Source organism: Pinus tabuliformis, chromosome X (genome assembly GCF_031772625.1).
Source record: "Pinus tabuliformis cultivar Carrire ecotype Pingquan chromosome X, CPIR1, whole genome shotgun sequence".
NCBI lineage: Eukaryota > Viridiplantae > Streptophyta > Pinopsida > Pinales > Pinaceae > Pinus > Pinus tabuliformis.
Window position 1 is genome coordinate 601208508 of NC_142308.1, and position 445111 is coordinate 601653618.

General features: G+C 39.9%; 1 protein-coding gene across 2 annotated transcripts; it reads right to left on the reverse strand.

The window, feature by feature from the left end:
* Positions 1-66807: 66807 nt before the first annotated feature.
* On the reverse strand, positions 66808-344036 carry LOC149141470 (SWR1 complex subunit 6-like). Of its 2 annotated transcripts, XM_089447231.1 has the most exons (6): positions 343614-344036; positions 343208-343373; positions 206080-206219; positions 130484-130586; positions 67926-68035; positions 66808-67575 (listed from the first exon to the last, which is right to left on the reverse strand). In XM_089447231.1, exons 3-6 carry the CDS (start codon positions 206185-206187, stop codon positions 67372-67374), a joined length of 525 nt encoding a protein of 174 aa, XP_089303357.1. In that variant the 5' UTR covers positions 206188-206219; positions 343208-343373; positions 343614-344036; the 3' UTR covers positions 66808-67371. The 2 variants fall into 2 exon arrangements, with proteins under 2 accessions (XP_089303357.1, XP_089303358.1); XM_089447232.1 differs by lacking the exon at positions 343208-343373.
* Positions 344037-445111: the final 101075 nt, after the last annotated feature.

A 445111-nucleotide genomic window follows, 5' to 3' on the forward strand; every position in this document is an offset into this window, starting at 1 on the left:
AATTCAGTTAGTTGAGCTCTAGTCTAGAATAGAGTCAATATGATTTCAATTGAGTAGTTGTAAATATTGTTAACTCGTTGAACTCCCAGTTAACTAGTCAATTTACTAAAAATAGCCCTAGCCATGCATGTAATTTGAATTGCCTAGTGATGCAGAGGGAGAAGGCACAATTGCAATTGTATTATATACTATTTCGAGTGTATAGAGTTTGCATGTAGTAGGTGTTGGCTTAGTGGGCCCTGACCCAGGTTCAATGTTAATTAGCCAAGCAAATCCCTACACTACTGGCCCTTTCGACATCAATCCACGGAGCGTGGACTGAAGTCTCACCGGAAGCAGTATGGGGAGATGCAGGAACCAAGTTTCCGCACCCAGAGATGGTAGTGATGTCGTTATATACCCTAAACCTTCATTCGCGCAGGTCGATAAGAATTTTAGGGCTTATCGATACACTTCTCTTAGACGTCCTCTAGACCTCCGCGAAGGTCTACGACTGTCCTTCGCATACCCTAGATAGGAGAATCAGACACTTACGCGCCTCTATCATTACTCTTACTTCAGTATTTACCCAGATTAGCTTAAGTATCTGATAACTTCAACATGCATTAAGATTATCTTCGTGTAAACAAATATTCTTACTTGCGTTAATATAACAAAGAAAAACATATGGATTCGCACATCAATACAACATTACGACATAAACTGAGCATTCATCATAACATAATCACATGCATTTATAACAGAAATAAAATAGATCATACACAGATAATAATAGAATAATTCTCTTTATTGATGCTTCAGATCTCCTTTACAGACTCTAACTGCCCTTTGCACATAGCTGCAGGGGTTTGCGTACTTAGCTGCGGACATTTACCCAAGGCCTCTGCGCACACAGCTGCAGAGCCTCCTTCCTATGCTAAGACTCTTCGCTCTTAGCTCTCACAGACCCATTACATTCATTAATGACTCAAAACATACCAAGAACTGCCTTAGACTCTTTTAAGACTCTCCTTTTTATACAATCCCATGGTCCACAAACCATGGGTAGATCTCCTAAAGCCGACACAAGTTACATAAAAGAAGGGCGGAAACCCTTTTTGACACTTTTACATCTTTGTGCTCCACGACCACAAAATGCGGAGACTTTACACTTATTATACAAAAACTTGGGCTTTCTGCCCCAAAACTTGGGCTTTTAACCCCAAAATTGACTCTAGGGGACTCGTTCCCAATAGGCCCCCAACACAAATATGGTGACTCGCCCCCGAGTCACTCTGCTAGAGCAGAGATCTTGTCGCGAATACCTCCCAGCTCCACTTGCACCACTGCAACTTCGGCAGTACACTGCGTCACCACCTGCTTAACCTGCTCCACCAGCTACTCCGTTGTTGGTCCTGCGCTATTTGCCTTGATTTTCTGCTGTGTTTCCTGTAGGCTAGCCAATTTTCCCTCAATTATGATAGTGAGCACATAGGCTTCATCCAGTCAAGGCCCCAATTTGTCCTTCAGTATTGCCTCTCTTCGTTATGCTGTGTCCACCTGTTCCTTTAGTCCCTTTCTTCCTGCAGCTTGGCCAACCTCTGTGTGATGGAAACGGTGCACGTTGTCGATTTGACCTCGTCGTACCTCTACTATAATTCCCTTGCCTCGGTCTATAACCTCTACAAGTTGGGATCTTCCTGCAAACTGGTAAGTACCTCCAGCGACTGCTCAAAGAGCACGGTGCAATCTATTACTGTGGCATCTACTACTGCAACAACTTCATCCTTGACAGCTGCCTTGCACTTCTCTTTGACCTCTTGTGGAGTTGAAGGCTGAGCCTTCAGCTCAAGCTCTGTGATCTTAAGGTTTAGCTCAAACTGAACCTTGGCCAATTCTGTCTTTGAGTCACGCACACCTATAGCGAGCTTCCGAATTTTGCCTCCACCGGCGCTCCTTCTAGGATATGCAGCTCCGGAACGGTTCTGCATGCTTCAATGACTACTGCCGCAGTGTGCTCATTCTTCTACTGCACCTTCTTCCATGTGTCAATTTCCGAAGTATTTTCGACGAACATCTGCACATTGTTTATCTTTTGTTCGCTGATCACACTTAGTGCGCGCTGCTCTCGAGCTTGAAGTTCTACAATCACACATGCTTGCAAGGTGTGAAGGGCTTCACTTGGGAGCGCGACCAAGTTCAACCCAACCTTCTTGAGACCGTTGATAGTAGGCCTATCAACTTCCACTTCCGTAATCAAGGCTCCATCCAGTAGCACAACAGCCCGAGGATCCAAGGAGCAAACCATCTCCACTACTTCAGAGGTTCCTGGCGCCAAACTAGTCGACGTCGTGCTGCGACACCATACATTCGTCTGCAGTTGAGTAGTTTGGATCTGTGACTGGCGGAGACCCGTCTGAATGGCAAACAAGGCTTGCTTCTATTGCTACTCAAACTGCCGCAACAATTCCGCAGTTGCATCCCTTACTTTATCTCTGATGTCATCCATGTCACCTTCTGTCAAGGTGATCGGGTCGAGCGATGATTTACTGGCCTTGGACTTCTTCGACGCCCTTCTTTCTGTTGCTCCCGAGTGCGTTTTATCTATAATGGAGTACTCTCCTGGTCTCCACCACCCTGTTCTGATTGCTGCTCTTTTTCCTCTATTTGCAGTGAAGGAGTCCTCTATCTTTTGTCAGATTCGCTCTCTTCCTCCCCTTCCTTCTCTTCAGCCTCCTCCTTTGCAGAGCGCTCTGCTCTGGATTTTTCCTTAGCCTCCATTTTCCTCCTTTCAACCAACTGCTGCATCTTCAACCGAGCCTCTTTCTTCTTCTGCAATCACAGCGGTCCTTGAGCGTTGGCCAACAGAGTGGCACACAACGAGATTGGGGCCTTGGCTGGATGAAGCCTATGTGCTTACTACCACCATTGAGGGAAAGTTGGCTAGCCTGCATGCAACACAACATAAATTCAAAACAAATAACGCAAAACTAGCAACAGAGTAGCTGGTGGAGCAAGTTAAGTAGGCGGCGACGTAGTGTACCGTCAAATTTACAATGGTGCAAGTGGAACTAGGAGGTCTTCGCGATAAGATATTCACGCCAGTAGAGTGACTCAGGGGTGAGTCACCATATTTGTGTTGGGGGCCTATTGGGAATGAGTCCCCTAGAGTCATTTTTTTGCAAGTAGTTATGTAAGCCCATAGCACCGCAGTACGCGCACATCCCAGTCATCAAGGAAAATTTTAAGGACCACCCTAAATTGATATGTATAATAAATGGGCTAATCCCCATGATACATAGGAAAAATGGGAGGCAATTTTATCAATAATATAATATGTATATATAATTTTTTTGGCGAATCTCTCACCAAATTATATTATCTTGTACAATGATGGAGAATCTTTCACTGAATTATAAAATCTTGTAAGATCTTGGCAAATCTTTTACTGAATAATAAAACATTGTGAAGTCTTGGCGAATGTTTTGTTAAAGTATGAAACCATATATGATAATAAGAAAAACATATTCACTAAATGTAATATACTAACATACATGTTTGGAAAAAAGAAACATAATTTTCTCTTCCTACAAACAATGTTCCAAGTTTCAGTGGTCATGTTTTTCAAGGTTCTTACAATACACTCTTTCATATCCTTCTATTAGTTTTGATAATATTCCACAACAAAGTTCTTGTGGGTGTTGATATTGACAACGAGTTCTGTCAAGGTAGGAGGAAGATAATCTTTTCTCTACAACTTTTGTCAAGCTACCACTTTTTTCAAGTGATCAATTTTCTTTCTTATTCCATAGACTCCAACTGCGAGATAGAAAAAAAACACATCAAGTTTGTTTACCCCAACATGCCAACAAGTATAAGCCCCAACTATATTATATAAGAAAGTATTAGGTATCCAAAGGCTTGAAGGGATCTAATTGAAAGAAGTGACCATTGTGAGAATCCTTCCAATCAATATATGAATATATAAATGTAGATTTATTATTATTTTAATTGGAAATCTTCAATTAAATAATAAAATTTAATTATGTCTCTCCCAATCTAAATTTCTTATTAGCGTAATTCACTACCCTCATAGGTCTCACATTTTTTAACAACGTTGTAACATGTAGATTAATTTCCTTTTGGTGAACAATCTCCACCTTTTAAAAAATATGGTGCAGTGGCTCCAACCCCTACAGATCATTATGACAAACTAAGAATAGCACAGAAGATGAAAGGTTGTACAGACCAACTTATTTTTCAAACAACTAATCCAACATCAGTACCTAAAAAATTTTTCATGAAGATATCATATTGAGAATGTTTGAAAAATGGTGAAAATCTTCTGCGAGGGTGATGCGGAAGAGTGATAAGGTTCATTGTTTTGAATTTTTTTTGTTAAATCAGAAAAAGTTAAAAACCAATATTAATGGAGATATTGGTATTTTTTACTAAATTTTGTGAAGTGACTAAATGTAGCTTTAACCATTCACCTTAAGATGTTTTTACAATATAATTTCCTAAGTCTATTTTTATCTTCATTATCATAAAAATCAACCTATATCCATCTTAACTCCACATCTACCACTCTTAGGGGATGAAATCTATTTATCCCTTTGAGCACTTGGTAGACCCAAAATTAAGATGGATCTAAGATGATATAATTTCTCCTCTAAATAGTCTATGCTCACATGAATACCATGGTATTACCATGGGTTATCATAAACCTGGAGCTTAAAAATTACTATTAGTAATTTATAAAATTAATAAATTAATAATTGATTTTTATTTTATTTTTTATTTTAACCAAGTTAAAATGTTTAACATACATTGAATTACAACATCCATTTTTACTCTTGATCCACCAAGCCCCGAGAGGGATCAAATATTTTTTCACTCTATGCTAGTTTGCATATCACGATATTTGATCCCTCTCGGAGCTTAGTAGATCCAGAGTAAAGATGGATCTATGCTGGTTTAATTCCCCCATTTAAATAGGCTACATTCCACGTGAATACCATGGGTCAATACTATGTGCCATTTTTATTTTTATTAATACTAATATTAGGGTTAATAATGTTTGTTTGCATGGTATTAATAATAATCTATCCCATGGTATTTGGCCCATAGTATTTTGCCCATAGGTTTCACCTAAATATAATGCATTTTTTGAGTGTTTGTAAATATAAGGTGACTTATGGAGTAAATATAAAAAATGTTTTATTTGTTTACCATACCTCTAGTTTATTTATATTTTTATTAATTTACCATACCTCTTTTACAAATATGGTGTTTGGCCCATAGGATTCACTTAAATAAAACCTCTTTTTTGAGCCTTCATAAATAGAAAGAGGGTTATGGACTAAATATAAAAAGAGGTTTTATTTATTTACCATATGTCTAGTTTATTTATATTTTTATTTATTTACCATACCTTTTGAGTAAGTATAAAAAGAGGTTTTATTTATTTATCAAACCTCCACTTTATTTATATTTTTATTTCTTTACACCCTTGCATGTATATAAGTGACTATGGAGTAAATATAAAAAATGTTTTATTTATTTACCATATCTCTCATTTATTTATATTTTTATTAATTTACCATACCTCTTTTATAAATATGGTATTTGGCCCATAGGATTCACTTAAATAAAACCTATTCTTGAAAATTAGGGCGAATGGAAGGTTGTAACTCCTAATTTCAAGGGCTAAATTTACATTTTTTACCCTCTCCCTTAAAATAATGTGGGCTATTTGAGGAGATTTGTAAAAATGTACTATGATACAAAATATTCGCCCACTAAAAATTTAAAACCCCTTAATTTCGCCTAAGGGCGAACATTCGCCCCTAAAATTTTCCATGCCAATCATTCCTTTGTGCATTGCAAACCTTCGTTAGCACGTTCTCCAATATCTTATTAAATGCTTCAACCATTCCATTGAATGGAGATCCATTTCCATGGAAGTTAAATGGAAGTCGATTGAAGCCATATACCAGCGATCCAGCCAGATGACTATATGGGAAGTACAGTCTTAGTGCTCCAAGCAGCTGAAAGGAGGTGCGAGACTATAAACTACACTGCACGGGTTGTAGAGCTGCGCGACTGGGGGATTACGTGGAAAGGAGGAATGTCACAGTATTAGTAGAAGCGCGAGGGGATCTGCACTATAGGAGGAGCAACCACACAGGGTAGCTAGAAAGTAACCGTTACAGTCACTATTCATGATTTGACAGTGAGAAAATGGATAAGAGGAGTGGGGGGTGACATTTAAGGCATAATTTAAATGTGAGATCATTGAATCTACCGCGAATCTAGAATTTATGAATGATTTTGGGGGGAACTGTCGGATTTGAATTCGAATTTGCCTATAAATTACAGATGGCCACCCAACAAAAAACACTTTGCATTTTGAGAATTGAGGTGTTGAGCTATCAGTTGCACATGAACCTTGAGATTTTAAGGCTTTGGTGGCCAGTCCAATGTTTGACAGGTTGCCCAAGGAAACCTAGGAGCTCCTTACTAGCCTCATGTCAACGCCCGTGGAAACCGCAAGTGCTGGAGGATCAATGGCCTCTGAGGGAGCTTCCCCTGAGGTCGTAAGTGTAGAAGTGCTCGCAGAAGTGCCAAAGTCACCGAGGTCACCTAGGCTAAGGCCTACGCCGACAAAAGAGGGGCCTAAGACAAAGAAAGACAAGCAGAAAGTAACACAGCTGGTGCGTGAGTCACCAAGGAAGCACCAGAAGAAAGAGAAGCCTACCGCGCAGGAGAAAGGCAAGGTGGTAGACCTAGAATTCGATGAGGGCGTAGAAGAAATTGGTATGGGAGTAGAAGACATTGATATTGAGGCAGTAGACCCTATTTCCAAGTTACCAGAATACATCCCTCTATGCCAAGGCAAGGTGAAGGTCCCGAAGGACCCAAATGAGGGAAACAAATTTCTTAACACATCGTTGTTGCCAAACCAGATCACATTCGAAGGTCCATGCTTGGCGTGCATCCCACATCTGAAGTTAGAGGATTGGGACTTGGTGGATACTGAGTGGTTCCCCCACTTGGCGACTGATACATTTATGACCCACGTCTTCTATAAATATTCTGGTGTCACCGCGCTGGAGCCGAGGAAGTGGATTAGAGGGGTGGACAAGGCAGGACTATTGAACCTACTATGGGTGCCACATTACAACCGCGCGCCCATAACTTTGATGGTGATCAAACAATTGTTATGCTTGGTGCATGACGGGTGCCTATGGTTAGGAGAACCGATACCAATCACCGATATGTTGATCCATAGGATCACATTGCTACCGCACTCAGGGTTGAATCCGCCAAGGCATTTGGCGAAAGGTGGGTGAACGCGACCTCGCCGAGAGAATGAAGGAAAAGTTTAAGCTTGTCAAGAAACCGCGTGGCTACTCAATTTCCAGCATAACCAACCTCGTGGTTAAGGTAGCCACCCAGATCTTGGCTGGGAAAATAATGAGGAAGTGTTGCACATATGAAGTGTCGGCACCAGTTGTGTCATTAGCGGCCCAATGCGCGGAGGGCGTACAATTCAATTGGGTGCACTACCTCTACAGCGATTTCCTCATGAAATACAGAGAAGCACAAGACCAAAGTGAGACCTTCCATTACGCATGGATTTTTCTATCAATCGTACTGGTCACGTGGGAATTACCAGAGGATAATCAGTTTCCTCTGATTGCGCATCAGATCTGCCAGAAGTAGCGAAGTTTGCTTCGCTCTGGGCCACAAAGGACGCCGAGAGGGTCAAGGACAGTAAGATATTTGGGTGTTGATGGAGGCAAGAATCCGCGCCACGATAAACCGCAAGCCACGTGGCGATCACCAACTGTATTTGAGCAGTTATTGGGATACGTGGAGTTCAAAGCGGACTTCCACTTTATGTCCATCTGAGGTGCGAAAGGATCCTAAGCAGAAGTGGTATGATATTCCATACCTTGCGACAGATGATGCAATCGTAGCAGTCCTTGAGCATTGGCCAACAGAGTGGTGCACGTCCTCAAATTTGTCAGCTGGGTCTAGTAAGCCCGCAAGAAAACAGAAGAAGGAAGAGGCTCAGTTGAAGATGCAGCAGTTAGATGAAAGGAGGAAAAAGGAGGCTGAGGAAAAAGCCAGAGCAGAGCGCGCTACAAAGGAGTAAGCCGAAGAGAAGGAAGGGGAGGAAGAGCGTGACTTTGACAAAAGTCAGAGGTCTCCTTCGCCATAGACAGAGGACAAAGAGCAGCACTCGGAACAGGGTGGTGGAGACCAGGAGAGTACTCCATTCTGGATAAAGCACACTCAGGAGCAGGAGAAAGAAAGGTTGTAGAAGAATTCTAAGGCCAGTAAATCATTGCTTGACCCGATCACCTTGATAGAAGGTGACTTGGACGACGTTGGAGATAAAGTAAGGGATGCAACTGCAGAATTGTTGTAGCAGTTTGAGCAGCAGCAGAAGAAAGCCTTGGTTGCCATTCAGACGGGTATGCATGAGCTGCAGATCCAAACTACTCAACTGCAGACTGGGGCAATGCGACATTGACTAGTTTGGTGCCAGGAACCTCTGAAGCAGCAGAGATGGTTCGCTCCTTGGATCCTTGGGCCGTTGCGCTGCCAAATGGAGCCTTGACTGCAAAGACGAATCTGACAGGGCCACTGTCAGCACTCTCAAGAAGGTTGGGTTGAACTTGGTTGTGCTCCCAAGTGAAGCCCTTCACACCCTTGGAAGCCGCTGTGATCGCAGAACTTCAGGCTCGAGAGTAGCGCGCGCTCAGTGTGATCAGCGAAAAAAAGGTAAACAATGCACAGATGTTCGTTGAAAAGACTTTGGCAATTGACACATGGAAGAAGGTGCAGTAGAAGAATGAGCACACTACGACAGTAGTTGTTGAAGCATGCAGAATCGTTCCAGAGCTGCATATCCCAGAAGAAGCGTCAGTGGAGGCCAAAATTCAGAAGCTTGTTGTAGGTGTGCACAACGCAAAGACAGGGTTGACCAAGGTTTAGTTTGAGATGAACCTTAAGATCACAGAGCTTTAGTTGAAAGCCCAACCTTCAACTCCACCAGAGGTCAAAGAGCAGCGTGAGGCAGCTTTCAAGGATGCAATCGCTGCAGTAGATGTCGTGGTAAAATATTGCACCGCACTATTTGAGTAGTCGCTAGACGTACTTACCCATCTACAGGAAGATCCCAACCTGCAAAGGTTAGAGACCAAGGTGAGGGAATTACAGCAGAGGTACGACGAGGTCAGAGCGATGGTGCGCACCGTCGCCATCACATAGAGGTTGGCCAACCTGCAAGAAGCAAAGGGACTGAAAGAACAGGTGGACGCAACACAACAAAGAGAGGCAGTACTGAAGGATAGATTGGGGCCTTGGCTGGATGAAGCCTATGTGCTCATTACCAAAATTGAGGGAAAACTGGCTAGCCTACAGGAAACACAACATAAAATCAAAGCAGATAGCGCAGGACCAACAATGCAGCAGTTGGTGGAGCAGGTTAAGCAGGTAGTGACATAGTGTACCACCGAAGTTGTAGTGGTGTAAGTGGAGCTGGGAGGTCTTTGTGACAAAGATCTCCATGCCAGCAGAGTGACTCGAGGGTGAGTCACCATATTTGTGTTAGGGGCTTGTTGGGAATGGGTCCCCTAGAGTCAATTTTAGGGTTAACAACCCAAGTTTTGGGTAGAAAGCCCAAGTTTTTGCATAAGAAGTGTAAACTCTCCACATTTTGTGGTTGTGGAGTGCAAAGATGTAAAAGTTTCAAAAAGGGTTCCCGCCCTTATTTTATGTAACTTGTTTCGGCTTTAGGAGATCTACCCATGGTTCGCGGACCATGGGATAGAATAAAAAGGAGAGTCTTAGAAGAGTCTAAGGCAATTCTTGGTATGTTTTGAGTCATTGATGAATGTAATGGGTCTGTGAGAGCTAAGAGCGAAGAGTCTTAGCATAGGAAGGAGGCTCTATAGCTATGTGCGCAGAGGCCTAGGGTAGAAGTCTACAGCTGAGTGCGCGGACCCCTGCAGCTGTGTGCGCAGGGTAGTTAGAGTCTATAAAGAAGATTTGAAGCATCAATAAAGAGAATTATTATGAAATTATCTATGTATGATCTATTTTACTTATGTTATAAATGCATGTGATTATGTTATGATGAATACTCGGTTTATGTCTTAATGTTGTATTGATGCGTGAATCCATATGTTTTTCTTTGTTATATGAACGCAAGTAAGAATATCTGTTTATGCGAAGATAATCTTAATGCATGTTGAATTTATCAGATACTTAAGATAATCTGGGTAAATACAGAAGTAAGAGTAATTACAGAGGTGCGTAAGTGTCTGTTTCGCCTATCTAGGGTACGCGAAGGACAATCGTAGACCTTCACAGAGGTCTAGAGATGTATAAGAGAAGTATATCGATAAGCCCTAAAAGGATTATCGACCTACGTGAAGGAAGGTTTAGGGTATAAAATGACATCATTACCATCTTTGGGTGTGAAAACTTGGTTCCTGCATCCCCCCATACTGCTTCGTGTGAGACTTTAGTCTGCGCTCCACGGATTGATGCCGAAAGGGCTAGTGGTGTAGGGATTTGCTTAGCTAATTAACGCTGAACCTGGGTCAAGGCCCATTAAGCCAATAGTAGGTGAGATTATTCATTTGATTTGTGTAAGGAAATAAGGGTTTTCCCTATTATTTAGGATTAGGAATTGCACAAGCAAATAGGAGGAAGCAGGAAGCCTATTTTGGCTAAGTATTGGCTAGAGCAGAGTTAAGGAGGAGATTAGAATTGCAGTGAAAATTAAGCTTCAATAATTGAAGTAATAATTGTAATTGATGATTGTTCTCATCTTATATAATACAAACATAGGAGGGGTTTTTCCCGGTTCGGTTCCCTAGTAAAAAATTTTTGCACTTTGATTTAATGATTGCATGTTTTTCTATTGTCGGTTTTCCTTCCACAAAATTTAGTAGAAGAAATTTGTGTCTATTGATTTTAGTGTGATTTCTTTAGTAGCTACAAATTTCAAATTATTTCTACATGGTATCAGAGCTATTGAAAACTACATAGAAACTAGGTTCTTGATCATCTCTCAAAGAAATTTTGAATAACAAATTTTGTGGTGCAGGTATTTCTTCAGTGCAAGAACAATGTCTTTCAATGGATTAAGGATTGAGTATGCATTGGAGGGAACTTCGAATTTATGTGCTTGGAAAGACAGAATGTAATATATGCTAGATGACAATGGATTATTAGAGTACACAAAAACAGATATTCCAAAACTAGCAGCATTAGATGCACAACAATTGGCTCAGTGGAAGAAAGATATTGCAAAATCCAGGAGGATTATCCTAGAGGGAGTCGAAGTCCATGTGGTTTCAAATTTTCATGGAAAGGAGATTGCTTTGCAATGTGGAAAATGCTCATAGATCTATTTGAAAGCAGTAGTGATTCCAAGAAGTTGGCATTGAAAGATAAGCTCAGGGACATTCAAAAGAATAAAAATGAAACTATTGTTCAATACCTATCCAAATTCACTTAGGTGAGAGATGAACTTGGAGGAGTTGGAGGGACTATGCAACCATTTGATCTTGTGAGCTTAGCACTCCTTGGTATACCAAAGTACTAGTACAACTATCAGGATGCAGTTAATGGAAGAGACAAGCCCCCATATTGGGAAAGACTTTGGTCTGACTTGGTGCAGGAGGGTATTAGAAGAAACATTAGAGATGCATTCTCATACAGAATTGATGAGGAAGAAAAATTTCTTTAGCTGGAAAAAGAAAGAAATAAAAAGGAAAGAAGACCCAATGCAAGGCATAATCCAGATAGAACCATGACAAGAAGAAATACCTCAGTAAAATTAAATGCTTTCACTTCCATGAGTATGGACATTATGTAACCAAGTGTCCACATAAGAAATCTATTAAGAAGCCTACAGCGGCAGCAGGAAGAGATTCTCTCACATCACAATTTGAGTTGGATTTCACCCTCATTTCTTGTATGGCAAGCAATGTTCAAGGTAGTGTGTCGTACTTAGAATTTTGTGCTTCATTTCATATGATATGAAATAAGGAGTTCTTCAACATCTTAGAGGATAAATACCTATAATTACACATGGAGCTTGGAGATGATGGAAGATATAGTACCAAAGGGATTAGCATTGAATAATCTAGGGAAATTAGAGTTAATGAGATTTGTCTAGTCATGATAACTATTTGTGAGGTGTTTTCAACTTTTTCTTCTTATTCCAATCTTCACTTATTATTGTTATAGTGTGTCTTCTTTAGTTCATAAAATAGCTACCAAAACAAAGAGACAAGAACACAAGATGTTGGATTCCTTCTAGGGCCAAAACCTCTCACTCTTTGAGAGGAAAACCCGCACACCCTTGACCTATTTGGCCACTCCAAGACCAAGACACCAATCCTCTTCTTTGTCACTGTTGAGATCATCATCATTGTTGGACCATTGAGGCCATCACTACTGCACCACCAAGATCATTACTGCTTGCATCACTGTTGCACCTACATCAAGATGATTGTTTCTCCTTCACATGACACTCGTTGCCCCTTCACTATAACAAAAATATATGTATATATACACATGAGATTTTTACTGAGATATTGTAACTGCGTCCTTATCAATATCATGACTGAGATTGTGATTATAATTATGCCGATATGATGACTATGTCAGAATGAATGTTGAGACAGTGTGTGTTAGTGAGGGATCACCGAGATCCTTATCACCTCAATTACGCCAAAAACTTGGTTTTGTTTTCTTCCTGCATAGAGATATTTATTATCATAGATATGCCAAGACTACACTACTATGGAACCCATCCGAAAGCAAAGAGATTCTTATTTGAAACTGAGCTACTGCACTTCGAAATTCCTAAGCCACTGTACTTGCTCGAAAATCCTGAACCACTGTACTTTTCCAAATTTTTAGAGCTTCCTGCACCCATACGACATTATAGAGTCCAAGTTTTCTATGTCTTCTGTGGTGACCCTAGCTGGGTATTTATAGTGGTTACATCTCCATAATAAGCCACCATGAGTGTGGGAACCGTTGTGTCTTTTTTTTGGGCCGACATGATTGCTTTTACATCATTTTGTTGGCTGACTTCTTCAAGAGGATTGCGCTTGTCTTGGAGGGATGATTTAGACACTAGGTTGACTCACATACATTTTATATATGCTCAAGAAGAGCTCTTCGACATTTTCTTTGACTCTTTGACTTTCCTATAGCACTTCAACATGTGTTAGACCTATGCAATGAGCAACAAGAAACTCATTTTATAATTTACAAAAATAATATTTCTTTTCTTTTACAAGTACAAAGATCAAAATTACAGTTATGAAGACTGAACATAGTTACACTTTCTTCAACACTCCCTCTTAACTAGGGAGGTATTCATAATGGTACTTGGTCATTCTCAATTTGAATAATTTATCATAAGAAGAATCAGAGTGGTAACCCATTTGTATAGCATTACAGTAACTAACATTGTTTCCACAAGAAGGCCTTGACTGACAGCTCTATCTCTCATCAAATCAGAGCATAATGTTGGCGAGACCAATGACTATAGACACCTTCATCATTTTCTCTCAAGGTACATACCCACCCGGTGTTCACTAAGTATGACCTTCTATGACTATTCTTATCTTGCGTTCCCATCCCTCAAAGAATATCGGTCCTCTTGCCTACTCTTTTCTTGGATGCCCTACACATCCTCAAAGACCATTGGATGCCAGATGATTACCCAATCCTCCATTCTTTCTTCAAAAGTGAAGACAATATTTTTGTGTCTATCTCTCCCTCTCAACTGGGGAAGATATGCCTATTCCTTGAAGGAATGTACCCAAGCTCCCTCTGATGAGGAAATTTCCCAAGCTTTCTTTTAATCGGGAACTTTTCAGAGCTCCCTCTTAGCTAGGGACTCTTCTACACATCAGCAACTTCTTCTTCGTGGGTCCTTCAACTGCTTGATCAACTTCTCTCCTTGATGCCATGAAATTCAGTTGAGCTTCTTCCTTGTAGGGAAATATCCATCGATCACTTTCCTCCTTAGTTTGTCATGTCATTCCTTTCTTCATGGAAATTGACCTTCTTCATATCTGGAACCTTCATCATATGACTACCTCTTTCTCATCATGCTTCTTCCATCCACCACATGAATGCTAGTTGTACTTGTAAGTAGCCTTGCATGAACTTATCCAGATATTATTCAAGAAATCAAAACATAATATTAAATCAAATCATACCTTACGATATGGCTCTTCATTATGACATCTTTTTGTAGGTATCAGCATCCTGCATACATGTTGACACATCTCCCAAAGATATCCATTGTCAAGGGTCTTCATATTTTTCCATCAGAGTCTTCATATCTTTTTGGGAGATTTCCTAGTTAAGTCTTCTTGGTCTTTTCGATGTTGATCACCTTCATCAGGGTTGCTTATCTCACGATCTCTTCCTTCTCCACACATTCCACTCCCAGGTGCTTTTATTCAGAGTTTCTTAATTGTAGTCATATTATGTTGATTTCATCTTAGTATGTCTTATGCCTTCCTCCATCCTTTTAGAGGAGGAGATCATGTTTCTCTTGATCATGCTTCTTAAGCTAGAAGTAATGATACATGTTACCTGCAACCATACGACATGACATTATAAATTTAAACACAAGCATACATAACTTATTTCATCTTTAGGTCATCTAGGCTTCCTTCAACAACTTACTTGATTGAAGTGTATTTAACATCTTGATCTACTTATCCTCTTATGTCACCATAACATCAATCATGAATTCCACAAGTTGGAGTTTCAAATGAAACACCTGCTTCCTCTCTAGATTAGTGAACCCTTTGATGAGGATTCCATTAGAGAATCTTGAGGATCTTATATGTCCCCATCGGGTAGATGTTTCTTGATGTATGATGAGCCTTGTCCTGGATGACTTATTTCTTTCCTTCCATGTCCAATGAGGTTCCCAAGAGCTATATCCTTCATGTTTGACTACCATGGATTTTGTCCTTCATGATTCCCATGGTGATGTCACGATTTCTTGTTTCTAATGCTTTCATGATGCCACGATGCATCTTATTACCTTGGTCATATCTATAACACAAGATTTAGGAGCTTATGATAGGACCCTTTTGGGAGGGATACCATCTCACTCATAGTAGATAGTTTTTACTCCCTTTTTCCTTGGCCCTTTTTCTTCAGCTTCCTCCATCTTTTCGGTGATATGAGCTTCTTTCCATAATCTTTACATAGCATTGAATCTTAGCTATACTATTATGTCTTGCTTGAGGAACAAACTTGCCTCTCCTTTCTGCACATGTTTGAGTTCTTTTATCCTTCAATACTTTTGCCATCAACTTGTCTTTCTCTATTTAGCATAGAGACCATAAGTTGTTGAATGAGGTAACTTTATTATCCCATGGATATTTGTTACCTTGATTGTTAGTTCATTATGAATCAATGATGGTTATCCTCCTTCCTATATATTGTAGATGATACCTTATGAAGATATCCTACATCCTTTGATACCATTTACTTTCATGTAGATCAGATTTCATGTGACCTTCTTCATTGCACCTTCAGAGAATTATTTTATCATATACATCTCTTTGATGTATCCAATATTGATATATGAGGGGATATTTCATAAGTATCCCTTTCCATGAATTCAGAGGAGACCTTTTGATATGTTCAATGACTTCAACTACTAAGAGGAATATGTCTACCCTCCTTCTTTATGCAAGGAATCTTGATGACCCAACCGATTTATAGATCTCCTTGCAAACACGAAGTCATTTAACCAAATTTGATTATAGAATGAAAAGATACTTACTTGAAATGTGAAGATGAAATCTTCACCTTGATTGCTTTGATGATGGTTGAAGAATATGTATTAGTACTTCTTCTTGGATGACCTTCTTTTGAATGAGAGAATCTTTCCTCAATAGAAAAGGTTGCTCCTTTTGATGAGGATGATTTGTTGCTTCTTCGGATGATCTTCTTCTAGGGCAAGGAGATGATCCTTTCTTGAAGATGACCACGCCTTATTGCCTTCAATATGCTTTTCCTTCTTTTGTAGTGTTGATCAGGACTGCTTCTAGGATTTCGACCTTCTCCAAGATGATGTAATCTTTGATTTTGAGTTTCTTTGAGATACCTTACTTTGTACACAACTTGATGAGGGTCTTGGTGGCCTTTTGATGATGACTATAAAGGCTCTTATTGTTTTAGAATGTCTCCTTGATTATGTAGTAAAAAACCCTTGTTGTTATAGATTGATATTTCAATTTTGACAAAGCCCTTCAACTTGTTTTGATGTCTTTCTTGAAAACTAATCCTTGTATATCTATTTTTGCTTCCCTTCCTTTGACTTCAGCACCTTAGCTCTAATACCATGTTGAATAATCTGGGGCAATTAGAGTTAATGCGATTCTTCTAGTTATGATAACTATTTGTGAGGTGTTTTCAACTTTTTCTTCTTATTTCAATATTCACTTATTATTATTATAGGGTGTCTTCTTTAGTTCATAAAATAGCTACCAAAACAAATAGACAAGAATATAAGATTTATAAATAAAGAGTTCGTACAGGTGAGAAAATTTTAGATGGTGGAGGAATAACCTGTTAAAGAGTTTTAATAACCCCAAGATGTTGGCTTCCTGCCAGGGCCAAAACCTCTCTCTTCGAGAGGAAAACCCACACAAAATTCTTCTTATAGAGATTTGAATTGATGAATACCAAGACCATGACCCTTGACCTATTAGGCCACTCCAAGACCAAGACACCAATCCTCTTCTTTTTCATTGCTTAAATCATCATCATTGCTACACCATTGAGGTCATCACTACCGCACCACCAATATCATTATTGCTTGCATCACTGCTGCACCTCCATCAATATCATTGTTGCTCCTTCACATGGCACTTGTTTCCCCTTCACTATAACAACAAGATATGTATATATACATATGAGAGTTGTACTGAGATCTTGTAACTGTGCCCTTATAAATATCATGATTGAGATCGTGATTATCATTATGCTGAGATGATGACTGTGTCAGAATGAATTCTAAGATAATGTGTGTTAGTGAGGGATCACCGAGATCCTTATCATCTCAATTATGCCAAGAACTTGACTATGTTTTCTTCCTGCACAGAGATCTTTATTATCAAATATATGCCAATACTACACTTTTGTGGAACCCATCCAAAAGCACAAAGATGCTTATTTGAAACTGAGCTACTACACTTACAGAAATTCCTGAGCCACTGTACTTGTCTGAAAATCCTGAACCACTATACTTGTCCAAAGTTTCAGAGCTTCCTGCACCCATATGAAATTACAAAGAGTTCGAGTTTTCTATGTTTTTTGTGGTGATCCTAGCTGGATATTTATGGTGGTTACGTCTCCATAATAAGACGAAATGAGTGTGGGAACCAGTGTGTCTTTTATTTGAGTTGACATGACTTCTTTTACATCATTTTTTTGGCCGACTTCTTCAAGAGGATTGTGCTTGTCTAGGAGGGTTGATTTAGACACTAGGTTAACTCATATACATTTTATATATTCTCAAGAAGAGATCTTCAACATTTTTTTTGACTCTTTGACTTTCCTATATCACTTCAACACGTGCTAGACCTATGAAATGAGCAAGAAAATCATTTTATAATTAACAAAAATAATATTTCTTTTCTTTTACAAGTACAAAGATAAAAATTACATTTACGAAGACCGAACCTAGTTACACTTTCTTCAAAAATCAGCATTGTCACCTTTAAGAGGAATTCAGAATCCCATATTCACTTAAACAATGTAATGTATGTGCATGGTTTGAAGAAAAATCTAGTTTATGTATCTATAATTGAAGACAGTGGATATGATGTGGTGTTCAGTGAAGGGAAGGTCTATCTGAAGCATTTTGCTTCTAGATAGGTTAAGCATATTGGTGTTAGGATTAAAAATATCTACAAGCTAGAGGTTGATGCGTGTGCTGCATTGGGTAGAAATGTAGAACATGTTCAGGGTCGAGGTCCTTGAGCTGGTTTGAGTCTACCTTGAGGTAGCATCACTACCTGGGCCCAAATGCAACAAGCCTTCAATGACAAATATCGAGATTACTGTAGGTCCAAATAAACAAAGGAGGAAATCTTTAGGATGACCCTTGGACCTGATGAATCTTTAGAGGACTATGAGGAAAGGTTTTAACTCAATTATAGGAGGGCCAACTGTACCCTTGATCCTGAGTCACTCAAGCTAGTTCTTATTTGAGGGATCAGGGAGGATGTAATGGAAACCCTCAACATGCTATCTGGAGGAGATATCTACCAATTTCCTTATGGTGAAATCAAAATTGTATTCAAGAATCACTCTATGGCTGCTAGGAAGAAGGGTAGGTCTAGCCAAATCTTGGTCAGTTCCTCTCCCTCCACAACATCCATCAAGCATGAGATAGGAAGTATGTTGGAAGATTTTAAGAGTGAAATGCTACATACCCTTGCCTTGCAAATGGATACTTTGAAATCAAAGGGAGGCAAGAAGAAGCAGAAAGGGTACTAGTTATCTTTTTCCTATATGTACTAAAATACATTCTAGGAATGAGCCCATTGAATGTCAAACAAGTTTGCTTAGTCTGTGAAGAGAATCTACAACATATAAATGTCCCTCGCTAACAGGCCTAAAGGTTGTATACCAAGGAGGGGTAGAAGGTGGGTCAGAGCATTTTTTATTCATTAACCAAAATATACCCCCAAGTCCTCGACCATATCAACAAGGCATACAAGGTGAAAATTATCCTCACTACAATCCAAATCAGAATGCACCTTTCTAGCCTTGGTACCCTTTCACTCATCCATCATGGTCCACACCTCCTCCTTAGTCTTATGCTCCTCAATATCCTCCTCAGCTTATCAACCCTCCTTTTCAGCCATATCCACCCCAACCTTCCCAATGGGGAAACCCCTCACTAGGGTGGAGGCCTCAAATAACACAACCTTCTACTTTACTTCCTCCACCTCAACCACATCCTCCTCACCAAAATCCACCGAAGAAACCTCAAATGCCTGCTCAACCCAATCTGAACCCAAACAATAAGAAAGAACAATAGGTTTATAGTTGGGAGACATCATATCTTGATTATGCTATAGAAATACAAGAAATCAACCTTCGGTCTAGGAAAGTACTCCCAGATAATCCCCCACCTTCTCGACTTGGAGATATTTAAGAAGAAGGAAGAGAGTGTCCCTCAAGTCAATGCACCTCCTTATCCTGAAAGGTTCATCCACACTAAACAACACACCCCAGAAGAGGTTGAACTTCTGGGATAATTGAAGAACTTGTGTGTTAAGATACCCCTTCTCCACGCTATCCAAGATTTTCCCATTTACAAGAACCTTATCAAGGAGGAATGTTTCAAAAGGCATGGGAGAAGAAGAAGATATACCCCCAAAATCAATGTTGTTGGACAACTATTTGATGTAATGCTTGGGAGGGTGATCTCTCCAAAGTACTTGGATCCTGGTATCCCAGTAGTGGATGTGCACATTGATGGCATTATGGTCCCTAATACCTTGATTTATCTTGGGGATGCAATCAATGTAATGACCAGGGAAACCATGTTGAATATCAACCTCCAAGGGGCTTTGAGGAACACCTCTATAGCACCAAATATTATAGACAGATCCATAGTAGCTCCTGAGGGAATTGAGGATGTGATGGTCTCCATTGACTTTCAGAATACCCCATTGATTTCCTGGTCCTCCAACCCAAAACCAAGTTTAATGGTTATCCTCTCATCCTAGGGAGACCTTGGTTGGCCACTATTGATGCCTACATTAGTTGTATGGATGGGAACATGACTATTAAGAATGGGAATTTATCAAAACAACTTGTGTTGTATCCTCGTGCTCAGCCTTATATTGAGCATGATTTACCCTTATGGTTAGAGGATGAGGAAGAGGAAGAATTTTATCAAACATCCATCAACCCAGTTTGCACTCTAGAAACTGTTATATGAGAGGGGAAGCTTGACGAAGATGACCTTACTGACCATATCTTATAGAATCATCCTCCTATTTTCATATCAGTTGATGAGATGATGAAAGAATATGAGATTAGTCTTTGGGATGATTTGTGCTCTATTGTCTCTAGCCTAGAATATGCAAACATTGTGGATATTGGCCCATCTAAAACTCTAAATATCAACCCCTCTCTTTTGGTTGAGCAGGAAGAACAATTATGCAGTGTGCTAAGGCAACACCTAGATGTTTTTTCTTGGGATTATAAGGAAATGCAAGGTGTGCATCCCTCAGTCTGTACTCATGATATTTACATCAAAGAGGGATGCAATCCTGTGTGCAAACCCCAAAGAAGGATGACCTAGTTCTTAAGGACATTGTGAAAGAAGAATTGCAAAAGTTACTAGATGCAGGGTTCATATACCCCATTTTAGACAATGAATGGGTGTACACTTCTTGTTTTAGTCCCCAATAAAAAGGGAAGTGGAAGATCTGTGTCAATTACCGATAACTTAACAAGGATATAAAGAAGGACCATTTTCCTTTTCCCTTCATTGACCAAGTCCTAGATGGCCTTACATGAAAAAAAAAATTCTCCTTCTTGGATGGATTTAGTGGATACAACCAAATTCAGATCAGCCCTGAAGACCAAGATAAGACCACATTTACATGTCCTTGGGGTACCTTTGCCTATATAGTCCTTCCATTCAATATGTGCAATGCCCCTACTACTTTCCATAGGGAAGTTCTAAGTATCTTTGCTGAACTTGTTCATGACTCTGTTGAGATATACATGGATGATTTCACTCCTTATGGATGTGACTTCTAGGAATCTCTTTCTAATCTGTGCAAAGTCTTAAAGAAATGCATTGAAATGAATCTTTCATTGAGTCCTGAGAAATGTGATTTTTTTATGAATGCAGGGACTGTCCTTGGCCATTCTATATCCAAGGAAGGGATATAGGTTGACCCAAACAAAATTTCCATCATCAAAAGGGTCCCTATCCCTCAAAAACAAAGAGATTTCAGGAGTTTCCTTGGATTAGTTGGGTATTATAGAAGGTTCATTAAAGACTTTAGTAAACTGGCTTCACCCTTGTTTGGATTATTGGCTAAAGATTCAGATTTTTGTTGGACAAACAACTATCAAGAAGCCTTTGAAGTACTGAAAGAAAATTTGACCACTTCATCCATCCTTAGGGGCCCCAACTAGACATATCCTTTCCATATACACATAGATGCATCGTATAAAGCTGTAGGGGCAGCCTTAGGACAAGTGGAAGAAAAATTACCTTATGTTATCTATTTCATCAGTAAGAACCTTTCTAAAGATGAGTTAAATGATATTGTCACTGAAAAGGAACTCTTAGCAGTGGTACGAACAAGTTTAAGTATTATATCACTAGTTATCAAACTTTTGTTGACACTAATCATGCAACCATTAAGTATTTCATGAATAAACCTGATATCAATGCTAGGATCACTAGATGGTTTTTATTATTACAACAATTTGAATTGACTATTATTGATAAACCAACGAAAGAGAATGTGGTTACAGATTTCTTGTCAAGACTAACCCTTCCTGCAGGAAAGGAAGAAATGGTGGATGATCAACTTCTAGATGAACATCTCTTTGCCATATCGATGCTTTATCCTTGGTTTGATGATATAACCAACTACTTGGTTGCTCGAAGGTTCCCTCTTAATCTATCCTCCAAGGAGAAAAGAAATATTGTTAGGAAACGTGCCCAATTCACTTGGATTGGGGGAAATATTTTCATATTATGGCCATATCAAATCCTGAGGAGATGTGTGAGGGAAGAGGAGGTCTTTGACATCCTCTTAGCATGTCATGATGAACCCTGTGGGGTCCACGTTGCTACTAAGAGGAGAGCCTTCAAAGTTCTACAATCAGGTTATTATTGGCCCACTTTACATCAAGATGCAAGGAGGTACACCACCAGGTGTGATCAATGCCAAAGGATGGGTAAGCCCACACCCAAGGATGAAATTCCCTTACAACCTCAAGTGACTCTAGAGTCATTTGAGAAGTGGGGCATGGATTTCATTGGACCTATTGATCCCCCATCTGGATAAAAGAAATATATCATTGTGTGCATTGATTACTTGACTAAATGGGCTGAAACAATGGCAATAAAGGAAACAACTCACCAAAAGGTGGTTGAACTTCTAAGGGATAACATCTTCTACAAGTTTTTTTTCCAAGGGAGTTATTCATTGATAAAGGAGCACAATTTACATCAAATATTATTGAATATATCATGAAGCAACACCACATCAAGCACAGGAATCCACTTCTTATCACCCTCAAGAAAATAGGCAGGTGGAGGTCACAAATACAGAATTAGAGAACATTTTAACCAATTTTGTTAGCAGCATCAGAAAAGATTGGCCAAACAAACTTCTGGAAGCCACTTGGGCCTACAACGCCACTTGGAATACCACCATTGGATTCACTCCATTTGAACTAGTACGTGGGAAGAAGGCCCTGTTGTCAATTGAATTCAAGTACAACACCTTAAGGATGGAAGCTCAATTAGACTTGGACCTCACTATAGCACAAGAGGAGAGGTTGCTCCAACTCAATGGTCTAGATGAATTTAGGTTGCAAACTCTCCTGCACACTGAAGTAATCAAGCTACAATGGAATATTTGGCATGACAAACACATTAAAAAGAATACTTTTAAAGAAGGAGATTGGGCCCTATTGTATGATTCCAGATTCAAGGATTTCAAGCGAAATTTAATGACAAGATCGTTGGGTCCCTATCTAGTATTGAAATGTCATGAGAATGGGCCTTTCCAAGTCAGAACAATTGACGAGGAAGGGATTCCCTTACTTGTTAATGGTTATAGGTTGAATTTGTATAAAATACATATGTCCAAGGAATAATCCACAGGCCTCAATCCACATAGCTTCTAAAAACAAGAACAAAACAAAAAGAGAAAAAGGAAATAAAGGCCCTAGGTGAAAACCTTTATGAGGCATCTATGGAAAAATCTAGGGTTGAAAACTTCTCTGAGGCAGCCCAAGAGAAAAAAAACAAAAGACGGGTTTTTCTCCCATAAGGGTTTCCATATAAAATCTCTAGTGTCTACAGTCTTTTATTTTGTGCACTATTGATTGGTGTTGATTCATGTTATGATCTGATGCTAATGTTAGTTAATTCTATGTAAAGTAAAAACAAAATAACTAATTGATGAGAAATACTAATTCACCCCCCTCTTAGCATTTCCAACATACATGAATTCCTCCCTACACCAAGACCACTCCCATAGCATACCCACTCATAACCATCTCCACTTCAAAGGGTTATTGCAACTTTGGTAATGTGAGAACTCATCAAAGGCATTATGTTGACCCTTCCCCACTAGAATATCTTGTCACTTATCATTATGGAATGGAGTCGTGTAGCTACTACTAAAGATGAGGATATGAATTTCCTTAGGCACTATGCTACCCCAATGAAAATCCTAACCTCAAAAAAATATCGTAGGCACCTAATACTTCATGATGTCCTCCAAATTAGCAAGATCTTTCCTTAACTCCCTTCCACCAATCACAATATCCCAATACACCAAATATTGTTGTGAAAACTCACATTTCTTGAGATTTTTGAACCATTGGTGCTTCTTCAGAGTCTCTAACACATGTAACATGTGTGAGATGTGCTCCTCTGAGGTACCAATGTAAACTAGTGTATCATCCAAATAAATAATAACAAATGAATCTAAATAAGGGTGTAGTATATCATTTATTAATCTCATGAATGTAGCTTGTGCATTACATAGACCAAATGGAATGACTAATCACTCATACAAACCTTATCTAGTTTTGAAGGTGGCTATAAGTATCTCATTCTCTGGCTTAAATCTAGTGATACCCTGATTTTTAAATCCAACATGGTGAAGTACTTTGCTCACTAGAACTAGTCTAATAGGTCATCAATCCTAGGTAGAGGGTATATGTTCTTGAATATAATCGTGTTTAATTCTTTGTAATCGACACACATTCACGTAAGTCCTATACTTCTTTGGTATAATTATGATGGGTGATCCGCATGGTGAGGTACTTGGTTGAATAACAACTCTACACCAATAGTTGTTGCAACTACTTCTTCACTTTGCTTGTTTACGGAATTGATTGTCTATACAGCCCAATATGTGGCAAAGGAAAATTTAGAAATAATTGGATCTTATGCTTCACTTCCCTCTTGGGTGGTAGCCCTTTAGGCTATGCCTATAGGAACTCTTCCAATAGTTTCTATGTTCCTCAATACACCCCTCCAAGAATTCCTTTGACCTTATTGACTCCTCATCAGACTAATTTTATCCTAGAAATAGTAAAACATATTTCATTCTAAAACTAATTAAATTGGTTTCCACTTATCAGTGAAATATTTGACTTTATCTTATGTTGTTTATGGGGAAGTATTTTATGTCCTTTATAAGGTGGTATTGGTTGGATCTCTACATGAATATTGCATCCTACATGTACATATAGGGACTCCCAAAAAAAACTCTACATACATCAAGTGGAGCTACAACCAATTTTACTTCATCAATAAAATCATCACCAGTATCAAATTTAATTTTATATTGTTTGGTTACCTTTATATTGTCATCCCCATTGACCCATCCTAATTGATATGGGCTAGGATGGTTAAGAACCTCCATCCTAAGCTCTTTTACTAGATCTGCTACTATGATATTTTCCTATGAAACTAAGTTGAACAAAACATCAATCTGTCTTCATGACTTATATCTTTAAATGGAAGAGTTTACTCATTTCCTTCTCTTCATGTTGATGAAGGCTACTGAGATTCACCCCCTTTTTCATTGATGATTCACCCCCTTTTGCATTGATGTGCAAACATTCTTCTCATCCACATTAGAGTTTTTTTCCACCTAATTGCTAGAATTTGTAGCTATGATATTTTTTTCATTATGTCATTCTTAAGTTTCCTTAGATTGAGTTGTGGATGTAATTTTCAACACTTCTTCTCTGTGTGACCATCACTATTGCAATGGTTGCTAATATCTTTGCATTGTTGTGTTTTGGTTGTTGTTCTTTTATCTTTTCCCACTTTTCATTGCTTCTTCCCCTCTTGATAATATTCCTGGTGTTCCTTTTTCTTTGAACCACTTGACTTCTCTTTCTTCTAGCCTATGTTTTCCAAGTACAATGCCAAAACACAAACCTTCTCCATTGTTATGGGATTGAACAACATCACTTTCTTTCGCAAATAGCTATGTAGATCCCCCACATACTTGAGGCATAGATATAGGTTTTTGGGAGAGATACCCAACATTATTTCCATATTCATGTATGATGTGGTGTACTCCTATACACGCTGCCCCTACCTCTAACTAAAATAATGAAAATGGATTCACTAGTCCTCTACATACTTGATATAATAGAAAGTGGAACTTTATGATAGTTTTAAAATCCTCACACCTAGTTACTAGAGGATCCGCCTTTAGCCTAAGGGTTTATGTGTGACTCTCCCACCAAGTTAGGGAATGGCCCTCTAATTTCAAATGAGTGAATGAAATTTTGTGTTCCCCATCTATGTAGTGGACGCTAAAGTAAACATATGACAATTGCCACCAGTCATTTAATTTCAAAGCATCAATCTCACTTTGATATTATTTGATGTCCACCTTTGTTTCCTTCTTGAAGAGGGACTATGAATGGTTCATGGTTCTTGAAACTAGCTAATCTTTTTTGGGTTCTTTAACTATTCCTTTGGATTTTCTTGATCCCTTGATTTTTCCATTGATATGACCTATCGATTGGAACATTTTTCTTATTTGATTCCAAGTTTGTTATCCAAAATTGCCATAAGGATGTTCATATTACAGTTGATATCTATGACCTGCGCTTTTAGGCTTAAGAATCTCTCATCTGTCGAATCTCGGGGTTTATTATAAACAAATTTTCCACTCATGTCTAGGGTTTTATAGTTTTTGATTCAAATTGTTTCCTTGATCCACTAAAACATCCTACAAAATTCCCAAAAAATCTTGCTCTGATACTGGTATGATCTATGAATTTCCATAGATATACCATTGGACATTCATCACAACATATCTATTAAAATAAACCAAAATCTATACTATAAAGGGTTAATTCCAAATAATCTCTACTCTTCCTTGAAACAATTTCCAAATTGTAAGTTGGCACCAGACATTTACAATAAGTTCTAGACTTTCACAACATTCTTTCATACTACAATTGAAATCCTTTACAAAACACTTGTACAAAATGAAATTATGATTGCAATTATGAGACAAGCATTTATTTTGGAACTAAAATAGAATATAAACCCTAGAAGAGAAAAGTTCTGAAAATATTTATAATAATTGAGCTTCATTATTTTCTTCAAAAAGCCATATATAAATATGAATCACAATAATCATGCAAACCATCATACTAAATAAATTTTGAATCCAGAGTATCATTTTTTTAGAAGCCTATAGTTTTATTTGAAAGAAACAATATTGACCCAATATTACATCTATTTTATTTTTACATTCCAAAATGACCCCATTTCGTATGGAAAAAAAGAAAAAAGCAATTTTACTATCACCTAGTAAACCTAGCTCATAGAGGTTTTCTTTACATCAATATTTTTCATTTTGATTCATCATAACAATTTAATATGAAAAGAGGGTATGGCCAATAACATTTTTAAACTTAAACCCCTCACAAGTTTATTATGTAATTGAACCCTCCATAAGTTTATTATGTAATCAATTTAATATTACAAGTAAAAACAATAATTTACATTCATCGTAATCCCATATCATAAAACCACATAACATCCAAAGTTTTCATCTGTTCTTTGAAGAATGGAACACTTCCTAAGTCAAAAGTCCAACAATTTTCTCACCCACAAACTTTGATACAAATACAGCATGCATTGTAGTTTTTCTTTTCAACCCATAAATTTCTCCTATAACTTCGCATTAGAAAACCAAGTTTTCCATTATTTCATTCTTCTTTAAATAACGAATGACTTTTATTAGAAAATCCCACACATACATTTCTTGAGTACATATATAATATTTATTGTAAGTTTTCACCAGGGTTCACATGACTTATTTTCCATACATGCTACAACCAACCAAACAACAAATATTTTATCTTTTAATGTCTTTCACTAAATAGAGTAATATGAGCTTAAATGAGAAATACAAGATGAAAAATGGAAGTATGGAAAAGTGAAAGAAACCCAAGATATAACTATTTAAACTAAGTGCTACTCATTCATTGTAATAAGTATCCATTCCTTGGAAAAATGGAGATTGTTATCCTAATAATCTCATATATCAATATATTGCAATAGCATAACAATTTTTATTTTTGTGCACAAAGATAAAGTAGTAAAAAGAGAAGTAAATCCAACCAAACTATGCCCAAACCGAGCTTAGGTATTAGTTAATAAAAATAGTTAATATAATCCTTTTAAACCACAACAATTACTCACCTTAACCAAAGTCACTTGCTAAGAGAATTTTGATATTATAAACCACTGAAATCCATTCAAAAACTACCAAGGTCTTCAATTCAACTCCAAATCTCCACACAATGCCAAAAAACAACTACAGAATTCTCAAATGACCATAAAGTAAAATGAGCAAGTTCAAATAAACCCTAAAATATTCGAAAAGGGGTGAGATGCAAAATCAACACCATTTACTCCCACTTTTTTTTCACAAATAAATGCATGCATGGCATTTACAACGCTCAACAATTACCATTGCCAACCTCATCACATGAAAAAAAATTCATATAATATGTCAAGTCTTAATCTTTACCAAAAAACTCATAAATGTTATCAAAAAGAGTTCATAAATGTTATCAAGAAGAGTGAATCATATGTTATGACATAAGAATAAAACTATCTAAACTAAATCATGTACATCACCATGTCGCACCATACTTATAACATCTCTTTTGTACAAGGTGTCATATGATGCCTTACTTTAAACAATATGACTCATAACCTTTGTACATTACCTTTGTGTGTCATGCCTTGATAACTAAAACTTTTGCATAGTGTAATAGCATATCCTTTTAGCATTAGGATTCTTAACATTTTGATATATGCCCATGGGTTTTTGAGTACCCATGCTATGGGTTTTCCATAAATTAATATGTAAATTTTTTTATCATCATGTAAATATTATCACGATCAACTCTTTATGGTTATACCACTGAATGATATAATGTCTCCATATATATGATCATATTAGAATAATGTAAACCACACTCAATAAAGGAGTTATTTTAAGCTTTATATCAAATATCAATACAAGTATATCAAGATGTTATGCAAATCTTCATTTATCATTTTAATTGTAACATATAATGATGTGCATGTGAAAAAACATATCATGAGCCATTTGTAGTGGAAATGTTCCTCACTTTGATATCATATGTAACAATAAGTCATCAAGATGTTCGCGTGCAATAAAAGGATGTGCCATATAAAAGGATGTGCCATATAAAGATATTTGTCATATAGGGTATTACATATAGTTTAGTTTGATTTGCATACATGGATATAAACCTTGCAATATTTTGCAAGCTTTATAGAAGGTAGGACTTCCATGACAAGTACTTTGAGTCATAGCTAATGTTTTGTGCCTTGACATACGGATGGGTAGTTTGTACATCTATATATTTTATGAAAATATTTCCATGAAATAAATGCATTATTTATTCTTTTGATAAATATATTTATTTTATTATTTTTTATAATGCATTGATAAATAATTTATGCTTGTTTTTCTTTCTTAATTCTAATTTTATGTTTTAAATTTAAATATAATAAATATAATAAGTACACTTAATTTATGTACTCAATTATATAAATTGGAGAATAGAGAAGGTTACTTTGCAGAATATTGATATCATTAAAAATACTATATAAATATGAAGAGAAATTGTGGTACAATAAAGATAGAGGGAAAGACAAAATAGGGTGTTAGGCAATTCCTAAAATGTTCTCATATAAAAAAAATTCCAGCTTTGTAGTACTAATAAGGTAGAGAATGAAAAGCACTTTATTTTAGAATGTCCTATATATGCTCATATTAAATCTCAATTTCAAAATAATTGTGACAATATTGATCTTTGTAAACTATTGTTGGTTCCCAAATCGTTCCTTAGTTAGAAGAATATAAGAACGCATTCACTAAGGATTTTGAAATCCTCTCATTCTAGGGGTCTTAGGCTGACCTCCTATACACCATAGGGGGTATCCCTGGCTATAATTGTGTAATTTTAAAAATGCAAATAGAATAGGGTCAGATAATGAAAAATATAACTCATGCACCAAAAACAAACTCAGAAAACATTACAAATAAAAAAAGAAAATAAAGAAAGGAAAACATAACATATGAACATAAAAAAAAATATAAGTATTTGAGACAAAAAATTGACTCAATGATATTATGCAAGAACAATGTAGCATGTGCAACTATTATTTCTTTTTCGAGTTAGTTCCACAATAACTAATGAACTCATAGTAAATATAAAAACCATCAAATGATCTGTAAATTGCCGTGTATATTCCACTGGACAACTCCTCACAATAGATATGATAATATTATATTTAAAATATGAGATTCTACACTATTACAGTTTTATTTAATTTCTAGATCTGTAAAATTAATTGTAATTAGTGCATGCATGTAAAACTAAATCAAGAAGAAAAGTAGAGAATGGAAATATAATCTCTCACACACACATAATACATAAGATATGCTCTCTAGGAAACCCTTTTGGGAGAAAACCCAGCTGGAAGGTGAGGCCGCTTCGCTCTCTTTCTCTGTCTGGAAATATGGCTGCAGATACAAAGAAGTAATGCATGTGGCTCGTGAGCTGCTACAGTGCACAGATCCTCTCTGTGTTCTCTACCTCCTATCTCTCCTAGCTATCTTTTCTCAGTTATGGAACAAAATTATCTCGAAAGAATGTAATGCCTCTTCCTCCTAGTGGCCCAGTTATAACACAACCCGATAGCCTCCTAGTGGTTAAGTTTGACTAGATCAACTCTTAACTAAAGTTACAAAATAGACCCTTCTAGAGGCTTTTACATCACAAACACGTGGCTAGCCCCTTTTCCATGAATAATGGGGGCTGACATAGAATCCTACTGAACTATAGGTGTGAAAACAGGAAGGTCAACTTCTGGGTGGCATAACGTTTACATACGGACTCTGATTGACGTGATTCTTGCGCCGTTGGAAAGCTTTATGTGTGTAGAATAGCATGAAAATGTGTTGTGATTTAACGCCAATTTTTTACCCCTAAAAAATGTTAGTTGATGCCTCAAAATGATCCCAGAAGGTTAGGGACCTCGTTTCGCCAAACTAGGTGTTGCTAGTAAAAACGGTGCCATGAACTGATTGCTCCACTTTTTCCACTCCAAATGCATCGAGATGGATGAAAAAAAATATAATGATCCAATTCGGATCACACCTCCCCATTTTGGGAGGCTTTTGGTCCCCAAAATATTTTACTGAATGAGGTGAGGAAATTTTTCCTCCACCTTCTCTTTGGTGTACCATTGAGCTTTGCCTGGAAGTTGTCCCTTCAGCCCAATCTGCAAAAGGTCTTGTTGCCCTTGTCTTGTAGTTTTGGACCTCTTCTGAAAAATGGTATCTTCTATCAACTCTGCCTAAACGTCTGGCGCCAAATCCTCCACAGAAGGTATGACTTGTTCCTCTCCTTGATCTAGCATGGAAGGCTCATAGAGTTTCAAATTATCCACATTTACAACTGAGTAAATGCGTATATATGGTGATAAACTGAGTCGATAGACATTATCACCCACCTTTTCTAGTATCTCAAAGGGATCATACCTTAGAGCCTTGATTTTCGTATGAGGCCCTTGCAACCTCTCCTTGTTCAACTGTAGACATACTATGTATCCCACCTTGAATGATTTCTCTTTTCTGTGTTAATCATGTCTGGCCTTATATTTCACCTACAACTTCTGCAATGTTTCCTGTACCTATAGAAGGATCTGTCTAATCTTCTCTATAAATTTTTCGGCTCTCAAAGCATCTCCTGTGATGTCTTCCTTCACTCCTCCTTACTGCCCATATGCAATATCCAAAGGTGAAGGTGGAAAATATCCAAAACAAGTTTCAAATGGGGACTTTCCTGTAGAAGTGTGGATTGCTCTATTATAAGAATGTTGTATATACACCAAAATTTCATCCCAGGTCTTCGAATGCTTCTAGTTGTAACCCCTCAAAAGCTACACCAAAGTCCTATTGACTACTTCTGTTTGCCCATCTATCTGTGGATGGAATGTTGTAAATCTCTTCAACTTTGTATCCATCTTCTCCCACAATGTAGTCCAGAATGCACTAAGGAATCTTGTATCCCTATCTAAAATGATTCTCCTTGGTATCCTAAAGTGTACCCAGACCTGTCCAAAGAACAAGTTTGTTGCTTCTTGTTCGTTGATGGTATCACACATCTTGTTGAACCTGTCAACTACCACAAATAGGTAGTCATGTCCCTTCCTGGTTGTCGGTAAACCTCCCAGAAAGTCCATGGAAATGCTTTCCCAAGGATGAGTAGGTACAGGTAAGGGATGATACAGACCCTGTTTCTTGTTGCTATGCTTGCTGTTACAACAAAACATGCATCCTCTTATGAACCTAGCTACTTGTTCTTGCATCTTGGGCCAATACACATACCTCTACAAGTTAGCCATGGTCTTCCCTACACCAAAGTGCCCTGCAACCTTGGAGGTGTGAGCCTCTCTAATCAGCTGCAAACACTCACCTTTAGGAACACAACTTATCTAGCCTGTAGAGTAACCCATCCTGGAGATGGTAGTCAACAGTGTTGTCTCCATCATGCACATGACTCTGACTCTACAACTGTTGATACACCTCCTTGAAGTCCTCATCTTCTGAATATGCCTCTTTGTATGCATCATGGGTGAATGGATCCATGTGCATAAGAGTCCCCAAAGTTGTAATATTTGATGTGGGTGGCCTTGAAAGCATATCAGCCAACTTGTTTGTGCTACCCTTCTTATACTTGATCACAAAATGAAACTGGTGTAAAAACGCCATCCACTTGTAGTGCCTGGTCTGTTGTAGCTTATTTTGGGCCTACAGATACTATAACAATTGGTGATTTGTGTGGGTTATTGCCGCCTTTCCCATCAAATAGTGCCTCCACTTCTTTATAGCTTGCACCATAGCATAGAGCTCCTTATCGTAGATAGTGTAGTTAAGAACTTCCCCATGAAATACTTCAGAATGGTAGCAAACGGGCCTTCCCCCTTGCATCAAGACAACTCCCATAGCATACCCACTCACATCTGTCTCCACTTCAAAGGGTAATTGAAAGTTTGGTAATGCCATAACTGGTGCTTCACTGATCTTCTTCTTTAACTCAACGAAAGCCTTTTGTTGCCCTTTTCCCCACTGGAAACTCTTGCCACTTGCTGTTATGGTGTGAAGCGGTGCTACTACCGCTGAAAACAAGGCTATGAATTTCCTCATGTACTGTGTTGCTCCAATGAAACCCCTAACCTCAATAACATTAATAGGCACCAACTGTTTCATGATGGCCTCCATATTGGAAGGATCTATCTTCAATTCTCCTCCACCAATCACATTTCCCAAATACACCAAGGACTGCTGTGCAAACTCGCACTTCTTGAGATTTGCTAGCAGTTGGTGTTTCTTCAATGTTTCCAGCACATGTGTCAAATGTGAAATATGCTCCTCCCAGGTAGCACTATATACTCGTATATCATCCAAATAGACAATAACAAATGACTCTATAAAAGGGCGCAGTACATAATTCATTAATCTCATAAATGTAGTTGGTACATTACATAGGAAAAATGGCATAACTAACCACTCATACAAACCTTGCCTAGTTTTGAAGGTGGTTTTCCATGTATCTTCTTCTTTGACTCGAACTTGGTGATATCCAGACTTCAAGTCTAGCTTGGTGAAACACTTTGCTTGTTGCAACTGATCTAGCAGATTGTCTATCCTAGGCAGGGGGTATCTGTTCTTGAGCATGATTTTATTCAACACCCTGTAATCTATACACATTTGCCAAGTCCCATCCTTCTTTGGCACAATGATGATGGGTGACCCACATGGTGATGTACTCGGTCGAATGACACCCTGTTCTAACAGCTGCTACAATTGCTTCTTCACCTCACTTTCTTCTATAACAAACTATCCGTACAACCCAATATTTAGCAATGGGGAGTGTGGCAATAGCTGGATCTTGTGCTCCACTTCTCTCTTAGGGGGTAGCAGTTTAGGCTCTTGGAACACGTCCTTGTATGCCTGTAACAACTCCTCCAATTGTTGTTTTTGTTTCTTAGTACACCCCTATAGGGATGCCTTACCTCTTATTGACTCCTCTACATACTGATTTTCCCTTCAAAACAATAAAACATACTTCTTTCTAGAACTGATCAATTTCTTGGCTTGGTTGGCACTTACCAGTGAAATTTTTTACTTGCCTTTGTGCGCATTGATTATGAATGATTTTCCATCCTTGATGAGCCAGTACTGGTTAGCTCTCCTCATGAATATTGCATCATGCATGTACATGTACAAACTCCCAAACACAACTCCACATACATCAAGGGGAACCACATCCAAATCTACTTTATCAATAAAATCAGCACTGATAGAAAATCTAATTTTACATTGTTTTTTTACTTTCAACTCTGCATCCTTATGTACCCATCCCAGTGGATATCGGTTTGGATGATCATGAACTTCCAACCCCAATTTCTTGACCATATCTATTGCAATGATATTTTTCTGCGATCCTGAGTCAAACAATGCATCAATCTTCACCTTCTTAACCTATATCTTTACATGGAAGACTTTGGTCATTTCTTTCTCTTCATGTTGCTGAAGGCTACTTAGATTCACTTCCTTTTGCACTGATGTACATACGGTCTTCTCATCCACATCTGAGATGCTTTCAAATTGGTTGCTCAAATCAGTGGCCATGAGATTCTTCTTCTTATTATATTTCTTCTTTTTCTTTGGGTTTAGCTCTGGATGCAACTTCCAGAACTTCTCCTATGTATGGTCATCAGTGTTGCAGTGGTTTCTAGGATATTTGCACTGATGTGTTGTGGTTGTCGTATTTTTATATTTTCCCCCTTTCTGCTTCTTATTCCCATCCTTAGAAACATCTTATTGCTCCTTTTTCTTCGATACACTTGATTGCACTCTTCTCGGGCCTATGCTCTCTAGGTATTGTGCATGTACACAAGCCTCGTCCACCTTTTTGGGCTTGAACAACATCACTTGCTCACGCAGATGGCGGTGCAGGCCCCCCGAATACTTGAGGAGTATATCTGGGTTCTTTGAAGAGATACCCAACATTATAGCCATCTTTCTAAATTTTGTGGTGTACACCTGCATGCTTTGGCCCAGCTTTTGCTTGTAGTAATGCCATCAGATCCATTGGTCTTCCTCATACCCAATGGGATAAAACTGTGACATAAGGAGGGTTTTGAAATCATCCCATTTAGTCACTGGAGGTTCTCCTTCCAACCTTAGGGTTTTTGTGTGGCTCTCCCACCAAGTCAGTGCATGACCCTCCAATTTCAGCTGCACGAATGAGATCTTCTGCCCTTCCTTGATCTGATGGACACTGAAATAAAGTTACAGTTGTTGCAACCAGTGGTTCAGCTTCAGAGCATCAATCTCGCCATGGTATGGCTTGATATTGATTTTCGCTTCCATTTTAAACAGGGATTTGTTCACGACACTCGAACTTGGTTAATCTTTTCTGGGTTCTTTCTTCAATTAATTATCTGCGTCTTCCTGATCTCCCAATCCCCCTTCTGATTTTCCCTTTGCATTCGAACCCCCTTATTCTCCAAATATCCCTAGCTTATTGCTTAGGGATGCCTTGAGGAGGTTTACATTGCGGTTTATATCTGCGACTTGTTCTTCAAGCCATGAAAACCTCACCTTTGTAGGATCACGAGGTTCGTTTACAGATTCATCACCCATGATTAGGGTTTTATGATTTTCGGCCCCGCCAATCTAGATCCCTACAATCTCCATAAAATAACTAAAGAACCCTGTCTCTAATACCAAAATGATCAGTAAATTGTTTACATTATTACAGTTTTATTTAATTTATAGATTTGTAGGATTTTACTGTAATTAGTGCATGCATGTAAAAGTAAATTATGTAGAAAAGTAGATAACGAAAAAATAAGCTCACACACACATAAGATATTCTCTATGGGAAACCCTTTTGGGAGAAAATCCAACTGGAAGGTGAGATCGCTTCGCTCTCTTTCTTTGTCTAGAAATATGGTTGCAGATACAAAGAAGTAATGTTTGTGTCCTGTGGGCTTCTATAGTGCAAAGGTCCTCTCTGTGTACTCTACCTCCTATCTCTCCTAGCTATTATTTCTCAACTATGGAACAAAATGCTCTCGAAAGAATGGAATGTCTCTTCCTCCTAGTGTCTCAGTTATAACACAGCCCGATAGCCTACTAGTATTTAAGTTTGATTACATCAAATCTTAACTAGAGTTACAAAATAGACTCTTCTAGAGTATTTTACATCAAAAACACGTGGCTAGCCCATTTTACATGAATAATGAGGGCTGACGTGGCATCCTCCTGAACTATAGGTGTGAAAACAAGAAGGTCAACTTTTGAGTGGCATAACTTTTGCATACAGACTCCGATTGACGCGATTCTTGTGTCGTTGGAAAGCTTTCTGTGTGTAGAATAGCATGAAAAGGCTTTGAGATTAAGCAGAAAAGTTTCACCCCCCAAAAAAAGTCGTTTGATGTCTGAAAACGCTCCTAGAAGGTATTACACCTCATTTCGCCAAACTAGGTCCTGCCAGTAAAAATGGTCCCGTGAGCTGATTCCTTCACTTTTTCCACTCCAAATGCATCAAGATGGATGAAAAACAATATGATGATCCAATTCGGATCATCAAATCATGAAAAATCAACATGATAATATAATGATTTTAAGTTTCATTTATATCTCAAACACGAAAATATCACACACTACAAATAAAGAAAACGTAGCGATTTGAGAAGATGTAAAGCAAAAGGATTGTTCTTAAGCCCCATAGGCAAGCTTGTGGGAACTCTTCTTCAATCGAATGCTCAATACATCAGTTGCTTAATTCGATATGGATATCAGAGCATCAAAGAACTGAATTAAATGAAACTACTAAATGTGAAACAAGTCTTGCACTTAGCATGATTTAAACTACTACAAACAAATACATATATAAAAGAAAATTGATCAGAAATGCAAAGTTATATCATTCAACCAATGAAGATTAGTGTATCAAGTACAGTTAGATCCATAAAACAAAGAAGTGGTTATTTTGTCAACAACCCCCTCATTACGAGAAATAGGGTGTTTTTATAATATTAACATAAGTAATTGTCTTCGGACTAATCAAATGTCGGAATTAAAAATTAAAATAACTCAAAATTGAAATAAAATAATTAAAGTATCATGATCGTCTCCTTGACTTAGACACTTTAGATTTCTTTGATGTAACCACAAGAGAGGAACTTTGAGCTCTGAACATTTTAGTTACAAGTGTATGAGTTGTGATCGAAGGGATTTCACTCAAATATTGTTGTTGGTCTGTAACTAATTGCATCGGTTGAACAAGTTGAAAAAATTGAGTAGTTGAAGACGCCTTCTCTAGGATGATGTTCTAATTTATGAACCTGGTGACCTTAGCAATCCTGGCCCAATCTGTTGATACTAGCCAAGGAACACTTTTATATTTATTTATCACCACCATCAGTCGAGATATGATATAATAGCATGTCGTGGGAATATTATGTATTAGCTTATTTATCCCAGCTAAGATAGTGAAGTCTTTGCAGAGGTCATTTTGTACTATAGATGGCAAAATAGATTCCTCCCCCTACATAGCCAAACAACCAAGGTCTTGCTATGTGGCCTTCAACCGATCATAGAAATCTTCATTGGAAATCAACCAATTCTCCTTTCCCCCAAATGATGGGACGCCAAATATGCCTAAATAATTCCAATTGACTCTGAAATTATCGATCTCTTTAGAGGCTCTGTCGAATTTTTCTCGCATGATATGCATTGCAATATTTTATCTTTCATCATTACAAAGGGAGAATATTCAATCATCCCTTTGGGGCATATTCATTTTGGCAAGAATTTCATCTTCCAAAATGTTAATAAAATCAATGAGCGGGTCAATGTCCTTTAATCTTTCTTCTAGCACTGAATTTGTGCTTTTGGCCTGTAGATTGGCGTTCTTGATTATCCCTTTTTCACAGTCGAAGAGGATCTCTACATAGGCTCTTACTGTTGAGATTTTCTGCTTAATTTCCCTCCAAATTTCATGTTTTTCCTATATGAGGACCCGTCTTCCTGTGGTAGTCACCTTGATCACCTCACACGAGGATTTGACCTCGCCTTGTTTCTACTTAAGTGTATTTTGAATTTGTTCTATCATGGCATTCTTTTGTTCTAGTAATGTTGCCTTCCTCCTCTCGACTCTTTCTCTTTCTTTTCTAGCTTCGTCAAGTTCCTGTTCTAATTGAGAAACCTTTATGCGTAAGAAATTTGAGCCTTCAACTTCTGATACTTGGGAGGTGGCAAGGGCTTGATCAACCATAGATTTACTATGCAATAGTTTTGAGAAGTTTTTCCTATTTTTCATAGAACTCTTCTTTTAAAAATTCCAGCTAACTGTGTTTTCTCTTGAATTCTTCTTCCTTGAGTTTGATGGAAGTTTTCAACTCCTATAGTTTCTTCTCAATTTCTTCTCTTCTCTTAAAAGATTGTATTAAAATATGAGGGTCATAGTCATGGATCTTCATAATATTCTACATTCTTTTAATCTCCTTCTCCTTTTCCTCCAATAATTTTTTGAAAGTTTTGATTTCTTTGGGGTGGTTGGCTTGATGAATCACCATGTCTTCCAGCTCCTTGATCCGGTTAGCCCTAGTTCTTAGAGCTATCTGTGCAATATGAAATTGGTCAAATACCTTTTCAAACATGCCTTGCATCTTTCTATTTGCAGTTGTTGAGTCTAGTAATCATCTGGCAACAATTTCCCCAACTTACCTGTTCAAATTGATCATATCTAGGTCTAACATTTTGCCCAAATTAATCGCCAACGAGGATGTATGGGAACCTACTAATTGTTGATTCTCACCTAGTTCTTGTTGGATTACCATGAGACTAAAAGTATTCATCTCAAAATCAACAGAAGAGATAAACCCTGCTCCAATAGTGGAGACCACGTCTTTGAGCACTATTTCTTCTATTAACTAGGACAGTTGTGGCAACCATTAATTTTGTTTCCTTTATTTGCATTGAATTCCTTTCTATAAATTTTTGTTTGATATCCAAGGCTTGAGCCGCAAAATCCTTTAGTTGAGTACCCTCAATTGCCTTCTGCATTTCCTTATTTAATTATTCAACCTCATGTTTGAACAATTCAGTGTCTACATCACCTTCTTTTGCTTTCACACGACACATTGCCTCTTTTGAGCTTAAAACCTTGGATTTCCTCTTTGTTACCAAAAAAATACAAAGGGTGATGACTGTTCAATTTTTGTCTCAAGAACTTGCATTTCAGTTGACACCACAACTTGGTCATTTGTTCCTTTGTTTCCTATTGGTATTTGCATAACCACTTGTATGTGACCACTAAATGAAGAAAGGGTATTTTCTAGCTTTTCTATTTCTAGCTTGCTTTCATGTGTGTATGCTTATAACCTTTCCTATTTCCTTAGTCCGTAAATAATCGCTAGTGGGTCATAGTGCTAACATTCATCTCGCACAAAACCAAATGAAAACATTTCCTTTTCGATTACATCTATAGAGTTTTTGGTTTTAGTGATTAAAGGTGGGATTGAGTATGGATAACTGAAGAGTAATCGTTCGTTATTTGATACAAAATGAAATTCATTTACGGTAATGGCGAAATATATTTGGGTAATTTGAAAGGTTCTCTTTTGAAACCATATAAATGGATTAGAGAGAAATCTTGATAGAGGAACCAACTTCCTATACTTTCCTCCTCAGTAAGCCTAAGGATTCTTTTTTGTTGCTCAGAAATATTGTTTGAGGCTTCTCCAGTGAGTTTAACTTTCAAGTAAAAGGAGAAACAATCTATGAATTAAGCATAATAATTACGAAGGATTCTTGGATAAATTACATTAGTTCATTGGAAAACTTATGTTTCCTTGTCATTTTCATCTTTAACATCTACGAGGAGTTTGGTAGATAAGAAATAATCAGGTTAATTAAACAAGGCCAAATGGACCAGGTATGTGCAATGGTGACATTAGCTTAATGGAATAGCAGTAGAAAGGTTGATTGTAATAGCTCTGACTAGGTATTTTGTAAAATTGATTATTTGTTGGTCAGGGTTCATTGTGATAAGTCAGATGGCCAGGAAAATAAACTCATCTATATTCAAGTCATCAGCTAGCCTGAAAATGATAGAGAAAAGGGACGTCAAGGTCTAGTAAGGAGGCTTTAACTGATTGTTAGGAATAGGGAATTGCAATTTTTAATATGGGTTAGGGTTTTGGAGCAAACTCCTGAGGAATTCAATTTTATCATCTTCTGCCCAAGTGATGAATTTATGGTTTAATCCCTTATCTGTTATGTTGATTCTAGAAGTTGGGATGTCGAGCATTTTAGAAATAACTTCATTAGTAAGCTCAAGAGAGACTTTAAGGTCTGAGAGAGAGATGATGGCTTGAGGTTTGGGTTCAAAATGCTTGGCGAGCATGAGAATAGAATCGGGTTGAAGTTGATAGGGGGAAACATAGCAGCTAAAACCCCAGATTTCAAGAGACACTGGTCTTCATTTGAGATATCTGAGGAGGAATTCAAGGTCCTTTCAGAGTAAGGATGTTTGTGAGATGTGTCCGAGTATCCTTAACACTTGCATATTCATCTACTAAGGCTTCCTTGGATGATACTTTAGACATTTTTCCACTCTTCGAAGACTATATCAACGAACAACTGAAAAATGAAAGAGCGGAGAAGGGGAGCTTACCTAGTCGGTGACGGAAGTGTTTAAATTCCAGGATTTCACGCAAAAGAAAATTTTCACCACTCCCAAGTTGTCGAGTGACATGCAAGGAGAAAGGAGGAAGCACGAGTGGAATAATGAAAATTTGGAGGAAGAAAGATTTAATGAGGTTAGGATGTTGATTAATGGAGTAGGAAATCTGTCGCATCACAGTTGGCAGGCTCAAGGACTGAGAAAGGGTCCCATCCATCGAGTGGAGTAGATGGATTAAGTATCGTGCAAGTTGCGGCTTGATGGTTTTTGATTCATAGGGGATAAGCAGTTGAGATTACATCGGGTTGACGGAAGGAGTTATCGTTCCTGCAAGTTCAGACCCGATGTAATGCGCCAACCATTAGATGATTTTTAAATTAACGATCGTGATACATCGAGAAATAACTAAGGGTTTATCTCTTATGAATCTTTGCATGCAATGGGGTATTTTGGTATGTCAATTAAGTGTCGGATAGTCCGATCGCTGAAAAATTGATAGAGACTTATGTTCATCGGGGATGATAGAGCGGTTAAAATTTACGTAGGTTATAGCCAAATGGCCTGTTGTGAACTATTAATCTTTAGAAAGTGCGTGATTGAAAATGATATTTGTGCATTTGATACTACGCTCCCCCTTTTCACATAAAACATTAAATAGCACATTCATATGACTTATAGTTATTATGTAGGGAGGTTGGTAGGTAATTTTAGTCAATAACAACAAGCTCCATTTGGGGATGATACTCCCTAGCAGAGGATCAAGAACGTAGACCGAGTTCCTTTTCATTGGGTTGTGGAATCTCATTAGAAATGATGTCGTCAAGATGTCAGATGGGAAAGTTCCATACAAGAAAAGAATTTGTATAGGCTAAGGCACGAACGAGACTATGGAGATGCGATATGAAATAATTGGGAAATCAATTATGGACAAGACTCAGAATGATTACAGCCTATAACAAATGGGACCGCCACCCTTCAAGCCAAAGCTATTATCCGCAACAATTTCAGGGTGAATTAGATTTGAGTCGAGAGAATGGATGGTGGGCACGATGCAAGGTGTGAAACCCTCCACAGAAAATTGGACAAGTTATTGTATTTGATGGAGGTAATGGAGGTACATGGGACGAGGATCAAAGAAAAATTGGCTCTCCTGCTAGGGATTTACAATATGGTTCAAGAAGTGCACGCAGGAGAGGTTGTGGGAATTACTCCTTTTGCAGACTCGAATAATTTGAGGGGGGGACATAGTTGAGTTATCAGATTGATACGTTTATAGTAATTAAGCCACATTGTAAACAAGGGACGATGCTTGCAGTATTTATTTTGTAAAACTTGTAAATATTATAAACCCTTATAAGCTTATTGTTTAAATACCTTGGTGAATTATATGTCTTGGACTTAAAATACACTATAAACATATTGTCTATTAATAATTTTAAAATATGGAAAAGGTATTACTTGTTTACAACAAATGTGTTTTGTTTTTAATGATTTAATGATTTTGAGTTAATAGTGGAGGTGGAGAGTATAATTCTGTTAAGCAAGATGTTTATTCTGTTTCTTCTCCTCTTTGTATAACAGATATATTATTTCCTTTCACTTATATTTTCATTTGTTTTAATGTCTCCTTTATATGTATGTAAAAGAAAAAACAACTCTGCAATGTATGGTTGCATGATAGTCCAATGGAAAGTCTATATAAGTCAAGTAATAAGTCAACTGAGACAATGTTAGTCATATTAGCTAGATAAAATTGAATTAGTGTCGACTGAAAGTATAATATGACTCACATGATTTAAGTATTCCACAACACACATCATGATTTGTGGTATACAATTTTACGCTGAAAATAGGTGAAGCATAAGATCTTTTAAGACACCCCTTCATGGTAATTGACATCGAACATCGCTCCGCTACTGGTGAACATCCATAGCCCTAACAGAGTCATTCACTGCCTTACAATAAAGATTTGTTGCCCAACTTCTTTGACCTTGTAGTCGTGTCTTCATATGTGCCTCATTATAGACAATTGAAACATAGGCTTGCTTAGTGCTTTAGATTTAGCTTTCTTGCTAGGAGCAACAGGAAGATATCACACTAAGATAACCTAATGCCACTAGTGTTGCTCCACTACCACCGAGCATCCATAGCCCCGATGGAGTCGCTAGCATACCCCGTAAAATTCACTATACATGGAAGTGGGTAGGTGACGCATTTCGAAACTAGTACCACTGACCTTGTTTCGCTACTAATGAGTGTCCATAACCTCGACGAAGATATCAGCATACCCCACTCTAAGAAGGATTAGTATAAATGTGAAGAATGGTATACCAATGGAACCATCCATGAAGGGGGGGAAGAAATTCACTAACAACCAAAAATTAAGAATCACAACTGCATGAGGGATTTGATGAGGATTTAAGAGTGAGTGTTCATATCAGAGACTCTCGGAGACTATATAATGGTGTTAGTATGGCTTCAAGAATAGGCCTCATCTGTTAAATTACGAAACAAGTAGACCCAATATTTGGTGACTAAATGTAGTCATAAACGTTTCAAAGTAGCTTATAAAAATATCATTTTTAAACTTACTTTATGTGGGACATGATATGTACATTCATCATTCTTTTTCATTTTCATTCATTTATTATTATTATTATTATTATTGTATTTTATTTTTATTTTAAATTTTATATAAACATATATACATGTAGATTTATTTATTTATTTTAATCAGAAAGACTTAATAGGTAAGGTAGTGTTTGAGAAATTGGTCATTTACAGCAAGGCCAACCTCTTCACTTTCAAAATTTCTAAGGGAGAACGAATTCTCACTTTCAACCCGGTCTATGATAAATGGACCAAGCCATAGGTTATCAAATTTTCCATGCTTACCTAGCTCTTCATTCCTTTTGTCCCATTTCAAGACCTAGTAACCAGGAAGGTAAATCCTATCATCGACACGCTTTCCAAACAATTGTTTGACTTTATCTTGGTGTTTATTTATTTTTTTGTAAGCTTTCTCCTTATCTTGGTATAAATGGATCATCTGATTGATTCATCATTGAAATTCATTAGGTTCCTCATTTATCTCTTGCATATTTTTCATGACTGTAGTACCAAGATAAAGAGGGATAACGACGCCAAGACCATAAACTAATTGGAAGGGGGAAGTACCGATGAACTTCTTTGTGCTTATTTGTCTACCCATACAACATATTTTAACACTAAATTCAATTACACTTTTTTGAGTTAAGAGATTTTTTCAAGATTTTCATAATGTTCTTATTGGTCGATTCAACAAGCTTGTTTCCCTACGAGTATGAGGTTCTCGAATGGCGAAGCCTAGCATCATAGTTATTGCAGAAGTTATGGAAGTCTACTGAGCAGAAAGGCGTAGCATTATCAACAATGATCTTTTGCAAGCAACCGAAACGTGAAAATATGTTTTATGTTAGGAAGTCCATAACTACTTTATCACTTATTTTCTTCAATGGAATAGCCTCGACCCATCTAGTGAAATAGTTTTTGGTTGTGATAATCCAGCGATGTTGGCTACTAGAAGGGGAATGAATTTCACCGATAAAGTCCAACCCCCACTATTGAAAGGGGGCCTTAGTTATGATAGGATTTAAGGGTAAGGAAACCAGCTTTTGCTTTCCAACAAAGATTTTGCATTGATGACAAGCTCACACCTTTTTATTCACATCATTGAATAGGGTATGCCAATAAAAACCACTTCTAAGGATCCTATGAGCAGTGGATTTCCACATGAAATGACCACCACACACTCTGCTATGGTGCTGGGTAATTAAATAATCGACTTGTTCGGGTAATATGAAATTAAGAAGGGCACCTAAGGGGTCTTTCCAATATAATTTACCATCTATTATAAAATATTTTACAAATTTCAATTTTAAAGAACAACAAGCAGACTTACTCAGGTGACCTGACAACTGAAGAGTCTAGAGATAGCTAATAATGTCCTTATACCACTCAGACGAGGCAATGTCTGGACTGATTACGGTATGGTCTGAACAAGGTAGCAACAACTGTGATTGCTTATCCTGCTCTTCTTCAGGTGCTTCAGATGATGTCACAAGAGTATATTGGTTGATACCCAATGCATCAAAATTAGCCTTTGTCAATAATTTGGCCAGTCCTTTGCCCTTCACAATTTTGATAGGTTTTAATTTGAGGTCATACTCCTAGATTTTAGCTATCCACTTCCCTTGTCTACCTTCAGTGTTGTGTTGTAGCAAAATATCCTTTATTGTTGGTGGGGAAGATAGACAATAGACCTAGATGGTAAGATATACTCTCTAAATGCCTTCAATGTTTTGACCAAAGCATAAGCCTTCTTTTTTATAATGTTATACTTGAGTTTTGAGGATTGCAGAGCTTTGCTAAAAATGGCCACAAACTACTCATAGCCTTGTTGGTTCTTTTGTAAACGAACTGCAGTGATGGTGTGTTCAGAGGCGTAAGGGAAAATAATAAAATCCCTTTTATAATCTAGGCTGACAAGGATTGGTGCTTCCATTATAGCTTGCTTTATTCTATCAAATGAAAACTTTGCTTCCTCGTTCCATTTAATGTCGTTACCCTTCTGGAGCATTTTGGTTATATTTTTAAAAATTTCTACAAAATTGGGAATGGACCTACGAAGAAAATTATTTTTTCCTAAGAAGGCGTGTTCCTCTTTTTTAGTATGAGGAAGCGAGATTGTTTGAATCGTTTTTACTCTCTCTGGGTCAATCCTGACCCCATGTTGAGAGATAATATGACCTAGTAACTTTCCCTCAGTCATAGCGAAGAAATACTTCTTGGGATTTAAGGACAAGCCATATTTTTGACATTTCTAAAAAAGTGTTTCCATACATTCTAAATGCAACTTATCATTCTGGGAAAAGACAGTCATGTCATCTAGATAGACGACTATAAAATGATCCTTTTAATCGGAGAAAGCAATATCCATTGCTCTCTGGAAAGTAGCTCCTTAGTTCGTTATCCCAAAGGGCATTTTTTGATCCATGAAGGTTCCCTAGGGGATAGTGAAGGTTGTTTTATACATATCATCCTTATGGACAACGGTTTGATTACACCCAGAAAATCTATCTATCATTGAGATGTGGGTTGAGCCTACACCTCTCTATAGGATTCTTTGGCAATGGGTAATTATCCTTCAAGGAAGCTCGGTTAAGGTTTATAAAGTCTACACACAACCTAATTTCACCATTCTTCTTCCTAACTAGAACCAAATTGGCCACCCAATTAGAATAACATAGGGGAACAATTATTTTAGCATCTAGGAGCTTCTTGATCTCCTTTTCAATGGGGGGTAATAGAAGAGGATTGATATGTCAGAGCTTCTTTCTGAAAGGTTTAACACCTTCCTTCAACAATATGAGATGCTCAATAGTAATTTGGTCGTACGTCTTGAGATCATTGTAGGACCAGGCGAAAACGTCGGAGTATTTGGATAAAAGGTTAAAATATTGTTCACTAAATTCTCAAGACAGAGCTTGAGATAAATAATTTGTTAGGTCCCTATAATACTAGTGATTACCCCATTACTATTGTAGTTGTATCCCTTATTAATATTGTTGTGCCCCTATTGTCCCCATATTGTTATCACTGTGCCCCATAGAATCCCTCTATTGTTATTTTTGTGCCTTTATATTATTATTGTTAGGTCGGCTGGGTTATAATGTGACTCCTTAGACTCCTATATATAGAAAGGAGGTTTTGTCATTTGAATCATCAAAGAATCATTCATTTGTGTAATGTAAAGGAGGTTTCCTCCTTGAAGAGGCTAAATTCTAAGGCATTGATCTATCTTTTCTATCTTTTTGTGATCTGGTTTCATAAAATTTGGTATCAGAGCTTTGGATTCTAGGGTTTCGCTGCTCCAAATAGGTCATCGTGGAATTTTCGCTACAACTTTTTTCTGCGACGTTTCGGAAGCGAAAAAAAAAACCCATTTGAGACGAAATCGCACTGAACCTTGGGTCCGAATTTCAGAGCTTTTCGTGCTATATTTGCGGAGATATTATCTGAGGAAATTGGTCTTTTTGTAGACTCCTGAATTACATTCCAAACAGGTGACTTGGGGAAAATCGTCATAACTTTCTCTCTGAGCATCGGATTGAAGTTTCGTAAGAAGGTACAGAAAGAGGACGAACTGTAGTTTCTTGTATATATTTTTCAGAGCCAAAGGTCGAAACAGGGACATGTGGCATGTCATATAATTTCGCTCTACTGAACTAGTCTATAATCAGGTCACTGTGGGAGATTTGGCATAACTCTTCCTTGGAGAATCCAATTTGGATCAGACTGGTGGAATTGGAAAGAGGACACAGAGGGCTACTGCAGGTCACAATTTCAGAACTGGATGATCCGAAATTACAGAGATACATTAGAGGCAATATCGAGCTCCTACAAAGTGAAAAAAGGTGTGTAGATTTTTTTAAATTTTTGCATAAGCTTGGTTTGAAAATTTATTTTGAAGGAATTCAAAGGGCATAGTAGAGCATTATTATCGGTAATTGATGCCCTGAGAAAAGAAAATGCAAACACCTAGTAAGAAACCTGAAAGCTCTAGCATGACTCATGAAAAAGAGGAAGAAATGCTACATGATATATCAAAATTACAAGACCAAGTGCAACAAATGTCACTCTCAAAAAAGCTAACAGAAGCTAAGATAAATGGCGTGGAATCTAAGATAAAGGGCATGCAAGCTAAGATGGATGATTTTAAGATAGATTTGAAGACAGATTTGAAGAGGGACATGACAGATTTGAAGACAGACATGGCAGATTTGAAGACAGATTTAACAAATTTTCTACAAGAAATACTTACTAATGGTGAAAGGGTAGTAAAGGAAACTCATGATGCGAACAAAAGAAATGTTAATCATGATTTCATAAACTCTAATGTTGGATAGAAGACCCACCATATTCCAAAAATTGATATGAGGAAGTTTGATGGCAAGGATCCCACAACATGGATATTACAGATGGAGCAATTTTTCGATCTCAATAATGTGCAAAACACACAAAAGGTACATATTGCAACTTTATATTTGGAACCAAATCAGTTTGTATGGTATCAATGGCTTTGCTCTCGTAAACAAATTATCACTTGGGCAATTTTTACGGAAGAATTGACAACACATTATGAGGATAAAAAAAACAACACTTTTTTTAGCCAATTGATAAATCTCAAACAAAAGGGTTCAATAATGGAGCACATTGAGGAGTTCCAAAAATTGAACATAAGGGTAAAAAATATTCCAGAGGAGCATAGGATTGATGTGTTCATAGGGACTTTAAAGGATAATATCCAACATGATGTTCACCTCTGGGAACTTGATTCATTAGAGAAGGCATTCAGGTTAGCAAGAAAAATGGAAAGCAAAATTATGGCAACCAGGAAGCATACCACTCACAACTATAAAGATGGAAGTGTTGTTGCCCCTAGTCTTCCACAAACTATAAGGTTGACACCACAACAATTGGAAGAAAAAAGAGCAAAAGGGCTTTGTTACAGTTGTGATAGCAAATACACTAAAGGTCATAAGTGTGCTGAGAAGAAATTATTCTACATAGATTGTGAAGAGGAAGAAGAAAAGGAGCAAGAAAGGTCAAAAGAAGAGGATATACTCTAGGAACAAAGCCTAGATAAAAAAGAAATGAATCCGACCATATCTTGTAATGCATTGGCGGGAATTACCACTCCTCAAACCATCAAGATAGAAGGACAAATCAAAGAAAAAGGTAATAGTGTTGATTGATTCAGGAAGTACCCACAATTTTATTCATTGTAAGGTAGCAAAAGAATTGAATTGCTTCCTATATCCAACACCAGAGTGTCAAGTGATGGTTGCAAATGGAGGAACAATAAATTGCTCTGGAAAGTGCCATAATATCAAGCTATCCATGGGAGAATATGTATTGACTAGCCCAATGCTTTCCATTCCAATGGGAGGTGCTGATGTTGTACTAGGAGTCCAATGGCTACAATCCTTGGGTACAATAGCTTTTAATTTTCAAGAACTTTTCATGAAATTTTCTACGGAAGGAAAGGAAGTTGAATTAAGGGGTATTGCAAGGAAACCGGGAAATATAATCAGCTCTAACGGTATGACAAAGCTTCTAAAAAAGGAATAAAGAGGTGTAATTGCACAATTATGTTCGCTAGATGTTTCCACATCGAAATCATCTATTTCTCCAGATCTCCAAAAAGTCTTGGACAATCATTCCAAGGTATTTGAGACTCCCAAAGGTCTCCCACCTATTCGTGATCATGATCATGCTATTCATCTGATTCCAGGAAGTGTTCCTCCAAACATCAGGCCATACAGATATCCCTATGCCCAAAAGAGTGAAATTGAACGTATGGTTGCAGAAATGCTAGAGGCTGGTATAATTCAACCTAGTCAAAGTTCTTTCTCTGCTCCAGTAGTATTGGTGCACAAGAAGGATGGATCATGGCGCATGTGTCAGGATTATAGGGAGCTCAACAAGCTCACTATTAAAGATAAGTTTCCCATTCCTGTCATTGATGAATTACTGGATGAATTGCATGGATCAATTTACTTCACCAAGTTGGATCTTCGTTCAAGATATCATCAAATCAGAATGAAGACTGAAGACATTCCGAAAAAAACATTTAAAACTCATGAGGGTCATTATGATTTTTTGGTCATGCCTTTTGGCCTTACCAATGCACCTTCTACATTTCAAGGTTTGATGAATTCCATTTTCAAACCCTTCCTTAGAAAATTTGTGTTAGTATTTTTTGATGATATACTAATCTACAGCAAGTCTTGGAAGGATCATGTTGAACATGTTGACAGGGTGCTACAACTATTGGAGAAGAAACAATTATATGCAAAAAGATCCAAATGTTTCTTTGGAGTACAAGAGGTGGAATATCTGGGTCATATTGTATCTCATGAAGGAGTTAAGGTAGACCCTAGCAAAATTAAAGCCATTAAGGAATGGAAAATCCCCACATCCATAAAGCATCTGCGAGGATTTCTCGGGTTGACAGGGTATTATTGCAAGTTTGTTAAGAATTATGGGAGAATAGCAGCACCTCTAACAACATTATTGAAGAAAAATGCATTTTCATGGACTCCAGAAGCAACAAAGGCCTTCGAACATCTTAAAGAGGCAATGTGCCAAGCACCGGTCTTAGCTACACCAGACTTCACAAAAACCTTTATTGTGGAATGTGATGCTTCAGGAAATGGAATTGGTGTTGTTTTAATGCAAGATGAAAGACCCATTGCTTTTGAAAGTCGTCCAATCAAGGAAAAGTTTTTACACAAAGCTATTTATGAGAAGGAAATGTTGGCAATACTACATGCACTTAAGAAATGGCGACCCTACCTAATGGGAAGACACTTCAAGGTAAAAATGGATCATGATAGCCTTAAATACTTTTTAGAAAAAATATTATCCTCTGAAGAGCAACAAAAGTGGGTCACAAAGATGTTGGGTTATGACTTTGAAATCATCTACAAAAAAGGAAAGCAAAATGTGGTGGCAGATGCACTCTCAAGAAAGGATGAGGATGTGGAAGCATTGTTGTGCGCCATTTCTATTATCCAACCAGATTGGATAAACGAAGCAAGGGAGGAATGGAAGAATGATGAAGAAGTGTGGGCACTTATTCAAAAGTTACAACAAGATTCCAGTACATCTGATACATTTAGCTGGAAAAATGATTCGTTATGGTACAAAGATCGCTTATACCTCTGTAAGAATTCCCAACTCAAACAAAAGATTCTTATGGAATTGCACACTTCTCCCTTAGGAGGGCACTCAGGATTTTTAAAAACTTACCACAGGGTTAAGAAGGAATTTTTTTGGGATGGCCTTAAATCGGATATTCAAAAGTTTGTGGCAGAATGTTTGGTTTGCCAACAAAATAAAGTTGAAACAATTAAGACCTCGGGTCTATTACAACCTTTATCCATTCCAAGCCAACGTTGGGAGGAGGTTTCAATGGATTTTATCACAGGTTTACCCAAGTCTGAGGGAAAGAGTGTCATCATGGTGGTAGTTGACAGACTTACCAAGTATGCACACTTTTGTGCATTATCACATCCATTTAAAGCCAGTACAGTTTCTATTGCATTTATGGAAACAATTCAAAAGCTACATGGAAACCCAAAGATTATTGTAAGTGACAGAGATCCCATTTTCACTGGAAATTTTTGGACATAATTATTTTCTTGTCTTGGTACTCAGTTAGCTCATAGCTCATCTTATCATCCTCAATCTGATGGGAAAACTGAGATAGTAAACAAATGTTTGGAAGGATATCTTCGTTGCTTTGTATCTGATAAACAGACACAATGGGTCAAATGGTTGCCTCTGGCTGAATGGTGGTATAACACTTCCTTCCATACAACAACAAAAATGACCCCATTTATGGCACTTTATGGATATCAGCCACCATCCATCACATCATATTTAAGAGAAAATTATAAGGTTCAAGTAGTGGAACATCACATCGAGCATCAACAACAAGTCCTCCAACTCTTAAAGGATAACCTCATGTTGGCGCAGAATAGAATGAAACAACAAGCAGATCAACATCGTAGCGAAAGAAGTTTTGATGTAGGTGATTGGGTATTCCTACGGCTACAACCATATAAACAAATGTCCCTCAAGCAAGCTAAGAATGATAGTAAATTATCACCAAAGTATTATGGTCCGTATAAGGTGTTGCAAAAGATTGGTACTATGGCATACAAATTGGAGTTTCCTGTAGCTTCTCGAGTGCACCCAGTTTTCCATGTTTCATGTTTAAAGAAGGTTATAGGCGACAAGCTCCCAGTTCAAACAATATTACCAGAACTTGACGAGGAAGGAAAAATTATATTGGAACCGGAAGCAGTCACAGAAACAAGAATTCGACAGCTACGAAATTGATCAATTTCGGAGTATCTCATCAAGTGGAAGAACTTATCCGCTAAAGATTCCACATGGGAGGATGAGAATTTTATACAGAAGCATCTAGAACTACTCAAGCATTGAGGACAACACTTTTTTGAAGGAGAGGGGCATGTGAGGTCCGTATAATACTAGTGATTACCCCATTACTATTGCAGTTGTATCCCTTATTAATATTGTTGTGCCCCTGTTGTCCCCATATTGTTATTACTGTGCCCCATAGAATCCCTCTATTGTTATTTTTGTGCCTTTATATTATTATTGTTAGGTCGGCTGGGTTATATTGTGACTCCTTAGACTCCTATATATAGAAAGGAGGTTTTGTCATTTGAATCATCAAAGAATCATTCATTTGTGTAATGTAAAGGAGGTTTCCCCCTCAAAGAGGCTGAATTCTAAGGCGTTGATCTATCTTTTCTATCTTTTTGTGAGCTGGTTTCATAACATAATTGATTTAATTTCCCCTCCATGGGCGATTTTCACAGGTTCTATATCTATGCTAGGGGGTTTAAGAGCTAGATTTGCAACAGCATCATTATGATCAAAGATTTTTTCTAAGGGAATGACCCCCTAGGGATGTAGTTTTTTTTTAGTTGAATAATGTTGTGTTTACTACTTGGCCTTCTTTGCAATCTTCACCTATACAATGTTCTGAGAATTCACCCATTAATTCAATAAATTTCTTGATCTCTTGATCATCTTCAAACACTTGCGAGTGTTTGATGTTGTCAGGGATCGCGGTTTGGTGGAGGATTTCGATTTCGAACTTTAATCTGACTCAGTAGGGGGTGTAAAGGTAGCAGAAGTAACCACGAGGCCATCTGCCAACTGATTCTCTTCTCTAGGTATGGTAGTGAAATTTATTGCAGAGAAGAAGTTATCAATAAGGTCCCAAACTTGATTTATATACGCTCATAAGCAAGGGTGCTTCATTTGGAACTTATTGGTTACTTGCTTGATAATTAACTTGAAGTCCCCAAGATTGATCAGTTTTGAATATTAAGTTTCCTAGCATTTTCTAGTCCTAATACAAGGCTTCATATTCAGCTATATTGTTGGTAGTTTCAAAACTTAACTTGAAGGAAAAGGTGGCATTCTACTCATTCGGCGGTATTAAGACAACACCCGCACCTAATCCTGCCTTAGAGGAAGAACCATCAAAATACATCTTCCAAACGACATTCAAGTCTTTGATCATATTTGTCACAGATGGCCTATCATGGATCAAAGATTTTTCTTGACCGGAGAGAGTAAGCACAAAATTACCTATATTATCATCATAAGTCGTAAACGCGTGGATTTTTAGGGTGTTGTTCAGAGATGATTGTGTAAGTTAGTCTAAACTCCCAACAAAATGGGCATAGTGGCATACAAAATATCTAGCTACAAGGAACCACCTAGCTTGGAACCCTAGCTCCTTGAAAGGAGCATCCCATAATTTGGTGGCACATCGGCCACTACTACGTCCATGACTATGATTTTGACGGGGACTTGGGCCAAGACCACAACCAAGTCTTTAATCACCCCAAGACACCTAACCCTCCAATAATCAAAGGGATATAGGTATTTATATTCTTGATTGATCTCCAACCTGAGATTTTCCATAATTTCTTTGGGAATTAGGTTGTGAGATGCCCCTGAATCCAACATACAGTTATGTAAATTCCAATCATGGATTTTTAAACTGATGTAAAAAGGAGGGACTAAACTATTGTCTTCTCGTTCTAAGGTCCAAGAATAATTTTAGGGGCGTCATCTTGGATGTTAATTACAACTATTACTTCCATTTCCTATGGGGGAATATGGGTAGTTCTAAAGAAAGTGTCAATTTCACGTTTATATACAGGGAGCCTAACCACCTTGGCTAAAGGCATACTAATCTTAACCTTATTCAATTCGTTTTGTAAATTAAACTTAGGTACATACTAGGGATCCGAATCATGGGGAACGAGCTCATTAGGTACATTTTTTTTTTATTAAGATGAGGAGGGGCTTGGAGAGGTGTTTCTTTGTGAGGAAGATGCTCCCTCCTAGGAATAAGATTATGCTTATTTTGGAACTGTGCTTCCAGATACTCAACGAAGTGTTGAAGCTCGGGATCCAAAAAACATTGTTCTATATAATTGGTTGGGTCCTGAGTGTAGTCATCAAAAGAGTTTATAGAATAAATATTTGCACAGTCTTCATCTTCGGGGTTCATAAGTTGACTGGCCACTTCATCATCATATTCCTCGATGAAGTTGGTGTTATTTCTAAGAGGAGGTTGTATGGGAGGCTCCTCCAATCGTTGTCCTCTCTATAAGATTTGAGGAACATTAGGATGGAGATATGGAGGTTGATTCCTAGGTGAATAGTTATGATTTATATTAGGTACATTTGGTACATTGGGATGAAAGTTGGGTTGAATTGGCGGGGTGATAGGGGCAGGGGAAGGTGCCCTGTTTCCGACTTCTAGGCATTGGATTTTATTCATTAAAGATTTAATGAGTTTAGTTATTTATTCAATTTTTTGATCTTGTTAACACGAGGAAACGAGAAGCTGAGGAGAAGTTTCAATCACTTTCTTTTTCCCTTCAGATTGATTGTCTTGGGTTACACGCTTTCCAGTAGCGATTAGATTTCCCTCACATGAGCAAGATTTAGTTTGTGCAACAGCTAAGGTAGAAGGTTCTCTCTCTCGCAATGTATACAAAAGATCATCATCGAGAGGTGGAATAGGTGACGATCGTCAATGTGTCATATGGGTGAACATCCAATGGTAGTTTATTGTAACATTTCATAAATCTCTTGTTAAAGTTAGAAACTGATTCGTCAGTTTTAAGCTTCAAAGCAACAAACTCAGTCATCCATAGCTGATTAATTTTCTTAACATCGAATTGTTTGAGAAACAGTTCGACTAATCTATCCATGGTATTAATGTTGTTGGGAGCTAGGGTCCTAAACCACTTTATGGCTTCACCCTTGATACTTTGCACGAAAAGTCTCATGCATTTCGTCATATTTTACATCAAGGTTTTCATAAAATTCCTATAATTTTACTACGTGATCCTCAACATTGCGCTCTCCTTCATTGTCAAATATGGGTAGGTTTTTGTCATATTTAGGGGAAATATCATGTAAAGGTATCGAAAGGTTTAGGAGAAGATATCGGGTGTTTATCCAAGCATTCATGGTTTGAGGAAAAGGAGGAGTAGAGGGTAAAGATTGGTAAGGTGAAGTTGGTGGGCTATTCCGTGGAGTAAACGGAACAGGGATTGATTGAGCTTCAGAGTAAGAATTTGATTATACTTTGCACGAAAAGTCTCATGCAAATTTCGTCATATTTTACATTGAGGTTTTCATAAAATTCCTAGAATTTTACTATGTTATCCTCAACATTGCGCTCTCCTTCATTGTCAAATATGGGTAGGTTTTTGTCATATTTAGGGGAAATATCATGTAAAGGTGTAGGAAGGTTTAGGAGAAGATATCAGGTGTTTATCCAAGCATTCATGGTTTGAGGAAAAGGAGGAGTAGAGGGTAAAGATTGGTAAGGTGAAGTTGGTGGGCTATTCCGTGGAGTAAATGGAACAGGGATCGACTGAGCTTCAGAGTAAGAATTTGATGATGAGGCTGATGGATGGGGTACATTGGTAAAAGGAAAAGAATGAAGACCTTCCTATGTTCTTGGATGAGGAGACAAGGGATGGGTTTCTCTAAATTCATCAAGTTGTCTCCTCCTATTGGCAATAGTCACTAGAATTTCTGAGTCGTCCAAAGGTGTATGGCTTATTTGAAAAGTTGTATGGGTTATTCTTATAGGGGTATCCAGATTGGAGTCACCAATTGTGTAGGTAATTTCTTTTTATTATTAGTATTATTATTTATTTAATTTAAATTAAAAGGTGGAAAATTTAATTATAAAGGTGTGAATAATAACGAGTACCTAACCAAAAAATGAGTGTGCACCTTCGTTGCCTAATCAAGGCCTTGGTTGTAGTCTTCGTCTGGGAACGTCGGGGTTAGGATGTGCATGTTCATCTTCCTGATCCAACATCTCCCAATTTTGACAGAGCTCTCGGGAGTGCAAGAAACATGCAAAGAAAGTTCGTATAAACCGTTTAGAATATTGTGTTCATCAAAAATACCATAAAGAATGTGTAGTTGTATAGGATTAGAAATAGTCATTAAGAAAATTTAAACAATTCGCTCTCCAACAACGACACCAAAAGAATGTCGGTTCCCAAATCGTTCCTTAGTTATAACAATATAAGAGCACATTCACTGAGGATTTTGAAATCCTCTCTCTCTAGGTGTCTTAGGTTGACCTCCTACACACCACAGGGGGTATCCCTAGCTATAATTGTATAATTTTCAAAATGCAAATAGAATAGGGTCAGATGATGAACAAATAAGACGTTGTAGTGATAATACGACTTTAACAGAAGAAATTTTAATCACTAACTCATGCATCAAAGACAAACTCATAAAACATTACAAACAAAAAAAGAAAAGAAAGAAAAGAAAACATAACATATGAACATAAACAAAAATATAAGTATTTGAGATAGAAAATTGGCTCAATGATATTATGCAAGAACAATGTAGCATGTGCAACTATTCTTTCTTTCTCGAGTTAGTTCCACAATGACTAATGAACTCATAGTAAATATCTTAACCATCAAATCATGAAAAATCAAAATGAGAACATAATGATTTTAAGTTTCATTTATATCTCAAACACAAAAATATCTCACACACTACAAATAAAGAAAATGTAACCATTTGAGAATATGTAAAGCAAAAGGATTGCTCTTAGCCCCGAAGGAAAGCTCCTAGAAACTACTCTTCAATCGAATGCTCAATACTTTAGTTGTTTAATTCGATAATAGATATCAAGGCATCAAGGAACTGAATTAAATGAAACTACTAAATGTGAAACAAGTGCATATTCAGATTGTTACAAAAAAATACATATATAAAAGGAAATTTATCAGAAGTGCAGAGATATATAATTCAACCAATGAAGATCATTGTATCAGGTACAGTCAGATCCATAAAACAAAAAATGGTTCTTATGTCAACAACCCCCTCATTACGAGAAACATGGTTTTTTTATAATATTAATATAAGTAATTGCTTAAAGTAATTGTCTTTGGACTAATCAAATGTCGGAATTAAAAATTAAAATAACTTAAACTTGAAATAAACTAATTAAAGTATCACAACCGCCTCCTTGACTTAGACATTTTAGATTTCTTCAACATAACCACAGGAGAGGAACTTTGAGCTCTACGAGTTTGAGCTTTAGGTGCCTGAGTTGCGATCAAAGAGATTTCACTCCAATATTCTGGATGGTATGTAACCAATTGCATCAGTTGAAGAGGTTGAACAACTTGAGTAGTTGAAGACACCTACTCCAGGATGATGTTCCAATTTATGAGCCTTTTGACCTTAGCAATCTTGTCCCAATCTGTCGGTACTAGCCAAGGCACACTATAATATTTAATTATCGCCAACGCCAGTCGAGATTTGATCTAATAGCGTGTCATGGGAAGATTTTGTATTAGCTTATTAATCTCGACTAAGATAGCGAAGTCTCTGCATAGGGCGTTGTCTACTATAGATGGGAAAATAGATTCCTCCCCTTGAATAGCCAAATAACCAAGGTCTTGCTTTGTGGCCTTTAACCAATCATAGAACTATTCATTAGAAATCAACCAGTTCTCCTTTCCCTAGAATCATGGGACACCAAATATTCCTAAATAATTCCAATCGAATTTTAAATTCTTGTTCTCTTTTAAAGGATTTGTTGAATTCTCCTCGCATAAGATTCATTGCACTGTATTTTTATTTCATCATACAAAGGGAGAATATGCAATCGTTCCTTAGGGGCAGATTCATTTTGGCAAGATTTTCATCTTCCAGAGTGTTAACAAAATCAATGAGTGGGTCATTGTCATTTAGTCTTTCTTATAGCACTGAAGCTATGCTTTTGGCCTCTAGAATGGTGCTCTTGATTATCCCTTTTTCACAGTTGGAGAGGATCTCTACATAGGATCTTACTGTTGAGATTTTATGCTTAATTTCCCTCCAAATTTCATGTTTTTCCTATATGAGGACTTGTCATCCTGTGGTAGTCACTCAAATCACCTCATGAAAGGATTTTACCTCGCCATGTTTCTCCTTAAGTGTATTTTGAATTTGTTCTATCATGGTGTTTTTTTCTTCTAGTAATCTCGCCTCCCTCCTCTCGACTCTTTCTCTTTCTTGTCTAGCTCTGTCAAGTTCCTATTCTAATTGAGAAACTTTTATGCGTAAGAACTTTGAGCCTTCAACTTCTAATACTTGGGAGGTGGCAAGGGCTTGATAAACCATAGCTTTATACTTTGCAATAATGTTGAGATGTTGTTATGCTTTTGCACGAAAATCTTCTTTTAAACTTCCAGCTATCTGTGTTTTTTCTTGAATTCTTCTTCCTTGATTTGGACAAAAGTTTTCATCTCATGTGGTTGCTTCTCAATTTCTTCTCTTCTTTCAAAATCTTGTATTAAAATATGAGGGTCGTAGTCAGGGATCTTCATAATATTATGCAAGCTTTTAATCTCCTTCTCCTTTTCCTCTAATAATTTTTTGAAAGGTCTGATTTCTTTAGGTTGGATAGCTTGACGAATCACCATGTATTCCATCGCTTTGGTCCAGTTAACCCTAGTTCTCAGAGTTATCCGTGAAATATGCAATTGGTCAGATACATTTTCAAACATGGCTTGCATCTTTCTATTTCGAGCTATTAAATCTAGTAATCATCTGGCAATAAATTCCCCAACTTGCACATGCAAATCGATCATATCTAGGTCTTACACTTTCCCAACTTAATTTCCAAGGAGGATGTACTAGAACCTACTAATTGTTGATTCTCACCCAGTTCCGGTTGGATTACCGTGAGACTAAAAGTATTCCTCTCAAAATCCATAGAAGAGATAAACCTTGGTCTAGCAGTGGAGACCATGTCTTTGAGCATTGTTTATTCTACTAACTGAGACTGTTGTGGCAACAACGTTAATTCTGGCACTTTGTCTGCATTGACTTCCCTTTTGTAAAATTGTGTTTGATATCCAAGGCTTGAGCCCCGAAATCCTTCGGTTGAGTATCCTTAATTGCCTTATGCATTTCTTCATTTAATTGTTCAACCTCTTGTTTGAACAATTCAATGTCTACATCACCTTCTTTTGCTTTCACCTGATGCATTGCCTCTTTTAGGCTTAAAACCTCGGATTTCCTCTTTGTTACTGAAACAAATACGACGGGTGATGACTATTCAATTTCTGTCTCAAGAAATTGCATTTTGATTGACACCAGTGCTTGGTCATATGTTCCTTCGTTTCATGTTGGTATTTGCATAACCACCTGTATGTGACCACAAAACAGTGAAAGGGTATTTGCCAACTTTTCTATTTATGGCTTGCTTTCAGGCGTGTATGTTGATAACCCTTCCTATTTCCTCAGTCAGGAAATAATCGCTAATGGGTCATAGTGCTAACATTCATCCTAGACCAAACCAAATGACAACATTTCCTTTTCAATTGCATCTATAACATTTTGATTTTAGCAATTAAAGGTGGGATTGAGTATGGATAACTGAAGAGTGCTCCTTTTTTCTTTGATACAAAATGCAATTCATTTACAGTGATTTTTTGTCTAAGCACTTCATAAGAAAAAATTAATGGTGAAATATATTTGGGCAATTTGAAAGGTTCTCTTTCGAAACCATATAGATGAATTAAAAAGAAATCTTGGTAGAGGAATCACCATCCTATACTTTCCTCAGTAAGTCTGAAGATTATTTTTTGTTCCTTAGAAATCGTGTCTGAGGCTTCTCCAATGAGTTTAACTTTCAAGTAAAAAAAAAACTATCTACGAACTAAGCGTAGGAATTAGGAAGGCATCTTGGATAGATAACTAAGCATAGGAATTAGGAAGGCGTCTTGGATAGATAACATCAGTCCATTGGAAAACTTCTTTTTCTTTATCATTTTTATATTTAACATCTATGATGAGTGTTGGGTGTGGAGCCTGATTATCTTCTATATTCAAAGGTATCGCCACATAGGACCCCAGTTCGAAATGGGGGCGGCAACGCCGCCCGTAAAATATTCGCTGCAGGGGGGGTCCAGGGGGGGCGGCTGCGACCTTTGGGAGCCCCCCCTGGCGGGGGGTTTCGGGGGCAGCGCCCCCGAAGCTAAAAACAACTGTAAAATTGCCTTGTAAAAGTATAGTAATTTCTAGTCAATCTGGGCCGTTCATTAGGTGGATGATCTGACAGTAGAACTTATGTTTAGTTTAGGGTTTTTTGCCCTAGAAGGCAACCCCTCTCTTTGTATGAGGGTATTGTATTTGAGGTTGTGTGATAGATGTGTATTCTGTGAGCGAGAAATAGAGAGGTGAGACTGTGAGAGAAAACAGAGGATATTATAGCGGATTTGTTGTAGGTTGTGTCTCTTCATTTTGCTGGATAATAGAAAGGAAGGACTGGCTGTTCGGGGTGGACGTAGCCCAAACTGGGTGAACCACGTATATCTGTGTCTCTCTTGTTTTGTGCGTTTTCTGTGTTTATATTTCTGCAATATTTTATGTGTTCCATTGCTCCGTAATATATAATTTTCTAACAATGAGTCTGGTAGATAAGAAGTAAACAGACTAATTAAACAAGACCAAATGGTCTAGGTATGTTCAATGGTGACATGCGTTGAATGGAATAGCAGTAGAAAGGTCGACTATAATACCTCTCACTAGGTATTTTGTAAAATTGATTATTTGTTGGTCAGGGTTCATGGTGATAAGTCGGATGGACATGAAGATAGACTCATCTATATTCAAGTCATCAGCTAGCCCGAAAATGATAGAGAAAAGGGACGTCAAGGTTTGGTAAAGAGGCTTTAACCGATTGGTAGGAATAGGGAATTGCAATTTTAAATGTATCGGGGTTTTGGAGAAAACTCCTGAGGAATTCAATTTTATCATCTTCTGCCCAACTGATGAATTCCCAGTCTAATCCCTTATCTATTATGTCGATTCTAGAAGTTGGGATGCAAATAATTTTAGAAATACCTTCTTCTTTAAGCTCGAGAAATACTTTATGGTCTGAGGGAGAGATGATGGCTTGAGGTTTGAGTTCAAAATGCTTGGACAGCATGAGAACAAAATCTAGGTTGAAGTGAATAGGAGGAAGCATAGCAACTAAAACCATGTATTTCAAGGGATATTGGTCTTCATTAGAGATACTTGAGGAGGAATTCAAGGTCCTTTTCAAAGTAAGGACGCATGTTAGATGTGTCTGAGTATTCCTAACACCGGAAAATTCATTTACTAAGGCTTCGCTGGACGATACTTCAGACATTTTTCCACTCTTCGGAAACTATATCAATAAACAACTGAAAAATGAAAGAGCAGAAAGGGCAAGCTTACCTAGTCGGTGACATCAGTGTTTAAATTGCAGGCCTGCATAGAGAGGGAAATTTTCACCTCTCAAGTTGTTGAGCGACATGCAAGGAGAAAGGAGGAAGCATGAGCGGAATAATGAAAAGTTGGCGGAATTAAGATTTAATTAGGTTAGAACGTTGATTAATGGAGTAGGACATTTGTCGCATCACAATTAGCAAGCTCAGGAACCAAGAAAGGGTCCCATCCATGGGCGAAGTAGATGAATTACGTGCAAGCTGTGGCCGATGGTCATTGATTCGTAGGGGACAAGCAGTCGATATTACATCGGGTTAGTGGAAGGAGTTATCGTTCTTGCAAGTTCGAACTCGATGTAATGTGCCAACCATTAGATGAGTTATAAATGAACGGTCGTGACACATTGGGAAAGAACTAAGGGTTTATCTCCTGCGCATCTTCGCATGCAATGGGGTAATTTGGTACATCGATTAAGTGTCGGACAGTCCGATCACTGAAAAACTAATATAGACTTATGTTCATCAGGGATGATAGAGTGGTTAAAATTTACGTAGGTTATAGTCCGATGGGATGTTGCGAACCGTTAGTCTTTAGAAAGTGTGTGATTGAACATGAGATTTGCGCATTCAATACTACGCTCCCCCTTTTAAAATAAAACATTAAATAGTGCATTCATATGACTTAGAGTTATTATTTAGGGAGGTTGGGCGGTAAATTTAGTCAATAACAACTATTAACTCATCACAATTATAGGATTAGAAAATTTTCTTTGATCTTTTCAAGTATAAAAATAGAATTTTTAAACAAACCAATTAATTCCTTACCATTTTTTCTTATTAATTTAAAAAACCAAAGTTAATCTCAATAAATAATAATCATAATCATTATCATCGTCATCATAAAAAGAAAGAAACTATTTACAATAGAAACAAATAATTCTAATAATGTTTTTCTAACATAAGTTAAACAAAAATTATAATGATTTAGATCTTATAAATAATGATGCAATGTGCACTTTTATTGGATTCAAATTGAAAGACAAATTAATTTCTTTTAAATTTATATAAAATGTATTGGTAAAGAAACGATTCATCATACCACAGGATAATAAAATATTTATTCAATATTACAAGTGATGGGGATTCACATTTTGTCATTAATTGGAAAAACAAGATCAAAGTTGATGTTCCAGGGCTAAATACATTCTCAAAGAATTGGAAAAACAAGATCGAAGTTGACATTCCAAGGCTAAATCACATTCTCGAATAAATCAATTCAAAATTGGAAGCCTTCAAATGGACCTCTTTCTCTCATATATATAGGGAACTTAATAAAAGGTTGATCAACTTTCAAAGGAGGCTCTTCAGTGGTCAGTTGTATGTTTTTAGCATTACGAAATGTGGGATGATCAAGAGATAATGAAATGGAATTTCAGTTATGAATCCTATGAACTATTTTTTTGTTTATGAAGAAGCTTTGTGATACAGCTAGTTTTTAGATTTTCGATATGTTTTAAATAGAGGACTTGTATTTGTTTCTAATTTTCATTTTTTCTATTCTTCTGAGAAGCTCTTAACAATCTTATTTTTTTGGACCTCACGGTGTATATTCATTGAATAAATATTTGTCTACAATTGCAAAAAGAAAGTTAGCCATTTCAACGATAAATTAAGAAATAAAAAACATAAATCAACCCATACTAAACTCACTTTAAAATATTTCTCAAAAACATAGTACTTTTAATAGTCAAAAACCGATGGAAATATCCTTGCTATATGTTTGTCTTTATTTAATAATTATTTATAGGATTTACATCTATTATAGTAATAATAATTTAATTTTAAAGTCATAAAGTTTACAGAGATATACATCCTCTACCCTGATTAAATTTGAACAATTTTGATAATATCGGTATCGGCAAAATATTGACGAAGGTCTTGAAAACATCTTTCGACAATATCGGCGAAAATATCAACAAATATAAAAAAATTCATCATATATTCATTATTTTCATATTTTTAAACATATAAAGCAATAACAAAATGAAATAAACACATTGGCACATAAATATGAATAAAGCACTGATATATATGATGTAGTGGATGTAAAATAAACATGATACATCAAAGGCGATACCAAATCCTGTTGATCCCTGATAATTGTTCAATCAGGGACTCACATGTGGAGAACCAATACAAAATAACATCACATATATAAAAGTATATCATCATCATGTGTTATATGAAGCAAAATAGATAAAACTAGCAGTTAGCAATCTGAGATCAACGCCCTCTGCCCCTTTTATGGGAAAACATGATGGGATGTTTGTCAGGCCTGCCCCTAGCATTAGAAAGCCCAGACCCTGCACCTAATGTCAAATAATGACTATTGGATATGGAGTTGTGCTCTCCTATATCTGTAGCACATGGTATTGATGTTGGCGCTCCCACAATCTCCTCTTCCTCCTCCCACTGCGCCTCCCCCAAGTCCTCTCCTTTTGTTGCCCTTGTACTAATGGTTTCTCCTCTAACCATGTAGGTGACTCCTCCATGATGAACACCTCAGACTCCACCCCGCACTTAGACAATACATCAATATTGTCTAAGGAAATGGCATCTAGATCTATTGGTTTCTCTATTTGCTTCACTCGAATTCGAAGATTGTAATGCACATACACTAAATCATTGAGCCGTGAGAACTCCAACTTGTACGAGTGTAAAAAAAACTAATGAGTCGTAACACTTGAGGGTCATAAACAAAAATTACAATAAATGTAATTGTTCAGTTGAAGGTTGAAACTTAAAGTTATACCCGTTGTGCTTCTTTGAGTATTTTTTCAAATACACTCTAATTGTGCTCACACCCTAAAGAGCTACATGTTTGACTCGTGATTCTTATGGCCAATTTCTGCAAATTTGGTGCCCTTGCAACATAGCTTTACCACCAAATATCTACATCAAAATAAAGAAAAAAAAATTAAAACTTAAAACATAATTAAACTTTCAAATAAAACATAATTGAATTTAAAAAATCTAGAATTATAGATTAGTAAATTGAAAATCCTGATGAGTCATGACTTGTCACTTACATGGCATGAAGAGGGTTCTTTCCTGAATAACATCATCAAAGCCAAATAGGCCAACACAACCCCGATAAAATTGTATCTCGCGATTGATTTTGCGGTGAAGCTCATGATCAGGGAACATACTATGAATACAGGAATGGAGCCCTTCCATTACCTCACTATCAAACTCAAATCCACATTTGTATGAAAATTCAGAGTTGAGAAAGAGTGTTGTTGCATGAATGGGTCAATGAAGCATCCTTGTCCACCAACTATCAATCGCATTCCATAACATCATTTGTCTATTAAGACCAGCAAAACCCTTCTCTGCATAATAAGCATGAATGGGTCAACGAAGCATCCTTGTCCACCAACTATTAATCGCATTCCATAACATCATTTGTCTATTAAGACCGGCAAAACCCTTGTCTGCATAATAAGCATGAATGGTCTCCTTGGCCCTATCCATATCCTTATACAAATAAGCCATTGTAGGCTTCTCCCCATCTACGAATCTCAGAACCTTTACTATAGGTTCACTAACTGAGGACACTTCTTCTACTCGCCAAAATGTGGCAGTGTACACCATTTTTGCAATGGCTCTTCCATCTTGTCTCCTATTGTATCTCCAATCACACCACTCATCAGAAACAAACATTTGCTTCAACTCAAATTTGCAATGAATCAAAAGCTGAAGAGTAACAAAGTTGGTAGAAAAATGTGTGATTGTAAGATGTCGCAACTCCCTGTTTCTAGTGTATCTCCTCATGAGGCTAAGAAAAAAAGCATGGTTATATATAAACTTGAAGATGCTCCTAGCCATATCAATCACCTCCTTGATGAAGGAGAGCTTCCCCATATCGACAAGCAACAAATCGATACAATGTGTTGCACATGGAGTTCAGATCAATGTGTTGTGCCTCAACATAAGCATCTTGTCAGAAACCACATAATTAGTTGCATTATCTGTTGTGACTTGCACCACATTCTGCACACCAATCTCCCAGACGAAACCATCTAACAACTCACATATCAATGTTGCAACTTTTATGCGTTGATGCATCCATAGATTTAATAAACATGGTACCTTTAGGACAATGTACCAAGAAATTTATGAGGGTCCTACCCTTTGTTGGGAATCACAATTGTTGTTAGACCAAAACCTGCAGGTGTTAGTCAACAATCGCATCGCCGGAGATAAGGATCCACGAGAGGCAGTTAGTCCATGTCGCGAAACACACGGGGTGCGTTGGTTTATCCAATGTCCAACAATCTCCCCCCCAACGTGATTCAAGTGTGTATCGAACTCCTGACCTACGCTCTAATACCATTAGTTGGGAATCATGATTGTCATTAGACCAAAACCCATAGGTGTTAGTCAACAATCGCATCACCAGAGGTAAGGATCCACGAGAGACGGTTAGTCCATGTCGTGAAACACATTGGGAGCATTGATTTATCCAATGTCCAACACCCTTCCTATTTGTCCAACGATCAGACATCACTGTGCATTCAGACACCTCCCATGTCTGGTTTAACTCCGACAATCTAGAGCTTATGTCCTACTTTTCTACTTGAAGGATTGGTTGCCAAAATGGATTATTTTTGGTGATGCTAAGAGGTAAGTCACTCCAGAAAAGGCACCACCCTAGAACTCTATCTGCTTCTTGCTTCTCCTTTTTTTAACAATTGATTTTATGGAAGGTTATGCCCCATGTCCGGTTCGTGGAACAAAAAATGATGACCTCCCACTCCTAGTAACATCAGCAGGTGATGTTGTGGAGCCCCTCCCACTAGCCTCAACCTCAAACTTAGAAGCAAATATCTCGAAAGATCTATCTGCACGCTCAGCCTTGTTTATTTTTGCCTCTTCTTTCTTTCTGTCTTTTTCATCAATTGCTTCAAGAGCTTTTTGTATAAGCTCTGCGCTAGAAATGGTACAAAGCCCAACATCATGTCCAAGGAGCCTAGCTAGATGGTATTTCAATCGCGTAACCCCTCCTATCATCTTGGTCCCACACAATTCGCATGACACATATGCTTGATTTGTCCCACCATCAAGTTTCCTATACTCCCAAAATGGGTCCAATGGCTTTGGCATATTTGTAGTGGATTAATGGACAACGTCAAAATTCAAACCTAGGGCACCAAAAAAACAAAAAATTGGCATTAAACCCCCATACACAAAAAATAATAGCCACCTCATTTTAAAAAATATTTTTTTTACTACATTATTTGCAATGAAAAATGGCAATAAGAGGGTGCATAAGAAGAAGAAAAAAAAATAAAAATTGAAGTTTGTTGTCCAAATATGAAAAAAACCCTTTCATTGGTTCATGGACATGAAAATCATAGCAAACGACAAGAAAACAAAGAAGCAAAATATTGATAGGCAAAGAGGCAAGCAAGTATAACCTTAAATCTATGAAAAAAAATCATTAACATAAGGGTTTTTAAGAACATACCTATTGATGTAAGAAATGAAGTTTGTCTCACTGAACTTGAATCTTTGATCCACAAAAAATTTGATTGGTGATGATAATGGTTGTTTGATCCTCAATCCCTCCTTGAAAACCACCACAAAGCTCTTTCCCTTCTCCAAGACCAACAAAACAAAATGAGCAATTAAAAGGACAAAAACCATTTTGTAGCCGCAACCCCGCTTGCCAAACAATAAATTGGGTCATCACACGATGTTTTGGCGAAATATTGTCGATATTTTCAAAACGGAAAATATCACGATATTTAGATAGCGATATATCGTTTTGCCTAAAATATTGCAATATTTCAATGATATTATCAATACTGAAATTGAACATATTACTCTTTAAAAAAAAACTTGTATTCTTAACCATTAAATCCACTAAAATTATACTAATATATTTATAAAACTCATCATATTTTTTTCACAATGATGCCAGCAATTTGTTGCCTACAACAGTAATTAAATTCTTAATATTATGTCCAACTAGATTCCCGTCTTTTCTCCACAAGAAAATTATTGTATTGAAAGATGTAATGTGCTTTCACAGTGCCAATCAGGTTTATCACATTAATAATTTATTAAAAAGCATACGTGTAACATGGAAAAATAAATTAATACGCCTTACAGTGGATGATGTAAACGTGCCACAGCATGCGTATCATATTAATGACCTAAATTTTAAAAAAAAGAGTATAGATCAATGTTAAAAAGTAAATAGATCTATTTTAAAACTGGATTAATAAATGGATGATAATACGTAGAAAAAAACAAACCCCACAAATTATTTCTGTTTAGGACATTAAGTCGTCAAGGGCAATCAATAAGAATATAGCCACGACAGTTGGTAGGACTTGATCGAAGGTTTTATTTGCAACCCATTCTTGCAACGTTCTTTCGATCCCTTAATCATTTTCCACTTCTTTGGAATGTTAAAGAAGCAAAAGAAGCAAATTTTATCAAACATATGTTTGATATCCCACGTACAAGAGAAATTCTAAGCACTCAATGTTTCCAATTGGTAGATAGGCTATTGGCTTTATCAAAGAATGGACTGATCGGAATGCTAAGGAAGATTGGAGCAACCCATTTTGAATGTAACAACTCAGTCTCACAATGTATTCTGAGATTTGTCTGCCTAGTTATGACCAAGATCTGAATAAGCATTATTTAAGGGCTTCATACTATATTTGTCAAATTTTACCTCCTGCTTTAACAGGTTTAGCAATAACTCATATCCACATATCACAGGCTCCAACAAAAGTGTTTATCAAGCAACAAACTTCATACAACGTGTATCACCATGTATTACTTGGCATCGACATGAGCAAAAACGAGCTCCGCATTGTACACATGTGTAAGAAGCAAGGTAGCCACAAACACTACAGAAATGCCGACGAGCTGTTGAACTAGGAGGGCCTACAGCAGCTCGCAAGTATGTTGGTACATGGGCAGGTAAAGCTTCCAAATTTGCCTGCAGTAACAAATACGAATACGATCTGGGATTAGACAAATGCAACCGGTTGTTGCACTTGAAAGAAGTTTCCCCTGTGAGCATTTCATATTCAGTGGTTCGTTATGTATGAATACACCTTGGAAATATGACTTCAGCAATCACTTCAAGGTATTCTGGTTGTAAAAGGTCCATGGAAGCAACCTACGTATTCTCGCATGTATGTGATTTGTGTCGTGAGAACGTGAGAGAGAGAGAGAGGGGAACATATGATGAGAAATAGAGAAGGTAGGTATCTAGACTATTCGATGAGAAAAAGAGGGTAGTTATAGAGACTAATTACCATAAAGGAAGCATATATAACTTCATACCTCTTGTAAGAGCTCCATAAAATTTCTAGGTGCCTTCTTTGCATTCTCGAGAGCTCTAGCTTGCCTTGTTCTGCGCTTTGAGCTTCTTGATTGCTTCTTCTGACTAAATGCTGCAAAAGCAGTAACATTTTATCAAAACCAATCAACGAAACCAAAATAACAATCCTATAATACCGGTTTAATTGTTTTAAAAAAGGACAAAAGTCAATTTTTCAAAAAAAGTAGGAGACCTACATAACTAACGCAATTTAAAAGCTAGCATCAAGAAAAGATGATGACAGCATATCCAATCGACTTCAAACAGAAACAGTGATTGATACCTGTCAAAATAAAATATTTTTTTTTGGATAAATGTGTTCACTATATGATCATAAGTATGACCGGGCTTAGTAACTGTAAAACAAAGTACCCTGATTAGAAACTAATGGCAGTTTTACAGATGTAAAAGCAAAGCAAAGCTATCATTTAGAAGAGCAGACTTGGAACAAGATACACCACAGATTTTTAGAACCTTTCTATATTTTCTCTTGCCAATTGTTACTACCTTGGTCTTATTAGGCTAACATGAGATTCAGGCCCAGTACTCGATTTGACTAAGAATATACTTGCATTCCAAACCAAACATACCAGACTTAACTCGGCATGACCCGAGAGTAAGAGTAGTTTCATATATTAGTATATGTAGGTCCTGTTTAAACCATACGTGGTGATCTGTGGTGTCTAAAATATACCAGAAAGGGGGAACTCGGTCTAACAAAATGGCCACTAACTAAAGCAATTACAAAGCTTCAAAAAACCAACAACAAACACACAATGGAGGATTCCCGAGGGAATGGCCTTAGAAGAACTAGTACAAGATATGGATGCCAATCCCTGCCAAAAGTAAAGTCCCCAAGAATGTAGACTATGTCATGGAAGGAGACTAGTCTAAAAATTGTAGGAATTTACAGGGTAAGTTCCTTAGACAGAACACCAAAGGACACCGCTCACAAACAGATCGCAGATCAATACACTAGCACTTTTGACGTGGTTAAAACCCTCAAAGAGGGAAACAGTCCACGACCTGAGCCAACGCGGCCACTTCAGGCAATTTATTAATAAAAGAATGAAAATTTACATAAGCTTCTCTCATGGACGGTTAACCTACAAATGACCCTCCATGCTCTTTAAATAGAGATCATGGACCAATCGGGTGTTACGCCACGGATCAAGTGTCAATAATACCGAGGAGAGAATGAACCATCGGATCACTACATATCGTGACCGTCGGATTGTAAGTTACAAAATGTACATAGTAAAGAAACACACTTTACCTAACTCTATACTAGACCAAGTTATACTTAACTATTTCCTATGTGTCGGAATATCCTAACATCCCCCCTTAAGAACAACTTGGGATAGGATTGAAGGATTTACAAATATGACACAATAGGAGAAGGAAGGAGGCACTAGAGCCTATCCCCCCTTAGTGACAACTTCTTGAACTCCAACCATAAATCGAAGTTTAGTGAACTTCGCCTCTGTGAGAGCCTTTGTAAAGATGTCTGCAACTTGATCATCTGTTGAACAATATTGCACTTCAAGAACATGGTCGTGGATGAGCTTTCTGATGAAGTGCATGTGCAGTTCAATGTGTTTGCTGCGCTGATGTTGGACTAGATCTTTGCATAGTTGAATGGCACTTTGATTATCACACCAAAGTGTAGTCGGATGTTGCTGCTGAAAGCCAAACTCTGACAGGATCTGACGAAGCCACAAGGCTTCCTTACTAGCTTCTATGGCACCACGATATTCTGCTTCTGCTAAAGAAAGAGAAATGGCACCTTGTTTCTTGCAAGCCCATGTAATAGGTTTTGAACCAAGAGTGAACACATAACCTGCAGTAGACTTCCAATCATCAGGGTCACCAGCCCAATCGGAATCAGTGAAACCAACCAATTGAGGAGATGCTTCGGCACTGTAATGAATCCCAAACTGAACTGTACCTCGAACATAACGAAGTATTCTTTTAGCTGCTTTCCAATGACTTTCACGTGGGTTTTGCATAAACTGAGCAACAAGGCCAACAGCAAAGTAAAGGTCAGGACGAGTATGGGTTAGATACAAAAGTTTTCCTACAAGTTGACGGTATAAGGTAGCATCAACTTCAGGAGAAGTACAAGTGGCTGAAAGTTTGACTCCAGACTGAAAGGGAGAAGGGGCTGGCTTACAGTCTTCCCTGTGAAAATGGCGTAGAATATCACAGGCATACTTGGACTGGGAAAGGGAAAGACCTTCCTTGGATTGCAAGACTTGAAGACCAAGAAAATAATGTAAGTGTCCTAAGTATGTCATTTCAAACTTCCTTTTAAGGCTAGTCTTCACATGGTTTATAAGATTGGGACCACTACCAGTCAGGATAAGATCATCAACATAAAGAACAAGAATGATAAGAGACTTGCCCACTTTCTTGGTGTAGATAGTATTGTCAGAATGACAACTAGAAAAGCCATTTTCTAAAAGAAAGTTATCCATTTTGGCATACCAAGCTCGAGGAGCTTGCTTGAGACCATAAAGGGATTTCTTAAGCCGACATACAAGGTTGGAATCTGTTTGTATAAAGCCAATAGGTTGTTCCATATAGATTTCTTCATGCAAGTCCCCATGCAAGAAGGCGGATTTAACATCCATCTGATGGACTTCCCATTTGAAAGAGGCAGCAAGGGAAAGAACAAGGCGGATAGAGTTCATTTTGGCAACAGGGAAGAAGGTTTCAGTATAGTCAATGCCTTCAACTTGTGAAAAACCCTTAGCAACAAGACGAGCTTTATGTTTATCAACTTTCCCATTTGGTCCATACTTGGTTCTGTAAACCCATTTGCATCTAACAATTTTTCGTCCCTTTGGTAGAGGAACAAGATCCCATGTATCATTTGCCAATAATGAATGATATTCTTCATTCATAGCTGCTTCCCAATCTGGATGGCCTGAAGCTTCTGCAAAGGTGTCAGGATCATAATTCACTGAAGCTTGAGCCAGTAAGGAAGAGGCTCGATCAAACTGAGAACGTGTACATCGCTGATCTGTAGGATCACCGGCAAGATCACCTGCTGCATCCCGAGTAGCGCGGACCCATTTTGGAAGCTGAGGAGCTGAAGGAGGATCCTGAGAAGGTGGGGGAGGATTTTCATCCTCGCTTTCATCATCTGAAGAAGAAATATTTTCAAAAGTAGAAGAGATAGGGAGAGGTGGCACATCTGCCGAACTAGGCTCGTAGGCCGATATATTTTCAGCAAACTTTACATCTCTTCTAATGATAACATTTTTGGACTTAAGTGGAATAAGTCTATATCCTTTGACATCTTCAGAATATCCAACAAAAATAAATTTTTCACTCTTAGGTTCTAAAGCTTTATGTTTCTCATCTGGAATATGGGCCCATGCTTCACTTCCAAAAACACGAAAGTGACTTACATCTGGTTTAGTTGAGCTCCATGCTTCTTCTAGAGTGATATTCTTTAAAACCTTAGTAGGAGTGCGATTTATTATGTAATTTGCACAGTTAATTGCTTCTGCTCAATAATTAAGACTAAGTCCTTTAGATTGAAGCATACAATTAGCCATTTCCTTTAAGGTGCGATTCTTCCTTTCAGCTACACCATTTTGTTGTGGAGTATATGGAACAGTATGTTGCATTTGAATTCCATTCTCGGTGCAAAATTTGATGAATTTGTTGTTAACATATTCTCCGCCATTATCAGATCTTAGCTTAAGAATTTGATGTCCAGATTGTTTTCCAACAAAGGCCTTAAAGGCCAAGAACATGTTAAATACTTCACTCTTGAGTTTTAAGAAGTATACCCAAGTGCGTCTGGAGAAATCATCAATGAAAGTTAAGAAATACTTGCAGCGAGAGAATGAAACAACTGGAAGTGGACCACATAAATCACTATGCACGAGCTGTAAAGGGGCTGAGGCGTGCCAAGAGGCACGTTTTTCAAAACTGTCCCGATGATGTTTTCCGAGTACACATCTAGAACAAACACCATCTCTGCAAGATACCATTGGAAGACCTGTCACCATATTTTCTTTACATAGATTCTGAAGAGAGCGATAGTTTAAGTGACCAAATCACTCATGCCAAAGTTTGCTCACTTCATCGTTATGAGCAACAAATACTGAGGGAAGATTTGATGACCCAAAGTTGTGAAACTTATACAACCTTGTAGAATCATCAGCAATGCCAGTAGCTAAAATTTGTCTAGGATCTCTTAGGTCCTTGATTACAACATCGTGAGGTGAAAATTCAACGATTTTACCTTCACCTGAATGAGTTATCTGATATACAAATAGAAGGTTGCAGGATAAGGTTGGAACACATAATACATCATTAAATTGACCATTGTCTATATGAACAGTTCCAGTCCCTACAACACTAAGAGATCTATCATCACCAACTTATATATTTTTGGTGTTACAATCATTTAAAGAAGAAAACATGGCTTTGTTTTCGGCCATGTGATAAGAAGCTCCAGAATCAATGAGCCACTCATGAGAATGAGAAGAAGAAGATACATTTAGTGCATAGCCAGACCGAGATGCTTGACAACCACATGCATAAAGTGCCATTCCTAAAGATGAAGTTGAAGTTGAAGAGTGCTCCAAATGGATGTTATGCTTCTTCATTGCGGCTTCCAAGGCTTCCATCTTCTTAAAGCATTTGGATTCTAAGTGGCCATCTCGATTACAAAAGTTGCAATGTCTATCAGTCTTCTTCCCTTTGTTTTTATTTGTCTTATCATTTTGTTGAAATGATTTTTCATTTTGAGGCTGAAATTGCTTAGGACCCTTGTTTGGTTTAGGACCATTCTTTTTAGGATACAACTTCTTAGGATTCTTTGGATTTGGTTGTTGCTGGGCGGCTAATGCTTTCTTAGAAGAGTTTCCAAGATTAAGAAGACCAAGGTGTAAGAGTTTTTCTTGTTCTCTTATTAAAGAATCACAAAAAGAATCAAAGGAAGGGGACTTGTAGTCTTGTCCTTGAGAAATGAAGGCTTCTCTTGTAGAATGGAAGGTGAAAACAAACAAAGAGTGGGCTGGTCCCAACTTAGTAAGAATGGAATAGATAAGGTTACTATCTTCTTTCTTAACCTTAACACCTTCCAAGAGAAGTCTAAGGGTCTTGAACTTGGACAAAAAATCTTCAATGCAAGAAAAATTATTGGGGTCCAAAGTAAGCAACTCATTTTCAAATTGATGGGCTCTAAGTTCATTTTTAATTCCAAAGACTTTAGTAATCTGTTTCATTGCTTCATCAGGAGCATCAAGTTCTGCAATATGGAATCTAAGATCTGGAGAAATAGACATCCCTATCAACCCACGTGCTTGATCTTGCCTATTTTCCCATTTAGCTGCCTTATCTTCATCTTTCGGTTTGGTTTCTTGGCCTGTGGCTATTCTGTAGAGACCTTTACTTCTAAGTAAATCCACAATGTAGGACCACCATTGGAAGTAGTTGGTGCTGTCAAGAATAACTTGGCATGGACTTTCCATTTTAACAGAAACTGAAGCTATAGATGCTGAAACTAAGTGTTCCAATGGAAAGATCTCGAAAAATTAGGCCGTTTCAAAAAAAACGGTTCTGAAAACGGCTTCCGGATGAAGAAGTTATGGCTTTTTGAAAAAAAATTGATGAAGATGCCGACGAAGTGCGGGAATGTGCGGAAATGAAAAAAAACGCCCCCTTTCCAACAAAAAGGAGACTTGAACTCAAGACCTCTACTCTCATAAATTAGCTTTGAACCAAGTGAGCTATACAAAAAGTTTGAGAGAGAGAGAGAGAGGGGGGTTGAAGCTTTGGGTTGCGTGCTTGCTTTGAGAAAGCTCTTTTTCCCTACAAAACAAAAAACACAAAACCCAACACGGACATACAAAAAAAATCGAACCTTACGGCTCAAAGTTAGCTTTAGCCGGAAACTAAATATTTTCCTCAATGTTTCTGATTTTCCAAGATCACACTAAGGCGCAGCGGAAAAGAGCATACGCATGAGAAAAATCCTTCCTTTCTGTTTCTGATTTGCCTAGATCGCACAGAGTCGCGGGGCAAAGAGCATACGCAGAAATGAAAGGTATAGATCCGGTAATAAAAAAAAGCTAAATAAACCGAAACCGAAATAAACAAAGAGAAAATAACTGTAAACTGCAAATAAACATTGTATACCTCCAGATCTTAAAAATGACACAGCTAGGGCTACCGGAAACCTTTTCGCGTGAAACGAAAGGGGTTCCTCACTGGAACAGATGCTCCCAACACAACAGAGCAGTCCTCTCGGCCCGAAAGCAGTCAGAAACAGTAGATCTAGGAAACGGTAGTCGGATGCAGTTCTACCGGCTTCAGATTTGGATCACCAACGGACGCGGCCCTCAAATAGCTCTGATACCATGTAGGAATTTACAGGGTAAGTTCCTCAGACAGAACACCAAAGGACACCGCTCACAAACAGATCGCAGATCAATACACCAGCATTTTTGACGTGGTTAAAACCCTCAAAGAGGGAAACAGTCCACGGCCTGAGCCAACGCGGCCACTTCAGGCAATTTATTAATAAAAGAATGAAAATTTACATAAGCTTCTCTCATGGACGGTTAACCTACAAATGACCCTCCATGCTCTTTAAATAGAGATCATGGACCAATCGGGTGTTACGCCACGGATCAAGTGTCGATAATACTGAGGAGAGAATGAACCGTCGGATCACTACATATCGTGACCGTCGGATTGTAAGTTACAAAATGTACATAGTAAAGAAACACACTTTACCTAACTCTATACTAGACCAAGTTATACTTAACTATTTCCTATGTGTCAGAATATCCTAACAAAAATGGCCTCAAGACATGAAGGATGGGCCTCGAACTCCACTCGTGTTAATTTCAGCAAGTGTCCTCAGATACACAATTCTATTAATCAAGAAAAATAATTACATAATAGGTGAACAATGACAAACATAGCATATATAGAACTTTGTAGCTTTATCTCAATATGCCATGTGTCCTTGACCAACAACTGGTGGATGAACACTATCACGAGGATGTGACAAGGCCAATCTATCTTCTAGGAATACATAACTTCTAACTTTATTATTCTAGGAAAAATACCTACCTAAATCAATTTTAGGATTATTAGGTTAACAATGCCCCCTTTAATCCTGAAGTTTATTTTTACAAATGCCACGTTCATCTTTGATCGTGGTCAATTTTATTTTGCCTAATGGTTTGGTGAAAATATCTAAAGTTTGATCTTCAAAGGTGTTAGGCACCTAATCCTTAGGGATTGGGTGAAATTGTAAATATTTTATAAATATGAAAATATGAAACAATAGAATAGGAAGAGACATCAGACCTTGGAAGTTGAAACTTGAAACCAAAGGTCACGACATCATTCTATATACATGAGTACTTGGTTAAATGAAATCCATTAGAGTTTTGGGAGTTACCTTGGCCTGACATGGTATCAAAGCCAAGTTTAGACACTTCTGTTGCTTAGTGTAATTCCTTTGCCATCAAAAGCCTGTCCCTATGCCAAAATATGTTTTTCATGGTGCCCAGCACACAGTCCAGTAAACAGTCCTGAGGTTGATAGCTTCCTTGCTGCACACATCTTCATTTTCCCTGCGCCTGAACAGTCTGTTTTTTGGCCTCATAACTCTTCTGTCCCAGCTACACCTGAACCTTCCCTCACCTCTCTCCACTCTTTCCGTCCTAGACCTTCCGTCACTTCTCTCCACTCTTTCCGTCCCAGCTGCACAGAAATGGCTGCCATTGCACCATCCATATTAGAGCAATAACGCAAGGTTGCTCACAGGGCTCACCTATTGTGTCCAGCAAACTCTGCATTGATTATTGTTTGGACGAAGAATCAATTGTTGTTCCCATTCTAAAAATCTCTGAAAGCCCATTGCAGATATCTCCCATTTTCATTTTACTGCATCAAGGTTTTCCCTTGACAGCATCACGAATTGATAGCAACTTGGTGGGACCGAAGGTGGGAAGTGACTGGCAGGTAAGTTCGTTGTTCGCTATCTGATGAATGTTGTTTTCAATATTTTGAATAAGAAGATTTATAACTACTTCCCTTATCCCTATTTTGTGTCTGTCATTCTTTTAGTAGTGTGTGTGGGATATTGCTTGGTTTGCCAAAAAGTGCACCAATTGAGAATGGGCTTTTGTTGTTGTTCAAATCAGTAGCTATTTCTCATGCCATGGGCAATGTGATGACAAATAAAGAAATAAGTGTTGGGTTGATCTTTTCAATATTCATGCATAAATGTTCATCCCCCAAGCTGTCTCTATATGGGTCTATGATGTCTCACTTTTTTCCATCTATTATCTAGCTCCATTCATTTATCAAGTGGTTTCAGTATGAGGGGAACCATGTGACATTTAACACCACCATTTCCCTTGTATGAAAGGTATCAAAAGAGAGCTTTGTTGAAAATGCATTCGCTATCTCCATAGTTGGAGTAGCACTGACTAGCCAAGAGAACCACAAAGAATGGTCAAGAAAGATCAAGCACACCCTCATTTTTAAAGAGTTGTGGAAAGACATTTTTGAAATAGAGGAGGACAACGCACCTATCAAGGTAAGGAGCTAGCCATTTGAGAGAACAAAGACAGCGAATCCTATGCTCCGATTGCTACTTTTGTAAGTAAAGAGGTGAGTCGCCATATAGTTTCAATTACAAATTCATATGGTGCATTGAAGAAGTTGAAAGATCTATATGACACACTTAGAACTGGAGGTTGTTCAATTGATGGTCAAACTCTTCAACCTTGAGCTGAAAAACGATGACCCCCTAGCTCTAGTGTAATGTCCCCATTTTCAGTTTCTTCTATAGTACAGCCAAGATGGATTTCCAACATATGTGATGGCTAGGTCATTGGAGCAGGTGTACGTCATCAGAGGTCCTAGAGGGGTTTTGAGGAGTTTTATGGGATCCAATGGTGCTCGCTTGGCATATTCTATCATTCGCACAGCGTGATTTTGGCTCTGCTGCATTCTTATAATTCCCATAAAATGGACTTACTATTGAGCCTATTTAAATTAATTATGCTTAAGGTGTCATTTCGGGAGGAATATTTAATAAAACACCTTAGTGTAATAGCTCATTGGAACCGGGACAAGAAGATCTACAAGATGGGATGGTGAAAGTGGATTTTAGTGACCAGGGAAAGGATGGTGGCCAATTTACCATTTTCCCAGATTAAAAGGTGACTTTAATTAGTCACTTTAATTAATAAAAGAAGGGAAAAAGTGCTAAATGGAGAAAAAGGCCAAGGGACTAAAATAAAAGTCACTTAAGAAAGGGGATAAGAGGAGAAGCTTCTAGAGTGGGAAAATAAAATAAAGGCTTCTAGAAGGTTGGAGAGGGATCCATCAAATCTATAAAAGGAGAGGTCGATCATTTTAGACATCTTGGATTTGTGAATTTGTCTTTGTTGAGGGTTCGAGAACCAAGTTCTTAGCTACAAACTACATTAGCCCCAAGACGAAAACCCTTCAGTGATTCGGAGAGAGTGGGAGAAAACCCACCTCATCCCTAGGTGAATTCATCTAGAATTCACAGGGGTGCTTATCAGTTGCAGTTCAGTTTGGGAGGCCAGATCCGTTATTGTAGCTGCTAGATCCAGTTTGGAGGATCCCATCTCAGCTATCCTCCTATTATTGTAATTTGTTTTATATGAATATAAATAAAGCTGGGAGTCGCTGCATGTTTTCTCTTGTATATTATGAATCACAGTTTATGTTTGTTATTTTTGCCGTGGATTTTATGGTTCAATTTGTGTAATTCGTTCTTTGAATCAATGGCATAATTTTATGAAGCAATATTCTGTAAAATTTATAAATGGGATACTACAATGGTATCAAAGCCGGTTTTCCTGCCAGCCTGAGGGTTTATTGCAGATTAATTTTGAACTAAGTTTGTGGGTTATTTCCTTTTGACGATAATTATAGCTGTTGAGGCCATTAATATTGCTGCAACTATTTGTTGGAGCAGAGACCGAGCTTATCTTCAGAACAAGTTGATTCAGAGCCATAGTCTTCCTGATTTATTACTGAAAACGAATTGCTTTGATGAGGGTCAATTTATCATTGCAGGAGGCCGAATCCTTGAAGTTGAGATCACTGTTGTTTGGACTGAGATTTTTCCCACAGACTTGCGAAGGTTTAATCTTCAGGGATACTCCAAGAAGGTTCTAGATTTCATCACCATAATCTTCAAGCTTGTGTGATCTTCATACTCTAAAGGAGTCCCAGACCCAAATTATCTTCAGGAGTCTGAATCAATGAGGCCAAATGTCCCTCGTTGAGTGAATTATGCCTGTTCGATTGGAGCGAAGGAATGAGTTTAATGTTTCTTTGTGTATCTCCTGTAGCAGAGCAATCTGAACTAGTATACCCTGTGTATTTTCCATTCCAGTTTTTGTCTTGGTCATGTGCTAACTCCCTGATCTTCATGCGATTTGGATTTTGTGTGCGGAGTCCAAGTGAGAGACAAGATGGAATCTCCCTGTAGAGTCCGAGGAAGGTACACGGCAATTTGTATTTAACGCAGCCACATGGTGCGTGTCACCTATAGCAGAATCGAGCATGCATGGTTCGATTGGGTGATTTTTGTTTACATAAAGGATCAGTACGTTGATGCTTACGACATGATTATTCTTTTGGCCAAGTCCTTCGTGTCATTTGCCAAGATCGAATTGTACCTTGTGTAGCAGATCACCAGTGCGATTAGACGCATAGTGATGGCATATAAGAACGTAGTGCGATTGATGTGATCAAGTGCATGCAAACAGTATGGAGACAAAGGATAGATCACTAGTAAATTTGTGGGAGATCGTGAATGCTAAGCGAATGAAAAATCACGAGAAAGTTTGAAAATGTGTGAATCAGATGTAAAATGTGGATGGTTGTGGCATTGGATCAAGATTATTTTTTGTTGTGCGTTGTTTCGCTGATCAAAGTGCGATGGAGTGCAACTGGTTGGTTCAATTGTATAAGGGCTGCAATGTGAGCCAAGATAGGCACCTATGTGTGTGCGTTCAGAACTAATTGATCAGCATGTGTTGTGTGGAGCTGAGCATTGGAGAAAAGAGATTGAAAGTCAAACTCTGCATTGAAGTGAAACAGAGATCAGAACCCAGAACATCTGTTTAAAGAGCTGTCAGAGTATGGAATAATTTTTTCAATATGTTTTGACTGTTGATGATCTGTCAGAGTGTGTTTGGTGGTCTGAGGCAAAGCATGACACTTACTGTGGTTGCAGAAACAGAATTTAGGCAGAGGATTGTTCATTGTTGCAGGGATTGTCATAGCATTGTGAGAGTATGTTTGTTGTGACTAACATTGTCCTGCAGGGATTGAAGTAGTGTTGCTTGTGTTGGTCAATGAACATTGCAGAAAAAAAGGGGTATTATATTGTTGTCATATCTAGGGATTGATGAGAGTATGATGCAGTTGTTTGTATGTATGTTGTGGTTGATGTATGAACAGAGAGAGAGATCTATGTATGAGATTGAGAGATGCCATGACATGTATTTGTTGTTATTGTAATTAGCATACTGTTGGGCAGGGTTTTGTCATATATGGTAATGTTGATGGCCTTGTGTATACTTCTATTAGAATGTAATGGCTTGATGAATTGAGTAGGTGTTGTATGCCGCTACGAGAGTTTGACGGTGTATGGTGAGAAGTTGAGAGAGTTGGTCAGACAGAGTACATGATTCTATGAGGGATAAGCATGTGAGAGGTCAATGTATTATGGTTGCAGAGATACATTGATGTATACTGTTGTTGAGTGTTTGTGAGTCATGAGTTGTCGAGAGGGTCATTATATGTTGCTATCTAGGATGTATTGTTGAGTGTGAGGAATTTGGTTTGTAAGAGTTGAGAATTGAAGTTGTGGATTGAGTCTTTATGCCAACCGGTTTGTAACTTATGTACTATTGTTGTTGTAAGAGGTACCATCACTGCTAGGGTTTACAAAGGTGCCACTAGGGTCATGTCAGTTGAGTATATATATGTTGTTGTAAGGTGTTGATTCTGTCATGAGATTTTGAGTCAGAAGTGTTATAGAGTCTGATGTGTGGCTGAATTAGGCATGTAAATGAGAATGTGTTGTCCAGTAGTGTATGTCTTGAGTCAGTTGTGCTTATTGTTGTAGAAGGGTGTATTGTTACCGTTTGTATGTGTCCTATGCTAAGTAACAAATGGAATCAAGTCATATACTGCTGCTGAGCATGTATTTGTCATGAGTTATCAGTCATAGCCCATTGCCAGCTTGATGTCATAAGCAGAGTTTTGTCACTATGGATGACTGGGACAAGACCTTCATAAATGCCCTTAATAACCTAGGGGTAGCTAGTTTTTTGGGTCGCAATGCTTCCTTGGGCCCAAGAAGAAAACCAAACAGCAAACCTTTTTCAAAGAGGATCCACGATATCCTATAGTTGGAGCAAATAAGGGACTTGCAGAAAGAACAGATGGTAGGAAATTGTCTTTATGCACTTGGATCAAACTTGAAGAATATGAAGGTGACTGAAAAAGCCCTCCCTCATATGGAAACTGGACTCACATCACTCTAAGGTGAGCCAGTCAGATTTGAGGGGGGTCCTAAATTGGGAACTCAAACAAACAATGCTTGCCTTGATCCAACAAAGATTCTTAGAGCACACCTGTGAAGGCATCAGACTTACAGTTGCCTCTTGTCTCAGTGAGATTATCAGAATAACTTCACCTATGCTCCCTTACAATGATGACATTATGAGGGATGTTTTCCAGCTAATAGAAGAAAGTTTTTTGGGATTGCATGACATCGTGAATCCTACCTTTGGAAAGAGGCTCAAGATCTTAGAGATCATGATTGGAGTTTTGGGTGATCATGAGGCCATCTACAAGCTGTTGCAGTCCAGATTGTTGGCCATTTGGAGGAAGGAGCAAATTGTCTCACTTATTGCTCATGAATTAACAAAAAGGTTGGTTGAGCAAAATATGGGACTATTCAAAGAACAGTTGACCAAGGAGGAGCTAAGGAAAATGCAAGTTTGTGAATCTACCCACTCAAATGAAGACGACAAGGATCCAAAGATTCAAACCGGTAGCAAGAATGAGCTAAGGAGGAAAGGTCTTTGCTTTATCTACAAGAGACCATGGGGGCCTAACCACTCATGCTTGAGTGATACAGAGAAGATGACGAAGGTGGATCAAGAGGAGATTATTTCCAACCCTTCTGATGAGGATTCTTCTTTTATAGTTGAGTCCATTGATTTTCACGGGTATACCTCTAAGGAGCATGAGCAATAGTGTGGAGAAGTTGACAACAGCCCTAATATGCATCTATGTTTAAAGGATGAGCAGCAAATTGTCCCCATGAGCAAAGAAGACGAAGGAGAAGACACTCGGGAAGATTTGAGAGATGAGCCATTGGTGGTGATCCAACATGAAGAACATTCAAAGGTGCAACGACATGAGGAGGATGATATGCATAGTATGCATATTGGGCCATCTTTGGAGAGCCAGTAGAAGGCTCAAGTTGGAGCAGTGTTCGAGGTAGTTGTGCATCCATCTTTGGGGCCAACCATTGATGAGATGCAGATGGATGCAAAAGCAACCAGCAGGGCTATAGCTCCTTAAGATGATAGCTACCAGCAGAAGATTGAGCATTTCAAGTTAGATCTTATGATGTTGAAGCAGAAGATCCAAACAGTCTGAGGCACCATCTTGCAACAGAATAGTCACATTGAGGAGTTTCGAATGAAGTGTGTCAAGTCAACGGAAAAGTTATCTAGCATTGGGGAACCGCTAAGGTTCCTAGCAAGGCGACAAGAGGAGTATAGCTTGGAGATACAAAGCAACACTCTCTAGGAGTATATAGACAGGGCTTGCAACATTGTTTGCCCACCTTTGTCCTTTTAAGAGAAATCGGCAAGGTTTTCCGACTGGGTTTATTGGTTGATCGGGTGGAGCGGTATGAGTTGATCACAGAGCAACATGGGCATAATGGACTTGTTCCATGTGCATTTGCATTTGATCCTTCCCATAGGATGGATTGGCAAGATATTATGAGTTAGTACTCTATTGATGGGATGACTCTTAGGAGGATATTCTTAGCCGGGGCATAGCACAGCATGAACTCTTACACACAGGCAATGATGGAGGGCCAAGGTGGTATCATAATTGTAATATCCCTAATTTTGATTTTTCATTTGAGGGGATTAACAGAGTTTATTGGGGAGGTGCTAAGCATAGCACAATTTTGTAATTTGGGCATTGGAGACATTTTTGGCATATGGGACTTAGGAGAAATGGAAAATTACAGCTCTAGTTGAACGTGGGGGCCAGAAGAGAAGGATTCGACCCAATGGAGCAATTCGCACTTCCTGGAGGAGAGAGAAAGAGAAATGGTGCAAACTAGTGTAGAGTGGGGGCCACCAAGGAGGAGAGGGCCAACAATTATAAATAGAGCATGGAGGCCCTCATTTGGGGATCTTTTGTTCATTTTACAATTCAACACTAGTTCTCTTGAGCTGCTTAGCCAAGACAACTAGTGTTGTTTAGCACAAGGAATTTTCGAATTCCACTCTCATTTCAGAGAACCTTGAGTGTCTCCCTAGTGAGGCAATTTGGGGAGCTCAATTGAGAGCTTCCATTAGACATCATTGTAAGAGTTTACAAAGAAGTGCGCATTTCTTGGGTGCAGAGGTATTTTCGTGGAGCACATTGTGGGAGCAAGCATGGGTTAGAGGCTCTGTGTTTTTGCAGGGAATTTTCTTATTGCTAAACCGGAGTCTGGACAGCGATTCGTCGGGTTAGATTGGAGGCTATTACTTGGGTCAATTTTTCTATCTTTTGGCAAGGACGCAAAAGCTATTGACCAAGTGTTGTGTAGGGGTTTAGAGAAGTGGAGTCAAGAGGGATAAGGTTTGGAGTTAGGAGGTAATTCTCAGTGGAGAATTTAACCAGAGTTGGGAGAAATTTCTCGTGTTGGATTTGGGCATAATTCAGTAGTATCAATACTGTGGAGCATTTTCTGGCTAGATTAGGCAATTCCCACTTGTCGGGGGTCACTAGGGGCCGTGGATTCAGCGCAAACCCTTTTTGGATTTTTGTGGGTGTATTGAGAGGAATCCAGGGTTAATTTTACAAATATTTCTAAGTAGTTTAGAGGGTGGAAACCCTAGTTCTATTCAAGAAGTAGCAGTGGTAATTTTTTGGGCAGTGCACAAATTTTGGGGAAGTCATTTCTAGCACTGGGGTCCATGGTATTTTTCTGGGTTATTCTAGGTTTCTTGTGAGAAGGCTTCAATTAATTTGCCATAATTTTTTGAGTACTTTTGAGGTGTGAAACTCAGGGTCATTTCCCAATAGCAGGGCGCAGTTTCTTCAAGGGCACTTTCCAGCACATAAAGCATCGTATGGACACTTTGGTTTTCGCTATAGCTTGCAGTAGCAAACCCAGGTTCCATTTCTATCATTGATGTATTTATATTTTATAAAATAATACAATGGCTCAGCTATTTGGTCCCATTTTCCATGTTTACTGTTTATAGCTTGTGTGCATTAGAGTTTATTTGTTGTAGCTTAGCACATGTATTTGATATTCACTTATATTTCCTAGTTAGGAATATTACAGTGGTATCAGAGCATGATTTTGGCCAACTGTGAGTCTAAATCATGGTAATGCCAAAGATGTTATTGTTGGGCGAAAATTCCAAAGACTGAAACTCTATTCCAACATTAATCTCCAAATTGTCTTGTGCACGAAGATGTCCCAACAAGAGAAATTCCTTGTGAAATTTGAAAATTATAATAGGAATTTCGCAAGACTAGTGGAGTTGTTCGAAGAATGGGCATCAGCAAGGCAAGCAAGAAGAAAAAACAGTTGCAGACTTGCAGGTGAAGAAAATGAGGAAAGCATAATTGTTGAACAAAATGCCAATGTCAAGGCTGCAAAAACAAAGATTGAAGGTGAAGATAGTGACAAGATAAGAGGAGACATACCCATTGAGGAGGGAATTCATCTAGATACATTCTAGCTAGTTGAGCATGAGGCTAATGGCATGCAGGAGGAGCACGTAGATACACCTAGTGTGACACAGGAGTCACCCTTGTTGGAGTTTCCTTTGGTAGCCCCAATTGACACATTGGTGGAGACAGTTGAGCATACACCCATTGATGAGGTGCCAAGAGACACAGAGGTACCCAGAGTTGTGACCGAGTTTACAGATGTTAGCCGCCCACAGTAGTTTCATCAGCTCCATGTCTGCCTTCTAGCATTGGGAAAGAAGGTCCAGACAATCAAGGAGACCATTCTATAGCGAAATGGTGAGTTGGAGGATATGAGAGTTGTTTGTGCCAAGTCAGTGGCCAAGCTAACATGTGTTGGGGAACAGTTGACGTCCCTAATGATGCAGCTAGAGGGGTGTGCGTTGGAGTGCCATAACAGCCCTCTTCAAGCATACATCAATGGGGCTTGCAGCATTGTGTCGTTGCATCAGCACGTTGGTGAGAGAGGCCACATCACCTAGACAGATTATAGGTGTTGACCAGACCAACAAGACAAGGCAATATGAGCAACACAAGGTGCGACATTCGCAAGATGGAGGGTTTGTTCTGTGTACGGGAGTTCATGCATTTGACTCCTCTCTTAGAGTTCGATGGCATGAGATATTGAGTTGGTATCTGGTAGAGTCGGCTAGGTACCTGGGTATATCCATGGTTGGGAGCATAGTCCAGCAAGGGCCGTGGGTTACTAGAGGAGTCCAAGGACCATCTTGTTGTTGGGATCCAGGTGAGAATCCCCAACATAGCATGGGTTTGGTTAATAAGGGTATTAACAGTGTGATGGGTCTAGCGACCGGGAGTCCACACACTTTTAGATCTCCAACAACGTTAGTGGTAGGTTGGATTGGTAGGGGAGTAGGTAAACTCCCGAGTTGTCCTAGTGCTTTGGTCATACATGGGATCACAGGATGATCAACATACTCTGGCAAGGGTATGTCGGAGGAGGTGGCATTGGTAGGCCACCAAACAGTGCCTTGTATGTGGCCAAGGGTTATCCCCAGTTATGTGGGGTACAGTTGTCACGGAGGAGCAACACAGTGGTGGTATTGCCATTGGTACATAAGGCGATTCACCTCTGGTAGGCCACCAAATAGTGCCTTGTATGGGGCCAAGGGTTATCCCCAGTTTTGTGGGGCACAGTTGTCATGGAGGAGCAACACAGTGGTGGTATCGCCATTGGTACATAGGGCGATTCACCTCTCGTGTCTCTCAGGGAGGATTTGGAGATGAGGACCATGCATCAGAGGGTATGGTGATGCGACAGTGGAGGTGGCGATACCGGTAGGGTGCGGGTCAATGCATATTGTCTCATCTTTAGATCATGGCATCCAGTGGTGTGTAGGAGCACAACATTGAGCAGTGGTTTGCAGCTGAGCACGGAGGTGCATGGCGGTGTGCCATGGTGCATGGATTTACACCATGGAGTAGGGGGAGTGACTCACACCACATTGGGTTTGTTAGTGGAGTGATAGATGCATTGGTGCATATGGGACACCCGATGGTACAGGGTGATACAGCAACAAGTAGGGGAATCTAGTGGTGTATAGGGACAGGTCGCAGTGTACAGTGGCATGCTGAGGAGTACGGGGATACTTGGTGGTATGCAGTGGCATATGGTGCGACACAACAGGCTCTTGGAGCGTTGCCTCTAAGGAGACTTATGGACGAGCAGATTAAGCGTACCTTTGGGTGCAGCTCACCCAATATCAATGAGGACATTGTTGAGCATCAATGGATGCCATGTTCAACAAAGATAGATCTTCGATTGGGTTATTAGTAGATTCGAGGTGGAGAGAGGGACATCCATAGGATTACTCTTCAGTATCCTTGCAGACTCTTGATCAAACCGTTGGTGACCTACCCCACCCATCACTCTCCAGGATTGCTTACAAACGCAGATTGTTTGGTTCTTGTCCCTTGATGCTCTCAGTATAGGCATCAAGACATGGGAGGCTCACCTAGGCAGTTGGATGAGACACAATGTGTCATGGGCAGGAGGGAGACTCTCAAGTTGAGACATTTGGTGGGTGCATGAGCTGACAGATATAAACTTAGGGATGGCATGGTTTACTGTCGAGGTAGCATATGTTCAACCCTTGGGCTCACACTTGGGGAGGTGATTGTGAGGAAATTGCATGATGCAATTTCGGCGAGACAGTTTGAGGCATTATATGAGCATGAGGTGCATTGGATAGCAGACCTCATTTATACGCAGATGTTTAGGCTCCAAGCAGTATTGGAGTGCACTTTCGGGAGACAGGATAGAAAAGCTCGCGGTGTGGTATGGCAGGCATAGGGCAGTTTTGCATGCACCAGATTGATTCATTATACGTGGAATCTATATATTGATTTCATGCAGGGAGCAGAGACGTGGGATAGGTGGATTCGGTAGTCGTCAGGACTATGCCGCAGTGGATCTGGTTATGGGATCTAAGGATTCTAATCGCTGACAGGTCACTCCATTTCGTGATGAGCAAGATCAGGGCAGAGGTTGATGTAGCTCACTTTGGGGTTGACATGTAGGGGATCGTTGAGGCCTCCATTGATGGTGAGACCAGTGTTGCACGAAGCGCCCCCCCCCCCCACGGTTCCAAGCCCCGAAGCGCGTCCCGTACGGAAGCGCCTAGGAAGCTTGGCCGAAAGCGCGCCGCTTCGGCATTTTTAGACGCTTCCTGGAAATTTGGAAGCGTTGTATGGAAGCGCCGCTTCCGAAGCGCCGAAGCGCGCTTTGTACGGCGCTTCGAGCATCGGAAGCGTGGCGCTTCGGAGGAGGAAGCGTACGCTTCCCGACGCTTCCGTACGCTTCCAGAAAAGCTTCCGGAAAAGCGTTTAGAAAATCATTTTTTTTCAATTTTTTTTTTTAATTTTAGGTGAGTTTGCTTGTTGGGGGTGGGTCCACCTTGGGTTAGGGTGACGAATGAAGGCAAAAAAAATATAAATATAGCAGATGCTCCCTCATGGTAATGTTAAATTCTTAAAGTAAAAGTGACATTCTCCTTTATTTTTCATTTTCATCCTTTTACTTAAATTTTTAACATTACCATGAAATGACTCAGGATGTTTGAGAGTCGTTCCAACCTCATTGGACTTCATATGGAGAAAATAGAATTTCATATCCTATTCAAAATTCAGCAGACTTAACAGTTTTCAGGAATTCAGGATCAATGGGATTGTGGCATTTCATTAGATTATATCAAGTATGAAGGTATGCGATTAGCATTTAATCAAGAGCACCAAGCCCTATATGTACCCTAGTGTTGGTGGTGTTATTGTTGAACTCCTTTGTCACACGGCACGCCCTTAGCAAAAAATTACCTTTCAATCAAGTCAAAATCATCGATCAAGCATGTTAAGCTTTTTCTACCATATTTTAAGTCTTGAATTAGGTAGTTTGATCAAAATTGGGAAATGTTGACTAATATCCCTAGACAATCGAGGTAGAGGCAAAGGCTAGACAAAAGGAGAAGAATCTAGATTCTAGATGGTTGATGCATCTAAATGGTTGATGCTCGAATAATTAATCATTAATGTACAATGGATGTTATATCTATCTTGATTTATGCAAAAATATGCATGTTTTCATGTCTTCTACAATTAATTTGGTATTTGGGATGTTTGTTTTGAGTATAAATGCAAAAAAATATAAATATATATATAGCAGACGCTTCCGCGGACGCTTCGCTTCCTAGATTTTTGGAAAATGACGCTTCGGCGTCCCCGCTTCCAAAAAACGCTTCCGCTTCTTGCAACATTGGGTGAGACAAATTTTTCCTGTTGTTGCTCAAGATATGTTTTATAAGTCTTGCAGGGATTCCTTTGAAGATCCACCTGAGGAAATTACAAAGCATTTCTGCAATGAGTTTGCTGATGTAATGTTCCTTTTTCTGGTGTTCCTTATGACATGGTTAGGATGGATTTTCAGAGTTGGGGGCAGACAAGTCATAGGTGCAAGTTGGTGTCATCATAGGGCCCAGGGACTTTTGTGTGAAAATTTCTGAATCTACAAATCAAAAATCCTACTGCAATCATTGGTTTATCATCTCCTACTTGTTTTTACATTCAACAATTTATTTAATAATTTAAATAGCAATGAAAACACTATTACAAACTACACATACATACAGATCATGAACTAAATTAGAACGAGACAAATACAAAAGGGACACCGTTATTTTTGGACAATCGTCCCTGGAAAAACTCAATTCGGGAAAACCGGTGCAGCATATATAGGGTTTGTATTATTAAGTAAGCACAATCTGAGTACAATAGGTTGCCTCTCACACCGCTAACCTTTCAGAGATATTACGGCAGCAAGAAATACATACGAGGGTTTACCTCGTTCTCCAAGTCTTAACTAATCCACTAAATGGCTTACTCCAGCAAGCACTACGAAAATCCCAGCACAATCTGCTCTGTGTGGGCCAGCGTCTTGCCTCTGGGAGACTATGTCACTTCTCTGCTGGATCGATTTGACCTCAGAAGTTTCGACTTAAGCCCTCCTGGCTCAGAAATCGAACTCCCAGCAAAATCTCGAACTTCCCTCAATTATCTCGCACTACCACTGCAAGAACCCTCTTGACCTGCGTCAGCTCTGCGTGAGCCCCTTCCTGGGCTGCATAGGCCACAACGCTGCCTCTCTGATGCTATTGCTGCCTCTCTGCCTGGTACTCGTTGGCTCGGAACTCCCTTCCGATCCAACTCTCTGCTACTACCCCTCACTGCAACAGATCACTTGTTCGATTTTCTCAACAAACCTCACCCTAGAAAAATTGCACTGACTTATCTCTCAAGTGTATCTCCAACTGGCCCTCAAGCCTCCTCCTATACTTTTCTTGTTGATGAATCAACGACAGAGATTAAGTCCCTAATCAACAGCTAAGATTAAAACAGACTTGATTCACCCATATTCTCATTAATACCCATTAATATTTTTATTTTCCTAAGTTTAGACTTAGGAACCCATTAAAAATATTAATTATTTTAATAACTCCTCATCCGGGTGGAATTTCTCCAAACGATTTCTAGGTTCTAGAGATCTCATGTATTCTAGCCCCTCCACAAAATTTCAGAGCTAGAGCACATCCAATGCTACCCAAAATCAACATTTTGGAGGGGTTTTGAGGAGTTTATATGAGGTTCGATGGCATTCGCTTGGTATACTCCCTCATTTACATTGTTTGCCTTTCATTCTGACGCATTCCAACAACTTTCAGAAAACAAAGTTATTATTGAGCCTGACTCAATTAATTACACTTAAGGTGGCATTCAGGAGGAATACTTGACAGAACACCTTAGTGTAATAGCTCATTGGAACTGAAAACAAGAAGATCTACATGATGGGATGGTTAGATGTGAGTTTCAGTGAGCTGAGGAGACATGGTGGCCAATTTACAATTTTCCTGCATTAAAAAGAATATTTAATTAAAATAAAAGCGGGAAAAGTGCTCCATGATTAAAATAATAATAAAATAGAAGGTTCTAGAGGGGTCCATCTCTTAAAATTGGCAACTAGGGCCAAACTCCACATGGGTCATCTTATTTATGACAACTGATATTTTTCTTGGATTCCTCTCTCCGAGAGGTGTAGGATTGATCTAAAGATCATCCGATTCTGACATGTACAAATAAAGATATGAATTTATTTATATTATGGACAAATTGTCAAGGTCGGCTAGCAAGCAAAATAAGCATTCAAACCCCCAACTCATCCTCAACGTTGCATATAAAAGGAGACCTCAAGTCATTTTCATCATCATCTCATCTCACATCTCCCTCTCTCCTCTTGTGATTGGGTACACATTTTTGGGCATTCTTCTCTCACACGTGCGAAGGAAAGGAGGGCAAATTTTTGTTGACTGTGTTGATCAACGTTGACCGAGTTGCAGGGAGGTTGTTTCACTGCGTTGACCTCAAGCGTTGACCTGTTTTGACTTCGGTTTGGGTAAGGTATTTTTGTCCTAGCAGGGCACAGATCTGGGCACTAAAATCGAGGCAATCTGACCTCTCCTTTGACCAGCGTTAACTGTCCTAGGGTTGGCCGCAAAGTTGACTTTTGTTGACTAGTTTTGACTGGACTTTTTCGGACTGTTTTGGGCTGATTACACTTGCTGTTGGAGGCCGAAGTTGACTAGTTTTGACAAAGCTAAATAGGGGAAGAATTATGCCCTATTGACCAACGTTGACTTTTCTAGTTAGGGCTTTTTGCTACCGTCATAAATTATCAAATTTGTAAATTGTACTATCTCTCTCTCTACTGAACTATTGAAGAATATAAGAAGAATTGATCAAGGGTTTCCCCACATTGGGGTTTGTCCCTGGCTGGTGCCACATGTTGTGTCGTCTTGTCTTGGCTTGTCTTCTACTGTTTATGTTTAAGTTCTATCTGCATTTTACTATCATGTTGATGTGATTGCTAAACTGGATATTGATATTGGGCTAATAAAGAAATTGACGTAAAATTGCTCTAAAGCATAGAACATACCATTGTTACCTAAATTAACATAGTATCGGAACTGAGGTGAAGACAAGCTCCGTGAAAAATCTAACTATCATGGATGGAAGATGCCTCTTGATTAGACCTTGGAAGAACAAGAAGTGTTGGATTATGTGAAGGGTAAAATCCCTGAGCCTCCTTCAAATGCACCGGTTGCTGCGAAGACCAACTACAATAGGGCTGAAGTCAAAGCAAAGAAGATTATCATAGATTCCATTGACAAGTGTCTGGTGGCCTACATCTCCGAATTGAAGACCTCCAAGGAGATCTACGACAGGTTCATCAGCGTGTTCAAGGTTAGTGATGCTAATCAAATTTTATCTCTCAAAAAGAAGTTGAAGGGTATTCAGAAGGGCAAAGACAAGGATATTCAATCCTACTTCTTAAGGATCACTGAGATCAAGAATGATCTACTTTCAATTGAAGAGGTCATTCTTGACAAGGGAAATTACTATCACTACCCTTGGAGGGCTCCCACCCGAGTGGTATATATCTAGAACCACTATTCTCAATAATGATCGAATTCCAGGGTTTGAAGAATTCATGTCGAGGTGCATTCAAGAAGAAACAAGAATGGTGGAGCAAGAAATGCCTTCTAATAGAAGCAACCCCACTGCATTCTCCGCTCATGCCAAAAGGTGAAATAATGCAGGGTCTAAAGGTCATTCCAATGGAAAGCTTGGATCTAAGGGAGGAAGGAAGGACAGGTGCTTTGTTTGCAATAAGTTTGGCCACTATGCAAGGGAGTGTCCAAATAGAAGGGACACATCACATGATGATGATCACAATCATTCTAGGGGCAACTTCAACCACAATGATCAAAGGAATGGCAGGTACAATGGCAAAGGAAAAAGGAATGTGGGACATCAAGGAAATGGTCGACTCTCCAAGAAAGCAAGGAACTCCATGTATGAAGAATCAAATGTTGTTAACAATAAGCAAAAGGATTACTATCTTATATCAGCCCTCTCCACTACCTCTCCACCAGACACTTTGGGGAATTGGCTAATTGATAGTGGTGCCTCAAGGCACTTCACCGGATACAAGGAAGCTCTCTCTAATCTGATAGAGAAGGAGACAAACTTGGAGATTATCCTTGGAGACGATGCCACCTATCCCGTGAAGGGAGTAGGGAATGTTACCCTTCAATTGAATCAAGGTAACACTATTCATTTACAAGAGGTACTATATGTACCTAATCTCAAGAAGAACCTAGTGTCCATTTCAGCAATGGAAGACAAAGGATACAAGGTGACATTCATCGATGGAAAGGTACGTGTTTGGAAAAGAAATTTTAAAGATGCTTTTACTCTTGGGTTCAGGGTTGACACTTTGTATCAAGTTGGAGGAAGTCCATTGGGAGCCATATCTTGCGACACACCTCTACAATCTGAACTATGGCACCGAAGGTTTTCCCATCTTCATTATAAGGCTCTACACTATGTAAGACAGATGGTGACAGGTATGCCCGAGTTCAAAGTAGAGCATGAAGGTGTATGTCCGGGATGTGCCAAAGGAAAACTTACAAGGGGGCCATTCCCCTCAAGTAATAGCAAGACCACAGATATATTGTAATTGATCCACTCTGACATATCTGGTATGATGCCCGTAAACTCTTTGGGAGGGTACTTATATTAGCTCACCTTTACGGACGATTATTCTCGCAAGACCTAGATCTACTTCTTGAAAAAGAAGGATGAAGTGTTCACCTAGTTCCGTCACTTCAAAGCCTTGATCGAAAACCAATTCGAGAAGAAAATCAAGATATTGAGAACTAATAATGGGACTAAGTACGAATCCAATGAATTCCATGATTATTGCAGAGAAGTTGGCATTAAGAGGGAGACAACAACACCATACACTCCCGAGCAGAATGGTGTAGCTGAAAGGAAGAATCGTACTATTGTAGAAGTTGTTCGTGCCATGCTTCATGATCAAGGGCTTCCGAAGTTCCTATGGGCTGAAGCTGCAAATACCACCGTGTATGTTCAAAACCGATGCCCTCATCAAGCATTGGACTCCAAGACTCCCGAAGAAATGTTCACTGGTAAGAAACCCATTGTCTCTCATTTAGAATTTTTGGAAGTCCTGTATACTTTCATGTGCCGAAAGAGAAAAGAAGCAAATTGGGTGCATCTGGGAAGAAAGGAATCTTTGTGGGCTATAGTGAAAATTCTAAGGGATATAGAATTTATGTGGCTGGTCAAAAGGAAGTTGAGATAAGTCATGATGTCACCTTCGACGAAGATATGGCCCTCAGGAAGATCAACAACCTTCCTATCCTAAGGAAGGACAAAGAAGCTAACACCGGAAAACAGGGTGCAAAAGAAGATGAAACGATGCCAAATGTTGATGAACCTATGGATCCTATTGATCCTCCTCCTCAAGAGCCCTCCTCCTCCAAGAGGAGACCCTCATGGCTTAGGGAGACTCTCGAAGATGCCGAGAGACATATTGCACCAAGGGGGACTTTCCGTGAAAGCAAGAAGCCGAACATGTATCAAGGATACTTGACCGTCATGAGCACTATCATTCAAAATGAGCCTTCATCATTCGAAGAAGCCATGAAGCAACAAGTATGGAAGGATGCTATGAATGAAGAATACGAGTCAATTATAAAGAATGATGTCTAATATGTGGTTCCTAGACCCCAGGACAAATCGGTTGTCACCTCTAAATGGTTCTACAAAATCAAGCATGGAGCTGATGGAAATGCAGAAAAGTTCAAGGCTCGCTCTGTTTCTCGAGGCTTCTCTCAAAAGGAAGGTGTAGATTATGACGAGATATTTGCACTTGTTGCCCGATACACCACCATCCGCTCAATCATAGCCCTTGCTGCCTCGCAAGGATGGAACCTACATCAGATGGATGTCAAGACCACTTTCTTGCATGGTTTGATCAAAGAGGAAGTCTATGTGGAACAACTTGAGTGGTTTGAGGTTCATGACCAGGAATCTTATGTATGCGGGTTGAAGAAATCTCTCTATGACTTGAAGCAAGCACCTCGGGTTTGGTATGAGAGGATTGATAGCTATCTAATGAAGCTGAGATTCACTAGAAGTGAAGTCGATCTGAACCTTTACTTTAAGGTTGAAAATGATAAACCTCTCATACTGGTATTTTATGTGGACGACCTCTCTCTGATAGGTGCATTCCCTATCATTCACAAATGCAAGAGGGAGTTGGCTTCTGACTTTGAGATGAAGGACCTAGGACCGATGCACTATTTCCTAGTGTTGGAGGTCTAGCAAAAGCCAGGAGAAATTTTCCTATCTCAAGGAAAATATGTTGTGAAGATATTGGAAAGATTTGGGATGGTGTACTGCAAGCCTATGACTAGCCCAATGGAACTTAACTTTAAGAAGTTATGTGGTAGTGTTGTCGGACCTGAATTGGGAAATGCTTCTGAGTATCGTCAACTCATAGGAGCACTGATGTTCTTGGTGAACTCTTGTTCGGACATATGTTTTGCAGTTAACACGTTGAGCCAATACATGGTTGAGCCTCATCATATACATTGAATCGGTGCCAAGAATCTTCTGAGATATCTTTGGGGCACAATCACTCATGGACTGAGATACGCTACTGGAGATGTAAGACTACATGGTTATTTTGATGCTGATTAGGCTAGCAGTATGGTGGATCGCAAGAGCACTTCTGGATGTTGTTTTTCTTTGGGTTCTGCTTCGATATCCTGGATGAGCAAGAAGCAAAAATCGGTTGCCTTGAGCACCACTGAGGCCGAATACATAGCTGCTAGTATGGCCTCCTATGAAGATGTCTGGTTGAGGATGCTCTTTAGTGAGCTGTTTGACATGCGTTGGATACCACTGTGATCCTCTGTGACAACCAGAATGGGATCTAATTATTAGAGAATCATGTGTTTCATGATCGCTCCAAGCATATAGATATCAGGTACCACTTCATCCGGGATATGGTACTACGAGGAGCAATAAGGCTCCATCACATTGGGACTAATGAGCAGGTCACTGATATTCTAACAAAGCCCCTGGGAAAGGTCAAGTTCTTGGCCTTCCAAGAACGACTTGGAGTCGTGTAGAGACCCTCTTGTGAGGGTCCTCTATGATATGGACATTGAGCTCTGGGAGATCTAGGGGCTTGGGATACTTCTTGGAGCAATGAGCAACCATAGGGTGAGTGGTTCAGCCTTCCCCTAATGGTTTGCTGTGTACAGGGTGAGTGGTTCAGCCTTCTCCTGTGATACCCCGTGGCGATATGTAGGCAGAATGAGTGGTTCATCCTTCTCCTGCTGAGACATCCTACCCATGCAATATGGGACTCATGGGAAGTACCTCTCATCTGGCCAATGAGTAGGGAAATGAGGATAGGGACCATAGTACTATCGATGGACGCATCGTGTACTACCGTACTCCCTATGCTAGGATGACCGATATTGATCTGGGATCAATTGGAACTAACTTCAGGTTAGTAAGAGTGGTATGAGACACTCTCTTTTGATTGGAACTACCTTTGAGTTAGTAAGAATGGTATGGGACACTCTCTTTTGATTGGAACTAACTTCGAGTCAGTAAGAGTGGTATGAGACACTCTCTTTTATCTGGGACTGACTTCGGGTTAGTAGAGAATGGTATTATACATTTTTTATCACTTCTTCTTCTTCATAGTTCAGCAGAGCAGCGCAAAGCAGTGCATTAATGGCAGTGATAGTACCGACTGGCAGATGGATTAGCAGATGGAGTTCTCCCTAGTTGAGAGAGTGTTAAAATTGGCAACTAGGGCCAAACTCCACATGGGTCATCTTATTTATGACAGATAATATTTTTCTTGGATTCCTCTCTCTGAGAGTTGTAGGATTGATCTAAAGATCATCTGATTCTGACATGTACAAATAAAGATATGAATTTATTTATATTATGGACAAATTGTCAAGGTCAGCCAAGAAGCAAAACAGGCATTCGAATCCCCAACTCATCCTCAACGTTGCATGTAAAAGGAGACCTCAAGTCATTTTCATCATCATCTCATCTCACATCTCTCTCTCTCTCCTTTTGTGATTGGGTACACATTTCTGGGCATTCTTCTCTCTCACATGTGCGAAGGAAAGGAGGATAGGTTTTTGTTAACTGCGTTGACCAACGTTGACCGAGCTGCAAGGAGGCTGTTTGACTGCGTTGACCTCAAGCGTTGACCTGTTTTAACTTCAGTTTGGGGGAGGTATCTCTGTCCTAGAAAGGCGTAGATCTGGGCACTAAAATCGAAGCAATCTGACCTCTCCTTTGACCAGCGTTGACTATCCTAGGGTTGGCCACAAAGTTGACTTTCGTTGACCAATTTTGACTAGACATTTTCGCACTGTGTTGGGTTGGTTACACTTGTTGTTGGAGGCCGAAGTTGACTAGGTTTGACCGAGCTTAATAGAGGAATAATTATTCCCTATTGACCAGCGTTGACTTTTCTGGTTAGGGCTTTTTGCTGCTGTCATAAATTATCAGATTTGTAAATTGTACTATCCTCTCTCTCTTGAACTATTGAAAAATATAAGAAGAATTGATCAAGGGTTCCCCACATTGGGGTTTGTCCCTCGCTGGTGCCACATCTTGTGTCCTCTTGTCTTGGCTTGTCTTCTATTGTTTATGTTTAAGTTCAATCTGCATTTTACTATCATGTTGATGTGATTGCTAAAATGGATATTGATATTGGGCTAATAAAGAAATTGAAGTAAAATTGCTCTAAAGCATATAACATACCATTGTTACCTAAATTAACACCATCAAATCTATAAAAGTGGAGGAGGTCATTGGAGGACATCTTGGATTTGATATTTCTTCTCGTATGAGAGGTTTAAAACCCGATTCTCTACTTCAGCATTAGCCCCAGGACAAAAACCCTTGGGTGATTTTGGTGAAAGTGGATGAAAACCCACCGCATCTCCTTGGTGGATTCAGCCAGAATTCACAGGTGCAGTGATCGAGTTCAATTCAGTTTCGGTGGAGGGCCAAGGTAACATTGGAGTGTTGAAGAATCTAGGGCAGTTAGCATTAGTAAGATTCTTCTAGACTTGATAACAATTTGTGAAGTGCTTTTACAATTTATCTTAGCTTGATCTTCTTCTTATTATTAGTGTGTGCGTTTACTTCATTAAACTACTACCAAAAACAAAGAGACCAAAACTCAAGTAGTTGGCATTCTGCCAGGGCCAAAACATCTCCCTCTTGGAGAGGAAAACTTGCACGTAGTTCTTCTTATAGAGATTCCAATTGACGAACACCAAGACCATGACCCTTGACCTACTAGGCCACTCCAAGACCAAGACACCAATCCTTTTCTTTGTCACTGCTGAGATCATCATCACTACTGCTTCACTGAGGTCATCATTACTGTACCTTCACTAAGATATTCATCATAACAATGAGATCATTGTTGTTGCACCATTGCCACACCTTTACTGAGATCTTCACCTTGTAATTTTGTCTCCATCAGGATCATGACTATACCAAGATCATAATTGTGTCTAGGATGAATGTCAAGATAGAGTGTGATATTGTGGGATCACCAAGGTCCTTGTCATCACTGCTACCCATCGAATTTACAGTCCTGTACCCATCTGAAATTTAGTCCTGCACCCATCCAAAATTACATTCCCACACCCATACAAAATTACAATCCTGCACCCATCCGAAATTGCAGTCCTGCACCCATCCGAAATTATAGTCCTGCACCCATCCGAAATTGAGAGGAATCTGAGTTCCTACACCTCATACGAAATTTCAGAGATGTCCAAAATTTTGTCCTTCTGTGGTGACCCTAGTTGGGTATATATAGTGGTTTGCCCATCATAAATAAGTTGACATGTCAATGAAGCATTGTGTCTTTTTATTGAGCCGACATGATTGTCCTTTAGTTATTTAATTCAAATTGAGACTGACATGACTGCATTTTTCATCGTTTTGCTTGCTGCCTTCTTCAAGAGGATTGTGCTTGTCTTGGAGGGTTGTTCTAGACACTAGGTTGACTCATCTACATTACATATATGCTCAAGAAGAGATCTTTACATATCTCTTTGACTCTTTGACTTTCCTAGACCTATGGAATGAGCAAGAAACTCGTTCATATAATTTATAAATTTATTTTTCTTGACAAGTACAAAGATCAAAATTACATTGACGAATACCGAACCTAGTTACACTTTTCTTCGACACTCCCTCTGAACTAGGGAGTTATTTACAATGGTACTTGGTTATTCTCAATCTGAAGAATTTCTCGTAAGAAGAATCAAATTGGTAATCCCATCTATATAGCATCATATCAACCAACATTGTCATAGTGCAAGGCCTTGACTAACAGCTCCATCTCTCTACGAGACCATGAGCCACAATGTTTGCGAGACCAATGATTTATAGAAACCTTTATCATTGTCTCTCAAGGTACATACCCACTCGGGTGTTCACTGAGTATGACCTTCTAGGACTATTCTTATCTTGGGTTCCCAGTCCTCAAAGAATATCGGTCTTCTTGCCTACTCTTATCTTGGATGCCAGATGCTAGATGATTACCCAACCCTCCATTCTTTCTCCACAAGTGAAGACAAGAATGTTGTGTTTGTCATGTGTCTACATTTCCATTCATGGCCTTCACCTAGACTTATGGTTGTTAGTCCTGGTCTAGTGCATGACACATGAAATAGAAAAACACAATTGTCACTCCTTTGTAATCAGGGGTGATTTAATTCAAGCTCCCTCTTGATCAGGGACCTGTCAGAGCTCCTTCTTAACAAGGGACTCTTCTTTTCATCAACAACTTCTTCTTCGTGGGTCCTTCAACTGCTTGATCAACTTCTTTCCTTGATGTCATAGAGTTTAGTTGAGCTTCTTCCTTGTAGGGCATCAGCCATCGATCACTTTCCTTCTCGGTTCGTCATGTCATTCCTTTCTTCTTGGAAAGTGGCCTTCTTGATACACATCCAGAACCTTCGTCATGTAGCTACTTCTTTCCCATCATGCTTCCTTCAGGAATTTCCATCCACCACATGAATGTCAGTTGTACTTGTACTTACAATTCTTGTTCCAGTAACCCTACATGCACTCATCCAGATATTATTCAAGAAATCAAAACATAATGTTAAATTAAATCGCACCTTACTAGATGGCTCTTCATCATGACATCTTCTTGTAGGTATCAGCATCTTGCATTCATGTTGACACATCTCCCAAAGATATCCATTGTCAAGGATCTACATCTTTTCCATTAGAGTCTTCATATCTTTCCGAGAGATTTTCTAGTCAAGTCTTCTTGATCTTTTGGATGTTGATTGACTTCATCAGGGTTGCATATCTTATGATCTCTTCCTTCGTTGCACATTCCATTCTCAGGTGCCTTGTAATTAGAGTTTCTTAGTTGTGATCAGCCACATCATACTTCATATGAGGACATATTATGTTGATTTCATCTAGTGTGTCTTATGCCTTCCTGCATCCATTCAAAGGAGGAGATCCTTTTTCTCTTGATCATGTTTCTCAAGATAGAAGTAATGATCCATGTTACCTGCAACCATATGACATGACATTATAATTTTAAACACAAGCATACATACCTTACTTTACCTTTAGGTCATCAAGGCTTCTTCTAGCAGCTTCCTTGATTGAAGAGATCTTCAATCCCTTGATCTGCTTCATGTCATCACATCATCATCTCATGGATTCCATAAGTTGGAGTTCCTGTTGAAACACTTGCTTCCTTTCTAGATTAGTGAACCCTACGATGAGGATTCCATCAGAGAATTTTGAGGATCTTGTATATCCCTAACTGGCAAATGTTTCCTTTTTGACTTGATGTATGATGAGCCTTGTCCTAGATGACTCTTTCCTTCAATGTCCACTGAGGTTTCCAAGAGATATATCCTTCATGTTTTGTCTGTCATAGATTTTGTCCTTCATGATTTCCATGGTGATGTCATGAGCTCTTGTTTCTGATGCTTCCATGATGCTACGATGCATCTTATCATCATTGTCATATCTTATAACAGAAGCTTATGATAGGACCCTCTTGTGTGGGATACTATCCCAATCATAGAGATTTGTTACTCCCTCTTTCCTTGGCCCTTTTTCTTCAGCTTCCTTCATCTGTTCGGTGATATGAGCTTCCATCATTTTAGCTATACCTATTCTACCTTGATTGAGGACCAAACTTCCCTTTCCTTTCTACACATGGTTGAGTTCTTTTAACCTTCAATATTTTTGTCATCAACTTGTCTTTCTTTATCTAGCATAGAGACCACAAGTTGTTGAATGAGGTAACCTTCTTGTTCATGGGCATTTGTTATCTTGCCTATCAATTAGAACGATGATGATTATCTTCCTTCCTAGATCTTGTAGATGAGATCTTATGAAGATATCCTACATCCCTTGATACCCTTTACTTTCATGTAGATCAGATTTCATGTGACCTTCTTCATTGCATCTTTAGAAAATGAGTTTATCATCTACATCACTTTGATGTCTCCAATATTGCTATGTGAGGGGATCTTTCATAAGCATCCCTTTCCATAAATTCAGAGGAGACCTATTGATATGTTTAATGAATTCATCTTCTTAGAGGACTATGACTATCCTCCTTCTTCATGCAAGGAATCTTGATGACCCATCCAACCTATAGATGTCCTTGCAATCATGAAATCATTTAACCAAACTTAATTATAGAATGAAAAGATACTTGTCATGTGAAGATGAAATCTTCACCTTGATCATGTTGGAAGTGGTTGAAGCAGATGCATTGATGCTTCCTCCGGATGAGATCTTTGTTGTATTGATAGGAAGATTGCCTTATTTGCCTTTGAGTTACTTTGACTTATACATCTGACAAACTGTTGATGTACTTGGGATGGCACTGCATTGCTATCACATAAGTAGACCATGGAACCTTGTAGTATGCAGCATTGTGTAGAATCATAGAGTATTGAGGTCGCTTGCCATGATGTATAGAGACCCATTAGTTAGAATTGTTGTATCATAGGACTTCTTCATTTTATATTGAGTATTGTTTATACAAACTTCTATATATATACCTTTGAATATATATCATCAAGATCTGAGAATACGAGATGTCAAGACTGTTCCTTTTATAGAAAGGATTCAATCCAAGGTTGACATCTTCATATAGTGGCATTGAGACTGTTGGTATAATGGGACTTGTAAAATAAATGTCATCTGGTTGTGTATATCCAAACTAAACTGTTGTATGAGCTCTCCTAATCGAGTCTTCTGCCTGTGATCATTTGCATCTTTTTCCCAAGTTTTCTAAGGCTGAGAATGTGGGAAGAATCCGAGTATAGGTCATCAAGTTGAGAGAGACTGTAATTCAAAACTGTGACATTGTATACTGTTGTTGTAGACTAATCCTTGAATGTCTCTTTTAGCTGCCCTTCCTTTGACTTTAGCACCTTAGCTCGAATACAATGTTGAAGAATCTAGGGCAGTTAGCATTAGCAAGATTCTTCTAGACATGATAATAATTTGTGAAGTGCTTTTACAATTTATCTTAGCTTGATCTTCTTCTTATTATTAGTGTGTGTGTTTACTTCATCAAACTGCTAGCAAAAACAAAGAGACAAGAACTCAAGAAGTTGGCATTCTGCCAGGGCCAAAACCTCTCCCTCTTGGAGAGGAAAACTTGCACGTAATTCTTGTTATAGGGATTCCAATTAACGAACACCAAGACATGACCCTTGACCTACTAGGCCACTCCAAGACCAAGACACCAATCCTCTTCTTTTTCACTGCTCAGATCATAATCACTGCTGCTTCAATGAGGTCATCATTAATGTACCTTCACTGAGATATTCATCATAACAACGAGATCATTGTTGCTACACCATTGCCACACATTCACTGAGATCTTCACCTTGTAATTTTGTCTCCATCAGGATCATGAGTATACCAAGATCATAATTGTGTCCAGGATGAATGCCAAGATAGAGTGTGATACTGTGGGATCACCGAGATCCTTGTCATCACTGCTACCCATCCGAATTTACAGTCTTGTACCCATCCAAAATTCAGTCCTGCACACATCTAAAATTACAGTCCTGCACCCATACAAAATTACAGTCCTGCACCCATACAAAATTACAGTCCTACACCCATCGGAAATTACAGTCCTGCACCCATACGAAATTACAATCCTGCACACATCGGAAATTACAGTCTTGCACCCATCCGAAATTCAAAGGAATCCCAGTTTTGCACCTCATACGAAATTTCAGAGATGTCCGAAATTTTGTCCTTATGTGGTGACCCTAGCTGGGTATATATAGCGGTTTGCCCATCATAAATAAGCCGACATGTCAGTGAAACGCTGTGTCTTTTTTTTGAGCCGACATGACTGCATTTTTCATCGTTTTTCTTGTTGTCTTCATCAAGAGGATTGTGCTTGTCTTGGAGGGTTGTTCTAGACACTAGGTTGACTCATATACATTACATATATGCTCAAGAAGAGCTCTTTACACATCTCTTTGGACTCTTTGACTTTCATAGACCTATGGAATGAGCAAGAAACTCATTTATATAATTTATAAAAATAATATTTCTTTTTCTTGACAAGTACAAAGATCAAAATTACATTGACGAATACCGAACCTAGTTACACTTTTCTTCAACATGGAGCAAATTCTTGAGGCTAGTTCTATCTCAATTATATTAGTTGTTTTGGCATGTAAAACCTTAGTTTATATATTATGAATAAAGCTGAGATTCCCTTCTGCTCATTATCATTATTTGCATGTTTTATGTTGTAAAATTTTACATGGCAATCCTCTGTTTATGAATGGAGAATTTTATCTGAAGTATTTCTGAGTTAAAATTTCAAGAAAACCCCAAATTTTTCCATTTGGAACATTACAGTGGTATCAGAGCCTTGGCCTTGCCTCAACCTGCGGGTTTTTCAGTTTTCAATTGCAGTGATTATTGTTGAAGGGTTTTGGTAGAGAAGCCAAAAATCCAGTTCCTGCAACAAACTAGGAATTTGCTATAAGGAGCTCGACAAATTTATTATTTTTAATATGCAACAAAATTTCAGAGATTGTCCCCTGAATATTAATTCTGGGACAAGTTAATTACATGGTGGCGAATTCGTGGATGCGTAAGGTCAAATATTTTGAAAAAGGGGCGGTATTAAAATTGAATTTGAAAAAGAAAAAGTCAAAGGCCCAAAATCCTTTTAACTTTTATGAGGGTCGTAACATAATGTTTGAAGAGCAACAAGTGAAACCTTTTTAAAAAGTCGCAGGCCATCAAATAATTTGAGTTGTCGTATCAAACCTCAAACGACAGATGCAATTCAAGCTACCGAGGGCCCATCTCAAAGGTGAAACAATGGAGAAATTTGGAAGCCTGCAGAAGGGAAGACAGACAACACATTCGCTGAGTGTTTTTTTCAGTGATTCATGGGAGCCGAGAGATACGAATTATTCAAAAAGGACCGTCGGCCAAATTATATCAAATGTTTAATTTATAGGTGGGGTCGTCAAATATTAGGGGACGCATATTCTTCCTCCGTGAAATTTGATCCCCCCACTAGAGACTGAGCCAGATATAGAGATCGACTGAGTATTCTAAAATCACTGGTTTCCGGGTTTCCTATTATTCAGACGGAAATCACAGCTCTTGTTCATGGCTGTAGGGCATTGGCAGACCACATTGGCGGAGGGAGATATTTCAAAATGTGTTGACTAGTCCATGTTAGCTCACATGTTCTGTGGGAATCCCAGCCAATCAGTTGGGGTGAATGTATGTGTCAGGCCAAATTATAAAATGCTCTAGCGAGCGATGCATAAATCATTGTGTCGTGCAATGGAAAATCTCAGGTGCCTGATTGGAGCAATAGGTAGCTAGATCGACGGCTGAATTAACTGATAGCGTACACAGGGAGGCCGCATCATAACTGAAAGACCCTATGCAAATACACCTTTGCATTAAGTATCCTATGGATCGAAGGCAGATGAAACCATAATGCTAGTAAATAAATACCATGTGTTCTGAGAAAATACCAGTGGAGAAGCAACCATTTCCCTGGCCGTATTTTTACTAACAAAAGACAAGTCAGGGCTCAAGGGCGTCGTATTTCATGCCTTAACTCAAGCCGCATTCCTCTTACTTAAATCAAAAGATTGTGAAGAGGCCGTGTTAAATTTCAAAGATAGATCAAGTTTTGGGACGAGTTTCACTATGCATGGTTCGATGGACGAGTTCCCCTCTACATGGTTCAATGGTGTGATTGGGGTATGAATATGTTGTTTCCAAAGACTAAGTATGCAAGAACAAAAGCTTCATGTGCTAGCATTTAATTGACATATGTTTGACCTCACTGTGATTGGCAACAAGTGTTGAGTGTATACATATCCTAATATGACACTAATGTTGTTTATATGTTGTTGGAGCAGAACTTGTATAAGAATTTATTGCTATCGTCCTGTCACGTGTGATCTGAGCCCTGAAGACAGAGTGCAAATCGACGAGTGATGCAACTGTGCATCTAATTCTTGAAGCTACATATGGAGGATTGATGGTTGAGTGTGATTCAAAAATGCCAGTGTAGAATGTTGCACGTAGAATTTATGGTAGTAGTATATATAGAACACCTGTAGATAACCAAGGGTGTAATGGCAAGAGTTAGATAGTGTTGAAGAAAGTGCAACTAGGTTCAGTGTTCATAATGACATGATCTTTGTAAACAATGAAATGAAAGAAATAAAATTATTTTGTATGCCTTGCTGCATGGGTTTCATGAGCAAGAAGTTTATTTGTGAGTGGCTCCCATTGAAAGCCTTAAGATTTATTAATAAGTCAAAGAGTCAATGTCATGTATGAAGAAGCTCTTCTTGAGCCTATGTGTAATGTATACAAGTCTATAAAATGTCTAACAGCCCTCCAAAGACAAGCACAATCCTCTTGAAGAACTTGGCCAGCAAAATGAATAAAATGCAGTCATGTCTACACAAATAAGATGACACGTCTCTTAGTTGGTTCATGTCGGTAAATATGGAGGACAAACTACTATATATACCTAGCAAGGGTGTGAAAATTCCTACAGTTTCAAGGAACCCCTACTGCAGTAAATCTGAATCTACTTCACCTATTTGATTTTTATCATACATTATCAAGTTATTCTTCTAAATACTGAAGCAAATTACTTCTGCAGCCTACACTAATTAAATATTTGATCTCATGAAACAGAAAACAGAGCAAAGAACAAGATACATAGGACACACTTATTTTGGACACAATAGTCCCCGAAAAAACCCAATGCGGGAAAACCGGTGCAGTAGTTGTGAAGGTTTATTATTATGCAGGAGAAATATCTGAATACAAATCTAGGATGCTCATCTAGCAATCCTTTACAGAGAAAATACTGGCGGAAAATATGAGTGAATTTTACCTTACTTCACCCAGCAGAATTCTAGCAGATCTGGCACAAGATTGGCTAGCCCCGGCTATTTCTGTGTCACCTCTTATGCCCTCTGCGTCAACTTTCCCAGCTATTCCGGCAGTTCTCGACAGTTCTGGTTTTTCCCGGCAGTTCCGATTGTTCCAGGAAGTTCCAGCTTCTTCCCTCTGCGTCAGCTTTCCCAGCAGTTTCGACTTTTCCTGGCAGTTCCGGCTTCTGCGTGACAGGTAGCTTTTCTGCTCTGTTGGCTCTCTCTGCCTCTCTGTCTGTATTCTTCAAAAAGTCCTTCTCCCGGATTTTCACTGCCCCTCTACTGCAGAATGATCACTTAATTCGAAATCCTTAGCAAACCCTGCCCTAGGAATCGAATTCTTGATCAATTCATTCTCTTCGTGTGTGTTTCCAAATGAACCCCAAGCCTCCATTTTATACTTTTCTTGTTGAGTCTTCAACGACTGAGATTAAGTCTCTAATCAACGGCTAAGATTAAAACATGACTTGATCCGCCTTCTAGATCATTCTCACCCATATTTTGATTAATACCCATTAATATTTTAATTTTCTTAAGTTTAGACTTAGGAACCCCATTAAAAATATTAATTATTTTAATAAAATACAATCCAGGTGGAATTTCACCAAACGGTTTTTGGGTTCTTTAGAACTCATGTGCCTTACCCTCTCCACCAATTTTGAAGGCTAGAACACTTCTGATGCTACCAAAAACTAGCAATCCCTCTTAGCGAGGAAAGTGCTTTATCAACAATGTCCACCTGCATGCTGCTCTGTTTTTTAAGCACCTCCTTTCCGCACTGCTACTGCCACCAACATTGTGTTGTTGTTACTACTGTATTGTTGCCCATGACACTGCCACTACCACTACTGCATCTGTACTACAACTCCCTCTCAAACATTGCATCTGCTATGCTACTAGCACTACCACTGCTAACACTACATCCGTACTACAACTCAGTTGCTGAGAGAAGCAACTGAAAAACATCCAAAATTAACGAAACTTAACTGTGTTCAGTGTGAGAATTTCTGAATCTACACATCATAAATCCTACTACAATCATTGGTTTATCATCTCCTAGTTTTTACATTCAACAACTTATGTAATAATTTAAATAACGATGAAAAAACTATTGCAGACTACACATACATACAGTTCATGAACTGAAATAGAACGAGACAAATACACAAGGGACGCTATTATTTTTGGACGAACGTCCTCAGAAAAACCCAATGCGGGAAAACCGGTGCAGCATATAGAGGATTTGTATTATTAAGCTAGCAGAATCTGAGTACAATAGGTTGCCCCTCACACCAGCTAACCTTACAGAGAAATCTTGGCAGCAAGAAATACATATGAGGGTTTACCTCGTTCTCCAAGTCACAACTGATCCACTAAATGGCTCACTCCAACAGACACTGCGAAAATCCCAGCACAATCTACTCTGTGTGGGCCAATGTCTTGCCTCTGGGAGACTGCGTCACTTCTCTGTTGGATCGATTTGCTCATAGGAGCTTCAACTTCAGCCCTCCCAGCTCATAACATCGAACTCCCAGCAAAATCTCAAACTCTCAAAGATTATCTCCCACTGCCACTGCAAGAACCCTCTTGGCCTACATGAGCCCCTTCCTAGGTTGCGTAGGCCTCTACGTGATGCTATTGTTGCCTCTCTGCCTGGTACTCGTTGGCTCGAAACTCTCTTTCGATCCAACTCTCTACTACTGCCCCTCACTACAACAGATCACTTGTTCAATTTTCTCAGCAAACCTCGCCCCAGAAAAATCGCATTGATTGATCTCTCAAGTGTATCTCCTACTGACCCTCAAGCCTCCTCTTATACTTTTCCTACTGATGAATCAATGGCGGAGATTAAGTCCCTAATCAAAGGCTAAGATTAAATCAGACTTGATCCTCGTCACTTAGAACTTTCTCACCCATATTCTTATTAATACCCATTAATATTTTTATTTTCCTAAGTTTAGACTTAGAAACCCATTAATAACATTAATTATTTTAATAACTTCTCATCCAGGTGGAATTTCTCCAAACAATTTCTGGGTCTTGGAGATCTCATGTATTGTAGCCCCTCCACAAAATTTCGGAGCTAGAGCACATCCGATGCTACCCAAAATCAACACTCCCTCTTAGCGAGGAATGTGCTCTAGCAATACTTCTCAATAGAAGTACTACACTGATCCACTACATCGGTCCTCTGTGTTGTTGATGCTTGGCCTGCTGCCCTTCATCCACTGCATTGTTGCATCCTGTATTGTTGCCCATGACTCTACCACTGTCACTGCTACATCTGTACTACAACTCCCTCTCAAAATGTTGCCTCATGCTGCCCATAGCACTGCCACTGCTAACTGTTGCACTGCAACTCAGTTGTTGAGAAGTAAGCAACTAAAAAAACTCACCCAAACACTAACATGATGGTCAGTATGGATGCCTCGCGATGTTGAAGCTACCTCTGTTGTTGATCTACGCTAACCCCCTGCTGCTACTACGTTGCTGCGAACTGCTCTGTGGCTCTCGCACTGCCACAACATCCACTACGCTTCCTCAGACTTTGGCACTCCACCTCTGCCACTGTTGCTCCATCACACCTCGCACCAACCGACACCCATCATTTTGCTACCATTGTTAAGGGCTCCCGTAACTATATGTGATCCAAGAGTTTGGGCACCTCAAGGATCCTGCCCGTCATGTAGTCCTCTCGACTACAACTCCATGTCGCCCCACCTCTTCTCCAGAGGCGCATGAGCACTCATGGCACAATCGTCATCCTCGCCTTCCCTATCAGCTTTCGCTGGAGCAGCCTTCGAGTCAGAAGCCTCCTCCTTGCCCTTCTTCCGGGGGCACTAAGTGGCGAAATGTCCAAGTTCCCCACACTTGAAGCATCTGACCTTGGAAATATCCTTCTTCTTTCTCTTTTGTTGCCCTTGTTGTCCCGATGATGCGAGAGTTGCATCCTCCTCCTCTTCCTTCTTGACCCGGGCTCCTTTGTTGCTACTCCCTGCCTTGGTCAACCTCCTGATCTCTTCTTGTCGAAGAGCTGCCCACATCTCCTCCCAACTGGGGAGAGTCGCTCTGCCCAAGATACTTTGGAAAAATGTCTCCCAGTCCTCGGTGACTACATTCAGGGCAATCCTGACCATGAACTCAGGATCTGGTGTACACTATAGACCCCACGGAAGTCAACGGTCGTGAATCCCTTGCAACCTGAGGAGCAAGGGATCGATCTCTTCTCCCTTCTGCATTAGGTATTGTCTCAACTTATCTTCTAATAGCATCTTTCGTTGGATGGAAGTGCCCTGATACAAGGTGGTCAGCATTTCCCACATCTCCCTTGTTGTGTCCTTCTCAGCAATGTGTGGGACCACACGATCTTTGACCTTGTCTAGAATCATGCATTTAGTCTTCGCCTGGGCCTCCTCGTACTTTTGTAGCAGATCAACATCGACCGGAACAACAACTACTTTCAAGGCATAGTCCTTGATGCGATGTTTGTCTAGGATTGCCAGGATCCTGGCCTTCCAGATGACAAAATTGGATGCTCCATCCAATCTGTCTTGATCCCTCAGTCCATTGTTCGCCATCTCTGCTCAAAAAAATATAGGATTGGTTCTCTTCTCTCTCTCCTGTTGGTAATCCAGCAAGACTCGGCTCTGGATTTCTTTGGCACAAGAAACCCTCTAAGGAACAAGCTCCTCTAAACTCCCTCTGAGTCTTGATTTCCTTCAAGGAAATCCTCCTGTCAAATGTCGAATCACTCCTCTCCAATCCTCCTTTGCTGCTGCAACCCGGGCCTTGATTTCTTTGGCTAGAAATCTGTCAAGGTAGTGACTCCCTCTACCTCGACTCTGTCTCCATAGACATTGTTTTGCACCAACAACAACAGTGTCCCACTAGCTCCACTGATCAAATCTACTCTGCTCCTCCAGCCCCGACAGCTGACTGATTCGAGCCTCTCAGGCTTTGCGTTGCCTCAGAGAGCTGATGCAGTCACTGCGTGAACTCCTCTTTGGGTTTTGCGTCACCCTCTGCAGGCTCGAAATGCTAACATAGGCACTGCGTGAGCCTTTGCGTCACTTTTCTGGCTCTGCGTCACACCTTCAACTGCTCCTCTACCTCTAAAACGGCACTGTCACTTGGGACTACTGCTTCTCTGCAGCAAATTCTCTGGATCTCTCAGCTGGTGTCTTCAATCTCCTATGATCTGCAATGCTTTGATACCATGTGAGAATTTCTGAATCTACACATCATAAATCCTACTGCAATCACTAGTTTATCATCTCCTACTTGTTTTTACATTCAACAAGTTATTTAATTATTTAAATAGCGATGAAAACACTATTGCAGACTATACATACATACAAATCATGAATTGAAATAGAACGAGACAAATACACAAGGGACACCGTTATTTTTGGACAAATGTCCCCAGAAAAATCCAAGCGGGAAAATCGGTGCATTATATAGAGGGTTTGTATTATTATGCTAGTAGAATGAGTACAACAAGTTGCCCCTCACATCGGCTAACCTTTCAAAGAAATCTTGGCAGCAAGAAATACATACGAGGGTTTACCTCGTTCTCCAAGTCACAATTGATCCACTGAATAGCTGACTCTGGCAAGCACTGCGAAAATCCCAGCACAATCTACTCTGTGTGGGCTAGCGTCTTGCCTTTGGGAGACTGCGTCACTTCTCTGTTGGATCAATTTGCTCACAGGAGCTTCGACTTCAGCCCTCCCGGCTCAGAACATCGAACTCCCAGCAAAATCTCAAACTCCCGACGATTATCTCACACTGCCACTGCAAGAACCCTCTTGGCCTGCATCAGCTCTGTGTGAGCCCCTTCCTGGGCTGCATAGGCCTCTGCGTTGCCTCTCTGATGCTACTGTTGCCTCTTTGTCTGGTACTCGTTGGCTCGGAACTCCCTTCCGATCCAACTCTCTGCTACTGCCCCTCTCACTACAACTCAGATCACCTATTCGATTTTCTCAGCAAACCTCGCCCCAGAAAAATCGAATTGACTGATCACTTGGTGTATCTCCAACTGACCCTCAAGCCTCCTCTTATACTTTTCTTGTTGATGAATCAACAGTCGAGATTAAATCCCTAATCAACAGCTAAGATTACAACAGACTTGATCCTCGTCACTTAGAATTTTCTCACCCATATTCTTATTAATACCCATTAATATTTTTACTTTCCTAAGTTTAGACTTAGGAATCCATTAAAAATATTAATTATTTTAATAACTCCTCATCCGGGTGGAATTTCTCCAAACGATTTCTGGGTGTTGGAGATCTCATGTATTCTAGCCCCTCCACAAAATTGCAGAGCTAGATCACATCCAATCTTTGCTGAAGCAGCCTTAGGATCATGTTTCTCATCCTTATACTTTTTGTTCAAAGGACACTGGGACGCATAGTGGCCCATCTCGCCACAACTAAAATGTTTCACCTTTGAAATGTCCTTCTTTCACTTCTGCTTTTGTTGTCCCTTCGATGCTAGAGCTGCGTTTTCCTCCTCCTCCTTCGTCTTTGGGCCACTCCCACTATTGCCATTGAGGTTGACCTTCACTAGGTCCCTCCTTAACTCCTCCTGTTGAAGAGTTGCCCACATCTCCTCCCATGAAGGTAGATTTTTCTCTACCCAATATGCTTTGGAAGAAAACTTGTCGTTCATCCGAGACTCCATTCAGGGCTATCCTCACCATCACGGTTGGTTGAGGAGTGGACCCCACTGCAAAAAGTTAGTCCCTAGTGTCCTGACGACTCTAAAGATAAAGGTTCACCCTTTCTCCTTTCTACATCAAAGTCCGCTGCAACTTCTGCTCCAAATACATCTTTCGTTGTTCGGAAGAGCCTTCATACAGAGAAGACAAGGCTTCCCACATCTCTCGGGTTGTATCCTTGCCCTGCAAGTGTGAGACCACATGATCTCAAACTCCATCAAGAATGAGCCTCGTTGCCTTCCCCTGCTTGACCTTGTATTTCTTCTTTTGGTTGTTGTCAACAGCAACAGCTACAACACTTTTGATGTAGACCTCGAGATCATATTCCTCCAGAATAGCTAAGATTCTGGTCTTCCATATGACATAGTTGGAAGCACCTTCCAACTTGTCCTGATCTCTGAGCCCATACGATGCTATCTCAACTAATTGTCGAACTGACTCCTCTAGTCATTGCTTAGCACTGCTCAGCTGCTTAGCAAGTGAGAAATTCAAACTTTCTGGTGAAAAGTTCTCTAAGTAGAAAATTCCCCTTCTACGTGTCTTCCTTCTTTTCCAGCGGATTTCTGCCCCGGCAGAAACTGCGCCCTTCAAGCACTGCGTTGGGGCTCTGTCACTCCCTCTGCCTCTGCAAACTCACGAACTGGAAATCGTACCTCTCTATCGTCTCACTCAGAGAGAGATTTCCTTGAATCTGCTTCCCGGCAAGGACTGCGCAATCCCTTCAAGGGGATTTGAATTGCTGCTACATGCAGCTCTTAGCCTCACTGCTCAACACTGGATCTGCTCTTCTTGTTTCAAAATCAATGCTCTGATACCATGTGAAAATTCCTACACTCTAAAGGAACCCCTACTACAGCAAATCTGTGTCTACTTCACCTACTTGATTTTTATCATATATTATCAAGTTATTCTTCTGAATTCTGACGCAAATTACTTTTGCAACCTACACTAATTAAATATTTGATCTCATGAAACAGAAAACAGAGCAAAGAACAAGGTACATAAGACACACTTATTTTTGGACACAATAGTCCCCGGAAAAACCCAATGTGGGAAACCAATGCAGCAGTTCTGAGGGTTTATTATTATGCAGGAGAAATATTTGAATACAAATCTAGGATGCTCATCTAGCAATCCTTTACAGAGAAAATACTGGCAGAAAATCCAAGAGAGTTTTACCTCACTTCACCAGGAAAAATTCTAGCTGATACAGCACAAGACTGGCTAACCTCGGTTATTTTTGCATCACCTCTTCTGCCCTCTATGTCAGCTTTCCTGGTTGTTCCGGCAGTTCCCGGTAGTTCCAGTTATTCCCGACAGTTTCGGCTTCTTCCCTCTGCGTCAGCTTTCTTGGTTGTTCCGGCTTCTGTGTGACAGACAGCTTTTCTGCTCTGCTGGCTCTCTCTGCCTCTCTGTCTGTATTCTCCGGAAAGTCTTTCTCTCGGATTCTCACTACCCCTCTGCTGCAGAATGATCACTTAATTCGAAATCCTTAGCAAACCCTACCCTAGGAATCGAATTCTTGATCAATTCGTTCTCTCCGTGTGTGTTTCCAAATGAACCCCAAGCCTCCATTTTATACTTTCCTTGTTAAGTCCTCAACGACCGAGATTAAGTCTCTAGTCAACAGCTAAGATTAAAACATGACTAGATCCGCCTTCTAGATCATTCTCACCCATATTTTGATTAATACCCATTAATATTTTAATTTTCTTAAGTTTGGACTTAGGAACCCCATTAAAAATATTAGTTATTTTAATAAAATAGGATTTGGGCGGAATTTCACCAAACGATTTATGGGTTTTTTAGAACTCATGTGTCTTAGCCTCTCAACCAATTTTCAAGGCTAGATCACTTCCAATGCTACCAAAAACTAACAGTTTCCGCAAAACAGAGGCACAGAAACTCGGATTCTCTGGATTCTTCGGATGGGTACAAGTCTGAAATCCGCATTACAGAAGGGCAGACAATCTTGGATGCCGCAGTGATGAAACTTCGGAAGTCTGTCTATGGTGCAGTATGCAGATACCTTGGTACAGTCTTGGTGATCACTGTCCATAGTGCAATCTTAATGATGAAGGTCTCGGCATACTAAAGACACAGTCATAGTCTCAGCATACATGTTAGAAGAAGGATCTCGGTAACACTCATTGTCTCGGCATATATATTAGACGCAGTCACAGTCTTCGTGCATTTATGATGAAGAGGATCTCTGTGATCATTCAGTCTCGGCATGCCTTCTAGACACAGTCATGATCCCAGTATAGTTGCAATCATGGTCTCGGTGGTGTTCTAATGAAGATCTCGATGTAGCAATGATCTCAGTGTAGCAAGGTGCAACAAAGATGTAATAGCAATCAAGATCTCGATGGTGCAGTAGAGATGGCCTCAATGTTGTAGCAATGATGATGATCTCAACAGTGACAAAGAAGAGGATTGGTGTCTTGGTCTTGGAGTGGCTAAATAGGTCAAGGGTCATGGTCTTGGTATTCGTCAATTGGAATCTCTATAAGAAGAATTTTGTGTGGGTTTTCCTCTCAAAGAGTGAGAGGTTTTGGCCCTAGCAGAAAGCCAATATCTTGTGTTCTTGTCTCTTTTGATTTGGTAGCTATTTGATGAACTAAGAAGACACACTCTAATAATAACAAGTGAAGATTGTGCTAAGATGAAAAAGTTAAAAACACCTCACAAATAGTTATCATGACTAGAAGAATCTCTTTAACTCTAATTTCCCTAGATTCTTCAACATGGTATCAGAGCTAAGGTGCTGAAGTCAAAGGAAGGGAAACAAAGAGACATTCAAGGATCAAGCTTCAAGAAGGATATCAAAGAAAGGGATCAAGATCTACAAAAATCAGTCCATAACAGCAGTCTACAACAGCAAGAGCTTTTGTCTCCATAGTCATCATCAAAAGGCCATCAAGACCCTCATCAAGTTGTCTACAAAGCAAGGTAGCTCAAAGGACCTCAAAAACGAAGATCACATCATCTTGGAACAGGTTGAAACCCTAGAAGCAGTCTGATCTACACTACAAAAGAAGGCAAAGCATATTGAAGGCAAGAAGGCATTGTCATCTTCAAGGTTATAAAAACAAGCAAGGATCATCTCCTTGCCCTAGAAGAAGATCATCCAAGAAGAAGCCCTAATACATCTTCTTCAACCATCATCAAAGTGATCAAGTGGAAGAGTTCATCTTCACTTGGCAAGTATCTTTTCATTCTATAATCAAGTTTGGTTAAATGACTTCGTGTTTGCAAGGAGATCTATAAATCGGTTGGGTCATCAAGATTCCTTGCATAAGGAGGATAGATATAGTCCCCGGAAGAGAAGTCATATGAAATCAGTCTTAGGTCCTCTCATCCCTATGTAGCAAGAGAGGTGACATAAAAGAGAGATATGAAATGCTAGAAGATATACTCTCTGAAATGCAGTGAAGAAGGTCATATCACTTAGACCTGATTGAAGGTATCAAAGAATAAAGGAATATCTTCATAAGATCCCAATTGGGAGATGAAGATAATCATCATTGTTCTAACTGATAGGCAAGGTAACAAATGTCCATGAACAAGAAGGTTACCTCATTCAACAATTTGTGGTCTCTATGCTAGATAGAGAAAGACAAGTTGATGGAAAAAGTATTGAAGGTTAAAGGACTCAAACATGTGCAGAAAGGAAAGGGAAGTTTGGTCCTCAAACAAGACAGAATAGTATAGCTAAGATTCAATGCTATGGAAATATTATAGAAAGAAGCTCATATCACCAGAAAGATGGAGGAAGCTGAAGAAAAGGGCCAAGGAAAGTGGGAGTAATAGATCTATACTATGATCGAGATGGTATCCCTCACAAAAGGGTCCTATCATAAGCTCCTAAATCTTGTGTTATAGATATGACCATGATAATAAGATGCATCGTGGAAGCATTAGAAACTAAAGCTCGTGACATCACCATGGGAATCATGAAGGACAAAATCCATGGCAGTCAAACATGAAGGATATAACTCTTGGGAACCTCATTGGACATTGCAGGAAAGGAAGAAGTCATCCAGGACAAGGCTCATCATACATCAAGTCAAAAAGGAAACATTTGCCAGATGGGGATATACAAGATCCTCAATATTCTCTGAAGGAATCCTCATCGGAGGGTTCACTAATCTAGAGAGGAAGCAAGTGTTTCATCAGGAACTCCAACTTATGGAATTCATGGGATGATGGTGTGATGACATGATGCAGATCAAGATCTTTTCAATCAAGGAAGCTGTTGGAAGAAGCCTAGATGACCTAAAGATAAAATGAGGTATGTATGCTTGTGTTTAATATTATAATGTCATGTCGTATGGTTGCAGGTAACAAGGATCATTACTTCTATCTTGAGAAGCATGATCAAGAGAAAAAGAATCTCCTCCTCTGAAAGGATGCAGGAAGGCATAAGTCACACTAGATGAAATCAACATAATATGTCCTCATATGAAGTATGAGGTGGTTGACTACAATTGAGAAACTCTAATTGAAAGATCCTAGAAATGGAATGTGTGAGGAAGCGAGAGATCGATATGTAACCCTGATGAAGGCGATCAACATCCAAAAGACCAAGAAGACTTGACGAGGAAATCTCCCAGAAAGATATGAAGACTCTGATGATGAAGATCCTTGACAATGGATATCTTTGGGAGATGTGTCAACATGTATGCAGGATGTTGATACCTATAGGAAGATGTCATGATGAAGAGCCATCTCGTAAGGTATGATTTGATTTAATATTATGTTTTGATTTCTTGAATAATATCTGGATGAGTTCATGCAGGGGTACTCGAACAAGAGTTGTAAGTACAAGTACAACTAGCATTCATGTGGTGGATGGAAGAAGCATGATGAGAAAGAAGTAGTCATATGAAGAAGGTTCCAGATATGTATCAAGAAGGCCACTTTCCATGAAGAAAGGAATGACATGAAAAACCAAGAAGGAAAGTGATCGATGGTTGATGCCCTACAAGGAAGAAGCTCAACTGAATTTCATGACATCAAGGAAAGAAGTTGATCAAGAAACTGAAGGACCCACGAAGAAGAAGTTGTTGATGAAAAAGGAGAGTCTCTTGTTAAGAGGGAGCTCTGACAGGTCCCTGATCAAGAGGGAGCTTGGATTGGGTCACCCCTGATTAAAAAGGAGTGACAGTTGTGTTTTCTATTTCATGTGTCATGCACTAGGCCAGGACTACCAGCCGTAAGTTTTAGTGAATTCCACGAAGAGAAATGTAGACACATGATGGATGTATCTTCCCTAGTTGAGAGGGAGAGATAGACACAACATTCTTGTCTTCATTTGGGAAGAAAGAATGGAGAATTGGGTGATCATCTGGCATCTGATACTCTTTGAGGATGTGTAGGGCATCCAAGATAAGAGTAGGCAAGAGGACCAATATTCTTTGAGGGTTGGGAACCCAAGATAAGAATAGTCCTAGAAGGTCATACACAGTGAACACACGGGTGGTTATGTACCTTGAGAGAGTGATGAAGGTGTCTATAATCATTGGTCTCGCCAACATTGTAGCTCATGGTCTCGTGGAGAGATGGAGCTGTTAGTGAAGGCCTTACACTGTGACAATGTTGATTTATATGATGCTATACAAATGGGATTACCAAACTAATTCTTCTTATGAGAAATTCTTCAAATTGAGAATGACCAAGTACCAGTATGAACACCTCTGTAGTTAAGAGGGAGTGTTGAAGAAAGTGTAACTAGGTTCAGTCTTCATAATGACTTTGTAAACAATGAAATGAAAGAAATAAAATTATGTGTATGCCTTGCTACATGGGTTTCATGACAAAGAAGTTTATTTGTTAATGGCTCCAATTGAGAGCCTTAGGATTTATTAATAAGTCAAAGAGTCAATGTCATGTATGAAGAAGCTCTTCTTGAGCCTATGTATAATGTATACAAGTCTATAAAAATGTCTAACATCCCTCCAAAGACAAGCACAATCCTCTTGAAGAAGTCGGCTAGCAAAATGAATAAACTGCAGTCATGTCAGCTCAAATAAGATGACACATCTCTTAGTTGGTTCATGTCGGCTAAATATGGAGGACAAACTACTATATATACCCAGCTAGGGTCTGCGCAAAACAGAGGCACAAAAACACAAATTCTCTGAATTCTTCGGATGGGTACAAGTCTGAAATCCACATTACAGGAGAGCAAACAATCTCGGATGCCACAATGATGAAACTTCGGAAGTCTATCTATGGTGCAGTATGCGGATACCTTGGTACAGTCTTGGTGATCATTGTCCGTAGTGCAATCTTAATGATAAAGGTCTTGGCATACTAAAGACATAGTCATAGTCTCGGCATACATGTTAGAAGAAGGATCTCGGTAACACTCACTATCTCAACATATATATTAGACGCAGTCACAGTCTTAGTGATCACCATCTCATAGTCTTAGTGCATTTATGATGAAGAGGATCTATGTGATCATTTAGTCTCGGCATGCCTTCTAGACACAATCATGATCCTAGTGTAGTTGCAATCATGGTCTTGGAGGTGTTCTAATGAAGATCTTGATGTAGCAATGATCTCAGTGTAGCAAGGTGCAACAAAGATGTAATACCAATCAAGATCTCGGTGGTGCAGTAGAGATGGCCTCAGTGTTGTAGCAATGATGATGATCTCAACAGTGACAAAGAAGAGGATTGGTGTCTTGGTCTTGGAGTGGCTAAATAGGTCAAGGGTCATGGTCTTGGTATTCATCAATTGGAATCTCTATAAGAATAATTTTGTGTGGGCTTCCCTCTCAAAGAGTGAGAGGTTTTGGCCCTGGCCCTGGCAGAAAGCCAATATCTTGTGTTCTTGTCTCTTTTGATTTGGTAGCTATTTGACGAACTAAGAAGGCACTCTCTAACAGATCTTTGGCCAATGTAACAGATCTCAAGGAGCCAAGTTGTGTTTTGAGCATTACTCAAACTCCTTTACTACGAGGGTCGAATTCATCCAGTGGGAATGACAAGTTTTCATCTTTGTTTGGGAGCCATAACAAAATTTTGCACGAGAGACTGAATATCTTTCCTCAAGGGACATGCTTCCACTATCTGTTGAAAGGTACGAGTCATGGGCATCCAACATTCATGTTATATTGAAATTTACTTGGCATTTAAGTTCATTGTATATGAGAATAAACTCAGAAGGGAACCTACAACATTCCATACACAAATTATGCATCAATGACTCAGAACACAAAAAAAATTATGAATGTTCCGAGATTACCTATCTTGTTATCAGTATTTATCCTCTGTTGTGCATTGACACAAATACTGTCGTTGTAATCGTCAATAAATATCCCAAGTGGTGCGCAGAACTGGCTGCTAGAGTATATCAGTGTTTTACATGTTGTTGTAGTAGCTTTATATTACCATTATATCCATATATGTTGGTTGAACAATGGAGTTTCTCAAATACCTTGTACACCAACACAACAGTACCTCAATAAACTGCAATATGGACCAAACAAAGAAACCAAACAATAGACCTTTGTCAAGGGGAGTTTATGCCATCCTCCAGAAATAACAACCAAATGATTTTCAGAAGAAGCCGGAGATTGGACACAAAATCCTTGCACTTGGAACATATTTGAAACACATGAAGGTCACATGGAAAGTTCTTTTCAAACTTGATGAACTGGATGCACTCCTTTCCAAAGTGAGCCAGTTAGAAGGGAAGAAATTAATTTGGGCTCTAAAACTAGTTATGCTAGCTCTCATACAGAACAAGTTCCTGGAGGAACCTTGTGAAGGGGTTAGACTTCTCGTAGCATCTTGTTTTAGTAACATTATGAGACTAACCGCCCCTATAGCTCCTTACAATGATGATGTTATGAGGAGAGTTTTCAGACTGATAATAGACACTTTCCAAGACTTGGACAACAGTGCAGGCTCTACCTTTGGGAAGAAGCTTGAGATTTTAAAAGTCATGGCCATGGTCAAAACATATGAAATCATGTTTGATCTTGAGTGTGATTATCTTATCCTGCAGATGTTCCGATGCTTCTTCAACATTAGGAAACATCATCCTGACATAGTCATAGCACACATTCAGTCCATCTTGTCATCATGTATGAGAGGTCGTGATGCCATTCACCGAGAGTTGCAGTCTCAATTGTTGTACGTTTGGAGGAGAGAGCAGTTGGTCTCACCTACTGCTTATGAACTAGTCGAGAGGTTGGTTGAGCAGAACATTGGGTTGTTCAGGAGACAGTTGACCAAGGAGGAGTTGCTCAGGTTTGGTGGATCATGCAGCAGGAATGAGCTGAGGAGGAAGGGACTTTGCTTCATCTACAGGCGACCTTGGGGACCTGACCACTCATGCTTGAGTGACACTGAGGAGATGACAAAGGTAGAGCAAGTGGAGATTCCTTCTAACCTTCAGGGCGAGGATTCTTCTTTGGACGAGTCCATGGGTTCATACGAGGATGCCTCCGAGGAGCATGAGTCATGTAGAGTCATTGACAACAGGCCAGATTTATATGATGAGCAGTCAGTGGACCCTATGGGAGACATTCAAGATGATGTGTTAGGCCCCTATACTACTAGTGTAACACCTTATTGTTATTAGTACAACCCCCTTATTATATTGATGTACCTATGTAGTGCCCATATTGTTACTATTGTGCCCCACTTATTATTGTGCCCTTACATTATTATTGTTATGTCGGCTCTGATTATATTATGACCCCTTAGACTCCTATATATAGAAAGGAGGTCTTTTCATTTGTATAATCAAAGAATCATTCATTTGTGTAATGTAAAGGAGGTTGCCCCCTCGAAGAGGCTAAATTCTAAGGCGTTGATCTATCTTTTCTATCTTTTTGTGAGCTAGTTTCATAACATGATGAGTCACCAATGGTGATTCAACATGTGCAGCATATGGTGGAGCATGAGTCAGTTGAGGAGGGTGATGTGCACAGTATGCATGATGAGCCTTTTGGGGAGAGCAAGTTGGAGGTTCACATTGGGCCCGTGATGGTGGAGGATGAGCAGCCACCCTTGGGGTCAGCTAGTGATGAACAGCAAACAGATGTACAGACAGATTGTAGGGTGGTAGTATTTGCAAACACTTGTCCTCAAGAGGTGTTGGAGGCTGATAGGGTAGTTTTGTGGGGGTCTAGTAGATAACAAGAGTGCGGAGTTCCCGATCAGAGGAGGGAGGATCTATTAGAGATGGTGGTGCATCCATTTTTTAGCCTATCCATTGATGCGTGCAGATAGGTGCAATGGCAGCTGGTGGAGCTGTAGTATTTAAAGGACGTAGCCCTCTCCAGGAGTACATAGAAAGGGCTTGCAACACATCTTGCACACTTTTCCCGTTATAGAGAGAGGGGCAAGCCTCCTTAGACAGATCTTATTGATGGACTGGACAGAGCAGCATGAGTTGAGCATGGACCGGCAACAACATAATAGACTTGTTCCATACATAGGTGTCCTTGCATTTGATTCTCTTCATGAGATAGATTGGCAGGAGATCATGAGTTGGTATCCTATTGATGGAGTATCATTCTTAGTTCGAGGAATAGTACAGTAGGAGCCCTTAGATGAGAGGGTTATTGCATGTTCTAGTGGGTAGTGGGTTGTGGACCGACAGTTCATCAGCGTTTCAGTAGCACTAGCCCAACATCAGTAGAGTGGGATTGACTTCGGCTTATGTTGGAGATGGGATTGGAGAGAGTTGACGAGTTGGTATTCGCTTTATGGAGCAGCAACTATAGCTGGAGACAGAGAATAGTCTGAGCCATGGGACTTGGGTGATGATTGGCCATGGTGGCATTGGGATCCAGGAGGATTGGTTGATGACAGGTACAGTTAGAGATCAGTTTGGGATCCGGGCATTGAGGGGTCCATTCATGATGGGTTGACACAGAGGCAGAGCATCACCCAGTGGTTCGTATGGGATCCAGGCATTGGGTCTCAGTTGTGTTGGGCCACCAAAATGGTCCACAGGTTTGGATTGCTTGAGGGCAAGCAATCTTGGAGCAGGAGGATTTGTAATGTTCCTTTTTTTGGTATTCCTTATGACATGGTTAGGATGGACTTTCAAAGTTGGGGGCAGACAGGTCACAGGTGCGGGTTGGTGTCCTCAGTGGGCCCAGTGGCTTTTGGAGGGGTTTTGAGGAGTTTCTATGACATCTGATGGCATTCTCTTGGTATATTCCCTCATCTTCACCGTTTGCCTTTCGTTCTGGCACACTCCGACAACTTTCAAAAAACAAAGTTATTATTGGGCCTGACTCAATTAATTACGCTTAAGGTGGCATTCCGGGAGGAATACTTGACAGAACACCTTAGTGTAATAGCTCGTTGGAACCGGAACGAGAAGATCTACATGATGGGATGGTTAGATGTGAGTTTCAGTGACCTGAGGAGACATGGTGGCCAATTTACCCTTTTCCCGAATTAAAAAGAATATTTAATTAAAATAAAAGAGGGAAAAGTGCTCCATGATTAAAATAATAATAAAATAGGAGGTTCTAGAGGGGTCCATCAGATCTATAAAAGAGGAGGAGGAGGCCATTGGAGGACATCTTGGATTTGATATTTCTTCTTGTATGAGAGGTTGAGAACCCGGTTCTCTACTTCAGCAGTGGCCCAAAGACGGAAACCCTTGGGTGATTTTGGTGAGAGTGGACGAAAACCCACCTCATCTCCTTGTTGGATTCAGCCAGAATTCACAAGTGCAGTGATTGAGTTCAATTTAGTTTTGGTGGAGGGCCAGGGTAGCATTGGAGCAGATTCTTGAGGCCAGTTCTATCTCAGCTATATCAGTTGTTTTGGCATGTAAAACCCCAGTTTATATATTATAAATAAAGCTGAGATTTCCTTCTGCTCATTATCATTATTTGCATGTTCTATGTAGTAAAATTTTACATGGAAATCTTCTGTTTATGAATGGAGAATTTTATCTAAAGTATTTATGAGTTAAAATTTCAAGAAAACCCCAAATTTTTCCATTTGGAACATTACAGTGGTATCAGAGCCTTGGTCTTGGCTCAACCTCGGGTTTTTCAGTTTTCAGTTGCGGTGATTATTGTTGAATGGTTTTGCCAGAGAAGCCATAATCCAATTCCTGCAGCAAACTAGGAATTTGCTAAAAGGAGCTCAACAAATTTTTTATTTTTAATATGCTACAAAATTTTAGATATTGTCCCCTGAATATTAATTTTGGGACAAGTTAGTTATATGGTGGTGAATTCATGGATGCGTAAGGTCAAATATTTTGAAAAAGGGGTGGTATTAAAATTGAATTTTAAAAAGAAAAAGTCAAAGGCCCAAAATCCTTTTAACTTTTATGAGGGTCGTAACATAATGTTTGAAGAGCGGCAAGTGAAACTCTTTTAAAAATTCGCAGGCCATCAAATAATTTGAGTTGTCGTATCAAACCTCAAATGACATATGCAATTCAAGCTACCGAGGGCCCATCTCAAAGGTGAAATAGTGGAGAATGTTGGAAGCCTCTGAGCAAAAGGGAAGACGGACACCGCAATCACTGAGTGTTTTTTCAGTGATTCAAGGGAGTCGAGAGATACGAATTATTCAAAAAGGACCGTCGGCCAAATTATATCAAATGTTTAATTTATAGGTGGGATTGTCAAATATTGGGGACGCATATTCTTCCTTTGTGAAGTTTGATCCCCCACTAGAGACTGAGCCAAATACAGAGACCGACTGAGTATTCTAAAATCATTGGTTTTCAGGTTTCCTGTTATTGAGACAGCAATCGCAACTCTTATTCGTGGCTGCAGGGCACTGGCATACCACATTGGCACAGGGAGATACTTCAGAATGTGTTGACCTTTCCACGTTAGTTAACCTGTTTTGTGGGAATCCCAGCCAATCAGTTGGGGTGAACATCTGTGTCAGGACAAATTATAAAATTCCCTGGCGAGCGATGCATGAATTGTTGTGTCATGTGATGGAAAATCTTAGGTGCCTGATTGGAGCGATAGGTAGTTGGATCAACTGTTGAATCAATTGATAGCGTACACAGGGAGGCCGCATCATAACTGAAAGACCCTATGCAAATACACCTCTGCATTAAATATCTTGTGGATCAAAGGCAGATGAAACCGTAATGTTGGTATATAAATACCATGTGTTCTGAGAAAATACCAATGGACAAGCAGCCATTTCCCTGATGGTATTTTTGCTAATAGAAGACAAGTCGGGGCTCAAGGGCGTCGTATTTCATGCCTTAACATAGGTCGCATTCCTCTGAAATCAAAAGATCGTGAAGAGTCCATGTTAAATTTCCAAGTCAGATCAAGTTTTGGGACGAGTTTCATTGTGCATGGTTCGATGGACGAGTTCCCCTCTACAAGGTTCGATGGTGTGATTGGAGTCTGAATATGTTGTTTCCAAATACTAAGTACGCAAGAACAAAAGCTTCACGTGCCAGCATTTAATTGACAGATGTTTGACCTGGCTATGATTGGCAATGAGTGTTGAGCGTATACATATCCTGATTTGACATTGTTGTTGTCTATATGTTGTTGGAGCAAAACTTGTATAACAACTTGCTACTATCGTCTTATCACGTATGATCTAAGCCCTGAAGACAGTGTGCAAATCAACGAGTGACACAACTCTGCATCTAATTCCTGAAGCAGCATATGGAGAATTGATGACTGAATGTTATTTAGAAATGCCAACGTGTAGTATTTTGCATGTAGAATTTATGGTAGCAGTACATATAGAACACTTGTAGATAACTAAGGGTGTAATTGCAGGAGTTAGATCAATGTGTGACAGATCTCAAGGAGCCAAGTTGTGTTTTGAGTATTACACAAACTCCTTTACTAAGAGGGTTGAATTCATCCACAAGAAGGACAAGTTTTCATCTCTATTTGGGAGCCATAACAAAATTATGGGTAAGAGACTGAATATCTTTCCTCAAGGGACGTGCTTCCACTATCTGCTGAAAGGTATGAGTCCTCGGCATCCAACATTCATGCTATATTGAAATTTACTTGGCATTTAAGTTCACTGTATATGAGAATAAACTCAGAAGGGAACCTACAACATTCCATACACAAATTATGCATCAATGACCCAAAACACAAAAATTTTGATAATGTTCTGAGATTACCTATCTTGCTATCAGTATTTATCCTCTACTATGCATTGAGTCAAACACTGTTGTTGTAATGGTCAATAAATATCCCAAGTGGTGAGCAGAACTGGATGCTAGAGTATATTAGTGTTTTACATGTTGTTGTAGTATCTTTGTGTTACCATTATATCCATATATGTTGGTTGAACAATGGAGTTTCTCAAATACCTTGTACACCAACACAACAATACCTCAGTAAACTACAATATGGACCAAACAAAGAAACCAAACAACAGACCTTTGTCAGGGGGAATTTATGCCATCCTCCAAAAAGAACAACCAAACGATTTTCAGAAGAAGTCGTAGATTGGACACAAAATCATTGCACTTGGAACAGATTTGAAACACATGAAGGTCACGTGGAAAGTTCCTTTCGAACTTGATGAACTGGATGCACTCCTTCCCAAAGTGAGCCAGTTAGAAGGGAAGAAGCTAATTTGGGCTCTAAAACCAGTTATGCTTGCTCTCATACAACACAAGTTCTTGGAGGAACCTTGTGAAGAGCTTAGACTTCCCGGAGCATGTTGTCTCAGTAACATTATGAGACTAACCGCCCCTATAGCTCCTTACAATGATGATGTTATGAGGAGAGTTTTCAAACTGATAATAGAGACTTTCCAAGACTTGGACAACAGTGCAGGCTCTACCTTTGGGAAGAAGCTTGAGATTTTAGAAGTCATGGCCATGATCAGAACATATGAAGTCATGTTTGATCCTGAGTGTGATGATCTTATCCTGCAAATGTTCCAATTCTTCTTCAGCATTAGGAAACATCATCCTGACACATTCATAGCACACATGCAGTCCATATTGTCATCATGTATGAGAGGTTGTGATGCCATTTGTTGGGAGTTGTCATCTCAATTGTTGTCCGTTTGGAGGAGAGAACAGTTGGTCTCACGTACTGCTTATGAACTAAGTTGGTTGAGCAAAACATTGGGTCGTTTAGGAGACAGTTGACCTAGGAGCAGTTGCTCATGTTTGGGGGATCATGCAGCAGGAATGAGTTGAGGAGGAAGGGACTTTGTTTCATTTGTAGAGCACCTTGGGGACCTGACCACTCATGCTTGAGTGACATTGAGGAGATGACAGAGGTAGAGCAGGTGGAGATTCCTTCTAACCTTCAGAGCGAGGATACTTCTTTGGACAAGTCCATGGGTTCATACGAGGATGCCACCAAGGAGCAAGAGTCATGTAGAGATCATGAGCAATCAGTGGACCCTATGGGAGACATTCAAGATGATGAGTCACCAATGGTGATTCAACATGAGCAGCATATGGTGGAGCATGAGTCAGCTGAGGAGGATGATGTGCACAGTATGCATGATGAGCCTTTTGGGGAGAGCCAGTTGGAGGTTCATATTGAGCCCGTGATGGTGGAGGATGAGCAACCACCCTTGGGGTCAGCCAGTGATGAGGAGCAAATAGATGTACAGACAGATTGCAGGGTGGCAGTATTTGCAGACACTTGTCCTCAGGAGGTGCTGGAGGTTGACAGGGTAGTTTTGCAGGGGACCAGTAGATAGCAGGAGTGCGGAGTTCTCGATCAGAGGAGGGAGGAGTTGTTCGAGATGGTGGTGCATCCATTTTTGGGCCTATCCATTGATGCGGTGCAGATAGGTGCAGTGGCAGCCAGTGGAGCTGTAGTATTTCCATGATGTAGCCCTCTCCAGGAGTACATAGACAGGGCTTGCAACACATCTTGGCCACTTTGCCCGTTATAGAGAGAGGGGCAAGCCTCCTTAGACAAATCTTGTTGATGGACTGGATAGAGCAGCATGAGTTGAGCATGGACCAGCGACAGCATAGTAGACTTGTTCCATACATAGGTGTCCTTGCATTTGATTCTCTTCACAAGATAGATAGGCGAGAGATAATGAGGTTGTATCCTATTGATGGAGTATCATTCTTAGTTCGAGGCACAGTACAGCAGGAGCCCTTAGATGAGAGGGTTATTGCATGTTAAAATGGGCAGTAGGTTGTGGACCGACAGTTCATCAATATTTCAGTAGCACTATCCCAGCATCAGCAGAGTGGGATTGACCTCGGCCTATGCCAGAGATGGGATTGGAGAGAGTTGATGAGTTGGTATTCGCTTTATGGAGCAGCAACTATAGCCGGAGACAAAGCACAGTCTGAGCCATGGGACTTGGGTGATGATTGGCCATGGTGGCATTGGGATCCAGGAGGATTGGTTGATGATAGGTACAGTCAGAGATCAGTTTGGGATCCAGGCATTGAGGGGTCCATTCATGATGGGTTGACACAGAGGCAGAGCATCACCCAATGGTTTGTATGGGATTCGAGCATTTGGCCTCAATTGCGTTGGGCCACCAGAATGGTCCACAGGTTTTGATTGCTTGAGGGCAAGCAATCTTGGGGTGGGAGGATTTGTAATGTTCCTTTTTCTGGTATTCCTTATGACATGGCTAGGATGGACTCTCAGAGTTGGGGGCAGACAAGTCACAGGTGCAGGTTGGTGTCATCAGCGGGCCTATGGGCTTTTGGACGAGTTTTGAGGAGTTTATATGAGGTCTGATGGCATTCGCTTGGTATATTCCCTCATCTGCACCGTTTGCCTTTTGTTTCGGCACATTCTGACAACTTTCAGAAAATAGAGTTATTATTGAGCCCGACTCAATTAATTACGCTTAAGGTGGCATTCCGGGAGGAATACTTGATAGAACACCTTAGTATAATAGCTCATTGAAACCGGAATGAGAAGATCTACATGATGGGATGGTTAGATGTGAGATCCAGTGACCCGACGAGACATGGTGGCCAATTTACCCTTTTCCTGCATTAAAAAGAATATTTTAATTAAAATAAAAGAGGGAAAAGTGCTCCATGATTAAAATAATAATAAAATAGGAGGTTCTAGAGGGGTCCATCAGATCTATAAAAGAGGAGGAGGAGGCCATTGGAGGACATCTTGGATTTGATATTTCTTCTTGTATGAGAGGTTGAGAACCCAGTTCTCTAATTCAGCAGAAGCCCCAGGACGGAAACCCTCAGGTGATTTTGGTGAGAGTGGACGAAAACCCACCTCATCTCCTTGGTGGATTTAGACAGAATTGACAGGTGCAATGATTGAGTTCTGATCAGTTTTGGTGGAAGGCCAGGGTAGCATTGGAGCAGATTCTTGAGGCCAGTTCTATCTCAGCTATATCAATTGTTTTGGCCTGTAAAACCCCAATTTGTATATTATAAATAAAGCTGAGATTTCCTTCTGCTCATTATCGTTATTTGCATTTTCTATGTTGTAAAATTTTACATGGCAATCTTCTGTTTATGAATGGAGAATTTTATCTGAAGTATTTCTAAGTTAAAAGTTTAAAAAAACCCCAAAGTTTTCCATTTGGAACACATTACAGCTAAGCTCGCCACAGCCTCGCAAAATGTGATATAATAAACAGATTTTGTGGCACATTCCACAAACGATTATTTGGTTAACTTTTCAACCCCACCAACCCGCGTCCCACCTCAACCAAGTGAGTTTGCAAAACTCTCTGCAAAATGCAAGAATGACATTTAAAATCTTCTGCAATGCAATGTATATCTGTTAACATCCAATCATATCATTAATTGCCATATCTAGGGAAATTATGGGGAAATCTCTATAACTAATTGAAGCACTAAGTCTTTAACTTGTCAATATTATGCCATTACCTTTGATCAAATCTTCAAGGGAGAGGTGAATTCGAAACAAGAAATTTGTAAGAATAGTCAATGCCAATCACTAGCAATCCAAGAAAATGTGTTGATTCCATTTCGTGAGTAGCGGAACTGGAGTAAGAACTTTCAAAAGGACACTATGAGTTCTAAAAAATGCCAAAAAACTGTTAAGTGTCAAAAACTTAGAATGGGAACTTGGCATTTTTAAAAGGAAACTTCTTTTGCAAGACGTTATAAGCTCTCTTTCATATATCAAAATTTAAGAATTTCATGAAAGCATACTGATGATGTGATGCCAACCTAAGTTGCATATACCCCAATGATGCAACCTAAGCCACATATACCCACAGTATGCAAATAAAATTGCATGTCACACTATGTCCCAGGAATTCCAAATTCCATACTTTGGGAAACCTTCCATAACCAAGGTTTAACTCTCTTTAATTAAATGCTTAAGCGGAAACATTCATTTAACTATCCCACAGGTTTCGACTTTGGGTTATTTTCACCTCCGATGCTTATCAACCATACCCTAGTCTTTAGACTTTGGTTAAAACTCAAACTTAACCCATAATATATTAATCCCGCTTATTTCTATTATAATTTCCATATAATAGAAATATTTCATAACCCACACTTAAACCTTACCTTTCCGCCATTCTTCAAACCTTTGCACATATATCGATGCTCTCCTGAGTACTTAGCACGTTAAATCTCCACCATCGATCTCATTTCTCAATCCGATAGTTGTCGCGTCACCCGATCGCCAACTAGCTTGGCCGATCTCCACTGTTGATCTATCTCGTCCAATCCAATGGCTATCGTGTCGTCCGCTCGCCAACTAGCTCGAACAATCTCCACCGTTGATGTGACCCATCCAATCAAAGGATTATCGCGCAATCTCGCATGAAATTAAGCACGAACGATATCAGACCAAGAGCGCGCGAGAAAAGTGGTTTTCTCTTTCCATCGTGCGCTACGTGTCGACCGCTAAGGGTAATCGCATGAAATTTAGGAATACAGCTTACCACCTTTAGGGCGCGCAAGATACCACTTCCCGCTTATCGAATACTACCCACGTGTTTAAATCAAAACCTTTAATATAGACGCTTAACCAAAGGTTTAACGCTTAATCTCAGTATTAACCCTTAATGCTAACACATGGTTTTAATCTCTGTCATTCATTTTCTTGACTTTATTTTGCGTGACTTAATCTTAGCTGTCTATCGCACACAATCTCGTCCGTTGATCTGACTGATCCAACGGTTCCTGTGCACTGTTACATTCTTCTGTTTCTTACTATGTAATAGTCCATTCGGCTTTCAGCCTGTGCATTTGTTCTCGCCTTATGGTCTTCACTTGTTCTGATTTCTTCGTGCCTTTATGCTTCCTTCATAAGTCCTTAGGTTTTAGGAAACCTTACAGTTATACGTTCGCTATAACATTGAAGGTTTTCTCCAATACTGTCTGTGTGTAAAACCGTACACTCTTCTCTGCACTTCTTCTCTGATTATGCACACCTGCAACCTATGTTACGCAGAATTACTCTAGTCCACACAAAATCTATAATTCAATTACTCCATACACACCACAGAAACTCAAAAGTCGAGTTGTCTGTATTAATAAACAACATTTACACTAGAATTTCTTCCTCGGCCTGATCTTCTATATCAGTGGCCTTTCCTCTCTTTCCCGTAGGCCTAACTGACTGACTGACTGATTGAATGACTTTTAGACTTACATTTATACAAAAGGTTATGTTAACCAATTCTGGTTCAGATCCTTAATCTGCTAAACTAAATCCCGAATATCCTCTAAGTCCACTTTTGACTCCACTAATCCCTAAGAATCCTCTCTAGTTCCACAAATCACGAAACCAATTCCTAATCTAAGACTTACAATTGATTTCCAACTCTCTCAATCCCCACTAATCACTCATCATCACTTATGTTCTCCTACATTCGAGAGCATTTACAAATATCCTCACAATATCTAATATTCCAATCATTCAAAACATTAATAACTACATTAATTTGATACATAGGAATCCAACTTCCTTGAAAACACAAGACCCCCTAAGTTAACTAGAATATAATGATATTGCTGAGCTGGATGCTCCTGCATCATGATGTCTTAGAAAATTAGAGCTTGTTAATTTTTCGAAAGACTCTTGGTTGACCTTTTCCACAAATTTCAAAGTCTAATGTTTGATGCAGATTACAAAATGTAACCTTCAATTTTTTAAATTACAGTTATACCTTTATGCATTTTCCATTTAGAGAAATAAAGAATTATACAATATCCAGTTGCAGTGCAATTCATTATCTATGTCGATTTTCTCAGGCAAGTAAAATTTCATTTATAATAAGGTTGAATGAAGCCTTGATTCTTCAATAATGTCATCATAATAGTTCAGCACAGGTAAAAATATTCTTGTACATATCAATCTTAGAAAAACTCGTTGTTGTCTTGGGAACAACAGACTTGAAAAGTGATATGATTGGAAAACAAATAGAATCAATGATGCTTTTCACTTCCCTGTTTTAGACCCTCACAATAACGAAGTGGATAGAGACACAATATAAAATAAAACCTAGGACCCAAGCTTCCCTGAGAAAATGTCGGTACAAAAAATCTTCATCCATTGCAGGTTGAATACATGAGATGATAGTCCTCGTATTCATAATTTTTTTTATATTTAGAAACATGGAAATTAAATTTAGCACAGAGCAGACTTACATATCAACATAGTAGTTTAAAGTTTAAAACTTCAATGTGTATATACTTAAAGAAGTGATCTGCAATTTCTAATAGAGAAACCAGATTAGTGGCCATTTCAAGACATTTGACCATCCAGTATGTATATATTTAACTCTAGAATAAGGTATTTGACTCTAGGAATGCACACATCTCCATATAAGAAAATATCAAAAGGCATATAGTTTAGCTTTAATGTATAGAGGCAAACCTTGTTCATCTTCATCAAGAGATGCATCATCATCGTCGTCAACAACAACTACCTCAACACCAGCATTGTCATTCTCCAAAGCATCAAGGCGAGCAAGAGCAGCCTACACTCACATTACAGTTAAACCCTAAAATTATTTCATTTTGAAATAACAATTGGCAAATGTTGATATGACTATTATCTTTATTAACATAGGTAGCAATTTGAATCAATCGGAAAAACATAAAAGTTTTGGAACAATATGTGTTTAAAAGTGATACTTTAAAATGTTTTGAAATGAGATAAATCTTATCTATACATAGATTGAGTAGGGATGAAATTATGTATACAGCATCCATAAAGGTGTAGAGGCAAGAACTGTCAATTTTCATTTTTTCCACTGCTCTTTCTTTGTTGTTTTCTTAATCAATTCTTTTTTTCTTTGTTTCTAAACCATGTAGTCCACCCAAACCAAATTTAAGAAAGATAAAATGACAGTTTTTACATTACAGAAATGGCACTTCCCTAGTCAAATCCACTGGGAAAAGGCTGGAAAATGTTTCCTTAAGTATGAATACTTGAGGATCTAAGACACCTCAAATTCCATGAAACATTGGACATTTCCAATGAATGTGCAAGAGATTTTATATATTTTAGGATCCAAGACAACTCATATTTTCATGTAACATGAGACATCTCCAATGAATGTGCAAGAGATTTTATATATTTTAATTATTGTGAAAGCAATGAGCTTCCTCAAACTCCCTTGTCCCTTTCGCATAAATACATGATCAAGTCATGCATTATGCTCTGGTTTTAATATCTATCTCAAGAAGTAAGGAAAAGCCAAAAGCAGATGATTGAAAATTGTCACAGACTTAAACTAAAAAAATTATATTTTTGCCTCTCAAAATATACTCATTATTTTAGATTATCGATTGAAGTCTCAGGGTAAAGAGTTCAAATAGTTAAAGGAACCTACACAAGGGGTTAATAAAACTAAAATAAAAGATACCAGTAAGGGCAAAATAAATACCCCAAACAAGGACAAATCCAAGCACCCATTAAGCAAGCTTAGAAGGATTTCATGGTGAAGTAATTGGACAAACCCATGCAAAGAAACCTAAGGGACATTTCAATGGCCATAAATGATCTCAAATGCTCACCTTCAAAACCATCATAGGTTGGATAGAGACCACAAGTTTGTTGAAATACTTTTGAAGGTGGGAGAAGAAACTATAGAAACATGCTATTGTTAAAGTCACAAAGCTACCCAACGTGCCAAATTTTACATGGGCTCCTTGTAATGACACATGCACTCTACTACCCCCTGGAAGTTGGGTTTCAAGTTGAATTCAACCTCATGACATAACCCAGGAGTCAAGCTGTACATGCCAAGACACCTACACTTACCTAGGATGAAAAAAATCTTTATTTTTCCAACTATTCCTACCAATCGATCACTGTTGCTACAACCTAATAGTTCAACCTCATGTAGGAAGGATTTACTGTTGAGTTTTGTACCTCTTTGGTCAGTAGTCTGTCCCAAACAAAGCCTACAAATTGTTGCTATTATCATTCCTTGCTGAAACAGATGGGCAATTATTGAAGTAGCCCACCTACCATTCTCTCTCATTGAAGAAAATTATTGAAGTTTCATTACTGCAACCTCTCCCCCACAGAAGTAGAAATGTAAGTCAAAGAAAGCATTCTTTGATGCATTTGTAACCTTGGTTTTATCCAAGTTGACTGTCAACTACTGGATGTAATAAAAGATGGCCAGGGCATCAATCTGTTCTTTGCAGGCCCTCAGTGGAGGAGACCAGTAGGAACAAGCCATCAGCCAAGAGGAGCAGAGATATCAACACTGATATATAAGGCAGCCATCCCTGTCCTGAACATGCTCAAGGATGAAAGAATCCAGCTCATCAATGTGGATCTGTTATCACATGAATTTGCACCAATGGGCCTACATCATAAATCTGGACAACCAAACCAATCACCGTTCACTGTCTCTCTGTTTGGACTGGGGCTCTTCCTGTAGAAAATCCACGAAATTCTGCAACTGCTCTAATGAATAATCTGAAAACTAGTTTATTTTCATAAAGACACAGAATTTCTCTACTTGTTTGCAGCAGAATAGGAACAGAAATAAACACAGTCACACAATGACCAAAAACACAATATTTTCCAGGGAACCCAACTGGGAAAACCCTCTGCTTGTTTGAGAATTTTATTGATAGAATTTTGAGCAATAGATCTCTTACAATACAACTTTGTTTCAATAGAAAAACAATCCTGTTCTCCCTGCTTGTCCTAAGCTGAAACACCTTGCAAGAACCCTGATCCTGCTTCCTATTTCCTTGCGCAAACCCCAAGGAAATTCTCCTCTATCAACTGCGCACAGGTTTCTCCTTAGTACGCCCTTCCCACACACAAGCTTTTGCACAAACTCGTGCTCTCTATTGCCTTGTCTCACCAACTCGTGCTCACAAAACAATTAATACAATGAGTTCCTCCGTCCTCCTTATAAGCAAATCGCATAGGCTAAATCTGGCAAAATTATTTTTGGAAGTCAAACGAGTGCTTGATGAGTTAACTGAGTTAAACTGGCTCTTGTAACTTGTCTACTCTCAATTTAGAACTAAGACTCTTCGCATGTCAATTTCCAAAACTAACTCGCACTAGGAGACAACAAACTGAGCCTTCCACTCCAGCGCATCAGTCAAATTGATTCATGAACTGTCCTAATTTATACGAACTTGCCCTAAATTTTAGGAACTCATGCATGCTAAGGAAAAAGTGGTTGCAGTCTCTTTGACTAAGGCACAAGTCAAAGGACCTTTCTCGCTACTATTTTCAACACTCCCTCTTAGCAAGGAAGGTTCTTCTGGAAGAACCTCGTCCACCTGGATTTGTCTCCAATACTACCATGTTCACTATTGTTGCAGTTGCTCCCTCTAAACTATAAGACTTCCTTGCTTTCTTCTGCGGACCATGATCTAAAGACATTTCTTTCCCACCATGCTCTGCGAGTTTATCACTTTAGTCATAAGTGCCATGTACCTCTGTGGCTGCTTCCTCTGGCTGAAGGTGATGCTAAAAGATCCAACTCTCTCTTGATCCTCCTTAAACATATCCTCTGGCAACTTGCCTTGAACTCTCCCTATACTGGGAGTCACTCACTGAGTGGCTACAATCCACTCACCCTAGGCTCTACTCTTCATCATCCTACTGGTTAGCCCAATTGCCAACTAGCTTAGACTCAAACTGAGACACTAGTTGAGGCTCCATCTTGAGAGCTCTATCCTGTTCTCGCTCAACCACCACTTCTCTACTTTGAGCTCTCCCTACCTTGTTGCTCACGGTTGCAACTGTCTCTGCTTGCGACTTGTAGAGATTCTTTATTCTTACACCTATCTACTTCTTGCTATTGGAAAATTCAAGCTGTGGCAGCTTATTATACAATTTTCCTTTAACCTTAATATTTGTGAACTTTCTTAAACTTCTTATGTTCTTTAGTTAGATCTTTTCATCAAACAAATATCATGAATGAAACAGTAACAATAGAGGACACAAAAATTAGGCTCTCAGCTAGGGAAAAACTCCTCCAAGGGGAAAACTCAGAAAACTCTTCTCTTCTTAGGGAATATGCTTCCAATGGGACAACAAAGACCCAACCCTAGACCAAGTCCTTCTGCAAGTACCAAGTCAGCCCTTCCAGTAAGTCCTCCCTTGATCTAGTACCAACCAGCTTCAAACTACAACTTTGACCTCCCAACTTCAATATTGCTTCTTCGACCTGTAACTTCGGCCCTTGAAGCTGTTGCAGAAACCCTAGTCCAACCTCCTTTTGAGACCTTCCTTGACCAAGACAGCTACAACCAAGGTCAATGAGGTTACTATAGGGCAATTCTTCCTTCCAACAATAAGAGACTACACTTTGTCGTACCGCAACTCGGATCTGCAATTTCGGCCTCTTTTGTAGCTGCAAAACCCTAATCTTCCCACGTGTGAGAGAGAGAGGGCCCAAAAACATATTTTCTTTGTCTTCTAAGCATTCGCTCTTTCTTCCTTGTCTCTTCTTGCCCTAGATCGAACCTTTTCTCTTGGGATCGAACTTCTTGGTGAGTGAGTGTTAAATGAGGTTGAACTGCTCCTTTATATAGCCTTTCCAAGGGGTCGAATTCCCTCCTTTAGGCTAACTTGAGGCTGCCAAGGTGGACTTGTACTTTTGGAGTTTCTAGGATTTTCTAGGCACAAAATAAATTATTGTTCCAATCAGTGTTGATAATATCGGTATCGGGAAAATATCGGCGAGGGTCTAGAAAATATCTTATCGGCAATATCGGCGAAAATATCGGCAAAATATCGGCAAATATCGGCAAGCATAAAAAATGCATAATATATTCTTTTTTTTCAGATTTTTAAACATATAAAGCAATAACAACATGAAATAAACACATTGGCACATAAATATGAAGAAAACACTGATATATATGATGTCAAATAGAAATGATACATCAAAGGCGATACCAAATCCTACTGATCCCTGATAATTGTCCATTCAAGGACCCAAATGTGGAGAACCAATACAAAATAACATCACATATATAAAAGTATCTCATCATCATGAGCTATATGCAGCATAACAAATAAAACTAGCAGCTCTCTATCTGAAATCGTTGCTCTCTCCCCCTTTTACGGGAAAACATGATGGGCTGTTTGCCAGGCTTGCCCCTAGTAGTAGGAGGCCCTGACCCTGCCTCTGCACCTAATGTCAAATAATGAGTGCTAGGTATGGGGCTATGCTCTCCTATATCTATAGCAGATGGTGTTGATGTTGATGCTCCCGCAGTGTCCTCCTCCTCCTCCTGCTCCTCCTATGAGTGTTGCTACTCCTCTGACTCCGAGTCGTCCTCTTGCTGCCCTTGCTCTAATGGATCATCTGCCACTGGCTCTAACCATGAAGGTGACTCCTCCAAGAGGCGCTCCTCAGACTCCACCCTCCACGGAGACAATACATCAATATTGTCTAAGCTAAGTCACATGACACGAGGACACGAGACACGGAGGACACATAAATACGAGTATTCAATACGAAATGCAACAACCTGGAAACAAGACACGAGGGACACGTTTTATATATATATATATATACCGAAATATAGTTTTTTATCCATATTAAATTGCATGTTGCAACTTATCTAATCAAATTAAAATATAATTACTTCTCAAAGTTCATAGTTCACTTTAAAAAAATAAATAGAGTCAAAATTTACTATTTAGAAATTAGAATGTGATATGCTTGATCTTGATTCTTGAATATTCAATGTTCATTGTTCATGTACAACTTACAAGCACATAAGGAAATAACTAAAGTCTAATCCTATTGATTTCCTCTGCCCCTCTTGCGAGAAAATGCCACAGCTTTTCCTTTCCCTCTAGATGTAGATGCTGGTGTTGGTGGAGTTGGCAGTGGAGTTTGCTATGCTCTAGAAGCTGAAGAACTAGAAGTAGGAGCTATAGGAGGTAGACCACGTCCTCTACTGGTGGCAGGGATAGCCTGGGCAGGTGGTGTCACCTGGAAACATTACAATCTCCCAATCCTGAAATCCTAAAAAACTGATAAGTCTGCTGCATTTTGAATGAAATCTAAAATTCTACTTTCTCCATATGAAATCCAATGAGGCCGGAACCACTCTCAAACATCCTGAGTCATTTCATGGTAATGTTAAAAATTTAAGTAAAAGGATGAAAATGAAGATTAAGGAGAATGTCACTTTTACTTTAAGAATTTAACATTACCATGAATAGCATATCAATACTAGGGCCTAGAACGCTCAAACCCTCCTTGGCAACAACCACATAGCTCTCCCCTTCCTTCTCCAGCAATAAAAAATGAAAATGATATGAAAAAAAACCAAAATCGGATTTTTATAGGCCATGCAGAAATTTTTTACAGTCACCGGGCGATATTTTCGATCGTCGCGCGATATTTTCGAAAATATCGGCGATATTTCGGAAATATCGCGATATAAAATATCGCCGAAAATATCGCGATATTTTGTCGGCGATATTTCGGCTCGCCGAAAATATCGCGATATTTCCGAATATCGCCGATATTTCGGCGATATTATCAACACTGGTTCCAATTACATTTTTCCCTTAAGGACCTTATCAACATGATGTGGACACCTTTGACTCATGACAATAAATCCTAAGACCTAACAAACCCTAGAAGCATGAAGAACATGCTTTTACCAAGAAGACCATCAATAAGAAGCATGAAAAACATGCTTTAATAATAATATCTTTTTCTTTTCTTCTTTTGTTTGTTACATAGGATACATACTGAAATGAGTACAACAATTATGAAAAAAAAAACTAGTTACATTTTCAACACTCCCTTTTAACTAGGGAGGTATTCATAATTGTACAACCAGCACAAAATCATTCTCAAATGGAAGAGTTCTCATAAGAAGAGTCGGATTGATAAGCCAACTGTAAGCATCAACAATATAACCAACACTGTCACTGAGGCCTAACTTGACAAGCTCAACTTTATTCGAGAGCATTATCCTAGGAGGCTTTATGTGTGATATCACACTACCTCTACAAGGCACATACCCCATCCGGATGTTCACAAGATATGTACTTTTAGGACTATTCTTATCTTGGATCTCCAATCTATAATCCTCAAAAAATATCGGTCCTCTTTGACCACTCTTCTCTTGGATACCTATCCCATCCTCAAAGAGTGTTGGTACCTTTTCTTTCTTGAATTTTATATCCTCAAGGAAACCACAGATGCTTATCCAACCCCCCACCATTCTTTCAATACCTGAAGAAGAGAATGCACATGTGATGTCCAACACTCATTCTCAACTAGAGAGGATATCCCTATTCCCTTTTGATTATGGAATAGATCCTTGCTCCTTTTAAGGAGACTCCTTAACTCCTCAAAACCAAAGAAGATTCCAAACTTCCTTTCTATTTGGGAAGTCAATACAACAAGCCTTATAACGTGTCTTCATAAGAGTATCAACAACCAGTTCTCCCTAGTTGTTTGGCTCCCTCTTTTCTCCGCGTCTTATCATATCGAGCTTGCTTCCTTTCGAGGTATCATGGAGCTATCTTCACTCTTCAGTCTTGTGACAGGGTCCAAGTCATCTTTCTTACTCATCACTTTCATCTTTACATCATAGATGAAGGCATTTCCCAAACTTCAAGCTTGATCATAGCTTCTTCATGAATGTGATCTTCTTTGACCTTCAGGTTATCTTCTTGCACTACTACCTTTCAATCCCAAGCTAAGCAAATCTTGACTTCACAATTGCCAGGTACCAAATATTGAGCTTCCCTCAATATTCTTCATACATTTCCATCCAAATAGTTGAACTTGCCTCAATTGTCATCATGTATTCCTACAACATCCTTCCACATAGCCAAATAACATGTTAACCATATCACCAACAATAATTGAAATTTGACTTACCTTACCATGATGACTTTCTCATCCAATCAACATCCCCATGGTCCATCTTCATATGAATCTTCCTTTATGCATCACAATTCCCAAGGATTGAACTTAATTACCAAGTTACAACTTTTTCTTCCAGATATTATATTGGATGTTAATTATTATTTTTCATATACTATAGAGAAAGTCCTAATTCTTTATCCATCCTTGAGTAAGCCAAAATCTTTTCTTTAAAACATCACATAATCATACAAAGCATGTTACAAGATTCTTCCCACATGAATCTTATCCAAGAGTCACTTTCAATGTGTATTCCTATGCTTCTTATTTCATCATATATATATATATATATATATGTATCACAATGAGCTTGCAACCTAACCCATTGCATTCCTTCATCCATTCAAAAGTATTGTTTCCATATTACATGGAATGTATACTAACCTTGTCATACTACTTCCCCTAAGAACCTCCAAAATGATGGTTCTTACAAGATCATGATGATCCACCTTAGCAAGATGACTACCTCTAACATAATGTTAGATAATGCCCAGATGAACAATATGCAAAATGGTCTATCTATCTTCTTAAAGACTAGATGATTCCTGCAAAGCAACTTAACCAAGTAGACTCTACATATGTTATTATCGCATGCTTCTCTCTATGATGTTATGCAAAATTAAGACTCTTCTAAAGTCAACAACAATGCATGATATCATAAGGAAAGATCAATTTTACCTAGAACCTAACAAACGAGATGCCTTCTTCAATAGTAGAGAAATTTCACCTCTTCTTTCTTTGGCTTCTTCTCAGGTTCTCCCACTTCCTCAACTATGTGAACCTCACTTCTTTCCTTTCTCTTGTTGTTTTGTTGGCTTGGATAGTCCCTCTTATAGTGTCCATATTCATTGCACTTAAAGCATTGAACCCTAGACATATCTTTCTTCTTGGATTTCTTGAACTTTCCTTTCTTCAGCGTTTTCACTTGAGCTAGAAAGGCTTGAGACTACTCATCTGATCCAATGTCATCTTTTACCTTGATCCTTGATTCTTCCAAAATGCATTGTGCCCACAACTCATCAAAGGGAGTTGAATCTTTCTTAGAGTATATGCTTGTTGCAAAGTTGCTCCATTCTGGTGGCAATGCATTTAATACACAGATGGTCATTTCCAAATCAGAAATGATCTCTCCAAGCCCCTGCAAGTGATCTCTTAATTGAGATATCTTCATTAGAAAGGATGTCATGTCCTCATCCTTTGATTTCTTCATCTTGTATAGTTTATTCCGCAAAGACATCTTTTGTCCTGATGTACTTATAGAGTACAAGTTCACTAGCTTGTCATACATAGCCTTGGAAGTTTTCAAATTTGCAACAAATGGAACAAGAGGATCCTTGATGGATTCAACTATGATCCTTTGAGCCCTTACTTCCCCTTTCTTGTATTTTGCTAGTTCTTGAGTCTTGTCTTTGCTAGGTTCAATGATTTCCCCAATTACATATTCCATTACCTCATGCTCTATCAGTGCTAGGTCAATCCTTTTCTTCCATGCTAGGTAATTTGATGCTCCAATGAGCTTATTGCTCTCCTTGCAGAAAGAACCCATATGACCAATAGATTCAGACATAGAGTAATAATATGATACTTACTTGATAACCAAGATTCTCCTCTTCCTTGATGATGTCTTCAACCTTTCTTGATGCCTTCAAGACCTTTGAAGAGATTCCAATAAAGTCTTTGAAAGATGTTTCCTAGGATTCCTTCAACAACAACTTTCAAGATGAATGATACCAAGATCCTTTTGATGCTTCCTTCAAAGATGTTTTTCAATGAGACTTTAAGTAGATCTCCTTCTCTCAAGAGACAACCTATCTTGTAGCCTTCCTCTCAAACCTTCCTTTAATGAAAGCTTGATGTAGTCTTGATCTTCTTCAATGTAGAAATGCTCCTTCCAAATCAACAAGTCTTCTACTTCTTTCCTTTCACAAGTGATTCCCCTTGACAAGTAAACCCTTCTTTGTGTCCACAACATGATCCTTCCAGCTACCTTCTTGTTCACCCTAGTGCTGATACCATGTTGGAAAATTCAAGGTGGCAGCTTATTATACAATTTCCCTTAAACCTTAATACTTGCTTGTGAACATTGTTAATCTTCTTATGTTCTTTAGTTAGATCTTTTCATCAAACAAATATCAAGAATGAAACAGTAACAATAGAGGACAAAGAAATTAGGCTCTCAGCCAGGGCAAAACCCCTCCAAGGGGAAAACCCAGAAAACTCTTCTCTTATTATAGAATCTACTTCCAATTAGACAACAAAGACCCAACCCTAGACCAGGTCCTTCTCCAAGTACCAAGTCAGCCCTTCCAGTAAGTCTTTCCTTGATCCAGCACCAACCAGCTTCAAACTGCAACTTCGACCTCCCAGCTTCAATACTGCTTCTTCGACCTGTAACTTCGGCCCTTGAAGTTGTTGTAGAAACGCTAATCCAACCTCCTTTTGAGACCTTCCTTGAGCAAGACAACTCCAACCAAGGTCAATGAGGTTACTATAGGGTAATTCTTCCTTCCAGCAACAAGAGACTGCACTTTGTCCTACTAGAACTCGGATTTGCAATTTCGGCCTCTTTTGTAGCTGCAAAAACCCTAATTTTCGCACGTATTAGAGAGAGAGTGCCCAAAAACATATTTTTCCTTATCTTCTTGGATTCCTTTTGTCTTCTAAACCTTCGCTCTTTCTTCCTTGTCTCTTCTTGCCCTAAATCAAACCTTTTCTCTTGAGATCAAACTTCTTGGTGAGTGAGTGCTAAATGAGGTTGAACTACTCCTTTATATAGCCTTTCCAAAAGGTCGAATTCCCTCTTTTAGGCTGACTTGAGGCTGCCAGGGCCAACTTGTACTTTTGGAGCTTCCAGGACATTCTAGACTCAAAATAAATTATTTTTCCAATTACATTTTGCCCGGAAGGATCTTATAAACATGATGTTGACTCCTTTGACTCATGATAATAAATCATAAGACCTAACAAACCCTAGAAGCATGAAAAGCATGCTTTATCCTAGAAGACCATCAATAAGAAGCATGAAACCCATACTTTAATAATAATAATTTTTTCTTTTCTTCTTTTGTTTGTTACATAGAATACATATTGAAATGAGTACAACAATTATGAAGACCGAAAGTAGTTACATTTTCAACACTTACATCCAGAAGTTAAGTGTTAGACGTACACCTTACCTCTGATGAAGATGATATCATATCCCTTGTCCTCAAGGGTAGCTACCAAAACAAAATTTTGCCTCTATCCTAGAACATAAAGAACATCTTTAAGATGAAGAGGATTACTTGAATCCCTCTAAAAACTGATAGTACCAACTCCTCTAACTGCATATTGACCATCATCTACTAGCTCAACCTAAAACTGAATGTCCTTCTCCTTCAAGTGGCTGAAACTCTTCTTGTTCAAAGTCATGTGGAAGGATCCTCCTAAATCAATATACCATATATTGCTATCTACTAAGCTTGCCATGCAAGCAATCAATGAGAAATCTTTCTCGAACTAGGCAAAAAAATGCATCTACGTCCACTAATGCAGCGACATGATCCTTACTGGACTCCTCCTTCCGCTTAGGACACTTAGTGGCATAATGTCGAAACTTATGGCAATGGAGGCACTTGATCTTGCTTAGATCCTTCTTCTTGCCATTCTGATTGTACTCGGCCTCTCCTTGGACCTTCTTGCCCTTGCCTGTCAGGGCAAGGTTCTCCTCGTCCATTGTTGTAACTGATCTACCATCTCTAGTCCCTCTTTGGATCTCCTCCTGAACATAGTCAGTCCAAAACCTTTCCTAATTGGGAAAATTCTCTCTACCATTGATAGCATCCTAGAAACCATACTAAGACTTGTGAAGTCCCAGTAAGGTCAAACTCACAAGGTCATGATCAGATACAATCATGCCCACACCATGTGAAAATTTGGTAATTGATTTCTTTATCCTACTTATTTACAATAATAAGTTATTCACCAATGCTTCAATAAATATCAAAATAAATTTAGTTGCAAACTTCACAAATTAAAAACTGAAAATTTAAAAGGCAAGAGAAACATCAACATATGAACAATCATATTGACACATTTGTTTTTGGGCAATCGTCCCCTGAAAAACCCAATGTGGGAAAATCGATTCAGCAGATCTAAGGGTTTCTATTATTGGCAGTAAATTTCTAAATACAATCTGGATGCCCCAGAGAAAATGGCAATCCACTCAGAGAAGATAACTGAGAATTCTCTCACACTGAATCTGGAGATTTTATATTGTCCCCAGCTCCTGGATGACCCAATGTGCAGTCTCTGCGTGAGCCTACGCAGCCACTACGTGGCTTCTGCATGGAGACTCCCTCTGACTGCGTCAACCTTGGCTATTGTTGCTTCTGCTGCTGAGAAATCGAGATTTCTCCTGCCAATCACCCACAATGATTCTTGGCACTAATCTCTGCTATCCCCAGCACTTCTGCGTCAACCTCCTCCAGTTGTTGCGCTGTCCCTCTGCGTCAACCTCCTCTAGTTGCTGCACTGTCCCTCCTTGGCACTGCGTTGGCTCTATTATCCTTCACTATCTTCTCTGAAGTATATTCACTGGAACTAGAAATCACTTCCTTCCAGTACTGCCTCTGATCCTCACTTCTTGATCACTTGTTCGAATTCCTTAGCAAACCCTGCCCTAGGAATATTGAACTGACTGATCAACTCTCTATGTGATTTCAAATGAACCCCAAGCCTCCTTATACTTTTCTCGTTGAGACTTCAACAGTCGAGATTAAGTCTCTAATCAATGGCTAAGATTAAATCTTGACTTGATCCGCTTTCTAGAACATTCTCACCCATATTTTAATTAATACCCATTAATACTTTAATTTTCCTAAGTTTAGACTTAGGAACCCCATTAAAAATATTAATTATTTTAATAAAATACAATCCAGGTGGAATTTCACCAAATGGTTTCTGGGTTCTTTAGAACTCATGTGCCTTAGCCTCTCCACCAATTTTCATGGCTAGAGCACATCCGATGCTACCAAAAACTAACACTCCCTCTTAGTGAGGAAAGTGCTCTAGCAACAATGTCCAACTGCATGTTGCTCTATCTATGAAGCATCCCTTTTTCGCACTGTTGCTTCCACCAACATTGTGTTGTTGCTGCTATTGTACTGCTGCCCATGACACTACCACTACCACTATCGTATCTATACTACAGCTCCCTCTCAAATGTTGCATCACGCTATTGAAAGGGATTTTCCAACATACCCATCTATTCCCAAAATTGAACAAACTTTGTTCTTCCTAGAGCCTTGGTGAGTACATCTGCTACCTGATTTCCTGTGGGAGTATACTCCAACTATACCGCCCCATGCTGAACACAGTCCTTGATAAAGTGACACCGAATATCAATGTGTTTGGAGAAATCATGAAACACTAGATTTTCAGAGAGCTTGATACAACTCTGATTATCATAGAAGATTTTTGTCGCTTCCATCCTTTTCCTGAATAGATTTACAAGCAGTTTCCTGAGCCATATAGCTTCACATGTTGCTTTGCTAGCTGCCATATACTCAACTTCAGCAGAGCTCAGTGCTACAGACTTTTGCTTCTTACTACACCAGGAGGTCATCCCAGATCCAATACCGAAGCAATACCTAGTGGTACTTTTCCTGTCTACTGAACTTCCTGCCTAATCTACATCAATGAATCCACTCAATTCGATATCATCACCCTTGGTGTATCTTAATCCAAAATTGATTATTCCCCGCACATACCTGAGAATGTGCTTTGTTGCTGCCCAGTGCGCCCTTTTTGGTTCCACCATGAACTGACTAAGGGTGTTGACAGCATAACATATGTTTGGCCTGGTGTTGACCAGATACATAAGCAACCCAATGAGTTGTCTGTATAAGGTGGGGTCCACTTCCTTGTCTCCAGAAGCATCTATTTTCTTCCAATTGGTAATCATAGGCGTAGCCATAGGTCGACAATCCTGCATTCTGAATCTTTTCAGAATTTCTGACGCATATCTACCTTGGCCAAGGAAGATCTCACCATCCTGCTGCCAAACTTCCAATCCCAGAAAGTAGTGCATTAGCCCCAAATGATCTTGTCAAAAATAGATCATCCATATATAATACCAGAATTAACGGCTCACCTTCTATAAAAAAATAATAAAGATTGGGATCGACATCGCTCTTGATGAATCCCAATTGTTGTAAGTAGTTGTCAATTCGACCATACCAAGCTTTGGGTGCTTGTTTCAACCCATACAAGGCTTTCTTCAATCTACACACATGAGTTCTCTTTTCATGTGTTTCGAAACCTTCTGGTTGTTCGATATATACCTCTTCTTCTATCACCCCATTCAAGAACGTTGTCTTTACATCCATTTGGTGAATCCCCCATCCCATTTATGCTACAAGGGATATAATGGATCTAATAGAGGTATATCGAGCTACTGGGGCAAAGGTTTCCTCATAGTCTATTCCTTCCTTTTGGGCATATCCTTTTGCAATGATCCTAGCCTTATACTTGTCTATGTTTCCATTTGCAGCATACTTGATTTTGTAGATCCATCTCGAACCCACAACTGATCTATTCTCTAGTCTAGGTACAATCCATATTGAACCCACAACTAATTTGTTCTCTGGTCTAGGTACAATTTCCCAGACATCATTTGTCATGATGGAACTGTACCCTTCTACCATGGCATCCACCCATACCTGGTGTTGTACGGCTTGACGAAAACTAGAAGGTTCTTCGACCTGAGCTACCAATGCTTGGTACCTATCACATTGTCTACGCTGCCTTTTCTCGGCTCTAGGAGCTCCAACGAATTCCTCTGTGTCCCTCAGAGTCTGTCGTACCTCTCGGCTAGTCCTTCCACTAGTGGTGGGAGGTTCCATCTGTTCCTCTTCCTATTGTTGTACCCATTGTTACACTCTTGGCTCCTCTCCTCTTGAGGAGATGCTAGTACTAGTTACAGTGCTCGAACCAGATACTTGTCTTCTTGTCAGATTTGATCCCTGTTACTGGACCAAAGGAGCATCCTCAACCTGTTCTTCAAACGACATCTCTCAAAATTTCCTGAAAGCTCTATCTTCCATGAACTTTACATCCTGCCTTACTACAATCTTCCTACTGCTCGGAATGTAGATTCGGTACGCCTCTGAAGTCTCGCTATAACCCATGAGCTATCCAATTTCAGCAATCTTCTCTAACTGCTCCGCTTCTCTTCTGGAATATGACAATAAGCCACACTTTTGAATATCCTAAGGTGACTTACTTCTGGCTTCTTTTCCGTGAAAACACCCTCTGGCGTCTTCTTTCCTAAAGCCCTATGAGGAGTCCTGTTCTGAATGTATACAGTCGTGTTGCATGCTTTTGCCCATAAAAACTTGGGTAGATTCTGATCATATAACATCGCCTTTGTTGCTCCAACAATAGTTCTGTTCTTCCTTTCTGCGACTCCATTCTGCTCTGGATTATAAGGTGTTGTCCATTCTCTTCTGATCCCTTCTCTTGCGCAGAAATCTGTGAAGTCTTTATCTGTGTATTCTCCACCATTGTCTAAGCGCAATATTTTGATCTTTCTTCCTGTAGGTTTTCCACTAGAGCCTTAAACTCCTTAAACCGATCAAAGACCTCATCCTTGGTTCTTAAAAAATAAATCCAAGTTTTCTTGGAATGGTCATCTATGAAGGTGACAAAATACTCAACACCACTGATAGCTCTTGTAGACATTGGACCGCAGATGTCTAAGTGTATTAAGCCTAATACACTCTTAGTTCTATTGTTGCTTCTGGAATAAGCTACTTTGGCGTACTTGCCTAGTATGCAACCTCTGCATGTATCATCATGCTTGGTAGTAAGCACTAGAACCCCCGTAACAATTTCCTTGAGCATCCTTAATGCCCCATGATGTAAGTGTCCCATCCTTCTATGCCACAGTTCATTTAAGTCTTTTTCTCCAATGACATTATTGCTTATCAGTGCCATAGGAGACTCGAGCTACAACTTGTATAACCTGTTGCTTCGAGTTCCAATCTGGGCCCTCTTTTTCCACTTAGGATGCTTGACATATACTCTATCACCGATGAAGTACACATCATATCCTTTATCTTGTAATTGAGATACAAAAATCAAATTCATTACCATGCTTGGCACATGCATTACGTTCGTGGCCCGAAGATTATCTCCTACAATTGTCTGGAATGTAACGGTTCCCCTTCCTACTAGGGTGCATTTCGTCCTGTTACCCATTGTGATTTGGAACTTCATTTGTTCCTCCTGATAGCTCGAGAAATATTCTCGTTGTCCAATCATACGAGATGAAGCCCCGCTATCAATGTACCAATCCTCGACTGATGCAAAACTCGATAAGCAAGCAAATTCATCTTCCAACCTGGAGGCTAATTCGGAAATAATCTGATCCCTACTATTCTCCATGCTCCTTTTCTTTGCTTCCATCTTGCCTGGACCTTTCTCTGATAGCATGTGAAAATTTCACTATAGTAATTGATTTATTTCTCCTACTTATTTACAATAATAAGTTATTCACCAATGCTTCAGTAAATATCAAAATAAATTCAGTTGCAAACTTCACAAATTAAGAACTAAAAATTTAAAAGGCAAGAGAAACATCAACATATGAACAATCACATTGACACATTTGTTTTTGGACAATTGTCCTCGGAAAAACCCAATGCTGGAAAATCAATGCAACAGATCTAAGGGTTTCTATTATTGGCAGTAAATTTTTGAATACAATCTGGATGTCCCAAAGAAAATGGAAATCCACTCAGAGAAGATAACTGAGAATTCTCTCACACTAAATCTGGAGATTTTATACTGTCCCCAGCTCCTGGATGACCCACTGTGCAATCTTTGTGTGAGCCTGTGCAGCCACTGCGTGGATTCTGCGTGGAGACTCCCTCTAACTGCTTCAACCTTGGCTATTGTTGCTTCTGCTATTGAAAAATCAAGATTTCTCCTGCTAGTCACCCACAATGATTCCTGGCACTGATCTCTGTTATCCCCAGCACTTGTGCGTCAACCTCCTCCAGTTGTTGCACTGTCCCTCTGCATCAACCTCCTACAGTTGTTGCACTGTCCCTCTGCGTCAACCTCCTCCAGTTGTTGCATTGTCCCTCTACGCCGATATTGCCGATATTGCCGATAAGATATTTTCTGGACCCTCGCCGATATTTTGCCGATACCGATATTTTCAACACTGGTTGTGCTATCCCTCCTTGGCACTGCGCTAGCTCTATTATCCTTCACTGTCTTCTCTGAAGTATATTCACTGGAACTGGAAATCACTTCCTTCCAGTACTGCCTCTGATCCTCACTTCTTGATCCCTTGTTCAAATTCCTTAGCAAACCCAGCCCTAGGAATATCGAACTGACTAATCAACTCTCTGTGTGATTTCAAATGAACCCCAAGCCTCCTCCTTATACTTTTCTCGTTGAGAAATCAACGGCCAAGATTAAGTCTCTAATCAATGGCTAAGATTAAATCTTGACTTGATCCACTTTCTAGAACATTCTCACCCATATTTTAATTAATACCCATTAATAATTTAATTTTCCTAAGTTTGGATTTAGGAACCCCATTAAAAATATTAATTATTTTAATAAAATACAATCCGGGTGAAATTTAACCAAACGGTTTTTGGGTTCTTTAGAACTCATGTGTCTTAGCCTCTCAACCAATTTTCATGGCTAGAGCACATCCGATGCTTACCAAAAGCTAACACACCACCCAGCTCATCTCGTACCTGAGTGAACCTTGACAAATATGTGACGATGGGCTCATCCTTGCTCATCCGGATACTCCTCAGCTTTTCCTTAAGAGCAAGCTTCTTGGTATCACTAGTACTCTGATATAGTTCTAAAATAGTTTTGAACATCGCAAAAGCTGTCTTCTTCTCATGGATATGAGGAACTATATGGTCTCTGACCCCTTCTAGAATAATCCTCTTGCCTTGATATCATTCTTAGTATGTTGGGTCAATTGTTGGGGATCTTTTGGTGGTGATATAGCTTGCTTCACAAATTCTCCCAACCCATGATCCTCCAAAACTATCATGATCATTCTGCCTACTTAGAGAGCTCTCCACCACCTGCCCACTAACAGTCTTGCAGTCCTTCACAAGAGGTTGCACTTTAGGGGACAATAAGACTACTTCTAACAGCACTCCAACCTGTACTTAAGTTGTCCAACAACCTATCCAAGAGACTTCACTATTTAGCCATGCATCAAAATGGAAGAAAAACAAACATACCTGAGAAAGATGACTTCTTTCTGCCCTTTTTAGGTCATGGTTATGTGGCTGATCTCTGAAATTTTCTACCCCTGGTTAGGACACCTGTCCACGGTGCACCAGTCCTCCAACTTGGCCTCTGAACCTATCTCAAATCTGCATCGTCACCTCTTCTAACCATCCCAACTCCTGCACAGCCTTATGAGATTATTCGGCCCCTATTCCAGGTACCTCTTAGACCTTAAGGTCCTCACAAATCAGAGCACAGGAGCTTAGCCTCCTTCCCAAATGACACAGTCCCTGAGGCCTGGTTAGCACAGAAATTCACCAAAAAAAAATTGCACAGAACAGCCCAGAATTTGTCCTCAACCACTCGGCTAGCTTTCTCCTCAACTCAGCCTGTACCTGTCACAAGAAGAGACAACATAATCTTCTTCTCCACTTCGGTCAAACTCCTAGAGGCTGCAGCTCAAAACATGGAGGTCTTCTCCTTAGATGCTTGCACTCAGCGTGTGTTGGTCTTTATTCTCTTTGCTGCTCTGATACCAAGTAGAAAATCCATGAAATTCTGCAACTGCTCTAATAAACAATCTGAAAACTTGTTTCTTTTCATAAAGACACAGAATTTCTTTACTTGTTTGCAGCAGAATAGGAATAGAAACAAGCACAGTCACACAATGACAAAAAAACACAATATTTTCCAAGGAACCCAACTGGGAAACCCCTCTGCTTGTTTGAGAATTTTATTGTTAGAATTTTGAGCAATAGATCTCTTACAATACAACCTTGTTTCAATAGAAAATCAGTCTTGTTCTCCCTGCTTGTCCTAAGCTGAAACACCTTGCAAGAACCCTGATCCTGCTTCCCTATTTCCTTGCGCAAACCCCAAGGAAATTCTCCTTTATCAACTGCGCACAAGTTTCTCCTTAGTACACCCTTCCCACACACAAGCTTCTGCACACAAACTCGTGCTCTCTATTGCCTTGTCTCACCAACTTGTGCTCACAAAACAATTGATACAATGAGTGCCTTCGTCCTCCTTATAAGCAAATCGAATAGGCTAAATCTGGCAAATTTATTTTTGGAAGTCAAACTAGTGATTGATGAGTTAACTGAGTCAAACTGACTCTTGTAACTCGTCTAGTCTCAATTTAGAACTGAGACTCTTCGCATGTCAATTTCCAAAACTAACTCGCACTAGGAGACAACAAACTGAGCCTCCCACTCCAGCGCATCAGTCAAACTGCTTCATGAACTGTCCTAATTTATAGGAACTCGCCCTAACTTTTAGGAACTCGTGCATGCTAAGGAAAAAGTGGTTGTGGTCTCTTTGACTAAGGCACAAGTCAAAGAAGGACCTTTCTCACTACTATTTTCAACATTTATAACAACCCAATCAAATCAGCACACTACCATTTCCCTTGGGATGTCCAAAAGCACTCAAAAATGATGGATCCAATGAAATTAAAATAAACTGGTTCAAGGTCAAATGTATAAAGCAAATTATGACAATGATTAAGTGAAATGAAGTAAATGTGCACCCTAAAGTGAAATAGAATATCAAACTGTGTGCATTACAATGACAAACTAAACCCTTGCAACACAATTGCACAAGTAAAACACCCACACCAATTCAAAGAGTTTGGGGCTAAACATAGCAAATCCATTCAATGCATTAATAAAAAGGTGGAAACGAAAACATGGTCACAAATTCAATGAGGACTGCTTAGTCAATCTGGGGCATGCAGTGGCAGAAGAAGCTTGTCAAGATCGGAATGGAATCGAAGAGATGGTAAACACCAGCTGCTGTAACCAGTCAATGAAATTTGTCTAACCTCCTAGACTACTGATCCCCAGCACTGTTTTATAGAAACCAAGGAATGGTAGGAGACGAGGTGCACCTTAGCGATGCAAAAAAAGAGAGGGTCAACCTGATGTCAGTCTGTTTGCATGCCACTTCAACTCACCCTCTACGTCAAAACAAACTGTATGCATGTGAAAAATGCCAAGTATACAATCATTTGGACATATCTCCTTCAGTAATATCCTTACCCTTCACTGATTTTTTTATTCACTAAGCTGTAACATTTCATTGTGCACACTCAGCTGGCTGAACATAGCATTTGTAAAGTGTTCCTCTCCAAGTACATCACTGTTCTGTATTTGCTAATGTTGAGGTATAAACATGCTGGAAATACCTAGACAATGCATACTTCCTCCCTAGATAAATGATGTTCTAAACATGGAAACAATCAATCCTACGGACAACCTCAGTAGGGTGCAAAGATCCAAAAGTAACAGCTCTATTTTATTTGCTGTGATTATCAGACATCTGCTAATAATGTTTGAAGTTGATCTTCTAAGGATATAAGAGCTGTATGTGTTCAATTCTAGGACAGCAGGCTGAAATTAACCTTTGGCAGAGCGCCACCCCTCTATATATACTGTTGTCAGATAAATATACGCATGCACAAATCTCTCTTGAGAAGCATACTGCATGCCTCCCAATTTTCACCCTGAGAAAGAGGCAAACTTTTCTAGGTGCATTTGCCGCCTAAATCCACACCTGAACTGACATGGAGTAAATTTTTAATCCACTTGGTGTGGCCTTGGGGACAAGTCTTGAGTTGAGCAACTGTCACTCAATTCCCAACTCCTCCATTTAGGCTAACTTCTAGCGAAGTCAAGGGGAGTAGTCCCTATGAGGAAAAAAAAAGAACCAAGGATTGACTAAACAAAGTTAAGCAAGCAATATTCTAGCATTTAAATGAGTTAACCAAGAGCACATTCAACCATCTAAATGCAAATCACAGCATATCACTTCAAGAGCATGTAAATGATTTCACAAGTAAAAGAAATAATAAGAGGCACATATAACCATAATGACCAAATGAATGAAATATTCACAAACGATATAACAAATAGAGACCAGTGCCAAATAAGATAGCTTGTGAAAGCAAATGCTCAAACACTCGAAAAGTAAATACTTGCAAATGAAATACTCAGTAAATGGCAGTTGCTTGAAAGTACAGTGTTTGTACTTGGAAATGGAAAGCGCAAAAGTAAATGTTTGAAAGTAAATGTTGTAATGAAAATAACCAAGTAAAAGAATGTTGTAAATGAAATGTTCTTGGTACATTTTTGTTAAGGTTAGATTTCACTTGGATTTAAGTTAATTTGACGGATATGTGGTGATCCGTTTGAGTGCACAATGTGGGAATGTGATTGCAATAAAATCAAATCTAACTAATGTGAGTTTCTTCTTCCAGCCTTATCCTCATTGGGTTAAGGAAAGTTGCAAGGAGATCCTACAAGAGGAAGCTTTGCTTCAATGAGTACTCCCGAGAGCCAACAAGTCAACCCGTTTGCAAGGAGATCCAACACTAGGGGTAACAAGCCCTTAGCCTGATTTCGAAAGTTAAACGGTTACTAATTTCCCCCAAGCTCACAATAAGGAGATATAGAAGCAGTTCTCACAATAAGGAGATATAGAAGCGGTTTTCCCTATTAGACTAAATCAACCAACAAAACTTTTATGATTGTGAAAATTCCTAGACTCGAAGGAACCCCTACTGCAGCAAATCTGAATCTACTTCACCTACTTGATTTTTAAATTACATTCATCAAGTTATTCTTCTGAATACTGAAGCAAATTATTTCTGCAGCCTACACTAATTAAATATTTGATCTCATGAAACAGAAAACAAAGCAGAGACATAAGACACACTTATTTTTGGACACAATAGTTCCCGAAAAAACCCAATACGGGAAAACCGGTGCAGCAACTCTAAGGGTTTACTAATATGCAGGAGAAATATCTGAATACAAATCTAGGATGCTCATCTAGCAATCCTTTACAGAGAAAATACTAGAGGAAAATCTGAGTGAGTTTTAAACTTTTACCTCACTTCACCTGACAGAATTCCGGCTGTTTCGGCACAACACTGACTAACCCCGGCTATTTCTGCATTGGCTCTGCGTCAGCCCTGCATCACCTTCTCTACCCTCTATGTCAATTGTTCCGGCAATTCCCAGCAGTTCCGGCAGTTCTGGATTCTGCGTGACAGGCAGCTTTTCTACATCAGCTCTCCCGGTTACTGCGTTTCCTCTGTGTCAGCTCTCTCGGCAGTTTCGGCAATTCTCGACAGTTTCGATTGTTCTGGCAGTTCTATATTTTGCGTGACAGACAGCTTTTCTGCGTCAGCTCTCCCAGCTATTGCACTGCCTCTCTACAAGCTCTCTCTGCCTCTCTGTTCCGTATTTTCCGGAAAGTCCTTCTCCCGGATTCTTTCTGCCCCTCAGCAACAAGATCTCCCCAATCAATTTTCCTCCTGAAAACTTCTCACCTCAAAAAATCAATTTCCTCAATCTCTCTGTGTGTATTTCCAAATGAACCCCAAGCCTCCATTTTATATTTTTCCTGTTGAGTCTTCAACGGCCAAGATTAAGTCTCTAATCAATGGCTAAGATTAAAACATGACTTGATCCGCCTTTTAGATCATTCTCACTCATATTTTTATTAAAACCCATTAATATTTTAATTTCCCTAAGTTTAGACTTAGGAACTCCATTAAAAATATTAATTATTTTAATAAAATACAATCCGGGTGGAATTCACCAAACGGTTTCTGGGTTCTTTAGAACTCATGTGCCTTAGCCTCTCCACCAATTTTCAAGGCTAGAGCACTTCCGATGCTACCAAAACCTAACAATGATCATGAGCAAGGATCAAGGCAAGATTGTTATAGCGTTTGTTACTTTGCAAGAAATTGAAATTAATCTGAGAACAAGAATTGAGATCTATTCTAGAAAGCAATAATTGAAATCTAAACTAAGATCAAGAAATCAAAGTACTCTAGTGAAATGAGAATTAGACTAATCTAATGCTATCTAATTAGACTAATCAAATGGAATGGAACTAGACCAATGAAATGAAACTAATTTAGTGAAATATAAGAAAATTAATCTAATGTTGTGTGACTAAGCTAATCTAAAGGTTAATTTTAGCCCAAAGAGGTTGCGCCATGAAAAGGGACACCACACAAGAGATCCCCACTGGGTAGGGGGGGGGATGCTTAGGAGACTCTCCTAACTCCCAAGATGATTACAATGCTTTGATGAGTCCCTTATGAATAAAGGCATCAAAAGATGGATTACCTTATGAATAAAGGGATCAAAAATGGATGGATGTGATGCTACAATGGTGGTTTTGTTGAACGGTGTTGTCATTGATGCCAACGTTAGCCTTTGAACGCTCTTAATATTAGTCCATGGATTACATTGATTGGATGCTCCACTGGTCAAGAAGCCTGGAAGGATGAGAAGCTCCTATGGTGTGGTCATGATGCCCCGCTTTTGATGAAGATTTTGGATGGAAAGATCAGTATATTTGCAAGAAAGGCCATCAGCATTCGATTGTCCTCGTCATGTTGATTCCATTGATAGATGGCATGCCACATAACTCCTCACAGTTGAGGAGATATGTCCAGTCAAAGTTGGAGCCCCAAGTGTGTGGTCAAGAAACCCCAAATTGAATGCTAAAGGTAGCTTGTTGATTGGTTAAATATTTGATTTATATTGAAGAAAATTTGATTAATTTGTGTGGGTGTTATCATCCCTCCAAATGAGGATTTCCCTATCCCAAATAGGCATGCAAAGGAGGTTCGGGATGACCCTAAGACATGGTCATATGGACCATGATAATCTAGAATTAAGCACTAATATCTTTATTAATGTTGTTGGTTATGTGAAGGTGAATTTTTATTCCAAGTGTACAGGAAGTGATTGTTTGACCTTGGTTGACCTGTCTAAGCTTGGGTCCACTTCCTGTCTATATATACAAACAAACTTGTGCATTTGACAAATAAAAAACTGAGCTTTGCATCAGCTTTTGATTTGTTTGTTCTGATGCAAGAATCAATGACATGTTCTGAATTCTGAGGTTTGTTGACAAGTTTGAGTTTGTGATGGAAAACAGAGGTTTATGTTTAGTTGCAAAAGAAGCAGTAATGGGTTTTGTAACGATCTTCTCTATGATGGTGATTAATTAAATAACAATGTGAAGAACTGACAGTGTATGGTCATATTTTAAGCCATTGTTTATATGACGATTTCAATGACGAAGGATAAAAAACTTAGGTATTTCATCAGATCGCCATACATACTTTGGAGCGGCTTCTTCAGGAATTCTAACAGGATTAATAGCGTCTGGTTGTGTTGTGTCGAAAAGAAGCAGTGAAGAAGCATTCATATTCTCATAGAGATTTGGTCACTTGTTCTTTGCATTTTCTATTATTCTGGCACAAAAAAGGAAGCGAGACCTCACCTGGTGCGTTTACAGTGACCAAAGGTGTGTAAAGTGGATTCTTCGAGTTCTTTGTTTATTTTACAGTGGTCGTAGCTGTTGAAGATTTCGCATACATCAATCAAAATTCTAGCATGGTTGGTGGACTCGTAATCGATGTAAGGGTTGCTAGTAGTGTCATGGATAGCTTTCGGTAAGACATTTCTTAGGCGAGAAGGCGAAGGAGTTGCTAATTGTTAAACAGATCTACTATACATAGCACAGAGAAATGCAAGGCCTTGGATGTTCTGACAGACAGACAGGATCGGTCCATAACTAGACTAATGACCTGGAAGTGTGTTGCGCAGTGTTATTAATCTAATTATAGAAGCCTCGTTTGTTGAAAAGGAACCGGTTATGGACCACCAGTTCATGTAAATCCTCTCGAAGTGAATCGAACGCATTCTCGCAACTTTGAAATCAACGCTTATATGATTACCTGTGATTGGTGGAAGAATTCTTCAGCGAACGAGTTTTGATCAGATTTTATGGGACTGAAATCGAATCAGGTTTGGGTGATCTCGCAGTAGAATCTCATTATAAACTCGGTTACAAGGTTGCAATGTTGAGGCTCATGATAAACAATTCACAGCTTGTATGGTTCAAGGTCTGAGTCCGAACAAAGATTATGGTGATTGATATGGTTTGATTGCGGGAGCATATGTCGTGTTGTGACAGACTACGCCTAATTATTGACAAGTGTATTGCGTTACGCAATAAGGTTGAATGACAAGTCAACAAGGATCATGAACTCCAAGAGATGATGGAGCGCTAGAGTCATAATTACAATTCGACATGGTTACCACAAAATAAAACGAAGTTGGAACATTGACATTGAGTTTGCATTAAACACCGAGGTCACAGGTTCGGGGTCTATAGCGGTAAGGCCAAAATTTGTTTTATTTTAGATTTATGAATTTCATTTTGTTAAACAATTAAGGAAACCGACAGTGTGCCTTTTTGTAGCATCGACGTCGAAAAGGCTTAATTTGTAGAAGAGCACCTGAATGAATCAAATTGTAGAACACTTAATTTGATATATGATTCTATATAGTTATTTGGGTTTATTGGAGTTATTATTAATCCAAATTGAAATCTGGAAGAAGCACTGAATTCAGAACCCAAAGACAGACCTTGTTGAAGGCATGAAAACTTTATTGATGTATCCTTGATGATAAAAATCCCTAGTATATGTTTTGAAGACTTAAGAGTTGATTGTGGTGTTGTTAGTTCACTTGCATATAGCCAATCTGAGTAGCTAGGGTTTGAGATAGCCGAGAGGGCATGTATGATTTTGTGTTTCCCTAGGCAGCAGTTGAGACAGCTTAAGGCTAGGCACAGGACAGACTTGTGGCACATCGAATTGTGCATGCACACAAGAGTTATCAATGATGTGATTTGATTTTGAGAAAGGGCAGTGGAAGTAGTAACAGCAGTGGCAATTATAGCTATGTTGTAGCAATCATATGATAACAGCAGAGGCAATGCACGGTGTTATTGATAGCAGTGGCTGAGTAGCGTGTTTAATCAATCTTATTCGTCTATATTCTATCTTAATGGTTGCATGATGGTGCAAGGAGGAGATTGGAGTCTCCTTCAGGTTGGAGCCTGAGAACACTTCAAGGCGACAAGATGGTGCTAGGGCAAGTTGCAGCTTGTAGGGTGTTGGAGCATCCTTCCAGTTGGAGCTGGTTAACCAAGGTGTTGGAACATCCTTTCAATTAGAGCTGATAAAACCAGCGAGTTAGAGCCTCCTTCCAGTTGGAGCTAATAAATTGGAGCATTCTTTCAGTTGGAGCTGATAAATTAGGAGGTTTGAGCCTCCTCCTAGTTGTTGCTGGAGAATTTTGGAAGTTGAAGCTTCCTATTGATGTAGTCTTTAAAGACCTATATTAAAAGCATTGGAAGCATTTCCACCTAAAATATCTCTTGTGCATTGTCTTTGACGTTGTGCATTGTTGAATGGTGGTGTTGTTGAATTTGCAACTATGGTCGGTCCTCATAATGTACTTGTGGTCCCTTGATGTAATTATATTTACCATTGTAAAGCATATTTATAAATGCTTGAGTCAAAGGAAAATTTATTGAGTCAAAGTCCCATTGCGACTTTTAAAAGATGTAAATTTGAATTTTTAAAAATGAAATTTTTGGCTCCAAAAGTGACAAGTCAGCTTCCCTCCAAGTCAAGTCGGCGCCAAGAGACACGTCCATTCACCCTAGAAAGACTACTATATAAACGCAGCTCGAGCTCCTCATTTGGGCAATTCGTATTCCTCTCTCAAGATAGTTTCTGGGAAAGTGAGCGAAGGACAAGAAGGACAAAAAGGGACGAAGAAGAAGGCTGAATTTTCTCTCTCATATCTCTCTAGCAACTCACACGTGTGAAGGAATCTCTCTATCTATGATTTGCAGTTTCTGGGGCAACTGTTGCAGGGGGGTGAATTTTTTTGGGTTACTAGGGAAATTGTTGTAGGGCCGAAATTTTGGGTCAATTGGTATTGCAAGAGGGCTGAAATTCTGGAAGTGCAGGATCAAGAGCGAAATGCAAGATCAAATATGAGTGACTTGACTTGGAGGAGAAGACCAAGTTTGACCAAGAAGAATTTCTAGGTCTAGGTGTGTCTCTCATTGAACAAGAAGAATTTCTCTATTGAAAAGGTTGCTAAGTTTTTCCCCATAGTGGGCTTTCCGAGGGTAAATCTTGTCTCTCTTTTGTGCATTGTGATCTCTATTGTTCTACTATTCTTTATTATTGAATTTTTGAAGTATAATTGTTGAATGATATATTGGAATAAGCTAAAAAAAGATCTACATCAAAAGTAATTATCAGAATTTCAGAAATTGTGTTAACCCTAATTGCACTAAAAATCAACATGGGATCAAAGCTTTAGTGACGAAAGGAAGGTACATCGAGATCACCTTTGTAGAAACCCTAGAGAGAGCATTTTATTAAAGTCCTCCTTGTACATTGGTATCTACGACTTCCTCCATGAAATCCGAAAACAAGCTAGAGAGAGCATCAAGCTTCAGAGCCTGGAAAGTTAGAATAGATCTTATTCTTGCCAAAAACAAAGTGTTGGATATTGTGATAGGAAAGACTACTAAACCGACTGATGCAACTGGAAAAGAGAAGTTCAAGGAGGATGATATTACTGCCATGAGTCTAATAGTGGACTCCATTAGAGATCATCTTATTCCCTACATTGCAAAGCATGATACCTCCAAGAAGATGTATGATGCCCTAATAAATCTCTACACTATCAAGAATGTTGGTCAATCCATGAGTTTGAAGAATGAGCTCCAAAATACAAAGATGACTAATGACGACATTGTGGCTTCATACTTCGTAAGGATTTCACAAATCAGAGATCAAATTTCAGCTATTGGAGAATCTATTTTCAATCAAGAACTTGTGACTACAGCACTCAATGGTCTTCCTAGATCATGGGATGCATTTGCAACAGGCATAAGCAATTGGAAAGAAGCTCCTTCATTTGAGCAATTATGGACATCATGTGCTCAAGAAGAAGCAAGATTGATGACTAGAGATCATCAAGATGAAGAAGTTCAAGCCCTTGCAGCTCGCTTCAAGAACAAGGGAAAGAAGAAGTTTGGACCTCAACATAAGAAGTCAGGAAAAGGATCTTCTTCCTCTAAGAAGAAGAAAGACTTATCTAAGATACAATGCTATGGTTGTCAAGAATATGGACATTTCAAGAGAGATTGTCCTAATATGGCTAACAAGAAAAGAAAAGGGAAACAACATGCTTCCACAGCAGAAGTTGAAGAAGATGAAAAACCGAAGAAGCCCAAAGGTGAAAAATATTTCTTCTACTATTCTGCTTTGACAGGTTCCTTTGCAGATGATGATGACATGTGGCTAGTAGATAGTGGAGCATCAAGACACATGACCGAAGAGCGTGGGAATCTTTCAAGCATGACAAAGAAGAAGTTGTCTCAAAGGGTTGAATTGGGAAACAATAACAGCTATGCAGTCTTGTCTTTGTTTCTTGTTTACAAGATAAAGGGGATAGGGTTGCTTTTGTGGATGGCAAAGTATTTGTATGGTCAAAGGGCTCTAATATAGATGATGCTAGGGTTATTGGGATTCATGATGGAAGACTGTATAGACTTGTGAGTCAACTAGATCAAGCATTAGTACATGACGAAATAGATCCAAGTGAGCTATGGCACCGAAGGTATGGACATCTTCATTTTAGAGCATTGCCTAAATTAAGTGAAATAGTGTCAAGGGTTCCTAAACTATAGATAAAGAACGATGGTGTATGCAAAGGTTGTGCTCTTGGGAAGAACATCAAGAAACTATTTCCAAATAGTGACAACAGATCTAAGGAAGCTTTGGACTTGATTCATTCTAATGTTTATGGTTTGATGCCCATAAAATCACTCGGAGGTTCGTTATACTACATGACATTCATTGATGACTTCTCCCGGAAGACATGAATATATCTCTTGAAGTCAAAAGATGAGGTATTCTACAAGTTCCATGAATTCAAAGTTGAAGTGAAAAACTTGGCAGGTAAAAGATCAAGATATTGAGATCTAACAATGGAGGATAATACACCTCAAAGGAGCTTGCTTCTTTCTGCAAGTAGGCTAGGATTAACAGGGAGCTAATTGTCCCCTATAATCCACAACTAAATGGTGCAGCAGAACGAAAGAACAGGTCCATTGAAGATTTTGTCAAGGCCATGATGCATGATTTGGATTTGCCATTGTTCTTGTGGGGTGAAGCATCACGGGCAATTGTGTACATTCAAAATTGAAGTCCTCATAGAGTTTTGGAAGGTATGACTCCTAAAGAAGCCTTCTCCAAAAGGAAGCCAAAAGTTGGGCACGAGTATCTTTGATTGTCATGTATATATTCATGTTCCTAAGGATAAGAGGAACAAGCTTGAGCCTTCAGGAAAGAAAGGCATATTTGTTGGATATAGTGAATCTTCAAAAGCCTACAGAATATACATTCCAGAGTAGCATCGGATTGAGGTCAGTCGAGATGTCACCTTCGATGAGAAAGTGGCATATTGGAGGTCTAAGGAAGTCTCCGTAGATTCCTTGGAAGAAGTTAAATAGGAAGCCTCAAGGGAGGAGCACTCAAGTTCTATAGAATGTACCGGAAGGCCAAAAGGGCCTCAAGATCTAGCAGAACCAGTCATAGTTCCAGAGATCAAGAAGAGACTAGCATGGCTTAGATCCACATTAGAAGAGGTAGAAGGACATGCAGCTCCTGATGGCACATCTAGAGAAGTGAAGAAACCTATGAGGTTCTCCAGCTATGCAGCCCTCATGACAAAACTCATTGATGAAGAAACTTCCACATATGAAGCAGCAATTAACCAACAAGCGTGGAAGGAAGCGATGAATGAGGAATACCAATCGATCATAAAGAATAATGTTTGGGAAATTGTGCCAAGGCCTAAAGGGAAGTAGTGACTTCCAAATGGATATACAAGATAAAGCATGCTGCAGATGGTCGCAGTGTTATCAGAATCGGACCGGAACCGGTGGAACCAACTGATCTGGCCGTTTCTGGCCCAAAACCGGTCCGAATCAAGCCTTTGAACATCACATTTGTATCATCTTCTTCATGTGTCATGCACTAGGCCAGGACTAACAGTCGTACGTCTAAGTGAAGATCATGGAGAGAGAATGGTGGTTGGAGGATTAGATAAGCATCTGTGATTTCCTTGAGGATAGAAAATCCAAGCTAGGAAGTGGACCGAAACTCTTCAAGGATTGCACAGGTATCCAAGGTAAGAGTGGTCGAAGAGGACCGATATTCTTTGAGGATCGGGAATACAAGATAAGAATACTCCTAAAAGGACATACCTAGTGAACATCCAGATGGGGTATGTACCTTGTAGAGGTAGTGTGGTATCTCATGTAAAGTCTCCCAGCATTATGCTCTTGTATAAGAAAGAGTTTGTCAAGTTAAGGCCTTACTATGTTGATAGTGCTAGTCATAATGTTGATGCTTAAAGATGGCCTACCAATCCAGCTCTTCTTATGAGAACTCTTTAGTTTGATAATAACATTGTATCGGTTGTACAATTATGAATAACTCCCTAGTTAAGAGGAAGTGTTGGGAAATGTAACTAGTTTCGGTCTTCATAATTGTCAATGTAATTAAGTCATCATGTATATTTTATGTTATAGGAAAATAAAAAAAATAAAAAATAAAAAATTCAAAAATATATATATATTATTTTAAGCATGGGTTTCATGCTCCATTTTGATGGTCATCTAGGTCAAGTATGTTCTTTATGCTTCTAGGATTTGTCATGTCAAAAGAATATTTTTCTTGAGTCAAGAGAGTCCTTGTTAATTGTATAAGACCCTTTTGGGCAAGTTGTAACATGCAAAAGATATTGACTTTGAGTCTACATAGACCTATGAACCTCCAAGCACAAGTTAGCCCTGGAAGTGACAAGTCGTCCTAAAGAAGGGTATTCGACCTCATAAAAAGCCTATAAATAAAAGCAGATTCAACCTCATTTAGACACCAATTTGATCTCTCAAGAAGAAGTTTGATTTGAAGCTAGGAACATCAAGAAAGAAAGAGCAAAGGTTAAGGAAGCAAGGAGAAATCAAGAAGAAGAAGAAAAATCTGTTTTTGGGCCATTTTTCTCTCACACGTGCAAATAATCTAGGGTTTCTACAACTACTACAGGGCTAAAGATTGCAAGTCGAAGTTGGGGGCTGAAGTTGAAGCTGGAAGATGGTTGAAGCACGATTGACCCTTATTGACTTAGTTGATCTTTGACCTGATTGGAGGGGCTTCTTGGAGGGCTGACTTGGTGCTTGGAGGAGGACTTGGTCTAGGGTTTTGGGTCTTGGTTTTTCTCATTGGAAGCAAATTCTATAAGAAGAGAAGAGATTATTTTTGGGTTTTCCCTTTGGAGGGGTTTTGCCCTAGCCTGGAGCCTATATCTTGTGCCCATTGTCTTTATTGTTTTGCTCTTGAAAATTGTTTGATAAAAAGATCTAATAAAGAAACATAAGAAGATAACTAAAGTTCACATGCAATTATTTAGGTTAAGGAGAATTTGAATTAATAGCTGCCCTTCTGCGTTCTCCAACAGAGGAAGCCTGCACTGATACCAATTGTTGAAAATACTGAGAGGGGAGTGAATCAGTATTTCGTTCCTTTTAATAATTTTTCACTTGGCAAATCTTGAAACAAAATTCATATCGCATAATCCATCATCCACAATAAACATAGATATCAAAGTGCAATTCAAGACATGAATAAGGAACACATGAAAACAACCTTCAATTTATTACAATGATTTATGAGGACGCCAATCCTCTGTAAGCACCAACTTACAAAGAGAAATTGTAAGCTCCAACCTGTCAACAAGATGAGAACACCAATTCTCAGTAAGCACCAACTTATAAAGATTGCAGGCCCCGACCTGTCAAGAGGATGAGGATACCAATCCTCAATAAGGTCCAACTTCCAGCTTGTTTACTTGTTTAAGAGTCAATTCTTAGTCAAAGAAAGTTGTCCCTCCTGGCAGCTACTCCACTCACCTTCACACAAGACTGTTGTCAGTGCTTTGAGCTTTTTTGATAACCACACCTCGGCGTCCTTGACCCCCGTACTCAGATCTCTGCAAATTGGCCTAAACTTGGCCCTGTAGTCAACACTCAAAACAACCTGAACTCAACCATGTAGTCAACCCTCAACCAGGAACCATCGCCAAGAATTTAGGTTGTTTTGAGAGCTGACTCAACACTCATTTCCCTTGGTAGTGACGACATCTCTATTGGCAACAATACCTTCAATGAAGTGCTTTTTGTTATAGATATGGCTATTAAAAAAAAATTATTATTGCATAACTTACACTAAGGAAAAGTCAAAATTTTGGCCTAACAAATGGGTTGCAAAAGGCATAGAGAATACATATAAGGTTGTTGCTTTGGGATATTGTGATTGAATAGATAAGATGCACAAGCTTGGTAACCTAGAATCATCTTGCAATCCAATCAAATACGTGGCAATGATTACAAAGGTAGATGACATCAATACATGTTAACATCACAAACTTGGGCATACAAATTGTTACCTACCAAAAGTGCTTAATGAATAGGAGAAATTTTTTCTCCTCGTTTGACAACCATCCAACCATCAACCCTATAATGGTATTTAGATAGCTTTGTGTCAGAGATCTTCACTTATTTCTCCAGTGAGTGCTCTCTCCCATTTAGCATTCTTCTTGAAGGAAGGTGGGTCATCTATCAATAGTTTCTTTAACCATTTTACCAATCATGTGCTTTCATTTAATGTTACAAGCATATTAATAGGAATCATCTCACCTAGGAGGTTAGCCTTTGACTCTAGTCTAGTAAGACCTCTAAGGCCTTATGGTTTAGGAGGGCCACTAATAGGGGGCACTGATAGATATAGCATGTCCATGATAATCCATACTTACCACCTTCCCTCCTTCCCCATTATTCATCTCCATTCTTTAAGTTGATTGTCAATTGCCATTGGGATTAGCACCCCTATATCCACATCCTTGAGTTAGGGCTCGAAATTTTGGCCCTGGAAGTTGATGTAGCTAAAAGAATGATAAAAGCATACAAAGCCACAATAGAAAGAAAATATAAAATGTAAGATGAAGTATTTTTGTAACCTTAGCATTAGATATGGTCCACTATGATGCTTTAATGGTTTTATGTCCCTAATGATGTTGATTTCACTTGATTTTGAGAGGCTTGTTTTAGGTAGTATCACACACATAGTAGAGGTCCCTTGAAAGATGGCTTGACTCCTCTCTAGCACACTCCAAAGGATGTTTTTCTCTGTTTTGTGAGAAGATGTGACCTTGTAACCCCAATGTTGCCCCTCCAGAGATGAGCGTTGGGCCTTGAGTAGATTCCCAATGGTTCCACACCTCTTAATGTACCTCTAGATGTTGAAACACTGGGCCAAAAAGCTTGGGTGTTGCCTTACTTGATGATGTGCTTAAATGGACCCAAGATGCTCCTAGGTTCGCCTTGACCCTATTCGATGGACATTGCCTTGTTCTAGAGCCCAAATGAGGATGGATTTCACTCAGATGACTTGGGAGGGCTAACACACCATGCCTTGATGCCAACACTCGCCATAGACAACATTATGCCATCCCAATGTGCCCTAGGAGGGTGACATAAGCCTTTTTGAGTATGAAATCATGGTGGAGGAAGTGCCTTTTGGAGATGTACCCATGCCTTTGATGATTTCTTGGAGCGAGGAGCGCACAGGGACCATTTCATCATTTGCTTGATGGAGACTGATCATTCTTTAAGTATGATGTCATGGTGGAGACCTTCTTCCTAGACGTGTGGGTGTTTTAGGTAGTATCACACATAGCAGATGTCCCTTGAAAGATGGCTTGACTCCTCTCCAACACACTCCAAAGGACGTTCTTCTATGTTTTCTGAGAAGATGTGACCTTGTAACCCGAATGTTGCCCCTCCAGAGATGAGCATTGGGCCTTGAGTAGATTCCCAATGGATCCACACCTCTTGATGTACCTCTAGATGTTGAAACACTAGGCCAAAAATCTTGGGCGTTGGCTTACTTGATGATGTGCTTAAATGGACCCAAGGTGCTCCCAGGTTGGCCTTGACCCTATTCGATGGGAATTGCCTTGTTCCAGAACCCAGACGAGGATGGATGTCACTAAGATGACTTGGGAGGGCTAACACACCATGCCTTGGTGCCAACGCTTGCCATAGGTGACACTATATCATCCCAATGTGCCCTAGGAGGGTGACATAAGCCTTTTTGAGTATGACGTCATGATGGAGGAAGTGCCACTTTGAAGATTTCTTGCAACGAGGAGCACTCATGGACCATTTCATCACTTGTTTGATGGAGATTGATCATTCTTTAAGGATGATGTCATGGTGGAGACCTTCTTCCTAGACGTGTGGGTGTTTTAGGTAGTGTCACACACATAGCAAAGGTCCCCTGAAAGATGGCTTGGCTCCTCTCCAGCACACTCCAAAGGACATTTTTCTTTGTTTTGTGAGAAGATGTGACCTTGTAACCGCAATGTTGCCCCTCCAGAGATGAGCGTTGGGCCTTGAGTAGATTCCCAATGGTTCCACACCTCTTGATGTACCTCTAGATGTTGAAACACTGGGCCAAAAAGGTTGGGCATTGCCTTACTTGACGATGTGCTTAAATGGACCCAAGATGCTCCCAGGTTGGTTTTGACCCTATTCGATCAACATTGCCTTGTTCCAGAGCCCAGATGAGGATGGATGTCACTGAGATGACTTGGGAGGGCTAACACACCATGCCTTAATGCCAACGCCTGCCATAGATGATACTATGTCATCACAATGTGCCCTAGGAGGGTGACATAAGCCTTTTTGAGTATGACGTCATGGTGGAGCAAGTGCCTTTTGGAGATGTACCCATGCACTTTGATGATTTCTTGGAGCGAGGAGCACTCATGGACCATTTCATCACTTGCTTGATGGAGATTGATCATTCTTTAAGGATGATGTCATGGTGGAGACCTTCTTCCTAGACGTGTGGGTTAGTTTGGCATTTTCATTAAGATTTTGAGCTCAACCCATCCCCAGATTTTCTAGATAGTTAAATGACGAAGAGTTGTTGTGGGTGAATTACTTTGCAATGTGTGATTGATCTCTCTGGTCTATTTATGTTGCATATATTTAATTCTAGAAGTTAAAAATACCAATGATTTTATTTTTCGGTGATTTAGTATTTATTTGGGTAAATAAATAAATTGTTGGGAATAAATTAAATTGTTGTGAGAAAATAAATCTAGCTAGTATTAGAAATTTAACATGGTATCAAAGCTATCTAGAAGACTCTGAGAGAGAGATCTGAGATCACGAGGGTTTGCAGCAGTGAGGTTTCCTTTTTGTGGCAGCAGAATTATTTCTTAAAATTTTGTAGCTAGGTTTTGTGGTCGTGGTCAATTTGTGGAGATGGCATCATTGAGTAGTTTGAGATATGAAGACAGGTTGGACAGGGTATCAAATTTCAATCCCTGGAAGGAGAGAATTACCATGATTCTAAAGATGAATGGTCTCTGTGATCTAATAGGCAAAGATGTGCAGGTTCCTTCAGATCCGAAGCTTACACTGGAGCATAAGCTCAAAGACATGAAAGTAAGCTTCATAATTTTGGATGGTGTGAGGGATCATATAATTCCTTGCATATCAGGGTACCCCGGAAGATAGATGTGAGTAGCTCTGACTGGTCTTTATCAAAGTACAAATGAGAACAGAAAAATGGTGTTGTGGGAGAAATTAAACAACATTAAAATGAACAGATCTGAGACCATGACATCTTATCTCATGAGGGTCCAATAGGCTCATGATGAGCTTGCAACTGTTGGGGAAATTGTGCATGATTCGGAGCTGGTTAAAGTTGATCTGAAGGGGTGTCTAAAGCACCGGTCCACTTTTGTAATGGGATTCTTGCTTGTCATCAACTTCCTGATTGGAGCAAGTTATGGGATGATTTCACCTAGAAGGAGATATAGGAAAACTCATTGACCGGAAGAAAGAGAAAGGGTAGTGAAGATAAAGATGAGCTTACTCTTGCTGCACAAGTGAAAAAGGGAAAAGAAAAGGCCAAGCAAAACCAAGGTAAAGAAGGATCTTCATAGAACAAGAAGGAAAAGAACATGAGCAAAGTCAAGTGCTTTTCTTCTCATAAGTTCGTGCATTTTGTCAGTCAATGTCCAAACAAAAAGAAGGACAAGGGAAAGACTGCTACAGCAGCTACTGCACAGATGGAGATGGCAGAGAAGTTTGAGAAAAACTTCACCTTACTGTCTTACCTTTCTGGAAACATCACGAGAGGTGTCTGGTTCGTGGATAGTGGAGCATCTCGTCATATGATGAGATCTCAGGACGTCTTCACCAACATGACCAAAGGACCCAAAGATATACATGTCAAGCTTGGTGATAAGGCCAAGTATGCAATTGAGGGCACTAGGAGTATCAAGTTCCAGATGGACTCAGGTGGCATCATGGAGGTGAATGAGGTGTTATATGTACTAGGTTTGGAGAAAAATCTCCTTTCAATTTCGGCTATAGAAGACAGAGGACTAGAGGTCAGCTTTATGGGAGGTGAAGTGGTTGTTGGGCCAAAAGGGATTGATTTCAGCAAGAAGCGGGTGATTGGTAGAAGGGAGAGGGATCTCTATCTATTGAGAGGGCAGTCGGTGAAGGCTCTCATACATGAGAGTGACAACCAAAGTGAGATTTGGCATAGGAGGATGGGGCACCTACATTACAAAGCTCTTCCTATGGTGTAGAGGATGGTCACTAGGTTTCCAAAGATCTGGGTGGAGCAAGATGGAGTGTGTAAAGGGTGTGCACTTGGCAAGTAGGTCAAGGTTGTGCATCCTCACAATGAGACCAGGTCCAAGGGAGTGCTAGACTTGGTGCACTCAAATGTTTGTGGTCCTATCTCTGTGACATCGATCACAGGGTCCTTATACTTTGTGATGTTCATAGATGATTATTACAAGAAAACATGGATCTACTTCCTGAACAACAAGGATGAGGTCTTCGATCTATTTCAGGAGTTCAAAGTTCTTGCAAAGAACCAGAGTGGAAAGAAAATTAAAGTACTAAGATCGGATAATGGGAACAAGTATATCTCCAATGAGTTCCAGGATTTTTGCAAGGAAGCAGGGATAAAGGAACTCACAGTACCTTACAATGCTCAACAGAATGGGGTTGTCTAGAAGAAAAATAGGACCATCATGGAGGCAGTGAGGGAAATGATCTATGATTAGGAGTTGCCTATGTTTTTGTTGGCAGATGCCTGCAATACAGCTATGTACATGCAAAATAGGAATCATCACATGGTGTTGGAGGATGTGACTCCTAAGGAGCTATATATAGGAATGAAACCGGATGTGTCATTTGCACATATTCAGCAGTCCAATTTATGTCCACGTTCCTATAGAGAAGAGGACTAAGCTAGAGCCCTTGTGTGAGGCGGGCATATTTGTGGGCTACAGTGAGTTCTCAAAGGCCTACCGAGTCTACATTCCAGGACAGAGGAAAGTGATCATGAGTCGGGATGTCAGATTTGATTATGGCGGGACCCTTAGGAGATCTCATGAGAAGGAACCAACAATGATAGAGGATCGAGAGCGAGAGGCTCCTAAGGTTGAGCAAGGCCCAGTGGCACCAGCAACATGGACAAAATCAGTATATCTAGAAGAGGAGTTAGGTATTCCTTCGAGCTCTACCAAGAGGAGGCCGAAATGGGCCAAGTAGAGCCGAGTACACCTTGAGGGATGCTAAGAAGCATGTCGAGGCCCCTAGCAGCACCTTCCGGCAAAGCAAACCATTGACAAGATTTTCCAGTTATTTGGCACTGATGAGCAATGTCAGCGAATCTAATCTTTCTGCTTTTGAGGAGGCTATAGATGAGCAAGTCTCGAGAGATGCCATCATAGAGGAGTATAGCTCCATTCATAGTCACCAAGTTTGGTGAACATTTTCCTTGAAATTCAAAAATCGTCAAACTTGATCCAGATTCAAACTAAATAGTTGAAGTTAGATTTGGTTCAATCCATAAATTAATTTCTCTTGCAATAATGGGTCAAACACTAATGTTTCCTCTGCGCGAATCCCTGTATTCAGATTCCTCGATATGAATCGTTGTATTCAAGTTTTAATTTTCACGTTTAACGTTGATTTCCTACCTAGCTTGTTCAAGCAGCAGCACATCCAGATGCATATACTGATCAAGATGAAGATAAATTACCAGTTTCCAGACCCAGGCGATGGCCAAGCTCAAGCGATGGCTTCCCGATATGGACCCACAATCTACGGCTTCTATATGTTTCCTCATATGCTCTGTCAACGCTAGGCAATTTTGATATAACCTACAATTTTTATATTTAACTTTATTATATATAAATTTTTTATTTTGTAATAAGGGTTGAATTTTATTATATATATTTTTAAAATATGAAATTTTATTATTTTCTATTATATAATTTTTAATATTTAAATTTTATAATATGTCGAACTTCATGTCGAATTTTATCCTCAAATTTTTCATCGTAGAAATTTTTCCGAATTTCAAAGTCCTCGAACACCAATGTGGTGACTTAGGCTCCATCATGAGCAATGACGTATGGGATATAGTGTTGAGACCGGAGGGAAAGTCTATGGTCACTTCTCGATGGATCTATAAGATCAAACATGCAACTGATGACAGTATCGAAAAGTATAAAGCGAGGTTTGTGGCGAGAGGGTTCTCCTAGAAAGACAGAGAGGATTACGAGGAGACACTTGCACCTGTCACCAAATATGCATCCATTAGAGCAGTTATGTCCATTGCTTCAGAGATGGGGTGGAGGATACATCAAATGGATGTGAAGACTCCATTCCTCGAATAATTGAGGAGGAGGTGTTTATTGAGAGGCCTCAGGGTTTTGAGGTGTATGCAAGAGATTCCCATGTATGCAGGTTGAAGAAGGCCCTTTATGGGTTGAAGCAGGCTTTGTGCACATGGTATGCCAAGATCGATGGATATCGTCTTGGTTTGGGATTCACCAAGAGAGGTGGATCCCAACTTGTACTTTGTGCTTGTTGAGAGTGAACTACCCATCTTGGTATTGTATGTGGACAACCAATTTTTGACAAGATCGAAGAAGCTCATAGGGATGTGCAAGGAGGATCTTGCTTTGGAATTCGACATCAAGGGCATCAGCTTGATGCACTACTTTTTGGGATTGGAGGTGTGGCAACAGCCAAAAGAATTTTTTTTTGGACAAGGCAAGTGTGCAGTTGAGACCTTGAGGAGGTTCAGGATGGAGGATTGTAGGCCTATGTCTACACTGACCGATGACCACTAACTTGAAGAAGTTGAGCACTCTTGAAGGTGAATTAGTGGATCCCACACTATACAAGCAGTTGATAGGCTCCTTAATGTATTTGGTCAACATTAGGCTGGATATATGTTTTGTTGTGAACACACCCAGTCAGTTCATGGTGGATCCGAGACAGGTGCATTAGGTGGCAGCAAGGCATGTGCTGAGATACCTACATGGCACAGTAAACTTTGGACTGAGGTACGTCAAAGCTAGAGTGGAGCAAGAGTGGAGCTGCAGGGGTACAGAGATTCTAATAAGGCAAGGAGTGTGGTGGACAAAAAGTCCACATCTGAATGTTGTTTTAGCTTGGGATCAGCTATGATCTCATGGTTCAACAGGAAGCAACAATCAGTGGCACTCAGTTCAACAGAGGCAGAGTACATGGCAATGAGTATGGCGAGTTGTGAGGCAGTATGGCTTCGCAAGATGCTTGCAAGGTTATTTGATCTGCAAATGGGGCCAACAATGATCCACTATGATAATCAGAGTTGCATTAAGCTCTCTGAGAATCTCGTGTTTCATGATCGGTCCAAGCATTTTGAGATAAAATATCACTTCATCAGAGATAGGGTCCAAAGGGGTGTTGTGATATTGTAGTACATTTCTACAGATGAGCACATGGCATGTAGAAATTACGATGTATATTTGCAACTACGCATGAAGTTTTGATCAAAATCACAAGACACAAACCTACTTGACCGCTTTGCGCAGTGCGGACATTAATTCACAATCTAGAACAAAAATTTTAGACATGCAATAAGAAATAACACACATGCAACAAGTATTTTTCTCGGGGAAAGCAAATTGTTAAAAACCCCAATGCATGTTTGCATTAAATCAAAAGAATAGAGATGTATTACAATTGCTTTACTCAACTGAGCACACCCTGCAAGTGCATAACCTATCTCTCTGCTCACTGATAGGCTCTGACACAGACTTTGCTTGAGCTCCTATTTCCTTGCATTGTTCCTTGAGAAATTAGGCCCCTATTATTTAGGAAATTCCTCAAATTGATTTCGCAATTCCTTTAGGTTGATCCTCTGACTACATGCAACATCTGTGCACTCAAGACTAGTCTACAACTGATGTTACAGTACCTTGGAATCTCCACCTCAACTAGGTAACTCGAATTCTCTGCATGCACTAGCTATTTTGGGCTGATTGATCAGTTAACTAGATGATCACTAAGTTTGACTGAAGTCTCGCTGCTTTATTGACCTTCCACTAGTTTCCCCAAAAGATGGAACTAGTTTAACTAAAAACAACCTGAAATAACTAACCTTGATTGCTACAAATTAGCAATAATACATGCTAAACTGAACTCTATCTCCTCCAACTTGAATTTACTAAGTAAACTGGGTGACACAAGTCATGTCACACAAGTTAACATCATCTAAGTTGTCTATTGATGTAGAAATTCACATTTTTCTCAATTTAATCAAGGAAAAATCAATTGAGAATTTCTTGCTGCATTTTTCAACGCTCCCTCCCAGCAAGAAAGGGATTATCAACCACCCCTATCATGCACCTATGGAACTCAAACTTCTCTCTTGACAAGGCCTTTGTCAAAATGTCGGCATCTTGTTCATCTGTCGGAATGTACTGCAACAACATTATCCGCCTCTGCACACAGTGCCGTAAATGGTGATACTTGTATCTATATGCTTGGATCAATCATGGAAAACAAGATTCTCAAAGAGCTTGATGCAACTCTGATTATCATAGTAGATCATAGTTGGATCCATAATCTGACTAAACAATCCAACAAATATCTTTCTCATCCTTATCGCCCTACATGTTGCTTGACTTGCATCCATGTATTCTGCTTCTGTCGAGCTGAGCGCCACAAATCTTTGCTTCCTATTGTACCAAGAAACCATTGCAGACCCAACAATGAAAATTCCACCTGATTTACTCTTTCGGTTCGATGGACCCAATATGCATATGTGAAGCCACACAGCTTCACTCCCTTCGTCCTTCTATACCATAGTCCAAACTGGGTAGTGTCTCTGAGGTACCGTAGAACATGCTTAGCTGCCCTCCAAAATAATTTGATTGGCCTAACCATAGCTTAGCTCAGCTGGTTGACTACATAGCACATATCTAGTCGTGTTCACAAGATACATCAATGAACCCACTAGTTATCGATAAATGGTAGCATCCACTTCTTCACCTAAAGTGGCATCCTCCTTTCTCTATTTGGTCGCTAGATGTGTCGCCATGGGTTTGCAGCTCTCCATGCAAAACCTTTATAGTATCTCATTTGCATACTTGCCTTGAGAGACAAATAGTTCCCCATTACCTTGACATACTTCCAACCCGAGGAAGTAGTGCATGAGACCCATGTCCTTCATTTCAAATTCTCTTGCAAAGTCCTCCTTGCAAGTTTTGATCAGCTGTTCATCACCACTTAAAATCAAGTCATCAACATATAAGACAATGATCAACAATTTACCTACTACCAAAATATGATAGAGGTTTGCATCTGCCTCACTTTTGGTGAAGCCCAAACCGGTGAGATGGCTATCGATCCCAGTGTAGCAAGCATGGGGTGCTTGCTTGAGACCGTAGAACGCTCACTTGAGTCTACACACATGAGAGTCCCAATCAAAAGTCTCAAAGCCTTCTGGTTGCTCAAAGTACACCTCCTCCTCAATAACTCCATTGAGGAATGCTGTTTTTACATCCATCTAGTGGATCTTCCACCCCATCTGCACAACTAGAGCAAGAATTGAACTAATGGATGAGTACCTTGCTACAGGAGCAAAGGTCACCTCATAGTCAATCCCTTCAATTTGAAAGTACCCCTTAGCCACAAATCTGGCCTTGTACTTCTCTATGCTTCCGCCTGCTACCTGCTTTACCTTGAAGATCTATCTCGAACCCACAACTGATTTATCTGCTGGTCTTGGGACCACTTCCCAAACACTGTTATTTACGATGGATTCATATTCCTCCACCACTGCATCAACCCATATAGGTTGCTCTAATACTTCCTCGAAAGAGGATGATCAGTCTCTACAAGCTCAGTCATTAGAGCCATGTAGCCAGTGTATCGATCTGGTGACCTTCTTTGTATGCATTGATTTGAAGGAGCACCCACATTCTCCCTCGCATCCTGCACAAGTCTCTCAACTTCCCTGGTCCTTTTTCTGCCTTCTCTAGATGGTTCTGCTTGAGTGGTTGTCTCCACTCTCTACTCCTCAATTTATGGCTGCTCCACAACTTCTTGAGGTTCCTCCTTTGGAGCTAAAAGATCCTCTTTTAGTGGAATCTGAAGCTCCCTCTCAAGAGAGCACTGCATGGATTTCTCATTATCAAATTTTACATCCCTTCGCAAAATTGTCATTCTGAGAGATGGAAAGTACACACAGTAGTTGTGTGGAGTTTCTGTGTAACCCACAAATACCCCCAATTTTGTTGTCGACTCTAGCCTCTTCCTTGATTCTTTGCAGACATGGTAGTAAACAGAGGCTCCAAAAATCCTAAAGTGCGATACATCCGACTTCCATAGGGGTAGTCCCTATGGAATGAAGTGAAGGAAGCAAGTTGAGAATCAACTTACTTGGGAGACACGGATGAGTGCCCTAGCCACTTGGTTGAAATCAAGCAAGATTATGATTGAATTAGATTTTCTATTATGCGACGAGTGCCTTAATGGAGTCACAAATTCTTGCTTCTTATGAATTAGAACCAAATGACCGGATGGACGCCCGCTGCTTGAATGATTGACTAACCTATGTGAGATGCTTATACAAGAGATTATGAGTAAAGTTCATCTTGAATTAAGATTCCCTTAAGTGTAGGGATATACAGGGTAAGTTCCTTAGGTAGAACACCAAAGGACACCGCTCACAAACAGATCACAGATCAGTACACCAGTATTCTTGACGTGGTTAAAACTCTCAAAGAGGGAAACAGTCCACGGCCTAAGCCAACACGGCCACTTCAAGCAATTTATTAATGTAAAAGAAAGAAAATTTACATAAGCTTCTCTCATGAACAGTCACCTAACAAATGACCCTCCATGCTCTTTAAATAGAGATCATGGACCAATCGGGTGTTAAGCCACAGATCAAGTTTCGGTAATACCAAGGAGAGAATGAACCGTCAGATTACTTCATGTCTAGAACATATTGTGACCGTCGGATTGTACATTACAAAAAGTACATACTAAAGAAACACACTTTACCTAACTCTACACTAGACCAAGTTGTACTTAATTATTTCTTGTGTGTCGCAATATCTAACATCCCCCCTTTGGAACAACTTGGGATAGGATTGAAGGATGTACAAAGATGACACAATAGGAGAAGGAAGGAGGCATTAGAGCCTATCCCCCCTTAGTGACAACTTCCTGAACTCCAACCATAAATCGAAGTTTAGTAAACTTCACCTCTGTGAGAGCCTTTGTAAAGATGTCTGCAACTTGATCATTGGTTGAACAATATTGCACTTCAAGAACATGGTCATGAATGAGCTTTCTGATGAAGTGCATGTGTAGTTCAATGTGTTTGTTGCGTTGATGTTGGACTGGATCTTTGCATAGTTGAATGGCACTTTGATTATCACACCAAAGTGTAGTCGGATGCTGCTGTTGAAAACCGAACTCTGACAGGATCTAATGAAGCCAAGGGCTTCCTTACAAGCTTTGATGACACCACGATACTCTGCTTCTGCTGAAGAAAGAGAAATGGCACTTTGTTTCTTACAAGAGCATGTAATAGGTCCAAAACCAAGAGTGAAGACATAACCTGCAATAAACTTCCGATCATCAGGGTCACAAGCCCACTCAAAATTAGTGAAACTAACCAATAGAGGAGATGCTTTTGCACTGTAATGAATCCCAAACTGAACTGTACCTCGAACATAACGAAGTATTCTTTTAGTTGTTTTCCAATGACTTTCTGTGGGTTTTGCATAAACCAAGCAACAAGGCCAACAACAAAGGAAAGGTCAAAACGGGTATGGGTCAGATACAAAATTTTTCCAACAAGCTGACGGTATAAGGTTGCATCAACTTCACGGGAAGTACAAGTGACTGAAAGTTTGGCTCCAGAATTAAAGGGAGAAGGGGTTGGCTTACAGTCTTCCATGTGAAAGTGGCATAGAAGATCACATGCATACTTAGACTAGGAAAGGGAAATACCTTCTTTGGATTGCAAAACTTGAAGACCAAGAAAATAATGCAAATGTCCTAAGTCTGTCATTTCAAACTATCTTTTGAGGTTGGACTTCACATGGTTTATAAGGTTGGGATTACTACCAGTAAGGATAAGACTATCAATATAAAGAACAAGAATGATAAGAGATTTACCCACTTTCTTGGTGTAGACAGTGTTGTCAGAATGACACCTAGAAAAGTCAGTATCTAAAAGAAATCTATCCATTTTGGCATACCAAGCTCGAGGGGCTTGCTTGAGACAATAAAGGGATTTCTTAAGCCGACATACAAGGCTAGAGTTTGTTTGTATAAAGCTAGGAGGTTGTTCCATATAGATTTCTTCATGCAAGTCCCCATGCAAGAAAGAGGATTTAACATCCATCTGATGGACTTCCCATTTGAAAGAGGAAGCAAGGGAAAGAACAAGGCGGATAGAGTTCATTTTGGCAACAGGGGAGAAGGTTTCAGTATAGTCAATGCCTTCAACTTGTGAAAAACCCTTAGCAACAAGATGAGCTTTATGCTTATCAACTTTTCCATCTAGTCTAAACTTGGTTCTGTAAACCCATTTGCATATAACAAGTTTTTGTCCCTTTCGAAGAGGAACAAGGTCCCATGTATCATTTGCCAATAATGAACAATATTCTCCATTCATAGTTGTGTCCCAATCTGGATGGCCTGAAGCTTATGCAAAGGTGTCAAGATCATGGTTCGTTGAAGCTTGAGCCAGTAAAGAAGAGGCTCTATCGAATTGAGAACATGTACGACGCTGATCTGTAGGATCACCTACAAGAGCACCTATTGCATCCCGAGTAGCGCGGACCCATTTTGGAAGTTCAGGTGCTGAAGAAGGATCCCAAGAAGGTGGGGGAGGATTGTCAGCATCGTTGTTATCATCTGAAGAAGAAATATTTTCAGAAGTAGAAGGGATAGAGAGAGGTGGCACATCTGCCAAAATAGGCTCGTACGCTGATATATTTTCAGCAAACTTTACATCTCTTCTAATGATAACATTTTTGGATTTAGGTTGAAGAAGTCTATATCCTTTGACATCTTCAGAATATCCAACAAAAATACATTTTTCACTCTTAGGTTCTAAGGCTTTATGTTTCTCATCTGGAATATGGGCCCATGCTTCACTTCCAAAAACACGAAAGTGACTTACATCTTGTTTAATTGAGCTCCATGCTTCTTCTAAAGTGATATTCTTTAAAAACTTAGTAGGAGTGAGATTTACTATGTAATTTGCACAGTTAATTGTTTCTGCCCAAAAATTAAGACTAAGTCCTTTAGATTGAAGCATACAATTAACCATTTCCTTTAAGGTGTGATTCTTCCTTTCAGCTACACCATTTTGTTGTGGAGTATATGGAACAGTATGTTGCAATTGAATTCCATGCTCAGTGCAAAAGTTGATGAATTTGTTGTTAACATATTCTCTGCCATTATCAGATCTTAGCTTAAGAATTTGATGTCCAAATTGTTTCTCAACAAAGGCCTTAAAGGCCAAGAACATGTTAAAGACTTCACTCTTGAGTTTTAAGAAGTATACCCAAGTGCGTCTGGAGAAATCATCAATGAAAGTTAAGAAATACTTGTAGCCAAAGAATGAAACAACTGGAAGTAATCCACATAAATCACTATGCACAAGTTGTAAAGAGGCTGAGGCATGCCAAGAGGCACGTTTTTCAAAACTATATTGATGATGTTTTCCGAGTACACATCCGGAACAAACACCATCTCTGCAAGATACCATAGGAAGACCTGTCACCATATTTTCTTTACATAGATTTTGAAGGGAGAGATAGTTTAAGTGACCAAATCGCTCATGCCAAAGTTTGTTCACTTCATCATTATGAGAAACAAATACCGAGGGAAGAGTTGATGACCCAAAGTTGTTAAACTTATACAACCTTGTAGAATCATCAGCAATGCCAGTAGCTAAAATCTGTCTAGGATCTCTTAGGTCCTTAATTACAACATCATGAGGTGAAAATTCAATGGTTTTACCTTCCCCTAAATGAGTTATCTGATATACAGATAGAAGGTTGCAGGATATGGTAGGAACACATAATACATCATTAAATTGGCCATTGTCTAGATGAATAGTTTCAGTCCCTACAACACTAAGAGATCTATCTTCACCAACATAGATATTTTTGGTGTTACAATCATTTAAAGAAAAAAACATGGCTTTGTTTTTGGCCACGTGATTAGAAGCTCCAGAATCAATGAGTCACTCATGAGAATGAGAAGAAGAAGATACATTTAGTGCATAACGAGACCGAGATGTTTCACAACCACATGCAGAAATTGTTATTCCTGAAGATGAAGTTGAAGTTGAAGAGTGCTCCAAATGGATGTTATGCTTCTTCATTGTTACTTCCAAGGCTTTCATCTTCTTAAAGCATTTGGATTCTAAGTGGCCATCACGATTACAAAAGTTGCAATGTCTATCAGTTTTCTTCGCTTTGTTTTTAGTTGCCTTATCATTTTGTTGAGTTGATTTTTCATTGTGAGACTGAAATGGCTTAGGACCCTTGTTTGATTTAGGACCATTCTTTTTAGGATGTTGCTTCTTAGGATTCTTTGAATTTGGTTGCTGCTGGGCTGCTAAGGCTTTCTTAGAAGAGTTTCCAATATTAAGAAGACCAAGATGTAAGAGTTTTTCTTGCTCTCTTATTAAAGAATCACAAAAGGCATCAAAAGAGGGGGACTTGTAGGCTTGTCCTTGAGAAATAAAGACTTCTCTAAAGAATGGAAGGTGGAAACAAACACAGAGTAAGCTAGTCCTAACATAGTAAGAATGGAATAGATAAGGCTACCATCTTCTTTCTTAATTTTAACACCTTCCAAGAGAAGTCTAAGGGTCTTGAATTTGGACAGAAAATCTTCAATGGAAGAAAAATTATTGAGGTCCAATGTAAGCAACTCATTTTCGAGTTAATGGGCCCTAATTTCATTTTTAATTCCAATAACTTTATTGAGTTATTTCATTGCTTCATCGGGGGTATCAATCTCTACAATATGGAATCCAAGGTCTGGAAAAATAGACATCCCTATCAACCCACATGCTTGATTTTGCTTATTTTCCCATCTGGCTTGTTTATCTTCATCTTTAGGTTTAGACTCTTGGCCTGAGGCTATTCTATAAAGACCTTTACTTCTAAGTAAATCCACAATGTAGGATAGTCATTGGAAGTAGTTGGTGTTGTCAACAATAACGAGGCATGGACTTTCCATTTTAAAAGAAACTGAAGTTGAAGATGTTGAAACTACGTGTTCCAATGGAAAGATCTCGAAAAATTAGGCCTATTAAAAAAAAACAGCGTTGAAAATGGCTTCTGGATGAAAAAGTTATGGCTTTTTGAAGAAAAGTTATTGAAGATGCCAACAAACCATGTGAATGTTGGGAAGCGAATGATAATGTTATATTTAACCCCCCCTCCCCCCCCCAGTTTCCAAACTTAATCTAATTAGCTCACTTTAAAAATAAAAAATAAAAAATATGTGACCCACTTTTATAAATAAGTGAAAATCACTTTTACACCCACTAAATTGTAACTTAAATAAAAGATAAAGAGACTTTAGAATTATAAGTGACTCACTTTTATAAAGGATGATAACATTTTTACATAAAGTAACTTTAAAAAATGAGTTACATGTGTTTTTTGTAAAAGTAACTCAACAAAAAGAAAGACTTGAACCCAAGACCTCTATTCTCATCAAGTAACTTTGGACCAAGTGAGCTAGTTAAAAGGTTAGTAATTTTTGGAAAAGACAAAGGGGGAAGGGGGGGTTTGCTCACTGAAGCTTTGGAGTGCGTGCTTACTTGAAAACCTATTTTTGCCTACACAACAAAAAAACAACCACACAAACCAAAACGAACATGCAAAAGTATTCCAAGTCTTACAACTTAAAGTTAGATTTGGCCAGAAACTATATATTTTCCTCAATCTTTCTGGTTTTCCGAGATCACACTAAGGCGCAGCGAAAAAGAGCATACGCATGAGAAAAATCCTTTCTTTCTGTTTCTGGTTTGCCCAAATCGTACAGAGTCGCGAGGCAAAGAGCATATGCAGAAATGAAAGGTATAGATATGGTAATAAAAACAGGGAGATAAATAAACCGAAATAAACAGAGAAATAATTAACTAAAACTACAAATCAAGACTGTATACCTCCAGATCTTAAAAATGACATAACTAGGGCTACCGAAAACCTTTTCGCGTGAAACAAAACGGGTTCCTCACTGGAACAGATGCTCCTAACACAATAGAGTTGTCCTTTCAGCCCGAAAGCGGTCGGAATCAATAGATCTAGGAAACGACAGTCAGATGCAGTTGTACTGCCTTAGGATTTGGATCACCAATGGATGCAACCCTCAAATAGCTTTGATACCATGTAGGAATTTATAGGGTAAGTTCCTTAGATAGAACACCAAAGAACACCGCTCAAAAACAGATCACAAATCAGTACACTAGTATTCTTGACGTGGTTAAAACCCTCAAAGAGGGAAACAGTCCACGGTCTGAGCCAACGCGGCCACTTCAGGCAATTTATTAATGTAAAAGAAAGAAAATTTACATAAGCTTCTCTCATGAACGATCACCTAAAAAATGACCCTCCATGCTCTTTAAATAGAGATCATGAACCAATTGGATGATAAGCCACGGATCACGTGTCGATAATACCGAGGAGAGAATGAACCATCGGATCACTTCATGTCTAGAAAATATCGTGACCGTCAGATTGTAAGTTACAAAAGTACATACTAAAGAAACACATTTTACCTAACTATACACTAGACCAAGTTGTACTTAATTATTTCCTATGTGTCGGAATATCCTAACATTAAGTTGTTTGAGGTACTTTGATTAGAGACCTTTTATTGGTACTTAATAATAGCGAAATGCAAATCTTAAAAAAGATAAATTGTTTACAAATATAAGTGCAAATTTCACAAGATATCAAATAATCCACGCTGCCAATTGCTAACAAGAGTTAATCAAGATGTTGATCACGGATTTATGACAGTTTATATCAGCACTACTACTTCAGAAAAATCATATTTACCAATGTATAACAGTAGTGCATAAACCACTCCAAATAATGAAAATTACTCAACACATTTAAAAGCATAAACTTTCCAAATTAACCAGCAAAGTAAATTAGCTTCTTTAGCACATTTTACAATGGGGTATTCAGCAATATTTCAGATCTGATTTTAAGATTACAGCAGTAAGTAAAGACAGATCAGCAAGATAAAAACTTCCCAAACTAGATATCTAATATGCCCAAAAATAACAAAATGCACCAGAACTTGAGAATTTCAAATTTAGGGCTCTAGGTGAATTTGTCTTAGCAATTTTCAGATATGATATGATTATTGCAACAGTGAATTAACCACAGATCATCAAATTAACCCAACTAAAAATAGTTTCCCAATACTTCTAAAAATAGAAACTTTTCACCAAAAAAAATAAAAATTGAGTTTTTAAAGAATATGATTCAGAAAATTCAAAACTAATAAACTAATTACAGCACTAAGTTAGTTACAGATCAGCAAGTTAAAAACACTAAATATGTTGCCCGAAATATCTAAAAATAGTAAGTTTTCGCTGGGTAACTGAAAATTCAAAATTTTAGTCCTAATTAAGTATATGCTTCAGAAATATTTCAGACTTGAATTTCACAGTTATGCAGTAAATTCCAACAAGTTAAAATGTTAGATCTAGGTCAAATTAAAGATGCCCAAGTGGCCAAAACTTGTGAAAACTTAGATTTTGCAATTTAAATTGATTTTGAACAATTAGAGTATGATTTTAGAACCTAGAAATTAATGATTTTATTATTGTAATGAAAATGAAGCAAAATAAGGATTCGGAAGTCAAACCCTAGGCTCAAGGCCTTAAAGATCCCACCGTTGAAAATCGTTGAAACTTTGGGATTACTTTGCCGCTTGCTATATATGAATTTTGGGACCTTAATCCTACAAAACTACCAAGTATTTAGCCTTAAATCTTCAGATTAAGGCTCCAGGTCAATTTTGGGGCAAAAGAGACCAAAATTTGGAGAACAAGGCTAAGGGAGACAAATTTGTGGGGATAAAAGGGCTGGGATGATAGATCGGGGGCTGAAATGGCAAGAGGAGGCCAAAATCTGAAAACCCGTGTCTCGAAAAAAAAAAAAAAAAAAAAATTCTGGATCTGAATTTTGTTGTTAAATCTTCAATGAATGTCCCTGCAAAATTGTCTAGAGACTAGATCTTACCCTCAAGAGCCTAGATCTAGCTCTTGTCTTACTTGATTCTTTGATCCAACCTGCAAAAATGAAAATAAAAAACCCAAACCCCAAATATATACAAAATACTAAAAATCCCCAAAACCCAAGTTAGAAAAAATAATTTACAAGTTAGATCTACAAAATTATTCACAAGATCTACAAATATACAAGGGTTTTTAAAATTTTAAAATTTTCATAAAAATATTTTTATAGAGTTTTTTCCTTTGAAGAATGGCTAAAAATACTTTAGAAACCCCAATGTATACTATAGCCTTAGCGAATATTTAATCCACCATATAAATATTTGGAATCCAAGCAACAGTGATTCTTGCCCAAGTTTGTGAACTTGGAGGCCAAGGACTAAAATACCTGCAAGCACTATGAATTTATCTCAAAATAATTTGTTAGATCACATGGGGAATCAAACCACTTAAGATTAGCCCAAAACTATCAATAGTATGGTTCTATTTCCATTTAATGAAAAAACAAATCTTACCAATATTTAGCACAACATAGAGATGCCCGTAGTCAGCACATATCACAAATCAATAAGCAAGAACACCTTGAATTGCACTCCAAAGTCTTTATTATGATTGAAAAAATAGTTCTCAGCGGGACAATAGTTACAAAGTTGCTTCAGCAGAAATTTTCTAGCCAAAGATCAAGATGACTAGACTCAACTGACTCTCTAATTTATAGGTAAACCCTCAAAATGGAAAAATAACAGCTAGTTTCTTTGATCTTCCTCAAAATAATTTTCGTCGTTGATAAACACTTCAAGATCTTTTAATCTTGGCCTTTGACTTTTTATTTTCGAAGAATTTTCGAATTTATCATTTAATTCCATTTTAATTAGCTCAAAATTAATTATTTAGAGCTAATTTCCTCAAAAATTTAACTGACTTAACCACCAAGGTCCAAGGGTCCAAATTTTCTTGAAAAGACAATATTCCCTTAGTGGAGGACCTTTAAAAATTGATTTTTTTAAGACCCACGAATTTTTCCATTTGGAGAATTTATTTTCTTAAGACAATTTAACTTGACTTTAATTAATTAGCTTACACATGAGGGGACTAATTATTTTTCCAACCCTCTAATACATATGATTCTTCATTTACAAGACTCAGAGAAGTACACATTTGTCTTAGACCCTCAAGACAACCAATTTGCGACTCAATATGATCTAGTAAACCAAGTGATTTGTAGTAAAATAATTAAGCCAATTAGCTTAAATTATTCCCAAACCACTTTTACATCAGACTAGGACTCACCTGATAATTCAACAATAAATTTCACCCTAGCTTTCGGGGTTTAAGCTAGAGGGAAAAAACATTTCTGATTAGCCATGTCGAAAAACACAGGTAATCAATGAGGTTAAAAAACCTCCTATGATGGAATTTGTCATCAAATTATAGGTTTACCTAGGTTGCTACATAGATTCAAGGTTTTACTAAGATCATTTACAATATATAACTTGCAGAATGGGATGACCATGACACACAGACTATTGATATGTGATCTGATCCTTGTTGAAAAAGTTGGCACTTTCGTTTCCCTGGAACTTTGACAATGTGAGTGCAATAGGTCCACAAACATCATAATGGATCCTTTCAAGGACTGCATGTGCTTTGTTGTTCCGACCATGGAATGTGGATTTTGTGTACTTCCCCAAGGTACATCCTTTGCATACATCTTAATGCTCCAATGATCCTTTGGGGAGGCCTGTGGTTATTTGTTGCATGATCTTCAGGGCGCCATGATGCAAATGGCCAAGTCTTTTGTGCCAAAGTTCACCAACAACGTGGCTCTACACCTTCTCCGCCTTTGTGCTTAATGCAGCACAGTCTTCCACAGGTTCTTCACACGAACCCTGATCTACTTCACCTATCTCGTGGCTATGTGTCTCAGAATTCTTTACCTTTGTTGAAGATCACATCATAACCACGGTCTTCCAAAGCTGTGACAAAAATGAGATTTTTCTTTAGGCCTGGAATGAGCATGACATCCTTGAGCCTGAGGGGGAAGCCTGACTCCCTCTGAAAGGTGACTATACCAATCCTAGTCGCGCTATACCTTTCGTCGTCCCCCATCTCGATGTGCATCTGCAAATCTTTTTCTTCCAGGTCACTGAAAAAGTCTCTACACCCTGTCATGTGGAATGATGCACCTGAGTCCAAGTACCACACACTCCCCATCATTGTGTTGGCCATGCATGCAATGAGGGTAAAGTCAAGCTTGAATTGTGAAGCCAAGGCTTCACCTGTTGCTCCTCCTGAGGTCTTCTTGCTTTCCTTTTTGTGTGGACACTTCGTGGCATAGTGCCCGAATTCATGACAATGGAAGCATTTAATTTTGGACAAATCTTTCTTCTTGCCCCCTTGGCTGGATTCTGGTTTGGATTGAGATTTCTTCCCTTTTCCCTTATTTGCCTTTCCAGCCAATGCAAAGTTTTCTTCATCCTTGCCCTTGGATGAAGTCCCATCTCTGGTATTCCGCCTTATTTCCTCTTGTACCAAATCGAACCATAAGCATTCCCAATTCAACAGTTTTTCCCTCCCATTCACCAAATCTTGATAGTTATGCCAGCTCTTGGGAAGGCCCAGAAGGGCTAGGCTTACCAAGTCTTCTTCAAGGACAGTAACACCGACCCCACCAAGTTCATCACGACATTGTGTAAACTTGCTCAGATACTGCGGAATTGTGTCATTCTTCTACATCTTGATACTTCAAAGTTTATCCTTGAGCGCCAGCTTCCTGTGGTCACTATTATTCTTGAACAATTTTATCAATGCTTTCCACATTGCAAACAGAGTTTCTTTTCCGTGGAGATTTGAGACAATGTGATCCCATACTCCCTCCAAGATTATTCTCCTCGCCTTAGCTACATCTTTCTTCCACTAAGCAAGGTTTTGGGCATCAGATGCTTGTGGTTTTGCAACATCTAACTTGATGTATTCTAACAATCCATTGTCATCCAATACCGCCTCCATGCGATCCTTCCATGCAACAAAATTAGAGGTGCCTTCCAAGGCATACTCTAGCCTTAGTCCATTGAAGGCCATCTTCTCAGCTCTGAAGAAATCCTATTACACTGAGCTCCAAAATCGAACCTCTTGAGAACAACTTCAAATTCCTGCTCTAATGTGAATCCTACTCTGATACCATGTAGAAATTATGATGTAGATTTTCAACTGCTCATGAAGTTTTAATCAAAATCACAAGACACAAACCTACTCTACTGCTCTGCAGACATTAATTCACAATCTAGAACAAAAATTTTAGACATGCAAATAAGAAATAACACACATGCAACAAGTATTTTTCCTGGGGAAAGCAAACTGTTAAAAACCCCAATGCTTGCTTGCATTAAATCAAAAGAATAGAGATGTATTACAATTGCTTTGCTCAACTGAGCACACCCTGCAAGTGCATAACCTATCTCTCTTCTCACTAAAAGGCTCTGACCCAGACTTAGTCAAATTTTGCCTCTACTTGAGCTCTTATTTCCTTGCATTGTATCTTCGAATTGTGGCTTCTATCTAACTCGGAACTTATAACAGTGCCCAAATTTCATCTAACTATAGTAGTGATCTCGGTGATACATGCTTGTTTGACTACCTACGAACTGTCTCTATTTCAGACCTTGTAGTTCTCTGATTGGACGGTAAACAGTGATGCAAAGTACTTCGGATCTTTTGTTGAGACAGTGAATAGGACCTCAGACTGTGTCAACAGAACCTCGGACTATGACTTAGAAGTTTGATTGGGTTGCAGCAGGACCTTGGACTATCATGTGAAATAGCTCGAACTGTATATGATAGTGCCTCGGGCTACTGCAGTAGCTCCTTCCTCCAATGCAATGCTCAGACTTCATTTCAATTCTTGATTGGACTGTGCTCAATAGTGCTCGGATACTTGAAGACTACAATGACTGTGATCCTAGATAGTGGCTTAGACTCCTGAAGATGTTTATTAGAGCAGCAAGAGAAGATCAAACTAAGGGCCCGAACAGAAGTAAACTCATAGACTCAGAAGACAAGTGCACAGTGAAGTCAAGCACAAATACACAATGAAGTAATCTTGAACTAGTGAAGACAGTGAGACCTTCAATGAAGACAGTCAAGTTGAACAATGAAGACAGTGAAGCATTTCAAGTAAGTTATATTTACACTCTCTATTAATAACAACAATATTGGTGTCCTTGGAGTTGGTGCTCCTAAACTCAAGGTTGGTGCCTTGGATAGATAGGGTCGAAGCCTCATCAAAACCAAGTTGGAGCTTGGGAACATATTTATATTGTATACAATTCCTTTTTTATTAATAATACAATTATTATACTTTGATTTGATTTAAATTGTGAAGAATCTAACTAGTAAAATAACAATTGAAAAGAAATATTGATTCACCCCCCTCTCAGTATTTCCAACAATTGGTATCAAAGCCAGCTTCTTCATAATCAACCTAACAGCTGGAAGAAGGATTCTTAGTCATAATGAAAAATCAATAAGTGTCGAGAAGGGTTCCTTTGTTCGATGGCACAAATTTTGGTTTTTGGAAAAAAAGAATGTCCTACTACTTAATGTCCCTTGGACCTGAAGTTTGGCATTCAGTTTTGAATGGGTACACTGCTCCTTCCACTCTTCCAACTGACCAAGACGAAAGGAAAGCTTACATTGCAAATGCCAAAGCCTTAAATTCCATCACTAGTGGAATCACTGATTCTGAATTCACAAAAGTCATGAATTGTGACTCGACCAAAAAAGTATAGGATAAACTAGTTAGCTTATACAATGGAGACTCCAAAGTTAAGAAGGAAAAGCTTCAAACTCATAGAAGGAAATTCGAAAGTCTTAAAATGGATGATGATGTAGCTAAAGTAGTCAACTCTCTTAAAGGATTGGAAGAAAATATTTTAGAAAGCACTGTTGTTCAAAAGGTCTTAAGATCTCTCCCAGACAGATTTGACTCCAAAGTGCGTGCTATAGAAGAAATGAAGGACCTAGATACCCTCAAGATGGATGAATTTCATGGAATCCTCATTGCCTATGAAATGTAAGAATTTACAGGGTAAGTTCCTCAAATAGAACACCAAAGGACACCGCTCACAAATAGATCACAGATCAACACACCAATATTTTTGATGTGGTTAAAACCCTGAAAGAGGGAAACAATCCACGGCCTGAGCCAATGCGGCCACTTCAGGCAATTTATTAATGTAAAAGAAAAAATTTACATAAGCATCTCTCATGAACGGCCACCTTACAAATGACCCTCCATGTTCTTTAAATAGAGATCATGGACCAATCGAGTGTTAAGCCACGGATCAAGTGTCGATAATACCAAGGAGAGAATGAATCGTCCGATCACTTTGTGTCTAGAACATATCGTGACTGTTGGATTGTAAGTTACAAAAGTACATAGTAAAGAAACGCACTTTACCTAACTCTACACTAGACCAAGTTATGCTTAACTATTTCCTATGTGTCGGAATATCCTAACATTGGTGTGATAATCAAAGTGCCATTCAACTATGTAAAAATCTAGTCCAACATCAGCGCGGCAAACACATTGAACTACACATGCACTTCATCAGAAAGCTCATTCATGACCATGTTCTTGAAGTGCAATAATGTTCAACCGATGATCAAGTTGCAGACATCTTTATAAAGGCTCTCATAGAGGCGAAGTTTACTAAACTTCGATTTATGGTTGGAGTTCAGGAAGTTGTCATTAAGGGGGGATAGGCTCTAATACCTCCTTCCTTCTCCTATTGTGTCATATTTGTACATCCTTCAATTTTATCCCAAGTTGTTCTTAAGGGGGGATGTTAGGATATTTCGACACATAGAAAATAGTTAAATATAACTTGGTCTAGTGTAGAGTTAGGTAAAGTGTGTTTATTTACTATGTACTTTTGTAACTTACAATCTAACAGTCATGATATGTTCTAGACATGAAGTGATCTGACGGTTTATTCTCTCCTCGGTATTATCGACACTTGATCTGTAGCTTAACACCCGATTGGTCCATGGTCTCTATTTAAAGAGCATGGAGGGCCATTTGTAACGTGACCGTTCATGAGAGAAGCTTATGTAAATTTTCTTTCTTTTACATTAATAAATTGCCTGGAGTGGCAGCATTGATTCAAGTCGTGCACTATTTCCCTCTTCGAGGGTTTTACCTACGTCAAGAATACTGATGTATTGATCTGTGATCTATTTGTGAGCGGTGTCCTTTGGTGTTCAATCTAAGGAACTTACCCTATAAATTCCTACATGAGATGAGAAAAGGAATCCCAAGTTCCAAAGATGCAGCATTCAAGGCCTCAAAATCAAAAAAGGGGAAAGGATGGAATACCAACAGTGATGACTCTGATGTTGAATCTAAATTGGCACAATTTGTACGAAGACTAAAGAAAGGATCCAAGCTAAAAGGTAAGTACCCTCTTATTTGTTTCAAATGTGGAAGAATAGGTCATTATGCTGCAAAATGTCCTCATAAGTATGATAGTGATGATGAGGAGGATTCTAAAAGGATGGTATACAAAAAGAAAGGGTTTAATAAGAAGAATTTCTTCTCTAAGCAAGATGAGTCTGATGAAGATGAATTTGTAGTCATCAAAAAGAAATCAATTAATCATTTCCCTCATCGCAAAGGAGGAAATGATGAATCAGATGAAGAAAATGACTATGCTGGAAGCCAAGAAGTATTATTCATGGCATTCACAAATGATGATGATTCAGGACTAGAAGAAAATGTAGATGAATTGTTAATAAGTGCCATTGAAGAAAATGAGAAATTACGAAATAAAATCATTTCTCTCAAGGTAGAAAAGGAGGAAGCAAAAAGAAGGGAAGACCTCTTGAAAAATAAGCTAAAAGAAAAAGAAAAAATCTGTGAAAATAGTGAAGTTGAAATAGTATCTTTGAGGAAGGAATTGGAGCAAGTCAGAAAGAGTTGGGAAAGCTCTCAAACACTTGACAATATCCTTAATGCTCAAAAACCTCAAAATGACAAATCTGGGATTGGTTTTAACAGAGAATCATCAAGTACTAAGGATAATGCAAGAAGCTATGCTGACACACTTTCCAACAATCCAAAAGAACAAAAATCATCTCATCAAAGGCCCATCTCAAATCCAAGGAATGAAGAAAGAGTAACTCCAAGGAAGAATGTTGATTCAAATCATGGTTATTACAACAGGTACCAAACTATCTTTTTTGGGCATTGTTATTATTGTAAAAATTTTGGTCATCAAGCTAAACATTGCATGGCTCATAAGAATGAAGCACCAAGATTGAAGGATCAAACAAACAAACCATGTGGTCTCAAAGGGCAAGGACAAATCAAGACCTACAACTCTTTTGATCCTTTGGCCAAATTTGATCCAATTTGCTCATTATGTAATGATAATGGACATAGTGAACAAAATTGCCCCCTCAAAAGAAGAGAAGCAAAAGATGAAAATCCCAATATGGATAAATGTGGCCTAGCTCTATGTGCTCACAGTGATGAAAATCATTGGTTTGTGGATAGTGGGTGCTCCAAACATATGACAGGTGACAAAAGGAAGTTTGTCTCATTGAACAAAAAGGAAGGAAATGTATCCTTTGGAAGTGGATCTGCCAAAATTGTTGGAAAAGGAACCGTTACCCTTATTAATGGAAAAGGAAAGGCTCAAAATGCTTTGCTAGTAGACGGGCTCAAACACAATCTCTTGAGTGTTAGCCAAATCTATGATCAAGGACATAATGTTGTCTTTAGCACTAAAGATTGTGAAATAAGGAACTCTTCCTCAGGAGAACTTGTGGCGAAAGGAGTTAGAACATCAGATAACGTCTACATTCTGAACAAAATTCAAGAAGATAAATGTTATCTAAGTCAAACAGATGAAAGTTGGTTGTGGCACAAGTGACTGGGGCATACAAGTTTTGATAACTTGATCAATATTAGCAAAATTAATGCAGTAAGGGACATTCCAAAGATGTTCAAACCAGATCAAGTTGTATGTGGCCCATGTCAACATGGCAAGCAAACTAGAACCAGCCACAAGACTAAGGAGTTCTCAACATCAAAACCTCTGGAGATCATTCATGCAGATTTATGTGGGCCAACTAGAACTCCAGCACTCCAAGGAGAAAGGTACTTTGCTTTATTTGTTGATGACTATACTAGAATGATGTGGGTATATTTCATAAAATATAAATCCGAAGCATTTGAATGTTTTAAGAATCTTAAATCTCTTGTAGAAAATGAAAAGGGCTCTAAGATTAAATGTTTTAGAACGAATAGAGGGGGAGAATTCACATCAAAAGAATTTGATGAATTCTGTAAAGTACATGGAATCGAAAGAGAACTCTCTGTTGCTAGAACACCCAAGCAAAATGGGGTAGTTGAAAGAAGAAACTGAATTGTTCAAGAAATGGCAAGAACAATGTTACTAGAAGCTGACTTGCAGCCAAAATTTTGGAGGGAAGCAGTTGGGACAGCAATTTATACCTTGAATCAAACTCAACTAAGACCAAATAATGAGAAGACTCCTTATGAGTTATGGAAAGGAAGACCTGATTCAATAAAATACTTCAGGATTTTTGGTAGCAAATGCTTCACAAAAATCATTGATGACTCAGCAAGAAAATTTGATTCTCGGGTTGACGAAGGAATATTTCTTGGATATTCTACTAGAAGCAAAGCTTACAAGTGTTACAATAATCGACTATGGAAAATAGTGGAAAGCATTGATGTGAAGATTGATGAAGCCCTCCCCGAAAAGGAAATTGAAGATCATGAAGTTGACCCCCTCATTGAAGAAAGCGAAGAAGAACCTAAAAAAGAAGAAGATCAAAAAAAACAAAAGGAAAAAGAACCATCTCAAACTCTTTCAAAAGTAGAATTCCTCCAAAAACATCACCTAGAAGAGCAGATTATTGGCAATGTAGATGAGGGGATACAAACCCGAAGAAGGATGACAAGTACCCCAAGGAAAAATGATGTTGCTCTCCTATCTATGATAGAACCAGAAACTTTTAGTCAAGCAAGGATCCTCATTAGGTGGGAGCCATGGACGAAGAAATGTCTTAAATCGAGAAAAATGAGACATGGGAGCTGGTACCTCGTTGAAAGGATAAAAATATAATTGGAACCAAGTGGGTGTTCAAAAACAAAATGAATGAAGATGGACAAATCATCAGAAATAAGGCAAGGCTTGTCTGTAAAGGTTATTCACAAATTGAAGGAATCGAATTTGAAGAAACCTTTGCACCGATAGCTCATATGGAAGCTATAAGGATGTTCTTGGCATTTGCTTACTCAAAAGGATTCAAAGTCTATCAAATGGACGTAAAATCAGCATTTCAGAATGGGGAACTCAAGGAAGAAGTCTACATGGAGCAACCAGAAGGGTTTGATCTAGCAAAAGGAAAAGACTTTGTATGTAAGTTGAAAAAGGCATTATACGGGTTGAAACAAGCTCCTAGAGCGTGGTACACAAGATTGGATCACTATCTACAACAACAAAGCTTCAAAAAGGGGGTGGCAGGAAGTAATCTCTACATGAAAATGGACGAGGATAAGTTACTAGTCACTCTTGCCTATGTTGATGATCTGATTTTTGCTAGCAATAATGATGGGACGTGCCATGAGTTTGCTAAAAATATGTTGAAAGAGTTCGAAATGTCGATGATTGGCGAGTTATCTTACTTCCTTGGACTACAAGTATCTCAAACCACAACAGGAATGTTCATATCTCAAGAAAAATATCTTAAAGACATGCTTAAAAGATATGGGATGGAAGACTGTGCACCCATGAGCACACCTATGACCACAGATTGCAAATTAAGCAAAGACGATGACTCTCCTCCAGTGGATGCTACTCATTACAGGTCAATAATTGGTGCCCTTCTATACTTAACCACTACTAGGCCAGATATTATGCATGCAGTAGGAATGGTGGCAAGATTTCAGTCAGCTCCTAAACAATCCCATCTTGCAGCTGTGAAGAGAATTCTAAGATACTTACAAGGAACCCCTGATTTTGGTCTTTGGTACCCTAAGAGCTCAACTCTTACTGTGACTGCATACACCGATGCTGATTGGGCCAGAAGTATCGATGATCAAAAAAGTACTAGTGGAAATGCATTCTTCATGGGAGATTGTCTAGTATCTTGGCTCAGCAAAAAACAATCATCCATATCACTCTCTACAGCTGAAGTCGAGTATATAGCTGCTGCAGATTGTTGTACTCAAATATTATGGATGAAGGAAGCTCTGAAGGATGTCAACATAGATACCGACCAACCAATCACCATCTATTGTGATAACACAAGTGCTATCAGTCTCAGTAAAAATCCAGTGATGCACTCAAAGACCAAACATATACCAATCAAATATCATTTTCTCTGTGAACAAGTGGCTGAACAAAACATCAAGTTGGAATATATCAATACAAAGGAGCAGATTGCAGACATTTTCACCAAACCCCTTCCTCGAGAAGCATTTGAACATCTTCGCCAAAAGATGGGGGTTATTGCTCTAGCATCACACTAAGTTGATTCTTAAGATGTTGCATGACAGGGGGAGCAGTTCAACAGGGGGAGTCCTTGTGCACTCCTTTGCCATTGATGTCAAAGGGGGAGAGAAGAAAAATATTGCCATCCAATGACAAAGGGGGAGATTGTTAATCTAGTTGTCATTGATGTCAATATATTGAAGAAGGGACATGATGAAGGAACCAAACGATGAAGAAGCCCAACACTCAAAGACACTCTGCCCTGCCTCCATTTATGAACTAATGATGATCAGTCACATTAAATAATATTTATCTCCATCTTAGAGGAAGAATATCATCATGAGATCCAGACCATATTTTAGAGCATATTTTTAGCTTTCTAATGAGCTATCACGTGCCAAGAAACTCCAAAAATATGAATTTTTAAAGATAAGGGTATAATTATGGTCAGTAAGCCGACCTGAACTTGTCAAACTCATGTCAGCTTAGCTAGGAGACACATCCCTTTGTTTTTGCACAAAAGAGTATATATATATATAGAGGGAACTCCGCACTTTTGGAGGACAGATAGCTCAGATTCATCAAGCAAAGAAGGATGCAGCAAGTTCACATCTCGTGAACTACACAAGCCCAGAATTGCGGATTACCTTGACTGTGGATTAAGGCGGAGTAAGGTCTCTATTTAGGGTTATAACCTTGCTCAGAACTGCGAACTATTATCCAGAATTGCGGAATGTTTTTTCACTACGGATTGGGGCAGAGTATCTTCAGATTGTCGCTTCTATCTAACTTGGAACTTATAATAGTGCCCAAATTTCATCTAACTATAGTAGTGATCTCGGTGATACATGCTTGTTTGACTACCTACGAACTGTCTCTATTTTAGACCCTGTAGTTCTATGATTGGACAGTAAACAGTGATGCAAAGTACTTCGGATCTTTTGTTGAGACAGTGAATAGGACCTCAGACTGTGTCAACAGAACCTCAGACTGTGACTTAGAAGTTTGATTGGGTTGCAACAGGACCTTGGACTATGATGTGAAATAGCTCGGACTATATATGACAGTGCCTCGGACTACTGCAGAAGCTCCTTCCTCATATTCTCTTGGACTGTAACTCCAATACAATGCTCAGACTTCATTTCAATTCTTGATTGGACTGTGCTCAATAGTGCTAGGATACTTGAAGACTACAATGACTGTGATCCGAGACACTGGCTTAGACTCCTGAAGATGTTGATTAGAGCAGCAACAGAAGATCAAACTAAGGGCTCGAACAGAAGTAAACTCATAGGCTCAGAAGACAAGTGCACAGTGAAGTCAAGCACAAATACACAGTGAAGTAATCCTGAACTAGCGAAGACAGTGAATCCTTCAGTGAAGACAGTCAAGTTGAACAGTGAAGACAGTGAAGCATTTCAAGTAAGTTATATTTACACTCTCTATTAATAACAATAGGATGGGTGTCCTTGGAGTTGGTGCTCCTAAACTCAAGGTTGGTGCCTTGGATAGATAGGGTCAAAGCCCTAGAGGTCAGAGCCTCATCAAAACCAAGTTGGAGTTTGGGAACATATTTATATTGTATACAATTCCTTTTTTATTAATAATACAATTATTATACTTTGATTTGATTTAAATTGTGAAGAATCTAACTGGTAAAATAACAATTGAAAAGAAATATTGATTCAACCCCCTCTCAGTATTTCCAATAGAAAGGTGCACAGAAACTGCCCAGAAATTTATATGCTTTTAACCCCAGACTCCTTGGCCAAAACCCACAAAAACCTAGAATCGTTTGGCCCGATTTGGACTTCCCAAAATCGACCCCCAAAGGCACTATTCAATCCCAAACAATTCTACATTGTTTGCTGCAAATATACGGCTTAAAACCCCACATCCGGTGCTCAGAACATTATGAAACTTTATATTTGGGATCCTTGTCAAAAACCCAAAAAGGATTTTGGTTGGTTTAGACTTCCGATTTTCGACCCCCTTGGAGCCTCACTTCAGCTCTCGCTGCCAATTACGACTTGTTGGAAACTGCCTGTAAATCCACTTGAAAACTTCTCCAAAATGTTGAGTTCACCCATGCTATCCAATCCCTGACTCCCCAGATGATCTCTTGGCCCAACTCAGCTGCTCCCAAGTACCACGAAAATCTGTTGTGTGGCCTCTACGCTGTCCCCCAGCTCAGCAATTCGAATTGCTGGAATGTTGGCTCAGCTGGCTGTAAAACCTAGCAAGAATGTTGGTCTAATGTTGCTACCTCAGCTCCCCAACTCCCAGACAAGCAATCAGATCTTTGCTTGCCTCAATCTCCCTCTGCGTGTTTCCTGGCTGCCCAGAAATACGCACTCCTTGCTCTGCGTTGGTTGGTGGTGCTATGTCACTGCCCCAGAACTCCTGAAATCCTTGTAGAATTGCCTCTCTAGGGCAGGCACAGATGGTCCCCCGAAGTAGAGGTTGAATCTCCCGCTTGAGAGATTCGTGGCTAAACCAGTTGACTCAGCTAAATAGCAAAGTGAACAGTCAAGTGATTTTGTTTGCAAGATGTATGAATGAATCCCAAAATGAGAGTTGCTCCCTCCTTATAACTCCTTGGGCCTCCCTTGCCTCATGTGGGCCCTCCATCCAACTATTAGACTTTCCCTCCAAGCTATTCGAATGGGCCAATTCGAATTCCCATTTGGGTGGCCCCCACATTCCACTAGCAACCAAACTAAGTCGAATTACCTCCTAAGTCCCTAAGTCGAAAATGATGGGTTCTCTTCCTTAGCCAAAATTGTGCAAAATTGTGCAGCAACACCCTGTTACAAATGTGTTTGAGAAGGGACATGACAGTCCTCCCCTCCCAAATGTTGCTTGCCCTCAAGCAACCTCAAAGATGGGTACTCCAATGTGTGCTCACCCTCCCAAGTGGCATCCTCATCTGGCAAGTTCTTCCAACGCTCCAAAAATCGCTTGTCCTCAAGCAATGCCTGAACGAGCATCCTCTCTAACTGTTGCTCCCCACTGTCATTGTAACATGTCCCAAGGTCCCAGATGTGCCACTAAATCGTCCCTGACCTCAGCACTGTCCTAATATGAAAGAATCCTTCAATACTAGGATCCCAAGCCATCTTGTCCAACATGAAGCTCCCCTCGCTCCACTCACTATCCTGCCTGGTGCAAGTACCAGAAGTCCCTTGCTCCATCAATGACTCGCTAAATCCCAATGGAAGATATGTATGATCTCCCATTGCAGTAGCTAGCACATCCCTAAAGGTTATTCAGTTGTGAAGAGTTATGATGCCTCAATTCCCTACTACTCTGACTATGTCATACTCCCCATCATGCGTAGACAGTATCCTCCTCTCCTAGAACTCGATGGTGGAATACTGAAAGAGAAGAGACACATTCTGCCTAGGCATCTCCATGGCACCATGGCCTACCCATCCAAATCTAACTTCGAACCTGTGCAACAATAGAGAAAGTCTACCTCCCCAATATGATGAAACCCTCTGTGAACCCCCATGTATCCTCCTAAGAGCGAACCATATCACTCTCTGCAACGACTCTGCTCATCACGAGTGATCTATTGATCAACTTAATCCCTACATCCCAAAGGCAGACCTGCTACGGCATAGCCCTAACAACTGATGGAATCCCTTTGGCGCTCATCTCTAGTCCCTGCATGCCACCCATATATAGGCTCCATACATCATGAACTAATCTGAGGCATGCTAAACTGTTCGCTGCCTGCCACTGTGTAGTACTGTAGCACTGATGACTACTGGAAACCACGTGTGCCAAATATCTACCCCCTGAATGCAACCAATAGATGGTTATTGGATACGCACAATCGACTCAATGTATGCGGATCCATCCAGCTCCTGCAAACCATCGCCATTGGTTCAGCGACCTGCCCCCTGTAGAATGTGTCGATACAATGTCGGGAACCCGGATACATACTGGACAATTATCTCAGCCATACACGGTATCCTCTGCTCATGCATGGTCCAGACATGCCCTATGGAAAGAGTGAAACATGTCTCCCCTGTGACCAGCTCCCCAGGCATAGGATCAGTGATGAATGATATGCCATCCCTGTTGGTGATCACCTCATCCCTCGACTTGTGGTTGTCAACTCGCACACCAACTCGATGCCCCCGCTGAGAAGTCTCCCCTCTATCGCACCAAGTGTCATCCAAATATCTTGGGTGAGCTCCCTGTCCCCTGCTGCTCGTGCCTAGAGTGTCAAAGGACAACAACCAGATCGCCCGTTCCTGTAAGTGACGTAGAAGAGGGTCAGGAGTGTGAGTCCCCATGGATACCATCAAGTATCGCTCATCTGTGTCCCCATCAATCTTGGGTGAACTACACCCAAAGGTATGCTCGGTATCTCCGTCCATGGGTGTCCCTGGAGGCAACACTCCAAGACCTCGTTGTGCAGCACCATACGCCTCTGCATACCACCGATCATCCCAGTACTCCTGGACATGCCACTGTACACCACGGCCTACCCCTGTACACTATTGGATACCCTCGATTGCAGCTATGCCATCCTGTACCGTCCTGCTTCCTACCTGTGTCACTGCACCTGTCACTCCCCGCATGTACTCACTGCGATGTGAGGCACTCCCACTCCACAACGCAGTCCAACACACTATAGCACACCACCATGCATCTCCATGCCCACCTGTAGACCACTACTCAACGCTAGATGCTCCCACACATCCTTGGATATGATGGCCTAGAGCTATGTCTCTACGTGTCAGGCCACACCCGATCAGTATCATCACCTCCACCATCGCATCATTATCCCCGCCGATGAATGGATCTTCCTCCAAATCCCCCCTGAGGGATCCAAGAAGTGACTCTCCCTATGTGTCAGCAATGATGCCACCACTAGTCAACTCCTCTACGTCCTCTGTGCCCTGCACAAAAGTGAAGAGCCCCCAGCTCCATGCAAGGCACCGTCTGGTGGCCTGCCAATGCCGCCTCCTCCGACAAACTCCTGCTAGAGTATGTTGATCACCCAGTGGTCCCGTGTACAAATGCCATAAATTGGTTGGCCATTGGTGCTGACCGAGACTCCCCTAGCAAGTGTGCATGCTCAACTGCTAGGTCAACTACACCATCCCGGTTGTAGTCAACCAGCATACATGGGAAATGATAGGTGGTCCCTCCCAAATCCCAATTCCAGTCGAGGCTTCCAGCATCCCTAGTGCCTGGAAACTCTTGTTGAGCTTCACCTGGGTCCACTACCATCTCCATAGTCCACTCCACTAGGTACCAACTCAGAATCTCTCGCCACCCAACCCCAAGAGAGGGATCGAATGCACAAACTCCTGCACATAGAACAACCCCAACATGCTGGTGTTGCACCCTGTGCAACTTAGGTCGTCTCATCTTGCTATCCTGGTCAATACATACAATCTGACTAGTTAACTCTATCTCCGTCTGTCCAATGGGCCAAGGTAACCTAATAGTGCTGCCAGCCCCATTTATGTATGCCCGAAGAGGGCTACTCTCACGCTCCAACGTGCACTCTAGCTGCACCAGTAGGGAATCCAACTACTCCCCAACGTGAGTCAATTTGGCCGTGGACTCAGCACAAACCACTCTCATGCCCTCCAGCTCCTTGTTCTGTTGCAGAATCGCCTCTCGCACTAACGCGGCCTTCCTTTTTAATGCTAGAAGGTCAGCCTGAAACTGATGGAACTGTCGTGGGCATCTATCACCTGTAAACTCGGTCACGACTCCAGATACCTCAACAACTGTTGGCATCTCGTCCAAGGATGGCACCCCCTCAACAAATGGCTCTATGCGAGTAGGCTCTATCCTCTCCACCAAGGTGTCAACTGGGGCTATCAAAGAGGTCTCTAATAAAGGTGACTCTCGCACCACACCGGATATATCGATGTGCTTATCACCATCCTGTGGACTCTCAACATCATGCTCAACCTCCTCCTCAGGTTCCTGATATCTAAAGCCAGGTTTCGACCAACAAAAGCGCCCCCTGGTCTCACCCTCTAATCGTCTTTGTCCTGTCTGCTCCTTTTCAGGAGATCTGGTGCCCTGATCTGGTCGACTTTCCCCACACGATGTAGATGGTTGCACCCCCACGGCCTACTCACCTCTAACGTCTTTGTTGTAAGGGTGAGGATGGGTTTGGTCTGTCACCCTCCTCAACTGGGCCAACCACTCATCGTCTCAATGAATTCTAACCCAAAATTTCTACATACTGGATTTCCCTTGAGCCATGGGTTTGTCTCCGATTTCACCCGTCACTGTGCACTCATACCCAAAGCTTCCATGATCTTCTGGCTAATTTCCCACAGCTGGGCCAAGATCATGCTCTGATACCACTGTAATGAGCCTTAATAGGAATACAAGTGACAACAAGGAAATAATACATGCAGCAAATTACAAAAACGAAATATTCGGCAACACCCATATAAAAGCTGCAAATGGAGAACTTTTGAGCCATTTTATTATATTTTTGCAAGTCAAATACAATAGATGATGGAATGGTGCACTTGGGCTTGTCTGAAAGGACAAGCAGGACCAAACCCAGGTAGGAAAATGGCTGAGCTGAAGGTTGCCCAGCTGTTGCACCAATCTGCACTGCGCTGCCCAGAAACTGTTGCTCTACTGAAGTTCAAATGGTTAGAAGGTGCACTGAAACTGCCTAGAAATTTATATGCTTTTAACCCCGGACTCCTTGGCCAAAACCCACAAAAACCCAGAAATGGTTTGGCCCGATTTGGACTTCCCAAAATCGACCCCCAAAGGCACTATTCAATCCCCAACAATTCTACATTGTCTGCTGCAAAGATACGGCTTAAAACCCCACCTCCGGTGCTCAGAAAATTATGAAACTTTATATTTGGGATCCTTGTCAAAAACCTAGAAAAACCCAGAAAGGATTTTGGCTGGTTTAGACTTCTGATTTTCGACCCCCTTGGAGCCTCACCTCAGCTCTAGCTGCCAATTTCGACTTGCTGGAAACTGCCTGTAAATCCACCTGAAAACTTCTCCAAAATGCTAAGTTCACTCATGTTATCCAATCCCTAACTCCTCGAATGATCTCTTGGCCCAACTCAGTTGCTCCCAAGTACCACGAAAATCTGTTGTGTGGCCTTTGCGCTATCCCCCAGCCCAACAGTTCGAATTGTTGGAATGCTGGCTCAGCTGGCTGTAAAACCCAGCAAGAACGCTAGTCCAATCCTGTTACCTCAGCTCCCCAACTCTTGGACAAGCAATCAGATCTCTTCTTGCCTCAATCTCCTTCTACGTGTTCCTTGGCTGCCCAGAAATACGCACTCCTTGCTCTGCGCTGGTTGGTGGTACTATGTCACTGCCCCGGAACTCCTGAAATCCTTGTAGAGTTGCCTCTCTAGGGTAGGCACAGACGGTCCCTTGAAGTAGATGTTGAATGTCCCACTTGAGAGATTCGTGACTAAACAGTGGGTTGACTCAACTAAATAGGAGAGTGAACAGTCAAGTGATTTTGTTTGCAAAATGTATGAATGAATCCCAAGATGAGAGTTGCTCCCTCGTTATAACTCCTTGGGCCTCGCTTGCCTCATATGGGCCCCTCCATCCACCTATTCGACTTTCCCTCCAAGCTATTTGAATGGGCCAATTCGAATTCCCATGTGGGTCGCCCCCACATTCCACTAGCAACCAAATTAAGTCGAATTGCCTCTTAAGTCCCTAAGTCGAAAATGATGGGTTCTCTTCTTTAGCCAAAATTGTGCAAAATTGTGTAGCAACACCCTGTTACAAATGTGTTTGAGAAGGGACATGACAAACATACATTCAACATATAGAATTCTAGAAATGAAATTTTTAGATTAAAACACATGGGACTGTCAACACATGCTGAAAATAAATATGGACATAAACAAACCAGCAACACACATAAAAATATACACAAATTTTTGGTAAACTTAGACCCAGGAAAAACCCCTTCAATCTTCTCCGGGGAAAACCTGTTAGAGAGCTCTTCAAATTTATTTATCTTTCAAGTTCAGGAAAAATACATTTGCAGACAAAACAAAACAACAAAATACAAGTTATCTCTTCAGCCCAAAACTCCTTGAAAACCATGCCCACTTGAAGTTGAAAATATGTACTGTATGGATACTGACTATACAGACTATATTGTATGAATTCTATAGGGACTGTACGGATTTTCATAACGTTGTATAGACTGTACGGATTTTTCAACAAAAAAATCTCAAAAACTTCTCTTGAACGGCGTGCAACTCACAGCATTAAATGTTGTTCATATTGCACCTTTTGTTGTCTTCTATGTATTGATTTCCATGCCCAGCTTTACCCAAAAATCACTCGTTCAGCTTGCTGCAAGAAATTTCTCCTTCAAAACTTTACTCCAGCTCTCAGCCTCCTTTCTCCAATCTGCTCTTGAAGAATGAATTCAGTCTCTCTTTTCTTTTCCCCCTTTTGTTTCCCTAAATGACTTTTGGGCAACGCCGCAACCCTAAGATCTAATGGCTCAGATTCATTTAGAGCAAGGGATGAGAATAAATGTGCATTTAATTCTCACTTTCAATTTTTTAACTCACCCATTAAATAAGGTACCCACATTGTACTTCATGTCTAAAGTCACTTTTCACTTTATAATTTAACATTGACTTTACCACTTATAAAGTCACTTTCACTTTATAAAGTCACACTTAGGGAACGAATTATTTTGGACACTTTTCCCTAGGTAGAGACTAACCCATGGGAAACCACTTGTCCAAAGTACATTAAAAATCAACACTCCCTCTTACTGAGGAAAGTGTTTCTCACCACACCCATCTTGTCCCTAAAATGGACATGCTTGCCTCTTGGCAAGGACTTCGTGAGAACATTGGCCACCTACTCATCTGTCGATATACTCCAGCTTCATTGCCCCCTTTGAACATAGTTCCTGATGAAATGATATATGATATCAATGTGTTTTGACCTGTCATGAAACACTAGATTCTCCGTGAGTTTAATGCAACTCTAATTATCACAGTGAATAACCGTCGGTCTCAACTCCTGATCAAATAGGCCATACAACAACTTGCGAAGCCAAATGGCCTCACAACTAGCTTGGCTGGCAGCCATATATCTAGCCTCAGAAAGGCTCAAAGCAACTGACTTTTGCTTTCAACTGAACCACGACACAACTGTCGAACCCAATCCAAAGCAACACCCTGAAGTGTTTTTCCTGTCAGAAGCACACCCTGCCCAATCTGAATCTGTGTAACCTGCCAACCTCACTCCATCTCCCCGCCTATAGTCCAGACCATAATCAACAGTCCCTTGCACGTAGCGAAGAATGTGCTTCACAACTACCCAGTGCACCCTTCTGGGCTCAACCATGAACTGGCTAAGTGTGTTCACTGCAAAGCATATATTGGCCTAGTGTTGACTAGATACATCAAGGACCCAATAAGTTGCCTACACAATGTGGGATCCACTAAACTAGAATTTGAAGCATGAAGCTTCTTCCAGTTGGTGATCATAGGTGTAGACATGGGTCTACAGTCTGCCATGTGAAATCTGCTCAACACATCCATAGCATACTGACCCTGCCCCAAAGAGATATGCCCCTCCTCCTGCCACACCTCAAACCCCAAAAAGTAATGCATCAACCCAATGTCCTTCATCTCGAACTCCATAGCAATATCCTGCTTGCAACCACGAATCAGTCTCCCTGCCCCAGTAATGAACAAGTCATCAACATACAGCACAAGAATGAGCAAATCATCCCCTACAACAATGTAGTATAGGTTCAGATCTGCATCACTCTTCGTGAAACCCATCTGCTGCAAGTATCAATCCTCGAATACCAAGCTCTCGGAGCTTGCTCAAGTCTGTAGAGTGCTCGCCTCAACCAGCATACATGGGTCTCCCGCCCAAGTATCTCAAAGCCCTGTGGCTGCTCAACATACACCTCCTCCTTTATAACTTCATTCAGGTATGCGGTCTTCACATCCATCTGATGGACCTACCAACCCATTTCTGCAGCAATAGAAATAAGGGACCAAATAGAAGTGTACCGAGCTACGGGAGCGAAGGTCTCATCATAGTCAACTCCCTTTATCTGTGAGACTAAGAACCCTCTAGCCACAAACATCACCTTGAACTTCTCAATGCTGCCATCCGCAGCATGCTTTATCTTGTAGAGCCACTTGGAAGTCACAACTGACTTGCCCTTAGGCCTAGGCACCACTTCCCAGACATTGTTCTCAATGATAGAGGCATACCCCTCCACCATAGCCTCTCCATACCTCCTGGCTGGCAGCCTCCTCATAGCTAGTAGGCTCAGAGTCAACAATGTTGGTAGCTTTGGCTACATAACTGCAAAACCACTCAAGTGGCACACTCTCCCTGTTCACCCTCTTCGGAGTACCAACAGACTCTGCTTCCTTCAAGATGTCTTGAAGCCACTTGGGCCTCCTCTTCCCTGAAGAAGCTTCCCCATAGGGAACCTCATCCTCTGCCCCCAGTCTAGTGAACCTGAAGGTCTACCAACTAACCCTGGTGTGCCTATACCAGCACCTGTCCTCGAAGAACCTATGCCTATGTCAGCTGAAGTGCCATGTGAACTTCGTACTAGTGGACTCCTTAAAGAAGTGCTTGGTGAACTCGCCACTGGTGCCCCAAATGTCACTAACACTAAAGTACCTCCTGTACCAGTCGACCCAGAACCCTGAGGTCCTGCTCCGTGTACCAAACCTCCCTGCTGAGGAGAAGTCTGTTCATACTCCCATGATCTCTGATAGGCCCTCTCCTCCTCGAACTTCACATCCCTCCTAATCACCACTCTCCGTTTAGAAGGAATGAAGATCTGATAGGCCTTCGAAGTCTCGTTGTAACCCATAAAGATACCCTTCTTTGCCATGGGTTCCAGCTTCATCCTCTGCTCCTTGGGGATATAAGAATATGTGAGACATCCAAAGATACAAAGATGTCCCACATGAGGCTTCTCTCCAGTGAAAGCCTCCTCAAGAGTCATATTTCCCAATACTCTGTGAGGACTCCTGTTCTGAAGATAAATAGTAGTATTGCAGGCCTTAGCCCACAAAAACAAAGGCAACCCCTAATCATGAATCATCACTCTAGCAGCCCCAACAATAGCTCTATTCTTCCTTTCAAACACCCCATTCTGCTTGGGGTTGTAAGGAACCGTGAACTCTCTCCCGATGCCCTCGTATGCACAGACGTCAGAAAACCCACCATCGGTGTACTCACCACCATTGTCTGACCTCAAGACCCGAATCTTCCTACCTGTCTGCTTTTCCACAAGATCTTTGAACTCTTTAAAGCGATTGAAGACCTCACCCTTGGTCTTCAGGAAATATAACATAATACTCATAACCACCCAAAGACACATGAGACATACGACTACTGACAGCAGTATGAATCAAGTCTAGTATACCTGTAGATCTGTTGTCGCTCGTTGGGAATGGTAACTTGGTGTACTTGTCCAAAGCACACCCTCTGCAGACCTCACAATGCTCGACACTGAAATCAGGAACTCCAATAGTGATCTCCCTCAGTACTCTCAAAATTCCATGATGCATATGCGCCATCCTCCGGTGCCATAACTCGCACAGGTTTCTACTACTAGGGGTACTAGTGTGAGTGCTACCAAATGTGCTACTCACCAATGCTCCTGCCCACTGAAAACTGAACCTGTATAGTTTCCCAGTGCGGGCTCCAATCACTTTGGCCAAAGTGATGGAAGCTCCCATGGGATGCAACAATACCTGCCCTCCTGAGAAAGTGACGTCAAACCCCTTCTCCATAGCAGACACTGAAATCAAGTTCTTCTTCATCCGCAGAACATACAAAACATCCATGACCTTCAAAGGAGGCAAAGACTCCCTCTCAAAAGTCACAATCCCCACACCAACAGCTCTCACAGTGTGGTCATCTCCTAGTACAATCTCAATATCAAGTGCCCTCTCTGCAAGCTCTGAAAAGAACTCTCGTGCACCTGTCATATGGCGGGAAGCCCTATTGTCTATGTACCACACATCGGATGATGTACTCTTACTAGATGTAGAAGTAATAAATGCAAAGTCCTTGTCAAACTATGAAGCAAACTGCTCCACCTCTGTTGAAGTTGCAGTATCCTTCTTCCCCTTGTTCTTCCTCTCAGGACACGTAGCAACATAGTGTCTCATCTTCTGACATGCCCAACATTTGACTTTGGACATATCCGTATCTTTCTTCTTCTCCTTTCCCTTCGCCCCATTTAATGAGGCCCATTTCTTGGCCTTCCCTTTGTTCTTCCCCTTGGCTGTCAAGGCTACATCCTCCTCATTTGCTATCTTCACCCCACCACTGCTAGTCTTCCGTATCTCATGTTGCACACAATCATCCCAGAATCTGTCCCAATTGGGAAGATTCTCCCTAGAGGTAACAGCATCTCCAAAGACCTCCCAAGACTTAGCAAGTCCCGCTACAACTCTCCTGCCTAACTCTGTGGGTGCAACTGCCTCACCAATAGCAGTCAAATCATCATGTACCTGTTTGACCCTGCCAAGATAATGAACTACACTTTCATCCTTTGTCATCCTGATGTTCTTCAATTTTTCTTTGAGTACCATCTTCCTGCTCTCATTGGTACTCTAATAGAGAGTGGTTAGAGTTGTCCACATCCGATATGCATGTGTTTCCTCTCACCTGAGGAACCACATGATCCTTCAGACTATCCATCAAAATCCTTTTTGCCTTTGCATTATTTTTTGTGAATTCAGCAAGTTCATCTGCAACAGTAGGAGATACAACCACTTGTCGCACTATGTCCCAGACCGTTGCCTCCTCAAACACTGTCTGAATTATGTCCTTCCAAACGGCATAGTTGGATATCCTATCCAGTCTGTCCTCTATCCTTAAGAACATGGCCATGACTATTGTTTACAAAACCAAGAAAATGGAGATATGAACTTTCCAGCACACCTTGTTGTCCCAAAAGTTCAGTGCGTGTGAAATTTCACCTTGTTGTCCCAAAATATCAATTTGTTGTCCAAAAATTCAAAAACCACTGTTTGTTGTCCCAAACTACTATTTGTTGTTCAAACTGCAATTTTCAGCCTATAGCTCTGATACCATTTTGAAATTTGATGACTAAAAAGTTTCCTGCAATCCCAACCTAGTTTTAATTTCACCTTATCTCTCTCATTCAGTTAAATGCTATTTCCCATAAACATACATTCAACATATAGAATTTTGAAAATGAAATTTTTAGATTAAAACACATGGGACTGTCAACATATGCTGAAAATAAATATGGACATAAACAGACCAGCGACACACATAAAAATACACAGATTTTAGGTCAACTTAGACCCAGGCAAAACCCCTTCAATCTTCTCCTAGGAAAACCTGTTAGAGAGCTCTTCAAATTTATTTATCTTTCAAGTTAAGGAAAAATACATTTGCAGACAAAACAAAACAGCAAAATACAACTTACCTCTTCAGCTCAAAACTCCTTGAAAACCGTGCCCACTTTGCCTCGATTTTCATGCCTACTTGAAACTGAAAATACGTATTGTATGGATACAGACTGTATAGACTGTACATTACGGATTCCGTACAGACTGTACGAATTTCCATACCGTTGTACGAACTGTGTGGATTTTTCAACAAAAAAATCTCAACAAATTTCTCCTTCAGAACTTTTCTCCAGCTCTCAACCTCCTTTCTCCAATCTGCTCTTGAAGAATGAATGCAATCTCTCTTTTCTTTTACCCCTTTTATTTCCTTAAATGACTTTTGGGCAACCCTAAGATCTAATGGCTCAGATTCATTTAGATCAAGGGATGAGAATAAATATGCATTTAATTCTCACTTTCTAATTTTTTAACTCACCCATTAAATAAAGTACCCACATTGTACTTTATGTCTAAAAGTCACTTTTCCCTTTATAATTTAACATTGACTTTACCACTTATAAAGTCACTTTCACTTTATAAAGTCACGCTTAGGGAAAGAATTAATTTGGACACTTTTCCCTAGGTAGAGACTAGCACATGGGAAACCAATTGTCCAAGCTACATTAAAAATCAACAGTATCTACTTCAGATTCCTTTGGATTCTATTAATATGCTATGTGGGTTCCTTCGAGGATGCATGGTGTCTACTTCTTCTCTGTGGAGAGTGGCAGCTAACTGCAATTAAGTACCTTTTTACTGTGATTGCAGCTTTGTCAAACTGCTTGATGCAGGGTTTACTCTAAAATTGCAGAATGCAATCTTCATTAGGCTCAACCGTCTCCAATTGAAATTTCTAATATGTGCCAACCAAGCACTCAGGCTCTGTGCTTTTGTCCATGAGTTTAGAAGATTCACAACCCAATGGAGTGAAACAAAATTCAAATATCGTTATCACATGCAGGGAATGAACATGAAATTAGGAGTACTAACTTACTAAGCCTTCCCAAAAAACAGATCACCAGCTACATTCATAGTATTTAAGGTAGCTCTAGTAATAGAGTTACCAAATATCTTAAAGGAAAGTTTATTGAGAGTGTGGTCCTAATAGTTATACAAAATAATTGAATAGCTTGAAAGAAATAATTGCAAACACAAAAAATCAGTAGAGTTTACATGTCAAATCAACCCCAAATTACCTGTGTGCGGTTATCAGCACTTGCCAGAGCAGCATTCATCCTAGGAGCAACCTTGCGAATACGAGTAGATGACCGGTGCACAGCAATGTTAACTGCTTCATCCTCCATTGTTTTGACTGTAAACCACTACTGATTCAAAACTGTACAAAATTCACAGAAGGTTGCAATGGTTATTCAAACAAAAAGTGAGCATGTAAGCTTGAAATGTTTCAGCTTAAAAATATACCTATTCAAAAATCGACTTAATAGTAGAAAACTTTAAACGACCTACAAAACTGTTAATAACAGATATGATGTTGAAATGGAATTATTCGGCCTTTCTGCCCACCACTGCAGATATTAATTCCCACTGAAAAGTCACTTGAGATTCAGAGTTCAATTCCCAGAGAGTCTATTTGGCATTACAGTGCAAAGAACTGCAGATCAGTATAGGGAGTCATGACTACAATAATTGACTTTTGTTTGCCCATCCATAGGCATTCTTACCCACTAAGTTTCTTTTTGCCAGGTATAGGCATAGCAGGGTAATATTTTTGGTATAGACCCCAAAAGCATGACATACTATCTAGAAGCCTCTATTGTAAAACCTGGAGCCGGAAAGCCTGAGCAAAACACCTCCCATATCACCAAGAGATGGCATGGAGAACTAACTGGAGCTTACTTCTAGTAAATCTTGATGATCTCAGAAAGGGTTAACAGCATTATGAAAAGTAGTTCCTTGATGAATGATTATGTAATCTGTCCCGTAGTACTTCTAGTACCCAGTAATTGCACAGCACTATTGGCTGAATAAGTATGAGGGAAGCGGTGTCTGTGGACATTATTCTACGGAAAAATATACTGCCATCAAGTAAGTTGAGACCACATCATCTATTAGAAGCATGGAAATGACAATAAAAGGTGTGCCCTAATACTTTGAGAAGTTTGTTAATTTTGGGAATTTGCTTGGCCACTATATTCTGGTACAGTACAGTCTTCCTAACGCAGGGTGTTACAATAAAAGAAGTTAGTTACAAACCTATCTCGCTAACATTACGGTGCTTTCAAGCACGTTTGTCAAAGAAGTTTCCAAATGACAGAAGAAGGAACTGAGCAGTGTGCACTTTTTCCTGACCAGCATAACCCTGTCTTCAACTCGGCCACAGATTCTGTCTAGGGCCTGCCCGGCATCTCTGTCAAGTGCAAAATCAGATCCTACCTCAGACCCAAATTTCAGATGAGGCCTTGCCCAGCAAGCTAAAGGGCGCAAAAGGAATAAATGAGGTTTTGTTTCGCCTATGTGCAATAATTTTTTTACTTGGAGCCTGCCTCAACTTATGGTGTGAAGCATGGAACCAATCTAAGTTTATGGTATTATGTGTTGCTAACTATATATTGATAAGATGGCTGACCTGTAATTCAAAAGGACCGTCTCAGTATGAGGGGTTTTCTCAAACAAGACACACGCTATATAAGCCCACCTTTGCCTTAAAGGAGGATGTGTGGACCTGCCACCCCTTTTTAAAAAGCTTTGGCTTCATGACTTAAAGGAGATGTGTGCAGTTACAAGCCCACATTTGAGGAGCATATGGAAATGGTTGGGATCACATTTAAAAAGCTTTGGCTTCATGACTTAAAGGAGATGTGTGCAGTTACAAGCCCACATTTGAGGAGCATATGGAAATGGTTGGGATCACATTTGGAGAATGCCTCTTTAAAGATTCAGCGTGTCCACATATAGGGTGAAATTTGGGATGTTTCTTGCTTAAGGAATGTTTATAACTTATGGCTTATTTTATGAGGAAAAGGTGGTTCACCCTTCACTTGTGGAACAAGGGACCATTATTTGAAGGCTTTGGGGGCCGGACATGCATATTGGAACCCACTTGTTGATTTTTGTAGCTCGGGCAGGTACTTTTGTACAGGCCTTGTATCTAGGCGTGCAGAAGTCGCCCTCATTCTCCTTAGAACACTTACTCTAGTGTGAGAAAGTTACTAATGTAACTTAGCCCAAGTCTAACTTAGGAAAAAGCCCATATTAATATGTTGACTTATTGAGCTAATAGAAACTTAGGAAAAGTAGAGTAATTTACTTTAGTTTTAATCTTAGCCATTGATCTCAAATGAGGTGAGATCTAATCTCAATCGTCAATCACTTTGAGATTAGGGTTAGGGTTAGGAATTTAGCTCAATTGTGATGTTCCTACTTAGTAATTTTGCTAAGTAATTACAATTTTGCACAATTTTGAGTTTTGCTATGATGGACTTAGGAAAAGTGGGTTAGGAGGACCCCACTTTGCAATTTTGGCTAAGGGAGGCTCCAACATAGGAGAAAGGGAAGCAAATCGAAATCATAGTGGATGGTGGGGGCCACCCCAAGAGGAATACGCACCCCTTGGAGCAACACACACTTGTGGAGAGAGAGAGACAAGAGGGGGTCGATGTATGGGACCCACATGGAGAGAGAAGGAGCTCAATGATAAATAGGAGGAGAATGCATCATTTTGGGGCTTTTGATCATTTGACAATTGAATTCTCTTGTATGCTTGAGTTGTTGAGCCAAGTCTGCTGTTGTTCAGCACACGAGATTTCCGAGGGGAGATCTCACCTCCATCTTCAGTGGACTTCGAGTGCCACCCTAGGGGAGTTATTACTACATTTTGGAGTTGTTCCAAGAGATTCTACAGGGGAATTCGAGCCATTCTTGGAGCAGACTGGGCACAGAAGGGCACGCACACTCTTGGGGAGAAATAGCTTCAAGGCAGACTCAGTTTCGGGCTTTTAGGGGCACACTTTCTTGGTGTTTTACAGCATATTTGCAGAGGTTTGGAGGGTTGACTTGGTGGCCATTTCTCAGGCCGAATTTCTCGATTTATGGGCATGCATAGAGGTGGACTGGCTTGGCCTGCGCAGTCCCTTAAGGAGCGAAGTTATTGTGGGAGGATTGACTGGGGACTTGGGGCTGAGATTTGCCAGGAGACACAAGAGGAATTTTGATTGGATTTCTCAACATTTTGGAGGTCTTTTTGGCAGCGAATACACAGGTGGTGCAAATAGCCAATTGGAGGAGGAACTCGCATTATTTGGGGCTTTCCAAGAGGTTGGAGCGAGGCCCAACCCTTTCTTGGTCTTTGTGAGTATTGTGAGGACCTACAGACTTACAATTAACTTTACAGAATTTTTTAAGCACTCTAGAGGGGTCAAACACCAATTCCTTTCCAGCCAAAAACAGTGGAATTCTTGAACCAACACAGGGGTTGAAGGAGAAATACTTTCTAGCATCCAAGCAGCACCTTTCTCTCACCTGGGACTTGTCTAGCTTGCTTTAGCAAGCCCAGGTGCACATACTCCATACATATATTGTACTCTCCTTGATTTGATAATAAAATGGCTCAGCTTGGCGCAGATTTTGGGAAATTTGTGGTTGTCTAATTGCATGTTTGGATTTTGTGTTGCATGTTGTGATTTTGCTTGATTATCATTATTAATTTCCTAGTAGGAATACTACAGTGGTATTAGAACATCGGTCTTAGCTCAACCGTGGGGGGGAATCGTCTATGACCCAGAAGAAAAGCAAAACATTACCTACAAGAGGCATAGATACAGAAGTCAAGAGAGGGAGTTAGAGATCACACCTTATTCTAAGACCCCAGAACAAGAGGTAGTGGAAGTAAACATGGTGGAACTATTGATTTTTGTAGCATCGGTTGTGTTCTAGCCACGAAATTTGGTGGAGAGGCTAGAATACATGTATTTTCCAAAACCCAGAAATCGTTTCAGGAAATTCGACCTAGAGACAACTTAATTAAAATAATTAATCTTTTTGAATGGTGATTAAGTCTAAACTTAGGAACACTGATTAATTAAAGGGTAATAATTAAGTCATGGTGAAATCTTCTAGAAGAAGACATGGATCAAGTTCTAGTTAGTCTTAGCCATCAATTATGTTTTAATCTTGGTCATTGATGTCTCAACAAGAGATTATAAGAAGAAACCCGATGGGGGTTGGAGAACACACTTGGAGCCACCAGAAATTTGATTTTGCTGGGAAATCGATTTCCAGAGTAGCAATTGTGAGTTGTCGGAGGTGATTAAGTGAAGTCGAAGCAGTGAAAGAGGGGCAAGGATAGTAAGGCCGGAAGGAATTTTCTCCAGTCCAGTTAGTGCATAGCAGAGAGGCAGTGAGTGCCATAGAGAGGTAGCGTAGAGCTTCAGAGGGAGATTCATATTTTGCTGAGGAGAATTCGAAATTCAGAGCCAGAAACCGAAGTGGGAGCCCAGAGCCCAGGAGGATCGATTTTCCAAATAGCAGCGGACCAGTAAGCAAGAGAGATGCTAGTTCTAGTCGTGGGACGCAGATCTGCGTAGGCTGATGCAGAGGCAGCAAGGGGCAGCTCATCTTGAGCCAAGATCAATGTCAAATCACCGGTGGGAGTGAGATTTTTCTCACTAGATCTACTGTCAATTATTTCTCCGTATGGAAAGTTAGATTTGAGCTTCCATAGATTTGTACTCAGATTTACTATTGCATAATAATAAAACCCTCAGCTGTTGCACCAGTTTTCCCAAGTTGGGTTTTTCCGGGGACATTAGTCCAAAAATAACGATGTATTATTGTGTGTGTGCATCTATTCTTCTAGTGTTTTTATTTCTTCCACAATATTTATTTTGTGAAGGCTGCAGTGTATATGTTTCGATATTTGCCGTAGAAAACTGCAAATAATTTGTTCAGTTAATTTAACAAATAGAAGAAATATTATCAGTTGCTGCAGTAGGATTCAGGGTTTCTGAATTTTCACAAGAACCAATGAGCAAAGAAGAAGCAGCATTTGATAGCCTCTTGAAGGCTTTGAATGACCTGGAAAGGGGTAGAAAGAAATGTTGGAGGAAATTAAGCAGCAGAACCGTGACAAGAGTGTCCATCGGGATTTCTTGTTTGAGGAGACCTCAGGGGCTTCTCACCGGTACGACCATCAGTCACCTTTGACTCACCCACACGCTTTCAGTGGGCCAACCAAAACCACATTGCCCTCGTTTCTACCTTCAAGAGCTGGTGATCAGTCTGGGCAGGACGAGATTCCCATGGAAGAGTATTTTTGGGAATGGCAGTCGATGGGGGAGAAGTTTCGAGCTACATTAAGTTTCCAGGACTTCTGCCAACTCAAGCAAAATGAGAAGGGAAAGGGTGCAGGAGGTTCAGGCATGCAAAACTCAGAATTGAAGCGTACCATTCGGAGGATGTATCTCCCCACATTTGATGGCTCATCCAAGTGCACAGTTAAAGCATGGGTGGAGAAGTTAGATACATATTTTCAGCTTAGCCGGATGACGGAGGTGGAAGCCATTAAAATGGCTACCTTGCACTTGGAGGGGGAGGCACGCAATTGGTGGTTCCATGGGTTGACCACACTAGGTCATGCCAGTGTGACCTCCTATGAGGACTTCACATGAAGGGTTGTGGAGTGTTTTGACAGGAGGGATTCAAAGTCATGTTGATTTTTGTAGCATCGGATGTGCTCTAGCCTCGAGATTTTGCAGAGAGGCTAAGACACATGCATTCTCCAAGACCCATAAATCGTTTGGGAAAATTCCACCTAGAGATGGTTTAATTAAAATAATTAATCATTTTTAATGTATTCCTAAGTCTAAACTTAGGAAATGTGATTAATTAAAGGGTATTAATTAAATCTAGTGTGAATCTTCTAGATAAAGACGAGGATCAACTCCCAGTTAATCTTAGCCCTTGATTATGTTTTAATCTTGGCCGTTGGTGCTCCAACGAGAGATTATAAGAAGGAGCTTGATGGGCACTTGGAGAACACACTGAGATAGTGAGATCTAGAGATCGAATTTCTCAAGAGTAGCAGCACTGAGTTGCCGGAGAGAGATCGAGTGATCTTCTTGCAGTGAGGGGCAAGGATAGTAGACCAGAGGGGATTTTTCCAATCCCGGTGAGTGCAAGGCAGTGAAGGCATCGAGAGGTCCAGAGAGGCAGCACAGTGCCACACAGAGGCCGCACAGTGCTTCAGAGGGAGTCTGAAATTTTGCTAGGTAACAATCGAGATCTAGTGCCAGAACCCAGTGTGTGAGTCTAAAAGGCCAGGGAGTCGAGTTTCCAGAGGGCAAAAGATCAGAAGGAGAGGGTGATGCAGTCCCTTGAGCTGTGATGTAGTGCCTGCGTGAGCCCACGCAGAGACTACACAGAGATAACATAGGGAAGCTCATCCAGAGCCCCGGAGCATTGTCGGATATTTAGTGACAGTGTGAGATATTTTCTCACAACCTCTTTGCCATTTTATTCTCTGTATCAGATAGCCAATTTGGGCATCCAATGATTTGTACTCAAAAAACCACTGCTTAATAATAAAAACCCTCAGTTGTTGCAATAGTTTTCCCGAGTTGGGTTTTTTGGGGAACGTTTGTCCAAAAACAACAGTGTAATTATGTGTGTTTATTTCTCTCCTGTGCAGTATTTTGTTTCCGCAGTATTTTATGTTGTGAAGGTTGCAGTAGATTTTATTTCGATGTTTACTGTGTAACATTGTAAATAACTTGATTCAGAAATTAACAAGTAGGAGAAATTTAATCAGTTGTTGCAGTAGGGATTCGGGTCACCGAATTTTCACAAGGCACGCTTCAGAGAGCTGAACCAACTCAAGCAGACAGGCAACGGCCAGCATTACATAGCAGAGTTCTTGAGGGTGTCTGTGATGGTGCCAAATTATCAGAGGCCAGGAGGGTCTACAGCTTTGTGGAGGGTTTGGTTGAGCCCTTACGTGGGCTAGCGAGGGAAAGCAAACCCACTGCTCTACAAGAGGCAGTGAATCGCACACGGGATTTGCATAATGCAATTCCCAGGACCAGGGCACCATTTCCATCTCAAGTTTCTTTCCCACAGAGGGGCCGACACACTAGACCCTCACAGCAGAGAGATGTTCAGGAGCGTGGGCAACTAGAGGATGAGACCAAGAGAGACCTTCGTAGGAGGAAGTTGTGCTTCACTTGCCAGGAGCCATGGGCACCTAGGCATAGGTGCACCAAAGGAAAGGCCCATTATATAGAGATGTTTTATGATAGCGCGTCAGAGGGTGTTGTAGAGCAAGAGGATGATGTAAGAGCCGGTGAGTTGCAGACCATTAGAGGTAGTGGAGTGTTGATTTGGGGTAGCATCAGATGTGCTCTAGGCCTCAAATTTTGTAGGGAGGCTTGGGCGCATGTATTCCAAAGAACCCAGAAAGTGTTTTGGGAAATTCCACCCAGAAACAATTTTATTAAAATAATTAATATTTTTTAATGGGACCCTAACTCTAAACTTAGGAAATTAAAAATATTAATGGGCATTAATCTAATTGTGGGTGTAACTTCTAGAAGAAGACGAGGATCAAGCTAAAATGATCTTAGCCATTGATTAACTTTTAACCTAGGTTGTTTTATGTCAACGAGAAGATTAATTAAGGGAGCTTGAGGGTCATTTGGAAAACACATCGAAGAGATCAAGAGATCAAATTTCCTAAGTGAGAAGTTCTCATGAGGAAGTTTTGATCGAGGAGATTTCTTGCAGTGAGGGGCAGTGAGTATCCGGAAGAAGGAAGTTTTCCTGGGCCAGAGAGTACGAGGCAGAGAGAGGGCAAAACGACGTCCAAAGAGAGGTAAATGCTAGCCCACGTAGAGCTGACGCAATGGCAGTACTGACATTAGAGGGTGTTAAAATTGGCAACTAGGGCCAAACTCCATGTGGGTCATCTTATTTATGGCAACTGATATTTTTCTTGAATCCTTCTCATCGAGAGGTGTAGGATTGATCTAAAGATCATCCGATTCCGATAACTATTCATGGAGTTATGAATTTATTTACGTTATAAGACAATTCGTCAAGGTCAGCCAGCAACCAAATAAGCCTCACATGTGCTCAACGTTTTAGTATAAATAGAGGTGGCCTTCAAGTCATTTCAACACACTTGGGATCTCTTCCTCTCTCTACTTGTCTTTGGGTTTTAGTAGGAGGAGAGATCCTAATGAATAACGTTTCCCTAATCCAGAAGGCAGAAAACCAGAACTGTCGAAAAAGCCGGAAAAGCCGGAACTGCCAGAAAAGCCGAAACTGCCGGAAAAGCCAGAACTGCCAGAAAAGCTGGAACTGCCGGAACTACTGAAAAAGCTAGAACTGCCAAAAAAGCCAGAACTGCCGGAAAAGCCGGAAAAGCTGGAACTGCCAGAAAAGTCGGGACTGCCAGGAACAACCGGAACTGCCGGAACTGTCGGGAACAGCCGGAACTGCCAGAACTGTCGGGAACTGCCGAAACAGCCGGAGCATTTGTCTCCGAAGGAGAGCAGCATGCAAGGGATAGCTAACTAACTTTGGAATAGTTGTATGGTACTTAGCAGTGAATACACCAAGCATGCAATGTTACAGCTAGCATGCAAGGGACAACTAGCATGCAACAACAAGCATGCTACGGACAACTAGCATGCTACGGACAACAAGCAAGCAAGGTGCAACCAACACATAGGTCAAGATGGCAACATGGTGCAGCAATGGCACATAATGCAGTACAGTGATGGGTACAATCATGATTAATGAAGTGTGATGAGATGCAGCGTAGTGATGATGGGTGCAGCATGGTGCAGCACGGTGAGGTGTAGCATGATGACGAAATGCAGCACAACGATAGGTGAAGGAGTCACCTTGGAAAATTAGTTGAAGCAGCATGTCTTCAACTGATCTCATGTATCATCTTCTGAGAGATTATCTATGTTCTTATCTCGATAAGTCAAAGTGTTGACTTCTGTTGTAAACGTACTCTCTCTCTCTCTCTGCTGAAATATTGAAGAACATATAAGAAGAATTGATCAAGGGTTTCCCCACATTGGGGTTTGTCCCTGGCTAGCGCCACATCTTGTGTCCTCTTGTCTTGACTTGTCTTCTGCGATTTATGTTTATGTTCTATCTGCAGTTTACTTTAATGTTGATGTGATTGCTAATCTGGAAAAGATATGGAGCTAACTGTGAAAATTGAAATAAATTGCTCTAAGCATAGAACATACCTAAAATTAACAGAGGGAGATCGAATTCTTGCTGAGGAAATCGAGTTTCAGTAGTCGGGAGCTGGGCTGTGAGAACGGGAGGCAAAGGTTCAGATTTTCCAACCAGAAGAGGGTCCAGAGAAGGAGCAACGTGACACCCAGTAGGGGTGACACAGGAACTGCGTAGGAGTGACGCAGTTCTGCACAGAGGTTACGCAGAGGCTCCAGTTCTGCGTGATCAGACTCAAATTCTCCCAGTGACAAGGTGAGATCACATCACCATTCGTTTTGTCCAGATTCTCTTTCTATCGGATTGCTAGTTGACCATCAAAGAATTGTACTCAGATTTTCTCCTGCATAATAATAAAACCCTCAGATCTGCTGCACCGATTTTCCCGCATTAGGTTTTTCCGAGGACATTTGTCCAAAAACAACGGTGTCAATTGTGTTGTATTTTCTTTCTTGCTCAGCCTCTTGTTTTTGTGTAATATTTAATTAAGTGAAGGTTGCAGTGTATGTTGAAGTTTCTAAGTCTAACAGTTAAAAACCCTCCATGTACTTACTGGTTTATTTCTTCCTACTTGTTCTGATTAATTAACAAGTTATTTACCATGTAAATACTGAAAATAAACACAAGTACATGCTCAACATATTACAGATCATCAACTGAAGGAAACAGAAACAAGCACACAAGTGACACCGTTGTTTTTGGACTAATGTCCCCGGAAAAACCCAATGCGAGAAAACCGGTGCAGCTATCTGAGGTTTGATTTATTAAGCAGTTTCAGAATACAATCTGGGTACCAAATCCGGCTCACCCAACAGAGAAAAATCTCGGCAGTAGTACCTCTCTACTCGGAAGCAGATATTCCGGCTGAAACCCCGGATAAACACTCTGGTAGTTCCACAACTCCAATCTGCCCCACGAAACCCCAGCGTCAGCCTCTCTCTGGCCTAGCATTAGCCCAGCGTCACCCCGGCTTGGCTTGCGTCAGCCTCTGGAGGCACTGCATCAGCCCTCTGGCCCTCTACGTCACTCACGTTGGCCCTCTGAGGCACTGCGCAACTCTTGGCTGCCTCTGCGTGAACCCTTGGCTGCTTCTGCGTCCCTCTCCGGCTACTGCGCTGATCCTTCCGGTGCTATCTCTGCCTCTCTGCTTCTGTATTCACTGCCCCTCAGCTGCAACTCTGATTACTCTCTCAACTTTCTCAGCAAACCCAGCCCCAGAAAGTCAAAATCTTGATCTCTTGGTGTGTTCTCCAAGTGACCCTCAAGCCTCCTCTTATACTTTTCTCGTTGACAAATCAATGGCCGAGATTAAGTCCCTAAACAACAGCTAAGATTAAATCTGGCTTGATCCATGACTTTTGGACCAGTCTAACACAGTTTTATATTAATTCACATTAATATTTTAATTTCCCTAAGTTTAGACTTAGGGACTCCATTAAAAATATAATTATTTTAATATCTCCCAAATTGTTTAGAGTCTGTCCAAACCCTTTCTGGGTATTGGACATCTCATGTGCCTTAGCCTCTCCACCAATTTTCATGGCTAAAGCACATCCGATGCTACCCCAAATCAACACTCCCTCTTAGCGAGGACTGTGCTCTAGTAATACTCCTCACTGAGTATCACCCTGATCATCTGGCATTGGTCCCTGTGCCGATGCTAGGCCTGCTGCCCATCATCTGCATTGTTGTATCCATACTGCAACTCCCTCTGCATCCGTGCTACTGCCCATGGCCCTGCCACTGCCACTGTTGCATCTGCACTGCAACCCCTCTCATCATGCTGCATCGTGTTGCCCATAGCACTACCACTGCTAACTGTTGCACTGCAACTCAGTTACTGAGAAGCAAGTAACTAATCTCCCAACTCTGACATCTCTGTCAGGATAGAGACCCCCCTGATGCTGAAACTCCCTCTGTCGCTGACACGTGCTCCCTCTCTGACCTCTGCGTTGCTACAACAACTCTTTGCATCTTGCACCGTTGCACACCTCGCTCTGCCATCTTGCACTGGTGCAACACTCCCGTTCTTCTCGCACTGTTGCCTCATGCTGTCCTGGGAATCCTGCACTGTAGCTCCCTCTGTCGCTCCATCCGCATCCGTCTCTACTGACATCCGCCAATACTGCTACTCCTCTTCAGGATCCTGTAGCAAGGTCTAATCCAAGAGGTTGGGTACCTCGAGGATCCTGCCCCTCATCGCCTGTAGTCTGTCTGACTACAGCTCGATGTCTCCCCACTTCCGCTCAAGTGATGTGTGTGCACTCATGGCACAGTCATCGTCTGTCTCCACTTCCTTCTCTGCACTTGCTAGTGCAGCCTTGGTCTCGGACGCCTCTCCCTTGTTCTTCTTCCTCGAACACTGGGTCGCATAATGACCCAGCTCCCCACAATTGAAGCTTTTGACCTTGGAGAGGTCCTTCTTCCATTTCTCTTGCTTTCCCTCAAATGTTAGGGCAGCATACACCTCCTCCTCCTTCTTGATTCTGATCCCCTTGCCACTGCTTCTCGTCTTTCTTAGCCTTCTGATCTCTTCTTGGCGAAGAGCCGCCCACATTTCCTCCCAATCTGGAAGGGTCGCCTTGCCCAGTATACTCTGGACAAACACCTCCCAGTCTTCAGAGATTGCGTTCAGGGTTGTTCTCACCATCAATTCTGGATCTGGCATGGCCCCTATGGAAGTCAGTTGATCCCGGATCTCCTTCAATCGACCGAGGAAGGTGTCAATCTGTTCTCCCTTCTGCATCTGGTATGACCGCAGCTGATTTTCTAGTAACATCCTTCTCTGCACAGAAGTATGCTAGTACAATTTCTTTAGGGCCTCCCACATCTCATGTGTCGTTTCCTTTTTGGCAATATGTGGTACTACATGGTCCTTGACCCCGTCAAGGATGATGCTCTTGGCCCTCGCCATTGCCTCCTCGTACTTTTCGTTATCAGCTGGGTCAACTGGGATAGCTATCGTCCTCAAGGCGAAGTGCTTGACACGATTTCTATCTAGAACGGATAAGACTTTGGCCTTCCAGACTACGAAGTTTGAGGCTCCGTCCAGCCTGTCCTGGTCTCTTACCCCGTTCACTGCCATCTCGCTCCTCTACTTCCCTCCTGGAAGTTCTCGATGTGACTCCCTCTGAGCCTCGATTTCCCTCCTAGAAATCCTTCTGCCAATGTCGAGATGCCCCCATTCTGATCGTTTGTGCAGCTGCACCACTGATCCGGATTTCTTGGCTAGAAAACCCTCGATAGCAATCTCCCTCCTCCTTGGCCTTGCCCCGTTAGGTATTGTTCTGACTACAGTACCCTACCAGCTCCACTCTGCAACTTACCCACAGCCTCCTAAACCCCAACAAAACGAAGTTAGAGCTCCTAGGCTCTACGCAATTCTGACACCAGCAAAACGAAGTTAGAGCTCCTAGGCTCTACGCAATCCCGACACCAGCAAATCAACCTCCTCAGCCAACTGTGTCAGCCCTCCTGGCCTCTGCGTGAGCCTATCTTTGCCTTCCTCAGCCTCTGCGCAGCCTCTTCGTGGCTCAAACCTTGATGATGCAGGCACTGCATCACCCTTTCCTTGCTGCTACTTTGCTAGGAACAGCTTTTGTCACTTGGGATAGTTGTTTTCTGTTGCTGTTGCTCTGCTCGGCCGATGTCCTCAGTTCTCCTGTGATCTGCAACCATGCTCTGATACCGTGTTGAAATTTCTAAGTCTAACAGTCAGAAACCCTCCATGTACTTGCAGGTTTATTTCTTCCTACTTGTTCTGATTAATTAACAAATTATTTACCATGTAAATACCAAAAATAAACACAAGTACATGCTCAACATATTACAGATCATCAACTAAAGGAAACAAAAACAAGCACACAAGTGACACTGTTGTTTTTGGACTAATGTCCCTGGAAAAACCCAATGCGGGAAAATCGGTGCAGCGATCTGAGGGTTTGATTATTAAGCAGTTTCAAAATACAATCTGAGTGCCAAATTCAGCTCACCCAACAGAGAAAAATCTCGGCAATAGTACCTCTCTACTCGGAAGCAAATATTCTGGCTGAAAGCCCGGATAAACACTCCGGCAGTTCCACAGCTCCAATCTGCCCCACGAAACCCCAACGTCAGCCTCTAGGGATTGTGTCAGCCTCTCTATGGCCCAACGTTAGCCCAATGTCACCCCAGCTTGGCCTGCGTCAGCCTCTGGAGGCACTGCGCCAGCCCTCTGGCCCTCTGCGTCACTCACGCTGGCCCTCTGAGGCACTGTGTAGCTTCTGGCTGCCTCTGCATGAGCCCTAGCTAGCTCTACGTGAACCCTTGGCTGCTTCTGCGTCCCTTTCTCCGGTTACTGCATTGATCCTCTCGGTGCTATCTCTACCTCTCTGCTTCTGTATTCACTGCCCCTCAGCTGCAACTCTAATCAGTGTCTTAACTTTCTCAGCAAACCCAGCCCCAGAAAATCGAAATCTTGATCTCTTGGTGTGTTCTCCAAGTGACCCTCAAGCCTCCTCTTATACTTTTCTCGTTGACAAATCAACGGCCGAGATTAAGTCCCTAATTAACGGCTAAGATTAGATTTGGCTTGATCCCTGACTTTTGGACCATTCTAACACAGTTTTATATTAATTCACATTAATATTTTAATTTCCCTAAGTTGAGACTACTTAGGGACTCCATTAAAAATATTAATTATTTTAATATCTCCCAAACTGTTTAGAATCTGTCCAAACCCTTTCTAGGTATTGGAGATCTCATGTGCCTTAGCCTCTCCACCAATTTTCGTGGCTAGAGCACATCCGATGCTACCCCAAATCAACAGTGTATGTATTACGATATTTGCCATAGGAAACAAGTAATTTGTTTAAAGGAATATAACAAATAGGAGTAATATCATCAGTTGCTGCAGTAGGGATTTCGATAGGGGAATTTTCACATGGTATCAGAGCTGCAGATGAAACAAGAAGAGTAGAGTCGATAGATCCAGTGCTGAGCAGAAGAGGGAGTTCGAAAAAGTTGCAGGAGGCAACAGTTTGAAACCTCAAAGGGTTTACACAGTCCTAGCCGGAGGGCTGATTTTCGAGGGAGTCTCTTTCTGAGTGAGTCGACAGAGGGAAGGACTCCCAGTTTGAATTTTTGTCGGGGTTGAGGGAGCAGCACTGAAGCCTCAACGTGAGGAGAGCTAGTGGGACGCAGATTTTTCTGCAGGCAGTTTATCGAGCGGAAGATCATCAAAAGAAAGAGGAGAAGCATGGCTGAGGGAATTTCTTCCTCAGAGAATTCCTAGCCAAGAAATTTGATTCTCTAAAGCTAAGCAGCAGCAAGAGGCAGTGGTTTTACTAGCTCCAGCAGGGAGTGCGTAGGCTAGCCCAGCAGCAGCACAAAGGAGAGAGGAGGTCATTTGACTTTCTATTTTTTGGCAGAAATGGCAACCAGTGGCTTGAGTGATCAGGACAGGTTGGACGGAGCATCCAACTATGTCATTTGGAAGGCAAGGAAGTCATTCCTTCGAGATGAGCATGCCCTCAAGACATATGTTGACAGCGTGGTGGCTATCCTTGCAAATCCAGATCCGCTGCAAAAATACCGAGCTGAGATGGCGAAGGTCAAGAGGACGATCCTGGATGGAGTCAAGGATCACATGGTGTGTCACATTGCTAGCAGAGGGACTGCTAAGGAGATGTGGGATGCCTTGGCCACGTTATATCAGGGATCTTCTGAGCAGTGGAAGATGTACTTGGAGCAGAAGTTGAGATCTGCTCAAATGTAGAAGGGAAAGCGTGTGGATCCATTCCTGACGAAGCTGAAGGAAACTCGTGATGAGTTGTCTGTCGCGGGGCATACACCTCGAGATTCAGAGTTTGTTAGACTGGCCCTCAATTCTGTCTCAGATGAGTGGCAAGTCTTTATCCAGAGTATCCTAGGCAGACTAGCATTGCCGAATTGGGATGAGATGTGGGCAACTCTAAAACAAGAGGCGCTGAGGAGAGACTTAGTCAAGGTCAAACTTGATGGAAGTTACAGCAACAGTGGGTCGAAGCCCAAGGAGGAGGATAATGCAACCCTTGCATCGAAGGGACAAAAGGCGCAGCAAAGACGTAAGAAGGACGTCTCAGAGATCAAGTGTTTCAAGTGTGGTGAGATGGGTCACTACGCTACTCACTGTCCTCTCAAGAAGAAGGACAAGGACGAGAAACACGATCCGAAGGCTGTGTCCGCAAAGATCAAAGAGGAGGAGTTCGCCATGACAGCCTAGATACCTCCAGGAGGGAGGTGGGCTGATTTGGAGTTGTAGTTCGAAAGGGCTACAGTTGGGCAGGATCCTTGAGGAAGTCCACCTCTTGGATCAATACCTTGCTACAGGAGCCCAGATCAGAAGTAGCAGGATGGACTAGTGTCGGATGGTGCCAAGGAGTGTCCGAGAGACAATTGCAATGGCTATGAGCGCCAAACACTGAGCAGCGCAGAGCAAAGTTGACAGCAGTGCAGATGGCACAAAGCAGAGGTCAACAATCGCGCAGTATATTCAAAGGGTCAGCACAAAAACTAGCAGTAGTCAGGCTTCAGCATTCACGTGGTATCATACTGAACACAGTTAGTTCAGTAATTTTAGATGTTTTTCCGTTGCTATCAACAACAGTTTGCAGTGTAGTAGCAGTGGGCAGTGGCAGTGCTAGCGACAGCACAAATGCAACATTTGAGAGGGAGTTGTAGTACGGATGTAGCATTGGCAGTTGCATTGTCAACAGCAGTACAGTTACAGCAGCAACGCATTAGTTGGTGGACAGCATGTCAGACATCAGCAGTGCAGAGGACGATGCTTCAAAGTCAGAGCAGTATGCAGCAGCAGTATATTGCTAGAGCACATTCCTCGCTAAGAGGGAGTGTTGATTTGGGGTAGCATCAGATGTGCCATTAGGGGACTTTTGAGGTCTAAAATGGGCCTCCTAAGAAAAATGTACAACCAAAATAAACTTTATAAGGACCAATAGGATTCAAGATGATGATGTCAACCATGGGGGATGATTCACCATTTTTGGAGTGAAAAAGTAAAAATATTAAAAAATAATAAAATAATAAAACTACTTTTTCAACTTGTATTTTTAACTTATCTCCCAAAGGTTTTACTCAAATTTGGAGCAGGACTACTCGCTGAATGCAAAATTTTATTCCTCATCCAAAGAGTACCCATGTTGCATACTTTCGATGGACCCTGCTACATGAAAAATGAGAAATACATGAAAAAACGTGATTGCAATCACGATTTTCATGTATTTCTCATTTTTCGTGTAGAAGGGTCCATCGAAAGTATGAAACATAGTACTCCTTGGATGAGGAATCAAATTTTGCATCCAACGAGTGTTTCTGCTTGAAATTTGAGTAAACCAAAAACGTGATTGCAATCACATTTTTCATGTATTTCTCATTTTTCGTGTAGTAAGATCCATCAAAAGTATGAAACATGGGTACTCCTTGGATGAGGAATCAAATTTTGCATCCAACGAGTGTTTCCACTCGAAATTTGAGTAAACCCATAGGGAGATAAGTTAAAAATACAAGTTGAAAAATAGTTTTTTCTTTTTTCCTTCTAAAATTTGATGATGTAATCTAATCTTATTTTATTATTTCCGCTATTATTTTATAATTAGATTAGGAGGCCCATTTTAGACCTCAAAATTCCCCTAGTGTCTAGGCCTCGAATTTTGCAGGGAGGCTTGGGCACATGTATTCCAAAGAAATCAGAAAGTGTTTTGGGAAATTCCACCTAGAAAAAATTTGATTAAAATAATTAATATTTTTTAATGGGACCCTAAGTCTAAACTTAGGAAATTAAAAATATTAATGGGTATTAATCATTTGTGGGTGTAACTTCAAGAAGAAGACGAGCATCAAGCTAAAATGATCTTAACCATTGATTAGCCTTTAATCTGGGCTGTTGAATGTCAACGAGAAGATTATTTAAGGGAGCTTGAGGGTCATTTGGAAAACACACCGAAGAGATCAAGAGATCAAATTTCTGAAGTGAGAAGTTCTCAAGAGGAAGTTTTGATCGAAGAGATTTCTTGCAATGAGGGGCAGTGAGTATCTGGAAGAAGGAAGTTTTCCTGGGTCGGAGAGTACGAGGCAAAAAGTGGGCAGAACGATGTCCAGAGAGAGGCAGACGCTGGCCCACGCAGAGTTCATGCAGTGGCAGCGGTGACCTTAGAGGGAGATTGAATTCCTGTTGAGGAAATCGAGTTTCAGTAGCCGGGAGTCGAGGTGTGAGACCAGGAGGCAGAGATCCGGATTTTCCAGCCAGCACAAGGTCCAGAGGAGCAGCGTGATACCCAGCAGGGGTGACGCAGGAACTGTGTAGGAGTGACGCAGTTCTGCACAAAGGCTATGCATAGGGTACATAGAGGCTCCAGTTCAGCGTGATCAGACTAGATTCTCCCAGTGGCAAGGTGAGAGCACATCACCATTAATTTTGTCCACATTCTCTCTATATCGGATTGCTAGTTGATCATCCAAGGATTGCACTCAAATTTTCTCCTGCATAATAATAAAACCCTCAAATCTGCTGCACCGGTTTTTCCGGGGAAATTTGTCCAAAAGCAATGGTGTCAATTGTGTTGTACTTTCTTTCTTGCTCAGTGTCTTGTTTCCGCATAATATTTAATTAAGTGAAGGCTGCAATGTATGTATTACGATATTTGCCATAGGAAACAACAAGTAATTTGTTTAAAGGAATTTAACAAATAGGAGTAATATCATCAATTGTTGCAGTAGGGATTCCAGTAGGGGAATTTTCACATTGAGGAGGAGCACCACTCCCACTTGACGGAGACCTCTTTAAACCCACTGGAGGGGTCATCGCTTCACTAAGGGGAGTCCCCAAGTATCTCACACTGAGGATTAGGGGCACGGTACAGGGTCACCGTGTAGCAATCTTGGTGGATAGTGGGGCCACCCACAACTTTATTGATGCACAGATGGTGGAGCTGAGAGGTATACAGACTAAGGGCTTTGAGGGGCTTTTAGTCCTGGTGCCAGGAGACAGGACTATGCAGTACACCAGGTATGTCCCTAGTCTAATAGTGATTATGGGAAATTACTCTATGACTGATAACTTCTTTGTGGTCGATGTTCCGAACACCAACATGGTGGTGGGTGTCTAGTGGCTCTACTCCTTGGGACGAGTCACTACAGACTAGAGGAAACTGGAGATGGAGTTCATGGGGCTAGATGGGAAGGTAGTAATGTGAAGAGGGATGCATTCATACCCACCACAGACGGTATCAGCACATTGGATGGAGGTTGATTTACGACATGGGGACATAGTGGGCAGTGGAGCTTAGGATTACAAAGGCACTGACTCAACCACGGCTAGTACATCCGAACATCCAAGAGATATTGGACAAGTACCCAACATTCTTTGGAGACATTCCTCCAGGCAGGCCACCTCACAAGGGATTTGAACACGCGATTGAGTTATTGGAGGGTGTGCATGTCATGATCACCACTCCATACCAACATACCAAGGCTTACCGAGTGTTACACAGTAATTTGTCACCGTCCCTGTTACCCCTTCTCCCGCACATTGGAGGACTTATTCCAGGACCTAATTCCATCTTGAGTTAGTTCAGTTGGGCTTCGAATCTCCATAGAAGGGAAGTAGTTCTCCACCTCTCATGGAAGCTTCTTAGTGATAAAGCCAATCCCATGAATCTTGTGGATGACCCTAACTCCTTCTCCTCTATCTATAAAAGCTTGTCCTTTTGCCTTTGACAAGTTAGTCTCCAAGTTCCAAATTCTAAGTCCCAAAGTCTGAGAATTGCTAAGCTCATGCTACAAGAAGCCTTCTTCATTCCCATGAAGCTAAATCTAAAGTGAGGAGATTCTTGTCCAAGTAACCAAGGAGAGAGAGGCTTGTTCCCCATTCCCAACAAACTTTGCAAGGCATGTGCTACTGATCACCCAGCCAAAGGAGGATTTGACGTCAAAACTATGGTTGTATTCTTCTTTGTTTATCAATAATAGACGACTATCATTATGGTTCCACTCTTATTGTCTTTGTAATGATGATTGAGTTATATCCTTTCTGACTGATATATAGTTGCATCTATTGGATTTTATGCTTGTATTTGTGTCATTCTTTGCATGTGCAGGTGTCCGTTCACGAGGATCGTGGGGATTGTGACCGGCCGGAGCAAAGGAACGAGAGCGACGACTCTTCTACAAATATTAGCGTTGGAATCCAGGTAGGCCCTCATCATCGGCCTTTGATTTGCAATTAGGAACCTGTGTGTTAGCGTTGTTTGATTGTTGCTAGACCCCATTTGGGCTAGTAGGGATCGCCTCTGTCCGCAGAGGGGATTTACCTCCACAACAATTTGGCGACTCCGCTGGGGAGTTGGCTTTTTGCCTTGTTGTTTGTTTTGTCTTGTTGTTTGATTTGTAAACTTTAGACGGAGCCTGAAGTACGGCCAGATAGCCTTCGAAACGCTATTGCTCCGCATTAGCAAAGTAGATCAACGCCACTTCAGTCCATCTCCGGTTTGGTTTACGAGCTGAACGGCTTGGAACTTGCCTTGTTTCTTGGTTGTTTCTTGGTTTCTCCTGCTTAGTTAGCCTTCTGGGTTGAGTCCCTGTGTTGCTTCTTGCCCCTTGGTGTACCTGGGTACTGTTGACTTAGCTTTGGCTCGTTTGTTTTTATTTTTCCATAGCAAACTCGGTTGGCGCTGTTTTATAGCGTTACAGTCGCGCCAGTTGGCGCATGTTGCACATTGACAACCCGCGCCAATACCTGAAAGGCGCTAGTTTCAGCCTGACAGTCGCGCCAAGCCTGGGAACTTTTGAAGTTTGCTTGGCTGTGAGCCCTCTGAGCTTAGTTTTTGTTCTAGGTACCTTTTTTAGACTACTTGAGTGTGTTGGAGTGTGATTTGACTGGCTTTGATCTTTACCCTTTGGGTGTTTGCTTTTTTCTATCGATTTCACATTTCTAGCCCTAGGGCATCTAGTGGCTTTGTGTGTCGAGCCTTCCTCAGGTGTTTTGATCTTCTAGTGGTCCAGTCGATTCTTTGATTACTCCCTTGCACTTGTTTGGTGGTTGTAAATCGTTTTGTTGCGTTATTTGGGTGACTTGCTTTGTCTTCACTTGAATTCCGCTTCGTCTCACTTTGAGCCTAGATTACACGGCTCATTGGTGTCTTTGGGATCTTTCTTGTTCTTTGGAGTTTTGATTTGTGATTTAGGGAACTGAATGTGTTTGCATTGAGTGAAATTTGTGTTTTTACTCTTTTGTTATCATTTCTCAAAGTTGTTTAGTGCACTTTGCCATCAACAAAAGAAAAAATCTCTTTTGCTTTGTATTAGTTAATGAGAATTAGAACTTTTCATTTTGATTAGTGATTAGTGATCTTAAAGAAAAGTTTGTTAATTTCCATTAGCTGCATTAGGGAAGTTCTTTGTTGTTTTGTGATCATTTCGTTTGCGTGAAAGCTCTCAAACCCTCTCGTAACTAGCATTCATCGAATGAAATGACATATTTTGGCATATAGTTTGCATTTAGGGAATTTTGAGAGATTACATACGGTAAGGCCTGAAAACTGAAACCTAATACAAGATCAACTTTAAAATGAACTGAATGAATCTAACAACGCATTGGAACATAACGCACACATTTAGAGGTCTAGGCTAGAGACGTGCTCCGGCGTCGTTAAACCTAGTCACTTTTGTTTCACTCAAGGTTGGGTGATTCCTCCTTCCGTGACGCAATAGTGGTCTAGTACGGATTTGAGCTCCCACGTACCGTCGAGTATATGGGGAGACCCCACTAGGTTATCATCCTTTATCCATAGGAAGCCGTGTCTGCCGCCTTACAAGCCGTAACGCACCGAACACAGCATTCGGGAAGATTGACTGCCGTACGGAAAGTCCTTGGTTTTCATATGACTGCCAAGGTGTATATGCAGTTTTACGGATTTGTTTGGTAAACCCTTTTGCCTAGCTCTCCAGAGTAGTCACTTTCGTTCCTTTTCGGACTCCCTAAAAGAAAAGGTCCATCTGAGCACTTGTCACTTCAGGCTCATTAAACATTCGAAGGCGACTAGAGTCATCTTTTGTCCTTTTCTCGACTCTTTAAAAATGAAAAGGTCAAGTTATGTCCTTGCGTCTTAAAATTTATTCAGCCACGATTCACATTTACCCGGTTAGATCTTGTTTGCGTTAGTTTGAGTAGGGTTCTTTCTCGTTTGTGATGGCAACTTTTCCGAAGTTTACCAACCCAGGCGTCCCCTCTGATGGGAATCCTGGTCATTTTCCTCCTTTTGGAAATGTTAGCGCTCCTTACATGGCAACGTTGTCCCTTCCTGGGTTAACTGTTGGGTTGCCTGTTTGGTTGTTCTCAACCTCTCTGGTCCCTACCGTCTCAACTGCTGGTCAATCAATTCCTCCACCTGAACAACATCATGTTGATTCTAAGGTGGACCTCTCCCCTTCTTCGCCTGTTTCTGCGTCCTCATCTTCTACTTCGCCTGGTGAAAGTCTGGATTCAAGTAACCAGGTGGCTAATAAGAAGAAGAAGAAGACGAAGAAGAAGAAGTCTCCTAAGCAAGAGGTTAAAAGTACAACTCAAGTCAAGCCACCTTCTGCTCCTCCGCGGAAGGTCAAATTTCCTTGTAGATTGTGCAAGGATGACCACCTTCTTCGTGATTGTCCTGGCATTCCCAGGATTTTAGAAGTATGGTCTCGCGATCCGACCCGCCCTTCATCATCCTCTGAAGCTCATGGCGATGCTACCTTCTCAACTCACAAAATTAAAGAGAAAGGGAAGATTCGAATCCCCTGTAGACTATGTGAAGGAAACCATCCCCTTCACCTTTGTCCGCTCATGGATAAAGCTTCCGCTGTTTTGGAAAGTCTTACAGCTTCATCACCCCAACTTCCCGTTGGTTATCAACGTCTCTCTGCAGCTACAGATCGTCTCCCTGTTGATAAAGAGATTGATTTAGATTCTTCTCTTGTCCAGGCTCCTCTTCCCGAACCTGGCAGTGCCAAGCCTGTTCCAGACGAACCATTGGTCAGAAAGAGTGTCGACTCGAGTTCACCACCCGTCGATCACTCTGTTTCAGAAGAGCATCATGCTCATGTTCTTCTCGTCTCGTCAGATTCTCCTGAGTCCGAGAACGACCCTCCTATCCTCGTTGATCAAGGGGGTCCTTCTTCGTCTCCTGTAGCGCAGGGGGGCAATCATACGATTCCCCCACCAAGTAGTTTGGTCGCTTCCTTCGACTGGAATTACCTGACTGACTTCCGCCTTCCATCCAATGTGCCTTTCCAGATTACAGTACATGCCTATGATAAGGCTGTACCTGGCACTGTCTTGGATGAGGGTGCGTCAGTTAGTCTCATGCCTTTCACTACTTGGCAAGCTTTGGGCTCCCCACAGCTTGTGCCAATGGCACAGAATCTGTTGGCATTTGACGGAGGAACCAGTCAACCATTAGGGATCCTCTCGAAGTTTCCTGTTACTTTGGGAGGCAAAACCGTCTATATAGACGTGCTGGTTGTCCAAGGTGCTCCAGATTTCAGTCTTCTCCTTGGCTGTGACTATGTTTATGCCATGGGGGCCCTTGTCTCTTCGCTTTTCCGTGTGGTTTGCTTTCCACACGACAGAAGAATTGACACTATAGATCAATTATCGTTCTTTAGTCCCTCGGTGCCTCCTGCGCAGCTGCCATCCCCTCCTGGTTTTTATCCACCGGTTGTATCTGCCCCACTGCAGGTCAACTACGTGGCTACTTATCCCGTGCCTGTATCCAGTAATGATACTGTCGTGCATGATGTCCTGGGGGCATTGTGTCCTGACTTCCAAGAGGTTTTCCTTCCACCGGGAGTGACACTCTTGGAAGCAACGACTTCTTGTTCATTATGATGAAGTTCGTTTGGAACATAGTTCCTTTCCTGTGTCAAGCTCCTTAACAAATGAAACTAGGTGTCACGAGGATAGTTCTTCTAAGTGTGTCAACCTCGTTAAAATAATGAAACATGAGCTCGTGCAATTCGAGTGCGATCAAACTATTGTCAACCTTCACTCCATTTTCAATGGACTAAAGCTTGGGGGGCATGTACCTCGAATTGAGACATCATGCTGGGGGGCATGCCTGTTTCCCTTGTTTTCAAGCATAGTTTGCATGTGTGTGCTTTTAAGCTTGCATGAAAATAAAATCCATTTCCAAGCATAGTTTGCATATGTGTTGTCATGTGTGCTTTTAAGCTTGCGTAAAAATAAAATATGTGATTAAATACATTTCGCATTGGGTCGTTTGTTATGCAACTGATACATTAGATTACATTTGTGTTAGACATCTGCATAGCATATAAAAACATCATCACATGTAAAAGATCCATCCAAAATAGGCATATGTATATATATATGTGTCGAAATGTTTGCACAGCGTGCATCACATAGATCAAAAAATAATACATGTTTGTCTTAGTACATCCGGAGACAACATGTCTCTCAAAAAATATGCATGGAAAAGAAAGCCTAGATATCTAGTCCCGGTGGTGATCATGGTAGCACGTCACCGCTCGCACAAAACGTCTGAGGAGTCGGTGGATGCGATTGGGCACCCCCTCTGTGTACCTCTGATACGCTAATGGGACATCCACTAGCCGAGCATAATCCGGGATCCCTCGAGTGATACCCTCAAGGTCCTGGATGAGTTCCCCTCTGTCACCACCCTCCTCCTGAGGATCCGCTGCTGCAGCCTGGTGTCTCCTCGCAATGGGAGACATGCCAGCTGGACGCTCTGGGCCAACATCTCCATACACATATAACCGTTGTCAGAATGAACATGCATTAACAAAAAAAATCATAAAACACAAAATCAAAATGAGGTCATACCTATCTCCTCATCCCAATCCTCTCCCTCTGGCAGTGGGAGGTCAGGGTCACCGGTGAAGTCTGTCCCCGCATACGGCCAGTCCTCCACCACGATCAATTGGCGGCGAAGCCACCCAAAAAACTCAGGTCTGAATGACATCTGCTGACCGCCCCCCCTCTTGGCATCAGTGCCGCCCAACAAGCCATCCTCGGCTCTTGAGGTGCCGGGTCAGGAACAAGGGCCCCTTGGCCCTGGAAGAGTGGCACACGTTCCAAGAAGAACGTCACCAAGATGGAGCCATACCTGAACTGTTGCATCTTGCCGCGCTTGGCCTTTGTTAGCTGCCTCTTCATATTGGTCGTCACTGCTGACGCCCAATTGAAGACCATCGGGTTAAGACACTTTGTCGCCAGTATCAGGTGATTCTTCGTAGCCTCATGGGGCGCCTGTGCCCCCGCAGCTCGTGTGATGGTGAATAATAGAGCTCTGAGTATTAGGTCCTGAACAGTGGGGATATCCACTTTCGAGCTGCCCGACCCATATCTTGCCCCTGGGCAAACTCGAGCCTTCACCTCTTCCATCTTCTCCCCGGATGGCCTACTACCAGTCAATCGGGGCACCGGCCCTCTACGCGACAATCCAGTGATGAAATAGACGTCAGACACGTCTAATTCCAGTACTTGGTCCCGTATGCGGAACACTTGATCCTGTTCATCCCATAAGTTGATCAAATATTGCAAGAGCTCTGGCTGAGCTCGTAGATAAGACAGGAGGAAGTATTTCTTGAGCCCACAAGCTCTAAGCGCTTCCATGCAGTTTTCATCTGCTAGGGCCAACGTGTCTACTTGGTCATGTTCTCTTTCTTTCCATACGACTACCATTTTTGCGTGTTTTCCTGCAATCACAAGGTCAAAGCATTGAATTAGACCCTTGGGAAATTTAAAAATGCAGTAAAATGTCTTTAGAATTGTTAAATTTTGAAGGAAAAGTCTGCGCGGCCGTTGGCGCGACTGTTTCTAAAACAGTCGCGCCCATGGGCGCGAGCCTTTATGGAAAATTGCCCCATTGGCGCGGGTCCGTGCCCGAAACCCGCACCAATGGGCGCAACCCTCATTTTTGAAATCCCCTCCACAGAGGATGAAAAACAACCTAAAACAAATTCAAAACGGACAAAAATGGAGTAGGGGAAGAGGCCTCTTACCTGTCACTGACGGCGCTCCGAATGGTCACCTGGATTTGTCGCAATCATCACCTGAAGGTCGCACACCAAAAGCCCTAATGTCACTCTCAAGAGGTAAAAGTGAAAAGTAATTTCTTGTTTTTACCATTTTCACCTATTTTATAGCTTTTTTGACCCTCAATAGGTTTTAAAAGTCATTTTATGAATATTTTAATGTATATTTGTGTCGAAAATGGATTTTACACTGGTTTTTGTGCAGCGACAGGTGTTTGTGCGGCTTAGGCGATGAAACGAGTTGTATTTTATACTTTTTCGGACTCGGTAAATACACGAAAAAGTCACTCTGGAGTCATCTTTCTGCTCTTTTCTGACTCTCTAAACGTGAAAAGAACGCCGAGTTATTCCTCTCGACTCGTTAAATGTAAATGAGAGGCGGTCGTCTTTAAACCCTTTTCCGACCGTGTAAAAACGAAAAGATCGTCGGACCCTTGTCATTTCAGGTTCGTTAACGGTTACGAAGCGACGTGGTTTCGATCGCTTTTTTACTTTTTTAGGTCGAAATCACTACTCATGAAAAGTACTCCTCGATCGTAATGGTCGGGCGGTTCTTTCAAGCATTGTTTTATACTTTTTCGGGCTCGAGAGACAACTTTACGAAAAAGGACACCCCTGGAGTTTCCTTTTTTGCTGTCTTTTCAAACTCTCTAAACATGAAAAGACGCCGAGTTCTTCCTTTGTCAGACTCGTTAAAACTTAATGACATCGGATTCCGTCGAAATGACGTCTTTCAAGCATATGTTATCCCCGTCAAACTTGTCATCAAAAATAACCAGGGTACTCGCCAGCAATGGTGGGGAAAATGGGACCACAATTATTGTCGTGTCGGCAGTATGTCGCTCTTGAACATGGCACTTGTCTGCATTCATGTCTGGGTGGGGACATCTCATCTTGTTTTTACACTTGCCTCCGTGGGTTTGGGTTATCCTGTTTGACCTCTCATCTGCTCATTGCCCTGTCACCATGACCCTTGATCATTTGATGTCAAATACTGCCAAGTCCACTGTCGTGCCGCCAATATGTTCAAGAGAAGTTGACCTCTGCAGAATACTCAACCTCCCTCTGATACCTCACACAAAACGTCTTATCCTTCTCTGTCTCATGTCGATGATGTGGGAAACATTATGGCCCACCTTCGATTAAGGTCACTTCATGTCGACTTCAGCTCATTATCCAGGAAGTTGACCTAGAGACTCCCTTCAGGTGCCTTGGAGCCTGCATGCCTCAATGGCAGGTTCTTCGTGTTCGATGCGAGGTTTTCATCATTGGCCTTCGATCAAACGATTCTACGAGTGTTCGACGCCAGCTCACTGATTCGCACGCCGTAGATTGTACCTATAGTACCTTGAGGACCATTGTCATTATTGGTGGTACCTCTCACGTCTGTTAACAGTTTTCATCATTGATTGGTAATCAGACGTTGTTCTTGCATGTTCGACTTCGACTCCCATATTCGCATGCTTGAACTTGTACTTTGTTCGGGTCGAGATGGAGCGCAAGACCCTGGATTTTGTCTGTTGAGATCCAGGTTGCGATTTTGTGGATTATTATGATCATTACATGACTCATTCACTGGATGGCTGCGACCATGCCTGAGTCTACTTATCGATCCTTACTGGATGGCTGCGCCCATACCTTGGGCGGTTGTCTTTAAACCCTTTTCCGACCGTGTAAAAACGAAAAGATCGTCGAACCCTTGTCGTTTCAGGTTCGTTAACGGTTACGAAGCGACGTTGTTTCGATTGCTTTTTTACTTTTTCAGGTCGAAATCACTACTCATGAAAAGTACTCCTCGATCATAATGGTCGGGCGGTTCTTTCGAGCATTGTTTTATACTTTTTCAGGCTCGAGAGAAACAATTTTACGAAAAAGGACACCCCTGGAGTTTCCTTTTCTGCTGTCTTTTCAAACTCTCTAAACATGAAAAGACGTTGAGTTCTTCCTTTGTCAAACTCGTTAAAACTTAATGACATCGGATTCCGTCGAAATGACGCCTTTCAAGCATATGCTATCCCCATCAAGCTTGTCATAAAAAATAACCGGGGTACTCGCCAGCAATGGTGGGGAAAATGGGACCACAATTATTGTCATGTCGGCAGTATGTCGCTCTTGAACATGGCACTTGTTTGCATTCGTGTCTGGGTGGGGACATCTCGTCTTGTTTTTACACTTGCCTCCGTGGGTTTGGGTTATCCTGTTTGACCTCTCATCTGCTCATTGCCCTGTCACCATGACCCTTGATCATTTGATGTCAAATACTGCCAAGTCCACTGTCGTACCGTCAATATGTTCAAGAGAAGTTGACCTCTGCAGAATACTCAACCCCCCTCTGATACCTCACACAAAACGTCTTATCCTTCTCTGTCTCGTGTCGATGATGTGGGAAACATTATGGCCCACCTTCGATTAAGGTCACTCCCTGTCGACTTCAGCTCATTATCCAGGAAGTTGACCTAGAGACTCCCTTCAGGTGCCTTGGAGCCTGCATGCCTCAATGGCAGGTTCTTCGTGTTCGACGCAAGGTTTTCATCATTGGCCTCCGATCGAATGATTCTACGGGTGTTCGACGCCAGCTCACTGATTCGCACGCCGTAGATTGTACCTATAGTACCTTGAGGACCATTGTCATTATTGGTGGTACCTCTCACGTCTGTTAACAGTTTTCATTATTGACTGGTAATCAAACGTTGTTCTTGCATGTTCGACTTCGACTCCCATATTCGCATGCTTGAACTTGTACTTTGTTCGGGTCGAGATGGAGCGCAAGACCCTGGATTTTGTCTGTTGAGATCCAGGTTGCGATTTTGTGGATTATTATGATCATTACATGACTCATTCACTGGATGGCTACGACCATGCCTGAGTCTATTTATCGATCCTTACTGGATGGCTGCGCCCATACCTTGGATCTGGATTTTTATGTACTCTGCTATGGATGACTGCGCCTATACCACATACGTCATGTACTTGAGATATCAATTGTACTTCTTCATGCAAGTTCTCCGGCGGTAGTGTTTTCAGTTGGCCATGTTCTTGTAAAGCATTTCACCCCTCTCTCTCTCTCGGGCTTCATGCTTTAGGGGGCATCTGTTACACAGTAATTTGTCACCGTCCCTGTTACCCCTTCTCCCGCACATTGGAGGACTTATTCCGGGACCTAATTCCATCTTGAGTTAGTTCAGTTGGGCTTCGAATCTCCATAGAAGGGAAGTAGTTCTCCACCTCTCATGGAAGCTTCTTAGTGATAAAGCCAATCCCATGAATCTTGTGGATGACCCTAACTCCTCCTCTATCTATAAAAGCTTGTCCTTTTGCCTTTGACAAGTTAGTCTCCAAGTTCCAAATTCCAAGTCCCAAAGTCTGAGAATTGCTAAGCTCATGCTACAAGAAGCCTTCTTCATTCCCATGAAGCTAAATCTAAAGTGAGGAGATTCTTGTCCAAGTAACCAAGGAGAGAGAGGCTTGTTCCCCATTCCCAACAAGCTTTGCAAGGCATGTGCTGCTGATCACCCAGCCAAAGGAGGATTTGACGTCAGAACTATGGTTGTATTCTTCTTTGTTTATCAATAATAGACGACTATCATTATGGTTCCACTCTTATTGTCTTTGTAATGATGATTGAGTTATATCCTTTCTGACTGATATATAGTTGCATCTATTGGATTTTATGCTTGTATTTGTGTCGTTCTTTGCATGTGCAGGTGTCCGTTCACGAGGATCGTGGGGATTGTGACCGGCCGGAGCAAAGGAACGAGAGCGACGACTCTTCTACAAATATTAGCGTTGGAATCCAGGTAGGCCCTCATCATCGGCCTTTGATTTGCAATTAGGAACCTGTGTGTTAGCGTTGTTTGATTGTTGCTAGACCCCATTTGGGCTAGTAGGGATCGCCTCTGTCCGCAGAGGGGATTTACCTCCACAACACCGAGATGAGATTGAGTGTGCCATACACGAATTGTTGGCCTTGGGGCACATTAGGCCTAGTTCAAGTCCCTTCGCTTCTTCAGTTGTGTTGGTGAAGAAGAAGGATGGGACCCTTCACATGTGTATTGACTATTGGGCCTTGAATAAGAAGATGTTGAAGAACCGGTACCCAATCTCACGCATAGATGAGCTGATGGATGAGCTTATAGGAGCTAAATACTTCTCTAGGATTGATTTGCACTCAAGCTACCACCAAATCAGAGTTCGAGAGCAAAACATCCCGAATACATCTTTTCGATGCCATTATGGACATTTTTATTTCTTGGTGATGCCCTTTGGGCTAACCAATGCCCCATCTACTTTCCAGTATTGCATAAACCACGTGTTCCGCAAGCAGCTTTGCAAGTTCGTGTTGGTGTTCTACGATCGCATTTTGATCTATAGCAGAACTTGGGAGGAGCACTTGAGGCATTTGGAGGAGGTGCTTCGTATCCTTGAGGAGCAGCAGTTATACGCCAGGCTGTCCAAATGTGTGTTTGGACTAGCAAAGATGTTGTACCTTGGCCACGTGATTGGGGAGGATGGGGTGCGAGTGCACCAGGAGAAGATCAAAGCCATACTGGATTGGCATACACCCAGGAATTTGACCGAGCTATGTGGACTTTTGTGCATTTGCACCTATTAAGGGAAGTTCGTGAAGGGGTTTTCACAGCTGGCAACACCCCTCACCGATCTGACTAAGAAAGGTGCATTTGAGTGGACTGATGTAGCGGAAGAGACCTTTGAGTGCCTCAAGAGGGTCATGAGCAATTGCCCAGTGCTAGCACTTCCAGATTTTACACAACCTTTTGTTTTGGAGTGTGATGAATCCAATGAGGGCGTTGGATCTGTTTTGATGCAGGGTGGGCACCCCATAGCATTAAAAGAGTCGGAAACTCCTTAGTCATGAGAGGCTTTATTCCATATATGACAAGAAGATGTTGGCCATCATGCATGCGTTGGCCAAATTCCAACAATATTTGGTGGGCAACAAGTTCAGAGTGAAGACTGATCACAACAGTGTTCGATTATTTTTGGAGCGGAGAGAGATTAACAAGAGACAGCAAAAGTGGGTTAGCAAGATCCAGGCCTACGATTTTGATACAGAATATGTCAAGGGCAAGCAGAATTTAGTAGTTGATGCTTTATTCAAGAGGCCTGCGACATTATCCCTTATGAGTATCTGCCAGTATTAGAGGACACAGTTGCTAGTGGAGTCCTCAAAGGATAGACAAGCTTACGAGATCTTAGATGGAACTCATGGGGATGACAAGTACTGGGTTATGGATGAGGTGATTTATTACAACGGGAGGATCTATTTGGTACCTAGTTCACAGTTTAGGGAGAGGATCACGCAGGTTGCGCATGATTCTCCACTCGCAGTTCATCAGAGGTTCCTCAAGACATACCGAGCTATCAGGGAGCGTTTCACGTGGAAGAGCCTCAAGGGGGATGTTTTGAGGCATGTGCCAGAGTGTGATACTTCTCAGGGGAACAAGGGGGAGCAAACACACCCTGCTGGTTTATTGCAGCCCCTCCCTATTCTTGAGAAGAAATGGGAGAGTATATCTATGGATTTTATTACAAGATTGCCAACAGTATAAGGGCGGGCTTGCATATATGTGGTGGTCGATAGACTGACCAAGTACGCCCATTTCTTTGCCATACCTTCCTGGTCATCAGCTTCACAGGTGGCCGAGTTGTTTTTCAGGGAGTTGTTCAGGCTGCATGGTCTCCCCAAGACCATAGTGAGTGATAGGGATAGCAGATTTATGGGAGAATTTTGGCAAGAGTTGTTTTGGTTAGTGGGGACAAAGCTCACACCCAGCACCAGCTACCACCCACAAACCAATGGTCAGACTTGCGCAACTACGTGATCACGCAGTAGCGTGCATGGGTGAAGTGAATTCACCTTGGAGAGTACTACTACAACAACATGCTCCACATGTCAATAGGTATGTCTCCATTTCGTGCTCTATATGGTTATGATGCTCTGACCTTTGCTAATATGGTGTTTGGTGACAACAGGGCCCAGGGGCTAAAGACTGGATATAGGAGAGCTAGGACATCCTTGGGGCTCTCAAGGATAACTTACAAACAACCCAAAATCAGCAGAAAATCTATGTAGATAGGCAAAGGGTTGAGAGGCATTTTGAGGTTGGCGACTTAATCTTTTTTAGGCTCCAACCATATAAGCAGTCCACTCTGAAGCAGAAGGGAGCTGAGAAGCCCAAACCACGTTTCTATGGACCTTACAGGGTGACCAGGCGGGTTGGAGAGGTGGCCTATGAGCTAGAGCTCCCACATAGAAGTAAAGTGCATAATATATTTCATATCTCAAGCTCAAAAAAGGCCTTGGGACAACAAGTGATAGCAGCTACTGATCTACCCCCTTTGGATGATGAGGGGTATTTGGTGTTAATATCGGAGGCCATTTTGGAAGTGAGAGAAAGAAGGCTCAGAAACAGGATTGTTCAAGAGTTTTTGGTGAAATGGAAAGATTCTCCAAAGGAGGATGCCACTTGGGGAGGGGAATAGGTACTCCAACACCCATCACTACAGTTGCTTGAGGACAAACAACATCTAGGCGAGGAGGATTGTGATGTTCCTACTTAGCAATTTTGCAAAGTAATTACAATTTTGCACAATTTTGAGTTTTGTGATGATGGACATAGGAAAAGTGGGTTAGGAGGACCCCACTTTGCAATTTTGGCTAAGGGAGGCTCCAACAAAGGAGAAAGGGAAGCAAATCAAAATCATAGTGGATGGTGGGGACCACCCCAAGAGGAATACACACCCCTTGGAGCAACACGCACTTGTGGAGAGAGAGAGAGAAGGGGGGTCGATGTATGGGACCCACATGGAGAGAAGGAGCTCAATGATAAATAGGAAGAGAATGCATCATTTTGGGGCTTTTGATCATTTGACAATTGAACTCTCTTGTACGCTTGAGCTGTTGAGCCAAGTCTACACAGTGTTGTTCAGCACATGAGATTTATGAGGGGAGATCTCACCTCCATCTTCGGTGGACTTCGAGTGCCACCCTAGGGGAGTTGTTTCTGCATTTTGGAGTTGTTCTAGGGGATTCTATCGGGGAAATTCGAGCCATTCTTGGAGCAGACTAGGTGCAGAAGGGCACACGCACTCTTGGGGAGAAATAGCTTCAGAGCAGACTTAGTTCCGGGCTTTTAGGGGCACACTTCCTCGGTGTTTTACAGCAGATTTTTGTTAGTTTTTGTAGCATCAGAGGTGTTCTAGTCTCAAAACTTTGTGGAGAGGGGAAAACATAGGAGTTCTCCATAACCCAGAAATCGTTTCTGGAAATTCCACCTAGAAGTGTCTCAATTAGATTATTAGCCTATTTTCACATATTTTCTAAGTCTAAACTTAGGAAAAGGGGTTAATTAATCAGAATTAATTGAGATAAGGTGTGAATCATCTAGAAACTCACGCGGATCAACACAGATATGATCTTATCCCTTGATTAAGTTTTAATCTTAGCCGTTGGAATCCCAACAGAATATTATAAGAAGTCGATGGGTAGATGGAGAACACAAACTTTAGATCGATTTCCTTGGAGAGTTCGATTTTCCAGAGAGCAGCAGCAGTGGACGCCGGAAGACTTCGAGCTTCAGAAGGGAAGCAGAGAGAGAGGGGTGGGGGCAGTGAAGCCGGAGGAAGATTTTCCAAATCTGGTGATTACTTTGCAAGGAGGCCGAGATTTTCTCCAGGAGGCAATGCAAAAGCCTCAAAGGGCAGTTCGATTTTGCTGGAGGAGAAGACGTTTTCAGTTCTAGAGGCCAGGAAGAGGTTCCAAGGGTTGAAGAAGCGTTTTCCCAGTCAGCAGCAAGCAAGACGGCTAGATTTCCAGTCGATTCAAGCAGCATGTGTGGCAAGTAGCTCTAGAGTGATGCAGAGCTTGCACAGGCCCAATTGGACTTCTAGCTTTTCAAGGCAGTCAAGTGTCAGGATTGCTCGAAGTGAGGGTAATTTCCCTCAAGTAATTTTTGCCAGTATTTTCTTTGCACAATTACCAGTTTTAGGCATCCAGATTGTACTCAAAATTTCAGTACTGCTTAATAATAAAAACCCTCAATTGTTGCACCAATTTTCCAAGTTGGGTTTTTCCAGGGACATTTGTCCAAAAACAATTGTGCGAATTATGTGTGTGTGCTAGAATATTTCTCAGTGTCTAGCGCTATTATTTTCCGCAGTATTTTTGTGAAGATTGCAATGTGATTAATTCGGTGTTGCCATATCAATACACTGTTAATTTAATATTACAGTTAGAATAATTAATTCCAGTTGCTACAATAGGATTTCAGTGGTGAAATTTTCACAATTTGCAGTGGTTTGGAGGGTTGACTTGGTGGCCATTTCTCACGCTGAATTTCTCTATTTCTTGGCATGCGTAGAGGTGGACTGGCTTGGCCTGCGCAGTCCCTTGAGGAGCGAAGTTATTGTGGGGGGATTGACCGAGGGCTTGGCGCTGAGATTTGCCAGTAGACATAAGGGGAATTTTGGAGGGATTTCTCAGCATTTTGGAGGGATTTTTAGCAACAGATTCACAAGTGGTGCGAATAGCCAGTTTGAGGAGGAACTCGCATTATTGGGGCTTTTCCAGGAGGTTGGAGCGAGGCCCAACCCTTTCTAGGTAATTGTGGGTTTTGTGAGGAGGGCCTATAGTTAATTTTACAAAATTTTATGAGCATTCTAGAGGGGTCAAACACCAGTTCCTTTCTAGCCAGCAGTAACAGAATTCTTGGGCCAACGCAGGGGTTGAAGGAGAAATACTTCCTAGCATCCAGGCAGCACCTTTCTCTCACCTAGGACTTGTCTAGCTTGCTTTAGCAAGCCCAGGTGTACATACTCCATACATATATTGTACTCTCCTTGATTTGATAATAAAATGGCTCATCTTGGCATAGATTTTGGGAAATTTGTGGTTGTCCGATTGCATGTTCAGATTTTGTGTTGCATGTTGTGATTTTGCTTTGTTATCAATGTTAATTTCCTAGTAGGAATATTACATCAATGTAAAGTTATAAAAGCAAGGCTAGGTAGAGGGAGAAGACACATCATACAGTGGCACTAGCCTCAAGAGGAGTGTGATTCTCCAGTGTGTCAGGTCGAAGGAAGGTGCAACTAGCAATGAGGGAGATAGATCTAGATCAGCTGAGGAAGATCAAAGGCTAGATCTAGGGCTTGATCAAGTGGATAATTCCAGGTTTATTGTTGTATATGTAATTCCTCAGTTGGGTCTGTTACCACCAAATCTATGATTTGGATTCAACCATTATATTGTTCGTCATCCATCTCGATGGTTTGAAAGTGGAAAGAGTGGAGGAATTAGTTCACAAGACCGTTTTTACCGGCAGGACCCAGTTTAGCAAATTTGGGTATGAAACCTTCTAGGAGTGTTTTGAGGATTCAAACAATGTTTTATTGGGGGTAAAGCTTTTCCGCTTTAACGCCACACCTTTTTTTCCTATTCTACACACATAGACCTTTCTAACAACGCAAGAATCGTGTCAATAGGAGTTCATATGCGAAAGTTATGCCACTCAAAAGTTGACCTTCTTGTTTTCACCACCATAATTCGATAGGATGCCACGTCAGCCCCCATTATTCATGAAAAGGGGCTAGCCACGTGATTATGATGTAGAAGACTCTAGAAGAGTCTATATTGTAACTATGGTTAAGAGTTGAGATAGTCAAAACCTAAGCACTAGTGGGCTATCGGATTGTGTTATAACTGGGCCAGTAGGAGGAAATGGGGTTCCATTCTTTTGAGTGCATTTGTTCCATAGTTGAGCAAAAATAGCCAAGGAGGATAGGAGATAGAGCACATAGAGAGGATTTGTGAATTGTAGTAGCACACAAGCCACAGGCCATACTTCTTTGTACTCGCAGCCATATTTCTTTTAGAGAAAGAGAGCGGCACTGCCTCACCTTCCAACTGAGTTTTACTCCCAAAAGAGTTTCCCAGGTCATATGTGTCAAATGTGTTTATGAGCTTTTATTTCGTCATTCTCTATTTTCTGCATAATTTTGATTCGCATGCATACACTATTAACAATAATATACAGATCTATACATATACAGAGATATAAAATTGTAATAGTGTAGAATTTTTATTTTAAATATAATTTTATCAAATCTATTGTGACAAACTGTCCTATGGAATATCCATGGCAATTTACGGATCAATCTAATAGGCATTGGAGAGGGAAACCCTACAAGACAAGAGCTAGACAAAGTGCTAACAATGTGGCATAGAGGCCCAAAGTCACCCCAGCCAAAACCCCCTCTCTTTACGGACTTTCACCGATGGGCGGAATCTCCACAAGAATGAGATCACTTAGAATAGATATGCTAGGTATAGGGCACAAAGTGATCAAGCTAAAGCTTATTCAAAAGAGAGGCTCAATAATGGATTCAAGTCTTCCAAGAAGCAAAACGCTCTCAAAGAAAAGCCCTAGAAAAGGTGGCTCAAGACCTAAGGTTTCGAGGTTTTCGATGGTAATAGGTATTGACAAGGTCAAGACCAAGGAGAAAGGGTTTATTGCAAAGATAATCAGCTATTCCAAGGTTCATGAAACCCTCAAGAAAGTCCTCAAGTTGAGGGAGAAGAAACTAGGGTTTCCCTCTTAGGGCAACACCTAGGGAAAGAGATTTTATGGATGAAATTTGAGTGGATGCCCAACAAAATGATAGCTCATGTAGCCAAGACCTATCTCTTGATGTTTAGGCTCTCAAACCACCAAAAATCCGCCTCCATAAAATTTCGCTCCAATCCTAGTTTTTCTCTCTAACCTTAAAAGGAACAAATTTAAGGAGAGAAATTTATGGAGAAAATTTTGAGATGATCACCAAAGACTTGGACTAGTGCCTTGTCCTTTGGGCATATGGAGTCAAGGATGCTCTAAATAAGCCTAATTTGTTTCTAAGGAGGTCAAAATTTGATGCCCTAGGTATCAAAATTCTAGCATTTACCCACTCAAAGACAAATGGATTTTGATGGAGAGTTATAAGAATTCCTCCACTAGGAACATTCATTACATGTCATACAATGAGTATCATATGCAATTCTCAACTATATAGCTTTCAAAATTAATTTTCAACAAATTAGGGCATAAACAAGCATAATCTAGAAGCAACAATTCCATACATTAGACAGATTCAAAATAATAATCTTCAACAATAGGCACTTACAAGATAAGATGTAGTATATCCATCCATTCACCAAAGAAATAGCTCCAAAGACAATCCAAAATGGCTTCCAAACATCAACGCATTCCAGGAATCTCCAATAGCCACAGAGAAGCAAGTGTGAGTTCCTTCAAGAGGTCTAAATTTTCCAGTGTGATGATGAGAGAGATCAAAAGAGGTGTTTCTAATGTATGTGTCTAATAAGACCTAATTTTAGCCTACCAGCACCTTAAACAATAAAATAATGGCAAAATATTAGGTGAGGTCATAAGCTGACCTCATAGCCAATGCAAAAACATAAAAGATCACCCACAAGAAGGTCAAAATGTTGACGTCATCCATGCATGGGCATCTTGGAGGAATGCGTTGGGACTCTAGTGCCAAACTGAGTGCAAAAGGCTCCAAAAATCATGATATGGTTGGCCCCTAGATCTCCAAGAAAATCATCGTGTGGACCCCAATTTTATGTTTGGGGCACAAAATAGGTTTCATGGGTCTCCTAGTGATAGAATAGCCAGATTCTGCTCCAATGTTGAAGGCTCTGAGGATGGTGTTGTGAAAATTCGGAAACCCTGAATCCTTCTGCAGAAACTGATAATATTTCTTCTATTTGTTAAATTAACTGAACAAATTATTTACAATTTTCAACGGCAAATATCGAAACATATACCCTGCAGCCTTCACAAAATAAATACTGCGGAAGAAATAAAAGCATTGGAAGAATAGATGCACACACACAATAATACACAGTTGTTTTTGGACTAATGTCCCTAGAAAAACACAACTTGGGAAAATCGGTGCAGCAACTAAGGGTTTTATTTATTATGCAGTAGTAAATCTGAGTACAAATCTATGGAAGCTCAAATCTAGTTTTCCATACAGAGAAATAACTGACAGGAGATCTAGTGAGAAAAATCTCACTCCCACCGGTGATTCGACACTGACCTTGGCTTGTTGCCTCTGCATTAGCCTCGGTAGATATGCATCCCACAATTCAGACCAGCGTCTCTCTCGCTAACTGATCAGTTGCTATCTGGAAAGTCGATCCTCATGGCCTCCGAGCTCCTACTCCGGCTTCTAGCACTGAATTTCGACTTTTCCTCAGCAAAATATGGATCTCCATCTAAAGCTTTGCGTTGCCTCTCTGCTATGCACTCACCAGACTGGAGAAACTTCCTTCCGGTCTTACTATCCCTACCCCTCTCTCACTACTTCGACTTCACTGAATCACCTCCGACAACTAACTGCTGCTACTCTGGAGTTTGATTTCCCAGCAAAATCGAATTCCTTGTCTCTCAAGTGTGTTCTCCAACCCCCATTGAATTTCTTCTTTTAATCTCTCGTTGAGACATCAACGGCCAAGATTAAAACATAAACGATGGCTAAGATTAACTAGAACTCGACCAATGTCTTCTTCTAGAAGATTCTCACCATGACTTAATTAATACCCTTTAGTTAATCAGTTTTCCTAAATTTAGACTTAGGCACCATTAAAAAAAGATTAATTATTTTAATTAAGTCGTCTCTAGGTGGAATTTCCAGAAACGATTTCTGGGTTTTTGAGAATACATGTATTCTAGCCTCTCCACAAAGTTTCGTGGCTAGAACACATCTAATGCTACAAAAATCAACACTCCCTCTTAGCAAGGAATGTGTTCTAGCGCTGCAACCCACTAAAGCAACACCCTGTCTCTACACCACCTCCTGTTACGTTGCTAATGTCTGGCTATTGTTGCCCACCAACTACTGCGCAACTTTAATAAACGTTGCATCCGTGTTGCTGCTGGCCCTGCTGAACTGCTGCCAACACTGCAACTCCCTCTCCATATGTTGTTGCTGCTACTGCAACAACTGCAACAGAAAAGCATCCAAAATACTTAACCAATTGTGGTCAGTATGATGCATCTGTCACCTAAGTCCTGAATGCTAGTAGACTTTGCGCTGCCATCGAAGCCTCTGCGCTACTGCTGACTCTACTCTGTGCCATTTGTACTGCTGCCAACTCTGCACTACACTGCCTAGTATCTGACTGCTACTAGCTACTACATTTGTCACTCTGGCACCTGACTGCACCAACTGCCATTGATCCATCCTGCTACTGCATGTTTTGGGCTCCCATAGCAAGGTATTGATTCAGGAGGTGGATATCCTTAAGAATCTTGCCCATCCTGTAGTTCTCTGGGATTACAAAACCAAATCACCCCACCTCACTCCTGGAGGTATCTCGGTGATCATCGCAAACTCTTCCTCCAATCTGGAGGACAACCTCTCAATCTCTACAGATGCAGCCTGCTGATCCTACTTCTCCTCCTTATCCTTCTTTCTGAGAGGACATCGAGTGTTGTAGTGGCCAAGCTCACCACATCTGAAGCATTTCACCTTGGAAATGTCCTTCCTCCTATGATGCTCCTGCTACCCCTTTGATGCGAGGGCCACATCCTCCTCTTCCTTTACTTGCTTCGTCCCATTGTTGTTGTTGCTGCCAGTGATGGTGGTCTTCACCAAATCTCACCTCATCTCCTCTTGCTACAGATCAACCCACATACGATCCCAGTTTGGCAACTTTTCTCTGCCCAGAATACTCTAGACGAAGACTTGCCACTCTTCGAAAACATTATTTAGAGCAAATCGCACCAACTCAGTAGGTTGAGGTGTTGACCCTACTGCAGATAGTTGATCTCAGATGTTCTGAAGCCTAGTAAGGAATGGGTCTATGCGCTCCCCTATCTGCATCCCTGTGCATCTCATCTTCTCCTCAAGGTACATCTTTCGTTGCTCAGAATATCACCTCGTATAGCGTAGCAAGTGCTTCCCACATTTGTCGATAGTATCTTTGCCAGCTATGTGAGACACAATGTGATCTCGAACTCCATCGAGAATCAGCGTCTTTTCCTTCGCCATCACCTTCTTGTAGGCCTTAAGCGGATCTACATCTGCAGGTATAGCTACCACGCCATTGATATAAGCTTTGATATCGTACTCATCTAGAAGACAGGAAATTCTTGCCTTCCAGATCACATAGTTGGAGGCTCCCTCCAATCGATCCTGATCTCTCAGCCCTGTTGATGCCATCTCTGCAAAAATGTCGAATTCCTCCTTTTCTCCTCTGCGCAGCTGCTGACTGGTTTTTTGCACTCCCTACTGGAGTGGTCAAATCTTCTCACAGCTATTCTTGCTCTGCTAGGAAAATTCGAACTTCTTGGCTAGAAGTCCCCTAGGAAAAAAATTCCCTCATTGTGTTCTTTCTTCCTCCTGACGCTATTTTGCACTAGCAAATTGCTGCAAAATAATTGCGTCTGAGTTGAAGATCTGCTCTACAAGGAAAATGTTGCTACTTCCTTTGCCTCTGGTAATCTTCGATCTGGAAAATCTAATTTCTCTGTCAACTCTCTCAAAGAAATAAATTTTCCTCAAAAACTGACCATCCCGGCCCAAGGACTATGCTGCCTCCAGAGGGTTTCGTACTGTTGCCTTTGCAGAGATTCGAAATTCTCTTCCCTTCTGCTACTAAGCACTCTGTCTTACGATTTGTGCTCTAATACCATGTGAAAATTCGGAAACCCCGAATCCTATTGCAGCAACTGATAATATTTCTTCTATTTGTTAAATTAACTGAACAAATTATTTGTAGTTTTCTATGGCAAATATCGAAACATATACACTGCAGCCTTCACAAAATAAATATTGCGGAAGAAATAAAAACACTGGAAGAATAGATGCACACACACAATAATACACTGTTGTTTCTGGACTAATGTCCTCGGAAAAACACAACTTCGGAAAACCGGTGCAGCAGCTGAGGGTTTTATTTATTATGCAGTAGTAAATTTGAGTACAAATCTATGAAAGCTCAAATCTAGCTTTCCATACAGAGAAATCACTGACAAGAAATCTAGTGAGAAAAATCTCACTCCCACCAGTGATTCGACACTAAGCTTGGCTCAAGATGAGTTGCCCCTTGCTGCCTCTGTGTCAGCCTATGCAAATTTGCGTCCCACAATTCGAACCAACGTCTCTCTCACTAACTAATCAACTGCTATCTGGAAAGTCGATCCTCTTGGCCTCTGGGCTCCCACTTCGGCTTCTACCACTGAATTTTGACTTTTCCTCAGCAAAGTACGAATCTCCCTTTGAAGCTCTGCGCTGCCTCTCTGTGGCACTCATTGCATCTCTACTATGTGTGAAAATTTATGAATCTAACAAATCAGAAGTCCTACTGCAATAAATTGATTTGCATTACCTACTTGTGTTCTTCATTTTAACAAGTTATTTTCATAATTATTCAGAAAATACTAATGCAAATACATTGCATCCTATACCAATATACAGATCAAGTACTGAAAAATAAACGAGACAACCACACAAAGGACACTTATTTTTGGACTAAACGTCCCCGGAAAAACCCAATGTGGGAAAACCGGTGCAGCAGATATGAGGGCTTTATTATTATGTAAATCTTTTAATACAACTAGGGTGCCAAATCCGGCTCACCCAACAAAGAATAAACCCGGCAGAAGTACCTCTATCCGGAGACAGATATTTTGGCGGATCCAACAATTGGATGAACAAACCCCACAGGTGATTGTGTTGTCCCCAGTGTTGTGCAGCGATGGTTGCTCCCAGTGCTGTGCTGGGACTGCGTTACCTCCTCTAGGAGCATCGTCACCCTCCCGGTGAACCTTCCCGGCTCAGAAATCGATCTACTAAATTGATGCCTAATCTTCCTCACAGAAACCCCAGCGTTGTCTCTATGTCACTACGTCAACCCTCCAGCCTCTACGTCACCCTCCTGGACCTGCATTGTCTCTCCCTGGTGTTGTGTTGCCTCTCTGTTTATGTATTCTCGGCCTTGGACGAAAGTCCCACTACCGAACTGTCCCTCTCTACGCTAGAAGCTCACTCCGAAATTCTCAGCAAACCACACCCCAGAATTTCATTCTAGCTCAAGTGTTGCTCTCACTATGTGTACTCTCCAACTAACCCCAAGCCTTCCTTTATACTTTTCCTGTTGAGAAATCAACGGCCGTGATCTAATCTCTAATCAACAACTATGATTAAATTAGACTTTATCTTCGTCACTTAGAAGCTTCTCACCCATATTTACATTAATTCACTTTAATTATTTTAATTTCCTAAGTTTTAACTTAGGCACCATTAAAAATAATTAATTATTTGAATAACATGCACTCCGAGTGGAATTTCTCCAAACGATTTCTGGGTCTTGGAGATCTCATGTGTTCTAGCCCCTCCACAAAATTTCGGAGCTAGAGCACATTTGATGCTACCCAAAAATCAACACTCCCTCTTAGCGAGGAATGTGCTCTAGCAATACTTTCCAGCAGAAGTATCACACTGATCCACGGCATCGATCCTCTGCGTCGCTGATGCTCGGCCTGCTACCCTTCATCAACTGCGCTACTACAATCTGTATTGTTGCCCATGACACTGCCACTGTCACTGTTGCATCTGTGTTGCAGCTCCCTCTCAATATGTTGCATCATGCTGCCCATAGCACTGCCACTGCTAACTACTGCACTGCAACTCAGTTGCTAAGAAGTAAGCAACTGAAAATCCACCCAAAAGTTGACATGTTGGTCAGTATGGATGCCCCTTGACGCTGAAGCTACTTCTGCTGCTAATATGTGTTGCCCCTCTGATGCTACTACATTGTTGTTGTATCTGCTCTGCGCCTTCCGCACCACTGCAACACTCCACTGCGCTGCTTCACACTTTGGCACTCTAGCTTTGCCATTGTTGCTCCATCATCCCTCGCACCAACTGACTCCCGTCATTCTGTTACTGTCATTAAGGGCTCCCGTAGCCATATGTGATCCAAGAGTTTGGGCACCTAAAGGATCTTGCCCTCATGTAGTCCTCTCGACTATAGTTCTATATTGCCCCACTTCTTTTCTAGAGGTGCATGAGCACTCATGGCGCAATCATCATCATCCTCTTTGTCAGCTTGCGCTGGAGCAGCCTTTGAGTCAGACTTCTCTTCTTTGCCCTTCTTCTTCTGAGGGCACTGCATGGCGAAATGACCCATTTCTCCACATCTAAAGCATTTGACTTTGGATATGTCCTCCTTTCTTTTCTGCTACCATTGTTGTCATGCTGATGCGAGAGTCGCATCCTCCTCTTCCTCCTTCTTGATTCTGATCCCTTTGTTGCTGCTTCCCGCCTTGGTCCATCGTCTGATCTCTTCTTGTCGAAGAGTTGCCCACATCTCCTCCCAACTGGGAAGAGAAGCCCTACCCAAGATGCTTTGGACAAAGGTTTCCCAGTCTTCAGTGACTACATTCAGTGCAGTCCTGACCATAAATTCAGCATCTGGTGTAGCCCCTACGGAAGTTAGCTGGTCACGGATCCTTTGCAACCTGAGAAGGAAGGGATCGATTTCTTCTCCCTTCTGCATCTGAAACTGTCTCAGCTAACTCTCAAGCAACATCTTCCGTTGAACGAAAGTTCCCTCATACAATGTGGTCAAGGCCTCCCACATTTCCCTTGCTGTGTCCTTCTCAGCAATATGTGGGATCACATGATCCTTGACCCCATCCAAGATCATGCACTTTGCTTTTGCCTGAGCCTCCTCGTACTTTTTGAGAGGATCAGCATCAACCGGAACAACAACCGTCTTCAAGGCATAATCCTTGATGTAATGTTTATCCAAAACTGCCAAGATCCTAGCCTTCTAGATGAAGTTGGATGCTCCATCCAACCTGTCCTGATCCCTTAGTCTATTAACAACCATCTCTGCTCAAATGAATGTTGAATTGGTTCTCTTCTCCCTCTTTCGTTGCTGCCCCAGCAAAACTTGGATCTGGATTTCTTTGGTGCTATAAATCCTCTAAGAAACAAGTTCCCTCTAAATTTCGATTTCCTTCACGAAAATCTTTTGTACCAACCAATATCAAACCACCCCTCTCTGATCTCTCTTTGCTGCTGCTCAGCGCTGGATCTAGATTTCCTGGCAAGAAATCTTCTAAGGAACTGATCCCCTCTACTTTGCTTCTGTCCCACTAGGTACTGTTCTGCACCAACAAAATCAGCACCCCACCAGCAACTCCAGATAAAATCTGCACTGCACCCCTAGCCACAGCAACTGGAAAACCGAGACTCAACAGTCTCTGCGCTGGCCCAATAACCACTGTGCTGCCCTCTACAGCAACAACGTCACCCAATCAAGCTGACACAGGCTCTACGTGAACCTTCCTTGGTGACTGTGTCACCTCTCCTCTGCTATCTTGACTTGAAACTGCGTTGTCTCTCGAGACAACTATATTCACGGTCAGATTTTTCCTCTGTCCTTTCGCTGATGGCTTCAGTCCTCCTTGATCTACAATCCCTCTGATACCATGTGAAAATTTCTGAATCTAACAAATCAAAAATCCTACTACAGTAAATTGATTTGCATTACCTACTTGTGTTCTTCATTTTAACAAGTTATTTTCATAATTATTCAGAAAATATTAATGCAAATACCTAAGTCACCTGACACGGGGATTCGAGATTCGATGGATACGGGGATTCAAGTGTCGGATACGGACACGTTGACCCCCCGGAACAAGACACGTTCGGATATGTTATATATTATTTTATTAAAAATATATATATATATATATATATATATATATATATATATTTAAATAAAATATATTTAAAAATATATATATATATAATATATATATAGATATTAAAAATTAGATATTTCTTACACAAATTCTTATTCATGATACAAATTCATTGATTCAAACATAGATCTTCATCTAGATGTAAGTTTTACAAAGTAACATTATGCATACAAAATTACAAATACAATTGTGACATAAATGATAAATGATAAATTATAAATTTATAATACATATTCAATTCATCAATGATCCAATAGGAGAAAGACAAGATAGTAAGATAAAGATATTGTAGTTTTCTCATTAAGTCATTAAAATCAAAATGTTTTACTATTTACATAGGTAGTGCAATGCCAATGGCAAATAGAAATAGAAAATACAAAACAACTACAACTACAAGTATACAAGCCTCAAGGTAGTAGGTAGCTCATGACTCATGAGTCATCAATCCTCATAGTCATCATCAAAATCAGCATCATTGTCCTCATCATCATGGTCACCACTGCTCTCCTCTGTTGCATCCTCCTCCTTTGTATCCAAAGTCATCTCTGCATCTGCTGGTGTGGAGGATGACCCCTCTATAGTATCACCATCATCAAATCTCACAAGCTCTAGCACTTACTTGTTGCTTGAATCTCCTTGAAAATGCTCCCACACCCTTTGCTCCTTGCTCCCAAACACCCACAACAAACTAAACAAGTGAATGTGCAAATAGAATGGGGAAATACGCCTTTATAACGTCGCGTGGGTTCTTGATTTCTGGATTCAAAGTGTCCTGATCAAGACATGTTCCGAATTCGAAGTGTCCTAATCGAGACACGTTTTGGATTCCAAGTGTCATGATCGAGACACGTTCCGGATTCGAAGTGTCCCAATCAGACACGACGTGTCCTAATTTTCGAACACGAATCCACCCAAATCGTGTCCGATTCGCCAGATTCGGGACACGTAGGGCCTGGGGGACGAATCTTGTATCATAGGCAAATACATTGCAGCCTATACGAATATACAGATCAAGTACTGAAAAACAAATGAGACAACCACACAAAGGACAATTTTTTTTGGACTAAATGTCCCCGAACAAACCCAATGTGGGAAAATCAGTGCAGCAAATATGATGGTTTTATTATTATGCAAATTTTTGAATACAACTAGGGTGCCAAATCCGGCTCACCCAACAGAAGTACCCGACAGAAGTACCTCTATCCGAAGATAGATATTTTGGCGGATCCAGCAACTGGATGAACAAACCCCACAGGTGATTGTGTTGTCCCCAATGTTGTGCAGCGATGGCTACTCCCAGCTCTGCACTGGGACTACGTCACCTCCTCTAGGAGCTGCGTCACCCTCTCGGTGAGCCTTCCCAACTTAGAAATTGATCTGCTGAATTGATGCCCAATCTGCCTCACAGAAACCCCAGCGCTGCCTCTATGTGACTGCATCAGCCCTCCAGCCTCTACGTCACCCTCCTGGAGCTGCGCTATCTCTCCCTAGTGTTGTGCTGCCTCTCTGCTATGTATTATCGGCCTTGGACAAAAGTCCCACTACCGAACTGCCCCTCTACACTAGAAGCTCACTCCGAAATTCTCAGCAAACCACACCCCAGAATTTCGTTCTAGCTCAAGTGTTGTTCTCACTATGTATATTCTCCAACTGACCCCAAGCCTTCCTTTATACTTTTCCTGTTGAGAAATCAATGGTCGTGATCTAATCTCTAATCAACGGCTAAGATTAAATTAGACTTGATCCTCGTCACTTAGAAGCTTCTCACCCATATTTACATTAATTCACTTTAATTATTTTAATTTCCTAAGTTTTAACTTAAGCACCATTAAAAATAATGAATTATTTGAATAACATGCACTTCGGGTGGAATTTCTCCAAACGATTTCTGGGTCTTGGAGATCTCATGTGTTTTTGCCCCTCCACAAAATTTCGAAGCTAGAGCACATCTGATGCTACCCAAAAATCAACACTATGCACTCACCGGACTGGAGAAACTTTCTTCCAGTCTTACTATCCCTGCCCCTCTCTCACTACTTAGACTTCACTGAATCACCTTTGGCAACTGGTTGTTGCCACTCTAGAGTTCGATTTCCCAGCGAAATCAAATTCCTTGCCTCTCAAGTGTCTTCTCCAACCCCCATTGAATTTCTTCTTATAATCTCTCGATGAGACATTAACGGCCAAGATTAAAACATAATCGATGGCTAAGATTAACTAGAACTCGATCCATGTCCTCTTCTAAAAGATTCTCACCATGACTTAATTAATACCCTTTAATTAATCAATTTTCCTAACTTTAGACTTAGGCAACATTAAAAAAAGATTAATTATTCTAATTAAGTCGTCTCTAGGTGGAATTTCCAGAAACTATTTCTGGGTTTTGGAGAATACATGTATTCTAGCCTCCCCACAGAGTTTCATGGCTAGAACACATTCGATGCTACAAAAAATCAACAAGTGCTATCCCTCCCATGTCGCAAAGGGTGAGGCAAACCTCATATGGGCCTCAGATTAGATGCCAAACCATGTGTACACTACTAAGTCAGTTGGGGCATGTTGGTCCATGTGCATCATCTCATGAAGAATGTGGGGCAAGGTGGAACTCTTGGGGGTGTTGTAGGTGCCCATGGAATGAAATGATGCTCTGCAAGTGATAAGAGTCCCATGGGCATCATCTCATGAAGAATGTGGGGCAATGTGGAAACTCATGGGGGTGTTGTAGGTGCCCATGGAATGAAATGATGCTCTGCAAGTGATAAGAGTCCCATGGTTCTCAATGCTTCACCTGTAGGGTGTCATAATGCTCGTCTAGCGGACTTGGGCACGAGTTAAGTTGCCCTATCCACGCTGAAAACCATCTACCAATCACACAATGTCCAACGTTGCATCTTCACCATTAGGTACAATAATCATTAATGCATCTAGGTGGACTAAGATTGTTAGTCAAGAGCAAATTGACACTTTATACGGGGCTTCCCTTCCAAATTTGGGGCTTTGATCACGCAATAGTGTTACCTCCCTATGTAGGAGTGGCTAATAGACGATCATATTGGTGTTCCCAGCCCCCAAGGGGAAAGACAGGTCCCTGGTACATCCCTGAATCAAAAGGTGTCATGTGAATAATGATGGAACAGAGGGGGAAAAGGGTCTCTGAGCCAAATGCCATGATCAAAGGGATAGCAATAATGGGGAGATCCACATTTTGGACTTACAGATGTGAGGAGGGAGCAATCTTGGATGCAGGAGTTACCCTAGCATTTGTTTTTTCCACCCCTCTTATTGTATGTTTCCTTTTCTTGATTTTTCTTTGTATCACTGCTCGAAGCTCTAGGAAATGAGAGCATGTTGTGAATGATGTGCAACAATGGTTACCCCCCTAGTGGTGGGGCGGTTCATCACCCACCAGGGTTGGGACATGCAAGGGTTCCTTTTATGATGTGGCAGGGCAACATTGGCCCTAGGAACCGGGTGATGGCCATAATGATAAGGGGTAGAGCTCATGCTTGGCTTTTGCCCACATGTTAATGTTAATGTCCCAACCATCTTTTGCATTTTATAATCTTACTTTTCTTTCGTTTCTTGCTTGTGGCCATGATGTGCCTTTTTACTTTTCTGCATCAACTTCCCGAGACAAAGTTTCCAAGCCCGACCAAAATATGTTCTCAAAGGGAGGGGGTGTGCTAAAACCCAGTGGACCTAGAGATGGGAGGTGGAGTATAAGGCTCGTAATGTACGAAGGGAAGTGATAAGTATGGAATGGGAAAATGGGACCACGCTATCTCAATCGAGGTTTCTTGAGTAGTGTCCTTCCTAAAGCCATGGGCCATCAGGGGAGGTCCCACTGGACTAGGATTGAAGATTAACCCCCCATTTAAGGTGAGGGAACAAAACCACGGTCCAAGTCATCCAATAATCCATGCCAAAAGCCCAAATGAAAAACAAGCATAAGCACCCGATTGCATAATGAATAACATACATTTTGGATCAGATTGCCCACCTTCTAACATGCTCTTGATAAATGGATGAGGAGACATATCACTGATGCAAGTGGCGGAGATAAAATGGCACATCACATCGGCTACATTAATGAGTAATTTTATGAAACTTATTGTCGCTGAAATATATTACTAAATGTTTGTTTCTTTGTTTTGATTTTTGTTTTTTTTCCTACATAATTATAATTCTGGTTTTTATTGCTGAAATTTACTTTATTTCAGCATTTCCTTATTGCAATTTCCTTTCATGCAAATTAATGTTTGGTTATTTACCCTTGAATGCAAGTTGTGATGGCTATGAATATTTCCCTACGCAACACCGTTAGTCAATTTTAGGCTAGAAGTCATGTTCCAGCATCTCTAAATAACAACAGGATATGTTGTCAGGCATTTAAAACTGTGGTTTAGGAAACATACACGCGGAAATACCCAAGACTTCATGAGACTCCTCATTGAGCTTAAGGTTCGCCTTGTTGGACATCCAAGTAGCCTTTATTGATACCTATTGACCCTCAATTTAGCAAGGGTACCCACAGAAAAAATGCCTTTTTCACTGGCATTCTTGTGAATAGAGAAATCTAGCTGCATTTTGATTTATGGGTCATTCCTTGTTGATATTCAGTACAACCTTGCATCCTTTGGCTGACATCATGAGTATCCTCAGTGTTGTCCTTACTTTTATTACCAGATCAGCCTTGAACAGCCAACAGAAGAAGATGAGAATATTTTAGCATCAATAGTATATGAGAAGCTGTGCCATATTGAATAATTATGTATGGAATTGGTGAGGGCGGAAGCAGTTTGCAAATATAGTATCAATGAAAGCAACTTTTAGCTTCTGGAGTTTGCCTTAGTAGCAATAAATTGAAAACTAGCATTTCCTCTTTGTACGCTTCAGTCATATATATATATATATATATATATATATATATATATTTCCTGCTGCCAATTGAGAATTTTGTAGAGCAGTGACTGAATATTGTCTGGCATAGGAATTGCCTGTTTCTATGTTCCATGACCGTAGTGTTGATTTGGGGTAGCATCGGATGTGCTCTAGCCATGAACATTGGTGGAGAGGCTAAGGCACATGAGATCTCCAATACCCAGAAAGGGTTTGGGCAGATTCTAAACAGTGTGGGAGATATTAAAATAATTAATATTTTTAATGGAGTCCCTAAGTCTAAACTTAAGGGAATTAAAACATTAATGTGAATTAATATAAAACTGTGTTAGAATGGTCCAAAAGTCATGGATCAAGCCAGATCTAATCTTAGCCATTGATTAGGGACTTAATCTCGGTCGTTGATTTGTCAACGAGAAAAGTATAAGAGGAGGCTTGAGGGTCACTTGGAAAACACACCAAGAGATCAAGATTTCAACTTTTTGGGGCTGGGTTTGTTGAGAAAGTTGAGAGAGTGATCTGGAGTTGCAGCTGAGGGGCAGTGAATACAAAAGCAGAGAGGCAGAGATAGTGTCGGGAGGATCAACGCAGCAGCCGGGAAAGCTGATGCAGAGGGCAGAAGCCGGAACTGCCAGGAACTGCCGGAACAACCGAGAAAGCTAACGCAAAGGGCAGAAGCCGGAACTACCGGGAACAGCCGGAACTGTCGGGAACTGCTGAAACAGCTGGGAAAGCTGACATAAAGGGCAGAAGCCGGAACTATCGGGAACTGCTGAAACAGCTGGGAAAGCTGACATAGAGGGCAAAAGCCGAAACTGCCGGGAACAGTCGGAACTGTCAGAATCACCGGAACCACTGACGCAGAGGGCAGAAGACGCTGATGCTGGGGTTTTTCGTGGGGCAGATTGGAGCTGAGGAGCTGCCGGAGTGTTTATCCGGGGTTTCAGCCGGAGCATCTGTCTCCGAAGGAGAGGTATTACTGCCAAGATTTTTCTCTGTTGGGTAAGTTGGATTTAGCACCCAGATTGTATTCTGAAACTGCTTAATAAATCAAACCCTCAGATAGTTGCACCGATTTTCCTGCATTGGGTTTTTTTGGGGACATTAGTCCAAAAATAACGTTGTCATTTGTGTGCTTGTTTATGTTTCCTTCAGTTGATGATCTCTAATGTGTTGAGCATGTACTTGTGTTTATTTCCAATATTTACATGGTAAATAACTTGTTAATTAACCGAACAAGTAGGTAGGAATAAATCAGTAAAGTGCATGAAGGGTTACTAACGTGTCAGACTTAGAAATTCCAACATGGTATCAGAGTGTGGTTGCAGATCACAGGAGAACTAAGGACATCAACTGAACAAAGCAGCAACAGCAGAAAATAGTTGTCCCGAGTGACAGAAGTTGTTCCTAGCAGAGTAGCAGCAAGGAAGGGGTGACGCAGTGCCTACGTCATCAAGATTGAGCCAGGAAAAGGCAACGCAGAGGCTGAGGGAGGCAAAGGCAAGTTCACATAGAGCCATGCAAAGGCCAGGAGGGCTGACACGGTTGGCTGAGGAGGTTGATTTGCCGGTGCCGTGATTGCGCAGAGCCTAGGAGCTCTAACCTTCAACTTGCTAGGGTTTAGGAGGCTCTGGGTAAGTTGCAGAGTGGAGCTGGTGGGGTACTGTAGTCAAAACAGTACCTAACAGGGCAAGGCCAAGGTAGAGGGAGTTGCTGCCAAGGCGGATTTCTAGCCAAGGAATTCGGATCAGTGTTGTTGTTGGAGAGGGGCAACTTGACGTTGGCAGAAGGATTTCCAAGGGGGAAATCGGGACTTAGAGGGAGTCCAGAAGAGAACTTCCATACGGTAAATAGAGAGACACAACAGGAGTCGAACCGAGAACTTCAAGACGGGAAGTAGAGAAACTCAACAGGAGTCGAACAAAGAACTTCCAAGTGGGAAGTAGACTCAGCAGGAGTTGAACAAAGAACTTCTAGGCGGGAAGTAGAGAGACTCGGAGGAGTCAACAAGAAGAGCAGAGAGATGGCCATGAATGGGCTGAGGGATCAGGACAGGTTGGATGAGGCATCCAACTTTGTCATCTGGAAGGCCAGGATCCTGTTTGTTCTATGTGCCATGAGTGCTCATGTGCCACTTCAGAAGAAGTGGGGAGACATCGAGTTGTAGTCAGGAGGACTACAGGCGATGAGGGGCAGGATCCTCAAGGTACCTAGCCTCTTGGATTAGACCTTGCTACGGGAGCCCCGAAGAGGAGTAGCAATACTAGCGATGTCAGTAGAGATGGATGCGGATGGAGCGACAAAGGGAGCTACAATGCAGGATTCCCAGGACAACGCGAGGCTAGCAGGCTGCAATAGTGTGAGAGGCATGGGAGTGTTGCACCAGTGCAGGATGGCACAGAGAGGTGTGCAACAGTGCGAGATGCATGGAGTTGTTGCAGCAACGCAGAGGTCAGAGAGGGAACAGTTGTCAGTGACAGAGGGAGCTTCAGCATCAGGGGTGTTTCTAACTTGACGGAGATGTCAAAGTTGGGAGATCAGTTACTTACTTCTTAGTAATTGGGTTGCAGTGCAGCAGTTAGCAGTAGTAGTGCTACGGGCACCACGATGCAGCATGATGAGAGGGGTTGCAGTGCAGATGCAGCAATGGCAGTGGCAGAGCCATGGGTAGCAACACAGATGCAGAGGGAGTTGCAATACAGATGCAACAGTGGCAGTGGCAGGGCCATGGGTAGCAGTACAGGATGCAGCAATGCAGAGGATGTTGGGCAGCAGGCCTAGCATTAGCACAGGGACCGATGCCGAATAATCAGAGTGATGCTCAATGAGGAGTATTACTAGAGCACAGTCCTCGCTAAGAGGGAGTGTTGATTTGGGGTAGCATCGGATGTGATCTAGCCACGAAAATTAGTGGAGAGGCTAAGGCGCATGAGATCTCCAATACCCAGAAAGGGTTTGAGTAGATTCTAAACAGTTAGGGAGATATTAAAATAATTAATATTTTTAATGGAGTCTCTAAGTCTAAACTTAGGGAAATTAAAATATTAATGTGAATTAATATAAAATTGAGTTAGAATGGTCCAAAAGTCATGGATCAAGCCATATTTAATCTTAGCTATTGATTAGGGATTTAATCTCGGCCGTTGGTTTGTCAACGAGAAAAGTATAAGAGGAGGCTTGAGGGTCACTTGGAGAACACACCAAGAGATCAAGATTTCAACGGGTTGGGTCTGTTGAGAAAGTTGAGAGAGTGATTTGGAGTTGCAGCTGAGGGGCAATGAATAAAGAAGCAGAGAGGCAGAGATAGTGCCAGGAGGATCAATGTAGCAACGGAGAAAGCTAACGCAGAGGGAAGAAGCCGAAACTACCTGAAGCAGCCGGAACTGCCGGGAACTGTCAAAATAGTCGGGAACTGTCGGGAAAGCTAGGAAAGCTGACGCAGAGGGCAGAAGAGGTTGACACAGTCCCTAGAGCTGACGCTGGGGTTTTTCGTGGGGCAGGTAGGAATAAATCAGTAAAGTGCATGAAGGGTTTCTAACGTGTCAGACTTAGAAATTCCAACACGTAATAGGGGCTTTGGAGATTATCTAGCATTGTTATCTCTAAGCAATGAAAGGCCAAGATCTGATAAACACTATCATTCTAGAGGAGATCCTAATCAAGGTGTTTATACATTTAAATGGACAGAAGTCGAATAGGGATTCTTATGCTCGTGTCTACAAGAGATGATATTGGCTGGAAAGTGAAAGTGGGCAGACTCATCTTTCCAACAACAGCCTTTAGGCCAGTTCTGTAAGCATCCAGATTGTTGAAGATTCGGGGCTACTGTGGGTTCCCAAGTTAAGAAAATTTAGTGTTGTTTCACTTAAGGTTGCTAGCCAGCTTAGTTGCTGGATGTGAGAAGCATGCAGAAGGCCCATTACTTGTCATTCACACAGTATACTACTCTAAAGTTGAAGATTGCATTAGATCCAAAGCAGTTTTTGGGTGTGAAGTCAATTGCAGATGTTGTTGAATACCTCCACTATGGTCAAAGCATAGGCAAGATGGTTGTCTGCACAGATCCAACCTTCACTCAAGTAACTACACAAATGTAGCTTAGATGGAGTCCAAGGCCATGAGCAGACTCAAAAAAAAGGGGTCCACATCCTTTTAATCAAACAACACATCTAAACCTGGAGTATATCCCCAACATAATGCTTCAGGAAAGTGGAAAAGGAAAGCAGTGTATGTTTATCAGATTTCATGTTACTCCAAAAATATTTATACCATGTTTGGGGGTACTTCATGAGAATTAGGGTGCATTGTTCATCCCCCTGATGATTCAAGATGAATTGGCACTTAGGAGATGGTCAGTGATGGATTTGCACAAAGCAGATAGCTTGCTCAGTTGTTTCTTCACCTCAATTGGGTGCTTGCTTGGCATTTTTATCTAAGGCATTGGAGTTCTTTTGACAGCTTCGGGGTCATCCCCATGATGGCCACATGGAATAATCTGCTTGCTTGGAGAACACTCTATTAGGAGGAGGAGCATTGTGCATCTTGGAAGAGAACACTAGGACCTAGACAACATGAGGTAGTGTGGACTCTTATATGGAGGCTTGAAGTTGGCTTGAGGACACCTAGGTTGTGACACTGTTCATGCAAGGGGAATGGACCTTGTGGAATACATGGTTTAGGAGGAGAGACAATGTTCAAGTGTGCTTGTGACATAGGGGTATGGACACATCTTGTGTAGATACTAGATACATCATCTTGGAGCCTTTACTATGTACAACCTCACCTTGGGAGCATGACATACACACCTCCTACACACACACACGACACCCTGGGAGTATGACGTGTGTAACTTGGGGTAGAGCACTTCACTTATGCTGGCCTACAAGTGGTTATCATATGTTTCTTGTAAAGGCTTGGTCCTGCATTGTATTGTTAACCTACCCTACCTCCCATATATGTAAAGGAGAGATTCCTTTCTTTTATCAACATCACTCTTTTCTTTGTACTTGTCTTCTTGGCGGAAATCACTAGGTTTCTTGAGGAAACCTTAGAAGGAGTTATCAAGTCTAGAGAGGACATCTTTGTTCAAAGCTTGATCCTTGAGAAATACTTTACTCTTGTGAAGAACATTGATTTTTCTGGCCTAAATGACTATTGTCCTAATGTACTCTCATTAAATAACTAAAAAAGAATTTAACAGCAGAGAATTAAATTTCTGAATATTGCATCCATCACACAGTAGCTGAAAAATGAACAACAGAACACATGCACAGGGATTTCTCCTCCAAATCAGCCTATCATTCCTCTGATCAAAACTTACAAGGTGACCTCTATAATTTTTTCTAGCCTAGGTGACTGTTGTCTTAGTGTCATTCCAATAAATAACACTAAACATAATTCAGTTAATAAAAGAAAATTAAATTTCTGGGCATGCATCCATCCTACAGTAGCTAAAAATGAACAGCTAAACACATACACGGATTGTTGAAGAATCAAGGGCAGTTAGAGTTAATGAGATTCTTCTGACTTGATAACTACTTGTGAGGTATTTTAGTTTATCTTCTTAACACAATCTTTACTTGTTCTTATTAGAGTGTGTCTTCTTTATGTTCATCAAATAGTTACCAAAAACAAAGAGACAAGAACACACGATGATGGCTTTCTGCCAGGGCCAAAACCTCTCCCTCTTGGAGAGGAAAACCCGCACAAAATTCTTCTTATAGAGATTCTGATTGACAAACACCAAGACTAGGACTCTTGACATACTGAGCCACTCCAAGACCAAGACACCGATCCTCTTCTTTATTACTGCTGAGATCATCATCATCACTGCTGTTTCATCATGGTCATCATTGCTGTACCTTCACTGAGATATTCATTATAGCAATGAGATTATTACTTCTGCACCATAGCTTCCCTTTCACTTAGATCATTGCTGCTTCTTACTGAGATCATCTTCATGTCATCGAGGTCTTCATACTGTTATGTATATGTATACATACGAGAGCTGCACCTTGTCTTTACCAAGATTATGATCGAGATCATGATCACTACTATACTGAGATCATTTCAGAGTGTATGCCGAGATATGTATACAGAGGCAGAGTGTCATTATGTAATCATCAAGATCCTCATTATTCGATACTGTGACTGCGTCTGCCGAGAGTGTATTGTTTGGAGATCATCGTTACACAGTTGCCAAGACTGTGACTGCATTGTATTGAGATCTGTATCATTAATTCACCACCGAGATCATGACTATGTCTGGAAGTATGCCGAGACAGAGATATCCTTATCACAATGATGCTTAATCTGTGACTGTCAAGAGTGTTACCACAGAGAAGGTTACACTGTGGTTTCTTGCGTAGTTTCAGAGATGTCCGAAAATATATATCTCACTGTGCCCATCTGGAAGTTACAGAAATGTATGCGAAAATCTCAGAGAATCCACATTCTGTGTCCACGAGATTTCAGAGGAATCTGAGTTTCAGTTATCCGAAGTTCTGTGATCCGAAGTCCTGTGCTTTTACGCTGACCCCAACTAGGTATATATAGTGGTTAGTCCCTTGTATTAAGCCAACGTGTATCCATGAAGTGTTGTGTCTATTTCTTTGAGCCGACATGAGTGGATTTAATTCTTTTAGGCCGACATGACTGTCTTTTGCCTCACTTTGCTTGCAGACTTCTTTTGTGCTCATCTTGGAGGATTGTGCTTGGTCTTGGAAGGCTAAACTAGTCACTAGGTAGACTCATTTACATATATGCTCGAGAAGAGCTCTTTACACATGTCTTTGACTCTTTGAGTTTCCTAGACCTAAGGAATGAGCAAGAAACTCATTCTCATAATTTACAAAAATAATATTTTCTTTTTCTTGACAAGTACAAAGATCAAAATTACATTTGTAAATACCGAACCTAGTTACATTTTCTTCAACACTCCCTCTTAACTAGGGAGGTATTTATAGTGGTACTTGGTCATTCTCAATCTAAAGAATTTCTCATAAGAAGAATCAGATTGGTAACCCATCTGTATAGCATCATAGTAACCAACATTGTTTTCATAGCAAGGCCTTGACTAACAGCTCTATCTCTCATTAGATTAGAGCACAATGTTGGCGAGACCAATGACTATAGACACCTTCATCATTGTCTCTCAAGGTACATACCCACCCGGGTGTTCACTGAGTATGACCTTCTAGGACTATTCTTGTCTTGGGTTCCCATCCCTCAAAAAATATCGGTCCTCTTGCCTACTCTTGTCTTGGATGCCCTACACATCCTCAAAGAGTATCGGATGCCAGATGATTACCCAATCCTCCATTCTTTCTTCCAAAGTAAAGACAAGAATGTTGTGTCTATCATGTGTCTACATTTCCATTTATGGCCTTCACCTATACTTACAGTTGTTAGTCCTGGTCTAGTGCATGACACATGAAATAGAAAAACACAACTGTCACTCCTTTGTAATCGGGGGTGATCTAATTCAAGCTCCCTCTTGATCAGAGACTTGTCAGAGCTTCCTCTTAGCTAGGGACTCTTCTATACATCAGCAACTTCTTCTTCGTGGGTCCTTCAGCTGCTTGATCAACTTCTCTTCTTGATGTCATGAAAATTAGTTGAGCTTCTTTCTTGTAGGGTAACAGTCATTGATCACTTTCCTCCTCAGTTCGTCATGTCATTTCTTTCTTCATGGAAAGTGGCCTTCTTCATATCTAGAACCTTTGTCATATGACTACTTCTTTCTCATCATGCTTCTTCCATCCATTACATGAATCCTAGTTGTACTTGTAAGTAGCCCTGCATGAACTTATCAAGATAATATTCAAGAAAATCAAATATATCATTAAATAAAATCGTACCTTACTAGGTGGCTCTCCATCATGACATCTTTTTGTAGGTATTGACATCCTGCACACATATTGACATGTCTCCCAAATATATCCATTGTCAAGGGTCTTCATCCTTTTCAAACTTTCATCAGAGTCTTCCTATCTTTCCGGGGGATTTCTTATTCAAATCATCTTGGTCTTTTGGATGTTGATTGCTTTCATCATTGTTGCATATTTCACGATCTCTTCCTTCTTCACGCATTTCATTCCTAACATCTTTCAATCAGAGTTTCTCCATTGTAGTCAATCACCTAATACTTCATATGAGGACATATTATGTTGATTTCATCAAGTGCGACTTATGCCTTCCTGCATCCTTTGAGAGGAGGAGATCCTTTTTCTCTTGATCATGCTTCTTAAAATAGAAGCAATGATCCATGTTACCTGCAACCATATGACATGACATTATACTCTTAAACACAAGCATATACCTTATTTTTACCTTCAGGTCATCGAGACTTCTTCCAACAGCTTTCTTGATCTGCTTCATGTCATCATATCATCATCTCATGGATTCCATAAGTTGGAGTTCTTGTTGAAACACTTGCTTCCTCTCTAGATTAGTGAACCCTACGATGAGGATTCCATCAAAGAATTTTGAGGATCTTGTATATTCCCAATTGGCAGATATTTCCTTTTTGACTAGATGTATGATACGCCTTGTCTTAGATGACTTCTTCCTTCCCTTCAATGTCCACTAAGGTTCCCAATAGCTATATCCTACATGTTTGTTTGCCATGGATTTTGTCCTTCATGATTCCCGTGGTGTTGGCACGAGCTCTTGTTTCTAATGCTTCCATGATGCCATGATGCATCTTATTATCATTGTCATATCTTATAGCACAAGATTTTAGAAGCTTATGATAGGACTCTTTTTGTGAGGGATACTATGTTACTCATAGGAGAGATTTGTTACTCCCTCTTTCCTTGGCCCTTTTCTTCAGCTTCCTCCATCTTCCAATGATATGAGCTTCCAAAATCTTTCTATAGCATTGAATCTTAGCTATTTTTACTCTATCTTGCTTTGGTTGAGGACCAAACTTTTGTGTAGGTCTAAGTGATGTGACCTTCTTTACTATAATTTCAAAGAATATATCTTCTAGTATTTCATATATCTCTCTTTATGTCTCCTCTTTTGGCATGTGAGGACCTTTGAGTGATTTCATAAGATTCCTATGAGTCTCTTGATCCATTCAAGCACTGCTTGACCTTCAGAGCAATGTTGCACGAAGCGCCCCCCCCCCACGGTTCCAAGCCCCAAAGCGCGTCCCGTACGGAAGCGCCTAGGAAGCTTGGCCGGAAGCGGCGCTTCCGAATTCGGAAGCGCCGCTTCGGCATTTTTAGACGCTTCCTGGAAATTTGGAAGCGTTGTATGGAAGCGCCGCTTCCGAAGCGCCGAAGCGCGCTTCGTACGGCGCTTCGGGCATCGGAAGCGTGGCGCTTCAGAGGAGGAAGCGTACGCTTCCCGACGCTTCCGTACGCTTCCAAAAAAGCTTCCGGAAAAGCGTTTAGAAAATCATTTTTTTTCAATTTTTTTTTTTTTAATTTAGGTGAGTTTGCTTGTTGGGGGTGGGTCCACCTTGGGTTAGGGTGACGAATGAAGGCAAAAAAAATATATATATAGCAGATGCTCCCTCATGGTAATGTTAAATTCTTAAAGTAAAAGTGACATTCTCCTTTATTTTTCATTTTCATCCTTTTACTTAAATTTTTAACATTACCATGAAATGACTCAGGATGTTTGAGAGTGGTTCCAACCTCATTGGACTTCATATGGAGAAAATAGAATTTCATATCCTATTCAAAATTCAGCAGACTTAACAGTTTTCAGGAATTCAGGATCAATGGGATTGTGGCATTTCATTAGATTATATCAAGTATGAAGGTATGCAATTAGCATTTAATCAAGAGCACCAAGCCCTATATGTACCCTAGTGTTGGTGGTGTTATTGTTGAACTCCTTTGTCATGCGGCACGCCCTTAGCAAAAAATTACCTTTCAATCAAGTCAAAATCATCGATCAAGCATGTTAAGATTTTTCTACCATATTTTAAGTCTTGAATTAGGTAGTTTGATCAAAATTGGGAAATGTTGACTAATATCCCTAGACAATCGAGGTAGAGGCAAAGGCTAGACAAAAGGAGAAGAATTTAGATTCTAGATGGTTGATGCATCTAAATGGTTGATGCTCGAATAATTATCATTAATGTACAATGGATGTTATATCTATCTTGATTTATGCAAAAATATGCATGTTTTCATGTCTTCTACAATTAATTTGGTATTTGGGATGTTTGTTTTGAGTATAAATGCAAAAAAATATAAATATATATATATATAGCAGACGCTTCCGTGGACGCTTCGCTTCCTAGATTTTTGGAAAATGACGCTTCGGCGTCCCCGCTTCCAAAAAACGCTTCCGCTTCGTGCAACATTGCTTCAGAGACCTTTCCATAGACATCAATGACTTCTCTTTTCTATGAGGATTATGACAATCCTCCTTATTCTGTGCAAGGACCTTGAGGACTATGACTATCCTCCAGTATTTCTATTTCTTTGCAAAAGAAAGTTATTAAACAAAAAATTGATTGAACATGAAAGATACTTACTTGGCATGTGAAGAGGAGATCTTCACCTTGATGCTTCCTTTGCTTGAGCTGCCCATCATTAGTATCCTTTTATCAAGACTTCCTTGGAGACCTTCTAGCACCATGACATTTGTGGTCTTGACATCACCGAAACTGCTTCATGACCTTCCCAATTGATCTTTAAGGTATTTTTGACTTCTACATTTGAACACATTGTTGACATGCTAGTGATACTATGTTCTGATCCGAGCACCATGCCATTGAGATCATGTTCATAGACAAAATTCGAGACTGTGACAAGTATATTGATATGGCACTATACTGAGACAGTGATGTCTATGTGCATGGAGTTGTGTAGAGAGGCACTGTATTGAGAGCCCAAACTTGTCACTGAATAACATAGATAACTAGACTGTGGGTAGCACTGTATAGAGAGACTGTCTTATCACCGAAACTGCCTTGTTGCAGTAACTAGATTGAGACAATGATGTAACATGGATTGTGAGAGGTACTCCTCGGATCACTTCTACAATATATATATATACCTGAGACTATAATTTATGCTGAGACTGTCTTTTATGGCATAGAGAAAGTTCAGTGATCAAGAAGTGAGGATCCAAGGAATGACACTGATATTCTCCATCAAAATGAACATGAGTTGAGTGCATGACTGTAATCACTTAAGTTGATACTTCATGTACTGTTGTAGACTTGCTCCTTTAAACCTTTCAACTTGCTTTGATGTCCTTGAAGACAGATCCTTGTATGTCTCTTTTCTGCCCTTTCTTACACTGCAACCACAGCTCTGATTCCATGTTGAAGAATCACGGGCAGTTAGAGTTAATGAGATTCTTCTGACTTGATAACTACTTGTGAGGTATTTTAGTTTATCTTCTTAACACAATCTTTACTTGTTCTTATTAGAGTGTGTCTTCTTTATGTTCATCAAATAGTTACCAAAAACAAAGAGACAAGAAGACACAATGATGGCTTTCTGCCAGAGCCAAAACCTCTCCCTCTTGGAGAAGAAAACCCGCACAAAATTCTTCTTATACAGATTCTGATTGACAAACACCAAGACCAGGACTCTTGACATACTGAGCCACTCCAAGACCAAGACACCGATCCTCTTCTTTATTACTGTTGAGATCATCATCATCACTATTGTTTCATCGTGGTCATCATTGTTGTACCTTCACTGAGATATTCATTATAGCAATGAGATTAATCTTCTACACCACAGCTTCCCTTTCACTTAGATCATTGCTACTTCTTACTGAGATCATCTTCATGTCATCGAGGTCTTCATACTATTATGTATATGTATACATATGAGAGTTGCACCTTGTCTTTACCAATATTATGATCGAGATCATGATCACTACTATAATGAGATCATTTCAGAGTGTATGCCGAGATATGTACACAGAGGTAGAGTGTCATTATGTAATCATCAAGATTCTCATTATTTGATATTGTGACTGTGTCTGCCGAGAGTGTATTGTTTGGAGATCATCTTTACACAGTTGCCAAGACTATCACTGCATTGTATTGAGATTTGTATCATTAATTCTCCAACGAGATCATGACTATGTCTGGAAGTATGCCGAGATAGAGATATCCTTATCACAACGATGCTTAATCTATGACTGTCAAGAGTGTTACCACAGAGAGGGTTACACTGGTTTCTTGTGTAGTTTCAGAGATGTCCGAAAATATATATCTCACTGTGCCCATCCGGAAGTTACAGAAATGTATGCGAAAATCTAAAAGAATCCACATTCTGTGTCCACGAGATTTCAGAGGAATCCGAGTTTCAGTTACCCGAAGTTCTGTGATCCGAAGTCCTGTGCTTTTATGCTGACCCCAACTGGGTATATATAGTGGTTAGTCCCTTGTATTAAGCCGACATGTATCCATGAAGTGTTGCATCTATTTCTTTGAGCCGACATGAGTGGATTTAATTCTTTTAGGCCGACATGACAGTGTTTTGCCTCACTTTGCTTGCAGACTTCTTTTGTGCTAATCTTGGAGGATTGTGCTTGGTCTTGGAAGGCTAAACTAGTCACTAGGTAGACTCATTTACATATATGCTCGAGAAGAGCTCTTTATACATGTCTTTGACTCTTTGACTTTCCTAGACCTAAGGAATGAGCAAGAAACTCATTCTCATAATTTACAAAAATAATATTTTCTTTTTCTTGACAAGTACAAAGATCAAAATTACATTTGTAAATACAAGGTGACCTCTACAGCCTGCTTTTAATCAGCGGTTGTATAGTCAATAAAATCACCTCAAACAGCAATGTACAGCTAGCTCTAAGGGTATATGACCTGTGCATCAATAAAGGACTACTAAAGCAATTGTACGGCCTATATGGAATGTTGCACATGCATATCATTTCAGCAATCTGCTCTCTTTCTCCTTGAATACACTCCACCCTCTTCCAACTCTCTTGTTGTCTTCTCAAGTGCGTGATTGACCTCTCCTAACTTGTCCTCTGTATGCATTGAGAGAAGATAGTTAATATCCTCAATCCTAGCTGCCACCTATCTCAATCTTGAGATGTACGACTAAGATTAAATCCTAATCTAAGTCACCAATGTTCTAAAATTTCCAGAAATTTTCATTTGGATTCCTAAGATTAGTTGACTTCAAATTATCTTAAACTTTCCTTTTTTCTAATTTTTAAAGTGAAATTATAAGATAAGATTATTTCTCACTTTTTCTAAGTGGTCACTAATAAAATGTCTTGAACCACTTCATGCACTTTCACATTGAACCTTGTGCAAGAAGTTTATGCTTGAGCTACATTTCTCAACACTCCCTCTTAGCAAGGAAGGAATTCTGCACCAATCCAGGGTTGTATCTAAATACTTCAAACTTCTCTTTTGCTAAGGGCTTGATCAAAATATCAACTACCTACTAATCTATGGAAATATGTTGGAGCTTTATTGCTCCCTTCTCAATCTTGTCTTATATGAAGTGATATTTGATCTCTATGTGCTCGAACTTGTCATGAAACACCGGATTCTCAAAGATTTTACACAACTACAATTATCACAGTAAATGACTCTGGTATCCAACTCCTAATCAAACAGACCACAATTAAATGAATCCACATAGCAATTTAGATACACCATAGGCACAAAGATTTATCCTAGAAACCCAAACAAGAAAACCAACATCAAATAGCTTTGTTGGCTTTCATTTCTCAACAATTGTAGAATTGCAATTGTGTTTTGGCTCTCTGCAGCACTAAAATTACAAACTCAGAAATCTTTGTTGTGCAATCCTTCTCCTTTCTACCAATTAATCCCTTCTCCAACATTGTGTAAAACGTTATATGCAAATGGACTGGTTGGGAGAAACTAAAAGGCTACACGTCCCCAACTCTTTCTCTCCTTTGTCCTCCTGCTAGCAGCATTCCAATTCGTGGTTCCTTTGTCCTTGTCCCTTTTTTTCTCTTTCCTTTTTTTTCATTCTTTTAATATTTAAATGTTTTGTGCTTTCCTTGGCTATGCAACACTTCACATTTTCAACTGCTCCTCCAACCTCGTTATCAATCTCCTAGCCTCGAGCTTCCCTTGTAGAGAACTTTCTTCATTGTTGAGACATGAAAACCATTTGACTTTTATTTGAATCCAATTTCGGATCGAAGGATCCTTAATTTCCTACTAAACTAGACTTCTACCTCAACCTTAAATTGTTTAAAATAGGTTGTTACTTTAAAGAAATAAATACATATTGTTTGTGAATAGTCAAAAATAAAAGTCAAGAAACATTGTGATCCACTAATTGCTTTTGTTAGCATCAATCCACATACGTCACCATGAACAAGATTCAACAATCCAACTACTCCATGCTTCCCCTGTTGGAAATTGATTTTGTGATGCTTGCCTACAAGACATTCTTCACAAATTGCACTGACTAGCTTAATTTGTGGCATCCCTATACCATTTACTTATGATGCAAAAGCTAGAGATCTACAAATTAAGGTGCCCATGTCTTTCATGCCATAGCATATCAGATTCATTGCTCAATTTCCCCAAATTCCTTTAGGATGATTGGGATTGCATCCAACTTAAACAAAACACCAACTTCTACTATTTCCACATTTTCATTGTTAAACTTGTATCAGAGATCACATTCCTTATCATCAAGTTATTGAGTTCTTTTGTTTAATAATCTCATAATCATAGAGTAAATTCTTTTTTAAAATCTAGGACATACCAGAAATTTTTGATAATCCTAATCTTCCCATCTGGCATATTCAAAGCATTGCTCTCTTTGCCCTTCACTTCTTAAGTGGCATCATTAGTAGTTGACACTGGGTCTCTAGCATCGAAGTTGTCCTCCATTTCCACCAATTTTCTACATTCTATCACATGTTTGGTTGTGCCCAAATCCAACCACCAAATGTTTTTTTTTAAACCAGAATGAGTAGTTTTTTTATATTTATAAATTGCGCTTGTTCACGTACAAAATCAGGATTTTACATCAGATTTTCGAGCTTGCTAAGGGCTTCTGAGACATCAAATTTTCCCCATCCCTTCCCTGAGAGTATTCCCCATGCTTCCTACCAAAATTTCTCATTTCTGGTAGCCTATGGCTATACATTCGACAGAACTGTAATAGTAAATATATACATTTATAGTTTGCCATTCAAAAACATTTTTCAAAACCAAAGTGAGAGAACAAACTATTCCTCCATCAGCATTGGGTTGTTTAGATCCAATCCAGTGAATTCTTCTTCATTGCTCTGGTTGTTCTCCTCCATCTTGAGCTTCAATTGCTCAATTTGCTGATGAAGCACATCCACCTCGTCTTCCAATTTCCAGATGCGCTCCTTTTCCAGCTGCTACTCCTACATGACCAGAGCCTCCTTTTGTTGTTGATGTAGACAACAATGCAAAATTTCCAAACCTTCCTGAATCTCCAAATGTTCCTGCACACAGTCCTTACAGGTATTCCTGTTTCTACCACCTTCCCGAGCTTTGCCCTCCCTCGATCCCCTTGTCCTAGGCCTGTGGCGGCCCCAGGAACCGGACAGAGAGCTATCCTCTACAGAACTTCTATTCACACTCATGATTTTTCCCAGAATGCCACAGAACCCCAACTCCAGAATGCCATGACTCCCAACTCTAGAATGCCACAGACACCCAACTCCAGAATGTCCGCAATGTTCTCCTCCAACTCCTCCACCCGACTCTGCTTATCTGCACAATTTTTAACCTCACTCAGGTAACCAACACTCTGTAAATCAACACCCAGGTTCCCCTTACAACAGCAATCTCCCCCAAAGACCCCCTTGAAGGTCGGCACTTTGACCCAGAACCCACAACAGAAGCTCAGTGACCCCAGCTTCAGCCGCCAGGCCTTTGCAGAGACCACCTGAGCAAAGATTATCCTTAAACCATAATAGCATATCAAACCGTTACTCCTTAAATAGAAGGTGCAGGTCTGGATATTGATGTTGTACTAGAGATTGGTACTCATGGAGCTAAGATCCCAATGCTCCTCCTTAATTTCCCATCTATCCACCATAATTTCCCAACTCTTCTCCTCGTCCTTCATCCTCACCCTCGCCTTCCTCCCACGCACGGCTAGAGCAATTCTGAGCAGAAGGATTAAATGTTTCTCACGCTCTCCCATTAATTTGCCATCTCCTATGCTGGAATGTCAACCTTTGCAACAGATTCTATGTCGTGGGGGTTGGGTTCTCATGCTGTGAGACCTCCCAAACCCAAGTGTAGTAAGATAACCATTGCCATGAAGCGCAAGGGCAAGTCGGGCCAAGCAACAATCGATGTGACAAGGACCAAGGAGCGGGAGGCTGACAGAAAAGGAGAAGGGGGCCATAACGAAATGGAGAGAAGGAGGAACGATAAGAATGGGAGGGTTAAAGGGATGAGAGGAAGAAGGGTGACGGGGGTTAGGGAGAAGAGGGGAGGGGAAGGAAGGGGCGGGAGGGAATTAGGGAGAGAATGAAGCGAGGGGCGGGTAATGAAAGATAATGAGTGACTAACCTTGAGATATCCCATTTGTTATTCCTTTCTAACCACTTGAGTGAGCCAAGAATGCCATCCTCGGGCCAATAATTGAAACCCATGACTAAGATTAGGGAATGCATATCGTTTCCTCTACCTCATTCACTATACTTCTTTCTGCATTCAACTAACAAGCCAAGTTTGCTTTCTTATCTGCTTCTTGGTTATTCCCTCTTAGGATATGAAAAAATGACACCAAATCAAAGAAGGGAATCATCCCTTGGGATCTCTTAATAATTTGATTTAGGTTCATGTTTTTTGTTGATGAATTATGATTCATATGCTTTATGATCAACATTGAGTCTCCTAAGACCTGGATCTTTCTGATGCCCTTTTTTTGTGCCAAGGATAGACCGAGAAACAAACCATAAGCTTCAACTTGATTGTTTGTCTTCCTACCCAGGCCCCAAGCATATCTGTCTTCGATGTTTCCTTCGGGATTAATGAGAATCCCTCCCCCTCCTTCCACCCCATGATTACCTTTTGATGCTCCATCAAATTGGAGGGTCCATTGATTCGAGGATCTTATCCATTCCACCAGCCCCTCAAAAGACAGTCTTAGAATCCACTGGGCCCAAGAGGGGTTACCTTTAGTCGAGAGCTGAGTAGCAGGGGTGCCAACCCATGGCGCCATCCAAGTGGATTCAATCTCATCCAGGGAGGGTCCATTTCTAGTCTATGTAATTCCATACACGATGAAAGGGCTAACATGGTTGTTAATCTGGCAGAAGGACGAGTTTTTTTAATATTGCTTTGTTCCTCATTAGCCAAATTTGCCAACAGACATACTTAGGAAGAGCAAACCAAATATCTTTGAAATTGCTTTTGGCCTGAAGGGAGCCCAAATAGCATTTGGGCCAAGAGCTGAAAAACATCAGGAGGTCAGATGGCCATGTAGTCCTGCAGTATAGAGGGTCGAGGACCACCGACCAAACTTCCTTAGCCACCTGACAGTGGAGAAAGAGATGGGGAATAGACTCCTCCGAAGATTCACATAGCGGGCATCTTGAGGGGCCAATATGTCCCCGCTTCTGAAGGTTCTCTGCTGTGAGGATTTTTTTATGCGATAGTAGCCAGCAAAAAAAGTTGACCTTTGGAATAGCATTCGTTTTCCAAATTTTATTCCAAATGGAGGATTTAGGCAGTACCTGGGAATTAAAGAGCAAGTGTGAATACCCTTCTTTGACAGTGTAGCTGGAATTTTTCCATCCCCACTTATCTGCAACCGTGAGAGCTATGGGGGCACAACCTCTTAATTTCTTTATTAGTTTATCTCTTTGATGGAGAAGGGCCTCCGGGATGTTGTCAATCTTCCATCCCTTCCATCCTCCTTGCTGATCCCAATCTGATATCTGGTCCAAATTTTCCACCCCTCCTTGACTCAAGAAAGATCTTAGATCAACCAGGGAAAGATCCGAACCCAGGGGCTAAAGGCCCAAGATCGAATCTGTGAAAATTTTGATGGAGGCGCCATTCCCCGGGACTTTCTTCAATTTTTTTTATGGTGCCCATTGAGGAATTGATCAACTTCCAGATGGGGGAGCCCAAGCCTAGGACCTCTCTTCCCTCTCGGTCATTTTGCTGAATTAAATACTTGGCCCTGATCACCTAAGTCCACCATTGATTCGGATTTGTGATCATATTCCAATACAATTTTGCTCCCATTGCCAAATTTGCTAACTCGGGTCCCTTATTCCCAATCCACCATGTTGTTTCGGGGCTCTGACTGTTTTCCAATTTACCAAATGATACTTCTTTGTTTCTGTTCTTCCTCCCTCCCACAGAAATTTCCTTATATACATCCCCATTTGATGTAAAACGCACTTAGGGGCTTGCAGGGCAGAAAACTGATACAAGGGAATCGCTGACAGGACTAACTTCACTAGAATTTCCCTACCCGCATGATTGAGCCATATCCCTCCCCAATTTACTATTTTTGTTTTCATTTTATCTTGCACTTTTTTCCAAGCAGTTGGAGCAGCTCTTCTTAGGAATATAGGAACCCCTAAATAATTAAAATCTTTCCAATCTCTGACTGCTTTAAACCCCATAATTTCTTCGATTTTCTTCTCTTTTTGAATGGAGATATTCCAGCTATAGATGTGGCTCTTACTGTCATTAGTGGCTCCCCCCGACGCACTAAGGAATCTGTCTAAGGTTCTTTTGAAGCGTCAAGCAATTGTTACCGAGGCTTCGCCCATCAAAATTGTATCATTCGTGAACTGCCCATGATTTATACTTTTGATACCTTCTTTATACCTTATGCCCGGAAGGTTGAGAATTTCTCTTTCATGTTCCAGTTTCCTGCTCAGGGCATTCGCCATGATAATGTATAAGAAGGGGGGAGGGGACATCCTTGACGAAGGCCCCTCGAAGCTTTGAAGAAGCTCGCCACTCGGCCATTAACTAACAGAGCAATCCATGGGGAAGCAATACATAGGTTGATCCATCTAATGAATGTATCATCCAGCCCCATTTTCTTGAGGACTTTTATCAAGAACTCATGCCTAACTTGATCAAAATCATTTTCCATGTCTAGCTTTATGATCATCCCTTCATCACCCCTGCGCCAGCTCGAATCAAGTGCTTCTTGGATAAGGATAATATTGTCAAAGATTTGCCTACCTGGGACAAACTCCCCTGATTATCAGAGATCAAAGAGGGCAAGAGAGGTTTAAGTTATCAGGCCAACAGCTTAGAGAATATTTTGTATGAGACATTACAGAGGGATATTGATCGGAATCTAGAGAAAGCGGGTTCGATTCTTTGGGGATCAGAGCCAGGAAGGAAGAGTTTATGCCACCCCCCATGGCAAAGCGTTTGAAAGAATAACCCACCAATTTGCATAGGTCCTTCTTTATAACTTCCCAAAAGGATTGATAGAAGCTAGCCGAGAAACCATCCGAACCAGGAGCCTTATCAGGGGGGAAGGAAAAAATAACCCTCCTGATTTCCTCGAATGCTAGGGGGGATATCAGAGCTCTATTTATTTCCTCCGACACCATTGTTGGGATACCTTCTAGGAAGAATTCTTCGATGTCTAGATCCCTTGTAGGGTCGCTTGTATAAAAATTTTGATAATGCTTTGTCGTTGCTCTCTTAATTTCTTCAAAATTCTTGATAGTTTCTCCCCCATGATTAATCTGAGCTATATTGTTTTTTGATTCCCTGAACTTAGCTTGTTTATGGAAAAAATTGTGTTCCTATCCCCAACCTTCAGCCAATTATTTCTAGATTTTAATCTCCAGTACTCCTCTTCCCTCCTAAGGTTTGTGTGAAGGGTCTTAAATATCTCTACTTCTTTTTGGAAGTCTGCTTCTTTTACCAGAGTTGATTCCATTTGACCCTGAATTAATGCTAGTTTTTCTTCCATCTCCTTAATGTTATCTTGTCTGCCTGATTTGTTTTCCTTTAGCCACTTTTTAATGTCACCTTTCAATCTACGAATCTTGGACTCCCAGATAGTTATTGGGCTTCCCTCAATCCACCCCGACCAAGAGAGGGAAACCACCTCCAAGAAATTGGGGACTTCCATCCATAGGGGAGAATAGCGAAAGGGGATAGGGCCCAGATCCAAGGGTTGGGAGATTATCAGATTGATCGGTCGATGATCTGAACCGGACCACAATAGAATAGAGGATTTGAGGCAGAAATTTAGGATTAGGAGATTGTCTGCAGCTAGAAAACGGTCCAGTCGGGCCGCAATATGGCTCACTCCTACTCTTTTATTGGTCCATGTATACAAAAAAAATTGGGGCTTAACATCAAAGAGGTTCAGAGTTAAGATGAGATCTTCCATATGCTCCTGGAGGGCATCACAAACAGTGGAGCCCCCTCTTTTTTCATGGCTGCCCATTGTTGTATTGAAATCTCCTCCGAGAATACAGTTATGACCATACTCTGTACCCTTTAACTCCATCAAGGATTTCAAACAATCTTGCTTTTCCCAAAAGTGAGTGGGCATGTAAACATTGATCACTGTGAAGGATTGTTGTTTTTCAATTAAATTAAAAGAAGTTGCTATCCAATGAGTAGTTTTTAGAGAACTTACCAATTGCAATTTTGCAGGGTTCCACATCATGCAGAGGCCTCCCGATGCTCCTCTCGAACTAACTATTTCTAGATTGCTATGACTCCAAATCTTATTTTGGATTGAGTGGAGAGTCTGCTCATCCAGCTTGGTCTCCTGAAGGAGGGTGACATCAGGTCTTTCCTTTCGGATTAGGGATTTCACTTCCATTATTCTTTTTACTGATCCCAGTCCCCTACAATTCCAGGAGATTATATTCATTAATCTCTTTTTTATATTCCTCGCCCCCTTTGTTGGGGCCCATATTATTTCCTTTTTTCCCCCCTCCTTTGTTCCCTGCTCCTGCTAGCTAACGAGGGATAGTGTGTTGGACTCCCAACTCTGTCTTTTTCGGTTTTTTCCCACCTGACTTCCTTATTTGTTTTTCTTCCTACTTTTTTCCCTTTTCTTTCTGGTTTCTTTGTCCTTGCACTTTCGGGTCTTTCATCAGCAGAACTTTGCTACACAGATGGCCCCAAACCTTCCGTAGATGTAAGGAATCCCTCCCATGTCTTCCTCTTCTTCCGAGGATTCTTCGGAACTACTATCATTATCTGGGCTAGAGCTCGCAGCTTTAAAACATTTTGGGGTCTGAGCCAGGGGGCTGAGAGAGAGGTTGGGACCTCCTGGGAGGGGGGGGGGTGGGGAACGGAACATGATCCTTCAACACCAGACCCGAACCTCCCCCTATTGGCAAGCCCGAGGGAGGTGGATGGGCAGGACCAACATCCTTAAAGACTGAAACAGAGCCAAGGGAGTCGTCGGGGATCGAATGCTTCAAGTGCTTCCTCCGTTTAACCTGTTTCCAATGCTCTTTAGGATCCCCAGACTGCTTATCCGAAGAATCCAAACCTTTTGGACAGCCCTTAGCAAAGTGCCCATACTCATGGCACAGTTTGCATTTAAAGGGCAGTTGGTCATAGTCGACTTCCTGCACATGCGTCCAACTATCCATGCATAGATTGACAGTTGCAGGGAGGCCTTTCTCTAATTCCACCTCCACACAAATCCTAGCACAAGAGAAGAGGCCATCTTTTGGCTCTGAGCAATCAATGTACTTCCCCAGGGAGTTCCCAATGAGCCTGAAAGTCACATCATTCCAGCAGTGAAGGGGGAGGTAAGGCAACTTCACCTAGACCAGAATCAAGGATGGAACATCACATTCCGGATTGAAGCTAGGACTCCAACGATCCAGATACAACCCCTGAGCCCCCATAAAGTATGGACCACTCCTGAACACCAAATCTTTGTCCAACCTATTCTCAAAGTAAAAATTATAAAAGCCTTTGCCACAGAAGGAGGAGATAACCTCTCCTTTAATAAGAGGCTTCCAGTTCTTCTCAATCCAGGATTTAACCGTCCTAGGGGACGGCCAAAGGCCCATAAACTGGCCAATGAGACCCTTATCAGCCAGCTGTAGGGCGCGAGAGCAGGCCTAAGGGGCACATATCTCTATCTTGGGGATCTCCTCCGCCTTCTTCACAAACTTTGACTCACCCTACTTACTGAACTTCGGAGCTGAAGCAACCAGAACATTGAAGGCCGCAATCTCCGCAAGCAGCAGCGTCGCCCGGGCAAGCTCCACCATTGAGGGAGCCAGCACTACCCAAGAGGAGCAGAAGCGGCCTTCGAGAAAGCTCCAACAAACAAACAGCGCCTTTGCCTAATGAGCAGAGCTCCGTACCCAAAGCACTGAAACAAGAGACAAGCCAGAGGGGGTGATGCCCAAACAGAGGGGCCAAGGACCCACAAAGGTGGCTTGAGCAGTCAACTGCAACACCAACTTGTCACGCCATTGCTAGGTCACAACCGCCTCCAGTCCGTTGCTCACAGTTATTTTGATTCTTCAACCACCAAATGTTACTGACATAAGACATACTTAATTAAGCAGCGATGAATAAGGGGCTTGTTTTATCATTCTAAGTTTTTGATCCCTCATCGAGAAAATCAAACTTTCTACGATTTATTGTTTTGAACTTAGAGTTTTGACTTATGGAGTTTTCCAACAATCCTCATTAATATGCCCAAGATTTCCATCGAAATAAAAAGCAAACTTTGAAATCTGCATCAAAATTAACTTTATTTTGATTTTTCTTCATGTGCTAATTTGTCTATTTTCCTTTCCCTTTGACCATAAAGGCTTTGTTAAACATACTTTCTTCTTTGCACAAGTCCAACTCTTCCCAAATTTAACAATCCAGAAATCTCCAAGTGTCAATTGTGAGACTTTCCCAATTGATTTCAAGGGGGCCTTGAAGGTTTATAGGACAATAAGACTCTTGATGCTTGTTTTACCAACTCCTTATCTTTTATATCAACACTAACCACTGCCAATTTATCCCCCACAATCTAATTTTGCATACAAATATTTTTTTCTTTAGTTCTTGTTACTGCAAAATCTAATACGCCTAGTGCAAAGCCTCACTAGGTAACATAGGCCTTATGGCAACAAGAGATCAGCCACCACTGTCACCTCAGTGGCTTTTCTCCAACTATTTAGTGGTGTGTAACATTCTAAGGTAATTTTGCCCTAGGACTTCTTGCACAACTAGGGTTTTTATTTGCAGCTTTTTTTTTAACTTACAAGATTCTAATTTGATAAAAAGTAACACTATATTATCATTCAATCAATGATATAATATTCAATTAGACTAAACAATGCAATATAAAGATTCAAGCTTCAATAAGGGAGTGTAATCAGCATAACATCTACCGAAATCTCCAATGCAATAATAATCCAAATTTAATTCGAAGTTTCAAAACACCTAACTATTCATTGTTGGGTTTGTTCTCCATGTAGGGCCCTCGCACTCCCTTCGATGGTAAACCCACCTTCCGAAAATTATCTATCCTCGTGGCCCACACAGCTCCTATTACAAGGGTAAAACTTCAGCGGTCAATGGTTGTGCGTCGCTTCAGAATACAGCTCAAGGTTTGTCACGTATAAAGACTTCGACACCACAAATTAAACAGCCTTGATTCCCACAAAAGAGATTTTGACCTATGGACTATGACCCTGCTTTGAATCGGTCTTCAATGCCACTGTCAAAATTTCCTTCATGTCATTCGTTGCTGACTCAGGGTTCTTCTCTCCTACGATGTCTGAATTTGAATTTTTGTGATCACTCAAAAACTCTAACTAGTCTAAGGTCCTTGTGCCCAAAACACAACTTGTGCTTTTTCTCTCTTCAACCAGCTTCCACTTCTCAACTAATAAACTCGTTGCCTTTTTTTTAAGATGATCCAAATTGTGCCATTGTCGTGTATATGCTTAATAGAGATAAAGTAGTTCCACGTTGTCTTCACCAGGCAATAAACAAAGAATTTTCTCTCCTTCAAGACTTCAAGAATTCTCGCTACTCTGATGATTCTTGTTCAGAAAAACCTTAAAATTTGTTGCCCAACCAGAAAACCCTTGTGCTCAAATAATAGAGAATTTATTTATAATTTCGCTCCTTCAAAATATTCTTGTGCCCAAACAGAAGAGGAAATCGAAAAGGTGTCAACTAGGGTGGAATCTTTCACCACCGAAATTGACAAGAGAGATTGGGGTCTTAAAACCCTCAGAGCTAATGCTCAAGAAACAAATGAATTGATCCACAGTCACACTTGATGATGAAAATGAATCCAATCCTTCTTTATTTATACACTTCCTTGAGGGGTTTCATCTTCATAAATGGTTGAGTAAATCTTACTCACAACCCCAATTTTGGGTTTTTCGCCCAGCTACCCCAAAACTTGCCCAGCAATGGGTATTTTTTCGAGTTTTCCCCTTTTTAGGAGGACTATAGCCTATGGGGATGGATAGGCTAATGAGTCTTATTTGTCCTCAATTTGTTGAGGACATTACAGTCCCCCCTGCCCGAAATTGCTTTCCCTCAAGCAATTGCAAGTTCAGGTGCAGCAAAATTTGCTCTCCTTCCCATGTTGCATCCTCCTCTGGTAAATTCTTCCATCTGATGAGGTATTCCAGAATTACTCATCCCCTTAACTTCTTTTCCCGCTTTCCATGATCGTTTACGAAATCAGTTCCAATTGTCCTTCTTCATCTAATGGTGGTAATTCGATAGAGGTGGTGACTTGCTGACCCACAACCCTTTTGAGGCATGATACATGGAATACATTGTGAATTTGGTTGTTACTCGATAGCTCCAACTTGTGCACCACCTCGCCCACTATACGAATAACTTTTAAGGCCCACAAAACCTCGGCTTCAATTTTTCTGCCCCGCTTTTCTTGAGTGTAGACTATCTAGAGGGTTGCAATCACAAGAAAACAAGATCTCCTATCTCAAAACTGCGCTCTATTTTATGCTAATTGCGTACAATTTCTGCTGATTTTGAGCAACCTATATGTTTTCCTTGAGTACCCTGAGAATGCCTTGACTCTCTTGTATACAGTGCCTGGCAAGAGGTGCCTTGTCTCCAAAAATTATGTTGATGAAGGATGGTGCATCATATCCATACAGGGCCTTGAAGGGTGTCATCCCGATGGATAAGTGGTAGGTGGTGTTGTAGCAATACTCCCCAAGGTACAACCACTTAATCCATGCCTTCTGTTGACCTGTCACATAGTTGCGTAGGTATCCTTCAATCCATTTATTCACAATTTATGTCTGACTGTCAGTTTGAGGGTGATAGCTAGTGCTAGGGGTCAATTCAATTCCCACTAGCCTGAACAGCTCCTGCCAAAATGCGCCCATAAATCTACTATCACGATCGCTGACTATATTTTTTGGTAGCCCATGCAGTCTAAAGACTTCTTTAAAAAATAGTTTTGCCACTTGTTTGGCCAAATAATCAGTTGAGAGGGCAAAGAAGAGTGTGAATTTAGTTAGCCCATATTGTAATGCCCATAATTCGAAATACAGAAAACATGTAAATATTCATAAACTGGAAAACAGGAAGCTTAAAAACTTAATTTTTGCACTTACCTGAACTGCTAGCTGATCCTGTGAAGCTGTCGATACTGTTGTTGTTTTGTTCTGCTGCCGTTTGCTCCAATTACTGCTCCAATTACCCAGGGAGACCAATTCCACCCAACCTGATTGAGCAGAGGCTGGCTACTCAATCCAGCAAGCTTCTCACAGAAGCCCACTGTCCCCCGTGCCCAGAACCTCAGTCGGATTAAAGCTCATCCAATAGTAAATCTCTGTCACTGCTAAATTCTGCTCCACCTCCTCTGGTTTCACTGCTCCATTTCCCCCCCCCTTCATCGGTTCAGAATAGCGATTTATAATGGCAGGCTTGGCGGTGGCCACCCTCCTGCTTCCGGCCACCGCTCTTCTTCCTCCTGACACGCCTCCACATGCAATTTAACTCTCTCAGATCCTTTCCTAGCAAAGTCGCTCTGCTATAAATTCTCAGCTGGTTGGACGCACCCTCGTTAATGGTTTCAGTAATGAGTTTTAGGTAGGTTATCGCATAGTATTTTCATAAGTCCATTTATTTATATTATAGCATATAAATTTTACATATAATCTGTAAAGTTCCATTTATATACTTTACAACATTTAACTTATAATTTATATTTTATAAAGTTACTTTGTATATTGTAAGGTTTAATATATATATATTATAATGTTTATAATTATATTTTATAAAATTAATATATGTATATTGTAAAGTTTAATATTTATATATTTTATAAAGTTTAGAATTATATTTTATAAAGTTTACAAAAATTTATATTTATAAAACTTTAAATAACTTTATTATTTTAAAATTCATCGCATTTGTTTTTATTATAAAGTTTGAAACTTTATATAGTGGATTAGTTTAGATGGGCCGTTACATACACTCCCTCTTCTGTAAACTTCGTCCCGAAGTTAGAGTTTTAGGTTTAAGGTTTTAATGGATATGACTTTTTCTATACAGGTCCCCAAGCTATCCTCAAATCATCCTATCCTTCCTAATCTCTTCCGCTCCCATCCTATCCGTCCTCTACTGGAGTATGCCATGGCGCCAGTTTTACTGACCCGACCATTCATAAACTCTAAGGTGACAGCGTTGGTTATACCGACCTAATCCCTAGTAGGCATCCGGCAGTCATCATCACACGTCTAGGGGAGCGTGACTCGCACAGTCCTCCCATGACTCCAGGGTTCGGAGGATAAACGGTGGGTAACACCTCCACCCCTCCCAATAGAACTCAGGGTTAACACCCTATCATAGAATCACTTGGAGCTTTAATTTTTCTGAGGTTCTGTCATCACGTGGTCATCCCGGTAACTGTCTATTACCTGCAATCAAACGCTTATCCTTGCATTCGTAAAACGTGTATCAGCATATTCAAGTAGCTCACTTATTATCCCTTTATGAGTTAATCTATGATACTATAGTACAACATATTTTTCCATATTCCATGCATGTTTTTGGACGTTTATCTAGAATGTATTCACTTCCTTATTTCTATCCTATTGATCATATTGACATAAATAAATAAATCAGATCTATAATATCTTAATTTCTATCAGAGGAAAACTTATTCAACTGTCTTAACTTTACTTCAACAATTTATGATTCAGTAAAATAAACCACATATATTGTTTTGGTATCCATGTACCAGCAGGAATTAAACATATATTATTTTGGTATCCATGTACCAGCAGGAATTAAACATATATTATGCCACAAAATTTCATGTTTATCCATAATCATTCAAAATGTTTTTGAGTCTCTGATTGTAGTGAAGTAAATATATACTAAACATAGTGTAAAGTTCTTCAAAATGGACATAAATTAGGGTATCTCTGACATATGTCCTCCGTATTTTCCCAAGTTGTTGATCTAGGACTATACTTGTCCCATTGGACCTTAACTTGGTCCACCTGGCGGTTCCTCAGCTGTCGAACTCTACGTTCCAGTATACGTAACGGTTCGACCGTTACGATTCCCTTGATCCATACCTGAAGATCCCGCTATAGTAGGTTGATGCGCTGCTTGGTCGTTGCTGATTACTGCATGAATTCTATGATTATCTTGATTGTTTGGTATTGGTCCCTCTCCAGTCCAATGCGACATATTCGACGAAGCTTCAGGGCAATCCCGTTGAAAATGCGGTCCCCCACATCCCCAACAATTTAGCGGCATTGATCCTCTTGACTCAGGACGTGAATTTCTAGAGAACGAGCTTCGTCCTCTCATGCTGATTTCTCTCGAATTTCTACCTCTGCTGGCAGTCCCTTGAGATAACCATGACCTAGCGTTCGATGGTTCCGAGGCTATAGTGTTTACTGCCATGGGAGCTCTTGTTACAATATTTCTAGAGGTAGACCTGTTATCGTAAGGTGGCCTTGAGCTACCTCCGTTGATAAAGTTTCGAGGAGTCTTTCCAGGAAATCCTGATTGTGAAGGTTCTGCTAGCCCTATCTCATTTCTAATTCCAAGGTGCTCTTCTGCATAACGACTACATTCGACTGCCTCGGCTACAGATGATGGTTTCCACATACTTACCAAGGCTCTGATGCGAGGGTTTAACCCAAATATGAAGCGTTCAGCTTGACGTTCATCAGAGTCTAAGTAGGGAATGTATTTTACCAGCTACATAAACCTTATTTCGTACTCTTCCACCGTTTTACTTCCCTGAATTAGTGTATGAAAGGCTCTGGCTTGCTGTTGTTGAAAGTATGGAGGTAAATACTTTGCGCGGAACTTTTCCTCAAATAGTTCCCAAGGAACATTATCCGATGTAAGGTGCAGCTGCTTTTCCAGATTTCCCCACCAAATCAAGGCACTTTCCTTTAGTTGAAACACGGCAATTTTTGTTTTTGCTGAAGGTGAATATTCTCTTAACCTGAAGCACCGGTTCATCCCTTCCAACCGTGCCTCAGCGCGTTCACCAGCTCGACCTCCCGAAAATTCTGGGAGTCTAATTTTCTGAAGCTCTCTAGAGATGTCTTCTCTCGATCTTCTGGGCTCCAAATTATTTGGTTCCGCTGAACTGGTGGCTACATGCGGAAATTCCTCTTTGTTTTTAGCCTTAGTTGATTCCTTTAATGTCTCCAATAAGGCTTCCAAAGAGTTCATTATCACAGTCAACTCTGGCGTAGGAGCGTTTGATGTTGACGGCTGCCTTGGTGGTGACGAAGGTGATGGGGATGATGATGGCGACGGTGGCGGCATTAATGGTGATGATGTTGCCTGGTCACGCCGTCGTCGCTCATACGTCCTTACCATTGTAATGGTCCCTGAACACAAAATAAAATTTACATATATAAAAAAAAAATTGAGGCGGATAACCGAATTTTAACACACAATTTTCTTTGCAACTTCACATTTATAAACGGGTATAGTGAGTCATGGGAGGACTGTGCGAGTCACGCTCCCCTAGACATGTGATGATGACTGCCGGATGCCTACTAGGGATCAGGTCGGTATAACGGATGCTGTCACCTTAGAGTTTATGAATGGTCGAGTCAGTAAAACTGGCGCCATGGCATACTCCAGTAGAGGACGGATAGGATGGGAGCGGAAGAGATTAGGAAGGATAGGATGATTTGAGGATAGCTTGGGGACCTGTATAGAAAAAGTCATATCCATTAAAACCTTAAACCTAAAACTCTAACTTCGGGACGAAGTTTACAGAAGAGGGAGTGTATGTAACGGCCCATCTAAACTAATCCACTATATAAAGTTTCAAACTTTATAATAAAAAACAATGCGATGAATTTTAAAATAATAAAGTTATTTAAAGTTTTATAAATATAAATTTTTGTAAACTTTATATAGTGGATTAGTTTAGATGGGCTGTTACACATATACCACCGTATAGATGTAGTCCTTCCCTTGCGTTTTGGGTAACCCAGTGATGAAATCCATCGAGATGCTCTCCCATTTTTGTTCTGGGATTGGTAGGGGTTGGAGAAGACCTGCAGGATGTGTATGCTCAACCTTATTCTGTTGGCATGTCATGAATTTACTGATGTACTTCATCACATCTTCCTTAAGCCCTTTCCACGAGAATCGTTCTCGAATATGTCTATATGTCTTGAAAAATCCCCAATGCCCAACCAAGGGAATATCATGTGCAACCTTCTAAATCTCTTCCCTGAGTGTAGATTTAGGAACCAGGTATACCCTGTTTTTATAATAAATGACTCCATCGATTATTTTGTACCTTTCATCTTGAATGATCTCGTCAATTAGTGCACAAGCAAATCGGTTCTTGGCATACTCCACTGCAAGGTGTGCCTTCCAATCTTTTGTGAGTGCCATGAGGGCACATGCTGTTGGTTTCCTAGAAAGTGCATCGGCCACAACATTCTTCTTTCCCTTCACATACTCAATATCAAAGTCATAAGCTTGGATCTTGCTTACCCATTTCTACTACCGCTTGTTAAGGTCTTTTTGCTCTAGGATATGACGCAGGTTGTTGTGGTTTGTCCTAACTATGAACCTATTTCCAACCAAATATTGTTTGAACTTTGCCAAAGCATGCATGATAGCCAGCATCTCCTTGTCATATATGGAGTAAAGCTTCTTTGTGTCCTGAAGCTTCCCACTTTCAAATGTAATAGGGTGACCCTTTTGCATTAAGACAACCCATTTTCCTTCCCCTGATGCATCACACTCCAATATGAATGGTTGACCAAAGTCAAGGAAAGCCAAGACTGGACATGAGCTCATTATTTCTTTGAACTTGTTAAATGTCTTGTCAGATTCTTCTGTCCACTTGAATGCTCCCTTTTTGGTTAAGTTTATCAAAGGTGCACTTAATTGAGAGAAACACTTAACAAACCATCAATCGTAGTTGCAGATCTTGAGGAACCCACGTAATTTTGCTAGGGTTTTGGGTGTGGGCCAATCCAATATTGCTTGAATTTTCTCTTGATGAACATGTACTCCCTTTGCGTTGATTATGTGTCCTAAATAAAGAATCTTCGTCAACCCAAACTCGCATTTTGACGCTTTGGCATAAAGAGACTACTCCTGCATAATTCTCAAAATTGTATCCAAATGCCTCAGATGATCATCCCATGTTTTGTTGAAAATGAGAAGGTCGTCAAAGAAAACTAATAAAAACTTCCTTAGTTGTTTGTTGAAGATATTGTTCATACAGGATTGGAAGATAAAGGGGGCATTGGTTGGCCCAAACGGCATGACCAAAAATTTGAAATGTCTATAATGACATCGAAATGTTGTTTTCAGCACTTCTTCTTCTCATACTCGGATTTGATGGTACCCCGATCGTAAATCAATTTTTGAAAAGTAAATTGACCCGTGAAGTTCGTCCAATAATTCATCGATCATGGGAATAGGGTACCTGTTTTTTATAGTGTTAAATTTAGTTCTTTGCTTAGGACAATCACTTCAATGCAGTGTTGTTAAAATCGCGATTTTTTGAAAAAATCGCGATTTTTTCACCTTGCCGATCAAATCGCGATTTTTATACGAAAAAATCGCCTACTTTTTTTTTGTCGATTTTTACTGAAAAAATCACGCTTTTTTCAAAAAATCGCGATTTTTTCGAAAAAAGCGCGATTTTTAACGAAAAAATAGTGGGGGCTCAGGACAACATAGTTTTATAACTTTTTTTGGGTTTTTTCATGCAATGTTTTTTGAAAGAAACAAATAATTTTTGAGTGGGGTAGCTTAATGATCAAGTCTAGGCCCTAGTATGGATATGCTATTCATGGTAATGTTAAATTCTTAAAGTAAAAGTGACATTCTCCTTAATCTTCATTTTCATCCTTTTACTTAAATTTTTAACATTACCATGAAATGACTCAGGATGTTTGAGAGTGGTTCCAGCCTCATTGGATTTCATATGGAGAAAGTAGAATTTTAGATTTCATTTAAAATTCAGCAGACTTATCAGTTTTTCAGGATTTCAGGATTGGGAGATTGTAATGTTTCCAGGTGACACCACCTGCCCGGGCTACCCTTGCCACCAGTAGAGGACGTGGTCTACCTCCTATAGCTCCTACTTCTAGTTCTTCAACGTCTAGAGCACATCAGACTCCACTGCCATTTCCACCTGCACGGGCACCAGCATCTACATCTAAAGGGAAAGGGAAAGCTGTGGCATTTTCTCGCAAGAGGGGCAGAGGAAATCAATAGGATTAGACTTTCATTTTATTGTATATGACATTATGACATGATGAGATACATTATCATATTTTTTTTTGATATTTTGAGGCTGAGTTGGGACTCAGGAGTCAGGACTTACTATTCAGGACATGATTCAATGTTATGTGTGATTTTAGCGCTAGAAATGATATTAAACATCTTATATATTAGTTTTTTTATCATATTTATGTGTCAATGTATTTATTTTATGTTGTAGATGGTTTAGATATTAAAAAAATTGAAAAAAAATGAAAAAAAATGAATATTTTTGTACCAAACGATTTTTTCCCGCTTTTTTCCGATTTTTTCCCGATTTTTCCGATTTTTTCCGATTCGTTCCCCGCGCCGATTTAATCCCGATCGCGCTTTTAACAACATTGCTTCAATGTTCATGTTGGCTCATTTATAATTCCAATTTAGTTCCATTAGCAATCACATAATCCATTATCACATTGGTAGTAACTGAAGAAAGAATGTAGACAATAAATGCAAAAGACAATCCAAGACAAGAGAACACAAGATTGGCTCAAGCAAGGGAAAAACCCCAAGAAGGGGAAAACCCTTGATCAATCTTCTTATTAAATATATCGAATGTCTAGCAGAGAGAGATAAGAGTACAATAATCTAAATTCAAAGCATACTAGCCAATTGATCTAACAACATAGCCTTTAAACAAATCGATGGTGCACACAAGACTGCAATCCTGAAATATTGAAGAGGGTTAGGGCTGCTGGCGAATAACTGATGACCCTTCTAACTGAATTAGAACACCTCCTATTAATTGCAGCTTTGCTTGACAAGAAGGATGCTACCCTTTGCTAGTCCTTAGGGTCAGATATGTGGCTCATCTTGTAGCATCAGTCTTCCAAAAGGTTGTGGCCTTTCTTTGAATACACAGGCAGCAAAATACTAGATCAAGATACCCTAAATACCCTCCTGGACCATACTACAGTTCACCGAGCTGCACCACAAAGAATTATGATCATTGATTCAAAGGATACACCTTCTGACTAGGCAGCGGTGCACTCCTTGTGCCTGCGGTTTAGAAAGAAGACCCAACACCAGGCCTCTCAATCCTTCAACAAGATACTCCAACCTTGTTGTAGCTACAGCAAGCTCTGCGGGCCAAAACAAAAGGTAAATAATAGTTGAAACTAGCACTGAATGCCCCACACTTATCTTAGAAGTCTCGGCCCGGTTCCTTCAAGAGATCCACACCAAAACATCAAGACAATCCTTCCCCAAACTCTTCTTTTTGCCTAAGTCCTGCAACATTTCAAAGGTAAATATGATTCGCTCTTATTATACAACCAAATGAGGATGGTGGGTGACTATATAAATACAAATAGATGTGATGATTTTCCCTTATGGAGGTGAAGCCGACCTTGACACTTTGGAGTTAAATTCAAATTTCAATTTTTCAAATTTTTCCCTCCTTGATAAGATTATGCCTTATAGAATTTCTTTCAAATGAATAAGTACTTCTTCTTATCCAAATTTGGTGATCATTAGGTCAATTTTGATCCTCTCGAGAAGAGGAATTTAATGCAAGGATTATCTTCATAGGATAAGTTGTACAAAGTAGAATTTGGCCCTAGTTTCCAATCTTAACACTCCCTCTCAACTAGTGAGAATTCCTCCTGTCAAACCATCAGCCATTGTCACCGATCATCATGCCATCCTGTCGCCATGAACCATCTCTGTAACTCATCTCAACTCTATTGAACACTGATATAGATAATGAAGAAGAATTGATTGAGAGTGAGTCACAAGACCTTACCACTCTCCACTGACAAAAGTCAGTCCACATAACCATGTGAAGAACCGAAATCAGACTTGATCTCAAGTGATCAAGTTTGTTGAACATCAACATCCTAAACAAAGGTCCCTATCCACTTTTCCCAACTCATTAGCCAGATGAGAGGTACTTCCCATGTGTCCCGGACTACATGGGTAGGATGATGCAGGAACACCAGCAGGGAAAGAATATATCACATCCTGCTCACAACCACACGTAGGGAAAGGATAAACCACATCCTACAAACACATGTCACAACCACACGTAGGGAAAGGATAAACCACATCCTACAAACACATGTCACAACCACACATAGGGAAAGGATAAACCACATCCTACAAACACATGTCACAACCACACATAGGGAAAGGATAAACCACATCCTACACGCATGCAAACCACCAAGAGTAGGGAAAGGATGAACCACGTCCTACATGCATGCTAACCATCAATCATAGAAAGAATCCTACACATGGGGAAAGGATGAACCACGTCCCACCGACATGTCAACCATCAATCCTAGGGAATGAGCATCCTACATGTGGGGAAAGGATGAACCACGTCCCACCAACATGTCAAGCATATGCCTATATGCATCTCCACAGGAGAAGGTGAACCACTCATCCTATGCATATGTCATCAATAGTAGGGGAAGGTGAACCACTCACCCTATGGTTGCTCATAGCTCAAGAAATACCTCAAGCCCCTAGGAGCTTCCTTCCAGGGCTCAATGTTCAACCGAGGCCCTCTTAATAGGGTCTATCCACAATTCCGAACCTTTCTTTGAATAAAGATAATCTTGACCTTAGCAAGAGGCTATGTCAAGATGACATTAATCTGCTCATTTAATCAATAATGGTGAAGCTTGGTAACTCTCCAATGTACCATATCAAAATAAAGTGGTACCCAATACTTGGAGCTGTCGTGGAACATGGATTTTCTGAAGAATGAATCCCACTCAAGAATATCAACAGTGGTTATTAGTATGTGCTCAAATAGCTCACTGAAGAGCTTCCTCAACCAACTGTCTTCCTAATAATCCATACTTGCTGCTATATACATACAACCTCAATAGTGATTCCCGAGCAACTGAATAACACTAGATGTGCTCTTCCCATCCATGATACTGCCAATCGAGCCAACATGTGAATATCCAAGGAATCTTAGATTTCTACAGTGTATCTCAGATTATAGATAATAGGATCGTAGAGATATCTCACTAAGCAGTTATCCAATATATAAGAGGCTCATCCGTAGATTGATTTTGAGCCTTCATAGCAAGACATATGACTGATAGGGTGTTTATCAAGAACACCAGGGATCTCACGAGATATACATATGTAGACCAGCAGTTTTCCATCTCATCAGACCTTTAAGTGTATGAAATAGTGTGTCAATCCTACGTCTTCCATCTCGACTTTAAAAATCAACTCCCTCTTATATTGATAAACGAGAGGGTCACAAATCGGACATTACCAGTAACTGCATTCTTTTAGTACAATCATGGTTTGTTCATAATCCCTTCTTAAATATAGAGAAAGTGACCTTGCCAAAACACAATCATCGAGCCATCCATGACTTGCCATTTTTCTGCTATAGACTCTTAGGTCCATGAGCCAAAGTCTTTATGCATCTTCTGTGTAGTCTTTCAAGTAACAAGGATATATCAAGGCAACACCAGAATCATCAACATCGGACAAGAGGAGTCGTACTGCCAGGGATTCTATAGCTCCTTTTGAAGCTTTGCTTCACGTGATCATCTAGCTTTCAATCATGAGCTTCTTATGCAAGGGATGAGACTTTCCACGAGGCAACTTTAACAACAGGCTTCTAGGAAGTTGCTTTAGATCATAGAGTAAAGAATCATCATGATCCTTCTTCAACTAGAGTGAAGAAATCCTCCAATGAGATCAATCCGAGAATAGCTGCATTATTTTATATGACTGCAATCAACACATTAAATCACCCAATCCCAATCAAGATGCCAAAATCAGGGTTCTCACAATTCCCTCTGCTTACCATGCTTAATTATGATAGAGAATCTGCCATGCACACTTTCTTTATGAGGCACCTGCAATAGCCATAGACAAGTATTATCGAGCACAATATCATGAAATCAAACCATCATTAATCATAATGAGGGATAGACATATACGATCTAAACGCAAAGCCTTTTGTACTTTATGATTATAAAGGTTTCTTGCAAGTCCCTGTACTAGGTTGTTCTGCTTCTTTAGCAGATCTTAAAATGAGTTGCACCTTTTGGTAAAGACAAAGATGCTGCAATTTCTTTTGCTGAGAGATCGCTTTAGCTTCTTTATAGAAGATAACCTTTCAAAGGATGACAATCAAGCTTTTCAGAGTTCATATATGTCTTGTCCACAACTTCGATTGTGAACAAGACTGTAACACTGTCATCAATTTATAGGTACTGTAACGTATCATCATTGCTACTGAACAGTACTGATGTCATACATACCATAAATAGTGGTGAGCTGTGAGGGAACAAAGAAAGACCACTGCTCAGGATTCTATTTTTGACTTTTATGATAGCTTCAGATCTTTCAAACTTCCAAGAGGACCACTTCTTCTTGAGAGATGACTTCAGCAGAATTTCTATTATGCTACTTGATGCTGGGTATATAAGATTTCTCAAACTGAGAGAGGATTGTCTTAGCAATAATCAAATGCTTCCACTGCTTGATGTCTGTGACCAAAAATTTATTGAAGTCTATTTCTGGGATCTCAATGAACCCATTGTAAATCAACATCTCCACAGGTTGACTCACCTGATATAAGCAGTTTGAATTGTGTGTGTGTGTGTTGATCAGGTCACTGTAGGAAGTGCAAGATTCATACTATCAGTATATATTCTTATCACTGCATTAGACTCCATATATTTTACTGTCTTCATCTAGGAAAGTCACTGACATTAGAATTTTGAGATTATTGTCCAGAATTTAAGTTATCGTTATGAGTTTTGCTGAGTGTTACTATCCATGTGACGTATACATCACTAACACCTTATTCATTGTGTCATGGCCAATATAGGTCATTGTTATATATTTCATATATATATATACATATATATACTGCGATGAAGACCATTGATCATAGTACATAATATTGCCATTCAGAGAGTCTAGAGTGCAGATCTGGAGGATACATGCAAGACTTTGATAAGCCATACCTTAGAGAAATTAAAGAATATGAGCCTTAAAGAATCGCATCTGGGTTTCAAGTTTGAACAGACTTCTTGAGAAGGTGCATATAGAGCCGATATGTAGTCATAGTGAGTTACTGCCACACCATTATAACGATCCACTTTGATGAGCCACAGACCATAGAAGAATGAATATGTTGAAGATACCGTGGACAGAGGTATAACGAGGCATTGCTAATACAGTGATGCCTGTAGCTTGCTTCTGAGGAAATAAAATACTGCCTGAAGTGATGCTTCTGAATACAGAGTGGGTCAGAGATGATGTGATCCAACAAATATGTGACAATGCAAATCATTGACAAAGATACCAACCTCTCGAAAGAATTACAATCCTCAGATAGTATGCGAGCCATTTGTCTTGATAAGCTAACCAGTAACTCACGCCCTTGTTGCTTAAGGATCGAATCCAGCTGAACCTTCTTATTACTGAACCGAATTCAAAATCATCATACCAGACTTTGGAAAAGGAGATCGAACTATTAGAATATTCTTTGCTAGACTCTTCTGATAAGTTGCAGAGATAAGAGGACGAGCCTTAGAATCTTCTTAGTGATTGCATTCTCTCTTGCTTGGGCTTGTCCTCACCTAAGCTCTGATACCATGTTAAATTTAGTTCTTTGCTTAGGACAATCACTTCAATGTTCATGTTAGCTCATTTATAATTCCAATTTAGTTCCATTAGCAATCACATAATCCATTATCACATTGATAGTAACTGAAGAAAGAACGTAGACAATAAATGCAGAAGATAAGCCAAGACAAGAGAACACAGGATTGGCTCAAGCCAGGGGAAACCCCTGATCAATCTTCTTATTAAATATTAAAAATGTCCAGCAGAGAGAGATAAGAGTACAATAATCTAAAGTCAAAGCAGACTAGCCAATTGATCTAACATCATAGCCTTTAAACAAATCGATGGTGCACACAAGACTGCAATCCTGAAATACTTAAGAGGGTTAGGGCTGCTGGCAAATAATTGATGACCCTTCTAACTGAATCAGAACACCTCTTAACTGCGGCTTTGCTTGACAAGAAGGATGCTACCCTTTTCCAGTCCTTAGGGTCAGATCTGTGGCTCATCTTGTAGCATCAGACTTCCAAAAGGCTGCGGCCTTTCTTTGAATCAACAGGCAGCAAAATACTAGATCAAGATACCCTAAATACCCTCTGGGCCATACTACAGTTCACCGAGCTGCACCACAAAGAATTTTGATCACCAATTCAAAGGATACACTTTCTGACTAGGCAGCGGTGTACTCCTTGTGCCTGCGGTTTAGAGAGAAGACCCAACACCAGGCCTCTCGGCCCTTCAACAAGATACTCCAACCTTGCTGTAGCTACAGCAAGCTTTGCGGCCCAGAACAAAAGGCAAATAATAGTTGAAACTAGCACTGAATGGCCCACACTTACCTCAGACGTCTTGGCCCTGTTCCTTCAAGAGATCCGCACCAAAACGTCAAGACAATCCTTCCCCAAACTGTTCTTTCTGCCTCAGTCCTACGACATTTCAGGGGTAGATATGATTCACTCTTATTATGCTACCAAATGAGGATGGAGGGTGACTATATATATACAAATAGAGGTGATGATTTTCCCTTATGGAAGTGAACTGACCTTGACACTTTGGAGGCAAATTTAAATTTCAAATTTTCAAATTTTTCCCTCCTTGATAAGGTTATGCCTTATAGAATATTATTTTAATGAATAAGTACTTTTTCTTATCCAAATTTGGTGTTCCTTGGGTCGATTTTGATCCTCTCGAGAAGAGGAATTTAATGCAAGGATTATCTTCATAGGATAAGCTGTCCAAAGTGGAATTTGGCCCTAGTTTCCAATCTTAACAGATAGTTTTCTTGTTGAGTGCTCAGTAATCAATGCACATTCTCCATTTGCCATCCTTCTTCTTTACCAAGACCACAGATGAGGCGAATGGACTCGAGCTAGGTATGATGTGGCACATTTCTAAAAGCTCCTGGATGGTCTTCTCTATTTCAGCCTTGAATTTCTTCTGGTGTCAATAAGGCGTGGTGATCACAGGCTTAGATCCCTCTTCCAGTTCTATAGTGTGCTCAAATCCTCTCTTAGGAGGCAATCCTGGAGGAATATCACCAAACAATGAAGCATGCTTGTCAATGTTGAAGTTTCTAAGTTTACTTAGTTTAGAAACCCTTCATGCACTTTTTCTGATTTATTCCTACCTACTTGTTATTTTTCTTTAACAAGTTATTTACAAAGTAAATACTGAAAATAAACACTAGTGCATGCTCAACATATTACAGATCAACAACTAAAAGAAACAAGAACAAACACACCACATGACACCATTATTTTTGGACCAATGTCCCCGGAAAAACCCAATGCGGGAAAATCGGTGCAGCTATCTAAGGGTTTTCTTATTAAGCAATATCAAAGTACAATCTAGGTGCCGAAACTGGCCTACCCAACAGAGAATTTCCTTAGCAGCTATACCTCACAGTTTGAGAGAAATCTCCTGGCTGAAACCCCGGAAAATCCTTCCGGCAGCTCCTCGGTACAAAACTGATGTGCAACCCCAGCGTCTGCCCAATCTGCATTGCGTCAGCCCCTCTCTGTCTCACGTTGGCCCTGCATCAGCCTTTCATGGCCTGCATCAGCCCCAGGGAGGCCCTACGACAGCTTTCTAGGCCTCTGCATCAGACACGCTGGCCTCTCTAGTGCTCTGCGCAGCACTTCTCTGCCTTTGTGTGGCCCTGCGTGAGCCCTTGCTGGCTCTGCATCACTCTCCTTGGCTGTTGCGCTACTCTCCCGGGACAATATCTGCCTTCTCTATTTCTCTGTACTCAATGCCCCTCAGCTGCTCTCCCGATCACTGATTCTATCTCTCTTAGCAAACCCCGCTCTAGAGAATAGAATGATTGATCACTCTGGTGTGTTCTCCAAGTGACCCTCAAGCCTCCTCTTATACTTTTCCTGTTGACATCTCAACGGCCGAAATTAAGTCCCTAATCAACGACTAAGATTAGATCTAGCTTGATCCATGTCTTTTGGACCATTCTAACACAGATTCATATTAATACACATTAATATTTTATTTTCCCTAAGTTTAGACTTAGGGACTCCATTAAAAATATTAATTATTTTAATATCTCCTGATCTATTTAGAATCTGCCCAAACCCTTTCTGGGTATTGGAGATCTCATGTGCTCCAACCTCTCCACCAAATTTCGTGGTTGGAGCACATCCGATGCTACTCCAAATCAACAGTCAATTATTTGTTGAATAACTGTGTTTGACTGTGGTTTGTTGATGGGTACCTTTTGGCTCATGATTTTGCAGTTTGTTGCATATGCGACGTCGTTGTGCTTGAAGATAGTTTCCATTCTTCTAGCTAAAACAACCTGTGGCCCACCACTTTGCATATGCGACATCGTTGTGCTTGAAGATAGTTTCCAGTCTTCTAGCTAAAACAACCTGTGGCCCGCCGCTTTCCATACCTCTTAAGACTCCCCTACTGCCATTTGGTGCTTTAAATTCCATTTCCAGTGCTTGGTAGTCCATTGTGTGCTTGCCCAACGAATACAGCCATTGAGCCCCTAATATCGTATTGAGATTTGCAAGATCTATTACATAGAAATCACTTGTAAAAGAATAGTTACCAAGAATTATACTCAAACCTGGAATCATTCATGTGCAATCCAAGTTGTACTCATCCGCAACTATCACATCCAAGCCCTCGAACTCTTCGGTGGCAAGTCCCCTTTTAGCTACTAAAGATGCATCAATGAAGTTGTGTGTGGCTCCTCCATCAATTAGGGTTGTGATGCGCTATCCCTTCACGACTCCTCTGACCCTGAAGGTGTAATACTTGGGCATGCTTGAAAGGGTTGCAATCTTAACCTGTGGTCATGTCTTCTTTTCTTTGTTGGGCATTTCCTCTTGTGGCGATTCTTCCTTGGAGTTGTTAGGCTTTTCTTCTTCCTTCTGCGGTGGTTCTTCGTTGGTACTTGGAGTGACCCCTTCTTCTTCTTTATCATCAAAGAGTACTTCGATGTAGTGAATCTTCCCCTTTCCTAAACAACGATGTCCAAGTTCCCATGGTTCCCTGCACATAAAACATAGCTTTTTCCTCCTCAGTTCACTTTGAGTTTCTTCATCCAGTCTGTCCCTTTTGGGCCCATCGCTTGGGAAAAAATTCTTCTCCTTATCTTTTGGAGGAATGAAAGGTCTGGATGGAACCTTAGCTTTAGCAATCGCATTTCCCATGTCTCGAGTCTTCTTGATGACTTCTTGAAGAGTGGTGGGGTTGAATGCCTTGACCCATCCTTATAGGGGTTCATCTAATGCTTCGACGAAAGCATTATTAATCGCTCTTTAGATATATTTGTTACCATAATTGTGGTGCACTCAAATTCTGCAATAAACTCTTCATGGGATCCTAATTTCTTGAGTAGTGCCAGTTCTCTGAAGTGGATGTTTGGGTTCTTCCGATCGAATCTTTCTATCAGCCTTTGTGTAAAATCTTCATAAGAAGTGATGTTGGCATGCCCCAAAGTTACTAGACCATGATACCACCACTCATGTGCTTCCCCTTCTAAATGTAATGTGGCAAATTGAATCGCATCTACTTCAGCCATAGGATTGAGCCTGAAGTAGGTGTCCAATTTTTGCACCCAAGCCCTTGTTGTACATTTAGATGATCCATCAAATGAGGGAAGGGAAAGTTTACTCACCTTGCATATTAGATCGAAATTAGGTTGTCCTCTAGGTCTATTTTTGAATCTGAAAGTACTATATTCATTGAAGGTAATAGCAGCTCGCGTGTTTTCTTCTAGCGCAGCATATTCCCGAAAATAACCATCTAGCAGTCAGTTTGGGTCAACAACTTCTTGGTTTGTCGCAACTTGATTATTCGTGAAATGAAGAAGCAACGGTCGGTGACTCCTTTTGTTGGTTCCTTGGTGTTAGGAGGACCAGGGTTATGATCTCCACCCCCTTCCATGTTAGTCTTGTTGTTGCAAGCAACAATTTCATTACCAATGAGATGAGTCATCAGTTGAGCAAGTTGTTGCTGACCTTGGGCCAAGGTGTGCATTATCTGTTGTCCTTGTTGCTGCCCCTATAATATTAAATTTGAGATTTTTGCCTGTCCATGTATCAGTACATGTAAGAGATCCTTGGTGTCTGGATCTCCTCGTTCCTCCTTACCCTGCATGGCTTCCATGCGATTACCCTTATTTTTCTTGACTGTAACGTTACTTGTATCTCCCGGAAACATGCACCAAACTTACAGGTTGGCAAGATTCCAACGCTCTAATAGCACTATAACAGTCTAAGGTAATTTTTCCGTAGGACTTCTTGCACAGCTAGAGTTTTTATTCGCAACTTCTTTTTTTTAACTTACAAGATTCTAATTTGATAAAAAGTGACACTATATTATCATTCAATCAATGATATAATATTCAATTAGGCTAAACAATGCAATATAAAGGTTCGAGCTTCAACAAGGGAGCGTAACATCTACCGAAATCTCCAATGCAATAATAATCCAAATTTAATTTGGAGTTCCAAAACGCCTAACTATTCATTCTTGGGTATGTTTTCCATGTAGGGCCCTCGCACTCCCTTCGATGGTCAACCCACCTTCCGAAAATTATATATCCTCATGGCCCACACCAAGGTTGCAAGAGAGCAGCTCCACCCCTCGAACCCACTCCCGGAGCTCGCTCCCTTCGGGAGCAACTTGGGAGCGACCTTAGGAGCGAAAATTTCGCTCCCTAGCCTTTTTTGCAATTTTTTGTTTGCAGTAACATTCCAAATGCAATTTTTTTCAAAGAAACAAATAATTTTTGAGTGGGGCAGCCTAATGATCAAGCCTATGGCCCTAGTATTGATATGCGATTCATGGTAATGTTAAATTCTTAAAGTAAAAGTGACATTCTCCTTAATCTTCATTTTGGTTCCGACCTCATTGGATTTCATATGGAGAAAGTAGAATTTTATATCTCATTCAAAATCCAGCAGACTTATCAGTTTTTCAAGATTTCAGGATTGGGGGGATTGCAATGTTTCCATTGGATTTTGTCATGTATTAGGGTATGAAACTCGTATTTAATCAAGAGCACCAATCCAGTGACATTGGTTGTCGAACTCCTCTATCATGACCCTACTAAAAATGTACCCATCACTCAAACAAAATCTTGACTTGACATGCTATGTTTTTCTATCTTATGCTAATGCTTAGAGGATGATATTAATGACAAGGATCCCTATACAGATAAAGAGGTAATGACAAAGATATCTCTGGATATTAATGCTTAGAGGGTGATATTAATGACAAATATCCTGATTTTCCAACAAGACTCAAAAATTAGACATTTCTCGTGGCGGCAAGAGGCCCAAGCATTAGCAATAGATAATAGATTTACTTATCTTTCCTAGTTTCTTGGCAATTATAACTCATTGGTAATGAATTATGAATATGATGCTTCTTGAAAGTTGAAAGTCGTTTCATTTCATTTCATTTTGTAACATCTCATTTCATGATAGAGATTCTTTGTTGTAATGGTTACACTTAGCTTACAAGTACAACTTTGATGATCAATGATAGTTGTTATATATTAAATTTTGAAAGCTTGAAACTTTAAGATTGATGAATCATGAGACTCAATATGTTGTATGTTACTAACTTGTGGACGTGGTTGATGAAGATTATAACTTCAAGATGATTTATGTTATATGGTTCAATCTATGTTTTTATGCTTTTTATATTTAATTCATCATTCTACATGCTTTTGTTGACATATATGCATCAAAATATCAAATATATATATATAATAATAAATAAATAAATCTCCCCGATTCGCTCCTGAACCGAGAACTTCTGAAAATGTCGCTCCCACTCCTACTCCCTGTTTTCGCTCTCGCTCCCAAGTAACCTTGGCCCACACAACTCCTGTTACAAGGGTCGTCATTCGGTAATTAATGGTTGTGCGTCGCTTCAAAATACAGCTTGGGCTCTATCACGTATAGAGACTTTGACACACAGATTAAACGGCCTTGATTCCTGCAAAAGAGATTCTGACCTATGGACTATGACCCTACTACGAATCAGTCTTCAATGCCACCGTCAAGATTTCCTTCACGTCATTCGTTGCTGACTCAAGGTTCTTCTCTCCTACGATGTCTAAGTTTGAATTATTGTGATCGCTCGAAAAACCCTAGCCGGTCCAAGGTCTTGGTGCCAAAACGCAACTTGCATTTTTTCTTTCTTCAACCGGCTTCTACTTCTCAACTAATAAACTTGTTGCCTTTTTTTTTTAAGATGATCCAAATTGTGCCACTGTCGTGTATATGCTTAACAGAGATAAAGTAGTTCCTCGTTGTCTTCGCTAGGTGATAAATAGAGAATTTCCGCTCCTTCAAAACCTCAATAATTCTCCCTACTCCAATGATTCTTGTTTAGGAAAACCCTAGAATTTGTTGCCTATTGACCACTGGAGTGGCCCCTGAATATTTTTCGAAGACTCCATGCCCAAGGATGTACCAAAGGTTGTTTATACCATCAGAGATCATCATATCAATAGAGTTTTCCAACTCTACTTCTCATCTTCTTCTATTGTACCCAGATTCCACAAGCCCTACGGGGATGATGTAAAGTGATGCTAGTATGATGAGTTTGAGTCATGTAACAGGCCTAGGTAGCTTGGGACCTTGTCATCAAGTGAGTCTACTCTGGGAGTTTTTTTTCACTTGGTTAATTATCATTTTCCTCCAAGAATTTAATAATTAATTGAGTTTTTTCCTCCAAGCATACCCCCAAAGCCGGAGTACGGCTTGATGGTGAGGCCTTGGGTGAGTCCTAGTGTCTAGAGTCATTGTATATTACCATAATAGATCACTCATAAAATTTCGTGGAATTTGATTACTTCTAGGGAGTCATTTTTAAATTTTTTTAATTTCTCGTGGGGTGGAAATTGGAATAAATTCTGAATCTAATATGTAATAAGTGATGTCTAGAGAAGTTGTATGGGGTATGTGTGCTCAAAATTACACCTCTCACCCTCAAATTTCTACTATGACCTCAAATTTCTACTATGACACACTTTGAGGGTCAAAAAACGACTTATAGTCCCTCAAACGTTGATTTTTCAAATGTCAGTGGCAAAAATAAGGAAATTTAAAAAAAAATGAATAATTGGAAAAATTTCTAAATTTTTCCAAAGTCAAAATAAGTCGAATTTTGACATGGAAATTATGTGGAGAAGCAAAGGATGATGTCACAACCATGTGGGGCCCACCACACAAAGTACAACTCAAGTCAAAGTTCCAAATGCAAGTAAAAGGGAGTCAAAAGGTTCCACGTTGAGTTAAAGAGGCAAAATTGAAATATTATGTATGGTGAAAAGAAAATTATCGATTTAATTCATGTTGGAGATTAAAGTTTGGGCTTTAATAAAATGAGTGGGGAATGGACCCCACTCACTCTCTATACTCTACGTATAACCAGCAAAGTAAATATTCACATGCCTTAAGTGATGTCCACACTGGCCCAATCAAAACTCCACGTAGAAAAGGAAAATCAACACTTGGTTTTAAATTTATTTGTTGACATTTGACTTGAGGGAACCATGGAGTATGTCTCCACCAATCTAGTCTAGACTTCACTTTCCACTTGTACGTTGCCAACCCACACAAGGATCTAGGTAGCTGCTACAAGAGCTTACACACAGCATCTGCAGCAGCTAATATGCAAATTCGGGAGGCAACTCTTGTCACAATTTGCATAAGTGTCAAGTCATTGTTTCATAATGAGAATGCGTTGGAGGAAATGTTCCTTCTTCACTTACCAATCTCCACACTTGGCAACCAGGGATATCTACATTGATCTGTGGAGGCGACACACACAGTTAGTCACAAAAATTCTACGCCAGTTAGGGAGTAGTTTACAACAGTGACCTCCAGCACTTGGACAATTCTTGCAGCCATTTCCAAATTTGGTTTTGCTCTGGGATCTTCACTTCTCCACTTCTCATGAGATTTGTTAAACACACATGGGCAACAAGAAATATGAAAGATAAAACATGACAATACATTTTTATTAACAACTGATATACATTTATAGTACATTGTTGTGACCGTTGGGTTTCACATCCCAAGGTCTCTTGGACTCCTTTTGTCCATTCGGCTTCCACACTAACCCATTGAGGATTAGGTGTCCAACATTCCCCCCCTTAATCCGAAGGGTTATGTATGAGTCCAAGAAGAGAGCTGTAATACAAAATGTGCAAAAATGCATGGTAGCACTAGGCTGAATGTGCTCTATGAAATGTTGGTATAAAGGGCGGTGGTTTAAGGATGACCACCAACACTGGAACGCTTAGTGCAGTTCCCGGAACTCTTCCAAAACTAGCAAGAAACTGAAGTTTTCTGCTAGAGGAAGTGCTCCTATTGTTTTGAAGAGGGAAACCTTCAACCATGAAAGGGAGGTCTCACCCCGCATAAAAGGGAGAACTTCAACCTGAAAAGGGAAGTCTCAACCTGTGATGGTTTAAGGATGACCAACAACTTTGGAATGCTTAATGCAATTCCTGGAACTCTTCCAAAACTGGCAAGAAGCTGGAGTCTTCTGCTAGAGGAAGTGTCCTCAATTTTGTTCCTGGAATTCTTCCAAAACTGGTAAGAAGCTGAAGTCTTCTGCTAGAGGAAGTGTCCCAAATTGCCAACTGAAGGCATGTTTACGGGCATCTTTGTTTCTGGCTACAACTCTGAAACTGGTGTGGCAGGTTGTGGCTCAGGCTCGCTTGATGTAACTTTGAAGCTTGTAGATGACCATCATTTCCCCCCCTGTCAGATACAAGGTGAGATGATGGAACTGCAAGATTGTTCAATACTCTGGAACAAGTTCTGACATGTGTTTGGAATATCTTCTTGGCTATTGATGCCCATTGCCAGGAAGCGATCCATCCAAGATGAATCTTTGTTCTTGCAGGACGTTTGTTTCTGTAGCATCTGTGTGAAGAATGGCTGGTTTTATGACAGTGCTTACATGGATGAAGATCAAAACAGTGATCTTTCAAATGGCCAACTCGGTCACAGTGTTGGCATTTCACAATCTGTCGTTGTTGCTGTGGAAGAGGGGCAGAGTCTGGAACAGCTGAAGTTGAACTGTCATGATGTGCAGGTGAACTGTCATGAATGAATCCAGCACTCTGAAACTGAATGGGCTTTGAGTAGTCTGGAATATGAAAGGACAAGTCCTCATATCCAAGACCGGTTCTGTGCTTGTTGTGGACAAGCTGTTCCCAAGGTCTGATGATGGGCTTGGGAAGTGCAGACTGAGCTTTTGCATCTGCATGTATAACTGCTACTTTATTGGGCACTGGTTCTGAATGAACTTCAACAATATTGTCTTGCTGTTTATGGGAGTCTGCTTCATTGTTCTGAACAGAAACAGGTTCAGAATGATGACTCCACTGCTGTAATTCTTCCTGCTGTAGCTTTGTCTCAAGCTGCAAAAACTCAATATTCTCTTGTACATTATGCAAACAGGTTCTAATGTCAACAAGAGAAGCTTTGCTTATTCTTACTGTACCATGATCAGAGGAATATATGAGAGTTTTTAAGAACTCCAATACTTCACCAATTCTGGCTATTTTATTCATTGTCAATATTACACTAATCACAACTATGAACTTAATGCAAAAAATTAATACCCACTCACAGTACACAGCAATATCCTTTATAAATGTGCAGCAAATGAATCAAGGAAGCAAGGCAAAGAAGTGTTGTATTGATAAAGGAACCTGGAACAATCACGAGTTTGCACAGTAATAAGGATAAGTTTGTTCCCGGAAATTCGTCCTCAACACACAATAGGCAACTATGACTGATCTGCAAATGTCTCTGAAACCAACCGCCTCAACCAACTCAACCTCTTGAAATAGGCTCCTCTTTGTCTAGAGTTGGCACCACTAACAAGTGCTACTCGACCCCTTTGAAATGATAAGTCTACTATTAATTCTGGAACTTATGATCAGACACTTTGATAACAGACAGCTGTAAGTATATTTATTGAGTTTTACTCCAAATTGAGATGCACAGTGAGAGTATAATGCCTCCAGAAACCTCTCAATCAGCAATATGATATATTCAATGATTTCGCCATTAAATTAAATCACCGCTGAGCACATTACATCAGTCACTGGGAGTAATTTACTCACTGGAAACAACACAGAAGATACTAGCCATGCATTTCTACTGATTTCTGAACTTACAAATAAGAGTTTACAGTATGCCCAACATCAAATCTAGAAATGACTGTGGCAGCTTAATGTCTTCAGCAGCAGAACACCCACGAAGGCTGGACTTGAGGACCCTCAGGAAGAATTGACCGAGTTGAAGCTCTTGATTCTTTCCCTGGTCAGCAGTGATCCCTACGATTTAAAGATCCCGTCGATTTACATGTGTGGGTCCAAGAATATGTTGTACAACAGTTTGAATCTCTCCATATGATATCTACCACCCTCGCTCTCACAACAATCTCTAGTACACCCAATCCAAATCTACCTACAAAGCAAGGGGCATTTCGTTGTGTGTGTATATATATAACTTTATCATTTCAGGCCTCTTGGTAGCAATGGCTTCTGCACTTCTCCTGCTATGATACTTTGCTCCTGGTTTTTTTCTCTGTAATTCATTAACTTGCAGGCCAAGGCTAATTTATCCCCTCAAATTAAAAATGCCAGAGAAGTGTCTCCGCAATTTCCTGGAAAGCACTCAGAACCTTTTTTTTTTATATATATATGAATTAACTTCTATTCGCAGGTGGAAACTTGGTGTTAACAGTGGTACTCCGTGGAAGTACAGAAATCTCTCCGAGCATTTCGCTTCTTATGTAGATTCGGTGGGAATTGATACGCTCTTGCAGAGATTGCCCATCGGAACGAGAGGGAGATGATCTCGACAGCGATGTGATGTTCGGGAGGAGAACACTGAAATTTGGTCTGAGGCTTTCGATGAGATTTCCTTTCGCTGCGGGTTCAAGGCACGAGAAGCCCTTGACAAGAGAATAAATCTGATCAAATACGCTTTGCTCCTCCACACAGAATAGCTCCTTGTCAGCTAAGTCGAATGCAACCCCAATCAATAATTGGTAATCTTCAGCAGCAGAACTTCTGCCTCGCCCCGGCGTCTCCTACAATCAATTGATGTTCCTGCTACCAGCAACCTTACGCAGTTTTTCAACGAGGTAAGAAAACGGAAACGTTAATAGTTTATTGGATTAAAACCAATGAGTTATAGAAAACTAGACCATCTATGATTTATTGCTTATATGGTGTAAATAGAGGTATTTTGTTGCCCCTCTCCATAAGAATGACTTCTTGACGAATTCGTGCGTTGAGAGAAACCATTTCATTCCCACTCACGCCTATCACTTCGTTTTCCTCCTGGCTTCCATCATGGCCATTCCGACCGACCTGCGGGCAACATGAAAAGATGCTTGAGTAGCTTCCAATTGCCTGTTCAGCTATGGAGTAGATCCGTGAGCCATGTCAGCCAAGTAGATGCTGCCATCGAGGAATCCAATAAGAAGCTGGAACTTGTATTTGGTCAGCCTCCCGCTGCCTTCAACTCTGGCTCTCAATGCAATGGAAGCCGAATCTACATGATTCAATCACCCGTTATCATTTCCAAAATTTGTTTATGCCAGCGCTGTCCAAGCTGTTCCTTTTGCTACGCTGCTCCTGTAGCTACTCCACCACAGCGTTCATAACGTTCAGCGTTCATACCACAGCGTTCACTTAAAAAATGCATCTGACAGAGGGCGCAGTCTAGACAGAGGTGCAGACTTGTCAGAGAAACGCATATATGACACCCAACAAAACAGTTTGGACACTGACGTACTAAGGCAGCGTTTGGAGTGGAGACAACGTTTGTAGTGGAGTATAGGATACCAAACGTTTGCAGTGGAGATAGCGTTTTAAAAATCTATACTTCGATACCCATATTTGATCAGAAATTCCAAACCACTAACGGGCGTGCCAACTGTTAGAAGCGAAGAGAAAATGCAGTCAGGCAATTATGTTCAGCTCAGTGAGCGCAGAGTGCAGAAAATGATTAAAAATACCATATGGCAGAGAGGAGCAGCAAACAGTCGCCTTCTGGCAGACGTTTATGAACAGCAAACGTTTATGGACAGACGGGTCAGCCAGAGACCAAAAATAGAGACCTGCGGATTTCAGAGGTCAGGAATATCGGGGATGGCAGAGCCAACGCGCCAGGACTTTTAACGCACACATGTGGTATTCATTCAATGCACCAAAAATTATACATATGCCAGCACAAATATATACAACGAATTCAACACCAGCACATGAATTAATCAACCAGCAATATCACCAAGAGTTCACGACCCACATAACATTAATGGTCAATGCATAGGTCTGGTGAGAGAAACACAACAAAAGGCCACAAGCAAACAGTGACTCAAATATGAGCAGGGCCAGAATTCACCTGCTCTAATACCATGTTAAACACACATGGGCAACAAGAAATATGAAAGATAAAACATGACAATACATTTTTATTAACAACTAATATACATTTATAGTACATTGATGTGACCGTTGGGTTTCACATCCCAAGGTCTCTTGGACTCCTTTTGTCCATTCGGCTTCCACACTAACCCATTGAGGATTAGGTGTCCAACAAGATTCCTCATTGAGATTTTCTCCAGTGTTTGTATAAAGAGACCCATTGAGCTCTCATTTTAACAAGATTCCTCATTGAGATTTTCTCCAGTTTTTGTATAAAGAGACCCATTGAGCTCTCATTTTAAGAATCATTGTTACTAGCTATTGTGTTTGTGAAAGCGCTGCTACTTTGTACATTTTTTCAAGTATTTCAATAAAAAGACTTTGGGGGTCCATTCATGGGTGTTCTTCCTTTGGAGCATCGTGCATTGTGAGCTATTGGTATAATATTTTCTATGCTTTGAATTATTTCATTTTCCATATATTCCAGTAAACTTGTTCGTGCAAAGCTATCTTGTATTAGCATTTGATTTGAAAGTAGGCTCTAGAGATTGAAAGTTCTAATTTATTCTCAAATAAATTTCTAGAAGTTTCAATTCATTGTTTGCTTATCTAAATCTATATGGACTAATATGTGATTTGAGTATTGTAGAAGAATTTTTGTTGGATCAAGTGTGAGGGGAAGTCCTTGGAAGACCAACCAACTCTTGAAGCACCTTTAAAGGAACTCTCATTTGTTATTTGGATTTTCATAGTTTATCTTACGAAAAGTGTCTTGCAGAGATTCGTTTGGGCATAGCTTGTATACTAGCAATCAATCTAAAATTTTAAATCTCTTGAAATAGTGCTTCATTGGTTTTAATTTAGCTACTTGAGAGTTTTTTCTAAACTAAACCAAGTGATGGGGTTCATTCTCATCACTTGATTTGGTTTCTTGTATACTATTTTTATTTTATTTAGTTGTTTTACATATTCCATCTACACTAATTTCTCTTGATTTTGCAGCTCATAGGTAGAGTGTTGGTAACAAAAGCATCAAAAAAAAAACATTCAAGCTCTAACCATTCTCTTGTAGGACCTTTCAACCCCTTTCGAAGTTGAATTTTTTTTACGAGGTCGTGGAAAAAGAGGAGGGCTGCTATTTGGCAAGGTCGTGGGCATTTGAGGAGGATTAGCTCATTGTCTTGTGCAACATTTCATTCACCTTTAGAGGCAAAGGTTTAAGACATAAGAGACACCTAATTTATTCAATCTTGAGAAAATTCTCATTGTACTTACTTCATTTTCTAAATTTGACTTTAAAAGAAGGAGATCTAGAGCTTCAAAAGCATCATTGAATTGTAAAGACTCCTCTTGAAGATTTACTTGAGACCTCTTGAAGATTCCTCATCTTGTAACATCTAATAAAAGTTTAGTTTTTCTTGTGGGAACTTGGGTTTTCCCCCAAGGCATCATTTTCTCTTTTAGCAAAAGGAGGAACATGTAAGTGGTTTGATTTTGAGCTAGTTTTCTTAGTTTTTCATCTTGTGTGCCTTAAAATCTATGTCACAGGGTTCACCAAATTTGAACCTTGAGGTTTGAAATTTGGAAAACCCAAAAAAAAAAAAAAAAAAAATTCATTCAGGTTCGGGGAACCTAATATTTGAACCTCAAATTCGAACCTCAACGAATTCGAACCTCAGTGATTTCGATGAACCTTAAGACAAACCTCAAGCCAAATTTTATAATTTAAAAAAAAATGGTGTTCGAGGTTAGAGTTCAAGCTGATTTTGTCAGTTGTTTTAAGGTTTATGAGAAAAACCATGGGCAACACATGGTTTTCTCTTGTTTCGCTTCCCGAAAGCTAGTTTCCCACAGTAGCCACTGGTTTGGCTTTATTTACCATGGCTATCGATAGACTTTCACAAGCCAACTTCGATCTGAGTGTACTCGCTCTATTATGCTCAATGTTACCGCTACATGTTGTATTCTCTGCAATTTCCTGAATCCAGTTTCTAGATGTTGCTTGTCCCTGCGGCACGAAGTGTGAAGTTAATAGTGGTCGTGATTTGTGGCTTGTGGGTGCTCACTGCTACTCATATAGCTTTATTGATTTATTTTGATTTTTTATTATTTTATGCCATCCATATATATATGTTGAAAAATATGTATAGTTGAACTTAATGTCGAACCTCATACGAACCTCATCAGAAAATTCGAATTCGAATCGAACTTAATCATTGCCGAACTCGAATTCAAACCCGAACCGTGTGACATAGCTTAAAATTAACACAACATCACTTTCACAGTTTAATTTTCTGAATTTGCTTTAGTTACTTATTTTCATGCTTCGCCATTTCAGGGTTAGTCTTCAAGTACAATTTGGAATTTTACTTTGGAGCAACTTATTTTATTACATGCAAGCATTTCATTTAATGTGGCAAGGTTGATATAGTTAATTTAACAATATGTTTCATGTTGGCCTCACAATAGGCTCATTGTTTTGCAAGCTCATCTATTTTTAAGCTATTTTCTTATTTTGCAAGCATAGCATACATTAAAAGCTTCATTTCATTTCTTTGTCTTAGTTGGTTATTAATGTATCATTCGTCAAAGCATTTACTTTGAACAACTTGAAATCTTATGTGCTTATGAAGCTTCTTGTATTTTGCATTATTTTGAGCAATTATCCAAATTATCTTGTTAAGCATATTTCCATTTAATTGAAGCATTTCCCTTTATACAAACACTAATAAACTTACTTGCATCTCATTTAGGCATATTAGCGTAGTTGCATTTAACTTAATTTACCTCCAAGAATAAGCTTGGTTGAAAGACATTTCTTAGGGTCCTCTTTCTTTCATCAACTTGAGGGACATAGACCCTCTTATGTGGTTAACACAGTGACCTTGCAGTCGTCAAAGACAGTGTCTGCAGCGCCGGAAGCATCGAGTGTGTTAGGTAATTCAAGGAAGGTATCGTTAATATAGCTTTAGTTGTCTTCCTTTGGACCCCTTCCACAACTCACATAAGAGACTTGTTTCAAAACAGTCGAAAGAAAGGTCACAGCTAGACTAGGCATTTAGATTAAAATCTACCAAGATAATTGCATTCAATCTTAGTTTAAGTGCATTTCATGCTAACACATCTTGTTATTTTACTTGCAAATTATTTCATGTACTTGTCATTTATGCAAATGTTTTAAATTGATTATCTTATTTGGTCAAGTATCATCTTGTTCATTTTTGCAAGTAAAGACTAATTTGTTTCATTTGCAAGCTAAGTTGTAGGAAACATTGGAGAAGGGTTCATTTCTTGACAGAAATGAAACGGAAACGAGGAAACTCGTACCGTACGGCCTGGAAACTCGTTTCCGGCCGTACTGGCCTGTTTTTCGAACAGGAAACGTGGCCAGTGCGGACGGAAACGCGTTTCCAGGCCGTACGGTGGAGTTTTCTCTTCTAACTTGACTTTTTCTTGTATTTGTTTTTTATTTTTTCGCTTCTAATTTTTTATTAGGCAACTGAAATATCTTCTAGATGCTGCTTCTATATGTCTCTCAAGTTATAAAAAAGAGGATTTTTTGAATGGGGCAGCTTAATGTTCAAGCCTATGGCCCTAGTGTTGTTATGCAGTTCATGGTAATGTTAAATTCTTAAAGTAAAAATGACATTCTCCTTTAACATTACCATGAAATGACTCAGGATGTTTGAGAGTGGTTTCACCCTCATTGGATTTCATATGGAGAAAGTAGAACTTTAGATCTCACTCAAAATCCAGCAAACTTATCTGTTTTTCAGGATTTCGGGATTAGGGGGATTGCAATGTTTCCATTGGATTTTGTCAGACCAGGCAATAACTCCTCAACCAAAAATTGATTCGTACTTATTCCTTCGTAGGTCTTCATTAAATACATGAGAGAGAAACTGTTCAGTTCATCTCCCGATGACTGTTCATATTACTTATTTATCTATTTATATTATATTCACCCAATCATAAGGATTAGGTGTCAACATCCCCCCTTAATCTGAAGGGATGTTGGTGAGTCCAAGCATCATTCTGAATCGTTCAAGCTTTTCTCTTCCAAGCGCTTTGGTGAATATGTCTGCAATTTGCTTATTTGTGGAACAATGACGGAGATGGATTGTTTTGGCCTCAACATGATGTCGAATCAGATGATATTTAATATTGATGTGCTTCATTCGATCATGGAACTTTATTGCAGAGGTATTGTCAATCATGAGTGGAGTTGATTGTACTTGTTTTACCTGCAAATCTTCAAGAATTTTCCTGAGCCACACAATTTCTTTTGTTGCTTCAGCGGCTGCCATGTATTCTGCTTCTATTGTGGAATCTGCTGGAACTGATTGTTTGCATGATCTCCAGGAGACAGCTACTGATCCAAGACTCATAGCATATCCTGAAGTAGATACCCCAGTTTCTTTATCTCCATCGAAGTCTGAATCAGAGTATCCAATCAAGCTGAAGTCGTCCACCTATGTATACTTGATTCCAAAGTCTTGAGTTCCCTTCAAGTACCTTAGAACTCTTTTTGTAGCAGACCAATGTCCCTCACAAGGCTTTTGCATAAACCTGGAGAGGATTCCAACAACAAATGAAATGTCTGGTCTAGTAGTAGTTAGGTAGTTGAGACTTCCTACAAGCTATCTATACTTTGTTGCATCCTCAAATTCTTTTCCTTCAATAGATGTGAGCTTTAAGTTTTGTTCCATTGGAGTAGTAAGAGGATTGCATTCTGTCATGCCAAACCTGTTCAACAGATCTCCAATGTATTTCTTTTGAGAAAGAAATATGGACTTCGGATGTTGGGTTACTTCAATGCCAAGATAGTAATGAACATAGCCCAAATCAGTCATTTCAAAACTTTTCCCCAATTCCTTCTTTATGGATGCAATGTAGCTTTCATTGTTCCATGTCATCAAAAAATCATCTACATAGACCACAAGATATACCACTGTTTTGCCAACTTTCTTGACAAATAAAGTTGCATCATCAAGATCATAATGTTTAAAATTGAGTTTCAAAAGATGCTCAGTTAGTTTTTCATACCAGGCTCGCGGTGCTTGTTTGAGGCCATACAAGGACTTCACAAGTTTGCATACTTTATGTTCATGTCCTTTCACAGCAAATCCTTCAGGCTGAGACATAAAAACATTCTCTTTTAGATCTCCATTTAAGAAAGCAGTTTTTACATCCATTTGATGGACTTTCCAACCGTTCTGAGCTGCTAGTGCAAAGAGTGTCTGGATGGTAGCCCATTTTGTTGTGGGGGCAAAAGTCTCCTCATAATCGACCCCTTCCTTTTGTGCAAAACCTTTTGCCACAAGCCTAGCTTTGTGCTTGTCAAGTGAGCCATCAGCTTTATACTTGTTCTTGTAGACCCACTTGTAGCAAATTGGTTTGGTTCCTAATGGAGGATCAACCAACTTCCAAGTGTCGTTCTTTATGAGGGCATCATACTCCTTTTGCATTGCTTCTTTCCATTCATCATGAGAAGCAGCTTCTTTGAAGGAAGTTGGTTCAAAATATGTAGACAAGTTCAATTCACAATCATAAGAAACATCCATATCAACAGGTGAATTGGAGTCATCCACATCACCTCCATTTTGCCGGTTTGAATTTCTAGTTCCTGTCTTTCCAACCTCATCAGGATGAACACTTTCAAGTGTCCTTGTCAGCCACTTTGGGGGACCTTTCTCAGATGGTCCAGGCTGCTCTGTTGATTGAATTGGGACTGAATCAAGATTGAGTCTCCCAATTCTATCAATCACATCACTTAAAGCATCATCTGTTGTTGGAGTTTCATGCGGGGGAGAGTGTTCTTCAGAAGAAGATTCCACATGTTGATCTAGTATAGGAATACCCCCTTCAAGATGTGGAATCTAATTATCAAATTCTTGAAATGATTTTACTTTTGTGAATCTATCCAAGCGATCAAGTTGCCGCTTAACAACATTGTCAGTTTTGGATGATTCAAGAAAAATTACTCTCTAGATACAACAAAATTTTTATTTACTTCATCATAAAGACGGTATGCTTTGGAGGTGTTTGAATACCCCAGGAAGATACACTTACGACTTCTAGCACCAAGTTTGTTTCTATGTACCTTTGGTATCAAGGCATAACAGGTGGAACCAAAGATCCTGAGATGCTTTACCGAAGGAACATGTCCATACCACATTTCATAAGGAGTCTTGTTTCTAATAGCATTAGATGGACATCTATTCTTTATATATGCAACACATAGAACAGCATCAGCCCAAAACATTATCTTTACATTTTTGAAGAAGAACATGGATCGTACCATATTTAAGATTGTCCTATTCATTCTTTCAGCTACACCATTCTGTTGGGGATTATAAGGCATAGTTGTTTGATGTTTGATCCCATGTTGGCGAAGATAGTTTTAAAATTCATTTGATGTGTATTCTTTTCCATTATCAGTGCGAATAGACCCAATATGAGATTGTGCATCATTTTCAATCCATTTATGAAAATTCTTGAATGTTTGAAAAGCATCAAATTTGTTCTTCAATAAATAAACCCAACACATTCTGGTGTAGTCATCAATAAATGTCATCATATATTTATTTCCATTTGCAGAAGGAACAGGCATTGGACCACATGAATCTGAATCAATGAGTTCAAGTTTTCTATGTGCTCTTGAATGTGAATCATGAAAAGACTGTTCACTATGCTTTCCTAGAATACAAGCATCACATTACTTAAATTTCCTAGGAATTGTAGACAAACCAGCAACACCATTTTTCTTCAACAAGCGAACACTGTCATAGTTCAAATGTCCAAATCTAGCATGCCATAATAAACTTGATGGAAGTGTACCTTCTTCATGATGAGAATTGTATGAGAAATGTTGTGCACGAGCAGAGGTTCCTTACAGCTTGAGAAGCCTTTATTCTTCTATTCCCCTCATGACAAGTGAGTGGTTAGATGCTTTTCTTACCTCAAGCTTTCCATCAAACATATGAATGGAGTGACCTTGCTGGCAGATGTGAACCAAGGGCAGCAAGTTTCTCTTGAGCTATGGGAGATATAGAACATGATGCAAAAGAAAGTCTGGAAGACCAAGTAGTTTAAGCCTAATTGTGCCAAGCCCTGATGGCTTGATTTTTTATTGAACTGCAAAGTATACTACTCCATCAACATTGTCAGTGAAATCTTCAAAAAAATCTTTTCTATGAGTCATGTGGTAGGTTGCTCCTGAATCAAGCAACCAATCATTTTTCCAAGAAGCAAGTGAAGGATTAAATAAATCTCCATTTACTCCAATGTTACATTGTGCCACAACATAGTGAGTGGATTCAGGTGCTTTACCTTTGTCTGTATCATCAGTTTTACCTTTCTATTGGTTTCTTTGCTGCTCAATTTTGTCCCATGGTAGCTTGCATGTAGAGGCATCATGTGATCCATTCCTTTTGCAGCGAATGCAATGCAAATCTGACTTTTCTCCTTGAGAATGTCTGCCCCCCTGCCTCTGAAATATCTTCCTCTTCCTCTTCGACCACCTCTTCCTCTTGAAGAATCTTGAGAATGATGCTTTTCTTTATGAGCAAGGCACACAGCCTCTTTAGAAGATTCAAGGGTTGTCTTCTTTCCAAAAGCTTTCTCTCTTTCAGCAAACTTTTTCACAAGAGAGTCAAAGGTGATATCTTTGAGATTTCCATTTGCTTGTAATGACTCAAGATAATTGGAGTAAGTAGGATAAAGTGCCTTGAGAAAAGCGATAAAAGGAATATCCAATTCAACCTTAGTGGATTTGATATCATGCACTATAGACTTTATTTCAGATGCAAGAGCAAGAGGATCATTATTTTGCAGTTCAAGAGTGAAGAGTTTAATCATGAGTTGAACAACTTCAAGTGCAGAATGTGAGTCATAGAGTTCTTTTAGCTTTTGTAAGGCTTCAAAGGCAGTTGAATATGACGAAATATGGCGACTCACCTCTTCATTTACAGATGCTGCGATTAATGCATAAGCTTTGTTGTTCTTGTTTTCCCAAATGACGAGCTCTTTGTCTGAGGTAAGCTGTACTGGTTCATTGTCTCCGTCTCCAACACACGCTCCTTTCCACAACTCATTGAACATGAGGGTGTGTTTTATCATCCGGGACCATTCAGGATAGTTCTCCTTGCCAGTGAAAACTATTCCCACCATGGATATGATTGAATGCATTCTGTAAAAAAATTACTTCTGCTAATAGAAAAATACTTCTGCCAATATACTGTAAAATTGTACTTCTGGTGGTAATCTTTTCTTCTTTTTTTTGACAGCAAAATAGTTGCAATATTTATCAGAACTTCAAGAAGCACAATACTACAGAAGGAGTTGCTCCGAGATCTTTACAAAATGATTCAACTAGAACAAACCATAGGCCTTAATTTTCAAAGCCAGTGCGCCAGTGCAGCATAGTATTAGAAGTTTATGATATCCAAACAAAAAAAAAGTCTACCACTAGTAGTTTCTAAACAAATTCTCGACTACAATAAAACGAAACACCATGGCACATAAATATATATACTGTTTTTGCACCAATTCCCTAGATTTTCACGCCTGACCTCCTCCTGAATCATTCTAAGGCCCAGTGATTTTATGTATTTCTTCCTGGTTCCACGCCACAGAGTCGTCCACGCTTGCCGGCAAATTGAATTCGTGTCCGTTCAGCGTTCGTGGGTTCGTCTCCCACTGGATTATCAGCACACAGATGGCAAAGGTAATGCAAAGAGTTGGCTGCAGCGGCTGAGAGCTTTGTATAACAGCATCAGTGTTGTCTCTCTGATCCCGTATTTAACAAGAGCTCGGGATTACTGTGCTCGCGGCATGAGAGATTGCACCGAGATAGCTAGCTACGGTGGCATAGTGGCGGTGTCCGGGTCGGCCATGGCTCTCCCAGTGACCTTAACCTCGCATTCTTCGTCTCTCAGGGACCACGACAACGATTACAGAGAGTTCATCGGAGCATAATACAAGAGATCAGGCTTCATGGAAGCCCAAGGTGCACTAGAAACCAGGGAACAAAGCCACAGGTAAGGCGGAATCAACTGTGGCACATAGGTAAGGCGGAGTAGTTGTAGAGCGCAGGTAGTAAATACATGTGTATAACACACAGCAAAATGGAACTCACACACAACGAATAGACTCCTTAACGCACTTCAACGAATACATTAAACAATGAATGAGATTTCACAGGGATATGACAGAGATGTCAGCCTGCAGAACATGGGCAGAATATAAGCAGAATATGCAGGAGGGAGTTACAAAGCAGAGGGAAACTAAAAAAAGGTGTTGGCTCTGATACCATGTCAGACCAGGCAGTAACTCCTCAACCAAAAATTGATTCGTACTTATTCCTTTAGGTAGGCCTTCATTAAATACGTGAGGGAGAGATTGTTCAGTTCATCTCCCGATGACTGTTCATATTACTTATTTATCTATTTACATTATATTCACCCAATCATGAGGATTAGGTGTCAACAGATTTTGTCATGTATTAGGGTATGGAACTTGTATTTAATCAAGAGAACCAAGCCCTCTATGCAGAGGAGACTTTCAATAATCAAGAGCACGTAGGGTACTAGGGAATGGAACTTGTATTTGATCAAGAGCACTAAGGCCATTCGACTATGTAGGAAGAGACTCCCAATCAAGCACGAGACAAGAAATTAGAAATTTCTCGTGGCTCATTTTGGATATTGCTATTTTCATTATGTGATCATTCATGAGTAAATGTGATGTAAATTTATAGACTTATAGTTTATGCATTGACAATTGACAATTTAATCATAATGTAATAAATTAAAATGTATCATATATGCTTTATGATTGCACATATTTCTTAAATGTCCTAATATATATATATATGTATATATATTGCGTTTCCCCGTTTCCAAAATTTGGGGGGGTCACATTTCATACCCGTGCCTGTTTCAGAAACTCGTACCCATTTCCCCATTTCGTGCAACTTAGTTTGCAAGTCACTCAATATTGATCCCATACATGCTTTTGGATTTATGAATGATTTTATATTTTGAAAGCATTACTTGAAAGCATATTTTATATCTTGTATATAATATCATATCTTGCTAACATCTTTTGCTTGACCGACAAGGTTACTTGTGTTTCGATTTGAAGCACTTCATTTTTTGACCAAGTATTTATTTTATTTTAAGCAATATTTGGAAGCATTGGTTGTATGTATGCAAATTTTTTATTCATGTGTTGATGATTATATATTTCATATTGCTCATCATATTTTCTCATAATCTTAATGGTAATCCAATTCACTCTAACATCTCCTAGAGACCACATCCTTTTAACTTAGTTTTCCATTTAGGGACCACTCCCCTTCGTTGGTCTAGGAGAGAGATTAAACGGAGAGAGTTGGGAACAGGTGAGAGTCCCACCTCTTTAATTTGCCACCAACCACACCCTGTGGGGTTAACGACTTTTCTCACTAACTTAGATGTGTGTGGCAGGCAACAACATTCTTTTGGCGCCGTTGTCGAGGACAAGTCCTCTTGTACCTGGAATACGACTAACTTTTGGTTTTTGCATGTTGGATTTTAGAGTTAGATTCCTATTCAAGTGGCGACTCCACTTATTTCATTTTCTGCAAGGATTTTTGCTTGAAGCCTTCTTCTCGTAGACTTCTTGCTAATCTTGGACAAGAGCCTCTCTCTGGTATCCATTTTCTCTTTCAGGGTCAAGTGAGCATGACATCATGAATGATTTGTTCGCCCCTTGTGATTTTACTAACATTCTAGGCTATCCGAATTTTATTCTGGATGAAGCCATTGAGGCTATTGAAGAGTTGCCTAGTTTTCTAGGTAACAATGCCATTAGTATTGAAACTCACCTTAGGAATTTCCACCTTTGTGTGAGCAAATGGTGCCATGATATTAACCATGAGGACATTAAAATGAGACTTTTCATCTTTTCATTAGATGGCGATGCTATGAATTGGTTGATAGACTTACCTGCTAACAATTTCGATTCTCTAGAATCAACCATTGACACCTTTGAGAAAAATATGAAGATGAAAGAAAGATCAGAGCGAAATCTGAAGCAAATGATAAGGATCTCATCAAAGAGTTGACTCAAATGATTAAGGATATGCAACTCAACCAAGCTCAACTCATTAAAAACATGGAACTCAATCAAACAAGATTAATAGCATATCATGCGAAGGAAATGAGTACCATGGAGGTTAATCACAGTACTCAAATGAATGTCATCCAAAATAGGTTGGTGGCCATGGAGAGAATTCAAGCTAGGAGATTCCAAAATCAAGGTAACGATAGATGGCAAGAGAAGGGACCTCCAAATAAGCATAGGCCACCAAACCCACTTGAGTCTGCTAATTTAGTTGATGATTCAATCCCTTATTGTAGACTTTGTGATGAAATGCATGATGAGGCCACTTGTCCTTATGCTATAAGGATTTTAGAAGGAGGAATGGCTAGGACAAGTAAGCAAATCAATGTGGTTGGCAAGGAGCATCATTTGTCCATGGAAAATTGGATGGGAGTTATGGAGAATAGCCAAAAGATAAATAAGAAGTCTCCATCTTCCCATAGTGTGAATAACTTTGAAGAAGTGGATAGGATCATTGAATTGTATGGAGAAAATCCTTCACCAAAGCAGATGTTAGAAATGGCCAAAGATAGAGAAAGGGCAAGAAATAGGGAAAGAAATCAAAATGCCCCTAAAACTTTCACTCCACCTACATCTGGTTTAAATATTGACTTGGGAGGATGGATAAACAATGCAAAGATTTTAGTACTTGTGACTGAAATCCTAAAGATTCCCTCCCAAAAGTTTAAGTTGTTAAAAGCCATTGATGCACCTCATGTGAAAGAAATGTCAAATTTTTCTAAGGATAGATATGAGGATGCCCCTATCACTTTGCAAAGTAGTGATATGTGTAGAGATAATAGAGACCATCAACCCTTTTTCATCACTATGTTGGTCAATGGTTTTCTTTTACACAATTGTATGTTTGATTCTGGGGCATCATCTTGTGTCGTGACCAAGAAGGTCATGAATCAGTTGCACTTGAGGATTTCTAAACCTTATCACAACATTTGTGCTATGGATTCAAAAAGAATTGAAGTGTGTGGGATAATTAAAGATTTACAAGTTTTCCTAGTTGCATACCCAGACAAAATGATGACTATGGCTATTGTTGTAATGGATGTGCTTGATGCATGGTGAATGCTCCTATCAAAAAAATGGGCATCAGATTTAGGTGGTAGCCTTCAAATAGACTTATCATATGCCACCATCCCCATGCTTGATAACTTTGTCGGGCTTGATTGGGAATTAGAGCGAAGATATCATGTTGAGGATCTAAGGAAACCCAACAATGAGATTATCTATGGGTCATACAAGCCAGGAAGTGATGCAGTGTTGAATTTTCCAAAGCAGATTTGAAGTGAAGAATTTAGGCATAACACCAAATGCTTGGGTAATATAAATTTTCCATCAAAGCATTCTCAAGACAAGACAATAAGATTGACAGTAATTGCATCATCATCACCATCGCAACTAACCCAGAAGAAAAGAAAAAATAGAAAAAAGAAAAACGATATAAAAATGAATCACCAGCTTTGAGCGGGATCAAGCCTCAACACATCAATAGTTGAAAAAGGAAAAAAAAGGGGCTTGGTATATCTTAGGGCGATAAACAGGTTAATATTGGGGCAAATCAAAGTCCCAAGATGGTCAGAATTGGACAGGGCACATCAAAGAAAGAACCTACAGATCTGCCTGTAAGTAGGCAAGTTCTCAAGATCAATTTCACTGAAGACATCTGATGCCATGGGGCATTTTTTGTATCATATTTCTAACCTTATCCCTTGTTATTTCGATGTAGTAGTTTCATTTCATGAATAAAGTTGTCATTTATGCTCTTAAAATAAAATTCCATTTCTTCATTTCTATACTTGATTTCATATCATGATATTTTGAATATACTGTTGATATGTGTCTTTTGTTGGTGGATGCAGATACCAGGTTCTAGCATACTCTCACTTCCTATCTAGCATGCATCCCCATGTGGAGCCAGATGTTGACCACTGGAGTGGCACCTAAAGAGTTTTTGAAGACTCCATGCCCAAAGATGTACCAAAGGTTGCTTGTACGATCAAAGATCATCATATCACGAGAGTTTTTCAACTCTACTTCTCATCTTCTTCTATTGTACCCAGATTCCACAAGCCCTACAGGGATGATGTAAAGTGATGCAAGTATGATGAGTTTGAGTCATGTAATAGGCCTAGGTAGCTTGGGACCTTGTCATCAAGTGAGTCTACTCTGGGAGATTTTTTTCAATTGGTTAATTATTATTTTCCTCTAATAATTTAATAATTAAATGAGTTTTTTCCTCCAAGCATATCCCCAAAGTCTGAGTACAGCTTGATAGCGAGGCCTTGGGTGAGTCCTAGTGTCTAAAGTCATTTGCATATTACCATAATAAATCACTCGTAAAATTTAGTGGAATTTGATTAGGTCTAAGAGGTCATTTTTTAATTTTTTAAATATCTCGCATGGTGGAAATTGGAATAAATTCTTAATGTAGTATGTAATAAGTGATGTGTAGAGGAGTTGAATAGGGTATGTGTGCTCAAATTACACCTCTCACCCTCAATTTTCTACTATGACACACTTTGAGGGACAAAAAACTACATATAGTCCCTCAAAAGCCAATTTTTCTAATGTCAGGGGCAAAAATGAGGAAAAAATTAAAAAAAAAATGAATAATTGGAAATATTTAGAAATTTTTCCAAAGTCAAAATATGTCAAATTTTGACATTGAAATTATGTGGAGAAGCAAAGGATAATGTGGCAGCCATGTGCGGCTCACCACACAAAGTACAACTCAAGTCAAAGTTACAAATGCAAGTCAAAGGGAGTCAGAAGGTTCCACAGTGAGTTAAATAGGCAAAGTTGAAACATTATGTATGGTGAAAAGTAAATTAGTGGTTTAATTCATGTTGGAGATTAAAGTTTGAACTTTAATAAAATGAGTGGGGAATGGACCCCACTCACTCTCCATACTCTATTTATAGCCAACAAAGTAAATATGCACATGCCTTTAGTGATGTCCACGCTGGCCCAGTCAAAACTCCACGTAGCAAAGGAAAATCAGCACTTGGTTTTAAATTTATTTGATGAGATTTGACTTGAGGGAATCGTGGAGTATATCTCCACCAATCTAGACTTCACTTTCCACTTGTACACTGCCAGCCCACACAAGGTTCTACGTAGATGCTACAGGAGCTTACACGCAGCATCTACAACAGTTAATATGCAAATTCGAGAGGCATCTCTTGGCACAATTTGCATAAGTTTCAAGTCATTGTTTCTTGATGAGAATGCGTTGGAGGATATGCTCTTTCTTTACCTACCAATCTCCACACTTGGCAGCCAGGGATATCTATGTTGATCTGTGGATATGACACACACAGTTAGTCACAAAAATTCTATGCCAGTAAGGGAGCAGTTTACAACAGTGATCTTCTACACTTGGACAGTTCTTGCAGCCACTTGCAAATTCGTTTTTGCTTTGGGATCTTCACCTCTCCACTTGTCATGAGGTTCCTCATTGAGATCTTCTCCAATTTTTGTAAAAAGAGACCCATTGGGCTCTCATTCTAGGAATCATTGTTACTAGCTATTGTGTTTGCGAATGCGCTGCTACTTTGTACATTTTTTCAAGTATTTCAATAAAAAGACTTTGGGGATGCATTCATGGGTGTTCTTCCTTTGGAGCATGGTGCATTGTGAGTTATTGGTATAGTTTTTTCTATGTTTTGAATTATTTCATTTTTCATATATTCTTCTAAACTTGCTCGTAGAAACCTATCTTGTATTAGCATTTGATTTGAAAGTAGGCTCTAGAAGTTGAAAGTTCTAGTTTATTCTCAAATAAATTTCTAGAAGTTTTAAATCATTGTTTTTTTATCTAAATCTATATGGTTTAATGTGTGATTTGAGTATTGTAGAAGAATTTTTGTTGGATCAAGTGTGAGGGAAAGTCTTTGGGAGACCAACCCACCCTTGAAGCAACTTTAAAGGAACTCTCATTTGTTATTTGGATTTTCATAGTTTATCTTACGAAAAGTGTCTTGCAGAGATTCGTTTGGGCATAGCTTGTATACTAGCAATCAATCTAAAATTTTAAATCTTCTAAAATAGTGCTTCATTGGTTTTAATTTAGCTACTTGAGAGTTTTTTATAAACTAAACCATTTGATGGGGTTCATTCCCCATCATTTGATTTGGTTTCTTGTATATTATTTGTATTTTATTTAGTTGTTTTACATATTTCATCTACACTAATTTGTCTCTTGATTTTGCGGCCCATAGGTAAAGTGTTGGTGACAAGAGCATCAAAGAAAAATCACCCAAACGCTAACCATTCTCTTGTAGGACCTCTCAAGCCCTTTCAAAGTTGATTTTTTTGAGGAGGTCGTGGACAAAGAAGAGAGTTGTTATTTGGCAAGGTCGTGGGCCTTTAAGGAGGATTAGCGCCTTGTCTTGTGCAACAACTCATTCACCGTTGGAGGCAAAGCTTTGAGACATCAAGAGACACCTATTTTCTTCAATCTTAAGAAAATTCTCATTGTACTTACTTCATTTTCTGAATTTGACTTTCAAAAAGGAGATCTAGAGTTTGGGAAGACTTCATTTTCTGAATTTGACTTTCAAGAAGGAGATCTAGAGCTTGAGAAGCATCATTGAATTGTAAAGACTCCTTTTGAAGATTTACTTGAGACCTCTTGAAGGTTCCTCAACTTATAATATCTAATAAAAGTTTAGTTTTTCTTGTGGGAGCTTGGGTTTTCACCCAAGGCATCATTTTCTCCTTTAACAAAGGGAGGAACATGTGGGTGGTTTGATTTTGAACTAGTTTTCTTAGTTTTTCATCTTGCATGCCTTAAATTAACACATCACTTTCACAATTTAATTTTTTGAATTTGTTTTTGTTACTTATTTTCATGCTTTCCCATTTCAAGTTTAGCTTTCAAGTACAATTTGGAATTTTACTTTGGAGCAACTTATTTTATTACATGCAAGCATTTCATTTTATGTGGCAAGGTTGATCTAGTTAGTTTAACAATTTGCTTCATTTTGGCTTCACAATAGGCTCATTGTTTACATTTTCATCTATTTTTAGGCTATTTTCTTATTTTGCAAGCATATTATACATTAAAAGCTTCATTTCATTTCTTTTCCTTAGTTGGTTATTGATATATCATTTGTCAAAACATTTACTTTGAGCAACTTGAAATCTTATGTGCTTATGAAGCTTATGTTCTTGTATCTTGCATTATTTTGAGCAATTATCCAAGTTATCTTGTTGAGCATATTTCCATTTAATTGAAGCATTTCCCTTTATACAAGCACTAATAAACTTACTTGCATCTCATTTAGGCATATTAGCATAGTTTCATTTTAACTTAATTTACCTCCAAGCATAAGTTTGGTTGAAAGACATTTCTTAGGGACCCTTTTCTTTCATCAACTTGAGGGGCATAGACCCTCTTATGTGGTTAACACAGTGACCTTGCAGTTGTCAGAGCCACAGTCTCTGCAGCGCCAGAGGCATCGGGTGTGTTGGGTAATCCAAGGAAGGTATCGTTAATATAGTCTTCGTTGTCTTTCTTTGGACCCCTTCCACAACTCACATAAGAGACTTGTTTCAAAACAGTGAAGAGAAAGGTCACATCTATACTAGGTATTTAGATTAAAATCTACCAAGATAGTTGCACTCAATATTAGTTTAAGTGCATTTCATGCTAACACATCTTGTTATTTTACTTGCAAATTATTTCATGTACTTGTCATTGATGCAAATGTTTTAAATTGATTATATTATTTGGTCAAGTATCACCTTGTTCATTTTTGCAAGTAAAGTCTAATTTGTTTCCTTTGCAAGTCACTCAATATTGTTTTCATACATGCTTTTGGATTTATGAATGGTTTTATATTTTGAAAGCATTTCTTGAAAGCAAATTTTATATCTTGCATATGATATCATATCTTGCTAACATCTTTTGTTTGACTAACAGGGTTACTTGTGTTTCGATTTGAAGCACTTCATTTTTTGAACAAGTATTATTTTACTTTAAACAATATTTAAGGCACTGGTTTTATGTATACAAATTTTTTATTCATGTGTTGATGATCATATATTTCATATTGCTCACCATATTTGCTCATAATCTTAAAAGTAATCCAATTCACTTTAACATCTCCTAGAGACCTCACATCCTTTTAACTTAGTTTTCCATTTAGCGACCACCCCCTTAGTTGACCTAAGAGAGAGCTTAAACGGAGAGAGTTGGGAATAGGTAACAGCCCCATCTCTTTAATTTGCCACCAACCACACCTTGTGGGGTTAAGGGATTTTCTCACTAACTTAGGTGTGTGTAACAGGCTGCAACATTGCCCAACCAAAAAACCCTTATGCTCAAAGAACAAAGAATTTAATTAGAATTTCGCTCCTTCAAAATATTCATGTGCCCAAACAGAAGAGGAAATGGAAGAGGTGTCAACTAGGGTGGAATATTTCACCACTGAAATTGACAAGAGAAACTGGAGTTTGAAAACCCTCAAAGCTAATGCTCAAGAAACAAATGAATTGATTCACGCTTGATGATGAAAATGAATTCAATCCTTCTTTATTTATAGGCTTCCTTGAGGGGTTTCATCTTCATAAAATGGTTGAGTAAATCTTACTCAAAACCCCAATTCTGGGTATTTCTCCCAACTGCCCCAAAACTTGCCCAACAATGTGTATTTTTTGGGGTTTTCCCCTTTTTAGGACTATAACCTACGGGGATGGATAGGCTAATGAGTCCTATTTGTCCTCAATTCGTTGAGGACATTACATGGTGGATGTTAACCCTAGAAGGGAGGCTTACCTACAAAAGATCACCAACAAGATATTCAACTAAGGAGGGCTCCATGGTGACACAAGGTCTAATAATTGAAAAAAGCAATATTGACCAAGCCTTGAAACACTGAGATAAGAGTTGCCCAGAGTTCAAGTACATTTTTCTAAGACCTTTATAATTTAGAAGGTCATTATAAGTTAGGGTTTGTATAATATGCAGATTTACAGCATGCAATGGCATATAACAGATTGAGAAAATAGCCTATGAGTGATAGGATCAATAAAGGAGCAAAGGCTATGAAGAAGGCGAGCTAGGGTTAAGTAAACAATGGTTTTAAATGGTTGAAAATGCATATGACAACAATTAAAATCAAGACAGCCCTAATTTTGGGGTGAAAACATGCAATTAATGCTAGATTTTGCCTTTTTATATTTATTAAATGCAATCCCTTTCAATAGGGCAATAACAAATGGACAATAAATTGCTATTAAATGCAAATTTAAGCTAACCCTAACCCTAGTTACCATAAATTTAAGAGAAAAAGAAGAAATTTAAATGATCATCACAAGTTAGTCTTGTGCCTACTCTCAAATGGGCAATGGAGTCAATGATGGCAAGGTCAAAGATAGAGAAAACTGGATGATATGGGTGAAGGAATAAAATGTCCCTCTTAAAAACCATAGTGATTTTCTCTAAGTGGAGATTTAAGATCAAAGGAGGCATGCACAAAGTTCCTTTTGTGGATTCTTGAAAGACTAATTTTGCAAAGCATAAAGAAACAAGATTTCATAAAGATATTTCACTTTTTAATATGGCACAAAGAAAACCTAATTTCAGAAATTTGCATGCAAAATGGAAGAAAATTAACAATAAACTTACACCATTCAATCAAAAATCACTTCATCAATCCAAGACAAGTCTCCTCGTGCAAAAATATCCCTCCCGAGACAATTCACTCCACCAAGATCACATTACATCTAAGAGAAAGAACAAGAGAGCTAGTGCACACTTCTTGAGAGAGATAGAGAGTTGAAAGTGTGATAATAAAAATGAAAGTGATACCCGTCTATTTTTATATGGGTAACCAAGTCACTTTCCTTGATCGAAACATGTTCTCAATGTCCCAAGCATATATATTTCACAAGATATGGCAGATAAGGGCAATGGACAGGTCCTATTCAAAGTATTTTTTTAAATAACAAGCCCAAACATCTTATTTCTCCATTTCTTTGGGTTTATCCCAGACCATATCTATGGAGATAAATTGTACCCATCAAAACATCTCAACCACTGTTTCCAGTCATTCTCTTTCAGATCTTGTGGTTTTTCGTGATCCACCAATTTACTATTGATTTCTGGTAGAATCAGATGTGCTCTAAGCTTCAAAATTTGACATGTGTATTCCACAATACCCGAAAATCGTTTTGGGAAATTCCACCCAGAGATAGTTTTATTAAAATAATTAATTATTTTTAATGGGTGCCTAAGTTTAAACTTAGGAAATTAAAATAATTAAAGGGTATTAATCAAACTGTCGGTGAAACTTCTAGAAGAAGACGTGGATCAAGACAAAATGATCTGAGCCATTGATTAGAATCTAATTTGGGTCGTTGGTTCTCAACTGGAGGATTATAAGAGGAGGCTTGAGGGGCATTTGGAAAATACATCAGTGAGAGATCAAGAGATCGAATTTCTCAGAGAAGGCAGCACAGCAGTTGCTAGAGAATCAATTGAGGAGATTTCTTGCAATGAGGGGCAGGGATAGTTCCAGTTGGAAAATTTCTTGATCCGAGAACACATCGCAGAGGAGGCAGAGAGAGATCTGGAAGAGATAGCGCAGAGGCTACGTTGGGCAGCATAGGCTGACACAGAAGCAACACAAAGCCTGCGAGGAGATTCGTATTTTGTTGGAGAGATCGAGTTCTGAAGTCGGGAGCCGAGGTGTGAGACCGGGAGGGCATAAGTCAAAGTTCTAGAAGCAAAACGATCAGCCAGAAGGAGTGACACAGAACAACGCAGTGATTGCGCAAAAACTGCATAGAGGCTGCTAGGGGCTAGCCATTCAGTGGCTGGATCAGTCTTGGATCGCCAGTGATAGTGTGAGGTATTTCTCACTAATCTTCTGTCAGTCAGATTCTCTGTATTGGATAGCCAGCAAGGCATCCAAAGATTGCCCTCAGTTGTTGCACTGGTTTTCCCGCATTGGGTTTTTCTGGGGACATTTGTCCAAAAATAACGATGTAATGTGTTATGTATTTCTTTCTTGCTCAGTTTCTTGTTTCCACATATTTTAATTGGTGAAGGCTGCAGTGTGTTAGTTTCGGTATTTGTTGTAGGAAGCAATAAATAATTTGTTCAATAATTAACAAATAGAAGGAACTTAATCAGTTGTTGCAGTAGAAATTTGGGCTTCCAAATTTTCACATTTACAAGTAAAATCCCTAAAAGTTTGCTTGTGTTCAAGTAGGCCTAAAGGTCACACAGCCCAACCTTAAAATAGCTTCAAAACAGAATCAATACATCAAAATAGCCCACATGTGTGGAAATAAAGGCTCTCCATAATGACATCATCTTCTCAAAATGGTCAATCTCTATCAAACAAGTGAAAAAAAGGCTCATGAATGTTCCTCATTCCAAGATATCATCAAAGTGCATGGATATATCTCAAAATAATTTCTCCACCATGACATCATCTCCAAGAAAGCTCACATTACCCTTCTAGGGCACATTGGGTGACATGGAAGGCTCTAAGGAAAGCATTGGCACATGTGCATGATGTAGTAGCTCTCCCAAGTCATCTCAGAGATAACCATCTTCATTTGGGCTCTAGAACAAGGCAACATCCATAAAGCAGAGTCAGGGCCAACCTAGGGGAATCCTAGGTCCATTTGGGCACATCATCAAATAAGCCAACGCCTTGGCTTCCTGGTACAACTTTTCAGCATCTGTAGGTGTAGCATGGGGGATACAACCATGTGGAGTCTCATCAAAGCCCAACATCCATTTAATGAGGGCAATGTTGGGGCTACAAGGTCATGTATGCTCTCAACAATGGGAAAAACATCCTTTTAAAGGTGTTGGATATGTGTCAAGTCATTCTTACAAAGCATATTTGTGGCATGAGTAATGAACCACCTAAAACACACCCCTAACATCAAGTGAGACCAACATCTTTAGGAACAAAAACCATTAAGTATCATTGTGAGCCATATTCAATGTTAGGTGTACAAAAAGAATTCACACAAAGCTTGCCTTCCAATGTCTTTCTAGCTCAAGATTTGTAGGCAAGTTACCAAACTTGTGTTAGGGATGGTCATACCTCTAGCCCTATTAGGTGCTTCCAACCCCCAAGAGGAATGATATGTCACAAGCAGACCCATCAATCCCTATGTGCATGTGGTAACAATTGTGATGGAGTGGACAAGACTTCAAGGAAGATGGCCATAGCCATGGTATCAACTAGAGGGAGGGCTCCAACATCTCAGAGTACTTTAATGAGAAGAAGAAGCAATTGTGGAGGCATGAGTTACCCCTTTCCTCAGCCATGATTTTTCCACCCCTCTAGTGCGCCTTTTACCTTAATTATTTATCTTTTTTTGTGCATAGCTTAGGAGACCAAACTTGCTTTATGATTTTCCAATACCCTTTAAAGATGTAGTAGTTTCTTGTTCATCAGAGTTGGGGCATTCAAGGGTTCCTTTTTGTTGAAGAATGGAGGGCAATGGTGTTTATTAATATTCTTCACACTTGATAACAATTTGTGATGCACTTTGACAATTTATCTTCTTCTTCTTATTAGTGTGTGTGTTTCATCAAACTGCTATCAAAACAAAATAACAAGAACACAAAGTTTGGCTCTCTGCCGGGACAAAACCTCTCCACTCTTGAGAGGAAAACCCTTGGTAAGTTTTCTCTTATTGAAGCTTCTTATTTGAACAACTACCAAACCCTAGACCCTTGACTAGGATATCCTCCAAGCCTAAGTCAAATCCTTCCTCTTTCTGCACTATAACTTCCGGCACATGGACCTCTTTCTTCTGGCACTTTGCTCCTCAGCACTTCGTCCTTCTTCTGCTGCTTGTCTAAGTTAGACTCTCTTCTTCTTAGGAGAAACCCTAGAAAATTAGGGCTTCTTTACTTCACTTTAGAGAGAACCTTCTTCGCTTTCCTTAGGAGACCTTGTAGACCTAGTTACACATCCGAATGAGGCTTCTAAATGTGTTGCCTTCAACTGTTGTCAAATCCAGAAAAAGTACACTGCTGAAATCTTCGCACGTGTGGACAGAACCCTAAAACAGTCCCCTTATCTTCATTGTCTTTTCCTTGATCCTTCGCTTGAGAGAGTGGTCTTGTAGGCTTGGTTTGAACCCTAAACAATGAGATATTGTGAGCTGTTAGTGACTGTTGTCATAACCGCAAGAAACCTTCCTTATCCTCGTACGTGTGGCTGTAGCTGCCCTAGAAATGGTCTCCTTAACTTCAGTTGTATACCCTTCTTCCTCGCTGTCCTTGGAGACCCTATAAACTTCCCTTTAAATTCCTTTCTCGGCTTATCTCCTCGCTGATTTCAGAGCTTGAATGAATGCATTGTATGAGGAGTGGACAGCCTCTATAAATAGAGGTATGTCCCTCCTTTTCAGGCCGACTTGACTGTTTCATCACAATTCATCTTTTATTCATTATTTGGCTACTTGGAGACTTCGTTGAAGCTAGGAGAGGATTTGACTTGACTTGGAGGTGTTCCCATGACCTTGTACATTGACATACATGATGTAACATGCCCTCAAAGGGTCTCATCATAATTACATTTTGACTTTGACTCTCTAGAAGCACTTTAAAATGTGCTTGACCTATTTTCAATGAACAAGAAACTCATTGAAAAATAATATAAAAATAATTTCTCTTTTCTTGAATAAATACAAATATCAAAATTACATTTATGAAGACCTAGCCTAGTTACATCTTCTTCAACACTCCCTCTTAACTAGGGAGGTATTCATAAACCATTACAAGGTGTTTGGCAATTTTCAATCTTGAAGAATTCACATACGAGAAACCGAATTTGCAATCCATTTGTTATAGCATCATATCCATCAGCATTGTCATAGTGCAAGGCCATGACTAACAGCTCCATCTCATCATGAGATCATGAGCTACAATGCTGGCGAGACCAGTGATTTATAGACACCTTCATCATTGTCTCTCAACGTACATACCCACTCGGGTGTTCATTAAGTATGACCTTCTAGGACTATTCTTATCTTGGATTCCCAGCCCTCAAAGAATATCGGTCCTCTTGCCTACTCTTGTCTTGGATGCCCTACACATCCTCAAAGAGTATCAAATGCCAGATGATTTCCCAATCCTCCCATTCTTTCTTCCCAAGTGAAGACAAGAATGTAGTGTCTATCTTGTGTCTACATTTCCATTCATGGCCTTCATCTAGACTTACAGTTGCTAGTCTTGGTCTAGTGCATGACCCATGAAATGGAAAACACGATTGTCACTCCTTTGTAATCAAGGGTGATCCAAAACTCCCTCTTGATCAAGGACCTGTCAGAACTCCCTCTTAACTGGGGACTCTTTCCTTCATCAGCAACTTCTTCTTCGAGGATCCTTCAGCTGCTTGATCTCCTTCCCTTCTTTGATGCCATGAAGTCTTTGTTCGAACTTCTTCTAGTTAGGGCACCATCCATCGATCACTTTCCTTCCTGGTTTGTCATGTCATTGCTTCCTTTGTGGAAAGTGGCTTTCTTGTCATTCATCAAGTTTTCTTGTCATCTTGGCTACTCTTTTGTCATCTTGTCCATGCTTCGGAATACTCTCCTCATGGATGCTTTGTTGTACTAGCTTGTTTACATGCTTTGACCTAGTAGCCCATCATGACTTCATCCTAATATTGCTTCAATATTGCTTTTCCTTTTGTTGGATGGTTTCTTCATCACGACATCTTTATAGAGTAGAATCGGTTATCTATGCCTTTTATATCTCCAAGGCCTTCATAGGTGTCAAGGGTCCTTTCTTCCTTTATCAGAGTTGTCCTGCCTTCTTTCGGGAGATATCTTCAAAGCATTTTGTCAGATAGTGATTCTCGGTGATCATGGTGTTCTTCACATGCTTGATCTCTTTCTTCATTTGCTTCTTCTCAGATGGATAGGTCAACCATCTAATGCTTCTTGTGAGAGCATTCCTTCATTGCTTGCTTTCTATACTTGTCAGCGTTTCTTCTTGCTTCTTAGTCAGCAATCTTATGCTCCTTATGTGAGCATATTCTTTTGTTGACCTTCATTGCATTGTGGTACATGCCTTCGAGCATGTTCTTGGTGAAAGAGATTCTTTCATGCTTGATCATGTTATAGAACTATCCCATGACTCAATAATATACAAATGATAACATGACTAAACTTTGATGCGTACATACCTCATCTTGATTTTCCTTTGATCATCCTAGCTTCATTTGATTGTCCTTGGTGTGGCCCTTCTTGCTTCATCTTAGCTTGCCTGCATATCATCCTTTTCTTGAATCCCATGAATGGGATTCCCAATGAGACATATGATTTGGTCCATGAACCTTCTTTTGAAGATCCCATCATAGGATCTTAAAGATCCTTGCCTTGCAAATGTTTCCTTTCTTTTGATGATGGAGGTCTTCTAAGATTCTTAATCATGATCAATTTTCTTTCATCGTGGATGAGGTCTTATACTAGGTATGCTTCTTGTACATGAATATCTTGAGCTATATCTGCCATGCTCCTATATTCTAGAAGTCATTTCTACCCATGCATTTTATTCTCATGAAATGCTACATCTTCATGAGTATCTAGAACTCTATGTATATCATGCTTCTAGATTCTAGAGGATGTTTCTAGCTATGCAATATTATTTTAATCCTACATGCTCCTATACTACTCAAAACTTTGAAAGAAGTCTAGAAGTAAAGAGTTTGACCTAGTCATAGTAGAGCTCCGGAGGATCTTCCTTCTTTTGCTTCTTTCCTTCTTCTTCACCTCTTGAGTTATGTGAGCTTCATCCCTCTTTCTTTTGTTGTTGTTGTCCTTCTTAAACTTAGCACAATTCCTTTTGTAGTGTCCATATTCTTGGCATCCAAAAAATTGGATTTTGGACATGTCTTTGTTGTTTGGTCTTCGTGGACCAAATTTGCCAAATTTTATCCTTTCTTTTGGCCATGGTAGCAAATGCCTGCTCCTTTGATCCCACATCTTCCTTTGCCTTAAGTCTAGTTTCCTTTGTTCCGCATAGAGACCACATTTCACTGAGAGTGGTTTCTTCCTTCTTGCAATATATGCTTGATGTGAAGTTTCCCCACTCCTCAAGTAGATCATTGAGTACTACAGTTGTCATCTCTCTGTCAAACATGACTTCCCCAATCTCTTGAAGTTGATCTCTCATTTCAGAGATTTTCATGAAGTAGGGAGCTATTCCTTCCTTTGTTATCTTCATTTTGTATAATTCATTCCTCAAAGATATTACTTCTCCATTTGTGGATACCATGAATAGCTCTACTAGCTTATCATAAATTTCTTTTGATGTCTCAAACTTGGAGACATAAGGAATGAGAGAGTCTTTGATTGATTCTATCAGAATCCTTTGAGCTCTTGTCTCATCCTTATTGTACTTGGCTAAGGCTTGAGTTTGTTCCTTAGCAAGGACAGTGATATTCCCTTTGACATGTTCAAGGAGTTCATTCTCCTTGAGAAGTAGATCAGTCCTCTTCTTCCATGCAAGAAAGTTATTGGTACCTACCAATTTATTGCTTTCCTTGCAAAAAGACATTGATGTATATTCAGAAGGGGACATGTACTTACTTGATAGATTTTGAGATGCAATGGTTTTGCTTCCTCCTTGAAGACTTGGTGGTTTGCCTCCCTAGGATCTTGATGTACTTCAAGTTGCCTTCTTCAAGTGGACTTGATGATGAGATTTACTTGATGACTTGGAGCTTTATGTAGGTCCTGCTTCAATCTGCTCTTCTTTGTAGGTGCCCTTATGTAAGGCTCTTCTTCTAGCTTTATAGACCTCCCTGATGAATGATGGATAGTATACCCTTCTTGTCCTTGAAGTGATTGAGACATCTAGGCTTGATGCTTCAACCTTGTAGATGTCTTTCCTTGATGATGTTCTTGAGTTGCCCTTTCCTTGATGTGTCACCTTAGCTCTGAAACCAAGTTGAAGAATGGAGGGCAATGGTGTTTATTAATATTCTTCACACTTGATAACAATTTGTGATGTGCTTTGACAATTTATCTTCTTCTTCTTATTAGTGTGTGTGTTTCATCAAACTACTACCAAAACAAAATAACAAGAACACAAAGTTTGGCTCTCAGCCAGGGACAAAACCTCTCCACTCTTAAGAGGAAAACCCTTGGTAAGTTTTCTCTTATTGAAGCTTCATATTTGAACAACTGTGAAACCCTAGACTAGACCCTTGACTAGGATATCCTCGAAGCCTAAGTCAAATCCTTCCTCTTTTTGCACTATAACTTCTGGAACATGGACCTCTTTCTTCCAACACTTTGCTCCTCAGCACTTCATTCTTCTTTTGTTGCTTGTCTACGTTAGACTCTCTTCTTCTTAGGAGAAACCCTAGAGAATTAAGGCTTCTTTACTTCGCTTTAGAGAGAACCTTCTTTGCTTTCCTTAGGAGACCTTGTAGACCTAGTTACACATCTGAATGAGGCTTTTAAATGTGCTGCCTTCAACTGCTGTCAAATCCACAAAAAGTACACTGCTGAAATCTTCACACGTGTGGACGGAACCCTAAAACAGTCCCCTTATCTTCGTTGTCTTTTCCTTGGTCCTTCGCTTGAGAGAGTGGTCTTGTAGGCTTGGTTTGAACCCTAAACAATGAGATATGGTGAGATGTTAGTGACTGTTGTCATAACCGCAGGCAACCTTCCTTATCCTCGCACGTGTGGCTGTAGCTGCCCTAGAAATGGTCTCCTTAACTTCGGTTGTATACCCTTCTTCCTCGTTGTCCTTGGAGACCCTATAGACTTCCCTTTAACTTCCTTTCTCAGCTTATCTCCTCGCTGATTTCAGAGCTTTAATGAATGCATTGTATGAGGAGTGGACAGCCTCTATAAATAGAGGTTTGTCCCTCCTTTTCAAGCCGACTTGACTGTTTCATCACAATTCATCTTTTATTCATTATTTGGCTGCTTGGAGACTTTGTTGAAGCTAGGAGAGGATTTGACTTGACTTGGAGGTGTTCCCATGACCTTGTACATTGACATACATGATGTAACATGCCCTCAAAGGGTCTCATCATAATTACATTTTGACTTTGACTCTCTAGAAGCACTTTAAAATGTGCTTGACCTATTTTCAATGAGCAAGAAACTCATTGACAAATAATATAAAAATAATTTATCTTTTCTTGAATAAATACAAATATCAAAATTACATTTATGAAGACCTAGCCTAGTTACATCTTCTTCAACACTTTTACATGTAGTATGAAATGTTGAGGGAATAGACAATGGCTAATGAGGGGAATACAACTCATGCTAGGCTTTTGCCCACATGCTTACTAAGTCCCAACCATCTTTTGCATTTTCCTTTCTTTAGTGTGGCTTAATATGCTATTATCTTTCTTTAGGCCGCATCAAACTCTTAAGGAAAAAAATTTGGCCTAACACATAGATGAGGATAAAGGATGCTAGTCCCAATGACAAATGACAATCAACCAAAAGATTAGACGTGGATAATAAGGGAAACATGGAACGTGGTAAGTATGGAGGACCTCGGGCATGCTACTTCAATCAGTGCATCCTATTAGTGCCCCTCCCAAATGAAAGACCTTAGGGGAGGTCACACTGGACTAGGGGCAAACATAACCTCCTAGATGAAGCATGGGAAGAAGGGTACAATCAAGAGCAATCAAGCTTTCAACTTGGCTTGTGATCCATATTAGTATGCCCAAAACATTAAATGAAAACCCACGATTACAAGAATGGTTAGTGTAACTCCAAACAAATGACCAATCTTCCTTCAAGAAGTATGTCAGATGAGAGAGAGCACTGACCGGAGCAGAAGTGCAAAGCTCTGATGTAAAGCTATCTATAGGCCATTATAGGGTTGTTGGCTAGTTGGTTGTCAAATAAGGAGAAAATTTTTCTCCTATGGGTTACCCAATTTTGGTGGGTAACAATGCCTTCCTCCATTTTTGTGTTGGAGTAAATTTTTATAAATACATTACATGGGTGGGATACATTTTTATAAATATATTACATTGGAGTTAGGACAGTATGACTCTTTGTGTTCGTGTTGCCAACCCCTTCTATTCTATATGAACACCAGACACAATCAGCTCATCACTCAACAATCTAATTTTACACACTAATTCTTCTACTTCGGTGCCTTCCTCCATATTTTGTGGCATAGGGTGCATTTTTTTAAATACATTATATGGGACTTATTACCCACCACCTGTGGGTAGTATGTATAGGAGAAATTTTTTCTCCTAGAAGGTTCTCAACCGGCAGCCAGCAACCCCTTGCAGCCACCAGATAGCTCGATGTGCCATTATCTCCGCCACCTAAGCCAGCCATGTGGTCCCTCGTCCCCTTGTTATGATTGTATGTTTGAAGACGAGACTCCCGACCCCGAAGGTATGGCTTTTCATTGGTATAATTGAGTAATTTTCCTTATTTATCATGGGCACTTTTAGGCATGGATTGGTGGGAGGATTCGGCGAAAAGAGTGGGCTAGATCTGTACTCTTGTCTCCACTACCTGATTCTGTGGTTAGCCTTGTATCCTAGTCCCATGGGATCTCCTTTACTAGCCATTAGCTTTAGCGTTGGCACTACATGGGAAATCTTGATTTTGGTTGCATAGTCCCGTTTGCCAACACGTTATACATCACCCCCTTCTGCTCATTGTAACCCCATTCATCATTTTTCCCATCTGGGTCCACATGTGTCCACTAGGTCCGCATAGGGTTAGCCTCCCCCTCCCCTTGTCCACACCTTGGGTCGGGCCTGGAACGATGCCCGGAGGTTGATGCAGCTAAAAAGAAAATAAAAAGCATAAATTGGCCACTCTCAACAAGAAATGTACCACAAAATGCAAAAGATGGTCGAGATATACAAATTTAGCACATGGGCAAAAGCCAAACATGAGCTCTACCCATTATCCATGGCCATCACCCTAGTTCCTATGGGCCCTAGATGAGCCCCCTCCATCATTAAGGAACTCATGATTGTCCCAACCCCTAGTGGGCAATGAAATGCCCCACCTCAAAAGGGGGTACTACCTACTTCATCCTACACATCATGCTCTTATTCCCCTAGAGCCCCGAGCGGTTATGAAGAAAAATCAATCAAAGGCAAAAGGCATATGAAGAAGGGTGGAAAAACAATGGTCGGGGTAACTCATGTACCACGATTTGCTCCCTACTGCACTCATATACCCCGGTATGGGCTTCCCTTATTCTAACTACCCTTGCACCATGGCATGTGGCTTGGAGCATTCCCCTGATTCCCACTTCATTCTATCACCATATCATTTTCCACCTACCACTTGATGGATGTACCATGGTCATGTCACCCCCTTTAAAGATTGAAGCCACATAATAGGGTCCTTGATTAATCCCCCTATTCAACTTGGAGACACTTGTACATGCAAAAGCCCACTATGGAAGGGCATGCCACTATGAAATGCCCCATTGGTTCCATGACTTGTAAGCTCTTTTACTTGATTATTCTGAAGATTTGTTGTATTGGAGGGCGAGGGGACGCATTGGATCTTATGCAGGATTGCAGGTGGTTCTCCATTTGGGGCTTGGTCTCTCTATACGGGGTCCTAGCCCTCCAGAGGGCCGCATTGGCACTTTTAGGGTGAGCGTTAAGAGCCATAGGCCTCCACCATAGTAGGGAGTACTTCATGGATCATGTTGACACCTAATCATAGGGATTGGGTGAACAAATGTAAATAAGTGTAAATAAATAATATAGGAAATGGAGAGTCATCGGGAGATGAAACTGAACAGTCACTCCCTTGTATATAATAATAGACAGCCTAAATGAATAATACAATTACATTTGAGGAGTTACCTCTTGGCCTGACATGGTATCAGGGCCAGCTCTATTTTTAGTATTCCTGCCCTTGTAACTCCCTTTCTGCCTATGTTCTACCTATTTTGCAGAACTGACACATTTGCCCCTCCTCCTGAGGCTTGACACTGTCTCTGTGTTTTTTTCTGAACACTGCATAAATTTTACTCCATACACAATCGCTTTGTCTTTTGCCCTGGCATATACTATACAAAGCGTTGCTCTGCATATAACTCCTATTTCTTGTCACTTTGTTTTTTGGCCTGGCATATACCATACACAGTCTTCCATACACAACGCTGCTCCTCAAAGTGTTGCTCTACATATAACTCCTATTTGTTGAACACCTTGAATCAAGTGTTGAGTCCTATACGCATTGAGAATGAATGTTGCTCACCCAGGTTTAATATGTTGATCTTTGCTACCCACGGTGCTGGTGAAAGCTGAGTTTAATTGTCAACTGTGTGTCCATTCTTTGCGCTGGTCCATTGAAGCTGCCATTGTACGTTGGTTGGGGAACTCGACTTGGCTACTTAGTGTGGTGGTGTTGCGCCAATGGTGTCATTGTGGAAGTGTGGGATGGAATATAAGCCCAAGCGATGAATGATTGTTTGTTGTTTTTTTGCTGGAAGAGAGAAAGCTTTTTGTTGGAAGCCCTGACGTGGCTTGTTTGTTGACTGATGGTTGTTTCATTCCGATGTTTGCCTGGATTGTGCATATGGTGCTGCGTTGAATGATCATTCTGGAGTCATAACCTCTATGCGTTGTTTTCATATATATAAGTGTTGTTTTGGTATATATAAGTGTTGTCTCCCAACATATATATACGTTGTTCCATATATGAAATACGCTGAGTTGACAGCGTTTAGGAGCCAACGTTTACATACATGAGGGAGCAGTGCATGTTCCATATATATAACATTGGTATATATACAACGTTGTTTGGCTTCCACACTGTCCATCTCCCCAAAATAATATCTCTGTTTTTTAATATATCAGAGTGCAATTTTTAACCACCAAAAGTGCATTTTTTATATATTGGCAGCAGGGTACATGTTTTTTGAAAAAAAATAAATAAATAAAAAATGCGTTCATTGATATCTATTGTGGGAGTGGTTCTCATCGGGAAGGATAACTATCCAGAATGGTCGCGGAAAATCAAACACACTCTCATTTTTAATGGGCTGTGGAAAGGAGTGTGTAGTGGAAACAGAGACAAAGAGCCAGAACAACCCACCTTAAACAAGGAATTTGCCATTTGGGAAAATAAGAACAGGAAGGCTTATGCATTGATTGCAGCATCAGTAAATGAAGAAGTGAGTCGCCATATTTCGCCATTTTCAAATGCTTTCGAAGCCTTACAAAAACTGAAGGAACTCTATGACTCACACTCTGCACTTGAAGTTGTTCAACTCATGATTAAATTGTTCACCCTTGAATTACAAAATGATGATCCTCTTACTCTTGCATCAGAAGTAAAATCTATTATGCATGATATCAAAGTCACTAATGTTGAACTGGACATTCTTCTGATAGCTTTTCTCAAGGCACTTTATCCCACTTACTCAAATTATCTTGAGTCATTGCAAACAAATGGAAACCTCAAAGATATTACCTTTGACTCCCTTGTGAAAAAATTTGTTGAAAGAGAGAAAGCTTTTGGAAAGAAATCAGCTCCTCAATCTTCTGAAGAGGCAGTGTGCCTTGCACATAGAGAGAAGAATCTTGCTCAAGATTCTTCCAGAGGAAGAGGTGGTCGAAGAGGAAGAGGAAGAAATTTCAGAGGCGGGGGGGGCAGACACTCTCAAGGAGAAAAGTTAGATTTGCACTGCATATGCTGCAAAAGAGATGGATCACATGATGCATCCACATGCAAATTGCGTTGGGACAAAATTGAGCTTGAAAGAAACCAACCCAAAGGTAAAACTAATGACAAAGAGAAAGGTAAAGCACCTGAATCCGTTCACTATGTTGTGGCACACTGTAATATTGGAGTAAATGAAGACTTATTTAATGCTTCACTTGCTTCTTGGAAAAATGATTGGTTGCTTGATTCAGGAGCAACTTGCCACATGACTTTTAGAAGAGATTTTTTTGAAGAATTTACTGACAATGTTGATGGAGTAGTATACTTTGCAAAAAAACCAAAACTCAAGCCATCAGGGCTTGGTACAATCAGGCTTAAATTGCCTGGTCTTCCAGCATCATGTTTTATATCTCCCATAGCTGAGGAGAAACTTGTCCTTGGTCCACATCTGCCAGCAAGGACACTCCATTCATATGTTTGATGGCAAGATTGAGGTGAGAAAAGCATCAGACCACTCATTTGTCATGACGGGGATAGAAGAAGAAAGGCTTCTCAAGCTGCAGGGTACCTCTGATCATGCACAAAATATCTCATACAATTCTCATTATGAAGAAGGTACATTTCCATCAAGTTTATTATGGCATGCTAGATTTGGACACTTGAACTATGACAGCCTCTGCTTGTTGAAGAAAAATGGTGTTACTGGTTTGCCTACAATTCCTAGGAAACTTAAGCAATGTGATGCTTGCATTCTAGGAAAGCATAGCAAACAATGTTTTCATGATTCACATTCGAGAGCACATAGAAAACTTGAACTCATTCATTCAGATTTATGTGGTCCAATGTTTGTTCCTTCTGCAAATGGAAATAAATCTATGATGACATTTATTGATGACTACACCAGAATGTGTTGGGTTTATTTATTAAAGAAAAAATCTAACGCTTTTCAAACATTCAAGAACTTTCATACATGGATTGAAAATGATGCACAATCTCATATTGGCTCTATTCGCACTGATAATGGAAAAGAATACACTTCAAATGAATTTGAAAACTATCTTCACCAACATGGGATCAAACATCAAACAATTGTGCCTTATAATCCCCAATAGAACGAAGTAGCTCAAAGAATTAATAGGACAATCTTAAATATGGTGCGCTACATAATGTTTTTCAAAAATGTAAAATTGATGTTTTGGGCTGATGCAGTTCTATGTGCTGTATATGTAAAGAATAGATGTCCATCTAATGCTATTAGAAACAAGACTCCTTATGAAATGTGGTATGGGCATATTCCTTCAGTAAAGCATCTCAAGGTCTTTGGTTCCACCTGTTATGCCTTGATACCAAAGGTATATAGAAACAAACTTGGTACAAGAAGTCATAAGTGTATCTTCCTGGGGTATTCAAACACCTCCAAAGCATATCGTCTCTATGATGAAGTCAATAAAAAGTTTGTTGTATCTAGAGATGTAATCTTTCTTGAATCATCCAAAACTGACAATGTTGTTGAGCAACAACTTGATCGTTTGGGTAGATTCGCAAATGCAAAATCATTTCAAGAATTTGATAATCAGATTCCACATCTTGAAGGGGAGATTTCTATACTAGATCAACCTGTGGAATCTTCTTCTGAAACACTCTCTCCCCCGCATGAAACTCCAACAACAGATGATACTTTGAGTGATGTGATTGACAGAATTGGGAGACTCAATCTTGATTCAGTCCCAACTCAATCAACAGAGCAGCCTGGACCATCTCAGAAAGGTCCCCCAAAGTGGCTGACAAAGACACTTGAAAGTGTTCATCCTTATGAGGTTGGAAAGACAAGAACTAGAAATTCAACCTGGCAAAATGGAGGTGATGTAGATGACTCTGATTCACCTGTTGATATGGATGTTTCTTATGATTGTGAATTGAATTTGTCTACAGATTTTGAACCAACTTCCTTCAAAGAAGCTGCTTCTCATGATGAATGGAAAGAAGCAATGCAAAAGGAGTATGATGCCTTGATAAAGAATGGCACTTGGAAGCTGGTTGATGCTCCATTGGAATTGGCTGCAAGTGGGTCTACAAGAACAAGTATAAAGCTGATGGCTCACTTGACAAGCACAAAGCCAGGCTTGTGGCAAAAGGTTTTGCACAGAAGGAAGGGGTCGATTATGAGGAGACTTTTGCCCCCATAGCAAAATGGGCTACCATCTAGACACTCTTTGCCCTAGCAGCTCAGAACGGTTGGAAAGTCCATCAAATGGATGTAAAAACTGCTTTCTTGAATGGAGATCTAAAAGAGAATGTTTTTATGTCCCGGCTTGAAGGATTTGTTGTAAAAGGACATGAACATAAAGTATGCAAACTTGTGAAATCCTTATATGGCCTCAAACAAGCACCACGAGCCTGGTATAAAAAACTAACTGAGCATCTTCTGAAACTCAATTTCAAACATTATGATCTTGATGATGCAACTTTGTTTGTCAAGAAGGTTGGCAAAATAGTTGTGTATCATGTGGTATATGTAGATGATCTTTTGATGACAAGGATCAATGAGAGCTACATTGCATCCATAAAGAAGGAATTGAGGAAAGATTTTGAAATGACTGATTTGGGCTATGTTCATTACTATCTTGGTATTGAAGTAACTCAACATCCGAAGTCCATATTCCTTTCTCGAAAGAAGTACATTGGAGATCTGTTGAACAGGTTTGGCATCACTGAATGCAATCCTCTGACTACTCCAATGGAACAAAACTTAAAGCTCACATCTATTGAAGGAAAAGAATTTGAGGATGCAACAAAGTATAGACAACTTGTAGGAAGTCTCAACTACCTGACTACTACCAGACCAGACATTTCATTTGTTGTTGAAATTCTCTCCAGGTTTATGCAAAAGCCTTGTGAGGGACATTGGTCTGCTGCAAAAAGAGTTCTAAAGTACTTGAAGGGAACTCAAGACTTTGGAATCAAGTATACACAGGTGGGCGACTTCAGCTTGATTGAATACTCTGATTCACACTTCGATGGAGACAAAGAAACTGGGGTATCTACTTCGGGTTATGCTATGAGTCTTGGATCAGGAGCTGTCTCCTGGAAATCATACAAACAATCAGTTCCAGCAGATTCCACAATAGAGGCAGAATATATGGCAGCAGCGAAGGCAACAAAAGAAATTGTGTGGCTCGAGAAAATTCTGGAAGATTTGCAGGTAAAACAAGTACAATCGACTCCACTCATGATTGACAATACGTTGGCAATAAAGTTGGCCAAGAACCCAAAGTTCCATGATCAAACGAAGCACATCAATACAAAATATCATATGATTCGACATCATGTTGAGGCCAAAACAATCCATCTTCACCATTGTTCCACTAATGAGCAGATTGCAAACATCTTCACCAAAGCGCTTGGAAGAGAAAAGCTTGAAAGATTCAGAACGATGCTTGGACTCACCAACATCCCTTCAGATTAAGGGGGGGAATGTTGACACCTAATCATAGGGATTGAGTGAACAAATGTAAATAAGTGTAAATAAATAATAGAGGAAATGGAGAGTCATCGGGAGATGAAACTGAACAGTCACTTCCTTGTATATAATAATAGACAACCTAAATGAATAATACAATTACATTTGAGGAGTTACCTCCTGGCCTGACAGATCACCAACATCACTCATTGATTGTTCGTGTTCCACCTTTTGAATGAGGATAATGCACTTGGTTCATCATGCCTAGCTAGCTCCACACTTGCACCATACACTTGGCAGATGTTTCAGGGTCCAGATGAGGATGTGTCTCACTACAAGAGACAAACGAAGGGCTTACGTCATCATCTTGGCCCTCACAGATGGCTTACAGGAATTTCGATCCACTTGGAGACCCATTCCTTGTGCCCCCACACCCACTTGGGGGACGTCACATGGATTTGCTTGGAAAACAAGGGGTCAACCCCTTGTCCACTATGTTTGAAGTCCATTCTCACATCATGGCACACTTTGGACTTCATTAGGCTTCCTCAAAGGCCCAACAACTCACTTTATTGATCATTCTACCTTCTTGAGAGGCTTATTCTTATGTTATTGAGCTATCTTGGTGGGCTTGTCACCAAGGGATGTTATTATTGCACATTATTTTATTATTTGGGGCTCAATTAGGCCAAATTAGGAAAATTGAACTCATTAGAGATTGTATAAATAGATGAGAGGTGATTCATTCTCTCATCATGACTTGGATTTGGGTTTAGTAGCTACTTGAGAATTTTGCATTCCCTTTGGAGGACGAGTTTGATTTCATGGATGAATTTTGATGTATGGATTCTATCTTCTTGGTCTTGGAGCTTCATTATTGGCATAATTTGATGATTGGATATACTCATTTGTACATGTAAGTGATATTTTTCATGCTTATTCTTGTTATTTACTTTGTCACATGAAATGTTGTTGGGATTTTCGCTATATAAGTCTGAAATTTACTGCTTTTCTATGCGAAATTGTGGAAATTTTGATCTTTTGTAGCATTGCATCATTGCATGGGCCATGTATGAATGGGTGAATGTTCCTAGAGATTATTGTTGTTGAATACATCTTGATAAGTCATCAATTATTGCATATCGAAGTATAAAGACCTTAAGTAGTTGCTCTCATGCCCTAATGCCATGCGAAGTTGCTTGAAGGCCTCCTTGATTGGGTAAATCTTTTCCAAACAATAAATTCTCTTTGACTCCATCTCTCCCAAAGGATAAGGCACTAATCCTTCCATAGGTGATCACTTTTAAAGAATATTTCTCTCACCTCTCCTTCTCTTTCTAGGCCTAACCTCCATAGGTCACCTAGGGCATCATTTTTCTCCCATTGTAGCCATAAAAAAAGTTCGATCTCTTGTCCATAACTGCACTAGGGTTTTCTCTAGAGGCCCTCCAAATTTCAAGAAATTCCGACAGTGGTATGTTGAGATAAAAAAAGCCCTATCTCAAGGATCGTTACTTGCATTAGGTCTCCCCTTGGCTAGTGTCCTCATTTGGATCATAGCATCCAATTCTCCAAAGAAAATTTGTCCTTTGATCCTCTTCCCTTCCATAATTAGGTCAAGCCCCTCTTTGGTTGATCAAATCCACATCCTTGACCTAATTTTGGGTCCACTTGGCCCCATGTGGTCCCACAACTTTACAACTCTAATTTCACAAATATCACATAAAAGCCAATTCTCTATAAGGATTTTCAGGTCTAGGAAACCTCTTGACAAATTATATTCCCAAACCCTAGCCTCAAAAATCCTCCTAGCCCTTCCTAAAGAGCACATCACCTTGCTTCTCAAGCAAAAAAGCCATATAATTGAGTCTCTCTTGTGAATAGGCCTTTTTAATTACCCCTTATCCTCTTGCTCATCCATTCATCTAGTGATTCCCCTTATACCGGGTCTTCTCCGATAGGTGAAAATCCATAAAGAGCAAGGAGTCTTCGCTGAGGTGATAGTGAGCTATCGCTCCGTTGCTCCCCCTTGATCTAATAGTTGCTCTATAGGATCCCCTCCTAGGACCCCTGCTAGTTTGAGCAGTAATAGAACTCATCAACAATTTCAAATATGTTCAACTTGTTACATGCAATTTTTGCATTTTTTACATTTCTGAAATGTTTTATCATAGATCAAGCTAATATCAATAAGGCTTCATTATTTTTGTCTTGAAATTTATTGATGGCATCCTGATTTAATGTGAGATTCCCTGTAAATGTCTATGGAAAGAATGTTTTCCATTACATGAGTCCATGAAGCATAATTTTTCCATTCAATTTTCCTTTTTCCTTGACCATAAAGGCTCTGTCAGAAGTTGAAGGGTTTTGAAATCACCCTAAGGAGGTGTGTATCAGGTTTATTCAAGAACAGTAAGGCTCTTTGCTGTGAACATTACCAACTCCTTATCTTTTGTATCAACACCACCCAGTGCCAATTCATCACTCAGCAGTCTAATTTTGCACACTAATTCTTCTACTTTAGTGCCCCCCTCGATTTTTGTGAAGTAGACTCATTAGCAATTTCAAATAGGTCCTTCAAATAATTCATGCAATTTTTTGCAATTTTTACATTTCTCAGGTGCTTAATCATAGATTCAGTGATTCGCAAAATTAATTTCAAAGGGGCTTCTTTATTTTTGTTTCCGAATTTAGTGATGGCATCCTAATCTACTACGGGTTTGCTTTAGGTCCCATTCACTAACGCCCATGAATTTTCGAAGGAAAGAATGTTTTTACTAAAATGTCCACGAAACATAAATTCCGTGATTCAGAAAGGAATACTGACCACCATACATGAAAAAATATGAGATATGGGTACCTCTATTTTAGCTTAACCCACAACGTTTGATGTTCTGAGACTGCCCAGACTGTTGCGTTCTGCAGAGAATACTGCCTCTATTCCACCGTATATGTTACGTTAAAACACTGCTTCCGAAATAATTTCAAAAAATAATAAACTCTGCCTTCCAACTGCTAATTCACCCCTGAAAACAATAATCCCAGACTATGGTGAAAAAATAATCTCCGTTCAAACCACCTGATAATATTCAAAAAATAAAGACTTGAACTTTTAAACATATTTTTTCAGAACGAACGTTTAAACATATAACCCAATGAATGGATTGCCTTCAACCAAAATGAAAAGAAATATTCTGAAAATCAGATAACTTCTTAACTTCAAAAGAGGAAAAAATGATTCGTCAACTACAATCCGGCATACTCACGACTTCTATCTGAAACTGGGGCATGAATTTCCAAATTTTAATTGTTCAGAATTCAAATTTCTTCAGAAGATGACGTTTTTATTAGGGCACGATCTTTCTTGCTTACAATCACACGTTTTTCTTTTCAACCATTTCGTCTCCTGCGAGAACAAAAATGTTGATCAGATTCAACGGACTATTCTGAGCAATTTTCACACGCTCGTGCCTTTCAATGGCTTCCTCTGCTTAAATTTTATTCTTCTGGTCGAAATTGTATGTGCTCACGCGCAGAAGTGACTCCTCACACTCATGTAGCCTTCGAAAGAAACGATTTGCAGCCTTCATGGACGATTACAGGTGCCTTATTTCTCCCCATAATAAACCAAAATTCGCAATGTTTACTTCGCTGAGCTTCTGCTGTCTGTGTTTAAAAATATAGGAAACCTTTTATTTTCGCGCATTTAAAGATATGGACACTTCACCATACCAAAAAATTCCCGATATGGGGTTTAACGTTGAGTCTCACTAGGTGAAACCCACGAGATGAGTGTTCAAATCTCATTGGGTATATTTATATGCCCTGTTGTGTTTTTAACGTTGAGTCTCACTAGGTGAAACCCACGAGATGAGTGTTCAAATCTCATTGGGTATATTTATATGCCCTGTTGTGTTTTGGCTAGAAGAGTAGGCGACCCCATAGCGGACGTCTCGCTCTTGTTGAGGCATAAGTTACCTGCTATTGTGCGGCTTGCAGGGGGTTGCTCGTAGCCTAGGTTTATAGTGGCAGCCATGATGCTATTATGCGGCTTGCAGGCGGTTGCTCGTAGCCTAGGTTTATAGTGGCAGCCATGATCCTGGGTCTCTTCAGGATAACTCTCACCAGCTACCGATTATCTTAGATTCAAAAAAAAAATAATAATAATAATAATTACTAACAATTATTGCCGGAGAGGTAATAATAACGTTGTTTTAAAAGGTTTTTATAAGGTTTTTATTTCATAAAAGTGTTTGAGTCGCATATAATGGAGGAACTTGGGGTTCCTAAACATTTGAGAGTAGTTGTGCATAAGTTATATGAAGAGGTGAAAGTCAAAATTAGAACTTCACCAGGGATTTCTGAAAGTTTTAGAAGCAATATCAAAGTCAAGCAAGGTTGTCCACTTTGTCCTACCCTTTCTGGTTTATATATCGACAAGCTTGAGATGTGGTTAAATTTGCAAGGGGGTGATGGTATTTATTTGGGCAAATTTGTTATAAAGCTCTTTTGTATGCAGATGACCTTATTCTGATTGCTAAATCGGCTCTTGGTTTGCAAGAGCACTTACTATCCCTTGAGCATTTTTGTAGAAGTGTGGGGATGCAAGTCAATATCAGCAAAACGAAAGTAATGGTTTTCTCTAAGAAAAGAAAACATAACCAGCATAAGTTCTACTTTGAAGGCAACATTCTGGAAGAAGTTGCGGATTACAAATACCTCGGAATTGACTTCAACAAAAATTTAAGCTGGAATCATTGTAGAAAGAAAATAACTTTAGGGGGTTGGGAAGCATTTTATGTTTTTCATAATAGGTGTAGAGTGGTAGAGTTATGGGACTGGAAAACCACTCAAACTCTTTTTGGGCTTCTAGTGATTCCGGTGATTCTCTATGGTTGTGAACTATGGGCCAGCAGTACATCCGACATGCAGTGGAGACAAATTGAGAAAATTCAGAAGCGTTTGATTACAAACAAATTTAAGATTAAAAGCGCAGTTCGTTATGCTATCTTGTTAAGTGAAACAGAGACTACTCCTATTGAAGCAATTGCTATGGTGAGAGTCATAAGGTATTTAAAAAAAAAAATGAGCAAATGGAAGAGGGTAGATGGCCTAAGGTTGTCTTTAATGATAGATTGTGCAAGAGCAAAAAATGGTTTAGTAAATGGGGTATTTGCTTGAACGCGTGTCCCATAAACAACAAAGAGATAAAAGATTTTGTTATGGAAAAATTCCACAAGCGTACTTGGGATAAAGAGCTAGGAAGAAAGAAGAAGTACTATATTGAAGTGTTTAATCCCACTCATAGTCATCAACCAAAAGCATACATAGAGGCCAATATCTCTTGGAGAGCCAAAATTCTTGTTGCTCAGTTAAGGACTAATTCTCATCAACTCCATTGTGAAACAAGGCGCTGGAAAAGGCCAAAGGAAGTGTGGGAGGAAAGAGTATGCATTTTTTGTTCTTCCGGCAAAGTGGAAACAGAAAAACATTTCATTTAGAATGCGAAGTCTTCAAAGACAACAGGGAAAGTTAAGTAGATATGCTGACAGCTAGCTCTTGGGATAATCTATTTAGCGAAGGGTTTGTTGAGAAACTGGGAGCATTATTTTGAAACTTCATAGAAAAATGGCCGAATACATCAAGCAGCTGAAGAAGCAATCTGTCCCATAGGCTATCTTTAGCCTCGTGAACGTTAAAATAATTTCTTTCTTTCTTGCACAAGTTTAAATAAGATGAAATGCATAAATCATATTAATTTGGATTTATCTTAATTTTCGATATATTAAGAGTCAAGAAGGATATTTATTTTATTTTTATTTTTATTTTATTTCTTTTACTTTTTTTAAGGTTTGGATTTCATGAAATTTGATATTTCTTGGTGCTTGATAGATCTAGAGTTAAGATGGATTTAGATCAATGTTGTGAAAATCGTGATTTTGTCACCGAATCTTTGGTCGATTTTATTGGCGTGATTTAATTGTTGTTATCGCCAAAAAATCGTTGGGCCACCCAAAAGTGACTTATCAAAGTTTTTAACTTGGTTTTTCATTTCATTTTGCAATAAGAGGACAAGTGAGAGAGCTAAAGAGAAGGAGAACGATTCTACAAGGTAAAAAGAGGAGAAAATTGAGGTTATTGAGGATCCCAAGCAAAATAAATGGATTTTGGGCTGAGTTTCTTTGGCAGGTCACATATTCCAAGTATGGGCATCAGATTTTGCCCTATTTTTTTGTCATCAAATTCCCCCCTATTTTTTTGTTTTCTTCTTGTTTTGCCTTGGGTTTGAGCTACCCATCTTTTTTTTCATGACTTTTGCTTGGGTTTGAGTGTGTTTTTTTTGCCATTATTGTTTCATTGAGTGGAGAGGGTTTTTAATTATCAAAAATTGAAAATGTTAATTGCTAATTTTATTTTTTTTAATTCTTCTTGTGTCCCAGGTTCTATCTTACATTAAGAGTTCAACAAACGTGCCAAGACATTTGGACCTATGTGGGAATTTGGTGAACCCGATGGGGAGTTTAATAGATCAAATTTGAGTTGCAAATTGTGTGGGAAGCATATGACAGGAGGGGTATTTCGATTGAAATTCCACCTTGCACAAATTTCGAGACATGAAGTAGGACTTTGCCCAGATGCAACTCCGTAAATCATCCGTAGAGCCCTCAAATCATTATAAGATATGGACTCAGACAAACTGAACAAGGAAGTTTGAAGACTCAAATAGCAAGGGATGGAGTGGCTACAGGTGACCATGAGAGTGGTTCTTATTCAATGACAACTTCTACAATCAACCCCATAGTTACCTCATCATTTTTTGTTTCTGGAACTACACCTAGTGCACAACCATCTATCAGGTTGACTCGTCAAAAAATAATAAGGAAGAAGCTAACAAGTTGGTGGCTAGGTGTTTTCTATGGAGTGGCATTCCCTTCAGCATTGCCAGGAACAATCCATTTTACCAGTCCATGTTTGATGATATTGCTATTGTTTACCCGGGGTAAAAAGCCCCATTACTATGATGACTTGAGAGGGAATATTCTTCAAAATGAAAAGGTTGACTGCACTACGAGATTGGAGCAAGTTAGGGCATCTTGGGCACAGACAGGATGCACTATGATATCAGATGGTTGGATTGGTCAAAAGGGTAGAACCTTTATTAGCTTCTCAGTTAATTGTCATCGAGAGACAACGTTTATGAAATATGTTGATGCATCTGCACATATCAAAGATGCACGATTATTATGTCATTTGTTGGATGTGTTCATTCAAGAGGTAGGTCCACAACATGGTGTACAGGTCATAGTGGAAAATGCTACAAATTTTGTTTTGGATGGCAGGATGTGTGTGGAGAGGCATCCTAACCTATCGTGGACACCTTGTTTTGCACATTGTATTGACTTGATGTTGGAGGACATTGGAAGATTTCCTTTTGCCAGGGATATTATTGAATCATCAAAAAAAATTGCAAAAGTTATATATAATCATGCATTGGTGCTTCATTTGATGAGAACATTCACTAATATCAAGGAGTTGGTGTGCCCTGCCATTACATGGTTTGCCACTAGCTTCATATCTCTTCAATCTCTCTTGAATCCTATGTTGGATGTGAAGAGATTGTTTCGTTCAGAGGAGTGGTGTGCTTTATCATTTAGTCGTAAACCAAAGGGGTAGGCCATGTGCATTCTAGTCTCATACCAAGAAATCTTTTGGGCAGGAGTGTAGGAGGTGTGTACCATTACAAAACCTTTGGTAAAGGTTATTTGATTAGTTAATGGAGACAAGCCCGCAATGGGCTACTTATATAAGACCATGGATAAGGCCAAAGAATCCATTCACAACTATTATGTTGATAAGGCAAATGAGGAATATGAGAAACAAAAACTCATATGGAGAGTGATATATGAGCGATGGAACAATGCACTCCATCGCCTCATTCATGTTGCAGGGATATACGTGAGCCCCACATTTTCTTACTCCTTTGGTTTCATATTTGATGTTGAGGTCATGGATGGGTTCTTTACTTGTGTTCAGAAATGGTGTCATCTCCAGCGAAACGTGTAGAAATTTTGAAAGAAATGGAGATATACATGATGGTGGGTGACACATTTTGCTTTGACATGGTTATCCAGGATAGGACAACCAAAATGTCAGGTAAGCTTTAGTTTGTTTCAAATTTCGTTGTCTTTTCATACTTTGCGTCAACTTTCAAATTTCAATTTTTTTCTTATGTTTCACTTATTTGTTGTAGATGTGTGGTGGAGAAGTTATGGTCGTAGAGTACTTAATCTCCAAAAGCTTGACATTCGAGTACTCAACCAAACATGTAGCTCCTTCAGATGCAAGCGCAACTAGAGTGTATTTGAAAAAATACACACCAAGAAGTGCATCAGGTTAAAAAAAATCAAATTAATTTTTTGAATTCATTAAATAATAAAAATATATATTTTATTATTTTTATAATTATTAATTTATAATTTATGACCCTCATACAAGTTGGAGTCCCAATGCCTTAATAACATGGTATACGTCTACTACAATCTCTGATTCTAGGTGAGGCAAATTCAGAAGGCACCTGACGTGATGGTTATCTCATCGGATGGGATTGACACCACTGTTTCATAGAGGGTTGAGGCCAAGAGGCCTATCATGGAATTGGTCCCTGATTGGTTAGAGGAGGTAGTAGGCGCAACTGCAAGGAAGGAGAAGGAGGAGGAGGTGACACCACCTACCATGGTCGCTAGTAGAGGACGTGGTCTACCTCCTCCAGCTCCTAGTACTTAAGCTTCTAGAAGACATCAGAGTTCAATGCCAACCCCAGGGCCTTCTTCATCTAAACGGAAAGTTGTTAAATTTTCTTGCAAGAGGGGCAGAGGAAATCATTAGTTACTTAGTGGTTCATTTCATTGTATATGACTCATGATATGAGATACATTATTATATTTTTGTTGATATTTTGAGGCTTAGTCATGAGTAAGGATTTAGGGCATTATTCATTGTTCTGTGTCATGTAGCACTAAACATATTACACATCTTATATATTAGTTTTCTTTTCACATTTATGTGTCAATGCATTTATTTTATGTTGTGGATGCTTTAGATACTAAAAAAATTGTATTTTTGTGGATTTTTTTTACTGATTTTTACCGATTTTATCTTGATTTTTATTATTTTTTCTTTTTTCAGACCCTTGTTAAAATCTTGTGATGTTCGCGACATTGATCTAGATTGGTTTAATTATTAATTATAATTTTATTATTATGTAATTTTACTAAATCAAAATGTTTTGTTAATAATTGTAATTACTAATTATTTTATTTCCATTTTTTAAAAGTTTATTTATTTTTATGTAATTTGACCGAGTTAAAATGTTTAACATGATACGACAAGACATTACAACATATCTTCCAAATTGGGCAGGAGAGTGCCTCTCAACGCACTTAAGTTACAAGTTTGATGGAATTTTTGGAGTGTTTTTGATGCAGTTAAGTGATGATCACTAGAGGGTTTTATAAATTACAACTTGATGGTACCATACAGAGGAAGCTTCAACAAAATTGTTGGGGCCAAGACTAATGCTGTTGATGCTGTATTTCTTGAGACAAATCTAAGTTTTGTTTGATTTGGTTATAATACTTTTTATTAATTTTCAATTGTTTGTTTAAACTTGTAATTTTGCGTTGCGCACATGGGTAGCTCAATTAGCAATGGCCCTATTATGAAGTATGATGTAAACCAATAGATTTGATGTTCAAATCCCCTGTGGATCAAGCCAAAACAAAAAACTTGCAATTTTGCATTATAAGGACAATTTTGTGTTTAATGTTTTTTGGTTGTTGTGGATTATGGGTTCAGACTTGAGGAGCTTGCGGAGTCATTAAGGGTTCACTGGTTGAATGTACAAGGTGGATTAAATTGTAGGATTTTGTCTTCCAATTTTTAATACAAGGTGTTTTTCGTTTTCGTAAATTTATGAAAGAATTCCTTTGCAATATGTTGAATGCAAATTGTGTTTGTGTGTGACATATAATATAGCTCCAAATGTTTGTATCGCATTGTGGCAACATTTCTGATCAGGTGCTCAGTATTTAGCTCAAAATTCAAAGTTCTCATATTGGCTTGAAACCTATATGACTACGTCCGTATCGTCAAGATGATCGCAACGCAATTTGTTTCACTGAAAACCGAGTCTGGATGAAGGAGAAAAGGCCTATTGTTCATTTTCCTAAACAACTAAAAAAATTGTAGAATAGGACAGAATGATGACATGGCAGTACAGTCAGCATGATGGGAATCTTCTTCAGTTTTTGCCCAATGAGGCTGTGACAAGTGTCACTTCAGGATTCGTCAGTTTGGTTGTGTGAAGGTGAAATTGCCCAATGTCCTCCAAGGTGGAATTATGGTTCATGGTGAATATTATGTGGAAATTGTTTATATATATATATATATATATGATTTTATTATCATATATTATATTATATATTAAGTATTAAATATCAAACGTTATCCAAATTTGCATATAATATTATACCATGGTGTATTTAAATGTTTTATGAAATATATCAAAGGCTTCGAATTATATCCCAAAGGCTTCGCATATATTTATTTGGTGACAAAATGTGTGAAGGGATGGGCAGAGGGCGAGTCAAACCCGTGACCTCCCCCTCCCAACTCCATTAATCGTTGGGCCATGCGGCGGGTCTTGTTAAATCGTAACCACAAACATATATTTATGCAGATAATGGAGCTGACGGCAGGAGCGGAGGGAGCCAGCCCTACGGGCCAGCCCCCTCTCCATACAACCCCGCTATAAAACCTTGGGCCAACGCCAAATGGTTAAGCATGATTAGCTAATCTGAATTATTATGTTGGTGGCAGTTTCAGAGGCGCGCCAAATTCGGCGGAAATGCCAACTTTGGCAGTGCTAACTAGAGTCTTCTCCAATTTTAGCGGAGTTTTCTAGGGAAACACTGAATGAAGCATATATTGAGCAATTTTCAACCAAATTGAGCTCAGAAAGAGGTGTTATTGGCTTATTTGGACATTCTGAACACATTAGTGCATGTATCAGGAGCCATAGATTTTTGTAAACATTTTTTTTTCTACATTGAGCTAATACAAAGGCCCAAGCCATGGAAGCTAGACCAAGGAGATGTAGCCCAGGAGGGGTGAACTCCTTCATCAAAACACTGTGTTAATGTGTCTCTCTGGTGGTTTTCTGCACTATACATGTTTTTTGTTCAATATTTGTTTATGAAGCTATTTTGCTCATGAATGTCGTTTAAAACTTAAGGAAATTTACCTGATTGTATGCAAAAACAGCTAATGAAACCTCAGTACAAGGAGCAATAAGCATGCACATATTTATAAATTTGTAATTGTTATTAGCATAGCAAAACTAATCATACAAAGACATAGTTTGTGCAATTAGGGTTTTAATGGTTGCAAAATTGTGATGCTTACAAGGTTAAAGTTGCAAAAAGGAGAAGTGAAGCTATTGGTTTCAACTCCTGAGGTAATGCCCAGAAGAAGGAGAGCCAAAAGGCCACAATCTACACCACCCAAAGTTCCAATTCCAGTTGGACTTGAAACTCCTCAAGTTTTGCCTTCAACTGAGATTGAAGAGGTACAAGCAGTACCAATTTCTGAGCCCGAATCCATAGCCATTATGTCTGGAAAAAGAGAGCTTGAAGGTCCCTCTTCAGAAGAGGAAGAATTCAAGAAAGCTTTCTATACTTTGACTGAGATGGTTAAAGTCCTCTATGAAGAGAGGAACATTAGAATGGTTTGAAAGTGTTCTAAACCACCACATGGAGAAGGAAGCTTAGAGGACAAAAAAGATGAGAAGAAGGATTCCAAAGGGAATGGTAGAAATCCACCATCACCTCCACCATCCTCGTCATCTTCCTCATCATCTCCATCATCTCACACAGCATCATCTTGCACTACCACCACTGAAACTGCCCATACTCATTCTAAAACCCCCAAAGGAAAGACTCCATTACCTAAATTGGACATAAAATTCGAACTTCCCATGTACAATGGAGAGGTGAATGCAGAAAAGTTGGACAATTAGATTCGACAGATGGAGGTATACTGCGGAATTGAGAACCTTCAAGAAGATGACATAAAGATCCAGTTGGCTTCATTGAGGCTAGAAGGAGTTGCACTAGTTTGGTGGGAAGAAAAGACTCAAGAGGAAATGAGAATCCATGGTAAGATATCCATCACTTGGGTTGAATTTGTTTCTACAATTAAAAGACAGTTTTATCATTTAGCCTATATGCAAAAATTCATTATGAGTTGGCAGAATTTTAAGCAGCTTAAAGGCCAAACAGTCCAAGATTATACACAAGAGTTTAGGAAAAGGGCTTTGTTATTAGGAGTGAATTTGAATTCCCAAGATACACTGCTGAAATATATTGGGGGTTTACATTCCTATCTGAAACATACTATCCTTATGTTTAATCCAAACAATTTAGATGAGGTATGTGTGCAAGCCACGCACCTTGAATCTAGAGGAAAGAACATTCAGGAAGAGGGTAGTAAGAGGAAACCATTTAATGGTAAGGAGAGAGAAAAGGGTGGAAAATGGAAAGGGAAGAAAAATGCAAGTGTGAAGAAAGAAGGGGAGAAAGTTATCTGTAAACAATGTTCAAAAGAGGGACATAATGAGGATCATTGTTGGAAACTCCATCCAGAAATGAGACCAAATAAGTTCAACAATAAAGGGAAACATAAAACCACTGGTATCACTCAAGAAGATTTAGGTTCTAAATCAGTTGATGAAAACAAAATCATTGTCATAGGAATCAAAGGAAAACAAGATATTGCAAGCACTAGTTCACAAAATTGTAACACTACTACTCCAGATGAAAAGAGACGAATTGAGTTATTTCATGTTAGGGTCATATCTAAACACACCAAGATTGACACACTCTTCGATAGTGGGTCACAAGCGAATCTAATCTCTGAAGACTTAGTCAACAGATTGAATCTTGAAACTGTACCTCACCATAAACCATACCCTTTGGGATGGATAACAAAAGACACCAATTTACAAGTTACAAGAAAATGTTTGTTTAAGTTTGCAATCACTGCAAATTTTGTTAACGAAGTAGAGTTAGATGTGGTACCGCTTGATATTTCAAGTGTGGTGTTGGGTAGTCCATATTTGTATGACCGGAAAGCAGCCTTTTACCGCCATGAAAACAAGTATCACTTGTTCAAGGATGGTGTGGAGTATATAGTGAGAGCCCATCACAAAAATTTAAACATATTAGTTGTTAATTCAGGGCAGGCAAAAAGACTAGTGAATTCAAGTAAAAATTTAGTACTTCTCATGTTCAAGCCAAATGATGATATTGTTTATAAAAATGTTGTTGCATGTAATGCAAGTTTCAATTTTGATTTGGTTGGTTCAATTCATCAGAGTGATGGAGTATTTCAGGTTGTGAAAGAATCGTCCTTCAAGGAGAAAGAAACTTCACATGAAATATCTTTGCAGCAAGAGGTTTCTCTTTGTGATGTTAGCATGCAAGGGTTGACAAAACTGCAAAGTGTAGAGACACCAATGCAATGCAAAATTTTGTTGAACAATGGGCTCATTCAATCACCCCTTACACCATGTTGTGCACCGATAGTTATGATGCCAAAGAGGAATGGTAATAATTTCAAAAAAGAGGACAAAAGGAGTAGTTTTCGCCAAAGCAAAGTTGTAAAAATAGGCCAGCGCAAGAATATACATAACACCAAACAAGAATGTTTTGTATGGATTTTAATGTTGCATGTTATTTGTAGCACTTATATTACATACATGTATTTGAATTATGGCAAAAAAGAGTCATTTCTTGAATAAATTGTCCACTTGGGTGACATAAACATGCTTAGAAAGTTTTCTTATGCACATGTCATCTATGAAGGAAAATCGTTTGATGTTTTGAAGATATCAAAGTACAAGTTGGGTTTCAATTCTTTGATGTATTTGGGCCATGATATTGGAGGAGGTAAGTTGAAGGCAAGTCTCTCCAAGTTGGATGCAATTGTTGATTGGTCAATGCCCAAGATCATCATTTTGATAAGAGGTTTGTTGGGAGCAGCCCAATGTTGGAGGAGAGTGGTTATTAACATTTCTTCTTTCGAAGCTCCTTGGCATGCATTGTCATGTGTGTGCAAAGTCTTCCAGTGGGGAGGTAAACAACAAGAGTTTTATGCAAGCAACTTCACCATCTTATTCCATTCAGAGGATTTTCATGGTGTAAAGATTAAGTTGTAGTGATCCATGCACTTTCATTGGATGGATACTTGTCAAAATTTTCACTTGGTTCGAAGGTACAAAAGAGGTATAAGAAGCAAGTCCATTGTTATGCCTTTTAGGCCTATTGTTTATGTAATTGTTGTATTCAGGTGTCATTATGTTTTACATGAAATTTATGTTCAGAAATTTTCATACTTTCAAGATGTACAATTGGGCTTGAGTCAAGAAAACCAAGTAGTGAAATTTGTCATCCATTTGCATTATATTTTGTTATGTCGTCATGGTAAGAAGGATGTTTCTTTTGATGGCGACATGGAAAAAACCATGAGTTTCTATGAGTGACTGAAAATGGTGCAAAAAACAGTGCAAAATCAGCTTGAAAAGGGAAAATACAAGTATAGGTATTATGTCAATCACAAGTTTCAAGTCGACAGTGCAAGCTGGTGTCGGCTTTGCAAAAAGAGGCTTCAAGTTGTTGAACAAGGAGATAAGGTTCAAATTTCACATTCTGAATGCATTCCTATAGAATTTCTGAATCAGTTTCAACAAGATGCCATCTGTGACAGAAGAACGGGGTCCTCAAGGAAAGTGAGTGTTGATTTCCTTAGAGAGGAGCTCAAGGAAACAAATTCATCAAAATCCAATTAAATCGAGCTTGGAAAGGTGAGGGGATTGTACCCTTGTTTATTTGTCAGATAATAGTGATCTTTTGGGGTCCAAAAGGCTTCTCGTGGGCAGGAATGATCAGGTGCTCAGTATTTAGCTCAAAATTCAAAGTTCTCATATTGGCTTGAAACTTGTACGACTACGTCCATTTCGTCAAGACAATTGCAACGCAGTTCGTTTCACTGAAAACCGAGTCTGGATGAAGGAGAAAAATACTATTGTTTGTTTTCCTAAACAGCGAAAAAAAAATCAGAATAGGACAAAATGATGACATGGCAGTACAGTCAGCATGATGGGAATCTTCTTTAGTTTTTTCTCAATGAGGCTGTGACAAGTGTTGCTTCAAGATTCGCCAGTTTGGTTGTGTGAAGGTGAAATTGCCCAATGTCCTCCAATGTGGAATTATGGTTCATGGTGAATATTATGTGGAAATTGTTTATATATATATATATATATATATTAAATATCAAACATTATCCAAATCTGCATATAATATTATACCATGGTGTATTTAAATTTTTTATGAAATATATGAAAGGCTATGGATTATGTCCCAAAGGTTTCACATATATTTATTTGGTGACAAAATGTGTGAAGAGATGGGTGGAGGGTGGGTCAAACCTATGACCTCCCCCTCCCAACTCCATTGCTTAACCGTCGGGCCAAGCGGCGGGTCTTGTTAAACCATAACCACAAACATATATTTATGCCGATAGCGGAGCCGACAGCGAGAGCGGAGGGAGCCAGCCCCCTCTCCATACGATCGCACTATAAAACCTTCGGCTAGTTGATCCAGATGGATATTGGTGGCCACCTGCCAATTCCACTTGGATCCCCACCATTGCTTCTTTTAGTTTTTCAGTTTCCTTAATTGTAGCAAAGTTTACTATTTTTAGCATTTTTTTGGGGTCCTAAACTTCCGGAGCCATTTTGAGGCCCTAAACGACGTTTTTTTGGAAATCTAAAGGGCTCCCCGCTACAGTTCACTGTCGATAGCGGGACCCAAAAGAACCTCATTTTGGCAGAAGTCATGAAGCGGCTGGGCTTACCGGCCACTACACATCCACAACCGTACACCATCGGGTGGCTTCACCAAGGACAGGATCTTCGCGTGAGCCAGCAATGTTGCCTTCCATACAACATCAAGCCCTTCACGGATGAGGTATTGTGTGACATTGCTCCCCTTGAAGTTTGTGATGTATTATTAGGATAACCATACTTGTGGAAGTGACATGTTGTGTATGAATCAAGGCCCCGTGCTGTTATTATTACTTTGGGAAATAAGTTGTATAGGATATAGAGGTAGCACCGCCTACTGCCATCTCTTTGGTTACTGCAAAACAATGTAGTAAGCTCATTTCCAAAACCGGGAAATTTGTTTTCCTGATGATACTCCCTCAAGGAAAGAAGAAGACGGTGGCCACGACCTCCAGACAAGGCCCCTCTGCATGACAACTATAGATGGACAAGGTCGTGGAGGAGTACGAGGACATCTTCACCTCCCTCGCAGGGGTTCCTCTGCACTGTCAAGTCAAGCACTCCATCGATCTAACCCCAGGTGCACCGCTACCCAATGGACCAATCTATCGACGCTCTGTTCTGGAGAACGATGAAATCAAGAGGCAGATTCAAGAGCTGCTGCAGAAAGGTCACATCCGTCCGAGTTCATTGCCCTGTGGGAGCCCGATCGTGTTGGTACAGAAGAAGGATGGGACTTGGAGACTCTATATTGACTATTGGGCGCTGAACAAGATCACTGTCCGTAATAGGTACCTGATCCCACGGATTGATGACCTCCTGGAGCCACTGAAGGGGGAAAAATACTTCAACAAGATCAATTTGAAGTCAGGATATCACCAGGTACCAATTGAACCCTCCGATGTGTGGAAGATTACCTTCAAATCCAAGGAGGGCCTTTTCAAATGGTTGGTTATGCCTTTCAGATTGACGAATGCTCCTGCAACCTTCATGAGGCTAATGGATGACACCTTGTGACCATTCACTAACTCATTTGTAGTGGTATACTTGGATGACATCCTAATATTCAACCAGAGTTGGGAAGATCACCTCCACCACATCTGATAGGTTCTCCAAACACTGCGGCAACACAAATTATGTGCCAATTTGGAGAAATGCACTTTTAGCATGACCCAGGTTCAGTGTTTGGAATACATTATCGATGAACAGGGGTGCATGTGAATCCAGCCAAGATCCAAGTCATTCAGGATTGGCCATCTCCAACCACTCTGACAAAGCTCCGCAGCTTTCTAGGTCTTGCCAACTTCTACCGCAAGTTCGTGTTGGGATTTTCTCATATCACTTGGCCCTTGAGTCAAGTCACCAAGGGAAGAGTGAAAGCAAAATTCTTTTGGTCTGAATCTCAACAGAAGGCATTCAAAGAGTTGAAAGATCGCCTCTGCTCGGCACCAGTGCTCGCATTACCAGACTTGCAACAACCATTTGAGGTCGAGATAGATGCCTCTGACTATGCTATTGGGCCAGTCCTTACTCAACACGGGCATCCAGTGGCATATCACAGTGAGATACTTTCAGACACGGTCCGAAAGTATCCCACTTATGACAAAGAGATGTATTCCATTGTGCAGGCCTGTCGACAATGGAAGCATTACATTTTGGGGAAGGAAACGATCATCCACACAGACCACCGACCCCTGTAGTTCATACAGACCCAAGGGAAATTGCAGAATGATTGCCACCAGAAGTGGTCCACATACCTACAACAGTTCCATTTGAATATCAAGTATAAGAAGGGCAACACCAATAATGTTGCAGATTTCTTCAGTCGACCACCGCTCATGGCGTTAACCACCGTGCTCAACTTTTGTGGGCACGAGACCTCTGATTGGCCACTTCTCTACAAAAGCGACCCAAAATTTGGCCACACATACCAGACACTCTTGGAGGGTCAACATGTTCCATATTTTCACCTCTAGGATGCCTTGTTATGCCACCTGGGTCACCTTTGTGTTCCTTCAAGCGAGCGTGCCAAGATGATTTGGGAAGCACACTACAGTTGGGTTGCTAGGCATTTCAGGGTCGAGAAAACGGTGGCAGTACTGCAGAAGTATTTCTATTGGCCAAATCTTCGACAGGATATTGGGAAGTACATTAGATCATGCACTGCCTATGCCATTGCCAAACCGACCATCAAGAAGCATGGCTTCTATACCCCACTGCCTACCCCTAGTCAACCTTGGGAATCCATCTCCATGGATTACATGTCAGGACTTCCTTCCACTAAACATGGAAATGACTGTGTTTTTGTGGTCGTCGACAGGTTCTCGAAGATGGCCATTATGGTGGCCTACAAGAAGAATACCACAACCAAAGCCACTACTAAACTCTTCTTTGAACAAGTGTGGGTACACTTTGGGATCCCACAGTCTATCATCTCAGATCGGGACAACAAGTTCCTCAATGCATTTTGGTCTAGTCTCTGGTCGATGCTGGACACTAAACTCACTAAGTCCACAGCCTTCCATCCTCAAACTGATGGGTAGACAGAGGTTGTCAACAGGATGATCGTACACATTTTGCGCATGTATAACTCAAAGCATCCACACACATGGGACGAGAGCCTTCCCTATGTTCAGCACAGCTACAACTGGGCTCTCCACAGCTCGACTGGCCACAACCCTTTTCAGGTGGGCTTAGGATTGCAATCATTATGTCCCATTGATGTGACCATGCCATTTGCAGCTAGTCACGTAGATTCGGCTCATGTCCAGTCCGAAATAGATAAGGAAAATAGCTTCATTGAGAACATCCAACATATTCGCCAGCAGGTCCATGACATTCTGGAAAAATCAAATGCCAAGTACAAGCAGCGACATGTTCAACATCGGGTGCCACACAGGTTTCAGGTGGGCGACAAAGTCTAGTTGCATTTGCAAAAGGAACGCCTTACCGAAGCCCATCGGAAACTCAGACCACTCCGATATGGTCCTTACACCATTACCAAGGTTGTGGGAGATAATGCATTTGAGCTCAACATTCCCCCATTCCTTGGCCTGCACCTAGTGTTCAATGTGGACTGCCTTCGGCCATACTTTCCACCATTACTAGACACATCCGACATTGCAGAACGGCTCACACCCACAGAGTTAAATCTAGATTGCATGGAATAAGCTGCAACTGATCGGATCATGGACACACAGATCAAGCACACTCACTAGCAGAACATCCAACTATATCGAGTTGTCAAAGCAGGCCAACACTCCTTCACCAGGGCAAGCGGCTTACAAGGGACCAAGTTCAGCAGAAATTTCCTCATCTCATAGAGGAACTCAACACAATGGGGACCATTGCTTCCTAAGGGGGGAGGAATGATCCGGGTGGATATTGGTGGCCACCCGCCAATTCCACTTGGACCCCTACCATTGCTTCTTTAGTTTTTCAGTTTCCTTAATTGTATCACAGTTTACTATTTTTAGCAGTTTTCCGGGTCCTAAACTTCCAGAGCCGTTTTGAGGCCCTAAACAACGTTTTTTTAGAAATCTACTGCCAACGATTTTTTGTTAAAAAGCATCTTTTTTGTTGTAGTCCTCAGAGAGATCTTTCCATTGGGCTATCATGCACGTCAAACAGAGATAATATGATCAAGTCACGACCCCCGGAAGGCTGTCCAACTCACCCCAATGGGGCCCATAAACCCTTGGTGTTACATCTCCTCGGGTTAGGGTTTTGGTTGTTTAGGGTTTGTTCTTATTGTTCAATACTAAAAAGGCCCTTGAGCCTCATTGTAGTGCAGTTCAGAGGCATGTAGCCGCCACATCTCTTCTCAGAGATAAATTACCATTGCCCCAGCTAGTGTATTTCCATTTTTGTTTGTAAGCATATTTCAGTATTTTACATTAATGAAATGAAGTATTATTTCCGTTGCATCTCTGTGTTTATGGTTATCTCTATAATTTGTTGCGTTCCTGTTTAAATCTGGATCACCAGCGCCAAACGGTTAAGCGTGATTAGTGCTGCTAATCCAACTTAGCCTTAATTAATCTGAATTATTATGTTGGCGGAAGTTTCGGAGGCACGCAAAATTCGATGGAATTGCCAACTTTGGCGGTGCTAACTGGAGTCTTCTCCAGTTTTAGCGGAGTGTTTGACTATGTTTAATTATTGGTGATAATAATTAACATTAGTTTGTTATAGTTTGTAATGGTTAACTATGCGTGACTATAGAATGAGTATGGTTATCTTCGTCTAATTGTGTTTGATTATAATTTATTATGGTTGATAATGTTTAACTATAGTTAAATTGTTTGATTGTAGCAAAGATCAATTATTGTTAAGTAAAAGTGACTATGTGCTCCCCTTCACACCTTGAAATGATGTGAACAAAAAAACCTTGTTTCGCGTGTATCATATGGGGAAATGGTAATGCACCTTTATTTGATGTGTTCATTAAAAGTGTTTTGGTATTTGGAAAAATCGATACAATGTGATAGAATGTTTGTCACTTTGAAAGCAACTTTGAAGGAATGCAATGTATCACAGGGAAAAGAAATTTATATGAGATGAAATGTGTTTGGAAAGAAGAAAAATTTTTGAGTATGAGATGACACGTCAGCATAGTTTTTTTCCTAGCATGGTAGGTTACATTAGAGTCAAAAAAATGGTCTGGAAAGGTGTATTGTTGAAGACAACATTTGGGTTTCCTTCATGCATTGGCTAAGGCTTCTAAGCCTTCAAAAGTCTTCGGGAAAGTTCTCTACCTTGTTACAAACAATTTTAGTCCTCTGAAACTAATCTGGGAGCTTAGTGGAAGAGAAATTTGGGGATGTACCCTAGACATTTCGTGGATTGATCCCTTTTTTATATTGTGGTTGTATGTATGAAGTATGAAAATTCAAGGACATAAGCCTTTTTCCATAGCCACTTATCACATGGTCATTAAGAGTTGTGACCTAAAGCTAGCAAACAAAGAAGATTGTTGAGTTGTCTATAGGTTTTAACCCTGTACAAAAATTACCTACAGACGAATTCTAAAAATAGAAAATAAACAATGACGATAATATAAAACAAATACATAGAGAATTCCCCTAGATCCCAAAACTGGGACTACCATATTTACTTTTCATTATGTTCCTTTAAATGTTATAATACATATATATACATGTTGAAGCATTCATAAACCCCAATCCATTAACCCTGGATTAGAACATAACTGTAGTTCCCTTGATTGGATCTACAAAATACCATGGGCAGAAAACCACCATTCCCAAAACCATGTGCAAAACCCATGCACAAAACCATAGGTAGGTCCTCACACCTAATATAGGGTCCAAAAAAAAAATCAAATAAGAAAACATGAATAAGATGACAGATAAACTAGAGAATGATGATTTCGAAGCATCATACCACAATAATCTCTGTAATTCTAATTGGAATAACTTCAGCATCAAGCATATTCATTAATAAAGATCACATCATGTGTCTACAACAGCTTAGAACAATGTTCAAACCAACAACAACCTATTATATTTGTATTTTCCAGTTTAAATAGACCTATAAAAAGAAATAATAAGTGTCTAGATACATTACATCACTGATCCAAACATTGGATCGAACTGAACCCAAAAAGAGGAAAGCTTATGCTGTTTTAGTCCTTTTCCTCAACAAAAGAAAACACAAAGTATTCTTGACTTTATCTTAATATAAAAAACTAAATCCCTATAAAAGCAAGTCTATCTTTGAAGAATATCTTCATGAAATGAAACAGCAAAAAGAAGGACAGTTGATTGTTGACTGTGCAATGACTACGTAGCAGCTGCACAACAACTATGATGGCACTTTTTGCTTCAAAGTTTGCACGTGGCTAGCAATTGATGGTTTTAGTTGGTTGCCACCTCTGCTCCACGTTCACACCTTTAAACTCTAACAGTTGGATTCTTCCCAATGCTTGCGAAAGTCCATAGGCAGAACCTAAACAACAGCTGTGTAGCAAACTTTCCAGGCTACCTCTTATATGCCCTCCAGTCTTAACAAAACACAACCATACTACTATAGGCCGCTCCAAACATCATAATCATTCCAATGCACTGATCAAAACAACATCTGCAACTTGAACCCAAAAAATAAGTACCCCTATTGTGCAATGTAAATATTTTGAGACAAAAGCTAAAATTTCAAAACTTCAAGCAATGACATGTTACCTCCTCTTCCTTTTGTTGGAGGTCTTGTTGGTGGAAGCTTGGGTCTTTGAAGTTTCAGGTGTGGGATCTTTCTTCTCAGTGGTCACTAGCAGAGTGATCTTTGTTTCAAACAGAGCCTTAGATCTCAGCCTTGGCACTCTTCCAGGTGAAGGTGCTTTGGCTACCTCCTTGTACTTCTTAACCAATCCCCATGCCTTGTCTAAACTCTTCTTCATACTCCTCAGCTTTGCATTCAATGCTAGGTTCATGACATAGAGGTTTTTGCATTGTTTTCTCACAGGAATTGACCATTTAACAAAATCTTTACCTTTGTTGAGAGCTTTGGATGCCTTACGTACTTCCTTGTCACAATTCTCCAGTAGATGCTGCACAAATTTCTTGTAATTCTGATTCTCTTGCCTGAACCTTGTAACTTGCTCCTGACACACCTCAAGCTCTTTTATACATCTCTGATACTCTTTCCATTGGTCAAAATGTGGCTTACTAAGTGCTTGAGCCACCTTTTTCATTTGTTGCACCCATCCTTGTTTCAACTTTGTTGCTCTTGTAGTAGGCCTGCTAGACTCCATCTCAAGCTTCTTGGGTTGTTCTTCAACTACAACCTGCTTACCTTTGTCTTGTTGTGTGATGTCATAAAACGCCTTATTTTGCAAAACATAATAACTTGATTTATCATAGGATTTGGAGTGATGAGAGGATGATATGGGTAATGCCATTTTAAATGCGCAATCATAGCTCTTGAATATGAAAATGGAAAAGGGAGTTGTGATGATTTCTTGTTTAGGAGTGAAGAATGATTAGATATATAGGGGAGTAGGGTAGGGGATTTAAAACATAGGGAATGGGAAAAAGGGAATGTAGAATGTAGGTTATAATGCTTAGGGAAAAAGAATAGAGTAGGGGAAGAAAAGAAAGGTGGAATTTCAATAGCCATCTTGCTTTGGAACAATGATATTTTCAACTGTCTCATGTAAATCTCATGACATACCCACTATTTACACTCATGACTTGGTTATCTCAGACTTTGAAAATTTTTCCAATAACTCAAAACAACTTCATGTTTTCGACCAGACCTCTTGATGACCACACCCATGGCGATATTCTGGATAATGACACTCGAACTTATGACAACATCTATGACATTAAGTTCAACTTTATTCAAACTAACCATTAAGTAATTTGTAGACACTCGACAAATGAAAAGCTACTGACCCTAACACATTCCACATCAACAAACATATATGTTTGCAATTTTGTTCTATATAATAAAATTGTTTGACTCTTTTTCCCATTGAAAAAACTTGAGAAAATGTTTGTGCATCTAAAGATTTAATTCCTTTTAACACATGATAAATCTAGAGTTAAAATAAATTAATATTCATTTATATTGATACATAGAGAAAAATATACAAGTTATTAATGTATGTGTTCCTTTTAAAATGGGTCAATAGATTAATTGACAAGTTCATATGGTAGTGTCAATTGTATGATGATAGTGTGAGAGGAATACCATTTTTTTAGTCACCAACTTAGTGCATTGTCTTTGGAACATATAAATTACATAAATTTGAAGTTAAAATGAATTTATAACTAAATTATTCGAGGGAGAATGAATTATCTAAAGAAAAAATGATCCTCTTTTAACATAAATAACATTAATTTTATAATTATAAGGTGTTACACACTTATATGTTTCTCGTGAAATACATTTGTTGTGTCATGGAAAACAATAGCATTATTATGGATTGCACAACAAGGTGTGGATGCTCACATGGGAAAGCCATTAAAATTAGATGGAACACTTTTTGTATAATTCAAACATAACAAATAGTGAATACATGTCGTAAAGTTAGAGTTAAAATGTGACTCTAAACGTATGATAGGAGAACACAACTATGTATGTCAATCTGTAAGCAATCACAAGGTGCACAATTACAGAAGTTACCCACCTAATCTTGTAGTTTTCATGAGAGGATTTAACTAAATTGTCTCGATAGCTTAGAGGGTGATAATACTACATTTGATTCACTCAAATTGATGGAAAATACATGAGTATGTCAACTATGATCTAAGGCTAGGATTCATTACTTAACCCATTTGTACAATGCAAAGAATCCTCTTTCCTCTAAAACCTCTTTTAGCACCATGAATTTTCACATATTTCAACATCTATAATCATCAATGCTTGATATATGTTGAATGACCATGGTCATCAGGAGCTATGACCTAGATCTAGCAGATGAAGGTGGTTGTCGGGCCATCGATATTGGACCATCAAGCTATTGGGCTCCGAGGTATCCATAGTTCATTAAACGACACACTATTGCAGCCCCCGTATTAACAAAACCCCACGTGTCTATCGGCTAATGGATTCAATAATATCATTGACATTCATCATTAGTTGGTTGGGGATGTGGTAGTGAGCATGAGTGTTGGAAATTTGGGGCTCAAGACCTTTGGAATTGGCCTCAACTTATATGACTCGTAACGGGTCTATGACCAAAAGCTTATCTAGGAGGGTCGTATCCCGACAAGGTGGAAATCGAGATATGGGGGTATTGTGTGTGAAGAAGAGTCCCAAGCAAGACCTACTACAAACTCCCAATACTAACAGACTTGATATGTCCATCAATTATTGGAGAAACCTCCATCTATTATGTTTGTTATTGGATCAGGAGAAGGGGTGTGAAGTGGAGTTTCTATGCATATAATTCCTCCAAATGGGTCGATGACCTGAGAGTCCAAAGTGTTCATAGACAGAAAGGGGATCCATGTCAATCAATGGTTGGTTGTCAATGTATCGGGTTGTTGGGTGTTGAGTGTTAGGAGTACACCCACTACCTTATTAATTTGGCAGCTCAGGGACAAATTCCTTCCTCTGGACAATCTTCCTCATCAAGAAAGACCCCTTCCAGCCCTTGGAAGAATTTAATTCAGTTAAGGAAAAATGTATTTTTAAGGAGGAAAACCACATGTGCACAAAAGTACAGGACAACAAGACAAGTTAACCTCATTTGGTTATCATTGTCAAGCATCTTCTTCTTCTCTCTTCTTCAAATTGGTTCATATAGGTCTGAAATTGTAAGGTTCAAGCTCACATTGTGAGGAAAATATTTTTTGTTGGATTTGCAAGGTTGGTTCGAAGAAATCTTAGTTGCAACCACTTGGTTGATAGGGTGTTCCTTGCGCCTGGAGAGCTTCAAGCGCACTGACTGTCACTGGCTCCCAGCGGCTGTGATCTTGACCTAAAATTCTGTGGACCATTGACTTAAACTTCAAATACTTTGACTTTGATCAAATTTGTCTATTGGGCTCATCTCTTGGATATTGTTTGGTTGGTTTTGAGATTGACTTTGACTCTTGATTGGTGAATTGGAACATTTTACTCTCTTTGTTGAACATTTTATGACAATCTAATAAGAAGAAGAATTTGAAATGGTTTTCCCTATTGTGGGTTTTTCCCTGGTCTTGTGTCTCTTAATTCTCTTGATTGTCTTATATTGTATATTGCATTTACCGTTCTATCTAAAATTGTTATTGAGCATTGGAAGATTAAATTGTGTTGAAAGATTGCTAATTAAAGAAAAGAATTGGGCTAAAGTGATTATAACAACATAGAATAGTGGAAAATTAACATGGAATCAAAGCTAAGGTGAAGATAAGCCCATGGAGGCAAGAGACAAGAGAAATTATTCTTGAAATAAGCTAAAGAAGCCTATTTGACTTAGACAAGATGTTTACCTCTTACTTCAAGGATAATGAGAAGTTGGGTGACTCATCAAACTTTGTTTCTCAGAAGATCAAATTGGAACTAAAACTGGATGACAATGATGTTTTGGAATATGTACAAGGAAAAGTACTTGAGCCTCCAGTGAATGCTTCTGCTGCATCAAATCCAAGTACAAGAAAGGTTTCCTCAAAGCTAAGAAAATTATCATTGATGGTTTGCAAGATCATTTGCTTGTTTATGTTGGTATCTTGAAGAATTCTAAGGATATTGATGACAAGTTGGTCCGGATATATGAAGTCAACAACTTGAATCACATACTCTCTTTGAAAAATCAACTCAAAGAGATGAAGATGAACAAGGGGGAATCCCTACAATCTTATATCATGAAAGTATCTTGCCTAAGAGATCAATTGTAATCTGCTGGTGAACAAATATTTGACAAAGAGCTAATGATGGTGACTCTTCAAGTTTTTCCTCCTATTTGGGAATCCTTCATTACTACTCTAAGCAACAATAATGTTCTTTCAACATTTTATGAGCTCGTTGGTAAATACACTCAAGAGGAGGCCATAATGATTGTTAGAGGAATAATTCAAAAGCATGAAGAAGGAGAACCCTCTGCCTTTGTTTCTTAAGGCAAGAATATGAAAGGAAGAGGAAGATCATTTGGTTCAAGAAGGCACCCCCCCTGAAACAAAGGATTCCAAGAGAAGAGGAAGTAGAAATGAATGCTTTAACTTCCACAACATGGCCATTATGCTCAAGATTACTTGGCAACGATAAATAACTCAAGATCTAATTACAGTAACAATCGAGGTTTCAAAAATAACAGGTTCAATGATTGAAGAAGAGGAGATGATAGAAGCAGAAGGGGTGATAAAACAAGAAGAGATACTTTGGATGATCAAGAATAATTCCATCATCCTCAAAAGAGATCAAGGAACTCCAGGTATGAAAATAATACAGCTACTAGTGAATCTGAATATATACTTATTTCCGCTCTTTCTAGTTCAACCCCTCTAGATTCGTATGATAGTTGGTTGGTAGATAATGGGGCTTCTAGACATTTCTCTAGATATCAAGAAGTCCTCTCAAACTTGGTTGAGAGAGAGAAAAAATTTAAAATCATTCTTGGAGACGATACTACTCATCCCGTGAAGGGTTTTGTTTCATCAAATTTCACTTGGAATCTGGTGAATATGTTCTTCTTCACGATGTTATGTATGTTCCAGGACTAAAGAAGAACTTGGTATCCATATTTGCCTTGGAAGACAAAGGGACGAGAATAACCTTCATAAGAGGAAAATTCCTCACCCGGCCTATGGAATTTCATACAAGGGATGCTTTCACTTTGGGATCTAGAATTAAAGGACTCTATAGAGTCAATGGAAGACCTATGCTAACAATGGCCCATGACACAAATCATCAAAGTGATCTATGGCACCAAATATTGGCACATCTACATTATGAATCCCTACCGAAATTGTAGAAGTTAGTCTCTGGGATGCCTAATGTTCAATCTAGTCACGATGGAATATGTCTGGGGTGTGCCAATGGAAAAAAGACAAGGGGAAAATTCACCTCGAGCAAGAACAAGACCGGTGATATTCTTCAACTCATTCACTCTGACCTATGCAGACCCATGCTAGTGCACTCTATTGGTGGACATCTCTACTACATAATATTCATTGATGATTTCTCTAGGAAAATATGGATATACTACTTGAAGCATAAGGATGAGGCTTTCGATATGTTCAAGGACTTCAAGGCACTGATAGAAAATCAAACAGGGAAGAAGATCAAGGTCTTCAGGTCTGACAATGGTGGAGAATATATGTCAAATGAGTTTTTTGACTTTTGCAAGAAAGTTCAAATCAAGAAGGAAACTATTGTACCTTATAATCCCGAGCAGAATGGAGTGGTTGAAAGAAAGAGCATGTCCATCGTGGAAGTTGCCTGAGCTATGTTGCATGACCAAACTTTGTTGAAGTTCTTCTAAGGAGAAGCTACAAATACAATGGTCTATGTATAAAACAAGGTTCCTCATCAAGCTTTGGATAACAAGAGTCCCTAAGAAGTTTTCACATGAATGAAGCCTGCAATTGGACACCTCAGGATATTTTGTTGCCTTGTATATTTCCATGTGCCAAAGGACAAGAGGAACATCCTAGAAGCCACCAGAAAGAAAGGTACATTTTTTTGGATATTGTGAAAATTATAAGTCATTTAGAATATATATATATATATATGGCAAAAGGTAGATCGAGTTTAGCAGGGATGTAACATTCAATGAAGATGCTACCCTTGGAAAAGCAAAGGACCTTCCTCCGCCTCCTCCTGTTAAGAAGAAAGATGATGATATGGACCTACTAGAAGGTTTGTCTATGCCCGAGGTATAGAAAGTGGTGAATCATGATCCCATGGAATTTATGGACCCCTTGAATCCTCCTATAAGTGATCCCCTTGCCAGGAAAAGACCATTATGGATTCATGATACATTGCAGGATGTTGAGAGATATATTCCTACCAAAAGGTCCTTTAGGGAAAGCAAGAAGCCATGTCGATACGAGGGATACGTTGTAGCAATGAGCTCCATCATACAGGTTGAACCTTCTACTTTTGAAGATGCAGTGAAAGAACAGGTTTGGAAGGATTCCATGGCCGAAGAATATGAATCAATTTTGAAGAATGATATATGGGATGTTGTGCTGAGACCTAAGGGAAATTTTGTCATAACTTCAAAATGGATATATAAGATCAAGCATGGAGCTGATAGAAGCATTGAGAAGTAAAAAGCAAGGTTCATGGCCCTAAGTTTCTCCGAGAAAGAGGGAGAATAATGTGATGATATATTTTCCCTCATTTCTCACTACACTACTATTAGATCGATTGTTTCCCTTGCTGCTAGTCAATGATGGACTCTTTACCAGATGGATGTAAAGACAACATTTCTTCATGACATACTATAGGAAGAAGTATATGTTGAGCATCGTCAAGGGTTTTGAAGTGAAGGACAAGTGTCTCATATTTGTAGGTTGAAAAAACATTATATGGTTTGAATCAAGCTCCCAGAGCCTAGTATTCCCATTTTGAAAGTTACCTAGTGAAGATTGGATTCACGAGAAGCAGTGTCAATCCAAACCTATACTTTAAAGTGGTCCAAGGTATGCCTTTGATTTTGATTGTATATGTTGAGGATCTATTCTTGACGGGTAGTGAGCCCCTGATGCTTGAGTGTAAGAGGGAGTTGGCCTCTGAATTAGAAATGAAGGATCTTGGTATGATGCATTACTTTTTGGGAATAGAAGTGTGGCAGAGACCCAAAGAGATTTTCCTTTCTGAAGGAAAACATGTCGTTAAGCTATTGGAAAGATTTGAAATGGTAGAATGCAATCCCTAGCCACACCGATGGAGATGAAATTCAAGAAGCTATACAGAGATGTTGTTGTATCTGATTTGGCGAATCCTTCTGAGTACCAACAGTTAATTGGGGCATTGATGTTCCTTATGAACACCCATATAGATATATGCTTTGTAGTGAACACTTTGAGTCAATTCATGACTGAGCCCCTTCATGCACACTAGATCGATACCAAGCAGGTATTGAGATATTTGCATGGGATGATTAATTTTGGTTTGAGATATATTTCTGGAGATGTACAACTTCATGGTTACACTGATGCTCACTATGCTAGAAATGTTATTGACAGGAAAAGCACATTAGGGTGTTGCTTTAGCTTGGTATCTACAATGATATCTTGTATGAGTAGGAAACAAAAGTCCATAGCTTTAAGCATGTTCGAGTTAGAGTACATTGTTGCTAGCATGGCTAATTGTGAGGTAGTTTGGTTGAGAAAGCTCTTCGGAGAGCTATTTGAGGAGGTTTTGGATACAACAATCCTATATTGCAACAACAATAGTGGGACTTGAATAAAAAATAATCTTGTATTTCATGACAAGTCCAAGTATATTGAGATCAGGTATCACTACATTCGAGACATGGTGCATAGAGGAGTCGTAAGACTCCATTGCATTTTGACTAATGATCACATAGCGGACATAATCGCTAAGGCTTTACCGAAAGGGAAGTTCTTGTTATTCATAGAGTATATTAGACCGATGGATGTGATCCTCGTCGGTAAGGGTCCCGACTAATTGAAAACACTAAGCATGTTGTTCCCCTTGTTGAGATCCCAAAGTGGGAATACAACAAAAAAGGCTCCCGGGGTTGAGGGACCTCTGGACAATAGGATAGGGTGTGTATCCTTACCCCTATGGTAAGTTGATCTCGCTTATTTTCTCTTTGATAGAGTATACCCTAGTTGGCATCCTACCCACAAGTTGGGCTTGTTGGGATTGGACCTCCCCATCTGGCCAATGGGTTGAGGTGACTTGAGATAGGGTGTGTATCCTTACCCATGTGGTAAGTTGATCTCGCTCAAGTCTTGGATGCAGGTGTTCTACCACTTGACTCTTAAGGGTCTCGATGGAGGATTAACGGACAATAGGATAAAGTGTGATCCTCAAGTCAATCTCGCCTATTGTCACTAAATGATAGGATAAAGTGTGATCCTTGAGTAGATCTCACCTATTGTCCTAGGTCAATAGGAAAGAGTGTGATCCTTTCCCTTGTGGTAAGTCAAACTTGCCTATTGATAGAGGGTTGAGTTAGGCTCCTATGATGTGGGTTGAGTTGGAACTCCCTTGTGACGATTCATTGGATAGAGGGTGGTGGCTTTGGCTCCCCTACGATGTCAAATTCTTCTTCTTTTAGATTCAAGAGTGTTCAACGAATATGAGCAGAGATGAATAATGATGACATTTGATTTGATGATGACGATATATTTGAGATGAGTCATATGTTACAGTTAGTAATTTCTCCCTAGCTAAGAGGGAGTGTTAAATTGGAAGCTCAAGGACAAATTCTCTCCTTTGGAAAATGTTCCTCATCAAGAAAGACCCTTCTAGCCCTTGGAAGAATTTAAGTCGGCTAAGGGAAAATGTGTTTTTAAGGAGGAAACCAATATGTGCACAAAAGTACAGGTTGGATTTAAAGAAAAATTAGGCACCCTTGGAAGCATATAAATACAAGACAAGTTAGCATCATTTGGTTATCATCATCGAGCATCTTCTTTTTATCTCTTCTTCGGATTGGTTCATATAAGTCTAAAATTGCAGGGAAAATATTTTTTGTTGGAGTTGCAGGGTTGGTTCGTGGAAATCTTAGTTGTAGTCGCTCGGTTAACAGGGTGTTCCTTATGGATGGAGAGCTTTAGCTGCACTGACTATGATTAGGTCTCAACAAATGTGATCTTGACCTAAAATTCTTTTGAACATTGATCCCAGACTTTAGAAACTTTGACTTTGATCAGATTTTTCTACTAGGGTCCTCTCTTGGATATTGTTTGGTTGGTTTTGGGATTGACTTTGACTCATGATTGGTGAATTAGAACATTATACTCTTTTTGTTGAACATTTTTTGACAATCTAATAAGAAGAATAATTTGAAATGGTTTTCCCCATTGTGGGTTTTCCCCTAGTCTTTGACTAAATCCTTGTGTCTCTTTTTATCTTTGATTGTCTTCTAATGTATATTGCATTTACTGTTTTATCTACAATTGTTATTGATCATTGGAAGATTAAATTGTGTTGAAATATTGCTAATTAAAGAAAGAATTGGGCTAAAGTGATTGTAATAACATAGAAAAGTGGAAAATTAACATACCTCCTCATTGTAATTCTCTTGATATCGATAAAAACTGACAAGATTGTAAGGTAACATAAGTGCAAGCCTATTAGTCGATGAACCACTAACATATCATAGAGAAATAAGGTATTCCTTTTTCATAAATCGTATATCTCAGTCTGGAAAATGGTTAAACTTATACGAAGTAGACATATTTTCATTTATTTTAATGAGTTCGAAAAGAAAAGTTCTCAATTATTTTTGCATAATTAGGGACTCTGAAAAGCGCTACAAGAGGTCTCCACCTGGAGGAACGAGTGGTGTAAAGGGTAGCAACTGGTTCTGGTCATGATGGAACTACTCAAAACATGTAGAAGTTAAGAGGTTGGCTAATAAGACCACTCATCACAACGGTTCCTTGGGAAAGGGTAAAACAACCAAGTGAGAGCATATGATAGACCAAGAAAATGTTGACGATGGAATGAGAAAATCAAGGTTCATATGGCAGAAATAGACTAATAAAAATTTCAATCACAAGAATAGGTTTCATTTTTATACAAGCCTGAAACAAAGGAAAAACTATGCTTGAGATTGATTTCATTTTTACACAAGGTTGTAACAGAGGAAAACTATGCTTGAAATTGGTTTGCATGCCCCCAACGTAATGACTCAATTCAAGGCACATGCCCCCCAAGCTTCATTTATGTGATCAAGTGAAAGAATCAACTGGAAATTTACGAGATCTAATCAAAGACTCGAATCATAAGGGGATTTGTCTCATTTTTTAACAAGCTTGACACAGTAAAATAAATATGCTCATGACACCTTGTTTCACTTTTTAACGAGCTTGACACAACGAAAGGAACTATGCTCTGGGACCTTGTTTCATTTTTTAATGAGGTTGACATAAGAAAAGGAACTTTGCTCCAAGAATCTTGATATTGAACTCCAAGAGGCCGTGGCTTCCAAGAGGTTACCATCAGATGGGAGGACAACACTCTGGAAGGGATATATATCAAGGGATCTAATGGTAATATCAGGCTCCAATGCCCCCAATACATGATGCACTACATCACCTACTAGATCATCAGTAGATGCATGCATAAAACAAGTTGCCACATAATTAATCTGTGCCTAGGGAGATACCACTTGCATATAAGGACCATTTAGGGAAGCTGGTTGATTGGGAGTCAAATTAGGACCAACGAATGAAAGTTGGTCAATGGTCATGATTGTTCCTTCATGCGGGAAACACATCACACAAAAGAGTGAAGAGACAAGAGCTCCCATGTAATAAAAATAGTCACACCCAAGGAGTAAATTAAAATTCAAAGGGCCTTGCATTACCATCACATTGATATAGACAATATTTCCTCCCAAAGTAATAGGCACTTGAGGAAGGATCCCTAACGATTGACTGGTTCCTTTGTTAAAAGGCAACAAATTTTGGGTAACGGGCACAACTTGCAAAGAACCTAAAGCTTTCCAAGTAGTTGAGGACATAATGCTAACAAACGCAACTTCGTCTATGACTGTGCTAGGTACAAGCATATTATAAGCCTATACGATGATCTAGAAGGGCACGTAAGAAGGAAGACGATATCATGCTGGTCGAATCCAATCAAAGGAAGCGACCATACTACTTGGAGGGGGTGTTGTAGAAACAGGTGAACTTCCCCCTTGTGCTATGGGAACAAGAAAATTGATCCCCTATTCTATGGGCATGGGAGGATTTCCCCCTTGTACAATGGAAACGAGATAACTTCTCCCCAGTTCATTGGAACCTAAATAAATGAGAAAAACCTAAGTAGTATGAACTTCACTCTCTACAGGAAAGGTACGATCAACGAAAGGTGGAATCATTTCAACCATTTTCTCAACTGATGGTTGGTTTGGAATGAACTCATGGGATTCACGTTCAGAAAGAGTGGGATTGAATGGAGACAAATCATGATCAATCACTTCAGCAACTAGTGGAGGATTAGGGGAAATCTTTCAGTAGCGAGTCGAAAGTTGCGGTTGAGAAACAATAAGATTTCCCACCATTTTGGATGCTTCATCTATATAAGGGAAAAGGTTAATTGGATGATTCCCTCCACATAACTTATAGGGAAACTTAACTTTACCCTTCTTTCCGTGAACCTTATAATCACTAGTCGATGGTTTTTCACTAACATCATCTCTAAAAGTTGATGAAAAAGGTTAATGTGAGCATGTGGACCACACTTCTAGTACCTTGGGAATACCAGGATAATCTCTAAGAAGGTGGTCACCCTTACATAACTTGCAAGGGAATTTAACTTTGTGGGGTTGATTGGAAGGTTTCTCCATACTAGTTGCATTGGTAGCAATGGTTGTTTGGTTTCCTCCTATTTATTTGGCTTTTTCTTCTTCATCATTTTCTTCTTCTTCTTAATTTCCTGATTACCGGAATCAAATATTTCACCAGTCGAGGAGGAAGAAAGGGATGAAGAAACAACAGGTGAAGAAGGAAAAGGGTCAACTTGAGGTTGATGTATTTTATGTGGAGGAGAACTTGGTTGAGGAGTAGTGTCGACATTCAGAACCATAGGGGTTGAAAACAACCAAACTGGAAAACCAATGGTAAATCCGGGAAGGGACAACGTTGCCATATAAGGAGCACCAGTGTTTCCAAAAGAAGGAAAAGGATCAAGATTCCCGTCATAGGGGTTCCCTTGATTGGTAGACCTGGGAATTGTTTCCATTAGTCTCAACCTAGGATTTAATAAAGATTTGTTCCACGATGAGGATGTTGTTCCGCAGTTAGTTGATTAATTTTAGAAATTAAAGACACAAAATAAAACAAAGGGGTAACTAGGCAGAAAGGTTTACCAAGTCACTGTGAAGTACAATATACCACCTTGGTGAACCAAGGATTTACGTACGAGCAAGAAATATCCCCGAATGTTGTGTTTGGTGTATCACAATGTACACAACGACCAACTTGGTTACCTAACGTGGGATAAAAACCTAGTGGGGACTTCCGAAATATACCTGGAGGTACAAGGAAGCGCAGTCTGTAATAGTGTTGTCAAATGCGTAATCATACGATGAGAGAATTTCCATATACTTTTCATGCATGGAGCAAATATACCTGAACGTACGTGGAGAATGATCCTATACACTTACGTACGTGGAATGAAATATCACCCTCAAAATGTGACGCTGACAAAAAACGACAACTCCTATGTTTATAGACGTGAGAACACGTCTCTAGCCTAGACCTCTAGATGTTTGCATTAATGTTTCAAATGTTCTTTAAGATTGATTCAATAAATTTTAAAGTTTATCTTGAATTATGTTTTAATTTTCAATGCTCACTGCGAATTTGACCTGAATATCCTAAAGATGCGATCTAGCATGATAAAATCAAATTTTCTTTTCAATGAAAATATACGTACAGGAGGGAAGAAAACAAAGAGTAATGTAGCATACAAAATGCAACAAACAATATTTGTTAAATCAATTCCCCTAATACAATTGTTCCTATTTCCAATTTCACACACAAAACCCTAAATGTAATGCAAAATGATGATATTTTTCTTTTCAATCTTCTTAATTTCCAAATGAAATGAAAACTAAGATGCTTTCTAAATCACTGATAAGAGAAATCATACAAAATTATGACTGTAATATCAATTCTTTCAAGCAATCAATGATCAAGCAAAAGTTTTCCAATGACCTAATTGACAAGAACAAAGCAAAATCCAAACAAATTTTTATCAAAGGCTATTAAAACCAAAAGCAAACAAAGTGAAGGCTTTTCAAAGACCAAAACACACTCAGGGACAGAAGGAAAACCAACTAGAACAAGGCAGATTAGAGAGCAAGGAAAATAGGTAATTTTTTCATATTATAGGGATAAGCGCAGGTGCAAAACAAGCACCAGTGCTCCACAACGCAAGTGCAGAGAAGGAGAAGGTGCACTGAAGTGCTCTGTCTATTGTAGCTTTTTCTTGTCAAAGAATGGCCATATTTTTTTTCAAAAAATTTCCATTTTATTCCCTAGCAAAACCATCACGAATATACAAATTTGACAAAGCAAATGGTTCTTATGCATATTTCTAGGCCAAGTTTAATAAAATTTTGATTTTAAATAAATTTCAATTTTATAAAAATATTATTATATATATTTTTATAAAATTATTTATTTAATTTATAAAGACATTTTGTTAAAAAATTGGGTTGATACATGTTATATGTCGAAGTCCCTATTCCATGCCAACCATATATGTTATTGAAGATCACAAATGAAGGCAACTCTTAGTACACAAGCACCAAGCCGGAGGGAGAAGCCCACAAGGAGCACTACAAATTGCACAACATGTTGAAATATCTTGTGGCTAGTTGGAAATATAAAATGTATTACTTACAAGGATTGTTTTAACTATTTATTGTGGATTAGAGCTTGAATCCTATCTGATCCTACCTTGGAGACTTCACCTCTTATCCCTTGAGCTCATCCTCCCATCATAAGTGGATCTCAAGCTCATTATGGTAAATCCTAAACTACCATCCCTCTCCTATAAATTTATTGCCACCCATAGCATCAGGGTTGGATTTTGGAGATTGATTGTACCCTTATGCTGTTGCCTTGAACCTAAAGGAATTATCATCTTCATGCATTAGGGTTGATGTTGAGGTGTTCTTTGTGGCAAGGAAGGACAAGTCAATCTAGGGAGAATTCTACAAGATCAACTATTATTTATTGTTTTACACTCTCTCCTATTTCTATTAATACAAAGAGTATCTTGTTTTCTTATATGTGTTGTATTACATTTACATTCATGTATTTCAATGCCTTACTAATTTGTTGAATAGAGTAATTGAATTATGCTACATAGATGTTGTGGATCCTTTTCTTGTTTTAATCGTGTGTGAAGATTCTAATTATAGCACTTGGAGCTATAATTGGAGTTTACAAGTGAGGAGGAAAAGAAAGCTTGCTATATATTTGAGGTAGGCCTCTTTCCCATTCTCTAACTTCTCTAAGGAAAACTATATGATTTTTGTCTTCTGTTGTTTTAGACCAGTCCACTAGGTCTATGGAATTCACCTTTGTCTGCAATCGTAAATTCTACATAACGCATACTCAACCCCTTACACCCTGATTAAGGTTGTGAGGTATCTAGACCTAACATCCTAAGTTAACTTACAGGATTTAGGTTATTAAAATTCCTCTTCTTTTAACCACATCAAAACTTATTTATAAGACCACCATAATCTTCTACTCGTCGATAAGTTTCCAACAATATAAACTTTGCTGGAATTCGAGTTTGAGAAAGAAGTTTCTCCCATTTAAATATTTACCCTTTAGGGACCACATTAGCACCTTTGTGCCATGTGGCACTAGCTCATTGTCCCATGTCCACTAGCTTGGCCCGATGACTCGAATATTGGTTATTGTACCTCAAGCAAGATTTTCCTATGTAAAGTTCCTTATTCCATTTTCACCTAACCCAATATTGGGCCATCAATTAACATATATCGACCTTTCCATCAACTTCCATAACCAAACAAACTTATCATATTCTATTACTATTGAGTTACCAGGCTCCCAGGCGCCACGATGTCTCCAAACTTCACTCTTGTTATGTCCAATATCCCACCCTCGATGTTTCAATATGTCGACAAGTTATTATCAACTAATAGAACCTTACCCATGTTAACTAACAAGCATTTTAGGTTCTCTTAGTAATAGGGGTTGGACTTAATATGGAAGCTCAAGCTTCTCAAAATATTGACAGTAGATAGTCAACCATGTATACATGTCACGTCATCACCACATCGGCAGGCCACATCACCAAAGCCTGCCTCCATGCCATGTCATCATTCCATGTCAATTCCATGTGTGCAAGGCACGTTGATATGCAACATCATCATCAACTCTTGTCCTTGGCCATATCACCTCCCCAATATTTCTCTCTGATATGTTAGTGGTTCATCCACTAATAGACTTGCACTTATGTTATATTACAAGCTTGTTAGGTTTTATCGATATCGAGAGAATTACAATGAAGAGGTATGTTAATTTTCCATTGTTCTATGTTATTACAATCACTTTAGCCCAATTCTTTTCTTTAATTAGCAATATTTCAACACAATTTAATCTTCCAATGATCAATAACAATTGTAGATAAAACAGTAAATGCAATATACATTAGAAGACAATTAAAGAGAAATAATAGACATACGGATTTAGTCAAAGACTAGGGAAAAACCCATAATGGGGAAACCCTTTCAAATTATTCTTCTTATTATATTGTCATAAAATGTTCAGAAAAGAGAGTATAATGTTCCAATTCACCAATCAAGAGTCAAAGTCAATCCCAAAACCAACCAAACAATATCCAAGAGATGACCCTAGTAGAAAAATCTGATCAAAGTCAAAGTCTCTAAAGTCTGCGGTCAACGTTCAAAAGAATTTTAGGTCAATATTATAGTTGTTGGGATCTAATGATAGTCAGTGTAGTTGAAGCTCTCCAGCTGCAGGGAACACCTTATCAACCGAGTGGCTATAACCAAGATTTCCATGAACCAACCCTGCGGCTCCAACAAAAATTATTTTCCTTGCATGTGTGAGCTCGAACCCTGCAATTTCAAACCTATATGAACCAATCCAAAGAAGAGAGAAGAAGAAGATGCTCGATGATGATAACCAGTTGAGGTTAACTTGTCTTGTATTTATATGCTTCCAAGGATGCCTAACTTTTCTTTAAATCCAACCTGTACTTTTGTGCACGTGTGGGTTTCCTCCTTAAAAATACATTTTTCCTTAACCAAATTAAATTCTTCCAAGGGATAGAAGGGTCTTTCTTGATGAGGAAGATTTTCCAAAGGAGGGAATTTGTCCTTGAGCTTCCAAATTAACAATCCCTCTCAGCTAGGGAGAAATCACTAACTGTAATATGCGACCCATCTCAAATATCTCATCATCATCAAATCAAATGTCATCATTGTTCATCTCTACTCATCTTTGTTGAACACTCTTGAATCTAAAAGAAGAAGAATTTGACATCGTAGTGGAGCCAAAGCTACCACCCTCTATCCAATGAATCATCACAGGGGAGTTCCAACTCAACCCACATCATAGGGAAGCCTAACTCAACCCTCTATCAATAGGAAAGATCAACTTACCACAAGGGAAAGGATCACACTCTTGTTCTATTGACGTGGGACAATAGGTGAGATCTACTCAAGGATCACAATTTATCCTATCGTTTAGTGACAATAAGCGAGATTGACTTGAGGATCACACTCTATCCTATTGTCCATTGATCCTCCATCAAGACCCTTAAGAGTCAAGTGGTAGAGCACTTGCATCCAAGACTTGAGCGAGATCAACTTACCACATGCGTAAGGATACACACCCTATCTCAAGTCACCTCAACCCATTGGTTATATGCGGAGGTCCAATCCCAACAAGCCCAACTTGTGGGTAGGATGCTGATTAGGGTATACTCTGTCAAAGCGATAATAGGCGAGATCAACTTACCGTTGGGGTAGGGATACACACCCTATCCTATTATCCAGAGGTCCCTTAACCCCGTGAGCCTTTTCTGCTATATTCCCACCTTGGAAGCTCAACAAGGGGGAACAACACGCTCAGTGTTCTTGATCATTCGGGACCCTTACCAAGGAGGGTCACATCTATCAGTATAATCTACTCTATGAATAACAAGAATTTCCCTTTCGGTAAAGCTTTAGTGAGTATGTCCACTAGGCTTTCATTAGTCAAAATGCAATGGGGTCTTACGACTCCTCTATGAACCATGTCTCGAATGTAGTGATACCTCATCTCAATATGCTTTGACTTCTCATGAAATACAAGATTATTTTTTATTCAGGTCCCACTCTTGTTGTTGCAATATATGATTTTCGTATCCAAAATTTGCTCTAATAGCTCTCCAAAGAACTTTCTCAAACAAACTACGTCACAGTTAGCCATGCTAGCATCAATGTACTCTACCTCGACTGTGCTTAAAGCTACAAACTTTTATTCCTACTCATCCAAGATATCATTGCAGATCCCAAGCTAAAGCAACACTCTGATGTGCTTTTTCTGTCAATAATATTTCCAGCCTAGTCAACATCAGTGTAACCATGAAGTCAAAAATCTTTGGTAGTATACCTCAAACCAAAATTAATCATCCCATGCAAATATCTCAATATGTTCTTGGCAGCAATCCAGTGTGCATGAAGGGGCTCAGTCGTGAATTGATTCAAAGTGTTCACAACAAATAATATATCTAGATGGGTGTTCATAAGGAACATCATTTCCCCAATTAACTGTTTGTACTCAGAAGGATTTGCCAAATCAGATCCAGCAACATCTCTATATAGCTTCTTGAATTTCATCTCCATCGGTGTGGCTAAGGACTTGCATTCTACCATTTCAAATCTTTCCAACAACTTAACGATATATTTTCCTTGAGAAAGGAAAATATATTTGGGTCTCTGCCACACTTCTAGTCCCAAAAAGTAATGCATCATAGAAAGATCCTTCATTTCAAATTTAGAGGCCAACTCCCTCTTACACTTGAGAATCAGGGGCTCACCGCATGTCAAGAATAGATTGTTAACATATACAACCAAAATCAAAGGCATACCTTGGACCACTTTAAAGTATAGGTTTGGATTGACATTGCTTGTCATGAATTTAAGCCTCACTAGGTAACTTTCAAAATGGGCATACCAGGCTCTAGGAGCTTTCTTAAAACCATATAATGTCATTTTCAACCTACAACACATGAGACTTCCCGTCCTTCACTTCAAAACCCTGACGTTGCTCAACATATACTTATTCCTATAATATGCCATGAAGAAATGCAGAAACGTTGCTAGCTAAAACAAAGACCAGGTTGCTGCAAATACTGGACTATGATTGCTACTTGAACAAGTGACATTTATGTATGGGATGGATAGAAACACAAAGGAGATGTTCCGGTTCTTGAGCATATACATGGGATTAAACATGTCACTTTGGTGAAACTCACTTTCTTGTTGTTTCTCACAATTATATTCTTAAATATATCCCCAAACATTTTGAAGAAATGCATACAACAACAAAAGATCATTGTGAGGAAGATGATAATGAAATTGGATTTCCTAAGCTACTCAACATTGCTTTCGCAGGGACCGTTGATCAGTCAACGTGCATCTGATCAAGCTATGGAAAAAGAGGTGAAAGCTATAAAGAAGAAACTTCAACAGGTAGAGATGCTTGAGAAGAAACAAAGCAATGGTTATTTGTTTGATGAACAACAAAAAACAAAACTGTAGACAAAATATTCACTTCAAAATAGTCTTTCTTGCCTTAAAACTGGCATGGCAGTGAAATCCAACGACAAATTGTACAAAATCTACTAAAGCTATTTTACTGGATGGGAAGTCTTCAGTGGAAAATGGATCAAGAAGCGTCAACACAAGGCAAAGAAAAAGGGATTCGATAGTTAAAGATAGTTCTTATTGTAAACAAAGAGAGAAATTTTTACTCTGTGCCTCATTTAAAATTTCGTAGTGTTTTCTAGATAGTGAATTTCAGGCTCAATTTTTGGGCAATTGAAGTCAAATCTCAAAAATCTAAAACATGAGTTTTTGCAGGATAGTCCCAATTGGGTTTCATGCGGGAAATTATGCGAAATTTTGAGCAAATAGAGAGATTTTGATAGGATCTATGAAGGGTAAGTGTTCAGTTTTTGGCATGGTTGATTTTGTTGCAAAACGCCTGTAAACAATTGGTTGATCCCACACCTTTACGAGGTCAATTTGTAACATGAGTTATTAATGTTAATTTTGGATTCGGGAAACAATACATTCAGAAATAAGAAAAGCACAGAATCAAAAAGAGGGTTTCAACAAAGGAATTGATTGATGATGTAAGTTTGCTAGTTCTGCTACAAAGTATACAACAAGCTTTTATAATCTAGCAAATTGTGATGGGTGGAGAGAAAATAACTATGAGTTCATGAAGGATTGGGCAATGCTTCTCTAGCATGCCAATTATATAATGGCAATAAAAAGTTCAAAGAAAATATGGAGTGTTATAGACATTTTTGGGCACTGCAACCCCAATCTTAAATGTCCATAAACCAAGGGCTCTTAAGTCCCTAAAAGTGTTGTTCCAACCTATAAAAGAACAAGGTCAACTGATTACATCTTCTCCGAGAAGTTCTCCATGAAAAACTGCTTAGAACTAGTCAAAGCTGGACCATCTCACCTGCTCCATGGTCAAAGTGCGCTGCATCCCACCTAAATACACACAGGAGGTGCGATGCATCTTGAAAAGCCCTTCTATGGGGTGCGATGGGCGAGAGTGGACAAATGGCAGGGTCAATCTGCAAGGTGGAGGATCATGGAATCTTCTAGAGACTTCTCCTGTGACACTTGCCTCTCTGCATTCGCCCAGGGATGAGTAAGAGATCATCAATCTCCAAGTGGAATCAAGAACTATCAGAGAGAGGACACTAATCAAATCTCAAAAGCTGACTCACCCCCCTTGCAAACATCTATATATGGATCCCTCATCCCAGAGATCCAGAGGCTGGAATTTTGTATCCTGTAAGGAAGTGTTGTTGGTTTCTTGGTGCAATATCATAGTGTTGGGTGATCTAAGCTTTTCATGAGGTGAAGAAGGGCTTTCTTGCTGAGAGGATGATGCTGGGTCAGAACAATTGGTTGTAATCCTCTTTGCTATTTCTTGATTATCAATAAAGCTATTCAAGTTTTCCTCCACATTCTTGTATGATTGATGATATATGCATTTGTGTGGTCAATATATATCTAGTCCTATGTTGTTTATGATAATAGATCTATGTTCTTGGATAGTGTTATGTTGCTTTGATTATACATGTGCTCTTTGAAGCTTGGTAGACGAGGAAGTGAGTGGCAAAGATCTATCAGAAGGGAGAGGAATCAAGCAAGGAACCAAGCGCAAGACAGAGGTTGGTCTCCTTTATTCCCCTCTTATCTATTTCTCATAAAGGAAAACGAAAGTAGTTTTAGTTTGTTTGTTTCTAAGGTAGTTACCAGCCTTAGTGGGACTAGTAGCTCTGCATAGACACTAGTTTTCTCGATAAAAAAATGGTGACTCCGCTGGGGAGCGAATAGATTGTTTGTTTATCTACATTTGTTTACTTTATAAACTTACAGACGGAGCCTGAAGTTAAGCCAGCTAGCCTTCGAACTGCATTTGCTATGCAAGTGAAAAGTAGATCAATGTTGCTTCAGTCTATCTCCGGGTTTTGTTTATGAACTGAACAATTGATTTACAAGCTCTCTAATTGCCCTTGTGGTGGCTCTAGTAACCTCTTTAGATCTACCCCTGTGATTGATTTACTGATTACCACTTGCTCGGCCTAAATCCCTGAACTGAGCTGCAAACTGTGACCCGGAACCCAGTTAAAGTCTCGTCCCTGGTCCAGCGCACTGTCTCTTCTGTGAATTCTGGATGCATCGCACTTCCCGAGTGTAGTAGGTGCGCTGCATCTCTTTTTCACTGTGTTACAGGTGCGCTGATCAGACAAGGCCTTTCCTGCTCCTAGATTTTGGTTTCTGTGTTCACTCTTTTCAGCTCTATTCAAGAGTTTTGCTGCCTGTAGTCAGTACACCTCTGTTGAAACCCCCTTCCTTGCCATTATTCCACCTCCATTGTGCAAAGAACTGTAAATGTTTTTATGTATTTTGAGCCATTTTCAGTTCTCTTTTACAAAGAAGTAGCGTAATTGTACTGTCGTTTCTTGATTTGAAAGTGTTGCAAGTGTCGTTTTCAGTCATAGAAGAGAATCCGATTGTTCTTGATAGTCGATTACACTGTTAATCTTGTATTTGATTTGAATTAGTAGTTTTTTCAAGTGTCAAAAGCAAGTTTTCAATTCCAAATCGCAAAGTGTCGTCATTGTCCTCATTTTGTCTTGAAAAGAAAATTGCTAGTAATGTCGCTTTGAAAAATAATTCAGATTTACGCTTAGCTTTCTTTTTATCATTCACACATTAAGAAGGCTGAAAACAAATACATGCACGTGCATTTTCATTTAGACTGTTTGTTGGTTTGAATTAGGACAGTGCATATAGTGTGTGCTCTCTGCTCTATGTTGAAATAACGTCATCTCTCTTTCCTTAGTAGCTAGGATTTTCATTGCAAAAAGAAGATTAAACGACTGTTTATCATCTTAGATTGCATTTTAGGAATTGTACATCTACATCACGCGGTGAACCTGAAAGGCAAATTTCTTAAGCAAGATCAACTGTAAAATAAATTTAATGAATCTAAAAACGCTTTGGAACCTAACGAACAACATTTAGAAGTCTAGGCTAGAGACGTATTCTGGCATCGTAAAGCCTGGTAACTGTTTTTTTCATTGTTGGTTGGGTGATTCCTCCACTTTGAGACGATAAGTGCCAGTATGGACTTGTTCTCCCACGTACCATGGAGTATATATTGGGAGACAACTATAGGCTTTATCCTTTATCCATAGGAAACCGTGTCTGCCGCCCTATCGATCACAATGCACTGAACACAACATTCAGGAAGATTGACTGTCGTACAGTAAAAAGTATTCTGCAGTTTTGTGATTGGTTTGGTAATCCCTCTGTCTAGATTTCCAGAGCAGTCTCTTTCATTCCTTTTCAAACTCATTAAAGGAAAAGGTCCATCTGAGCACTTGTCACTTCAGGCTCATTAAAAATCGAAGGCGACTAGAGTCATCTTTTGTTTTTTATCGACTCTTAAAAATTGAAAAAGCAAGTTGTGTCAAAGCGTCTAAAATTTATTTTAAACGGAATAAATATCACCTTTCCTACGTTGGTCTTAGGTTGAGAAAAATGGAGTCCACCAACCAAGGAGTTCCCTTGGAGGAAATCCTAGTCCTTTCTCCTCTTGGAGAGATGTTGGTGCACTCTCTACTTCGTCCAATTCTTCCTCTCCTCCTTCCTCTTCGCTTGATGAAGCTGGTAAAGCCAAAAATCAAGTAACTGAGAAGAAGAAGGAGAAGAAGAAGAAAGAGAAGAAGAAGAAGGAGCCAAAGGCGAAAAGGGGCGACCAGGCATCGTCTAGCGAAAATCCACACACTGCACCATCCAGGCCTAAATCGCCATGTGTCATTTGCAAAGGAGACCACTATCATCGAGATTGTCCTTGCATCCCTCGGATCTTAAGGGACTGGTCTCCTCGTTTGCACAATCCGGTGTCATCAACCTCTGATGGTCATGTTGAAAGTACACCATCAACTAGTGAAAGTGAAGCCCCTGGACAAAAAGGAAGATGTAGATTTCCTTGTAAACTGTGTGAAGGCGATCACACCGTCCACCGTTGTCCCTTCTTAGACGAGGCTAAAAGAGTTTTGGACGACCGTCCGGTTTCACCGTTACAGCTTCCTCCTGGATATAAGAAGCTCTTGTCGAGTCCGTCACTAGTTGAAAATTCGGCTGACACGCCCTTGTGGTCGGCCGAAGCGTCTATCATTGAAGATAAACCATCTGAATCCACACCAGACGAAAGTCAAAAGGTCGAGGCGGCAGTTGACCCAATCTTGCCTTCAGAGGAGCCATCTTCAGATGATATAGTCACCGCAGAAAACAAGAACGACACTGTTCAAATTCTCTTCGTAAGCACAAACTCCGATGAACATGGGGGCAGTCTACCCGTTCCTTTACTGCAGGAAGGAAGTTCGTCACAGTCATATCCGGCCGTCTATTCGGTCCCACCTCCAAGCAACCTAGTTGTTCCTTCGATTGGAATCTACTAGGCAGACCCCGCTTACCGGCTAGTGTACCATTTCGAATCATTGCTCAAATATACAGAATGGTCATGGCCGGTACCATCATAGGTGAAGGGGCTTCTGTTAGTATCCTTTCCTCAACTGCTTGGAAAGCGCTTGGTTCACCATCGCTTTTGCCTGAGATGAGAAATCTAACAGGCTTTTACAAAGGAACCAGTCGACCGTTAGGGATCCTTCCCAATGTGTCGATAACATTGAGAAGGAAAACCGTTCACATGAACGTAATGGTAGTCCAAGGACCACTGGATTATAATCTACTCCTTGGACGAGACTATATTTATTGCATGGGAGCCATTGTCTCCTCACTCTTTAGAGTCATGTGTTTTCCGCATGAAGGGGGAGTGGTCAAGCTCGTAGACCAGCGTTCATTCCCTCGTTCACACATAGCAAATAGTCATATACCAACCTTGAATGGTCTTTTCACGCAAGGAATGTCTCATCAATCCCCAGTCCGTCCTCCTGATGAGCGCGAGTGATTCGGAGGATATGACTGAAACACAGGGGGCATGCACCCTGGCCTGTTTCGACGGGAAAACCTTGGGTATAGGGTAGGTTTCTGCGAAGGATATATGACTGGATGACACACCCGTCCATTTTGGAAAATGGGATTAGACCGGAATAAGATACCTTCGTTAGAAGGCAGGCCTTTCCCGATAGAACAAATGTTTTGTCTGCAAATTGAAGGGTAACCTGGAAAAGGTAGGCCGTTCCCGATAAAACAAATGTTTTGTCTGCAAATTGAGGGGTAACCTCAAAACTCTGCTTCACTATACCTAGGGGCATGCAAACCTTTTGGCATGCAAGCGAAGAGCGACCATTTATTTTTTAAATTTATAGGTCCTCTAACCCTTTAAACTCGTAGGATTGGTCGTTTCCTAACTTGCATAAAGAAAGGATGCGGGGCAAAGCTTTGAAAAAATTTCCGTTTTTATATGAGACATCCTTATTATACGACTGGATTGAGCAGTTTTAACGTGGAATTCAAGCTCGTTAAAAAATAAACATAAGCAATGAGCAAATGTTCCCCCAGAGTTTAAGCTCATTAAAAAATGAACCAATTTCCGGTAAATAACCTTCGTGAATGTATTATCACCAGCCTTTGAAGCCTTGGTCGTGTTCTCATCATCACCTCCACTCTGTATTGGCCGATCATTCACCTCCATTTGATTGTTTACCCTTTTTGAGGAAAAGCTGTGAAGAGTGATCGTGTTAGCCATTCTTATGACACTGCCGTGATTGGAAAATTCCAAACCTTACCTGGAATAAGCTGCTACTCGAATTTATCACTCATTCCTCAAAAAACGAGTCTCCTTTAAGCTCTTTTCAACTGACTCGTAAAATATGAAAAGATTGCCGAGCAATTGGCCTCTCCGGCTTGTTAAAGGGACCGGAAGTGCTATCTCTCCTTTAGATTTTAATCTTTTTGGACTTGAGGGATTATTACACAAAAAGATCGAGCGCTTGTTTTGTTCGGCTCGTTAAAAGTATCGAAAATTCATCCCTTTTGTATTGTTTTATACTTTTTCGGACTCAAGGGATTATATGACGAAAAAGGATTATTGGAGTTTTCTTTATGTCCCTTTTTCAGACTCTCTAAAATTGAAAAGGACCGAGTTATCCTTGTCGTTAAACTCGTTCAAACCGAATAGCGACAAACTTGTCCATACAGACAAGAACGAGTTTCACTATCGCTAGGCTTTTTAAAACATAGCGATGGGTTTGTCCGAAGGGCAAATTATAGAACAAGCATATGTTATCCTCCTCAAGCTTGACAAAAATAAAGAGGTACTGGTCAGGAATGACTGGGGAAAAATTGGGAAGAAAACTTGAAGAAACTTTATCGGTAGCAAGTCGCTCTTGAACATGACACTTTCACTCCGCATCCAAGTCGGGTTGGGTTGTTCCATTCACTAGTCACATCACCATGGTTCCGTCACACCATCCATATTTGGGGTTAATGCTACCAATCCATCATGTCAGTGTCGCCGATATGTTCAAGAGAAGTTTATCAGAGAATTCACCTATGTCTCACCCACTGCAATACATTTACGCTCCATTCTTTCATGACTGCCACCCTGAACCTTATATCACCAGATTGTTTTCACCTCCATTAAAATCATTTGCTCCATTCTGTGTCATTGATGTGGGATTCACTAAGGCCCTCCTATGACGGATCGCTTCTTGTCGACATCAGCTCATTATCCAAGAAGTCGATCTAGGAACAACCCTTTCAGTACTTTGAAGCTTGCATGCCTCAATGGCAAGTTTCTCACTTCCGGCGATAGGTTTACATCAATGGCTTTCGACCGAGAGATTTTGCGTGGTGTTCGACGCCAAGTCCCTTATTCACACCATGTGAATTGTACTGTAGTACCTTGAGGGTCATCATCATTATCGGTGATTCCTCTCGCGCCTGTTAACAGCTTACATCATTGGCTGGTAATCAGGCAATGTCTTTCCATGTTCGACTCCAGAACATCTCTCACATGGATCGACTTGTACTTTGAGTGAAGATCGAACGAGATTGAAGACCCCAGATCTAGTTTCATCCATCCGGGATGCGATATATATTCAGGAAAATAAAGACATCAAATGTACATCATTACTGCACAGATAATCATCCAACCTAAGGGATGATGGCTCTACCAGAATCATCAGTCTACACTCAGACGATTGTCTGTCTTTTGTACATGAAAATGAACTTATAAAGCTGAGCATGGGAATTCCCGCCTCAGCTAGATCATTAAAATATTATGAATATAATGTATTGTATTGTATCTTATTACAGGTCACCTTCCAGCTTGAAAGTACTTCAGATCCTCATGATAAAGCATTTCACCCGACATCAACAGATTAACGACCTCATGCTTTAGGGGGCAACTGTTATAGACATTTCTGGGCACTGCAACCCCAATCTTAAATGTCCATAAACCAAGGGCTCTTAAGTCCCTAAAAGTGTTGTTCCAACCTCTAAAAGGACAAGGTCAACTGATTACATCTTCTCCCAGAAGTTCTCCATGAAAAACTGCTCAGAACTAGTCAAAACTGGACCATATCACCTGCTCCATGGTGAAAGTGCACTGCATCCCACCTAAATACACACAGGAGGTGCGATGCATCTTGAAAAGCCCTTCTATGGGGTGCGATGGGCGAGAGTGGACAAATGGCAGGGTCAATCTGCAAGGTGGAGGATCATGGAATCTTCTAGAAACTTCTCCTGTGACACTTGCCTCTATGCATTCGCCCTGGGATGAGTAAGAGATCATCAATCTCCAAGTGGAATAAAAAACTATCAGAGAGAGGACACTAATCAAATCTCAAAAGCTGACTCACCCTCCTTGCAAACATCTATATATGGATCCCTCATCCCAGAGATCCAGAGGCTGGAATTTTGTATCTTGTAAGGAAGTGTTGTTGGTTTCTTGGTGCAATATCATAGTGTTGGGTGATCTAAGCTTTTCATGAGGTGAAGAAGGGCTTTCTTGCCGAGAGGATGACGCTGGGTCAGAACAATTGGTTGTAATCCTCTTTGCTATTTCTTGATTATCAATAAAGCTATTCAAGTTTTCCTCCACATTCTTGTATGATTGATGATATATGCATTTGTGTGGTCAATATATATCTGGTCCTATGTTGTTTATGATAATAGATCTATGTTCTTGGATAGTGTTATGATGCTTTGATTATATAGGTGCTCTTTGAAGCTAGGTAGACGAGGAAGCGAGTGGCAAAGATCTATCAGAAGGGAGAGGAATCAAGCAAGGAACCAAGCGCAAGACAGAGGTTGGTCTCCTTTATTCCCCTCTTATCTATTTCTCATAAAGGAAAAGGCGAAGCCTAATCGAATCATCATTTAGGGTGTTTGATGAACACCACAGATGAAATGTCATCACATGATTCGACGGGTCTTCACCCGGATTTCCATTAAACTTAGGAATATTTGACGGAAGTTTATGCGGAATCGCTGGCCACCAAGGGGCGTAAGCAATTGGATCGTTCATTAGCCGCTTTAGATCTGGTAACTCTAAAGTTTCCACAAAGGGTAACTGTTGATTCAGGTTTGGCGAAGCATACCCAGGATAGTATGGAATGGCCTGAGCAGTTTGTCTTTGCATACTAGCATAATGCATTTGATGCTGGTAAGTTTGGTAAGGCTGATGGGCATAACCATTGTAGAATGGTTGATTTTGACCGTTTTGAATATACGGCTGCCCATTATTTGCAAAGATTTGTTGCTCAGATCCTTGGTATACTTGTTGGAATAAAGGATACCACTACAATATCAAGTAACTGAGAAGAAGAAGGAGAAGAAGAAGAAAGAGAAGAAGAAGGAGGAGCCAAAGGCGAAAAGGGGCGACCAGGCGTCGTCTAGCGAAAATCCACACACTGCACCATCCAGGCCTAAATCGCCATGTGTCATTTGCAAAGGAGACCACTATCATCGAGATTGTCCTTGCATCCCTCGGATCTTTAGGGATTGGTCTCCTCGTTTGCACAATCCGGTGTCATCAACCTCTGATGGTCATGTTGAAAGTACGCCATCAACTAGTGAAAGTGAAGCCCCTGGACAAAAAGGAAGATGTAGATTTCCTTGTAAACTGTGTGAAGGCGATCACGCCGTCCACCGTTGTCCCTTCTTAGATGATGCTAAAAGAGTTTTGGACGACCATCTGGTTTCACCGTTATGGCTTCCTCCTGGATATAAGAAGCTCTTACCGAGTCCGTCACTAGTTGAAAATCCGGCTGACACTCCCTTGTGGTCGGCCGAAGCGTCTATCATTGAAGATAAACCATCTGAATCCACACCAGATAAAAGTCAAAAGGTCGAGGCGGCAGTTGACCCGATCTTGCCTTCAGAGGAGCCATCTTCAGATGTTACAGTCACCGAAGAAAACAAGAACGACACCGTTCAAATTCTCTTCGTAAGCATAGACTCCGATGAACATGGGGGCAGTCTACCCGTTCCTTTACTGCAAGAAGGAAGTTCGTCAGAGTCATATCCGGCTGTCTATTCAGTCCCACCTCCAAGCAACCTAGTTGTTTCCTTCGATTGGAATCTACTAGGCAGACCCTGCTTACCGGCTAGTGTACCATTTCAAATCATTGCTCAAATATACAGAATGGTCATGGCCGGTACCATCATAGATGAAGGGGCTTCTGTGAGTATCCTTTCCTCAACTGCTTGGAAAGCGCTTGGTTCGCCATCGCTTTTGCCTGAGATGAGAAATCTAACAGGCTTTGACTGTTATGAAACCAGCTCAAGAAAAGATAGAAAAGATAGATCAACGCCTTAGAATTCAGCCTCTTCGAGGGGGCAACCTCCTTTACATTACATAAATGAACAATTCTTGGATGATACAAATGACAAAACCTCCTTTCTATATATAGGAGTCTAAGGAGTCACAATATAATCCAGCCGACCTAACAATAATAATATAAAGCCACAAAAATAACAATAGAGGGATTCTATGGGGCACAGAAATAACAATATGGGGGTAATAGGGGCACAACAATATAAATAAGGGGTATAACTACAATAGTAATGGGGTAATCACTAGTATTATAGGGACCCAACATGCCCCTCTCCTTCAAAAAAGTGTTGTCCTCAACGCTTGAGTAGTTCTGGATACTTCTGCATAAAATTCTCATCCTCCCATGTGGAATCTTCAGCGGATAAGTTCTTCCACTTGATAAGATACTCTGAAATTGATCGATTTCGTAGCTGTCGAGTTCTTGTTTCTGTGACTGCTTCCGGTTCCAATATAATTTTTCCTTCCTCGTCAAGTTCTGGCAATATTGTTTGAATTGGGAGCTTGTCACCTATAACCTTCTTTAAACATGAAACATGGAAAACTGGGTGCAATCGAGAAGCTGCAGGAAGCTCCAATTTGTATGCCATAGTACCAATCTTTTGCAACACCTTGTACGGACCATAATACTTTGGTGATAATTTATTATCCTTCTTAGCTTGCTTTAGGGACATTTGCTTATATGGTTGTAGCCGTAGGAATACCCAATCACCTACATCAAAACTTCTTTCACTGCGATGTTGATCTGCCTGTTGTTTCATTCTATTTTGTGCCAACACGAGGTTATCCTTTAAGAGTTGGAGGACTTGTTGTTGATGTTCGATGTGATGTTCCACTGCCTGAACCTTAGAATTTTCTCTTAAATATGATGTGATGGATGGTGGTTGATACCCATAAAGTGCCATAAATGGGGTCATTTTTGTTGCTGTATGGAAGGAAGTGTTATACCACCATTCAGCCAGAGGCAACCATTTGACCCATTGTGTCTGTTTATCAGATACAAAGCAACGAAGATATCCTTCCAAACATTTGTTTACTATCTCAGTTTGCCCATCAGATTGAGGATGATAAGATGAGCTATGAGCTAACTGAGTACCAAGACAAGAAAATAATTCTGTCCAAAAATTTCCAGTGAAAATGGGATCTCTGTCACTTACAATAATCTTTGGGTTTCCATGTAGCTTTTGAACTGTTTCCATAAATGCAGTAGAAACTGTACTGGCTTTAAATGGATGTGATAATGCACAAAAGTGTGCATACTTGGTAAGTCTGTCAACTACCACCATGATGACACTCTTTCCCTCAGACTTGGGTAAACCTGTGATAAAATCCATTGAAACCTCCTCCCAACGTTGGCTTGGAATGGATAAAGGTTGTAATAGACCCGGTGTCTTAATTGTTTCAACTTTATTTTGTTGGCAAACCAAACATTCCGCCACAAACTTTTGAATATCTGATTTAAGGCCATCCCAAAAAAATTCCTTCTTAACCCTGTGGTAAGTTTTTAAAAATCCTGAGTGCCCTCCTAAGGGAGAAGTGTGCAATTCCATAAGAATCTTTTGTTTTAGCTGGGAATTCTTACAGAGGTATAAGCGATCTTTGTACCATAACGAATCATTTTGCCAGCTAAATGTATCAGAAGTACTGGAATCTTGTTGTAGCTTTCGAATAAGTGCCCACACTTCTTCGTCATTCTTCCATTCCTCCCTTGCTTCGTTTATCCAATCTGGTTGGATAATAGAAATGGCACACAACAATGCTTCCACATCCTCATCCTTTCTTGAGAGTGCATCTGCCACCACATTTTGCTTCCCTTTTTTGTAGATGATTTCAAAGTCATAACCCAACATCTTTGTGACCCACTTTTGTTGCTCTTCAGAGGATAATCTTTGTTCTAAAAAGTATTTAAGGCTATCATGATCCGTTTTTACCTTGAAGTGTCTTCCCATTAGGTAGGGTCGCCATTTCTTAAGTGCATGGAGTATTGCCAACATTTCCTTCTCATAAATAGCTTTGCTTAAAAACTTTCCCTTGATTGGACGACTTTCAAAAGCAATGGGTCTTTCATCTTGCATTAGAACAGCACCAATTCCATTTCCTGAAGCATCACATTCCACAATAAAGGTTTTTGTGAAGTCCGGTGTAGCTAAGACCGGTGCTTGGCACATTGCCTCTTTAAGATGTTCAAAGGCCTTTGTTGCTTCCGGAGTCCATGAAAATGAATCTTTCTTCAATAATGTTGTTAGAGGTGCTGCTATTCTCCCATAATTCTTAACAAACTTGCGATAATACCCTGTCAACCCAAGAAATCCTCGCAGATGCTTTATGGATGTGGGGATTTTCCATTCCTTAATGGCTTTAATTTTGCTAGGGTCTACCTTAACTCCTTCATGAGATACAATATGACCCAAATATTCCACCTCCTGGACTCCAAAGAAACATTTGGATCTTTTTGCATATAATTGTTTCTCCTCCAATAGTTGTAGCACCCTGTCAACATGTTCAACATGATCCTTCCAAGACTTGCTGTAGATTAGTATATCATCAAAAAATACTAACACAAATTTTCTAAGGAATGGTTTGAAAATTGAATTCATCAAACCTTGAAATGTTGAAGGTGCATTGGTAAGGCCAAAAGGCATGACCAAAAATTCATAATGACCCTCATGAGTTCTAAATGCTGTTTTCGGAATGTCTTCAATCTTCATTCTGATTTGATGATATCCCGAACGAAGATCCAACTTGGTGAAGTAAATTGATCCATGCAATTCATCCAGTAATTCATCAATGACAGGAATGGGGAACTTATCTTTAATAGTGAGCTTGTTGAGCTCCCTATAATCTGGACACATGCGCCATGATCCATCCTTCTTGTGCACCAATACTACTGGAGCTGAGAAAGAACTTTGACTCGGTTGAATTATACCAGCCTCTAGCATTTCTGCAACCATACGTTCAATTTCACTTTTTTGGACATAGGGATATCTGTACGGCCTGATGTTTGGAGGAACACTTCCTGGAATCAGATGAATAGCATGATCATGATCACGCATAGGTGGGAGACCTTTGGGAGTCTCAAATACCTTGGAATGATTGTCCAGGACTTTTTGGAGATCTGGAGAAATAGATGATTCCAATGTGGAAACATCTAGCGAACATAATTGTGCAATTACACCTCTTTGCTCCTTTTTTAGAAGCTTTGTCATGCCATTAGAGCTGATTATCTTTCCTGGTTTCCCTGCAATACCCCTTAATTCAACTTCCTTTCCTTCCATAGAAAATTTCATGAAAAGTTCTTGAAAATTAAAAGCTATTGTACCCAAGGATTGTAGCCATTGGACTCCTAGTACAACATCAGCACCTCCCATTGGAATGGAAAGCATTGGGCTAGTCAATACATATTCTCCCATGGATAGCTTGATATTATGGCACTTTCCAGAACAATTTATTGTTCCTCCATTTGCAATCATCACTTGACACTCTGGTGCTGGATATAGGAAGCAATTCAATTCTTTTGCTACCCTACAATGAATAAAATTGTGGGTGCTTCCTGAATCAATCAACACTATTACCTTTTTCTTCTTGATTTGTCCTTCTATCTTGATGGTTTGAGGAGTGGTAATTCCCGCCAATGCATTACAAGATATGGTCGGATTTATTTGTTCTTCATCTAGGCTTTGTTCCTGGAATATATCCTCTTCTTTTGACCTTTCTTGCTCCTTTTCTTCTTCCTCTTCACAATCTATGTAGAATAATTTCTTCTCAGCACACTTATGACCTTTTGTGTATTTGCTATCACAATTGTAACAAAGCCCTTTTGCTCTTTTTTCTTCCAATTGTTGTGGTGTCAACCTTGTAGGTTGTGGAAGACTATGGGCAACAACACTTCCGTCTTTATAGTTGTGAGTGGTATGCTTCCTAGTTGCCATAATTTTGCTTTCCATTTTTCTTGCTAACCTGAATGCCTTCTCTAATGAATCAGGTTCCCAAAGGCGCAACATCATGTTGGATATTATCCTTTAAAGACCCTATGAACACATCAATCCTATGCTCCTCTGGAATATCTTTTACCCTTATGTTCAATTTTTGGAACTCCTCAATGTGCTCCATTATTGAACCCTTTTGTTTGAGACTTATCAATTGGCTAAAAAAAGTGTTGCTTTTTGTATCCTCATAATGTGCTATCAATTCTTCCGTAAAAATTGCCCAAGTGATAAATTGTTTACGAGAACAAAGCCATTGATACCATACAAACTGATTTGGTTCCAAATATAAAGTTGCCATACGTACCTTTTGTGTGTTTTGCACATTATTGAGATCGAAGAATTGCTCCATCTGTAATATCCATGTGGCGGGATCCTTGCCATCAAACTTCCTCATATCGATTTTTGGAACATGGTGAGTCTTCGATCCAACATTAGAGTCTATGGAATCATGATTAACATTTCTTTTGTTCTCATCATGAGTTTCCTTTACTACCTTTTCACCATTAGTGACCCTTTCTTGTAGCAACTTCTTCAATTCATCCATCTTATCATCCATGCCATCAATTTTAGCGTCCATGCCATTCACCTTAGCTTCCATGCCCTTTATCTTAGATTCCACGCCATTTATCTTAGATTCCATGCCATTTATCTTAGATTCCACGCCACTTATCTTAGCTTCTGTTAGCTTTTGTGAGCGTGACATTTGTTGCACTTGTTCTTGTAATTTTGATATATCATGTAGCATTTCTTCCTCTTCTTCATGAGTCATGCTAGAGCTTTCAGGTTCCTTACTAGGTGTTTGCATTTTCTTTCCTCGGGGCATCAGTTACCGATAATAATGCTTTACTATGCCCTTTGAATTCCGTTAAACCAAGCTTACACAAAAATTAAAAAAAAAACTACACACCTTTTTTCACTTTATAGAAGCCTGATATTGAATCTGATGTATCTCTGTAATTTTGGATCATCCAATTCTGAAATTTCTACCTGTAGTAGCCTTCTGCGTCCTCTTTCCAATGCCACAAGTCTGAGCCAAATTGGATTCTCCAAGGAAGAGTTATGTGAAATCTCCCACAGTGACTTGCTTTTAGACTGGTTCAGTAGAGCGAACTTGTACGACGTGCCACGAGTCACTGTTTCAACCTTTGAATCTAAAACACACATAAAAGAAACTACAGTCCGTCCTCTTTCTGTACCTTTTTACGAAATTTCAATCCGATCCTCAGAGAGAGAGTTATGACGATTTTCCCCAGGTCACCTGTTTTGAATGTAATTCAGGAGTCTGCAAAAAGACCAACTTCCTCAGATCATATCTCCGAAAATATTACGCGAAAAGCTCTGAAATTTGGACCCAAGGTTCAGCACCAATTCTTCTCAAATGGGTTTTTTTTTGACTTCTGAAACGTCACAGAAAAAAAGTTATAGCGAAAATTCCACGATGACCTGTTTGGAGCAGCGAAACCCTAGAATCCAAAGCTCTGATACCAAATGTTATGAAACCAGCTCAACAAAAGATAGAAAAGATAGATCCACGCCTTAGAATTCAGCCTCTTCGAGGGGAAACCTCCTTTAAATTACATAAATGAACAATTCTTGGATGATACAAATGACAAAACCTCCTTTCTATATATAGGAGTCTAAGGAGTCACAATATAATCCAGCCGACCTAACAATAATAATATAAAGCCACAAAAATAACAATAGAGGGATTCTATGGGGCACAGAAATAACAATATGGGGGTAATAGGGGCACAACAATATAAATAGGGGGTATAACTACAATAGTAATGGGGTAATCACTAGTATTATAGGGACCTAACATTGACAAAGGAACCAGTCGATCGTTAGGGATCCTTCCCAATGTGCCGATAACATTGAGAAGGAAAACCATTCACATGAATGTAATGGTAGTCCAAGGACCCCTGGATTATAATCTACTCCTTGGACGAGACTATATTTATTGCATGGGAGCCATTGTCTCCTCACTCTTTAGAGTAATGTGTTTTCCGCATGAAGGGAGAGTGGTCAAGCTTGTAGACCAGCGTTCATTCCCTGGTTCACACATAGCAAATAGTCATATACCAACCCTGAATGGTATTTTCACGCAAGGAATGTCTCATCAATCCCCAGTCCGTCCTCCTGATGAGCTCGAGTGATTCGGAGGATATGACTGAAACACAGGGGGCATGCACCCTAGCCTGTTTCGACGGGAAAACCTTGGGTATAGGGTAGGTTTCCGCGAAGGATATATGACTGGCTGACACACCCGTCCATTTTGGAAAATGGGATTAGACCGGAATAAGATACCTCCGTTAGAAGGTAGGCCTTTCCCGATAGAACAAATGTTTTGTCTGCAAATTGAAGGGTAACCTGGAAAAGGTAGGCCTTTCCCGATAAAACAAATGTTTTGTTTGCAAATTGAGGGGTAACCTCGAAACTCTGCTTCACTATACTTGGGGGCATGCAAACCTTTTGGCATGCAAGCGAAGAGCGACCATTTATTTTTTAAATTTATAGGTCCTCTAACACTTTAAACTCGTAGGATTGGTCTTTTCCTAACTTGCATAAAGAAAGGATGCGGGGAAAGCTTTGAAAAAATTTCCGTTTTTATATGAGACATCCTTATTATACGACTGGATCGAGCAGTTTTAATGCGGAATTCAAGCTCGTTAAAAAATAAACATAAGCAATGAGCAAATGTTCCCCCAGAGTTTAAGCTCATTAAAAAATGAACCAATTTCTGGTAAATAACCTTCGTGAATGTATTATCACCAGCCTTTGAAGCCTTGGTCGTGTTCTCATCATCACCTCCACTCTGTATTGGCCGATCATTCACCTCCATTTGATTGTTTACCCTTTTTGAGGAAAAGCTACGAAGAGTGATCGTGTTAGCCATCCTTATGACACTGCCGTGATTGGAAAATTCCAAACCTTACCTGGAATAAGCTGCTACTCGAATTTATCACTTGTTCCTCAAAAAACGAGTCTCCTTTAAGCTCTTTTCAACTGACTCGTAAAATATGAAAAGATTGCCGAGCAATTGGCCTCTCCAGCTCGTTAAAGGGACCGGAAGTGCTATCCCTCCTTTAGATTTTAATATTTTTGGACTTGAGGGATTATTACACAAAAAGATCGAGCGCTTGTTTTGTTCGGCTTGTTAAAAGTACCGAAAGTTCATCCCTTTTGTATTGTTTTATACTTTTCGGACTCAAGGGATTATATGACGAAAAAGGATTATTGGAGTTTTCTTTACGTCCCTTTTTCAGACTCTCTAAAATTGAAAAGGACCGAGTTATCCTTGTCGTTAAACTCGTTAAAACCGAATAGCGACAAACTTGTCCATACAGACAAGAACGAGTTTCACTATCGCTAGGCTTGTTAAAACATAGCGATGGGTTTGCTCGAAGGGCAAATTATAGAACAAGCATATGTTATCCTCCTCAAGCTTGACAAAAATAAAGAGGTACTGGTCAGCAATGACTGGGGAAAAATTGGGAAGAAAACTTGAAGAAACTTTATCGGTAGCAAGTCGCTCTTGAACATGACACTTTCACTCTGCATCCGAGTCGGGTTGGGTTGTTCCATTCACTGGTCACATCACCATGGTTCTGTCACACCATCCATATTTGGGGTTAATGCTACCAATCCATCATGTCAGTGTCGCCGATATGTTCAAGAGAAGTTTCTCAGAGAATTCACCTGTGTCTCACCCACTGCAATACATTTACGCTCTATTCTTTCATGACCGCCACCCTGAACCTTATATCACGAGATTATTTTCACCTCCATTAAAATCATTTGCTCCGTTCCGTGTCATTGATGTGGGATTCACTAAGGCCCTCCTATGACGGACCGCTTCTTGTCGACATCAACTTATTATCCAAGAAGTCGATCTAGGAACAACCCTTTCAGTACTTTGAAGCTTGCATGCCTCAATGGCAAGTTTCTCACTTCCGGCGACAGGTTTACATCAATGGCCTTCGACCGAAAGATTTTGCGTGGTGTTCGACACCAAGTCCCTTATTCACACCACGTGAATTGGACTGTAGTACCTTGAGGGTCATCATCATTAATGGTGATTCCTCTCGTGCCTGTTACCAGCTTACATCATTGGCTGGTAATCCGGCGATGTCTTTCCATGTTCGACTCCAGAACATCTCTCACATGGATCGACTTGTACTTTGAGTGAAGATCGAACGAGATTGAAGACCCCGGATCTAGTTTCATCCATCCGGGTTGCGATATATATTCAGGAAAATAAAGACATCAAATGTACATCATTACTGCACATATAATCATCCAACCTAAGGGATGATGGCTTTACCAGAATCAACAGTCTACACTCAGACGATTGTCTGTCTTTTGTACATGAAAATGAACTTATAAAGCTGAGCATGGGAATGCCCGCCTCAGCTAGATCATGAAAATATTATGAATATAATGTATTGTATTGTATCTTATTACAGGTCGCCTTCCAGCTTGAAAGAACTTCAGATCCTCATGATAAAGCATTTCACCCGACATCAACAGATTAACGACCTCATGCTTTAGGGAGCAACTGTTATAGACATTTTTGGGCACTGAAACCCCAATCTTAAATGTCCATAAATCAAGGGCTCTTAAGTCACTAAAATTGTTGTTCCAACCTCTAAAAGAACAAGGTCAACTGATTACATCTTCTCCCAGAAGTTCTCCATGAAAAACTGCTCAGAACTAGTCAAAACTGGACCATATCACCTGCTCCATGGTGAAAGTGCACTGCATCCCACCTAAATACACACAGGAGGTGCGATGCATCTTGAAAAGCCCTTCTATGGGGTGCGATGGGCAAGAGTGGACAAATGGCAGGGTCAATCTGCAAGGTGGAGGATCATGGAATCTTCTAGAAACTTCTCCTGTGACACTTGCCTCTCTGCATTCGCCCTGGGATGAGTAAGAGATCATCAATCTCCAAGTGGAATCAAAACTATCAGAGAGAGGACACTAATCAAATCTCAAAAGCTGACTCACCCTCCTTGCAAACATCTATATATGGATCCCTCATCCCAGAGATCTAGAGGCTGGAATTTTGTATCTTGTAAGGAAGTGTTGTTGGTTTCTTGGTGCAATATCATAGTGTTGGGTGATCTAAGCTTTTCATCAGGTGAAGAAGGGCTTTCTTGCTAAGAAGATGACGCTGGGTCAGAACAATTGGTTGTAATCCTCTTTGCTATTTCTTGATTATCAATAAAGCTATTCAAGTTTTCCTCCACATTCTTGTATGGTTGATGATATATGCATTTGTGTGGTCAATATATATCTGGTCCTATGTTTTTTTTGATAATGGATCTATGTTCTTGGATAGAGTTATGCTGCTTTGATTATACAGGTGCTCTTTGAAGCTGGGTAGACGAGGAAGCGAGTGGCAAAGATCTATCAGAAGGGAGAGGAATCAAGCAAGGAACCAAGCGCAAGACAGAGGTTGGTCTCCTTTATTCCCCTCTTATCTATTTCTCATAAAGGAAAAGGCGAAGCCTAATCGAATCATCATTTAGGGTGTTTGATGAACACCACAGATGAAATGTCATCACATGATTCGACGGGTCTTCACCCGGATTTCCATTAAACTTAGGAATATCTGACGGAAGTTTATGCGGAATCGCTGGCCACCAAGGGGCGTAAGCAATTGGATCGTTCATTAGCCGCTTTAGATCTAGTAAGTCTAAAGTTGCCACAAAGGGTAACTGTTGATTCAGGTTTGGCGAAGCATACCCAGGATAGTATGGAATGGCCTGAGGAGTTGGTCTTTGCATACTAGCATAATGCATTTGATGCTGGTAAGTTTGGTAAGGTTGATGGGCATAACCATTGTAGAATGGTTGATTTTGACCGTTTTGAATATACGACTGCCCATTATTTGCAAAGATTTGTTGCTCAGATCCTTGGTATACTTGTTGGAATAAAGGATACCACTACAATATCAAGTAACTGAGAAGAAGAAGGAGAAGAAGAAGAAAGAGAAGAAGAAGGAGGAGCCAAAGGCGAAAAGGGGCGACCAGGCGTCGTCTAGCGAAAATCCACACACTGCACCATCCAGGCCAAAATCGCCATGTGTCATTTGCAAAGGAGACCACTATCATCGAGATTGTCCTTGCATCCCTCGAATCTTAAGGGATTGGTCTCCTCGTTTGCACAATCTGCTGTCATCAACCTCTGATGGTCATGTTGAAAGTACACCATCAACTAGTGAAAGTGAAGCCCCTGGACAAAAAGGAAGATGTATATTTCCTTGTAAACTGTGTGAAGGCGATCACGCTGTCCACCGTTGTCCCTTCTTAGACGAGGATAAAAGAGTTTTGGACAACCGTCCGGTTTCACCGTTACAGCTTCCTCCTGGATATAAGAAGCTCTTGCCGAGTTCGTCACTAATTGAAAATCCGGCTGACACTCCCTTGTGGTCGGCCGAAGCGTCTATCATTGAAGATAAACCATTTGAATCGACACGAGACGAAAGTCAAAAGGTCGAGGCGGCAGTTGACCCGATCTTGCCTTCAGAGGAGCCATCTTCAGATGATACAGTCACCGAAGAAAACAAGAACGACACCGTTCAAATTCTCTTCGTAAGCACAGACTCCGATGAACATGGGGGCAGTCTACCCGTTCCTTTACTGCAGGAAGGAAGTTCGTCAGAGTCATATCCGGCCGTCTATTCGGTCCCACCTCCAAGCAACCTAGTTGTTTCCTTCGATTGGAATCTACTAGGCAGACCCCGCTTACCGGCTAGTGTACCATTTCAAATCATTGCTCAAATATACAGAATGGTCATGGCCGGTACCATCATAGATGAAGGGGCTTCTGTGAGTATCCTTTCCTCAACTGCTTGGAAAGCGCTTGGTTCGCCATCGCTTTTGCCTGAGATGAGAAATCTAACAGGCTTTGACCAAAGAACCAGTCGACCGTTAGGGATCCTTCCCAATGTGCCGATAACATTGAGAAGGAAAACCGTTCACATGAACGTAATGGTAGTCCAAGGACCCCTGGATTATAATCTCCTCCTTGGACGAGACTATATTTATTGCATGGGAGCCATTGTCTCCTCACTCTTTAGAGTAATGTGTTTTCCGCATGAAGGGAGAGTGGTCAAGCTTGTAGACCAGCGTTCATTCCCTGGTTCACACATATCAAATAGTCATATACCAACCCTGAATGGTCTTTTCACGCAAGGAATGTCTCATCAATCCCCAGTCCGTCCTCTTGATGAGCGCGAGTGATTCGGAGGATATGACTGAAACACAGGGGGCATGCACCCTGGCCTGTTTCAACGAGAAAACCTTGGGTATAGGGTAGGTTTCCGCGAAGGATATATGACTGGCTGACACACCCGTCCATTTTGGAAAATGGGATTAGACTGGAATAAGATACCTCCGTTAGAAGGTAGGCCTTTCCCGATAGAACAAATGTTTTGTCTTCAAATTGAAGGGTAACCTAGAAAAGGTAGGCCTTTCCTGATAAAACAAATGTTTTGTCTGCAAATTGAGGGGTAACCTCGAAACTCTGCTTCACTATACCTAGGGGCATGCAAACCTTTTGGCATGCAAGCGAAGAGCGACCATTTATTTTTTAAATTTATAGGTCCTCTAACACTTTAAACTCGTAGGATTGGTCGTTTCCTAACTTGCATAAAGAAAGGATGCGGGGCAACTTTGAAAAAATTTCCGTTTTTATATGAGACATCCTTATTATACGATTGGATCGAGCAGTTTTAACGCGGAATTCAAGCTCGTTAAAAAATAAACATAAGCAATGAGAAAATGTTCCCCCAGAGTTTAAGCTCATTAAAAAATGAACCAATTTCTGGTAAATAACCTTCGTGAATGTATTATCACCAGCCTTTGAAGCCTTGGCCATGTTCTCATCATCACCTCCACTCTGTATTGGCCGATCATTCACCTCCATTTGATTGTTTACCCTTTTTGAGGAAAATCTGCAAAGAGTGATCATGTTAGCCATCCTTATGACATTGCCGTGATTGGAAAATTCCAAACCTTACCTGGAATAAGCTGCTACTCGAATTTATCACTCGTTCCTCAAAAAACGAGTCTCCTTTAAGCTCTTTTCAACTGACTCATAAAATATGAAAAGATTGCCGAGCAATTGGCCTCTCCGGCTCATTAAAGGGACCAGAAGTGCTATCCCTCCTTTATATTTTAATCTTTCTGGACTTGAGGGATTATTACACAAAAAGATCGAGCGCTTGTTTTGTTCGGCTCGTTAAAAGTACCGAAAGTTCATCCCTTTTGTATTGTTTTATACTTTTTTGGACTCAAGGGATTATATGACGAAAAAGAATTATTGGAGTTTTCTTTACGTCCCTTTTTCAGACTCTCTAAAATTGAAAAGGACCGAGTTATCCTTGTCGTTAAACTCGTTCAAACCGAATAGCGACAAACTTGTCCATACAGACAAGAACGAGTTTCACTATCGCTAGGCTCGTTAAAACATAGCAATGGGTTTGCCCGAAGAGAAAATTATAGAACAAGCATATGTTATCCTCCTCAAGCTTGACAAAAATAAAGAGGTACTGGTCAGCAATGACTGGGGAAAAATTGGGAAGAAAACTTGAAGAAACTTTATCGGTAGCAAGTCGCTCTTGAACATGACACTTTCACTCCGCATCAGAGTCGGGTTGGGTTGTTCCATTCACTGGTCACATCACCATGGTTCCATCATACCATCCATATTTGGGGTTAATTCTACCAATCCATCATGTCAGTGTCGCCGATATGTTCAAGAGAAGTTTCTCAGAGAATTCACCTGTGTCTCACCCATTGCAATACATTTACGCTCCATTCTTTCATGACCGCCACCCTAAACCTTATATCACCAAATTGTTTTCACCTCCATTAAAATCATTTTATCCGTTCCGTGTCATTGATGAGGGATTCACTAAGGCCCTCCTATGACGGATCGCTTCTTGTCGACATCAGCTCATTATCCAAGAAGTCGATCTAGGAACAACCCTTTCAGTACTTTGAAGCTTGCATGCCTCAATGGCAAGTTTCTCACTTCCGGCGACAGGTTTACATCAATGGCCTTCGACCGAAAGATTTTGCGTGGTGTTCGACGCCAAGTCCCTTATTCACACCACGTGAATTGTATTGTAGTACCTTGAGGGTCATCATCATTATCGGTGATTCCTCTCGCGCCTGTTGCCAGCTTATATCATTGGCTGGTAATCAGGTGATGTCTTTCCATGTTCGACTCCAGAACATCTCTCACATGGATCGACTTGTACTTTGAGTGAAGATCGAACGAGATTGAAGACCCCGGATCTAGTTTCATCCATCCGGGCTGTGATATATATTCAGGAAAATAAAGACATCAAATGTACATCATTACTGCACAGATAATCATCCAACCTAAGGGATGATGGCTCTACCAGAATCATCAATCTACACTCAGACGATTGTCTGTCTTTTGTACATGAAAATAAACTTATAAAGCTGAGCATGGGAATGCCCGCCTCAGCTAGATCATGAAAATATTATGAATATAATGTATTGTATTGTATCTTATTACAGGTCGCCTTCCAGCTTGAAAGAACTTCAGATCCTCATGATAAAGCATTTCACCCGACATCAACAGATTAACGACCTCATGCTTTAGGGGGCAACTGTTATAGACATTTTTGGGCGCTGCAACCCCGATCTTAAATGTCCATAAACCAAGGGCTCTTAAGTCCCTAAAAGTGTTGTTCCAACCTCTAAAAGAACAAGGTCAACTGATTACATCCTCTCCCAGAAGTTCTCCATGAGAAACTGCTCAGAACTAGTCAAAACTGGACCATATCACCTGCTCCATGGTGAAAGTGCGCTGCATCCCACCTAAATACACATAGGAGGTGCGATGCATCTTGAAAAGCCCTTCTATGGGGTGCGATGGGCGAAAGTGGACAAATGGCAGGGTCAATCTGCAAGGTGGAGGATCATGGAATCTTCTAGAAACTTCTCCTGTGACACTTGCCTCTCTGCATTCGCCCTGGGATGAGTAAGAGATCATCAATCTTCAAGTGGAATCAAAAAATATCAGAGAGAGGACACTAATCAAATCTCAAAAGCTGACTCACCCTCCTTGCAAACATCTATATATGGATCCCTCATCCCAGAGATCCAGAGGCTGGAATTTTGTATCTTGTAAGGAAGTGCTGTTGGTTTCTTGGTGCAATATCATAGTGTTGGGTGATCTAAGCTTTTCATGAGGTGAAGAAGGGCTTTCTTGCTGAGAGGATGACGCTGGGTCAGAACAATTGGTTGTAATCCTCTTTGCTATTTCTTGATTATCAATAAAGCTATTCAAGTTTTCCTCCACATTCTTGTATGATTGATGATATATGCATTTGTGTGGTCAATATATATCTGGTCCTATGTTGTTTATGATAATAGATCTATGTTCTTGGATAGTGTTATGCTGCTTTGATTATATAGGTGCTCTTTGAAGCTGGGTAGACGAGGAAGCGAGTGGCAAAGATCTATCAGAAGGGAGAGGAATCAAGCAAGGAACCAAGCGCAAGACAAAGGTTGGTCTCCTTTATTCCCCTCTTATCTATTTCTCATAAAGGATAAGGCGAAGCCTAATTGAATCATCGTTTAGGGTGTTTGATGAACACCACAGATGAAATGTCATCACATGATTCGACGCGTCTTCACCCGGATTTCCATTAAACTTAGGAATATCTGACGGAAGTTTATGCGGAATCGCTGGCCACCAAGGGGCGTAAGCAATTGGATCGTTCGTTAGCCGCTTTAGATCTGGTAAATCTAAAGTTGCCACATAGGGTAACTGTTGATTCAGGTTTGGCGAAGCATACCAAGGATAGTATGGAATGGCCTGAGCAGTTGGTCTTTGCATACTAGCATAATGCATTTGATGCTGGTAAGTTTGGTAAGGTTGATGGGCATAACCATTGTAGAATGGTTGATTTTGACCGTTTTGAATATACGGCTGCCCATTATTTGCAAAGATTTGTTACTCAGATCCTTGGTATACTTGTTGGAATAAAGGATACCACTACAATATCAAGTAACTGAGAAGAAGAAGGAGAAGAAGAAGAAAGAGAAGAAGAAGGAGGAGCCAAAGGCGAAAAGGGGCGACCAGGTGTCGTCTAGCGAAAATCTAAACATTGCACGATCTAGGCCTATATCGCCATGTGTCATTTGCAAAGGAGACCACTATCATCGAGATTGTCCTTGCATCCCTCGGATCTTAAGGGATTGGTCTCCTCGTTTGCACAATCCGGTGTCATCAACCTTTGATGATTATGTTGAAAGTACACCATCAACTAGTGAAAGTGAAGCCCCTGGACAAAAAGGAAGATGTAGATTTCCTTGTAAACTGTGTGAAGGCGATCACGCCATCCACCGTTGTCCCTTCTTAGACGAGGCTAAAAGAGTTTTGGACGACCGTCCGGTTTCACCGTTACGGCTTCCTCCTGGATATAAGAAGCTCTTGCCGAGTCCGTCACTAGTTGAAAATTCGGCTGACACGCCCTTGTGGTCGGCCGAAGCGTCTATCATTGAAGATAAACCATCTGAATCCACACCAGACGAAAGTCAAAAGGTCAAGGTGGCAGTTGACCCGATCTTGCCTTCAGAGGAGCCATCTTCAGATGATATAGTCACCGAAGAAAACAAGAACGACACCGTTCAAATTCTCTTCCTAAGCACAGACTCCGATGAACATGGGGGCAGTCTACCCGTTCCTTTACTGCAGGAATGAATTTCGTCAGAGTTATATCCGGCCATCTATTCGGTCCCACCTCCAAGCAACCTAGTTGTTTCCTTCGATTGGAATCTACTATGCAGACCCCGCTTACCGGCTAGTGTACCATTTCAAATCATTGCTCAAATATACAGAATGGTCATGGCCGGTACCATCATAGATGAAATGGCTTCTGTGAGTATCCTTTCCTCAACTGCTTGGAAAGCGCTTGGTTCGCCATCGCTTTTGCCTGAGATGAGAAATCTAACAGGCTTTGACAAAGGAACTAGTCGACCGTTAGGGATCCTTCCCAATGTGCCGATAACATTGAGAAGGAAAACCGTTCACATGAACGTAATGGTAGTCCAAGGACCCCTGGATTATAATCTACTCCTTGGACGAGACTATATTTATTGCATGGGAGCCATTGTCTCCTCACTCTTTAGAGTAATGTGTTTTCCCCATGAAGGGAGAGTGGTAAAGCTCCTAAACGAGATTTCATTCCCCGGTTCACACATAGCAAATAGTCATATACCAACCCTGAATGGTCTTTTCACGCAAGGAATGTCTCATCAATCCCCATTCCGTCCTCCTGATGAGCGCGAGTGATTCGGAGGATATGACTGAAACACAGGGGGCATGCACCCTGGCCTGTTTCGACGGGAAAACCTTGGGTATAGGGTAGATTTCCGCAAAGGATATATGACTCGCTAACACACCCGTCCATTTTGGAAAATGGGATTAGACCGGAATAAGATACCTCCGTTAGAAGGTAGGCCTTTCCCGATAGAACAAATGTTTTGTCTGCAAATTGAAGGGTAACCTGGAAAAGGTAGGCCTTTCCTGATAAAACAAATGTTTTGTCTGCAAATTGAGGGGTAACCTCGAAACTCTGCTTCACTATACCTAGGGGCATGCAAACATTTTGGCATGCAAGCGAAGAGCGACGATTTATTTTTTAAATTTATGGGTCCTCTAACCCTTTAAACTCGTAGGATTGGTCGTTTCCTGACTTGCATAAAGAAAGGATGCGGGTAAAAGCTTTGAAAAAATGTCGTTTTTATATGAGACATCCTTATTATACGACTGGATCGAGCAGTTTTAACGCGGAATTCAAGCTCGTTAAAAAATAAACATAAGCAATGAGCAAAAGTTCCCCCAGAGTTTAAGCTCATTAAAAAATGAACCAATTTCCGGTAAATAACCTTCGTGAATGTATTATCACCAGCCTTTGAAGCCTTGGTCGTGTTCTCATCATCACCTCCACTCTGTATTGGCCGATCATTCACCTCCATTTGATTGTTTACCCTTTTTGAGGAAAAGCTATGAAGAGTGATCCTGTTAGCCATCCTTATGACACTGCTGTGATTGGAAAATTCCAAACCTTACCTGGAATCAGCTGCTACCCGAATTTATCACTCGTTCCTCAAAAAACGAGTCTCCTTTAAGCTCTTTTCAACTGACTCATAAAATATGAAAAGATTGCCGAGCAATTGGCCTCTCCGGCTCATTAAAGGGACCAGAAGTGCTATCCCTCCTTTATATTTTAATCTTTCTGGACTTGAGGGATTATTACACAAAAAGATCGAGCGCTTGTTTTGTTCGGCTCGTTAAAAGTACCGAAAGTTCATCCCTTTTGTATTTTTTTATACTTTTTTGGACTCAAGGGATTATATGACGAAAAAGAATTATTGGAGTTTTCTTTACGTCCCTTTTTCAGACTCTCTAAAATTGAAAAGGACCGAGTTATCCTTGTCGTTAAACTCGTTAAAACCGAATAGCGACAAACTTGTCCATACAGACAAGAACGAGTTTCACTATCGCTAGGCTCGTTAAAACATAGCAATGGGTTTGCCCGAAGGGAAAATTATAGAACAAGCATATGTTATCCTCCTCAAGCTTGACAAAAATAAAGAGGTACTGGTCAGCAATGACTGGGGAAAAATTGGGAAGAAAACTTGAAGAAACTTTATCGGTAGCAAGTCGCTCTTGAACATGACACTTTCACTCCGCATCAGAGTCGGGTTGGGTTGTTCCATTCACTGGTCACATCACCATGGTTCCGTCATACCATCCATATTTGGGGTTAATTCTACCAATCCATCATGTCAGTGTCGCCGATATGTTCAAGAGAAGTTTCTCAGAGAATTCACCTGTGTCTCACCCATTGCAATACATTTACGCTCCATTCTTTCATGACCGCCACCCTAAACCTTATATCACCAGATTGTTTTCACCTCCATTAAAATCATTTTATCCGTTCCGTGTCATTGATGAGGGATTCACTAAGGCCCTCCTATGACGGATCGCTTCTTGTCGACATCAGCTCATTATCCAAGAAGTCGATCTAGGAACAACCCTTTCAGTACTTTGAAGCTTGCATGCCTCAATGGCAAGTTTCTCACTTCCGGCGACAGGTTTACATCAATGGCCTTCGACCGAAAGATTTTGCGTGGTGTTCGACGCCAAGTCCCTTATTCACACCACGTGAATTGTACTGTAGTACCTTGAGGGTCATCATCATTATCGGTGATTCCTCTCGCGCCTGTTGCCAGCTTATATCATTGGCTGGTAATCAGGTGATGTCTTTCCATGTTCGACTCCAGAACATCTCTCACATGGATCGACTTGTACTTTGAGTGAAGATCGAACGAGATTGAAGACCCCGGATCTAGTTTCATCCATCCGGGCTGTGATATATATTCAGGAAAATAAAGACATCAAATGTACATCATTACTGCACAGATAATCATCCAACCTAAGGGATGATGGCTCTACCAGAATCATCAATCTACACTCAGACGATTGTCTGTCTTTTGTACATGAAAATAAACTTATAAAGCTGAGCATGGGAATGCCCGCCTCAGCTAGATCATGAAAATATTATGAATATAATGTATTGTATTGTATCTTATTACAGGTCGCCTTCCAGCTTGAAAGAACTTCAGATCCTCATGATAAAGCATTTCACCCGACATCAACAGATTAACGACCTCATGCTTTAGGGGGCAACTGTTATAGACATTTTTGGGCACTACAACCCCAATCTTAAATGTCCATAAACCAAGGGCTCTTAAGTCCCTAAAAGTGTTTTTCCAACCTCTAAAAGAACAAGGTCAACTGATTACATCTTCTCCCAGAAGTTCTCCATGAAAAAATGCTCAGAACTAGTCAAAACTGGACCATCTCACCTGCTCCATGGTCAAAGTGCGCTGCATCCTACCTAAATACACACAGGAGGTGCGATGAATCTTGAAAAGCCCTTCTATGGGGTGCGATGAGCGAGAGTGTACAAATGGCAGGGTCAATCTGCAAGGTGGAGGATCATGGAATCTTCTAGAAACTTCTCCTGTGACACTTGCCTCTCTGCATTCGCCCTGGGATGAGTAAGAGATCATCAATCTCCAAGTGGAATCAAGAACTATCAAAGAGAGGACACTAATCAAATCTCAAAAGCTGACTCACCCTCCTTGCAAACATCTATATATGGATCCCTCATCCCAGAGATCTAGAGGCTGGAATTTTGTATCTTGTAAGGAAGTGTTGTTGGTTTCTTGGTGCAATATCATAGTGTTGGGTGATTTAAGCTTTTCATGAGGTGAAGAAGGGCTTTCTTGCTGAGAGGATGACGCTGGGTCAGAACAATTGGTTGTAATCCTCTTTGATATTTCTTTATTATCAATAAAGCAATTCAAGTTTTCCTCCACATTCTTGTATGATTGATGATATATGCATTTGTGTGGTCAATATATATCTGGTCCTATGTTGTTTATGATAATAGATCTATGTTCTTGGATAGTGTTATGCTGCTTTGATTATACAGGTGCTCTTTGAAGCTGGGTAGGCGAGGAAGCGAGTGGCAAAGATCTATCAGAAGGGAGAGGAATCAAGCAAGGAACCAAGCGCAAGACAGAGGTTGGTCTCCTTTATTCCCCTCTTATCTATTTCTCATAAAGGAAAAGGCGAAGCCTAATCGAATCATCGTTTAGGATGTTTGATGAACACCACAGATGAAATGTCATCACATGATTCGACGGGTCTTCACCTGGATTTCCATTAAATTTAGGAATATCTGACGGAAGTTTATGCGGAGTCACTAGCCACTAAGGGGCGTAAGCAATTGGATCGTTCGTTAGCCGATTTAGATTTGGTAACTCTAAAGTTTCCACAAAGGGTAACTGTTGATTCAGGTTTGGCGAAGCATACCCAGGATAGGATGGAATGGCCTGAGCAGTTGGTCTTTGCATACTAGCATAATGCATTTGATGCTGGTAAGTTTGGTAAGGTTGATGGGCATAACCATTGTAGAATGGTTGATTTTGACTGTTTTGAATATACGGCTGCCCATTATTTGCAAAGATTTGTTGCTCAGATCCTTGGTATACTTGTTGGAATAAAGGATACCACTACAATATCAAGTAACTGAGAAGAATAAGGAGAAGAAGAAGAAAGAGAAGAAGAAGAAGGAGCCAAAGGCGAAAAGGGGCGACCAGGCGTCATCTAGCGAAAATCCACACAATGCACCATCCAGGCCTAAATCGCCATGTGTCATTTACAAAGGAGACCACTATCATTGAGATTGTCCTTTCATCCCTCGAATCTTAAGGGACTTGTCTCCTCGTTTGCACAATCTGGTGTCATCAACTTCTGATGGTCATGTTGAAAGTACACCATCAACTAGTGAAAGTGAAGCCCCTGGACAAAAAGGAAGATGTAGATTTCCTTGTAAACTGTGTGAAGGCGATCACGCCGTCCACCGTTGTCCCTTCTTAGACAAGGCTAAAAGAGTTTTGGACGATCGTCCAGTTTCACCGTTACGGCTTCCTCCTGGATATAAGAAGCTCTTGTCGAGTCCGTCACTAGTTGAAAATCCGGCTGATACGCCCTTGTGGTCGGCCGAAGAATCTATCATTGAAGATAAACCATCTGAATCCACACGAGACGAAAGTCAAAAGGTCGAGGTGGCAGTTGACCTGGTCTTGCCTTCAGAGGAGCCATCTTCAGATGATATAGTCACCGCAGAAAACAAGAACGACACCGTTCAAATTCTCTTCGTAAGCACAGACTCCGATGAACATGGGGGCAGTCTACCCGTTCCTTTACTGCAGGAAGGAAGTCCGTCACAGTCATATCCGGCCGTCTATTCGGTCCCACCTCCAAGCAACCTAGTTGTTCCTTCGATTGGAATCTACTAGGCAGACCCCGCTTACCGGCTAGTGTACCATTTCGAATCATTGCTCAAATATACAGAATGGTCATGGCCGGTACCATCATAGGTGAAGGGGCTTCTGTTAGTATCCTTTCCTCAACTGCTTGGAAAGCGCTTGGTTCACCATCGCTTTTGCCTGAGATGAGAAATCTAACAGGCTTTTACAAAGGAACCAGTCGACCGTTAGGGATCCTTCCCAATGTGTCGATAACATTGAGAAGGGAAACCGTTCACATGAACGTAATGGTAGTCCAAGGACCACTGGATTATAATCTACTCCTTGGACGAGACTATATTTATTGCATGGGAGCCATTGTCTCCTCACTCTTTAGAGTCATGTGTTTTCCGCATTAAGGGGGAGTGGTCAAGCTCGTAAACCAGCTTTCATTCCCCGGTTCACACATAGCAAATAGTCATATACCAACCCTGAATGGTCTTTTCACGCAAGGAATTTCTCATCAATCCCCAGTCCGTCCTCTTGATGAGCGCGAGTGATTCGGAGGATATGACTGAAACACAGGGGGCATGCACCCTGGCCTGTTTCGACGGGAAAACCTTGGGTATGGGGTAGGTTTCCGCGAAGGATATATGACTGGCTGACACACCCATCCATTTTGGAAAATGGGATTAGACCGGAATAAGATACCTCCGTTAGAAGGTAGGCCTTTCCCGATAGAACAAATGTTTTGTGTGCAAATTGAAGGGTAACCTGGAAAAGGTAGGCCTTTCCCGATAAAACAAATGTTTTGTCTGTAAATTGAGGGGTAGCCTCGAAACTCTGCTTCACTATACCTGGGGGCATGCAAACCTTTTGGCATGCAAGCGAAGAGCAACCATTTATTTTTTAAATTTATAGGTCCTCTAACCCTTTAACCTTGTAGGATTGGTCGTTTCTTAACTTGCATAAAGAAAGGATGCGGGGCAAAGCTTTGAAAAATGCCGTTTTTATATGAGACATCCTTATTATACGACTGGATCGAGCAGTTTTAACGCGGAATTCAAGCTCGTTAAAAAATAAACATAAGCAATGAGCAAATGTTCCCCCAGAGTTTAAGCTCATTAAAAAATGAACCAATTTCTGGTAAATAACCTTCGTGAATGTATTATCACCAACCTTTGAAGCCTTGGTCGTGTTCTCATCATCACCTCCATTCTGTATTGGCCGATCATTCACCTCCATTTGATTGTTTACCCTTTTTGAGGAACAACTGCGAAGAGTGATCCTGTTCGCCATCGTTATGACACTACCGTGATTGGAAAATTCCAAACCTTACCTGGAATCAGCTGCTACTCGAATTTATCACTCGTTTCTCAAAAAACGAGTCTCCTTTAAGCTCTTTTCAACTGACTCGTAAAATATGAAAAGATTGCCGAGCAATTGGCCTCTCCAGCTCGTTAAAGGGACCGGAAGTGCTATCCCTCCTTTAGATTTTAAACTTTTTGGACTTGAGGGATTATTACACAAAAAGATCGAGCGCTTGTTTTGTTCGGCTCGTTAAAAGTACCGAAAATTCATCCCTTTTGTATTGTTTTATATTTTTTCGGACTCAAGGAATTATATGACGAAAAAGGATTATTGGAGTTTTCTTTACGTTCCTTTTCTAGACTCTCTAAAATTGAAAAGGACCGAGTTATCCTTGTTTTTAAACTTGTTAAAACCGAATAGCGACAAACTTGTCCATACAGACAAGAACGAGTTTCACTATCGCTAGGCTCGTTAAAACATAGCGATGGGTTTGCCCGAAGGGAAAATTATAGAACAAGCATATGTTATCCTCCTCAAGCTTGACAAAAATAAATAGGTACTGGTCAGCAATGACTGGGGAAAAATTGGGAAGAAAACTTGAAGAAAATTTATTGGTAGCAAGTCGCTCTTGAACATGACACTTTCACTCCGCATCCGAGTCGGGTTGGGTTGTTCCATTCACTGGTCACATCACCATGGTTCCGTCACACCATCCATATTTGGGGTTAATGCTACCGATCCATCATGTCAGTGTCGCCGATATGTTCAAGAGAAGTCGCTCAGAGAATTCACCTGTGTCTCACCCACTGCAATACATTTACGCTCCATTCTTTCATGACCGCCACCCTGAACCTTATATCACCAAATCGTTTTCACCTCCATTAAAATCATTTGCTCCGTTCCGTGTCATTGGTGTGGGATTCACTAAGGCCCTCCTATGATGGATCGCTTCTTGTCGACATCAGCTCATTATCCAAGAAGTCGATCTAGGAACAACCCTTTCAGTACTTTGAAGCTTGCATGCCTCAATGGCAAGTTTCTCACTTCCGACGACAGGTTTACATCAATGGCCTTCGACCGAAAGATTTTGCGTGGTGTTCGACGCCAAGTCCCTTATTCACACCACGTGAATTGTACTATAGTACCTTGAGGGTCATCATCATTATTGGTGATTCCTCTCGCGCTTGTTAACAGCTTACATCATTGGCTGGTAATCAGGCAATGTCTTTCCATGTTCGATTCCAGAACATCTCTCACATGGATCGACTTGTACTTTGAGTGAAGATCGAACGAGATTGAAGACCCCAGATCTAGTTTCATCCATCCGGGCTGCGATATATATTCATGAAAATAAAGACATCAAATGTACATCATTATTGCACATATAATCATCAAACCTAAGGGATGATGGCTCTACCAGAACCATCAGTCTACACTCAGACGATTGTCTGTCTTTTGTACATGAAAATAAATTTATAAAGCTGAGCATGGGAATGCCCGCCTCAGCTAGATCATGAAAATATCATGAAGATAATGTATTGTATTGTATCTTATTACAGGTCGCCTTCCATCTTGAAAGAACTTCAGATCCTCATGATAAAGCATTTCACCCGACATCAACAGATTAACGACCTCATGCTTTAGGGGGCAACTGTTATAGACATTTTTGGGCACTGCAACCCCAATCTTAAATGTCCATAAACCAAGGGATCTTAAGTCCCTAAAAGTGTTGTTCCAACCTGTAAAAGAACAAGGTCAACTGATTACATCTTCTCCCAAAAGTTCTCCATGAAAAACTGCTCAGAACTAGTCAAAACTGGACCATCTCACCTGCTCCATGGTCAAAGTGCGTTGCATCCCACCTAAATACACACAGGAGGTGCGATGCATCTTGAAAATCCCTTCTATGGGGTGCGATGGGCGAGAGTGGACAAATTGCAGGGTCAATCTGCAAGGTGGAGGATCATGGAATCTTCTAGAAACTTCTCCTGTGACACTTGCCTCTCTGCATTCGCCCAGGGATGAGTAAGAGATCATCAATATCCAAGTGGAATCAAGAACTATCAGAGAGAGGACACTAATCAAATCTCAAAAGCTGACTCAGCCCCCTTGCAAACATCTATATATGGATCCCTCATCCCAGAGATCCAGAGGTTGGAAATTTGCATCTTGTAAGGAAGTGCTGTTGGTTTCTTGGTGCAATATCATAGTGTTGGGTGATCTAAGCTTTTCATGAGGTGAAGAAGGGCTTTCTTGCTGAGAGGATGATGCTGGGTCAGAACAATTGGTTGTAATCCTCTTTGCTATTTCTTGATTATCAATAAAGTTATTCAAGTTTTCCTCCACATTCTTGTATGATTGATGATATATGCATTTGTGTGGTCAATATATATCTGGTCCTATGTTGTTTATGATAATTAGATCTATGTTCTTGGATAGTGTTATGCTGCTTTGATTATATAGGTGCTCTTTGAAGCTGGGTAGACGAGGAAGCGAGTGGCAAAGATCTATCAGAAGGGAGAGAAATCAAGCAAGGAACCAATCGCAAGACAGAGGTTGGTCTACTTTATTCCCCTCTTATCTATTTCTCATAAAGGAAAATGAAAGTAGTTTTACTTTGTTTGTTTCTAAGGTAACTACTAGCCTTAGTGGGACTAGTAGCTCTGCATAGACACTAGTTTTCTCGATAACATGGAGTCAATGAAGAACACTATTTTCATGAATTCTCCTTTTGAGCAATGGCATTTAAGAGGAGTTGAATAACTTTTATTAGATTATTATAAACAAAATACAAAAGAAACAACCAAAGATTAGAGTTTATGAAATCAGTAAAAAAAAAATTGTGCTGGTGGCAGCGATGCTAGGGAATGTGAAGATTGCGTCTCGTGACTTTGCTCAAATAAATCAGTGAAAAAAGAAAGGAAATAAAGCTTCTCCTCGGATTTTATGTCCCACATAGGAAATTCATGTGATTTGTAGATGTGAATGTACCACATTTTGTATTTCACATATATACATTGAAAGAGTATCTTGTGTTTAATGTTGGAATACAACATTATTAATTATATCATTATAAGAAGCAATATGGATGTATCTTATAAAGATATCAACTCACACCAGCAAGGCAATGATACAACTTTAGAGACAAATCAATAGGAGGCCATGAACAATTATGTATGTTTTAAGATGACTAGCGAAACAAAATTGTGAATTTGGTTACAAAGGAGAGCATATTTTGAAGTTTGCAAGAGGTATTTATGAAGGTCCATGGGAGGTATCAGTACATTACAAACCTTAATTAAATAAAATGCTTGTAAAACAAGAAACTAAAGTGCTAGAAAATAAAGAGTAAAGAAATAATTGCGGTAACTAACCTTTTACAATCATTGACAATGGATTATATTAAAACACACACGCAAAAATAATGTGAGAAATTAGATAAATCATAGTTGATTCTTTGAAGAAAAAAATACAGAAATTGAATTGTAGTCAAAGAGGAAAATGTATTGTGTGATTGTTGACGAGATATGTGGCAAATCTTTCTCTTTCAAAGGAAAATTATTTTGTGGAGAGAACTTCAACAACTCTAAATTCAAAGGTAGAAGATCAACATGATAAAAGAATGTTTTCAGATTTAAAGGCAAGATTTGAGCAATCAATTAGAGGAATGAAGGTGGTCAATCAACATCAATGAATCAATTCCAGATTTCTTGCAATTAATTTGGAAGTGCTTTTATTTTTTAAATATATTATTAGAATTTTATTCCTGAAAGTTTGTAAAAGTTTAGGATTAATGTTTTCCTATATATTGATTCATTTGTAATAAGCAAGGGTTGGCTTTTGATGCCAAAACCCTGCCATTTTTGTAATGATTTCTATTACAAGATTTTTAATTGAAGGTTTCTAGCTCCAGTTCATGACATAATTTGTTTTTTCTGTATGTTTTTCCAATGATTTCATAATCTATTTCTTCATATATTCAATGTAACATAGGAGTTAGGGTAAGGCTAAGTTAGGTATTAACTTCCCTGATAGCCCATTGCAAAGTTATAATCTACACTGAGATTAGCTAGTTAAACAATATGTTTAAATTAGCTCCTCTACATCATTTAATTGTTGCCTTCTGTCTTCTCTTGAATATATATTTGTTTGGCTATAGAATTCTTCTACACACATCTACTATATCTGGTTGATTAAGTATTCAATATGAATGTTTAATTATCATATATTCTCTTCTATTCCTCTACCAAACTCTCTAAAGTTATGTTATTTTGTCATATTTGGACGTCAACACTTTGATAAGGTTTCAACAAGAGAGGGATTTATTTATGAGCAGAGATTGGATATTCATCATTAACCACCTACAACAAATAATAGATCTGGCCATTGTGCTTCATAGGCTATTGTCCAGTGACAATGAGCATCGTTAGAAAAAACCTCGTAACGCTTGAGGGATCCCCCTTTGGTTTGAGGGCCAACTTGAATCTAAAGTTTGATCAAGTTGGTTTCTTGGCGTAGTTTCACAACCAAGAACTGCCTTCGATAAACAGACACAACATTTGGTGCCATTGCCAGGGAGCGAAGTAATGAAGAAATCTTTCCCCGAAGAATGATCAAGACTATATCTATTCCTTGCTAGTGAACAAGGAGTAGGCATTTGATATTGGTTGCAATTCCTTCACTTGGCGGCTCCACTTTGTTTATATGGTGATTCCATTGGGTTATCAATTCCACTGGTTCCATATGTCAGATGCCTTTACTGATGTGCTTGTGCAAGGCTCAGTGATGGTTGCAGTCAACAGTATATTTTTCTTCCTCTTAAGGAAAATAACTATGCAATCTTCAAAGTTCTTCAATATTTTATGTCTCAACAACTTATTGATCTTCACCGATAAGTATCAACAACTCATGGAATTTAATGTTTATAGTGTATATTCTTGTTAGATTTTTAGCTACATGCAAGGTGGTCTGCTAGTTAATCCAATGCTCACATGGTTGCATTGGAAGCATGATTACACCTAACAGTGTACAATTTTAGCTCAGTAAAGTAGGTGTGTGTGCAAATAGATCAGTTGGTTCCAGTGTGCAGTATATGGATTTTTTGCAATTTATGAATGGAGTGATTTCAACAGTGTTAGTATACAATAGATCAGTTAATTTTAAATCTTCTTCGCCAATAATTTTCAGAATTCAGTTTGTAATGTGTGATTTCCATAATGAATCAATTTCAGTTTTCAGATTGCAGTTTCAGGTCACAGGTTTTATGACTTGAATCCAAGCAAAATAGATGCAAGGAACAAGTCTATAGGTTCTTTGCATCATACAGAGGGAAGCAGTCCCCAGTTGGAGCCGATGCTGTAGTTTTTTCTTGTCAAAGAAAGGCTACAATTTTTTTCAAAAGATTGCGAGTTTATTCCCTAGCCAAACCATCCGACATATACAAATTTGACAAGGTAAATGGTTCTTATGCATATTTATAGGCCATGTTTAATAAATCCTTTGATTTTAAATAAATTTTAATTTTATAAAAAATTTATTATATATATTTTTCTAAATATATATATTTAATTTATAAAAACTTTTTGTTAAAAAATTCGGTTGATACATGTTATATGTCGAAGTCTCCATTCCATGCCAGCCATATATGTTATCGAGGGTCACAAACCAAATATAAAATTATTTATTTAATTTATAAAAACTTTTTGTTAAAAAATTCGGTTGATACATGTTATATGTCAAAGTCTTCATTCAATGCCAGCCATATATGTCACCGAAGGTCACAAACCAAGGCAACGCTTAATACAAAATCACCAAGCTTAAGGGAGGAGCCCACAAGGAGCACTACGAATTATACAACGTGTTAAAATATCTTGTCGCTAGTTGGAATTATAAAATGTATTACTTACATTTGCTTGCTGCATATGGGATAAAGGACACACAAATAATTAAGTGCCAAGGCGTTGTTCCAAAATAACTCTAGTTAAATGCTAAAGAAAACACACAAATGTCAACAACATAATGCACATCTCAGCCTTTGATATTCAAATGCAGTTGTCGTCCTTCAAAAAATGCTTTAGATGTTATAGAGAGATTATTCACTGGAAAAATATTCATTAAATAATGATGCACTTTATTTTCAACTCGCAGTTTAAAATGATCCAAATGTAAGTGTGAAATCAACGGTGGAGGAACAAAAGATAAAATACCTGTAGTTTTCCATGGTGGGAATTGGCTATTAAAAATCAATGATTGTTGTTAATTTGCGCAACCCCCTTGCTTTCCGAGCATGTCTGGAATTTCAAATCCGTTTCGCTCGTCAAACAAACATTTCATGACGTTTTTGTATTTTCTATCCACTTCATTTTACGTTCTAAGTAAATTTGGAAATGTCAACCTCCCTAATTAGACAACCACTTTCCAAATTGTTTCATAGAGTGTAGAATGCCAACTAAAAACTGTAGCCTCTACCAACTAAAAACTACAACCTCTCCTCAGTTAAGAGAAATACCTCGTTTTCACAAATGTTGAGCGCATTGAATATTTTCCCTACACACATTGCTAATTGAGAAATTAAATAAATGGATACAAAGGAGTTATCAATTTCTATTGCTTTGAAACCATAGTATAAGTCTATTCGAGTTTTAGGGTAAGGAAAGCCTTCTTCGGCATGGAAACCATTGGAACTTGGCCTAATGACTACATTTCAGTTCTGAAATATCATCAACCTAAAGTTTTACAAGTCCAAAATAAAAGCTAATGCCTTTGACCTTTAACCAGTTAACACTAGACAGTTATGCTGAAAATTTTCTCTGCAGTCCAACATGAAAGAACAAGATCAATGAATCATTTATGTGGAATTGTGAAACAATAACAAACATGTATCTCACTGCGTATTCATGTTATATCCAAAAAAATGGCCAAGACTTTCCAAGAGTAGATCCCTTTACAGTTATCCCTAAAACGCTTTCACTACTTTATGTAAATAGAGGCTGAGAAATAATAAAGAGAGAAATCAAACATTCAGTCTAGGGAAATACACATTAATAGTCTAGCGAATAAAAGGGAATTATGCGGGAGAGAAATCTAATAGTTAAGGAAAATACTCATCAAGTCAGATTGGTGAATTCGTATAACTTCCCTAATGGCGAATTCATATAACTTCCCTATTGGGGAGACAATTATAAGTCCCACTTTAGCATCCCAAAGCACTTAGAGCTCATAAGCTTTCTTCAGCAGCCCATTCTTGTGCAGGCTTTCTTTAGCAGCCCATTCATGCGCAAGGAGGCAAGGATGCATAAAAGGATGGAAGTGTCAACTTACTACTTCCGTGCACATTACACATCGAATTGAAACCCAATATTGGTTAATAATAACTAAACAAGCTCTTGAACCCCAAAAGTTCAGAATGAAAATCTGATAATAATAAGAGAAAAATAATACTAATTACAGATGTATACCAACTGTTTTCCGTGCATAGGGGTTTGGTATCCTAATAAATAGGAGCATAAAATCAGTGTTAAAATGTCACAGCGTTTGGTGTTCTCACCAATCTATTGAGTGTTAATAATGTATTATAATTGTACCAATCTTATACTGGAATGAGGTATCATAATATTCTATTGTAGGCTACCTTTATTGGCACTTAAGGTATTATAGACTTTGACTGTTTGACTTTGAAATTGGAAGTCATTTTGACAGTTTACCCATTATAACACACGTCAAATCTGACCGTGAGAAATTTTCAACAACTATCAAATACGTTCTGAAATCCAAAATACGTCCTGTGTGACGTCAAATTCCAGGCCTGTTTCCCACCTTTAACGAGGGGAAGGGATATGCAGTTAACTATTTTTTGAAAACTACCTTTGCTAACATTTCAGTTCTAAGTCAATTGCGGCCGGGCCCTCGCCCCCCCCCCATCAAAATCGGATACCAGTCATTTGTTTACGGTTTCCAGCAATACCACAGTGAAAATGTTCATGGGTCACACAAATGTTGAATATATTGGAAGTACAGGTGGATGTCCTTGTATACGTGGAATATGATGTGTTTATTCAGCCTCAAAATAGCTCTGTTGCAGATCTAGTTTTTTACATGGAGCTACGAAATGGTTTCGTCTGATCCAAATCTTCATTGCCAACAACTTTACTCCATGATTAGCAACAACGTGGTCTCTGTTTTAGCTGGAAAATACTGGACTATGATTGCTACTTCAATAGGTGATGTTTATGTATGGGATGGATAGAAACACAAAGGAGATGTTTCGGTTATCCAACGTATACATGGGATTAAACATGTCACTTTGATGAAACTCACTTTCTAGCTATTTCTCACAATTATATTCTCAAATATACCCCCAAATGTTTTGAATAAATGCATAGAACAACAAAAGAGCATTGTGAAGAAGATGATAATGAAATTGGATTTCCTAAGCTACGCAAAATTCCTTTCGCAGAGACTGTTGATCAGTCAACGTGCAAGAGATCATCTGGGGATGGATTTTTGCATCAGAAAAGTGCATATGATCAAGCTATGGAAAAAGAGGTGAAAGCTATAAGGAAGAAACTTCAACATATATAGATGCTTGAGATGAAACAAAGCAATGGTTATTTATTTGATGAACAACAAAAAGCAAAAGTGCAAACAAAATATTCACTTCAAAATACTCTTGCTTACCTTGAAACTGGTGTAGCAGTGAAATATAATGAAAAAATGGAAACAAAATCTACAAAATCTACTTTACTGGATTAGAAGTCTTCAGTGGAAAATGGATCAAGAAGCGTCAGCACAAGGAAAAGAAAAAGGGAGTCGATGGTTAAAGAGAGTTCTTATTGTAAACAAAGAAATAATTTTTTACTCTGTGCCTCGTTTAAAATTTTGGAGTGTTTCTAGATAGTGAATTTCAGGCTCAATTTTTGGGCAATTGAAGTCAAATCTCAAAAATCCGAAATGTGGGTTTTTGCAGGGTAGTCCGAATTGGGTTTCCTGCGAGAAATTCTGTGAATTTTTTTAGCAGACAGAGAGATTTTGCTAGGATATCTAAATGGTAAATGTTCAATTTTTGGCATGGTCGGTTTTATTGCAAAACACCTTTAAACAATTAGTTGATCCCACACCTTCAGGAGGTCAATCTGTAACAGGAGTTAATAATGGTAATTTGGGATTCAGGAAACAATACTTTCAGAAATAAGAAAAGCACCGAATCAAAAGAGGGTTTCAGCAAAGGAATTGATTCATGATTGCTAGTTATGCTACAATGTATACAACAAGATTTTATAATCTAGCAAATTGTGATGGGTGGAGAGAAAAGAACTATGAGTTCATGAAGACTTGGGCAATGCTTCTCTAGCATGCCAATTATATAATGGCAACAGAAAACACAAAGCAAATATGAAGTCAATTAAGAACACTATTTGCATGAATTTTCCTTTTGAGAAATGCCATTTAAGAGCGGTTGAAGAGCTTTGATAAGATTATTATAAACAAAATACAAAAGAAACAACCAGAGGTAGGAGTTTATGAAATAATTAAAAACACAAAATGTGTTTGTGGCAGCGATGCTAGGGAATGTGAAGATTGATGCTCCTGACTTTGCTCGAATAAAGCAGTGAAAAAAGAAACGAAATAAAGCTTCTCGTTAGATTTGATTTACCAAATAGCAAATGGGAGCAGTGTTTCCATTTATTCATTTTCAGAATGAGTTAGTTGTGCATGACATCCCTACATAGCTATGAGGTAAGTTTATTGGTTGTTTTGTGGTTGAAAATGAAGTTGCAACTCACGTGATTTGTAGATTTGATTGTACCAGATTTTATATTGCACATATAGAAACTAAAAGAGGATCTTGTGTTTCATGTTGGACTACAACATTATTAATTATATCATTATAAGAAGCAATATGGATTTACCATATAAAGATATCAACTCACACCAGCAAGGCAATGATATAGCTTTAGAGATAGATCAACCAGAGGCCATGAACAATTATGTATGTTTTCAAATGATTGGCAGAACAAAATTGTGAATTGGCTTACAAAGCAGAGCATATTTTGAAGTTTGCAAGAGGTATTTATGAAGGTCCATGGGAGGTCTCAATACATTACCGACATTGTTTAAAGAAAATGCTTATAAAACAACAAACTCAAATGCTAGAAAGTGAAAAGTAAATAAACAGTTGTGGTAACTAATCTTTGACAATGGATTAAATAAAAACATAGGCCAAAATTACATGAGAAATTAGATAAATCATAGTTGATTCCGCAAAGAAAAAAATACAGAAATTAAATTGTAGCCAAAGAGGAAAATGTGTTGTGTGATAGTTGACGAGATAGGTGGCAAAGCTTGCCCTTTCAAATAATAGTTATTAGGTTTTGTGGAGACAACTTCAACAACTCCAAATTCCAAGGCAGAATCTCAACAAGATAAAAGAATGCTTTCATATTTAAAGGCAAGATTTTAGCAATTAGTTCTAGGAATGAAGGATGTCAATCAACATCAATGAATAAATTCCATATTTCTTCAAATTAGTTTGGAATTGTTTTTACTTTTTAAGTATATAGTTAGAATTTTATTCTTGAAAGTTTGTAACAGTTCAGGGTTAATTTTTCCTATATATTGCTTCATTTTTAATAAGCAAGGGTTGGCTTTTGATGCCAAAACCATGCCATTTTTGTAAAGACTTCTATTACAAGATTTTTAATTGAAGGTTTCTGGCTCCAGTTCATGACATAATTTGTTTCTTTTGTATGTTTTTCCAGTGATTTCATAATCTATTTCTTCATATATTCAAGGTAACATAGGAGTTAGGGTAAGGTTAAGTTAAATATTAACTTCCCTAACAACCCACCACAAAGTTATCATCTACACTGAGATTAGCTAATTGACTAGTATGTTTAAATTAGCTCATCTACATCATTTAATTGTTGCCTTCTGTCATCTCTTGAATGTATATTTGTTTGGTTGTAGAATTCTTCTATAGACATCTACTATATCGGGTCGATTAAGTATTATGTATGAATGTTTAATTATCATATATTCTATTCTATTCCTCTACCAGACTCTCTAAAGTTACGTTATTCTTTCAAAGTTGTAGATTGGCACTTTGATCAAGTTTCAGCAAGAGATGGATTTATTTCTGAGCAGAGATTGGATATTCAACAGTGAACACCTACAACAAATAAGAGATCCGGCCATTGTGCTTCATAAGTTGTTGTTGAATGATGGTGAACAACAAAAAGTCTCGTAACACTTGAGGGAGCCCCCTTTGGTTCGAGGGCTAACTTGAACCTAAGGTTTGGCCGAGTTGGTTTCTCTGCATAGTTTTGCAACCAAGAACTACCTTTGAGAAACAAACACAACACTATCTCCATACCAGGGGGTGCGCTAAATCAGATCTCACGAAATTACAACACAAAAAAGCAAACAAAGCTCTAGGGTTAATCAAGGTCCGAGTAAGGAAACCAAGGTTGGTTCAAGAGGTGCTAATACTGAGAGGGGGGAGGGTGGGGGCATGAATCATTATTTACAAATCAATAAATTTTTCATTTCCTTAATTAGATTTATATACGCTACTTCAGTGAAGGGAACTCGCGTGTGCACGCAACTGTTCTTAAGGCAACCAACGTGTATCCAATGAACTTATGATTTAGTTAATTCATTATATGTTGATATTTAATCAGTGCATCAGTACTTTGTTAAACATTAAACAATAACCATGTGTAGTAATAACAGAATAAACCATCACACATAAACAACACACATGAACACCAAGATTTAAGGTGGAAACCCAATGCGAGAGAAAAACCACCTACTACTATTGTCTCTGTTTTCTTTTAATATAAAGAATAATCTGTTTACAATCTTCTACTGGTGCAGACTCATACCAGTACGCAGGCACCCACCTGCAGAAGGCTACAACCTTCTCTCGTTCTCCAGCTTCTACTGGAAGGGAGCTATAACCCCCTAGCTCTTGTATTAGCCGATATGTTTACTAGTACATAGGCGCAGACCTATAGAAGGCTCCAACCTTCACTCATTCTCTAGCTGCTACTAGAAGGGAGCTCCAACCCCTGAACAAATCATCAGCCACTACTGGCAGGAAGCTTCGACTTCCTTACTAAAGGCTCCAAACCTCAGGATCCTCCAGGGACCACGTTTCATAATTTTTAATACTAGATACTCCGGTACAACAACAACACAATATGAAGGCCACGTTTCATCAAATTTTCACATTGGACCCATCAGTAACATTGAAGATCAAAATCAATCACCACTGCAATACATCCATCAAAGACATCTGCATAAGCCAATCAATGAAACTCAATCATCAATCTTTGATATAACTGAAACCCAATCATCAATCTCTGAATCAATCATAACTGAACCAATCAATCACTGAAACTTCTAACTTACTGAATCTAACAATCACTGAACCTCTGACACAACTGAATTAATCATTCACTGAAACATCTGACCTACAGAATCAAACAATCATAACTGAATCAAACATTCATTCAAACTTAATCAAATTCAACCAATCAAATGGAACAGGCAGATCACTGTAGCCACTACACAGATTTGAACCCAGAACACTGCATCAACAACCAGAACCAACTGTAACATCAAAAGTCAAGAGTCAGAATGTATACGCTTCTTCAATGAAGCCAACCGACGTGTATATGCTACTTCCTTTAGCCCAACCTGCGTATACCTCTAAAGATACAAAATCATAAAACCTCTGAACCACAAACTGTACCAATTAGTGACATTCTGAAGATCTATTGTCAATTTATAGAGTTCTAAAAAGATAGCAAAAAAGATCACCCTTCTCACTTAATCAAGCAACCAATCATACTCAATCTCCTTATGCATTCAGTTCTACTTTTAGATCTAAGAAGACATCATTGACAGACAACAATAAAACAACAACACTGATAAGATAGATCAGTCATCTCTGAACAACATAATTTTCTTTTGCATACGCTACTTGGAAGTGTCGAACCAACGTGTATACGTGCCTTCACCAAGGCGAACCAGCATATAGATCTGCAGATAAAAGCTTATAACTTTGCAACTATTCCAATCTTCAGATATACCCATATCATAGCATTTAAAGCACAAAACATTTGCTAGCACTGAGATCTAGCCTATCCATGATCAGATCTCATAATGATAAGTCATTATGATCTTGATCCATTATTATATCTCATCCATCATAAAAAAAAACTCAGGTGCATACTTGGTCCAGATCAAGCAAAGCATCAGAAACCCATAACATGCATATTTGCTTTTGATCTAACACTTCATTAGATATTCATTACTTGTGCACATATCCTTTTGATCTTCTCCTTCTTATATACTTAGATCTTTTGTCAATACCTTGGACCAAAACCTCAGACCAATACCTCGGACCAAAACCTCAAATCAATACCTCGAACCAAAACCTTGGACCAATACCTTAGACTAATACCTTGGACCAAAACCTCGGACCAATACCTCAGACCAAAACCTCGGACCAAAACCTTGATTTTCCATCCCTTACGCGCTTTTCCTTCCGTGAAAGTGTGTGCATACGTATACACTTCTTCTGTTCCATGAGCGCGCGTGTATATGCTACTTAGACAAGGTGAACCAACGTATACTTATTAAACTTCTTTACACCATCCTTTTCCTTCAACTTCTTTATTCTGATCAGTAGCCCTTAGTTCCATCTTTCTGTTTTTTTGTACCAATGCCCTATTACTTCTGAATTGACATGTTACACTGAGATTTTCCATATTACTTCTAATACGATTCCTTTGAACTACCCTGCATTTTGTCACATATGTAAACACAACTGCCATGCATTCTGTCACATCTGATATCTCTCTTGTAGATTCATCTAGTTTCCATATACAAGTGAGTTGTTCTACTACAAGACGGTTGCCATCAAGTACAACACATGCATCATAATACCAACAATCTCCCCCTTTGGACTTGATGACAACCTTATTGGTGTTGATTACTTCAGGTGTAGAACTTGTTAGATATATCAAGGAACATCAAGATACTCTCCTCCTTTGACATCAAGGGCAAAGGGCAGACCAAGATATTCTCCATTTTGAGATCAAGGGAAAAGGTCTGACCAAAATGAAGACTTCCATATCTGAACTGTTGAATATGAACATTGATCGTGATCCCCCTAGTCATATGCTGAATTCTCTGATCAAACTCCCCCTTAGTACATGCTGAGATGTACTATACTGTCCATGCTCCCCCTGAGCACATGCAGAGTCTGCAGAAATATTTTTCAAAAGAATAACATGACTCTATAACTGAAATATATGAGTATGAGCTTCCTATCACCAATGACTCATACATCAATCACCCAACCAAGTGGGGATATACCAATTGTTTATACATGACTGAAACATAACAATTATTACATCATCCTTCCCATGCATAGTGGGGGTACAAATTACATCATATGACCAAAAATGACTTCATTAAAATCATGGAAAATTTTAGGGGCGAATTTTCGCCCTTGGATGAAATTAAGGGTTTTCATATTTTTATTGGGGGAATATTTTGTATCACAGTACATTGCTACAAATAGCCTCAAATTTATTTTATAAAAAAATTAGGTATGGAGGTTAACCCACCTTATGTTAAGGGAGAGAGTAAAAAGAGTAAATTTAACCCCTGAAATTAGGAGTTACAACCTTCCATTCGCCCTAATTTTCAAGAATAGGTATTTATGATAGTTATTTCACCCTCCACATTCAGTGTAAAAAAGGTTTTTTCTTTCATTTTCCCGTATTTCATGGTATTGGGGTTAATTTCAAGAAAATGACCTTATTTTTTGGAACAAATGGTCACAAAAGAATAATTCATTTTATTTAAAAATTCAAGTCTCTTATTTTCATGTTTATTTAAAGATTGAATAATGTTCTTGCCATATTCCAAGTTTGCATATGTTTAGTCATAATCTTATAAAGAATAATGGAAAACATTTTTTTATATTTACTCCATAAGTCACCTTATATTTACGTGTAAGTAAATAAAAATATAAATAAAGTGGAGTATGGTAAATAATTAAAACCTCTTTTTATACTTACTCCAAAGATATGGTAAATAAATATAAATATAAATAAACTAGAGGTATGGTAAATAAATAAAACCTCTTTTTATATTTAGTCCATAACCCTCTTTCTATTTAAGAAGACTCAAAAAAGAGGTTTTATTTAAGTGAATCCTATGGGCCAAATACCATATTTATAAAAGAGGTACGGTAAATTAATAAAAATATAAATAAACGAGAGGTATGGTAAATAAATAATGTTGAGAATGCAACAAGATGATGGATCTTAGTGGAAAGAAGTCGCCTTCACTAAGTGGGCCCGCAGGCTATTTTTGGCGCAAAGTCTATTTTTAGACATATGGATCATGGTCTATGAGTTGCAGGATGCTGTTTATGGATGATTGGTCATGTTGGGAAAAATAGATGGACTTCTATTTCTGGTTCACAGCGGAGTGATCAGAGTCAATTTTTAGACTGCCAAGCAAAAAATAGAAAAGTCAAATATTATTGTCTCATAATAATATTTAGACTATAAACATTATCTTATCCTCTTGGAGCACTTCAGTTTGAGCTACAGATGTGGCACATGCAGCTATCAGAAGGAAATGCGCTTTTCTTGTGGGTCAGTTGAGCTATTGCATGCAGGACTTCAGTTAGAACTCATGTGGTTGAGTTTGGTGGAGTTGATTGTGGAGTTGATGGAGTTGTGTTCAGTTTGACTTGGTTAAACTAGTTGTAATTAGTCTAACTGCAAATAGACTAGTGATGAGTGATGTGAATTAATTGATTAAATTAATTCACTAATTATTAACTCATAATGCAACTGAAGAATACATCAGTTAACTCAGTGCATGTACAGTTCAGTGGATACAAGTGTTAGAGGTTGAGATTGCTATCAGTTGTGACTATAGTTGTGCATGAGATCTTACACAATCAATGGATTGAGTATGTCCATGAGGATTGCGCATTATATGCCTAGTGAAATAACCTGTGCTCAAGTGATTTTCACTTGGTATTGTTCAATAGAGGCAGGCAAAGCAGCGAGGAGATTTGAACCTGTGACTTGTTCGGATCTGAGCTAGTTTTGTGTGTAACAGGTGGAGATAGTACTGAGTACTTGTGAGGAGTATTGTACTATGTATTGTTACATGTTCTCAATCATTAATATACAGATAGTGTGGGGTTTTCAGCTGTAAGCTTTCCTCGGGTTACATACTGTGTTAATGTGTGCATGCGATTGATGTTTGATTGTTTTTGATGCTGCTAAATTGATGATCAACGTAGAGGAGATTACGTATTGTGCATGTATTCCGCAATAATGTATAATCGGGATAATCTCTGTGAATAAGTGTTTATTATTCAAAATTTCTACATGGTATCGGAGCTGTTGATCATCAGATCTATTATTTAGAAAGTGTTTACATCTTATTTCTTCAGGCAGAGTCTGTAATCGGGCCAGGTAGCCTCTGGATTCATCCTTCCTTTGGAAGGTGAGATATCTGGTAAAAGCCCATACAGTCAATCTCTGTACGAGAAATACTTTGTTCTCACGAATTCTAGATCAGAGGCGGTTGAGTTTGGAGCTGGTGGAATTCGAATTTGTAGCAGTGTTTTCTTGGTATCAACGTGGCAATGTCTTTCAATGGATTGCGATTGGAGTATGCTCTTGAGGGCAGCTCGAACTATATTGCATGGAAGGACAGGATGGAGGCAGTGTTAGATGATAATGGGCTGAAGGATTTCATAGAGGCTGAGGTCCCAAAGCCTACTGATACTGCGCAGGTTGATGCTTGGCAAAAGAAGATAGCAAAGTGTTAAAGGATTCTGTTGGAGGGCGTGAAGGATCACATTGTGTCCAACTTGCATGGAAAGGCTTCTCCATACTTGATGTGGAAAGCATTGACAGATCTATTCCAAAGCAAGAGCGATCAGAGGAAGCTGGTGCTCAAGGATAAACTCAGAAACATCAAATGTGAGAAGGGAGACAGTATGCCCAAGTATCTCACGAAGTTCACTCAGTGCAGGGATGAGCTGGGAAGTGTGGGGGTGACTGTCGATGATGAGGACTTGGTGAGCTTGGCTCTCCTTGGTCTTTCGAAGAGTTGGCATTCCTATCAGGACTCTATCAATGGTCGGGACAAATTGCCAGGATGGGAGAGACTTTGGTTAGATCTTGTGCAGGAGGAGATCAGGTGGAATACCAGGGACGGATCTTCATCAAAGGGAACTGATGAAGAAAATTGCGCTTTTGCTGCCAAATCAAAGAAGGGGAAGAACAAGAAAGCTTCTCAGTCTGGTGCGAAAGGCAAGAAGCAGGACATGTCCAAGGTGAAGTGTTTTCACTGTCACCAGCACAGACACTATGCCACTAATTGTCCACAGAAGAAGAAGAACAAGCAAGCTGCTGGATCTGCAGCAGGAGAGGCTCTAGCCTCGCAGTTTGAGCTTGATTTTTCATTGATCGCATGCTTGGTTTCAAGTGTGATGGGATTGGTGTGGTTCTTGGACAGTGGTGCGTCTTTTCACATGACAGGAGATCGAGATTTGTTTTCTGATCTGGAGGACAAAGATCTTGGAGTGCACATCAAGATGGGCGATGATGGTAGATACAGTGCGACCGGTATCGGTACCATTTCCTTTGAGAGGGAGTCTGGTAAACCCTTCATATTGAAGGAAGTGATGCATGTTCCAGGATTGAAGAAGAATCTTATCTCTATGGCGATGTTAGAAGACAAGGGATATGATGGTGTTTTCAGCGAGGGAAAGGCTTTCCTGCGCAGCAAGACAACTGGAGAAACCCGAAAGATAGGGTTTCGAGTCAGGAACCTTTATCAGTTGCATGTAGATGGATGCGCAACAATGGCATGCAAGGCAGAAGGATTGGTGATTCGGGATGATGGCGAGCTGTGGCACAGGAGATTGGGTCACCTTCACCATGGAGCCTTGAAGATACTGCAACAGATCACTACAAGGCTTCCTAAAGGCACTCTTGCGCAGTCAGATCAGTGCAAGGGGTGTACTTTAGGAAAGTTTGTGAAAGCCACCTTTCACAAGAAGGATAGTCGTGCCACGACGATCCTTGAGAGACTTCACGCAGACGTGTGTGGACCTTTCTCAGTAGCTTCGACAGAAAAACACAGGTATTATGTGTTCTTTGTTGATGATATCTCTCGTAAGTGTTGGATCTTCTTCATGCAGAAGAAGAGCGAGACATACTCAAAGTTCTGTGAGTTCAAAGCACTGGTCGAGAAGGAGTCGGGGAAGAAGGTGAAGGCTCTTAGGAGCGACAATGGTGGTGAATACATCTTTGACGAGTTCAAGGATTTCTGCAAAGCAGAAGGGATTCGAAGAGAGCTCATAGCTCCCCATAACCCACAGCAGAACGGGGTTGCTGAGCGGAAGAACAGAACGATCGTGGGTGCTACACGGGCGATGTTGCATGATCAGGGCCTACCCCTTCACTTGTGGGCGGAAGCATGCAATACAACAGTTTATGTACAGAACCGTTGTCCTCACAGGATACTTGGCATGAGTACACCCGAGGAGGCTTATTCTGGTAAGAAGCCTGATCTTTCTCATTTGAGGATTTTTGGTGCTAACGTTTACATGCATGTGACGAAGGATGACAGGAAGAAGTTGGAGCCGACCGCAGAGGTTGGGATATTTGTGGGGTATATGCCCCACAACTATCGTGTGTATTTGCTAGACAGTGGTAAGACTGTTGTGAGATGGGATATAAAATTTCAGGAGGAGAAAGCCATGAAGTGTTCGTTGAGAGGGAGCCACACTTGCATGCAGATGAGGAGCTATTAGTTCCTAAGGATGAGCTTCAGGACGTGGATTAGCCACAGGAAGAGGTTCATGGAGTGGAAGAGACCACTCATGCAGCGCAAACCATCAGAGGGCGAAAGCGCTTGACAGAAGCTGAGCGACTAGCTCAAGATGCAGAGAAAGTTGTAGGACCACCTACAGCCCAACGCAGGCAGAGACAGTCACCTGATCGGTACACTGGATACATGGCTCTTATGAGCAAATGTGTTGTGACTGAGCCATCCTCTTTCGAGGAAGCTGTGGAGGATCCCGCATGGGTAGACGCCATGGTGGAAGAGTATGATTCGATTGTCAGAAACAGTGCATGGGAGATTGTCCCAAGACCGGAAGGGAAATCAGTGGTGGGTTCGAGATGGATCTACAAAGTTAAGCAGGCAGATGATGGGAGTGTGGAGAAGTACAAGGCAAGATTTGTTGCCCGAGGCTTTTCACAGATAGAGGGGATCGGAGACCTTTGCACCTGTCGCAAGGTATTCTTCCATACGGATGATTCTTGCTCTCTCAGCGCAGATGGGATGGCACATTCATCAGATGGATGTGAAGATTGCGTTCCTCAACGGAGTCATTGAAGAGGAGGTGTACATTGAGCAACCCGAAGGTTTCCAGATCTTCAGCAGTGAGTCGCATGTGTGCAGGCTCAAGAGAGCGCTGTATGGGTTGAAACAAGCACCACGTGCTTGGTACACACGGATAGACAGTTATTTCACCAGACTTGGATTCTCCAAGAGTGAGGCGAATCCTAACCTATACCAGATTGTGGTGGAGGGTAAGTTGCTTATCATTGTACTTTATGTAGATGAGTTGATTCTAACGGGTGATGAGCTGTTGATACTTTCATGCAAGGATGATCTTGTTAAGGAGTTTGAAATGAAGGACTTGGGCCTCCTTCATTATTTCCTGGGATTGGAAATTTGGTAGCGTAGTGATGGACTATTTGTTTCTCAGGGTAAGTATGCTCGGGAGATACTAGAGAAGTTCAACATGCATGGATGCAAGCCTGTTGATACTCCTCTTCCTGGAGGTTGGAGGAAGGAGGATGCCACTTCGGCAGAAGAAGTGGATGCCACTGTTTATCGACAGTTGGTGGGGTCGCTTATGTATCTGGTCAATACACGACCCGATATATGCTATGCTGTTAACCAGCTTTCACAAGCTATGGTTAAGCCAACCAAGCTCTTCTGGAAGGCAGGCAAGCATGTATTGCGTTATTTGAGAGGCACATCAGGATATGGATTGTGGTACAGACAGGAGGATGAGGTGAAGCTATGTGGCTTCACGGATGCAGATTGGGCAGGGAGCCCAATGGACAGAAAGAGCACATCAGGAGGGGTCTTTAGTATTGGGTCAACAACAGTTTCTTGGTACAGCAGGAAGCAGAGATCCGTGGCACTCAGTTCAGCAGAGGCCGAGTATATGGCAGCAAGTTTGGTTGCATGCGAGGCTATATGGATGAGGAAGATTATGGTCGGTTTATTCGGTTCTTACTTGGAGCCTACTGTGATTTACTGTGATAACTAGAGTTGCATTAAAATCTCGGCTAATCCTGTATTTCATGATAGATCTAAGCACATTGACATCAGGTACCATCATATCAGAGATTGTGTGCAGCGGAGAATAATGTTACTTTCATACATTCCAACGGAGGATCAGGATGCTGATATCTTGACGAAGGCGCTCACCAGGAGCAAATTCGAGTACCACCGAGGCAGGATAGGGGTTGCTGATAATCCATATCTTGTTGAGAGGAAGTGTTGAGAATGCAACAAGATGATGGAGCTTAGTGGAAAGAAGTCGCCTTCACTAAGTGGGCCCGCAGGCTATTTTTGGCGCAAAGTCTATTTTTAGACATATGGATCATGGTCTATGAGTTGCAGGATGCTGTTTATGGATGATTGGTCATGTTGGGAAAAATAGATGGACTTCTATTTCTGGTTCACAATGGAGTGATCAGAGTCTATTTTTAGATTGCCAGGCTAAAAATAGAAAAGTCAAATATTATTGTCTCATAATAATATTTAGACTATAAACATTATCTTATCCTCTTGGAGCACTTCAGTTTGAGCTACAGATGTGGCACATGCAGCTGTCAGAAGGAAATACGCTTTTCTTGTGGGTCAGTTGAGCTATTGCATGCAGGACTTCAGTTAGAACTCATGTGGTTGAGTTTGTTGGAGTTGATGGAGTTGTGTTTAGTTTGACTTGGTTAAACTAGTTGTAATTAGTCTAACTGCAAATAGACTAGTGATGAGTGATGTGAATTAATTGATTAAATTAATTCTCTAATTATTAACTCATAATGCAACTAAAGAATACATTAGTTAACTCAGTGCATGTACAATTCAGTGGAGACAAGTGTTAGAGGTTGAGATTGCTATCAGTTGTGACTATAGTTGTGCATGAGATCTTGCACAATCAATGGATTGAGTATGCCCATGAGGATTGCGCAGTATATGCCCAGTGAAATAGCCTGTGCTCACGTGATTTTCACTTGGTATTGTGCAATAGATGCAGGCAAAGCAGCGGAGGAGATTTGAACCTGTGACTTGTTCGGATCTGAGCTAGTTTTGTGTGTAACAGGTGGAGATAGTACTGAGTACTTTTGAGGAGTCTTGTATTATGTATTGTTACATGTTCTCAATCATGAATATACAGATAGTGTGGGGTTTTCAGCTGTAAGCTTTCCCTGGGTTACATATTGTGTTAATGTGTGCATGCGATTGATGTTTCATTGTTTTTGATGCTGCTAAATTGATGATCAACATAGAGGAGATTATGTATTGTGCATGTATTCCGCAATAGTGTATAATCAGGATAATCTCTGTGAATAAGTGTTTATTATTCAAAATTTCTACAAATAAAACATTTTTTTTATATTTACTCCATAAGTCACATTATATTTAAGAACACTCAAAAAATCTGTTATATTTAGGCGAAGCCTATGGGCCAAATACTATGGGCCAAATACCATGGGCCAAATTATTATTATTATTTTTTTTGACAGAAATGGTTATGGGGTGTTTGTATTTATCTTGGCTTGAAAGCCGAAAATCTGATTACATTGAAGACTTCTATGTCTTGTCGCATCTCTCTGTTAAGAGTGGGAATGCTGTTAAAACTTGAAGACTTCTTCCTTGATAAGGATTCTAAATTTTCAATTTCAGAGATATTCCCCCATTTGAGGATACAAACAAATTTGTTTAGAAGTAGGTAGAAAAACATGACAGTAAACAGCTTATGGAATGGGTTCCCATGATTCTTCTTCGTCTTTTATCTTGACCTCGGAAAATAGAAGGGCAACTTTGTTGGCTTCCATGTCTGCCTGTTTATTGCGGATTCTCAATACATGAAAGTAATTCAGCTTCTGAAAAGCGTTTCCCAGTCCTTTGATTCTGGATATCAGTCTGGCTAGATTAAGATCCAGCGCTGGGGCGTTGGAGATCATTGCATTTATAATGACCTGGGAGTCGCCTATCACAATAGCTTCCCTTATGTTTAGTTCTTTGAGGATCTTTAGGCCTTGGAAGAGGGCCAAAGCCTCAGCTTGAATGCTGGAAGCATGGCCAAGTCCCCAAGCAAAGGAATGAATTTTTTCCCCAAGTGGATTTACAACTACACCTCCTGCTCCTGCTGTGCCCGGGTTGCCCTTTGCTGCTCCATCAAAGAAGAGAGAGTGTCTTGAATGCGATTTGAGCCAGTCGTGGAAGTCAGTTTCAGGTCTCCTTATTTGCCAGTCTTTGAGAGGAGGGGCGATTCTGACTGCTGGTTGAAATTGCAGATCTAGAAATGATCCCCAGTCAATGTCCTGTTGGCTGAGGTTGGAGTCATCTTTTATATCTGTCAAGCACTCCTTTATGTGGCATTTAATTTTGATTACTAAGACCTTGTGATTCTGGTTAGTATTTCTGAAAATTCTTCTATTCCGTTCTAGCCATATCTGCCAACAAATGATCTTTGGAAGGATAGCCCATGCAGATTTGATTACCTGATTTTTGGGGGGCTGACCAGGATATCTGCTTGCCCAATTTGAGAAAAGATCCACAATGGAGCTAGGCAGAAGGAGGTTGGGATCCAAGTTGTGGATAAAGGAGATCCAGATCTGCTTAGAAAAATTGCACTCAAGCATTAAGTGAACTGTTGTTTCTGTGTTTTCTATGCACAACGAGCATCTGGAGGGTCCATGGAAGCCTTTCCTCTGTAAAATGTCGTATGTTAGAATTCTACCATGACAAAGGAGCCAAGCGAAGAAATCGACCTTGGGCCAAGACGGAACATGCCAGACTCCCTGCCAAGGAGCTGGGTCAGGGGGGACGTGAGGTCTCTTGATCAGCTTGGAGTAACCTTTAGAGACAGTGTATCCACTTTCCTTCAGCCCCCATCCTTTCGTGTCTTTTTTCTTCATGTGCATGGGAGCCAAGCCGTGAAGAAGATCCAACAGCGAGGTCCATTCATTAATCAATTGAGCCGGTATCTCGATTCTTTTCCACCCTACCCATATAAAGTCGCTCCAATGGGAAATGTCCCACAACGAGCTCAGCCCCTCTCTGTCCATCCAGCAACGCAAATCTCTAAGGGAGGCTCTGTCTTTAATTGGGTCCTTGTTCATAATTCTATCAGTCCATATATTGATTTTTTTCCCATTTCCTGGGATCCAGTAGGAGTGCTCTTTGATTAAGGAAGCAACTTTAGCATACAATTTGAGGAAAGACGAGTTAGGCAGATGAATCATGTTGTCTAAGAAGCTTGTACCTGGGCCTGAAATACTTTTTCCAGAGAGCCAATTGGGCCCAGCCAGGCTTGGCCGCAATGATCCTCCAGACAGTCTTGGCTGCCATAGCTACATTCTGTTGACTGAGATTTTTGAAATTTAGTCCACCCTCCCACAGTGGCTTGGAGATGGTTTCCCAGCTGATAAGGGGAATCTTTTTTTCATTCTGAATTCTTCTATCATTTTTAATATGGATGTCGGAGCGAGAAGCCCAGTAAATTGAAATAGAGGTAGGCTGGAGAGCACGGATTTTATTAGGACAACTTTGCCAGTAGCATTGAGCCAGGAATAGCCCCAGGCTTGGATTTTGGACTTGAATTTTTCAAGCTGAGGAAGCCAATCTTTGGTTGAATGTCTCTTATGAAAAACAGGAAGGCCCAAATATTTGAACAAGGTCCAAGAAGAGGAGGCTTCATAGCCCAAACATCTAGAAATAGCAGAGAGCAATCTGGGCGTAGTATTCCAGCTGAAGATGTGACATTTATTCTTATTTACAATGCTGCCTGAGGCCTCACTAAATTTATCCAACACAACTTTAAATTTGGAGGCAGAGGAAAGAGAGGCGTTGCCTAAAAGAAGAGTGTCATCCGCAAATAAGGCGTGGTTTATGTTTTTAATCCCTCTTGCAATACACAACCCATTAATTTCTTGATCTTGCATCTTTTTATCTAGCAGGAAGCTGAGGACAGAGGCTTGGATGACAAATAACAGGGGGGAAAGAGGACACCCCTGCCTAAGTCCTCTCGAAGCTTTGAAAAAGTCAGTAGCTCTTCCATTAACAAGAGGGGCAATCCATGGCTGTGAGATGCATGCTCGAACCCATTTAATGAAGATTTCCCCAAAACCAAACTTGCTCATGACTTTTAAGAGAAAACTATGATTTACTCGATCAAAGGCATTTGCTAAATCAAGTTTAATCACCATACCTTGTTCTTTTCGATGATAGCTGGAATGGATTGCCTCTTGGACGAGGGTGAAGTTTTCCACGATCTGCCTCCCTTGGATGAAGCCTCCTTGGTTCTCCGGAATTATTCTGGGAAGAATGGTCTTCAGTCTATTTGCAATTACTTTGGTGATTAACTTGTACCCAGTGTTGCATAAAGAAATCGGACGAAATCTGCTGAAATTGCTGGCGCCTTTTTCCTTGGGTATGAGGGCTAAGAAGGCAGAGTTTGTACTGCCTCCTATTTTCTGAGTGTTTTGAGACTTTTGTATCATTTTGAGAAGATCCTTTTCGACAATCGGCCAGCAAACTTGAAGGAACCTGGCAGAGAAGCCATCCGGGCCCGGGGCCTTGTCCGGATCCATATCAAAGAGGGCCTTTTTGACTTCTTCCTTAGTGATTTTGGCCTCAAGTAACCTGTTCATGCGAGGGGAAATTGATGAGGGGATGATGTCTAACAGATCTGAATATTGAAGCGTATCCTTATCTTCGCTGTACAGATTTTGGAAGTGAGAATAAGCCGCTTTTTTGATGTCTGCAAAGTCCTTATGAATGTCATTGTCCTCCTTGATCTCAGCTATAGTGTTAAAACATTTCCTGGCCTGGGCTTGCTTGTGAAAAAAAGTAGTGTTCCTATCCCCTACTTTGAGCCAGAGACTTCGAGATTTTAACCTCCAGTATTCTTCTTCAGCTAGGTAGGCCTTATGCAAGCTCTGTTGCAGTTGAGTTTCTTTCTCTAACAGCTCCTCTGTAACTGTGGCGTTCTCCATGAGAGATTGATGAGAGGCTTTAATGGCTTTCCTTTCAGTAGCTGGATTAGACAGGGATTTGGCCCAACGTTTTAGGTCTCTTTTTACCCTTCTAATCTTTTCTTCCAGATGAAAAAAGGAGATCCTTTGACAGGCTGACTCCAACTATCCTTGACTATTTGCACGAAGTTTGGTTCCTTGACCCAGAGGGGACTAAATCGAAAGGGTATAGGGCCCAGATCTAGGTGGGCAAGGAGATCTAATTTTAAGGGCTTGTGATCCGAGACACTGCTAGCAATGATGTGCATTCTGGGTTCTAAACCTAGTAACAGATAGGAACTTTGAATGAGAAATCTGTCTAATCTGGCAGCAATGTGGCCAGGGCCTACTCTTTTGTTGGACCAAGAGAACTTACCGGAAGATGGTTTGATGTCCAGCAAGTCCCAATCTTGCATTAGATCTTCCACCCATTCTCTTGCCGGATCTCGGACTGCGCTGCCTCCCCTTTTTTCAGACGAGTGCAGAGTGAGATTGAGGTCTCCAGCAATGATTATGTTTTCCAGATCTATCATGTCTGCTTGATGCCTTATAGAATCCCAACAATCCTTTTTTTCCCAATGTTGACTGGAGAATATACATTGAAGAGGCAAAAGCTTTCCTTAGTTTCTAGATTCTGCATTTTCAGCAGCAACCAGTGGGTATTGCTTGCTTCGAGTATGACTGTAAATTTTCCAGCGTTCCATAGAGTACCAATCCCTCCCGAGGCTCCCCGGGCAGAGATTGCTCTTGCTTCACTTTTAGACCAAATTTTCTTTCTTGCTTGCAGGAAGACAATGTCTTCCAGCTTGGTCTCCTGGACGAGAAGTATGTCTGGGGTTTCAGATCTTATTAGGCTTCTCATGGCTTCTTCCTTTACTTTTCTCCCCATACCTCTACAATTCTAGGAGATGACCTTAATTATTTATGTTTCTGGTGGGCTCCCTTGGAGCCTTGGGGTTGATTTTTTGGAATCTTAGGTTTTGAGGCTAGAAGTTTTTCCAAAGTTGGCTGGTTTCCCTGTAACTTATCTTTAAAGGTCTCCAGCTCTCTTTTTTCCCTGTCAGTTTTACGCCCTCTTGTAGATCTTCTTACCGAGGCCTGGGACTCTCCTATTTCTCCTTCCTCCTTTGACTCGTCCGATTCCTACTCTTCTTCCTCAGCTTCTGAAGTCATACCTTTAGGATCTTCAGCTCCTTTGATGGAGGCTGAGGGAGTGCCTTTGCTTGGAGAAGCTTGTTTTTGGGTCTCGGTCTCCTGAGTGTCTTCTGTCTGCTGGCTTAATGGATCAAATTTGTTTTCTTGCGCCTTTTTGGGAGGGGGACGTTGAACATTAGCATGGAGAGAGCCTTTTCCAGTGGGTCCTCCCGGTTTCTGCCCTTTGTGGTGGGTTTTTGCACGCTTGACTTGATTCCAGCCCTCTTCGTTCCCTTTCTCTGGCTCTACGTTGGATGGGCAGTTTCTAGCAAAGTGTCCATGAACATGACATTTCCTACATTTGAATGGCAATTTCTCATAATCTAAGATCTGCACATTAGACCAACTGCCGACTTTAATTTTGATTGCCTCTGGGAGACCCACCTCCAGATCTACTTCTATGCAGATCCTAGCACAGCCATACTGATCCTTTTTATTTTCCCGATCTATGAATTTCCCGAGAGAGTTTCCAATGTGCTTCAAGGAATCCCAGTTCCAGCAGTGAACTGGAAGATTTGGCAGACGAACCCACACCGGGACAGCTTTGGGAATATCTAATGCCGGATCAAAGTTCGGAGTCCATTTGTTCAAATAGAGGCCCTGAGGACCCGTGAAATACGGCCCATTTTGGAATATCATATCTTTGTCTTCCTTGGAGGTGAATTCGAAGAGGAAGTATCCTCGCCCAAGAAAGTAAGAGGTAACACTTTGCTTGATCAGAGGAGCCAAGTTCCTGTTAACCCATTGCTCAGTGGTTTTCGGAGAGGGCCATAGTCCCATGAATTGGCTGATGAGGCCACGCTCAGCCAGTGATAAAGCTACTTGAATGGGAGTCTCTGGAGGCAACGAGATCTCAGGAATCTCATCAAGCTTCTTAATGAATTTTGAAGCTTCACTTCTTTTCCTCGGAGGCAGATCGGCCAGGAGTTGAATGCATCAGAGGTAGCATCCGAAGGCGGATCCTTGGAATGACCTTGCATCTCCATACGATCGGGCCTGAGTCCGGCCACCGTAGGGGCAGCCACGCAGCTGGAGCCCAACCCTAGCCTCAAGACCGGGACCCGCAGGAAGGAGCCAAGCACTCTGTGGGCACACCCGCAGGTGTCAGTTGAGCAGGAAGCGGGCACAACTGCAGATTTCAGAGCCCCCGAAGAGCGAATCTCGCTGCAGGCCGAGGCTCGTAGGTTGCAGAGCTCGCCCTCGTTCTCCCTTCGATAAAACAACATGGGCCAAATTATTATTAATACCATGCAAAAAAAACATTATTAACCCTAATATTGGTATTAATAAAAAAAAGATGGCACATGGTATTGACCCATGATATTCACGTGGAATGTAGGCTATTTAAAGGGGGGAATTAAACCAACATAGATCCATCTTTACTCTGGGTCTACTAAGCCCCAGGAGGGATCAAATATTGTGATATGCAAACTAGCATAGAGTGAAAAAATATTTGATCCTCGGGCTTGATAGATCAAGGGTAAAAATAGATATTGTAATTTAATGTTACTTAAACATTTTAATTTGGTTAAAATAAAAAAATAAAATAAAAATCAATTATTAATTTTATTAATTTTTATAAATTACTAATAGTAGTTTTTAAGCTCCAGGTTTATGATAAACCATGGTAATATCATGGTATTCATGTGAGCATAGACTATTTAAAGGGGAAATTTGATCAGCTTAGATCCGTCTTAATTCTGAGTCTACCAAGTGCTGAGAGGGATAAATAGATTTCATCCCTCCAAGAGTGGTAGAAGTGGAGTTAAGATGGATATAGGTTGGTTTTTATGATAATGAAGATATTAAATAGACTTAGGAAATTATATTATAAAAAACATCTTAAGGTGAATGGTTAAAGCTACATTTAGTCACTTCACAAAATTTAGTAAAAAATACCAATATCTCCATTAATATTGGTTTTTTTGATTTAACAAAAAAAAAAATTCAAAACAGTGAAATCTTATCGCTCTTTCCGCATCACCCTCACAGAAGAGAGATAGTCAGTGCCCAGATTTCCCACCATTTTTCAAACGTTCTCAATATGATATCTTCATGAAAAAGTTAAGGTACTGATGTTGGATTAGTTGTTTGAAAAATATGCTGGTTTGTACAACCTTTCATCTTCTCTGTTATTCTTAATTTGTCGTAATGATCTGTAGGGGTTGGGCCAATGCTTGAAAAATATGCTGGTTTGTACAACCTTTCATCTTCTCTGTTTTTCTTAATTTTTCGTAATGATCTGTAGGGGTTGGGCCAGTGCACCATATTGTCCTAAAAGGTGGAGATTGTGCACCAAAAAGGAAATTAATCCACATGTTACAACGCTGTTAAAAAATGCAAGATGTATGAAGGTAGTGAATTATGCTAATAAACAATTTAGATTGGGAGAGACGTAATTAAATTTTATTATTTAATTGAAGATTTCCAATTAAAATAATAATAAATCTATATGTATATATTAATATATTGATTGGAAGGCTTCTGGCAACGGTCATTTCTTTCCATTAGATCCCCTTTAGGCCTTTGGGATACCTACTATTTTCTTATATTATATAGTTGGGGCTTGCTACTTGTTGGTGTGTTGGGGTAAACAAAATGTATGATTTTTTTATTTTTTATTTTTTTATTTTTTTTAATTTTTTATCTCGCAGTTGGAGTTTATGGAATAAGAAAGAAATTTGATAGCTTGACAAAAATGGTAGAGAAAAGATTAATCTCTCCTACCTTGACAGAACTGGTGGTCAAGATCAACACCTACAAGAACTTTGTTGTGGAATATTATCAAAACTAATAGAAGGATATGAAAGAGTGTACAGTGAGAACCTTAACAAACATGGCCACTGAAACTTGCAACATTGTTTGTAGGAAGAGAAAATTATGTTTCTTTTTTCCAAACATGTATGTTAGTATATTACAATTTAATGAATATGTTTTCCTATTATCATATATGGTTTCATACTTTAACAAAACATTCGCCAAGCCTTCACTTTTTATTATTCAGTGAAAGATTTGCCAAGATCTTGCAAGATTTTATAATTCGGTGATAGATTCGCCATGAATTTACAAGATAATATAATCCGGTGAGAGATTCGCCAAAAAAATTATATATACATATTATATTATTGATAAAATCACCTCCCATTTTTCCTATGTATCATGGGGATTCGCCCATTTATTATACATATAAATTTAGGGTGGTTCTTAAAAGTTTCCCTAATTAAAATACTATGACAGACAGAGACATTACATCATGGGCCTTTATATGACCTTTACATCGAATGATACACATGACATTTATAACAAAGACCAAAGATCTAAACAAGACCATGATAGTCATCGGCAACTATCACACACCATATATGATTTGCACCATAAGCATCTGTCAGCAACATCCAAACCAACAACCCGTATATGTCCATCATCAATTCCCAAGACATGATAATGTAAATATCATCAACTTGTGACAAAGTATGCCGCATATAGATATCAACTCATCCTCTTGATCTTAGCAAGATCAACTTGCTCTGTTTCCTTAGTAGAAAGAGCCTTATCATAACCTTCCATGAATCAACTAAGCATATGTCATACAAAATCATTCACATCATATCTTATGTATGTGAAAACACTATAGTCATCATCTATGATCATAACATCATCATTAAGAACTGCATGATGTTTCCACAAGGACCCTCAATATATCAACCATGTATCATCACTAGGAAACATCCCACATCTGATAAGCATCAACAACGATAATCAACATATGTGAGTATCAAACCTATCATCATAAAGTAAGAAGCCGTCATCATTATGTGACTAAGTAAGCCATGTCTCCAAATAGATATGTCTTCATGAAATCTACAATATCGCCATTCTCTTGGCCAACCAACAATATTTACCAATATGCCACTTAAGTAATCATCATAATATGTATCCATCATAGAGATAGCAATATGTATCTAGCTTCTCATTAATGTGAAAAGAAAACCATGTGCTCACAGTTATTTGTCAAACGTTCTTGATACCATCAACAACAACAATCCTCAACCATGTGAGAGCCAACAACTATAGGAATCCTCATGCATAACTGCACCATATGAACTTTATGCATCTTTGAAGGCATGATGACAACAACATAAAAGAAATGAGACTTATGAAGTGGTGTACTCAAGCTTTGTTCTTCTTCTTGTCCTTATGAAGATCACCATGTAAGAAACATATCATATGTACTGTATGCATCATCAAAAATTCATCCACAATCATCCATAAATCTGATCTGAATAACAACTATGTAACCCCGAGCAATACAAGTATCATCTGAGACTTTATCATAGGCAACTCATAACCGCAACATGGCATGATGTATCATTTAAACACTTTAGCAAAATAAGCATCACCACCATTGATAAGAATCATTAGGTACCAAATAATTCTAAACATAATGCCAACAATGCATTAGAAGCATAGCATATTCTCCCCCTGAACCTGTGCCAAATGTTCACTTTCAATTTGATCATTGCAAATATCAGTAAGAATCATCAAGGCATCATCATCAATCAAATATACATCAAGTCATCAACAAATTATGAGGATCAAAAGCACTAAAATAACATCCACAGACTATAGTTATCAATCATCAAGACATAAAAGATAATTGATAATTGCCTGAACCATATCAGACCACTTTTCTGAGTCTGTCCCACTGCTTCTTCATCAAACCAACATATACACGATTGTGAATCTTCAAACTTGCGTATATACGAGACTTGTATTCATGATAACTGCGTATGAGAATTAGAACACTGAGATTTCATACTTTCAGTTACTCCTTAGTCTGTTATGTCTGTATACTGAGTTATGCCACATCTTTTTCATTGTAATTCCTTCTTCTTCCATACCTTGGATTGTGATGAAGTTTGCTCCTTTTGGTATGTTGGCTGAAATTTGCTCCTGCATTCTTTTGCTATATGCCCAAACTTGTTACAGGCGTAACATCTTATATGTTTCATATTCCTTCTAAAACAATCAATGGCTTTGTGACCAAACATATTGCAAGAAAAACAATATCCCTTAAAGTACCTGGAAGCTGATGATCTTTCTGTGTGACGTTATTAGCTTGAACCATTCTACTTCTGCATCTGGCTGCAACATGTCCAAAATTATGACATATAAAACATTCAACATTATTCATCATAGGAAATAATCGATTATCACTTCCATAGTTAGGAGTAAATGATTTTCTTTGAAGTGTTTCTTTCCTTGGTTGTTGATGGGGTTGACCTCTTATCTCCTTGTTGAGCATTTCAGATTTTGCATTAGAGTTCCTTGCCTCATCTTGTGATCTAGATTCACTTTCAACAGTTTGATGAAAACCAAAACTAGA

What these genes read in the sequence shown, in the direction of transcription:
- LOC149141470 (XM_089447232.1), bottom strand. Translation starts at nt 206,187, where the DNA reads ATGGAGGATGAAGCAGTTAACATTGCTGTGCACCGGTCATCTACTCGT. An exon ending in GTGCTGATAACCGCACACAG is followed by an intron (nt 130,587 to 206,079) that starts GTAATTTGGGGT and finishes ATGTGAGTGTAG; the next exon opens with GCTGCTCTTGCTCGCCTTGA. An exon ending in TCTTGATGAAGATGAACAAG is followed by an intron (nt 68,036 to 130,483) that starts GTTTGCCTCTAT and finishes CTGCTTTTGCAG; the next exon opens with CATTTAGTCAGAAGAAGCAA.